Source organism: Delphinapterus leucas, chromosome 8 (genome assembly GCF_059928025.1).
Source record: "Delphinapterus leucas isolate spDelLeu-1000000601 "Yukka" chromosome 8, BTC_Dleu_Yukka2, whole genome shotgun sequence".
Taxonomy (NCBI): domain Eukaryota; kingdom Metazoa; phylum Chordata; class Mammalia; order Artiodactyla; family Monodontidae; genus Delphinapterus; species Delphinapterus leucas.
This window is the reverse complement of record NC_143136.1, coordinates 26308917-26846694: the sequence shown is the minus strand read 5'-3', so window position 1 is coordinate 26846694 and position 537778 is coordinate 26308917. Positions and strand designations below refer to the sequence as shown.

General features: G+C 37.8%; 3 protein-coding genes and 1 pseudogene across 5 annotated transcripts; 2 read left to right on the top strand and 2 right to left on the bottom strand.

The window, feature by feature from the left end:
• Positions 1-82998: 82998 nt before the first annotated feature.
• On the bottom strand, positions 82999-103618 carry MYL1 (myosin light chain 1). The gene is made up of 5 exons (XM_022568299.2): positions 102891-103618; positions 90323-90350; positions 86242-86385; positions 83763-83936; positions 82999-83307 (listed from the first exon to the last, which is right to left on the bottom strand). Exons 1-5 carry the CDS (start codon positions 103026-103028, stop codon positions 83186-83188), a joined length of 606 nt encoding a protein of 201 aa, XP_022424007.2. The 5' UTR covers positions 103029-103618; the 3' UTR covers positions 82999-83185.
• A 53437-nt stretch (positions 103619-157055) lies between these two features.
• LANCL1 (LanC like glutathione S-transferase 1) lies at positions 157056-201200 on the bottom strand. Of its 3 annotated transcripts, none has more exons than XM_022567588.2 (10): positions 201125-201200; positions 200716-200812; positions 197199-197316; positions 176011-176218; positions 167168-167303; positions 166473-166619; positions 164005-164187; positions 161922-162098; positions 160764-160836; positions 157056-160153 (listed from the first exon to the last, which is right to left on the bottom strand). In XM_022567588.2, the coding sequence occupies exons 2-10, from the start codon at positions 200794-200796 to the stop codon at positions 160077-160079; spliced, it is 1200 nt and encodes a 399-aa protein (XP_022423296.2). In that variant the 5' UTR covers positions 200797-200812; positions 201125-201200; the 3' UTR covers positions 157056-160076. The 3 variants fall into 3 exon arrangements, with proteins under 3 accessions (XP_022423296.2, XP_022423297.2, XP_089772550.1); XM_022567589.3 differs by lacking the exon at positions 201125-201200 and adding an exon at positions 201047-201066; XM_089916424.1 differs by lacking the exon at positions 201125-201200 and having other exon boundaries at positions 200716-201106.
• Positions 201201-221087: 19887 nt separating this feature from the next.
• On the top strand, positions 221088-443620 carry CPS1 (carbamoyl-phosphate synthase 1). Its single transcript, XM_022567590.2, has 39 exons — positions 221088-221418; positions 294145-294291; positions 313315-313424; positions 316603-316747; positions 317859-317948; positions 320236-320292; positions 332629-332721; positions 335064-335153; positions 337084-337212; positions 337766-337872; positions 338743-338881; positions 339519-339596; positions 341558-341656; positions 343332-343427; positions 346347-346536; positions 347539-347696; positions 349343-349471; positions 361796-361940; positions 363644-363854; positions 365223-365421; positions 367466-367642; positions 370999-371117; positions 389753-389894; positions 391237-391302; positions 391752-391815; positions 393504-393685; positions 400124-400318; positions 400738-400805; positions 402471-402546; positions 408173-408250; positions 410660-410767; positions 419885-419974; positions 421367-421537; positions 424213-424287; positions 427036-427134; positions 432087-432146; positions 432883-432995; positions 436430-436559; positions 437286-443620. The coding sequence occupies exons 1-39, from the start codon at positions 221236-221238 to the stop codon at positions 437382-437384; spliced, it is 4707 nt and encodes a 1568-aa protein (XP_022423298.2). The 5' UTR covers positions 221088-221235; the 3' UTR covers positions 437385-443620.
• A 3283-nt stretch (positions 443621-446903) lies between these two features.
• On the top strand, positions 446904-472623 carry LOC111172044 (synaptotagmin-like protein 3 pseudogene; annotated as a pseudogene).
• Positions 472624-537778: the final 65155 nt, after the last annotated feature.

Below are 537778 nucleotides of genomic sequence, written 5' to 3'. Positions count from 1 at the left end.
GCTGTATAGCAAAGTGAATCAGTTATATATGTCCATTCTTTTTTTAGATTCATTTCCCATATAGGTAATTACAGAGTATTGAGTAGAGTTCCCTGTGCTATACAGCAGGTTCTCTTTAGTTATCTATTTTATATATAGTAGTGTGTATATGTCAATCCCAATCTCCCAATTTATCCTTCCTCTCCCCTTTCCCCCCAGTAAGTTTGTTTTCTACATCTGTGACTCTATTTCTGTTTCGTAAATAAGTTCATTTGTACCGTGTTTTTAGATTCCACATATATGTGATATCATATGATGTTTGTCTTTGACTTCACTTAGTATGATAATCTCTAGGTCCATCCATATTGCTGCAAATGGCATTATTTCATTCTTTTTTATGGCTGAGTAATATTCTATTGTATATATGTACTGCATCATCTTTATCCATTCTTCTGTCGATGGACGTTTAGGTTGCTTCCATGTCTTGGCTATTGTAAACAGTGCTGCAATGAACGTTGGGGTGCACGAATCTCTTCTAATTATGATTTTCTCCGGGTATATGCCTAGGAGTGGGATTGCTGGATCATATGGCAGTTCTACTTTTAGTTTTTAAAGGAACCTCCATACTGTTCCATGAAGTTTATTTTCTAACACTGGAGATTGATTTACTTCATATATATGACTATGCAAATACTACTTTCAAAGAAGTGTGGCGTTATCATTTTTTTCTTGCAAAAATTAGTAGCCACTTCCTGGAAAAAATTAAAATATATTCAGTATGCAAATAAAAACCTTTAGTTCAGTTCTCCAATAGTATTTTATTTGAATTCATGTCTTGCCATTTCCTTTTACCTCAAGTCATCAAATACTGTTTAATGATCTACATTTCAATTTAATGAAGTCTGAGCTTTTGAAATTTATGGATTTGGTTTTTTGGTAATAGGAAATCTGTGAAAGTTTTTGAACTCTAAAGAGTTTGCAGAGTGGATTTCTAAGGAGGTAAAGCAAAACATTAAGGCCATTCTAAGAGTCGAGGACAGTTATCAAGGGACTGAAATGGTACAAGTGAAAGAGACACTTGTGTTAGAAATCAAGAACTAACTGAACGCAGCATAAAGAAGTTTAAAAAAAAGAAAGTTTTAATTCCATACAGAAGCATGTGAATATTATTAATTGGCCGGGGAAGCACAGGACTCCATGTAGACTTGCTAGAATTCTGGACTTGCCAGCCTTCTTAAGCCACCTCAACCATTAGCAGTCTGTGCCAGGGTATTTACTTGCTTCATGGGACCAAACTTGTTTTTCAACATGATAATTAGCTGATCAAGTAACCTGCTAGTATGGAGCCATGAGACCCTTTTCTGCATGGTCTTGCTGAGCCTCTGAAAAGTGAGGATAATAATACAACACTACTTCAGTGTGCCTCAGTGTGGTCTGAGTATCACTACAGCAGTGCCACTTGTTGAATCAGAATATCTGATGATGAGGTCCAGGGTTCTGTATTCTTAACATGTCTCACCAGTGATTTTTTTTTTAATTAGGCTTAATTCACTTTACTTTTCTCATATAAAAATACTCTGTGGTGGCCACAGCTGGAGCCTGGGTCCTCTGGGTCCTCTGCACTTTGCTAGAACATCAGTGAATTTCTGATAGGGAGACTTGGAGAACAGGATCTCTTTCTAGAGGTGGTGAGGTGAGATAACTGTAGATCTTGGAGATGGCATCAAAGCTGGCCTTGGTGAAGTTGCCTAGGATTTCAGTGCAGCCTCTGACCTATGTGGCAGTAGTATAGCAGTCATCCTTAGCAGCTTCTGGGGCCCAGGGGTTGAGGTGATGGCAGTGCCTCTGCGGGCAGGAATGGTGAAACCGAGCAGGACAATAAACCTTTCTCTGCACACAAACTTACATTCCGTAACAACCATATGAGATGCCTTATAACAACACACCCCATTTTGGTTGGAATGCTCCTGGTTCGAGAACTGTCTTTTTGGTATGTGCAAAATAAACTTTTACTAACTACTGCTTTGGTGATTAACTGGTTTTACTTTGGCTGTTTCTGAACTTTTGACAAATCCAGTCTAGGATTTTTGTTCCCATGTCTCTCTAGTATACTTTAACCTGGCACAGTTCCTTCTGACTTTATCATTCATAGCGTTGACACTGTTTGGAGTAAAAGCCCGGTATTTTGTAGGAATAACTTAGTTTGGGTTTTTTGAGGTTTCCTCACAGGAGAATTGGTACTTCAGTAACGTGATGTCCCTCTCAGTACATCGCATCAGACTGCCCTTCATGCTAGATTATCCTGTTCTTGGTGAGGTAAATTTGAACCACCTTAGTTTTACTGTCTTAATTTCATTAAGATGGTGTCCACCAGATTTGTCTGTTGTAAAGTTACTATGTTTCCTTTTGTGAAATAAGAACAAATATGCTTCTGAATGTAGAATGATCTGGGCTAAAATGAAATGAAAGGTTAAACAAACTACCGAGATAATTCAGGCAAATTACCCAGAATTTCACAAATTCTTTGAGCCATTTATATCTCCCTGGCAGGAATAAGTCACATCTTTTACCTGAGAGTTCTACAAGGCATGCTATTATTAACTGAAAGGTCAATTAGGGCCAGAATAGTCAGGGCCCTATCTAGTTGATGCATATATATCTTGAACTTGGATCTAGAAGAGCATAACACAAAATTAGGAACTATTCAGTTATTATTGGCCAATATTTTTATTATTATTAAATATCACACCAGGGAGGGAATTCCGTGGCGGTCCAGTGGTTAGGACTCCATGCTTTCACTGCCAAGGCCCAGGGTTCAGTCCCTGGTCAGGGAACTAAGATCCCACAAGTCACACAGAGTGGCAAAAAAAAAAATTACACCAGGGAATTTAGATTTGATATGGTAAGAGATAAGAGTACTCTTTTGTTCTTAAAGCCTAGGAGAGTGAAATTCATTCATTCATTCATTCATTCATTCTTTCTTTTATCTCTTAAATACCTATTGAGTTCCTCCTAAAATTGAGGATACAATGTCATACAAGATAAAATCCCTACTTTCAAAGGGATTGAAATATAGTTATGAAAATGAGACTTGTATGAGGTGACTTAAAATACAAGACAGAGTATGATAAACGTAGGAGCAGCTCCAGGGAGGGAAGTGACACTTCGGGTGACCAACTTGATTTACTTCATTTTCCCACTTTATTTTTAGGGAATAGTGGAAAAAACATGGGCTATAGAATTCCACAGACCAAGACCAAGGTTGGAAACCTCTCTCTGAGTTACTAAATCTCTCCATGTCTCTGTTCCCTTATTTGTAAAATGGAGATATTAACAGGATCTACCTCACAGGGTTATTGTGAGGCTGAAACAAGGCAAAATATGTAAAGCATCCAGTCTGGCAGCAACAGGAGCCCGGTATATAGTAACATCATTACTACTATTCAATATTTTTCCTTACCTTAATTCTTAGGAGAGGCCATATGCTTCCCGAATTGCCAGGGAAACAAATGAAACCAATAGAACCTGACCCATGCTGCAGATTTAGTTAGCTGTCATTTATTCAAAAACGGATTTGCAGCAGTTGCTCATTCTAGGTCCCAATATTTATGCCAATATCTTTATTGGACACGTCAGATCATCCTTGTGTTGTGGTTTTCCCCCAGGGTTACTAGTGTTAGCTTTTTTTTTGTTGTTTTTTTTTTGCGGTACGCGGGCCTCTCACTGTTGTGGCCTCTCCCGTTGCGGAGCACAGGCTCCGGACGCGCAGGCTCAGCGGCCATGGCTCACGGGCCCAGCCACTCCGCGGCATGTGGGATCTTCTCGGACCGGGGCACGAACCCGTGTCCCCTGCATCGGCAGGCGGACCCTCAACCACTGCGCCACCAGGGAAGCCCTAGTGTTAGCTTTAACTCTCTTCTCTGTTCATTTCTTTCAATAGCGTGTTCTTCCCATTTTAGAGAAAGCAAAGACACTTGATTTAATATCTTTTAAGAAAATGTTGCCCTTGCTAGTTCTTCATTCCAAGGAGTTTGTAGTCAACACTAGGGATTTTTTAAACTAATACCAATATAAGCTAAGGTGCAAAAGAGTTTATTTGTCCAGATTCTAAAATTAAGTATTAATTCTGGCTAAATGTTCTGGTCTAGTATAAGCAATCTCCGTGGATGTTTGACTTTAAGCTTTCTTTACCTGTGTGAGGGCAGAGCACTCATTCTTCAAAGGAGAACACATGATTGATTCCAGACCGTGAAGGGACAGAGTTGTCCAACTCTGGAAGCTTTAACATTCATCTAGCTATGATGATGAATAGGGCAGTGTCACAGGGTCATATGTCAGACAGCAGGAAAGTTAAGGAAAATAGAGCCAAGAAGTGAGCTAAAGTTAAGAGCTTATCTCATAATTAAAAGACAAAGAAAAGGGAAGGTGAGGCAAGGGCGGGGCTCAGCTGGAATCTGCCAAATGTTGGGAAACTACTCTGGCTCGTCTGAATATTCTGAAGGTCCCTTTGTACACAACAGACTGATTGGAACAGGCCAACTACTAGGAGGTACAGACTTCATAGCTACAACATAAGCTCTCTGAACCTCCATTTATTCACCTGTAAATGAAGAAGTTTCATATCATGGCGTTGTTGTGAGCATTTTTTCAGATAATGGGGGTCAAATGGTTAGAGCAATGACAAGATTATAATAAGCACTCAATAAATAGTAATTATTATTGTTATCATTGAGAAATATCCCCCACACACACACCATTTTTTTTTTTTTTTTTTTGGCCACGCCGTGGCCAAAAGATCCTGCTTGTAGGATCTTAGTTCCCCGACCAGCGATTGAACCGGTGCCCTTGGCAGTGAAAGTACAGAGTCCTAACCACTGGACCACCAGGGAATTCCCAGAAATATCCCTATAATACAAAAAAGGAAGAGCAACTTTTGAAAAACACATTTTAAAAAAACCTTCAAGTTCAAAGAAGAAAATAAATTACTCCTAGTTCCCCAACTGAAATATAAATATCCTTGGAGTAACACATTGGAGTATGTGAAGGAATAAACAGCTTCTAACCATATTTCGCACTCCCTCTCTGACTCTTATAGTACTTATTTTATATTATACAAAGATACACTACCTTGTGTGTTTAACAACTGTTGTCTGTGTATGCCATGCCTCTTAATTAGAGGGTAAATGTTTGAAGATAGGGAATGCTATGCTTCTCCTCTGATACGTGTTAATAAATGTTATTTACTGATGAAAATGACAGCTTCTCTAACTGTAGTCACTAGGTATTTGTTTATAAATGTGCAAAAACTGAGTGATTGGGAATCATTATTTTATTATTTGCTATTTGATTTGAAGAATATCTTGACACATTAAGAAAACTTAATCTGGAATTTGTTTTTCTAAATTTGTCTGATTTTTTTTCCTTACAGAGGACAATAGTTTCAAAACTAGTTGATGTTTTATGTTTCATAACATTTTTCTTAAAAAAAAAAAGCAATTTAAGTATTTTAACGAACATAATTTTTATAGAAAATCTAATTGTCAGGATTAAAAATGGATTTGTTTAAACCTTGCTTTGAACCCTGACCTACTTCTAACTTGCTTTCCTCTAGGCCATACTCATAATAAAAATACTAGTTGTACACATTTTTAAAAATAAATCATCACTTAAATGTAAAGAGGATTATAAAACTTATATTCTAGGATTGCTGTGTCTTTTATATCTATTTTGTATACAGCTTATTAGAAGTGTATGTGTCCTCTTGTAACCAAAAGTGGGGTCTAGCTGTTTACTGCTCAAAAGCCAATAAAGAGGCAAGGTCGGTGGTAAGGAAAATTTGCTTTATTTTGGATGCCGGCAACTGGCAGACACACATCAGAACTGATCTCGGAGAGACAGCCGTGAGTGGTCCTGAAGAGAGATCTTGGTTCCCTACCCAGGAATTGAACTTGGGTAGCCTGATGAAAGCCAGGAATCCTAGCCACTAGACCACCAGGGGCTAGAGACTAGAAGCAAAGTGGCCCTGGCTCTTTCCCCCATTTGAAAGCAAGAATGTTTCAAGGAGACAAACACTGTAAAAAAAAACAGGCACAACACATGGGAGAGCACACAGAGAAACAGTTTATTTAAGACAGAAGCAAGGCAGAAATACACACCCAGAGAGAAAGGGTATGGGCATCCCCCCTAATAAGGAGAAGCGCAGTAAAGAGGTGATTTGAATCCCTTATATAGGATAGTCCCTCCGGCTTTTTGTTTACCTTTGGCCATTATCTTGTTTCTGTTTTCACACCTGACTGGTCCTAGACCCTCCCCAACATGCGTGCGTAATTTTTGCTAAGATGGATCCCACAGCCCAGGCCTGTGGGTGTATGTCCGCACTTATTATGGGGTGACGCCCCCTCCCTCTTTGACCCCCAAGGAGCCTTCCTACGCATGTGCAGACAGGGAAGTTTTCCTTGACCTCAGGAGAGGGTATTTTATCTCTTTACTTCAGTAGAGCTAAGCTTCTGTCACTATCTTTGCCCTTGGAGTGGGAACAAAGCTTCAATTTTACTCCACAAACACCAGCTGTCCGGCCCAGGGGCCCATCTATCTCCTACCTCAGAACCAATTGGCAAAATGCCCAAATAGCACTTCATGCTCAAAAGAGAGGTTTGCCCAGTGCACACTGTTGGACTTACTCGGTCTTGGAGCTCGTCAGCCTGTCCAGATGCTTGTTTCCGTTCATTTTTTTATATATAAATCTTTGATCTCTCTTTGATCTTTTATATATAAATCTTTGATCTCTCTGAAACTTATTTTGGCATAGTGATACATCTTTTTTTCCAGATGACTAACCATTTTCCCCAGCAACATTTTATTGAATAATCCATTTGTTCTACTGATTTAAAATGCCACTTCTATCATTTGCATTCCCCTATGTATTACTGGATTGGCCAAAACGTGCCTTCTGTTTTTAAGTAAAAATAAATGACACATTTTTCATTTTCGCCAGGAACCTTACGGAACAACGTATTCCCCCTTTTGTTCCACTACTTTCTGCCATTTTTCAGGCAACTTCATAATTCCACATTCCCAAAACTTTTTATGTTTTTGAACAAAGAACTGTTCCAGGTGCCTTTTACAGTCTTCCAGGGAACTGAAATTTTTTCCATTAAGAGAATTTTCTAAAGACCTAAATAAATGGCAATACAAAGCTGCAATGTCTGGTGAATACGGCGGATGAATCAGAACTTCCCAGCCAAGCTGTGGCAGTTTTTGCCTGGTCATCAGAGAAACACGTGGTCTTGTGTTATCCTGATGGAAGATTATGCATTTTTTGTTGACTAATTCCAGACGCTTTTCGTCAAACGCTGCTTTCAGTTGGTCTAATTAGGAGCAGTACTTGTTGGAAATAATCGTTTGTTTTTCTGGGAGGAGCTCATTATAGATGACTCCTTTCCAATCCCACCATACACACAACATCACCTTCTTTGGATGAAGACCAGCCTTGGTGTGGTTGGTGGTGGTTCATTTCACTGGCCCCATGATCTCATGTTCTATATTATTGTACAGTATAATACAATATATAAATGGCATAATACATTTTCATTGCCCGTCATAATTTGTTTTAAAAATGGAATGTTTTCGTTATGTTTCAGTGGAGAATCACAAGCAGAAATATGATCAAGAAGATTTTTTTCATTTAACTTATGTGGAACCCAAACATCAGAGCAATTACCATAACCAAGCTGGTGCAAATGATTTTCAACGCTTCATTTGGATGTTTTGAGTATGTCGGCTATCTCCCACGTAGCATAACGTTGATTATTCTCAAGTAATATCTCCATTTGATCGCTATCAACTTCAACTGGTCTACCCAACCATGGAGCATAGTTCAGTGAGAAACCTCCAGCACGAAACTTCGCAAACCACTTTTGACATGTTCGATCAGTCACAGCACCTTCTCCATACACTGCACAAATATTTTGTTTCTGCGTTTCAGTTGTGTTTTTACCTTTCATGAAGTAATAAATTATAATATGCCGAAAATGTTGCTTTTTTTCTTCCGTCTTCAATATTAAAATGGCTGCAAAAAATTCACCGATTTTGATGTCTTTTTTTAAATGCACACTGATATGAAATTTGTCACAGCCTATTGTTTCGAATAAAGTTAAAGACAACTAAATGCTACTAGAGCCATCTTATGGAAAAAACTGAATGAACCTTTGGCCAACCCAATATATCTGGACCTATTTCTAGACTTTCTGTTCCATTCATCTGCTTACCCATTCATTCATTTATTCAGCAGATATTTTTGGGAAGCCTTATACTTGCCTACATGCCAGACACTTTTCCAGGTGGGGAGACAAAAATGAACAAAATGTGTTTTTTGACCCTGTGGAGCTTGTCTGTGGAAGCAGACAATGGATAAATAAACATAAGTCAGGTGCTGATAGTACAGTGAAGATAAGTCATGTGTCTGTTCATGAGCTAATTATCCACTGTTCCAATTATTTTGAATTTTAATCTTGAAAAGAAGATAAGCAGGGGTAGGGAGGGGAAGACAAAGGCAGGAACTTGGGGAGAAAGAGACAGAGAGTATGTTAAATAAAGAGCTGCTATAGAAGAGTGAATGGGCTCTATCTACTCTACCAAATACTATTTGTACAACCCTGGGCAAGTTGCTTATCTCAGATCTCATATTTCTCTACTGGGAAATAGGGGTGCTGCAGAGGATTGATGTGAAGCTAAATGTAATGTTTGTAAACCCCTTGGCTCATGTTATCCTTAAAACATTTTCTTCTAGTATATGATCTCAAGAAAAGTAATTATTGGTAGGAAGTAGAGATGAATAGGTGGAGCACAGAGGATATTTAGGACAGTGAAAATATTCTGTATGATATTGTAACGATGAACATGTCATTATACATTTGTCCAAACCCATGGAATGTTTAACATCAAGCGCAAACCCTAGGGACTTCCCTGGTGGTCCAGAGGTTAAGAGTCCATGCTCCCAATGCAGGGGGCCCAGGTTTGATCCCTGGTCAGGGAACTAGATCCCACTTGCCACAACTATGATTCCACTTGCTTCAACTAAAGATCCCGCATGCCGCAACTAAAAAAATGACCCCGCATGCCACAGCGAAGATCCTGCATGCAGCAATGAAGATCCTGCATGCCACAACTACAACCCAGTGCAGCCAAGTAAACAAATAAATAAATAATTTATTTAATTTATTTATTTATTTTTTGAGTGAACCCTAGCCAAAGCAATCCTGAGAAAGAAAAACAGAGCTGGAGGAATTAGACTCCCTGACTTCAGACTATACTACAAAGCTACAGTAATCAAAACAGTATAGTACTGGCACAAAAACAGAAATATAGATCAATGGAACAGGATAGAAAGCCCAGAAATAAACCCATGCACCTATGGTCAATTAATCTATGACAAAGGAGGCAATAATACACAATGGAGAAAAGACAGTCTCTTTAATAAGTGGTGCTGGGAAAGCTGGACAGCTACATGTAAAAGAGTGAAATTAGAACATTCTCCCACACCATACACAAAAATAAACTCAAAATGGATCAAATATGTAAATGTAAGGCTGGACACTGTAAAACTCAGAAAGAAACATAGGCAGAACACTCTTTGACATAAATTGCAGCAATATCTTTTTTAATCCACCTCCTAGAGTAATGAAAATAAAAACAAAAATAAAGAAATGGGACCTAATTAAACTTAAAATCTTCTGCATAGAAAAGGAAACCATAAACAAAGAGAAAAGACAAGCCACAGAATGGGAGAAAATATTTGCAAACAAAGTGACCGACAAGAGATTAATCTCCAAAATATACAAACAGGTCACGTAGCTCTATGCCAAAAAAAAAACATACAACACAATCAAAATATGGGCAGAAGATCTAAATAGACATTTTTCCAAAGAACACATACAGATGGCCAAAAAGTACATGAAAAGATGCTCAACATCACTAATTATTAGAGAAATGCAAATCAAAACTACAATGAGGTATCACCTCACACCAGTCTGAATGGTCATCATCAAAAAATCTACAAACAGTAAATGCTGGAGAGGGTGTGGAGAAAAGGGAACCCTCCTACACTGTTGGTGAGAGTGTAAAGTGGTATAACCACTATGGGGAAGAGTATGGAGGTTCCTTAAAAACTAAAAATAAACTACCATATGATCCAGCAATCCCACTCCTGGGCATACATATGGAGAAAACCATAATTTGAAAAGAAACATGCACCCCAATGTTCATTGCAGCACTATTTACAATAGCCAAGACATAGAAGCAAGCTAAATGCCTATCAACAGAGGAATGGAGAAAGAAGATGTAGTACATATATATACAATCAATGGAATATTACTCAGCCATAAAAAAGAATGAAATAATGCCATTTGCAGCAACATGGATGGACCTAGAGATTATCATACTAAGTGAAGTAAGTCAGACAGAGAAGGACAAATATTATATGATGTCACTCATATGTGGAATCTAATTTTTAAAAAATGATACAAATGAACTTATTTACAAAACAGAAACAGACTTACAGATATCAAAAACAAATTTATGGTTACCAAAGGGGTAATGTGGGGGGCAATAAATCAGGAGCTTGGGATTAACATACACACACTACTATACATAAGACAGATAACCAACAAGGACAGGGAACTCTACTCAGTATTCTGTGATAACCTATATGAGAAAAGAATCTGAAAAAGAATGAGTATATGTATATGTATAACTGAATCACTTTGCTGTACACCTGAAACTAATGCAACATTGTAAATCAACTATAATCCAATAAAATTTAAAAAAAGGAGTGAACCCTAATGTAAACTATGGACTTTGGGTAATTATGTGTCAATGTACGTTTGTCAAATGTACTGCTTTGGTGCAGGTTGTTGATAATGCAGGAGGGTATGCATGTGTGGGGGCAGTGGGCATATGTACTTTTCTTTGTACCTTTCTCTCAGTTTTGTGTGAGCCTAAAAACTGCTCTAAAGCATTGTTTTTGTTTTCATTTTTCAAAAAGGTGTCTGTACAGTAAGTCTCCTACATACAAACGAGCTCCATTCTGAGAGCACGTCTGTAAGTCCAATTTGTTTGTAAGTCCAACAAAGTTAGCCTAGGTACCCAACTAACACAATTGGCTATATAGTACTGTACTGTAATAGGTTTGTAATACTTTTCACACAAATGATACATAAAAACAAACACAAAGAATATAGAAAACATTTTTAATCTCACAATACAGTACCTTGAAAAGTACAGTACTACAGTACACTAGCTGGCATATAGGGGCTGGCATCGAGTGAACAGGCAAGAAGAGTTACTGACTGGAAGAGGGAGACGAGGTGGGAGATGGTAGAGTTGAAGGTTCATCAGCAATGAGATGGAGGGCAAGCTGCAATTTCACTCACACCTCACGTTGATGACACCGGTTCTGGTTCCTTGCTGGATTCAATTCTATCTACCCTCTTTAAAAAATGATCCGGTGACGTCTGGGTAGTAGCCCTTTTTTTCTCATCATAGATGACACAGTAGCACTGGATTGCATTCTGAACAGCTGCTGCGAACTTCGTGTACTGTTCTACGTTTGGGTCCTGTGCCTCAAAAACTAACAGTGCCTCCTCAAATAAAGAAAATCCCCTTGCCATTTCCTGCATCGTGAATCTCTTTTGTTCTTCAGTTATTTCTTCCTCTTCTTGTCTCTCTTTGTCCTTTCTCTGAGCCTCCAATTCCATCAGGTCTTCATTAGTAAGCCCCTTGTGTTGCACAGCAAAGAGTTCAATGAAGTCGTCCTCTTGTGTATCTAGCTCCAGCTTCTCGCGGTTGCTGAAGACCACTTTGGACTCCTCATCCACCTTCTCAAATCCACGAAAATCATGAACAAACTGTGGGCAAAGGTTCTTCCAAACCCCATTCGTGGTGACGGCCATAACCTCATGGCAAGCAAAGTCAATGTTTTTTATGGTCTTGTAGATGTTATAGTCCTTCCAAAATTGTCACAAGGTTGTTCCTGATTCGTCACTCGCCTTTACTGCCTGATGAAAAGTGTGATGTAAATAATATTTCTTGAAAGTGGCTATAACTCCCTGGTCCATAGGTTGGATGAGCGACGTAGTATTCAGTGGCAGATGCACTACTTTGACGTTCGGATGAAACTCATCCATGAATGGGGGTGGCCCGGAGCATTGTTGACCAAAAAAAGATTGTTGAATGGGATGTCCTTCTCCGAGCAGTATTTCTCTACCTATGGGATAACGTGGTGAAAAACCAGTCCTGGAAAATGGCCTGTGTAACTCAGGGTTACTCTTCCACACAACAAGAAGAGAGCCCTTGGCTATGTTTTTAAGGGCTCTTGGGTTCTCTGAATGATAAACTAAGAGAGGCTTCAGGTTCATATTGCTGGAAGCATTGCCATGAAACAACAGAGTTAGCCTATCCTTTGCTGCTTTATAGCCTGGCATCAACTTTTCCTCCTCACTGATGTAACTTTGGTCTGGCATCCTCTTCCAGTACAGTCTCATCCACATTAAAAACCTGCTTGGGTAAATACGCGCCTTCATCAATAATTTCTCGAAGAATTTCAGGAAATTCCCAGGCAGCTACCATATCTGCTGCCTTGCCACTTACTTTTATGCTATGAAGGTTGGCTCTAGCCTTGAAATGATGAAACCAGCTATGGCTGGCATTAAAAGATATGCCCTCTGATTCTTCACCATGGTTCTTCTTCAAGTCTTCATAAAGGCTTTTAGCTTTCTTTTGCATCAGCATTAAGCTGAGCAGGACTCAGCGCTGATGTTGATCCTGCATCCGCACCCTGAGAAGTTTCTCCATCTCCTCCATCACTTTTCCATGCTTCTTTGATATTATTATCACAATCATCAGCACAGCAGACTTCACATGTTCCATGATCTTGTCCTTGTTCTTTAGAATTGTGCCAATGGTTGAACGATTCATGTTACAAGAATGGGTGATGTCTACTATCTTTTCGCCTCGCTCCACCCTCTCAATTATTTTCACTTTTGTTTCCACTGTTATCGCTTGGCACTTCTTAGCAGTACCAGCTACATCACCACTGCTTTTACACTTGCTTCCGGACATACTGGGCTAGAAATAAAGTTACCGTATTACTGTACACTATACAGTACTGTAAAGTACACAAAAGCACAACCACTTGTAGAGGATGCATGCGTGTGACAATGCAGGCCAGACACGTGAAATAACACGTGATTGGACATGAGAACACATGTTTGCATCTTTGAAAGTTTGCAACTTGTAGGTTCATATGTAGGGGGCTTACTGTATAAGAAAAGAAGATATACAGACGAGAAAGCCATGAGAAGGCGGAAGCGTACATTGGAGTTCTGCAGTCCCAAGCCAAGAAATGCCAGGAACCACCAGAAACTGGAAGAGGCAAAGAATGGATTCTCCCCAGAGCCTTTGAAGAGAGGATTGCCCTGCTGACACCTTGTTTCAGACTTCTGGCCTTTAAAACAGTAAGAGAATAAATTTCTGTTGTTTGAAGCCAACCAGTTTATAGTAATTTGTTACAGTAGCCCTATGAAACTAATATCGCATCTATTTTCAGACACTCTGTTTTCCACTGCAATGTGTCTGTTAGAAGTAGCAATCTGTTGACTTTGCCAACCAGAATCTATTCATCTCTTTTTCCATTAACAGGTTGTATGTTTTCTTTGAAGAAACATCCCTCTCCCACTCTGCCCATGGAGTTTTGATGGGTGTGGTAGATTGTTTGCATCAATGGTCCCATTTCTTCATCCCTCTCTGCATCACACGCTTTAGTATGTACCTTTGGGGTTTCTCTTTTAAAGTTGGAATTTATTTCCCTGACTGATGTAATTTCTTCGGCCAATAGAATTGTGTGAAAGTGAATCAAGGCCTCAAGAAGCTTTCCTCTTTTGCATTCCTGCCATCCATGGAAAGCCATGAGAGGGACTAGAGACTTCCTAGCCAACTCCCTACAGACCCCAGGCCTGTGAGCAATAAATGCTTATCATTATAGGCCCTTGAAGCTCTGTGGTTGTTTGTTACAGCAATGGGTAATGAATACAATAGGTTTACTATTCTCTTGCATCCAAGAGCATGTGACCTGGACCTGAGCAGAGTGATTATTTCAGAGCTGCACATGTTAATCATGTCCTATGAAAATCAACTCAATTCTGAGAGTTGGGAAAGAATCTCTTTCTGCTGGGCTTGATGCTAATGGAAAGCAAGATCAGAGTTGCTTGGGATCACCATGGCTTGATAATAAAACCATTACAGGGGAAAGCTGAGTAACTGAGAGAGCGACTGAGTCCTGAGTTGAACCTCTGGATTCAACGACGCCTGACTTTTTAGTTCTGTGAGTCAGTGATAAAAAAATCTTTTTTTAATAACCTAACTTACGTTGGGATTTCATCCCATTAAAAGAACTTAAATTTTTGTCCAGATCACATTTCTGCCAAGCTATACTTCCTAATATACTAAAATTAAATTCCTAAAATATTCAAAAATATTTTGATTGTGTCACTTTTAGAAAATTATTGCTCTTCATTTTCCTTCAGATTAGTTCATCAATCAAGGCTTTCCTGGCATCTGGCTCTCAATTTTACATCAGGGTTGATTTCTGATTCTTGTCTCCCTTATGTTTTCCATCCATTCTATGTGTTTTCCTAACTTTCTGCTTTTGTTCATGTGGCCCTCTTTGCCTGGAAAGCCATCCTCTTCCATATTAGCCAGGGCATAAGTGCTGTAATAAACCACCCCAACATTTTAGGGACTTCATACAATAAAAGTTCATTGTTTGCTTTTATCACACTTCTTGCAATTGGTAGTGGGAGAGGGGGTTGACTACGTGCAGATTTTTAGGTAGCCAGACTTTTTTATTTTATAACACTAATATCCTTGACTTGCGGCCTCTAGGGTTGTCAAAAAAGAAGAAAAGATAGGAAAGTCTAAAGACTTTAGGGGAAAGTCTAAAGGGAGACTGACTTTAGCGGCCAGGGCTGGAAGTAGCCAACATTCTTTTGACCCACGTTCCATGGGTCATAACTAGTCACATGATCCCAGGTGGCCTTTCTTGGCTAGATTGAGGAGGCTGGAAAATATGTTTTTCCTTTGTGCTCAGGAGGAAAAAGAAATAATCGGTGATCATATAGCACTGACTCTGCCATATCTGCCATCTCCATCTGGTAAAACACTCCCAAAAGAATGCGATTTTCCATATTCTCATTTTAAAAATTTGATTTGTAGAGTGAATTTTCTGTGTGTTTGTTTTATTCTCCTTTAAGTGTAAATACACATTTATTGAATTCCACAGACACAAAGGTGAACATGACCTGCTCACTGCTTACAAGAACTCACTGTCGTGGGAGAGACATAGACACAAACAACCATAATCTTATGTAAAAGGCACAGCTATAAAGGTACTTACAAATTGCTAATAAAGTAGAGGAAATAGTTTCTTGATGGTGGGGACTATAACTTGTCTGTGTGTCTCCACAAGTACAAGGAATGTATAGGGGAGTCTTGCACATGCTAAACACTTAATTCTAGGGCTTCCCTGGTGGCGCAGTGGTTGAGAGTCCGCCTGCCGATGCAGGGGACATGGGTTCGTGCCCTGGTCCGGGAAGATCCCACATGCCGTGGAGCGGCTGGGCCCCTGGACCATGGCCGCTGAGCCTGCGCATCCGGAGCCTGTGCTCCGCAACGGGAGAGGCCACAACAGTGAGAGGCCCGCGTATCACAAAAAAACAAAAACAACAAAAACAAAAAAAACACTTAATTCTATTTGATGAGTGAATACCAATAAGTAAGTGAGCTAAAAAGGAAAGGATGAATACATCTGAGATATATAGAGGTAGAGTGTAGAGGGACCTGTGCAGAAAGGGGTTTTGTTTTTTCATAATTAAATATCAAACAAAAAATATACAAAAAGTTTAAATGACAGTTTTAGGCATGTACGAAGGTAAATTGTTGAAAAGTCCTAAAGAACATTGGCAAAGTGCTTCCATCTGTAATTTATGAAGAGGGTAAATATTTGAAGAGGTAAAATGCTCTTCACAAAATTGTACTTTTATGAGTACAATTTCTGTGAGTACAAGATTATACTTTTTATGATTTTGACCTCATACACAACATATTTAGTTATAATACTCAACTTCAAACGGCAGAGGGATTTAACAACTTAAAAAAATTATAACTAATCACCATGATGCAATGAAATGTAGTTTTTGCCTGGAAGTTCTGCCTCCTGTGTGAAATTTTAGGAGAGAGAGTTCTGGTCTCTCATTTGTCTACCAAAAGCTTTCATCCAACTGTGAGTTGACTATTACTACTAGATACTCTTGAGGAACATTAAAAAAAAGTAGCCTGCTCCCATATCAGATTTCATAAATCAATCACTGGAAGGTAGAGCCCTAATTGAGAGCCAGTGGTTTACAGCACCCACCTTCTGAAAATGCTGTCTTTCTATATTAGCTTCTTACTGCTGGTATAAGAAATTGCCACAAATTTAGTGGCTTAGAACAACAGAAATTTATTACCTTACAGTTCTGGAAATTAGGAGTCTGAAATAAGTTTCATTGGGCTAAAGTCAAAGGTGTTGGAAGGCCTGTGTTCCTTCTAGAGCCTCTAGGGAAGGATCTGTTTCCTTGCCTTTTTATTTTTTTTTTTTACTTTTTTGTTGGAGTGTAGTTGCTTTACAATGTTGTGTTAGTTTCCACTGTACAGCAAAGTGAATCTGCTATACGTATTGATATAGCCCCTCTTTTTTGGATTTCCTTCCCATTTAGGTCACCACAGAGCACTGAGTAGAGTTCCCTGTGCTATACAGTAGGTTCTCATTAGTTATTTATTTTATACATAGTATCAATAGTGTATATATGTCAATCCAAATCTCCCAATTCATCCCACCCCCACCTTTCCCCCTTGGTATCCACATGTTTGTCCTTTATGTCTGTGTCTCTATTTCTGCTTTGGAAATAAGATCATCTATACCAATTTGTTCAGATTCCTCAGATATGCGTTAATATATGATATTTGTTTTTCTATTTCTGACTTACTTCACTCTGTATGACAGCCTCTAGGTCCATCCATGTCTCTATAAATGACCTAATTTCATTCCTTTTTATGGCTGATTAATATTCCACTGTATATATGTACCACATCTTCTTTATCCATTCCTCTGCTGGTGGACATTTAGGTTGTTTCCATATCCTGGCTATTGTAAATAGTGCTGCAATGAACATTGGGGTGCATGTATATTTTTGAATTATGGTTTTCTCTGGGTATATGCCCAGTAGTGGGATTGCTGGGTCACATGGTAGTTCTATTTTTACTTTTTTAAGGAACCTCCATACTCTTCTCCACAGTGGCTGTATCAATTTACATTCCCACCAACAGTGCAAGAGGGTTCCCTTTTCTCCACACCCTCTCCAGCATTAATTGTTTGTAGATTTTGTGATGGCCATTCTGACCAGTGTTAGGTGGTATCTCATTGTAGTTTTGATTTGCATTTCTCTAATAATTAGTGATGTTGAGCATTTTTTTCATGTGTTTGTTGGCCATCTGTATGTCTTCTTTGGAGAAATGTCTATTTAGGTCTTCTGCACATTTTTTTTTTTTTTTTTGCAGTATGCGGGTCTCTCACTGTTGTGGCCTCTTCTGCTGTGGAGCACAGGCTCTGACACGCAGGTTCAGCAGCCGTGGCCCACGGGCCCAGCCGCTCCGCAGCATGTGGGATCCTCCCAGACCGGGGCACGAATCCGTGTCCCCTGCATTGGCAGGCGGAGTCTCAACCACTGTGCCACCAGGGAAGCCCTCTGCACATTTTTTGATTGGGTTGTTTGTTTTTTTGATCTTGAGCTGCACAAGCTGTTTGTATATTTAAGAGATTAATCCTTTGTTAGTTGCTTCATTTATAAATATTTTCTCCCATTCTGAGAGTTGTCTTTTCATCTTGTTATGATTTACTTTGCTGTGCAAAAGCTTTTAAGTTTCATTAGGTCCCATTTGTTTATTTTTGTTTTTATTATCATTACTCTAGGAGATGGGTCAAAAAAGGTCTTGCTGCGATTTATCGCAGAGTGTTCTGCCTGTGTTTTCCTCTAAGAGTTTTATAGTGTCTGGCCTTATATTTAGGCCTTTAATCCATTTTGAGTTTATTTTTCCGTATGGTGTTAGGGAGTGTTCTAATTTCATTCTTTTATATGTAGCTGTCCAGTCTTCCCAGCACCACTTATTGAAGAGGCTGTCTTTTCTCATTGCATATTCTTGCCTCCTTTGTCATAGATTAGTTGGCCATAGGTGCATGGGTTTATCTCTGGGCTTTCTATTCTGTTCCATTGGTCTATATTTCTCTGTTTGCGCAAGTACCATACTGTCTTGATTACTGTAGACCTGTAGTAAAGTCTGAAGTCAGGGAGTCTGATTCCTCCAGCTCCATTTTTTTTTTTCTCTCAACATTGCTTTTGCTATTTGAGGTCTTTTGTGCTTCCATACAAATTGTAACATTTTTTGTTCTAGTTCTGTGAAAAACGCCAATGGTAAATTGATAGGGATTCCATTGAATCTGTAGATTGCTTTGAGTATTAGAGTCATTTTCACAATATTGATTCTTCCAATCTAAGAAAATGATATATCTCTTCATCTGTTTATGTCATCTTTGATTTCTTTCATCAGTATCTTATAGTTTTTGAAGTACAGGTCTTTTCCCTCCTTAGGTAGGTTTATTCCTAGATATTTTATTCTTTTTGTTGCAGTGGTAAATGGGGTTGTTTCCTTAATTTCTCATTCTGATCTTTTGTTGTTAATGTGTATAGGAATGCAAGAGATTTCTGCGCATTAATTTTTTATCCTGTGACTTTACTAATTAATTGATTAGCTCTAGTAGTTTTCTGGTGGCATCTTTAGGATTCTCTATGTATAGTATCATGTCATCTGCAAACAGTGACAATTTTACTTCTTCTTTTCTGATTTGGATTCCTTTTATTTCTTTTTCTTCTCTGATTGCCATAGCTAGGACCTCCTATACTATGTTGAATAATAGCGGCAAGAGTGGGCACCCTTGTCTTATTCCTGATTTTAGAGGAAATGTTTTCAGTTTTTTACCATTGAGAATAATGTTTGCTGTGGGCTTGTCATTATTATGTTGAGGTAGGTTCCCTCTGTGCGCACTTTCTGGAGAGTTTTTATCATAAATGGGCGTTGAATTTTGTCAAAAGCTTTTTCTGCATCAGTTGAGATGATCATATGGTTTTTATTCTTCAGTTTGTTAATACGGTGTATCACATTGATTTATGGATATTGAAGAATCCTTGCATCCCTGGGATAAATCCCACTTGATCATGGTATATGATCCTTTGAATATGCTGTTGGATTCTGTTTGCTAGTATTTTGTTTAGGATTTTTACATCTATGTTTATCAGTAATATTGGCCTATAATTTTCTTTTTTTCTGATATCTTTTTCTGGTTTTGGTATCAGGGTGATGGTGGCCTCGTAGAATGAGTTTGGGAGTGTTCCTCCCTCTGCAATTTTTTGGAAGAGTTTGAGAAAGATAGGTGTTAGCTCTTCTCTAAATATTTGATAGAATTCGCCTGTGAAGCCATCTGGTCTTGGACTTTTGTTTGCTGGAAGATTTTTAACCACATTTGCAATTTCATTGCTTGTGATTCATCTGTTCATATTTTCTATTCCTTCCTGGGTCAGTTCTGGAAGGTTGTACGTTTCTAAGAATTGGTCCATTTCTTCCAGGTTGTCCATTTCATTGGCATATAGTTGCTTGTAGTAGTCTATTAGGATCCTTTGTATTTTTGAGGTGTCAATTGTAACTTCTCCTTTTTCATTTCTAATTTTATTGATTTGAGTTCTCTCCCTTTTTTTCTTGATGAGTCTGGCTAAAGGTTTATCAGTTTTGTTTATCTTCTCAAAGAACCAGCTTTTAGCCTTATTGATCTTTTCTATTGTTTTTTTTTTTCTATTTCATTTATTTCTGCTCTGATCTTTATGAGTTCTTTCCTTCTACCAACTTTGGGTTTTGTTTGTTCTTCTTTCTCTAGTTGCTTTAGGTGTAAGGTTAGGTTGTTTATTTTAGATTTTTCTTGTTTCTTGAGGTAGGATTGTATTGCTATAAACTTCCCTCTTAGAACTGCTTTTGCTGCATTCCATAGGTTTTTGTTGTCATTTGTTTCTAGGTATTTTTTAATTTCTCCTTTGATTTCTTTAGTGATCTCTTGGTTATTTAGTAGCATACTGTTTAGCCTCCATGTGGTTGTGTTTTTTACAGTTTTTTTTCCTGTAATTGATTTCTAATCTCATTCCGTTGTGGTCAGAAAAGATGCTTGATATGATTTCAACTTTCTTAAATTTTCCAAGGCTTGATTTGTGACCCAAGATGTGATCTATCCTGGAGAATGTTCCATGAGCACTTGAGAAGAATGTGTATCCTGTTGTTTTTGGATGGAATGTCCTATAAGTATCAATTAAGTCTATGTGGTCTAATGTGTCATTTGAGGTTTGTGTTTCCTAATTAATTTTCTGTCTGGATGACCTATCCTTTGGTGTAAGTGGAGTGTTAAAGTCCCCCAACATTATTGTGTTACTGTTGATTTCCCCTTTTATGGCTGTTAGCATTTGCCTTATGTGTTGTGGTGCTCCTATGTTGGGTGCATAAATATTTACAATTGTTATATCTTCTTCTTGCATTGATCTCTTGATCTTATGCAGTGTCCCTCCTTGTCTCTTGTGACAGTCTTTATTCTAAAGTCTGCTACTTTTAGAATTGCTACTCCAGCTTTCTTTTGATCTACATTTGTATGGAATATCTTTTTCCATCCCCTCACTTTCAGTCTGTATGTGTCCCTAGGTCTGAAGTGGTTTTCTTGTAGACAACATATATACCGGTCTTGTTTTTGTATTCATTCGGCCAGTCTGTGTCTTTTGGTTGGAGCATTTAATCCATTTACATTTAAGGTAATTATCAATATGTATGTTCCTACTGCCATTTTATTAATTGTTTTGGGTTTGTTTATGTAGGTCTTTTTCTTCTCTGTGTTTCCTGCCTAGAGACGTTCTTTTAGCATTTGTTGCAAAGCTAGTCTGGTGGTGCTGAATTGTCTTAGCTTTTGCTTGTCTGTAAAAGATTTTGATTTCTCCTTCAAATCTGAATGAGATCCTTGCTGGGTAGAGTAATCTTGGTTGTAGGTTTTTCCTTTTCATCACTTTCAATATATCCTGCCACTCCTTCCTGGCCTGTAAAGTTTCTGCTGAAAGATCAGCTGCTAACCTTATGGGGATTCCCTTGTACATTATTTGTTGTTTTTCCCTTGCTGCTTTTAATATTTTTTCTTTGTATTTAATTTTTCATAGTTTGATTAATATGTGTCTTGGCATGTTTCTCCCTGGATTTATCCTGTATGGGACTCTCTGCACTTGCTGGAGTTGATTATTTCCTTTCCCATATTAGGGAAGTTTTTAACTATAATCTCTTCAAATATTTTCTCAGTCCCTTTCTTTGTCTCCTCTTCTTCTGGGACCCCTATAATTTGAATGTTGGTGCATTTAATGTTGTCCCAGAAGTCCCTGAGATTGTCCTCAATTCTTTTCATTCTTTTTTTCTTTATTCTGCTCTGCAGTAGTTATTTCCACTATTTTATCTTCCAGGTCACTTATCTGTTCTTCTGCCGCAGTTATTCTACTATTGATTCCTTCTAGAGAAGTTTTAATTTCATTTATTGGGTTGTTCATCATTGTTTGCTCGTTAGTTCTTCTAGGTCCTTGTTAAACGTTTCTTGTATTTTCTCCATTCTATTTCCGAGATTTTGGATCATCTTTAGTATCATTATTCTGAATTCTTTTTCAGGTAGACTGCCTATTTCCTCTTCATTTGTTTGGTCTGGTGGGTTTTTACCTTGCTCCTTCATCTGCTGTGTGTTTCTCTGTCTTCTCATTTTGCTTAACTTACTGTGTTTGGGGTCTCTTTTCTGCAGGCTGCAGGTTCATAGTTCCTGTTGTTTTTGGTGTGTGCCCCCCATGGGTAAGGTTGGTTCAGTGGGTTGTGTAGGCTTCCTGGTGGAAGGGACTGGTGCCTGCATTCTTGTGGGTGGAGCTGGATCTTTTCCCTCTGATGGGCAGGGCTGCATCCGGTGGAGTGTTTTGGGGTGTCTGTGGGCTTAGTATGATTTTAGGCAGCCTGTCTGCTGATAGGTGGATTTGTGTTCCTGTTTTGCTTGTTGTTTGGCATGGGACGTTTAGCACTGGAGCCTGCAGGTAGTTGGGTGGAGCCCGGTCTTGGAGTTGAGATGGAGACCTCCAGGAGAGCTGTCACCCAATTATTATTCCCTGGGGCCAAGAATTCTCTGGTGTTCCAGGTTTTGGACTCAGCTCTCGCACCCCAGAGCCTCAGGCCTGATCCCCAGACTAGGAACCAAGACACTGCAAGCCACACAGTTCAGCAGAAAAGGGGTGGAGGGGGGGAAGAAAAGAAAAAAGAAAAGAAAAGGGCAGGAAGAAAACAAATGAAAACAGACAGACATACAAAATCCAAGAGAAATGGCAAAGACAAAAGCAAGCAGACAGCAACAATTAAAAACAAGCAAACCAAACAAATGAACATACAAAAGCCCAGACAAATGCTAAAAGCAAAACCAAACAAATGAAACCAAAAAAACCCACAACACACACACACACATACAAAATAAGAAACAAAAACAAAAACAGAGAAAACAAAAAACAAGAGAACAACCAAAGAAAAGAATCCTAAAATGAAATCAAACAATTAAAAACAACACTAACAAAAACAAAAAATAAAATTAAAGCAGAATGCAAACTGAAGGAAAAAGCAAAAAAATCCAAAGTCACCAAAATGATTTAAAAAGATAAAAAAGAACAAATAGAACAAAGGAAAAAAGATAAAAACTAAATAGAACAAAGAAAAAAAAACAAGGAAAAACACAGAACAACAAAAAAGAAACATAGAAATAGAAATATAAAAAATAAAAAATATTAAAAATGAAAAAACTAAATAAAAATAGAAACAAATAATGATAATAAAAAAATAACAGAATAAAACAAAACATTAAAAAATAGTAATGTTTACATTTTCCTGGAGTCTCAGCTGTCAGTGTCCTTGCCCCCACCACGAGTCACAGCCAACCTCTGCCTCCCCAGGAGGCCCTCCAAAACCTCTAGGTAGGTCTCTGGTCCCTCTGTGGGGGCAGCTCAGACTCTGACCTGGCCCAATTCCTGCGTGTACTAGTCCCCAAAGTCCAAAGCTGCTAGAGCTAGACCGGTTTCAGTTTTGGGAACACTTGCTGTCCATTCAGATATTCCATAAATGCAGGATTTACCAAGCCGATCATGGGAATTTAATCTGTCATTCGTGCAGCTGCACAGAAAGATTTTTGTTCATCTTCCTTAGTCACCTTCCACTGCAGCTCAGCTGTGGTTTTAGCCCCACCTCTGAGTGTGGGCCACCCACAGGAGTCTGCTCCTGAAGCTGCCCTGGAGCACTCAGGTGTGCCCCTGTGAGGACAGGGCACAGAGGTGGCATGGCTGCTTGTGTCATGGGGGCCCTGGTGGCGACAGGTGCACAGGAAAGCTGGTGGCCACAGATGCAGAGATCCAGCCCTAGTGGGAGCTTTTCCTAGCACCTGGAGGCAGGTGCGAGAAGATCAGCCTTGGTGGGGGCTTTTTTTAGTGCCTGGTGGCAGGCGTGTGAAAGCCAGCGTTGTTGTGGGCTTTTCCTAGTGCCTGGCGAGACAAGGGCCGGTGCGTGGGGGGAGAGAGGCTGCAATGGTGGCCCCACCCCCTGCACATCACTCAACAGTGGCTTCTGTGGCAGTATGGGTTTCCTTCACAAGCATTCCTGGTTGCAGATTTCCTCCCTCCCAACCCTTCAGGCTGTCTCCTTGCAGCCAACAGCAGTCCTCCCCCCGGGTTTGCTCTCCAATCCCCACATTCCAGCTCTCAGCCCCTGTGTGCACCAGCACACACGTCCCAGTCTGGGGCATGCAGGGCTGTGGCATGGACCATCTGTGTAGGTCTCACTCTGTCCTGTCTGCTACAGACTGGCTGTTTCACCCTCCTCTGATAGCCTCAGATGTTCCCCTTCTGTCTCAAGTGATTTCCCCATCATCTGTCCCTGCCTACAACCAATTATTCAGAGGAAACTGGAATAAGCTATCTGATCAGAATTCACCCAGACTGGGAAGATGCTCAGATTTCCCTTAAATTGGGTTGATTAACCTGACTGAGGCTCATGAAACAGACTGTTCTCCATCAGAAAATGCCTGTGGTACTGCACACAATTCCTTTTCTCCAAGTTCCAATAGCTCATTGTCAGAAGATTTCTGGCACAGCATCAAAACCAAATTGCCCTGCTCAACTTTGAGCGCTCGGGAGATGAAGCATTCCTCAGAGTCCCTGGCAGAGCAGCAACCTCCAAAGTGCTGGCGTGATGAGTTATTGGCTCCTGTGACTCCAACTCCAAAAGCCTGTCGAGGGGCAGAAAAGCCCCCCAGAAGGGCACTTCTCCACACCAGCCTGCAGAACCCCTGAGACCCTTCCTTGCCTTTTTCATCTTCTAAAGGTGGCCTGCATTTCTTGGCTGATGGCCCCTTCTTCAATCACTCCAACCTCTGCTTCTGTCTTCACATCTGTTAATGACTCTGATCTGCCTACCTCTCTCTTATAAGGACCTTTATGATTACGTTCACCCACCTGGAATCCAGAACCCACAATCCTTAATTTAATCATGTCATCAAGGTCCCTCGTAAATCATGTAAATCAACATATTCACAGGTTCTCTGAATTAGGACATAGACATATTAGGAAAGCTATTATTTAGCCTACCACATTTTCCTCATGTATAACTTTTAAAATATGAAGTTTAATTTAGATTTTGGGGAATAAATGAGAAATGCATGTGAATAAAATATTTAGCATAGGCTCTGACACAATCAGTAGCAAAGGAATGCTAGCTATTGCACTTTTAATATATGCTTTTTAATAGAATTTTGATGAGTGCAGCATCCTCTTGTCTTATTCACTGCCACGTTTGTCTTGCGTATGGTAAGTGTTCAATGAATAAAGTTATTACATGAGTGAATGAATATGGATTATCTACAGTGGGTGCATATTAACTTTTCCTTATAGGCCATTTTTTCCTTATATTCTATAATCATATGAGCCATATATATATATATCATATATATTTATATATATATACATACATACATATATGTATTTTTCTGTTTCTCTGGAGAATCCTGACTAATACATATTGAAAATTTAGAATTCTGTTGGAATCCTGGTGGTACTTTCTTCATTTATGGTCACTTGGAACTTAACTAATGAGCTGGCCAGGCTAAGAGTGTGCCCTCTTATTTCATACGCCCCACTTGTATGGTCTTTCTTTTGACTTCAATCAAGAGTAAAGCAGCTATCTACGAAACAGACTCACAGACATAGAGAACAGACTTGTGGTTGTCAAGGGGGAGAGGGGTGGGGGAGGGATGGATTGGGAGTTAGGAATTAGCAGATGCACACTATTATATGTAGAATGGATAAACAAGGTCCTACTGTATAGCATAGGGACCTATATTCAATATCCTATAATAAACCATAATGGAAAAGAATATGAAAAATAATGTATATATATGTATAACAGAATCACTTTGCTGTACAGCAGAAATTAACACAACACTGTAAATCCACTATACTTGACAAAAATAAATTAAACAAAAGGGAGTAAAGCAGCAGTTAGAACTGTAGAAAGCAAGTAACATAAGTTTTGTTTCTGAATACGAACCTAGAGAATTCCTGTTTTGAAAGCTGTCAGGCTTATAAAGATTAAGGTTAAGTAGTTCAATTCCCTGAAACATATATTTAGGGAGGGTGGATGATTTTGAAACCCATTCATGTGTAATTCAGTTTTCCTGTTCCATCTAGAATCACTGCAATTATACCATTGGTCTATTTTTTTTTGTTTTTGTGTGGCCATGCTGTGCAGCATGTGGGATCTTAGTTCCCTAACCAGGGATCGAACCCGTGCCCCCTGCAGTGGAAGCTTGGAGTCTTAACCACTAGACCTCCAGAGAAGTCCCATCAATGGTCTAATTACTGATATTAACAGGAAAGTGGCATTAAATATGACAGCTCTAAATGTCTAAATTTGTAAATGAGGAAGCACAGTCACGTATTGGTTAGTACTTTAGTTCGGAGAGAACTTCCTTGTTGTTTATGGCTCTTAATTCACTCACAAGTGGGGAAATTAGGAGGCTAGAGGAGTGGAGGCTTATTCACTTTTTCCTCATACCCCCCAGCCAATGCTAAATACATGCTCATTAGGATTCTGTGATATAGTACTGTCTCTATTACTTCCCCCCATTTTTCCTTCTTACCTACCCCATTAGTTTTGAGGAGTGAATTCTTAATGTATATACTATTTCTTGGCTAAAGTAAAAAGATGTATGAGACCTCAAAATGAAGTAGCAGATTTTTTTTTGTTTTGTGGATCATCTCTATCTTTCAGGTAGAAAGAAGGGCAGGTGCAAAGCCTGGAAGGAAGTCCTGGAAGGAGAACAGGTTGAAAGTTTGGCATGTTTGCAGTGTACTGTAGCAAGTGAGTGTGAGAGTGGCCTGAGACGTGGGGATGGGAGGGAGGCATGCATGTGGGGCCAGGCCATGCAGGGTGCGGGAGCCCAGGATAAAGATTTGCGATTTCCTTTTAGCATTGAAAAGAAGCCACGAAGGGGTTGTAAGCAGCGAAGTGGGATGATTATTTACGTTTGTGGAGAAGAGATTGGTGAGTGGTTCTATGGAGCCCAGTTAGGAGGTTACTGTGCTTTCTAGGTGAGAGATGTGGTCCCTGGAAACAGATGTGGTAGTGGAGATGGAAGGAAGTGAATATATTCTCAATACATATATATTTTGAGATAGAATAGATAGGGCTTCCCAACTGTCTTAGTCCATTCATGTTGCTGTAACAAAATACCATAGACTGAGTAGCTTATACACAGCAGAAATTTATTTCTCACAGTTCTGGAGGTTGGAAATCCAAGATCAGGTTGCCAGCATGGCCAGGTGAGGTCTTTCTTCCAGGTTGTAGACTTCTCATTGCATCCTCACATGGTGGAAGGGATGAGTGATCTTTCTGGAGCCTCTATTATGAAGGCACTAAGCCCATTCATGAGGGTTCCACCCTCATGACCGAAGTACCTCCCAAATGCCCCACCTCCTAATACCATCACATTGGGCATTAGGATTTCAACATATGAATTGTGGATGGGGGACATGAACATTTAGACCATAGCATCAACAGATTGGATGTGGGAGTAACAATTTCACCTGAATATTGATAGAAGATATGGCTCATTAGCGGGTTGGAAATACGGTCACTTCACAGTAATGAAGTAGTATATGGAAAAGTCTGTCATTTTTGAGACTGGTTCAATGAATCATTCTACTCTTTTAAATAACATGTGACATTATTTAAACAACAGCTACAGGGATTAGCATTCGCTTCACACGGGAAGGAGACCATTCTCTTGTGTTATAAACTCCCCAGGGATTTAATGCAGGGATGGTAGATATAAACGACAGAGTAAGGAGGGAGGGAATCTGGGGCGAGACTGCATGAGCCAGTAGGTCAGTCCAGAAGTCCAGCTTTTTCATGAAGTCATACAGGCACCCAGTAGAGTAAAGTGATTGCTGCCTATGAACCTAGGGCTAATGGGTGGGGTGACGGTCTCATTACAGAAAAACATATATCTTTTTAAAATATTGCCTAAGTGTAAGCAATTTAGAGAACAATTTCAGATGGAGGTATTTAGGATCTTCTAGAGATTAGATCACCTGAAGACTTTAATTTTGGGACAGAGAATTGTGTGAAGGAAGTTTATGGGGGAATGCCCTTGGGATTCACACTCCAGGAGTATTCAGTGCAATTCCCCACTGGGGCTTGCCATGAACTCCACATGGCGTCTTTTCTCAAAACTGAAACTTCTAATAACATTCGATCTGCTAAGTCATATAGCCTAAGTGGCAGAGCTGCTTGCACCACAGCCTGGACCTACTGCAGAGCCTTTTTCTCTAGCCTCTCAGAGTTGGCAGCTATTTTGGTCACTGGTATATGGGTCAGAACAGTATTGCTGGGTATGGAATGCACTGTCTCTTTGGAGAGTTTTATCTCTCACCCTCTGGGACATATGTGTTTTACTTGCCATTTCTTGCTCATCTGACTGATTAACATTCTGTCATTTTTATAGAGTAAAGCGCAGTGTGGAATATCCATTGTCTAAGTCCCTTCAGACTCTCTTATGATAGAGAAGAGAGACTTAACATAGCCTTGAGGTAAGACCAAAAATGTGTACTATTCTGTTCCAAGAGAAAGAAAACCGTTGATTATCGTCCTGGATAGGAATGAAAAACAGTACATTGGCCAGATCATTGGCTGTGTACAATACATCTGAGGCTACTGCAATGTGCCAAGTTTGTGGTAGTTCACTGTCATTCTCTAGCATTCTTCTGAATTTTGTAGGGGCCAAACTGGCAAATTAAATGGAGATATGCCTGGGACTGTCAGTGGCAAAGACCATTAACAATTAAATAAAAGCTGGGTAATAAAATAAAGTCTAACCTTTTTTCTTTTCTTTGGTGCTTAGTCTAGTTTCACTCGCTCATAGGGGGATACATGCAGAGGCCTTGCAGCCAGCACTTCAGCCCAGAGATCCTTGTGTGAAATGGCTACACCAATGACACCTAAGCTGGGCAGGCCACTGGGCTTGACAATGCAATTTCAAATGAAGACAGGGCTTCCATGGTGGTGCAGTGGTTAAGGATCCACCTGCCAATGCAGGGGACATGGGTTCAGGCCCTGGTCCAGGAGGATCCCACATGCCGCAGAGCAACTGAGCCCATGTGCCACAACTACTGAGCCTGCGCTCTACAGCCCACGAGCCACAACTACTGAGCTCACGGCCCACAACTACTGATCCCGCGCGCCTAGAGCCTGTGCTCTGCAACAAGAGAAGCCACCGCAATGAGAAGCCCATGCACTGCAACGAAGAGTAGGCCCTGCTCGCTGCAACTAGAGAAAGCCTGCGCGTAGCAACAAAGACCCAACGCAGCCAAAAATAAATAAAATAAATAAATTTGTGAAAACAAAATAGAAAAAATAAAATGAAGACAGCGGGCGTGTGCAGAGACACTGTCCCCGGCACTTCGATCTGGAACGTGAGCAGTGCAGCCCCGCCCACCCCGCAAGAACCCCGTCCCCTCCCTGCTGACAAGATCCCTGTGAAGCAGCCCTGTCAAGGGCCTTCTGGGGGAGAGTGAGTCCTCTTGAGCAGCGGTCTCCAACCTTTTTGGCACCAGGGACCAGATTCATGGAAGACAATTCTTCCACAGACGGGGGGGTGGGGGGGTGAGGGGGGATGGTTCAGGCAGTAATGTGGCGATGGGGAGTGATGGGCAGCGGCAGATGAAGCTTCGCTCGCTCGCCCGCCACTCACCTCCTGCTGTGTGGCCCGGTTCCTAACAGGCTGAGGGCCGGTACCGGTCCATGGCCCAGGGGTTGGGGACCCCTGCTCTAGAGCATGAGCGCACACCTGTCCATTCTCTGATCAAAGAACGAAGGTTTCCTTTGCTTTTGAACCAAACTCCATCTCATTCTATTGGCTCGAATGACACTGGGAGGACGCTTGCTTGGGCCAGACTCGAAAGGGTCAGTAACAGGACCACTACTCTCACTCCCTTTAGGTCTTTAAAGGTGGCATGTCATTGCTCTGGACTGTATATTGTGTTTGATTTACTATCTTTGCTGGACCATGATGGGGCAATTTCAGAGGCTTCTACTTGGTATCCGCCACTATTGTAGGGTGAATTGTGTCTCTCTTCCCTCCAAAATCCATATTTCGAAGTCTTAATCTCTAGTACTTCAGAATGTTACCTTATTTGTAAATAGGGTCAATAGGGTCCTTGCTGATGTAATTAGTTAAGAATAGGTGGGTCCCTAATTCACTAAGACTGGTGTCCTTTTAAGAAGGGGAAATTTGGATGCAAAAACACTTCACACCATGTGAAGATGAAGGTAGAGTTCAAGGTGCTGCTTCTACAAGCCAGGGGACACCAAAGATTGCTAGCAAACCACCAGAAGTTAGACAGAGGTATGGGACAAGTCTTCTCTCTCAGCCCTCAGAAGGAACAAATCCTGGTGATACCTTGATCTTGGACTTCTAGCCTCCCGAACTGAGATGGTAAATTTCTCTTGCATGTGGTACTTTGTTAAAGTAGCCCTAGCAAATGAATACATCCCCCTAAACCATCTAAGTCTACAGGCTTAATATTTACTACTTCCCATGAATTCCACAAATGCCTCAGATTTTGTCCTTTGCAGTATACTCCCTTTAATCAATATTCCATCCTCGTTCACCACTCATGACATTTTAAACAATTGCACTGGTACAGCATGCCAGGGAATATTCATTCTTCTCCTACCTCCAGTGATGGGATCCTCATTGCCACTTGGATGGCATGGGATCCAGCTTCAAAATCTCATTTTACATTGTTTTTATAGTCTACACCTGGAACCAAAGGTCTTAGGTTGAATATCTTAGAAAAGATTTTGAGATGGAGATTAGCATGTAGGAGGTTTTTTGGGGTGCTTTTAGGATTAATACCTGTGAGGACTGAAGAAAATAAGATTGGGCAGAGGTAATCTGTAATACAGTTGCAACAAAGGCCTTAGCCAATCCCATGGGGAAATCTGCAGTGGAGACAACCTTTCAGAGTTGTTCTGAATTGAGACCAGGATGCCAGGTCTTTATAGAGCAGCATCGACCTGGTGTTGGATGTGGGCTGCCACTGAAAGTGGGGCAGAAAGGTGTCAGAAGCTGGAGAATGAGAGCCTCCATCTTAAAAGGAGGGATCTTGCCAGTACACAGCATGCATTACTCTTTCCATTATAAAGCACGTAGAAATACTAGATAAAGTATTGCAAATATCCTTAGCATTCATAGTAAGATACTTGGTATGTACCTGGCTACATAAGTCAGCTTCTCTCTCTTTCCCCTCATGAAAATCATGCAATAACACAAAGGGAACAACTACCCACAAACTCATTTCATAAATTAGGAGATGGGGATATTTTACAGACTTTAACGTAATTTTTTTTTTTTTTTTTTGGCTGTGCCACGTGGCATGTGGGATCTTAGTTCCTCTACCAGAGATGAAACCTGTGTCTCCTGCAGTGGAAGCACGGAGTCTTAACCACTGGACCACCAGGGAAGTCCCCAAAACTTCTATAAAGCAGCTGTGATCTGATAGAAACCTCAAAAGAAGAAGTGAAAAAAGTACATAGCGTGGTGAGAGGCCTCAGTAGTGATGGCTCTAAGTAGCTACTCGCAGAAAGATATTTCTAAGTGGGTACCAACCAAGTGCAGAGTGCAACTGGGCAAAAGCCATACAGGTATGCTTCCTCCAAGTAAGGAACTCACTCTTGAGTGTAAAAGCTTTCTCCTCTGTTTGCAAAAATAGAGTGGGAAATGGTGTGAGTAAGGTTGAAATCAAGTGGAAGCTTATGGGAAATAGTGGAAAAAAAGCATAGAAGATAGAGTACCCAGTGGCAGATTTCAGAAAGTCCCAGGAAAAATACACTTCCTAAGTGAATTCAGATTCACTCTGAATTGCAAAGGCAATATCCCTTGCTTGCAAAAATGGATTGGCAGCTGGGCTGTTGGCAGAAGGCCTGAATGAAATATTTAATCAATCAATCAATTTATTTATTTGCATTAAAGATAGACTTTATTTTTTAGAGCAGTTTTAGGTTTATAGAAAAATTGAGCAAGCAGTACACAGAGTCCCCACTTATGTCCTACTCCCACACACAGCCTCCCCTACTATCAGCATCCTGCAACAGAATGGCGTATTTTTTACAACTGATCAATCTACTTTAATACATCATTATCACCCAAAGTTCAGAGTGTACCTTAGGATTCACTCTTGATGTACATTCTGTGGATTTTGACAAATGTATAATGACACATACCCATCATTACAGTGTCATACAGAGTATTTTCACCACTCTAAAAATCTCTATGCTCTGCCTGTTCATTCCTCTCTACATCCTGACCCCTGGCAACCATTCCTTTTCCAGAAAGTCATATTGTTGGAATCTTATCGTATAGGGCCTTTGCAGATTAGCTCCTTTTACTTAGTAATATATGTATAGGGTTCCTCTATGTCTTTCATGTTCATTGCAATTGACTTTTTGTACATTAATCTTGTATCTTGCTGTAATTGCTTATTGTTCAAGGACTTTCTTTGTTGATTCTTTCGGATATTATATATAGATGATCAAGGTGTCTGTGAACAAGACAGTTTTATTTCTTCCTTCCCAATCTCTACACCTTTTATTTCCTTTTCTTATAGCTAGGACTTCCAGTATAATGTTGAAAAGGACTGAGAAGAGGGGACACCCTTGTCCTGCTCTTGATCTTAGTGGGAATGCTTTGAGTTTCTCACTGTGAAGCATTGATGTTAGTTGTAGATTTTTGGTAGATGTTCTTTATCTGGTTGAGAAAATTCACCTACATTCTTAGTTTATGGAGAGTTTTTGTAATGAATAGTTGTTGTACTGTACAAAATCTTGATTGGAGAATCATATTTAATAGTACAAAGGAAAACAATTAGAAATATAAAATTATTGACCAAAATTGAGTGGTGAAAGAAGGAGGTTAGGGGACAAGTGGAGAAAACAGGCTAATTTTTTCATTGTAAGAGACTTACTAGAGGATTAATGGTTTTATTTTATTCATTTTATGCCACACCGTGTGGCTTATGGGATTTTAGCTCCCCGACTAGGGATCGAACCTGGGCCCTCAGCAGTGAGAGCACAGAGTCCTAACCACCGGACTGCCAGGGAATCTCCTACATAGTAGTGTAATTATAATGATAGTCACTATAATGATAGTTATATAATGATAGAAAAAATAAAACTTCCTAGGTAACAAAGTAACTGTATAGAAAAATCACTTCCACACAGTAAAGAACTTAGAAAAAAAATAAATTGATCCATATATTTAAATCAGCTTACCTCATCTACTAATTAGAAAAAACATTTTCAGAATACTTTACAAAGCAAAATTAAATCTTGTACTATAGTGCATATATTCTTTGAGTGTCCATGAAACACTGATGAAATTTATTAATATATAAGGTTGTAAGAATGCTTAATATCATATATTAAAATTTCTTCTTCTTATTTTCTCTGTATGTACTAATAATTTTTTCACAAAATGCAACAAACGTTGATAAATAAAAAAATTCTCAGTAACATGGGAATTGATGACTACTTCCTCAAAATCATAAAATATTCTATTTCAGCTCCCAAATCCATATCATGATTATTAGGAAACACTAGAGGCATTTCATGTTAAAAATAAGACAAGAAAGTTTTCAAGTAAGATGTGTAAGGGCAATACCCTTCCTACATCTCTTATGAGAAAACCTGGACAAACAAACAAACAAAGTAAACAATACCATTTATCTTTAGGGCTTTTGAAGAGCTGTAGACACAAAGAAGAACAAGTAAACTGAACTTCAGAGAGGGATGAACCTGATAGGGGATCTGGGTGGCACATCAGTGAGAACTGCAGCCATTTCCACCCTCAGGGGAAGTTGAGCAACAGGTGGGGCAGGTAGCTGAGGAGCAGCCATAGGCAGAGGAAATCTACAGAACCAGCAGTAGGAGAATCCAGCAAACCAGCTGAACTTTTTTTTTTTTTTTTCCGCGGTACGCGGGCCTCTCACTGTTGTGGCCTCTCCCGTTGCGGAGCACAGGCTCCGGACGCGCAGGCTCAGCGGCCATGGCTCACGGGCCCAGCCGCTCCGCGGCATGTGGGATCTTCCCGGACTGGGGCACAAACCCGTGTCCCCTGCATCGGCAGGCGGACCCCCAACCACTGTGCCACCAGGGAACCCCCAGCTGAACTTTTAATGGTTGTACATAAACTGGTAAGGAGCACTGAAATCTGTAGGAGCCCAAACTCAGAGCTAATTATTCCTGCTAATTTTCTACCATGGACTTTTGCTATAGGGAATTGATTAGCTAAGCTATGTACAGTCGTACAATTTAATATGACATGGCTGTAAAAAAATGAGGATACACTCTATGTACGTATGGAAAGATCTCTAAGATATACTGTTATGTGAAAAAGAAAAGCAAGGTACAGGATAATGTGTGTGGTATGCTACCTTTTGAGTAAAAGGGGGAGATAATTAGAATATATTTTATACTTGATTGAAGGTACGAAGAAAATCTGGTAAGATATACAAGAAGCAATAGTTGTTACCTGTGGGTTTTTCTGGGGAGAGGGTAGTGTTGGAAACTGTGTGGATGATGGACTGGGGTAAGAGAGAATTTTCATTTTTTACTTAGATTTTGTTGCACTATAGCAATGTATTACATTTTCGAAGTTAAGTTAAAATTCATAATTGAGTTTACAAAAGAGTCAGTGAAAGGCCAGCTGTCAAAAATGAAGGGGAAACAAACAATAAGTAGGACTTGGAAATTTCATTGCCTTTGGAAGCAGGAAGGGAGCATCCCTGATTTTGGCAATTTAGGGCTTGAGTTTAAGTGATTATCCAAAAGGTGGGGAGCAGAAACTAAGATCCTGCATTAAATTGGAACACTTAAGGGGCTACATGCTGAGTGAAAAGGCAAAGAAAAAGCCTGCTGTTGTTAAGAGAGTAGATCTTAGAACTTATAACAAGAAAAAAGAACTTGTAACTGTGTGATGATGGATGTTAACTAGGCTTATTGTGGTGATTATTTTGCAATATATACATAAAACAAATCATTATGTTGTAAACCTGAAACTAATACAGTGTTATATGGTAATTACATCTCAATTAAAAATAGGATAAAAGTTTGCCCACAAGCACAAGCAGGTAGGTGATCAGGAAGCTTATATATCTCAACCTTGGCTCTGGGTACACGAAAAATTCGCTCCTAAGAATTCATAACTATTGGCCTGAACTCACTTGGGTTAGGTTTCAAATACGCACCCAGAAGGATGGCAATAATGTAAAAGAATAAGGCCAGGTTGTCCATTATCACCACATTATTTAACATTTTACTGGAGTCAAGAGAAAAATAAATATAAACTGTACATAAAAATTGAAAAGAAAGAGAAAAATAATTGCAGATAATATTATTCTATATCTAAAAACCTGTAGAAAGCCAATGTATCTATATCAAGATTAGACAAAGTAGATTAATGGAAAAAATGATAAAGAATAAAAAGCTCATTTGATAGAATCCAATTCCAATCATGATAAAAAGCTTTCAGTAACCCAGAAGTAGAAGAGGAAATCTTAAACCCAATGAAGGGTGTATACAATATAATCTGCACCAAATACTACAATAAATGTCAAAACCTCACAAGTATTTCCTTTACTTTCCTTTCTAATATCACTTCTATCTAAAATTAAATTCCAGTTATTAGAATGATAAAATTGGGAAAAGAAATAAAAGTTATAAAGACTGAATAGGAAGTACAAAAGTTGTTTTAATAGCAGATAAAGATTGCCTATATGGAAAAATTCAAAAGAATACTGGGACAAATTATTAGACATAAGAGCTCAAAAAGTTTACTGTATATGAGATCAATATTAAAAACTCAATTGCTTTCTTATACATCAACAACAGTCAGAAAATGTGATTGTGGAAGAGGTGACTGTGTACCAGACCAAGCCCTGGTCTTCACTGTCAAGACATTGTTATGTAACCTGCAACTGGTGAGTAATCAGTGTAGATGAGATACAGCTTCACGGAAGAATAGGTGCTAGTCACATAACCCTGAGGCTTCCAGAGCAAGTGAAACCTGAAGGACTCCAGCGCTGATGGCTTGGCTGAGCTGAACTGTTCTTGCATACTCTGTTTTGTCTTTCATGACCACTTGGCTCCCATGTGGTGATTTTTGGAAAGTAGGAAGCCAGACTTGGCAGTCACCAAACTTCTCTATGCTGTTGTCATGTATGCTGTATTGTTAGTTGTTGTATATTCTTTCTTCAGTTAAGTAAACTTGTTGCTAGATTAAGGCAATTATTTCTTCTGAATTTAATTGCCAGTCCATACCTAAGACTACTACTGCTGGTTGAGAAGAGAAAATGTTTCTTTTTCCAAAATTATTTTGTAAATTTAATAAAATTCCCATCAAAGCAAAAATTCTGTAATACATACGATGTAGCAAAGGATCAAGAAAAACCAGGACAGTTCTGAAGAAGGACAAGACAGAGAGGGGGGCTTAAAAAAATCATATTAAGAAAGTGGGAGGAGCTTCAAGATGGCGGAAGAGTAAGACACGGAGATCACCTTCCTCCCCACAAATACATCAGAAATACATCTACATGTGGAACAACTCCTACAGAACACCTACTGAAAGCTGGCAGAAGACCTTAGACCTCCCAAAAGGCAAGAAACTCCCCACGTACCTGGGTAGGGCAAAACAAAAAAGAAAAAAACAGAAACAAAAGAATAGGGACGGGACATCTACCAGTGGGAGGGAGCTGTGAAGGAGGAAAGGTTTCCACACACTAGGAAGGCCCTTCGCGGGCGGAGACTGCGGGTGGTGGAGGGGGAGGCTTCGGAGCGTGGAGGAGAGCACAGCAACAGGGGTGCGGAAAGCAAAGCGGAGAGATTCCCGCACAGAAGACCAGTGCCGACTGGCACTCACCAGGCCGAGAGGCTTGTCTGCTCACCCGCCGGGGCGGGCGGGGGCTGGGAGCTGAGGCTCGGGCTTTAGTCGGATCGCAGGGAGAGGACTGGGGTTGGCGGCGTGAAAACAGCCTGAAGGGGGCTAGTGCCCCACAGCTAGCCGGGAGGGAGTCCGGGAAAATGTCTGGACCTGCCTAAGAGACAAGAGGCTTCTTCTTGCCTCTTTGTTGCCTGGTGCGCGAAGAGAGGGGATTAAGAGCGCTGCTTAAAGGAGCTCCAGAGACGGGCGCAAGCTGCGGCTAACAGCACAGACCACAGAGACGGGCGAGAGACGCTAAGGCTGCTGCCGCCACCAAGAAGCCTGTGTGTGAGCACAGGTCACTATCCACACCGCCCCTCCCAGGAGCCTGTGCAGCCCACCACTGCCACGGTCCCGTGATCCAGGGACAACTTCCCCGGGAGAACACACAGCACGCCTCTGGCTGGTACAACGTCACGCCGGCCTCTGCCGCCGCAGCCTCACCCTGCATCCGTACCCCTGCCTTCCCGCGGCCTGAGTGAGCCAGAACCACCGAATCAGCGGCTCCTTTAACCCCGTCCTGTCTGAGCGAAGAACAGACGCCCTCAGGCGACCTACATGCAAAGGCGGGTCCAAATCCAAAGCTGAATCCCAGGCGCTGTGCGAACAAAGAAGAGAAGGGAAAATCTCTCCCAGCAGCCTCAGGAGCAGTGGATTAAATCTCCACAGTCAGTTTGATGTACCCTGCATCTGTGGAATACTTGAATAGACAAAGAATCACCCCAAATTGAGGAGGTGGACATTGAGAAAACGATATATATATTTCCCTTTTTCTTTTTTTGTGAGTGTGTAGGTGTATGCTTCTGTGTTTGATTTTGTCTGTATAGCTTTGCTTTTACCATTTGTCCTAGGGTCCTGTCTGTCCGTTTTTTATTTATTATTTATTTTTAGTATAGTTTTTAGTGCTTGTTATCTTTGGTGGATTTGTTTTTTGGTTTGGATGCTCTCTTCTTTCTTTTTTTATTACTTAAAAAATGTTTTTTTAATAATTATTTTTTATTTTTAATAACTTTATTTTATCTTCTTCTTTCTTTCTTTCCCCCCTCTTATTCTGAGCCATGTGGATGGCAGGCTCTTGGTGCTCCAGCCAGGCGTCAGGGCTGTGCCTCTGAGCTGGGAGAGCAAGTTCAGGACATTGGTCCACAAGAGACCTCCCAGCTCCACATAATATCAAATGGTGAAAATCTCCCAGAGTTCTCCATCTCAATGCCAAGACCCAGCTCCACTCAATGACCAGCAAGCTCCAGTGCTGGACACCCTATGCCGAACAACTAGCAAGACAGGAACACAACCCTACTCATTAGCAGAGAGGCTGCCTAAAATCATAATAAGGCCATAAACACCCCAAAACACACTACTAGATGGGGACCTCCCCACCAGAAAGAAAAGATTCAGCCTCATCCACCAGAACACAGGCACTAGTCCCCTCCCCCAGGAAGCCTACTCAACCCACTGAAACAACCTTAGCCACTGGGGACAGACACCAAAAACAGCGGGAACTACAAACCTGCAGCCTGCGAAAAGGAAACACCAAACACAGTAAGTTAAGCAAAATGAGAAGACAGAGAAACACACAGCAGATGAAGGAACAAGGTAAAAACCTACCAGACCTAACAAATGAAGAGGAAATAGGCAGTCTACCTGAAAAAGAATTCAGAATAATGATGCTAAAGTTGATCCAGAATCTTGGAACTATAATGGAGAAAATACAAGAAACTTTTAACAAGGTCACAGAAGAACTAAAGAGCAAACAAACAGTGATGAACAACAAAATAAATGAAATTAAAAATTCTCTAGAAGGGATCAATAGCAGAATAACTGAGGCAGAAGAACGGATAAGTGACCTGGAAAATAAAATAGTGGAAATAACTACTGCAGAGCAGAATAAAGAAAAAAAAAACAAAAGAATTGAGGACAGTCTCAGAGACCTCTGGGACAACATTAAACACACCAATATTTGAATTATAGGGGTCCCAGAAGAAGAAGAGAAAAAGAAAGGGACTGAGAAAATATTTGAAGAGATTAGAGTTGAAAAATTTCCTATAATGGGAAAGGAAATAGTTAATCAAGGCCAGGACGCACAGAGAGTCCCATACAGGATAAATCCAAGGAGAAACATGCCAAGACATATTAATCAAATTATCAAAAATTACATACAGAGAAAAAAATTTAAAAGCAACAAGGGAAAAACAACAAATAATATACAAGGGAATCCCCATAAGGTTAGCAACTGAACTTTCAGCAGAAACTCTCCAAGCCAGAAGGGAGTGGCAGGACATATTTAAAGTGATGAAGGGGAAAAACCTACAAACAAGATTACTCTACCCAGCAAGGATCTCATTCAGATTTGACAGAGAAATTAAAACCTTTACAGAGTAGCAAAAGCTAAGAGAATTCAGCACCAGCAAACCAGCTTTACAACAAATGCTAAAGGAACTACTCTAGGCAGGAAACACAAGAGAAGGAAAAGACCTAAAAAAACAAACCCAAAACAATTAAGAAAATGGTAATAGGAACATACATATCGATAATTACCTTAAATGTAAATGGATTGAATGCTCCAACCAAAACACATAGACTGACTGAATGGATACAGAAATAAGACCTGTATATATGCTGTCTACAAGAGAACCACTTCAGACCTAGGGACACATACAGACTGAAAGTGAGGGGATGAAGAAAGATATTCCATGCAAATGGAAATCAAAAGAAAGCTGGAGTAGCAATTCTCAAATCAGAAAAAATAGACTTTAAAACAAAGACTATTACAAGAGACAAAGAAGGACGCTACATAATGATCAAGGGATCGATCCAAGAAGATATAGCAATTGTAAATATTTATGCACCCAACATAGGAGCATCTAAATACATAAGGCAAATACTGACAGCCATAAAAGGGGAAATCGACAGTAACACAATCATAGTAGGGGACTTTAATACCCCATTTTGGCCAATGGACAGATCACCCAAAATGAAAATAAATAGGCAAACACAAGCTTTAAATGAGACATTAAACAAGATGGACCTAATTGATATTTAAGGGACATTCCATGCAAAAACCACAGAATACATTTCCTTCTCAAGTCCTCATGTAACATTCTTCAGAATATATCATATCTTGGGTCACAAATCAAGCCTTAGTAAATTTAAGAAAATTGAAATTGTATCAAGTATCTTTTCTGACCACAACGCTATGAGACTAGAGATCAATTACAGGAAAAAAACTGTAAAAAATACAAACACATGGAGGCTAAACAATACACTACTTAATAACCAAGAGATCACTGAAGAAATCAAAGAGGAAATTAAAAAATACCTGGAAAAAAATGACAATGAAATCACTACGACCCAAAACTTATGGAATGCAGCAAAAGGAGTTCTAAGAGGGAAGTTTATAGCAATACAATCCTACCTTAAGAAACAAGAAACATCTCAAATAAACAACCTTACCTTTCACTTAAAGCAATTAGACAAAGAACAAAAAAACGCCGAAGTTAGCAGAAGGAAAGAAATCATAAAGATCAGATCAAAAATAAATGAAAAATAAATGAAATGATAGCAAACATCAATAAAACTAAAAGCTGGTTCTTTGAGAAGATAAAGAAAATTGATAAACCATTAGCCAGACTCATCAAGAAAAAAAGGAAGAAGACTCAAATCAATAGAATTAGAAATGAAAAAGGAGATGTACCAACTGACACTGAAGAAATACAAAGGATCATGAGAGATTACTACAAGCAACTATATGCCAATAAAATGGACAACCTGGAAGAAATGGACAAATTCTTAGAAATGCACAACCTTCCAAGGCTGACCCAGGAAGAAATAGAAAATATGAACAACCAATCACAAATAATGAAATTGAAACTATGATTTAAAATCTTCCAACAAACAAAAGCCCACAACGAGATGGCTTCACAGGTGAATTCTATCAAACATTTAGAGAAGAGCTAACAGCTATACTTCTCAAACTCTTCCAAAATATAACAGGGGGAGGAAGACTCCCAAACTCATTCTACGAGGCCACCATCACCCTGATATCAAAACCAGACAAAGATGTCACAAAGAAAGAAAACTACAGGCCAATATCACTGATGAACATAGATGCAAAAATCCTCAACAAAATACTGGCAAACAGAATCCAACAGCACATTAAAAGGATCATACACCATGATCAAGTGGGGTTTATTCCAGGAATGCAAGGATTCTTCAATATACGCAAATCAATCAACATGATACACCATATTAACAAATTGAAGGAGAAAAACCATATGATCATCTCAATAGATGCAGAAAAAGCTTTTGACAAAATTCAACACCCATTTATGATAAAAAACTTACAGAAAGTAGGCATAGAGTGAACTTTCCTCAGTACAATAATGGCCATATATGACAAACCCACAGCCAACATCATCCTCAATGCTGAAAAACTGAAATCATTTCCACTAAGATCAGGAAAAAGACAAGGTTGCCCACTCTCACCACTCTTATTCAACATAGTTTTGGAAGTTTTAGCCACAGCAATCAGAGAAGAAAAGAAATAAAAGGAATCCAAATCAGGAAAGAAGAAGTAAAGCTGTCACTGTTTGTAGATGACATGATACTATACATAGAGAATCCTAAAGATGCTACCAGAAAGCTACTAGAGCTAATCAATGAATTTGGTAAGTAGCAGGATACAAAATTAATGCACAGAAATCTCTGGCATTCCTATACACTAATGATGAAAAATCGGAAAGAGAAATTAAGGAAACACTCCCATTTAACATTGCAACAAAAAGAATAAAATACCTAGGAATAAACCTACCTAAGGAGACAAAAGACCTGTTATGCAGAAAATTATAAGACACTGATGAAAGAAATTAAAGATGATACAAATAGTTTGAGAGCTATACCGTGTTCTTGGATTGGAAGAATACACATTGTGAAAATGACTCTACTACCCAAAGCAATCTACAGATTCAATGCAATCCCTATCAAACTACCACTGGCATTTTTCACAGAACTAGAACAAAAAACATCACAATTTGTATGGAAACAGAAAAGACCCCAAATAGCCAAAGCAATCTTGAGAAAGAAAAACGGAGCTGGAGGAATCAGGCTCCCTGATTCAGTCTATAATACAAAGCTACAGTAATCAAGACAGTATGGTACTGGCACAAAAACAGAAATATAGATCAATGGAACAAGACAGAAAGCCCAGAGATAAACGCATGCACATATGGTCACCTTATTTTTGATAAAGGAGGGAAGAATATACAGTGGAGAAAAGACAGTCTCTTCAATAAATGGTGCTGGGAAACTGGACAGCTACATGTAAAAGAATGAAACTAGAACACTCCCTAACACCATACACAAAAATCAACTCACAATGGATTAAAGACCTAAATGTAAGACCAGACACTATAAAACTCTTAGAGGAAAACATAGGCAGAATACTCTATGACATAAATCACAGCAAGATCCTTTTTTACCCACCTCCTAGAGAAATGGAAATAAAAACAAAAATAAACAAATGGAACCTAATGAAACTTAAAAGCTTTTGTACAGTAAAGGAAACCATAAACAAGATGAAAAGACAACCCTCAGAATGGGAGAAAATATTTGCAAATGAAGCCACTGACACAGGATTAATCTCCAAAATTTACAAGCAGCTCATGCAGCTCAATATCAAAGAAACAAACAACCCAATCCAAAAATGGGCAGAAGACCTAAATAGACATTTCCCCAAAGAAGATATACAGATTGCCAACAAACACATGAAAGAATGCTCAACATCATTAATCATTAGAGAAATGCACATCAAAACTACAATGAGATATCATCTCTCACCAGTCAAAATGGCCATCATTAAAAAATCTACAAACAATAAATGCTGGAGAGGGTGTGGAGAAAAGGAAACCCTCTTGCACTGTTGGTGGTAATGTAAATTGACACAGCCACTATGGAGAACAGTATGGAGGTTTCTTAAAGAACTAAAATTAGGACTACCATATGACCCAGCAATCCCACTACTGGCCATATACCCTGAGAAAACCATAATTCAAAAAGAGTCATGTACCACGATGTTCACTGCAGCTCTATTTACAATAGCCAGGACATGGAAGCAACCTAAGTGTCCATCATCGGATGAATGGATAAAGAAGATGTGGCACATATATACAATGGAATATTACTCAGCCATAGAAAGAAAAGAAATTGAGTTATTTGTAGTAAGGTGGATGGACCTAGAGCCTGTCATACAGAGTAAAGTAAGTTAGAAAGAGAAAAACAAATACCATGTGCTAACACATATATATGGAATCTAAGAGAAAAAAAATGGTCATAGAGAACCTGAGGGCAACCAGGAATAAAGATGCAGCCCTACTAGAGAATGGACTTGAGGATATGGGGAGGTGGTAGGGTAAGCTGGGACAAACTGAGAGAGTGGCATGGACATATGTACACTATGAAATGTAAAATAGCTAGTGGGAAGCAGCTGCATAGCACAGGGAGAGCAGCTCTGTGTTTTGTGACCACCTAGAGGGGTGGGATAGGGAGGCTGGGAGGAAGGGAGATGCAAGAGGGAAGAGATATGGGGATATATGTATATGTATAACTGATTCATTTTGTTATAAAGCAGAGACTTACACAGCACTGTAAAGCAATTATACTACAATAAAGATGTTAAAAATAAAGAAATAATAAAATAAGTAAAAATTTGTATTTTTGAAAAAAATATTTAAAAAATTAAGAAAGTGAATTATTAATGAGGAGATCAATCAATTGGCCAATAGAACAACTTATATAGATTCAAAACATATCCCTATTTATGGAAACTTAATATATGACAGACATGGCATTAAAACTTGTGTGAAAATGGCTGAATTGTTCCATAAGTGGTGCTGAGACAACTCCTTATCTATATGGAAAAGTAAAATAAATTCTTAGCTCATACCATTCCCAAATCAATTTCAGGTGTACATAAAAGCTATAAAATATTTAGAAGAGATGAGAAGAATATCTTTATGGTCTCAAAGTAGATTCTCTTAAAACATTTTAAAAAACACTTAAAGGAAAGGATTGATAAATTTTATTAAGTTAAAAATGAAATACTCTATGTATTAAAAGACATATTGGATTATTATCCAAAATATTAAAAATACTCCCCCAAATCACTAAGAAAATGTCAAACAACCCTCCCCAAAATAGACAATGGTATGAATAGGAAATTTATAGGAGAGAGAAGACCAAATGACCAATAAATACATTAAAAAATGATCAAACTCTTCGGTAATGAGAAAATTACTAATGAAAACTGTAATGTGATAATATTTAAAACCCTACAAATTGGTAAGTATTATAAATAGGACAATTCCAAATGCCAAACAAAGATACTTTACAAAAATTGATAGTGAGATTTCAATTGTTACACTGTCTTTGGAAGTGCAAAGTGGCAATACTGAAGTTTAAAATACATTTATCTTGGGTACAATCCTGCCGCTTGTGGAACAGAAACCACATTCACAGAAAGATATACAAGATGAAAAGGCAGAGGGCTTTGTACCTGATGAAGGAACAAGATAAAACCCCAGAAAAACAACTAAATGAAGTGGAGATAGGCAACCTTCCAGAAAAACAATGCAGAATAATGATAGTGAAAATCATCCAGGACCTCGGAAAAAGAATGGAGGCTAAGATCGAGAAGATGCAAGAAATGTTTAACAAAAACCCAGAAGAATTAAAGAACAAACATCTAGAAGAATTAAAGAACAAACAAACAGAGATGAACAATACAATAACTGAAATGAAAAATACACAAGAAGGAATCAATAGCAGAATAACTGAGGCAGAAGAATGGATAAGTGACCTGGAAGACAGAATGGTGGAATTCACTGCTGTGGAACAGAATAAAGAAAGAAGAATGAAAAGAAATGAAGACAGCCTAAGAGACCTCTGGGGCAACATTAAATGCAACAACATTCGCATTATAGGGGTCCCAGAAGGAGAAGAGAGAGAGAAAGGACCCGAGAAAATATTTGAAGAGATTATACTCAAAAATTTCCATAACATGGGAAAGGAAATAGCCACCCAAGTCCAGGAAGTGCAGAGAGTTCCAGGAAGGATAAACCCAAAGAGAAACACGCCGAGACACATAGTAATCAAATTGGCAAAAAATAAGATAAAGAAAAATTATTGAAAGCAGCAAGGGAAAAATGACAAATAACATACAAGGGAACTCCCATAAGGTTAACAGCTGATTTCTCAGCAGAAACTCTAAAAGCCAGAAGGGAGTGGCATGATATACTTAAAGTGATGAAAGGGAAGAAACTACAACCCAGATTACTCTACCCAGCAAGGATCTCATTCAGATTTGATGGAGAAATCAACAGCTTTACAGACAAGCAAAAGCTAAGAAAATTCAGCACCAACAAAGCAGCTCTACAACAAATGCTAAAGGAACTTCTCTAAGTGCGAAACACAAGAGAAGAAAAGGACCTACAAAAACAAACCCCAAACAACTAAGAAAATGGTAATAGGAACATACATATCAATAATTAACTTAAACATGAATGGATTAAATGCTCCAACCAAAAGACAGAGGCTCGCTGAATGGATACAAAAAGAAGATCCATATACATGCTGTCTACAGGATACCCACTTCAGACCTAGGGACACATACAGACTGAAAGTGAGGGGATGGAAAAACTTACTCCATGCAAATGGAAATCAAAAGAAAGCTGGAGTAGCAATACTCATATCAGATACAATAGACTTTAAAATAAAGGATGTTACAAGAGACAGGGAAGGACACTACATAATGATCAAGGGATCAATCTAAGAAAAAGATATAACAATTATAAATATATATGCACCCAACATAGGAGCACCTCAATACATAAGGCAACTGCTAACAGCTGTAAAAGAGGAAATTGACAGTAACAATAATAGTGGGGGACATTAACACCTCACTTACACCAATGCACAGATCATCCAAACAGAAAATTAATAAGGAAACACAAGCTTTAAAAGACACAAAAGACCAGACAGATTTAATTGATATTTGTAGGACATTCCATCCAAAAACAACAGAATACACTTTCTTCTCAAGTGCTCATGAAACATTCTCCAGGATAGAGCATACCTTGGGTCACAAATCAAGCCTCAGAAAATTTAAGAAAATTGAAATCATATCAAGCATCTTTTCTGACCACAACGGTATGAGATTAGAAATCAATTACAGGAAAATAAAAACCCTGTAAAAAACATAAACACACGTAGGCTAAACAATAAGTTACTAAATATCCAAGAGTTCACTGAAGAAATCAAAGAGGAAATCAAAAAATACCAAGAGACAAATGACAATGAAAACACGACGATCCAAAACCTTTGGGATGCAGCAAAAGCATTTCTAAGAGGGAAGTTTATAGCAATAAAATCCTACCTTGAGAAACAACAAACATCTCAAATAAAAAATCTAACCTTACACCTAAAAAAACTAGAGAAAGAAGAACAAATTAAACCCAAAGTTAGTTGAAGAAAAAAATCACAAAGACCAGAGCAAAAATAAATGAAATAGAAATAAAGGAAACCATAGCAAAGATCAATAAAACTAAAAGCTGGTTCTTTGAGAATATAAACAAAATTGATAAACCATTAGCCAGACTCGTCAAGAAAAAGAGGGAGAGGACTCAAATCAATAAAATTAGAAATGAAAAAGGAGAAGTTACAACAGACACCGCAGAAGTACAAAGCATCCTAAGAGATTACTACAAGTAACTGTATGCCAATAAAATGGACAACCTGGAAGAAATGGACAAATTCTTAGAAAGGTATAACTTTCCACGCCTGAACCAGGAAGAAATAGAAAATATGAATAGAGCAATCACAAGTAATGAATTTGAAACTGTGATTAAAATTCTTCCAACAAACAAAAGTCCAGGACCAGATGGCTTCACAGGTGAATTCTATCAAACATTTAGAGAAGAGCTAACACCCATCCTTCTCAAACTCTTCCAAGAGATTGTGGAGGAAGATACACTCCCAAACTCATTCTATGTGGCCACCATCACCCTGATACCAATACCAGACAAAGATACTACACAAAAAGAAAATTACAGACCAATATCACTGATGAATATAGATGCAAAAATCCTCAACAAAATACTAGCAAACAGAATCCAACAATACATTAAAAGGATCATACACCGTGATCAAGTGGGATTTATCCCAGGGATGCAAGGATTCTTCAATATACGCAAATCAATAAATGTGATACACCATATTAATAAACTGAAGAATAAAAACCATATGATCATCTCGATAGATTCAGAAAAACCTTATGACAAAATTCAACAGAATTTATGATAAAAACTCTCCAGAAAGTGGGCCTAGAGGGAACCTACCTCAACGTAATAAACGCCATATATGACAAACACACAGCAAACGTCATTCTCAATGGTGAAAAACTGAAAGCATTTCCTGTAAGATCAGGAACAAGACAAGGATGTCCACTCTCACCACTTTTATCCAACATAGTTTTGGAAGTCCTAGCCATGGGAATCAGAGAAGAGAAAGAAATAAAACGAATACAAATTATAAAAGAAGAAGTAAAACTGTCACTGTTTGCAGATGACATGATACTATACATAGAGAATCCTAAATAAGTCACCAAAAACTACTAGTGCTAATCAATGAATTTGGTAAAGTAGCAGGATAGAAAATTAATGCACAGAAATCTCTTGCATTCCTATACACTAATGATGAAAAATCTGAAAGAGAAGTTAAGGAAACACTCCCATATACCATTGCAACAAAAAGAATAAAATACCTAGGAATAAACCTACCTAGGGAGACAAAAGACCTGTATGCAGAAAACTATAAGACACTGATGAAAGAAATTAAACTTGATACAAACAGATGGAGAGATATACCATGTTCTGGGTTGGAAGAATCAATATTGTGAAAATGACTATACAACCCAAAGCAATCTGCAGATTCAATGCAATCCCTATCAAATTACCAATGGCATTTTTTACAGAACTAGAACAAAATATCTTAAAATTTGTATGGAGACAGAAAAGACCCCGAATAGCCGAAGTGGTCTTGAAGGAAAAAAACGTAGCTGGAGCAATCAGGCTCCCTGACTTCAGACTATACTACAAAGTTACAGTAATCAAGACAATATGGTACTGGCACAGAAACAGAAATATAGATCAGTAGTACAGGATAGAAAGCCCAGAGATAAACCCCCGCACCTATGGTCAACTAATCTGTGATGAAGGAGGCAATGATATACAATGGAGAAAAGACAGTCTCTTCAATAAGTGGTGCTGGGAAAACTGGACAGCTACATGGAAAGGAATGAAATTAGAACACTCCCTAACACCATAAACAAAAATAAACTCAAAATCGATTAGAGACCTAAATGTAAGACCAGACACTATAAAACTCTTAGAAGAAAACATAGGAAAAACACTCTTTGACATAAATCACAGCAACATATTTTTTTCGTTCATCTCCTAGAGTAATGGAAATAAAAACAAAAATAAACAAATGGGACCTAATGAAACTTAAAAGCTTTTGCACAGCAAAGGAAACTACAAATGACGAAAAGACAACCCTCAGAATGGGAGAAAATATTTGCAAACGAATCAACGGACAAAGGATTAATTTCCAAAATATATAAACAGCTCATGCAGCTCAGTATTAAAAAACAATCAACCCAATCCAAAGATGGGCAGAACACCTAAACAGACATTTCTCCAAAGAAGACATACAGATGGCCAAGAAGCACATGAAAAGCTGCTCAACATCACTAATTATTAGAGAAATGCAAATCAAAACTACAATAAGGTATCACCTCACACCAGTTAGAATGGGCATCATCAGAAAATCTACAAACAACAAATGCTGGAGAGGGTGTAGAGAAAAGGGAACCGTCTTGCACTGTTGGTGGGAATGTAAATCGATACAGCCACTATGGAGAACAGTATGGAGGTTCCTTAAAAAACTAAAAATAGAATTACCATATGACCCAGCAATGCCACTACTGGGCATATACCCAGAGAAAACTATAATTCAAAAAGACACATGCACCCCAATGTTCATTGCAGCACTATTTACAATAGCCAGGACATGGAAGCAACCTAAATGCCCATTGACAGACGAATGGATAAAGAAGATGTGGTCCATATATACAATGGAATATTACTCAGCCATAAAAAAGAACGAAATTGGGGCATTTGTAGAGACGTGGATGGATCTAGAGACTATCATACAGAGTAAAGTAAGTCGGAAAGAGAAGAACAATTATCGTGCATTAACACATGTATGTGGAACCTAGAAAAATGGTACAGATGAACCGGTTTGCAGGGCAGAAATTGAGACACAGATGTAGAGAACAAACCTATGGACTCCAAGGGGGAAAGTGGTGGTGGTGGGGTGGTGGTGGGATGAATTGGGCGATTGGGATTGACATATATACACTAATATGTATAAAATGGATAACTAGTAAGAAAAATAAATAAATAAGATACATTTATCTTGAAGCAATTCCACTCCTTAGTATAGATTGTAAAGGAGAGGTGCTCAAAGTGACCAGCAGCTTCAGTGTAACTGTAGGAACTGTTAGAAATGGAAATTATCAGTCCCCATCTCTTAGCAGAAACCCTGGGGGCGGGCCCCATCAACATTTTTTTAACCAGCCCTCCACGTAATTCTGATGCACACTAACGTTGGAGATCACTACCCTAGAGAAAAATCACTTATGCCTATAAAGAGACTTCTACAAGAATGTTTATTGCAGAATTCTGTATAATAGTAGAAAAATTAGAAGTATCCTAAATGTTCATTATTATAAAATAATGAATAAATAATGTAACATTTTAAAGGATAAATAATGTAAGAGTATATAAATATTCTGTCATAGTCCTACAGTAGAATACAATGCTAGTTAAAAGGGTGAACTATTATTACATATATTTGTATGTCTTAATATTATATTGAAGAGAGAATAATTTTATATATAAAATGGATTATATGGGGAGATATGGTAGCGACTGAGGCAAACTGGGAATCCATTCCCATCCAAATGGGACAGCCTCTACTCAAGCCTAGCTCCTTTTTACCATGCAGTAACATACACCCCATTGCAGACCTTCCAGTTTTTCAAACATTGTTAAAAATTAGAATTTTTATATGAAATGCCCTAATATTTGTAAGTAATTGAAAAGAAACCCGCTCTACATATCTAACAAAGTAGGACTGTAGTTAGTGGGTTATTAATTTACTTCCTCTTCTATAGTATACATATGCTAACTCTAAGGCATTAGAAGTTTTGATTTCAGATTTGTCTTGTTACCCTATATATACATTCAAGTATATTAGATGGCATTATAGCCATAGTTTTCAGTATGTTTTAAGTGTGATAATGGACAGTGTTCTCCAGCTTGTGTGCAGCTGACTATGTTGTTTCAGTAGTGCTGGGCATTAAGTTCAAAGTGAAGAATGGTGGCTATAAGAGTGGAAGGGTGTAGACAAGGGCAAGATGTTGTTTTCATGTATTGCTTTTATATGACTATTCAAAGAGTACTGAAGTGCTTCACATAACATGTATACATTTATCTGTGTGATGTTAAACTCTGGCTACCATATGTCTGTGGAACATCTGGGTGACTGTGAATAAGTCTTTTACTTTCATTAAGGCTCTAGTTTTTCCTGATGGAATGAACCATATCTTGGCCATCCCTATCACAGAGTCCCAGATTCGTTAATATTGCTTTAATTCATAAAAGCTTTAACAAATAAGTAAACTAGGAAATAAAAATGAAGAGCTTAGTCTAAAGTTATGCTGTCTGTTGCAACCTTCAGAATTCATATTCTGTGATACATAATGCTATAAAAATATTTCTCACCTATCTACACAACCAGATTAACATTTATGAAATGCATTTTAGAACAAAGCCAGAAGATGGCAATAGAGTAACATAAATCTAAACACTAGAGGCACTTTATGTAGTTTCATGTAACCTTTGTCCTTCAATATACTTGTATTGACTACTTCTTTAACGTTTTGTCTCATAATTACTACAAATAGCTTGTTATGCAAGTGGGCTGGAATGCATACTTTAAAAAAAATTTTTAAAAAGCCAACAACAACAAAACCCCACATAGTATCAGCATTCTCTTGCTCTGTACAAAAGAATATCCAGAACTCTTTCTCAGCAAGACTGTCCAGAGAAAGAACCACACCCTAGAATAATCAAGAGACTTGCATGTAGTAATTTGCTTTCAGCCTTAATTTCTGAAAGCATCATGGGTAAGTACTTGGGCTTGCTGAAAGATTTGGGTTCAACCCTGATTTTATCATTCACAGGCTCTGTGATCATGGGCAAGTTTTTCTTTCCTGCAACTTAATTTCCTCTTCTGTAAAATAGGAGTAATAATAGCTGTTATCTTGTGATATTATAAGGATTAGATGAAATTATACATTTAGCTCAGTGTCTGACATGTAATAGGAAGCTAAAAATTATTCTTCCCACTAAATGTGGATGAAAGAAATTTGCTTTGTATCAATAATTAGTTTTCAAAGAATACTAACAATTGGATTGTATCAAAATTTTTTTTATTGCTTAAGTATGCAATTGAAACAAAATAAAAGAGAAATAAAAATTTCCTTAAACATGTTGGAAGTTTTTATTTATAGTGGACTGACTTCTGCCATTATGTCAGAGCTAAGTAGAGATTGGTGTTTTATTTAGAGTGTTTCCCTTTTTTTTTTGGCCACAGATACATTATCCTTAACACTACATTCAATCTCTTCTAATCAGTAAATACAGGCTCATTTCCATTCACTGATGATGTGAATTAGAGCTTTATCCAGCAGGACTATGTGAAGTGATCTTATTTGTGTCAGTGATGATAGTAAAAATACAATAATAAACCAAGCTCTTTCCATTGTTCTCTCTGAGCTATCTGGTACTCAACAGGAACATATGATGTTTTGCATTTTAAGTTGCATAAAATAACAAACTGCATTCAGGCTAGCAGAGGGGCTCCAACCTCTCTCAAGGAGAGAGACACAGAGATGCCGTTAAGATACCACTTTACGGGCTTCCCTTGTGGCATAGTGGTTGAGAGTCTGCCTGCCGATGCAGGGGATACAGATTAGTGCCCCGGTCCGGGAAGATCCCACATGCCGCGGAGTGGCTGGGCCCGTGAGCCATGGCCGCTGAGCCTGCGCGTCCGGAGTCCAGAGCCTGCACATCCGGAGCCTGTGCTCCGCAACGGGAGAGGCCACAACAGTGAGAGGCCTGTGTACCGCAAAACAAACAAACAAAAAAAACATACCACTTTACAAAGTGAAGTGAGCCTGTAGAGAAAAACCAGCACCATAATAGATAATTTCTTTCAAAGTACTTAGAGCAGAGATGAGAGTCAGTGAACTGTAATATATAGAATTATCCTTCACTGTCTTTATAGACATGATGTTACCTGTCTACTGTCATTTTTTCCCTCTTTGAAATCCAGACAGCACGAATAATTGACGCTAAGCACTTTCTGTTTAAGTACCAAAGTCAGAAATTCTTATTTCACATTAGCAATACATGGGTGTCTTAAAAATGACAAATCCAGGGTCTCATTCCAGATCTCTTAAATCAAAATTTCTGTAAGCAAGAACATAAATTATTTTTAAATTTTTATTTATTTATTTTTCGGCTGCACCGTGTGGTGTACGGGATCTTAGTTCCCCGACCAGGGATCGAACTCGTGCCCTCTGCATTGGCAGCACAGAGTCTTTATTTTTTTCATTTATTTATTTTTGTTTTAACATCTTTATTGGGGTATAATTGCTTTACAATGGTGTGTTAGTTTCTGCTTTATAATAAAGTGAATCAGTTATACATATACATATGTTCACATATCTCTTCCCTTTTGCATCTCCCTCCCTCCCACCCTCCCTATCCCACCCCTCCAGGTGGTCACAGAGCACCGAGCTGATCTCCCTGTGCTATGCGGCTGCTTCCCACTAGCTATCTACCTTACGTTTGGTACTGTATATATGTCCATGCCTCTCTCTCGCTTTGTCACAGCTCACCCTTCCCCCTCCCCATATCCTCAAGTCCGTTCTCTAGTAGGTCTGCAGAACAGAGTCTTAACCACTGGACCACCAGGGAAGTCCCCCATAAATTATTATTTTTTAAAATGTTTCCCAGTTGATTCTAATATGCATCCAGGGTTGGGAACAACTGAGCTAAGTATTACGAAGTTAGCACTTCTAGCTTGGCTCTGAACAATTCCCTATCCCATCTTCTCTAACCCTCTGGCAAATGTATTCCTTCCTGCACTGACCTCCTTCTTAACCAGATCTAGTACATCTGACAGGATTTCCTCGGCTTTCCATCTCTCTACACCCCAATGTGCCTCTACTTCACAGGTCCAGTTTTCATCCCTTGCCTCAAAGGCAAAAGTGTCTTTGTGCTTTGTTTTCAAAGCTTTTTCTCCTCCACCTTAAACTCGCCTACTTCCTTCAGGACCATATGCTCCTTCAATTATCTTCTACTGTCTTGAATTTTCACTTCAAGCTCTACAAACCCTTGAATGTCTCCTATGTGTCAGGTGCTAGGTCTTCAAAGGAGAAAGAGACACTCAAGGAGTTCAGTCAAGAAGGGGAGACAGAAACATAGACCTAATTATACTGTGGTGTGATTTGGACGATGGGGAAATATGTAAAGAACATGGAAGTAGCAAAAAAGAAGGTGATTGTCAATTTTTCTGTACCCAGTTCCTCCTATGCCAAAAAAAAAAAAAAGTCAGTTTTATATATCCTAAATGGCAATGGATTTTCCTTTGTTCTTAAGTTAACTGCCCTTTTTTCCTGTCTTTTCTTACAGTGCCAAGTTTCTTCAAAGGGTAACTGACATTCATGCCACTAGTTCCCGATGCATTTCTTAACCTTTTTCCATTGTAGCATCTGTTTTTACTGCTAACATTTTCTGACTCACCAATAACCTGCTTTTCAATAACCTGATTTCTCAACACTATCACATGCACTGATACCTTCACTTCTGCTGGCTTTTGCGACACTACATGCCCTCCATTCTCCCCTGACCTCTCTGAGGAATCTTTGCCTATCTCTTATTTAGCTATTCTTCCTGTCACCCATTAATTAGGTGCTCTTAAATAATCTGATATCAAACTTCTGTCTTTTTTCTGTGCACTCCCTCCCTTGAAGATCTAATCAAGGGGCTTCCCTGGTGGCGCAGTGGTTGAGAGTCCGCCTGACAATGCAGGTGACACGGGTTCGTGCCCCGGTCCGGGAAGATCCCACATGCCGCGGAGCGGCTGGGCCTGTGAGCCATGGCTGCTGAGCCTGCGCGTCCGGAGCCTATGCTCCGCAACGGGAGAGGCCACAGCAGTGAGAGGCCCACAGCAGTGAGAGGTACTTCAAAAATAAACAAATAAATAAAGATCTAATCAAATGATCACTTCCATCTAGAAAAACAATCTAAAAATGAATTTCCAGTCTAATAAACCATTAGCACCTTGAGGGTAGGAACAGTATCTTACTATTCTTTTTTAAAAATCTTGAGTGCTAGTATATTTAAAAAGATCCAATAAGTGTTAGATCAGTTGAAAACAATCTCACAGATTGATTCTCACAATCAATTTGACAATCCCCCAAGGTTCAGTTCTTTCTTATTGTCTGCTGGTTATCACATTCTCAAAAATTTAATTTGTCCTAAACTGATCTTTTTTTTTGCGGTACGCGGGCCTCTCACTGTTGTGGCCTCTCCCGTTGTGGAGCTCCGGACGCGCAGGCTCAGCAGCCATGGCTCATGGGCCTAGCCGCTCCGCGGCATGTGGGATCTTCCCGGACCGGGGCACGAACCCGTGTCCGCTGCATCAGCAGGCGGACTCTCAACCACCGCGCCACCAGGGAAGCCCGAGCCCAGCTTTTCTTAAGGCAATGTATTGCTAATATGTTCACAAGACTACGTGCTAGTGTTTGGGTGAATGTATTTATTTAAATTCTCACAATCATAGGATTCAGAAGGAAAGATCTGAAGAGACAGACTCTGCTCAAATTCATGCAGCTGGTCAGGAATGGATCCAGGCAGCCAAATCCCTCCTTTAGTGCTTTTTTCAAACATTTCATGAGGTTGGGAGACGAACTGCTCATGTACATACACACTGTCAACACTAGCAAGTTGTGTAATATTTTTTTAATGAAAGGAATAATTATACTTTGAAATTTAATTGTAGTAAAAGTACGTCTTGAAAATATGCTGCAATAATGGGGAGAGTATATGTAAATCTAAATCTGTGTTGTTATCAGTATCTATTTTTTTCTATTTGTATACTTTAAAATATCCCATTTAATTAAGCATCACTATATGAAGAATCTTTCACTATAAAATATTTTCTATGTCCTTGTGGATAGCAGATGATAACAATAATTTACATTATCCAGTGCTTTTATAGTTTCTCAAATATTTTCATTCAATGTTCACAAAAGCCAACTGAAATAAGAAGAATTGGTTTGGCCATCATTTTGTGACTTAGAAAACTGGCCATGGCCAGAACCAGTGGCAATTAGAACCCAAGTTTTCTGATACTGAATTTAGTGCTCCTCTGACTAAATCAAAGTGCTTTTTAAGTCAGCAAATGTTGCTTAACTACCTGTAAAGGAACAGGTTGTATCTCCATGCTTTTTGCCACCCCTGCATCAGGACTGGCACATCTTAGGGGTAGGAGAATACAACCCAAGATGAATGTGGACCCTGGAAGTATAGTTCATATCTGGCAATATTTATTATTTACTCTTACTTCAATTCTGGAGAAGGGTGTTATTCAAAATATAAATTATTATTTCAGAAAGGATTTTATGAAAAATTACCTCAAACATTCAGATACTGCACAGGACTATTAAATGACAGTAGGATTTTAGCTTCTGTCATATCTTTAAGTTAGGTGAGAGGGCTCACCAGAAGCTTCTTTGCATGAAGACCTAGAAGTTTCTGGGGTAACTCATTGAGAAAAAATGGAGTTGTGCACCATACATTTGGCTAAGTAAGAAAGCCTTGGTTTTTGGTTCAGGGGATGGAGAGAAGGATGGTTCTGTATCCTGCATGGTGCCTGTCATTTGATTTGGTTCCTCACTCTAGCCCCATTAAGTGAATGAATGTGCCCTAGGATGCTGTCCATCCTGTGGCACTGTTATGTAACCTAGTACAACTAGGAAAATCACCTCCTTTGGGCAGATGCAGTCCCAGGAGCACAGGGCTTGGTGGCTCAGCAAGATGATGTAGCCTTTGTGGGAAGAAAAAGGCTTTTCCTCCTCCAAGGAGATAAAGTCCCTCACCAATGGGCCGGCCCACAGTGCATGGGCTAACAACTACTCACCTCTTCACTTGGGCACAAATTTTACAGTCGGGCAGTGCCTCATGTGTGCCCTGTTTTGGGGCTGGTATAAAATCATACCTTAACAAAACTTAGTTTCATTTAAACTGTAAAGTATTGACCATATCAGTAGCAGTGTGTAGGAACTCTTCAATAGCATTTAATATAAGGGAAGAATGACACTGACTACTTTTAAAAAGAAAAATGTGTTGCTTTGACAACTTAAGAGACTTCAATGACTCAATAGGGGCAGGAGGTGATGGTGCCCAGCTGACATGTCCAAATGCAGCAGATGCACGGTGACAAACTGTGAGTGTCCACCAGACATGCCGGTGCCCGATGGGTACTTGTGGAAAATGGCAAGTGCACAGCAGATTTGGTAGCATCCAGCAGATGCCACCAAGCTGAAGTGTAGCGCGGTTTGTACTGGGTGCTCAGTAAGGCCGTTGTGAAGCTTGGCAGGAAGTACATGCATGTGCATCTGAAAAACAACCCTGAGGACCCCCAGAACACTTGCTGAGGGCAGAGTGAGGGGAGAACCCTATGTAGGAGCCTGGAGGTTTTATCTTACGGTGGTGGTAGGGAAACATTTGTGAGATCTGGCTTTTTGCTGTTATTGTCTGTCCATCTGTTCCCACAATCTGGTAGGAAGCCTGGAGTAACTCAGATTACACACATAAAACATTAGAGATACACTACATAATGAAGCCCATTCTTAATATCTGGCTAGAGATAAACATTAAAAAAATTTTAGAAAAAATGTGACCTGGTGTTATTCCTATAGGAATGTTTTAACTTTTTTTCTGAGAAAGAAAATTTGATAGGCTTTTGTACTTTCGTACAAGCCACATCCAAATAATCCTACAATAAATTCTTAATATAAGAAATGATCCTCCACACTCCATAAATAACTTTAATAAAAGTGTCCTAGCTGAACAGGTGAAAGTGACAAGGAAGTGATGCGGGGAGGGGTCATTGAGTAAGTGATGCACAAATAGATTTTAGAAATTAACTGGCTGGTCAGTTTCAATGAAGAAGAAAATGACTTTTGGGGAGGTGAGAAAACCCCTTAGAAAAGTTTTTTTGGTATTTGATTTACTGATTAATTTTGCATAAAGATAGTATGCCAAAATATAGAGGCAGTGGTATAGCTGCATAGGCATCGTTATCTTTTTATATGATGGAGGCAGGATAACAAGGAACTATAGTCCAAAAATAACTGTGTTTTAAGTGTGCTGGCATTGATGGGATGCAAGCAGGAAACAGCTTGATTCAGTCTCACCACTCTCCTTTGGAGAGTCTCTCTGTTGAATATCTTCCTTCCTGGATCAAATCTTCCATCATTTACAATGAATTTTCCAGTCACTCTTATGTGGTAAAAACATTCTTGTTACTTTTAGTCAGCCTATTAAAGCATTTCTTAAAAGCACATACAACATTCTTCCCCAGAAAAGTTCTACTCAATATAGTTTTCTCCATCTCATTACATAAAACACAAGTGGTAGAGTTAAATGGACAAAGAGACTGGAAGTTGTGAAAAATAAGCCTTTAGTTTGTTGACTTTGCCCCCTGTCTGATGGAATATGCATTGGATTAGAGAAGTCTTCCTGACAGAACATCTACAGTAATTAAGTGATTTAATGGCTGTCACTTTGCAAAATAGCACTTATTAAAGGGAAACACCAATGCCTTTGCTTTAGATAATTAGAGCTTGCAAGGTGAGATAATAAGTGTCAGTAATTACGTAAATTGGGGCTTTTTTCTTGGAGGAGCGCTTTTATCCTACTTTTGGAAACACATTAATCCCACTTCCACTCTCCTCCACTTCAAAGGCTTGGGTCATTGCAATGACATTCTCCTCCAGCCGCCTGCTGCTTCCTGCACATCAGCTCTGCTCTCTTTCCACAGGGAGTCACTAGAGACCAACTTGAATTTCTCCTTTGAGGCAGGCCATTTTCATGACTTTCTAGGTATTTGTTAAGAGGCCAATTCTTATATTTTCTTTTCCAGAATCATTTTAGCCCTGTCAATATAGTGACACGCATCTTTAGGATGACAGACAACCAAATAAAAGCCAGGGTCAAAGCTATGATAGTTCACTCCCTAATATCTTTTATATTAGATTCCGAAAGCAAGTTTTAGAAAGAACTCACCACAAATATTTAAAGAAAAGTTAACTGAAGAAATCAGAGATATTTGCTGTCATATATATATATATATATATACACATACATCATAGAAGCTTATATTAATTACTGACAATTATTTGATATATAATTACTGACAATTATTATATATTTCATATACCTATATCTATATATACATCTATCTATCTATCTCTATATACACAGAGAATAACTACTAAATATGGCAAATTCAGGCAAGGCCACCTAGAGTGCAGGCTGTCTAATCCCCACCATACCCGGGAAGGTGTTTTTATTCCCGTTTTTATAGAAAAGGAAAAAGAAATTCAGCAAGATTAAGTGGCTTGCCTATAATCTCATATCTAAATCTTCCTGGCTTTTTAGCCCATAACCTTCTTTCAAAACATTCTGCTCAAAGAGCAAAACAAATGCAAATTACTTTCCTCAGTACTTTATAAAATGGTGAGCCATCATTTATTCAATAAATATTTAATTTATAATTGTATATTCCATCTCATTCCAAAAAGGACGAGGAAGCTTATCAAAGCAAATAGAGTAAACCCAATAGGCTATAAAAGAGAAAAGAAAACTTGGTACAGGAAAAATGAAAGCAAAATAGGTGAATCAAGAGAGGTAATACTTTATCGTAATAAAGTATGTAGAAAAGCTGTATTGCAAGTGCGGACCTAAAGACTTAACACAATAAGGGGAATCCGTCTCACTTTTTAGTCACAGTATTTAATTATACATTCCCAGTATTTCATAAATGTTCTTTAATTTTGTTCTTTTACTTCATAATTAAATAGCCAGTCAACCAACACGTGAGTAAAGAATTGAGGCTGATTTGCTGCTTTGGTGTACTTAATAGTTTTCATCCTTGTTGATTTGTTTTGGATTTATGGAAACTATGCTTCTTATCAATATCATAAACACTTTCAGTTCTGAATTCATTTTTATAGAATATGTACAAAATGCAATAAATATTCAAATAATTTTAGAAAGACAGGTGCAATCCATTGCACAAACCCAGATAGTATTGCTGGACAAAGGGGAACTGTTAGTTGGTATGTGTAATGGCACAAAAAGTGTTGGAAGCAGCAATTTGACTGGAGGCCAAAAAAACCCAAAAAGTTTGTATATGAGAATTGGTTAAAGAACGTCACTAAATAGTGTCCAAAAGAATAAGATGTACAAAAGTCAAACCTCAAAGACTCATACATAGACACGCATGTCGTAGAATCCTTCCTACACAGATGCTAGAGGTGGGTTGCAAATGTGTCCAAAAGATCACAGCAAAGAGAAAAAAACATTAGTTACAGGTTTTACAATAAGTTGGAAAAGAATATCCATAGTCCAAGACAACTTCTCCTGGTTTGGAGACAGCCTTATTTCAAAGAGAAAACCTATGTGATATGAATACTTAATTTCTCTTCCTTTAAGAATCAAGAGTTTGCCATTTGGAAAAATGTCTTCAATGTGTGTAACTGATCTTTGTTCTCCACAACCTCTCTAATAAAGTACAGAAATTCATCAAATGACAAGATTGACCTCTAAGCCTATCCAAGACTCTGGAAACAAGTTTATGTTAGGTACAAGTTACGTTAGGTTATATTCAAGCTTAGAGAAGTTCAAGAGAAAAATAACATACGTGAGGAAGTGATGGTGCCACAATCAAGGAAAGAAGTGTCATAGGATTTTAATTTCAATTCCGGTTACTTACAGGTTATTATGAAGGAACTTTCAAATGTCAGTTTTTTCTCTGAAGGAAGGAAACTCACAATAAGAGGTCAATTTTATCGTCATTACTCCCTTGAGAGTCTTCATATTTTCTATTATATTATTATGACACTTCTCACTTTTGATCTTTTTTTTTTCATTTGGAACAGGAAAAAAATGAGAATTTTGACTGTTTAGAAAAGTTTAGCTAATTCTCTATTTATCTGGGTTTAGCAAACTCAGCAAATAATGAGTTAAACTGTTAGTCTGAAACCATGTGAATTTCAAGGGAAATTAAATCTTTCTGATTTAGTTATATATTACTCATTCAAATATTATTTGGTAGAAAATGCTTGATGTCCAGGACTTCCGGGAAGATGGCGGAAGAGTAAGACGCGGAGATCACCTTCCTCCCCACAGATACACCAGAAATACATCTACGCGTGGAACAACTCCTACGGAGCACCTACTGAATGCTGAAAGAAGACCTCAGACCTCCCAAAAGGCAAGAAACCCCCCACGTACCTGGGTAGGGCAAAAGAAAAAAATAAACAGAGACAAAAGGATAGGGACGGGTCCTGCACCAGCGGGAGGGAGCTGTGAAGGGGGAAAAGTGTCCACACACTAGGAAGCCCCTTCGCGGGCGGAGACTGCGGGTGGTGGAGAGGGAAAGCTTCGGAGCCGCGGAGGAGAGCCCAGCAACAGGGGTGCGGAGGGCAAAGCGGAGAGATTCCAGCGCAGAGGATCGGTGCCGACCGACCGGCACTCACCAGCCGAGAGGCTTGTCTGCTCGCCCGCCGGGGCGGGTGGGGCTGGGAGCTGAGGCTCCGGCTTCGGTCAGAGCCCAGGGAGAGGACTGGGGTTGACGGCGTGAACACAGCCTGCAGGGCGTTAGTGCACCGCGGCTAGCCGGAAGGGAGGGAGTCCGGGGGAAAGTCTGGACCTGCCGGAGAGGCAAGAGACTTTTTCTTCCCTCTTTGTTTCCTGGTGCGTGAGGAGAGGGGATTAAGAACGCTGCTTAAGGGAGCTCCAGAGACGGGCGCGAGCCGTGGCTAAAAGTGCGGACCCCAGAGACAGACATGAGACGCTAAGGCCGCTGCTGCCGCCACCAAGAAGCCTGTGTGCGAACACAGGTCACTATCCACACCCCCCTTACGGGGAGCCTGTGCAGCCCGCCACTGCCAGGGTCCCGGGATCCAGGGACAACTCCCCCGGGAGAACGCACGGCGCGCCTCACGCTGGTGCAATGTCACGCCAGCCTCTGCCGCCGCAGGCCTGCCCCGCACTCCGTGACCCTCCCTACCCCCCCGGCCTGAGTGAGCCAGAGCCTCCAAATCAGCGGCTCCTTTAACCCCGTCCTGTCTGAGCAAAGAACAGACGCCCTCCGGCGACCTACACGCACAGGCGGGGCCAAATCCAAAGCTGAGCCCCTGGGAGCTGTGAGAACAAAGAGAAAGGGAAATCTCTCCCAGCAGCCTTAGAAGCAGCGGATTAAAGCTCCACAATCAACTTGATGTACCCTGCATCTGTGGAATACATGAATAGACAACGAATCATCCCAAATTAAGGAGCCCTGTGGATGAAAGGCTCTTGGTGCTGCAGCCAGGAGTTAGTGCTGTGCCTCTGAGGTGGGAGAGCCAACTTCAGGACACTGGTCCACAAGAGACCTCCCAGCTGCACATAATATCAAACGGCGAAAATCTCCCAGAGATCTCCATCTCAACGCCAGCACCCAGCTTCACTCAACGACCAGCAAACTACAGTGCTGGACATCCTATGCCAAACAACTAGCAAGACAGGAACACAGCCCCACCCATTAGCAGAGAGGCTGCCCAAAATCATAATAAGTTTACAGACACCCCAAAACACACCACCAGACATGCACCTGCCCACCAGAAAGACAAGATCCAGCCTCATCCACCAGAACACAGGCACTAGTACCCTCCACCAGGAAGCCTACACAGCCCACTGAACCAACCTTAGCCACTGGGGACAGACACAAAAAACAACAGGAACTACAGACCTTCAGCCTGCAAAAAGGAGTCCCCAAACACAGTAAGATAAGCAAAATGAAAAGACAGAAAAACACACAGCAGATGAAGGAGCAAGATAAAAACCCACCAGACCTAACAAATGAAGAGGAAATAGGCAGTCTACCTGAAAAAGAATTCAGGATAATGATAGTAAAGATGATCCAAAATCTTGGAAATAGAACAGACAAAATGCAAGAAACAGTTAACAAGGACCTAGAAGAACTAAAGATGAAACAATGATGAACAACACAATAAATGAAATGAAAAATACTCTAGATGGGATCAATAGCAGAATAACTGAGGCAGAAGAACGGATAAGTGACCTGGAAGATAAAATAGTGGAAATAACTACTGCAGAGCACAATAAAGAAAAAAGAATGAAAAGAACTGAGGACAGTCTCAGAGACCTCTGGGACAACATTAAACGCACCAACATTCGAATTATAGGGGTTCCAGAAGAAGAAGAGAAAAAGAAAGGGACTGAGAAAATATTTGAAGAGATTAGAGTTGAAAACTTCCCTAATATGGGAAAGGAAATAGTTAATCAAGTCCAGGAAGCACAGAGAGTCCCATACAGGATAAATCCAAGGAGAAATACGCCAAGACACATATTAATCAAACTGTCAAAAATTAAATACAAAGAAAGCATATTAAAAGCAGCAAGGGAAAAACAACAAAAAACACACAAGGGAATCCCCATAAGGTTAACAGCTGATCTTTCAGCAGAAACTCTGCAAGCCAGAAGGGAGTGGCAGGACATACTGAAAGTGTTGAAGGAGAAAAACCTGCAACCAAGATTACTCTACCCAGCAAGGATCTCATTCAGATTTGATGGAGAAATTAAAACCTTTACAGACAAGCAAAAGCTGAGAGAGTTCAGCACCACCAAACCAGCTCTACAACAATTGCTAAAGGAACTTCTCTAGGCAAGAAACACAAAAGAAGGAAAAGACCTACAATAACGAACCCAAAACAATTAAGAAAATGGGAATGGGAACACACATATCGATAATTACCTTAAATGTAAATGGACTAAATGCTCCCACCAAAAGACACAGATTGGCTGAATGGATACAAAAACAAGACGCATATATTTGCTGTCTACAAGAGACCGACTTCAGACCTAGAGACACATACAGACTGAAAGTAAGGGGATGGAAAAAGGTATTTCATGCAAATGGAAACCAAAAGAAAGCTGGAGTAGCAATTCTCATATCAGACAAAATAGACTTTAAAATAAAGACTATTAGAAGAGACAAAGAAGGATACTACATAATGATCAAGGGATCGATCCAAGAAGAAGATATAACCATTGTAAATATTTATGCACCCAACATAGGAGCACCTCAATACATAAGGGAAATACTAACAGCCATAATAGGGGAATTCGACAGTAACACATTCATAGTAGGGGACTTTAACACCCCACTTTCACCAATGGACAGATCATCCAAAATGAAAATAAATAAGGAAACACAAGCTTTAAATGATACATTAAACAAGATGGACTTAATTGATATTTATAGGATATTCCATCCAAAAACAACAGAATACACATTTTTCTCAAGTGCTCCTGGAACATTCTCCAGGATAGATCATATCTTGGGTCACAAATCAAGCCTTGGTAAATTTAAGAAAATTGGAATTGTATCAAGTATCTTTTCCGACCACAATGCTGTGAGACTAGATATCAATTACAGGAAAAGATCCGTAAAAAATACAAACACGTGGAGGCTAAACAATACACTACTTAATAACGAAGTGATCACTGAAGAAATCAAAGAGGAAATCAAAAGATACCTAGAAACAAATGACAATGGAGACATGACGACTCAAAATCTATGGGATTCAGCAAAAGCAGTTCTAAGAGGGAAGTTTATAGCAATACAATCCTACCTTAAGAAACAGGAAACATCTCGAATAAACAACCTAACCTTGCACCTAAAGCAATTAGAGAAAGAAGAACAAAAAAACCCCAAAGTTAGCAGAAGGAAAGAAACCATAAAAATCAGATCAGAAATAAATGAAAAAGACATGAAGGAAATGATAGCAAAGATCAATAAAACTAAAAGCTGGTGCTTTGAAAGGATAAACAAAATTGATAAACCATTAGCCAGACTCATCAAGAGAAAAAGGAAGAAGACTCAAATCAATAGAATTAGAAATGAAAAAGGAGAAGTAACAACTGACTCTGCAGAAATACAAAAGATCATGCGAGATTACTACAAACAACTCTATGCCAATAAAATGGACAATCTGGAAGAAATGGACAAATTCTTAGAAATGCACAACCTTCCAAGGCTGACCCAGGAAGAAATAGAAAATATGAACAGACCAATCACAAATAATGAAATTGAAACTATGATTTAAAATCTTCCAACAAACAAAAGCCCACAACGAGATGGCTTCACAGGTGAATTCTATCAAACATTTAGAGAAGAGCTAACACCCATCCTTCTCAAACTCTTCCAAAATATAGCAGAGGGAAGAACACTCCCCAACTCATTCTACGAGGCCACCATCACCCTGATACCAAAACCAGACAAGGATGTCACAAAGAAAGAAAACTACAGGCCAATATCACTGATGAACACAGATGCAAAAATCCTCAACAAAATACTGGCAAACAGAATCCAACAGCACAGTAAACGGATCATACACCATGATCAATTGGGGTTTATTCCAGGAATGCAAGGATTCTTCAATATACGCAAATCAATCAACGTGATACACCATATTAACAAATTGAAGGAGAAAAACCATATGATCATCTCAATAGATGCAGAGAAAGCTTTTGACAAAATTCAACACCCATTTATGATAAAAACCCTGCAGAAAGTAGGCATAGAGGGAACTTTGCTCAACATAATAAAGGCCATATATGACAAACCCACAGCCAACATCGTCCTCAATGGTGAAAAACTGAAAGCATTTCCACTAAGATCAGGAACAAGACAAGGTTGCCCACTCTCACCACTCTTATTCAACATAGTTTTGGAAGTTTTAGCCACAGCAATCAGAGAAGAAAAAGAAATAAAAGGAATCCAAATCGGAAAAGAAGAAGTAAAGCTGTCACTCTTTGCAGATGACATGATACTATACACAGGGAATCCTAAAGATGCTACCAGAAAACTACTAGAGCTAATCAATGAATTTGGTAAAGTAGCAGGATACAAAATTAATGCACAGAAATCTCTGGCATTCCTATACACTAAGGATGAAAAATCTGAAAGTGAAATCAAGAAAACACTGCCATTTACCATTGCAACAAAAAGAATAAAATACCTAGGAATAAACCTACCTAAGGAGACAAAAGACCTGTTATGCAGAAAATTATAAGACACTGATGAAAGAAATTAAAGATGATACAAATAGATGGAGAGATATACCATGTTCTTGGACTGCAAGAATCAACATTGTGAAAATGACTCTACTACCCAAAGCAATCTACAGATTCAATGCAATCCCTATCAAACTACCACTGGCATTTTTCACAGAACTAGAACAAAAAATTTCACAATTTGTATGGAAACACAAAAGACCCCGAATAGCCAAAGCAATCTTGAGAACGAAAAACAGAGCTGGAGGAATCAGGCTTCCTGACTTCAGACTATACTACAAAGCTACAGTAATCAAGACAGTGTGGTACTGGCACAATAACAGAAATATAGATCAGTGGAACAGGATAGAAAGCCCAGAGATAAACCCACGCACATATGGTCACCTTATCTTTGATAAAGGAGGCAGGAATGTACAGTGGAGAAAGGACAGCCTCTTCAATAAGTGGTGCTGGGAAAACTGGACAGCTACATATAAAAGTATGAGATTAGATCACTCCCTAATACCATACACAAAAATAAGCTCAAAATGGATTAAAGACCTAAATGTAAGGCCAGAAACTATCAAACTCTTAGAGGAAAACATAGGCAGGACACTCCATGACTAAATCACAGCAAGGTCCTTTTTGACTCACCTCCTAGAGAAATGGAAATAAAACCAAAAATAAACAAATGGGACCTAATGAAACTTAAAAGCTTTTGCGCTGCAAAGGAAACCATAAAGAAGACCAAAAGACAACGCTCAGAATGGGAGAAAATATTTGCAAATGAAGCAACTGACAAAGGATTAATCTCCAAAATTTATAAGCAGCTCATGCAGCTTAATAACAAAAAAACAAACAACCCAATCCAAAAATGGGCAGAAGACCTAATTAGACATTTCTCCAAAGAAGATATACAGACTGCCAACAAACACATGAAAGAATGCTCAACATCACTAATCATTAGAGAAATGCAAATCAAAACTACAATGAGATATCATCTCACACCAGTCAGAATGGCCATCTTCAAAAAATCTAGAAACGATAAATGCTGGAAAGGGTGTGGAGAAAAGGGAACTCTCTTACACTGTTGGTGGTAATGTAAATTGATACAGCCACTGTGGAGAACAGTATGGAGGTTCCTTAAAAAACTACAAATAGAACTACCATATGACACAGCAATCCCACTACTGGGCATATACCCTGAGAAAACCATAATTCAAAAAGAGTCATGTACCAAAATGTTCATTGCAGCTCTATTTACAATAGCCCAGAGATGGAAACAAGCTAAGTGTCCATCATCGGATGAATGGATAAAGAAGATGTGGCACATATATACAATGGAATATTACTCAGCCATAAAAGGAAACGAAATTGAGCTATTTGTAATGAGGTGGATAGACCTAGAGTCTGTCATACAGAGTGAAGTAAGTCAGAAAGAGAGAGAAACACCGTATGCTAACACATATATATGGAATTTAAGAAAAAGAAAATGTCATGAAAAACCTAGGGGTGAAACAGGAATAAAGACACAGACTTACTAGAGAATGGACTTGAGGCTATGGGGAGGGGGAAGGGTAAACTGTGACAAAGTGAGAGAGAGGCATGGACATATATACACTACCAAACGTAAGGTAGATAGCTAGTGGGAAGCAGCCACATAGCACAGGGAGATCAGCTTGGTGCTTTGTGACCGCCTGGAGGGGTGGGATAGGGAGGGTGGGAGGGAGGGAGATGCAAGCGGGAAGAGATATGGGAACATATGTATATATATAACTGATTCATTTTGTTGTGAAGCTGAAACTAACATACCATTGTAAAGCAATTATACTCCAATAAAGATGTTAAAATAAAAAAAAAAAAAGAAAATGCTTGATGTCCAGAAACCTTATGAACCATTTTATCATCTTTTTAAAATTTGATTCAGGAAGTTGATTTTCATGGGTAGTAAATAAAGTTTATATCTGGAAAGATGAAACCACAAAGTCTATCAATATGGTTATTGTAGTTTATATCACCAATTTTTCCAAACAGGTTTGATATGGCTCACAATAAAAGCATTTTCAATAGGGCAGTTAAAAATAAAGGTAAAAATTGAGGTAAAAAGATGTAAAGAAAAAAATAAGTATATGGGGAGAATTGTAAAATATATTAAATTTGTTCTGAGCTTTCCGACCACCAAAGCAAAAGGCAAATCAAATCATTTTACTTGGAAGCAATCTGACAGTTGGCTCTATCTTCATCTTGGATAGCACAAACATCATGAGAGCAAAAGCTAAGCAAAGAAACCAACAAACCAGGACCACCTTGTTTAGCAATAGTTTCCAAAATAAATGAAAACTGGAGCCTTCTTATGAAGTACTTCTTAACAGAAATAGTTTAAATTCTGTTGTTGGAAATAATAGGAGAATTTTTTTTTTTACCATAAACAAACTGAATGAAAACTGGGTTATTTGGTAATGGTATGAAAGTTTTCATTAAGTATCTATTTAATTTTTATTTGGATACACATTTGTTTTAAAAGCTAGACTTCTTTGCAAACTTCTTTTTTTTGAAAGCAAAACACTGGTCTTTAAAAAATGTTTGTTTGTTTGTTTTTTTTGTTTACTGCGTCTTCCTTTAGTTGTACTACTATTATGTAATTTAAAAATCAAAAGAAACTTTAATTTTGTTTCTAGTTGCTAATTACAAAAGCAATGCATCCCTAATTATGCAAAGTCAAGAATGCCTACATAAAGAAAACATGCAAACAGAGGAAAATCTCATAATTATACCTGTCTATACATAACCATTAATGACATCTTTCTCAACACTTTGAGTATATGTGCACATTTTATAGCATAAAGTTTTATTGTGTTTTATTTGTTAAAACTAATGGAACTTGAATTTGGAATATTGATACAAAAATCAACTGCAGAAATGCACTAATTTTACTGGATTAATACTGGTAGATTTTATTTGCCATGTGTTGTTCAGGGACTACAGCTTAAGGAATTTGACAGATAAACTTTGAACTCATATATTAGTAAGGGGAAATAAAGGAATAATTTAGATTACTTAGCTATAGAGAAGAAACTGTTTTTGGAATTAAAAGACATGCAATCATATTCTGAGTTTTTTTCTCAACTTTCTCTGGCTTTCCCTGGTTTTCCTGCCCCTAGCCCTCCTCCTCCCTTTGGGCTCCCTATTCCATCTTCCTTAATTTATATTTCTTTCTAGCATTATCACTTTCTAACTTCCTATGCTACTTACTTATAAATTTGGTTACTTATTTTTTCCCTATCAACAGAATGTAAATCCATGAGGACTGCTGGTTTTTTAAAATATTTTGTTCACTGATGTGTCTAGATAGAGCAGAGCCCAAATGAATAATTTAAAAAATTGATCAGTTCAATATTGTCTTTATAATCTTTAACATTATTGAAATAGACTCATTTGATGAAGAAAACCCCCTAGACCCTCAGGAGCAGCAAGTCCATGGCACGCACGCCACTGCTCCCCCATCCTACCTTATGGCAGACTTCATAACGTTTACAAAATTCTTTCAGTTCTAATCAAGCACAACATTCTTTCCTATTAAACTTAGGCATAGCTACATAATGCTGGCTAAAAAAGTGTTTTAGACAAACACTACCAATTGAAAAGAGTTTGTACCCATTTGCCATCTAGTTCTAGAAGGAAGATTCATACTTCAGGGTTATCTTACCTATAATTGTGGGAGTTTTCATTTATTAATACATTTGCAAAACTTTTATTGGGTACCTACTGGTTTTATTACTCACTTAAACATTCAGGATACAAGTGTTAATATTTATTTAGTGCCAACCATGTGTCAGGCACTGTTCTAGGTTCTGGGGATATGGCTATGTTGTGATGTAAACAAATAATTATGCTATATTATAAATATAATAATAGGTACAAGGTGCTATAGGCACACATTGGTGGGTGTTTGTGGGTAGATGAAGTGAGGAAATGTCAGTGGAAGAAATGATACTTGAGCAAAGTCTTGGAAGATGTAAAATAATTTTTCCGAATAGGCATTTTCATAACAATTTCAATAGGTGATAAAATAAAAGCCATGATTTCATTTATTTAGTCCTTACAATAAACAACCCTTACATAGGCACTTTATCTGTGTTGTCTCATTTAATTCTTACATCAGGGCTCCCTAAGTATTCTATTTTATATATAGTATAATCAGTTACCCATCTAGGATGTGACAGAACAGACTGAAACCCAAGTCTGCTCTTACCCACTGCACCATTCAGCAGAAGAGTAATTAAGAAGAAATAGCAGGATAAAAAACTGAAAATTTTCCTAAAAGGCCTTATGTGTCTTGATAATCTTTGAACTTTATCCCCTAGGCAGTGGGGAGTTATTAAAGATTTAATCCGATACTTAATTGAAAACCCAGAGGAGAGTAGTAAAGAAACCGAGAAGAAAAATATTTGAGTGCTTGCTACATGCCAAATAATTCACATTCTTAGTTTATTTTAATTCACAAAACAGCCCTTGTAAATGCCATTTTATAGAAGATAAACTTGAGACTTGCAAAGATCAAATAATTGCCCTATGGTCACACAGCTCAGAAGTGGTAGCAGTAGGATTCAAACCTAAGCCTGACTTTAAAGCACCTGCTGTTTAAGGTATGCTCTGATTCTTCCTAAGAAAGTCTAACTGATGAAGGTGGAAGAGTGAGCAAGAGTGAGTAAATGTTTGCCATTTGGCCATTTCTGCTGAATTATAGTTCCAATTAAACTTTCCCAGTTGGTATTAAATGATTGCCACTAAGTATGCTTTTATAGATGAGGTGTCATTAATATACTTTTTAAAAGTATAAAAATCTATTTTTACTTATTGCTTTTAAATTGATTTTTTAAATTGTACCACCAAACATTATTGATTATCTACTACTATTCTTATAGCAGTACATTTTTCTCACCCTATACAATGACTATTACAAGATGAGTTGATTTTCTCCACAGGTTGGAGAAATAAAATAGGAAAAGACAAACCTTTTCTGTCTTTTCAAGGATAGAAAGAAAAGCCTAACCTATTTGTTACTTGAATTCTTCTTTGTCACCTATGTGATTATTGACAAAGGAATTTATTATAATTTTAAAATTTCTTTACTGAAATATAGTTGACATAACAATATTATGTAGCTTCAGATGTACTACATAGTGACTTGACATTTACAACCATTATGAAATAATCACCACCATAAATCTAGTAATCATCTGTCCCCATACAAAGTTATTACAATATTATTGACCATATTCCTTATGCTTTATATTACATCCCTGTAATTTATTTATTTTGTAATTGGAGGTTTGTACCTCTTCAGCCCTTTTACCTATTAAGCACCACCACCCTTCCCCCGCCCCCGACACACACACCCCTCTGGCAACCAATTGTTTGTTCTCTGTATCTGAGTCTGTTTGTTACCGAACTTTCAGTCAGGTCCCAACAAGGGTCCTCCTACCTGGCGTCGTTCGTGCCAATAGATGGAGACCAAGTTCAGTTCAGAATCAAAGGAAAGCCTTGTTCTTTGATCAGAAAATCGAGAGGTGTGAGGTCACGCTCTAGAGCACTTGCTCTCCTCAACAGGCCATGGGCAGGGCTACTTTATACGGATCTCGTGGCCGGGGGTGGGGAGGTGGGAGGGGGCGGGGTTCTTGCAGGGCGAGCACAGCTGCGCTGCTCACCTTCTAGATGGCAGCGCAGAGCACCACGCCCCCGCACGCAGCCCGCGGCCGCCATCTTGAATTGCAGTATCCGTGCAGGCTAGCCAAGCGGAGGCGTCAGGCGCAGCGGCTCCGTGCTGGGAACTCTAATCCAACGTGTGAAGTGCAAGGCCTCTGCACAGGCGAGTGAAACCAGACCATGCACAAAAGAAGAGGTTAGACCTTATCTTACCTAGATTCCGTCTTATGTTTCCTGGGAATTGTTAATGGGCTTTGCTGGTGACAAATCTCTCCTCTGCCTTTTGTCCTGCGCCTCATTCTTTTTTTTTTTTTTTTTGTGGTACGTGGGCCTCTCACCGCTGCGGCCTCTCCGGTCGCGGAGCACAGGTTCCGGACGCGCAGGCTCAGCGGCCATGGCTCACGGGCCCAGCCGCTTCGCGGCACGTGGGATCCTCTCGAACCGGGGCACAAACCCGCGTCCCCTGCATCGGCAGGCGGACTCTCAACCACTGCGCCACCAGGGAGGCCCGCGCCTCATTCTTGAGGGGCACTGAGGGTGCAGTTTCAACTTCTGTAACTGCTTCCTGCTGAGTGTGGGCACCGTCATACCCCCAGGGAGAGGAGCAGCACTTCTCCCCAACTGGCTTTAGACATGTTTGATTGTACCCGGGCCTGAGCCCTGATGGTCCGTATCCCTGAGCACGCACCATTGGTAGTTTTATAGATTCTAACCTTTTGGAGAAAAGGACACCACGCAATTTAAGGTACATGGGCCCACATATCAGCAAGAGAACAATGGTTATTAAGCATCCCAGGAAAGGTAGAAACTAAGTGACACAGGAGAGGGCCTGTTTTACCCTGCTCCACAGTTTTCGGCCAGGTTGGGCTGGCTGCTTCTGTTAGCCAAGTTGCTTTTTCCAGGAGCCTGTCTGCACTTTCTCCAATCAGGCCACTTGCATTGATGTAAAAGCAACATGATGTAATTTTGGCCAGTGCACAGATCCCTCCCTGGTCAGCTAATAGATCATCTAGGGCAATTCGTTTATCCCAAAATCTCTACTGCTTGGCAAGGCAAAGAGGGTTACTTATCTTTTGTTGCTTTTCGGAAAAGGAGTTTTAGGTCCAAAAGAGATTCACAAGAGTAACCTGGGTGGGGGTGGGTGGGATGTCCATTGCCCCGGGTTGTCTCTCCAAAGGTTGGGGCCTGGATGCCCTCCTCACTCAAGTATGATATACGCATGGAGTGGTCCCCTGCAACTTTAGGGCAGCATGGGTGGTTAGGTTCACCAAGTGGGGTCCGTCCTCCTTAGGAGTGAGCTGATCTTGCGGGCTGCTGGTTTTCCAGGTTTTTAGGTTCCCTCAGTCTCCTGGCCAGAAGGGGTGTGCGGCCAGGTCAGTGAGTGTAGGCGGCACCTGGTTACCGTATTCCGTGAGAGATTTCATGGTTTCTGCTATGTGAAGGGGCATATTTGAGTTGTTCCATTTCAAGGAGGTTAAGGTGTCCCTCCTCTCAGGCTTGGGGAACGGATCTATCATACATGAATTCAAATGCACTTACCTTTAACTTTACCTTTAATGCGCTTACCCTTGGGGCCAAGCGCATGCAGAGCAGGGCAATCAGAAGCAATGTAATCCAGCTTTCTTGAGTTTCCTGACATAGCTTGGTTAAGGCCCATTTCAAGTTCTGATTGGATCTCTCCAGTTTCCCTGAGGATTGGGGTCTCCAGGCTGAGTGCAAGGTCCGTTTTATGCTCAGGGCACTCGTTATCCCCTTCCTCACTTGAGACACAAATGCTGGACCATTATCACTTTCTAGGGATCCAGGGAACCCAAACCTGGGGATTATTTCTTTCAGTAATGCCTTAACCACTTCAGCTGCCGTTTCAGTTCTAGCAGGGAATATTTCTGTTCACCCAGAAATGTGTCTACTAGCAGCAAGAGATACCTGAAATTGTCCAGTACTCTCAGCATGACAGTGAAATCAGTCCGCCAGTCTTCTCCAGGATATGTCCCTCTGGTCTGCATGGACCTTATTTGGGGGCCTCTGGGGGGTGTGGTTTTGGAGTTGTTCCTTGTGCAGATAGGGCATGTCTCCATTATCTGACTGATTATACTTTTCATGCCAGGAGTTACCATAACCTCTACTGACTAATTTTATAGGGCTTTCCTTCCATAGTGAATTCCTTGATGGGTCTCCCTGATGGCTTGGCAAGCTACAGTTTGGGGAAAGAAGTGTTGTCCATGTTCGTTAACTAGCCACCCATAGCTCCTTAAATTTCTAGTGAAGTCCCATTTTGGGTCTTTGTCTAATTCTTCCTTTGTGTAGATTGGGGAATAATTGAATGGATCTAGCCTTTGAGCTATGAGGGGTAGATGCCAAAATCTATGTATAGGTTTTTGTTTTTTGATTACCATGAAATTTACATATAACAACACATTTATTATATATATATATATTTAGGTTGAATACCTTTTAAGTTCAAACACATTCCAACAACCCTACAATTTACCTTCCCCTTTATGTTTAATGTTTTTGATGCCATGTTTTACATTTTTTTTGTTTTGTGTATCCCTTAACTAGTTATTGTGGATATAGATGATTTTACTACTTTTTCTTTTAACTGTTCTTTTTACTTGCTTTATAAGTGGTTGATCTATTATCTATTATCTCTATGTTTGCCTTTACCAGTGAGATTTTCCCTTTCATAATTTTTATATTTCAAATTGTGGTCTTTTCTTTTATGCTTAGAGAGCTCCCTTTAACATTTCTTATAAAGCCGGTTTAGTAATGCTGAACATTTTTAACTTTTGCTTGTCTGTGTAACTGTCTGTCCTTCAAATCTGAATAATAATCTTGCCAGATAGAGTATTCTCAGTTGTAGTTTTTTTCTTTCACCATTTTGAATATATTGTTCCATTTCCTTATGACCTGCAAAGTTTATGCTGAAAAATCAGTTAATAACCATATGGGAGTTTCCTTATATGTAAATGCTTTTCCCTTGCTGATTTTAAGCTCCTCCATCTTTAATTTTCACCATTTTAATTATAATATATCTTGGTGTGGACCTGTTTGTTTTCATCCTGTTTGGGACTCTTTGTGATTCCTGGACTTGGGTGTCTGTTTTCTTCCCCAGGTTAGAGATGTTTTCAGTTATTATTTCTTCAAATAAGTTCTCCGCCACTTTTTCTCTCTCTTCTCCTTCTGGGACGCCTGTGATGTGAATGTTAGTACACTTGATGTTGTCCCAGAGGTCTCTTAAACTATCCTCATTTAAAAAAATTCTTTTTACTCTTTTCTGTTCAGCTTGGGTGATTTCCACTACTCTGTCTTCTAGATCACTGATCAATTCCTTTGTATCATCTAATTTACTGTTTATTCTTTCCATTGTATTCAGTTATTGTATTTTTCAGCTCTGGTTCTTCTTTATATCAATATTTTCTAACTTTTTGTTAAACTTTTCACTGTGTTCCTCTCTTCTTATCCTGAGTTCAGTGAGCATCTTTTTGATTATTACCTTGAACTCTTTATTGGATAGATTGCTTATGTCCCCTTTGTTTGGTTCTTTTTCTGAGGTCATATCTTATTTCTTCATTTGGAACATATTCCTCTGTCTCCTTATTTTGCCCAATTCTTTGTATCTATTTCTAAGTGTTAGGTCAGTGGGTTACATTTCCTGATCATGGAGAAGTGGCCTTATGTAGGAGAGGTCCTATGGGACCCAGCAGCATGCTCCCCTCTTGTCACCAGAGTTATATGCTCTAGGAGTGCTCTTATGTGGGCTGCATGTGCCCTTCTCTTGTGGTGGGGCCAACTACTGTAGGCACACTGGTTGGCAGGCCTGGCTCCCAGCCCAGCTGACTACAAGAACGTGACTTTATAGTGGCTGCAGGTCCATTAGAAGGTGAGGTAGGCTTTCCATGTGATTGGCTGAATGGATGGGCACGGGGGTAGGAGGCGCATGTTGGTGTCAGCCTGCTAGAAGTTTGGGCCAGGTCCCCGTGTGACCTGGGAGGGGTATATGGAGCTGGTGCTAGCTAACTGGTGGGTGGGGTTGGGCCCCTGCATAACTGTCTATGTGGCCCAGAGTGCTCTGGGCTGGTGCCCACTTGCTGGTGGGGTAGGTAAGCTCCTGGTGGTAATTAGGCTAGAGGGAGGATTCCAAAATGACTCTTGCCAGTACCAGTGTTATTGCTGTAGAACGAGCTTCCCAAATTGACTGCTGCCTGCATCTCCGTCCTCAGGGGGCGTCCCAGGTGTCTCCTGTCTTTGGGAGGGTCTCCAAGATGAACAAATGGGTCTGACTGAGGCTCCTTTCAGACTACTTCCCCTGCACCAGGATTCAGAACATGTGAAATTTTGTGCACACCCTTCAAAAGCAGTCTTTGTTTCCTGTAGCTTTCTAGCTCTCCTGAACATAAGCCTCACTGGTTTTCAAAGCCAGATGTCTTGGGGGCTTGTCTTCATGGTGAAGGACCCTTATGCTGGGGATTCTAATGTGGGGCTTGGAGCTCTTGCCCCTTGGAGAGGACTTTACAATTGTGATATTCCTCCCATCTGTGGGTTGCTGACTGGGGTCCTGACTATACCACGTGTCTGCCCCTCCTATTCATCTCATTGTGACTATGTCTTTTGTTGTGGAAAATCTTTTCTGTTAGCTTTCAGGTTGTTTTCATAGATAGTTGCTTTGTAAGTAGTTGTAATTTTGGTGTGTCTGTGGGAGAAGGTGTGCTCGGGGTCTTCCTACTCTGCCATCTTGACCTCTGTAACTGTTATTATTTTTTAAAAGTTCAAGGGATTTCTGGTGTTTGTTGGAGTATTTATGGGCCACTTAAAGATCTGTCCCTGAGAAGTCTGAGTTCTATCCTTGCTCAGCAGGTCTACCCCTATGTTTGCAGGCCTGGGGCAAGAGTTCAAATTGAGGTCCACTAATCATAAGTTTAAATACTTAAAAGTTATCAAACTAATACACTGTTACATAATATATACTCTGTAACTCCCTTGACAAATATAGCTTCATAATAGTTTGGAAGGCCAGGTTATAATTCTTGGACTCCTTGGTGATATTGTGGCCTGCCCTCCTTCAGTTCCCACCTCCAGTTCCATCCTACACTGCAGGGACCTTGTGGTTAATTCTATCCTTAGTTTAAACAAAACAAAACAAAAATAGCTGGCTTTGGCCATCTGTTGGTCTTTGGTTTGTAGTCTTCCTTTAGGAGGATAGACCTAGGAAGAATCCCACCCACGTTCTGCAAGAGAGCTTGGGGTCATTTGGGCAAGGAAATCTGGGGTTCTGGGTATCCAGAGTGTGTAGGAGTGGGGACATGGGTTCCGGAAGGGGCATACTCTATTTTTGGGTAGATTCCTTGGCTCTGGAGGAGAACCGGAGTGTGAGGTCTACAGTGTGAGGTCCAGGTCATGGGCCACATCTGCCCTGGCCAAAGAATGGTTCTGCCTTTCAGTTTTGCATGGCAGTTTTGCATGGCCATGGTAGAAGCAGACTCTGGCCAATCACAGGTGCTGGCAGGTGGAGGACAAAGTAGGGTATAGCTAGTACTTTTTCCTACCATATATTACTGAATAACTAAAAAAAAAATTATGTCGATATGAAGTTTCTGGAAAAATTCTCAGCAGGTGTTTGGAACCTCATCACCCTTCCTTCATACTGACTCTCTTAGCCTGGAGCTCACTCATCAAACTGTGAAATTGAGATCATTGCCTGAATTATTCCATTGTTTTGCTCTTCCTTAGCTTCAGTTATCTTGATAATTCAAGAGGATGTAACTCTTTAATCTAGATTTCAGATACTTGCTGTTCAATCTCCTCTATTTTGTTTTTTGACTTGGTTTGTTGAATAAGTCTTTGGATTCATGATTTTCTCTAGACTTAGAATTTAAAGGAAGATATTCTTTCTCCACTTTTTTAAGTTTCAAGGTATATTTGCCACCATGGAAAAAGACATGTAAATACAGTTACAGAAAAATACATCAAGAGTTATTTTGGATATTATGTTGATTGAGAAAAATAAAATTTTATTTCTCTAATAATCATTGTTTATTTCATTCATAGAGGAGAAAAAATTAAGTTCTTGTGTGCTAAGTTTAAATATACTTTAAGGCAAAAAATTAATGTATATTACATTATATTAATATATATCCGTCTTTAACTTGAAGATAGTTAAAAAACAAACTTGAAAATATTTGCTTTGCTGTGTAGACTTTTCAGCAGTTATTTTTAAAGACTGAGGAATTAAGCACCTGTCATTTTTGCCAGCTGGTGTAGATGTTAAAAATTACTGTCACTCTTCCGCCTGCTACTCTATTTTGCACCTGCTACAACTTGAGTTATGGGCATCTTACACATGGTAATTTAATAAGGGTAGGTCCCATGACAGGGCACTAGATTGTTATCTCATGGGGAGTTAAAGCAGTTTTATGAGGTCTTGAGAGAAAAATATTAAATATGAAGCTTGAGAACAAAAAATTTAGTGCCTTGTAGACATCACGTTTTTCTAATTGAAAAGTGTTAAGGAGTGTAGAAGATGGGAAATTTAGCCACATATTCCAAAGCAGAAATGACCCTTTTATGATTGGACTGTTTGTACCAGTCAATTTCTCTACATGCTGACATTTATAGTTTTTAAAAACACATTTTATTTCCTGATGTAACAACCAAATACAAATATGTATTGAGAGCTACTCTGTTCAGTATGGTATGCATGAGCCACATGTGGCTATTTATATTAATTAAAATGAGATACAATTAAAAATTCAATTCTGCAGTCACACTAGCCACATTTCAGTCAACAAATGTGGTTAGTGATTACCATACAATGTAGATAGAAATTTCCATTTTTACTGAAGGTTCCATTGCATAGTGCTGTGTGAAATATCCAATTTCTGGTCTTAGGCAAACTTAGCCTTAAAGATCTTGAGGCCATAGTAAATTCTCCTTAAAAGAATGATTGTGATGTCCCAACATCACCTTGGCTACAGAAACTTAGGTCAAAGTTAAAGCTGTTGGCTACTGAAATCTGAGTGACCCTTGCTAAAGATAGGAGCATGATGACCTGAAGTACCTAACATCAGGACAGAATTGTTTCAGGTTCCAAAAATGTATAGGCAGGCAGGTAATTTTCAGAGATTTTGAAATCCCATATATTTTAGGGATATCTTTTTAGAGAGTGGGAGAACTAGTTATCATTTCATCTCTTCTAAATATCCAACTACTAACTTGCAAATTCTGCTTCTATTCTAAAGGAAAAGTGATACATGATAGCAATATGATATGATGAAGTGAGTTTACGCTATAAACTTGTCTATCAATTAATCTTATCATTTAGAGCACGTATTAAAAGATCGGTGCTTTGTGACCACCTAGAGGGGTAGGATAGGGAGGGTGGGAAGGAGACTCAAGAGGGAGGAGATATGGGGATATATGTATACGTATAGCTAATTCACTTTGTTATACAGCAGAAACTAACACAACAATGTAAAGCAATTATATAAAGATGTTAAAAAATAAAAAAGATAGAACCAAGGTTTTGGGGACATGGACATGCAAAGTAGAGGAAATCATAGCAGGAGAGAGAATTTTAATAGACAGGATCTTGAGTTCTTGAGTAAGAGTCTCATCCCCAGAGACGTTTTTTTAAGTAACAGCTGAAAGGTCACTTTAAATTTTATCCTTGAAGACATTCGGTGAGACATATCAAGGGCTTATTAGAATTTTCTAATAGGCCAGACTGTCACTAGAAGTGAAATAGGTCAAGCTATGTATACAATGATTTACACAAAACTGAAGAAACCTGCTTTCATCTTAAATTGCCAGATAGCTTATATTAAACCATCTCTGATTCTATCTGAATTTCCTCAGTTTTCTATTTTGCATTTTCAATGATATATGATTATCATTATTATTCAGTTATTGTTGTGTAGACTATAATTATTTATTCTCTTAAAATTTTATAATTCATCAATATTCTGTACATTAACAAAAGAATTGGGGTTTTAAAAATAAGTTTCTCTAAGCAAGAAGATAAAAACAGTGCGACTTGAACATTCCAGACTGACCAAAATTATTTATTGATTTATTATTTTAAGGATGTTTTTTGACCCATGGTAGAAAATAAAGAGCAGTGCTTGGATTTGAGATTGTCAGTATTTTATCCTTCTTTTCTAGAGCAGCAGACACTTGGTTTGTGTGATATGAATATAATTCAGAGAGAAATGTAAGGTGTATAAAAATTCAGGGAGTCCTTCAGTCTAAAATGATCCAAATTGTTTTGTTTTTCTGAACAATGGTAAACATATTTGGACAGTTAGTCATGGGTGTTCTTAGAATAAGGTCCCAGCCAGTCTTCATAAACAATGCTTGATCTGTAAAGGAAAAAGGAAAAAGAGTTAGATATTGATTGCATCTTTTCAGAAAGGAAATGGGGAAGGAAATAGTGTAAAGTGAAATAGAAGAAAAAGCACAAAATGAACCATCACTTCCAAAGTAAGGCATTTCCTTGCTGCAAGAACCTGGTTTCAAGTGCTGCACTTTGGACTGTGATAATATGGTTTTCTAGAGCAGTAATTGTTAAAAACTACTTCAATTTTTCAAAGAATATAGGCTAATGCTTTTATTATTGTTATGTTCCAACTAAATTAATCAGCTATTCTCTGGTTTGTTGAATCTCCACTGCTTAATTATAGTACAGACAAAGATAGGATCTATACATGAAAGCAAAAACCTCAGAAGTTTTTGCTTGTACGCTTTTACAAAAATGCTGTATTTCTAAATAACCCATATCAAGGAGATGGGTTAATATAAATAACTTGTTAATATTAATATAATATTAATTATATTAATGTGTTCTGGTTAATATAAATAACTTCATTAAGAAGCAATACTAATTATATCCACAGCATATAAGTGAGGCTGTTACATTAAAACAATACAATATTGAGAAACCGTTATATATTAAAGAGGAAACAGATAGATACCTTGAGAGCTCCATTTAGACAGACATGATGTGCTTGACAAAAGCTGTAGGGATAATACAGTTTAGAGTTAGAACACAGTCAAATTTAATAAGAGAGCAGTATAGTAAGTTAACGCAATTCTAATTATTCCTAGTTATAACTCTAGAGTTTATTTAAACTCTGTATAGCTTACTGTTCTTAATACTGGATTTATGGCTTTTCCCCGATTTTGTAAGTTTAGCTTTCTGATTACGTGTTATGTTCACATGGTTAAAATTTTTTCTTGAAAGCATGAAAGAGTTTATAAAAAAAAATGTTCTTCACCACTGTCTCACAGCTATCTAGTTCCTCTCTTTATAGCTAAGTTGGTAGAGCTATTATGCATGTATAAGAAAATACAAATATATGTTTGTAAAAATCTTTTTTACACAAATGGTGGCATTTTCTACAAACCCTTTTGCACTTGCTTTTCTCACTTCATAATGTATCTTAGAAATATTACCATAATCATAAACAAGGGTGTCCTTGTTCTTTTTTTAGGTCTGTAGGGAATTTCACTGTGAAGATGTACCAAAATCTATGCGATACATCGTACATTGATGGACATTAAGTTGTTCAAATATTTGGCTGTCGTGAGCAACACAGTAATGAATAATGAATATGAATAACCATATATCACTCATTTCACTTGAGTGCAAGTATGTGTAAAGACTACATCCCTTGAAGTAGATTTGCTGGAATTAATAATTAATACCACATCACCACATAGGGATTTTAATGATTTATATTCCCAACAAGAATGCATGAGATCACCTGTTTCCATACACTGTCCTCAACCTAAAGTGTGGTTAAACTTTTAATTTTGGCAATCAGTATATCTAAGTGTAGTGTTAATCTGCATTTCTTTTATTATTAGTGAAGTTCAGCATATTATATTCATATATATTTTTATTTCCTTTCCTATGAATTGTCTGTTCATGTACTTGTTAATTTTTCTATTGGGTTGTGGTCTTTTTATTAATTTGTAACTTTTTTTAAAATTAGGCAAATGAACTTTCTGATGTTGATTGCAGATTTTTTTTTCTGGTTTGCTATTTGTCTTTTGACTTTGTTTCTGGTGGCTTGCCACTTAGATAAAAAAAATAATGTGGTTGAATTTATTGAAATTTGTAATACCTTCTGGGTTTTGTATCAGTGTTGGAAATGCCTTCCCATTCCAAAAGTTATAAATAATTTTCCATGGGTTTTATACTTTTAGCTTTTACATTCAAATGTTTGACTCATGTGAAATTTATCCTAGTAGGAGATCGAGATCTGCCTTTATTTCCTAAATGACTACACCCTTGTCCAAACAATATTTATTGAATGATTCTTCTTTTATCTAATGTACTTATGGCAGTACCTGAATGTAAAACATAGTTTATAGGAAAAAAGTAAAGTTTAACCAAGATTGTCAGTGAAGATATGCTTGGCTTAGTTTTTTCTTTTCTCCTGTTCTCTTTTTTTCTCTCCTTTCCACTTCTCTTCCCGCCCCTCTGCTTTTCTTGTCTTACTTTTTTCCAAGTTGTTAGACTTTATAAGTCCATATTTATATCAAAGCTGTCAACATAGCTTTATTGAGATGTGGTTAGATTAGTTTTTTGGGGGGATGGATACGTTTTTCAATTTTGTTGCAAAATTTTAAATTTACAAGATATATCATGCAACTTTTTTTTCTTTTTTTTTTTTTTTTTGCGGTACGCGGGCCTCTCACTGCTGTGGCCTCTCCCATCGCGGAGCACAGGCTCCGGATGCGCAGGCCCAGCGGCCATGGCTCACAGGTCCAGCCGCTCCGCGGCATGTGGGATCCTCCCAGACTGGGGCACGAACCCGTGTCCCCTGCATCGGCAGGCGGACTCTCAACTGCCTCGCCACCAGGGAAGCCCTATATCATGCAACTTTATCTTGCATCTTTATTTTGTGTGGTGTGTTGCTTTTCAGACCCTCTGGGTGAAGCTGCTATAAATTGATGGCAGAAAGACATGTACCACAATGTTCATTGCAGCTCTATTTACAATAACCAGGACATGGAAGCAACCTAAGTGTACATCAACAGATGAACGCATAAAGAAGATGTGGCACATATATACAATGGAATATTACTCAGCCATAAAAAGAAGCGAAATTGAGGTATTTGTAGTGAGATGGATGGACTTAGAGTCTGTCATACAGAGTGAAGTAAATCAGATAGAGAAAAACAAATACCATATGCTAACACATATATATGGAATCTAAAAAAAAAAAGGTTCTGAAGAACCTAGGGGCAGGACAGGATTAAAGACGCAGACATAGAGAATGAACTTGAGGACACGGGGAGTGGGAACGGTAAGCTGGGACAAAGTGAGAGAATGGCATGGACATATATACACTACCAAATGTAAAATAGATAGCTAGTGGGAAGCAGCTGCATAGCACAGGGAGATCAGCTCAGTGCTTAGTGACCACCTAGAGGGGTGGGATAGGGAGGGAGAGAGGGAGACACAAGAGGGAGGAGATATGAGGATATATGTATATGTATAGCTGATTCACTTTGTTATAAAGCAGAAAATAACACATCATTGTAAAGCAATTATACTCCAATAAAGATGTTAAAAAAAATTGGTGGCAGGAAGTAGAGAATTGGCCACTATGAGAAATTTCATTTAAGCAAGAACACTAGAAAAGGAGATATAAATTTTAGCACCAGCTTTGCCATTAATGATGTGACCTTCACTAAATAGCTAAATATCTTTGGCCTTCGGATTCCTCATTTTCATAACTGCTTGCTGTAAAGGATTTTGAGATCTCTCCAACTGTAATATTAAAGGATATTAGTATTTAATATTAAAATTTATTCTGACACAAACCCCATCTTACAGAGGTGTTGTGAAGATCTAACAAGAAAAGATAAAAGTGAAAACACATTTTAACCTGTATAATAATGCACAGGAATGTTAAAACCCACTGGAGTAAATCTTATGTATATAGTCAGGTCCTTACAAGATATCTTTTTAGAGTTATTATATAACTGATTGATAATAAGTAACATTTGTATGTTCTCTTATTGAATAAGAAAGGTAGAGAAGATAAGTTGTTTTAAGCTCAAAAGTTGTCCATCGTCAACCCAATCAGTTCAGAGTTGCTGTAACCACCAGAGCATGTGAGATTGTACCTTCATAGTTGATGCAGCCGTTGGAGTCTTCTTGACCTGCCATCAGGGCTTCCACTTCTTCCTCTTTCATCTTTTCACCTGATGAAACAAAACTCTTTCTTCAAAAAGAAAACCAGAGAATATTTTCAACATTCCACTGTAAGTGATCAGTTTTGGACTCCTGGAGACTATAACCTCTCGGAGCATAGAAACTAAGCCCTTCCTGTTCTCTAGACAGAAGGTTATCAATAAATTGTTTTTGAATAAATGACTTAAATGCACACTATATACCTGATCATCCAAACTCTATCCTGTAAGAACTACAATGCTGCACATTACTTATTCATTACCAATAATTTAAGTTATCATTTCCCCCAAATAAACTCATTGACATTGAGGTTAATTGATATGGTCATTAACTTTTGACTATTCTTTTTCATTTTCTGTTTGTAGTCTTTCCCCCTACTTATTTTGGTTATAACATGATTGCCCTAATTCATGCTCTTTCCTATATATTCTGTCCTATTAAGTCCACTGAAATGAATATTTCTTACCTAGTGTAGCTAGTACATGACGAAGTTCAGCACCCATAACGGTGCCATTGCCTTCCTTGTCAAAGACACGCAGACCCTCAACAAAGTCTTCATAGGTGCCCTGGTCCTTGTTGTTGGAAATAGATTGCATCATGGGCAGAAATTGTTCAAACTCAATTTTCTTGGCATTCATCTCTGGAAGAAATTGCAATTTGGAGAGTTATTATCTATCATTAAATGCCATCTCTGAGTCACAGATTAAGCTTGAGAGTTCATTCTAGATCATCTGAAAAATCTTCATACAGCTTAAATTTCAGTTGGTAAATGACTGATGACAAAATGTTTGTAATAGATAATAGCATGAGCTCTGGAGTCGTAGTGCTTAAGCTTTAATCCTCAGCCCACCATTTACAACTGTGTGATCATGGGCAAGTTTCTTTTTTTTTAGTGAGCTATTTATTAATTTATTTATTTAATTTATTTATTTTTGGCTGCCTTGGGTCTTCGGTTGCTGTGTATGGGCTTTCTCTAGTTGCGGTGAGCGGGGGCTACTCTTCGTGCGGTATGTGGGCTTCTCATCCTGGTGGCTTCTCTTTTTGCAGAGCACGGGCTTTAGGCATGGGGGCTTCAGTAGTTGCATCACGGGGGCTCAGTATTTATGGCTCACGGGCTCTAGAGCGCAGGCTTAAGTTGTGGCGCACTGGCTTAGTTGCTCCACAGCATGTGGGATCTTCCTGGACCAGGACTTGAACCCATGTCCCCTGCATTGGCAGGAGGATTCTTAACCACTGCGCCACCAGGGAAGCCCCATGGGCAAGTTCCTTAACCTCTTTGTGCCTCAACTTTTTCATCTCTCAAAAGAGATACCTTGTAGTGGTAGTGTGAGCATTAAATGAGATAATACATGCAAAGTCTATTACAATATCTGGGACAAACTGAGTGCTTAATCAGTGTTAGCTACTGATTTTATTAGTATTGTCAATTTAATATTTTCTATAAACACTAGGGAAGCAATATAGAAATATACTGATAACAAATCCATTAACATATAAATGTAGCAAAACCTAACTGAACTTTAATATATATTCCACTTTTGTCTGAGCTTTCAATTTCTTTAAATTTTAAGTAATTCAGAAAAGAAGCCTGTGAGGAGAGTGTGTGTGTTAAATACTTTGCGATCTTCTGATTTCTCTGCGGTTTTAGAGGCCTGGAGATAAGAATTTTTTTAGTATCTTCTGACAAGATAAACAGTATTCACAGCAAAAGTATAAAACAGACTATCCAGATGTGTACAAATGGATAAAGTTATGGACCCCTAAAGTCAAAATTCCCATTCAGCAGTCTTTCCTTATAGTGTAGAAATCTAGTACATTGAGTAATATTAAGAAGATTAAATTTGAATGCTGAATAAATGAACATTTACCTAATAATTCCATTAAAGATTAATGTTTGATAAGTTAGAAAATGGCATTTAAAGATGAATTTGGCTTATTACGCTCTTCCTTTATCTCATGCTCCCAGCTACTTTTTGCATGATTTACTTGGACATTTTCCTTTGAAGAAAATGAAGTTTGAGGAAAATTCCTGCAGACTGATTTAGAGGTAGGTTTTTTGAAATCAAATTTTTTTTCTTTTGTAATAAAGGAAAATGGTCTTTTCTGAAAAAAAAAAGATTATTTGCCTTCCCCTCCTTATTTTCCTTAAGGCAAGGATAAATAGCCCAAATATCTACTTGAAAAAACTTCAGTTTTGTCTTCTTTTTTTTTTGTTCAGAGTGGTAGTTTTCAATAGACTATTATACTTGCCATGAATCATGGGATTGGAAAAAATTTCCTTGTTCCAGACTAATGACTGGATTACTGTATCCAGCAATGGCTTCTTCAATTTTGCCTCTTACGTATCAGATCACTGACTTTTGCCTTAGGATTTACCTTGGGGGACTGAATGCAGATTTTGGCTTAGGTTTTTAAGTCTTTTTACAGTTCTTGGAAACAGAAAATAGTTTTATTAAGGTGTCATCTGTGTGTTCTTAAATTAGAAAGCTGAGTTTCCTTTAAGATGGTTTTTTTTTTTTTGGCCACATCCCGCGGCAGGCATATGGGGTCTTAGTTCCCCGACCAGGGACCGAACCCATGTCCCCTGCATTGGAAACGTGCAGTCTTAACCACTGGACCACCAGGGAAGTACTGTAGGGTATGTTTAGATAACATGGTGATGATGATGATGTCAGCATTAGATATCATTTCCTTTCATTAACATGAAATTATATCATGCTTACAAATTCTAAAGGAAGGTTAACTTATTTTATGAGGATAAAAACTAAGACTCTAGATGGCCAAGGGGCACACTTACCATAAAAAGTAAATTAAACCCTATTCTGTGGAACTTATTTCTCTATAAATCTCTCTCTCTCTCTCTCTCTCTCTCTCTCACACACACACACACACACACACACACACACACACACACATCCCAACTTCTTGGAAAAACATGTGTTTACCTTCATTGCTGGGGTTTCCCAGAACCGCCTTGACCTCTGCATTGGTGGGATTTGTGCCCAGAGCCCGAAGGACATCACCAACCTGGCTTAAGGTGATCTTGTTATCGCCTGTTCTGTCATATAGGAGAAATGCCTCCTTGAATTCTGAAAGAAGCAAGAAACATTAGGATGCTTTTTTAATACTTCAGACCGATAAATTAATCCAAACTTCATCAGGGATCCAGTTCAAACTCTCCTCTACAGCTTTTGCCAGTCACTTAAGTTTTTATCTTTGGGCTCTCCCTTTTCTAAGCTCAACTGACAACTCCCTTTGGACATTTCTTTTGGGGTCTATTTTAAAGCAGGATTTCCAGTTTCAAGTCATATGTTCTTATTCATCAGATATGGAAATTGAAACTGCTAGTCATATTTATTCATATCTCCTTCATCTGCCTTGGACACAGGGCTGGGTTAAGAAATTCTGAGGCCTTGAGAAATCTTAAGAATTCCTCATAAAATCCCTTATATAATTAACAATGTTAATAAAATTTCAAGGAAACAAATTTTTCAATCGGGGTTGTGTCATGTGAGGTTAAACCAAACTTCTTAACTTATACAGAAAAACCTGCTCTTGAGGTACAAATTTCCTAGGCTCTTCTCTTAACTAGTTTTCTTCAGGAGTAACTTCATTTTTCAGGAAAAAAGGTAGATGAGGCCAATTTCTAAGTTCTATAGTGTCATTTAACCACTTCAATGTATGACTCTAATAGGCTCCTAGTGTAACTGATTCTGAAGACTTATTTGTTTGAATCTATTGCTATGGTGATCACTTTAAACTTTACTCTTTTTTCATATAATAACGTATGATAACATGTTGCTGTATTAGCTTTAGAATGTAAGTACACGTTTTAAATTAAAATTTTATGGAGATAAGTATAGATTCACATGCAATTTTAAGAAAAAATGCAGAGATCTCTTAAATACTCTGTCTAGTTTCCCCCAATAGTACCATTTTACAGAATTATAGTACACTATCACAACCAGAATAGTCACATTGATAGACTCCACCTATTTTACTCAGATTTCCCTAGTTTTACTTGTATTCATGTGTGTATGTAAGCACATATTTTAAAAGTGTTGTCTATTTTTATCACAATCACTCTATTGTTTACTTTCCCTAAATTTTGTCATTCTCCTTCGATAGAATTGGTTTTGCCTTTCAGGATTACATTAACAAGGAATTAAGAAGTATACACCAAAAAGACAGAAAGAGGTGCTACTATGGATTTAGGGGCAAGTAAAGATATTTTAATTGAACTTTTAAAACTTAACTAAATTAAATTTTCTGGAGAACCTAAAAGTACCGATGGCAACTTGTTGGAGTTAATACCAACAACATTCAAAAACCCATTTGTGAAGGAACTGGTAGAGGTGAAAACATTCTTTTTAGTCCATTAGTGGTCTCAGATCAAGAGATGCTATCTAGATAGATTACTCAGCAAAACATCCTATTTAACTATCCCTTCATCCCCTAATCTAAGATTGCACCAGACATTATGTTAACAATCAACTATAGATCATGTTATCATTCTTTGCTGAAATTTCCGCCTCAAGTTCTATGCAAATTGACATCACAGATCATTTCCCCAACTTAAAAGACATGCGGCAGGCACTGTGGGGTCATTAGTCAAATATTATATTTTATCTTCCTATGGGACATGTGAAACTGAACTATTCTTATTACTGGCTCCAGGCTTTCATGCAGATTGCTTAGAGGGCTCACTATTACCCTGGTCAGATCTTGATGTAGAAATAGGGTTTTATGAGCTGTAATAGAATCTCTCTGACATGAACCCTTTTGTTGATTTAAAGGCCAAGGCCAGAAAAATATTGCTCTTCCTACACCAGATTTTTAAGGCTTAGTTATTCTCTTGAAGAGTCTAAAACATGGGTTAGCAAATGACTGCCTACGGGCTGGCTGCCTGTTTTTGTAAATAAAGTTTTATTGGAATACAGACATGCCCATTCATTTATGTATTGTCTATGGCTGTTTTCATACCTCAGTGACAGAACTGAGTTGTTTTTACAGAGACTGTTCTGCCAACAAAGCCTAACATATTTACTATTTAGCTCTCTAAGAAAAAATTTGCCAGCCCTTAGTCTAGAACAACGCTGTTCTAGGGCTTTTTGTGATGATTGAAATGTTCTGTATCTGGGCTGCCCAAAAGGGTGGTAGTTACCTTCCACCTGTGGCTTTTGAGCACTAAAATATGACTAGTGCAAAGGAGAAAGTAGACTTTTAAATGCATTTATTTTTACTTAATTACAGGTTAAATTTAAATAGCCACATGTGGCTAGTGGCAACTCTACTGGACAGCACAGGACTTACACCTTTAGAATGCTATAATTTTCTAGTGTTTTTTTCTTTTCCCCAAACTTGTGATACATTCAAGTAGAGCAGCCATGAGAAAAACTCTAATCATTGAAGAAGGAAGCAAACAAAGTATGTCTTTATTTATTTCTTAAAATGTAATATTTCCTTTTAATTTAAAATGCTTACATTTGTTTTCCTGGCACAGGAGAAAACCAGTCCACCACACTGATGTTTACTGAACCTCTATATCTAAAACCTATTTTACATATGGAGTAATATGGTTAATGTTCAGCACCAAGTCCTCTGTCTCTGAAAGGGTTTTTAAGTCTTCTATTGCTTGGTTCTACCATAGTTTGGCAGTCATAATGACACATAAATTAGATATTTAAGAGGACTGGGGTACAGTAGCAGATAATGTAGCAGCATCATTAGTTAAAATACATTAAAAATCAAACAAATTAGAGTAGAATTACCAACTGTTTTCAATAAGAAAAATTAGTCCTTTGTAGTATAATTTCAAATGATCATGGGTTCTGAGTCATCAGGTCATCTAATTTGTCTGCATGAAGGCATTAACCATGATGTAGATATATATGAGTCTGTACAATAGCAAATATCCTTTTTTTTCTTAACTGATTTCCAAACATGAGATATTCCAGACACTGAAACAGGCTGAAAAATGTTGAATCCTTTAGATAGAGAACTGAGTATAATTATATACCTATGAGTATTATCACAATTATTTATATATTATAAATCATAACATATATACATACTTATCATTATGACCAATATCCAATTTATACAATATTGTATAACTGAAATTTTCTTCCATCCCTTCTATAGATGTATTTTTGTCTCAGTTTATTTAAATATGTGACTCACTTCATAAGACATTCTGCCCTACACTTTCCAGTGAAACAATAAGAGTCTTAGGGCACAGGATCTCTTGGATCCAAAGACCTGAAGAAGAAAAAGTGGAAGTCTTAGGGAAACTATTCATATTCTTTTGAATCCCCAGAATTTGAAGTGTTCTAGTTAGAAACTCTTTCTATGAAATAAATTTCTAATTAATTTAAAGTAATATTAGATTTTGACCCTATCACTAATTCTTTGGATCTTTGAGTCAGTCTCAACACCTCTCTGGGAGCCTGTCCTGCATCTCTAAAGATGGACCAGGAGATGGCTAAGGCTCCTCCCACAGTTTTTTGATAAATAATTTTCCCCTCATTTTCTCTGAATGCACATTTTTTCTATATCCACTTCACCTGCTATTTCTCTCAACTCACTATGGTGCCCACTGAAATTATGTGTATTTGGTAATTGGGCAGTTTTAGAATCAATTTTGTTTTCTAAATTGAATAATTTAGACCTGCCAAATCATTCTTTAGGGATTTGATTAACAAATTAGCCATCCAGAATCCACATATTTTTGGGGGGTATATGTATGGTATTACCTACTGTATCAAATTGGTTCTATTTAGAAACCAGTGAATACAAGAAATTATTTTGTGGTATTTAGCTTTTGTTTGCCTAAACTTTTGATTGCTGATTATACGTGAAGGGTTCATGTTGAGAGAATTTATATTTAGAGTGATTGAGAGCATTTATATTTAGAGTGACAACATCAGTGGGGATAATTAGAAAGAGCTAATCTCATCTCAAGAGAGTTGGTTTTCTCACATGCCATCTTTATGAGTGTGCACATATTATATCGTTTAGACTTACCATCCTGCTGTTGCTTAGAGAACTCGATCTGTTAGAAAGAAATTAACCACAAAGAATATTTTAACCAAACAAAAATGTCCTGATTTTCAAATGTATCCAAGCTCATTCCCTGAGTAATCTTCAAAGTAAGCTGAAAATGTATGCCTACTTTTCAGAGTTCAGGCATGGCTTGGATACTAAGAGGTTGAGCCATGCAGTAACATGTCTTGCAGATGAGTGGTATTTCAGAGGCTAAGAAGCGCTCTGCCTACCTCTGGAATAGAGAAGCTCAATTCACTTACCAGCAATCTGGTCAGCACTGAAGGACTGCAATGGCGAGAGAGAGGAAGAAAGAAAGAAACAACTAGTACTCTTTCAAATGCGTTGACAGAAGAGAGTGCTCTCTGCTCTGAGATTTTTAGGAAGCTATGTAGGTGTCATAGAATAAAAAGGTTGCCTTAGGATACTTTTGAATCTAGGAAAAATAAAAAGCTGTTGCAAAAGATAGTTAGGGAACATCTTTCTATATCTTAATCCATGAATCAATGATTTAACAAATGCTAAATCAGATTCTTTCTGGAATAATATAATAACCTATGGTGTATTTAACATACGTCTAATACAGACACACTGCATTAAAAAGGTCATTTGAAGTCTTTCTTCTATTTAACCAGTATATTTTTACCCAATGCATGGAAAGTAGTTTATTTAACTTTAGTTATCAGCATCATTGGATTTTTTTTTAAGGTATAGTATTTTGCTATAGTTGCAGGTTTTTCCCTAAATTTAGATATAATAAAACTTATGTGATATAGAAAGTTGGTGAAGCATAAAGTACTGTTTTTGGGAGTAAGACATATTTTTCCAGTTGGCATAATACCTTGAATTAATCTCTCCTGTCCTCAACCCACTTTAATAAAAACCAAAAGTAGATTCTACACACATACTGAATACGTTCTCTCCTCAATTTTATTCCTATCTACTGTCTATATCTGTCTATAAATTACAAGTAGTTTTCTCACAGGACCCACCATGATGGAGCTTCTGGGCTGCAGACAGCGGCGAAGCTGAAGAGTGAGTTGAGGGCTGCTCCAATCCCTGAGTGGGGGCCTCCCTTGCCGAGGCTGCCTTTTATTTCTGGAGAAGCTGTGACCTCACAGCTAGCATCAGGTTTCAGAGAGAAGTAGCCACTCCCCTTGGAGAGTTTTTTAGCTTTCTTAGGGCAAAGGGAAAGAGGGATCTGTACCCTGAGGTCTATTTTTAGGAAATCAGAACCTAAGAGTGGACAGCCATGGTGAGACCAATGCCTATCAGTACTTTTATGGTCTTTATCCCTGAGATGTTTTCTTGAGCATCTTCCTTTAAGAAGCTTCCTATTTGTTCAGTGGCAGAGGAGCTTAGAATTTCTCTAAAGGCTACAGCTGATCCCTTCTCTTGGTGAATTATGGACTTTGCAAGCTTCAAGTCAGCAGTTTTGGTATAAATGGAACTTTCTGGATGGGACTGGTTTGGGGTTTCAAATGGCAACTGCTATAGAAGAAACACTCTCTGCAGCTCTGTCCCTTGTGGTAAAGTTCAGAGGACTTGAAAGGGGTGCATACATTTTGTGTGTTTCTTGGGTCTACCCAAGTGAAAATCTGGTCAGTTTGTGAAATCTCCAATTAAAGACCACTCTTTGTACATTGTATTTTCAGGAGTATAGTGTTTATCTAAGCCAGGAATGGTTTTAATCTCCATTTTCAGCACTCTCCCTCAGTTTTCTTACATTAGGGCTGGGTATTTGCTTTCCTACCTGTTATCTTTATGGTGGCTGACTAGTCATATTTTTTGAATTTATGAAGTTCTTCTAGGAGGGAAAGCTGATGGACCATTTTGTGTTCTTTTTCTCTCATTCTGTACATGTTCTTTTAAAATTTAAAAATGTTGCTTATGTTCTTACCAGAATGTGCTGATTCCCTTTCTGCCATGTCAAACATTTTATGACTCAGTCACCAGACTGAGAACCAAAAGAATAAAAAGCAGGTGTTGTGAAATGCAAAGTTGTACTTTAGAATTTTAAAGGTATCCATGGCATTGGCTGGTAGTAAGTTTTTATGACAGCTTACCTGAAAATAGGGGACAACTCCCTTCCTAGAATGGTACTGAGAAGAGACCAGTCTAGTCAGAACTAAAGTTCAGACATGTTTATCAGTTTTCTACATATTTAAAGCAGCTCAAAGGCATAAAGAATGTTAGAGATAAATTCTAATTTAAGTACTGTTTCAGCAACTATTTTTAACGGAATGGTCACAAAAAGTATAATCTCCCTCTGCTAGGCAGATGTATACTTTGCAGCTTTTCCCCATGCCATTTGGAAAGAAATCAGCATTTAAACGCATATCATTTTTTGTCCGAAGTTTGTAAGTAGTGAAAAAGATCTCATGGAGTCTGAGTCCCAAAATTAGAATTGAAAATATAACTTAAAAAATATTAGTAGTTGGGGCTTCCCTGGTGGCGCAGTGGTTGAGAGTCCGCCTGCCGATGCAGGGGACACGGGTTCGTGCCCCGGTCCAGGAAGATCCCACATGCCGCGGAGCGGCTGGGCCCGTGAGCCATGGCCGCTGAGCCTGCGCGTCCGGAGCCTGTGCTCCGCAACGGGAGAGGCCACAACAGTGAGAGGCCCGCATACCGCAAAAAAAAAAAAAAAAAAAAAAAAAAATATTAGTAGCCAGGTAGACATATCTTCATGAATAGATTGACATTTTGAGAGGTTGTTGGGAAATGGAAGTTAATAGAAAAAATTTAAATCCTTTGACTCATTAGGGGAAAATGAGAGGGAGGGACAAAGGTAGAAATTTGTTACCTTTGATAGTTGTGTAATTTGGAGTCTCATGATTTCTGATGCAAAAATTAAAGCCATTAGAGCAGACCATGTTTCTTTGTGTTTTACTCTTGTATTTAGGTATTGTGTCATTAAATTTGAATTGCCCTATGATCAGTATTGAGCACTAGCATATATCTTTGGTAGAATTAATAACTATAGATAATACAAAACAAACTCATCAAAGTTGTCTTACATAATGCCCATCCCATCATATAACCTACATAATGCTCATTTTCATTTTTTTCAGATAGAAAAATGTGTCCTTGAATACATATAAAATACAATCAATTTGTGTCAAATCTGTCAAGTAAACTGGAAAGTCGTTTTAATAGCTGTATTTACGTTATAAATAAGCTATTCATAAGCACTTGCCTATTATGTAAAGGTTTATTATTTATTAAAATATAATGGAGGCAGTTAAACTATTTCACTCTAGGTTTTACCTGTATCTTTATCACATAGAGAATGAGAGTGTAGATTTTTTTGTGCTTACTGAGGATCAAAGTAAACATTTAAGCAAGCTATTGACAATGGTAGAGAAGGCTACAGTTTAGTCTAGTCTAGACAATAAACTATAGTTTAAAAGTAAGAAGACCTAGATATTGTGCCCATAGAATAAGTGGGAGATGCTATTTATTCTCTGGTACACTTTTACAAATGGCCAAAACATTCTCTTGTATCTCTTCCTGGGTGTTATAATGATGAAGTAATCAACCCTTTGAAGAAAGGCGTGATATGAATACAAAATGTCAGCTGATTTTGGACTCAGTTTGCTATATCATCATTTGGTTTGTTTTGAAAATTAAATTTTAAGTCTCTTCTATCTGGAATGTTCTCCTGTCATTTCTGCTTCTTAGAAATTAACTATCCTTCAAAGCCCTTGAAAGAACCTTTACTATTTGCCTAGCTCCTAGGATACTAGGAGCTATCCTTTCTGCCACTGAAATATGTTTTAACCTTCCTGACTGTAAACTTTTGGGAAGCACAGGCTGTTACTGGAGACCATTTCCCTTGGTCCATGATGTGAACCCAAGTGTGAGCCTCTCCCTCCTGGAATGCTACCCTTGCCTTATACTTAGATTGTATCCCCCATAACTCTATAAAATACCTTGCCTATATTATATGTTCAGCAGAATTTTAATTAAATTAAAATCTTTAGAACAGATGTATAGTAAGTTCCTCCTTCAAACAAGTCTTCTCCTCTAGGATATTATCTTTTAAAAAATTTTTTATTTTTATTTAATTTTTTTCTGAAGATTTATTATTTATTTTTTTAAAATTTATTTATTTATTTAACATCTTTATTGGAGTATAATTGCTTTACAATGGTGTGTTAGTTTCTGCTGTATAACAAAGTGAATCAGCTATACATATACATATATCCCCATATCTCCTCCCTCTTTCGTCTCCCTCCCACCCTGCCTATCCCACCCCTCTAGGTGGTCACAAAGCACCAAGCTGATCTCCCTGTGCCATGAGGCTGCTTCCCACTAGCTATCTATTTTACATTTGGTAGTGTATATATGTCCATGCCACTCTCTCACTTCGTCCCAGCTTACCCTTCCCCCTCCCTGTGTCCTCAAGTCCATTCTCCACTTCTGCGTCTTTATTCCAGTCCTGCCCCTAGGTTCTTCAGAAACCAGTTTCTTCTTTTTTTTTTTTTTTAGATTCCATATATATGTGTTAGCATACGGTATTTGTTTTTCTCTTTCTGACTTACTTCACTCTGTATGACAGACTCTAGGTCCATAGGATATTATCTTCCTTGAGAGAACGGACCTTGTCAGTTCCTTCAAAGAGCTTACATTCTAGAGTAGGGGCACACATTCTCCTTTGGTGCTGTATCTCTAGCACCTAGAACTGCCATGCATATAGTAGGCATGCTCATTTTAAGTTATTGATGTATATACCTTTATATTTCCAGAATCTTTCCTTAGATTTTATATAAATGTTATGATCAGGACTTCTAATTTGCCAACCCCCAATTTGTTTTTTTAAAGGGTGTTTCCATTTTAGCCTAAATACTTATCTTAGAGTGTTGGTAAAATAACTACCTTCCACATTTTTAAGATTTATGTACTATTTAGTATTGAATGTAGGTAAGTAGTAGTCAGCAAGGTACTGGTACTAAAAAAGATTTTTATTGCAATGTTTTCAGATTATTTTTCACTTTGTGAAGTACTTTTCTAATAGTAATCATGAGGTTTCGTTAACTGATTAAAGACAAGATAAAATTTCTGGTATATAGAAGGAATTGATTTATAGAAAAATATTAAAATGCATTTAATCAAACAGGCTCTGGAATTGATGTATCTTAAGCTTTAGTATAACAAGAAGAGCTATAATTAAAGACGATCTGGAAGATATGTGATGTTGAATACTGAGGGCTAATGCCCTAGGAAGGAACATAGACTACAGTCTTTAAAGAACTTCATCATCACTGCTAGATATTACAATAGGGCTAATGACTGGTGAGGCTAAGTGAAGACCTTAATCTAACCAGGGCCAGTTTTCAGTCAAGAAAACATTGCTGCATGTTCTTTGATTTAATGCCTGGCAGGGAGAACAAAGACCTGGATGTATGCAAACCCTAACAAAAACTTAATAATTTTCACTCCAGTCTTAGAGTTATGAGGAATCATTGTAAAAGGCTAGCAGAAGTACTATTTTGGAACTCTGAGAGTTTTGTGCTTCAGAACAATTCACTTAATTTAAAGGAAATAGATACTTTTATTGCAGTTTTTTATTTCAACAAGGATATATTTAGGCTGGTGACTCTAATATGGTATAAAAAGGAGAAATTAAGATCAATGAGAATACAGTAGCAGCCCAGGTTGTCTAATATAAGAGAGAATAGATGGTTATATTGGATAAACTGATCTGAATAGAAGAGGAAATGAGTAATTCTGTGGTTAGGATGCCTGCCTAGACTAGTCAACTGAATTCAGTCACATTAGAGCAAAGGCTGAATTATTAAAATAATACAATTTAGACCCACAGGAATTAACAAAGAGGTTTAAGTGAATTTTAATAAAAATGTAAAAATGTGACCTAAGTCTATACTACTTTGGATTTCTCATCAGCTTTTCCGTGAGAGTTGCACCTGCTCTACTTTGTGCATTTGTTTGTATGCAATTTAATTTAAAAATCCAAGTTGTGTTTATGTTCTTTCCTTCCTCTTTTTATTTTTAAAATAAAAGCATTTGTGAAAAATGCTTTGAAAAATGCCTTGTGTATGTGCTTTAAGAAATTATAAGTATCTGCTTTTTCCTCCATATCTGGAGTAGAAGTTCTGTTAGTGACAACAGGGATATATGAATATTGATATTACTATTTTGGATATTTCAGGTCTTTGATATGGTGGAAAGAGACTTAGATGGGGATTGAGGTATTCTGAATTTTGTTCTGGCTCTCCTGTAACAAATCATGTGTCTTTTGATTAAATAACTTCTTTTATCTGGGTTATAGCTTTCTCAAATATGAAATATTAAACTGCATGATTTCTATGGTTGCTTATGGTTCTATAATGTTGTGAGTTTTCCATCCTTTTGTCAGTAGTATCTACAGCAACTCACTTTTTTTTTTAATGGAAAAGGGCAATTTGCCTAAAAATTTGGTAAATGATATTATTTTGAAGTAGTTTAGATAAAGAGGAGTTAAGCAAAATAAAATTTCATAACACTGTGTTCAGATGAGTATTTTCTAGCTCACTTATATCAGGAGATGGTATATCATTGGGTACTTACTAGGTACAAAGAACCTCACTTGCCACAGTGGAAGGAAGAAGATAAAGTTGAATAAGATGTGGTTTTATCTTTAGGAAAAATTTTCTGCTCTGGCTTCAACTCACTATTATTAATTTATGATCAGAATAACAAAGATTTATCATCCATATAATTTACATTTTAGCCAGTATAACTGAAGCCATTACTACTAGTATATTGCAATTTTTGCCCTCCAGGTTCTGATTTGCGGGGAGAAACAAACCGTAGAAGTTGATGCAGAAACAAACTACGGAAAATCTTATTTTCTTAAAAAAACTATTCCAGTATGAAGAGAAGCAGAAGAAAGTGTAGTATCAGCAGACTAAATATAATCCTTTCCACAGTTTCCATGAGTCAGATGGTGCTTAATGCCGGGTAATTATGGAAAGGCTTCTAAAGACAACTTGCCAGGGGGTTCATTTCAGCACCAAAATGTCGAGAGGCTAAATTTGGCACTGTCACTTTGTGGTCTCCTTGTCTTGCACAAATTTCATTATCTTTAAAATTAAAAGTGCTATTCACTATTAATTGGTGAACATACCTATTCCTTTCCAAACTGCCTTTTACATTGCAAAGACATTATCCAGTTACATATTATTTAAAATATAATTTTAGACAGAGTTACAGAATGCCCTTTAATATCTTCCCACTCCACTCCACCTGTTCTTTTACAGAGTAGATGTTTCAAAGTGGAAACTTGTTACTGATACCTAGTGATAATCTCACATAAATTTTGGTTTGCTTCTGAGGTTATAATCATGCGACAAATGGATGAATATCGCAATTGGTTGACATTTTAGTTGTATTAAAAATTAGCCTGTATTAAAAGGCCAGAGTAAAAGAAGATAAACTCTTAAAATTATATAAAGAAAACTTAGAAACAACTTATGTCTTCACTTATTTAGACATATCTCTTCACTTCTAATTAGAAGTGAAGACTTATGTCTTCACTTCTAATTAGAAATTGACTATGTCTTCTATTCCTATTTCTTTTCCTCAGATTAGTTAAGATTTAATCATTATACACGTGGCATTATATTTCTATATATGACTCCAAAGAATATTTGTTGAGATTTCCAGTTTAAATCATGCTACTTATTTGTAAACAAAATAGAAACCCATCCCATTCTTAGAATATTAACCTGATGGAAAAATTTGGAGGTCATGTTTGAAATATGTGTATGTTTAATTAAACAAAAGCAAAATTATTTTAAAATACAATAAGTTTAACTACATTTAACAATATTAAAAAATACTTTGGTATAGTTTTTTTCAAGCTTTATTGAGATATAATTTACATATAATATTGTATAAGTTTAAGGTGTACAACATGATGATTTAACACATGATATTTTGATATGTGAAATGATTACCACAATAAGGTTAGTTGGTTAACATAGCCATCATACTACACAGTTATATATATATTTTTTTTTGTGGTGAAAACTTTTAAAATTTATTCTCTTAGCAACTTTCAAGTATACAATATGGTACTGTTAACTATAGTCACTATGTTGTATTTTAGATCCCAGAACTTATTAATCTTATAACTGCAAGTTTGTGCCCTCCGTTCACCTTCACTCTTTTTTCCCATCCCCACCCGACCCTAGCAACTACCAATCTACTCTCATAATAGCATTTTTAACATCCATATTCCATTTACAACTTTTTACAGGAAGCTGGAGCAAAGTGACTGGGGGTCTTTTTAGTTTCTTAATATCTCACCTTCTGTCTGTAAATGAGAACACCCAACCTGTCAGCAACAGGTGCTAAGATGGGGGAAGCTGAGGAAAACAAAACAGTAATGAACTGCCAAGGTCAAAAGTCTTGATGAACTAGCTCTGATGTGTGCCTCTCACCTCCTCTTCTGGCTACCGAAGGGCTGTGAAGGGCAATGTGAGAATCACCCTTATATTGACCACTCTTAACCTCATATCCTTAAGAGCAAAACAGGTTCCTTTTCACATTCTTGGAAACAGCAACTTCCCTTTTATAAACAGGAGGTAGTTTAGGATATGGTTAACACAACTGACTCTGGATTTGGCCTGCTAGGTTATATCCTAGCTCTGTCACATACTTGTTATTTGATCATGGGCCTGACATTGAACCTCATTTAGGCTCAGCTTCTTTTCTTGCAAAATGAGGCTAAAAACAACCTTAGTGTAATGTTTTGTGGATTAAATAAGATAATAAGGCACAGAGTAAATTCATAATAAATATTGATTATTATATTACAAAAAACTTTATAATTTTCAAAGCCTTTCATGAGCCATGACCTCATTTGATTTTTCCAACAATCCTTCTAAGTAGGACTGGGTTTGTATCAGCTTTGTTAGAGATGAGAAAAAATAATTTATAGATTAACACAAAAGGTCCTATACCTGGACAAGGACAAGTCAGGTGTTTCAGTGAATACATAATATTTGCCTCCACTGAATACTCATCAGTAAGTAGATGTATTTATTGGGAATACTATACTTCCACCTTATTAACTGAAAGTTTAAATCTTCCCAAGCATATGGTCAATTGTTGCTGTGAGATTTGTTATTTGATGAGTTTCTGTCAATGCATTCTGTACCGTTACCACTTTTTGTAATGTCGCCTGCAGTATCTGGTCAGGGATGACCTGATTGAGTGGTGAATACAACGAGAATTAAAATTTAAGCAGCACAATGACAGACATGATTCAAAGTCCCATCACCTCAGAGCAATCCTGACATATCAGCTAAGGCATGCATCATGCAAAAAATTTGCTTAAACATTGAAGATCTTTTAAAATCTAGGCACATGCTTATCTCATACTTATTTACTTTTGTTATTTCATTTGGTTGCAGTTTTGGGCAACAGGTGTTAATTCTTGTGTTTGTACTTGAAACTAAACTTATGCTGGGTTTTACTTCCCACACTTGGCGATTCTGTCAGGCTTTAGTCTGGGCCTTGTTGCTGGAAGTTTCAGCTCTCTGAAAGCAAAGAGTGCTTAGAACCACCCAGGACGGTAGATTTAATGTTCAGATATCAGCAGTATTTGTGTTTTTGAAAAGGATATTCATAGAAAATCCATGGGGCTAGGACATCAGGTAAGCATTCCCTCAGAAAATATAAAAGGTTTTATGTCAGAAGAACCAAAGAAATGTTCTAAAGAAATAACCAATAAAGCAGGAAATCAGGTTGGAAAACACATTTAAAAAATTGATAAAACTCATTCATATTGTTCAGAGTTTATGCAGAGTCAAATATATGGCTAGTAACATAGTATATTATAATATGGAACATAGATATTAACTGGGATAGTATTGAGGGATTAAATACTATGATTGTAATGACTATAATATTACACTAAAATAGTTCCACTTAAACGTCAGCCCTACTCAAAGTGTAAAGAACAGCTAGATTTCCAATCTTGTATGATTTATGAAAGAAAGTGTAAAATTCAGTTAAGTTTTGTTCTTTATCGAGTTTTCAGAAAGTTAATGAACACATATAACAGCTCGATTAATTTCTTTAAAGTTCATTTTCTCTGCTTGAAAAACGTTTATAACTTATATGAGGTAATATATCTAGAAATACCATTACATGATTAAAAGCATCATAATATGAAATGTTTTAATGCACATTTTAATTAGTCTTCTTACCTATTGGGATGAAATTAGATTTTATAAAGTTCTCAAGTTGCATCACATTCTTTGGCTATGTTGTAATATCTATAAATATGCACTGATTTCATATTGTTGAATGCATATCATTAAAGCCATTTAAATTCTTGTGCAAAAATATGCTTCTTTTCTTTGTTCTCTTTCCATTAGGAACGGGCTCTCTGAATGAAAGATAATCTGTTTCTTCTAGATTCATTTAACTTCTCCTTTTTTGGTTTGTGTCCCTTATCAACATCCATCACATCTTTAATTCTACAATGAAATAGTGAAGATGGAGCATATCCCATCTTTACAGAGACTCTCTAGGAGTATTTCCTTCTTTTGCTTAGCTGTACTAGTTCACACTAGCATTAATTCAAGATATAGATGAAAGGATAAACCAGTTTTCAAGATACAGAAAAGCATCACTTCTCTGCTATGAAGAAGGAATCAGTTTATTTTTTGGATTTAAAAAGTGATTTTTTGTCTTTTCTTGGAGACTTCTTACCTGCCAAACTAAATTTTTATTTATTTACTTATTCTTACTCTGTTCCTTGGGGAAGAAAATTAATGCCTCTTTTCATTAGTGGGATACTTCTTTTTCTCCTTAAGAAGACACATTTTTTTCCTTTCCAAATGCTTGTAGTCCCAGATACAAAGGGATGATATTGTCTTATAAATCACAGTAAATATAAAGAGGAATAGCTTTGACACTGATTCATATCCCTAGTGTTAATGTAAAATGGGGAGTCAGTGAATAGAGGCAATTGGAATTATTGCAGTGGCTATAATCATGCTTATTGTATAATGTAGTCAGTGTGCATCTATAAGATATATTAACTAGTATTGCTGGAGATGAAAAATTTGATTTCCTCATAATGAACTGTATGCATGTAGTCCTCAAGACAGAAAAACATTTACTGGAAGATATGACATTCATTTTTGTCTCCTAAGTGGATATAAATTAAGAATAGTTCCTGATCAATATTAGATTCTACGACTAACTATTTTCCAAATATGACTTCAGTTACCTACTAACTCAAGAGAAAATGTCTGTCAAGATCTACTTCTACTCTGAAACATAAAATTTCATGTTTAATTGGAATGCTATAAAAATTTGGAATATATTTACTTAATATCATCATATACATCTAAGGGTGATCTGATTCAATATTTATGTCAGGAATATTTTTAAGAATCTACAGTTATACTCAAATAGTCAATGAATTATTTATTTATAGGTTAGCTTGGCTGTTGCAAGTAAACAGCATATTAAATGTCAGCAAGTATTAAGTTAGCAAAATTCACATTTATTAAGCACAGAACTATTGGCTTAAGTGAAATGATCACCTCCTAGGCACTTTCACCCACTAGTTTTCCATACAAGGCAGGGTTCCCTAGATGAAGATTTTCAAACTGTCATTCAGACCAATCAGAGCCCAATGAATGAGGAGATGGTGCACATTTGATGGGTCACATTGCCGAGAGGAAACAGGCACATCCATGGCGTCATTCTTCCAAAAGCGGATAATCTTTTGGCAGTGGAGAACTTTGATCACAGCAAAGTGTTGACATGAAAATCAATCACATTCTCTTTAGTTCAAGATCAGTATGCAAGAGGTCAAAGACATAAGCTCAAAGCTGTATAACTAGCAAGTTTTACCATATTTGGGGGGGGTTAGTTTCATTTAGAAGCAACTCACATTTTGAATTAAATAATGTATATATAAATAAACAAGATGACAGTTATAGTCACTGAAACACTTGAGTGCGTAGTTGTCTGCACTGGGATGTCATTTAGTGTGGTATCAAATTTTATTAAGCAAAGCTGGAGGGGGAATTGAATTGCAAAAATCTCTTTTTCAGATGAAATAAAGCAGATGTCAAATAAATACATCTCGGACAACTGGGTCATCAGCTGTTTTTAAACTTTTGGAAACAAGTAGGGACTAAAACTTTCCTTTTGATGTAGCTTTAAGGAAGAGATCCAGTTTCCATAGAGATTTTATTAAAAAAAAAAGAAACCACTGGTTTAAATGTTTGTAAAATTATACATTTTGCACTTTGACAATTTAGGGAAAAAAGGAAACAGAAACAAAAAGTAGAGCAAATACAGGTTCCAAATATAATGCCATACTCATAATAATTTTAGTGAAATTATATGCTACAGTTTATTTACTTTTTAAATCAAGATTCTCTTCTACCCAAATCCACCAGTTTGCTTAGTAACTCCATTCCTCTCAATGAAAAATATGCCCCTCTGAAAGTTCCTAGTGTTCCCTACTGTTGAAAGATGTTTCAGTGACCAAACAGTTCACCCTTTTCATTACCTTAATGGCAGAGAGGTCAATCTTTGCTTCTTTGGGTGGGGCAGGTGCAGGTGCAGGTGCAGGTGCAGGTGCCGGGGCAGGGGCAGGGGCTGGGGCAGCAGTGGCAGCAGGTTTCTTCACGTCCTTCTTTGGTGCCATTGTGTTTAAAAGGATGGGTTAAAAAAAAAATAGAAGGAGAACCTCCTAAAGAACCTGTCAAACTGATTCTTGGAAGAGGAGTGGTGGTTCGCCTGATCCACAGACTGGTGTCTTGAAGGTGGACCCAGAGCATTAAATGGTATAAGGGCATGCATATATAGTTCACTTAGTGCCTAACAGCATCTTGACACTTGAGGCTGGATTGGACAGTTTGCTAGTCCAGGGGGATGGCATTCCGGCCCAGACTATAAATGGAAACTAAAGGGTCAGGGCTTCATCAATTTTTTTAACTCCTCGTGCGCTTTTCTTCCCCCCCCCCTCTACCTCCATGTATAAAGGAGAAAGAAGTATGACAAAGCCAGCCAGATTCAGATCCTTTGGTGAAAGTAAAGTAGATTGACTGATCCTTTCTCTTGGTAGAATGACAGTTCTGCTGAAGTTGTAAATCTTTTTTTTCCCCCTATGCCTAAGAAACTTTACTGAAGGATTTGATTTCAACTTGGAATTTTGGCAGAGGGAGTATCACCAGCGTTCACGCAGCTTATTTTCTCATGCCCCTCCTCCCTTGCCATAATTTGCAAGAAAATGTTTGTCAGCAAAGAGGTGGTGGTGTTTAAAAATAAAAAGCAGACGTATAAGGAAAGCCCGTTAAGTCTTAAAGTGGCTTCCCTTCTAGGGAGTACAAACTCTGACTCTTTCTCTCTCTTAAATGGTGGTGAATTGTATGCTAAGAAAAATAATTAAAAACCCCTTCCTGTCACTTAACTTTTTTCTGTAATGAAAAATATCAAATGGGATGGAAATAACAGGAAGATTTACCCTCTTGCCAAACACTTTTTCTAAGAGTTAAGTAACTTTCAATCACAGTAGATATTTATCTGTTTTACTTCCTAAATGGAACTAAGTCTAATTATTTATCACCTAAATTTTTTATCCATACTAGGGAGATAAGATAAAATTTTAAATTTACCTAAGTGGCCAGAGAGATAAAGAGAGAAAAGGACGTTATCAGTAGGTGGAAATTTTGGTGAGTAACTTGAAAGTTTTTCCTTTTCTGTCCTTGGCTTTCTCAGTTTGCAAGACTAGACTTTCATATGAAGAAACACGTGATTAGCCAATGTGCTAATCCTGTGATTAGCCAATGCACAACCCTCACTTCTGTTAACTTGTGAGATATATAATTACTGAGTAGTCATTAATCAGTAAAAAACCAAGAAACAAAAACAAAACCAAAAAAACCCAGTAGCAAGTTTGGGATTTCTTTTTTTTTTTTTTTTTTTTTTTGCGGTACGGGCCTCTCACTGTTGTGGCCTCTCCTGTTGCGGAGCACAGGCTCCGGACACGGACACACTGGCTCACCGGCCATGGCTCACAGGCCCAGCCGCTCCGCGGCATGTGGGTCCCAGACCGGGGCACGAACCCGCGTCCCCCGCATCGGCAGGCGGACTCCCAACCACTGCGCCACCAGGGAAGCCCCAAGTTTCGGATTTTAAAGGAGCAAATTTACACATTACATATATGAGAATATATAAACATTATATGTATGTTTACTTATACATATAAAGTATACATATATAAGTGTATATGTGTAAACACACACATTATATATTGTAATTGTTAAATATAATTGTGTTTAAAGATAGATTTATTAGCCATTTTCTTTTGGTCTGATATAAAAGCATTCCACAACTTGGGGAAGGTCACTATTCCTCTCCATATATTATAGCTAAGAGGGATTAAGACTCATATGAGCAATCATTCATTAAGTCACCACTGACCCGCAGTTAGTCTGATCTCGCATAGTGGCCTGATCTACTGGATTATGTTATCCATATAGGTTCAGGAGAAGCTTTTTTATTAGCTCCCTCCCCCATGCTACCCCACATCAAGGGCTCAATCATTACCTAAATTAGCTGCTCATACTCATTTCTGACATGTAAGACAGTCATGAGAATCAGAACATATTTCACCTAAGCATATTCCTTGTCTCAAATTTAAATAATTAGAATTTAAAAAATAATGCAGTGTTTTATAATAGAAACTATTTTTGTAAATAGCAGAAATTTGTCCACCAGTTTGTTTTCCTTTGGATTGTCAAATGAATTACTGAGTGATGGCTATGCTCTAACTTTAACTCACAGCCTATATTAATACTTTGCTCCATGTGCAGACATCCCTTAATATCTGTGACAGGCTTACAAGTAAAAGAGCTTTATGTCTTCTGAGCAAAACGATTTGAAATTGGAACACTTTATTTCATATTAAGGGGGGGAATGGCTTGATCTCACTATATGTCTAAATCCTCTGTGTTAGGAAATATGTATCATAGGTTTATAAATTCACGGAGGAAAAATATGTTGGTGTAAAGTTTTCTTCTTGAAAAGTGGAAATCACAAAGGTACAGTGCCATTCATATCTTATCGAGGGTACATGCTATCAACATGACATTACTCTTGGTATTAACCTTGACCATGAGGCTGAGGTGGTGTTTGACAGGCTCCTCCTCAAAACCCACAACATAGTCTAATCATGTGAAAAACACCAAACTGAAATTGAGGGACATTTTACAAAATTCCTGAGGAGCACTTTAAAAAATAGTCAAGATTATCAAAAGCAAGGAAAGTCTAAGAAACTTTCACAGCCTAGAGGAGCCTAAGGAAACATGACGAGTAAATGTGGTATCCCAGTTGGAATCCTAGAATAAAAAAGGGACATTAGGTAGAAACTAAGGAAATTTGAATAAAGCATGGACTTCAGCTAATATTAGTGTATCAATATTGGTTCATTAATTGTGACAAATGTACCATATTAAAGTAAGATGATAAGAATAGAGGAAACTGGGTGTGGAGTACATGGGATCTCCCCTCAACTTTTCTATAAATCTACAACTATCCTGAAAGAAATAATTTATTTAAAAAACCCATGAACTAAAAGAAGTAAAACTAATTCACCCTGAAACTTCAAAGAAAGGAGGTGTAAGATCTCATTCCTACTTAGTCAACAATCTTTATGTTTTGGCCAGGCATATTATAGAAGGAAGGTCTAAAGGTGTACACAATTCATAGCACTGAGGCCTTTTTTGAAATGGTTAGTCCTATTGGTCACGATATATCACTAAATGTTACTTTGTTAGGTGTTACTAGTTACACACAGAAATTATATGCAGAGAAAGAAGAATTTAGAGCCTATCTGCAACTATGATCCTAAGTAATTTAATATAATAATCAGAAAGTGAAATTTCTCTCTTGACCCTTCCTTTTTGTAGGCCCATGTGACAAGTCTTACTTGTGAGGAGAAAGAAGGGTAACAGCTGAGGAATCATGTTCTTAGTGGCAGCTGATTTGCCCTGTGCTCAGATCTCCAAGTGTTCCTCATGCTTAACTGTACCATTTACTGTATACATTTTTTAGAGTCTTATCAAAGTGCAGGGGAATGGCAGAGAAAGGACAGATTCACTACTGAAGGTGGTTCATCACATTCTACCTTCTAATCCCTTTGTATTTTTTTTTTTTACTACATGGTCAAGATTCAACACACATCAGTCTTTTTCTTAAAGGATTGTGTAGGTTTTTAGGTTCTTTTTGGCTAAGATAAAATATTTGTTTTCTATTTGGAAAGTTTGGGCCTGGAAAATGAGAGCAGACAGTATTTCCCCTTCACTTCCTTATCACAACCTAACATGATTATCCACTGACCAGGCAACCACAGGGATTTATTTATCACACATATTGACCACCTATAATACGCTAGGCCCTGTTATAATAGCATTAGGCTTACTGGGTGAACAATATGGATTTGGTTCCTGTTCTCTTGGAGTTCTGCTGAAGATTGGGGGCTGTGAAAGACAGTAATCAACAAAGTGAAATGATGGCAAATTGTCACAACTGATAAAGAAAGCAAACCAAGTGCTGTGAAAATATTTATTTGAGATGGGGTGGACACCCACTTTAGATCTCTGGGGAGCTACCATTTTAGCTGAAAAGGAGACCCTTTCCTAGTACTTGGTTTATACTTTTAGATTTTCTGAGACTTACAGCAGAAGAAGTAATGATAGTACAAAACTTGCAATTATATGGAATTTAACCGTTTGCAAAATGAGTTCAAGATGTAAAATGTATATATCCTTCAAGTCAGCAATTCGAATTCTTGACAATTAGTAATGACTCTCTACCCTGGTTGGATATTAAAATTACTTAGGGAGATTTTACTAAATCCCTATGCTTGGATTCCACTTTCAGAAATTCTGATCTAACTGGTCAGGTTGGGGAGGGGCTGGGGAGCATGGGCAGCAGTATTTTTTTTTTTGCGGCACGTGGGCCTCTCACTGCTGTGGCCCCTCCCGTTGCGGAGCACAGGCTCCGGACGCGCAGGCTCAGCGGCCATGGCTCACGGGCCCAGCCGCTCCGCGGCATGTGGGATCTTCCTGGACCGGGACACGAACCCGTGTCCCCTGCATCGGCAGGCGGACACTCAACCACTGCGCCACCAGGGAAGCCCGAGCAGCAGTATTTTTAAAAGCTCCACAGATGATTCTTATGTAAAGCCAGTTTTGAGAAACATTAGCCATAATGAAACAGTCATGCCTATGAGACAGGATCCTGTACAAGGGTGTTACCACAGCATTTTTTCTAATAGGCATTTTTGTTGTGATCTTTTTCCTATCAATGAATGCTGGTTAAAATGACATGGTACATGTGTTTTTTCTATGCAATTCCATGGAATAATGAGGTAGGTAAAAATATACTGATATGGAAAAATCTCTAAGACATGAAAACAGCAAGTTGCAGAATATGATACATAGTATGACACCATGTATATAAATATACCCACAAAAATCTACATAATTCCATATGCATGTATGAATACAAGTCTAAGTTGGCTACTGTTCAGACAGGCGAGAAAGGAGTTATGGGAACTTCAGAAAGATCCAAGCTGAGTGTCGATCGAGAGATCATAGGGAAAGATTAGGAAAACTACCTCCCATGCTGCCTCAGAACACTGAAGCATTATATCATGATTTAGGATATGAATTTGAAAGATGATGTTACTGTGCTTCTCAAAATGCCCATGGCTGTGTATGTTGCAACAGAAAGGTGATAGTATAAAGGGGCTTGGGATTTGGAAAAAGAAGCTATCAGGACTCACTTTCACATTCTCATTTGTGGTGCTCTGTCTTTGATGGCACTCTCTCTTCCTCTCCACTCTTTCTTATTTGTGCCCGAGCTGTGGATCTCTGGGACACATACCCAACACACACACACACACACACACACACACACACACACACCCACACCCCTATAATGACACACAGACTCACTGACACACACACCCACACACACACACCTTTTTTCAGTAACCAAGTTACTGAAGAATTAGATCATGCTAAGAGCTTCTTACTATTTATCAAAGGAGATGAGTTTTGAGTGCTTATAAACTATAATATTCTCTAGGAGTGAAAGAGAGAGAGGGAGAGACTTGGGAATTTTGAAGTACTAGAGAATGAGATGATAAAAAAATTGTAATAAAGGTTGTAGTGAACTAAGTTCTTGGACTCTTGATGTTTTAGAGAAAGAGAAGTGAATGAAATGTAGAAACTGTTGTCTAGGCTGGATTTCTTTAATTGTGTCAACACTCAGCGTTGTGGCTGATTTACATTAGATGCTCAAAGTTTATGATGAATAGATAATTTTGGATAATAACGTGTAATTGTATTAATTAAATGAGTTTTATTTGAAACCACAAGGAAAAGCAAGATGATTTTTATAAAGTCAATTTAAATTAAAAATGTGTCAACTAGCAAGTGAATAAATGGCAACTTTTTTTTTTTTTTTTGCTGTACACGGGCCTTTCACTGTTGTGGCCTCTCCCGTTGCGGAGCACAGGCTCCGGATGCGCAGGCTCAGCGGCCATGGCTTACGGGCCCAGCCGCTCCGCTGCATGTGGGATCTTCCCGGACTGGGGCACGAACCCGTGTCCCCTGCATCGACAGGCGGATTCTCAACCACTGCGCCACCAGGGAAGCCCTGGCAACAACTTTTAATAGAATTTTTAGATTCCTCTTTTATATCAGGGCCGTGAGCTAATTTGGCACTCCTATTTCTTAGGTATAAGATAAATCATTGCTAAATTCAGAGTCAGATCTTTCCATAAGCCATGGACAGAGAGTAAAGATTTACTCTATTCCTGTTTTGGTGATAATACAGGATACAGAGCCTATTGTATGTACTGCTATGACTGAACCAGGTTTAGAGCAAACTGTTCTTGTTAAAAAGGGATTACTCACTTTAGATGTAGAATGGGTAAAAAGATATTACTTATGAATTTTGAAAAATTATAGTAATGCAAATGTGTAGTAGTTCCTTAGTGTCGACTTATTGAAAGCCACGCATTTAGCATATGCTACATCTACCTTATAGACAGCACTGAATAAAGATTGGGGATGCAATCAAATTAGGTAAAAAAAAAGTATCTGTTGTCTCAGGAAATTTTATCAAACAGACATTTGTTAAATATTTCCATGTCCTGTGCACTGCGCTGGGCACTGCGAATACAGTTGTGACCAAAAACTTGAGCATATCGTCTGGTGAGGGAGAAAAGCACTAGTGAATCATCACCCAAATAAATCTAAAATTACACTGAGATGAGAATTTGAGAGAGTATATAAATGGGGCTATGAGACCATGAAGTTGGAAAATCTTGAGGGCATAAACAAAGTTCTCCCTGAGGAAAGGATAATTGGGTTCAGAACAGGAAGACAGGAGGTAATAGGTGAAGGAGAGGGGATGAGGATTCTAGCCAATGGGTGCAGCAGTGCATAGGACATCTTAACAAGGGTTGCCATACGTAATAAAACAAATAAATATTAAAGCAAATTAGAAAAAATTAAAGGGAGGTTAAAATTAAAAAGGGATTGAAAGTGGCTGCATCAATTGCCCTTCATGACAAATCAAAAAGACATTTAAAAGGTAAATATTTGCCTTCTTGGTTGAGTCTGTATCTGCAAAATAACTTAGAAATCCCATCTGTCCAGCAAACTGGAATAAAAAGTAGGTGATAGAAAACTCAGAAAAATCTTGAGAATGCAAAGTGTGTAATGGATTTTACACACTGTCTTTCCTCTTGTGAGGAAAGGAGGAGAAGGTAGTAGTATTCCAACTTCATAGCTAAGACTTTGAAAAAGATGGACATTGACCTCGTCAGCTCCAGAAACTCAATGTGTTTTTCTTGCCCCTTACCAATTATTCTGCCCAAATAATTGAGGTTTGTGTGTGTGTGTGTGTGTGTGTGTGTGTGTGTTCCCTGCAGATATATTTCCTCAAAAGCATGGACACTTATTTTGTATTTCCCCACACTAAAAAGTTTTTAGTAAAGTCTTACTGAATTAGAATGGAATTTGTTGTCATAACCCCTTTATACATTCCTGAAGAAAAGGAGTTGTTAATCAATTGAGTACAGTTGGCTCTCCATATCCATGGGTTCTGAATCCTCAGATTCAACCGTGGATCAAAAATGTTTGAAAAAAAATTCCAGAAAGTTCCAAAAAGCAAAAGTTGAACTTGCTGCATGCCAGCAACAATTTACATAGCATTTACATTGAATTAGGTATTATAAGTAATCTAGAGATGATTTAAAGTATACAAGAGCATGCGCATAGATTACAGGCAAATAACTACATCATTTTATAAGAGGGGATTGAGCACCTGCAGATTTTGGTATCTTTGGAGAAGGAGGGGTTCCTGAACCAGTCTCCCTTGGAGACTGAGGGATGACTGTAGTAAACAATAACTGTGAAAATTTGAAGTTCTCCATATGAAATGTGTTTTTCATTTGTGATAATTATTTTTTTTGGTGTAACAAAGTATTAGGTGTAGAAATTTGTCTCAATTTCCTTTGATATATCTCTTTAGGTAAAATAAGAATTAACTTGAATGTGTGAAGAATTAATGTGTATATGTGTGTGGGTAAAGAGCATGATGTTAATAATCGTTCTTTCTGAGTGGGAAAATTATGAATATACTATACTTTCTGTTTTTCTTCTGTGGTTGCCGTTTGCTTATGTAATAAATAAATAATAAAATAATTTTAAAAGCCAGCAATAAGGATTAGATATGGGTACAATACTCAGAGTTCATGTAAAAGCCCACTTGTTAAACTTTCACTAAAGGTTCAGGATTTTTTCCCTTAACGCTTATATAGGTAAATTCATGTCTGTGTGATAACTATGTGAAAGCTTGCCAGTGACAGGCACTTGGAATAAGTGGGCTTCACACAATTCCATGCCCCAACAGCTACTTCTCTAGATGTTAGCCCTTAGTTGACATATCCACAAAGCCCCCAATATTTGCTTACTACAGCTCTTCTATCGCCTACAATTTATTTCCTTGTCTGAGTTTTGTCTATAAATTACAGTCCACATTTGGTGGGTAAGATCTGTATGGAAATAACATCTTCTTCTTGTCTTTTCCCACTTAACAAATTGAATAAAAAATAGAGTTCATGTTTCTGAGTCTCTCAAGCTTTAATGAGTAGCATTTATTAAATCATACACTGCTCCAATCACAGTTTGCCCCATCAGGAATAAGACTGTATCTGTGATTTATTTAAGTAATGACTGTGTAGTTCCTATAGCCAAACCTCAAAGCTAAAGCCAGCAGTGAATAGTTGAATTATTTCTCCATGAGAATATTGGCTAGGGAAATCTGGTTTACTTCTAAGGAAGGAAGGAAGGAAAGAAGGAAGGAAGTTACCACTGACAGTTATTTTAGTTTCAGAAAGGCTTAAATACAAAATGAGAGAAATTGATAAGGTAAGATCCATCATCTCTTTTTACTGCAAAGTTCTATGGTTTTTGCTTGTTGAACAGCATTATTATTAGTGGCCATCTGCTGAGGATTACTGTGTATTATCTCCGTCAAAACTTACAATTCTGAGGTAGGGATATAGCCTACTATCCATTTTTCAGACCAAAAAAATTCAGACAGATAAAGTAATGCACTAGGTACACACAGTAAAAGTGTCAAAAACAGAAATAGAACATGGTTTTGATAATCTAAAGCCTAAGCTCTTAACTATTGCTTCCTGTTGGCCGAGAGAAGAATAATTACATGTGAAAAACTATGTGGATTGCACCTCAGCTGTTCAGTTATGTTAGAATTAAATCTTGCCTTGTAAAAAATGATTGATCTGAACATTATGTTTCAGAAGAGGAGCTCAAAGATGGAAGAGAACTACCAGGGGGCTAGAGATGCCAATGGCAGAGAGACCTTGGGAATACTGGAAACCACAAAGTGAAAGAGAGTACACAATAGTGATAGGATCAGATAGGATCATACTCTTGGCATTTACTATCCAGGGAAAAACATATATACGATCTTTCATTAATGGAATCATTACCCTATGGAACTTGCAAGATGAACTCCTAACAATGTTCAACAAGGTGGATTTGATCTGGTTCCCATCTGCCTCCCCTCACTGCTCTCTTATCTTTGCAGATCAAGCTGTAGTCACACTGACCTTCCCATCTCAGGGCTGTATCCTATTGTACGTAGGCTGTATCCTTTGCTTGGAATACTTTTCCACACACCTTTTCATGTCTGCCTCCTGAGATCATTTAGAGTTCAGTCTAAGTGTTACCTCTTCAGAAAGACTTTCCCCAGTCATGTTATCTTAAGCAGTCCCTATCCCAGTCCATTATTTAGGCCAGCATTTGGTTTTATTTTCCTCATAGCCTTTATAAGTTTCACATTTAAATTTGTCTTCTAATATATTTTAGGAAGTGTGCTCCATGAGATGAGGGACTCATCTGTCTGGTTCTACTCTGAATCTCAAGCTCTCAACTCGTAGTAAGTTCAGAACATTTATTTATTTGTTTGTTTGTTTATTTATGCCTGCATTGGGTCTTCATTGCTGTGCATAGGCTTTGTCTAGTTGCAGTGAGTGGGGGCTACTCTTTGTTGCGGTGCGCGGACTTCTCACTGCAGTGGCTTCTCTTACTGCAGAGCACGAGCTCTAGGTGTGCGGGTTTCAGTAGTTGTGGCACGTGGGCTCTAGAGCGCAGGCTCAGTAGTTGTGATGCACGGGCTTAGTTGCTCCGCGGCATGTGGGATTTCCTGGACCAGGGCTTGAACCCGTGCCCCCTGCATTGGCAGGCAGATTCTCAACCACTGTGCCACCAGGGAAGTCCCAAAATATTTCATTTATTTATTGAATGAATGAATAAATAAATGAGTGGTATGGGTTTTGGTGTTGGTTAATTATAATTAAATGACTCGACAATTTGGAGCTCTAATTTTGAGAGCTAGGAAGAACTTGGATAGCTAGATTAGAAGAATGGCAATGAGTAGATAATTGACTACTAGAACCCATTCTGAGATGATAAAGACTTTGGCATTATTTAGTGGAAGGAAGGGAAAACAGTGGCTTAAAAGCAATTTTAATTATGTAAAATGTTACTGTTATGAGACTATTCATCAGTGGTTCTTAATATGAGACTAAGTGGGATGAGTGAAGAGATTTTCTGTTAAAAATGAATAATTTACCAACTGGGGATTATGAGATACTCTAAAAGTGTTCTGAGATGTTGTAAACTGTTTCTTCTTAAGAGTAAATAGGTATTTAAGTGCAAGTATGCTAAAGGATTAGGGGTGGATAATAAAGATAAATTTTTTTTTGATACTTACACTAAGTTTTTAACCAGTGTTATTTATTTAACAGTCAGTAAATCCCACCCTTGTGTAAGTAGAAGCTGGTGGTTTTTTCTCCTTCTGCTCTTAGAGTTACCTTCTTAGAGGTCATGCCACATCCAGGGCAAACTGGGGTCAGTGCTTAGGAATCCTGTCTTCAGAGGAAGATGGTGAGCCATGTGGAAACGGAGTCATCGTGATTCTTTACATGGTTAGCATGCTGCTTCCCTTGGAGGTGGGGTGTAATGTTTCTTAAGGAAGGACATTTGTAGTGATTAAAATTGCTCAGAGCTTGCTTCATTGTGTAATTCTGATACTGTAGTATGTGATTTCGGTAAGAGGGGAGTATGAAAGGGACAGGAAATCCCAGAGGGTAAGGTCATGGAAGGGCACATGGTATGGATGCTACCTCAAGCAAAGGGGCTGTGGCAGCAGGAGAACACTCGCTGATTGGTCAGACTCCCGGTCAGAAATGCTTCGTGGTTATCTCCTGAGAAGGACAGCTGAGAGCACAAGTGCCCAAGGACAATAACTGTCTGTTAGCTCACTATCATTCTATAGTATTGAGCATAGCTCCAAGAACAAACTGGCCAAAGAGGAGGCATTGGAGAGTTGATGTTTTTCTGGGAGATAAAGTGCAAAGTATCTTCCAGGGCAAAAATATTAAGAAGAAATTCTAATTATGTGCATACCTTAAAAGCCAGTAATTCTACTCCTATGCACATGCCTTACAACAATGTCTACATATGTGCGTAAACATTCTTAGCAACATTATCAAAATAGCACAAAGCCGAAAACAATTCAGATGTCTAATAACAGTAGGAAGGATAAGTAAGGTGTGGTATATTCATATAATGATACATTACACAGCAATAAGAAGGAACAAACTACAGGTACGTATAATAACGCAGATCAGTCTCACATAGTGTTGAGTTAAAGAACCCAGATTAAAAAACAGTATGTATAATATGATTCCATTTGTATAAAGTTCAAAACCAAGTGAAAGTAACTGATGGCATTAGAAGATAGGGTGGTGGTTAACTCTGAGGAGAGAGTGCGGTAGTGATGATGAGTAAAGAGGCCAGTGGTTACATGACTATGTTCACTTTGTGGTTATTCATCAACCTGTACACTGAAGATTTTTGCACTGCCCCAAATGTATGTTATAACTTAACAAAAGGCTCGATAAGGAAAAGAAGTAATACTGCCCTCCAAAGTAAAGTGACAGTAGATGGAATCAAAGGGACTGAGGGACCCTGTTTTCGAGTGTGTTTTAGGGGCTTCAGGTGGCATGTGTGTGGCTGTCTCCATTTTGAGGATGGCCAGCAACTTCAGGGACAGGAATAGCCCGTGGCTGACAGTGCATTTGCTACTTCTCATCCTGGTCAAGGTTTTCTAATTCGTGTCCAGGAGAGTATCCGTATCTCTAGGAGGCCACACTGTGGCACGTTAAGCATTCTCTAGGGACTGGCAGCCTCAGCCCGTGCATTTGGATGAGTTCTAGAAGAGAGGACAGCACAAAGGGCATGCTGGTCCCACTGTAAACCGGCACCAGGGTCTAAAAAATGCCAGACACCTGTTCCCCTGTGATTAGAAATTTCAACGTGAGATTTCTGGCTTTTTAATTACCTCATACATTCTTGTATGTCAAATAATTGTGGGCTTTTCTGACATGGGGGAAGTTAGGACCATGAAAGCTGGGAAGAAGGCAAAATGGAGCTGCCGGCTTCTTTCTCAGTTTGTAATGAACTATTTGTAGTCAAGACCAAGCACTCGCGTATTGATTCTCATCAAGTGAGATTCTTTAGAGTGAAAGCATCGCCTGCCCTGGAGGTGAGCCCCATGGGACCGTTCCTGCTGCACTCTTTCAAATGAACAGATTAAACTCCTCATAAGATGCTTCTTCTGACACATCCACACTGTATATATTAAAATCCCCTCAGTGGCCTTTTGGCAGTTAAGATGCTTGTAAGCTTCAGTGCACTGCAGCTTGTGTACCAGCTGGCAAGGTGATTTTTTTTTTTTTATCCTTCCCTGGAATGTGTAAAGGAAGAATTAGATTGCTGTTTGTTGAAATAGACTGTATATCTCACAAGTCCCATTTCAATAATCTTCTAGAGATGAGAATGAATTTGGGATTGGAAAGGGCATTACTATGTGGCTAGATAAATAGCATGAGGCCCCTCAGCACCTGGCCAGCAAGCAGTGCTACAATGTGACTTCCAGCCTTTGCATTTCACAGCCTCTTTCTTCAGCAAACAGAGTCTGAAAGGTCTTACAGAGAGACAGAATTTTAAGTCTGAACACTCAGGAAAATTGATCTTCAAACTCCAAAGCTGTCACACAATCCCCTGAGAAGTGCCAGGAACTTTCCAACTAAACTTTTTATGTCTCCAATAATTGTTAAATCCAACGTGCCTTAGGTTTCCCCTCAAATTTAGTCTTTTGAGCTGTATACATATTCCTGTACATTTCTCCAGCATTAAGACTGGACTCCACCTTCATAGGGGTATGGAGACCTTCTATAGGGACGTGCATTGATATTGCAAGTCTAGAAATCCAAGATATCCTGGCAGAGGGACAAAGACCTTTGGTTGGGGCTTGGAAGAGTGGGAAATCTGAGTGCTCAAGTTCGATGTGTGGTTTGGTCCCATGTCTTACCTCAGTTTATATTTCTTTAGGTGTGAAGGAGAGGGACCATCTAAAGCAGGCCTTGTGTGTGAGTGGAATTATTTTCATAGTTGAAGAAAAATGGACGAGCTCCTACCTTATCTCATGTTACTGTCCTCCTCACACATTGGACTCTGGTCATTCTGGCTTTTCAGTTCATTCATTATGTCTCTGTACCTCATGACCTTTGGGTATGCTATTCTGTCTTCCTGGATTGACCTTTCCAGCTTTCTTTCAGTGACTATTTTTTCCTGTCCTTTAAGTGTTAGATGTCATCTCCTCAGAGAGGCCTTACCTATCGCACTATGTAGAGTATTTTATTTCCCCCATTCCACATTGCAACACTCCATTTGATGGACTCCTGGCACTTATAAGAATTTGAGTTATTTATTTACTTGCTTACTGTGCATTTTACCTATTATAATGTAAATTCCATGAGGCAGCATTCATGGCTCTCTTGTTTAGTGTTGTACTTCTCTAACTTAGCATAGTGTCTGACATATGTAGTATTATGCACAGTATTTGTTTTTCTTTTTTTACACACACACATTGTATTATATTTTTACAAGAGATAAATGAACTGACACCAGGCATTGTAAATGGATGACCACAACAAAAGCAACAATGATTGCAATTACCAAACACGAAACACACTCATACTATGTCATAATATTGACATTCAGTCCAGTAATCCACCACTGTAACAGCTCCTTTACTTTGCAGTGAAAATTGATTTGTATATTTTTTGCCTCTGAGTCCTTGTGGGACTTTTTTTTTTTTATTCAAACAGAAAGTCACAAAAATTATAATCATCCTCATCAGTTCACTCAGTCCCATGTAATTATTTTTTTTATCTTGATCTTTTGTTAGCACTTATAGGAATTCATCAGTTTTCCATTAGAGTTCTGAAAATGCTTATTCATTCAGTTCAGCAGTATAGTCAGTTACCAGAAACCTGTACTTGTCAGAGTCTTTTTTTTTTAACATCTTTATTGGAGTATAATTGCTTTACAATGGTGTGTTAGTTTCTGCTTTATAACAAAGTGAATCAGTTATACATACACATATGTTCCCATATCTCTTCCCTCTTGCATCTCCCTCCCTCCCACTCATCTAGGTGGTCACAAAGCACCGAGCTGATCTCCCTGTGCTATGCGGCTGCTTCCCACTAGCTATCTATTTTACGTTTGGTAGTGTGTATATGTCCATGCCACTCTCTCACTTTGTCACAGCTTACCCTTCCCCCTCCGCATATCCTCAAGTCCATTCTCTAGTAGGTCTGTGTCTTTACTCCTGTCTTACCCCTAGGTTCTTCATGACATTTTTTTTTTCTTAGATTCTATATGTATGTGTTAGCATATGGTATTTGTCTTTCTCTTTCTGACTTACTTCACTCTGTATGACAGACTCTAGGTCCATCCACCTCACTACAAATAACTCAGTTTCGTTTCATTTTATGGCGGAGTAATATTCCATTGTACATATGTGTCACATCTTCGTTATCCATTCATCTGATGATGGATATTTAGGTTGCTTCCATGTCCTGGCTGTTGTAAATAGAGCTGCAGTGAACATTTTGGTATGTGACTCTTTTTGAATTATGGCTTTCTCAGGGTATATGCCCAGTATTGGGATTGCTGGGTCATATGGTAGTTCTATTTGTAGTTTTTTAAGGAACCTCCATACTGTTCTCCATAGTGGCTGTACCAATTCACATTCCCACCACCAGTGCAAGAGTGTTCCCTTTTCTCCACACCCTCTCCATCATTTATTGTTTCTAGATTTTTTGATGATGGCCATTCTGAATGGTGTGAGATGATATCTCATTGGAGTTTTGATTTGCATTTTTCTAATGATTAATGATGTTGAGCATTCTTTCATGTGTTTGTTGGTAATCTGTATATATTCTTTGGAGAAATGTCTATTTAGGTCATCGCCCATTTTTGGATTGGGTTGTTTGTTTTTTTTGTTATTGAGCTGCATGAGCTGCTTGTAAATTTTGGAGATTAATCCTTTGTCATTTGGTTCATTTGCAAATATTTTCTCCCAATCTGAGGGTTGTCTTTTGGTCTTGTTTATGGTTTCCTTTGCTGTGCAAAAGCTTTTCAGTTTTATTATGTCCCATTTGTTTATTTTTTTTTTATTTCCATTTCTTTAGGAGGTGGGTCAAAAAGGATCTTGCTGTGATTTATGTCATAGAGTGTTCTGCCTATGTTTTCCTCTAAGAGTTCGATAGTTTCTGGCCTTACATTTAGGTCTTTAATCCATTTTGAGCTTATTTTTATGTATGGTGTTAGCGAGTGTTCTAATCTCATACTTTTACATGTACCTGTCCAGTTTTCCCAGCACCACTTATTGAAGAGGCTGTCCTTTCTCCACTGTACATTCCTGCCTGCTTTATCAAAGATAAGGTGACCATATGTGCATGGGATTATCTCTGGGCTTTCTGTCCTGTTCCATTGATCTATATTTCTGTTTTTGTGCCAGTACTATACTGTTTTGATTACTGTAGCTTTGTAGTATAGTCTGAAGTCAGGGAGCCCAATTCCTCCAGCTCTGTTTTTCTTTCGCAAGATTGCTTTGGCTATTCGGGGTCTTTTGTGTTTCCATACAAATTATGAAATTTTTTGTTCTAGTTCTGTGAAAAATGCCAGTGGTAGTTTGATAGGGATTGCATTGAATCTGTAGATTGCTTTGGGTAGTAGAGTCATTTTCACAATGTTGATTCTTCCAATCCAAGAACATGGTATATCACTCCATCTATTTGTATCATCTTTAATTTCTTTCATCAGTGTCTTATAATTTTCTGCATACAGGTCTTTTGTCTCCTTAGGTAGGTTTATTCCTAGCTATTTTATTCTTTTTGTTGCAATGGTAAATGGGAGTGTTTTCTTGATTTCACTTTCAGATTTTTCATCCTTAGTGTATAGGAATGCCAGAGATTTCTGTGCATTAATTTTGTATCCTGCTGCTTTTCCAAATTCATTGATTAGCTCTAGTAGTTTTCTGGTAGCATCTTTAGGATTCTCTGTGTATAGTATCATGTCATCTGCAAACAGTGACAGCTTTACTTCTTCTTTTCCGATTTGGATTCCTTTCATTTCCTTTTCTTCTCTGATTGCTGTGGCTAAAACTTCCAAAACTATGTTGAATAAGAGTGGTGAGAGTGGGCAACCTTGTCTTGTTCCTGATCTTAGTGGAAATGCTTTCAGCTTTTAACCATTGAGGATGATGTTGGCTGTGGGTTTGTCATATATGGCCTTTATTATGTTGAGCAAAGTTCCCTCTATGCCTACTTTCTGCAGGGTTTCTATCATAAATGGATGTTGAATTTTGTCGAAAGCTTTCTCTGCATCTATTGAGATGATCATATGGTTTTTCTCCTTCAATTGGTTAATATGATGTATCACGTTGATTGATTTGCATATATTGAAAAATCCTTGCATTCCTGGAATAAACCCCACTTGATCATGGTGTATGATCCTTTTAATGTGCTCGTGGATTCTGTTTGCCAGTATTTTGTTGAGGATTTTTGCATCTGTGTTCATCAGTGATATTGGCCTGTAGTTTTCTTTCTTTGTGACATCTTTGTCTGGTTTTGGTATCAAGGTGATGGTGGCCTCGTAGAATGAGTTTGGAAGTGTTCCTCCCTCTCCTATACTTTGGAAGAGTTTGAGAAGGATAGGTGTTAGCTCTTCTCTAAATGTTTGATAGAATTTGCCTGTGAAGCCATCTGGTCCTGGGCTTTTGTTTGTTGGAAGATTTTTAATCACAGTTTCAATTTCACTGCTTGTGATTGGTCTGTTCGTATTTTCTGTTTCTTCCTGATTCAGTCTTGGCAGGTTGTGCATTTCTAAGAATGTGTCCATTTCTTCCAGGTTGTCCATTTTATTGGCATAGAGTTGCTTGTAGTAATCTCTCATGATCTTTTGTATTTCTGCAGTGTGAGTTGTTACTTCTCCTTTTTCATGTCTAATTGTATTGATTTGAGTCCTCTCCCTTTTTTTCTTCTTTTTTTGGGGGAGTGGTATGTGGGCCTCTCATTGTTGTGGCCTCTCCCATTGCGAAGCACAGGCTCTGGACACGCAGGCTCAGCAGCCATGGTTCACGGGCCCAGCCGCTCCGTGGCATGTGGGATCTTCCTGGACCGGGGCATGAACACATGTCCCCTGCATCAGCAGGCGGACTCTCAACCAGCGCGTCACCAGGGAAGCCCTCCCTTTTTTTCTTGATGAGTATGGCTAATGGTTTCTCAATTTTGTTTATCTTCTCAAAGAACTGGCTTTTAGTTTTATTGATCTTTGCTATCGTTTCCTTCATTTCTTTTACATTTATTTCTGATCTGATCTTTGTGATTTCTTCTGCTAACTTTGGGGATTTTTTGTTCTTCTTTCTCTAATTGCTTGAGGTGCAAGGTTAGGTTGTTTATTCGAGATGTTTCCTGTTTATTAAGGTAGGATTGTATTGCTATAAACTTCCCTCTTAGAACTGCTTTTGCTGCATCCCATAGGTTTTGGGTTGTCGTGTCTCCATTGTCATTTGTTTCTAGGCATTTTTTGATTTCCTCTTTGATTTCTTCAGTGATCACTTCGTTATTAAGTAGTGTATTGTTTAGCCTCCATGTGTTTGTATTTTTTACAGCTCTTTTCCTGTAATTGACATCTAGTCTCATAGTGTTGTGGTTGGAAAAGATACTTGATACAATTTCAGTTTCCTTAAATTTACCAAGGCTTGATTTGTGACCCAGGATATGACCTATCCTGGAGAATGTTTCATGAGGACTTGAGAAAAATGTATATTCTGTTGTTTTTGGATGGAATGTCCTATAAATATCAATTAAGTCCATCTTGTTTAATGTATCATTTATACTTGTGTTTCCTTATTTATCTTCATTTTGGATGATCTGTCCATTGGTGACAGTGGGTTGTTAAAGTCCCCTACTATGAATGTGTTACTGTCGATTTCCCCTTTTATGGCTGTTAGGATTTGCCTTATGTATTGAGGTGCTCCTATGTTGGGTGCATAAGTATTTACAATTGTTATATCTTCTTCTGGGATTGATCCCTTGATCATTATGTAGTGTCCTTCTTTGTCTGTTGTAATAGTCTTTATTTTAAAGTCTATTTTGTCTGATATGAGAATTGCTACTCCAGCTTTCTTTTGATTTCCATTTGCATGGAATATCTTTTTCCATCCCCTCAATTTCAGCCTGTATGTGTCCCTAGGTCTGAAGTGGGTCTCTTGTAGACAGCATATATATGGGTCTTGTTTTTGTATCCATTCAGCCAGTCTGTGTCTTTTGGTAGGAGCATTTAAATTTACATTTAAGGTAATTATTGATATGTATGTTTCTATTCCCATTTTCTTAATTGTTTTGGGTTTGTTATTTTAGGTGTTTTCCTTCTCTTGTGTTTCTTGCCTAGAGAAGTTCCTGTAACATTTGTTGTAAAGCTGGTTTGGTGGTGCTGAACTTGAGAGGCTTTTGCTTGTCTGTAAAGGTTTTAGTTTCTCCGTCAATTTTGCATGAGATCCTTGATGGGTAGAGTAATCTTCGTTGTAGGTTTTTCTCCTTCATCACTTTAAATATGTCCTGCCACTCCCTTCTGGCTTGCAGAGTTTCTGCTGAAAGATCAGCTGTTAACCTTATGGGGATTCCCTTGTATATTATTTGTTGTTTTTCCCTTGCTGCTTTTAATATCTTTTCTTTGTATTTAATTTTTGACAGTTTGATTAATATGTGTCTTGGCGTGTTTCTCCTTGGATTTATCCTGTATGGGACTCTGTGCTTCCTGGACTTGATTAACTATTTCCTTTCCCATATTAGGGAAGTTTTCAACTATAATCTCTTCAAATATTTTGGCAGTCCCTTTCTTTTTCTCTTCTTCTTCTGGGACCCCTGTAATTCGAATGTTGGTGCGTTTAATGTTGTCCCAGAGGTCTCTAAGACTGTCCTCAGTTCTTTTCATTCTTTTTTCTTTATTGTGCTCTGCAGTAGTTATTTCCACTATTTTATCTTCCAGGTCACGTATCCATTCTTCTGTCTCAGTTATTCTGCTATTGATCCCTTCTAGAGTATTTTAAATTTGATTTATTGTGTTGTTCATTGTTGCTTGTTTCCTTTTTAGGTCCTTGTTAAATGTTTCTTGCATTTTGTTTATTCTATTTCCAAGATTTTGGATCATCTTTACTATCATTATTCTGAATTCTTTTTCAGGTAGACTGCCTATTTCCTCTTTGTTTGTTAGGTCTGGTGGGTTTTTATCTTGCTGCTTCATCTGTGGTGTGTTTTTCTTTCTTCTCATGTTGCTTATCTTACTGTGTTTGGGGTCTCCTTTTTGCAGGCTGCAGGTTCTTAGTTCCCGTTGTTTTTGGTGTCTTCCCCCAGTGGCTAAATTTGGTTCAGTGGGTTGTGTAGGTTTCCTGGTGGAAGGGACTAGTGCCTGTGTTCTGGTGGATGAGGCTGGATCTTGTCTTTCTGGTGGGCAGGTCCACGTCTGGTGGTGTGTTTTGGGGTGTCTGTGGCCTTATTATGACTTTAGGCAGCCTCTCTGCTAATGGGTGAGTACTTTTCCCGTCTTGCTAGTTGTTTGGCGTAGGGTGTCCAGCACTGTAGTTTGCTGGTCGTTGAGTGAAGCTGGGTGTTGGTGTTGAGATGGAGATCTCTGGAAGATTTTCGCCATTTGATATTACGTGGAGCTGGGAGGTCTCTTGTGGACCAGTGTCCTGAAGTTGGCTGTTCCACATCAGAGGCACAGCACTGACTCCTGGCTGCAGCACCAAGAGCCTTTCATCCACACGGCTCAGAATAAAAGGGAGAAAAAGTAGAAAGAAAGAGAGAGAAAGAGAGAAGGAGAGAAAAAGAGAAAGAGAGAGAGGAAGGGAGGAAGGGAGGAAAGGAAAGAAAGAAAGAAAGGAGAAAGAAAGAAAGGAAGGAAGAAAGAAAGGAAAAGAAAGTAAGATAAAATAAAGTTATTAAAAAATAATTATTAAGAAGAAAAAAATTTTTTAAATAAAAAAAAAAAACCAAAAAAAAACGGACGGACAGAACCCTAGGACAAATAGTGAAAGCAAAGCTATACATACAAAATCTCACACAGAAGCATACGCATACACACTCACAAAAGGAGGAAAAGGGGAAAAAATAATATATCTTGCTCTCAAAGTCCACCTCCTCAATTTGGGATGATTCTTTGTCTATTCAGGTATTCCACCGATGCAGGGTACGTCAAATTGTGGAGATTTAATCCGCTGCTCCTGAGGCTGCTGGGAGAGATTTCCCTTTCTCTTCTTTGTTTACACAGCTCCCAGGGTTCAGCTTTGGATTTGGCCCCACCTCTGCGTGTAGGTCGCAGGAGGGCGTGTGTTCTTCACTCAGACAGGACGGGGTTAAAGTAGCCGCTGATTCGGGGGTTTGGCTCACTCAGGCCAGGGGAGGGAGGGGTACGGATGCGGGGCAGGCCTGCGGCGGCAGAAGCTGGCCTGACGTTGCACCAGCCTGAGGCTCGCCGTGTGTTCTCCCGGGGAAGTTGTCCCTGGCAGTGGCGGGCTGCACAGGCTCCCGGGAGGGGAGGTGTGGATAGTGACCTGTGCTCGCACACAGGCTTCTTGGTGGCCGCAGCAGCAGCCTTAGCGTCTCATGCCCGTCTCTGGGGTCCACGCTGTTAGCTGCGGCTCGCGGCCGTCTCTGGAGCCCCTTTAAGCGGCGCTCTGAATCCCCTCTCCTTGCGCACCAGGAAACAAAGGGGCAAGAAAAAGTCTCTTGCCTCTTCAGCAGTTCCAGACCTTTTCCTGGACTCCCTCCAGGCTCGTCGTGGTGCACTTACCCCTTCAGGCTGTGTTCATGCCGCCAGTCCTCTCCCTGGGCTCCGACCGAAGCCCGAGCCTCAGCTCCCAGCCCCCACCCATCCCAGCGGGTGAGCAGACAAGCCTCTTGTGCTGGTGAGTGCCGGTTGGAACCGATCCTCTGTGCGGGAATCTCTCTGCTTTGCCCCCCCGCACCCCTGTTGCTGGGCTCTCCTCCGCGGCTCCGAAGCTTTCCCCCTCCACCACCCGCAGTCTCCGCCCGCGAAGGGGCTTCCTAGTGTGTGCAAACCTTTCCTCCTTCACAGCTCCCTCCCACTGGTGCAGGTCCCGTCCCTATTCTTTGTCTCTGTTTATTTTTTTTTCCTTTGCCCTACCCAGGTACGTGGGGGGTTCCTTGCCTTTTGGGAGGTCTGAGGTCTTCTGCCAGCATTCTGTAGGTGTTCTGTAGGAGTTGTTCCATGTGTAGGTGTATTTCTGATGTATCTGTGGTGAGGAAGGTGATCTCTACGTCTTACTCTTCTGCCATCTTCCCCCCTCTCCACTTGTCAGAGTCTTTTCCATGAATTCCTTGAAGATGAAACCCTTTTACAGGAACATTTTTGCGAAAGCATCAGAGTACACCCAGCACTGTCTGTAAATGACCAAAGACGTAAAAATGACCACGGTTAAAGATTTGATGAAAGTTCATAATAATGCAATTGACAAGGAAATTTAGTTATTTCTGAGATATACATTTTAAAGTAATAACTAGAATTATGACTTATAACATACCAAAACATATAAAATTTTTAGAAATTTCATGTAATGTCTGAAACATTTATATTAACATATTTCCATGCAAATAACTCAAAGTTTAGTATTAGTTGTTTTGTTTGTTTTTTTATACTGCAGGTTCTTGTTAGTCATCAGTTTTATACACATCAGTGTGTACATGTCAATCCCAATCGCTGAATTCACCACACCACCATCCCCACCCCACCACGTTTTTCCTCCCTTGGTGTCCATATGTTTGTTTTCTACATCTGTGTCTCAACTTCTGCCCTGCAAAGGGGCTCATCTTTACCACTTTTCTAGGTTCCACATACATGCGTTAATATACGATATTTGTTTTTCTCTTTCTGACTTACTTCATTCTATATGACAGTCTCTAGATCCGTCCACGTCTCAACAAATGACTCAATTTCGTTCCTTTTTATGGCTGAGTAATATTCCACTGTATATATGGACCACATCTTCTTTATCCATTCGTCTGTCGATGGGCATTAAGCTTGCTTCCATAACCTGGCTATTGTGACTAGTGCTACAATGAACATTAGGGTGCATGTGTCTTTTTGAATTATGGTTTTCTCTGGGTATATGCCCAGTAGTGGGATTGCTGGGTCATATGGTAATTCTATTTTTAGTTTTTTTTTTTTTTTTTTTTTTTTTTTTTTGTGGTATGCAGGCCTCTCACTGTTGTGGTCTCTCCCGTTGTGGAGCACAGGCTCCGGACGCGCAGGCTCAGCGGCCATGGCTCACAGGCCCAGCCACTCCGCGGCATGTGGGATCTTCCCGGACCGGGGCACGAACCCGTGTCCCCTGCATCGGCAGGTGGACTCTCAACCACTGCGCCACCAGGGAAGCCCTATTTTTAGTTTTTTAAGGAACCTCCATACTGTTCTCCATACTGTTCTCCATAGTGGCTGTATCAGTTTACATTCCCACCAACAGTACAAGAGGGTTCCCTTTTCTCCGCACCCTCTCCAGCATTTGTTGTTTGTAGATTTTCTGATGATGCCCATTCTAACTGGTGTGAGGTGATAACTCATTGTAGTTTTGATTTGCATTTCTCTAATAATTAGTGATGTTGAGCAGCTTTTCATGTGCTTCTTGTCCATCTGTATGTCTTCTTTGGAGAAATTTCTATGTAGTTCTTCTGCCCATTTTTGGATTGGGTTGACTGTTTCTTTAATATTGAGCTGCAGGAGATGTTTACATATTTTGGAGATTAATCCTTTGTCAATTGCTTCATTTGCAAATATTTTCTCCCATTCAGAGGGTTGTCTTTTCGTCTTGTTTATGGTTTCCTTTGCTATGCAAAAGCTTTGAAGTTTCATTAGGTCCCATTTGTTTATTGTTTTTATTTCCATTACTCTAGGAGGTGGAGCAAAAAAGGTCTTGCTGTGATTTATGTCAAAGAGTGCTCTTCCTATGTTTTCCTCTAAGAGTTTTATAGTGTCCCGTCTTACATTTAGCTCTCGAATCCATTTTGAGTTTATTTTTGTGTATGGTGTTAGGGAGTATTCTAATTTCATTCTTTTACATGTAGCTGTCCAGTTTTCCCAACACCACTTATTGAAGAGACTCTTTTCTCCATTGTATATCTTTGCTTCCTTTGTCATAGATTAGTGGACCATAGGTGCGTGGGTTTATATCTGGGCTTTCCATCTTGTTCCATTGATCTATGGTTCTGTTTTTGTGCCAGTACCATATTGTCTTGATTACTGTAGCTTTGTAGTATTGTCTGAAGTCAGGGAGTCTGATTCCTACAGCTCCGTTTTTTTCCCTCAAGACTGCTTTGGCTATTCGCGGTCTTTTGTGTCTCCATGCAGATTTTAAGATGATTTGTTCTAGTTCCATAAAAAATGCCATTGGTAATTTGATAAGGATTGCATTGAATCTGTAGATTGCTTTGGGTAGTAGAGTCATTTTCACAATATTGATTCTTCCAATCCAAGAACATGGTATATCTCTCCATCTGTTTGTATCAAGTTTAATTTCTTTCATCAGTGTCTTATAGTTTTCTGCATACAGGTCTTTTGTCTCCCTAGGTAGGTTTATTCCTAGGTATTTTATTCTTTTTGTTGCAATGGTAAATGGGAGTGTTTCCATAATTTCTCTTTCAGATTTTCCATCATTAATATATAGGAATGCCAGAGATTTCTGTGCAATAATTTTGTATCCTGCAACTTTACCAAATTCATTGATTAGCTCTAGTAGTTTTCTGGTGGCATCTTTAGGATTCTCTATGTATAGTATCATGTCATCTGCAAACAGTGACAGTTTTACTTCTTCTTTTCTGATTTGCATAACTTTTATTTCTTTTTCTTCTCTGATTGCCATGGCTAGGACTTGCAAAAGTATGTTGAATAATAGTGGTGAGACTGGACATTCTTGTCTCGTTCCTGATCTTAGAGGAAATGCATTCAGTTTTTCACCATTGAGAATGATGTTTGCTGTGGGTTTGTCGTATATGGCCTTTATTATGTTGAGGTAGTTTCCCTCGATGCCCACTTTCTGGAGAGTTTTTATCATAAATGGGTGTTGAAATTTGTCAAAAGCTTTTTCTGCATCTATTGAGATGATCATATGGTCGTTTTTTGTTGTTGTTGTTTTTGCGGTACGCAGGCCCCTTATTGTTGTGTCCTCTCCCATTGCGGAGCATAGGCTCCAGATGCGTAGGCTCAGTGGCCGTGGCTCACAGGCCTAGCCTCTCCACGGCATGTGGGATCTTCCCAGACCGGGGCACGAACCCATGTCCCCCGCATCGGCAGGCCGACTCTCAACCACTGTGCTAGCAAGGAAGCCCTATCATATGGTTTTTATTCTTTAATTTGTTTATATGGTGTATCACGTTGATTGATTTGCGTATACTGAAGAATCCTTGCATCCCTGGGACAAATCCCACTTGATCTTGGTGTATGATCCTTTTAATATGTTGTTGGATTCTGTTTGCTAGTATTTTGTTGAGGATTTTTGCATCTAATTTCATCAGTGATATTGGTCTGTAATTTTCTTTTTTTGTAGTATCTTTGTCTGGTTTTTGTATCAGGGTGATGTTGGCCTCATAGAATGAGTTTGGAGTGTTCCTTCCTCTGCAGTTTTTTGGAAGAGTTTGAGAAGGATGGGTGTTAGCTCTTCTCTAAATGTTTGATAGAATTCACCTGTGAAGCCATCTGGTCCTGGACTTTTGTTTGTTGGAAGATTTTTAATCACAGTTTCAATTTCATTACTTGTGATTGGTCTGTTCATATTTTTTGTTTCTTCCTGGTTTAGTCTTGGAAGCTTGTGCATTTCTAAGAATTTGTCCATTTCTTCCAGGTTGTCCATTTTATTGGCATAGAGTTGCTTGTAGTAGTTTCTTAGGATGCTTTGTACTTCTGCGGTGTCTGTTGTAACTTCTCCTTTTTCATTTCTAATTTTATTGATTTGAGTCCTCTCCCTCTTTTTCTTGATGAGTCTGGCTAATGGTTTATCAATTTTGTTTATCTTCTCAAAGAACCAGCTTTTAGTTTTATTGATCTTTACTATTGTTTTCTTTGTTTCTGTCTCATTTATTTCTGCTCTGATCTTTATGATTTCTTTCCTTCTGCTAACTTTGGGTTTGTTTGTTCTTCTTTCTCTAGTTCCTTTAGGTGTAAGTTTAGATTGTTTACTTGAGATTTCTCTTGTTTCTTGAGGTAGGCTTTTATAGCTATAAACTTCCCTCTTAGAACTGCTTTTGCTGCATCCCATAGGTTTTGGATCCTCGTGTTTTCATTGTCATTTGTCTCTAGGTATTTTTTGATTTCCTCCTTGATTTCTTCAATGATCTCTTGGTTATTTAGTAATGTATTTTTTAGCCTCTATGTGTTTGTGTTTTTTACTCTGTAATTCATTTCTAATCTCATAGCGTTGTGGTCAGAAAAGATGCTTGATATGATTTCAGTTTTCTTAAATTTACTAAGAGTTGATTTGTGACCCAAGATGTGATCTATCCTGGAGAATGTTCTGTGCGCACTTGAGAAGAAAGCGTAATCTGCTGTTTTTGGATGGAATGTCGTATAAATATCAATTAAATCTATCTGCTGAGTTGTTTCATTTAAAGCTTTTGTTTCCTTATTTATTTTCATTTTGGATGATCTGTCCATTGGTGTAAGTGAGGTGTTAATGTCCCCCACTATTATTATGTTACTGTCGATTTCCTCTTTTATAGCTGTTAGCAGTTGCCTTATGTATTGAGGTGTTCTTGTGTTGGGTGCATATATATTTATAATTGTTATAGCTCCTTCTTGGATTGATCCCTTGATCATTATGTAGTGTCCTTCCTTGTCTCTTGTAACATTCTTTATTTTAAAGTCTATTTTATCTGATATGAGTATAGCTACTCCAGCTTTCTTTTGATTTCCATTTGCATGGAATATCTTTTTCCATCCCCTCACTTTCAGTCTGTATGTGTCCCTAGGTCTGAAGTGTGTCTCATGTAGACAGCATATGTATGGGTCTTGTTTTTGTATCCATTCAGCAAGCCTGTGTCTTTTGGTTGGAGCATTTAATCCATTCACATTTAAGGTAATTATCAATATGTATGTTCCTATGACCATTTTCTTAATTGTTTTGGGTTTGTTTTTGTAGGTCCTTTTCTCCTCTTGTGTTTCCCACTTAGCGAAGTTCCTTTAGCATTTGTTGTAGAGCTGGTTTGTTGGTGCTGAATTTTCTTAGCTTTTGCTTGTCTCTAAAGCTTTTGATTTCTCCATCGAATTCTGAACGAGATCCTTGCTGGATAGAGTAATCTTGGTTGTAGGTTCTTCCCTTTCATCACTTTAAGTGTATCATGCCACTCCCTTCTGGCTTGTAGAGTTTCTGCTGGGAAATCAGCTGTTAAGCTTATGGGAGTTCCCTTGTATGGTATTTGTCAATTTTCCCTTGCTGCTTTCATTAATTTTTCTTTGTCTTTAATTTTTGCCAATATGATTACCCTGTGTCTCTGCGTGTTTCTCCTTGGGATTATCATGTATGGGACTTGCTGCACTTCCGGGACTTGAGTGGCTATTTCCTTTCCCATGTTAGGGAAGTTTTCAACTATAACTCTTCACATATTTTCTCTGGTCCTTTCTCTCTCTCTTCTCCTTCTGGGACCCCTATAATGCAAATGTTTTTGCAGTTAATGTTGTCCCAGAGGTCTTTTAGGCTGTTCTTCATTTCTTTTCATTCTTTTTTCTTTAGTCTGTTCTGCAGCAGTGAATTCCACCATTCTGTCTTTCAGGTCACTTATCTGTTCTTCTGCCTCAGTTATTCTGCTATTGATTCCTTCTAGTGTAGTTTTCATTTCAGTTACTGTATTGTTCACCTCTGTTTGTTTGTTCTTTAATTCTTCTAGGTCTTTGTTAAACATTTCTTGCATCTTCTTGATCTTTGCCTCCATTCTTTTCCCGAGGTCCTGGATCATCTTCACTATCATTATTCTGAATTCTTTTTCTGGAAGGTTGCCTATCTCCACTTCATTTAGTTGTTTTTCTGGGATTTTATCTTGTTCCTTCTTTTGGTATATAGTCCTCTGCCTTTTCATCTTGTCTATCTTTCTGTGAATGTGGTTTTTGTTCCACAGGCTGCAGGATTGTAGTTCTTCTTGCTTCTGCTGTCTGCCATCTGGTGAATGAGGCTATCTAAGAGGCTTGACAGGATGTACTGGTGGTGGGTAGAGCTGACTGCTGCTCTAGTGGGCAGAGCTCAGTAAAACTTTAATCCACTTGACTCTTGATGTGTGGGGCTGGGTTCCCTCCCTGTTGGTGGTTTGGCCTGAGGCAACCCAACACTGGAGCCTACCTGGGCTCTTTGGTGGGGCTAATGACATACTCTGGGAGGGCTCACTCCAAGGAGTACTTCCCAGAACTTCTGCTGCCAGTGTCCTTGTCCCCACGGTGAAACAGAGCCACCACCCCCTGCCTCTGCAGGAGACCCTCCAACACTAGCAGGTAGGTCTGGTTCAGTCTCCCCTGGAGTCACTGCTCCTTCCCCTGGGTCCCGGTGCGCACACTACTTTGTGTGTGCCCTCCAAGTGTGGAGTCTCTGTTTCCCCCAGTCCTGTCAAAGTCCTGCAATCAATTCCCACTAGGCTTTAAAGTCTGATTCTCTAGGAATTCCTCCTCCCGTTGCCACACCCCCAGGTTGGGAAGCCTGACTTGGGGCTCAGAACCTTCACTCCAGTGGGTGGACTTTTGTGGTATAAGTGTTCTCCAATCTGTGAGTCACCCACCCATCAGTTATGGGATTTGATTTTACTGTGATTGCACCCCTCCACCATCTCATTGTGGCTTCTCCTTTGCCTTTGGATGTGGGGTATCTTTTTTGGTGAGTTCCAGTGTCTTCCTGTCGATGATTGTCCAGCAGCTCGTTGTGATTCTGGTGTTCTCGCAAGAGGGAGTGAGAGCACGTCCTTCTACTCCACCATCTTGGTTCCTCCCTCAGTATTTGTTGAATAAATAAACGAATAAACTCATTTTGGGTGATACAGTTTTCTTTTTACTGTACAGGGTTTTCCTGAGGCAAGTGTCTTAGATGTTTTTCTCTCATAGAGACTATTAAAGTCCTTTAAATAGAAAAAGTAAAGAGAGACATTTATTACAGTTTTGGAGAAAGGAAGAAAGAGAGTTGGTCTTATTTTCTCTTTCCAACCCTGTATTAGTCATCTATTGCTGCATCACAAACTACCCCAAAATGTAACAGCCTAAAACAACAATAAACATTTATCTAGCATAGTTTCCATGGATCAGGAACTCAGGGCCAGGTGAAATGAGTGATTCTGGCTCAGAGACTCTCATGAGGTTGTAATTAAGATGTCATTCAGGGCTGCAGTCATCTGCAAAGGGGCTGGTGGTCCCTGCAGGTGGCTAGCTGGTAGGGGCTGGATGTTGACAGGAGGGCTCAGTTCCGTGGTATGTAGGTTTTTCTGTATGGCTGAATGAGTGTTTTCACAAAATGACTGCTGGCTTCCAGCAGAGCAAGTGATCCAAGACAGCAAGCTGAAGTTGCAGTGTCTTTCATGGTTTAGCCTCAGGTGTCACACACTTTCATTCTCAATATATTATTTATTACTCACGTCAGTCTATTACTATTTGATATGGGAGGGGACTACATAAAGTGTGAATACCAGAAGGCAAGAATCACTGGAGGCCATTTTAGATGCTGGCTTCCTCAAATCGCTATGTGGTTGTGTTCTTGGGTTTCTGGGGTTTTTCATCCTGTTTCTCTCCCTCAGTCAGCTAATAGCAACATCGACCCTCTAATAAGGAGATACCTCAGGACACAGAGATAACATAATAGACATCTGTATGCAAGAAAATAACATTGTTTGTGCTTACTAATTTCAATTTCTGTATGCACAGAGATCTCACTGTGCCTGCACAAAGAAAAAATACATAGAAGGTTCTCCACTAATATAATTTTTTTGAATGAGAGACTGGAAAAACAAAGGGATCTGTTTTTTTCTTCATGAACCTGAGGTCTGGTTTTGTGCTGTGACTTACATACACAGTTTCCAGCCTTCAGAAATACCATAAATTTTAATCAAAAAGAATTAAACCTGCTACTAAACTTTTAATTTTCAGAGTCTGGGCAGATGCCCATCTGACTTGAAACCCATTCAACACAAACCAGACAATTTCACTTTCACTCATGAGCAGTTTTATCCCGTTCTTCTTCTTTGGTTTTTAAAAAAAGTATTTGCATTTTGTGGAGTTTATTCTGTGTATTAGTCATTAAATTTAATGACTAATACACAGAATGTGTATTTTTAATCCTTTACCTACTTGCCTTAGTTATAATCAATCAACAAAACTAATCTATAAATGTTACCCCTATGGACCTGACTACTGTCATTAAATTTGCATCCTACTTATTTATAAAATGTTTTGGTGATTAAAAAAATATCTACATTCCAATAATACCTACCCAAGTTATTTTTCCTTAAAAAGCTCAGAGACTATAAGATCCTTCTTTAGCAATGGAGCATCAAGTGACATTTTTATATCATAAGAATACCATTTATTATGATTCTCATTTAAGTGATTTGGTGGCTAGGCTTTGCTAAAGATAATTTTAGAGCACTGCCAGAAAATTAAAATTAGGAACTCTCATCCAGTGGTTGTGCGAGTATACATTTATGGCATAACTACTTGTAGATCAATTTAACAATATCTAGTGGAGTTGAAATTATATATTTTCTATGGACCAGTAATTCCAGTCCTGAATATATACATTAGTAACACTCAACCACATAAGCGTGAAAATGTGCACGGCAACATTGTTAGAGTGAAAATTTTGAAAGTGTAAAAGGTAAAAGCACAAATGGATGACAACAGAAACCATTACAAACATGAAATATTGATATAATTTATACAACAAAATATACTACAGAAGCAAAAATCAGTAAAATAGTACACACATCAACTTAAGTGAATCTCAGAAACATTACATTGAAAGATAAAAAGCAGGTTGTACAAGCATACATAGTATATGATTCCATTTATACAGCCTAAAACATGTAAACCAATATTATATTATTTATGGTCTAAACAGACAATAAAAATACAACAGTATTAATGAAAATTACAAACCTAAATTTAATATAGAAATTTTCCTTCTAAGAAGGAGGGGAGGGTAAATAGGATCTGGGGTGGGTAGATAGAGGGATTTAATTGTAGTTGTAATGTTTTATTTCTTGAGCTAGATGGTAGGTGAATGAATTTTTGTTTTATTATTTGTATTTTGCAAAATAATTCATAATTTAAAATATTCAAGAAGTGCTGAAATCTTCTGAGAACCATAAGCTTGGTTGCTTAATGGTGAAAATTGAGATAGAGTTATAACAATGGTCAACATGTGTGCAAACAATATTTTATGTGATTTTTTAAATTGGATTTTCCATATTTTTATATATACCTCTGTTGCTGCCAATGTTGATTTCTCCTTTTGTCCAACTGATTACTTTTTGTAAAATCAAATGTACCTCTTTCTCACTTTCATCTGTAAAAGTGCGTTGGTTGCATTAAGTCATTTTTGGCCTAATGTATAGTTTGGCTGTAATACTTGGTTTAAGTATAAAAATTTGAATATTAAAATTAAGACCTTAAGAAATAAATCTAGGTTCGTAAAAGGGAGAATTAGCCTCTTAAAAAATTTTAAACTGCTTCCCCCACATATTATAAATAATCTTAAATATAAACATTTAACAATTATTTGTGCTTTTGCTCTTTCTGTTTGCCTTTCTAGGGTTGCAAGAGGGCTCAGGAAAAGAAAGGGAGGAAACAATGAAGGAAGGGACACTCCGAGGGTTGCTAGCTTTTTTTTTCTGTATATAGTAGAGTTGCACTTCTGTCACCTGGCAAGTGCTCAGAGACTTGCAGATTAAATTTCTGCAAGTGCTTTGGAAATTCCCTCATAGTCTCTGAGCATTCTACCCTTAGTTGGAGAAATATGGGTTTTGACACATGGCATTGGCTATCCTGGAATGGCTGTACTATTCTAAGTTCTAATAATCATATTTAAATCTCTATGATCTTAAAAAAAACAGCACCTCAGTATCACGAACTGAAATTTCCAGCATCCTAGCTGTCAGCAATATGGCAAACAAGCAATCAAAACAAAACCCAAAACCCCACAAATGAAAAACCTAGGGAATAAGGAAAAATAAATCCCAGAATGCAAAGACATAGTTGTCCCAAGTTTTATTAAACGATTGGTTCTCAACCTTGACTGCACATTGGAATTACTTGGGGAGTTGTAAAAAAAAAAAAAAACCACTGATGCTTGTTCTCTTTCCCAGAGATTATGATTTATGTAGTATGGATGCAGCCTGGGCAACAGGATTTTAAAGAACCTTCCAAGTGGTTCTAATGTAAAGTTTATGAACTACTGCATTAAATTAAATTTTTTTTTCTCCATGAAAGGGCCTGAAAGTGCAATTCAAAACTTATTGACTCTCAATTCACATGTATTACTAACCACCACTTAATCAGTTTATGCAGATTAAAGGTAACTTATTAAATGAATGCTATTAAGAGGCAGGCCCAATGCACACAGAAATGAGAGCTGGCAGCCAGGATGCACGTAAGGAGAAGTAATGTCCATTTTTCCCTTTTATGTGAGTAGAAGCAGAAACTTATTATTAGAGTCCCTGGGTGTTAAGCACCTGTGAAATGGTATCATGAGTACCTAGCAATGCTTTAGACATAGTGAGCATTGAATACATATTCATTGAATTAACGGGTGAATACATGAATAAAAGAAGGGAACTTTAAATACAAGGAATACTCAGTGAAGGCATCTCGCTGGTGAGAACTAAAATTACCTAGCGATTCTATAACATTTCTAAAACAAAGTTGAAAGTCCCGCATCTCTATTCTGTTTATTCCCTTGGCATTTGTTGAAAGGAACTGTATCTTTGTAATGTTGATTCTCCCTAATCCTAAACAGGATGGAGATTGCTGCTCATCTCAGTTCTGGTTTGAGTTCACCTACCATTCAGTTCCCTCCCAGGACGCTAGAAAAGGGAAGCTCTTCACAGCTGTCCCAAGATCAAGAGGCTCCCCAAATAAAATTAAACACTGAACATTCAAGGACATTTCCCGATGAGATATGCTTCTTTTTTTACTTTCTCAGCAGTACCTTAAGTATTGAAAAGAACATTTGATGAATGATAGTTCTGGGGCTTTTTAATTTCCTTACCAGCTCAAGAAGCCTGCTAGGCTTCCCACTCCCCCAGGCTTGTGCCTCTGCCCTCTGCACCAAACTGCTGTAAACTGGTTCATAGAAGATGGACTTTCGCTTTGAGACAGCGGCTAGCTCCCTTCCATCAATTCTGTTAAAGGGGCTTCATCTCAGGATATTTACACCACTTCAGGTTGAATTAAGTTCTCCTTAACCTTCCCAAAGGAGGCAGGAAAATACTGAAGTGCTTCCCTTAACCCTCTGCTAAATCAGTGCTGCACTTGACTGGTTTCCACTTGACTCATTATGTTAGTATGGGAGAAAAATTTTTTTTCAACTAACATCGAAGAGGATTAGACCAAAAAGAAGTACCTAAGTTTGTCAGAATAATAAGGACAGAAAAAAAAAAACAAACCAGGAAATAATTTTGGTTGACTATTTTTGCCTTTTATATGAGTCCTAATGTCCTGATTCCAGGTTGCTGTTTTCTTGGGGACTCCAATACAAAAGAGAAGAAAGGCATGGGAAGGGTTTGGGTTTATTTACTTTAACAATAGATTTACTGCCAGTCATTTACTTTCGGGAAAGTCTTATTTTTTATGCTAGGCAAAAGTAAAAATTTTAACATGAAAACAATAGTGGGCAAAAGACTCCATGACTCAAGACTCATTGGGTTAATGTAGGTTAATAATTTTATTGCTTTTCTGTTTGTAAAACTAACACCTGCTCATTGTAAAACATTTAAATACTGCAGAAGTCCATAATTTAGAAAAGATAAATTTTCCATAATTCCACTCTAAGCAATAATAGTTTAGCATATATTTTTCTCATTTTTTCTATACATAGCCTAACATTAATAATAATAACATGGTATTTTTTATAAAAACAAGATTATATTTTACATATTGTTGTGCAACTTTTTTTGTTTTGTTTCACAATATATCCTAGTTATCTTTTCATCTGGGCTATGCTGTATTGCCAATTTGGGGTCACTTAATTCAAAAAATATGTGTTAAGTTTTCATGTCTCAACTGGATTCAAGACCTTATCCTCAGGCACATGCCTGAGAAGGGATTTTGTCATCATAATTGTTTATTTGCATTATAGAAATAATAGCCTAGCTCCATTTGGAAAGGCAGCACAAGCATTTACTGAACATGTACCATATGTTATGTGTAGGGATGATGCAAAAATGAATAAACTGTTCCCGTCTACTGCAGGTGACAGACGAGTCTGTCTGTTTTCTTAAAAAAATATTTATTTATTTGTTTGGCTGCACTGGGTCTTAGTTGTAGCACCCGGGCTCTTAGTTGTGTCATGTGGGATCTGGTTCCCATGCTCAGAGTGAATTTCTGAGTTATGAGAGTGCCTTTATGTTAGAATATACTTATACTAGAAAATTATTTGTTGTTTATCTGAAATTGTATCTTAACTAAGCACCCAGTAGTTTTATTTGCTGAATCTCGCAGCCCTACTCACATATAGTTATAGCCTTCTCCAGTTAGTCCGGCTGATTATCTTCTTTTCCTTTCTTTTGCTTTTTCTTTAACACTTCTAGATGCAGCCTCTAACAGTTTAGATGTGCCAGGAGATACTGAGATTCACTGTGCAAATTTAAAGGGATGTTACTGAGGCTTCTGCATTACGTGCTTGCCTTTAATGTTGTCAGACTCCAACCTTTTTTTTTTTTTTTTAATGGATAACCACGTGTAAATATAAATGCCCTCTCAAGAAATTTTGGTTAACATAAGACCCATTGTGGACTTTGAGTTAACCCTATGCCTAATATAGCTGCCATGGGGCACACTGAAAAGGGATACCAATTGTCTGTTTACCGGTACTCATAATGAAAGTCTTTATTCTGTTTTCTTGCCTATAAAATTATAAAGTATTTAATCCATATAAAAATATAGGGACTTAAATTATGCATATACTTCTGTATCTCACTTCATACATTCAAAACTGTTTTTTGAGATTTATCCATACTGATACATGTTGCTCTAATCAGTCGTTTTTCATGACTGTATAATATTTCACTGTACAAATACAACATAATTTATTTATCCATTCTCCTGTTGATGCCGTTTGAGCATTCTTGTATGTATGTCTTTGTATACCTGCAAGAGTTTCTTTAAGGTATATAGAATGGACTTGCTAGTCCATAGGATACAGGTATTAACTTTGCTACATATTATTGGATTGATCTCCAAAGACAGAACTTAATTGTACATTCCTATCATATCTGAGAGTTCCTGATGCTACATGTTCTCACTAAAACTTGAAAAAAAAGATTAGGCTTTAAAAATATATGTTAATCTGAATGGAATAAATTAATATCCTTACTTTAATTAGCATTTTAATTATTAATGAGGTTGAATATTGCTACTGATATGTTTACTGGCCATTTAGAGTTACCTGTTGTGAACTGCCTGTATATAACCTTTGTCCATTTTATGACTAGGTTTTTTGTCTTTTTCTTATTCATTTGAATGAGCTCTTTATTCTGAATACAGATAATTTTTATATGGTTTGTAAATATGCTCTCTCTGTAATATATCTTTTTATTTATATATTGTTATATACAGGTTTTAAATTTTAAAGTTGTCAATTTTATTAATCTTTTCTTTTAGGGCTTGTGCTTTTTGTTTAAGAAATCATTCTAAAGAAATTTTTTCCTAATCCAAGTTCTTTAAGGTATTTTCCCATATTGTCTTCCATATTTCTGTGTTTTTGAGTATGACGTAAAGTAGTGACTTTTTTTTAACATAGGAATAATAAAATGTCTCAAGGCTATGTATTGAACAGTTCTTCTTTTCCCCTACTGGTTTGTAACACTGCCTATAAACAGCGTGTCCATATACCTGATAATCTGTTTCTGGCGTTTCTACTGTGCACTTTTGGTCTATTTCTCTATGCCTGTGCTAAAATCTCAAGGGACAGTCACTATAGTTGCACAATAACCATGCAATACAGAAGGATGATTTTCCCACTGAGTCCATTTTGGAGAAATATCACATTCAAGTATGTTGATGGTTATGTTTAAATTAAAATACATTTAGTGCTAATTGTATGATCAATAGAAGAAACCAAGCACCTCCTTATTCCCTCCAGTTCTCTCATTTTTATAATGTGAAGAAGAAATTAGACTCTCGGCTATAAGATCTCTTTCTCTACATTCAAGCTTTTCAAAGAGCTCTTAGCATGCTTGAAGTTCACTGCTGATGAACAGCTTGGAATCAGGCTATTAATATTCACAGAACAGGCCTATGCTAAGTGACATGATTGTAAAATATTCTGGAAGCCAACCTTGTAGCGCTTTCTGGTGGCATTAAGTGTTTCCAATAAAATCCCATTAAAGAAGGGAAATTAGTGTCACTAGTATCAACTTTGTATATTTCATCTTCTCACTATGATTTTATTTAAAAATGAATCTAGTGTACATAAACCTGTCTGTCTTTAAAAGTTGATCACGTTTTCTTTATTTAATTTTTTGCCTTTTTTTTTTTTTTTTTTTACTACTTAGGAGTTTTACACCCACTGTTGGATAACTTTACATTAAAGATACTTACAAATATACTTCACTATGAATTTTAACAGTTAAGCAGTTTCTACTAGCTTCCCCCTAAGAAAGATGAACATTTAAGTACACATTTACCTTCTCCTCATTTCCTAGAATTTGTTGATGTAATCTGGAATTGTAGACCCAGAGCATTATTTTTTTGATTATGAATCTTCTTCAAAAAACATTTTGATATTAACAATAATTATTTGCCTAATTCTAAAACTCATTTAAAATATTGTCTTCCTCTTACTCAAATTATTTTTCATTATTGATCTATTTTAGTTTACTTTTTAAAACAGCTTTAACAGGCTTAACTGGTATACAAGAGACTGAATGTGTTTAAAGTGTACAATTTGTTTATATGGATATATCTACCTGTATCTGTATCTGTGACACCATCACCTCAATCAATTTAATAAACATATCCATCACACCTAAGTTTCTTCATGCCCCTTCAAATCTTTATTAGGATTTGAATGGCTCATGTCCTTGAATGAGAATTTCAAAGCAAGATTTCTAGCAATTTTACATAACCATACAGCCTTAACATGTGGGTTATAGAAAGTTCATGGATCCCCATTCAAGGTAGACTCCAGTAACAACCTGGAGATTCAGGCAAGATCAGGATTCTTCCCACAGTTACTGCTCGCTCTGCTTCTTCTCATTCCATTTCATCTTCGGGAATTTTAATTGATTGAGGGAATTTTAATGAAAACGTCAGGGACAGGAGAAAATTCAATTTTTTCTTCTGGTTGGCTTCCTTCATGACTGTGATAAATAGTGACCAGTGTTGCTTCCCCACAGTTGCTATATTTCCCATGGAATTTACTCAGAATGTCATGTTTTTGGTGGGACTTCCCTCAAGAGGTCATAAGTGTCATTCATATAGTAAAGAAATGCCTCAAATGTTTCCAGGTTTGGGTAAAGCTGTTGTCAAACTGGATTATGGGTGTCAGAACTTGGATAGACCTGGCAGAAATGTTTAATGAATACTTTTTGAATAAATAATACATGAGTTCCAATTAGAGGAGGGGAAGAGGGCTAAACCACATCTTAGGGTTTAATTCACCTTTGCTGCTTTCCTTGTTGATGGGTTTCTGATTTTAGTGTTTTCTTAATTAATTTCATAATGGTTTTATAGTCAACAGTTGCAGGGTCTTTCTTTAATTAAAATATAAATATCAGTTTATTTAGTAAATGTTGCAAATCAAATAAGTAACTCATAATAGGAATTAATATGTACCCAGAATGGTTTAAATGTTTTTAAAATTTAGTGCTCTTAGTAACTAAATTTAATGACAAACGTTTCTAAAAGTCTGAGGGTCTCTTTGAAATCGTTAATACTTAACATTTTGCATGGAATTCTCTGGACGCGCATGTTTTCTTTTCATTTGGAGCTTTTGAGGCAGTGCAAAGTTCTCTTTGAAATTCAGTATGGTTGCATTTAATTGAAGGCTATTGTAGAATATAATGGGGCTTAAGCTGGTATTTGTGTAATTAGTCCTGAAACACATCTTGTTGATTGTGTGAAGGATTCAAAGGGAAAGGGACAAAGCTTCAGCTCTGGTATTAAAATGAACACCAGCAGAATATTTCTGAACTCTCTTCTCTGAGTCTTTTTATTCTCCATTCCCAGAGATTATGTGAACAATATTCTTTTCTCCTGAGCAGCTCAGAATAAAATGAATGAGGGAAAAAGTCCAAGAAAATGATGCTGGGAAATGTTCATAGCAATAAGACATCTGGAACCAGGAAGACTTTCCAACTAGAAATCTAGATGGCTCAAAAATACAGTGTTTTATCTTAAGCACTCTTCAGTGTGGAGGCTATTAAGTGCCAGATCTCACTGGAATATCTTTTGAAAGCTGTCACCTATTTTTTCGTTGTTTTAACAAATGTAATGGTAATGTAATTGCAGAATTTGTAACATTTTGTACTTGCCCTGGCAAGTTTGAGTATGAGTTTTATCAGCAGATATACCAGTTTATTTTTGTTTTTCTCTCTTCTTTCTTGTAACTCTTGCTCAGACAGATTTTAAACGGCAGAAACTATAAATAATTGACAGGAATGAGTGTCTAGGGTGTGTGTGGCACAGCTGTAGGCTGCAGATGCAAACTTGGGTCTTGATGATACTGCATGGCCACTCTTGCTGGAATACTGAGAAATGCTCCAAGCATACATACAACTTATTAGTCTCTAGGGATTTGATTCTGAATCCCTCTGAATCCCCCTGGTCTTTTACTTTGTCAGATCAATGTGAGTTTTGATGGCTCCTTTTACTCTTTTAAGATTTGATGCAGGTGAAAAGGACCTGCTTCTGTTTTCCTTTTGCCTAGGTCTTTATGAGGCTTTGTAGCTTACCTTTAACTGCTAGAGAAGGAGGTAAGGAAACATACAGAAAAACCAGAGCAATATCCTTAACTCCCCAAACAGAACTGGCCTGAACCTTAAGTTTTCCTTCATCTGGTTCTACCAGGCCTTGTTTGACATCCAAAGTGGGATGGGGGACACTTCCAGGCCCCATTTACCATACCAGCCAGCTGCAAGGGAGAGAAAGGAGAGATAGAAAGAACACTGTATAAAGGAGAATTCCAGGAGGAACACAGGTCTACTACAAAGTGTTTGCTCTAGTGCCTTTCCACTAAATCTTTATGATTTACGGGTTCATGTATATGTGTCTTATGACTCCATTTTGCCCAAGGCTTATATCTAAGCTTCTGCTCCTGGGGAGAAGGGTGGAGGAGGGGAGAATGGGATGTCAGTGTTGATCCTTGGAGGGTCACTTTTATTGGTGTTTCAACAGTCCAGGCTGTGTACTTGAATATGTAATGCAGAACGCATATCAAGCATATTGTCTGTAATTTAATTTTAAATACTTTAAAACAGAGAATATGATATGTATGTATATAGTTTATTTTAATATGTTCCCTAGGAGCAGGAATGCTCCTTACATCAGTGATTCTTTAGCATTCGAAACTCCAAAGAGTGTGGACTCCAAAGACAGTAAGTCCTTCAAATGTTGCTGTCTGAATCCACATTAGAGAGTTCATTAACTTGCATGAGGGGAGTTAGAGATGCGTTTTCATTTTTTTTTTTTTTTTTTTTTTTTGCGGTACGCGGGCCTCTCATTGCTGTGGCCTCTACCGTTGCGGAGCAACAGGCTCCGGACGCGCAGGCTCAGCGGCCATGGCTCACGGGCCCAGCCGCTCCGCGGCATGTGGGATCTTCCCGGACTGGGGCACGAACCCGTGTCCCCTGCATCGGCAGGCGGACTCTCAACCACTGCGCCACCAGGGAAGCCCTAGAGATGCGTTTTCAATGGTGAATTGAGTGGTGTTAAAGATATGTGGTTTGGCTGGAAATATAGAACAGGCATCTCTAGAAAGGGATTTATAAATATGGAAAAATCAGCAATTCCACACCCTTTGGAAGGTGCTCTATTCCAAGGACTGATTTTTTGCTGGTTTCTACAACTTAACCAGGAATTCAGTTGACGGCCCTGATCACAAAGTTGATGATCCTTCCTCTAGAGCATCACTGGATCTGCCTTGGGACACCGTTTTGTGCAAGGGGCTCATTCGTGTGCCTAAAGTCCAGTGAGCTGGACTTCACAAAGCTTCCCAGAACAGGCTGTATGCCTGTGTGGATGCTTTTGTGACTGCTTATCAATTGATGCATGTATGAATGACAGAATTCTGTCTGAGATTTGCTTCTTAGATAATATTCCAACCTAGTAGCCAGGTTACCAGGAGATTTGGCTCTCACCTCTCTCTTTCACTGTTAGACTGATATCTACCGAAAGGAGCAACCAATTGTGAATCTTAAATTGGCTTTTGTTTTCCTAATTTTCTTTTTTTATTGAGGAGTAATTTACTTAAAGTGTACAATGAATTTTTACTACCACCTAGATCAAGTTATAGAATACTCTTGACATCTCAGAAGGCCTCCTTATGCCTCCTTGGAAAGCCATTTTGAATGATTTTCAGGTAAAGCTGATTTTCAAGATTTGTTGTCAAGTTATCTATCTGGTCTCAAATCCTTTGAATTCAAAGGCTCATGAAACTGCTATAGCAGCAGGGATTGGTAATTTCTTGCCATGACTCCAAGGAAGGTAGAAAAGAAGCAGAATGTGAAAGGCACAAACAGAAAAATAGTGGGATAAACATAGAATAAGCACTGCTCAGCTTTTCTTTCTCCTCACTCCTTCCAGAAAGGATAAACAGCTAGCTGTCTGTGCCTTTAACATCATGCTCTAAAAGGAAGGAAGGAAGGAAGGAGGGAGGGAGGGAGGGAGGGAGGGAGGGAGGGAGGGAGGGAAGGAAGGAAGGAAGGAAGGAAGGAAGGAAGGAAGGAAGGAAGGAAAAAAGAAAGAAAATTCACGGAGCGCTCACCAGGAGCCTGGGGGCCAGGCATCGTACATTATCTTGTCGAACCCTTACAACTGCCCTATAAAGTGGAAATCCGTGTCATTGTCCCCATTTTGCATTTGGGGAATCTGAAGTCCCAGAAATGTTAAGCAGTTTGTCCCAAATCACACAACTTGTAAGTATTGGAACCAGGATTGAAATCTTTTCTGCCATTATACCAATCTTCTGCTAGAAATGTAAATGTTATTCCAATGCCAATAGTTCATCTCTAAAATAAAAGGTAGACTTATCATTGGTGAAATGACTTGATTGGCATAAGACTTTCTATAGTCAATAGCATGGGTTCACAGTTTATAGCTAACTAGGCAGATAGGAAGAGGGAGAAAACAAAAGTAATGGCAATTAGTATTGTTTTCTTTTATTCCATATTCACCTGCCTGTATTTTATTTATTTATTTAGGCTGCGTTGGGTCTTCATTGCTGCACGTAGGCTTTCTCTAGTTGTGGCGAGCAGGGGCCACTCTTCGTTGTGGTGCGTGGGCTTCTCATTGCAGTGGCTTCTCTTGTTGCGGAGCATGGGTTCTAGGCACGTGGGCTTCAGTAGTTGTAACACGTGGGCTCAGTAGTTGTGGCACATGGGCTCAATAGTTGTGGCTCCCAGGCTCTAGAGCGCAGGCTCAGTAGTTGTAGCGCAGGGGCCCACTTGCTCCACGGCGTGTGGGATCTTCTTGGACCAGAGCTTGAACCATGTCCCCTACATTGGCGGGCGGATTCTTAACCACTGTGCCAACCAGGGAAGTCCCTGTTTTCTTTATATATATTTGAGGGCAATATATGAACTTACAAAGAGAAGCTGTTTCATGTCAGCACTGAATCAACTATAACTATAGAAGAAGGTTCCTAGTAACCCCAGAACAATGTCATTTGCAGTTTTTTGTGATTTTGGGATTTTTCCTGCTATTAGGAATTCCAAGAGGTATCTACACAGGGAAGTAAAAGGAGAGAGCTGAACCAATTATTTGAAGATACAAATACATATTTATGTGAACTATATAAAATTGTAGTTTTTTGTAGGTCCAAACCAGTAGTTATCGTCAAAGTAATGTGATTCATCTGAATAATACTGCAATGTAGGAAAAACTGTGATTTGTGTAGTAACTCTCTTCAAAGATGAAATTAGGTATTATTCTTAAACTCTAACCTTATACTGTCTCTATAAACAGAGCCAGAGTCAATTTGCCCAAACTTTCCATCCCAATCTGGAGAAACACCCTTTAACTCTAAAAATGCACCCCGTGTTCTCTCTCAAGAAGACTTCATAGTTTATTTTTGAAGGGTGATGATTTTAAGCATGTCAAAACAAAGAGATGGCCTCTGTCATGTTGCAGAACAGCTGCACAATTGGTTTGCTGGACCCTGGATGTCCCTCAGGATGAGTATGGCATGTGGTGCTTCTACTTAAGGAAGCTTCTCTCAGTGATAAGGCAGTATGGGCTTCGCCAGTGAGAAAGTGCCAGGCCTTAAAATGGGAGCAAGGGGACTTAGGGACTAAAATAAAACTAAACCAAATGGTGGAAACACGCTCAACTCCTTAATTTATCTGATTAGAGCCAACAGGCGCCACCGTGTAGAACATTTGCTCCCATCCCAAATGCCATTAAAGCAGCAGTGTAACTATTTCTAGGCTTGGCTCCAGATTGATGGGGGATGAACTAACAGTGGATTTGGTTTCAGCCTGGAGTCATTGTGAAATGGCGACAGACTGCAGTCACTGCAAAAGTCTGTGGGCATCAAGTGTTCCCTGGAGCACATACCTGCCTGGAGGAGATTCCGCAGCCCCTAAGGAACATTTCTCTAACTCTAATCTCAACCCAACTCCAACTCCTACCCTATATTACTCTGCTTTATTCTCTTAATACAGCTGCATTGTGGCTTAGACTTTAGAGTTTTGCAAAGAGTTTGGCTACTAGGCTAGTTTGGTATACTAGGCTAGCTTAATATTTATTTGTCCTTTAAAATTGCACTATGTTGTGTAAAGGGTACAAAAAGGGGCAAAGCTGTCTTTTACTATTCTGGGATAGTAGTTACCAGTAAGAGGAAAAAGTAGAAGACTTTGTTCTAGGGAATGTATAGAAACCCTGACAACCCTCCTCTGACCTTCAAAGTACTAAAATCAGTACTTTGTACACCTCCACCCCCAATCAATCTGCCACTAGCTGTCCTTGAGTTGCTTAACCTCTTTGGGACTGACTGTTCACACATTTGCAAAAGGAAATGTTCAAAAATCTCTAAGGATTTTGAAAGTGCTAACATGATATGAGTGTAAATGTAAAAGTACCTTTAAAGATTAAAGGTTTTGTATAGTGAATTGTTATTGTATAAAAATCTTTCCCAAATTAGTCCTTTCCAAGTCTGCTGTTAGGTGACTAATCAATATCATCAACTCCATTTTACAGACGTGGGGGTTATTTTTCTAATAATTTAATTGAAATGTTTATTGAGCACCTGTGCTAGGTACACAAGCTTATCCAGGTTTGTTGGAACTGGATCTTCTATGATTTGGGGGACCCACTTTACAAAAAGGCATTTATAAATACAAATTTAGGTGCAAAAGTGAATATTTATTTAGAGTGAGAAAAGAAATCATAACAAGTTACTGAAGCTTAGAGATTTAAGCCCCTTTCTTCTGAGCTCTCTATAGGCAATTTACCAGAATTGCTTACATAGAAATGCTTCTGAATGAAACCTGGCTTTCCCCCTGACCTAGATAGGACATTCAACAGCTCCCAGCAACTCTTAGTGCTCAATGGGGCCTGTGCCAGTGAGCAACTCTGAAGTTAAATCTTCATGAAGCTTCAAAGTAGATCTGCCTCTAGTTCTTTAGGGAATCAAGAAACAAAGGGTAGAGTTCCCAGCCTCAAGATAATTGCAGTGGGTTGTAGCCATCAGACCTTCCAAGAAAAGAGCTATCTAGTGTTACTGATGTAACTGGATCAGTTCCACAGGTCAGCGAGAGGATTCAAATGATGGCAGTTATTTATTTAAAAATTTGATTTTGAAATAAATTTAGACTTATAGGAAGATTGTAAAAATAGTATGCAGAGCCCCCCATATAGTCTTCATCCGCCTCACCTTAATATTGAACCTTACAATATACAATTATTGACACCAGGAAATTAACACTCTTACAATACTATTAACTAAAGTACAGACTTTCCTTAAAATTTACCTGTTTTCCACCAGATTTTCACTGCTAGTCTATTTCTGTTTTAGGATGCAGTTCAGGATCCCACACATTTAGTTGTCCTGTTCCTTTAGTCTCTTCCTATTTGTGACAGTCCTTCAGTCTCTCCTTTACTTTCATGACCTTGACACTTTTGAAGAGTACTGCTCAGGTATTTTGTAGAATGTTCTCAATTTGTGTTGTCTGATGTTTTCTCATAATAAGATTGAGGTTATATATATATATTTTTCGCAAGAATACTACAAAAGTGATGTGCTCCTGGGTCATCCTCCAATACAGGCATACCTCATTTTATTGTGCTTTCGCTTTATTGTGATTTGCAGAGAGAGAATTTTTTACAAATTGAAGGTTTGTGGTAACCCTGCATCAAGTAAGTCTATTGGTGCCATTTTTCCAACAGCATTTGCTCACTTCTATTGGTAATCCTCACAATATTTCACATTTTTAAGTTTTACTATTATCATTGTTATGGTGATGTGTGGTCAGTGAACTTGGATGTTACTACTATGACTTGCTGAAGGCTCAGATGGCGGTTAGCATTTTTCAGCAATACAGTGTTTTTTAATTAAGGTACGTACATTGTTTTTTAGACCCAATGCTACTGCACTTAATAGACTTGAGTATGGTGTAAACATAACTTTTATATGCACCGGAAAACCAAAAAAGTCGTGCGATTTGCTTTTTTGTGATATTCACCTTACTGCAGTGGCCTGGAACCAAACCCAAAATATCTCCGAGTTATACCTGTACTATTATTTTCTTGCTAAATTGTTTCAGCATGTGGCCCTTAGGAGCTGCGGCTCCTGTGTCATGTTAACATTCCTCAACCTTTTTTCAAGCATTTCTTTGCTTCGTGGCACCGAAAGACGTTCCAGGCTCCTCTTGTATTTCCCGTCCCCCGACCCTGGAATCAGTCACTTCCACAAGAAGCCCAATATCAGGATTTTTTGATTAGTATGTTCTTCTTTTTGTTCTTAAAGTCCTGGGTCTTGGATAGGCTGTTTCCTAAAGCAGCGCACATATATGCATTATCAATTACTAAGAGTGGGCCTATGTATTCCTTTTCTAAGCTGTGATTGTAAAAGAACCTGGAATGTGACTTCTGACCACACTATCTAAAGCCAGGTGTGCTAGCCTCCACAGGGACTTCCTCACAAGACTTTTAAGGCAGTTACTAAAAATAATAGGTCATCCTTTACATTTTCCTTCCCTCATCTCCCATGTCCAGCTGGCTGCCACCCATCATTCTCACAAGTCCATCCCTTCTGCTCAACCTCACTGCTGCTTCTTGGGTCCTAGTCCTTCCCTGGGGCTTCCCTGGGAGCCTCCTAATGATCTTACTGCCTCCAGCCTTTCCTTTCTACCACTCATCTTCCATGTGGAGCATAAAGCATCTTTCCATTGGCAAATCCAGCCTTTTCTTTCACTATACTGAAGATAAAAGAGGATGGTTTTTCTGAAACTTTCACTGGTGATATGGCCCCCTAATACTGATGGCAGTGGTTTTCAAACTTTAGTATAAATTAGAATCAGCTGGAGGGCTTGTTAAACTACAGATTGACAGGTTCCACCCCCTAGATTTCAGAGTTAGTCGGCCTGTGATGGGGTCCAAGAATGTGCACTTCCAGCAGATTCCCAGGTGATGCCGGTTCAGATAACCGCTGGCCGACAAGGTAATATCCAAGCTGCGTAACAAGAAACCCAAGACCCTTTCACAGGTACATCCTTGGACTTACCTCCCACCTTACCCTTTCCTTAAACATGCCATTCCTTTTCACATCTTTGCATGGCCCCTGAAGATCCGAATCCCCCTGCCTAGTCTGCCCATGCTTCCTTGTCTTCCATAATTCTCCACATTTTGCAACAACTATCCTGGCTTCCCTTTCTGCAGTTGTCCTTATTCCTCCAGCCTCAGAAGGACTGTCTCTCTTCTGCAGTCTGATGGTACTTGATAATATTTACTGTGAGAATTACAACTTAGTGTTGGATTTGGTTGTTTACTCATTTTTTTTTTTTTTTTTGCGGTACGCGGGCCTCTCACTGCTATGGCCTCTCCCGTTGCGGAGCACAGGCTCCAGACGTGCAGGCTCAGCGGCCATGGCTCATGGGCCCAGCCACTCCATGGCATGTGGGATCTTCCTGGACTGGGGCACGAACCCGCGTCCCCTGCATCGGCAGGCGGACTCTCACACTGCGCCACCAGGGAAGCCCTGTTTACTCATTTGATTCTCCCAGTAGTTTATGAGTTCTCTAAAGGCAGGACAGTGCCAAAGTCAGCTCTTACTCTCTAGCACTCAGATCTCACAGCATTAGCATAGACTAGGCACTGAATAAATGTTGTTGAATGAAACACAACCTTTTCAAGGATGGTATTATGCTGTTTACAATAAAGAAGGTGATAAAGAGTTTATAAGAACACTTCAAGATTTATTACTGCTACATTACAGATGAAAAGGGTATTGTAAATAAGAGAGTACCCTAAGATATAGAATTAGCTAAATGACTTAGGCTCTGATCAGTTCTTTAAAACAGGTAATGAGAATCAGTCTAGGCTGGGCTACATGGCACGGAGTGAAACAGAGATTTGGCAATTCTTCTGTGATCAGGACAGGTAATTTAGCCTTCATATCTGACCAGGCTGTTAATTAGCTAAGAAATTGCCAATCCCGCTTTGCGTCCTGTTTTTGCTTAGTCCTCTTAACTGCATCATAACCCATCTACTTAACTATAGAAACAGAGTTCTTAACCAACCCTTGGTGGTCGTTAAATAGATTTGGTGGTCTAAAAACATGGATGGAAAACAATCACGTATTAATTTTCACTAAGTTCTAGCTGAAATTAAGCATTTCCCTCAGTTGTTAATGTAGGCAACATACACAGTTGTGTTTGCACTACCTGAGGCTTTATCATTGATAGAAATCACCCATATTTTTATATTGATAGAATCATTATCATTGATAGAAATCACCCATATTTTTATATTGATAGAATCATTATCATTGATAGAAATCACCCATATTTTTATATTGATAGAATCATTATCATTGATAGAAATCACCCATATTTTTATATTACATGATAGCAGTTATTTCTATTGATCAGTGCTTTAATATTACATTAGTTTTTAGATGAATCACCAGATTTTGCTATTAGATGTCCTAATAAAGAAGCACATGTACTACATCCCATTTAAAATGACTTTGTCATCTGTATTTCAATGTAGTTGATTTCCTTTGTAATCCTACATATCGAAATATTATTTACATATTTAAAACAAAAACCTTATGTATTTTATTTTATATATTTAAAATGTTATTCTGAGAAGGAATCCATAGCTTTCAACAGACCGTGAAAGGTGTCCATGAAACCAGAAAGGTTAATGCCCCTGTTGTAGAAGGTAAGGTTAGGATTGAATTCTGTTGACATTTATTTTGCAGCATCAATTTGGTAGGAGAATTTTTAAAAAGCAGCAAAAAAATATTCAGGTACACTGTGGATGCTCATGTTTCCATTCAAGGACTTCATAGAAGAATAGAACGGTTAATGAGTTGTAGCGGAACGTTTTCTTCTATTAGTGTGTACAAACTGCAAGTGAAACATTCTTTGATTTCTTGGGCCACATGCTCACAGTGCAGTAACAGATTAATTTCTAATATGTCTCATCTCATTATAGACCTGTGTAATCGTCTCTTTCAATTTAAATTGAGCTTCAGGGAAGATTAAATGCTTAGGTATTTATTCCAGTTTGTATAAATTTTCTGGACCCATACAAATTAAACTTCCTGTCTAAATGACCCTAATCATTCTAATTTAACTAGATAGAGCTTATTTCCTTTTGACAGAGCTTGTCATGTTGAATCTTATCCATGGAGATGAACGGCATGTCAAATAGGTAATAAGTATTCCAGATGTTGCCTTGTCACTTTCCAGCAAAGTTATTAACAAGAGTCAGTTGCTTCCTGCCTTTCTTTATCCTCTAATATTGCTGAGAATAGAAACTTCCTTTCTCCCCATTAAGATATGGTAATTTAAAAGTAACTGGGCTGCTGCAGAGGAAGTTGAGTTTTATAAAATTACCTATCTGTTGTGCATGGTACATCAGGGACTCTTAGGGCAATTTGAGGCTTGGTGGGACTGTGGGTGGGAGAGAGTAAAGGGGGTTATGAAGAAAATCGTGACAGAGCTCTCAGTTTGTGTGTGTGTGTGTGTGTTTGTGTGTGTGTGTGTATGTGTGTATGCATATTGGAGGGGACTGAGCATCAAGAAATCCATTTCATTTACTTTTGGCTGAGAATAAGCCAATAAAATAGGAATAGCTACCATAACATCCAGTGGATTAGAATGGACCTGTCCTAGTTAAAGTGAGGCAGGATGCCTGAAGGACACTTACTCCACCTTATACCTAATACCTCTGCCCTGTCCCTGTGGCAGCCCTGACAGACATCTAAGTAATGACCACCAAAGAAGTCCTTCCGTAGGATTTCATGTATCTGCCCTCAAGGCACTGAAAGGAAGGTGTGGTTGGAGTGTGGAGAGAACACTGGAGGCTGGAAGGGGATAGGAGCCTGGAAAGAGAGTCAGAGGCCAAAAGATACAAGGCCTGATTCCCAGCCACAATGCTAGATAGAGATAGGCCTTCTAAGGCTCACTAGAAAGATCTAACTTTCTTAGGTATAAGCAAATTAGACATTCAGAGCTAAGAAAAGCCTAGTAATACAAATGATAATTATAATAACTTTTTAGTGTCATGGCTTCATCAGTCTCTTTTGGGTTTGATGAATTTTAAGTGAATTTTCCTTCAATTAAAAAGAATACAATACTTCTGGCTCCCTTTTACCTTGCCCTCTCTCCTTTTAAGTAAAGTCACGGAAAGACCTTTATATTTCTTAAAGTATAAGAGTATGGCTTAATATTACTCTCAAGAAAGAGGAGTGATCCAGATAACTAGTGAAGTGAAATAAAGTCTGATCTTTAGAGTCTCAACTGGCATCATAACCCACATTTATATAATCTTAAATATACAGCCTTGCACTCTCTTCATGTCTCACGATTTTGGCTCTGGTTAACAATAAGTTAATGTCCAATTTAAACAGCTTTGAACTTTGAAGTGCAAGAAATTTACCATTAAGGCCATGTTTGTTTTAAAGTTAATACTTGCAGCATTTCCAAGATGCCTGAAATACTGTGTGGAATTTTTGATGTTAGACACCATTTCCTCAAATGTCAACAAAAAAATTCTGGCTGCAAGTATTTTCTCCCACCCATCATCTCCATTAATTTTTTAAGTTCATTAACAGTTGAAATTATTAAACTGAGCTCTACTGACATCTGCTGGACAAAATCTTGTTTTTCATTATATTATCAACTCATTAATACTCAGGTTTTACTAACTAGACTGTTACTATTAAATCAATCTAGCAAAGCTGTACTAAACAAAACAGAAAACAGAACTAAGTTAAACATAAGATCATTAATCAGCATGTAATAAATCTAAGAAAAGGCTTCTAAGTCCATTTCTCTCGCTGGTCGAGCCATATTCAGTTTAGTAAACACGCACTTTCTGAGTGCCCTCTATGTGTCACCCTCTTTATATGCACAGTGGGTTCAGTACTTGGACAGGGCCCTTTGCAAGGAGTGGAGGGTCTGGTGGGGGAAGACATATATCTAAACAGGTTATTTCAGAAAGTATTCTATCCAGAGGGCTTCCTCTTTCAGCAGCAGGACAATCATGGGGTTTGTTTGTTCCAAGAACATCTTTGTGGAGGGGATCAACCAGAGCAGTATCATTTTGCCCATTAGGTAATAACACAGTGCCTTTGGGCCTAGGTATTTTTCATGGGCCTACAGATAGGTGTGTGTGTTCTAAAATACAAGAAAACAGAAAACTGAAACCACTAAATTTTAAATTAAATGTCTACAGTATAATGTTAACCTCATTATTTTTAAATTTAATTTTTCTCAAACTTGACTGTGATCAGAATCACCTGGGGTTGTTAAAGCAGATTGCTTTCTATACCAGCATATCTGACTTAGTTGGTCTTTGTTGGGTCCTAGAATTTGCATTTCTAACAAGTTCCAGGTTATGCTAATTAACATTGCTGGCCCAGAGACTGCACTTTGGAAACCAACAGTCTGAGAATGTTAATTCACACTTTTTGACTTGAGCACCCTGGTAGTTAGTAGCATCATTAACTGAATTAGGAAACTCAGCAGAAGTGTCAACTTGAAGAAATGACAGGTAGAAAGATGATAAATTTGGCTTTTTCAAGGAAATGGAAGAAAAGACCATCAAAGCCAGAACTACAGAGGTTCTTTTAACATACTTCAGTAATGTGTGAATGAAACTAATTTTTAACTGGGCAGGTGAGAACTGGTGAAAGATAAAACATGCTGTCCATTCACTGAAATAAGTGGTAGAAAATGCATTGGTTATGTGTGAATGAAACATTTTTAACTGGGCAGGTGAGAACCGGTGAAACATAAAATAAAACATGCTATCCATTCACTGAAATAAGTGGTAGAAAATGCATTGGTTATGTGAGTCATCTAATCTTGGATCAATTCCTGGTATAGAACATGCAGGGAATACGATTATGTGAACAAGAGTATCTGACCAGACTCACTTGTATAAGCCTTTCAGTTTAGGAGTTGAGAACTAATGGGTTTTTCCTGTTTCTAATGACGTTTCTAAGCTTCCTGGTTGAGCCCTGTTCTTATGCACTGAAGTATCCCTGTATAGATGACCTCTGTGGCACTATAGACCCACATCACTTTATGAAATTCTCATTTAGGAAACATGGCAAATGACAGATGATGGCAAGTAAGGGTAAATGACACCTCTGGTGTACACTTAATACTCAGAACATGCTAAGAAAAAAAAATGGAGAAAGGAGTGTGATTGATCTGCTTTTCTATTCAAACACCTTTAACAGTTGACTGACTAATCATGGCTCCTTCTAAATTCTAAACAAGGGCAGAAGGGTCTAATTTTCCTCATACAAGCATTGATTCCAGATGACTCAAATTAATTATTTAGTCTAGATTATCTTCCACATGATTCTCATATTACCAGAAGGTTATGACTCTTTGGATTGAAAGATTCCAAATCCTTGGCAATTTTTCCATTAAAATTATAAACACATATTTGTTCCAAGTCCATTTCTTTCACTTGCTACAGTCACCATCACAGAAAATTGATCACCTCAAGACTGTACTCTTTGCCTTGACATTATTTGGAATCGTGTCACATCAGAAATCAGACTCCAATCATTCCAGCTCTTTCATGCTCTTGCTACTAGTGCATGTGCTCTTTGATCACAAACGTCAGTTCTCTCAACTCATTAGCCAGCTCCTGAATTTACTTCCTTCTTCTGTACTGAGTCGGGATTCCATGGTGCATTATCTAGTCCCGTGGTACTCAAAGGCTCTGTGGCCAGCAGCATGGGCATCGTCTGGGAGCTTGTCAGAAATGCAGACTCCTAGGTCCCATCACACTGGCATTTTAGAATCATTTTAACAAGATTCCTAATGATTGTATGCATAGATGGTGGTGAAGCCCTGACCGCAGTCTTTCTTTAAACAAGTTTATGTGACTCTCACACACTATCTTCCCCCTTTGATTACTCACTAAAAGCCAGTCCTGATGAGGTTCCGAATCTCATTGCAATCACTTGTTTATATTTATCTCCCGATTTCAACAGTCTTTTGAGTCTTTGGTTGAAAGCATGCATCACCTTATCTTCCTAATCCTAGCTAAATGATGTACCTATCATATTCTAGCAGTACAATTAACATTGTTTGGATTAAAGTTCTTCAAGTTAATTGCTATGTAGGCCGTGAACCATTTATGAAGGTGCGATATATCACAGATGGATGAACTATCTATTCAAAAATGTTTGCATTTTTACAGGATTCCTAAAGGAAATGGATTTAACCTAAATCATTAACTAACCTAATGCTGGGAGTTTTTGAGAAGTCGTTCAACTAAGCGCAAGTAATTTTGGGGGCAAGTGACTTTTTGTTCTCAGATTTCCCTCCGCCTTGCTCGTCACCAAGGTGGTCCACATGAAAGAACTCTTGAGTGCTTCTGCACTGCCTGAGTGGCTTTTAAGTGCCTTCTCTCTGAAGGAGTACTGAACTCCAGTATCTACAAATACAGCCAGAAAACATGGGTCACAGGAGAGACTTGGATGTACTTGAAATTTGTGGAACAAGGGAAAGACTAGCTGGGGAGTTAACTGGGGAGTTAACAGGAATATTAGAAAACATTTCCTTGTAATTGCTTGTCTCTTTACCTGTCTTCTTCACCAGACTCTGAGCTGTCAGAGTGGGGATGTATATCTTATGCACACAGAATCCCCTGCCAGGCGTCTCGCATGCAACATACACATTCATTGAATTTGGGGGATAAAATGGTTTTAAAGCATTGCTCATGGCATTATTAAATAAAATGGCATGTCTGCAGCATATAAACAGTGCCAGCACTTCGGATTATAATACCAGCAAGGGGGTGATGTTAATTCCTGAATGCCACATCCTCAGAGAACAATCAATATTAACCATCAACTTTCACCGTGAGCCGTATCAGGGTTTTTCCGGTTGCAAATACCTTTCTCAATATCCCAGCTCCATTAGAGAAGAGAAATTAGGTAACTGTGACACTGCTTTATAAACTGATTTATCAAGAGTCCTGCCTTTCCCTGCATAATGACTTAAGTGCCTCACAGAACGTTAGCTGCAGATGTAACGTCACCATGGTTGTAATTTGCATGTGGATGAAGAGTTAACATAGTGTAGAAATGTGAAATTAAACTGGTTGACTATCAGCAGCAGTCCTGCTACCATCCATTCATCTGTCCTCGTTATTTCACCTCTTGGCTTACTGTGTTTGCTGCTTGCTTTCATTACTCACAGAACTGTCAAGTAAGTCCCAGAGGATGCGCTAGCACACGGCTTCTAGAAAATAGTGTTTGGAAAGCTTACATAATGGGACCAATGAAGCCAACATGCTCTCCACTGTAAAAAAGCCCAGTGTTCTCTTGCCTTGTTAATTGACCCTCAGCTTCAGAAGTAAGAGGGTGAATTTGAATGGGAAACACAATGCGAAAGCAAATTATCAGGGGACTGACTTGTAGATTTTTCTCACTTTAAATGATGCTTATAAGAGTAGAGAATACATGAGGCTTTATAATGCCACTGAATCCACAGTGGGAACTGTCTTGGGAAAGAAGAAATGACACAACAATTATTATTCTATTCAGAGAGTATGAGAAGCAGGGAGGCAAAGGCCTTTTCTAATGCAAAGTTTAGGAAAAAATAAACTACTATTGGTAAGTCGCAGGAGATCAATTACTTCTTCAAGTTTTGTTTGCTCATGAGGTTACAACTGTGGTGCAACTTAAAGTGCTTGTCATTATTTTTCTTCTGGTAGAAGATGAGCCAGGGAATGGTAAACCTGAGAACAGAGCTAGCTGTCCTTACCAATTGAAATGTAATCTTGTGGAGAGTTAGGGGGAACGCTCCAAGCATCACTTTGGAGTTTCTGGGTGGCCTCTACAAAGCACTGTCCTCTCCACACCCCCTTGCCCACATCTAAAGATGTGATGCCATCATATATACCTTTACTCAAAGGAGCAAAATAAAAATAACTGTGCATTTATCCTTAGTACTGTGAGTCATTCAAACCATAGACAAGGGGAATGAAAGGCATTTTAATCATATGTACCAGGGGACAAAATGTAATATGGGGATGGAAACAAGTATTTTATAATTTGGCAAATTTTGGTGTGCTAAGTGACACTAAATAGCTGTGTCATGAAAAGAAGTAGTACAGTCATGCCAGGTGACTCAGCAGAACTCCTTTCCAACATCTGCACATACACTTTATAATTATGCCCCATTTAATCTCCCCCTCTAGTCAAAGTTCCTTTCAGAACTGGTCAGCAGGGAAATCGATTTCTAGAATGAGACCTTTAGTTACTAACCTCAGAGTGGATTCTCATATGTATGAGCTGGTTGATATACTGCTTTGCTTGAAGCCTAGTAGATGCTTCCTAATTCTATAATGATCAGATTTTTAAATATTTTCCTCGAATAAATTTTTACCTTCATGAAGTACTTCAAATCTTGTTTGACCCAACAAAGAAGAAAAAGTCAGGGACAAACCCTAGGGAATGAGCGCATAAAGAAAAAGCCATTGAAGAAATATATTTCTTCAGTTCAAACCAAAGCAAACAAGAAGCACATGACAATATATGGTCCTAATAAAATTTTATTGAGAACCAGTTAAGTCAAATCCTTTACGGAACACAGAAATACATACAATTCCAGCCCTTTCCAATAAATGGCAATATAACATTGGCGTAGGATCCCTGAATATCCTACTTTGTTTTGTACCTGTAGGAGAGAAACAGTTCTTCTACAGCTTAACAATACAGAAGTGGGGTGCTCTGACCTATTTAGGGGGAGCAGCAGTGAAGTCAGAATTGAGTATGGATAACAGAGGATTATAGATGAGTTCAAGTAGCCAAAGGAGTAGATGAATTAATGTTTACTCTTCACGTTTTGTATTTCAAACTCAGTCAAGAGAAGGCAGGGCATTATAAGATTAGACACCAATTAACCTGAGGACTTATGAGCAAAGTATACCTCTCAAGTTATGCGGGGAAGTTGTAATAAGAGAGAAAACGGCCGCTTTTACCTAAAACTCTACCTACCATGAAGGCTTTTGATGCCAAATAATTGGAAGTGACATCAAAGATGAAAGAGGGTCAAACGACTCTAAGGATTAAAGACTGACTTCTTGATGGGACCAATAGGATTGATGTAAATAACTGATCGTGACGTTCATAGAAACACACGACAGGATAAATGAATACTGCTTGACAAGGTTTTACGGTTTCACTACCTAGTCTTTACATGGAGATAAAAGATATTTCTGAGTTTTCTGGGAAGCAGTTTTGCGTAGTTTTTCGTCTTGTTCTGTTTTCTAACAAAAAGAAAAATATCTGAGGGAAAAATGATGTAACAGAAATAGAACTGAAATGATGCCTCTTCCTTTCAAAACTAAGAAACTAGTGTAAAAATTTCAGTTTCTACCATGGTGTTAGGGTATTAGTCTGAGTTTTATAGCCTTTGCCCGAGTTTAAAATCCTATCAAACGTTCTGAGCTCTTAAACATAAATAAAACAAACAATGGCCAAATATAAAATCCTGCCAGTTTAATAACTTACAAAGCTAAAGAAAACAATGAAAACTGAATTGTGTTTGCATTGATAAATTTGTTAAGGGATGGCAGTAGCTAAACAGCAATCCAAATAGGAATAAGAATCTTATTAAAAATGTTCTTCTCCCTGCCTTGATGTCTTCCTGGGGTTAAATTAATTAAGATGTTTGCTGAAGCACTGTGATCAGTCTCCTCTGGTTAAGAGAAAGTGTTTTGTTCTTTTTCCCTTGGTTAGTAACTATAGTAGCTAAAAGTGCAGGTACAGTATAGTAAGACATTTAAACCAAACGGGGTCTATTCTTTCAAGCTGGACACCCATCCCAAGGCAGATTAGCTTTCCTGTGGATGCTGACACTGTTCATGTGAAATGTTCACGAGAAAGGCAGAGCTTGCACACAGCTTGCCAGCAACACTTCAAAATCTGAGAGGCACAAGGTTGTCCCTGACTAGCATGAGTCACAGAGGAATAAGCTAATCCTGGGAACTGAGCAGTGGGCTGTGTTTTAGATCCTACTGTCAGTAGCCTTTAAAGGGTCAGGCAATTGCCAATAATATTAGCTATTTTGGTGCTAAATGGAAAATAATAGGGGATTGCTATCCACAGGAACCAACATATACTCAGTGGGGATTTGGTTCAAAGTTCCAATAAAAATAGCATGTTTTTGTGACCGAGAAAGCTGTGAAATAGGCACATTAAAAATTCTTAGAGCCTGTTTTCTTAAAAGCTGCAAAATGTTTCAAAATCAGTCAAAATACATAGAAAAGACAAAACAAGCCTGGGAAAGTCAGCAATGGAAGGAGGAGGAATGGGAGCTGATGAGTCAAAACACTTGTACAGAATTTGAAGCACCAGGGATTCCTCACCTACCTTATCAGTACCCCATCCTGAGGGCTCAGAAATGCATGAGTGTTAAAGCCTAGGCTATGCAAAGGGACAAAAGCCATTTGTTCTAAGAATAATCACTGGATAATACCTTCTCAGGAACCAGCATTTCTATGGAAAGCTTAGCGATTTTGCAATATAGCAGCCCTCCCCCCCTTTTTAAACAAGTAGAATGCTCTACTATTTAGTGAAAAGATCAACATCTAGATAGATAGGAAGGAAAATATCTTATGGCTTGTACCAAGCAGCCAACGCTTTATAAAGCATAGTCATTGCAAAGTAAGTAAAACACAAATCAAAATTTAGAAGGTCAGTCAGAAAGGGTGGACTCAAATCCTAGGTCATAATATATTTACACACAGAAATCTCATTTCCTGATCTTACACTAATCCCAAAGAAGAAACAAATATACATAAGTAGTTCCAAAACACACTAGCTTATTTGGAGAAAACAAACTTTTTGTTAGCTTATCTTGAAATAACTTTCAAATCAGAATTTTCATATAATGACCATCACATTTCAGAAGTTTTCGATAAAGATGTTGGATTATAGAGCCTGGATGCTCTACTAACAAAAAGAGGCAAATTTGAAAGTATGTTTATCTCTAGTTTAAATAAGCATTGTGAATTTGAAAAAGGGTGTTTAGGTCCCTAGCCCAGTCGGCAACTCTTGCAAGTTTTGCCCTGGAAGCATATAGTTATATTTTTGTCCCCTTTCATAATCAACCACTTAGAGAAAAGCAAAGTCATAAAACTGTCATAAAAAAAAAAATACTAAAGAGAAGAGGTGGAGGTCAGTATCCAGCGATAAGCATGTATTTATCTACATTTAGTTCTTTTTAAACATTTTTAGAACTGTAGCAGATGGTTATATTCATAAGCTTTAGTAAGAATACGACTGCCTCCAAGTTCTGAAATATATGCATATATGCCCTCAAAATACTGTACATATATCACCTGTCCTCCCTTTAGGATAAACTGAAGTTAATTTAGATTTCCCTGGATATTTTAAAATAAAAGTAACTAATAAAAAAGGAACTGAATTAAAGACATATTCTGAAAAAAAAATCAACTAAATCAAGTACAGAGTTTGACTCTATTGTTGCTTTAGCCCAGGTATGATATACAGAAAGGCTCATGCAGTGAGTTGCACTGGGGGGACTTTCCTCTTACAGTTCAAATGCAGGAAACCTGGCTTTCGTGGGCACTAGGAGGTCAGCCAAGAAATAAATTGTTCCAGCCATTCCTGAAGGAAAAGAAAGAGGCACAAGTTATTACACTAAATGATGATGTATTATAGACTGGCTTCATTTTGTAGCATAAACGACATTATGATATTAACTTAAATGATTTAAACGAAGTGGGCACCTGTTTATATATGTTGCAGCTCGTTAGACAAGATCACGAGTGAGAGGCTCAGCCCCTTTACCCAGGTGGAAGACAGGAGGGAAAGCGGAGCCAGACAAGTTCAAGGCATGGCCCTGCCATTTACCATATGTGAGCTCCTTCACCGTGGCCCCATTTACCTGTCTGAGCCTCAGGAACCTCATCTGTGACATGAGGATAATAATGTATATTTTTGCTGCGATGATTTATGATAACATCTGCAAAATGCCCAGCATGTGCCTGGCTCCATAAACAGTAGTCACCATAATAACTACTACTGTTGGGTCCATGGTGGTCTGTGTGCTAACTGATTTTTAATACTGAGTTATTGTATTAGGAAATAAAGAAGCAGTTTAAGAAATAACTATGAAATTAATTTGTTGACAAAACTCAAATTAAGATACATTAATTACTAAGCAGAGAAGCAAATGCTGATATTATCAGGCAAATAAGTAACGTGTGAAAAATACCTTCAAAGAGGGAGAAGGGGGTGTCTGGTGTTCTGCATCCGTGTTCTCCATAATCTAAGCACCATTCAGCGAACTGAAAATGAGACCAAGTTAAATTACTGAAGTGATTTCTTCTAGAGACCCCTAAAAGTTGACAGAGATTGTCTCTAACATTTACTCTGAAAAGTCAAAAACTATCTTCAAGGCAGAGAAAGGGGCTGATGCAGAGAAATGGATGGTCTAAAAGAGAGTACGAATGAAGCATGGGAGGAATTTAATGAGCTGTCTGAGCCATCTCCAAGGTTATCAGAGAAGAAAGAAAGGAACAAAACCACCTTACATCTCCCAGCACTCTTCCAACCCCACCACAAATGCAGCTGAGTAGATTTATGTCGTTAAAAAAAAAAAAAAAAAGCTAATTCAACTGAATAGCTTTTTAAATTTTTATTAAAAATTTTTTTCTTCCACAGCAAAACATTTAATGACACATGGGTAGTCCAAAGTTCTAAATAACCAACTAAGGCAGTCCTGTTTATAGAACTGCCCCACCAATGCCCTCTTCTCTCATTTTCTTTTCTTTTCCTTTTTAAAAAATTTTTATTGGAGTATGGTTGCTTTCAATGTCGTGTTAGCCTCCACTGCACAACAAAATGAATCAGCCATACACATACAGATATCCCCTCCCTTTTGGACTTCCCTCCCATTTAGGTTACCACAGTGCATTAGGAAGATTTCCCTGTGCTATACAGCATGTTCCCATCAGTTGTCTATTTTATACATAGTATCAATAATGTGTATGTGTCAATCCCAGTCTCCCAATTCCTCCCACCCCACCCCTTCCCCCCTTGGTACCCATACATTTGTTCTCTACATCTGTGTCTCTATTTCTGCCTTGCAAATACGATCGTCTGTACCATTTTTCTAGATTCCACATATATGCGTTATTATATGATATTTGCTTTTCTCTTTCTGACTTACTTCACTCTGTATGACACTCTCTAGGTCCATCCACATCTCTACAAATGACCAACTGAATAGCTTTTGAAGGTTTTTCTTAAACTGTGTTTGTTCTATACACTTATGGTTTAAAAAAATAAATGAATTAAATCAGATTAACTAGAGACACTTCTACAGCCTCCTGTGCAAAGGTGCGTTCTGTTTGGCGGTTCTGACTCCTACCTTACAGGCCCTGTACAGGTACTTCGCGTCCTGCGTGAGGTTGTACAGCGACAGGAAGGCGTAGGCATTTCCTGCAGCGCCATGGCACAGCCCGTACCCCTTCTTCAGCAAGCCATACTGCCAGATCACATCAGCACACTGATAGGCATCATTGAGATACCGTTCCTCTTTGAACACCTGCAGAGTCAAGGGACATAGTTTTATTACAAGGGATAGAAAAGAAACCTCCACTGACCTTCCTTCCTGATAGGAGAGAAAGGGAGACAGGGTAAGGGAGGAGACAGGGAGGTGCCTCGGCAAGAAAGGTAGGAATACAGAGACAGAGAGATGTGTTTTATCGGTGGGGACAAATTACAAGAATTCACTAGTTTTTTTTTTGTTTTTAAATACATAACTGGGCATGACCTTGTCTGCATGGTGTAAGTTTTATACGTATGGATGTTTGCGTATGCGGATGTTATTGGTGAAGTAGCCTTACTTACTTTCAACTTACTGTTATCATTAGTCAATTTCCAAAGAATAAACACTGTCTTTTCTGTAACAATGATACCCTTCACTACTAGAAAGTTTCTTTATACACTGGAGAAGAAACTGTTTATCAAATTGATTACAAAAACTGATTTGATTATAAAACACTATACTTTTCAGAAAAATAGATACATCTTAACAATCTATTGTGGCCTCCTATATCTTGATCAAAGGTTTAAAAGTATTATTATTATTATTATTATTATTTTTGGCCACACTGCATGGCTTGTGGCATCTTAGTTCTCTGACCAGGGATGGAACCTGTGCCCCCTAGAGTGGAAGGATGGAGTCCCAACCACTGGACCGCTTGGGAATTCCCGACATTTTTAATATCTCATTTCAGTAGAGAAGTAGAATAAGACAGTTTAAAAATTTGTGCATTATATTTAACTTCCTGAAGGCAAAATCTGATATACTAAACGCTTACTTAGACCATGAGATGCCAGTTCCTATTTAGAGTCTATAGATTTGTAATTTGTAGAACGGGCACCAATGAACATAGATATCTTGGTTTACTTCCATTTTTTCCCCTCAAAGAAAAACCTTTTCTTCTTCGATTATGGCTCTGTCATAGCATGTTTTTTAGAAGTGATATTTGAATTTTTAAAATTATGGTAAAATACAGATATAAAAGTTACCATCTTAATCATTTAAAGTGGACCATTCAGTGGTATTAATTACATTCCCAATGTTGTATAACCATCACCATTATCTATTTCCAAATTTTTTTCAACATTCCAAACAGAAACTTCGTACCCATTAAGCAATAATTCTCACCCTCCCAGCCCCTAGTAACTTTTATTCTACTCTCTATGAATTTGCCTGTTCTAGATACCTCATGTTAACCATCACATCATATAAGTGGAATCCTACAGTATTTGTCCTTTTGGATATGGCTTACTTCGCTTGGCATAATGTTTACAAGGTTCATGCATGTTGTAGTATGGATCAGAAGTTAATTCTTTTTTATGGCTAAATAATATTCCATTGTATGTATACACCATATTTTGTCCATCCATTCATCTGTTGATGGACACTTGGATTGTTTCTACTTTTTGGCTACTGTGAATAATGCTGCTATGGAACACTGCTGTACAAAAGTATCTGTTTGAAACCTTGTTTCTACTTCTTTTGAGTATATATACCTAGGAGTGGAATTGCTGGATCATATGTTAATTTTGTTTCATTTTTTGAGGAACCGCCAAACTGCTTTCTACAGTAGCTTTACCATTTTACATCCCACCAGCAATGCCCAAGGAGATTCCTTCTATTTTTAATTGAGCTCCTGGGATATTTATCTTGGCTCTGCCACTGATGCTAATCTTGGCTCCTCTACCTGTCCGTGAAGCAGTCCCCTGTTCTATGAAATAATGTGTGCTGTGGTACAGATGGATACTGTGAAAATGAATTATAATGCATACAGCAAAGTGATTTTAGGTCCAACAAATGGTTTGTCTATATATTGTTCAAGAATTATACAGAAAACTAATTTAAATTATAGAATTTTATATTATGTTTTCCAATTTATTTCTAAAAACGAGAAAATTCACGGTACCTTATAGGCCTGAATGAGCATGTAGATTACCCCAGGAGAACCGTGGCACCAGTGGACTAGCAGATCCCGAGTATCGTCCACACAAGGAGGGTAATTGCCGGAAGGGAATTTCAGCTGGCAGACATAGTCTACACTGGGCTTGACCAAACTATGTAACTTCCCATGGCTCACTTGAAGGCTGGACTAAAACCAAGAAAGGGAATTATCAGTTCTGCGGAAACAAACAGACCTTCCTAAGGCTCAGGGATGAGTTTTGAATAAGAAGGAAAACATGACCAAAATGAACTGAAAGTCATTAAGAGGTTCTGGATTCCATCCAATTTTTTTACCTATTGGTCCAAACTAAAATTAGGCTATCAGTTAATACTTGGAGCCTTATGTACGTATTTTTTTTCGATATTTATTGTTATCTATATACATATGAATAATTTTCCAAAGCCAATGCTTAAGAATGTGAGTGTATGAGAAGTTTTCTAAGGTTCTGATACCTTAAATACACTTTAAAGACCACAAAGAGATGCATTAGACAAACCAGGCACAACTTGCATTTAGAGAAGTGATAGGTGATATTTCCAATAGGAGAGGATGCTAACAAGTTGGGAGACCTGGGATCTAGATCCCGAATTGGTGTGACTCTAGATTAAGCCTTTCTGCAAAAAATTTGGGACTGATACTTATGAAGGATTATTTTGATACAACAATGTATGGATTTATAGGACTCGTTGCCATATGGCATATGAGCCTTCATTTTTGATACAATTTTTAGTTTCTCCTTTTGGTCCTGGTCTTAATTCAATGCACCTCACACTTCTTTAAACAACAAATTCAGTCTTGTCTTTGCCAGGCAGGGGGCGAGTACCTGGGATGAGAGGGAGGCAGTGCTGTGAAGCACAGGCAGAGGCGGCAGGGAACGAGGAGATACCGACCATAAGGCGCTCACAGATACCGAACACGCAACGAAGTTCTTTAGGGCACATTTAGATTTCACTTTACCCAAAGAATATTGTTCAAGCTCAGTTTAAAATGCTAGAGTTGAATGACTGGATTCTCCTCAAACTTGCAGAAGTTATCCAAAATGGCCTAAAAATGATGTTTTATGTTGATACATAGGCACCTACCAGAATGTACTTTTAGGATTAAAAATTAAATCATTTCAAATAGATAATTATGTGCAAATGGAAAATTCAATACTTGGGTTTCCAGGTTTCTTACTACAACCAACACATGGAGGCAGAGGGTAAGACACCTGATGATCTGCTTCAAAGAAAGGTCATGAGGCCATCCAGTCATTAACATGTATGATTCTAATTCACCTTGAAACTTCAAGGTTTTTCTTCTTTCCCGAAAACTTTCAAGAATCTATATTTACTTCTGGAAATAGAGAGCCAACGAGGGAGTGTGCCAGAAAAGTAAAGGAATTTAAGTCTGAATTGTCAAAACCCCTAATTATAAAACTCTGAATTGAGAAGTGCAGAATAAATACAGGAGCTGGTCTCCTACTGCCACTAACATTCAAAGAGTGACTCTGCATTGAAAAGCAATAATAACCCTGTTTTTCAGCTTTGTTGTCCTTGTTTAGTTATAGGGAGAGGATAGGTCTGATGTTGATTTTGCATTATTATAGCCAGCTACTCAACCAGCTATTGGTATTTATATCCAACCACTCTGGTAGAACATATCAATGAAACACTTTTCTTTATGCCACATTGTACTTTGGGAAGTTGAGGGGGGCACCTTTACCATCATTAAAAATTCAATATTCTTTTACCATGAATTCTTATTCTTACACAAAGTGCCGATTTCTCCTTAAGGAGAGTTAAACAAGCCCCTGGAAATGATGCTCTCATGAGAAGCCCTCTTCTGACCTCCCTTTCCAGGTTATGCTTGATGCAGTAAACTCTATTTGCCCTTAGTCTATTTGGCTTTGGCTGATGTCCCCCAATAGTTTTAGATCCAAAGAACCGTTGAGCATGGCATATTCAGCTATTTTTCAGGTAAATTACACAAAATCCACCGAAAAGGCTCCTTAGTTTTGCTCTCTAACTGAGCTTTAGGCAGCATATTCTCCTTTGTTTTCTACTGATTTTGTTCTTACTCCTGAAATTTGTTTCAATGGGTTGTGCCTTATAGTATGGAATAATACTAATTCAAGGCATCTGCTGGAAGAGCAGAGCAGAAGGCACTTCATCTAAAAGAATAGGTCAAAACACTTTAGTCTGCACAAGCAGCATGAGGTGGGCAAGTGTGCTCACCTACAAATCAGTCATCTCAAAGCACACTGGCTTTTATGTTTACACACTTTAAATGTACTTTCACAAGCACTGTCCCTGTTTACCTAGGCCAGGTGATTACCAGGAGAGTGATGCAGTGGTTGGCAGAATGATAAAATAGAGCTGGAGCACCTGTCTTCTCACCCTAGATAGTACAGTCAGGAATCACATTCTAGCTCCATCATCATCCCCTCTTACCTGCATCAGGTAGTAATAAATTCCTGCCAGGCCATGAGCGGCCCCCACGTAATATTCTTGGTACCATTCATACAACAGTGGAGTCTTTCCTGTGAAGTTTCTCTTTCTAGCTAGGTCTTCTCCAGAGGTTAAGACTGTTTCACAAATCTGCAGGGAGAAATTGACCGAAATAAGGAAAGAATTAGAATGGCGCCAAGGAACTTTTTGCTAAGAGGTACTGGAGAACATGGCAAATTCGACACCACCTGATGGCCATGGACGGGCACAGTTTGCTTCTGTACTCAGAGAAGCACATGGGATTATTCTGCCTAAAAGAGGGAGAGTCTGTTAGATTTTGAACTCTTTCTACTACAGCTCACAAGAATTCACTTGTCAAAGGAAAGCAAAGCTCCTTCAGATACGAGAGGAACACCTGCACCTTGGAGGTGAAATCTGCCCCGTATTTTCCTCTGAATGGCCTCTAAACTCTCAAATGGAGCAGCTGGACTTCTTAGTCCAAGTCACTCTCTATACAGTTTCCAACAGCACTCCAAGTGAAGCTGCTGGTTCTCTGATCATGCCTGACCTTCAGAGGTTAAGATACACCTTACCTTCCAGCTACCTGGGATGTGCCAACCAGGGAAACAAAACCAATAGTTTAGGCAGATAGTAGGTGGGATCCTAAAAAGACTCCAAAAAGCACAAAAACGCGGTACCTGCTGAATATGGCTTTGAGGAATCTTTTCCACTCCAAAGTTCTTATTCACAAAGAGAAGAGCACAGATGTAGCCCATTCGTCCATAGAGCATTTCATTTGGAGCATGGGGATCAATCTTATTTAGGTGAATTAGCCTGGGAATAAAAATACATGCTTAAGATAATGTAAAAGGGACCAGGCAGAGATATATACTTAAAAAATGATATGTTTAAAACAACACACACAAATATATATATAGTTATATATATACACATATATGGAATTATTATATTATTTTAAATATATAATAAAATATATAAAATATAAATATTTAAATATACTTACATATTATAACCTATATATTGTTATACTTTAAATACTAAGAGGGCTGGGCCAGACCACAAAGGGTAATAATCAGGGTTCAAAGATGAACCATCAACTACATTTCTTTTCTTCAGCCCACAATGGAACTGACAAGAAGTCCAAAGAATGAAGGAATACATGAGTGTGGCTGGGACCACCTGCAGCCTCCCTAGCCCCTCATGGTGGCATGCTCTGAGACCAGCAGTTGGGGTCAGAGAAGCCAAGACCTACTGGCTACTATAACAGTCTGAGGAAAGGACTAAGGCAACACTCAAAGGGCCTATTTCCATAAAATGAAATGCCTGCTGCACCCCAGTTATCTCCTTGCTTGAGTTATTTCTTAAATGTGTCATCTGGCCTAGCTGAAGTGTTTGTATAGCAGCCTGAGTTACCACAAACGGTAGCACATACCGACAGCACAAAGGGATCAGTCGGTCTCCCAGCTATTACTCCTTCTCTTTGGAAATAACCATGATTACCAGTATCTTGTATATTCCTAGAACTATTGTATGCACATATACGAATACATATACTTATTTATAAACATATTTCCCCAAGTGTTTTGTGGCTTTGTTATTTAACAATACATCTCGACAACCATTCCTTAGCATTACATACAGAGTGATCTCATTCTTTATCACAGTTGTACAGTATTCCACTGAATGAATGTATTATAATTTATTAGCTCCCTATTGATAGACTCAGGTAAACTTCTCAAAAAAAAAAAGTTGTTTTCGGTTCTGGTTCCAGGTCAGGTGGAGTAACTAAGCATATGCCAACCTGCCTCTCCCAGTCAGTATATGTAGCTCCAAAACCTAGAGAGAATGTGTGAAGCTGCTACTGAGAACCCTGAAAACTAACCAGTAGCTGGCAGAATGGGGATGACCAGAATCTGAAGTACTGCCAAATCAGTGGTGAGTTTACCACATTTTCCCCTCTGGTATTTCCCTGGCCTGAACTCAGTGCCGCCTGAAACCTGGAAGTGGGCATGAAAGTGCTGACAGAGACAGTCCCGGAAAGAGCCCTTTAGGTTTTTTTTTTTTGCGGTACGCAGAGAGGCCTCTCACTGCTGTGGCCTCTCCTGTTGTGGAGCACAGGCTCCGGGCGCGCAGGCTCAGTGGCCATGGCTCACGGGCCCAGCCGCTCCGTGGCATGTGGGATCTTCCCAGACCGGGGCACAAACCCGTGTCCCCTGCATCGGCAGGCGGACTCTCAACCACTGCGCCACCAGGGAAGCCCCAGCCCTTTAGTTTTATCTCAAGAAAGACCAGGAAGGGGAACTCTAAATATCAGAGAGAGTGGGTAAAACACCTCATTTTTTCTTTATTTGCATTTTTCTGTTCTTTCACTCCCTAGGCCACAAGCAATCTCATGGTGGCAGCAGAAGCCAAGGCAACAGGAGCCAAAACTCTGAGGGAGGGACCTGTCCTCATTGACTGGAGGGGCTGTGGTCCCAGGGGTGAGGGGGTGAGGGAAGGCCCATTGCCTCACTTCTCCTTCTAGCCTCCCCATCACTTGACTCCCAAGATGCAGGCACATTCATGGGAAGTATGTGCCTGAGTAGGATAACCAAAGCCTCAGATTTCTATCCAGAGAACCAACAAGGGAAGTACCAGGGAACCAGAAAGTAGGTGGAGCTCACAGAGGGATAAGAGCTCAAGGATGCAACTGTACTTGCAGTCTGAACTCAGAATGAACCTTTTTTTTTTTTTGGTCGGGGGTGGGGCAGGAAATATGATAGGTAGGGAAAATGTCCTTGCTATTCTACATTTTTCATCACATACATTTTTCATGAAATTTTGAAAGCACATCCCAGTTATCCTTCAATTATTCTATAAATTCAATATGAGACCATTTAAATTATTAAAACAATTTAATTTTTTGTGAAACTGGACAAAATGATATTGGTATACTATAAAAGTATGGGGGGGTAGAGTCAGGGAATTTCTGGAAAAGAGTAGTAATGAGAGGACATTAGCCTTACCAAAAAAATGACCTTGTCACCGGGTAGTTTATGACACTAAACATGCTATTTAATCTCTATACTTTAAATTTCTCATCTATAAAATGAATGGTCCCTTCTGATTTAAAAATGTATTTTTAAAGTAGTTACGTATAAACGATGCCTGTGTATGTATATTATTTAAGTTTATATACTAAGAATGGTTAATAAGCATTTGAAGTATCAAAAATCATATCCCTGGAGTGACTGGTTATATCTGAAATATTCTAGTAAGGAATCAACATTCAGAGAGACTTGGCACTTCAAATAACTTTATCAAAATTTACACCAGAGGATTTGATAATAAGTGTAGTAAGGAATGTTAGAAAATGGATTTCATTGGTGGAATGAGTGGTGAAGATGGGTGGGACATCTGGGAGATGGTACGGGCTCTAGCACCATTTGATGAGTAAGATCTAAGAAGGGTCAAAGGATGATGTGGCTTTCTCTGAGCCACAAGAACAGGGCAGAGGACCAATCGTGTGTGTGTGTGTGTGTGTGTGTGTGTGTGTGTTCTTCCTAATAAATGTTTGTACATTTGGTAGAGTTTGGTTAACTGCCTGTGCCTTCATTTACTCAGTGGTAAGGTGATAGCTGAGAGGGTATATAGCCCCTACCTCTAATCTCTGGAGGCAACCAATATCTACAAACAAGAAAACAAAAACCTAACAATTGCTACCACCAGGCTATACATCAGTAGGTAGAGTCCTAACTCTGAAAGGAAGGTACTTGTGAAAGAGAAAACAATCCTCCTCTCCCAACCCCTCCCTCCCCACTTCCACGAGCCTGTGGTGGGAGGGGAACACTTAGGCTTAAAAATGAAGAAGACATGTTTAAATAAGCAGAATGAGATGATTTTAGTGAGTAAAAAGGGCTTACAGTTATGAAACAATGACTGAGAAAAAGTTATGAAAGCATCCTTAAGGGAACTTACTCCCCAACAGGAAAGAGGGGTTTGAAAAAGCTTGGCTGGTTGCAGTTGCTGACAAAGTTAAATTTGTCCATATTATATCTCAACAAATGGAGGCATCTCAATCAAATTGGTTAAATATGCAAATGTTGGCTCATGCATTTTTCTCTATTACAAACACAGGCATTTAACTCACAGTGGAACAGTGTTTATGTTAGGAATAGGGACACAGTGGTCAGAGGTTGCTTTCAATTTGTAATACCTTGATTGACTTTTTTTCCCCCCAGTGCCAACAGAGTTATCTGGGTGGTTATGGACCATTTTTTTCTACTTCAATACTACACACACACACACACAAACAATACCCCTAATATTTTTAAATAACTTAATAACATTTATTAAGAAAAATTCTATTTTTTTCTCACACCAGAACTGGCAGCTCGGTAATGTTGAGAACTTAATAAAATCTGTTACTAGATACAAACTTAACTGTTGTAGTAAACAGAATGAACATCTCAGAGTTTTCATAAGAATTTATTATCGAGTTTTAATATAAATGTATCAAACTGTATAGAATTTAGAGATAGAAAAGCACTCTTGATTTTTGTAAAGGGTATTGAAAGAACTATTCAAAGAGGGAAATGACTATCAATTTTTTAAACAAACACTGCTCTATGGGAGTTACTAAAAACAATTATTGCATATTGCATTAACTCCAATGATGTTCTCACCTAAATAAAATGTGTTTGAACCACTGAATTAGAAAACACCATTCCTTTATTTGCCAATGCTATGACCTGCATTACCACTAGGTGGCGATATATAATTAGCATACCAATTATTTTGCAACCAAACACATTTGCATCCGGGAAGTTGATAGCAGGTACCTTTCAAATACTCGAAAATAAAGTATTGTTCAGTGCATCTCATTATAATAATACTTAAGAAGGAAGTATTCCATTTTTTCTGGATTTAAATTCATTAAAACTCATTAGTTGCATGTATCTAACCCAGTGTTCATAGTGCACTATTTACAATAGCCAAGACATGGAAGCAACCAAGCAACCTAAGAGTCCAGTGACAGATGAATGGATAAAGAAGATGTGGTGTATATACACAATGGAATACTACTCAGCCATAAAAAAGAATGAAATAATGCCATTTGCAGCAACATGGCTGGACCTAGAGATTATTATTATAAATGAAGTAAGTCAGACAGAGAAGGACAAATATCATATATCATTTATATATGGAATTTTAAAAAATGATAAAATGAACTTATTTACAAAACAGAAACAGTCTCACAGACAGAGAAAACAAACTTATGGTTACCAAAGGGGAAAGGGTGGGGGGAGGGATTAATAAGGAGTTTGGGATTAAAATATACACCCTACTACATATAAAATAGATAATCAACAAGGACCTACTAGGTAGCACAGGGAACTGTACTCAATATCTTATAATAACCTGTAACAGAAAAGATTCTAAAAAAGAATATATATATATTATATATATATAACTGAATCACTTTATTGTACACCTGAAACACAATATTGTAAATCAACCGTATTTCAATAAACGTTAAAAACAAAGTCAGAAAGAGAAAGACAAAGGAAAAAAACTGTTGGTACGTTCCCTAAAAAAATAAAACTTATTAGTTGGATCTGACAATTACTAAAAGCAGGACTTGAAATCCATGTTTTACATGCTATATTCTTAAGATAAAATGAAGAAATGACAGCATTTATCAATCAAATGGTTATTTTATGTTTTCAGAAACTCTCAAACCCGTATCATTGCAGCTCCATTTATTTGTTTTGCTATGTTGATATTAATAGCAACTGATCTTTAGAAGAGGCAAGTCACTGAAGGAAGAAAGAAGACATATAAAAACAGGATAATTCTGTTCCACTCCTAGCAATATTTCCCCAGGGTGTTACTGGGAGAGTTTTTGCCTTTTGTCATCAAAAGTTTGTAACTTTTTAAAAAGAAGTCCTTTTCTTACTCATCACACTACAAAAGAGACAGGGTATAACATTTTCTGACCAGAAAGCCAAAGTGCTTCATCACTCTAAGTGCTGGCCCAAAAGCACGCTATATGCTGGAGTCACTTAACTGGGCACAAAACAGGCAATGCTCTTTATTTGTGTAGTGACACCAGCTATCTCTATATAGAATGAAGGGAGAAAACAGACAGTATAAATCAAGCAGTAGGAAGAACTAGTGCTATTTATTATCTTCCCCAACACTTGCTTCAGACAACTGCAGGACAATTTGAACATGATCGCACACACATGCACACACACTCCTTTTGGGGAGTCACAGACCCCTCCAAGAAAAGTGTAATAAATGTTCCCTCCATGTTGAATGCAGTTTGGGGGTTTTCTATATACCTCTGGAAGCCCTAAGATTCTCAAAATTCCAAAGCGAAGAACCCCTACCCTAGGGAAACTGATTTCTTTGGATTTCAGTTTGTCTAAGGATTAGACTTTCATTAATCCCAAAGGTCCTTTTGGTTTCTAAAACTCAAGATTATGATTCTGAAAGACCACTATATTAAGCAAATACAGGAATGGTAAGATGAAATACTATGCTGGCAGTAGAGCACAACACAGACACCACACGGAGAATATGAGTGTCTGTGATATAAAAGGGCTGTGTGATGTGAGGAAAAAGGTGAGGTAGAAAGTAAAACAAGTAAGTAGGTTTATTAAATAATTGATGACATCAAGTAATGTTGGATTTCCTGAAGCTGAACTGAAAAGACTTAGAAATTTTTCCCTTAAAAGGGAGGAGATGTGAAAGTAATTTACAAATAATTCTTTTTTTCTTTCTGGTCTGCCATGAACTCTAGAAATCTAAAAAATTAAATCTGCATCCACAAACAGGCTATTTCCTATCATATATCTACATTTTATATTTTTAACCTTAGCAAGTCTGTAAATAAAATACTGTTGAAATGTAATAAAAAAGATATAAATAAGAAAAACACCTTCAATAGCAAGGTATCAAAAAAAAAAGAAATTTTAGTTTACTCTCTTAAGAGTGTTTTATAATAAACCAGTATTAAGATATGGTATTATTCCCCAAAGAGTGTTAGAACCACAGGCCTGAAGATGTCCTGAGGAAAAAGGGCTGCCTACATGACAAGCGTGGCAAATTCTGTTCCCTAGAGTCCCCTGGGTTTCCCCCAAGTATAAAGGCTACTGAACACTCTGAGCAGTCAGTAAAGGCACATATGTAACTTTGTTTAATTAGTGTTTTCCCACTGTGTCTGAATACACAACTCTTGTTTTCATTTAATACCTATTAACATTCTTCACATACCAAACTATTACTATTTGGCTGTACATATTTTGAGAGAGGCTGGCATTATAATAATAGACTATAAAGGCCACTACAATTTATTTTTATGAAAGTTAAGAGTGATTCATTGAATGAGACTTGCTTGTGAACCTCTAAAGCTGAGGGATCCTCAACAAATAAAATCAGAAATGATAATGCTATTCTAACAGTAATTTATAAGAATGAATAGTGGGAATCAAAAACCATGGTCAACTCAGAGATGATCACTAATTAAAATGTTGCCAGACCCACTTAAAAAATGGGCTAAACTTTAACAGACACTTCACCAAAGAAGATATACAAATGGCAAATAAGTATATGAAAAGATGCCCCGAGACATATGTCATCAGAGAAATGCAAATTAAGCTGACAATGAGATACGAGTACACATCTATTAAAATGGCCAAAATCTGGAACACTGACAACACCAAATGCTGACAAAGATGTGGAGCAACAGGAACTCTCATTCACTGCTGCTGGGAATGCAAAATAGCACAGCCACTTTTGAAGACAGTTTGTAAGTTTCTCCTAAAACTAAACATAGTCTTACCATACAATCCAGCAATCATGCTCCTTGGTATTTACCAGAAAGAGCTGGAAACTTATGTCCACACAAAAACCTGCAAATGGATGTTTTTAACAGCTTTGTTTATAATTGCCGAAACTTGGAAGAAACTAAGGTGTCCTTCAGTAGGTGAATGAATACATAAACTGTGGTACATCCAGACAATGGAATATTGTTCAGCTCTAAAAAAAAAAAAAAGAGCTATCAAGCCATGAAAAGCCATGGAGAAATCTAAATGCATATTACTAAGTGAAAGAAGCCAATCTGAAAAGGCTACATACTATACGATTCCAACTCTGTGACATTCTGGAAAAGGCAAAACTGTGGAGACAGTAAAAAGACCAATAGTTGCTAGGGGTTAGGAAGAAGAGAGAAGGGATTAATAGGCAGAGCGCAGAAGATTTTTAGGGCAGTGAAACTACTCTGTATGATACTATAATGTTGGATACATGTCATTACACATTTATCCAAACCCATGAAATGTACAATGCCAAGAGTGAACTACAGACTTTGGGTGATTATGATGTGTCAATGCAGGTTTATCGATTGCAGCAAGTGTACTCTGGTGGAGGATGTTGATAACAGGGGAGGCTATGCATGTGTGGGTCAGGGGGTGTATGGGAAATCTCTGTACCTTCCTCTCAATTTTGCTGTGAATTGAAAACTGCTCTAAAAAGTCAAGTCTATTAAACAACAAAACAAAGAAATCTCTGCTGTAATTGCAACTGTCTGCATGTTAGCATACTTATGGGGAGCCTAACAGCACGGCATGAAGAGTTGCATGGCAGCCAGATTTCTTAGTAGAATTCTGAAAGAGCGTTCAGTAAATTCTACTAAAGCAAAAACTGTAGTTTATTTGTACAAAAGTTTCATAATTCTTCATGATTCACAAAATTCTAGTGGGTTGCCCTGATTTACATTAAAAATGAAAATCTGGATTTGCATGTCATTTGCCTGTAAGCAAAGCAGTTTTGACTCTGTTCCCTTCGGAGGCCTCTCTCAGCCCACTGCAGCACGTGCACCATGTTTCTTCAAATTATTGATCCTGGATAGCACCTTGGATTAGTAATCACATGATTAGGCTTTTGATCTCATTTATGCTAAGGAACTGATGTTTGATCTGGAACATTTCAGTGTCATTATATCTTTTTTTTTAAAATTTTTTAATTAATTTAATCTATTTATTTTTTTGGCTGCGTTGGGTATTCCTTGCTGCACGTGGGTTTTCTCTAGTTGTGGCGAGTGGGGACTACTCTTGGTTGCAGTGTGCGGGCTTCTTCTGTTGCGGAGCACGGGCTCTAGGGCGTGCGGGCTTCAGTAGTTGTGGCTTGTGGGCTCTAGAGCGCAGGCTCAGTAGTTGTGGCACATGGGCTTAGTTGCTCCTCAGCATGTGGGATCTTCCCGGACCAGGGCTCAAACCCGTGTCCCCGGCCTTGGCAGGCGAATTCTTAACCACTGCGCCACCAGGGAAGCCCAGTGTCATTATACCTTGCAATAAAACAAGGATTATAATGGTTGTTCCTTAACTACAACTCAGGAATAATGTGATTGATCAAATGACAGCAGTAAGGTTTACTGCTGAGAGAAAAGTAAATTCAATAAAGTGTTCTTTTGCTAACACACACAGAATTAAGGCATAATGTTTTGATAACAATTCTCAGAAAGAAACATGATTACCGGGTGATGCAGTCTTCTGCCCGCTTCTCATTGTTCATCTTGTGATGCACCACAGCAGCCACTGCCAGGGGACCCCCATCCCCACAAAGGAAGGTGATGGAATGCTTGGTCAAACAGTTCAGACTTTGCTTTACATAGTCATGTGCCTTCTGTAGGTAGGTAGGGTCCCCAAACACATCATAGAGGTGTAAGTAAAGCACAGCAATACCTGAAAAGCAAAAAGAAAATCATGTACAGATGAGGAGAGAGCAGTTGACTGTATTATTCTGGTGTACTGTCTACTCAGCGGTGTTGATTTTTGATAAGCTATAACAAATACGTAAATTACCTGGAAGTTCAGATGACCTTAGTCTAGACTCAGCTTTTTTACTAAGCAGCTCTAAGAACAGTAGGCAGACACTTCCTTGTTCTCAGTTTCCTCATCATTACAACTCTAAATTAAAATAGGAACTCTAAGAACTCTAAACCCAAGTTTAATATTAATCCTTGTTGCACTCTTGGCTGTTGTGCTGATGTATTCTTTTTGATGGTTAAAATGATAGGTAATCAACCTTTGGTAAATAATCACCTATTTATTTTACAAATAATAATTTATGTAATTAATAATAAACAAGAAATGTTTGTTCTTACGAGCTAAAGAAATTCAAAGACTAGGGAATGAAAAACTAGATTTTTCTTTATATAGAAGATCATTTTTTGCATGAGAAGACAGGTAGAGTAACCAAATCCTCTATCCCAGTATTGTTCCAGGCAGGGGATTATAAGAAAACTATTAAGTTATTTGAGATCTAAGAAAATATATTCAGTTTCCCAGTTTTTTTTTTTCACTGTCAAGGACCCAGCCACTTGAGGAACTATACTAACTAGAAAAGCTGCCAATGCCTTTTGCTTTGGGCTTTACTTGATTTGCTTCTTATCCTACTCTTGAAGCCTGCTATGTGTAATTGAGGCCTTGTCTGCATGTCCTCATTCCAAATGCCTGCCACAGTAGATAGAGCCTTTCTTCTGAAGCTGACTAGTCTCAGGGCAGACTCAAGGATGTGGGGTAGGGAGCCTGCCTTCCTGCAACATTTCCAGAAACTCATTTCTCCCCTTAAAGTACATTTTCCATCTCATTTACCAGTTTTAGAAGACACTGAACCTCTGTCTAAATCTAAATTCACAGAGCCAATCTCTTTATGGATTTCAATGCAGTAAAAATGCAGTTTGCAAAATTACTTTTCACTGTACTGAGGACAATTTTAAATTTAGATAGTTTTCTTATCTTGCATGGGTAATTTCCAAAGCTTTGTGCTATAGACAATTCAATTTCACATGTATATTAAGGCCAAATTTTCATTTTCTGCCAAAGTTAATAACCTTGTCTATTCTTTCAAAGTGACTTGGTGTTAGTAATTCTACAAGCTGCTGATCAGATGTACCAATACTTAAGCTTTGTAGACATAAGTGTACAAAACCTGTACGTGGGTAAGAAAAAAAATTCTGCTTTTCACAAATGATCAATGTCAAGAGATTCTTCTAGAATTAGGTCCTTAATAGGCTTCATCTCCATCCATACCAGGCTTCTGCAGGCAGTCCGTTTAAATTGTTACCCTTTCATTTTGCCCTCCTGCTCCCATCACTGCCTGTACTCCCCTAGTTAAGTTATGTAGGCACCGAGGCCAGATAATGACATGACTGAGATCTGAGAAAATAAAAAGTGATTAAATACAAGCCCAATGATGGTTTTCCTTTTCAGACCTTTGTCTCTTATTATCAACAATTCCTCTTGGCCTAAACATTTAACAAACAAAACCCATTAAGGTGTGCAATTTTAAGGTCTGATGAATTTTCTCATGAAAGCAGGTAATCAGTTCTCAAGTCTCACAATATTTCATTTAGATGAAATTTTTTTTTTTCTTTTTGATCAGCAGAGAATTAGCTTTCCATCACCTCAGGTTCTATTTCTCTCTGTCTTTTCATTCTGGGCCTCTGTGTCTGCATATTTTGATGAAGCAATCTTCTGTAGGTTGTAGTTTACAGTGCCTACCTTCTTCCCTGCTACAAGACACTAAAGGATGAAAAGGGTTTCAAGTGAGGAGTGCTGCTGCCAATCAGAAAAATCCTCCTGGACAACCTATTACAAATCAGTCTAGGTCAGGAAAATAAGACAAAATGCCTAAGTCAAAGACATTTAATGCCTCATCAATATTTTATACCCCAGGTGGCCTAATTTAGTAACAGAAAAAATGGGGGAATTGCCTGTGACCAAATATCTTGAACTTGATTATTATGATCTTCTAAGCTTTGACAATATTCACGCATATAACAACACCTTTGCCTAAATACTGAAGGCTGAGCGATAATTGGCAAGGTGGGAAATAAAAACACAACTTCAAGGGCTCTGCAGGGTAAACTCATGCAGTCCTTATGTGTACCCACAACCGTGGCCTCAGTCCATGCTTTTAAAAACTCTTTTCAAAATGTAATTTTTCTCAAAATAAATTTGTTCTTCATGGAAGAAGTCAAACAGTACTATAAGGCTTAATATGCATTTGCAGTCTCCTGCCCCAGTCTATTCCCGTCTCCCAGAAGCAATCACTTTCAATCATTTTATCTATTTCCTCTAATATCTGCCTCCATATTTCTAATAATATGCTATGTACTTTCTCTTGATTTTTCTTTATCAGTTATTTTTGATTCACATCCCACTCTGGAAGATAAGGATTTAGCTCTTATAATAGACACTGCTAAGTGGTCCCCCCAAATCTCCCTCCCTCTTCTCTAAACAATACTGCCCTGGATTTCAGCTAGGCACATGGCGGCCCAGAACAGTCTCCTTTGCAGATGGGTATGGCCATGTGCATGGATAAGTTCTGACCAATAAGACACAGTGGGAATAATGGGGGTAAATTCAGAAAATGTTCTTGAAGGGAGGGGACCTGCCATTTCTTCCTTCCTGGCTGGAATGCAGATGTGATGGTGTAGCTGGGGCAGCCATTTTAGACCATGATGTGGCAGCTCTGTGATGAGGATGGTAAAGCATCAAGATCAAAGAAGCTTAGAACCCGAAGGACTGTGAAGCTGCCACACACTGATTGCCTTACACAAGACAGAAATTCTGTTGTGTTAAAGCCACTGTTATTTTAGGTGCATTCCCCTTATGCTAGTAAGCCTACTCCTAAAGAATACAGCTCTCTTCAAAGCTGGGGAGGTAGGCTGTGAAGGTAGACCACATAGGGTCTTGTAAACCAGCTCAGGATTATGGGTTTTATTTGAAAAGCACCATTCAAGAGCATAATTAAATTTGTGTTTTTAAAAGTTCACCGTAATTGAACTGTAGGGTTTGAAAAGAGTATATGGCACAGTGGATGCAGGAGGAGCAATTTCAGGAGGATAGTTCAGGAGCACAAGCGAGAGACAAGAGTAGCTGCAGCAGAGATGACGTGAGACTGAACTGGAAAGATACTTGTCTTGGAAGGTAAAAGTCAACAGAACCTGGTGGGGAACGACTGAGAGGGAAATATCAAGATGACTCCCAGATGCCTAACTTCAACAGCTAGATGGGCAATGGTGCCATCCTCTGAGATGGCAAACACCTCTAGGGGAGGGCCAGGTTTGGGAGGGAAGATTACAGTTGTATCCATTCGTAAACTCATCTCCAAATACGATTCCAGTCCCTAAAGGACATTTAATATAATGAGAAAGAATGTTTCTTACTGGCTTCTAGGATAACAACCATCAAAACTGGTCATGAGGCTCAATACAGGATGATGAACGGAGTTTAAACTTTTTAATGTTTTTTTTCTTTAATCACAGAATATGTTACTTAATCAAGAATATTCTTGGGCTTAAATTTGAGCAGCAGATAAAATGTCCTTCTATACTGTTTGCTAAGCAAAAGGTAGACTAATCAAGATTTGCTTCCTTCTTCTACCCCTTTCACCTCTTTTTCTAGACCAGAAAAGATTGAAATGAGATTTAAAATTGATTGAATTTAATTGTAAAAATATACTCCAAATTGTTTTAGACTTCAGAATTATTTTGTTAAAAAAATGGAAGACCACCCTACCTTTTATGAATCTGGATGAAGTTTGACATTTTCATTGATATAAAATTTAAGTTAAATATTCTTCTATTTTTTAGCTGGTCCACTCCATGATAATGACTGTCACCAAGCCATGAAAACCCATGCTTTTGGTCTTAATTTTACTATCTTGTTAGATTTGTTCATATATATGACTTAAACATTCTGATATATTTAAAAAAGGAAATAATCCACCTGAAGAGAGATATGCTGAGAAATCAGTAAAGCAAAATCGAATCCATTATTTTCCCATTAATTCTCAAGTCATTAAAGGTGACTTTACAATAAATATTTGGGATAATATCCTAATTCTGTTAAGTAATGAGTACTTTCCTTCAGGAACAAGAGATTATTCCTACTCTGGATGATGTCTTACTTTATTTCCCAGAGGGTATAGGAAAGTTGTTATAGGGATATCATCTCTATTTTACATGCAAAAGACAAATTTAAGTAATATCAGTAAAGTACCATTTAGAATTAAGCATGTGAAGTCAGTAATTGTTTTAGAAATGGTATGTTAATTCCGTAGTTATTCACGGCCTTGGAAGCTGACTTGGTGGAGAAATGGTATGTTAATTCCGTAGTTATTCACAGCCTTGGAAGCTGACTTGGTGGAGAAGGAACAGACAAGTGGGCAGAGTATCCGCTCTATCCCAGGGGAAAAAAAACACCATCAGGAAGTAGTTATGGGTGGGGTGTGGACCGAAAGGGGAGCTTCATTTGTGGGAAGCCCGAAATGGAGCAACTGCAGAGAGTACTCCCAGCACGTGGAATTATCTGAGCAAATCCACGTGGACAAGAAGACTAGAGGATGACCTGGTTAGGCTGGACTCCTTGGGGGTTCAAATTATTAAAAACTAGACATAGAAATTTAGATCTGATGTTAATTAACTGTCAGTTTATGTAGAGGAGCATTCAAAAACAGCATCTTTCAAAGATAAATTTGGCTACATGTGTTAGTCCAGGTCCTCTAGGATGGGACTGAATATATAGGACTTTATTAGAGACATATATAACATGAAGAGTACTGCAGGGCACCATACCAGCAATTGCATGCTTTGGCTTGGAAGTGACCTCTTTTGGTCCAGGGGTTCCACCCGGAGCCCCTGGACCAGAAGAGGTGCCCTCATCTAACTACAATGAAGTTGAGAGGTCTTGTCCTCCCGGGACCCCAGAAGGAGAGGGACAACCCGATATGGACGAGCACTAGAAGTGTCTAACACGGGGCCTGGCAGGGAGGTGGCAGAAAGAGGGAGCCAAACCTTGGACAGGTCAGGTTTGAGATGTTCATTAGACATCCAAGTGAAGATGTCAAGTAGGCAGCTGGATATATGAGTCCGAGTTCGGGGAAGAGAGGCTGGACAAATGTCCTCCAAAAAATAAGAAAAGAACCTACTTATCTCCTGTGATCTCAGAGGCTGGTAGAAACCCAGATATCTATTACTTTGACCATGTAACTCCTGGAGCCTGTTTGGTTGCTCAGAACTGCAGTGTCCAGTGTGACAGATTCTAACCATAAGTATCTATAGAAACTTAAGTTAGTTAAAGGTAAACAGATTTAAAATTCAGTTTCTCAGTCATACTAGCCACATTTCAAATGCTTGATAGCCACATGTGGCTAGTGGCTGCTGTATGGACAGCAAAGAAACTATCCATCACAGCAGAATGGTCTAAGGACAGCACTGTTTTGAACACCAGGGACAGATGTCATTCTTTACAAGAAGTTCAGGATGTCTGGCACTGCCTCACAGCTCATCCTATGAATCTCTTGGTTTTGAAATGTTGAAAACTAATTTACTTGAAAGACAAAAACAAATAAAACTTTGCTGTAACAGGAATATGTCCTGGCTTTCAGCATGGAAGCTCTGAACCACATTTTTTCTATTCTGTTTCCTTCTGTAGCTACAACTCTGGGAAGGGAGGGTAAATTGTTTAGGGACACTTCTAACTCTGCAGTTTCCTTACTCAGCTACTTATCCCCAGTAGTACTATAAATATAGCCAGCTGTTGAGAAGTAATTAATACTAAGCCTTTGGATTTCTGAGGGATCATTAGTCCTATTCATCTTGACCAATCAAGACCTCGATGCATCTCAAATGTCTATGGAGATGATACAAATCTCCACAGATGTATGAAGCTCTCAAAGCACTTCTCTGTAATTCTGCATTTTAGAGATTATTCCTTAACATTATTCACTTATTTTACCACCAGCCTACACCGATGTAAAAACCTTTGGTACTTCAGATCTACAAGTTATTTCCTTGTAGGTTAGGTGCTTTTGAAGACTCTCTTCATGTACTCTGGTGGGAAAAAATCATGTTCAGATTACGGGTACTGCTGGAGCCACTAGAGATGTTCAGCTAATGCCCAAGAATGGGTCTTAATAGTTTTGAGTGATACGGAGACAAGAACTTCCTAAAGGCGGGGGCATGGGTTGTTCCAACCTAAGTTTCAAATAAACTGTTCCCTAGTTGAAACTTTAAAGGCTCATCAATTAATTTTTTTTTCCTTTCAGATTAATGGAAATATAAAAAATGAAAGTTTTCTCTGATTAACCCCATACAGCATGATCACCTGCTTTTTAAGCAGGTTGGTACTTTCTAATGTGCTGTTCTGTAACTGTCTAAATTTTGTTTGTGTTTTGAGTGTGTGTGTTGAGTGTGTTTCCATTTCTTCAACTAAATGACAGGGTCTTCAGGGCAGGATTCCCATTCCTAGTCACTGTAGTTACTCTCCACAAAGCCTGGATGTAAACACTACGCCGACTAGTGCATCCAGTCAGTCTTCAGATTAAAGCCGGGCACAGTGCTGGCTTTCCAAATACTCCAGTACTTTTAATACAGGTAACACGGGGAGGAAACTAGTTGTGACTCCACACCCTTAATTTAATAATATTGGCCCAAAGAAGTGGAAATGTAAATTAAGAAAGGCAAATGAGCACTCTGAAGATGTGTCTTCTTTTCTCTGTTATCTATTTCCAGAGCTAAATAGGAAAATAGATGAAAATTTAAAAAAAGGAGATATATACTTTCCTCCTTTCTTCCCTCAGTGCCCAGCAGTGTACTGCTTTGTAACTGTCAAATTAGGAAGAGCTCCTCGTCTTTTATTCAGACTACCATAATAGGTGATAACTCCTTCAGCATAGTAGTCATTAAGAAGCACGGGTTCAGGAATCACTGCCTGGGATTGAAGCCTAGCTCTGCCACTTCCCAGCTGTGAGATCGTGCCCCACTTACTAAACCTTTCTGTGCCTGAGCATCTTTACTTATAAAATGAAAATAGCAGTAGCTACTCCACAGTTACTGTAAATCATTCTGATCAGTACAATAGTCCCTAGCACATAGTAACTACTCAATAAATGTCCAAACCCCATTAGACTGTGAATCTCCATGAGTGTTGAATGAGTCACTTTGTCTCATCACTGATGCCTGATCTAAAGGGACAGAAAGTACAGAGGGAACCATATTCTTCCTCTTCCCATTTCCTGCCTCTCTCCTCCCTCACTGGCTCCTCAGACTGGGGAGAATTAGCAAAGTGTTCCCTATATATGTACCATGCTGAGCTTTCTGGGAGTCTTCCCACATCACGTGCTCTCTCTTCTCAATCATGTTTCTCATGTCATAATCCATTCTTTGGCTGTCCAGATGTTCTTTGAGTCTAGGGAGGTAAATTCAAATCGGGCGCAAGAAGGAAGCCCACTTTATGTCCAGGTCTAAACAGTATGCTCTTTATTCAGCTTTACCAGATGTAAAGTGAATATTACGAGCCCTGTCTCATTTCTGAGTTGATGCTCGATTGCATCAGAGGTTGAAGGGAAAGAGATGTGACTGACTCTTTTACATCCTAAAAGACATGAAATGAGTTGGATTCCCACCCTTTCCCCATTCCACCTAGTTATGTTTGTTATTGTTTTTAGTTTGCTTAGATGGTAGCTAGAGTAGTAACAGGAGGCTACTCTCCATTCATTCATTCATTTGTTCATTCAACAAATATTTATTAAGCACCAACTATGGACCTGGCATTGTATTAACTGCTGAAGTTAATGGAATGAAAATGACAAGACGGGCCTCAGCCTCCTGGTGCTGTCCGTAAAAATCAAATGCTTAGATGTCTTCTTTCTTTACCTCTTCCTACTTCTTCTGATCTGTCTACAAACATTCTCATCCTGCTCTGTGCTTCACCCAAGCACACTGGTGATATCGAAATCCTCCAGCTGTTTCAAGCTTGTGTCTCAGCCATTTAAGATTACTGACAGCACAGTGATATCAGCACCATATAAAGTGCAGGCACAAAGAAAGCAGGCGACATTCTTGGTGCATTCATCTGTCTAGCAGTCACTGTGAAGAGCTCTAATAGACCCGGTGTAGATCCATGCCACTGATGGCCTTCTGTTTGTCCTAACAGTTTAGTGCTTCTCATAAAGGTGAAGGACACTTGGTCAGGGCTCAAATTAGACAATGAAATGCTGGCTCTGATGAAGAGCTACTTATAAGAATATCAAATTGCAAAGAAAAGACACCTGGCCAGTGCAGTTCCTTTCAAACAAGTCTGGTATCTGCAGAAACTAAGACCCACATGCTAAAGCTGTAGCTCAGAGGCTATACATTTGGCAGATCAGAGGAACAGCATCTTGAAACACTTTAATAACTTGCATTTAGAGCGTGAGTTAATATTACTCTAGGGATTATGCTGCATATCCTCTTATTTAAAATGTTATCTAATACTTGAAAAGAGGAAATGTATGCCAATCTTAGCCTCATTAACTTTGTGAGTTGGTTATAGAAGATTGGGTCATGTCTTCTAGAACTAAAGCCCCTAGAGTCCTGTGTATATTTTTTAAGTGTGAGCTGATCATCATTTCTCTTGGGAATTATCATAGTTAAGAGTGGGAAAAAATGCAATTAAATGAGGGCTAGCACTTTCCCTCATTCTCTCTTAAAGATACTAGTGAGATCAGCCATCCCTTGGGTTTACTTAACTTTCCTACTTTGTTATCTGTGAGGGAAGCGATCTTTCCTACTAAATGCTTACTTCAAACACGAGAATACTTCATCTGCTCGTTTAATCCTTTATAACAGCAATTCCTCAACAGTGTTTCATGTTTTCCATTTTATAAAGCACTTTAAAATCTTCTCCACCCTAGAACAGATATACTTCAAACAAAACCCAGGTGGCAGGGGGCGTCATGCTCTCTGGTGAGTCCCCAGAGATCCCTGGACACCACCTACCATCACTTAATAGCTGGCCTTTAGATTTGATCTTAAGGGGCTTGCATGCCTGCTATTTTTCTACACTGTCTGCTATATGCACAGGCATAAAGAAGCAAATGGCTTCCCTTAGCCCCCAAACTGGGATCACGCAGCAAAGAATTCTTGAAAATCTACCAAGATAGGATTAAGGCTAAAAAAGAACAACTCAATGCTTACTGCTGGTGTATGTCATACATCAATACCATGATGCACTGCACTTCAGTGTATTAAATTTTATAAAGGAGGACTTCGGTGAAAAGAACTGAGGCTGTTTATTTCAAATATCGCTTATAAACAGTTGCAAGAGCTACTGATTGCTTTCAGACTAGGGGTAATATTTTACTCAAGAGGATCCTCAACATGCCTTTTCAAATACAAGCGATTATGAGGAAAAGCTTCTGTTTTGGCCGAGTTAATTTTCTATCCTGAAACCACACTGAATATATTAAATCAGGATTAGGAAGGGGAAAAACACATTCTATGGAACAATGCTGGAGATTACACTTTTCTAGCTGCCAATGCCCATAAATCTTTCTAGGGTTTCCTCTATGTCCAGTTCCAAACAACTTTTTCCTGTAGACATTTTAATAGTAATTACTGTTGCCTGTCTAACAAGCTATGTTTCCCTCTAGCTTTCCAAATCCCTGTCATGTTTGAGCAGGGCTTATTCTAATATTTTTTCCTAAAACACTTAAAATTGACTAGTCATTAGCCATTTCTAAAAAGTTTGTATATCATGAGCATCATCATGTAGGTATCACTCAAATTATTCCATCTTACAGCTTATGTGTAGATCTTCGTCACTTACAAAATGCATGGAGTAAACCATAATGTAGGAGTGGAAAGTAACACACATACACACACACACACTCACACTCTCATGGGGTAAAGAGCAGGGCTCTAAAGCCAGGCTTGCTGCCTTGAATCTTATCTTTGGCACTTACTAGCTGTGTAACCTTGAGCAAGGTACTCAGCTTCACTTTACTTCAGACGTCTCATCTGTGAAATCAGGATGTGAACAGTATCCACACCACAGAGTTGTTTTGAGATTTAGATGTGTTATTTAATGCAAAGCACTTACATCAGTGCCTGGCATTAACATTAATTACTGGCATACATGCACACACCCCCTGGCTCCCATCATTCAAATGTCAATCCTATTAACGTTTTATTAACAAGAATCATGTTTTAATCTTTACTCCTGTCTTTCCACAGTCAAATGATGACAACACTGCATACTGATGATCCCCATTCCTTTAGGAACCAAAATTCATTCAATCAATGTATTTTATTATTAAAGTATTGAATTCTTGTTTTTTCAACATTAATGTATAGTAATAATTTGTTAACTCTCAGTTACTAACTGAAAAATTGATTATTCATGACACTTCATTCCTGAATAAGTAACAAAGAGGATTTATGGTAATAACTGCTTCATTTGCCAATACGAGACAGCTGTGGGGTTTTAAAAATTCTTCCCTCCTTTCTTTCCTAAGGGTCTCAAGGCATTTTACCTCTCTGCTGTGAATAAAGGTAAAAGCCAAGAATACAGCTTATAAAACTGCACTATGACAACCCACATGTATAAATAGATATGCAGGCTTTGGAGAAGATGATGTCTGCATCCTATTAAAAGCTTATGTGAACCACTCTCATCACTCTGTTATATCCTCTGGTTCATTTAAAAATAAAAGCCAACATTATTTCAGCTGTAAAATAGTTTGTGAAATGAATGTTAATTTTCTAAAGCAATGATTTGCTTCTTTTAAATTTCAACTTAAACTTGTATGTATCACCCTTACCAATAAAGCATTATATTGTTTTCTAAAGCACATACAACACACAAAGGTGCTCTAGCACACATTCCAATAAGGACCCTGTCACTAATTATCTCAATTTTTTATGGAAAACAAACAAACAGAATATGGGAAAAAATGACATGAGTCCAGTTTTTCAGTTTGAAGTACATATGTAACATTAAAAACATCTGGGTGCTTCCTCTCTTCAGTAAAACTCTTTCAAGATCAAGTGAGTAACTGAGAAAAATCTAGGCATAGCATGAATGAGGTATGATGTAGTTGGGCAGCCTAGCTGTGTAGTTTTCTTTAGAGTCATAAACTGGAAACACAGATGCATTATTATGGGGTGTACTATGGATTGATAAATGTTTCAAACGCATTAAGGACTTTGAACTACAATCCTGCAGCCTGTGGAACAAAAAACACATTCACAGAAACATAGACAAGATGACAAGGCAGGGGGCTGTGTACCAGATGAAGGAACAAGATAAAACCCCAGAAAAACAACTAAATGACGTGGAGACAGGCAACGTTCCAGAAAAAGAATTCAGAATAATGATAGTGAAGATGATCTAGGACCTCAGAAAAAGAGTGGAGGCAAAGATTGAGAAGATGCAAGAAATGTGTAACAAAGACCAAGAAGAATTAAAGAACAAACAAACAGAGATGAACAATACAATAACTGAAATGAAAAATACACTAGAAGGGGGCTTCCCTGGTGGCTCAGTGGTTGAGAGTCCACCTGCCGATGCAGGGGACACGGGTTCGTGCCCTGGTCCGGGAAGATCCCACATGCCGCGGAGCAGCTGGGCCCGTGAGCCATGGCTGCTGAGCCTGCGCGTCCGGAGCCTGTGCTCCGCAACGGGAGAGGCCACAACAGTGAGAGGCCCGCGTACTGAAAAAAAAAAAATAGTTATTCAATAGCAGAATAACTGAGGCAGAAGAACGGAAAACTGACCTGGAAGACAAAATAGTGGAATTCACTGCTGCAGAAGAGAATAAAGAAAAAAGAATGAAAAGAAATGAAGAGAGCCTAAGAGACCTCTGGGACAACATTAAACACAACAACATTCACATTATAGGGGTCCCAGAAGGAGAAGAGAGAGAGAAAGGACCAGAGAAAATATGTGAAGAGATTATAGTCGAAAACTTCCCCAACATGGGAAAGGAAATAGCCACCCAAGTCCAGGAAGCATAGCGAGTACCATACAGGATAAACCCAAGGAGAAAAATGCTGAGACACATAGTAATCAAATTGGCAAAAATTAAAGACAAAGAAAGGTTATTGAAAGCAGCAAGGGAAAAATGAAAGATAACATACAAGGGAACTCCCATGAGGTTAACAGCTGCTTTCTCAGCAGAAACTCTACAAGCCAGAAGGGAGTGACATGATATACTTACAGTGATGAAAGGGAAGACCTTACAACCAAGATTACTCTACCTGGCAAGGATCTCATTCAGATTATATGGAGAAATCAAAAGTTTTACAGACAAGCAAAAGCTAAGAGAATTCAGCACCACCAAACCAGCTCTACAACAAATGCTAAAGGAACTTCTCTAAGTGGGAAACACAAGAGAAGAAAAGGATCTACAAAAACAAACCCAAAACAATTAAGAAAATGGTCACAGGAACATACATATCATTACCTTAAACGTGAACGGATTAAATGCTCCAACCAAAAGACACAGGCTTCCTGAATGGATACAAAAACAAGACCCATATAAATGCTGTCTCCAAGAGACCCACTTCAGACCTAGCAACACATACAGACTGAAAGTGAGGGGATGGAAAAACATATTCCATGCAAATGGAAATCAAAAGAAAGCTGGAGTAGCTATACTCATATCAGAAAAAATAGACTTTAAAATAAAGAATGTTACAAGAGACAAGGAAGGACACTACATAATGATCAAGGGCTCAATCCAAGAAGACGATATAACAATTATAAATATATATGCACGGAACACAGGAGCACCTCAACACATAAGGCAACTGCTAACAGCTCTAAAAGAGGAAATCAACAGTAACACAATAATAGTGGGGGACTTTAACACCTCACTTACACCAATGGACAGATCATCCAAAATGACAGTAAATAAGGAAACAGAAGCTTTAAATACACAATAGACCAGATAGATTTAATTGATATTTATAGGATATTCCATCCACAAACAGCAGATTACACTTCCTTCTCAAGTGTGCAAGGGAACGTTCTCCAGGATAGATCACATCTTGGGTCACAAATCAAGCCTCAGTAAATTTAAGCAAATTGAAATCATATTAAGCATCTTTTCTGACCACAATGCTTTGAGACTAGAAGTGAATTACAAGGAAAAAAATGTAAAAAATACAAACACATGGAGGCTAAACAATACGTTACTAAACAACCAAGAGATCACTGAAGAAATCAAAGAGGAAATCAAAAAATACCTAGAGACGAATGACAATGAAAACGCGATGATCCAATACCTATGGGATGCAGCAAAAGCAGTTCTAAGAGGGAAGTTTATAGCTATAAAAGCCTACGTCAAGAAACAAGAAAAATCTCAAGTAAACAATCTAACCTTACACCTAAAGGAACTAGAGAAAGATGAACAAACAAAACACAAAGTTAGCAGAAGGAAAGAAATAATAAAGATCAGAGCAGAAATAAATGAAATAGAAACAAAGAAAACAATAGCAAAGCTCAGTAAAACTAAAAGCTGGTTCTTTGAGAAGATAAACAAAGTCGATAAACCATCAGCCAGACTCATCAAGAAAAAGAGGGAGAGGACTCAAATCAATAAAATTAGAAATGAAAAAGGAGAAGTAACAACTGACCCTGCAGAAATACAAAGGATCGTGAGAGACTACTACAAGCAACTCTCTATGCCAATAAAATGGACAAATTGTAAGAAATGGACAAATTTTTAGAAAGGTATAACCTTCCAAAACTGAACCAGGAAGAAACAGAAAATATGAACAGACCAATCACAAGTAATGAAATTGAAACTTTGATTAAAAATCTTCCAACAAACAAAAGCCCAGGACCAGATGGCTTCACAGGCGAATTCTATCAAACATTTAGAGAAGAGCTAACACCCATCCTTCTCAAACTCTTCCAAAATATTGCACAGGAAGGAACACTCCCAAACTCATTCTATGAGGCCACCATCACCCTGATACCAAAACCAGACAAAGATACTACACAAAAAGAAAATTACAGACCAATATCACTGATGAATATAGATGCAAAAATCCTCAACAAAATACTAGCAAACAGAATCCAACAACACATTAAAAGGATCATACAGGGCTTCCCTGGTGGCGCAGTGGCTGAGAGTCTGCCTGCCAATGCAGGGGATACAGGTTCTTGCCCCGGTCCGGGAAGATCCCACATGCTGCGGAGCGGCTAGGCACGTGAGCCATGGCCACTGAGCCTACGTGTCCGCAGCCTGTGCTCCGCAACAGGAAGGGCCACAACAGTGAGAGACCCGCGTACCCACCCCCCCCAAAAAAAAAAAAAAAAAGGATCATACACCATGATCAAGTGGGATTTGTTCCAGGGATGCAAGGATTCTTCAAAATACACAAATCAATCAACGTGATACACCATATTAAGAAACTGAAGAATAAAAACCATATGATCATCTCAAAAGATGCAGAAAAAGCTTCTGACAAAATTCAACACCCATTTATGATAAAAACTCTCCAGAAAGTGGGCATAGAGGGAACCTACCTCAACATAATAAAGGCCGTATACAACAAACCCACAGCAAACATTCTCAGTGTTGAAAAACTGAAAGCATTTCCTGTAAGATCAGGAACGAGACAAGGATGTCCACTCTCACCACTATTATTCAACAGAGTTTTGGAAGTCCTAGCCACAGCAATCAGAGAAGAAAAAGAAATAAAAGGAATGCAAATTGGAAAAGAAAAACTGTCACTGTTTGCAGATGACATGATACTGTACATACAGAATCGTAAAAGTGCCACCAGAAAACTACTAGAGCTAATCAATGAATTTGGTAAAGTTGCAGGATACAAAAGTAATGCACAGAAATCTCTTGCATTCCTGTACACTAATGATGAAAATTCTGAAAGAGAAATTAAGGAAACACTCCCATTTACCACTGCAACGAAAAGAATAAAATACCTAGGAAAAACCTACCTGGGGAGACAAAAGACCTGTATGCAGAAAACTATAAGACACTGATGAAAGAAATTAAAGATGATACCAACAGATGGAGAGATATACCATGTTCTTGGATTGGAAAGATCAATATTGTGAAAATGACTCTACTACCCAAAGCAATCTACAGATTCAATGCAATCCCTATCAAATTACCAATGGCATTTTTTACGGAACTAGAACAAATCATCGTAAAATTTGTATGGAGATACAAAAGACCCTGAATAGCCAAGGTGGCCTTGAGGGAAAAAAACGGAGCTGTAGGAATCAGACTCCTTGACTTCAGACTATACTACAAAGCTACAGTAATCAAGACAATATGGTACTGGCACAAAAACAGAAACATAGATCAATGGAACAAGATAGAAAGCCCAGAGATAAACCCACGCACCTATGGTCAACTAATCTATGACAAAGGAGGCAAAGATATACAATGGAGGAAAGACAGTCTCTTTCATAAGTGGTGCTGGGAAAACTGGACAGCTACATGTAAAAGAATGAAATTAGAACACTCCCTAACACCATACACAAAAATAAACTCAAAATGGATTCAAGACCTAAATGTGAGACTGGACACTATAAAACTCTTAGAGGAAAACATAGGAAGAACACTCTTTGACATAAATCACCGCAAGATCTTTTTTGATCCACCTCCTAGAGTAATGGAAATAAAAACAATAATAAACAAATGGGACCTAATGAAACTTCAAAGCTTTTGCACAGCAAAGGAAACCATAAACAAGATGAAAAGACAACACTCAGAATGGGAGCAAGTATTTGCAAATGAATCAACAGACAAAGGATTAATTTCCAAAATATATAAACAGCTCATGCAGCTCAATACTAAAGTAACAAATAACCCAATCCAAAAATGGGCAGAAGATCTAAATAGACATTTCTCCAAAGAAGACATACAGATGGCCAAGAAGCACATGAAAAGCTGCTCAACATCACTAATTATTAGAGAAATGCAAATCAAAACTACAGTGAGGTATCACCTCACTCCAGTTAGAATGGGCATCATCAGAAAATCTAAAAACAACAAATGCTGGAGTGGGTGTGGAGAAAAGGGAACCTTCTTGCGCTGTTGGTGGGAATGTAAATTGATACAGCCACTATGGAGAACAGTATGGAGGTTCCTTAAAAAACTAAAAATAGAATTATCATATGATCCAGCAATCCCACTACTGGGCATATACCCAGAGAAAACCATAATTCAAAAAGATACATGCACCCTAATGTTCATTGCAGCACTATTTACAATAGCCATGGAAGCAACCTAAATGCCCATCGACAGACGAATGGATAAAGAAGTTGTCGCACATATACACAATGGAATATTACTCAGCCATAAAAAGGAACAAAACTGAGTCATTTGTTGAGTCGTGGATGGACCTAGAGACTGTCATACAGAGTGACGTAAGTCAGAAAGGGAAAAACAAATGTCGTATATTAACGCATGTATGTAGAACCTAGAAAAGTGGTACAGATGAGCCCCTTTGCAGGGCAGAAGTTGAGACACAGATGTAGAGAACAAACGTATGGACACCAAGGGGGGAAAACCACGGTGGGGTGGGGATGGGTGTGCTGAATTGGGCGATTGGGATTGACATGTATACACTGATGTGTATAAAATTGATGACTAATAAGAACCTGCAGTATAAAAAAGCAAACAAAAAAAAACAACTAATACTAAACTTTCTTTGGGTTATTTGTATGGAAATATGTTAATATAAATGTTTCAGATATTATATGAAATTTCTAAAAGTCTCATATGATTTTATGTCATAATTCTAGTTATTACTTAAAATGTATATCTCAGAAAAAACTAAAAACAAAAAACAAATTAAGGACTTTATACCCTGAAAGAAGCAAACAAGACTTGAGAGGAAGCAGAAAGGGGAGGCAGAGAGCTGTTTAATCAAGCTGAGAAAACAATAATGTTTCCCAGTATCAAATTTAGAACCTGTTGTAGCCCCTTTCTAAATTGAAATTACACTTGGCTCTTCAAAACTTATTTATGATTTGGCATTTCTATAACACTTCCTTTCTATGGCAGGCTTTATGAAAAGACTATTACTTACTGCAATAAGCAAATGAACTTAAAAATGAATAAGAAGTTTTCAGTCAAAATCAAATATCAATTTCCCTAGAAATATAGAGCAGGCATAATATTGCTTAGCAAATTTCAAATATTTATAGACATTGGTAAATTTATCCTTATAAAAATTTCCCCGAAGTGGGCAGAAGCTAGAGATCCTTTGGCAGACGAAAAAATTGTGTGTTGCTGACTAAATACTCTGTGCAAACAGAGGAACAGAAAAGGATCATTTTTTTTGTTATACAGGACTTATAGCAGAGATTGCTAGGTCTTACCCCCAAATCCATGTTCCTCTTTCCTTTAGTAACAGAACCTCAGGTAACAGACTACATTCACCATCCTTTCTTGCTAAAGGGTATGAATATGTGACTATGCTCCAGCCAATGCAAAGAAAGTAGAATTGAAATGCTGAGTGGGACTTCCAGGAAGTCTTTTTAAAGGGAAGAAATGCATTCATCTTTGCCTCTTTTTACTCCCTGCAGCCTTGAAAGGCCGATGTAATGGCTGTTTATAGTTGCTATTTGGCCGAGGGTTAGAAGCTAGTGGCTGAGGGATGATGTAGCAGAAAGAAAGGAGCCTGGGTTCCTTTTGACATCCTGAGGCCATCATAGCAGCCCTGGACCCCCTCCCTCTGGCTTTCTTTTACATTAGAGAAAAAAAAAAAAAAAACTTCTATCTTATTTAAGTCACTGCAATTTTGATTATTTTGGGTATATGCAGCTGAACCCAATCCTATTCCAAAACCAAGCCTATCTGAATCAGCACAAATATCAGACCGTACTTCCACTGGGGAATGAAACTTAACAAAATAAGATGGTAATTTAAGGTTCTAGTTTTAACAATCATGTAGTTTCTCAAATAAACTATGTGTTGTATGCAAAAGCTTTCATTGCATACTGACAACAAATGCTTAATAAACATGAATGCTGAAGAAGAAAATAAAGTTTTAAACGATTTCTACAATTAGTATTTCCCAAAGTAATATTATTTTGGACAAGTTAATAACAAGAGCAAATAATAAGTTAATATTTATAGAAATATGACCCTAAATTTGGTGAACAAAGTTAAAAATATATAATACCCTTTTCCTCAAAACTATTACTTTTTGAAAGATAATGAAGGGACTTCCCTGGTGGCGCAGAGGTTAAGGATCCGCCTACCAATGCAGGGGACACGGGTTCGAGCCCTAGTCCGGGAAGATCCCACATGCCACGGAGAAACTAAGCCCGTGTGCCACAACTACTGAGACTGTGTGCCACAACTGCTGAAGCCTGTGGGCCTGAAGCCCGTGCTCCGCAACAAGAGAAGCCACTGCAACGAGAAGCCTACACACTACAACAAAGAGTAGCACGTGCTTGCCGCAACCAGAGAAAGCCCAGGCACAGCAATGAAGACCCAACGCAGCCAAAAATAAATAATTAATTAAAAAAAAAAAGAAAGATAATGAGGCACAAAAAGTAACATACAAAGTCACACATAATTATGTAAACACTGCTTTGAGACATAACACCAAGTATTTTTATTGTGTTAAGATGTTTGTGAATGTATTTTTGGTAACAGCAGTTATGAATAGATGATTCTTGATAAGATATAATGGGAGCAAAAGGTATTATGATTTTCTGCAGTTGAATCAGCTTTAGTTTCTCATGCAACTCAGAGTTTTATGCTATTCAGATGGAACACTGCACAGGAAAGCATTTTACTTATCAAAACACTGGAGGAGACTCCATTTTACATGGGAACAATGGCTTTTTAACAGTGCTTGATGGAGAGACATTAGGAACCTTGCCTTGAAAGCCATTAGCAAATTTATCTAGAAAATTTTATGCTACATCATGAACTAACCAGCAACTGAAGACATCCTAAACTGCTTAGTGTGCCAATTGCCCCTATGAGCTGCTTTCAGGAGACAGCAATGAATATCATAGATACTGAAGCATAAAAAGTTGAAGGACATGGGCAATTCAAAGAAAATGATGCCAAAAACTCCATAGTGCCAAAAAAATTTAAACAAACTTGCATTTTACTTTGGAGTAACATTTTTTCTTTCTATTTCCAAGTAAATTTTAACTTTGTTTCTCAACTAGCCCTGCCAATAGAGGAGCTTTTCCTTACACTGCCAAACTATCAATTCAAACTTGAAATCGATCACCACTTCTTTTTCTCCTAAAGCAAGGTACCTTATAATATATAATAAATAATATAAGCTCACCTGAAGCAGGTGAGTTAGAGATTTAAGTCATTCTTTTTTTTTTTTTTTTTTTGGTGGTACGCAGGCCTCTCACTGTTGTGGCCTCTCCCGTCGCGGAGCACAGGCTCCGGACGCACAGGCTCAGCGGCCATGGCTCACGGGCCCAGCCACTCTGCGGCATGTGGGATCTTCCCAGACCGGGGCACGAACCCGTGTCCCCTGCATCGGCAGGCGGACTCTCAACCACTGCGCCACCAGGGAAGCTCAAGTCATTCTTTTAACAATCAGTTATGGAATTAAATCTAGCCATCTGTCTCAGTTGTCCTGTTTTGTTCAAATCCTCATAATTTAAAATAAAGAACAGTAATGCTCATTAATGAGATTCATCTACCAATTACTGAGCAATTGGAAACAGCAGCTACTCAATAAGTGACAGCTGTTGCTATAATGTCTCTTGAAGCAAAATACTTTCATTTTATTCTCACCTTAACATTTCTTGTGTTAAGCTTCTAAAATCTACAAAAATCATAAAACTGAACTATAAAAGGGAGGGTCCTTTTATTTTTTATTCCTTTTATTTTATAAAATACTGACCGTAAACGTCCCTGAGAGATTATCATTTTACTGATTTTATCTGCCTTCCCCATCCTCGTAAGAAATCACTTGCCATAACTGAGAGGATTGCTAAGAGACTGCTATTAGTAAATTCCTCTCAGAAAAGCTCTCAAAGTATGCTCTAAAGATGACCATCTACATCAAGACCACTGAGGCTTGCAAACTGCAGATTCCTGGCCTGTTCAAGACTACCGAAGCAGAATCTTGCTGTGAAGCCCAGGAACCTGCATGTTTATGATAAGCATCATTGCCTTAAAATCAAATCCAAACTCCTTAAGCTGAAAACCTATTCCTCCTTGTCTGCTTTTCAGAGTAACTGGGAAACACTAAGTCTCTAAATTGTGCTTTCTTCAAGGCTAGAAAGCTGTCTATCTCTCTGTATTAGTAAGCTAGCTGCAGTTATTCAACTTTCCTTCTTTGGTTTCTCTCGCTCTCACTTTTTTGACATTTATGTACTATTTCCTCCCAAACTTTCTCAACCCCTCAATGACCAGTAAAACAGTGAATGTACACCAGCCAGCAACAACTATACTGGAGGATTAGTTCACGGAATCTATACTCTACCCTGAGTTCCTGTATGGATCCCTGTTATGTGGTAATGTAAAAAAAAAAAAAAAGACAATTCTGGACATGTTTTATTTTCCATGGGCAAATTCCTCTGTTTCATGCACTGCATTTTGGGAATCTTCCCAACTCTTCCCACTGAAATTCCATCTCTGAATTAACTGTGTAATGCTGAACATCAATTTTTCTCCCAAGTATGGCAGCCATCCAAATTTGTGTCAGGCGTGAATTACAGGAATATATGCTTACCCTGCCCTAAATTCTGAGCACTGTTAAAGATCCAGAAGATGCCCAGGTTAGGCTGAGAGCACAGCATTCTCCCCAGAAGCAATTACTCCTATGCAGATGCAGGAAGCATTTAAGGGTGCAGCATTCAGCCAGACAGCTCTCCTCTACCACGCTTATGCCAGTTCACAGTCAGCACTTCATACCTGCCCAGCCAGTGTAAACAGTGCTATCCCGAGGGTCTGCTGACTTTAGGCCTCTCTCCATTTGCTGAAGAAGCTCTCGAATCTTATTGTTCAGGCGTTGTGAGAACTCAGTAGTCAGCTGTAGGTATTAAAGGGAAAACAAATATCAAAAAATATGGGGCACTGGGTGTCCTGGACTAAAATAGGAGGGTACTTCATTTCCACTTAAGCTACATTTTATTTGCCTAAGAGAACTGGACAATTACTTTATTCTTAAACAAGAACAAATTAACAAAACTTAAAAGTACTACTGTGTTTTCTTACTCAAGTTGGGAAATATTTTTGATGTAACTTAAATGTTTTACATAAAATTTTTAGTTAAATACTAAAAAAGGCTGCCAATGATAAACTGGATCATAGTAATTTCCACCTACTAAGAATCATCTATTATTTAAACCAATATTTTTATTATAATAAAAGTCATTTTATTAAACTAAGCACAAATCAGAAAATGTTTGCTGTTTTCAAGCCACTGGAGTTTTAGTATTCAAGCAGCAGCAATGTTAATCCCCTAAAGAAACATTCTAATTGCTTCTGTTATTTGAAAAATGAAGATAAACATTTATAAAAAATCCATTTATTAAAAATGTATAAACATTTTTAAAAAATTGTAGAAGTAGCATAAGAAAAGCAAAAAAACCTCACAGATATCAGGAGCCTTCAGCAGAGTGGAAAGAACATCAGACTAAGTATCAAAAACCCATGCCCAGCACAGTGCCCAGAAGGCTTGGGGCCTCATAAATACTGCTCAATGAATGAGCCCGGCTACATCCTTATCCACTATTAGCTGAGTGACCATGCTCAACCCATAACTCCTTTATGCTTCAGTTGCCTCTGTAAAGTCAGGATAATAATACCTGTCCCACCAATTTCAAAAGGTGCATTGAGGATCAAATGAGATTGTGTCTCTCATGTCGTTTGCATTCAGGGATGTAAATGCTGATAGTTTTACTATTTTAAGCAGTCCAATGGTCTATAAAATGTAATAATTTGGATATAGGTTGAAAGCACACTGAGGCTGGGGTGTGGGGTTAGTGACATCCATATAAAGGCCCACAGATGTGGCACAAACGGTGAGGCATACCGAATAATTATGTTATTTGTTCTAAAAGTAACTGAAAAGTATTTTGAAAGTTCTGTAGACACTGAATCATGAAGTGTCTTAAAAGAGCATTTTAATGTATCTTTCAATATTTTTAGGAATCTGCTGTGATTCCCAGACTTGGATTTCACAAAGCAGTAAAACTGTGAAACGATGTTGGGGAACATTACAAGGATACAAGACATTTCATCACACAAGGACTGTAAAAACAAACCTAACCTATTTACTCCCTGTTAGCATCATAACCTCATTTTTTAAAGAAGGGCATTTAAAAACTGAAAAAAGTAGAAAAAGTGGTATCAGAATTATTAATAATAATAAAAGATATTAAGGTTTACTGATACTCTGAAGAGTATCTCTGATAAGGCAAATCAGACGATTAACCATATCTGGGTTATTTATTCTAAGCACCACTATGATCCATTATTTCACTATCTGAAGAAGAAACCAGTGTTTGATGGACACACTCCCTTTATTTAACAATGTCTGCCAAGGGGTTAAGATTTCAACAAGCCTTAAAAATACATTTTGTACGGTAAAATATACTTCAGTATTGATATAAAAGGTCTATAAATCTCAACTAGATAGAAGAGTGCATCTACATAAGAACATGTCATATTCTGTTCATAGATCATGGATAATTTATCATCTTGCCTGGCCTTACTGTAAGCAACCAAGAATGATGAGAATGCCTCAGCCTCAAGAAGGGAAGTCACTTTCTATTTGGCACAGAATTGCATTTAAGAAAAGTGAGCTGCCTAAGAATACTGATTGCTTGTAGCAGACCACAAAATTATTCAAACCTAGGAATAATTTGAAGAGTGTATAAAAACGCTTTTTTTCTGATAGATGCCAGGAAATAGAGCAGTTCCTTATTGAAATATTTGCATTAACAAATTAAGGAGGACAGATCTTCAGGGTCCAATCCTTGATGTTCAACATTAAACAATTTTAAAACTGGTAGGTTAATTTCTTTCTGGGATGGGTCCAAAAACCATGTGTTAGGCAATAAATTACACTATTATTTTGGGGCCAGAATTCAAATTTGTGAACATTTTTTTTCTCCGTTAGAAACAGAGTTAAATTTATAAAAAGCATTTACTTTATAAACAGCCTAAATAGTGAGATACATTTTATTGAAGGCTGCTGTCATTAGGATCCATCCTCAAGTGTTCTCTTTGCCAAGTAAGCATGAAGCAGCAGGTCTTCCTCCAACAAGACAAGACAAATGCTTCAGCTTCAGGATCTGCAGAGCTGGGCAGAATGCAAGTCCAAATAGCCAAAAGGAAGCCATCTGACTTCAAGGTAATGATTACAGGCTTTGTTTAGGGAGTTCATTTCTGCTCTTAAAAGAATCAGATTGATTCTAGCTCCATATACATTTCGGCAGCCTTCTATCTTACAGCTCTTCTCCATCTCTTTCATTCCTCCTACCTGCATTACTCACCCAAGTTAATTTATAAATGACAAGTGTTTTAAGGAAAGAACCAACAGAATCACTGAAAGTTCACTTGGCAGATATGAAATCTCTAAGGCCCTTACATCACATGCAAAATGCTTTGCATATGGCTGATAAGCTTAGAAGAAATAAACTGGTAAAATTTAAAAAAAATGTGTGCACATTTAAAGATATCACTCTTCCAACCTAACTCACTCTTAGGATTTCTCAACTAGGTATTCTTAAAAAGAACTGTATTCCCTCTTAACAACTATATGCAGAGGCGTGAGAAAACACAGGCTTCTGGTATCTCACATCCAGGTTCTCTTTCTTACACTGACTTGTGAGGTGCTCACCAGTTAAACTGACCAGTTTTATGTATTTATTTATTTTCCAGTTGTGGGGATGTCCTGGGAAGAGTGGAAATGATACAAAGATTTCAGGGACTATGTCCCAAATCTCTCTTAGCACTTTCAGTTTAAAGATGTCTTCACCACATTCTGGTTTACTCTCGTCCTTACCCTGTCCATACGCCTGTTCAATCACAAAACAGTAACACGGCACCCATGAAATGCCATCAGGATTTCTCACCTCTCTTTAAAAAACAAACCAAAAGTGATCAAAAAATTCAAGATTACACAGAAAATTGCAGAGCCGCGAATTTTTATAATTTAGATATCAATGTTGAGGCTGTTTCAATTATTAATTATTGTTGATAATATTAACAGTGACTCCTTACAGAAGTTCAACATTTGAGAGCTCAAATTGTATATTTTCACATATACTTTATATATTTAAAATATATTTTGTATGTTTATAGTGAAACTCTATTATATTTTTTAAAAAAGGATGCTCATCCCTTTCTTTCAGGCAAAACTGAACTTTCCAAACACTCGGGGCTGGAGGTAGGGGTGCAGGCAGATATTTCCCAAACTCACCCTCCCAGCAGAATCAAAGTAGCCTTCGGCCAGGGATTTGTTATAATCGGCATAAGGATTCGGGAAGGCCCTTTGCGCCATGATGCCAGAAACGAGCCTGCAGAACAGGGGAAAAAGAAAATCTACGTTGAGATACGGGCCTCGGCCAAGTTGCAAAGGCGGCGGCCAGCGCCCCGGGAACACCTTCCTTCCAGTTCCCGGACCACTGCTTGGTCCTGGCGGTCCGAGCGGACCCCGGGCCCACCGCGGTCCAGCCGCTAGGGCGTGGCACCTCCGCAAGAAGGCTGCCAGGGCCCCGAACCCACAGCGAAGAATGCGACCCGTTTCGCACCCCACGTTCGCACTCTCGAGATTCAAAGTAACTACCAGCCCAGGGTCCCTAAGCCCTGCACGGTCTCGGGCCACTCACCCCGCAGCCTCCGGACAAAAACAGAAGGGACGATTTCATGGCCCACTTCCTGCCAGCTGGACCAATCAGAGCCTTCGCCACTCCGGAGGCCCGCCCCCTTCTCATTTTCACTTGTTAAAGAGACAGAAGTGTGGTTTCCAAAGGATGATACAGGGTGATGTAATTCTTGGAGAGCTGGAGTGGGGACATATCTTAGAATAATGTGCAGCTGTACCCAATATTTCCTACCTTTCTTCTCTTTAAAATTTTTTTTAAAACAGTTAAGTAAACTAATATTAGTCCAGATGATTCATAAGAATTCAATTCAATTTTTTTTAATCTGGAGGAGAAAAAATGACTGCTTTGAGATCTGAATATATTCATAGTCCTACCGCTAGAACTGAATAAAATTGGGGAGGATTATGTTTCTCCAGAGACTTGTCAAACTTTTTCTTTCATTTCTTAAAAAACAAACAAACGAAACAAAACACCACCACTACCATCAGCAACAACAGTGACAAAAATCTTTGAAGATAATTCATGATAATTTAACCTCAAAGGCTCTCGGTGGATGTGAGTGGCCAAGGGCAAGGTATCAAATAGCAATTGCCAAAACTTTAAGGAAAATAACATGAAAACACAAATCACAGCTCTTAAGAACTTTAAGCTCCTCCTTAGTCTAAATTAGACGGTAATACTGTATACCCAAGCCCTTTAAAAAGATAACAATGTCCAATAGAGCAGGATAACCAAAGCAATCAATTTCAATGTTTAACAGTCTCTAGTATTTGAAAAATTTTGCTTTCATTTAAATTTAAATCCCACCTGGTACACATTAGTCCCATTCTGTTGCTCACAGAATTTTGAAGTTCTGTTAAATGGTCAGAAAGAGTCACGTTCTCTTTTCTTTCCTTCTCTTTTGTTTCAAGGAAGGACCCTAGCCCCAAACCTCTTGTTGAAGCTCAATCCCTACCCCACCCCCACCTTGGCCCAAGCTTGTCCCTCTGTGGCTGCCATTCCAAAGTCTACTTCTGACCCTGCTCTGGCTCAATTTGTTCTTCTTAACTGCTGCCCTCTTAGGATACTTTTTAGCTCCTTCACCAGATTCATGAAGGTTTAGTGGAAGCCCTCAGTGCATCTTAAGTTGGACACCCTTCCTATTTTAATAGATGGGTATATGGAGGAGAAACTCATAAGAGAGAAAAGGATAAGGAGTGAGAGGCATTTTTAATTATTTTTCTTTAATTATTAAAGGCTTACTATCAGTTTATCCTATTCACAATCTTTGAGCAATTAAAATCAGAGTGATACTGGAAGGGATGCTTTTTTGTTGTGGAAGCTGTCCTGTGTGTGTTTAGCAGCATCCCTGGCTCCTGCCCACTAGATGCCAGTAGCACCTTGCCCCCCTAAGTGGTGACAACTAAAAATGTTTCCATACATTGCCAAATACCAAATATCCCTGGGAGGACAGAGGGACAAAATTGACTCTGGTTGTGAACCACTGAGATACGTGGAAGACCATATTCTATCTCAATTTTTCCCTTAATTCCCATTTCCCACCCATTCCTCTCCTCCAGGAGGCAAACACCACAGTATGTATGGTTTACATAATCTTTGGAAAATATGTCATGGGTTGTGTAGGTATGCTTTTTTTTTTTTGCGGTACGTGGGCCTCTCACTGCTGTGGCCTCTGCGGCCGCGGAGCACAGGCTCCGGACGCGCAGGCCCAGCGGCCACGGCTCACGGGCCCAGCCGCTCGGCGGCATGCGGGATCCTCCCGGACCGGGGCACGAACCCGTGTCCCCTGCATCGGCAGGCGGATTCTCAACCACTGTGCCACCAGGGAAGCCCGGGTATGCATTTTTAATAAGTGGAGTAGTGCTATAAATAACTTGTGTTTTATATCTATTTGTGTTGCTCTATGTACACTTGGTTGTTTTAGATAATTGCATACTTAATATTTGCATAGTATGTCTCCACTCATTTTACTTATCCTTTCCCCCAAGGATGGGCATTGTTTCTAACTTCCACATCACAAATAATACAGTCAGGAATATCCAAGTACATGTTCTAAGAAGGATCTGGATGTGACTGTATCTGAGATATATACCAGAAGTAGATTGCTGGATCACAGAACATCCTCATACTTAATTTCCCCAGTACTGTTAGATTGCTTTCCAGAACTACTAGACAAGTGTATATTCTCTCCAATAGTACCTAATAGTTTCTGTCATTCCCATGTCCTCTCCAATACTTGATATTATCTAGTGTTCTGTTTTTTGCAATTCTAATGGACAACATGGAATCTCATTGATTGTTAAACTTTAAGTATTTTTGTAGCTAACAGTGTTGAGTTTTTCTTCATATACTCATTAGACATCTGACCTTTCCCTAAGATTTACCTACTATTATCTTTTACCCATTTTTCTTTTGGGATTATATTATTTTCTTGTTGATTTGTAGCAGTTTTTTGTTTTGTTTTTGTTTTTTTTGAGGGAGAGGATGTTCTAGCTATCAATCTCCTTTGGCTTTAGATGTTGTACATATCTTCTCATCTGTTAACTTTTTCTAAGGTAACCCTCGTTGAACCACAGTTCTTCATTTTGATGAAGGAAAACCCATCCAATTTTAACATTGCAATTTATGGATTTAGCTTCATGTTCAAAAAGTCTTTATCCATTCCTAGGCTGCAAAGATGACTTACATTTTGTTTTATTAGCTTTTTACTTTTTATGTTTAGGTCTTTGTCTGGAGTTCGCTTATGAATATAGTATAAGGCATGGATCCACACTTATTTTGGAAGGGTATAGAGTTGTTTTGAAAGTTCAGATATGGTCAAAGCATGACAAGTCCTCTGTTTGTTAATCAGAAAAACCCAAAGATTTGAAAGACTGGAAATCATATAAAATTCATTTCTTTCGTTCATTTTGTTTTGTTTTGTTTTAGAAGCAACCCAAAGAATTTCTCCTTGGTTCTGACTCAGAAGAAAAGTGATTGACACTGACATACTTGTATTAGCCTTCTAGGGCAGCCATAACAAAGTACCACCAGATTGGGTGGCTTAAACAACAGAAATTATTGTCTTACAATTCTGAGGTTGGAAATCCAAGATAAGGTGCCGGCAGTCTTGATCTCTTCTGAAGCCTCTCTCCTTTGCTTGCACGTGCTTGTCTTCTTCTGTATCCTAACACAGTCTTCTCTTTGTATGTGTCTGCTACCTAATCTCTTCTTATGAGGATACCAGTCATATTGGATTAGGGCCTACCCTACTGACCTCATTTCACTGTAATTAGCTCCTTGAAAAACCTACATCTTCAAATTTAGCCATGTGCTGAGGTACTGGGAGTTGGGTTTCAACAAATGAATTTTTGGGGACACAGTGCAGCCCATAATAGTGCTTGTGTTTTCATGTATGGCTGTGGTGTCTGCACACGTTTGTGGCTAACATAGGTTTGATTGTTGATTATGTTTCAAGGACCATTACACTTTTGATAAATTTAGAATTTTTTTGAAAAGCATTCTAATGTTCTTTCTCTTAATTTGTGAATCTGTTTTGTGTGAACTCTTAGGAAACAGTCATTGTATTATTGCCTTTAAAAAAGAATACCTCTAGAAATCTGGGAAGGTTTATATTAAACTGAGAAAACATGTACCATCTGTGAGCTCCTTAGTTCTCTTCTAAGACCTTAATTTCAAAATGCTATAATGTGTATTAGGATGAAGGCTAAGTTACAGTTATAAAGAGGCTCAAAAACACAATCACTGACATAAATAGAAATTTATTTTTCTCTTACTCAAACATAACTTTGCTCCATGCAGCCATTTATGATCACAGGTTACTTCCATCTTGTTGTTTTTCCCTCCAGAGTGCACTATCCTCATCTGCAAGATCCATGCTGGTCCTAGGCATGTTTCTTCCAGCTTGTGGGAAGGTCAGGAAAATACAGAGAAGTACACATCTGATGCCTTCAACCTCAGAGCAGGAAGTGGAATCCATCACTTCCCACATTATTCCATTGGTAAAAATCCAGCACGTGGCCACCTCCAGCTGCCTGGGAGGCTGTGGAATGAAGTGCCCAGCTATAATGAAAGAAAGGGAAGACTCACTGTGGTGGACAGTTACTGGTCTCTAATGCAGAGTGGAAGCTCTAGTAACTGATACTGTGTCTCGCATCAAAGGGGCAACATGCTTAAATTTCTGTGGTGTTCCCTTTTCCTCTGACCTCCTAGCAACCACATCATCTCTGTTTCCTCCTGCATATTCCCTTGAACTTTCTGGGTCATTGACTTATGGTAGAAGATAGATTGTAAGACTCCATATTCTTTCTTTTTTCTAGAAAATTCTCCTCTCTCAAAACAAAAGAAAATGAAATGCATGCGCAAAATCAGGCATATGGCTATGACTTTTTTCCACTTTTCTCTTAAGTATTACATCTTTGTGGAGAGTACCCTATTTCCGTTTCAGCTCAAAGAAGTATAAAGCAAGCATTATCTAAGTTTGAGTTTAATATCGCCACGCTATTGTTTTAACATCCATCTGGGGCTGTGTAATATTGAAGCAATTTTCTATTTCATTTACAGTACAGAATTCATGGATTGACAGGAGCTATTGCCAGTGGAGGAAACAAGAACCTAAACAGATGTACACCACATGCACTATGGTACGGTTTTAATTTCCCAGAGAGAGTATTTCCTAAGGTACTGGTAACATTTCCTCCCTCCCTTGTCAGGACTGTTATTAGTATGCTGACAGATTCCTTTCTCTAAATGTACCTGCTGGGTGAGAGCCTCTATTATGTAAGACAGGTGCACTGGCGTTTTCTTGGGATATTAAGGACTGTGAGTACAGAAAGTTGGTAAAAAGTGTACAAACATTTAAACTGTCTTTTCCTCTCTACACTTAACATTTGAGAAGGGATCTTGATCAACAGTGTTAGTCTATGTCTTTACCAGCAAAATAAAACAGAGGCTTCGCCCTTTATTGCTGAACATATGTACCTGTACTAGTTGTTAAAATTATGCAGCTCCCCATTTCTCTATATGCTTTAGATGCATAATGAAGGTTGCAATGGAAAGTGTAGCTAAGCAGAGCAACCTTCTCACGACAATGAATCATTAATCAGGCGGATTACATTTGCTTCCTTCACCACTCAACCATACAGAACCCACCCATGGAATGAGATGATTTATTATCAAAGCCTTGCAAAATGTTTTCCCATTTCAAGGTGTTCTTTTGGCATATCTGGCAGTCCTATTTCCTGGTAGGGGGAAGTAACCAACAGAGAGACATTCTGGCCCATGTAGTCCTTCTTTTAAGCTTCACAATTGCCTCACAGCAGGTATTTTTCAATCATTAAAAGAGAAACTTTAAAATTTCCTGACTTGCCTGGTAGCCACGTTATTTGTACTTCGTTTTTCCTTTCTATTTGCCATAAGAGGAGAGAGTTCAAATGGATCGGGGAGTAACTACGTGAGTAGATTAGTTTATAACCTAGAGTCTGTCATACAGAGTGAAGTAAGTCAGAAAGAGAAAGATATCGTATATTAACGCATATATGTAGAATCTAGAAAAATGGTACAGATGCACCTATTTGCAGGGCAGGAATAGAAACACAGACATAGAGAACGGACCGTGTGGACACAGGCGGGGGAAGGGGAGGGCGGGATGAATTGGGAGATTAGGTTTGACATAAATACACTACCATGTGTAAAATGGATAGCTAGTGGGAACCTGCTGGATAGCACAGAGAACTCAGCTCGGTGCTCTGTGATGACCTAGATGGGTGGGCGGGGAGGATGGGAGGAGGAGGGAGGTCCAAGAGGGAGGGGATATTTGTATACATGTAGCTGATTCACTTCATTGTACAGCAGAAACTAACACACCATTGGAAAGCAATTATACTCTAATAAAGATGTTTAAAAAAAAAGAAAAAAAACACAAAATGTGGGAGGAATTGCTATTTCAGGGCAATATGAACTTTGCCATGCAACTTACAGACTTAGAAGGAAACTTCAAGAATTCAGCTGGTTCACTCTGCTACTGCCACATGAGATTATCTGGAACTGACCACATTACTGGTCAGCCAGTGGCTTTGGTACAGAGGAGAGGGCCTGCAGACCCAGGGAGGAGCTGGCTCCTTTGCCATCATCATCCTCTGGGTTGAACCTCAAAGCCTGGATCCAGAGCTGCTCTTGGAGGTGGCTGAGAGAGCCAGGAGCAAATTCTCAGGCTGATTTCCTTAACCCTGAGAGACAGGACTTGGAGCCTAAGGAGTTATACAGAACTTTCCCCCCAGGTAATTGCAAGTTCTAGAGCAATCAATGTATTGTGTCACCTTGGAACTTACTAAAAATACAGATTTTCTAACTTCACTGCCAGAGATCTTGATTCAGGAGTTTGGGGTTGAATCTGCGTTTTTAAAAAAAGTTCTCCGTAGGATTCTCTTGCAGACTAAAATTTGAAAAATGCTGGAGAGAGAGAAAGAGAGAGGGAGAGAATATAAAAACTATGGTGCTAAATGGTAGCAAGTAGACTGAACTTTTGTGAATTATCATACTCTCCAATTTGTATTTGATGCATCATAGCCCTTAAATATTTCCTGGGACTACTGTTAAAAACCAGAAAACAACCCCCACCCCCCAGAAAAAAAGAAGAGAAAGGAAAAAGAAATGTCTGTTCACGCTAAGCTAATACAGCCTCTGCACTTACAGGCAGCTGTTTCACCCTAGATCCTTCCAGAAAAGGAGCATTCATAACTTCTTTTGACAGCCAATTAGGGTTTTTAACATCCTTATATTTCCAGGAGTTCTGTCTTAGATCTAACCTACATGTCTCTCAAACAGAAGTTTAAACATCTTTTGAGCAAGGTGGAGAACAACTGGTCAGGACAAGTCTTTTTGAAACTTGAGCTTGAGTTTCTTCAGGCAGGGTGCATTTTACACCTTTGCATCATGGGGCTATCTAAGAGCTCTTTATTATTTTTTTTAATTGCTTTAAATTTTTAATTTTTTCATCAAACCCATCTATTTAATAGTTGTGTTTTATGTCTTCCATAATCACATCAAAACATTAGATCATAAGTTACATGTGTGGACTTTTACTGAATTGTTATGTATTATTGTTTACCCCTCAGGGCAAAAGCTTCAAGATTAGATATGATGGCTAGTAGGTGTGGGGCAACACTGGCCCCACTCTTGATGACCCTAGTGGTATATCTACCCACCTTGCCCTGGATCACCTATGGAGATTTTCCCATCATTGCCGGTCCTGTTCTCCTTTTGCTACCTGAAACCAGAAATCTGCCTTTGCCTGACACGATCCACGATGTGGAAAATAAGTGAGTAAACCTTCTAACCATCCCCTGCGAGGGACTGTGTGCTTTGGATCTTTGGGTAAGAAAGACAAAACACCTAGTGGGTCCCTCAGATCACTGGGAAGGCTGAGCCTTGCCTGGGATACTTTCATCTTGGGCCGTTGCCTTCATGAGTGGCAAGGTCATTTCTGTCCATTGTGAGTTCCAGTCTAGACTGCAGAAATCCCCTCTGCCCTGTTCTCATTGATAGTTTAGTGATGAAGAGATGATAATTAGCTCTGTTGTGACAGCACATCCTACCTGCCCTCATGGTGGTATTTCATGATCCTCAAATCCATAAGAGCCTGGGATATAAAAGGGAAACAAATGAAATGGCCAGTGAAGGAGTAATGTTAGGAAGATCCCATAGAGTTAAAGATTCTCTTTGAAAATATAATGAAGAAATAAATCTTATGTATGTGCCTGTAAGATTCAGGCAATTTTGCTGCCGTAAGTAATGGAAAGGTTGAGGATAGGGGAAATAAGAAACTGATACTTTAAAATAAGAAAAATGGAATATTCGTGATCTAGGGATCCCATAATAAAGTTCCACAAACTGAATGACTTAAACAACAGAAATGTATTGTCTCACAGTTATATAGGCTGGCAGCCTGAGCTTAAGTTGTTTGCAGGACCATGCTCCCTCTGAAGGCTCTAGGGAAGGGTCTGTTCCAGGTTTCTCCTGGCTTCTGGTAGTTCCTTGGCTTGTGGCAGCATAATTCCAGTCTTCACATGGCATCTCCCTGGCATGCCTCTGTGTCCAAATTTTCCCTTTGCTAAATGACACCAGTCATATTGGATTAGGGGCCCACCCTATTCCAGTATGACCTGATCGTAATTAATTATATCCACAACAACAAATGTTTCCAAATACAGCAATCTCATATTCTGAGGTACTGAGAGTTAAGACTTCTACATATGAGTTTTGTGAAGGACACAAGTCAACGTGTAACAAGTGGAGAGTTCCCTTAAGATTTTCAATCCATCTCTTGACTTTCCAAAGGTGTCATTCGCAAGAGGTCTAAAGAGACCAACTGACAATTGGCAACTTCCAAACTGCTTTCTGGGGTCTGCAGAGTCAGCAGAGCCTTTTCCAGCCTAAGTGTCAATCCCATGGATTTTATTGGATTGTAAGAAGCTGATGGTTAGAGGATCAGTTTGTACCTGTGCATAGAGGGCACCCAAATTTATTTTTATTTTTTCTGTTTTTTAACGTTTGTTTTTATTTTCTAATTGGCTGGTTGAATAGTTGTTTCTGTTTTGTTTTTCCAGCAAAAATTCTCAAGAAAAGTAAGTGAAAAAGATTCCTACATAAAAGTGACAAAATTTTAATGAGATTTTACGAGCTGACTGGTGAGGAAGAGAAAAATATGAAGAAAAAAATGGGAGTTTTCCTTTATATCTACAAACTAGCAAGGAAATATACAAAATATACAAACTAGCAAGAAAATATACTGGAAAATGGAATCTCATTTATAATTAGTGATTATTTATAATCATTTGTAATTAGTGATGTTGAGAATCTTTTCATGCATTGGTTGTCCATCTTGATGACTTCTTTGAAAAAATGTCTGTTTTGCACCTCTGCCCATTTTTTTTACCTTTAGTTTCCTTTTATTTATTTATTTTACTGTTTTTCTTTAATAAAGCCCCAAATCATCAAGCTGGGAACCAGGCAGACAGTGCTGAGGGGACCAGGAGGTTGCTGTCACTCATAAACCTGCCAGAGCATTTGGTGTTGTTGACGGGGCTACAAAAAGGCCAAGAAGGAAAGATTGGTCCACTGCCCCTTCCTAATAACAACATCTACCGTATACAGGGCCTTTAGCATGTGCTGGGAAGTTTACTTGAGATATTTGCTTCGATACTCGGAACAGTCTTGCGAGTAGTCACTACTATTAACATCCTGCTTTTGCAGGTAAGGAAACCAAGACTTCCAAAGTTAAGACACTTTTCCAAGGTGGCCCTAGACCTTCCAGCTGGAGAGCCAGCATGCTCACACATTATCCTTCTCCTTCAACCCAGCCCCAGCCCTCAGTGCTTCCGTCCCTGCCCCCTGCTGACATTAGGGCCCCAGTGCTGCCTGTCAGTTACTCAGACCCTCTCATAACCCCCACCATTCCTTGTAAATTCCTATTTATTCTTCCTGCTCCAAATCTGTGTTTCTCTCACTCTGAATATTTAGAGTTCAAATAACCTGATGCAGATGTATGTGGTGGGAGGTAAAATTTTACACTTGCCTGTAAAAATCACCTATTATCTGTTTCCATATATTTGGTTTATACACAATTTTGGCCCTCCCTGGATATATAAGGGCTGGGCCTCTAACATACCTCCAAATTATACTCTCTGATTCATTTGTTGGTTCTTTTGTTCATTATTCATCCTTTTACTTTTCAAATAGGTATTTCAAGTAGATGTTTGTGGAACGTCTATTGTGTTCTAGGTTTTGGGAATACAAAGCTAAAAGTTGTGGTCTTTGATCTAAAGAATCTCAGTCTAGTAAGCAGATGAACAAGTAAATAGATGAGTACAACCTACATAAAAGTTATGCTATAAGATGTGCAGGAAACTGGGAAATCATAGCAGGAGCAGCTAACCCAACCTGGGGGAGCCTGGAAGATTTCCTCGCAGGTGACACCTGAGACGAGTCTAGAAGGAAGTGTAGCAGTGAGCTAAATAAAAGTGAGCAGAGGTGATCATTCTGTACTAGAATGATTTCATTTCTAGATTATATATATATGAAATTATATGGTATGTATTCTGCCTCCTTTTCACCTGGCATAATTATTTTGAGATTTATCCATATTGAATATATCAATATCCTTTTTATTGTTCAGTTTTATTCTATTCTGTGGATATAGCACAATTTGCTTCTTCATTCACCTCTTCATGACCATTTGGGTTATCTTCAGTTATTGTCTATTTACAAATAAAAGTGCTAGAAGCATGTACAAGCCTTTGTAAGGGTATACGCTTTTGCTTCTCTTGGGTAAAAACCTAAGAATGGAATGGCTGGGTAGTACGTAGAGTGTATGTGTGACGTTAAGAAATGAATGAACTGTTCACCGAAGTGGCTGTACCATTTCTCATTCCCACCATCAGTGTATGAGAGTTCCAGTTCCTCCATATATTCATTGACACACGGTGTGCTCAGTCCTTTAATTTTAGCCGTCCTAGTGGATTTGCAGTAGTATGTCATTATACTTTTAGTTTTCATTCTTCCAGTTACTAACACTGTTAAACATCATTTCATATGCTTACTTGCAAACCATATGTCTATTTTGGTGATGTGTCTGTTCAGTTCCTTTGCCCCTCTTTTTATTAGGGTGTTTATTTTCTTAGTAGTTTTGAGAGTTCTTTATATATTCTGTACACAAGTCCTTTATCAGATGTGTGATTTGCAAATGTTTTATCTCAGGCTGTGTCTTGTCTTCTCATTTTCTTAACACTGTCTTTGAAGAGCATCTAATGACTGGTTATTTGGGGGAGTATAAGTGCCCAGAACCCTTGCTTCATTCTGGGATGACTCTGAAGGGACATCTTAGATCCAGAGCTCCCCATGGGATGGGCGAGGGCTTCTATTCTGACTACATTATGGGTCAGCTTCTCCGTCTGCAATCTGCCTTCTCTCTTCTTCACAGCTCTTATTCCAAAGGATACTCTACAATAACCTCTTACATGCAAGTTTCTCTCTGAGTCAGTTTCCAGGAACCACGCCTAAAGCAGGGCCTGTGGCTGTTTTTGCTTGCTTTAAATCCTTACTCTCTAACTGAATCCTACCCTATACACACACAAAAATGTACACTGAAACACATCTTTGTTTGTCCCTCGTTAAAATTTCTGGAAATCAAGTCTAACTCAAGAATATACATAACCTTCTTCTACCCTCTTTTTTCCTTAAAGAAGCTGTACGTTACTTTCTCAGAAGGACCTACTGAACCACATTGCCACTCCGCTTGTCTTTCATGTGGCTCTAGGTGTAGTGCCTCCACCTCCAAACCTCCTTCCTGCTAGCCTGTTGTCACCTTTCTGACCTTAGCCATTTAGATATTCAGCAGAGGGATATGCATTCTTGTGTCTTAAAACTAGCTGTACAAATCATGCATGGACCCTAATATACAACAGATTCAATCTGAGTCATTGGAATTTTGTGGCAGCTCCATAATTTGTACATGGGAGTGGCTCAGGTAGCTGTCTCATGGGGTGGAACACAGAATGGGGTTGTCTGAACCTGCATTTGCAAAAAACTTTACCTAAGAAAGAAAAAGAGTCTATTGTGTGTATGAAGGAATGAACGATGAGGAAGTTGATGGAAATTATATTAATGTTCCTCCAAGCCACCTCTTGGCACTGGCATTCTTTGAATGACTTGCTGTCTTTATGTTTATCTTAGGTGTTGTTTAGGACATTGAGATGCACCACCCCACCTTCCCAACCCCTTTTTAAAAGCAAAGTCTGATTTCTCTTTTTTTGTTTTCTTTTCCCCACAGTTTGTATTTCCTCATTCAAGTGTTTGGTGAGTAAATTTACCTTTACACATGTCTGTGTTCCCAGCCATACATATCAATTTGTAAAAAGCCAAATAGAGAACAGTTTAGCACCAGTGAAATGTCAGGAAAATGCCCAGAAGGCACCAATGCAATACTGGAGTTTCAAATTTTGAGAATGGAATTAGGCCATTAAATCAGTTTTCGTGCCTGTGTCAGGGACCATAGGGATATGTCCTAGTTCTTTAAAAAAAAAAAAGGAGCAACTGAAACTCACTCAGTATAACTCATGGGTCCATACAGGGGACCTGTGGGAAACCTTTGGACTTGAAACTAAGTTAATCTACATTGAAATGGCCTTTTTCTTTCTTTATTAAATATCTGATTTGCTCGACAACCTTTTACTTTGGCTTGCTTGCATTATTCTTTTTTGGCTGCACAAGTTGGCTATTCTCCAAGGTTGAAAGAGAAGAAAGAAAAAGAAAAGAAAAAATTGGGGCTAAATCATACTGTTTGTTAGATCACAGGTAGAACCTTTCCTTTCGTGTTGGAGGAAAAGACACACCTCCTCTGGTTTAGATGGGAGACGAACTAGTTTTCAATACAAAGAGTTATTATAATGTCTCCAGTGCCATAGTGGAAGCAAAAACATCCTTTCTATTTGAAAAGTGAGGAAGGATGACAACATATATCTGGGCCCATCATCCTCATTCAGAAAAACCCTGCCTCTGATTGCAGGCTGAATTGCTCATGACCACATTTCTTTTCCAGGGCTTGACAAACTGTGCTTTTTCTAAGTCTCATTATTAACATGCTGCCTGTTCCTTCTGTCCACTCCTGCTGCCCTGCTGTGGTAGTGATTGTTTTGTGTGTATAGGTACTATTGCCCTCAGAGATTAAGGGTGCATTGTGAGCAGAAATAAACCAACGGATCTATTAGTGACTGTACAAATTCTACCCACCTTTTGGACAATAACTGAAAGATCTCTTCTTGGGAAAGTAAAGTTTCCTTTGGGAATTGGGAGTTAAAACTTGTGTTTACAACTGTGCCTACATCCCCTTTCCCACTCCCTCATCCCTTTTACTTTTTAATTTATAATTGCAATTAATAGCCAGAAAAATCATGGAACGTTTAATTTTTTTTTATGTTCTATAGAAAAAAAAGGTGAAAACATTTGCCCAAGTACGTTTACTGAGATTTTCCTAGCAAATCTAGAAGAAATCTTAGTGGACTGCAGGTTCACACTTTTCACGTATATCCCTCTAATCCTTAGTTTCATACAAATCTAGGAAATTAAAGATGCAGCAGATTATTAAGAAATATTGCTATTTGTTCATTAGAGAACTTGGTAAGAAACATATTATTTTAACATTTGACAAATTGTGTGGTCTAGACTGCAAATTTATAGAATGATGGGGAAGTTTGGAGGAGGCCTGGATCCGTGCAAGCAGCCCTAGAAGAAAATCTTTAGTTTGATTTACCTTTTAGGACTGAAGAATATTTATTCCAGGATTTAAAGAGAAAGGGGTCCTCCTTTCCCTCTTTGCACCCAGGGTTGGTTTGACTTGAGGGGTGAGGTATTCAACTGCTGTTGACTTTGCTTTGAATTTCTGGCTACAGAACTTTCAGAAGACAGAGTACATCTCTTGCTGGGTGCAGTATAGGTGGGTATGTGTTGGCACTGGTTCACTCCCGGCGTATCTCAGGAATGAACACTTTCCTCCCTGCACATGGACTCCACACCAGTGGAGAGACCCAGAAAGAAGGCTGCTCCACTTCATGTGTGAGCAGGAGAGAAACTTCCCTTCCCTGGCATACTTATCTGCTAGCACTTTGATATTTCCAATGTGGAGGTCATAGGAGCAAGTAAATAAATATTAGATAAGGAACAATCAAAGATATGGAAATCTAGTTTAAGTCAAACATCATAAAATGGCGAGACAGAGCCATAAACCAATCACAGAACCTTGGTCGTACTTTCTTTTCCTTATACTATCCTAAGAGTGAAAGAGAGGAAGGAAGGAAAGAGGGAAGGGAGGAAGGAAGATAGCAAGAAAGGAAGAAGAAAGAGAAAGAGAGAAAGAAAGTTTAACTTTATATATAGCCTTGCTTCAGTTAGTGGTTCCGCGGTTATCAGCATTCTCTGGGTTGTGTTATCAGCACATAACTGTGTGATCAGCATTGTTCTGCTCCTCTGAATAGCATTTAGGAAATCTCTTAGAACTGGAGCCTTGTTGCTAGCAGTAATATTCTCAGAGATATATATAGACTTACTTCTGACCCACAAACTGTCCCCAGTATAGATTATAATTGTGCATAAACCCTTCTTTCCTTTCCTGAGCAGCCATGATGGGTTTCTCTATATGGGTTTATGTGACTTTGGTAGATCAGTCTTAGCATTGGTTGTAAAAAATAATCTTGCAGCTAATATATGCATACGATTTTAATAAGTAAATGAAGAATTATGTCCTAAGTGATTGTACAATAGCATTTTTATTGCAGAATTGAAAAATTTTAAATGATGCATGTTAACATCTGAATTTGCCACTGCAGCTTGAACTCCTCTTCTGCTTGTGGAGTTAGGCGCACTGTGTCTGCAGAGATAGGATTTCAGAGTACTTGTGGAAGGTAGTGGGGATTAGGGCATTTATTGGCCTAATTAATGGTGACAGGGTATATCAAAAGTGAGAAGAAAGGCTCTCTTCTTTCAGTGATGAGCCATGGCTATAATCAACAAAAGCTGGATTTCTTGGAAAATTAAAAGTGGGTTAGTCCAATTCTTGTACCGTCAAACTGTCATCTAAAACGCGGGCCACACAATACATGTGTACACAGTGAACTTCTTGGTCTGTTAATGTAATTCTTAAAAAGCTCAGTTTATATTTTTTCCTGTGTGTCTGAAATAGCAATATAATCCACAGAGCCCAACTTGAGATTCCAGTTATGTTTCTACCTCAAGAGTCTGTGGTCTCAGAGGAGTCCCTTAAAACTCCTTGGTTGCTGGATTGCTCATCTATAAGATGCAGAATATTGCGGGGCAAAGTTGGAAACCCCCCTTGAGGGCTGTGATGCTCTGGACTGGTACATCTCACAGTGCTTCCAGAGAGCTATTTCTAGAGGCGATTAGTTGGTTTATAAGCAAATTCTTTTGATGTGAAGGTTTACACTGTGTATTGGCAGCAACTGTTTGAATAGTTGACTTGAATGAGTTTAATTGGTTATAAGAGAGTGTTTTGTTTCTTCAGATGATGTAATTACTGCCTGTGTTGAGTTCCTGCAGTAATGATTTAAATGTTAGATGTATTTGAATTACATCGGTTGTACAAGTGTGCATTTGATATCTGTGGGTTTATTTAGTTCCCCTTGGTGTTCTGGGTGTCCTGTGACAGTAGGCAGTTACCATCTCGCCACCACCATTAAGGCACCAGGTATCCACCAATTCCCTCATAAAGAGAGATGTGGGATCACCTCTAGCAGATCTAACAGCCCTGGGGAGTTGTGGATGGCTCCCTCCTAAGAGGAATCTTCTGCAGGGGGCGCCTTTTCCTCTTGGAGGACCGGGCCTTCCCTCAAGCCTATTAACCTGAGGAATAGTCATGTCATTCCACTCAGTTCTTCCTCCTTAACTTAGCAGGGGCTTCAGTGGAGATTTAGCGGTGGTAGTAGCAGAGCTGGTGACAGTGCAACGGAGCCATTGGCAGCAACCAACACTGTGGTATCAGGAGTTGCTGGTAATGAAGAACCTTGTGGTAGGACTGAAGCCAAGAAAGTTGACTGCTACACATTTAGGTTGAAGCCAACCCAACATGCCAATTGATGAGAGTTAGGCTTCACTATCCTTCCAGAATTCTTTTTCTGTGCTATAGCATGTTATGATTGTATAACATTCATCATCTGGAATTCTCAAAATATGTTATAAGCCATAGCAGCATTTGATGGCTAGAGAACCTTTAGACATAGTTATATAGTTTAGTGACCTACAGCTTTTTGCTTTTTACACATAGAGAAGTAGAAGTTCCAAAAGGTTAAATTAATTGATGTAGTCCTCTAGCAAGTCACTATAGAACTCAGAAATATGTTAACTACCATGAACGGGTAGTGGACAATTTCTTTTATAAGAAATGCAAGGAGGAGCACTTCATATCGTCGAAGTTTGGTCATCTGCAAAAGATAACTTTAATGTGATATTTGGAATGGAGCATAGAGGTTATCTGCCTTCCTTACCCCACCATGAAGCCAAGAGGGCTAGCCCAGAGGGTAGCAAAGAATCTAGTAAAGTATATTTTGTTTCTTGTCTGCCTTGCTGATATGAATTTTAGGATTACACACTTGGGATACATGGTAAGAGTACACAGAAGTCTAATTACAATGAAAAGAGAGGTTTATTTCAGGGGTTCTTAAATTTTTTTGTGTTGTGACTGCTTTGGCAGTCTGGTGAAGCTTGTCACTCCTCAGAATAATTTTGAAATGCACAATATAAAATACAAAGGCTTCAAGGAAAACACATCACACTGAAATAGTTATCAAAATAATTTTAAAATTGTCATAGAGTAATATGTGTGCTTCTTATGCATTAAGTAACAGAATTTAATGGCTGGCCTAGTAATCATCATAAATCCAAGGTAGTGACATATACAGTATTTCAGTATATCTGTAAAGACTGTAACAAGGAATAGAAATATCAGTATATTCTATCTATAGCAAAGTGACATGTACTGCTGTTACTACGGTGGTTTGGTACCTGCATTTATATTTGAATGAAACAGTAAATTTCAGTTAGATGTTAGTGAAAATAAGTGATGTCATTTAATTTAAGAAATTCAAGTTCACGGATCCTTTGAATTCCATCCCTGGGCCCTTCTCTGGGGGTCAAAATGAAAAACCTCTGGGTTTCTAAGTCATCTTTTTTCACCCGCTTCTCTGGGATGGTGTTCAAATAGGGATTCCCAATAAGTTTTCAAATAGGGGGCATACTGGTGGCTTCATTGGAGGAGAACTGAGTGGAGTTAGCAGAGGATTGCAGTAAGAGCATAGGCTAGATGAATCCTAGATCGAATTATAAAGTAATAAGGTTTTTTTTTTTTCTGCCCATTCACTGTTCTTTCTACATAATCTTCCTCCAAGTCAGGTGCTCCGTGCTTCTGAGTGATATGAACCATTCAGTTAGACGTAATTGTTAGTGGCAATGCTTTAGCTTTTACACGGACATATTAAGTATGTATGTTTACATATGGTCTACAGGGAGAAGGCACTATTTATTCCAAAGGAATCCAGTGCCGGTGATGGATTTTTGGATTCTTTGGCACCTGGGGAGGTGGGTAAAGGTATACTTTTGGCTGTTACTGATACCTTTCAGCTGCTTCCTGCTTGACTATTTCTCTTGCCTACTCATAAGTCAGGCACACTTTGGCAAACAGAAGGAAGTAGTTCTTTTGCAGTTTGCTCTTGGTTTTACTTATCCGGGCAGTAACATTTCCCTAGGGGCAGGCAAATACTTCTAGTTGAACATCTCATTTGCAGTGCTGTCATTTGAGGTGATAGTCATTTGTAGTTTGTAGAGGAATGATTCCATTCCTGTGAGTGAACAGATGGGTTAATAAAGCTGTCTGAGGTTGTAACCTGGTTTACAAGCTATTTTCAGGGCATCATGGTGTCATGATCCTGAATTTTGAACCACCAATAGTCTATTAGAGTATAAGCACCTTGAAAACCAGGGTTAAGCCTCACGTAAACCAGGCCCATATCAACGCGGTAGAGAGGTATGCTTCATCTCTAGGCTTTAAGAGGTAAAGGTGGTATGGTGTATGTTGCTGTCATGTAGCACAGAGAAAATATTTAAGCTCTGACAATACATTAACTTCATAAAAAAGAACTAAAATCAGTTTTGTGCTATTTTATTCTAAATGTGTTTTCTTTATTGCCTAACTTGTCTAACTATAAAATGACTTTGGCATCTTGAAAGAAATGATCACATAAGTGCAAGCACGTTTTTTAAAGAATTGACGCTTTATGAGCCTTAGATGAAGGCATTCTTTTAAATTTGTTGTTTTAATTATGTTCTCAAGCTCTCCTGCGTTTTGTAGTGAGCTTGGTTTTGTTTTATGGTTCACAGCAGTATGCACTGAGACTTGTTTTGAAGCCATGTAGGAGGGAAGAAGGGGAAGACAGTGGGGGCAAGCCGCCGTTCTGCTGGACCTCTGCTAGGCTCAACTGTCAAGAGTGTACACTGCAGGCACCATTGATGCTTAATAGCATAAGGCAGAGGTTTTCAGTCCTGGCCACATGTTAGAATAATGTGACGAGCTTTTAAAACATACCAATTAAGTCAGAACCCCTGGTGGTGGGGCTCTGTCTTTGCTATGTATTAAAACACACCAGGCGATTCTAATGTGCAGCCATAGTTGAGAATTATTGGTATAATGGATGTGAATATCAGTCTACGAACGCAAATGGGCAAGAAACTGAACTCAAACTATTTTTTATTCCTAACCTCAAGTTCGCTATTAACCTCAATCTTTCTTATGGTTTACTTAACCACCCCCCCAATAGTTCAAAGTTGTTACATAATACAAAATTTGGGGGACCAGAGGTGCCTCTTTATTTGTAGGTCACCTGCCCTCTGAGGTTACCATTGTGTGTCCACCCTCCCATTAGGATGGCACTTGGGGTCTAGTGGTGTAGGACACTTGGAGCACTTGTGTCTTTCTGTGTTGTGCTTCACCAAGTCACCAGGACTAGGGCTAAGGGGGTGCCACAAAATTCAGTTACCACACAAGTCATATTTTAATGCAAAATTCACAAATTCTAAATTAACGCAAAAAATTCACGATGAACAGTATCAAAATTTTAAAGAAAGATAGGATCTGTATATCCTTCATCATCAAGCTTTTTTTTTTGTGGGAAATACAGCCTCTCTAGCAACACAGGATTTTCTTCCTGCCTTCTAGTTGAAGAAATCTCATTTAATCCAAGGAAACTCCTTTTGCCATCACGACTGCATATTTGGCTTGCATATTTGATCTCTTCAGGAGTATTTCCTCTTAGCGCTATACCCAAAATGGTCTTAGACTTATGGAAGCAAAATATATGAAGAAAGGTATTTAGTGGACAACTTTGAATTTTCTTCCATTTGCCACACCTCTCTCTGTCACTGAGCAGTGAATTTACTACCTGAGGTATGTGTGAGTGTGTGTGTGTAGTTTGTGTGTGTGTACATGTGTATATGGGGGAATAGGGTACCATAAGTTAATTTTCCTCTTTCTTTCTTCCTCCCTCCCTCCCTCCTTCTTTCCTTCCTTCCTTCCTTCCTTCCTTCCTTTCTTCCTTCCTTCCTTCCTTCCTTCCTCCCTCCCTCCCTCCCTCCCTCCCTCCCTCCCTCTCCCTTCCTTTCTTCCTTCCTTCCTTCCTTCCTTCCTTCCTTCCTTCCTTCCTTTCTTTCTTTCTTTCTTTCTTTCTTTCTTTCTTTCTTTTTCTTTCTTTTCTTTCTTTCTTCTTTCAGGCTATTTGATGGGGAACACCAAACATTTATTTTTCAAAACTTCAGATCCTTGTCACCAAAATGCCCTGTCTCTGATACCGAGTATTTCTTTGAGTATGTCTTATATAGGTTCCTCACCAAAAATTTCAACCCAGCAGGGCACTGCCAATGCACTAGAAGTGTCTATGGCATCTGCTGCCCCCTTAGATGCTGTGATGTACATGAGAGAATACTCAACTTTCCCACTCCACATTTTACTATTTGAAGAATTTAAAAACCTGTGTATGTCTCTGTCTCCAGGGCAGTTTGGGGAAACAAGTCCTCCATCCATCTCTCAGAAGAACTTTGTGGTTCCTGCCTCTGTTCCCTGGGTGTTTGTGAATAAAATATTCCTCCTCCTCTGGCCACATGGGAATTAAGAGCCACACAGGAGTTAACTCATGCAAACTGAGTCCTCTCAAGGAGCCCCTGGGCAGGAATGTCCAAACATCAGAAGCTCATTTATCTTGGCTTTAAGTTTCACTCTTCTCATTCTCATGCACTCCACCTACACCTCCTCCATAAAACTTAACTGTAACTCAGGATGTATCCAGAATCCTTTCAGTTTTCAACAGCTCACCTGTCATGGCCCTGGTCCCAGTCAGCACAATCTTCCCCCTGGGTAACTGCAGTAGCTTCCTAACTGGTTGCGGGCAGGAGCTGCTAATGCTCATGTAGGTGCATATTCTTCCTTCCTTGGTTGGCACAGCACTTGGCAAATTGGCATCCAGGGAGAGCTGTATGACTGGTTCTCATCATGGGTGTGAACCTAGATGTGGAGGCACCAGCCTCCTCAGGTGGAGGAGTGTGTGCCCTCCCCACACTCTTTCTCTTTCCACATTCTCCAGCTAAATGCGAGAAGAACACTGAGGACCTGGGGGAGAGATGGACCACAAGATGGAAAAGACCCTGAATTACCATGTACCCTGAGTTACTATATGGATCACAATCATCATGTGAGTAAAAAATAAACCTATTGTGCTGATAGATGCTTGACTCCATGCCTTATCTTCTCAGCAACACCTTTCCTGGCCACCCCATTTAATTTATGTAATTTATTTATTCTTTATTTTGTTTACTTTGTTATCTTTTTTTAACATCTTTATTGGAGTATAATTGCTTTACAAAGGTGTGTTAGTTTCTGCTTTATAACAAAGTAAGTCAGCTATACATATATATATATATCTATATATATATATATATATATCTCCCCATATCTCCTCCCTCTTGTGTCTCCCTCCCACCCTCCCTATCCCACCCCTCTAGGTGGACACAAAGCACGGAGCTGATCTCCCTGTGCTATGCAGCTGCTTCCCACTAGCTATCTATTTTACATTTGGTAGTGTATATATGTCCATGCCATTCTCTCACTTTGTCCCAGCTTACCTTTCCCCCTCCCCGTATCCTCAAGTCCATTCTCTATGTCTGCACCGTTATTCCTGTCCTGCCCCTAGGTTCTTCACGACCATTTTTTTTTCTTAGATTCCATATATATGTGTCAGCATATGGTATTTGTTTTTCTGTTTCTGACTTACTTCACTCTGTATGACAGACTCTAGGTCCATCCACCTCACTACAAATAACTCAATTACGTTTCTTTTTATGGCTGAGTGATATTCCATTGTATATATGTGCCACATCTTCTTTAACCATTCATCTGTTGATGGAAATGTAGGCTGCTTCCATGACCTGGCTATTGTAAATAGAGCTGCAATGAACATTTTGGTACATGACTCTTTTTGAATTATGGTTTTCTCGGTATATGCCCAGTAGTGGGATTGCTGGGTCGTATGGTAGTTCTATTTTTAGTTTTTTAGGGAACCTCCATACTGTTCTCCATAGTGGCTGTATCAATTTACATTCCCACCAACAGTGCAAGAGGGTTCCCTTTTCTCCACACCCTCTCCAGCATCTATTTGTAGATTTTTTGATGATGGCCACTCTGACTAGTGTGAGATGATATCTCATTGTAGTTTTGTTTTGCATTTCTCTAATGATTAATGATGTTGAGCATTCTTTCATGTGTTTGTTGGCATTCTGTATATCTTCTTTGGAGAAATGTCTATTTAGGTCTTCTGCCCATTTTTGGGTTGGGTTGTTTGTTTTTTTGATACTGAGCTGCATGAGCTACCTGTAAATTTTGGAGATTAATCCTTTGTCAGTGGCTTTATTTGCAAATATTTTCTCCCATTCTGAGGGTTGTCTTTTTGTCTTTTTTATGGTTTCCTTGGCTGTACAAGAGCTTTTAAGTTTCATTAGGTCCCATTTGTTTATTTTTGTTTTTATTTCCATTTCTCTAGGAGGTGGGTCAAAAAGGATCTTGCTGTGATTTATGTCATAGAGTGTTCTGCCTGTGTTTTCCTCTAAGAGTTTATAGTGTCTGGCTTTACATTTAGGTCTTTAATCCATTTTGAGTTTATTTTTGTGTATGGTGTTAGGGAGTGTTCTAGTTTCATTCTTTTACATGTAGCTGCCCAGTTTTCCCAGCACCACTTATTGAAGAGGCTGTCTTTTCTCCATTCTATATGCTTGCCTCCTTTTTCAAAAATAAGGGAACCATATGTGCATGGGTTTATCTTTGGGCTTTCTATCCTGTTCCATTCATCTCTTTCTGTTTTTGTGCCAGTACCATACTGTCTTGATTACTGTAGCTTTGTAGTGTAGTGTGAAGTCAGGGAGCCTGATTCCTCTAGGTCTGTTTTTCTTTCTCAGGATTGCTTTGGCTATTCAGGGTCTTTTGTGTTTCAATACAAACTGTGAAATTTTTTGTTCTAATTCTGTGAAAAATGCCATTGATAATTTGATAGGGATTGCATTGAATCCATAGATTGCTTTGGGTAGTATAGTCATTTTCACAATGTTGATTCTTCCAATCCAAGAACGTGGTATATCTCTCCATCTATTTGTATCATCTTTAATTTCTTTCATCAGCCAAACACTAATATATACTTTTAAAAAGCTCTCTAGGGCTTCCCTGGTGGCGCAGTGGTTGAGAGTCCACCTGCTGATGCAGGGGACACGGGTTTGTGCCCCGGTCCGGGAAGATCCCACATGCCGCGGAGCGGCTGGGCTCGTGAGCCATGGCCGCTGAGCCTGCATGTCCGGAGCCTGTGCTCCGCAACGGGAGAGGCCACAACAGTGAGAGGCCCAAGTATGGCAAAAAAAAAAAAAAAAAAAAAAGCTCTCCATATGATTCTTTTGTGTAGCCACAGTCTAGACCATTGGTCTTGCTAATGTATGTCCCTCCCAGCATTGACATCTTGTGACTGGGTGGATAATTTAGGTCTTTCTAATTCTATGGAAAATAAAGACAGAATCACTAGTGATTTCCCGTGATAACTTCTTGGAGGTTATATTACATGCTGCCACTAGATGGTAGTGGCAACTCCTGGGATGGAGGGGATTCTAGTTATTTGGGATTTTTCCCTTCCCTGTGTAATATACTTGAGACACCTAGCTTAGGAAGCTTTGTGGGGACTTGACAATTCAGTTCCTTTCCCTGAGCCAGAGGCCCAGAAGTGCAGCTGTTTTTCTTGACAAGCTGATAGAGAGAGACTCATTAAATAAACTTCTATCGTCTGAAGGGAGAAAGTGAACCCCTGCATAGATATTAGCTCACATTTCTCTTATTATTTCCAGCAGGTGTATGCTCCTTCCTTGTTCTCTGTATTCTTCTCTCTCTTTTTCTGTCAATGGCCTCTCTTTTCCTTTCTTTCTCTTTTTTCTTGGTTTCTGCCTCTAATCCCTATGTATAATTTGGTTATAATAACTAAAGAGAGAATACATTTTATTTTGCTACCTTTGTGGTTGATAAAAATTTCAGGAATCTAAAAATGATTCAGACCCAGCATTCTTAGAAGGGTGAACGTATTGAGGTTACAATGGGGAAATTCTTATTCAGGGGACTTCTTCTGTAACAGCTGTGGCAGCACCAGCCAAATCTAGGAAGAAAGGAAGAGCTTTATGTGCCCTATCAGAGAAAAACAGTCAAAATCCTCTTCTTTTTACAGCACAGTTCGGGTGAGGGCCAAAGCTCTGGGTGTACATGTAAGTAGGGGTTTTGTACAATAATAGGGTGTGCTTCTCCAATGCTTTTCATCCCAAGATCTCAAAGCGCACTTGCTGCTTTATTCTGTATAGCTGCCTGTTTTCCCTGGGCTGTCAAAATAGGAAGATGTGCTGTGATTTTTTTTTTTTCCCCAAAGAGATTGCATTCCTTCCCTGGCTTTGTTCCAGCCCAGCTGCTTGTTGTTCAGGGAGATGCTGTGCTCTTGGTGCCAGTATACCATTGAGCTTTCTTCTTCCCTGAGTGACATATTCTGATGGGTCACTGCCTGGAACAGTGGAGCAAAGCATGGTGTGTGTCCATCTGTGAAGAACTCTTGTTGTTTACTATTCTCTTATTTCCTTCCGGCAGCATCAGATACCAATCTTCATTAAAAAAAAACAAAACAAAACAATCAACCAACCAACTAAAAAACAAAAAAACCACCAAACAATGCAAAAAACAAAAAATACTTTAAAAATCCTTTCTTTAAATTAATAGTTAATGTTTATTGAGTGCCTACTCTATGCCAGGTACTGTTTTAAACACTTGACATATATCCTATCATTTAATCCTCACATCAATGTCATGATCTAGGGTCTATTATTATCCCCAATTTACAGATGAGGAAACTGAGTAAAAGCAGGGGTAAGGAAGTTGCTCAATGCCACACAGCTGATACATAGATGAGCCAAACTCTGAGCTCAGGCAACCTGACACAAGAGGCTATGGTCACTTAACCCTACATGTAGACTCTGAAGGTATTAGATTCCCACAGAAATAAAGGATAGGTTCTCCAATTGAATAGTCATTAGGAAAGGGTGTATTTACTGTTAACATAACTATATTTTCTTTGGTGTAAGATTGAATAGATGCTCCAAACCCAGTCTTTCCCCATTCTGGAGGAACTAAGTGCATTCTGGTATTCCCACTTCTTATTGGTTAGGCAATCAAAAGGAGGGAAACTTCTTTCTTAATTGTGATTGGCATGATTCAGTGTGTCTACACAATCTTAAATAAGTTTGAGAAACAAGCAACTGGGAACGTGATCCTTGTTTGGATTTTGGTGACTTACTTCTGCATTACCTGAGAGGGGGCAGAGATAGGGACAATATATATAAAACTCTAACAGATGGCATTTGGAAGCTTTCCCTGCTAGCCATACACTAACTGCTTTAGGTCAGAAGAAGTCAAGAGGAGAGACACAGCCACAGCCTAGGATAGTGCATTCTTAGTGTAATTCATGTGATTTTGGGCATGAAGAGAGCAGACCGTAGTACTTCTCTGAATGAGTGACTTTTGGGGGCATATAATAGTATTATGAATGGAGAATCTAGAAGGAAGAAAATCATAATCTTTGGGATTTTGAAATCCCTTCAATCAACATATCATGAAGAAACTAGCTACTAAAAAGAGGAAAAGAGCACAGTCCCTGCTATAGAATAATAATGGTCTCAATAGAAGAATCCGAGAGTCAGCATCACTGTGCAGACATCCAAGGGAGCTGATAGAGACTCAGTATTCAAGGACCTTCATGACTCCATAAGCAAAGATCGAGGCTTAGAAATAAGCTTATGTCACACTGCTAGTTTAGCCACATGGGACAAGGGCAATATGGTGTATGTCTAGAACAACATGGAAAGGCTTTTAGAGTGGCTGTTACCTGAGCCACACTGATTGAGGGTCAATACCAATTCCTTAGTGAGAAAGGACTAGACGAAACTCAAAAGTGACTGACACTTTTACTGTTAGGGGCATATTTTTTTCATTTATACGTTGCAGTTTTGAGGCTTCTCAACAAACTTATTCATGTCAGTATAATTCTCTAGTTAAAAAATTTCTCTCAGTTTTGTTCTGTGTGAGTCTCTGCATCATGAATTATACTGTTTCCGATTCACAATGAATTGTCCCCTGACCACCCTAATCAAAACTAAACTCACCATCTTTCCCCTAGGCCTCTTAATTTTCCTGGAAACCATATTTCAGAGAACGACAAAATCAGCTACCTTGTTGCTCAAACCCAGAATGTGGTTGGTAGCTTCTTAATGCTACCCTCACCCCTTCATCCAATCAATCTACAAGTCCTGTAGTTTCCATCTCTTAATGCCTCTTGAATCTGTCTTCTTTTCCTCTTTAAGTGCCTTTAAGTTCAAGATCTCATCGCTTCTCATTTGTATTATTGATCTTTGTTTCTCCTCTTTGACTACATTCCTATGTATCCTTCTCTTTGGTTTAATGACTTTTTAAAAAAATGCATATCTGATCATGTTACTTCTCTGCTTAAACTCCAGCAGTTCCATAGAGCTTTCAGCATAAAGTAAACTCTGCCTTAGTAAATGGAGCCCTTGAAGATTTGAACACTGGCCTCCTCTCTACCTTTATACCCCCGCCTCACCCTTGTATGCAGTTTGTCAGATAAGTTGCTATGGCACATCTGTCTTCACACATGCTGTCCCTCTATCAACGCCTACTTTTCCCTCAAAAGTCAGCTCATGCCTCCTCCTCCAGAAAGCCTTTAAATGATAGACCTCACCTGTACAGTTAAGACTTCAATTTTTCTTTTTTTCTCCAATATTTTTCATTCCTTTCTTTATCATTTCCTTGGTGTCAGGCTTTTCTTCTTTTTTTCAGTTACTTATTAAAATATTAAGTTTCTTTCTACTATTCTTTTATTGATCTCTCTCTTCTTTACCTTTATACATAGATTAATATATACTAAGTTTTGGTCTACTTATTTCTGTGTCCTTACTTTATTTCTGTACATATTTGCCCTATAATCTTTTGTGAAAAAGGAACTATTTTACAAAGGAATTTTTAGTCCTGCTTTATCAATGACATTAACCTAAGGAAAACCCAGGAAGAAACACATTGAACTTTTCTACCTAATTCCTTTAAATTAGTCCTCTTACTGTAATAATACTGTTCCCAGCAGTTAAAGGTTTGTCTGTATCAAATATTAATACAGTTTATTGTTGTATAATCTTCAAAGAGAGTCTTAAGGTCTACAAACCTTAAGACTAGAGCGAGGATGGGTCAGAAGTCCAGGGTGCACTCATGTGTGTGACTTATGGCAAGGTAAAGGTTTCCATTTGTCAGTGATAAGATGAGTAGGCCCTTTCATAAATTTGGTCTGGGTCAAATCCAATTCATAGATATTCAGCCAACAGAAGTATGAGTTGCAATTTTTCGTGGCCTTGAACTGCCCCACCTCGGATCCTGGGAAATCAATGTGGCTTTGTTCAGCAGTGACTGCCTGAAAGGACCATAAATCAGGAGCTTCCATACAAAACTTTTATTGTCAAAGTAATGGCAAAGAAAAATGATAGCAGTTATTACACTTGCACGGTTTCGCCTTTTTTCTTTCTCATTGATGTTTCTTTCCAATTTTCTTTCCTTTTTTTTTTTTTAATCTGACTGATAAGAGCATGTAGATTTTGAATTTTTTCTAGAGGACTATGTGATACAAAACAGCACACAGTTCAGAGGGATGTCTTAAATAATTTTATTTGTTGAAACTCATTCTGGTTATGCTTCATTTTGAACTTGTCCACCAAGTGATTATCCAAAATGAGAGTTTTTCATTTTTGATAACTGCAAGCCATCTTTTGCAATTTTGTATCATAATTATATATCAGACTCAGAACATTATACATGCTATCCATGGGATTTGTTCATTTGCCACTATACAAAGTGATTAGTAACTTCATATGGTGGTGCTGTGACAGTTTAACCACCATCAATGAGGTTCCATGTACTCGTGACGCCCTGACAAGTTGATATGTTGAAATCTGTTGTGTCTTACAAGTAATTGGTCACTAAAGATTGTTAAGATACCGAAGATTGTGAATGATTTTGTTTTATAATTAGATTGGATTCACAGTGATTCTTATGATGATGCTGTTACTGCCACTTTTTTTAGTGGAAGAAATAATAGTGCTAGAGCCATTTGTCCTAGGTTTTTTTTTTTTTTTTTTTTTTTTTTTTGCGGTACACGGGTCTCTCACTGTTGTGGCCTCTCCCATTGCGGAGCACAGGCTCTGGACACGCAGGCTCAGCGGCCATGGCTCACGGGCCCAGCTGCTCCACGGCATGTGGGATCTTCCCGGACCGGGGCACAAACCCTTGTCCCCTGCATCGGCAGGCGGACTCTCAACCACTGCGCCACCAGGGAAGCCCCCTGTCCTAGGTTTTTATGCTAAGTGCTAATTACTACCCAATATCAGTTCACTTCCTTTCCTTAAAGAAGCCATGATTTTTAGCTGAGTACATGGGTGGTTAGAATAATGACCATATATCCCAGCCATTCTTGTAGATAGGTGTAGCCATTGACTAAATTCTGGCCAATGGAATGAAAGTAGAAGTGGTATGTGCAATTTATAGGAAGTGTCTCTAAAGGAAGGGGGCATGCTCTTTTGTCTTCTTTCACTTTTCTGTTGATTGGACTATGGATATGATGGCTGAAGCTCCAGCAACCTTCTTGGGCCACAAGATAACTTTGGGAAAGGAAGTTACTTAAGAAAAGGAACTGGGTGCCTGATTCTGTGGAGCCTTCTACCAGACCAACTTCTGGACTTATTGGATAGGAAAGAGAACCATGTTTCTAATTTGTTAAACTTCCACTATTTCTTTTTTTCTGAACCTAATTCTCATTATAATAAATTCCAAACAAAATAAAAGTTGAGAATTGAAGTAATGAGTCCATGATTCCTAAATTCCAGACCAAAACTTCTGATTTCTGAACCTTTCCATGTGGATGACCCAAATTTAACTCATTAGTTTCTTCTCCAGATCCGCTCCTATTGTGTTCTTCTTATCTCTGTTCATTCTAAACTAAACCTTGAAAACATCTTTAGTTCCTTTCCTTCTCATGCTATTATGAGAGAATGTACCACAGTCAAGAAGATTTTCTCCCTGAAATGGTCTTGAAAAATCAGAATACATTCTTCACTGAGTTTCCTGATCAGTTTCTATAGAAAAGTAAATTTACTTATTAAGTTGTGCCAAGTTGTTACTTGTGATTTGTATATGTACACCATTTTTTTCCTGCAGCGTAAATTAATTCTGCCTAACCAGGCAGAGTTGCTATTTAATACTTTAATTCAGTGTCTGGAGACCTGATTTCATTTTGCCCAAGGTGTAACCATTGCTTTCTGAAATTACAAATAAGTTACATGAAAATCCCTGAAAGATGTAAAGAACTTATGCATCTAAGTTATTCTATTTCATATTTTTGATGCAATTCTGAAAGTAAAACTGTTTTATCCATCTCTCTAGCATCACTTATAAGCATTAAATTAAGAAAAGTGTTATATCTAAAGTTTGGAGTATTGAAATTTACAAAATTTTCTTTTCTAGAAAGTGATGTTTAACAAAATGTTAGTAGTTTGGCTGGGGTCTAATCTGAATAATAATTGTAGTGGACATCCATCGTTATTTATAGCTGCCCATTATTTTCTAAACAGCTTTTCTGTCTATGGAAAAACTAATGCATCAAAAGCATTTCCTATTCTAGTTGGATTTTGAACTCTAATTCCCAGCCTTACATGTAGCTGGGTACCAAACATGTGACCCAGGCCTCACCATCAGGTGAACCTGAATAAGACTTCAGTTCAAAGGTGGGCACTACGAGGCATCAGTGGAGTTTGCACTTTTCTGATGCAAGTATTGGCAGCAGTATTTAGCTTTAGGAAGGGGCAGTGAGTTTTGGAAAAATTCCTTATGAAAAAGTAGCATTGGTTCTAGTGGTTATAGTGATATTGTCAGAGACAAATTTCAGTGTGCAGTGTTCAGAGGCAGCAGTTACAGCTGTGGTTTCCTCACTAGCCCAAGTCTCTGTTATGTTCCTGGAAGCATAGCCACATGTTTATTTTTATATCCTTCAAAACAGTTCTGAGGACTACAAATTATTATTTATTTAGTTATTTATATTTTATCAGTTTTATAATTTATTATTTTATCCTAGTTCATGCTAAGATGCTAAGATGGTGATATACGCTTTGGTATGGATTTTGGCTAAACTTATGAGTTTAAAATACTGATATATACATATAAAACATATATATATATTTATTTAACACATTTATTGAGATATAATTGACATCTAATAAACTATATTTAAAAAGTATTTAATTTGACATATGTTTACATATGTGTAACTGCAATCAAGATAATGAATATATCCATCACCCCCAGTTTCCTCACACCCTTTTGTAATTCCTCCTTGCCACCTATCTTCCCAGTCAAATCCTGATCTGTTTCAGTCACTATAGATTCATTTGCATTTCTGGAGTTTTACATGAATTTAATATGACTGTCTAGCTTCTTTCACCAAACATAATTATTTTGAGATTCATCCATCTTGTTGTGTGTATCAATAGTTCATTTCTATTCATTGCTGTGTTTGAGTATTGTTGGGCTTATTTGATCTATGGGTTTATAATTTTACCAAATTCAGAAAATTTCAACCATTATTTTTCAAATGTTTTTCTGTCCCTATGGTTCTCTCCTTTGAGGACTCCAACTACTTATATATTAGACCACTAGAAGTTGTCCAACATCTCATTAATGCTTTATCTGTTAAAAAAATGGTTTTTCCTTCCATGTTTCATTTTAGAAAGTTTCTGTTGCTATCTTCCAAGCTCGTTGATCTTTTCTTCTGCAATATCTAGTTTGGTGTTATCATCTAGTGGATTTTTAATATCAGACATTGTGACTTTTTTTTTTTTTTTTTGCGGTACGCGGGCCTCTCACTGTTGTGGCCTCTCCCATTGCAGAGCACAGGCTCCGGACGTGCAGGCTCAGCGGCCATGGCTCACGGGCCCAGCCGCTCTGCGGCATGTGGGATCTTCCCAGACCGGGGCACAAACCCGTGTCCCCTGCATCGGCAGGTGGACTCTCAACCACTGCGCCACCAGGGAAACCCCAGACATTGTGATTTTCATCTCCGTAAGTCAATTTCTGTTTTTTAAAAATATCTCTCATGTCTCTACTCAACTATTTGAACATATGAAATATAGTTATGATAATTGTTTTAATTTCTTTACTGCTAATTCTAATATCTATGTGAGTCCTGGATCAATTTTAGTTGATTCATTTTATTTTCTCCACATTATGGGTCATATTTTCATGCCTCTTAGTATGCCTGGTAATTTTTGATTGGATAGCCGACATTGTAATTTTACCTTATTGGGTTCTGGAGATCTTATAATTCCTATAAATATTCCTGAGCTTTGTTCTAGAACACAGCTAAGGTACTTGGTAACAGTTTGATACTTTTGGCTCTTTCTCTTATGATTTCTTAGGTGGAACCAGACCTGTGTTTAGTCTAGGGCTAATTATCCCCTCCCCTCCCCACCCCATTAAAGCAAGATCCTTATGACACTACCCAATGCACTGTGAATTCTGAATATTTTAGTCTAGCTATTCTCTCTGATCTTTTCAGGTCGTTCTTTTCCTGGCCTTAGGTAATTTCTTTGCATGCCCATGCTGAGTACTAGAGAGAGACCCTTTGTAGAGCTCCAAAGTTCTCTCTTTGTATGTCTCACTCCTCTCTGACACTCCATACTGAGAACTATAGCTGTATTTATCTCCCCAGCCTCAGCTTCATGTCCTTAGAGACAGGGAGTCCACCGGACTCCCTGAACCAAAACCTGAAAAGTCTTCAAGACAGTAAGCTAAGGCAATCACAGGGCTCATTTTTATCCAGTCTGTCTGAGACCCCCTGATCTTGACTGCTTTTTTCCTTAATGGTGAAAGAGAGTTGTTTCATATATACTGTTTGTTTTTGATTGTTTCATGTGGAAGGGTGTATCTAGTTCCTCTTACTCCATCTTAACCAAAAAAGAAAGCCTTCAAAGGGAATTCTGGTTATAATTTTTTTTGAATTTTATTTTATTTTATTTAATTTAATACAGCAGGTTTTTATTAGTTATCCATTTTATACATATTAGTGTAAATATGTCAATCCCAAACTCCCAGTTCATCCACCCACCCCCCAACTTTCCCCCCTTGGTGTTCATATGTTTATTCTCTACATTTGTGTCTCTAATTCTGCCTTGCAAACTGGTTCATCTGTACCATTTTTCTAGATTCCACATAAATGTGTTAATATATGATATTTGTTTTTCTCTTTCTGACTTATTTCACTCTGTAGGACGGTCTCTAGGTCTATCCACGTCTCTACAAATGACTCAAATTCATTGCTTTTTGTGGCTGAGTAATATTCCTTTGTATATATGTACCACATCATATTTATCCATTCATCTGTTGATGGGCATTTAGGTTGCTTCCATGACCTGGCTATTGTAAATAGAGCTGCAATGAACATTGGGGTGCATGTATCTTTTTGAATTATGGTTTTCTCTGGGTATATGCACAGTAGTGAAATTGCTGGGTCATATGGTAATTCTATTTTTAGTTTTTTAAGGAACCTCCCTACTGACTGTATCAATAGTGGCAGTATCAATTTACATTCCCACCAACAGTGCAAGAGGATTCCCTTTCCTCCACGCCCTCTCCAGCATTTATTGTTTGTAGATTTTCTGATGATGGCCATTCTGACCAGTGTGAAGTGATACCTCATTGTAGTTTTGATTTGCATTTCTCTAATAATTTGTGATGTTGAGCATCTTTTCATGTGTTTGTTGGTAAGCTGTATATCTTCTTTGGAGAAATGTCTATTTAGGTCTTCTGCCCATTTTTGGATTGGGTTGTTTGTTTTTTTGATATTGAGCTGCATTAGCTGTTTATATATTTTGGAGATGAATCCTTTGTCAATTGCTTCATTTGAAAATATTTTCTCCCATTCTGAGGGTTGTTTTTTCATCTGGTTTATGGTTTCCTTTGCTGTGCAAAAGCTTTTAAGTTTCATTAGGTCCCAGTTGTTTATTTTTGTTTTTATTTCCACTGCTCTAGGAGGTGGGTCAAAAAAGATCTTGCTGTGATTTATGTCATAGAGTGTTCTGCCTATGTTTTTCTCTAAGAGTTTTACAGTGTCTGGCCTTACATTTAGGTCTTTAAACCATTTTGAGTTTATTTTTGTGTATGCTGTTAGGGAGTGTTCTAATCTCATTCTTTTATATGTAGCTGTACACTTTTCCCAGCACCACTTATTTTCTCCAGTGACTGTCTTTTATCCATTGTATATCCTTGCCTCCTTTGTCATAGATTAGTTGACCATAGGTGCGTGGGTTTATCTCTGGGCTTGCTATCCTGTTCCATTGATCTATATTTCTGTTTTGGTGCCAGTACTATATTGTCTTGATGATGGTAGCTTTGTAGTATAATCTGATGTCAGGGAGTCTGATTCCTCCAGATCTGTTTTTTTCCCTCAAGGTTGCTTTGACTATGCGGGGTCTTTTTTGTCTCCATACAAATTAAAAATTTTTTTGTTTTAGGTCTATAAAAAATGCTGCTGGTAATTTGATAGGGATTGCATTGAATCTGTAGATTGCATTGGGTAGTATAGTCATTTTCACAATATTGATTCTTCCAATCCAAGATCATGGTATATCTCTCCATCTGTTTGTGTCATCTTTGATTTCTTTCATTCTGTGTCTTACAGTTTTCTGAGGACAGGTCTTTTACCTCCTTAGGTAGGTTTATTCCTAGGTACTTTATTCTTTTTGTTGCAATGATGAATGGGATTGTTTCCTTAATTTCTCTTTCTCATCTTTCATTGTCAGTGTATAGGAATGCAAGAGATTTCTGTGCATTAATTTTGTATTTTGCAGTTTTACCAAATTCATTGATTAGCTCTAGTAGTTTTCTGGTGGCATCTTTAGGATTTTCTATGTATAGTATCATGTCATCTGCAAACAGTGACAGTTGTGCTTCTTTTCCAATTTGTATTCCTTTTATTTCTTTTTCACCTCTGATTGCTGTGGCTAGGACTTCCAATACTATGTTGAATGATAGTGATGAGAGTGGACATCCTTGTCTTGTTCCTGATGTTAGAGGAAATGATTTCAGTTTTTCACCATTGAGAATGCTGTTTGCTATGGGTTTGTTGTATACAGCCGTTACTATGTTGAGGAAACTATTCCCTCTATGCCCACTTTCTGGAGGGTTTTTATCATAAATGGGTGTTGAATTTTGTCAAAAACTTTTTCTGCATCTATTGAGATGATCATATGGTTTTATTCTGCAATTTGTTAATATGGTGTATCACAATAATTGATTGGTGTATATTGAAAAATCCTTGCATCCCTGGGATAAATCCTACTTGATCATAATGTATGATCATTTTAATATGTTGTTGGATTCTGTTTGCTAGCATTTGTTGAGGATTTTTTGCATCTATGTTCATCAGTGATATTGGTCTGTAATTTTCTTTTCTTGTAGTGTATTTGTCTGGTTTTGGTATCAGGGTGATGGTGGCCTCGTTGAATGAGTTTGGGAGTTTTCCTTCCTCTGCAATTTTTTGGAAGAGTTTGAGAAGGATGGGTGTTAGCTCTTCTCTAAATGTTTGATAGAATTCACCTGTGAGGCCACCTGGTCCTGGACGTTTGTTTGTTGGAAGATTTTTAATCACAGTCTCAATTTCATTACCTGTGATTGGTCTGTTCATATTTTCTATTTCTTCCTAATTCAGTCTTGGAATGTTATACCTAAGAATTTGTCCATGTATTCCAGATTGTCCAATTTATTGGCACAGAATTGCTTGTAGTAGATTGTTTTTTTTTAAATGTTTATATATTTATTTTCTTATTAGTCATCCATTTTATACGCATCAGTGGAAACACGTCAATCCCAATCTCCCAATTCATGACACCACAACACCCACCCTCCGCCGCATTTCCCCCTTGGTGTCCATACGTTTGTTCTCTACTTATGTGTCTCAATTTCTGCTCTGCAAACCGGTTCATCTGTACCATTTTCGAGGTTCACATATATGCGTTAATATACGATATTTGTTTTCCTCTTTCTGACTTACTTCACTCTGTATGACGGTTTCTAGATGCATACACATATCTACAAATGACCCAGTTTCGTTCCTTTTTATGGATGAGTAATATTCCATTGTATATATATACCACATCTTCTTTATCCATTTGTTTGTTGATGGGCCTTTAGGTTGCTTCCATGATGAATATTGGGGTGCATGTGTCTTTTGTTTTTTCTTCTTTTTTTTTTTTTTTTGCGGTACATGGGCCTCTCACAGTTGTGGCCTCTCCCATTGCGGAGTACACAGGCTCTGGACGCGCAGGCTCAGCGGCCATGGCTCATGGGTCCAGCCGCTCTGCGGCACGTGCGACCTTCCCAGACTGGGGCATGAACCTGTGTCGCCTGCATCTCAACCACTGTGCCACCAGGGAAGTTCCTGCCCATTTTTTGATTGGGTTGTTTGTTTTTTTAATATTGAGCTGTTTATATATTTTGGAGGTAAATCCTTTGTCTGATGATTCATTTGCAAGTATTTTTTCCCATTCTGAGGGTTGTCTTTTTGTCTTGTTTATAGTTTCCTTTGTTGTGCAAAAGCTTTAAAGTTTCATTAGGTCCCATTTGTTTATTTTTGTTTTTATTTCCATTACTTGAAGAGGTGGATCAAAAAATATCGTGCTGTGATTTATGTCAAAGAGTGTTCTTCCTGTGTTTTTCTCCAAGAATTTTATAGTATCCAGTCTTATATTTAGGTCTCTAATCCATTTTGAGTTTATTTTTGTGTATGGTGTTAGGGAGTATTCTAATTTCATTCTTTTACATGTAGCTGCTCAGTTGTCCCAGCACCAGTTACTGAAGAGTCTGTCTTTTCTCCATTTTATATCCTTGCCTCGTTTGTCATAGATTAGTTGGCCATAGGTGCATGGGTTTATCTTTGGGCTTTCTATCCTGTTCCATTGATCCATATTTCGTTTTTTGTGCCAGTACCATACTGTCTTGATTACTGTAGCTTTTTAGTATAGTCTGAAGTCAGGGAGCCTGATTCCTCCAGCTCCGTTTTTTTCCCTCAAGACTGCTTTGGCTATTCGGGGTCTATTTTGTCTCCATACACATTTTAAGATTTTTCATTCTATTTCTGTAAAAAATGCCATTGGTAATTTGATAGGAATTGCATTGAATCTGTAGATTGCTTTGGGTAGTAGAGTCATTTTCACAATATTGATTCTTCCAATCCAAGAACATGGTATATCTCTCCATCTGTTGGTATCATCTTTAATTTCTTTCATCAGTGTCTTTAGTTTTCTGGATACAGGTCTTTTGTCTCCCTAGGTAGGTTTATTCCTAGGTATTTTATTCTTTTTGCTGCAATGGTAAGTAGGAGTGTTTCTTTAATTTCTCTTTCAGAGTTTTCATCATTAGTGTATAGGAATGCCAGAGATTTCTGTGCATTAATTTTGTATCCTGCAACTTTACCAAATTCATTGATTAGTTCCAGTAGTTTTCTGGTGGCATCTTTAGGATTCTCTATGTATAGTGTCATGTGATTTGCAAACAGTGACAGTTTTACTTCTTCCTTTCCAATTTGTATAGCTTTTATTCCTTTTTCTTCTCTGACTGCATGGCTAGGACTTCCAAAACTACGTTGAATAATAGTGGTGAGAGTGGACATCCTTGTCTCATTCCTGATCTTAGAGGAAATGCTTTCAGTTTTGCATCATTGAGAATGATGTTTGCTGGGGTTTGTCATATATGGTCTATATTATGTTGAGGTAGGTTCCCTCTATGCCCACTTTCTGGAGAGTTTTTATCATATATGGGTGTTGAATTTTGTCACAAGATTTTTCTGCATCTATTGAGATGATCATATGGTTTTTATTCCTCAATTTGTTAATTAGGTGTATCACATTGATTGATTTGCATATATTGAAGAATCCTTGCATCCCTGGCTTAAATCCCGCTTGATCAATGCATATGATCCTTTTAATGTATTGTTGGATTCTGTTTGCTAGTGTTTTGTTGAGGGTATTTGTATCTACATTCATCAGTGATATTGGTCTGTAATTTTCTTTTTTGTAGTAGCTTTCTCTGGTTTTGTTATCAGGGTGATGATGGCCTCATGCAATGAGTTCGTGAGTGTTCCTTCCTCTGCAATTTTTTGGAAGAGTTTGAGAAGTATGGGTATTAGCTCTTCTCTAAATGTTTGATAGAATTCACCTGTGAAGCTGTCTGGTCCTGGAATTTGGTTTGTTGGAAGATTTTTAATCACAGTTTCAATTTCATTACTTGTGATTGGTCTGTTCATATTTTCTATTTCTTCCTGGTTCAGTCTTGGAAGGTGATACCTTTCTAAGATTTAGTCCATTTCTTCTAGGTTTTCCATTTTATTGGCATAAAGTTGCTTGTAGTAGCCTCTTAGGATGCTTTGTATTTCTGAGGCGTCTGTTGTAACTTCTTTTTCATTTCTAATTTTATTGATTTGAGTCCTCTTCCTCTTTTTCTTGATGAGTCTGGCTAATGGATTATCAATTTTGTTTATCTTCTCAAAGAACTAGCTTGTAGTTTTATTGATCTTTGCTATTGCTTTCTTTGTTTCTTTTTCATTTCTTTCTTCTCTGATCTTTATGATTTCTTTCCTTCTGCTCACACTGGGGTTTTTTTTTCCTTCGTTTTCTGGTTCCTTTAGATGTAAGGTTAGATGGTTTATTTGAGATTTTTCTTGTTTCTTGAGGTAGACTTGTATAGCTATAAACTTCCCTCTTAGAACTGCTTTTGCTGCATCCCATAGGTTTTGGATGGTGGTGTTTTCATTGTCATTTGTCTCTAGGTATTTTCTGATTTCCTTTGATTTCTTCAGTGATCTCTCGGTTGTTTAGTAAAGTATTATGTAGCCTCCATGTGTTTGTGTTTTTCATGGTTTTTTTCCCTGTAATTGATTTCCAGTGTGATAGCTTTGTGGTCAGAAAAGATGCTTGGTAAGATTTCAAGTTTCTGAAATTTACTGAGGCTTGATTTGTGACCCAAGATGTGATCTATGCTGGAGAATGTTACGTGCGCACTTGAGAAAAAGTGTAATCTGCTGTTTGTGGATGGAATGTCCTATAAATATCAATTAAATCTATCTGGTCTATTGTGTCATTTAAAGCTTGTGTTTCCTTATTAATTTTATGTTTGGATGATCTGTCCATTGGTGTAAGTGAGGTGTTAAAGTTCCCTACTATTATTGTGTTACTTTATACCTCTTTTATAGCTGTTAGCAGTTGCCTTATGTATTGAGGTGCTCCTATGTTCGGTGCATATATATTTATAATTGTTATATCTTCTTCTTGGATTGATCCCTTGATCATTACATAGTGACCTTCCTTGTCTCTTGTAACATTCTTTATTTTAAAATCTATTTTATCTGTTATGAGTATTGCTTCTGCAGGTTTCTTTTCATTTCCATTTTCATGGAATATCATTTTCCATGCCCTCACTTTCAGTCTGTATGTGTCCTTAGGTCTGATGTGGGTCTCTTGTAGATAGTATATATATGGGTCTTGTTTTTGTATCCATTCAGTGTACCTGTGCCTTTTGGTTGGAGCATTTAATCCATTCACATTTAAGGTAACTATCGATATGTATGTTCCTATTACCATTTTCTTAATTTTGGGGGGTTTGTTTTTGTAGGTCCTTTTCTTCTCTTGTGTTTCCCACTTAGAGAAGTTCCATTAGCATTTGTTGTAGAGGTCGTTTGGTTGTGCTGAATTCTCTTAGCTTTTGCTTGTCTGTAACGCTTTTGATTTCTCCATCGAATCTGAATGAGATCCTTACTGGTTAGAGAAATCTTGGTTGTAGGTTCTTTCCTTTCATTACTTTAAGTATATCATTCCACTGCCTTCTGGCTCGTAGAGCTCCTGCTGAGAAATCAACTGTTAACCTTATGGGAGTTCCCTTGTTTGTTATTTGTCGTTTTTCCCTTGCTGCTTTCAATAATTTTTCCTTGTGTTTAATTTTTGCCAATTTGACTACTATGTGTCTCGGCATGTTTCTCCTTGGGTTTTCCTGTATGGGACTCTCTGTGCTTACTTAACTTGGGTGGCTATTTCCTTTCCCATGTTAGGGAAGTTTTCGATTATAATCTCTTCAAATATTTTCTTGGGACTTTTCTCTCTCTCTTCTCCTTCTCAGACCCCTATAATTCGAATGTTGTTGCATTTAATGTTGTCCCAGAGGTCTCTTAGGCTGTCTTCATTTCTTTTCATCCTTTTTTCTTTATTCTGTTCTGCAGCAGTCAATTCCACCATCTGTCTTCCAGGTCCCTTATCCGTTCTTCTGCCTCAGTTATTCTGCTATTGATTCCTTCTAGTGTATTTTACCTTTCAGTTATTGTATTGTTCATCTGTTTGTTTGTTCTTTAATTTTTCTAGATGTTTGTTTTTTAATTTTTCTAGGTCTTTGTTAAACATTTCTTGCATCTGCTCGTTCTTTGCCTCCATTCTTTTTCTGAGGTCCTGGATCATCTTCACTATCATTATTCTGAATTCTTTTTCTGGAAGGTTGCCTATCTCCATTTCATTTAGTTGTTTTTCTGGGGTTTTATCTTGTTCCTTCATCTGGTACATATCCCTCTGCCTTTTCATCTTGTCTATCTTTCTGTGAATGTGGTTTTTGTTCAACAGGCTGCAGGATTGTATTTCTTCTTTCTTCTGTTGTCTGCCCTCTGGTGGATGAGGCTATCTAAGAGGCTTGTGGAAATTTCCTGATGGGAGGGATTGGTGGAGGGTATAGCTGGCTGTTGCTCTCTTTAGTAGACTCCTATGATGCCTTTTATTTCTGCAGTGTCCATTGTAGCTTCTCCTTTTTCATTTCTAATTTTATTGATTTGAGTCCTCTCCCTCTTTTCCTTAATGAGTCTCACTAAAGGTTTATCACTTTTATCTTCTCAAAGAACCAGCTTTTTGTTTTATTGACCTTTGCCATGGTTTTCTTTGTTTCTGTTTCATTAATATATGCTCTGATCTTTAGGATTTCTTTCTTTCTACTAACTTTGGGTTTTGCTTGTTCTTTTTTCTCTAGTTCCTTTAGATGTAAGCTTAGATTGTTTATTTGAGATTTTTCTTGTTTATTGAGGTAGGATTATATTGCTGTAAACTCCCCTCTTAGAGCTGCTTTTGCTTCATCCCGTAGGTTTTGGTTCATCGTGTTTTCATTGTCATTTGTCTCTAGGTATGTTTTGATTTAATCTTTGATTTCTTCAGTGATCTATTGTTTACTTAATAATGTATTGTTTAGCCTCCATGTGTTTGTGTTTTTTATGTTTTTTTCCCTGTAATTGATTTCTAATCTCATAATGTTGTGGTCAGAAAAGATGCTACATATGATTTCAATTTTCTTAAATTCACTGAGGCTTCGTCTGTGACCCAAGATGTGATCTACCCTGGAGAATGTTCCATGTGCACTTGAGAAGAAAGTATAATCTGCTGTTTTCAGATGGAATGTCCTATAAATATCAAGTAAATCTATTTGTTCTATTGTGTCATTTAAAGCTTGTGTTTCCTTATTAGTTTTCTGTCTGGATGATCTGTCCATTGTTGTAAGTGAGGTATTAAAGTCCCCCACTATTAGTGTGTTAATGTCGATTTCCTCTTTTTTAGCTGTTAGCATTTGCCTTATGTATTGAGGTGCTCCTATGTTGGGTGCACATGTATGTGTAATTTTTATATCTTCTTCTTGAATTGATTCCTTCATCATTATGTTGTGTCCTTCCTTGTCTCTTATAACATTCTTTATTTTAAAGTCTATTTTATCTGATATGAGTATTGCTACTCCAGCTTTGTTTTGATGTCCATTTTCATGGAATATCTTCTTCCATCCTCTCACTTTCAGTCTGTGTCCCTAGGTCTGAAGTGGGTCTCTTGTAGATAGTATATATATGGGTCTTGTTTTTGTATCCATTCAGTGTGCCTGTGTCTTTTGGTTGGAGCATTAACGCATTCACATTTAAGGTAATTATTGATATGTATGTTCCTATTACCATTTTCTTAATTCTTTTGCATTTGTTTTTGTAGGTCCTTTTCTTCTCTTTTGTTTCCTGCCTAGAGAAGTTCCTTTAGCATTTGTTGTAAAGCTGGTTTGGTGCTGCTGAATATTCTTAGCTTTTGCTTGTCTGTAAAGCTTTTGATTCATCTGTCAAATGTGAATGAGATCCTTTCTGTGTAGAGTAATCTTGGCTGTAGGTTTTTCCCTTTCATCACTTTAATTATATCATGCCACTCCCTTCTGGCTTGTAGAGTTTCTGCTGAGAAATCAGCTGTTAAATTTACAGGAGTTCCCTTTTACATTATTTGTCATTTTTCCCTTGTTGCTTTTAATAATTTTTCTTTGTCTTTAATTTTTGTCAATTTGATTACTATATGTCTTGGTGTGTTTCTTCTTGGGTTTATCCTGCCTGGGACTCTCTGCGGTTCCTCGCGTTGGGTGCCTATTTCCTTTCCCATGTTAGGGAAGTTTTCGACTATAATCTCTTCAAATATTTTCTCGAGTCCTTTCTCTCTCTCTTCTCCTTCTGGGACCCCTATAATGTGAATATTGGTGCATTCAATGTTGTCCCAGAGGTCTCTTAGGCTGTCTTCATTTCTTTTCATTCTTTTCTCTTTATTCTGTTCTGTGGCAGTGAATTCCACCATTCTGTCTTCCAGGTCCCTTATCCATTCTTCTGCCTCAGTTATTCTGCTATTGATTCCTTCTAGTGTATTTTTCCTTTCAGTTATTGTATTGTTCATCTCTGTTTGTTTGTTCTTTAATTCTTCTAGGTGTTTGTTAAATGTTTCTTGCATCTTCTCGTTCTTTGCCTCCCTTCTTTTTCAAGGTCCTGGATCATCTTCACGATCATTATTCTGCACTCTTTTTCTGGAAGTTTGCCTGTCTCCACTTCATTTAGTTGTTTTTCTGGGGTTTTATCTTGTTCCTTCATCTGAGACATAGCCCTCTGCCTTTTCATTTTGTCTGTCTTTCTGTGAATATGGTTTTTATTCCACAGGCTGCAGGACTGTAGTTCTTCTTGCTTGTTCTGGCCGCCTTCTGGTTGATGAGGCTATCTGAATGCTTGTGCAAGCTTCCTGATGGGAGGGATTGGTGGTGGGTGGAGCTGAGTGTTTCTCCGGTGAGCAGAGCTCAGTAAAATTTTAATCTGGTTTTCTGCTGGTGGGTGAGGCTGAGTTCCTCCCCTGTTGGTTGTTTGGCCTGTGGCGACCCAGAATTGGAATCTATAGACTCTTTGTGGGGCTAATGGCGGACTCCTGAATGGCTCATGCCAAGGAGTACTTCCCAGAACTTCTGCTCTCAGTGTCTATGTCCCTGCAGTGAGCCACAGCCACCCCCTGCCTTTGCAGGAGACCCTCTAACACTAGCAAGTAGGTATGGTTCAGTCTTCCATGGGGTCACTGCTCCGTTCCCCTGGGTCCTGATGTGAACACTACTTTGTGTGTGCCCTCCAAGAGTGGAGTCTCTGTTTCTTCTAGTCCCGTCAAAGTCCTGCAATCCTTTACCGCTAGCCTTCAAAGTCTGATTCTCTGGGAATTCCCCCTCCCATTGCCAAATCACCAGGTTGGGAAGCCTGACGTGAGGCTCAGAACCTTCACTCCAGTGGGTGGACATCTGTGGTATAATTGTTCTCCAATTTGTGAGTCACCCACCCAGTGGTTATGGGATTTGATTTTATTGTGATTGTGCCCCTCATACCATCTCACTGTAGCTTTTCCTTTGTCTTTGGATGTAGCATATCTTGTTTGGTGAGTTCCAGTGTCTTCCTCTCAATGATTGTTCAGCAGTTCTATAAGTTATAATTTAATTTCCATAAAGTTCGCCCATTTTAAATGGTGTACAATGATCATCAATATCTAGTTTTAGAACTTTTCCATCACTTCAAAAAGATATCATATCCATTTGCAATCAATCATCTTTGTTTCCACCACCAGTTCAGAAAACTACTAATCTTTATTCTGTCTCAAAGTATTACCTTTCCTGGATGTTTACATAATGGAATTAGACAACATTTGCATTGGTTTCCTTTAGTTAAAATGAGTGGTTTGAGGCATAGCCATGTAATAGCATTTATCAGTAGTTTGTTCTTTTCTTAAATTAATTAATTAATTAATTAATTTATGGCTGTTTTGGGTCTTTGTTTCTGTGCAAGGGCTTCCTCTAGTTGCGGCAAGCGGGGGCCACTCTTCATCGCAGCGCACGGGCCTCTCTTGTTGCGTATCACAGGCTCCAGACACGCAGGCTCAGTAGTTGTGGCTCATGGGCCCATTTGCTCCATGTGGGATCTTCCCAGACCAGGGCTCGAACCCGTGTCCCCTGCACTGGGAGGCAGATTCTCAACCACTGCACTACCAGGGAAGCCCAGTTTGTTCTTTTTTAATGACTGAATAGTATCTCCTTGGATGCATATAGCACATCTTATTTATCCAATTAATGGACACTTGGATTGTCCCCACTTTTAGGCTATTGTGACTAATGTTTCTATGACTGTCAATATGTATTTGTGTGGGTAAATGTTTTCATTTCATTTTTCCTGAGTATATATTTAGGAGGGTTATTGTTGAGTCTTATACTAAATTTGTGTTTAAGTGTCTAGGAAATCAGTAAAATGATTTCAAAGCCACTGTACTATTTCACATTCCCACAGGCAATATGTGAACTTTCCAGTTTCTCTGCATTTACATTTTTTTAACATCTTTATTGGAGTATAATTGCTTTACAATGGTGTGTTAGTTTCTGCTGTATAACAAAGTGAATCAGCTATACATATACCTATATCCCCATATCTCCTCTCTCTTGCATCTCCCTCCCACCCTCCCTATCCCACCCCTCTAGGTGGTCACAAACCACCGAGCTGATCTCCCTGTGCTATGCAGCTGCTTCACGCTAGCTACTTTTTTTTTTTTTTTGATAGTGTATATATGTCCATGCCACTCTCTCACTTCGTCCCAGCTTACCCTACCCACTCCCGGTGTCCTCAAGTCCATTCTCTACGTCTGCATCTTTATTCCTCTCTTGACCCTAGGTTCTTCAGAACCAATTTTTTTCTTCTTTTTTTTTAGATTCCATATTTATGTGTTAGCATACGGTATTTGTTTTTCTCTTTCTGACTTACTTCACTCTGTATGACAGACTCAATGTCCATCCACCTAACTACAAATAACTCAATTTCGTTTCTATTAATGGCTGAGTAATATTCCATTGTATAAATGTGCCACATCATCTTTACCCATTCATCTGTCGATGGACACTTAGGTTGCTTCCATGTCCTGGCTCTTGTAAATAGAGCTGCAAGGAACATTGCAGTACATGATTCTTTTTGAATTATGGCTTTCTCAGGGTTTATGCCCAGTAGTGGGATTGTTGGGTCGTATGGTAGTTCTATTTTTAGTTTTTTAAGGAACCTCCATACTGTTCTCCATAGTGGCTGTATCAATATACATTCCCACCAACAGTGTAAGAGGGTTACTTTTCTCCACACCCTCTCCAGCATTTATTGTTTGTAGATTTTTTGATGATGGCCATTCTGACTGGTGTGAGGTGATACTTCATTGTAGTTTTGATTTGCATTTCTCTAATGATTAGTGATGTTGAGCATTGTTTCATGTGTTTGTTGGCAACCTGTATATCTTCTTTGGAGAAATGTCTATTTATGTCTTCAGCCCTTTTTTGGATTGGGTTGTGTGTTTTTTTGACATTGAGCTGCTTGTAAATTTTGGAGATTAATCCTTTGTCAGTTGTTTCATTTGCAAATATTTTCTTCTGTTCTGAGGGTTGTCTTTTTGTCTTGTTTAAGGTTTCCTTTGCTGTGCAAAAGATTTAAGTTTCATTATGTCCCATTTGTTTATTTTTGGTTTTATTTCCATTTCTCTAGGAGGTGGGTCAGAAAGGATCTTGCTGTGATTTATGTCAAAGAGTGTTCTGCCTATGTTTTCCTGTAAGGATTTTATAGTGTCTGGCCTTATATTTAGGTCTTTAATCCATTTTGAGTTTATTTTTGTGTATGGTGTTAGGGAGTGTTCTACTTTCATTCTTTTACATGTATCTGTCCAGTTTTCCCCACACCACTTATTGAAGAGGCTCTCCTTTCTCCATTGTATATTCTTGCCTGCATTATCAAAAATAAGGTGACCATATGTACATGGGTTTATCTCTGGGCTTTCTATCCTGTTCCATTGATCTATATTTCTGTTTTTATGCCAGTACCATACTGTCTTGATTACTGTAGCTTTGTAGTATAGTATGAAGTCTGGGAGCCAGATTCCTCCAGCTCTGTTTTTCTTTCTGAAGATGGCTTTGGCTATTCAGAGTCTTTTGATTTTCCATACAAATTGTGGAAATTTTTGTTCTAGTTCTATGAAAAATGCCATTAGTAGTTTGATAGGGATTGCATTGAATCTGTAGATTGCTTTGCATAGTATAGTCATTTTCACAATGTTGATTTTTCCAATCCAAGGACATGGTATATCTCTCCATTTGTTTGTATCATCTTTAATTTCTTTCATCAGTGTCTTATACTTTTCTGCATACAGCTCTTGTCTCCTTAGATAGGTTTACTCCTAGATGTTTTATTTTTCTTGTTGCAATGGTAAATGGGAGTGTTTCCTTAATTTCACTTTCAGATTTTCATCATTAGTGTATAGGAATGCAAGAGATTTCTGTGCATTAATTTTGTCTCTTGTTACTTTACCACATTCTTTGATTAGCTCCAGTAGTTTTCTGGTAGCACCTTTAGGATTCTCTATGTATACTATTATGTCATCTGCAAACAGTGACAACTTTACCTCTTCTTTTCTGGTATGTATTCCTTTTATTTCTTTTTGTTCTATGATTGCTGTGGCTAAAACTTCCAAAGCTATGTTGAATAATATTGGTGAGAGTGGAAAACATGTTGCTGATATTAGAGGAAATGTTTTCAGTTTCTCACCACTTAGTTGGTGAAGTTGGCTGTGGGTTTGTCATATATGGCCTTTATTATGTTGAGGTAAGCTCCCTCTATGCCTACTTTCTGGAGGGTTTTCATCATAAATACGTGGTGAATTTTGTTGAAAGCTTTTTCTGCATCTATTGAGATGATCATATAGTTTTTTCTCCTTCAGATTGTTAATAAGTTTTATCACATTGATTGATTTGCATATATTGAAGAATCCTTGTATTCCTGGGATAAACCCCACTTGATCATAGTGTATGATCCTTTTAATGTGTTATTGGATTCTGTTTGCTAGTATTTTGTTGAGGATTTTTGTATCTATGTTCATCAGTGATATTGGCCTGTAGTTTTCTTTCTTCGTGATATCCTTGTCTGGTTTTGGTGTCAGGATGATGGTGGCCTCCTAGAATGAGTTTGGGAGTGTTCCTCCCTCTGCTATATTTTGGAAGAGTTTGAGAAGGATAGGTGTTAGCTATTCTCTAAATGTTTGATAGATTTCATCTGTGAAGGCATCCAGTCCTGGACTTTTGTTTGTTGGAAGATTTTTAATCACAGTCTCAATTTCAGTGCTTGTGATTGGCCTGTTTATATTTCCTATTTCTTCCCAGTTGAGTCTGTCAAGATTGTGCTTTTCTAAGAATTTTTCCATTTCTTCCAGGTTGTCCATTTTATTGGCATATAGTTGCTTGTAGTAATCTCTCATGATCTTTTGTATTTCTGCAGTGTCAGTTGTTACTTCTTCTTTTTGATTTCTATCTCTATTGATTTGAGCTTTCTCCATTTTTTCTTAATGAGTCTGGCTAATAGATTGTTAATTTTGTTTATCTTTTCAGAGAACCAGCTTCTAGTTTTGTTGATCTTTGCTATTGATTCCTTCTTTTCCTTTTTATTTATTTCTGATCTGATCTTTATGATTTCTTTTCTTCTGCTAACTTTGAGGGTTTTTTGTTCTTATTTCTCTAATTGCTTTAGGTGTAAGGTTAGGTTGTTTATTTGAGATGTTTCTTGAGGTAGGATGGTATTGCTATAATCTTCCCTCTTAGAACTGCTTTTGCTGCATCCCATAGGTTTTGGGTCGTCGTTTTTTCATTGTTATGTGTTTCCAGGTATTTTTTGATTTACTCTTTGATTTCTTCTGTGATCTCTTCATTATTTAGTAGTGTATTGTTTAGCCTACCTGAATTTGTATTTTTTACAGATAATATTCTGTAATTGATATCAGGTCTCATGGCATTATCATCGGAAGAGATAGTTGATATGATATGAGCTATTTTCTTAAATTTACCAAGACATGTTTTTTGACCCAAGATATGATCTATCCTGGAGAATGTTCTATGGGCTCTTGAGAAGAAAGTGTATTCTGTTGTTTTTGAATGGAATGTCCTATAAATATCAAGTCCATCTTGTTTAATGTATCATTTAAAACTTTTGTTTCCTTATTTATTTTCATTTTTGTTGATCTGTCCATTGGTGAAAGTGGGATGTTAAAGTCCCCTACTATGATTGTGTTACTCTCGATTTCCCCTTTTATGGCTGTTAGGATTTGCCTTATGTATTGAAGTGCTCCTATGCTGGGTGCATAAATATTTACAATTGTTATATCTTCTTCTTGGATTGATCCCTTGATCATTATGTAATGTCCTTCTTTGTCTCTTGTAATAGTTTTTATTTTAAAGTCTATTTTGTCTGATATGAGTATTGCTACTCCAGCTTTTGTTTGATTTCCATTTGCATGGAATATGTTTTTCCATCATCTCACTTTCATGTGTATGTGTCCTTAGGTCTGAATTTGGTCTCTTATAGACAGCATATATATGGGTCTTGTTTATGTATCCATTCAGCCAGTGTATATCTTTTGGTTGGAGCATTGAATCCATTTACATTTAAGGTAGTTATCAATATGTATGTTCTTATTACTATTTTCTTAATTGTTTTGGGTTTGTTATTGTAGATCTTTTATTTCTCTTGTGTTTCCTGCCTAGAGAAGTTCCTTTAGCAATTGTTGTAGAGCTGGTTTAGTGGTGCTGAATTCTCTTAGCTTTTACTTGTTTGTAAAGGTTTTAATTTCTCTGTTGAATCTGAATGTGGTCCTTGCTGGTAGAGTAATCTTGGTTGTAGGTTTTTCCCTTTCATCACTTTAAATATGTCCTTCCACTCCCTTCTGGCTTGCAGAGTTTCTGCAGAAAGATCAGCTGTTAAGCTCATTGAAATTCCCTTGTATACTATTTGTTGTTCTTCCCTTTCTTTTAATATTTTTCTTTGTATTTAATTTTTGATGGTTTGAGTAATATGTGTCCTGGCATGTTTCTCCTTGGATTTTTCCTATATGGGACTCTCTGTGCTTCCTGGACTTGATTGACGATTTCCTTTCCCATATTAGGGAAGTTTTCAACCATAATCTCTTCAAGTATTCTCTCAGTACCTTTCTTTTTCTCTTCTTCCTCTGGGACCCCTATAATTCGAATGTTGGTGCATTTAGTGTTGTCCAAGAAGTCTCTGAGACTTTCCTCAATTCTTTGCATTCTTTTACTTTATTGTGCTCTGCAGTAGTTATTTCCACTCTTTTATCTTACAGGTCACTTATCTGTTCTTCTGCCTCAGTTACTCTGCTATTGATTCCTTCTAGAGAAGTTTCATTTATCGTGTTGTTCATCATCGTTTGTTTGCTCTTTATTTCTTCTAGGTCCTTGTTAAACGTTTCTTGTATTATGTGCATACTATTTCCAAGATTTTTGATCTTCTTTACTATCATTACTCTGAATTATTATTATTATTTTTTCTTTTTTTGTGGTACGCGGGCCTCTCACTGTTGTGGCCTCTCCCGTTGCGGAGCACAGGCTCTAGACGTGCAGGCTCAGAGGCCATTGCTTACGGGCGCAGCCACTCCGCAGCATGTGGGATCCTCCCGGACTGGGGCACAAACCCGTGTCCCCTACATCAGCAGGCGGACTCTCAACCACTGCGCCACCAGGGAAGCCCACTCTGAATTATTTTTTAGACTGCCTATTTCCTCTTCATTTGTTTCATCTGGTGGGTTTTTACCTTGCTCCTTCATCTGCTGTGTGTTTCTCTGTCTTCTCATTTTGCTTATGTTACTGTGCTTTGTGTCTCCTTTTCACAGCCTGCATGTTCACAGTTCCCTGCAGTGTCTGCCCCCAGTGGCTAAGGTTGGTTCAGTGGGTTGTGTAGGCTTCTTCTTAGGGGGGACTTGTGCCTGTGTTCTGGTGCATGAGGCTGGATCTTGTCTTCCTGGTGGGCAGGACCGCGTCCGGTGGTGTGTTTTATGGTGTCTGTGACCTCAATATGATTTTAGGCAGCGTCTCTGCTAATGGGTTGGGTTGTGTTCCTGCCTTCCTAGTTGTTTGGTGTACGGTGTCCAGCACTGTAGCTTGTGGTCATTGAGTGGAGCTTTGTCTTAGAATTGAGATGGAGATATCTGGGAGAGCTTTGCCGTCTGATATTACGTGGAGCCACGAGGTCTCTGATGGACCCCTGTCCTGAACTCAGCTCTCCCACCTTAGAGGCACAGGCCTGACACGCGGCCGGAGCACCAAGACCCAGTGAGCCACATGGGTCAGAAGGAAAAGGAGAAAAAGAGAAAGAAACAAAGAGAAAAATAAAATAAGTTATTAAAATAAAAGAATTATTAAAATTAAACAAAATTAAAAAGTAGTATAATAAAGAAGACGGTAACCAAACGAAATAAAGAAATCCACCAATGATAACCAGCGCTAAAAACTATACTAAAAAAATAAATAAAAATGGACAGACAGGGCCCTAGGTCAAATGGTACAAGCAAAGCTATAAAGACAAAATCACACAATGAAGCATACTGATACACACTCACAAAAAGAGAAAAAGGAAAAAAGTGTATATCTATATATAAAGCAAAAAGAAGGAGAAGAGCAACCAAATCGGTAAACAGATCTGCCAATGATAATAATTTCTAAATACTAAACTGAAATAAACATAAAACCAATAACAAATTAGATGCAGAAAGGAAACCCCAACTCTACAGTTGCTCCCAATGTCCACCGCCTCAATTTTGGAATGATTTGTTGTCTGTTCAGGTATTCCTAAGATGCCGGGTACATCAAGTTGATTGTGGATATTTAATCCTCTGCTCCTGAGGCTGCTGGGAGAGATTTTCCTTTCTCTTCTGTTCGCACAGCTCCTGGGGTTCAGCCTTGGATTTGGCCCTGCCTGTGCATGTAGGTCACCTGAGGGCATCTATTCATTGCTCAGACAGGACAGGGTTAAAGTAGCTGCTGATTGGGGGGCTCTGGCTCACTCAGGCCCGAGGGAGGAAGGGGTACAGAATGCAGGGCGAGCCTGCAGCAGCAGAAGCCAGCATGATGTTGCAACAGCCTGATGCATGCCGTGTGTTCTCCCGGGGAAGTTGTCCCTGGATCACAGGACCCTGGCAGTGGTGCGCTGCACAGTCTTCTGGGAGGGGAGGTGTGTATACTGACGTGTGCTTGCCAACAGGCTCCTTGTTGGCTGCAGAAGCAGCCTTAGCATCTCACGCCCATCTGTGGTGTCTGTACTTTCAGCCAGGGCTCATGCCCGTCTCTGGAGGTCATTTAGGTGGCGCTCTGAATCCCCTATCCTCGTGCACCCCGAAACAATGGTCTCTTGCCTCTTAGGCCGTTCCAGACTTTTTCCTGGACTCCCTTCCAGCTAGCTGTGGCACACTAGCCCCCTTCAGGCTGTGTTCACACAGCCAACCCCAGTCCTTTCCCTGGGATTTGACCTCTGAAGCCAGAGCCTCAGCTCCCAGCCCTCACCCACCCTGTTGCGTTAGTAGACAAGCCTCTTGGGCTGGTGAGTGCCGGTCGGCCCTGATCCTCTGTGCAGGAATCTCTATGCTGTGCCTCCTGCACCCCTGTTGCTGTGCTCTCCTTTGTGGCTCTGAATCTTCCCACCCCCCACCACCCCCGTCTCCGCCCGTGAAGGGGCTTCCTAGTGTGTGGAAACTTTTCCTCCTTCACAGCTCCCTCCCCGAGGTGCAGGTCCCTTCCCTATTGTTTTGTCTCCTTTTTTTTCTTTTTTTTCTTTTGCCCTACCCAGGTACGTGGGGGGTTTCTTGCCTTTTGGGAGGCCTGAGGTCTTCTGCCAGCGTTCAGTAGGTGTTCTGTAGGAGCTGTTCCACATGTAGATGTATTTCTGATGTATTTGTAGGGAGGAAGGTGATCTCCACCTCTTACTCCTCTGCCATCTTGAAGGTCTCTGTCTTCTCTGCATTTTCATCAACACTCTTACTGTCTCTCTTTTTGTTTATATCTTATCTAGTGGGCATCAAGTGGTATCTCATTGTGGTTTTAATTTGCATTTTCCTAGTGACCACTGATGTTGAGCATTTTTTCGTGTGCATATTAGTCATTGTATATCCTCTTTGGTGAAACATCTATACAAATATTTTTATCCATTTTAAACCAGATTATTTGTCTTATTATTGAGGTGTAGCTGTTCTTAATATTTTCTGGGTACAAGGCCTTTACCAATAATATGATTTACAGATATTTCCCTCCAGTCTGTGTCTTATCTTTTCACTTTCTTAATGGTAACTTTTTTTTTCATGTTTTATTCTTTATAAGTGTGCTTTTATTTTTTTAATGTTTGGCTCTGACCAATTTTTATTTTTATTTATTTATTTATGTTTAACATCTTTATTGGAGTATAATTGCTTTACAATGGTGTGTTACTTTCTGCTTTGTGTTACTTTCTGCTTTATAACAAAGTGAATCAGCTATATATATACATATATCCCCATATCTCCTCTCTCTTGCGTCTCCCTCCCACTGTCCCTTATCCCACCGCTCTAGGTGGTCACAAAGCATTGAGCTGATCTCCCTGTGCTATGTGGCTGCTTCCCACTGGCTATCTATTTTACTACAAAGCTACTGTAATTAATGGTAACTTTGTAGTGCAAATGTTTTTAATTCTGATGAAGTCCAATTAATCATTTTAAAGTTTTATCATCATGTTTTGGTGTAGCTCAAATTTTAAGAATTTTAAGAAATTAGTTTTCTATTTAAACTAGTCAGAGTAGATTTTATTGTTTACATCTAAGAAAACTGACTGACATGATAATTTAGAAAGGAGACCAAAAGAATTATATTCCTAATCCAGAGATTTTGCTTCCAGGGAGCAAGCTAGTGTGGAATCATGAAACTTTAATTTGGACAGTTATAATTTTTCTTGCTTGCCTTTGCTTCTGTCAACCAGAGAGAGCTATAGGCTCATCTACCAAGGGGTAGTTAATTTTTTTTTTTAATTGAGCTATAGCTGAGTTACAATGTTGTCTTAGTTTCAGATGTATAGTAGTGATTCAGTTATACAAACATATATATCTATTTTTTTCAGATTCTTTTCCTTTATAGGGCATTACAGAATATTGTGTGTAGTTTCCTCTGCTATACAGTAGGTCCTTGTTGGTTATCTATTTTATATATAGTAGTGTGTATATCTTAATCCCAAACTCCTAAGTTATCCCTCCCCCCTTCTTGCCCCTTTGGTAACCATCAGTTTGTTTTTTATATCTGTGGGTCTGTTTCTGTTTTGTATATACATTCATTTGTATCATTTTTTTTTTCTTTTAGATTCCACATATAAGCAATATCATATAATATTGTCTTTCTCTGTGTGGCTTACTTCACTTAGTATGATAATATCTAGGTGCATCCATGTTGCTGCAAATGGCATTATTCATTCTTTTTTATGACTGGGTAATATTCCATTATATAAATATACCACATTTTCTTTATCCATTCATGTGTCAGTAGACGTTTGGGTTTCTTCCATGTCTTGGCTATTGTAAACAGTACTGTAATGAACATCAGGGTGCATGTATCTTTTTGAACCATGGTTTTCTCCAGATATAACCCAGGAGTGGGATTGCAGGATTATATGGTAACTCTAATTTTAGTTTTTAAAGGAACCTCCATACTGTTCTCCATAGTGGCTGTCCAAATTTACATTCCCACTGACAGTGTAGGAGGGTTTCATTTTTTCCATACCCTCTCCAGCATTTATTATTTGTAGACTTTTTATATTGGCCATTCTGACTGGTGTGAGGTGATACCTCATTGTATTTTAGATTTACATTTCTCTAATAATTAGCGATGTTGAGCGTCTTTTCATGTGCCTCTTGGCCATCTGTATGTCTTCTTTGGAGAAATGTCTATTTAGTTCTTCTGCCCATTTTTTGATTGGGTTGTTTTTGGGTTTTTTTTGGATATTGAACTGTGTGAGCTGTTTGTATATTTTGAAGATTAATCCCTTGTCAGTCACATCATTGGCAAATATTTTCTCCCATTCTGTAGGTTGTCTTTTCGTTTTGTTTATGGTTTCTTTGTTGTGCAAAAGCTTTTAAGTTTCATTAGCTCCCATTGGTTTACTTTTGTTTTTATTTCCATTACTCTAGGAGACCGATCCAAAGAGATATTGCTGAGATTTATGTCAAAGAGTGTTCTGCCTATGTTTTTCTCTAGGAGTTTTATAGTATCCTGTCTTACATTTAGGTCTTTAATCCATTTTGAGTTTACTTTTGTGTGTGGTATTAGAGAATGTTCTAATTTCATTCCTTTACATGTGGCTGTCCAGTTTTCCCAGCACCACTTACTGAAAAGACTCTCTTTTCCCCATTTTATATTCTTGCCTCCTTTGTCATAAATTAATTGACCTTAGGTGCATGGGTTTATTTCTGAGCTTTATATCCTGTTCCACTGATCTATATTTCTGTTTTCTGCAGTAGCATACTGTCTTGATTACTGTTGCTTTGTAGTATCGTCTGAAGTCAGAGACTCTGATTCCTCCAGCTCTGCTTTTCTTTTTCAAGATTACTTTGGCTACTCAGGATCTTTTGTGTTTCCATTCAAATTTTTAAATTTTCTGTTCTAGTTCTGTGAAAAATGCCATTAATAATTTGGTAGGAATTGCATTGAATCTATAGATTGCCTTACCAAGGGATATTTTTATCTAAATGGTTGAAGTTGTTTTGATCTAAAACACTCTAGAGATCATAGTGGACATTTTATGTTGCTTCTTGGATCCATGGATCTCATCATATTCGTAGATAATTAGGAAGAAAGAGCATATCATGTTGGTGAGGCCTCAAATGGAAAAATAGCACCTCAAAGTTAAAACCTCTTATGATAAACCCATGATTTTTTGTCCCCATGGTTCTTAGGAGAAGCTAGTGCTCTGTTTTATTGGGTAAAATTTGGATTGAGAAAAACAGTTCTGAGAGACAGAGGTGAATAATTTAAGCAAGTGTAAAAATACTATTTAATAAACAATTAAGGTAGTTAATCTACTACTTTTTATTGTAAACAACTTAAAGCCACCATGGAATCTCAACGTGTGAGCAAACTTCAGTGAAATAAGGTAAGAACTGCATTATAAGATGGGAGACCCACATTCAAGGCCTCAACCCAAGGCTAACTAGCTTTGAGATATTGAACAACTCACTTTTCTTATCTGAGCCTCTGTTTTGTCATCTTCAGCATGGACTAGATATTGCAGAGTTCTTTAGGCTTATAACTGTCTATAGATAATCGTCTGGAAACATTTTCTTTTCTACCTCAAAACAGCAGTCTTTATTTTAAGACAGAGTGACGTGGATTTTTTCCACTTTAGGTCCTAGAGTAGAATGAAGTTCCTAAAATGGTGAGCTGACTAATATCTGCACACATTTAAGGAGAGATGCTTATGCAAACATGGGTATCATATGCTTGGTGTTATTTCCTGCAGTGGGTGTGCTTGAGAGTGGGGCAGAGATGGGCTGGAAAATTGTTGTTGTTCTAACCTGTGATGTTGATCCTTTGCTGTTTATTGGAGACAAGGGCCCCATTGTGCAAAACAAATATGTGCTTAGTGGAGGTCAAAAGCTAGCCATACACACAATTATGAAGTAACTAAATTTGCATTCTGTAGTGGTTATTATTTGTATATTCCCTAAAGTTTTGGTCATCATATTTAGTGAGACACATATGTAAAACTGCCTGCCACAATAGCTGTCAGAAAGTAGGCGTTCAATGAATATTACTTTCCTACCTCATCTTTCCTATGCCTTGTCCCACAACATGTACTATGCTATTTATCTTTCATTAATATTGTTCTCTGTTTATCCATGTTTCTCAATTAAAATCTGCCTCAGGCTTTGATTCTTTTTTAAACTTTTGCTTTTACTCCAAATTTACCACTGTACATATTTTTGCTTCTTGGACACACTAGGTAACTAGCTAATAGAACCAAAGGGCAATTTATTTAGAGACAAGGTATTAATTTAACACATACTTATTGAGTGCTTACCATATGGTAGGTAATATTCTAGTGGTGAAGATACCTTTGAGAACAGTGCAAATAACAGGTTATGTCTCCATGGAGCTTACATTCTAAACAGTGAAAAGTAGGGATATGAATCAGTAATAGATATGTCACTTTTGCTGTCCCCATGTCCATTTATCTATTTTCTTATTTCATGGTAACTGCACCCCAATATTTCTATGGAAAACTTGTCATCTTCCTTTGTTTAAAATCTTAGTGGAACTGACTCTCAAGTTACTCCAATCTCCCTTAGCCAATTTGTGGACACATGGCAATGTTGGACCAATCAGATGCTCCATCAGGTCGAGTAACAAAAGGACTGAAAATTACTGGAGTGATTTCAGCTCACAGATGGCACTCCGACAAAGGCCATTGTTTCCTTTTATCTAGAACTTCAGATCTTGACTAATTCCTGTTGGTTGCAAAGGCCTTATTTTTTGACTATTCCTTCCGTGCAATTCTCCTTCAATATTTCTTGTTTAAGTTATTGAGATTTGTGTTGCTTGGAACCCTGTAAGCCTAACTATACTAAATTGGTTAAGTAAGAAGTATTACATTTCTTTACCTCTCTTTATTAACTTAAGTTCAACTCTGTCTCATCCACTGTGTTGGCAGGAAATTAATTTTTATTAGTGGGTCCTCCTTCCCTTTAGGGATAAGAACTCAGGAGGTTCCTGTTTTCTTCAGTCACTTGTCTGCATGGGTCACTGTTGAAATATCCACTATCCCAGCATCTGTGCCATACCAGGGATAAGAAAATCTTTGATGTGGCTGGACACCTTGAGTTAGGGTTCAGTTTCTATAGGTGCACCATGTAAAACTTAGTATATGTAAATATATATAATTTTTCTGAAACTTTGTACTCTCCAGCTAATTATTCTGGTGCAACAAAACCTCCCTCAGACAGTTAACTTATCTGAGAGTCTATGCAATCTTCTAAGAGCAGAGGGCAAGCTATCATGTTCATTCTGTCTTGTTCACTCACCTGTCTTCTTTTAATGACCTTGAGTTTGTGTACTGGACTCTAGGGAACAATTCAATTATGTATTCATTTAGCATGCATTTATTAAGTTTCTGCTCTGTCCCAGGCCCTGTATGAGGCTCTGGAATTACAAAGAATAATGTATTACAGTTTCTGCTTGACAATGACTCACAGTCAGGGGAAGGGAAGTTGGTTAGAAGTGGCGTGGTGGCTAAATAATTATGGCAGTGATAAGTGCCCCAATAGAGATATAAAAACAGACATGATGGGAACACAAAGGAAGGTCTTGAATCTGACTGGAGATGTCCAAGGATGGTGTGCAGAAAGAGAGAACAATTGGGCTGAGTCTTAGGGAGCAAACAGAAGTTTGATTAATATACAGGTAGAATAGGAGTAGTACATTCCAAACAAAGTAAAAGAGAGAGAGGGAGAGAGAGAGAGAAAGAGAGATGGAGGAGGAAGAAGAGGAGGAGCTTGGGAAGGGGAGATGGGGTGAAAGGAAAAGTAGCCTGTGCTAGAAAATGCAGGTAGTCCAATATAACTGATATGACAGGAGTGAAGAATTCACTGGGGGACTCGTGGAAAATGAGCCTGGAAAGGTAGGCAGACGACAAAGCATAGTGTGTAAAAGATGAGTTTTGTAATTAAGATATCCTATGTGAAAATTCAAGTTCTGCCTCTTTGATGCTGTCAAATCAATAAAGTCACTTAACCTAGAGTCCTTATCTGTAAAACGGAGAAGGTAGCAGTACCTCTTTTTTAACATTGTTGTAAGGATTACATGGATTCATGAATGTAAAGTACTTAGAATGGTGTCTGCCACGTAGCAGAATTCAAGAAATCTTTCTTTCTCACCCACCCCCCACCCACCTTGAAATTTATCATAAAAGCCATAAAAGCTGAAGGTTACTGATAAAAAGTGCTGGGTGGATGCATTTGGGAAGTAGTGAAAAATTGATTGAAGAGAGAGGATGAAGCTGTCTTAAAGAGAGCCTTTGAAGCTGGGTAGAAGCTTTTGTGAGTTAAAGTCACAAGCTTAAACATTACTTAATTGCAAGCTTAGTATTAAAAATGAAAACAGAAACCAATGATACAAATTGCTACAATCTTGTCAGCTAATCAATCAATACTGTCATTTATCCCTGATATTTCTATTTGGTAAAGACCAAAATCTCTACTATTTTCAACTTTTACTCTTTTGTACAAATAATATAGATGGGATATTTACATTTGAAGTTTTACTTAAAATTAAGCCATGATACTTTTCAGTTACTCGATAGCCATTTTTCTTCTTTATTTTTTCCTACTTTCTTCCTTCTCCTTAGGAAATCATTGGTAACAACTTGATGTATTTCCCTCCCATATATTTCTCTATGTTCATAAAACTGTATACAAACAAAAACACCTATACTAAACTGTTGTTGTTTATTTTCCTAAAAATGGAATAACAATATACATTTCTTTGTTACTTACTTTTATTACATAAAAATACATCAGAGACATCCCGTTAACTGCAGGACTCCCATAATATGGAACATTATGCACATATTGAAAAATACTTATAGAATCTTTAGATCTGTAATAGACCTTAAAGATCACCTAGCTTAGTAACTCCCAAAGATATGTCTCCCCAGTTTAATTATTTTCCTGGTGGGCAGAGATTTTGAACATAAGAGAAGCGTTGAAACCTCTATTAGAGATTACTCTGGCAGTGGTGGGGAAAAACAGTTTGAAGGGATGAATCTGAGACCATCTTTCAGGACACAGCCCTAATGGTATTTCCCTTGGGGAAATGTTCCCTGATAACCCTGACTAAGATAAGTCACCCTCTTATATGTCCACATAGAATTTCTATTTGTTATTTGTTGCATAATATTAGTAAATTATTCGTTATTAATAAACTACTTACTTCTATCTTTTATGCCCGTTATATATTCATTACCTAATACAGTGCTTGAAAGATTAAAAAAAGACTCAGAAATGAATGAATGAGCAGGGGAATTTTTGCAGGGGTGGCAATTATGCAGATGTTGAAATTTGATGCAGCAGAGCAGAAGTGAGGGATGAGCGTCAGTGACAAGAAGGTTGCATCAAAGACTCAGACACTGATATTTTCCTTGTGAGCTCATGGCAGTTAAAGTTATGTTCCTTACTGTTTTAGAGATATATGCTAGTCTTTATTGGTCCACTCAGAAATAATTTGACTCTTAGAGACTCACAGTAACCAAATGCATGGAGGCAGCATTCATTTAAAATAGGAGCTGTCCCTTTAAAGTGCTTACATTCTCAACACAGGTTAGGTCACCCTGTTGCCAGTGCTGAGGTATGTGGGGACTTGAAATCATATTCAGCTGATTGTTTAGTGGAGAAAAGAGAGGTGATGATTTTGAGGCCTATTTTATGTGGGTTGTTTTACCTGACTACAGTCTCTCTGATGTACACAGTGCTACTTTAGTCCCCCTTAAATGTTTCAACACTGGCTTCCACTTAACATTCATGATTTTTTTGTGTCAAAAGTATCAATTAGGGCTTCCCTGGTGGCGCAGTGGTTGAGAGTCCGCCTGCCGATGCAGGGGACATGGGTTCGTGCCCCGGTCCGGGAAGATCCCACATGCCGCGGAGCGGCTGGGCCCGTGAGCCATGGCCGCTGAGCCTGCGCGTCTGCAATGGGAGAGGCCACAACAGTGAGAGGCCCACGTAACGCAAAAAAAAAAAAAAAAGTATCAATTAAGTTATAGCAAAATATTATGGATCTGGAAGACATTCTATCTCTTCTTATTGTTTGTTGATTTAATACATTTAACTCTCAATCTTATTTCCCTTTTTATTGGTTACACTTCTTCTGGTTGCAAGCAACATAAATCATTCAATTAAAAAAAGGTAATTTATTGGAAATATACCAAGGTAGCTCAAAGGGGAGGATGAACCAAATAATGGTGCCTCAGGAAAGGCAGGAATGATGTTGACCTCAGTGGTGAAACTTGTGAAGCCATTCCAGCTGCGTCTACTACATTTTTATTCATTTAATTTCAAGTTCATGGGTGTGAGGCAAGTCTCTGTCAAGCCATGACTATAATAGACAAAGATCAAGGGAACTTGAATTAAGACTCAGTTAATAGTAGGATTGACAGAAAAATATTGTTATGAGGTAAATTCCTCAGGAAAATTTGACAGAACACAGTGGCTAACTGAATATGGGATAGGAAAGAAAAGAATGAATTTTAAAAAATGTTAACATTTACAGTCTGGGGTGATTGGGAAAATAGTGGTGCCAAGAGAGAAGTTAAAATGTAGAGGGATTTTTATGGGAGGAGGAGGGAGGGAATTATTATATGTTTGGCTTTATACATATTTGAATTTATCATGATGGTGACATGTCCAAATTAAGATTTTTAAAGGGAGTTATGGTGAAGATAAGGAATGGAATGGATAAAGAAGATATGGTACATATATACAATGGAATATTGCTCAGCCATTAAAAAGCATGAAATAATGCCATTTGCAGCAACATGGATGGACCTGGTGATTATCATCCTACGTGAAGTAAGTCAGACAGAGAAAGGCAAATATCATATGATATTGCTTATATATGGAATGTAAAAAAAATGATACAAATGAACTTATTTACAAAACAGAAACAGATTCACAGACAGAGAATGAACTTATTGTTACAAGGGGGGAGGGGTGGGGAGGAGGGCTAGATTGGGAATTTGGGATTGACATGTACATACTGCTGTATTTAAAATAGGTAACTAACAAGTACCTACTGTAGAAAAAAAAAATACTGGAAACATAAAGTCAGGTGTTGGTGTAGCCATGAGATCAGAACACTCCACTTCCTGGAGTGAACTCTGTGCATCTCTGATTCTTCTAGGTTCCTTGAACATAGGAAACATTCCTTAGCCATCTTTCAGTTTGCTAAGGCTTAGCACTTAGTAGGTGCAAGAGAAGTCATTCTGACAATAAATGTAATTAAAGTTTAGAGGGGAAAGAGTGGAGTGCTAAGGAATTTCCACTTTCTCCTGGAACTGGTTCAAAATTTCACCTTCATTTTTTAAGGCTCTGCCAGCATAAACCTATTTTAAAGGCTACCTTTTTCGATAAACAGAGAGTCCATTTACACCATTTATTTCCTCCTGTCAGATTTATATGACTAGGGAAGGATTTTTTTCATTTGCCTTCTCTTGGTTGCTGGGTTTATTGCGTTACAGATGCTTAAGCCCTAAACATTAGCATCTTGAGAGAAAACAATGAGAAGCATTGAAGTCTGAGTTTTCCTTTGATTCTGACAAAAAAGAAAAAAAATCTGGAAAGATAGTATCCCAGAATATTTTTGCTTACTCTTCACTACTTAATCAATACTTCCACCAGCAGCAGGAGACAGGATGTTTTCCTTCACAGTGAAAGTAGAAACTAAGTTAGACACCATGATAATAAGCAACAGTATTGTGGAGATGAATGGGGAGGGATAAAATACGGATTTTATTTGGTTTCATCTTAGCTACATTTGTTCTATCTACATTTTATTGCCCACTCATTGCTCCATGTCAGTTCAATTCTATTCTATTTTAACTTGAGATATACACGCAATATAATGCTAGGCACTTTCACTCAAAAACATTTTCCGATCTTGTCACCAGCTAAACTCTCTTCTTATGGATTTCAAGTTTCCTGTAATGAGTTAGGGATTTTAAGCTCCTATTTTTTAAACTTGTAGACTTTAAACATTTTATTAAAAGTGTATTACTATAATATCTTGGTAAGGGTTACCACTGTATAATTATTTCCATGATAGTTGATATTAAAGGCAATTTAGGGACTTGCATAAAGGATGAGGTCACTTATCTAAAAGTTGTACAAAATTATCAAATTCCTATACAAAATCAGTTGTTATACTCTTAAATGAAATACAGTTTTTGATGAGTGGAGTTACTAGGCTCTTTAAATGAGTTTGACTCTTCTGGAATCATGTTTGTGGAAAATGACAACAATTTGCTTTCCTAAATGCCATTGATTCTTAATAAGGTAATTTGCATCATCTTTTCTTCTACCCTTACCTATAAAATTATTCACTCTTCTCCATCACATTCCCTTTCATATGTTGCAATAATAGCAAAATGATTGAGCATTGACTAGAACTCTGCTAATCATTTTACATGAGATAGGTACTCATTATGCTGGTTTTACAGAGGAAGAAACTAAGGCCCATAATTGTTCATTAATTTGCTCAAATAAGCAGTAGCATTAACATTCAAATTCAGATGGTTTAACTATAGAATCAGCGTTTTTGACCACTGTTGTCTCCCATTTCTGAGACAGCTGTCTTTGATGTACACATGAACGTGAAAGACATAAGGATGTACATCACAGTTCCTAAAGCAAAGATTTTTTTTTTTTCTGGCCTTCTGTGAAGGGTGTTCAATTTGATTGATAGTAGCTATCTTTTATTGAGTGTTTTCAGTACTGTAAAGCCATCCTTACAATAGTGCTATGAGGTAGGTATTAGTGTTTTTAATTCCTCAGATGAGGAAACCGAGCCTAAGGAGATTGCATAGCTTAACCTAAGGAAGTAGTTGTGACTGGTGATGGTAAAGTCTGTAGAAAGCCAAGTTTCAGAATCTCCATTCAGCATCACAAATACTGACTCTCTATTTGTTTTGACTTCAACCTCCATTCATACTCTAGTTCTGATGATGTATTTGTAGCTGACAACCACTTACTTCAGTATCAACTGGGGTGCTGGTTAAAAAAGCAGCTCCCAGTTCCAACTGTAGCCATTCAGATTCAGTAGATCCTGTGAGTGGCCCAATAATTTGTATTTTAAACTATTATTCCTTGCCCTTTTTATGCACAATAAGCTTGGAGAACACAGCCTTATTTAATATCAGGAAAATGTTCATGAGAGAGATAATGGCTTTTTAATCTTGATTGTTACTTAACTCTTACATATGCATTTTGAAAAATAAGTGGTAATATTGTACTGAAAACTCTTGCCATGTCACCAGTTGAATAAAACTACAAGGCTTGAAAACTCTCTAAGACCTGACTTAAAATTTCTGGTTTCTGATATAGGAAAAATGATGACAGGAGGAACAACTTGTATGCCAGTTGAAAGATCATGGCCTTGGGGCTGAAAGCCCAGGGAATTAATTTTAGCCAGAGTGGGCAAAGACAGGGAAAAAAAGTATGAACTCTGCAGAACAGATAATTCTATGTTCAGTTTGAATTTTGAATAGAACTCTTCTGCCAGCCGTTAGCACCTGTGGTTTTTATTTAGCATTGTGTAATAGTCTCTCAATTGTCCAGTGATTTACCAGTTATTTTAGGATTCCTGTTTCTTTGGTACTTATCATCCCTACCTACTGAAAAAAGTGAACAATAAGAGTAATCAATTGGGAACATTTTAATGAGGCAATCCAACTCGAAGCTTTGCATTCAAGTATTTGTACAAGTTTGAGGAGGTTATGCCTCCAGCTCTGTTTAACTTGGCCTAATGAATGAGAAAAGATAAAAAGATTGGAGAGTTTTTGGTAACTTTGAGCAGCAAAAAAAAGTCATTTATGGGGAGGAGTTTATAGTAGAATGCTCTATGAACAGATGGTTTGTTTAAATTGTTTACAGTGCACTACCAAAAAGGACATGGGAACAGGATTATAATTTGGTCTTGATATGAGGTGAGATTTTAGTCATGTTGTAGAATGTCCTGAATGTTAAGATTTAAGCACAAATGGATGATTATAACCCTATTTTTCTGTTCTTCTATGATTATAACCCTATTTTTCTGTTCTTCTATGTGGTACATGGCTTTCTAGACTGCATTGTTCTCGTGAGGTGGAGACTCTGAATATAATTTTCCCTATTTAATTGCTGGAAAAATGTACACTTGTGCATTAGGTCAGCAGCTCCTGGTCCCTAAGGCAGTTAAAAGAGCAAACTCTCCTGATTGGCCCATGTGATGCTGTCTTCCTAAGGTGCAGGGTTTTGTTAACTCTGAACACAGTTCTCTGATAATCTTATTTAGTTAGGTCTCTGAGTACCATTAAATTTTTATATCATGGTTTTAGTTTAGGGCCCATTGGATGAAACTTTAAGCATTTCGTTAGTCTCAACTATATCACAAAGAACTATGAGGCATTTTAGAGAATGTGTAATTAATTTTGGAAGATTATATGACAACTCTAAACTTTAAAATAAGACAACAAGTTGTGTGTCATTGCCAAATATAAAGAGAAAATGTTCATTCGTCTTTGACCTTAGAGTCTTTAGGAAGGGGACTATGGTACTTGGAAAGTAGAAGATTAAAATTATTCTGAAGAATGGAGAGAAAACCTGATAAAGTGCTAAATGAATGGCTTTCTACTTAGCAGTCCTAAATTGTGAATAACTCTCTTGTTTTGAAATAGTCTTACGTAAAACTGAAGTAGATGTAGCTTTTTCTTCCTTTCCATCCTCCTGTTAAAACTGGGGTGGTGACTAGAAAGGGAGACTTGTGCACAAGAAATAGCTAATAGTTATGCCTTGATTTTTATTTATTTACTGAATTTTATTTGATTTTTTTTATACAACAGGTCCTTATTAGTCATCAATTTTATACACATCAGTGTATACATGTCAATCCCAATCGCCCAATTCATCACACCACCACCCCACCCCACCCCCACCGCTTTCCCCTCTTGGTGTCCAAACATTTGTTCTCTACATCTGTGTCTCTGTTTCTGCCTTGCAAACTGGTTCATCTGTACCATTTTTCTACATTCCACATATACGCGATAAAATACGATATTTGTTTTACTCTTTCTAACTTACTTCACTCTGTATGGAAGGCTCTAGGTCCATCCACATTTCTACAAATGACCCAATTTCATTCCTTTTTATGGCTGAGTAATATTCCATTGTATATATATACATCTTCTTTATCCATTAGTCTGTCGATGGGCATTTAGGGTGCTTCCATGACCTGACTATTGTAAATAGTGCTGCAATGAATATTGGGGTGCATGTGTCTTTTTGAATTATGGTTTCCTCTGCTGGGATTGCTGGGTCATATGGTAATTCTATTTTTAGTTTTTTAAGGAACCTCCATACTGGCTGTATCAATAGTGGCTGTATCAATTCCATTCCCACCAACAGTCCAAGAGGGTTCCCTTTTCTCCACACCGTCTCCAGCATTTGTTGTATGTAGATTTTCTGATGATGACCATTCTGACCTGTCTGAGGTGATACCTCATTGTAGTTTTGATTTGCATTTCTCTAATAATTAGTGATGTTGAGCAGCTTTTCACGTGCCTCTTGGCCATCTGTATGTCTTCTTTGGAGAAATGCCTATTTAGGTCTTCTGCCCATTTTTTCATTGGGTTGTTTTTTTAATATTGAGCTGCATGAGCTGTTTATATATTTTGGAGATTAATCCTTTGTCCGTTGATTCATTTGCAAATATTTTCTCCCATTCTGAGGGTTGTCTTTTCATCTTCTTTATAGTTTCCTTTGCTGTGAAAAAGATTTAAAGTTTCATTAGGTCCCATTTGTTTATTTTTGTTTTTATTTCCATTACTCTAGGAGGTGGGTCAGAAAAGATCTTGCTGTGATTTATGTCAAAGAGTGTTCTTCCTAGGTTTTCCTCTAAGAGTTTTATAGTGTCTGGTCTTACATTTAGGTCTTTAATCCATTTTGAGTTTTATTTTTTTGTATGGTGTTAGGGAGTGTTCTAATTTCATTCTTTTATGTGTAGCTTTCCAATTTTCCCAGCACCACTTTATTGAAGAGACTATATAACTTTGCCATTGTATAACCTTGCCTCCTTTGTCATAGATTAGTTGACCATAGGTGCATGGGTTTATCTCTGGGCTTTCTATCCTGTTCCATTGATCTATATTTCTGTTTTTGTGCCAGTATCATATTGTCTTGATTACGGTAGTTTTGTAATATAGTATGAAGTCAGGGAGTCTGATTCCTCCAGCTCTATTTTTTTGTCCTCAAGATTGCTTTGACTATTCTGGGTCTTTTGTGTCTCCATACAAATTTTAAGATTTTTTGTTCTAGTTCTGTAAAAAATGCCATTGGTAGTTTGATAGGGATTGCATTGAATCTGTAGATTGCTTTAGATAGTATATTCATTTTCACAACATTGTTTCTTCCAATCCAAGAACATGGTATATCTCTGCATCTGTTTGTGTCATCTTTGATTTCTTTCATCAGTGTCTTATAGTTTTCTGAGTACAGGTCTTTTACCTCCTTATGTGGGTTTATTCCTGGGTATTTTATTCTTTTTATTGCAATGGTTAATGGGACTGTTTACTTAATTTCTCTTTCTGATCTTTCATTGTCAGTGTATAGGAGTGCAAGAGATTTCTGTGCATTAATTTTGTATTTTACCAGATTCATTGCTTAGCTCTAGTAGTTTTCTGGTGGCATCTTTAGGATTTTCTATGTACAATATCATGTCATCTGCAGACAGTGACAGTTTTACTTCTTTTCCAATTTGTATTCCTTTTATTTCTTTTTCTTCTCTGATTGCCATGGCTAGGACTTCCAAAACTATGTTGAATGATGGTGGTGAGAGTGAATATCTATGTCTCATTCCTGATCTTAGAGGAAATGCTTTCAGTTTTTCACCATTGAGAATGATGTTTACTGTGAGTTTGTTGTATACATCCTTTATTACGTTGAGGTAGTTTCCCTCTATGCCCACTTTCTGGAAAGTTTTTATCATAAATGGGTTTGAATTTTGTCGAAACCTTTTTCTGCATCTATTGAGATGATCATACGGTTTTTATTCTTCAGTTTGTTAATATGGTGTATCACATTAATTGATTGGCGTATATTGGAGAATCCTTACATCTCTGGGATAAATCCCACTTGATCGTGGTGTGTGATCCTTTTAATGTGTTGTTGGATTCTGTTTGCTAGTATTTTGTTGAGGATTTTTGCATCTATGTTCATCAGTGATATTGGCCTGTAGTTTTCTTTCTTTGTGACATCTTTGTCTGGTTTTGGTATCAGGGTAATGGTGGCCTCGTAGAATGAGTTTGGCAGTGTTCCTCCCTCTGCTATATTTTGGAAGAGTTTGAGAAGGATAGGTGTTAGCTCTTCTCTAAATGTTTGATAGAATTCGCCTGTGAAGCCATCTGGTCCTGGGCTTTTGTTTGTTGGAAGATTTTTAATCACAGTTTCAATTTCAGTGCTTGTGATTGGTCTGTTTCTATTTTCTATTTCTTCCTGGTTCAGTCTTGGAAGGTTGTGCTTTTCTAAGAATTTGTCCATTTCTTCCAGGTTTTCCATTTTATTGGCATGGAGTTGCTTGTAGTAGTCTCTTAGGATGCTTTGTATTTCGGTGGTGTCCATTGTAACTTCTCCTTTTTCATTTTTAATATTATTGATTTGAGCCCTCTCCCTCTTTTTCTTGGTGAGTCTGGCTAATGGTTTATCAATTTTGTTTATCTTTTCAACGAACCAGCTTTTAGTTTCATTGATTTTTGTTATGGTTTTCTTTGTTTCTATCTCATCTATTTATGCTCTGATCTTTAGGATTTCTTTCCTTCTACTAACTTTGGGTGTTTGTTTGTTTGTTTTGCGGTACACGGGCCTCTCACTGTTGTGGCCTCTCCCGTTGCAGAGCACAGGCTCCGGATGCGCAGGCTCAGTGGCCATGGCTCACGGGCCCAGCCGCTCCGCGGCATGTGTCACCTTTCCAGACCGGGGCACGAACACGTGTCACCTGCATCGGCAGGCGGACTTTCAACCACTGCGCCACCAGGGAAGCCCTAACTTTGGATTTTGTTTTTTCTTTTTTCTCTAGTTCCTTTAGGTGTAAGGTTAGATTCTTTATTTGTGATTTTTCTTGTTTCTTGAGGTAGGATTATATTGCTGTAAACTTCCCTCTTAGAACTGCTTTTGCTGCATCCCATAGGTTTTGGATCGTCGTGTTTTCATTGTCATTTGTCTCTAGGTATTTTTTGATTTCCTCTTTGATTTCTTCAGTGGTCTTTTGGTTATTTAGTAATGTATTGTTTAGCCTCCATGTGTTTGGGTTTTTTATGTTTTTTTCCCTGTAATTGATTTCTAATCTCAGCATTGTGGTCGGAAAAGATGCTTGATATGATTTCAATTTTTTTAAATTCACTGAGGCTTGATATGTGATACAGGATGTGAGCTATCCTGGAGAATGTTCCATGGGCACTTGAGAAGAAAGTGTAATCTGCTGTTTTCGGATGGAATGTCCTATAAATATCAGTTAAATCTATCTGGTCTATTGTGTCATTTAAAGCTTGTGCTTCCTTATTAATTTTCTGTCTGGATGACATGTCCATTGGTGTAAGTGAGGTGTTAAAGTCCCCCACTATTACTGTGTTACTGTCCATTTCCTCTTTTATAGCTGTTAGCATTTGCCTTATGTATTGAGGTGCTCCAATGTTGGGTGCATATATATTTGTAATTGTTATATCTTCTTCTTGGATTGATCCCTTGATCATTATGTAGTGTCCTTCCTTGTCTCTTATAACGTTCTTTATTTTAAAGTCTATAATATCTGAAATGGGTATTGCTACTTCAGCTTTCTTTTAATTTCCATTTGCATGGAATATCTTTTTCCACCCCCTCACTTTTAGTCTGTTTGCGTCCCTAGGTCTGAAGTGGGTCTCTTGTAGATAGCATATATATGGATCTTGTTTTTGTATCCATTCAGTGAGCCTGTGTCTTTTGTTTGGAGCATTTAGTCCATTCACATTTAAGGTAATTATTGATATGTATGTTCCTTTTACCATTTTCTTAGTTCTTTTGGTTTTGTTTTTGTAGGTCCTTTTCTTCTCTTTTGTTTCCCACTTAGAGAAGTTCCTTTAGCGTTTGTTGCAGAGAATTTCCTTTAGCATTTGTAGTAAAGCTGGTTTGGTGGTGCTGAATTCTCTTAGTTTTTGCTTGTCTGTAAAGCTGTTGATTTCTCCATTGAATCTGAATGAGATCCTTGCTGGGTAGAGTAATCTTGGTTGTAGCTTCTTCCTTTTCATCACTTTAAATATATCGTGCCACTCCCTTCTGGCTTGTAGAATTTCTGTTGAGAAATCAGCTGTTAACCTTATGGGAATTCCCTTGTATGTTATTTGTCGTTTTTCCCTTGTTGCTTTTAATAATTTTTCTTTGTCTTTAATTTTTGTCAGTTTGATTACTATGTGTCTGAGTGTGTTTCTCCTTGGGTTTATATTGCTTGGGATTCTCTGCAGTTCCTGGACTTGGGTAGCTATTTCCTTTCCCATGTTAGGGAAGTTTTCTACTATAATCTCTTCAAATATTTTCTCGAGTCCTTTCTCTCTTCTCCTTCTGGGACCCCTATAATACGTATGTTGGTTTCTTTAATGTTGTCCAAAAGTCTCTTAGGCTGACTTCTTTTCTTTCATTCTTTTTTCTTTATTCTGTTCTGTGGCAGTGAATTTCACCATTCTGTCTTACAGGTCCCTTATCCATTCTTCTACCTCATTTATTCTGCTATTGATTCCGTCTAGTGTATTTTTCATTTCAGTTATTGTATTATTCATTTCTGTTTGTTTGTTCTTTAATTCTTCTAGGTGTTTATTCTTTAATTTTTCTAGGTCTTTGTTAAACATTTCTTGCATCTTCTTCATCTTTGCCTCCATTCTTTTTCCAAGGGTCTGGATCATCTTCACTATCATTATTCTGGACTCTTTATCTGGAAGGTTGCCTATCTCCACTTTATTTAGTTGTTTTTCTGGAGTTTTATCTTGTTCCTTCATCTGGTACCTAGTCCTCTGTCTTTTCGTTTTCTCTCTCTTTCTGTGAATGTGGTTTTCATTCCACAGGCTGCAGGACTGTAGTTCTTGCTTTCTCATGTCTTGCTTTTTAATTTGGAGTTTGTTAGATTAAGAAAGATAGCCAGATATTTAGATTTTCTTGTAGTAGTATATATTCTGATGCTCATAATTCTGAATTGTTCTATTCAATTAAATAGTTTATATTTAGTTTGAAGTTATGTATTTAAAACTTTGGTTCAGGAGATAGCTATTTCTAAATAAAAATATATGTTTACAAACAAGTTTAGTACTAAAAATTTTTCCTCTATATGTTGCCTTATACCTGGTTAACAGTTCTATGAATCTGATCACAGATCTGGCTCACAGCTGAAATGGGAAGATTTTTGTTTTTTTTAATGACACAATGTTGAACCTTAAAGATCACACTCTCTGAGGGAGATTGGCCAAGTCTTCTAGGTTAAACAGGTCTTCAGGAAGATGATCCTGCAAGAACTAATCTCAGTTATTATCAGACTCAAGTGGCAACCCTCTGAGACTTAGTGACCAATGAAGTTGAGAAAGGTAGGGAAGAGCAGCACCAAGAAGGGAAGTAACTTCAGGTGAAAGATTTTCTTGCCGAGTGGCAGGACCACAAAGAACAAGAAGCTCACATCAGCGGGCCTGTCATCATCATCCCCACACTGCCTCAAATGGATGGAATCTTATGGACTCAAAGGAGACCCTAAGAATGAAAAGGGTTTCTCATTTTCTGAAGGCTTAAATTTAAGTCAGAGGTTTGGAAAACTGAAAACTTTTCATGATTAGGGTGTCTTGAGATTGCAAAAATAACAGTAATGACAATGATAAATAAGCTAACACTTCTATGGCACTTACTATATGCTGGATACTGTTGTAAGTACTCCATCTATAAATCATTCATTTAATTCTCAGTATGATCCTATTGGGTAAGTAATGTCTTTTTTTATTGGAGTATTTACAATGTTGTGTTAGTTTCAGGTGTACAGCAGAGTGAATCAGTTATACATATACATATATTCATTCTTTTTTAGTTTCTTTTCTCATATAGGTTATCACAGAATATTGAGTAGCGCTCCCTGTGGTTTAGAGTAGGTCCTTATTGGTTTTCTGTCTTATATATAGTAGTGGATAAGTAATGTCTTTATTCTGATTATACAGATGAGAAACAGGCACAGAAAAGGCAAGTAGGCAATTTTCCGGAGTTCACGCATTTAGTAGGTGGTGGAGTCAGGAACTGAACCAGGCAGTCGGACTCCCAGGTCTGTGTTCTCAGTAACAACCTGCACAAGGAACCAGATTCCTAAAACATATTGCCACCAGGGGAAGCTGTGCATGTCTATATTCAAAGTGCTGGAAGCAGTGGTATCTGGCCTTCTAAAACAATAAAAATTCATCTGTTTTCTGGGAAGGAATCATTTTGGGCTATTTCCTGTTTAGGGGCTTCTCAATATCTATTTCTGGAAGGCACCTGAGGGGTCATGCACCAGCTGCCAGTGGCGAAGGGGGATTAATCAAATGATCATTAATAAGCACCATAGGAACAAGTTCATTTCAGAGTTATCAAAAATGATCTTTTGTTCTTCTCTCTCTTCAAAGGAAAGCCATTGAGGGACAGGGGAACCAACTGCTAGAACTCTCTGTCTGGTTTAATCAGACAATGAGCCATTGAATCAAGCCAGTGTCCTTAGCTGCCCTTTTTTAGCTGCTCCTTGATTAGGCCAAGTGTAATGTGAGTGACAGAGACATATTGGATGTTTGTGCCACATATTCTGATGAGTTAGCAGTCAGTTGCTGCTGTCACACAGCTTCTTAAAAGGAGCATTAGGGTATCCTGTGGGGAAATAAGCAATGTTTCAAATGCCAAAAGGCTGCTTGAGGAGGGACTGCCCACAGTGGCACACACTTGCTTAGGCACACAGCCAGCCCTTCCGTGACTGACAGATATACTGCTCCCTTCATTTGTGCTGGGAAAGGTATGAAGGGAACCTTTGAAGGAGGAGGGACCATGTATAATCATGTCATCTTTCTTTTGTTTAATGCAAATTCGTTATGGAAAGAAAAATGGCAGTCCACTCTTGTAACCATTACCAAAATCTACTAATACACATTGCTGTGCATCGGATTTGTATGTTTCTAGGATTTTTTCCATGCGGACAAATTCATTGGCATTGATTACATGCTTTTGTTAACTTGAAAGTGTCTTAGGAGAAATAGGCAGTGAATCTCCAAGAGTTCTCAGTGGATCTACTTTATGTGGAAATACGTAATTCCTAAGATATTATATAGTAGGGTTAAAACTTACAGTCATAACTCGGGTGTATAGAAATGATTGTTTATTTTTCTATTATTGACTAATTAATCCCTTACTCGCTCCACTGGTTGAAGACTGTTACTCTTGCCACTTAAGCTTAGTTCAGTTATTTCCAGTTTATTCCATCAAATTCTGAGATTATCTTTCTGGCCCTGTTCTTTGATTGTCTCTGGAGATGATTTGCTGTGTGGTTTATAACTCATCCTGCCATTGGGAGAGAAGTGTCTTGGTCCTTGTTGGCTTCCACTGAGGTGTGCAGCATCTGGTGCTGATGTACTTGGCCTGGCTCTCTTAGGTTCTCTTAGACCACAGGTCCTCTGAGCACTTCCTTGTTTTTCCTTAGAGGATGCTCAAGTACTCACAGCGGCTTTGTATTGCAGAAAGTGACTTCGTGGCACTCTAGGAGGCTGCCTGTGGCTCAGCTGTCTAGAGCCTTCCCCAGCCATTGTGCTGGCCCTTGCGCCATGTTGCTTTGGTGTCATGCTGAATTTTCCTAAGAACTTGTAGGGTTCCCTGGCTATGCTTTGAGAAACAAAACATTTGCATCCCTGCTATGGGTGTTTTAATTGCTCTTTTATTCTGGAGTTTTAATCATAGTGGGGTGGCTGGGTACGTAGATTGTAAGTTATTCATCCACCCATGTCAGCGTGCTACAATATGCCCGATCTCTGTAAGCCTCACATAGGGCTCATCTCCTCTCTCCCACCCACCTCCCATTGAAGGCTTTATCTACCTTTTAGTGTTGGAAAAACCTCATGTTTTATCCCTGCTCTAAGTTTTGTACTATAAATACTATGCTGAGTCACTTGAGCTCTGGCTTATTGGGACCCACAAATCGGTTTTCTCACAATAATACCTGAAAGCCTTGCTTTTCAGACTGTTGTCTCAGCTACTGACTTTTAAAAAGCCAGCTTTGAATACCAAAGCTGAGGAATGGTATTTTGGTTCTCTCCTGGAAGTAAGGAATTCAGTGGGTAGAGTAGCAAACATGAGGGATACCTGGGGAAGAAAATGCATCAGTTACTATTTCAAAAATATTATCCTAGCTATAACACTTTTTTTTTTAACTGCATGCACTTAAAAAAAAGTTCAGTCTCTCCTCTTTTATTTTCCTTCTCTATTCTTTGATGACATTGAAACTTCTTCATTACTGGGTAAAGTTCTGTGCAACTGCAACTTAACCCCTGCTCCCCCAAATCAGAGTGCTGCCCATCTATAGACCATGTAAAATGGGTGCTGACTATGAGGGAGATGCTATTATGATTTTTCAGATGAGAAAACAGATTTAGAGAGATTATGTCCAGATTCACTTAGCTGGTAAGTGATGAAGCTGGGATTCAAACTCGGGTCTGTAACTTCCTATCTAAAATTTCTAAAGTTGACATTATACTGCCATTTCCAATTTGAGTCTATTTCAAGCTTATCAAACAGACATTAAGCTAAGTCCATTTGAATACATTACATGGACATTAATTTCCTACAAAAGGATTTTATATGTATACAATTAGAAAATTACATACAATTTTTATATTTGAAAGAGAATCAGCTCTCTAGTTTCTAATAATCTCAAAGTTTTTTCTGGATAGCTAAAAAAAAAAAATCATGATTATGGGGCTTACCTGGTGGCGCAGTGGTTGAGAGTCCGCCTAACGATGCAGGGGACGCGGGTTCATGGCCCGGTCCGGGAGGATTCCACGTGCCGTGGAGTGGCTGGGCCCGTAAGCCATGGCCGCTGGGCCTGCGCATCCGGAGCCTGTGCTCTGCAGTGGGAGAGGCCACAGCAGTGAGAGGCCTGTGTACCGCAAACAAACAAACAAACAAAAATCATGATTAAATAGTGCTTAAGTGGTTCTTTAGATATAAGCCCAGTTGTCTGGCAATCTAAAATGTGCCAATAGGTCTTCAAAGAATACTGGAATTACAAATACCAATTGTATGTTTTTCCATATGATACCTTTGTAGAGAATTTAATTTGCCTGATAGACCTTATATCCATTAAGAAGGAAATGAAAGTAAAAGAGAAAGAACATAAGAATAAATTATTGGCTGGAAACTTTGAATAGTTTTTAGATTACTTCTAAAACTAAAATTAAATAGTACAAGATAAATAAACATGAGTAGAAAAAAGCTCATGTAATATTGACAGGTGATTTCATTGTTTCAAGTAGTAGACATGTCAGCAGTTGAAATCTGTGATAAATTTACGTCATACTCATAAACACACCAGAAACCCTTTCTTAATAATACCAGATGCATTTTAATAGGAATTTTTAAAACTCTTGTACTTTGAAATGCTGATAAGCTCCAGAGGTGTATCCTACATTATCTAAAAATGAATTATCGATTTTGGATTTCTATTTCCTCAAATCACCACCAAGTTTAGTTACAACACATTGCTAAGGAGTTAATTTTCAAACCAATGAGTGGAGAGAAGGGCTAGTGATAAGAGAAGGAGACAAAAGCAATTATAACTGGTAAAACTCTCTCCATGTGAATATTGTTTTTTCTTTTGTAATTGCTGTGTGTTCCGGCAGGAATGACAATTGCCTAATTCAGTTTGGTTGGAGTAACAGGCATGGGGTTTCAGTAAAGACTTTATGTACAGGACAGCAAGTTTGCTCCAACATGGAACTGCCATCCTCCTCCAGTCGTGAGCCTGCCACACACAAATAACATACTTAGCACCTGCCAGAAGAGCCCCCTGAAGTATTGAGTAGTGACATACCCGAGTGTTCTCTACGTTTTACAGCAGCAATATTCAACTCTGTTCAATTGTAGTGTTAATCAAATATGATACCCTGATTCCAAGGTGGATGTCTTGTACCATCCATTTGTAGTAAGCTACCACATTTCCCTGAATGGTGTTTCATTTTATATGAAAACTGTAAGACAGCAGTGATTCTTTTAGGATCAGTGGTGAAGTGATTCATCGGGTACTGTTGACAGATGATGTGCTTGTGCTTAGTCTGGTCTTGCACTGAGGCTAGAGCAGTCTGTTATCCTACAAAACACATGCCGTTTCCTCTTCCACACTACTCTCCAGTACTACTAATCTTTGCAGGCTGAAAGAACAATACTATAGCAATTGGTTCTCTTCCCGTAGAATGTGGTGCTTTGATCCTCCTGGCCTGGGGGAAGGCAGCATAATTCATAATCCTTTTTTAAGATCCTCTTGCATGATCCATTTTTTTTTATGGCAGGATCTGAAATAACATAAGAAATTGTATAATTATATAGTGGAATTATCTTCCAAATTAATAAGGTGCTATTTTCAGATTTCTTATCTTGTCTCAATATGCTATTCAAGTTCTAAAGGCCATTGTAAATTTTATAGGAGCCTGGATTTCCTATAATAACAATAGCCAGGACATGGAAGCAACCTAAGTGTCCAACAACAGATGAATGGATAAAGAAGATGTGGCACATATATACAATGGAATATTACTCAGCCATAAAAAGAAATGAAATTGAGTTATTTGTAGTGAGGTGGATGGACCTAGAGTCTGTCATACAGAGTGAAGTAAGTCAGAAAGAGAAAAACAAATACCGTATGCTAACGCATATATATGGAATCTAAGGAAAAAAAGAAAAAAAAAGGTCATGAAGAACCTAGGGGTAAGATGGGAATAAAGACACAGACCTACTAGAGAATGGGCTTAAGGATATGGGGAGGGGGAAGGGTAAGCTGTGACAAAGTGAGAGAGTGGCATGGACATATATACACTACCAAACATAAAATAGATAGCTAGTGGGAAGCAGCCGCATAGCACAGGGAGATCAGCTCGGTGGTTTGTGACCGATAGGGAGGGAGACACAAGAGGGAAGAGATATGGGAACATATGTATATGTATAACTGATTTACTTTGTTATAAAGCAGAAATTAACACACCATTGTAAAGCAATTATACTCCAATAAAGATGTTAATAATAATAATAAAGCCTGTATCCTTAATTCTTTCCATATTTATGTATATATGTATATAATGATGCCACACTTGAAATGTTCAACTTTTATATATTAAAGACTTTATAATACAGCCCAATAGTGAAGGTTCATTTGATCTTTGAAAAAAATCAGGAAAATAGAATTTTATAGTGGCTTCATTCATTCATTATATATCAATATATATATCTATATTATATATATATAGTATATCAATATAATTCATTATATTAAAACAAGGTATCCTTATGCATTTAAGTAAAGATATGCATTTTAATTTCAATAATTAACTTCACATTCTTTTATTTTTTAATAGAAATGATCTTGTCTCGAGGAACTATTTTTGGCTGTGTTAGTGTTCTTGGGAGAATGCCATTGATCCCTGGTTAATTACTACTGCATGATTAAAAATCAGTCCAATGACATCTGGTGAGGATGGTAGGATGAATGTTGTGCAATTTATTAACTTTCAACATTACCCAATACATATGCTTGCATTCTCTTATAATTTATTATAATATATGAATATTGCAGATAAAGTAGAAAATAAAAACATTACATATCATCATACCACCATTTTTAGTATCATATATTTTGTCAACTTAGCAACATGAGGAGTGCATTGCTGTAGCCTCAATGTGAAAATTAAAACGTTATGGATAAGGCTAAAATCTTCTTTGACAACACTCCTCTCTATGCAAAAACTCTTCCTGCTGCAGAGAAGAATATTATTACCAGTTTGATTATACCCTTTCAGACCTTTTTCCAGTTGTTTACAGACAAGAATCACATGGTGTTCGTTTTTGCCTCTGTGTGTTTTATTAATGTTATACGGTTGGTATTATTCTGTAAATTGCCTTTCTCACTCCCCAGTATGGCTCAGAAATCTTTCTCTCTAGGCCTTAGCACTAATTAGTAGGGGAATCTTGAGACGACAACTTAATATTTGTGCCTCAGTTTCCTCACACATAAAGTGAGAATAACAACGGAATCAGCATGTCAGGCTTGTTGAAGGATGAAGTGGGTTAACACACATGAAGCACTTAGAACAGAGCCAATACACAAAGTAAACGCTGTGTCAGTGTTTCCTCTTTGTGCGTAAAGATCTACTTTAATCTTTTCACCTGCTGCAAAATATTCCACAAAATTGGCACACTCTGTCATATCTCCGTTAGATATTTTGAAGTAAAGTTTGGAATTACCCACAGAAGGCTCAACTTTATAAAAAAATGTAACTTTTTTTTTTTGTTTTTATGATTGATCTGATCTATTTCACTTGCTAAAAATTAAACTTTAAGTTTAATCTGCTAAATGTTGTATTGAGTCCAATGCTGCAGTTCAAACACTCCTTTTAGGTAACTCTGTCCGTGCTTGGTTGACCTATGAAGATGCTCAATTTTTCCACATCCCATCTGCTCACCCTGTTCCTCTTCAAGGTGGCATCTGGTTGTTTGGCTTACATGATTTGATGGTGGAGAAAGGAAGGGGGCCCGGATTGATGTAGTGTCTCTGGATCCTTGTTGATACCTACAGAGGGACTGAGCTGGTCTGCTGTCTGTGCTGTCTATCATTTTGCTCATGTTTTAGTATTTCTCTAGATTACATACTGAGAAAAGTAATTACCATAGAGTATGCACATTTTACATTATATATTTTATTATATAATTACAAATTATGCCACAAAGTGGCTAGACCGACGTACACTCACATTATGAATGACTTGAGAGGATCCTTTACTCACCAGTACCAGACATTTTACGTAACTTATTCCACTTACATTCTCTCAACAGTCCTCCATAGGAGGGATTCTTATTCCCACTTTATATATGAAAACACTGAGGTTCAAAGAGTTAAAGCAACCTGTTCAAGGTCACACAGTAAGCGGCTTACTTGGGAACCTTTTTAAGCAAAGCATAAGACATCTACTATTTAATCCCTCCATTCCAGAAATCAGTCTCTATTTTGGGTTAAACTTTATGATACTGATTACAATTGTTTTCTCATGTCCTAGTTAATAATCTATGATAAAATGAAAAATGATATGCAAGGACGGACAAATGATGCTATTTCCTTAGTTAGCTCAGTTTAAACACCTATTTACTGGTCAAAGGCAAATAGTTGACCTCACATGTTTTTGACTTGCAGTCATTAGTGATACAGAAGAACACATCTCAGTTGGATGAAGGGCTGATCTGCAAGTAGGTTTAGCACTAGGAATTGTGAGGCCTGAGGCATAGCCCCAAGACTCTAATCATCAGGAGTGCACTGGTGCAGAGGGACACACACCTTCAGAGTCTATATCACCTGCTATTACAAGCATCTTTATTGAGACTGACAGAATTCCTCAGGTCAGAAAACAGAACTCTTTCAGCTGGGTCATGATATTTAAAAATCTCTCTTTTGGTCTCTTGCCTGGCCAAACTCTCCTCGGCAGAACAAACTGTTGGATAATGAAACATATATACTGTAGTTGGAAAGTGATGTCCTATTTACAGTACCCACTTCAGCCCGAGGCACATCTCTGGCTGCTCCATTTCTATCTATAAGTTAAAGCAGTGGCCTCGGCAAGCAGTACACTCTGTACAGCAGCTGCAACTCGTTATCGGCTTTGTCCAGAATAACAAACAGAACAAACACATTTTGCAAGGGCTTTTTCCCCCTCTTATGTAGAGAAGGAGGAATTAAGCAATCAGTGAAATGCTGATTGATCAGTTGTGCTGACTTAGAGAAGTTCAAGGCCGCATTAGTACTATTAACCCCTGAAAAACAACAACAAAAAAGTTTTTAGAACTTTCTTTGAACCAATATTTTTGAGCTAAAAAGTTATAAATTTCCCCAAAGGGAAAAATGGGAAAATACTTGTGCTTCACTTAGCATAATTTACTCATCCAGATTGCTTTGTAATGTAATGATGGTTAATTATATTTGTAAAGAGAATTCATGTTATTTGGCAGATGTTGGTTGACCACAGAGTACTGGAGTTGCATGAACTGAAGGGTATAATGAAACTCAATTTTAGCAAACCATCCCATTCCTATGCCTTAACTTTGACTTCAGCCACCAACTCCTGTGGCCACATTTAGACCTCTCTTTACCAGAAATTGAACCACCTCCAAAATTCAAGCATCCCTCTTTCCACATACCCCTTCCTTATTCTTTGACCTCATGCACTCAAGTATTCCCACTGTTAACATTTTTTTGAGCATCTCTTTTTTTTTTTTTAATGTAGCTTAGATTAGGGTCTACCATTATAATCGTTCCTTTGCAGATATTCTCAACTTCCCCACCCTTGTTTCTCTCTAACTGAACTGGCAAAACTCAGACCTTTGGTGAACAATCCTCCATCTCCATGCCTGTACTCATATATTTGAACATGGCTGGAGAAAACCACATACATGGACATTCTGGTGTCGCTATAAATTCATGATCACCAACCTCAAATGGGAATCTAATACTACTGCATCTCCTGCAGTGGTTCTTTAATGAGAACATGATCTGACTCTTCACAGGAATTATTTTAAACCTTTCCATCCTCAGTTAAAAACCATGCATCTTATTTCATTGTAAAGTAGGAACTATCAAGTGACCATGCTCTCATCTTTATACCACCAAGTCTACCCATCTTCAGCTAGAGAAGGGATATTTCATGCATCTACTCCTACTGCCCTCCTGTTACAATGGTGGAAATGTGCCCCTTCCTATGAGTCCTTTTCCATGTTCTCTAGATTTCATCTTGACTCTCCCAAAGTCATCACCTTTTAGTTATACTCTGATGCAAATTTACCCCTACCTTTCAGATAGAGCAGTCTCATCAAGTGCAGGTATGCCCTGATCACTTTCCATTTACACACACACACACACACACACACACACAGAGCAAATAAACTCTCCCTTGCTTCACGTTCTCATCCAGTTTCTATTATTTTACTTAACTGCTTTTCTTCCGATGTTGTCTCCACTTCTTTATGTCCCATTCACTCTATGCACTTCAATCTGGCTTCTCCCTTCACCACTAAAATTAAATTAAATATGTGGTCTCAGATAAATTCTAGCCTTGGCCAGATCCACGGGGGAGGGCTGTGGAGCACAAATCACATGGCAGAGTTGTCTGCTCTTGAGGGAAAGGAGTTTGGTCTTTCATGACCCTATGATGGAGCAAGGCAACATTGTCAACCAGGGCAGTTCTCTGGAAAAGGTGTCAGATGTGACTGATTAGCAGGCAGCCCACAGTGGCTGGGAGATGGATATGCTGGCCTGGTAGAGGGTCTCTGAGCAGGGCACACAAACAGCTCTGCCACAGTTAGCTTTTTGTGTGGACTTACCTCATATGCAATGCATCCTCTCTAAAGCAATCGAATTGATCTTTTTATAACATAAACAAGATAATTTAACTTTCTTTGTGCTACAGGCTGAATTTTTATGTCCCCCTCACCCCCCCTGCAAACCCACCCAAATTCATGTGTTGAAGCTCTAATCCCCAATGCCATGGTATTTGGAGATGTGGCCCTTGGGAAGTAATTATGTCATGAGGGTGGATCTCTCCAGATGGGATTAGTGCCCTTGTAAGAAGAGACACAAGAGAGCTTGCTTCCTCCTTCTTTCTTCATTGTGATAAAAATAGGAAGAGGGCTCTCAGCAGAACCTGAGCGTGCTGGCACCCTGATATCAGAACTTCTAGCCTCCAGAACTGTGAGAAATCAATGTGTGTTGTTCAAGCCACCCGTCCATAGTATTTAGTTTAGCAGCCTGAGCAGACTGACACCATGTTAAAATCCCTCGGTGGCTTCCTATTGTACTATGAATGATAAATCTACACCTTAACATGTCCTACCAACCCCTACAGGAGCTGGAGTCTGACTATCTCTCAGTTCTCTTCATGTCATACTCCTCCCTTGTTCAGCATCCTTTTATCCCACCAATCAGTCCCTGGAAGGTATCATCAATTCCCAACTCAGAGTCTTCATGAATGGTGTTCCCTCTGGCTAGAATACTTTTTCTCAACATTACCCATTTAATTAATATGAATCATTCCATTTCAGCGTAAATATCATTTCCTCAGACTGTTTCTAACCATCCAATCTAAATTTTGTTCTCCACTATTATTTTCTAGCTAAATACCCTGCTTTTCTCCTGTAGAGTTGTAATTATACATTGTAATATAATTTGTAATTATATGCTATGTGATTAATTACTAAACTGTCTTAATACACTGAAAGCCCTGATTCATTCATATTTGCAACCATCTCCTATGAGGCATCATGAGGTTTGGGGCCATGTCAGTTCACTTCATCATTGCCTAATGGAGTATTGGGTATGTGGTAAAATATACTCAACTTGTTGAATGAATAAATGAATGAATGGATAAATGATGAATAAATTAGACATACAAAATCAGAGGATCAAGAAACACTCACTTGTTCTCTGGTTATCCCTTAACAATTCTATTAAGGCTATTAATATAAGGTCATTTGATGTTTAATCAAATTGATGTTCTTTTGTGCTCTCTTCTGAGATCATAGCCTTGGTAGATATTCTCTCATTAACTCACGTGTCTCTGTCACTTATGTGGCATTGACTTGCCCAGTTTTTAGAGAAACTAGGATATTGAAAGGTTAATTGACTTGGCTAAGAATAGAACAAGTTTACAACAGAGCCAGGGATAGAATTTGCCTCTACTTCTTAACTAGTTTAGCATTTTGCACACTTGTTAGTGGTTAAAGAAAACATATTGGGAATATATCCACATCAGTAGGTTTGTAAAACTGGAAAATTCCTTCTGAAATGTAGTACTATAAATATTCCTTCTCTGCACATAGCATATTTGATGAGATACACCTTTAGGCCAAGAACTCTTTTTTTCATGGCCATTAATCTTTCTCAATTTCCTTATGAGAAAATGATAAGGACAAAGGTTAAATAACTCAGTCACTGTGGTAGAATTAATTCATGTTAAAGCTTCATTCTGGGGCTTTGAGTTGACTTGTATAAACACTCAGTTATGTTTTTCATCCTCATTTGAAGAAAGGTTTATACACTTAATGTTAAAAATCCTAATTCTCCTGATTGCTAAGACTTTAACATATGGAAGGAAGATTAATAGGAACCAGAATGCTTTGAGCCCTTCTAGGGAAACATTTTGTGTAACCTTTTACTTAACTCTTTAGGTACCATTCATACATGAAAATATTACTTAAAATATGTTTAAAGCCATAAATTATTTTCAACTGGCTTTAACAAGAATTTTCCTCACATTAGTTTGAGTGTATAGATAATCCTTGAAGTAGAAAAAAAATGACATCAGGCTTGAAATATAATTGCAAATAAAATTGGAGTGAATTTCTGCTGGTTAAGTCAAAGTGTGGTGTGATATTTTGAAGTATAATATATTAAGTATGTAAAAGAATGGTTGTCATATTTCACCTTGAAATTTATCGAGATATTTAGGAATGTATTTACTGAAGAAATATGTTAATTTGAAGAATTTTTTAAATTGAATTAAAGTGTCTAGTATTTTTTATTTTTTTCGCCCTCCCTACTAATTCTAGGTCAGGTGATCTGGCAAGGCCTCTAATTCTATTGGCATTAGAATATAACCTGTCTCCTGGACTTTGGAGCCATGTATTTTCTTCAGAGGAGATAAGGAGAAGTCTCTTATCTTAGGTCTGGAAGAAGCACAGAGTCCAGTATCAAGGTAGTGGAGTAGTTATTTTCCCAGACATAGCACAAGGTTTTCAAGCCTGAAGAAAGAGATTAACCTCCTTAAAAAAGGACTTTGCTGACTTGGGCCTGGACATGGCAATCCTGTTTCCAGCCATCCTGTGTATAAGCTTTAGCAGCCAAAAGTTTGTTTGTTTTGATTTTGATGTGGCTCATCTTTTCTTAGCTGCTCATATTCAAGATTTGGAAAAGAAGGAACAGTGGTGAGCTGAGTAATTCATTGGATTCTGATGAGGCGCTCTTGAGAAATTTTATTATTCCTGAGTTTTAAACCCTTGTAACTTTAATATAAATTGGGTACGAGCCTTTACTTTTTTCTCTACTATTTAGTAACTAAATATATTTTGGTATTCCTATTGAGTGTTACAGTAGCTATACATTTATAATTTCATGGGTGTTTGAGATTTTATTTATTTTAAAATTTGCTGTTTTTAAATATTAGGCCTTAAGTGTTTGTAATTCAATATTAACCTAAACTTATTTAAAATGCGTTTTATCATAAATTTCTCTTTCATGTGTTTTTCAGAAAGCATTTGGTTTCTTAAAGACATTAATGTGAGAGTTCATGGTTTATTCCTTGTTCTTTGTAGTTACATGTGGAGTGGATATTCAGTTTTCTCTCGTTAATTAGTTCAGTGTTGATCACTACACCCTTTAGCCAAAATTGGCTGGTGAAGAAGCGTTATTCTTTTTGTTCTCTTGAGAAGTTGTTGGATCTGAAGTGGCTTCTAAGGTGTGGGTCAACTCCTTTGGAAAGTGAAAGATGATATGAGGGGTTTTTACTTCATAAAGTGCATTAACAGGTGATCCCGTTTCATCCTGGGAGTGCTGCTGGAGAGGAATATTGATTTGGAATGTTATGCTTGGGTCTCAAAGGTCTTGAGTTTCTTAGGTCTTCAGTTCTTTTTGTTATTCTTTATTGCTCAGTCTTGAGAGTAGAAAATAGATGTCATATCTCTTTTTAAGAATAAACCTGAAAGGCTTTTCAAGAGTGAGCTTTTTGGGGGACAAGTCTGTGTTCGAGTCTTATTTCTATTCTAAGATTTAGCATTGTCCTTGGCATATAAATGGCCTTCAATAAATATTGAAGGAAAGAGTTATGACCTATGAGAGGTCACAGTTGCTACTATTTCCAATTTGTTCATATAAAACGGAGACAATGGAGAAACTACTTTGGATCACACAACATGAATGGTGTATAAAAGAGCCTAAAATAGCGGAAAAGAGTATATATTGCATTTTTAGCTTTATACTGTAGTCAAGAAGCAGTGTGGAGCTGTTTAATGATTTTAATCAGGAAAATATATGAAATAAGAGTATGTAAATAGCAACTTAACTATGGTACAAACAAGATATAGATAAAGTTCGTGAAGTAGGATTTCACATGGCTTTGAAGGATTGACAGGATATAGACAAGTTGAGAAAATTAATCTAACAAATGTACAGCCTCACATTTCTTCATCAAGTAAAATACTGCGTCATCTTACGGTGGCTAAATGATTCACAGTCTATTTTGTTAATTATTCCTCATAGTTTTCTTTATCAACTCAACTTTATAAAGAGAATACTTCAGTTGACAGAAGTTGTGTGGTCTTTGACACCATTGGCAATATGTCAAGTCACTGTGAGATTCATTTACATATTTTAAATGTATAGTCCTATAATCAAACATTCTTCTTTTGACTCCTCTTTTTTCTTGTTCCTTGTACTCGTTCTGTCATGTCCTAAGCATTTTCTCTGGTGAAATTTGTGTGGCAGGATGAGAAAAAGAAGAGAAAAAGGTAATCAGAGATGGGGAATACTAAGATGCCTTGGATTCTAGCTGGTGGCCATAGCTGAAGGTGGTAAATGAACATCAGCAGAACTGGAGCCTCCTATTACTGAATGGCTCTAGTCTCTGCCAGGAGTCAGTCTTAGCCTTCAGTGTTAATTTTTTCTTTTAACACCTTTATTGGAGTATAATTGCTTTACAATGGTGTGTTAGTTTCTGCTTTATAACAAAGTGAATCAGCTATACATATACCTATATCGCCATATCTCCTCCCTCTTGCCTCTCCCTCCCACCCTCCCTATCCCACCCCTCTTTTGCATAGGATTTTACTTTTATTCCTTATAGTACCATTGTGAAATAGCTGTATGTCCTACCTTCAATGTTCAAGAGCCATCTGGGCCCATTACCGTCCCTGTCCTACATCCTTGTGTCTGCCCAGGAACTGAGCCAAAGACTCTGCTTATAAACTGCAAGAACTGAAAATAACAGCTAAAAAAATGATGGTGCTTCATAGACGTATTTGGTCATTTTTTGTCAGTTAACATGATAAAAATTTTTATTTAAAGGTAAACATTACTTTAAAAGAAGTATTTTCTCTTTAAAAGACTGATTTTCATTGAAATTGATTCTGGTCTGTAAACAGAGTTAAAGGCAAAGACAATTTACAAAATATGCACCCAATTCAGGAGTTTAATTTTGAGTCATTGAAAAAGTTTATTCTTGGATTTGAGTTCTGTTTTCTCAGTTCACTGTGATATTTCAATTGCTTTTAAGTATTAGCAAGATATGTATCGGGATATCTTCACAATAAAGAAATTTCCAATTTTTCTTACCCTGTACATTAAAAATGAAAGATGAGAGTTATGTAGTCTAGTGAATAGCAATTCTTTTCATATAATGTTAACAGAATGGTCATTAGATCACAGGTGCTCTGATTTGCATGTGAACGGGGGAATTAAATGACACCCCTAAAAGAACTTTAGTTGAAGGTTTCAGTAATTTTCATTAGCTATTAATTCTTCAAAACTTACATGAATAGAAAAATAAGAAGAAAAAAAAAAAAGAAAAATAAGAAAAAAGATATGTCCTAATAAAAGACCTGTCTTTTATTTAAAGTTTTATCACACAATAAATTTATCTAGAGGATGTATAATTTTACTATTTGCAAATTTGGAGAAGAACGAGATATATTTTTTTTCTTTTTCTTTTTTTTTTCGAGAGAATCCTTGGTTTGTGTTGGGAGTAGCAATAATTTATAACTAATCTATGTCCCTAAAAACTCTCTTTGTCTTGTTATAATAAAGAAGTATTGAGTAATTAATCAAGTACTAATTGATTCAGTTAATTAATGGTAGAAAAACAGACATGTACGGACAAGTGACTTTTTAAGTCAGGGTCTTTAATAATTTGAGGAATGCAGTCACCAATTTTAGTACAAATATTTTCTAACTTGACAGCCCTTTTTTTCCAAGTTACATATTGGTGTCCCATCCGTAGTAAGTAACATGGTGATAATACTTCTTCCTTTATACAACTTTATTTCTTTCATTTGTCTTACTGTTTTTTACAAAATGTCTAATCATTTCTTTTGTCGGATTTTTATTATTACTGATTAACTTCAACTTCTAGTCCCAGTCAATTAGCTTTTAAAAACAAATTTTTGAAACCTTGACACAGTCTGCAACTTTTTAATGCTCAATCCCTTGCTTTTTTGGTCTGCAAAGCTTTCAAGAGTGTTCTCTTGAAATAATCAATCCCTTGAGTCCAATAGCAAAAACATTATATATTTCCCTCTTCCTTTCAGCTGAGGATGATCTTGATTAAGTCAAGTAGAGGTTAAAAATAAATGACATCAAATAAACAATACCAGAATAAAACACTTAATTCTTCAACACCCCAGGGAATGTCAGCAGTTAAAATCCAAATAGGCATTTTTGACTGTTAGCAGTTTGTAGCATTGAAGGATGAGGAGGATTTTTTTCCTCCTTTCTCCCCTTCTGTGTCTCCTTCTTGTTTTTCTTTTTTCCCTCTACAGCATTACTTTCCCCCCAACATTTTTAACCTCGATAAAATAAAAAAAGGCCCCCCACCTTTCAATCACTCAACTTAGGAATCTCCAAATCTGGAAGAAGAAATAGCTGTATGGTCCATTCATGGAAATTTGCAATACTAGTTTAGAAAGATGGAACTTTACTGTTTGTGAGAGTGGTGATCTGATTGTTAGGAGGGCGGAATATATTTTCCTGGACCAAGTTCCCTTGAAAGCGAGAGGTCATGAAAGAAATCAGATTTAATGTAACAAATATACTATAAAGGGGGTAGAGTAGGAATGTGCATCGGTGACCTGTTTTTAGTTTAGAAAAAAAAGTCTTCTACGTCATTTCCATGTAACTGGCCACCCCTTACTTCACGAGGTCAGAAATTTCAAGACACGTTGCACAACTTGCTTCTTTGTGATCCTCAAATATATTTAATTTAAAGAGGATCCAGTACTCTCCCAGCACATGACCTGGAGTACCATGGGTAACCCCTCCTCATGGCTAGGGTTGCTCTTTAGAGCCTTGCAAAATCTTTTGTGTTTACTCTTGGCAAAAGTTAAGAATTAACAAGCCCATCAGAGCTGTTCTGTTCAGCAGAAGATGATTTTGTTGCAATGATAATCATTGTGCAAAAAAGGCTGGTGATGAATTAAATTTTAAAATTTTCCTTAGAAATATTTTACTCTTTAGAGTGACAATTGCCTAATGATTTGGTCATTCTATTTTATGAAATTTATGCTGTAGGCATGTTTAGGCCAAAATTTAAGAAAATGCTTAGGCCAAAATTAAGTGTAGAGTTTGATTTATGTAGTTGTTAATTTCTTTCACTAACTGTTCCATCATTTACAAAATTATTTCTATTGGAAAGGTAGTAATTGTTAGGAACTTACTTTTCTACAGCGATTTCTACTAAAGGCTTTAGATTTGGTATTAACTCAAAAATAATGAGATAACATTGGCTTATTTAGATATCTATTTCTTATATCTATAAAACAGAGCAATTAGAAAAGATGATTTTAAAAATCACTTTCAACTCTATAAAACTATCTATTAGATAATTATTATGTTCTCTGTTTGATGATAGTTTAGGCAATACATTTAAAAAGAGATTAATTTCCTACAAAGTATCTTTTAGTTGAAAACAATCCTTTTTCCTGTTATACAGCATCTGATACATAGAAAGCACTCAATAAATTATTCCTGAATAGGTTATTCTTTTAGCAATTCTAACTTTATGAGCAATTATGAAAATTCAATGGCATTAAATTATTCAGATTCTGAAATAAGTAACTTAAAGCAATAGGATGTAACACAGAAAAATATAAAATTTCCTTTGCTATTTTAGGTAAGTTGGGCTGAATCAGTTAGCCAACTAGAAGTATGACTCCCAGGCCAATTAGTCCCACTAGATAGATTATTGGAAAAAATTTATAGTTTTATTTCTATATTACCTTCTTTATTTTTTATATTATTTTAATTTTAAACATAACAATAAATCAGAGAAGTTATGGATACTTTCTTCTTTCTCATTCTTTGATTTTTACTGAAGTTACATTTTATCCATGTCCAGGTAATTTCATAGTATTTATGAGCATTGCAACTTCTGCAATCATGTATTCTTTCTGCAAAATTCATCTTAACCAGCCTACTCTTTCTAAGTCATTTCATGTTGTTGCCTCTGTTTTTCCCGGGTATACTTGACATGCTGGAAAAAGAATGGATGTTGGCTGAGACCTGAGTTCTGATCTTGGCTTTGCAACTTATTAGCTGTGTGATCATGGGCAAGCTAAACTCTCTGGGACACACTCACCATCTTCATCTATGACATAGGGATATTATTAGCTACATTTAGTACAGAGATTGCTTTTAAGATTAGCAAAAAAGGCATTCCAAGTGCCTAGCTCAAGGGATGGCACTTAGTAGGTGATCAAAAAATGACAAGTACCTCAACTGTCAAGCAGGATCATATTTATCATCATTGGACTCATTAAAATTGATTTATTTAAATACTTATTTGCACTTACTGGCATAATAGTAAGTGGTGTATATATCTCTACATATAGATATAGGTATATGCTAATATATTGTGGTTATAAATTCCAATGTTTTAGCTTCTATTGTAGGATTTTTAAAATTTATACCCAAGAAATTCCTCTTTAAAAATTTTTTAGACTTTTAGGAAGATTGAAAGCTTTTGATTAGGAATCCTACATGACATGATTTTAAATTTATAGTTATCTCAATGTCAAAATTTTATTTTTTGTGTTTCAAGTTATTTAATATTTAACTTTCTAGTGACTGAGTTTTCTTTCTTAAATTTCACTCTAAATTCTTCCTTCTTTGTATAATTTATGATTCATTTACAACTTTAATGATTACAGCTTATTATGACTAACTTTGGGCAGTTGCTATACTCTATGACTGCTACATATGCTTTTTGACCTACTTCTATATAATCAGTCCTCTACAACTTGTATTTGTAGCTTGTTTTTCTTCCTCTTTTTGGACTAACTTACACTTGACCTCCCTTTGCTTGTACTTTAATCTGTTTGTGTTTGACTATGTCTTCAGTTTGCCAAGGTCACTGTGAATTCTGAATCAGCTTTCTAAGGCATTGTCCACTCTGTTCTCCTAATCCCACAAATCATAGAAAGCTTGTTTTACTCACTGGGTAATTCACTACACCCTCCTACATTTATATACATTCTCCAGCAAATGTGTATGCACCTAATAATGGTCTAGAATATATACTCAATGCTCTTGAATTAAAGTAGGTTACGTCTAACATTTCTACATTGTCTGGTAATAATGTCTCTTTTTTAAAGGCAGGAAATTGGTATGATAAGATTTATTCTTTACAAACACATGCTGCTTGTACCAACTAACCTGTTCTCTTTAAGTTTTTTTTACAAATGGGGTCTTATAAATGACTGCTTTTTTTATTATCCTAGAATATAATCACTTGTGCCTTGGATTTTAATGTGTGAAATCATTTTTTCAAGGTCTCTTTTCCAGCTTCATTTTTTCACCTTCCTTTGAATCACTTCAACCTTTATGCTATCAAATGTTAGATTGATAAGCACATTCATGAACTTAGTTCTTCACCTTCTATTCCTCAAAATGCCAATTGGACCTTAATGAATGTGTCTTACTTGATTGGATTTTCAAAGACATCTGGTTATTTAAAAACCTCATCATCTAACAACCTAACATCTATTGTCATTATTGACAAATCTTCTCCCTGGCCAAACTTTATTTGAGGAATCTTTCTACCAGCTTATCCTAGTTTCTATGATGAGAGAAAGTATATACTTTTTTATGTAGGTACAAATCCACACCACTTTTCTTCAAAGAGTAGCCCTTTTTTGTCCATATCCTCACTTGTGACAGTGTTCCTTGTTATATTAGACTAATAAAAATCAGAATTGAACCATAATAATCATTTCTACCTTTTCTATTCTGTCTTCATGCATCCCTACTCAAACACTAAATAGAACTTTTTTTTTGAGGGGAGTGGTTCTTTATTTTCTTCTACTCTGAGTTTATTTGCTCTCCAGGCATACCTTGCTTCTTGCCTTAAATTTATCGTCTTTTGTATAATTCTTAATTGACAGCTCTCTTTTCCTATTCCAAAGCATCTTTACTTCCTCTTATGTTCATCTAACCTAATTTTATTTGTTTCTGCTTAAATAAACGTCATTGATCAGGCAGGAACTTGGCACACAGGAACCAATTCATTCATTCAATCATTTTTCAGAAGCACCTCTTGCATGCTTGCTATATTAGAGACTTTTTGAAAGATGCATCACTTTCTTAGAGTTGTCTCTATTCATTCCTTAGTAAGACACACTTCAAGAAAGCTGTTGGCAGTTTCTGTACTTTTTAAGAAGGAATTACTAATGCCATTATTTTCTCTTTATTCCAAAACCTAAAGCCTTTATTATCCAGGATGAGCTGGTTTCATTTTTCCCAAATGGTAGCAGGTCTCCCTTACTTATATCAATGGATCGTCCAAATGAAGAGGACACTTGAAATTAGTACAAATACAGGCTATATCAATCAGTGTTGCTTTACGTTTCCTTTTAAGAGGCTTTCTTGATCATTAATGGGAATGGATTAATGGGAACAAAAAGATGTAAGAAAAAAAGGAGAAATAGTACTAAGTAAAGGTATATGGAAGTGTTTGACTTCACGAGATATTTAAAATTCAAATGAAAACAAAATACCACTTCCTGTGCTCAAATAAGCAAATGAAAGATAACACCTAGAGTTGGCAAGGGTGTATTGAAAGGGACATTCACATTGTGATTGGTATGTAGATGGGTACATTCTTTTTGAAGAGAAATTTGGCAATGTTTATAAAAAATTACAATATTGATATGCTTTGTAGCAACAATAGAAACAATGAAAATGAAATATTTTGTAGCCATTTCAATTAAGGTTTGAAAAGAACATGTAATAACATTGAACATACCTTAAATATAATATTACCTCACAAAAGCGTAATGCAAGTTGATCACTGTTTTCAAAATTATGACTTGTATATAGAAATAAATGCTAGAGGAAGATATGCTAAAATATTAACAGAGGTTATGTTTTGGGAGTAGGCTATTATCTATTTTTCAGTGTTTTCTAAATTTCTTTAAGTAACAGGAAAATAACTACCACTTAGTGCTGGATATAGCACCATTTTCAATACCAGATATCCTAATGACAAATTCATCAAATTAAGTCTTCTCAGGGATTTGGGAGGCTGAATGCTTCCATTTCTCTTAAGAAATGATAAATAATTGTATTAGTTAAGGATACTTTTCTTGCTGTCTCTCTATATGTACATACATATTTTAATCTCTCTGCATACACATAAATACATATTTATTCATATATATATAATACATTTTCCAATTTATGGAAGAAATAAAATGCTTTATTAGCACTAGATTAAAAAGTACTAGAATGTTACTTCATCAAAACTGAGAAATGTTTAGTTTCAATAATTCTTAATTTTCCATATGGGGGTGTACAGAGGAAAATAGCCTAATGCTGTAAACTGTGATAACTATAATAAGTGTATCAGTAGAAAAGAAGGGCTAAATTCATAAACAGTATTTTGCTGTTTTGAGTGAGTGACTTATAAGATTAGAGAACCCTTAATGACCTGACTCATACAAAATACATTTCAAATACAGATTCCCCCAACCTTCTGTGTACATGTGTTCATGCTTTTACCCTGCTTAGTTGTATGCAGATAGCTTATGTGAGAGGAGGACCATGTAAATGGGATCAGAGAAAAAAATCATTCCAAACTGAAAAATACTTTCTTTTAAAGTGTGCTGAAAAAATATCTTTCACAAAACTGTAATATTTCTACTATCTTTATGTCTTTCATATTCACTACTAATCAACTCTTATCACCTCACCCCTTTGATCTATCCAAATGTAAACTCCCTAACTAACATAATTATCTTTTTCAGTTTGGTTGTAGATTTCAGTCCACCCTGAACACTCAAATCTGAAACTACCCACCATTTAATTTATTGGTCTTTCCAATTCCTGAGATGATTGTAGAATCGTGATGGATGAATTTTCAGAATATTTAACCAAACTCTCCAAATCTTCTGCCCTTTCCTCTTTTATTATGGTGACTAGAAACATGGACCATAGCCTACATCCAGGACCTTTTACTGAAAAAAGTGAAAGCCCATTACAACTCTCAGGCTTATATTTTTCTTTAGGTTCTAGAGTTATGGAATTGTACCCTAAAGTTGTTGACATCTTATTGGGAAACCATGCTCAGTTCACCATGCTTTTTGGTCAACTGTTAAAAGTGGTTATGAAGTCACTTACTAATGTCTTTCCTTCTTTAAGTTCTGGACTCCTTAGTACCCCAAAGCGTAGAGAATAAAGGGAGGAAACATACCACAGTGTTCACTGCATGGGTACCTCTGGGTAATGGGACTATGACTGATTTAAATTTATTGTGCATCTTAAAATTTTTTTGTGATAAGTACATGTTATTTTTCTTATTAGAGAAAGACAAATCCTCACTATATATATATTTTTTATGTATATAGACAAGGATGAATCCACGACCTAACGTACTTACTGGTCTAAACCAGTAAGCTCTGTTTCTAAGCTCTTAGTTCTTTGAGTTGGGAGTTTTTCTTCTGTTAGTTTCATCCTCCTTCAGTTCACTTTCCATAATCTTTCTTTCACAGTAATTTCACCTTTGTTCAAAACACTTTCATGACTACCAGGAACACTATTTATGGATTAAGACCAACCATTTTAAAGCACACATAATCTTCCTTGTTACGGTTCCTCTTCATTTCCCCAACCTGTACTGTTCACCTAGGCTTTAGCAGACTGTTTTAGCTTTTTTTTTTTTTTAATATACCATATGGTTTAATGTATCTGTGCTATTGCTCATGCTGTCCCTTCTGCTTTTTTCCCCTCCATCTACTTGGTATACTCTTTGAATCCTTCAAGATAATATGGTTCAACATAATCACATATTTAAATTTTACTGAACATGCACAAGGGAGTTGATCTTTTCCTTCCTTCCTTCCTTCCTTTCTCTCTCCCTTTCTTTCTTTCTTTCTTTCTTTCTCTTTCTCCATTGTATTTGGACACACTACCATACATTACTTATTTTATTAATTATATACACTAGATTGAGACTGTTTTTTCAGTTTTCTAGCACCAGGAGCTGTGAAGCAGTTTGGCTTCAGAGAATGTTTATACATGAATAGATTAAGTAAGGCAGAAGAAGATGGAGTTTAAACTTTGTTCCTTAAAAACAAAAAAATCCTCAAACCCCCCCCCCAACTTAATTCTAGCACTCATCCTACATCATGAAGTTTACAATCTCTGTGCCATTCTATGTCATCTTTTCCATTGTGAAAAGTGCTAGGAAAAAGCCTTTATTTCTTGGCCTCCTTTGCAAGGATATCAAAGGATAATACTGCAGAGTTTCCTAATCTACATAAACACATGACTTAAGTGAGAGCTTCCTCCAGCCAATGAGACCCTTTGACTGCCTGATTAAACATGGGATTGAGGGGTAAGTGAATCAATTTCAACTCAGGTTGAAACACAAATATTCACGTTTTGAGAATTTTATATGTAGCAATTAAACAACTAAAAAAATCTTGACTTAGGAATGTGTTCTCATTAAAATCAGTGTTTACCATTATTTCATATACTTTTTACAAATTGAAAAATTAAGAGGGATAGAAATAGGCTACTTTGGTCCAGTTGTGTTTTAGTTGATATTACTGATTGCTTTAAAATTTGGAACAAAGAACAATGCAATGGTAAGAATGTAATACACTATTAACTAAAAAAAAAAAAAAAGCACAGTGTAGAAAGGTTTGTTCTCTATTTGTGGAGAAAAGCTTATTCTGATGTCCTTTTTACCCTATGTGATTTCCATTGTCTTTTCCAAGCAGAAAGTCGCAAGTCTTCAGATTCTTTGGGAATTCAAAATGTCTTTTAAGGCAAATTAGGCATTACATCTCACACAAGCAAAAACCTTTGATCCTTAGCATTATTAGAAAGTTGCTACTCTTTAGGGCAAGTGATATTCCTGAGGGTGTCCACTGCTTCTAGATCATTCTATTCAGCTGCATAAGCAATTCCTTTGACAGATGACTGTTTTTCCACAACACTAACATTATTTCAGCAGGAGCAGGTAGTGTTTGATGTGTTGCAATTTGTATTACATGTCCATCTCTGGACATTACCTCAGGAGGAGGGCTTAAGAGAAGGAGGAGCTATGGCCGAAGACATTTAATGATAGAATGAATGGAATTTCAAAGATCACTGTGCAGTCAGCCTTAAACACCAGATTGCACACCCCCAGCTTTCTTCACATTAATTTAAAAATCTTATAGCAAAATTCTCATAAAGTATATGCAATTTCATTTATTTTTAGTCACAAATCAGCATCTTCAAAATGATGAGGATTTTGACAGCTTGCAAAGTGGTGAAGACCCTGAAGACAAGTTTTGGCTTAAACAGTGTGACTGCACACCATCCATGGAAATTTTCAAGACCTGGCATCAGGCTCCTTTCTGTCAAGGTATTATTCCCGTATTCATTGTTTCCAATAAGATTGTATGGGGTGTAGTTTATCATGAAGCAAAGGTGTCACTTACAAAGGAAAAACAATAGTTCTGAACTACTAACTTACTAATTTTCACCCAACATAAAGAAGGATCACAGTTCCTGTGCATATGTAAAAATGTAAGTGTTCTGTTTAGAAAACAAATTTTTCAAAAGGCTATCAGGGCTCTGCTTGTGCCCAGACACTATTGCTCACACTTTGGGTTCAAGCATGGAGTTGTTTATATGTACATGAGCCACATGGCTGTAGGTAGTGTGTTTAACCCCTATTCTGTGTTGGCTCACTGTAAAGTTTTCTGGGAAGAAATGTTGAGAGGAAAATATCTACATAATTTTGATATTTACAGATCATCATGTAGACACTTCCTTTGCTTTTTCCTTTTCCCTCTTAGCTCTTCTTTTAGAAGGACAAATTTATTATATTTATTTTGCAGATTAAGACACTAAGGCAATTATCAGCTGATGAGCCTGTCTCTCTGAATGTATCTGTAACTGAGGAGCAGGTTCAGGAAGAGAACATTAAGTGCTCTTCCCCCGCCCCCACCAGTGAGTTATGAAATTCCTGTAGGAACTTCTGTTCCTTCCTATACCTTTATGAAGACATTTATTCCCAGAGAAATCTGAAATTACTACAAGGGAACTTTGCTACTGAAAATCATCTTTAGTGAATATAAAATTTAAGTAATCACAGTAGCTTTAAATATATTGCTTCTATAGTAGTAAGAGCTGTAAGAAGTGCAGTAGGAAAAAAAAAAAAACCAAACAACCTCTAGCTGTTGATGTAAAAATAGGTTGTAATAGTTTTGAGTGTACTGCTTATACTTTGTGTGCTCAGTGAGTTGGCTAAAAATCCTCCAAATACTTCCCCAGCTTCTATTGCTTAGATTGCTCAAGGAAGGATTCAGTATGATTTTAGCCCAAATGATATCTGCAGGGCTAAACAACACCCGTAGATTCTCGTGACCTCCACTGACTGGAGTGGGAAAGAAATAGGGGTGAATAAAAAGCAGAAAGAAGAGGGAGACAGAAAGAGAAAGGAGGTCTGAAGGAGTAGGAATGGTGGGGAGAGAGAGAGAAAGAAAAAGAGGTCTCAAGATCTCAAGAGAAAGTATAAGATACTACCATTCTAAATTAAGAAACCCAGGAACAGCCATTTTCTTGGGTTCAGTTTAATTGTACCAAGAGAGCCAGAAAGGAGATATGTTCTAAACCATCATCAACGATAGAGTGACTACATGTAAGCTATGAGAGTGAGTATTTGGTTTCAGTTTAGTGTTAGTAATATCTCAAGGGTACTCCTATATCACTTCAGAGAGAATAACTAGTGATGAATTGTATTGCTTAAAGTTAGACATGTCTTTTAAGACTTTGAAGTTGTGTCCCTTGGAATATCTTTTTCTTCTCACAAAGATAGGTAGATAGAGTTAGGTGTATCTCCATCAGACATCAGAAACAAAGAAATTGAGTAACTACTTAAAATGGCATAGATGTGACTGATACTAGAAGCCAATTCTCCACTATCATAATAAGCACTCTATACAACCACAACTACAACAAAATGGTTTAATTACGTGGATGGTCCACTGTGAAAGTAGTTCTAGTTCATGGTGGCAGATCTGTTTTAAGGGTCTGCCAAAGATCACAGCTAAGAATGACAAGTTTCTAGGAGGAATAAGCCATCATTTCACAGTGTAAAAGCCATTACTCACACTCAATCATTTCTGGCCAAAGTTTTGGAGGAATGCCAGGCATGAAAAATAGAAGTTCTTGAACTTCACAGTAGTGAATTAAAATTCTATACAGCAATCTAAGGGAACTTGTGTTACTATTCACTTATTTTGAAACAGTCCTCTACCAACTTTTCTTCATGCCTTCACTTTTAAAACTCAATTCTCTTAGCAAGATATATTTAAACTTACTGTTTTTATATGAGTATCCTATTTAAAAGATAGTTAAAATCATTAGGATATAGTTATATATGGTCAGTGAAGGGCAATGAGACTAGTCACTAAAGGTTAATAACATTATAGCCAGTTATAGATAGTAAATGGATTGTGGAAGATACCCTGGGATCAGATATATAAGCACTGTAGTGTAAATGGGTTGCCTTTTCAATGTCTTTGGAGGTCACTTTCCCCTTGGTGAGGGACAAGGAGAGTGGGTTTGACGACAGCAGTGACGCACTTGTACCTTTATGTGGTCCTTCCTCATGCGTTTGTTTGTAGCTAATATTTATAGAGTGTACCTTGTTAATAGGCACAGTTATATTTCACGTATAAGGAAGAAGAAAGAATTTCAAGGTACTCTACATTTTAAAGGAATTTGATATCAAGGGTATAAATGATCAACCACCATAAAATATGAAATCTCTAGAGACAGTAATCTTTTTCTATTAGTATCTAAAATTTTCAGTGCTCATTATTACATTCAGCCAGTTGTACCTTGCAGTGGAAAACACACTGGATAGGAATAAAAGGACCTGGATTCTAACCTTTCTTATGCATTTTTCAATGCTCTGAACTTAGTCAAGTCACATATTCTCTCTGAACCCAAATTTTGTCATCCATAGTGTGGAAACAGTTCTTGATTTACTCCAAGAATTGTGTGACCATTACACATGATCAGTGCTTAAAAATCTATAAAATACTTTAAAAGTAAAAATTATTCAGCAAGGTAGCAGGATACAAGATTAAGATACAGAAATTGGTTGCATTTCTTTGCAATAACAATGAAATATCAGAAAGGAAATGTAAACAAACAATTCCTTTTAAAATCACATCAAAAAAATAAAATACTTAGGAACAAACCTCACCAAGGAGGTGAAAGACCTATATACTGAGAACTACAAAATATTAATAATGGAAATTGAGTCATCCCTCAAAGAAATGGAAAGATATCCCCATGCTCTTGAATTGGAAGAACTAATATTTTAAAATGGCCATACTACCTAAAGCAATTTACAGATTTAATGCAATATGTATCAAAATACCCATGATATTTTTCACATAACTAGAACAGATAATCCTAAAATTTATATGGCATCATAAAAAACCCAGAATTGCCAAAGCAATCCTGAGGAAAAAGAACAAAGCAGGAGGCATAAACCTCTCAGAGTTCAGACAATACTACAAAGCTACAGTAATCAAAACAATGTGATATTGGCACAAAAACAGACATATGGATCAATGGAACAGAAGAGAGAGCCCAGAAGTAAACCTACACACCTATGGACAATTAATCTTCGAGAAAGGAGGCAAGAATATACAATGGAGAAAAGACAGTCTCTTCAGCAAGTGGTATTGGGAAAGTTGGACAGCCACATGTAAATCAATGAAGCTAGAACACACCCTCACAGCATACATAAAAATAAACTCAAAATGGCTTAAAGACTTAAATACAAGACAAGACACCATAAAACTTCTAGAAGAGAGCATAGGCAAAACATTCTCTGACATAATCGTACCAAAGTTTTCTTAGGTCAGTCTCCCAAGGCAATAGAAATAAAAACAAAAATAAACAAATGGGACCTAATCAATTTTATAAGCTTTCGCACAGTGAAGGAAACCATAAACAAAATGAAAAGACAACCTATGGACTGGGAGAAAATATATGCAAATGATGCAGCTGACAAGGGCTTGATTTCCAAAAAGTAAAAACTTGATACTTAAAATCATTCTATTCTATACATTTTAGTAGAAGGACTTAATAGAAAGTTAGATCAGAGTTTCTTCTTGTTTTTGTAGGCTATAAATTATTACAATGACAAGATATCTGATAAAAATTCTCAAATATCTTTGATGATTTTTTCACCTTTGCCTTAATAGCAAGCCTGTCTCTAGGAAGATATTGCTTATAATGAATTAGACTCAAGGACTATGAAGCAGATATTTTTTTTCCACTATGTTGAATTCAATTCCAAAAGTTAGGATGTGCATCTTAATATCCTATTTATTTATTCATTTAACAAATAAACATGAAACTTGTACCCTGGGAGTATACAGGGAGAATAATAAGTTGAAATAAATGGATAATAAGTGGATAGTCTCTGACTGCAGGAAACTTACAAATTAAAAAATTCTGAGTTCACAAGTCTTAGAAAGTCACTAAGACTAAATAGTTTTATTTTTACTTGCAAATGAATTTGGGAATGAAAGGTATGAAGTTGAAAAGGATAAGTTCCTTATGAATAGAAAAAGATTCAATAAACACTGCTTCTAACGTTAATCCACTCATTTATAAAAATGGTGACCTGTGTTACAATTAAGCCAGGAACCTAACAGTCCAAGTGTCCTTCACTCTGGTACTTCAGATATGAATGAACCCCCAGAATCACTATTCCTTTTGAAACGTTTTCATTTTGTAAGAGATTATATTCTGATTGTAACATAGAAATAGCTATTTAGCTCAACCTTGAGGAGCTGTTGTCATTTGATTAGAAATTGGCAACTACAAAAACTCCTACAATTAGAATCATTTAATTATATTGTAGTAGCTTTAAAGACATTCATAGGAAATAAAATTCATTATTATATAGGAGCCTCTTTATACATATTAAAGGTGGGGGTAGGGGTAAATTTATTATGCATCTTCAAGACTAATTATTGTATTAGACTTTTACCACATATAGATACATTTATTTATTCATTTATTGGCTGCGTTGGGTCTTTGTTGCTGTGCGTGGGCTTTCTCTAGTTGCGGTGAGCAGGGGCTTCTCTTTGTTGCGGTGTGCAGGCTTCTCATTGCAGAGGCTTCTCTTTGTGGCGTCGCACAGGCTCTAGGCACGCAGGCTCAGTAGTTGTGGCTTGCAGGCTCTAGAGCGCAGGTTCAGTAGTTGTGGCGCACGAGCTTAGCTGCTCCGCGGCATGTGGGATCTTCCCGGATTAGGGCTTGAACCCATGTCCCCTGCACTGACAGGCGGATTCTTAACTACTGCGCCACCAGGGAAGTCCCTACATACATTTTAAGGATGGATTTTATCCATGATAATCCAAATTTTTGAAATAATAAATTGTGTTCCAATCCCAAATGCAGTGTTGTAGAATTAGTTCAGATGATTTAGCAACTTTACATATTTTTGCTGGACAATATTTCATTAACTGGGAGGGGGTCTCTCTTTTGAACATTCTTGTTTTATGTACTCTACCATTCATAACCTCCCTTTCTGAGGTATAGACTCATTTGTTTGTCATCAACAGTGTCTTGACATTTTGAGCTTCTTGCCATAAAACCCTTGAAAAAGCTATAGTCGTACAGGACCTAGACTGAGGTAGGCGAGTGGGATGTCTATTGTACAACATTGAAGGAGGCTCTCACTACCAGGCCCACGATGTGCCTCGTCTGATACTGTGCCTTGAGCACCTCACTCGCCTCACCCTGGTCCCAGCATTGGGTCGGAAGCCAAGAATTCTGGCTGGGGAAATGCCAGAAGAACTGGCACTAGTCTTGGCCTCAGGCAACCCTCTCCTGTTGACGGCACCTTGAGTTTCTATTTGACCATGTGTGGCCAGACTTACTGATAGTTTAAATGCAAATTTAGATCCTACTGCTGTGGAAATAAAGAACATTCCTGTGCTTTCAGGTCTTCATGAGACTTCCTTCATATTTCTGACTAGTACCAAAGGTTGGAGGGTGTAGTAGAGCATTTCCAAGATCTCTTGGGCAATGGTCATACCAGAGCTCACTTCAAGGCTTCTGGAATTTGCTATGCAAGACTGAATGTCCTTGATGTGACCAGTATTTCCTAGGGTCTTTTCAATGACTGAAGGTTGAAGAAAGCTACATGGGCCAAGGTCGGGCCTGGCGTTGGACTGCTCAGCCCTAGCAATCCCTATCTTACACTTGATTTCCTTCATCTGGTCCAAATGAGTTCGACTCATGACAATATTTTCAAGCCTCCTCTCTTCTTTTTCTTTTTTTTTTAACTTAATAAATGCCACATATTGATCTTTTAAATTTCACAGGGAGGTTATTGGCTAATGTGAGGTTCTTATAAATGAATCAATAGAGTTGCTGTTATCGCTAAGAATTTTACTGAATAAATTTCTTCTATGATGTAGAACTAAACATAAGATGCATAATAATTTATAACCAAAAAGTAAACATTAGCTAACAATATTGAAGATTCCTCCCAGATTCAGAACGATTTACCACATGGCAGATGCCCATTAAGTGCTTGTTAGTAAACCTATACTTTATACATGTATTTTGTGGTGGAATTTTTCTGAATGTTTTATTTATAATAAGAAACATAACTAGAATAAAAATTACTTATGAATCTGACTCATTTGTTTATAAATATTCAGAACATAGAAGTATTCAAGTAAATTAACCGTGTAATTTTTTCCCCCAACATTGGTTTATGTTTAACCAAAGGCAGATGACTTAATATTAACTTAGGATGTTGTAAGGCTATTAACTTAAGATGTTGTAAGGCTTAATTGATTACTGCTGTTACAGTACTTTGAAATCCTGAAGTGTTAGGTATTGTAACTGCAGAGAAGTCTCATTAAATATTCTAGACATAGCAAATTGTGCTGTAATACTGAATCTTAAGTATCCATATTTTGAAAGCATTAACTCTAAGAATAAAAAATAAGATTTCGTTTACCAATAAAGAACACTTCAAGATTTTAACTTTTTACCATATTATCTGTGCAATAATAAACTAAAATTCTGGCTGTAAGGTTCCTACCTTCCAAAGGTTGGTTCAGATTTATTTTATTTCTTAAGAGGATGAGTACTGATGTCAACTAATAGCTGAGAAACCTCAGGTGCACCAGAAATCAAATATTTTATATAGCTTTAGGCCTGGGTGAAAATGGAGATAAACACATGGGGCTTCTATCTTTTCTGATATGCAAATAATTTACATAGACAGATGATTTAACAGCAATACAATCAGACTCCCAGAGTAAATAATTTTCATTTCCATTACTAGCTTCAGGGGATTATTGTAGCTATAATGTTTTATTCAAATCTTTTATGGAACTTATTGCTAAATTAGCTTAAGCTTTACCTCCAGAACATTTTGCTGGTGAATTCTCACACTCAGGGGAAGAAACAATGTTGTTCTTCCCATTTCATAGATGTGTAAGTGCTGTAGTTAATACAAGGACACATGGATGTCTGTTTCTGCACACAAAGTGAATATACATGTAGCAACTCTGGGTAGAATTTTAATTAGGCCTCAAACATCATATGGATCTTTTTAATTTGGCATTTTGTTAGTGTGCTTATATGTATATCTGAAGCCGTATTTGTTGTTTAACCTGGCTTCAGAATGATCTAACCAACTTCTCCTGCTGGATTTTATTTCTTACTCAAGAGCCCATATGCACTGTACTTTATCTCAATACAAAATAAATCAGATTTTTCTTTTCTTTTCCTTTCCTTTATTCCTTTTTTGATTCCATTTTGAGAACAGGTTGTTTAAATCAAAGAATCAGCGAGGATTCCTGCTTTATATGGACGTTAGTAATTCTATAAATACGATATTTTAGGGCAGTGCTGTTTTGTTGACATATTTCTTCCACTTCAACCAAAATATTGTCATGTGTTTGTAACAAAACAGGCTGTTTTTCAATTTTCAATTTCTTTCTTTCTTATATAGTCCTGTAAACTCCACATATACAAAAGTCTAATATGGTAGGTTACCTGGTGTGGGCTACTCCAGGAAGGGCAAGGCAGCTCTCTGCAACTGAGGTAGATCCTGAAGGAATTGACAGCTGGTGACTATCCACTGACCTCACTCCTTGCAGCAGGATGGCAGGTCCTTCCTGGAAGGGGACTGAGAAGAGCATCTCCATGTTTACAGCATCTTTGGTCCTAATAGTCTTGAGAGCTTGAAAATTCAAGGGCCTGGAATCAGAGTGAAGAGTTCTTAAAACCTGCTAGTTCTCTTCAGATTATAGGATGTAATTAATGACTTGACGTTTTCACTCTGATGATTTACAGATTTACAGGTAAGTCATTCTTGGTTGACCTGGGCATGTTGCAGCTTATCTGTGGCAGTTTTGAATTAAAATTCTTATAAATAAATTTAAGTACAGTCTATGACTGAATTGCTTCTTATCCCCATTTTTAAAAGATTAGAAAACAGAAATAGAAGTAAGCTTAGAAAAAGAAAAAGAGGGGTAATATGTAAGTCAGTTTAGGCTGAAATTTTCTACGTAACGGCTCCATGGGAAGGACTACCGTAGAGTGATGGAGGGTTGTGGATTCCAAGCCACACTGATTGGGTTTAGAAACCGCTACTCCTGCATTCACCAGTGGAATGATCTTGACTACTCTAAGCCTCAGTTAGCTCAACTGTAAAATGGAAAAGCTTAATTTAATCTACCTCGGTGGGGGGCGGGGGAGGGTTGTGACGATTAGAGAAAAATCCATCAATAGCTTGAGAGACAGTGCCTAGTACATTTATGTTAACTATTATTAATGATGTCTTAAGGAAGGGATCAGGGTGGGGTTTTCAGTGAGGGCAAAGTGCTCCCAAAACATATTTTTCCAGCATAACTTCATGGTTTTATTTGAAGTAAGATACCTTTCTCAGAACAGTAGAAATTTCTCATTCAAATATATATACACAATTCATTTGTGCAACTGCATATAGACTTTAATAAGCATTGGTCACTATGTATGCAATCTTGTTAATGTCTTAATAGGGTCTCATTAAAGCAATGCCAAAGCAATGCCAAATGCCGAAGGGTAGAAATAGGACAGTGATAGGTCAATCTACTTCTATAAGGCATGCTTAAGAAATGTTAATGCTTTACTTTTTTCAAATATAAGGATTATTCCAGCATTAAAAAATAAAACAAAACAAAATGGGATGTGCTTTAACACATGAACTCAAACTAGAGAAAAATTGAAGCATACATGTTGTCCTTAGTTACTCTCCTCAAAATTAATTATACAAATATTTATTGAGTGTCAAGTATGCATCAGTACCATATGTAAACCTCAGTAACAATAACAATAGAAATACAGCAGCCTCAGGGTTTTTTTAGTGGGGGATAAAAATGGACTAATTATCAGTTGTAAACTATTTGGGAATTTGGCATAGAGTTGGAATATTATGAGACTGCATCAGTAAAGGAAAACAATCAAATTTGCTACTGACATACAGTAAAATTGGCAAGCACTTTAGATAAAAAGTAAAGAGAGGAAAGAGAATAATTGGGTTATGTATGCTGAATTCAATTTTCTTTCTTTTCCCCAGTGATGGAAGATTAAATTTCTGTTAACATAAGATAATAAAATTTTATTTTATTGTGGTAAGAGCACTTAAGATGAGATCCACCCTCTTAACAAACTTTTAAGTGTACGATATATACAGTCTAACAAAAAGTACAATGCTGTATAGCAAATCACTAGAACTTATTCATGTTGAGAACAATTGAGATTTTATGTCCATTGGTTAGCCACTTCCTATTACCTCCTTCCCCTAGCCCCTGACAACTATAATTCTTCTCTCTGATTCTATGAGTTTGACCATTTTAGATACGTCAGATTAGTGAAATTGTGCAGTATTTGTCCTTCTATGATTGGCTTATTTCACTTAGCATAATACCCTCAAGGGCCATTCATGTTGTCATATATAGCAGGATTTCCTTCCTTTTTTAAGACTGAGTAATATTCCGTTGTGTGTATATGCCACATTTTCTTTATCCGTTCATCCATTGATAGACATTTAGTTTGCTTCACTATCTTGGCTATTGTGAAGAGTGCTGTGATGAACATTGGAGTGCTGATATCTCTTTGAGATCCTGATTTCAATTCTTTGGATAAATATCCAGAAGTAGGCTTCCTGGATCAGATAGTTCCAGTTTTAAAATTTTTGAGGAATTTACATACTGTTTTCCACAGTGGCTGTACCATTTTGTATTTCCATCAACAGTGGAATTATTTTTAATTAGAGTAGTGACTATTTAAGTAACTTTATTACCTAGCCTATAGGCCCAGATATGATTTGAAAGTTTCACTCCCAAGAAATGTTAGGAAAAGATGTCAAAGGGAGAGAGACTGTAACTCTAATATCTTACTATTAGAATTAATATCTGTGGGTTCAAAAGATTTGTAAGACTAACCACTACTAGAAAAATACTGGATTAGAAATCTATGTTTTAGAAAAGAGTTCAACCAAACATAAAACAATTAAGTTTAATTTTAAATGTGGATACAAATAAATATTATATCAAGTATGAAATGAAAAAAATAAATGTTTAATATTTTAAGTATGAAAAGTAATAATGGGGAAGATGCATGTAAGGTAAGAGAGTATATACTTTTACTGTTTTCTGTTGTAATTTTCCCTCTTTCACTGAGCTCATTATTTAATCATTTAGCTGTACTCTGCTAAATAGTTAGTAGATTATCTAACTAAAGTAACTTTACTAAGGTGTGAATAAAGCTTAATTATTATATAATGGCTTTATAAAAAGGAATTGCTGTACCGACTTACATCCCTACTTGGTGGACTATGGAAGAGAAAATACTATTAAAGTGGGTGTCCTTTATTCCCTTAACTAGTGTCCCAGGAAATAAATCACGTAGAATTAAATACAGCTATAAATTGCCCATTTCTTCTCATGTTTGTGAGCAAAGCCTAAGAGGAATAGTTAAAATACGACTGGAGTAAAGCAGGAGTGCAATTTGCAAGCCAGTTATGTCTCAGAGAAAGAAAAGTAGAATTATGCTGCATCTTTGCCACCTGATAGCCATTCATTCATTCATTCATTCAGCCATTCATCCGTTCATTCAACCAATCAGTATTTGCTAGGTATCTACTACAGGTAGGATTCTAGGAGTGATAATTAATCACACCTCCTTCTCAGCCTCTAAATTTAGAATCAACAAGACATAGAATTCAAAGAGATAGAGATCTGAATATCAGCTTGATTACTGTTAAAGCTATTTGGAAAACAGGGTCTAGATCTGCAACCAAATGGACTTCTTAGAAATCCCCATTCCCTGAGTCAAATGTATTTGCTCACAACTGCAAATCTCCCACCTTGATGTGCACCTGAAAACAGCCTTCTTTGAAAAGACTGTTGAGAAGAGTTGAGCCAGTCTTGCTCAGTTCTATTTCCCAAAGTCACCAATCATACCTGTTAGTCTCCCTTGTGGACCCGGGGTTAAATGATCTTTCCAAAATCCCTGAAAGTTAACTTCATGGGCCAAAGTATGAATTCAGAGAGATGCAAAGTGGTTTCCCCAATCACCCACTAAGTGCCAGATGCTGTGTTATGTGCTAGTGATACTGTGTTAGACAGAGAAGTCAGGGTCTCTCTCCTTGATGTTGTCTGGTGTTGACTATAATCCTATTGGAGAAATTAGTCAAATAGTTGGGTATACGGCAGTAAATTCTAAGAGCTAATTTTACTTAACCTTAAATTTAGAAGTGACGAATCCTTCAATCTTGTTTAGTTAGTGTACAAAGATGATCAGCTTGAGTTCCTAGAAAGAGGTAGAATTTGGATATGTGGAAAGAAGAGAGGGCAGGAATGAGGGTCAGGACCTGGGTATATCTGAGTCATTATGCCTAGTGATCTTCAGGGCTTGTTTTTCTGACAAAGTCTCCAAAGACATCTGCAGAACTGACCTTTAATATACAACAATTGATCAAGAGTATAAAACCAAAAACCCAAACTAAGCAAACAAAGAAGCAAACCCAAAACGAGTGAAATCCGTATTTCAACAGGCAGGGTATGGGAGGGAAAGAGAAACCCAGATGGTGAAAGGTGGAAGAGATTATCAAAAGTGCTGTCTCCAGCCCAACCTCATTCATACCCCTTTTCCTTCCCTTACACAGAGCGTGATTTCAAACAGTTCCTAATGGATAGGGCTACATATAGATTGGAATAATGGGGCCAGGGTAGAGGAAGTGATTGCCATAGTGTATGAATATTCTTTTCCCCTAAAGCATCTGCTCTTCTCAGTGCTTTTCTCCAGAAGTCTGCCCTCTTTATACTTAAAATAATTCCTCCCCGGTTGGATAGAAAATTATACTCTACTCTTATGTGGAAATGTCTTTCTAAACTGGTTTGCAATTTAGATTATGAATATATAAGCAAATTTGGGCAATAGTTATTTAGGGAATAGTGAGATATATATACATATATATAATGGATAGTTATTTTATCTTTCAAAATCTATGATCTCAGCATATGCCAAACCCAATGTGCTTGATCTTATTGAAATAAGATTTCCAGATAGAAGCTTAATGTTTCCACTGCCCCTTGTGGTAAGGTTTCCCTTATTATCTTTCTTGGACTATGTATATTTGGGTTGATAAGTTACATTGAGTGAAGGATTTATTTACATTTGATTAATGAAAGCAGTTTAAATATCTCAACTTCTAAGTTGAAGACTACTACAATGGAACTCGAAACTTCTTTGTTATATTTCAGCATTTTGTGTCTATTTGGTTGAGTCAATATGAATAAAAGATAGCAACATCAACATCTAACTAGTCCTTTGACTCTGAGGCACTTAGATCTAAAATTAGGTAATGAGCTAAAAGTTAAATTTTTCTAATTGGCTATGATCTTGAGAGTTGAAGAATATTCTTATAACTTCATATGCACTTAAATAGTGATGAAGAATTAGACTATAATGAAAATGAGTACCCAGTTAAAATTAAGCCACTAAGTGGATCCTGTCACACATGGAATTTAATTTACATGAAGGTTTTACTGAGAAAAGTTATCGGAATATTAGTAAGAGACCCAGAGGGGAAAAAGTGAAATGAAGAGCTGTAAGGACATATTAAAAGAATTGAGACTGCTTATTCCAGATCAGGGAAAAAAGTAAAACAAAGAAAAAAAAACCCAAAGTAGTCATCTGCCAATAAGGCTTGTATACATATTCATATTTCGGAAAGAGAAAAGTTGTTCTCTGTGTCTCGTGAGAGCAAACCGAACAAAATCTTTCTCAATTCCACTAAGAGGGAGTCAGATTAAACTTAGCTTAGAATTTATTGCTTGCTTGTATTGCCCTGTAGTGATTGACCTGGAGAGAGGCGGCAGCTAGCTAGACTCACATTTCAAATTGAACTGGGTGAATAATAGTCCATGCTTATTCAACTAATTCTGACGATTAAAAAGTTAATAACTTTCGCTGTTCAAAATAACTTTTGATCCCTTTGAATTTGACTTAGACCTGTCACTTGAATTTGCTATGGCAAAAATATGTGAGAATAATATGAGAAATGTAAAATGTTTTTTCTGCGAAATTCATTTGTATAAGCTATTCTAAAACTAAGTAGAAGAATACAGGATTTTCTTTCCATACTCCTCTATTTTAGAATACACTGGGTAAGGAGAGCTTTCTCGTTTTTTCTATATTTTCAAAGTGAAAAAGGGACTGAAACAGCTTGTTATGTTAATTCAAGCACTGTCATCCTCTTTCATGTGAAATCCCTAGGAAATTGATATGAATGATCCTTTTGTTTTGAATTACCATGATATTTGTTTTAACTCTGCATAAGATGTATTTGAACACTCACATGCAGCATACTCAATATGCATATCCTGGGCTAACCATCCACTAACCTTTCTCCCTCAATGTCGCGCACATCTCTTTCCCACCATAATATCTCCACATTGACTACACTTAAGGTATTGTAGAAAGGCACTGTTAAATAGTGAAAAGGCAACTCAAAACAGATATTTGCTATTTTAAAATATATATCTAGAATAAACTAAAAACCGAATGGATAATTATGTCTTTCAGTATTTTTAAAATAGTATTTTATTTCTTTATTTTTTAAATTTTATTTATTTTTGGCTGCTTTGGGTCTTCCTTGCTGCACGTGGGCTTTCTCCAGTTGTGGTGAGCAGGGGCTACTCTTCATTGTGGAGCACAAGCTCTAGTCACGTGGGCTTCGGTAGTTGTGCCGGGTGGGCTCAGTTATTGCGGCACGTGGGCTTCAGTAGTTGTGGCACGTGGGCTTCAGTAGTTGGGGCGCACAGGCTCTAGAGCACAGGCTCAGTGATTGTGATGCACGGGCTCAGTTGCTTCACGGCATGTGAGACCTTCCCAGACCAGGGATCTAACCTGTGTCCCCTGCATTGGCAGGCGGCTTCTTAACCACTGCGCCACCAGGGAAGTCCCAGTATTTTTCTTTAGATTGTCACTTAGTGATGCTTTATTCATCCAACAAAAATTAAATGACTACCTACTCTGTACCAGGCACTGATGTTGGCCCTGGAGACAGGCACATCAGTGAACAAAGCAAACCCAAATACTCTGCCCACATAAAGTTCACTTTCTAGTGGGACAAGACAGATGTTTTAAATAAGACACTGGATGATATGTTAGAAGGCAATAAGTGCTGTGAAGAAAGAGTAGACTAAGTAGATAGGGTGCTGAGGGGTATATTGTAATTTTATTTATTTCCACTATTTTTCAGATTCTATTCCTGTATAGTTCATTACAGAGTATTCAGTAGAGTTCCCTGTACTATACAGTAGTTTCTCATTAGTTATCTATTTTATATTTAGTATAATATATCTAGTATAATCTCCCAATGTATCCCTCCCCCCCTTTCTCCCCTTGGTAATCATAAGTTTGTTTTCTACATCTGTGATTCTATTTCTGTTTTGTAGATAGGTTCATTTGTATCTTTTTTTCTATTTTAGATTCCACTTACAAGTGATATATGATATTTGTCTTTGTCTGACTTACTTGATTCAGTATGACAATCTCTATGTCCATCCATGTTGCTGTAAATGGCATTATTTCATTCTTTTTTATGACTGAGTAATATTCCATTGTATATATGTACCACATCTTAATCCATTCCTGTTGATGGACATTTAGGAATATTGCAATTTTAAATAGGTTTTGCCAAGAAGATGGATGACATTTGAGTAAAGACTTGAAGGAATCTTTAAACTTTAGATTCAAAATTTGATGCGTTTCTCTCTTAAAATTTTAACTTTATTACTGAAATCATGAATGGGAAGGAAAGGGTGAATTATTTTTTTAAAGAGAAATCTCTGAAAGGAAGGGATATTTTATTTATCTTTGTGTTTCTAGGTGTTTCAAAGGTAATCTTCTTGAGGTTCCTCTATTTTACCATCCAAGCACATAGCTGGCCCTTTTACTAAATTGAGGGTGGAAGGGGTGGGGGGGACTGGGGATATTTATCCATGTAGCTCCAAAGCCTAGGATGAAACTTGGCACATGATGGGAGCTAAATGATGTTGTGACCTGAAGGTCTAAACTGTCTTATTGGCATATACATTTTTTGTTAAACAGTTAGGGACCATGTCATGATATAGGTCATTTATTTTGTAGAACTTACACTTATATAGCCTTTGGTTACTATTCCTGACATTCTGTGAGTGTACAGACTTCTCATTAAGGTTTCCTTTGCACTTTCAGCATTCAAACTACCAAAGTGCTCTGGCAGTAGGCACTTAAATGAACCCTTAAGGTTATAGTATAATTCCTAGACTATGGTCCTCTTTCTACTAGGACTGAGGCTACTAAAATATCTTACACTGGTAGCAAGGTGATTTCTTTTAGACTCGTTGGAATGAAATAGCATTTGGGAACTTATTAGCTAGAAGAGGGGATTCCAAATAATAGCTCTTTGTTGAGTTTCTCCATCAATTCATAGATAAGTCAATTGGCACCCATCATTTTAGACTCGTTGGAGGCCAATGTAGTTAAGTGAAATATAAAGGGTACTATAGGCAGTAAACAGAAGCCTTGTAACAATATAATGTGCAGTGGAAAAAAGGATTGGGAAATCTATAAAAGCTGCCGAAAAGAACAAAAAATATAATTAAAGGAGCAAAAAAGACGTATTGAACACAATCTCAGGGACTATTTCGGGCAACAGTAAATGTCTCCTCAAATATATCTTTAAAGGACAGAAAGCAAAGTGGAAAACTAGTCCCATGGAGAGAGGAAGAAAAATACCAAATAGAATTGTACGAATAGGCTAACAAGAGTCAGATTGCTTATGCTAATTTTTACCTTTCTTTAAAATAATTAGATGTTGTCAGATAGATCAGAGAATTTGAAATTCTTAGATGAGAATAGGATAGAGAAAAGCAAAAGGAACAAAATAAACAGAGGTGATATTTTAGGCAGGTATGGCTCAGAGTAGGGTAGATAAATTGGTATATAGAAGACAATTGAAATTTGCAGTTCACACGTCAAGTTTTGCCAAATAAGTACAGTTATTTTAGGTTCTATCAAAGTTAAATATTATTTAAGAAAATGTTTCCTACCTTACCTCCATTTGGTGAAAGCGTGTAGGCTACACATGACTTCCTCAAGAACAGAAAATAATACTTTCAGTAGAAAATATTTTTTGACAGTGAATTTCCATTACTTGGACCAAAGGTTTTCACCTAGTGAAACATGTAGAGATACCTAGGAAATTTTCCCAATAAACTTACCCCTACTGAGAACCATCACCATAGACATTTGATTAGTTTATAATGTTCTTTGGAAATACACTGAACATAATCACACTTACTTCCTAAAATCAACAACCTCTGTCTTGAATTATAAGTAAAGAATGATTGACAAATTAAAATAAAATATAAAATAAGAAAATTGTGTTATTAGAAGAAGTGACGTGCAAAGGTGACTTCCTGGATGCAGAGGCAGAATTCAGAACTTGTGTGTTAAGCCAGTCTCTGTCAGGGAACTCTTGTCATCATGTGTATTACATTAATTACTTATTGTGCTTTCCTCTGTGCTGAGTAATTCCAAAAACTTTTTTTTAATTTACTGTCTGAGAAGGTAAACCATGACTATTTAAAGAGAAAGTGTCAAGCTTGAGATCTTGAACACTGGTTCCAAGGCTGTAGATAAAACAGAACTTTACCTCAAAGATTATTTGATAAGCTGGGTGAAGGACAACATTCTTTTGGCTAACTCTGCCCATGGACACTCACATACAAACTCACATACACAAACACATATAAAATATGCCGGACAGTACTTTGTCCAACTTTCTTCAAAATATAAATTGAAATCCATGCATTGTACCTCCAATTAAAAACTAAACTTACTGTTGAGAGGAGTACCATAAACATATCAATTTTAATAGGGAATACTAAAATAGCTTTGGGTGTAAATATAAATTAATGTGTATGCACTACACATAAACAATACATAGGCACATGGTCTATTGATTTAAAGATAAACACTACATTGAAAAGCAGTCATTCCAGTGTCAAGGGACTTGTGTACTTTACAAGTAAAAGAGGCATCGTATTTCTAAAGAGAAGGTTACTATAGAAAAATAATGAGGTTTTACCATTTTAACTCTTGAAAAGCTGAGTGCTTGTAAAGCTAGAGGAACATAGAGACAGAGGTCTAGAAATCATGTATTGCCTTCCTGCTGTATACTGAGATTGGTGTCTGTGTGTGCGTGTGTGTGTGTGTGGTAAGACTGGAGGTGGGTGATAGGATAGAAAAGGATTAGACGCTATGGGATCCAGAGCTAAAAAAGTAAGGGAAGTAGTGAATTAGTATGTTTCTATCTTTAATGGCTGCACTTAACCCTTGCAGAGAGAACAGCACAATGATCTTCCTTACTTCAGCAATTTCAACTCATGGCCAGACTTGTTTCATTCATATCCCTATTCATTCCCCCTAACCTCTGATTATTTTGAAGCCAATGTCAGATATCATATTAGTCTATGCTTAAGTATTTCAGTGTATATCTTTAAAAAATGAAAATTCTTAAAAATATAACCATAATGCCATCATCAATCTTAAAAATTACACTGAATACAATAAAATATCAATTTATTTTCAAATTTTCTAAATTATTGCAGAGATGTTTTCCTTTATAGTTTTTTTTTTTTTTTGCGGTACGTGGGCCTCTCACTGTTGTGGCCTCTCCCGTTGCGGAGCACAGGCTCCGGACACGCAGGCTCAGCGGCCATGGCTCACAGGCCTAGCCGTTCTGTGGCATGTGGGACCTTCCCGGACCAGGGCACGAACCTGTGTCCCCTGCATCGGCAGGCAGACTCTAAACCACTGCACCACCAGGGAAGCCCTATAGTTTATTTTTAATAAAATCAAAATGTTCCCATTATTTTGTCCCATAGAGTTTTTTACAGAGTCTAGATTTTGCACCCCAAAGTGTGGTACTTCTCTCCCCCCTGAATTGTATGGAAATTAAGAATTAGACCCAAATTGTTTCAACAATAGAATTTAGAGTATTTTTGAAGAGTAGATGATGCCTGCTTCTGAGATAAGTTTCTCTAATTGTCCCTCTTTTTAACCAAGAATTTTATAGAAGCTGGTTCAGAGATTAGTATGGTGAAGTAGTCAAATTCAGAATGTCTTGTAGTCTAAAGGGAGAACCAGACATGTATATAACTAACTCTACTAAAAAGCAAAATGCAATATATTTTCAGAAGTTCCACAGTGCTTGCTCTTGTATCAGTATTAATAGAATGATAAAGTTTCAGTTTCTTTATGATCCTAAAGCTCAGGGAGGGGGCAGCCCCTGAGACAACTCCATCAAACACAAGAGCTCTATGGAACACAATTTGATGTATAACTTTGAAGATTCCTTCTAGCTCTAAGCCTCAGAGTAATGAGGAGCTGTATGGTAAAATTCACAAAGTTTTTGCAAACTCATGAATTTCCCTTAAGCTATACTTGACAAAGCTAGGGAATATTAAGAGGGAAAAGACAGACACATAGCATTACAGCTAAACTGAAGTATTTCTGGATTGTCAATAACTCTACAAGTAGACTTAGGATAGACAATGTATCAACATGCTTCAGTTCCTCTTTCAAGCAAAACAAAATAAAACACCTGCCTGTGACAAGAGCCATACGTTTGAAGAAAACAGGAGAGTGACTCAGAATCTAGATAGTATGGTTTCATCAAATATACTGTTCATTTATTTAATACATTTATGTAGTGTACTTTTTCAACTAGTTGTACTTTATATTTTGTATTCTGCTATGATTCATGAATCTGTTTCTTTAGGCACAGACAGCGCACATTGTCCTGGAAGATGGAACTAAAATGAAAGGTTACTCCTTTGGCCATCCATCCTCTGTTGCTGGTGAAGTGGTTTTTAATACTGGCCTAGCAGGGTGAGTAATGCTTCTATTCCAAGGCTTTATTCTTCCTCTATATAGAGGAATAACTGGATGATCTTATTCATGGTGGGAAATTGAAGTCACCACATCATCATCATAATACCACACATTGTCCTGACGTTGCCCTGTGCTTGTACATAGCTTGCTCAAGCCAACCCTGAAAAGGGCCATAGACACAAGCTCCTCCCTGTGGCTGTAAATGGAAGAGAATACAGACACTGGTGTTCCCCTGCTAAAAAAGAACAAAATTAATTCTAGAAACTTAGGATACAAAGACACAAGTTATGTGAGATTACCAAGTGGCTTCTGTAAGGTGGGGGGTCAGTATCAATCTGATTTAAGGTGAAAATCGAACAGGGAAAAGGATGGGTAGCACTCTCTAGTGCCATTCCATTAGTGAAATTAAGAATCAACTTTGCACATCTAATATGAACTATTATAAAGAGCTAAGAAATTCCTTAGGTATTATAGTGCAAAATTATATAAAATACAATATATAATTTGCACTCTAATAAGAAAGGTAAAATAACAGATACATTTATTATCTTAAAGTAATACACAGGAGAGCAGGTTCATAGATCGGATATTTTCAAAATTTATCAACTGAGACTGAATTCAGTATTTAATTTCTGCTAATAGGTGTAGAGCAACAAAGGTAAGAGTTGCTACAGAAATCATGTAGCTGTTCTTATCTAGCCAACAAATGTTCATCTGCGAACCAGGTGGCTGAAGTTCTGGTCTCAGTTCTAATGGTAACTGATTATGTGATATTGAGAAAATCACTTAACCTTTCTGAATCTTAGTTTCCACATGTAAAGTGTGAGGGGATTGGATTAGATAGTAATTTATGGCTAGGAATTTAAAAAATTACATCTTAAAAAATTAGATGGTTTCAAAAGGTTTCCATTAGAGATTCAGTAGACTAAACTGTAAAATATTTGATGAATTCTTTAGGGAAATTCAGTTAGCCTTTTAAAGACAAGGAGGCATTGGGTTAACTGGTATTGAAGATATTGATTGACCAAACTTCCATTATATTATTAATGTGCATTATCCTCTAAACTCTTAGCTCTCTGTTTGAAATAAAGAATATTAGATGGTTTTTAAAATAGTTCCACTGGTGAGAACATTAAATTACAGTGTATGAAAACTGTTTGCAGAGTTTTGCTTCACCAGGCAATTATTTAAGCCTTTTGACAGCACTAATTACTAACTGTGTTAATATACCTGCCAACAAACAGCTATTTAATATAGATCAGAATGATGGAGGGCACTCGAGTTTTCTTCTCTGTGGTAGATTATGGGTAATAAATCTTGTCACATCACAAAAGTCAAACAGGACCTGATGGATTAATTTTCTTCCAACGCTGCAGTTCTCTAGGACAAGCTATATTTATTCATTTTCTGGAGAGAGCATTGTAGGCATATGTTAAAGGGAATGGCCAGTTCTTTCATGGGAAGAAAGAAGAAAAGAAGTAAAATTAAATTAATTAAAGACTTCTTTTGATGTAGAAAAATGCATTCATTAATAAGATTAGTCCACACATCCCATTTTCCATTGAGAAATGCTGCTTTTATTCATGTGTGGCTCACTCAGCAAGGGGTTGATAATTAAGGGAGTTATTTTGTTTTTCATCTTCAAGAAATGCATTTATATTATGTGTAAGCCTTGGTTAAAAAATTATTAGTTCCTGACAAGTGAGAGGGAATCTGAGAAATTAGCTGATGGAGGTGTGGGTAAATATCACAGCATCTTAGTCACTTTAGAGGTTGCTGAGCTGAGAGACTAAGTATTCTGTTGGCAAAGGGAGGTCTGGGAGAAGTTAGTCTGGATAAGGGTTGAAGAATTCGTGTTGACTACTGCTGGAGCTGAATTTTATTGCTTTCGAGGTTGTCAGTCTGTCCCCCCTCAGCACCTAAATTCACTTTCAGTAGTAATCCACAAGAAAGATTAGGTTTAACTGTCTCTGTGGGAAGTGAAAATGTTAAGAGGGTGGGAAAAAAATCTCATTGCAATGCATGGAATAGCTGTAGATAGATCCTGGTATTTATGGGAAGAATGTTTCTTATTATTAAGAATAGAAATTTTATATATAATTTTATTTATATGTAGAATAAAAACAAGAATACATGTATTCTTTTTTTTTTTTTGTGGTACGCGGGCCTCTCACTGTTGTGGCCTCTCCCATTGCGGAGCACAGGCTCCGGACGCGCAGGCTCAGTGGCCATGGCTCACGGGCCCAGCTGCTCCGCGGCATGTGGGATCTTCCCGGACTGGGGCACGAACCCGTGTCCCCTGCATCGGCAGGTGGACTCTCAACCACTGCGCCACCAGGGAGGCCGAAGAATACATGTATTCTTATTTTTTCCTCCCCACACTTTAAAATAAAGCTCTTCTGCATTTCTTCTTAATTCCACATCAGTACTTCAAAATAGTTACTTGGAATCTTTTAATTTAGAAGACAGAAATGCTTTGGGTCAATTTTTTTGGGATTGATTTTTTTCTATAATAAAATAATAACTATCAAACATATACTATCAATGATAACTTGATAATAACTATCAAACATACACCTCTCTATATAACTAAAATATTAAAAAAATCAACTTTATTAAGTATTTCTTTCATAGAAAATAAATCAGAGTTTTAAATGTTCAGTGAATTTTAATAAACATATATACCCAGGCGACCATCACTGACGTAATCAGCATGCTCTTCAGTATCCTCAAAGATATTTTTAAAAAACTTTTCAATTTTTGACAGTTAATATTTTGGTGAAACTGTCAGCCCTCAGTAGTAAATATCATTTTGGACCCACTCATGTCTGGTAGGCTAGGGGATTCTTGAGGATATCTGCAAACTTTAAATAGAGCAATATTTAAAAACTTAAGACCCTGTGAAGAATTTTTCAAGGAATTAAAAAATTTAAGAAATTGAGGGAATGAAAATTAAATGAGAATATGCCATATTACTTAAGAGTCTTTTCATGTCAGTAATATCATGGGATAAATTTCCATATTCTATCATAAAATTTCCTTAGGTTCGGCAAAATCTAGAGACGAGCTTGTAGGATTTTATTCTCATGTTCTCTAATTTTCAAGGGTTCAATAATTAAGATCATGTATGTAGAATACATTTTTTTGTTGATAATTTCTTGGCATCTTTACCTAGGTACCCGGAAGCTCTTACTGACCCTGCTTACAAGGGACAGATTCTCACCATGGCCAACCCTATTGTTGGGAATGGTGGAGCCCCTGACACTACTGCACTGGATGAACTGGGACTTAGCAAATATTTGGAGTCCGATGGAATTAAGGTAGTACCAGTGATGACTATTTAAAAAGCATAGTTGATTTATTAAGAATCTAAGCTGGGCAAAATTTCGGCCTCAATCCTATAGTACAAATCATTAAATTTATATTCTCAATCTTACTCCTAGGTATATGAAAATAATCTTTAACATGACATTATTCTGAGTTTCATTTCTCAGGGCACTCTGGATTTATTTTTAATGCCGTGGATAAAACTGGCTTCATTTGGAAAAATGTTGTTATAAGTTCAGATAGCAACTATGCTGCAAGAATTCGAGTTGAATCACCTTTTAAATGGATTTTACGAATCAACTCTGTATCAATTATTTACCTTTTAAATCTTATCCTCTTTGGGAGATGAGTAAAAGATAACGTGTATGCCAGCCGAAAAGTAAACACAATTAAAATTTCCTATTCAAGGCAAATTTGAATAATATCTTAGGGATGTGAACCATATAAACGATTCAAAAATTTACACTCTAAATTCACCACTCTATTTTTGAATGACTTGGACTGATCATTTAATTTAGTTTTATATCTCACCATTTCCCCTCAATATTTAGTTTCTTTTAAATGTAAATTTAAAAATTGTCTTATTCTCTATGTACATTAAGCAAATAATTATGAATTAGATTATCGATAAATGCCATTGTGGAAAAGTACAGGGTACTGAGAAGGGGGACCTAGTTTACTCTCAGGATTTGGAAAACCAAGTAAGACTGTTCCCCGCATGGTAATTAAGGTAACAATTATTATATTTTACGAGAAAACTTTTTAATCACATTTTTTTTCAAGTTTCAAAATTTTAGGTGTTGTATCAGTGAATATAATAAAGCTTGAAGAATGCAAACTGATTCTTAAGTCATAACAGAGGCGATAGACTGGGAATTTGGGATTCACATGTACACACTGCTATATTTAAAATATATAGATAACCAACAAGGACCTACTGTATAGCACAGGGAACTCTGCTCAATATTCTGTAATAACCTAAATGGGAAAAGAATTTGAAAAAGAATGGAAAAAAATAAATTTATTAATTAAAAAGAAGACAAGTCACAAGAGTTGGGTAGTATTTTGTGATCACAGTTTTAAAATGACTGCCTGTCTTTCTAGGTTGCAGGTTTGCTGGTGCTGAATTATAGTGATGACTACCACCACTGGCTGGCTGCCAAGAGTCTAGGGCAATGGCTACAGGAAGAAAAGGTGAGAAATGTGATAGGTCATCCAGCATCACCTAAGGACGATTGGTGGGGCCCGTGGAAAGTTGGGAAGGTGTATGTAATTGAAAAGGGCCAAACAGATAAAGCAGATCAGGCAGTTTGGGACCCTTTTGTTTCAGAGCGCAATTCCTTCAGGCTGAACTATTACTACTGTCCAGAACTGTCCAGAACTCATTCTTTATATAAACACTGAGGACCTTATATTTTCAGTTTATCCACTAGGTGGCACTCATACATGCTTGGTAGACAGACTTTCTCATTCTGGAAAGGGGTTAGAGAAAATTTTAGAATTTTCTACTCTCCGGAGCAACATAACCTCCCCCTTTTAACGAGGATCTAGAGATGTAACTTGTGTCATGGATTCTAGTACCAGCTCTACCATTAACGAGCTATGTGACCTTGCTCAGGTCATGTAATCATACCATACATTCTTAATTTTAATTCTTAATTAATATAAACCGATTGCCGTCAAGTCTCTTTGGGCTTAAACGTTATGACTATGACGTATAATTAGATATCACTTCATTTGAAGTAATAAATAAGTTACTAACCTTATATCTTCCTTACTCTATTATTTTCTAATCAGATAAGGGGATTCTCCTGGTTTGAAAGTCAGACCTACTTAAAGTTAACAGACCTAATATACTAAGCTTTATTTCCAGTGTTACTGTAGCTGCTTTTTGTTAAGTTGCAACTGGGCCTGTAATTGACTGAATATTCTGAGAAACTCTGTCTCTCTGAGGAGCATCTGCCAACTGAGGCTAAACGTTTCCTCTTTCTAACAAAGCAAAAAATCTTGATCTTTGTTTCCTCATTCTTGCTAAATTTTTACAAGAGAGAAGAAGGCATATGTATTATCTCCTAGGTCTTTGCTAGTTTCTTCTCAATCATTATCTGAATTTACCTCCTTGTAATCATCATTCAGGAGACTCCTCCCTCTTCCCCTTAATGTTTCCTTTGTGTTACTTAGACACCTGATATTATAGCTGCTTTGTGTCAGAACTAATAGTTGAAGTATAAACTTAATCCATGTTTTGTTAGTTTGTTTTTAAAATGTGCTTTGAATCTTCTTCCATGATCATAGACACATAGAGTAGAAGAGTGTCTAAAATAATAACCAGTTTACCTCCTTCTATGTACAGGTAATGGGGAAACATCTTGCTCAAATATCACTCAGATAAATGGTGGAAGAAAAGAAACTAAAACCTGTTTCCTCATTCTTAACTTGCTGCTCTTTCCCCTTTTATCCATGGGGAATACGTTCTAAGACCCCCAGTGGACGCCTGAAACCATGGATAGTACCAAACCCTATATCTACTAAGTCTTTTCCTATGTGTACATACCTATGATAAAGTCTAGTTTATAAATTAGGCACAGTAAGGGAATATCTGAATTGCCAGCGTCACTACTCTTGCACTGTGGAGCCATTATTAAGTAAGGTAAGTGTTACTTGAACATAGAACTGCCATACCGCAACAGTTGACCTGACAATCCAGGTGGCTATTAAATGACTAATGGGTGGGCACCGCTGGACAAAGGGGTGGTTCAGCTTCTGGGTGGGACAGAGCCGGATGGTGGGAGATTTCATCACACTATTCAGAGTGGTGTACAATTTAAAACTTATGAATTGTTTATTTCTGAAATTTTCCATTTAATATTTTCAGACTATGGTTGATCACAGGTAACTGAAACCACTAGAAGCAAAACTGGGGAGAAGGGGGAACGTACTGTACTACATCTATCTCTATCCAACCTAGTCAGAGAAACTAAAACAAATGGTGTGCCTGATTTACTAATAGATTGGGCAAAATTTTAATACAGCATGACTACCTAACAAGCACCTTCAGGAAAACCTTCAGGATTGCCTACCATGTGCCAGGAACATGTGGTTCACAACATGGATTTGCCTATTAATTACATATCTTTGCTTATGAAGTTCACAAATTCCATTTTTTAAAAATATATATGTATCTATAAAATTATATTACTTATTTAACATCCTGGATTAAAAGCAAAAGAGCTGTAGCAGAAGACTGATGTTCAGAATTTCTCACTTTTCACTCTGAGGAAGGGTCTGGATATTAAGAGTCCTGTGCCCAACTGAACAGCAATTTACCTTGTTCTTGTGACACAGACACCCTGGATCAGAGAAAAGGAGTAGGGAAATTATTTACTGCTCAAGAAGATGATGTTAAGTTTGTAACTTGAAAACACTCTGCTGGACCAAATTTCCTCCAATTTTACTGTCACTACAATTATTTTCCTTACAGGTCCCTGCAATTTATGGAGTGGATACAAGAATGCTGACTAAAATAATTCGAGATAAGGTATGATAATCATATTTAGCCAAATCTATGTTTACATATATATATGTTTTTTTTCCCTTTGCCCAAGGAACCCATTGGTGTGTAAAAGAACAGATCTGGTCAATTTCTATCATTTGGGTCTCTGCCATCCTGTTTTACTGTTTTTGATGTAATTTTCAAGACTGAATACTTGATTGGGATGTTTGTTACTGAATGGTTTTGAGATTAATTCACTCAGCAGTAGTTTATTGAGTTGCCCACTCTATGTTCACTATTCCAAGTGACAAGTTAAAGCCGTTGTAATTCAGCTCATGTGATAGGGCTAGTAAACAAGTGGAGAAGGTAACTAGGTGCATAAGAATTTTGCCTAAATTGAATACCTACCTGCTGAAAAAGGAAAACCAGGAAGTGTACAGCACTGGGGCCATTATTTGTTTAGTCCTCTTGGAGGAGTTTTTGAACTTAGTGAGTTATAGCTCGTGGGTATATTAAATGAACCCTGCATGTATTACCTCAGTTATATAGTCTTTCTTGAAATTGTTCCAATGACCAAGATGAAGGTAAGTTTATCTTTTGCTTTCATATCTGCTAGCTGAGATATTTGACCCTTCTTCTGAGAATATCTCAGCCCCATCTACTTCCTTCTTCTTGTTATAAGAGGTGGACACTTGTTTTTTTCTTACATGAAACCTTCATATCCCAGAACAGAAAGAAACTTTATCTCATGAATGTTAACTAAATTCCCTTAATGCCACCAAAGTTTACTCATTAAATTATATATTTTTTCTTAAAAAAGAAAAGATACAATTTCAAAGTGAAAAGGATTCTTCAAGAAAATCTGTTGTAGATTGTTGGCATATGTATAGACACAGGATCTCTGTAAACAGAAAGAACAGCTTTGAAAATAAAAACATGGCCACATACCCATGACCAGAAGAAAGACACTGAGAATTTATGCAATCCTTCTACTCTATCTCTGATTTTATTCCCTCCTCCACGATATTCCTGAGAATAGATGTTAGTGAGATTATATATCCCAGGTAGATTTTTGTGTTTTCGTAGCCCAATGATGTTGTGGGAGCAGTAAACAATGATGAGGATACCAGAATGGGAAGGGAATAAAATTGGGAAATTCAATTCAAGCTGTAGATTTGGCAGGTTGAATAGAATATAATCAGTCCTAGTATTTGGGAAAACACTTTACAAGACCATATCATGTTCTTCATGTGCTAGGTTAGTTTAAGGTGAACCCTGCTTTTATCAGAGGCAGTTAGGTTTTCAAAGTTCGGCTGAATAGATTAGCACAGACAAAATAGTGGTATTGCCTATTATATTTGATTATGAGTGATATGGGCTCATATTAAAAACATACGTTGAGGGGGAGACCTTCAAGATGGCAGAGGAGTAAGACGTGGAGATCACCTTCCTCCCCACAAGTACATCAGAAATACATCTACATGTGGAACAACTCCTACAGAACACCTACTGAACGCTGGCAGAAGACCTCAGACCTCCCAAAAGGCAAGAAAGTCCCCACGTACCTGGGTAGGGCAAAAGAAAAAAGAAAAAAACAGAGACAAAAGAATAGGGACGGGACCGACCCCTCTGGGAGGGAGCTGTGAAGGAGGAAAGGTTTCCACGCACTACGAAGCCCCTTCGTGGGCAGAGACTGCAGGTGGCAGAGTGGGGAAGCTTTGGGGCCATGGAGGAGAGCGCAGCAACAGGGCTGCGGAGGGCAAAGTGGAGAGATTCCCACACAGAGGATCGGTGCCGACAAACACTCACCAGCCCGAGAAGCTTGTCTGCTCATCCACCGGGGCAGGCGGGGGCTGGGAGCTGAGGCTCGGGCTTCGGAGGTCAAATCCCAGGGAGAGGACTGGGGTTGGCTGCGTGAACACAGCTTGAAGGGGGCTAGTACACCACAGCTAAGTGGGAGAGAGGCCGGGAAAAAGTCTGGACCTGCCTAAGAGGCAAGAGACCATTGTTTCGGGGTGCGCAAGGAGAGCGGATTCAGAGCACCACCTAAATGAGTTCCAGAGACGGACACGAGCCGCGGTTATCAGAGCAGACACCAGAAACGGGCATGAAACGCTAAGGCTGCTGCTGCAGCCACCAAGAGCCCTATGTGCGAGCACAGGTCACTCTCCACACCTCACCTCCCGGGAGCCTGTGCAGTCTGCCAGTGCCAGGTTGCCATGATCCAGGGACAACTTCCCCAGGAGAACACACAGCACACCTCAGGCTGTTGCAAGGACATGTTGTCCTCTGCCGCCACAGGCTCGCCTGACATGCCATACCCCTCCCTCCCCCTGGCCTGAGTGAACCAGAGCCCCCTAATCACCTGCTCCTTTAACCCTGTCCTGTCTGAGCGAAGAAAAGATGCCCTCAGGCGACCTACACGCAGAGACGGGGCCAATCTAAAGCTGAACCCCAGGAGCTGTGCGAACAGAGAAAGGAAAATCCCTCCAAGCAGTCTCAGAAGCAGTGGATTAAATCTCCACAATCAACTAGATGTACCCTGCATCTCTGGAATAACTGAATAGACAATGAATCATACCAAAATTGAGGGAGTGGACTTTGAGAGTAACTATATGTATATATATATATATATATATATTTTTTTTTTTTTTTTTTCCTTTTTCTCTTTTTGTGAGTGGCCGTGTGGCTGACAGGGTCTTAGTGCTCTGGCCAGGTGTCAGGGCTGTGCCTCTGAGGTGGGAGAGCCAAGTTCAGGACATTGGTTCACCAGAGAACTCCCAGCTCCACCTAATATCAAATGGCGAAAGCTCACCCAGATATCTCCACCTCAATGCTAAGACCCAACTCCACTCAATGACCAGCAAGCTACAGTGCTGCACACCCTATGCCAAACGAATAACAAGACAGGAACACAACCACACCCATTAGCAGAGAGGCTGCCTAAAATCATCATAAGGTCACAGACACCCCAAAACACATTACCGGACGCGGTCCTGCCCAACAGAAAGACAAGATACAGCCTCATCCACCAGAACACAGGCACTAGTCCCCTCCACCAGGAAGCCTACACAACCCACTGAACCAACCTTAGCCACTGGGGACAGACACCAAAAACAACAGAAACTACAAACCTGAAGCCTGCGAAAAGGAGACACTGAAAACAGTAAGTTAAGCAAAATGAGAAGACAGAGAAACACACAGCATATGAAGGAGCAAGGTAAAAACCCACCAGACCAAACAAATGAAGAGAAAATAGGCAGTCTACCTGAAAAAGAATTCAGTAATGATAGTAAAGATGATCCAAAATCTTGGAAATAGAATGGAGAAAATACAAGAAACTTTTAACAAGGACATGTGAGAACTAAAGAGCCAACAAACATGATGAACAGCACAATAAATGAAATTAAAACTTCTCTAGAAGGAATCAATAGCAGAATAACTGAGGCAGAAGAATGGATAAGTGACCTGGAAGATAAAAGAGTGGAAATAACTACTGCAGAGCACAATAAAGAAAAAAGAAGGAAAAGAATTGAGGCCACTCTCAGAGACCTCTGGGACAATATTAAATGCACCAACATTTGAAGCATAGGGGTCCCAGAAGAAGAAGAGAAAAAGAAATGGACTGAGAAAATATTTGAAGAGATTATAGTTGAAAACTTCCCTAATGTGGGAAAGGAAATAGTTAATCAAGTCCAGGAAATGCAGAGAGTCCCATACAGGATAAATCCAAGGAGAAACAAGCCAAGATACATATTAATCAAACTATCGAAAATTAAATACAAAGAAAAAATATTAAGATCAGCAAGCGAAAAACAACAAATAACATAAAAGGGAATCCCCATAAGGTTAACAGCTGATCTTTCAGCAGAAACTCTGCAAGCCAGAAGGGAGTGGCAGGACATATTTAAAGTGATGAAAGGGAAAAACCTACAACCCAGATTACTCTATCCAGCAAGGATCTCATTCAGATTTGATGCAGAAATAAAAACCTTTATAGACATGCAAAAGCTACGAGAATTCAGCACCACCAAACCAGCTTTACAACAAATGCTAAAGGAAATTCTCTAGACAGGAAACACAAGAGAAGGAAAAGACCTACAATTACAAACCCAAAACAATTAAGAAAATGGTAGTAGGAACATACATATCGATAATTACCTTAAATGTAAATGGATTAAATGTTCCAACCAAAAGACATAGACTGGCTGAATGGATACAAAACAACACCCGCATATATGCTGTCTATAACAGACCCACTTCACACCAGGGACACAAAGAACTGAAAGTGAAGAGATGTAAAAAGATATTCCATGGAAATGGAAATCAAAAGAAAGCTGGAGTAGCAATTCTCATATCAGACAAAATAGAGTTTAAAATAAATACTATTACAAGAGACAAAGAAGGACACTACATAATGATCAAGGGATCAATCCAAAAAGAAGATATAACAATTGTAAGTATTTATGCACCCAACATAGGAGCACGTCAATACATAAGGCAAATACTAACAGCCAAAAGAGGGGAAATCGACAGTAACACAATCGTAGTAGGGGATTTTAAGACCGCACTTTCAGGGCTTCCCTGGTGGCACAGTGGTTGAGTCCACCTGCCGATGCCAGGGACATGGATTCGTGCCCTGCTCCGGGAAGATCCCACATGCCGCAGAGCGGCTGGGCCCGTGAGCCATGGCCGCGGAGCCTGCACGTCCGGAGCCTGTGCTCCGCAACGGGAGAGGCCACAACAGTGAAAGGCTGGCGTACAGCAAAAAAAAAAAAAAAAAAAAAAAAAAAAGACCACACTTTCAACAATGGACAGAAGATCCAAAATTTTAAAAAAGAAGGAAACACAAGCTTTAAATGATACATTAAACAAGATGGACTTAATTGATATTTATAGGACATTCCATCCAAAAACAATAGAATACACTTTTTTCTCAAATGCTCATGGAATATTCTCCAGGATAGATCATATCTTGGGTCACAAATCAAGCCTTAGTAAGTTTTAGGAAATTGAAATCATACCAAGTATCTTTTCTGACCACACCTCTATGAGACTAGATATCAGTTACAGGAAAAAAATCTGTAAAAAATACAAACACATGGAGGCTAAACAATACACTACTTAGTAACCAAGAGATCACTGAAGAAATCAAAGAGGAAATTAAAAAATACCTAAAAACAAATGAGGATGAAAACATGATGACCCAAAACCTATGGGATGCAGCAAAAGCAGTTCTAAGAGGGAAGTTTATAGCAATAAATTCCTACCTCCAGAAGCAAGAAATATCTTAAATAAACAACCAAACCTTGCATCTAAAGCAATTAGAAAAAGAACAAAAAAACTACCAAAGTTAGCAGAATGAAAAAAATAAAGAAGATCAGATCAGAAATAAATGAAAAATAAATGAAGCAAACAACAGCAAAGATCAATAAAACTAAAGCTGGTTCTTTGAGAAGACAAACAAAATTGATAAACCATTAGCCAGACTCATCAAGAAAAAAAGGGAGAAGACTCAAATCAATAGAATTAGAAATGAGAAAGGAGAAGTAACAACTGACACTGCAGAAATACAAAGGGTCATGAAAGATTACTACAAGCAACTATATGCCAATAAAATGGACAACATGGAAGGAATGGACCAATTCTTAGAAATGCACAACCTTCCAAGGCTGAACCAGGAAGAAATAGGAAATATAAATAGGCCTATCACAAGCATTGAAATTGAGACTGTGATTTAAAATCTTCCAACAAACAAAAGCCTAGGACCAGATGGCTTCACAGGCAAATTCTATCAAATATTTAGAGAAGAGCTAACACCTATCCTTCTCAAACTCTTCCAAAATATAGCATAGTGAGGAGCAGTCCCCAAATCATTCTACGAGGCCACCATCACCCTGATACCAAAACCAGACAAAAATGTCACAAAGAAAGAAAACTACAGGCCAATATCACTGATGAACATAGATGCAAAACTCCTCAACAAAATACTAGGAAACAGAATCTAACAGCACATTAAAAGGATCATACACCATGAGGAGGTGGGGTTCAGCCCAGGAATGCGAGGATTCTTCAATATACACAAATCAATCAATGTGATACACCATATTCACAAATTCAAGGAGAAAAACCATATGATCATCTCAATAGATGCAGAAAAAGTTTTTGACAAGATTCAACACCCATTAAATGTAAAAAACCTCCAGACAATAGGCATAGGGGGAACTTACCTCAACCTAATAAAGGCCATATATGACAAACCCAAAGCCAACATTGTTCTCAATGGTGAAAAATTGAAAGCATTTCCACTAAAATCAGGAATAAGACAAGGTTGCCACTGTCACCACTATTATTCAAAATAGCTTTGGAAATTTTAGCCACAGCAATCAGAGAAGAAAAACAAATAAAAGGAATCCAAATCAGAAAAGAAGAAGTAAAGCTGTCACTGTTTGCAGATGACATGACACTATACATAGAGAATCCTAAAGACTCTACCAGAAAACTACTAGAGCTAATTAATGAATTTGGTAAAGTAGAAGGATAAAAAATTAATGCACAGAAACCTCTTGCATTCCTATACACTAATGATGAAAAATCTGAAAGAGAAATTAAGGAAACACTCCCATTTACCATTGCAACAAGAAGAATAAAATACCTAGGAATAAATCTACCTAAGGAGACAAAAGACCTGTATGCAGAAAACTATAAGACACTGATAAAAGAAATTAAAGATGATACAAACAGATGGAGAGATATACCCTGTTCTTGGATTGGAAGAATCAACATTGTGAAAATGACTATACTACACAAAGCAATCTACAGATTCAGTGCAATTCCTATCAAATTATAAATGGCATTTTTCACAGAATTAGAACAAAGAATTTCACAATTTGTACTGAAACACAAAGGCCCCCGAAAAGCCAAAGCAATCTTCAGAAAGAAAAACGGACCTGGAGGAATCAGGCTCTCTGACTTCACACTACACTACAAAGCTACAGTAATCAAGACAGTATGGTACTGGCACAAAAACAGAAAGAGATGAATGGAACAGGATAGGAAGCCCAGAGATAAACCCATGCACATATGGTCCCCTTATTTTTGATAAAGGAGGCAAGATTATAGAATGGAGAAAAGACAGCCTTTTCAATAAGTGGTGCTGGGAAAACTGGACAGCTACATGTAAAAGAATGAAATTAGAACAGTCCCTAACACCATACACAAAAATAAACTCAAAAAGGATTAAAGACCTAAATGTAAGGCCAGACACTATAAACTCTTCGAGGAAAACATAGGCAGAACACTCTATGACATAAATCACAGCAGGATCCTTTTTGACCCACCTTCTAGAGAAATGGAAATAAAAACAAAAATAAACAAATGGGACCTAATGAAACTTAAAAGCTCTTGTACAGCCAAGGAAACCATAAAAAAGACAAAAAGACAACCCTCAGAATGGGAGAAAATATTTGCAAATGAAGCAACTGACAAAGGATTAATCTCCAAAATTTACAAGCAGCTCATGCAGCTCAATATTAAAAAAAACAAACAACCCAATCCCCAAATTGGCACAAGATCTGAATAGACATTCCTCTAAAGAATATATACAGATTGCCAACAAATACAAGAAAGAATGCTCAACGTCAGTAAACATTAGAGAAATGCAAATCAAAACTACAATGAAGTATCACCTCACACCAGTCAGAATGCCCATCGTCAAAAAATCTACAAACAATATATACTGGAGAGGGTGTGGAGAAAAGGGAACCCTCTTGCACTCTTGGTGGGAATGTAAATTGATACAGCCACTATGGAGAACAGTATGGAGGTTCCTTAAAAAACTACAAATAGAACTACCATACGACCCAACAATCCCACTACTGGGCATATACCCTGAGAAAACCATAATTCAAAAAGAATCAGGTACCACAATGTTCATTGCAGCTCTATTTACAATAGCCAGGACATGGAAACAACCTAAGTATCCATCGACAGATGAATGGATAAAGAAGATGTGGCACAGAAGTCTCTTAGATAACCTCATCCACCAGAGGGCAGACAACAGAAAGAAGAAGAACTACAGTCCTGCAGCCTATGGCACCAAAACTACATTCCTAGAAAGACAGACAAGATTAAAAAGCAGAGGGCTATGTACCAGGTGAAGGAACAAGATGAAACCTCAGAAAAGCAACTAAATGAAGTGTAGATAGGAAACCTTCTAGAAAATGAATTCAGAACAATGATAGTGAAGATGATCCAGGACCTTGGAAAAAGAATGGAAGCAAAGATCAAGAAGATGCAAGAAATGTTTAACAAAGACCTAGAAGAATTAAAGAACAAACAAACAGAAATGAACAATACAATACCTGAAATGAAAAATACACTAGAAGGAATCAATAGCAGAATAACCAAAGCAGAAGAACGGATAAGGGACCTTGAAGACAGACTGGTGGAATTCACTGCTGTGGAATAGAAAAAAGAAAAAATAATGAAAAGAAATGAAGATAGCTTAAGAGACCTCTGGGACAACATTAAATGCAAAAACATTCGCATTATAAGGGTCCCAGAAGGAGAAGAGAGAGAGAAAGGACCCGAGAAAATATTTGAAGAGATTATAGTCAGAAACTTCCCTAACATGGGAAAGGAAATAGCCACCCAAGTCCAGGAAGCCAGAGAGTCCCAGGCAGGATAAACCCAAGGAGAAATTCACTGAGACACATAGTAATCAAATTGACAAAAATTAAAGACAAACAAAAATTATTGAAATGAGGGAAAAACGACAAACATACAAGGGAACTCCCATAAGGTTAACAGCTGATTTCTCAGCAGAAACTCTGCAAGTCAGAAAGGAGTGGCATGATATATTTAAAGTGATGAAAGGAAAGAACCTACCACCAAGATTGTTCTACCCAGCAAGAATCTCATTCAGATTCGATGGAGAAATCAAAAGATTTACAGACAAGCAAAAGCTAAGAAATTCAGCACCACTAAACCAGCTCTACAAGAAATGCTAAAGGAGCTTCTCTAAATGGGACACACAAGACAAGTAAGGGACCTACAAAAACAAACCCATGACAACTAAGAAAATGGTAATAGGAACATAAATATCGATAATTACCTTAAACGTGAATGAATTAAATGATCCAACCAGAAGACACAGGTTCACTGAATGGGTACAAAAACAAGACCCATATATATGCTGTCTATAAGAGACACACTTCAGATCTAGGGACACATACAGACTGAAAGTGAGGGGATGGAAAAGAATATTCCATGCAAGTGGAAATCAAAAGAAAGCTGGAGTAGCAATATTCATATCAGATAAAATAGACTTTAAAATAAAGAATGTTACAAGAGACAAGGAAGGACACTACGTAATGATCAAGGTCGTTATTGTCAACTAAGCTATGACAAAGGAGGCAAGGATATACAATGGAGAAAAGACAGTCGCTTCAATAAATGGTGCTGGGCAAACTGGACAGCTATATGTAAAAGAATGAAATTAGAACACTCCCTAACACCATACACAAAAATAAACTCAAAATGGATTAGAGACCTAAATGTAAGACCAGACAGTATAAAACTCTTAGAGGAAAACATAGGCAGAACACTCTTTGACATAAATCACAGCAAGATCTTTTTGGATCCACCTCCTAGAGTAATGGAAAGAAAGACAAAGATAAACAAATGAAACATAAAGCTTTTGCACAGCAAAGGAAACTACAAACAAGACAAAAAGACAACCCTCAGAATGGTAGAAAATATTTGCAAAGGAATCAATGACAAAGGATTAATCTCCAAAATATATAAACAGCTCATGCAGCTCAATATTAGAAAAACAAACAACCCAATCCAAAAATGGGCAGAAGACCTAAATAGATATTTCTCCAAAGAAGACATACAGATGGCCAAGAAGCACATGAAAAGCTGCTCAACATCACTAATTATTAGAGAAATGCAAATCAAAACTACGGTGAGGTGTCACCTCACAACAGTTAGAATGGGCATCATCAGAAAAGCTACAAACAACAAATGCTGGAGAGGGTGTGGAGAAAAGGGAACCCTCTTGCACTGTTGGTGGGAATGTAAATTGATACGGCCACTATGGAGAACAGTATGGAGGTTCCTTGATAAACTAAAAATAGAATTACCATATGACCCAGCAATCCTACTAACGGGTGTATACCCAGAGAAAACTATAATTCAGAAAGACACATGCACCCCAGTGTTCATTGCAGCACTATTTACAGTAGCCAGGACATGGAAGAAACCTAAATGCCCACTGACAGATGAATGGATAAAGAAGATGTGGTACATATATAGAATTGAATATTACTCAGCCATAAAAAGGAACGAAATTGGGTCATTTGTAGAGACGTGGATGGATCTAGAGACTGTCATACGGGGGAAGTAAGTCAGAAAGAGCAAAACAAATATTGTATGTTAACGCATGTGTGTGGAACGTAGAAAAATGGTACAGATGAACCGGTTTGCAGGGCAGAAATTGAGACACAGTTGTAGAGAGCAAACGTATGGACACCAAGGGGGGAATGTGGCGGCAGGGTGGTGGTGGTGTGATGAATTGGGAAATTGGGATTGACATATGTACATTAATATGTATAAAATGGATAACTAATAAGAACCTGCTGTATAAAAAATTAAATAAAATTAAAAATTTTTTAATTAAAAAAAGATGTGGCATGTATATACAATGGAATATTACTTAGCCATAAAAAGAAATGAAATTGAGTTCTTTGTAATGAGGTGGTTGGACCTGGAGTCTGTCATACATAGTGAAGTAAGTCAGAAAGAGAAAAACAAATACCGTATGCTAACACATATATATGGAATCTAAAAGAAAAAATGGTTCTGAAAAACCTAGGGGCAGGACAGGAATAAAGATGCAGACGTAGAGAATGGACCTGAGGGCACGGTGAGGGGGAAGTGTAAGCTGGGACGAAGTGAGAGAGTGGCATGGACATATATACACTCCCAAATGTAAAATAGCTAGTGGGAAGCAGCCGCATAGCTCAGGGATATCAGCTGGGTGTTTTGTGACCACCTAGAGGGATGGGATGGGGAGGGTGGGAGGGAGACGCAAGAGGGAAGGGATGTGGGGATATATGTATATGTATAGCTGATTCACTTTGTTATAAAGCAGAAACTAACACACCATTGTAAAGCAATTATACTCCAATAAAGATGTTAGAAACAACAACAAAACTATGTGTGGCTTTCAGTTCTATTAGTCTTAGGTTGAAAAGTAAGGGTGTTTGTCGTTCAGCATGCTTTGAGAAAAAGGGAATGAGAACTGAAAACGGAATTTCAAAATTAGGGATCCCTAAATATAGTCAAGGACTTCTGTGATTTGGATTATAAAAGTAAGTGGAGATCACTATGAAACTTAATAATCCAGTATGGAAGTGAAAGGTGATTTTTACTATTTTTCCCAGAGTGTGAGGTAGTACTCTGGTTTTAATAATCACACTGAAGTAACCATTTGACCCTCTAACCATGTTGCTGGTACTCACTCACTCCCAAGTTACTTCTTCTCCTAAGGAATGCGTTTCAAAGGGAAAAAGGCTTTCCTCTATTTCCTTCAGTGCAACAATTTCATTGGAGAAAAGCAAATCAATGAATTATTTTGATTTGTTCTCTCCCTCAATAAAGTCTTGATTACAAAATATACCATTTTCTAAATAGGTCAAAGTAGACTTACTAACAGATAAGTAAATCTCAAGACAGCTAAGAATAATATAACATTTGCCATGTTCAAGCTAGCAAGGTTAATTTGTGAAAACTTTACAGAGGGTTAAGGGTACTCTAAAGTTCAAGCCCTTATTAGCATGTCTAAAGCAGCGAACCCTTTCATTGCAACTTCTCAAAGTTTGTGACTTATACAGCATTTTACAGTTTTTTGTTTGTGAATTTTACTCTCTAATAAGTTTGCATTCTTTTCCAATTTTCAGCTATTTTTAGATTTCTTTTTTTCTTCTCAATCGATTATTTTGTCGACGTCACCCACGAAATAGCTTTAGGTCATAAGTACTCTAAATACTCTGATTTGCATCTACTGGAGACCTGAATTCTGTTGCCCTTTGACTTTGCTTACCCCAGGTGACTGTCTCAGCCCTAAAAGAGCTAAGGTAAAGTTTTCACAAATTAACCTTGCTAGCTTGTACCTTCTCACAGTGTTTCCCAAAATGTACCATGCACACTGCTTCACCTTTCCTAGTTGAGAAGATGAAGATCTCTTGCTGATGGTTATGAGTATGTTCTAAAGACATCTAAATAGTGGAGCAGCTGTGTAAGTCCCTGTGAATTTAACCTGTCAGCACCTGCATCATTGCTCCCTGTTAACTGTCTAATTTTTTAATTTGATAGGGTACCATGCTTGGGAAGATTGAATTTGAAGGTCAGTCTGTGGACTTTGTGGATCCAAATAAGCAGAATTTGATTGCTGAGGTTTCAACCAAGGTGAGAAATTTTCCTTCATGTTTTGTAGTATTATTTTATTCCCTTTAGACCTTCCTCTTTTGTAATATCAAAATCTTCTTTTAGGTAGAGGTCATCTTCCAGAAGCATCAGAGAGGGAGGGAGAAAAGGGTCTCATAGCAGTTAAAATTGATATATTACAAAATCAGTACATTTAAAGTTATAACTTTTACTTACAGAGTGATCTTCATGGCCTGATTTAGAGGCTGTTTACTGTTTTAATTTTTCTTCTCTCCTCTTGTGGTTCCTTAGCTCAAGACTTTAACAATGTCAAATAAAAGGGCTGTTCAATTGAATATCAGGAGTCAGAGCGAATGGTCTGCCAGAGAGTCGGGAACACTTTATAGAAATCAGACCCAGTACAGTAATCAGAATCTGGGGTCATTTTGTGCAGGGAAAAGTATTCCTGAGCACACTGAAGACTTAGTGTATTATAGCTCAGTTCAAAGAGTAGTATTCAGGATGATGACTGTATCACCCCAAAGTAATATATGTTTATTGTATATTTACAGGAAGGTATAGAATACATCTTAGAAAGATGTGTTGATTTTGATTGAATATCTGTTAGTGTAGTTGTGAGTCTCTTGGGCTACAGCCTCTGTCCTTGGGGACCATAGAGATTGGTGGGGTAGGCAAGCAAGTAGGCACCATGGAGCGAATACTGTGATAAATGCTGTCCTTGGAATGTGCATGAGGTACCATAAAGGCATGTGTGGGGAAACAGCCAATGAAATAGGTGGATCAGGGGAGGTTCTGCAGAGGAATTAGGCTTGTTCTGAGGCATAAGGAGCAATTCGGTAGATGGAGAACAAGGAGAACTTCGTTTCAGGCAGAGGAAATGGCATGTGTTGAAAGGCACAGAAGTATGAGACGATACGGTGTCTTTGAAGAGTTATGTGTAGTTTGGTGTGGCTGACCTAAGGGTTCACACATATAGGTTCTCGCATTTGGCCAAAGATGAGTGGAGATGGACGGAGCTAGAGCTAGATGGTTTAGTGTCGTTGGCTAAATAAATCAGCTAACTTGGAGACTACTGGGAACGCATTTGGCATCATTTTGGAGCAAAGTAAACTGGATAAAAGAGCAGATAACTAGAAAGTTATTGCAACTAATTAGTACAAAACTCGTGAAAGCCTAGCCTGAGCAGTAACAGCAGGAAAAGAGACAGCAGGGTGGCTTAGACAAATAGGAGAAAGAGGTTTTAACATATTTTCCTATGAAGTGATTTTGTTTGAGACACAGCATGATAGAGGGCTATTTTTATAGAATTTTAGAGTTTAGAACTACCTTGGGGATCTAGTCTAGATTTTCCAAATGTGAGAAGTATTGACCTGGAGAAAGTCACCTTAAAAAAATTCTGTGGTCAAATAAGGTTGAAAAATGCTGCATAATATATTCCTCTCTTGGAGATTCCTAGCAAATTCATATATCCCAGTTTCTGTGAGGTCTTGCTTACTTCTGTCATTCTGTACAGAGAGTATATAGTGTGTTTGTGTAGACACCAGATTGCAAATTTCATCTAAAACCCTTAACAAACTTTGAAATCATTCTAAATTCAGAATGTGCTAGCTGACTCTCGAAGCTGGGACCAGTGTGGGCATCCAGCCCTCTAGGCTTTCTCTCTCTCTCTATTATTTCTTCTTTTATGACTTTGGGGAACTACTTCTTGGGTAAATGCCTGTGAAAACGGATCTGACTCCAAGCAGTGCTTAAAACATAGGTAATGATTATGATATGCTCTGGGATCCTTTTATGAAGTCTACCATTTAAATGCAAATGATTGCACAGTAACCTAAAGGGACCAGAGGTCTACACTAGCTTAGCAAGTCCTCTGACTCAGACTGATTTTATCCATTAGCCCCACTGCATAAGCCTAATGCACAACAGCTCTACCTCATCCAAACTTTATTGCAAGTTGAGGATCAAGTGGTATTTAAAGCATGATATATCTATTACTACATCTGTTTAGTGCTGAATCAGGCAATAATACTTGGAAATTCCATTGCTACTGGTTGTTAATGAGTCAAAACATGGGAAAGATATTTGTTAATTATGGAAGCAACCAGTTTCTTAGGGATAATTGTTATTACTGTATTCAGCATTTTATACAAAACAGCAAAGGTACTTTGTTCTCATGAAGAAGATAGAGTTTGTGGCATTTGCTGTGCCTTTCTTACAAATTGATCGTTAACTGCCAGCCACTCCCTAGTAGTTAGCAGTCCATCTGTTACCAAGTGCAGAGCATCCTGAGATGTGTTTATGATATTGGTGTGTTGCTCATAGCTGGACCTTTCTCTCTTACTCTCTGGTTTTTAAAATGGCAGGATGTCAAGGTGTATGGCAAAGGAAATCCCACGAAAGTGGTAGCTGTAGACTGTGGGATAAAAAACAATGTAATCCGCTTACTAGTAAAGGTAAGTAATTTGTTCCATCTCAAGGTTGGGGGTTTCTAATATTGATCATTAGTGTTAATCTGATTTCCTCTATCTGTTTCAGAGAAAGCTTGTGTATTCTGTCAGAATGTCAGGGGATATACTCTCTTCTTGTTGCCTTTGATCTATTAGATAACACATTTATTCCTGTTAAAATTAGAGATGTAGATTTCTGTTAAAAACAAAAACAAAAACCTCAAAGGCCACAAAAACACAGAAGGAAATGAAGACTGTTCTTTTCACTTACTGACGGACATTCTGAGACATGACACACTCAATTTCTTGGGGTTTAGAGATAACCAAAAAGGTAGTCAGTAGGAGAACTCCCCCTTTGGGTTACATTTATTATGTACCACATGTTTGTAGGGATTATGCCCTGATATAGTACAAACTTACACATTGCTTTATATCAACTCTTAGAGAACCAACTGAAATTAGACCTTAAAAATAGTTGAGGAGAATGTAACCATTATTGCAATGTTTTCTTAAACATTGTTTTGTTGGGATTTCTCCTTCTCTTTCTATCTCTGTCTCCCTCTGTCTCTTTGTCTTTCTGTTTCTCTTATACACATGCACCCCACCCCTAGATATATTTGCATAACACCAAATTAGCATGGGTAAAGGAGAATTCTTCAATTCACTTTTTTTGTTATAGAATATCACCAACATCCAGATCATGATTCTGAATGCTGGTCAATTTTATTAACAAAAATGTGCGTGGACCCTTAAATAGTAGATGCTGTGGTTGGCCTAGCCATATCTCCCTCTCATTTTATCATCTTAAGGCATTTTGTTCATCTTCTAATTGCAAGTGTCTGCATCTTATTGCCTCAGAGCTCTCTTTGGTTGGTTGGAGGCTGCTGGCAGGCAGGAAATGACATAGAATTAATGATCCCTGGAGCAGCCCCAATCAATGACAGAGTATAAATTCCCCAGCTCCTTTGCCACATTGCTAAGCTGTTGTTAGGTGAAATGTGCTACACTGGCTCTCAGAATTCCCCAGTGGGCTGAAGCTCCTTTTCTTCATTGTGGTAACTGCCCGATAATGCACACTTTATTAGGATCTTTCCCCATGCTGCTTTCTATTGGTATTTCCTGGAAACCCCTCCAAAGAAACTTCTTTCTCTCAAATTCTTATATCAGGAAATGCTTCTAGCGAAATAATCAAAGACATCTTCCCATCCACTTTTGTATAGAAAAGTTCTAATTTTTCTATCAGAATAGAGGTATTATAGACAATATGAAAAAACCCTAGGAAAGAAGTCACTAAAATTTGGTCAGACAAAAAATACAGAATTGAGGGCTTCCCTGGTGGCGCAGTGGTCGAGAGTCCGCCTGCCGATGCAGGGGACACGGGTTCATGCCCCAGTCCGGGAAGATCCCACATGCCACGGAGCGGCTAGGCCCGTGAGCCATGGCCGCTGAGCCTGTGCGTCCAGAGCCTGTGCTCCACAACGGGAGAGGCCACAACAGTGAGAGGCCCATGTACCGCAAAAAAAAAAAAAAATGCCGAATTGAAAAAGGTGAGAGGTGGACCAAATTAAATTTTGGAGAAAGGAATTTATCTTCGCTTTTGCAACTCCCTCTCCCAGAGCTAGGGAAGATAAACTGTATTCCTGTGTGCCCAGTCATGAAGCCTTTAGGTCTACAACCTCCTGAAGTGTGGGGAAATGCATTATCTATTTTTTCAGAATCAAAATGTAAATAGTGTTTTTTTCCTCCACTTTCTATCCTAGGGTCCATTTACATCACACAAAATATGAGTCAACAGAGAGTTTTTTGCTCAGCATTATTTATTTGAATCGTGGACTCTGTTTCCCTTCCCTTTCGGGAGTAATTAGCCAAGAGAAGGTTTACCACTTTGGCGAAGAAAAATGTTATTAAATTGACCATTCTTGTGTTTCTTTTCCAGCGAGGAGCGGAAGTGCATGTAGTGCCCTGGAATCATGATTTCACCAAGATGGAGTATGATGGGCTTTTAATTGCTGGTGGACCTGGGAACCCAGCTCTTGCACAACCACTAATTCAGAATGTCAAAAAGGTGCAGTGAACCTGGGATAGCCTGTGTCTGTGTGTGAAGTGGAGAGAGTCTGCTCTGCATGGCCGAAAAAGCTGTAATATATTTTATTTATACAAGTAATTTTTTAGTACTCCTATTTGTGACCTCTGAGGCAATGTCAGCACAGATAGTATATAGGGGGAACCAACGAGGAGAGAGTTCCACAGGAAGAAGAACAAAGAACTTTAGACAAAGTGACTGAGATTGTGTCCTTGAGTGCAGAGAGCTGGTGTCCAATCTCCAAATGTGTTGTCTGTACGACTGGAAAATGACAACTTGGGACCTATAAGACCTTCAAGGTTCCAGAGAAATATTAAATTAGATGTAGTTTAGTCTGGATGTTAAGTACATTCTATTGAACTTTAATGCTGCAAATTGTCAATCCCGTCCTTATTTATCGTCTAACTTTTTATTCAATTACTATTCTCTTTACCTTGTAAATTCAGAAAAAAAAAGAATGCTTCATTTTATTCCTTCAGAGATTGCATGTTTTGGAATCTTTCTTCTGGAGTAATAAAATTTTTCCCTGACTTAGATCTTGGAGAGCGATCGCAAGGAACCATTGTTTGGAATCAGTACAGGAAATTTAATAACAGGATTGGCGGCTGGTGCCCAAGTCTACAAAATGTCTATGGCCAACAGGTAAGGTAGTTATGCTTCTGTTTACATGTCAAACTGGCTCTGAAATACTGTTAGTAACTAAACCGAAAAGACTTAGAGAACTTACGTGCCATTTTCTTCAGAATAAATCGATAAGCACACTATTATATGGTTCACAGTTGTCTGACTACCTGATACCACTTTTATTGCATTTTGGAAACGCAGCCTTCTCTAACGATAACTTTGCTGTAGTTTAAAGTTATTTTCCTTTCCTTGGCATACATTGAAGTTATAATACTCAGTCAAATAACATTCCAAGGGAAATTGTTCTGATTTTAAGCTTGATTTCAGAGCACTGAGTGATAACATTGTAAAACTCTAGTGTGACTTAAGAACCGAGAAATCTTCAGCTCCTCTTGGTTTTACTTCCTTACCCCAAATGATGTTAATTTATTCAACATGGAACTTTCCTTCACAGTCCACCCTCCACATAAAGTATAATTCAGATTGATTCAGGACTGAGTAGTTATCTCTTTATTATCCCCCAAGAACTCTTCTTTGGCTTTAAAATTACTGTAGCTCCCTTAAAATAAGTGGCTTATATGTGTCTCTGTTAAGCTAGTGAGCAAATCTTAGCTTTTTGTTATGAGTGCAATTCCCCTTTTCTCAAACTGATTACAGAAGTTTAATAGAACTGATATTTAACACACAACAAAGCTTCCTGAATTGAATTTTTTCCTAAAATTATTGGGCTTAACCATCTATGACTTTTCTCATGCAGTAATTTTCACTAAGCAATTGAAACGTTTGAATTTTAATAGGCTTTTCTTGTTCACTATTTTACAACTAATGCATTTATATTCTTTTCTTCACTTTTCCTTTTCCATATTCTTTTTCCCCTTTTCCCTCCAGAGGGCAGAATCAGCCTGTTTTGAATATCACAAACAGACAGGCTTTCATTACTGCTCAGAATCATGGCTATGCCCTGGACAGCACTCTTCCTGCTGGTTGGAAACCACTTTTTGTGAATGTCAATGATCAAACAAATGAGGTAAGTGCTCTCAGTAAACCTGTTGAGTGTGTGATGAGAAGTGCAGGACTTTTAATACTCTGTTTTACAATTACCTTTCCCTTGTTTATGTGGGCTTTTCTGGGGTGTGTATGTGGAAGAATTCTTGTTACAGATTATTTCCCACAGCCCTCTGCTTTTTAAAAAGTCATTTCTCTCTGTCTTATTCTCTTATCGGTTGACTCATTAAGATCCACAATTTGAGAGATTAATCAATGGCTGTCTTACACATTCATTGCTAATGGATGATTGGTGGAGGTCTGTTTGAGCCTAGTCTACGTGGGTCTCTGGGACTCACTTAGCACTGAAGTAGCCTTTGAGAAGACCCTTGGAGAAGTAATTTAGGAGTTGGAGAAAAGAAGAGGATTTGAGTTTATTCTGAACCAGAGCCTAGAGGGGCCTCAAAGGCTGTAGACCAAATCAGTTGTTTTTAGTAAGGGAACGACACCAGTTGAATCTTTATTGGCCTATTTGTATTAGTACTGTTTGTTTTTAGAATGTTCTCAAACTTTTAACTTAGTTTTTAAAGTTTGGACTTTATTGTCCACTGAATCATACCCAGTCCTGGTTGACATTCTTTGCTACTGAAGGAATTTCTTCCCGTTTCATTTTCCTTTAGGGGATTATGCATGAGAGCAAACCCTTCTTTGGTGTGCAGTTCCACCCAGAAGTCAGCCCAGGGCCAACAGACACTGAGGTATGTCAGAAAGATGAGGCCTATTATGTATTAAAATTTTTTTTAAATCAGAAATATATTTATGTGAAAAATTGAGAAACGAAAATAATCACCTGGGTGGTCTTCGTACAGAACATTCTTAAAAAGAGTGCTTTGGGGCTTCCCTGGTGGCGCAGTGGTTGAGAGTCCGCCTGCCGATGCAGGGGACGCGGGTTCGTGCCCCGGTCCGGGAAGATGCCACATGCCGCGGAGCGGCTGGGCCCGTGAGCCATGGCCGCTGAGCATGCGCGTCCGGAGCCTGTGCTCTGCAATGGGAGAGGCCACAGCAGTGAGAGGCCTGCGTACTGCAAGAAAAAAAAAAAAAAGAATGCTTTGATAATGCCCATATTGTAAGAAAATTTCCCCATGAATATCATGGAGGAAATTTCTATCGTTTTAAACAGTTAAAGTGGGAAAGTGCTTAAGAAACGGATGCAATGTGATTTTTATTTAAATGAGTATCATTCTAATATATTTAGTTCTGAAATTTACAATTGTGGTACTATGCAAATGAATTCCCTCTTGCTATCTCATTCTCATAACTGAAATGAAATTTTAATCCCCCATCTGTGACTTCACAAAAATCCCTATGGCAACTGTTTGCGTAGCCATGAAGGGAGAATAAACAGCAGCAGGAGCAGGAAGGAGGTCAGGGGTGTCGGGGAGGGTATACGTGCACATACATACGAGTCAGATGGCTTAAGAAGAGAACCATAAGGAATGCTTAGAGGAGTTTTGTTTTTAATTTAAATATTTTTACTTTTTTGTGTAAGCTTCTGGTGCAATGTTTAAGAACATCTTTCCAAACAAGAGCTTGTGGTGATACTCAGAAAAGTCTGGGAAGTCTGAAGTGACTCTTCCTCTCCTATACCCTAGGGCCTCCAGCAGTAATGCTGACAATTCTTCCTTCTCAGCAGATGCTCTCAGAAAAGACACCTGGGTAAAACAAAGAGGAGAATAAAAATTTTCCCATTGTAGACTCTATTTCCTCATCCCTGAGTTGCCTTTTCAGATATTTGTATTTTGTTCTTGTTTTAATATTATTAGGAAAGAATCGTTCTTAATAGCCAAAGTCACCACATTACCTACCCATGATGACACTCAAAAATAAAATTTAGTTTCATATATCTATTGCCTAATGCATGTTAATAGTTTTTTAACTTAAAATTTAAATTATTTGCCTATAGTAGGACTTCAGATTAGGAACACTGAAATTAAGATATGTGATATCCAGTATCACTTAGTTCTTTTTTTCTCCTGTCCTGCCAAATAGTTGCAAAATAAATATCTTTGTTGAAATTTGTCACCTCTAGTGCAACAGTGGAAGTAAATCATTGATAAAGTTTAAGAATAACCTTAGAGATATTTTTATACATAATACAATCTTTAGAGATATTTTTGACCTGATAGAAAATTTAAAAATCCAGTTATTTCTAACTTTAGGGTGCATAAGTAATATAGCTTCATTTTTTTTGCATAGTTAGAATTTTATTTAGAAGAAGAAAATGATTCATAATTAAGGGGCTGAAAATGACATTCTCAGAAGGCATTATTTGAAATGTTCATTCTCTGCTGAAAACTTTTTTTTTTTACATCTTTACTAGATTATAATTGCTTTACAATGTTGTGTTAGTTTCTGCTGTACAACAAAGTGAATCAGTCATATGTATACCTATATTGAAAACTTTCTTTTAATAGGATTTGACATGAGCAGTTAGAAGTGTTTATTTGATCTAATTCTTATAGTAGTAAATATTTAGTTTTGCCAGCTTTGGCAAAACAAAAACAAAAAAACCAAAAAGCAAATACTGCATAGCAATACTCATCCTAAAAAGTTATTTGTTGCTTATCTAAAGTTCAACTTGAACTGGGTATACTGTATTGTATCTGAGAATTTTGTGAGTTTTGAAGCTTCTAACTAGTTGGTTATATTTTTTTTCTAGTACCTGTTTGATTCCTTTTTCTCACTGATAAAGAAGGAGAAAGGTACCACAATTACATCAGTTCTACCGAAGCCGGCCCTAGTAGCATCTCGAGTTGAGGTCAGTATATGTGGGCTTCCTTTTCGTTTATGTATTTTGGATTTTCTCTATCGTGTGATGACTTCTTTTTTAAGTGAATGATGTAAACCTTTTTGATGTCTATGAAAAATGATTGGTAATATTGCAATCACCCATCATTTTAGCATCTAATTATTTGCTCTGTTCTAGATGATTCATTGGATGTTCATTGGAACCTTCATGTTTTGATTTAAAAATCATATCTTTTAAAGTTCACTTCTTCTAGAACATTTGTAATGAAAATAATTTAATAGAGAATAAGGTTTAATTTAGTTTCAAATTTGATATATTTTCCATTACTCAATAAACCATAGCCCTATGTATGCTTGAGATACAGTTCAGGCTACAGAATCATTATAGATGATAGAAACTTTTGTTTCAACGAAAAACCCAAACAAACTTTTGGACAACCCAATACCTCTAAAGAGCAAATAGATAAGGATTAATATAGTGTAAGACTCGACTCCTTATTTGTTTGAATATGTATTTAATATGGAAAGGTTTCTACACATTTCCTTTATAGTTAAGGCACACCCACACCCACACCATTATTACATAAAATTTAGAAGGGTGTATGTATATTTTTAAGTATATACATATATATATATAATCCTCTTTTTATGAACAAATAGAATTGATTTATATGTTTATATGAAATGATAAATTGAGTTAGATGGTTTGTTTTAAAGATTTCTATGACAGCCTTTTTTCCTGAGATGGAGAGATGGGAGGTAATCCAGCCACTCAATGTGGAATCAAACTGTGGATTCTTGGTAGCTAAAGAAGCCACCCCACCATACAGTGTATTTCTCAAAATATCAACTCATGTTTTTCAGATGCTTTTCTTTTTTTAAATAGTGAGGGAAAAGTGTAATTTGGGATTCTACATTGCATTGCACATAGTAGGCACTCCATAAATACAAAACAAGTTTCCCAAGTTCTTGTCTCTTGCAGTGACCTAGAACATTTTTCTCCTCTGAAGGGCTTCGCAGTTGTGGTTAAAAAATAAGCAGAATTATTATTTGCTTGAAATCATATGTACAATTTGTATGAATTTCAGTATGCTGCCAAAACATGATCTTTTCATTACTGTATTTTCTGTAAATATTTCTGGGCTGAACTGCAAAGTAAAGGCAAAATGTAAATATGAAGGTGTCCCTGTGTCCCCTTGCCTCCTGTGTTTTCTCTTCGTTTGTTGGGAAGGGCTTGTTTGTATTTATGCCTATTCTTTGTCCAATAGAAACCCATGGAATAGTAACACATTTAGTCAATTAAATTTTAAGGAGTTTTTATCTAAAAATTATATATATAAATTATATTTATTATATATACACATATAGATATACATTTCCATATATATTTATGTAGTTAATTTTAGATATTTATATATGTGTATATATATATATTATATATGTTTAATTAAAATGTAGACCTCTTCCAAAAAGTTTTTACTTAAGTGAAAAAAACCATGACCTTTGGAAATTCCTTTTTGAAATTAGAGATGTTTAAATTGTTGGTCTTTTTACTCATATATTATGTATATTTCAAAACATCACCACATAAACACAGACAATATAGTTTATCTTTCCCATACTTAACAATGACTAATTTCCCCATCTTAATAACAAAAGCAATGCTATCTTCTTATTGCTTGCAGGTTTCCAAAGTCCTTATCCTAGGATCCGGAGGTCTGTCCATTGGTCAGGCAGGTGAATTTGATTACTCGGGATCGCAAGCTGTAAAAGCCATGAAGGTGAGAGACTCTGATCTTTGCTGGAATTAATATACACTCCCTTTAATGAGTCTAATTAGTATTTTATAATTTAGATTTATGACACTACCTCTTTTCAAAGTCACTATAATTAATTTCCTTCCACATCTTATATGAAAGGAAGTTTGATCACAGACAAGATTTTTAACTTAAATGTGCACACCTGCAAATTAAGAAGGTTGGATTGATCTCCGGAATTGTCTATGTTATCACCTATTTATATTGAAAACATAAATCTACACTTATGGATGTTACTCAATGAGGCAGTGAGCTTTTAAGACATATTTGCCTTTTGTGTGAAAGAGGGAATTTGGATATCCCTGGTGCTCTCAAGTACTTCAAGTGTTCTACAGGATGCTTCAGGCATCTCTTTGGTTGAAAGGGGGAAGATCCAGCTGGAGGAACAAAGGAAACAATGCCTTTTGTTCAAGCTTTAGAAGTTATTGCAGGTCACCTAATTCCCCCATCTGTGACTTGGACTGGATGACTTAACAGGAAGGTATGGCTGGATTTTCAAGTGGAATAGAGGGCTTGATACCTAAGTTGGGAAGAATATCCTCCCTGTTTCTGGAGTCTCTCGAAATCTCCCCAACCTTTATCATAGTAAAATAAACCTTTAGAAAACTGACACTGTAAGTGTAAGATATTTCTATTGAAGAGCTAACTTGGCTTCTCTTTGGTGTCCTTATTTTCCACGGTAGTCCCCATTTTGGTGCTAATCAAGCCATCCAAAGTCAATGTGAGCTCTCTGCGACCTTGCCACAGGCTTTGTGGAGTCAAGCCACTCTTACCAAGAGACCTGGCTAGGAGAGAGCAACATAGGGAAGGAAGCAGGAGACTAGGACAACCAACAAGAGAAACAGTTGGCCAAAATTTTCCTTTTTTTCTTTGCTTTATTCAGTATTCTATATATTCACCTGACAGATGTCTGTTGAAAGCAGACACAACCCCCCAATTACCTTACTCTTCTTCCCATTCTTTTTTATTTTTAATACTCTTCTCCATACACGCATGGATGTTCACCCCATGCACACATGTTTTTTGTGTACCTTTTCAAAGTGTGCTTTATTTCATTGTATTAAGATTCAGTTTATCTTTAGATAGATAATTAGTGGGTATCCAATGGTTCAGATTGGTTAGAACACAGTCTAAGTGTATTAAGGGTTTAGAACACATTTAAGTAGCATGCAATTTTTTATCCTATTTGGTAGTTTTATAAAGAATTAATATTTCCATAGGTTGTATTTTTTATATGCATTACATCCAAAAGGTGAAGTTATTGATTTGAACTGAAGAATAGGAAGTATTAGATATAGTATTGTGATTAAGAGGTTAATAAAGATGAATTTATGAACTGAGTATTTTTAAAAACTTAGATTATGCATAAATTATAGCTGGAATTATATTAGAAAAAAATTATGTAACATTTACTAAAATGGTTTGAATAGACACTCATCACATGAATTTACGGGACCTTTTCCTATGTAATTTGATTTATAAAAATAGCTATATTCATTGTATAGCACATGCAGGAAAATATTTAACAAATATACCTATCCATTGGTACTTTTCTCTAGTAGTGAGACAGTCTATAACTTCTGTTTATGATGTGCTCTCCATTTGGACTCAATTATTTAAATTCTAACCCATATTTTAAATGTATTTGCTTATCTGTATCTATTCAATATTTTGTTAACAGTACTCTTTATAAAAATAGCTCTTTACAATCTTAGAGAGGGCTCATATTGAGGAAAGGGTGTAGAACTTGAGTCATAAGACTTGGATTAGAGCCCTAATTTTGTCATTTATCAGCTGTATGATCTTTGGAAGGTCACTTAACCTTATTGAATCTCAGTTTCTTCATCTGTAAGGTGAAAATTTCTTTTATAGTCTTGCCATAAAAATCAAATAAATTAACAAAAAAGTACACTACAAGTTTTAAGGCACTATTTGAATTTAAAGTAGTATGAAATATATTTAATTTTTCATTTGGATTCACCACACCCCCAAGGATATGTAGGGCTTTCAGTGATGATTTCTATACTTTCATATGAATATTTTGTTGAGTTTTTAGAAGACTTCAAAATTGACATGCTAATAGGTAAAAAAACAAGAACCATCTGGCCGGATTTCATAATAATTATTTTACTAAATGTCGCCCTCATCCTGGTCTATAAAGCTATTATCCTTAGTAGCCTACATGAAGAATTATTTTAGGGGTCTCTCCAGATGTCAGGAATGAGATAGGGCTATGAATATCTTCACACACACACAAATTTTTATTTTTTGCCATACGGTCATTTTCTTTTTATATAATATGTATAAACAGTTGTATAATGGTCTTTGTCAAAGCACTACAGCAGGCATGAAAATCTAAAGAAAATGGAAACCAGCAGAAGGCTCTCAGTGCTCCCAGCTAGAAGGGAACACATTATCTTGCATTTAAAACGTATGCTCAATGCTGTTCTTCAATAAACGTTAGAAAAGGAAGCAGCTTTGATGCTGCTTTTTTTCCATTTTATGTTTTACTCATTCAAAAAAATTTGGAACATTTTATTCTTTTAAGGTCGACTGAGCTGTAAAATTGAGTAGTATTTGTGGACCTCCAGTCAAATTCTATAGAAAACATCTCCAGCTTTCCTTGATACCTGCAGTGACAAGGAATTCAGGGTGATCCTCATGAGGTAGCCAGCTCTTTTTGGATAGTTTTATTTTCAAGCAGTTTTCTTCCTTCCTTTTACCAAATGTTTGTCATCCTTTAACTTCCATTCACACTGGCCCCATTACTGATCTCTAGAGCCCACAGAATAACTTTTTGTTGCCTGTTAATACCCTTCATTTGAATATGATTTTTCTCTTTAGACCATATATTAAGATTCTAGATCTTTTTGTTTCTTTCAGGAAGAAAACGTCAAAACTGTCCTGATGAACCCAAACATTGCATCGGTGCAAACCAATGAAGTGGGCTTAAAGCAAGCAGATACTGTCTACTTCCTCCCCATCACCCCTCAGTTTGTCACAGAGGTTATCAAGGCAGAACGGCCAGATGGATTAATTCTAGGCATGGGTGGCCAGACAGCTCTGAACTGTGGTGAGCTCTTTTAAGTTTAATTGCAGAGTTTTGGTTCACACACTTATATATAATATTTTTTTGTTTGAATTTATTTAGCAGTTGTGCTCTGTGTGTTCATAAAAGTTTTCCGCTGTGTGAGGAAGCTTAGTAAACAGCCACCTGAAAATGTCACATGATGAACATTACCAGTTTATTTCACAGAACAGCTGGGGGACAAAAAGAAACCTTTTGCTTTAATGCTGCATGGTGACTGGGTAGGTGTTTTGAGTCCCCCTCCTCCGTCCCAGGATACTGCTTTTCTGTTACCAGTGAAACTCTGAGAACTATTATGAGTGAAAAAGGGGATTTAACATTGATTAAGTGCTCTGTGCTCTTATGTATCAGCCCTGTGGCATTTGACTTTCAAATATATTTTCATGTTTACATAGATCAGTCTCTCTACCATCCCTTCATGCATCTGCTGAGTCCAATGCTCTGTCCTATTTAAAATATTTCAAACCTTCAGAATTAGATCATGGACGAGAATCTCACTGGCTAGCTTGGGTAAGCAGTTGGTGATATAATTTGTATATCAACTATAAAAAACAGCCAAAGTTAGATGTTAAGTTAGTGGGAACACAAACGATTTTGTTAATTTTTAACCTAGATAGATACCCACATCACTGAGATTATTTACACAAGAGAAGCTCATTATAGGAATAGACCTTCCTTAGAAGGAAATGAAATATACTAAAATCTTAAGGCTCACTGTAATTCTATGATTTTTATTAATGAGAATAATAAAAATCATTTGGAGAAGGTGATAATATACATAATAGTAGCACCAGCAAAATGTTTTGCTAAAATGTCTTCAGAATTTTTCTTTCAAAAATTTTTTTACTCTAAGTGCAATTCTGTTGTGGACTCTGGTGGCTTTTTGGAGTTAAGATTTTTTTTAAAAAAAAGTTGTATTCAGATATCTATTATAGAAAACATAAGAGTTTGATATGTTAAAAATTGATTTATTTTGTTTTTCTGTAGGAGTGGAACTATTTAAGAGAGGTGTGCTCAAGGAATATGGTGTGAAAGTCCTGGGAACCTCAGTTGAATCCATTATGGCCACAGAAGATAGACAGCTGTTCTCAGACAAACTAAATGAGATTAATGAAAAGATTGCTCCAAGCTTTGCAGTGGAATCGGTAAGAAATCTTTGTTCTGGAGAAACAGGACCATTATGTGTCTTGCGTTGTAGAGAGAATGATTTGTCATGCCTAAAAATAATAAAGTATTATATTTGTATATGTTATCTTCCAGAAATGTGTTATTACTTCAGAGACACTGTGTATTAATTGTGGCATTCAATGCTAAAACATTAGGGACAGGTATTAATAGTTTATTTTTATGAAAAGGGAAGCATAATCTCAAAGGTGATGTGGTTTATCAATGGTTGATGTGACCTGAGTATCAAATCTCCTGAATCAAAACAAAGAACCATATCAACTTGCAATGCCAAAGTAATTTTTACCTTCTTCCTGGGATCAGTCACACATTTTGTAAGTGCGAATGTCCTGCAAATGGGAAATGGTTGAATTTAAATTTTTTTTTAGGGACTTCCCTGGTGGTCCAGTGGTTGTCTCTGTGTTTCCGCTGCAGGGGACACAGATTTGATCCCTGGGTGGGGAAATACGATCCTGCATGCCATGCAGCATGGCCAAAAAATAAACGAACAAATTTTTTTTTTCTTAGAATGGAATAAACATTTTACAATAAAATTATCTAGAAAAAAAAGCCACTGGATCTAATCAGTAATATTTATGACTGAGAAACCTGTGGCTTAGATGGTTAAAGAGGACAGATTGTTTTGCATTTCTCTTAATCATTTTCCATCGTATCCTGTGCCTATTGATGGGCTATTACCAGGTGCCAGGAAAAGATCAGCTTCCTGTACATCTCTTTTTGTCCCTGACTTTATTCCTGATTTCAGTCAGTGAAATGGGGGTACTGGAATCAGTTTCTGATGCAACTTCCTCAGGGTAGAAATAGGCAAAACCTCTGGGATAAGGCAAGTACTGCTGGGACAACTAAAAATGGGCTATGTATGTTTTCAGAAAAGCATGCTATCAAGTATATAGCATGTTGCAAAGCTGTCAATCAGGAACAATCCCAGGATAGCTCTGCTGAACATGTGGAAAGCTCCTGCCATATATTTATTCTTTCATTGCCAGATTTAATTATGTCCTTGCTTCCTTAGGATGAGAAATAGGCATATGGGAAAGGTATAATTACATCCCCATTGGTAGTGTAATAAAATTCCATGACAGAAAAATATAGCCAACATATGCTGTATTCTGTAAGTTAAAAAAAAAAAAATCCCAAGCTTCTGAGACTACTCTCTGACTGAACTTGAAAAATGAAAAATCTCTTCCTATATAATATTCCTAATGGCTTACTGCAGTAATATCAAGTTAGATTCTGTAGTAGAAAACCTTGCTTTGTTAAGAGACCAAGACTTTTAAACTGAACTTAAAAATTCAGTATAGCTCCCATTCTCAAATTAATGACAACTATCTCACCTCTGGCCATTGTTTTATTTTTTATACTGCAAAATAAAATTTACCCCAGAGGTGTTAAAAAAAAAAGCCTTCACTGTATATTAAAAAATTCTAAAATTTAACTTAAAATTTGTAAAATAACACTTGTTTTTCAGAAGGAGATGAGGGAATAATAGAACATTTTCATAGTCATTTTTTCCAAATAAACTGATTTACCTGAATTACCAGACTCTCTTGGTTGGTCTTTTCTACTGTCAGCTTTTAAAACTTTGAGTCCTTGTTCTTGTTGACAGATTGAGGATGCACTGAAGGCGGCAGACACCATTGGCTACCCGGTGATGATCCGTTCTGCCTATGCCCTGGGTGGGTTAGGCTCAGGCATCTGTCCTAATAGGGAGACCTTACTGGACCTCAGCACAAAGGTATGTATTTTCGCAGACCAAATTCTGACCAGCCAAGAAAACTCCCTGATATACTCTTTCAATTAGAGAAAGTTATGTAGATAAGAAATAACCTTTTCTCTGTTTATAAATCACTGCCACATCTCTAAATTGTTGTCCAAGAGGTGACACTTTTGAAAGGGAAATACAGTGCAATTACTTACACTGGAACATAGCATTAATCCAAAGTCCGTCTTTACTGTACTGTCTATTGATTTCATTGATAGACAGTCAATCCAGTTCCATCTCCCTCTGCTACAAAATCTGCTCCAAAACACCCATCTTGCTAAAATATATTTTAGTGGTTTAAAAAAAAACAATATAATGTCCCATTTTGCCATTATCTTTTGAAACAATAAGACATGGATGACATCTGGTAAGGGAAATAAAACACATTGAGTAGTTTAGCTTCACCTCAAATTCAGGTGTTTAACATATATACAATATAAACCTCTTAGTACTATGAATGAGTGATTACTCTGCCAACTGCCACACACATATATAAGCAAAAGTGAAATCTGAGTGCTTACCATTTACATAAAAATCACTTTATTTCTGAATACTCCTTTTCTTAAGTATTAAAGGGAAGATCTTGAAAATTAAGATATGCTCCAAAAAATAAATTAGAAATTAACACAGAAATCATGCTTCACGAAATCAGCGACTTTTGCCCACACTCTATTCCCACAGAATAGAGCAGTGACTTGCAATACCGGGGCTCAGTAAGTGCTTGTTGAATGAATGAATATGTGTGTGGGCAAAGAGGCTTATGTAACTTTCCATGTAGCAGTTATGGATGTGAAGCTGACAGAATTATTGTGATGGCTATTTTTAGGGGTGCTGAGTAAATATCAAGCAGAGTTTATACCTTTATCATTATTCACGTTTTAGAGAGAAAAAGAATGAGCCCTTGAATTGTTGACGTAAGATTTTGAGAACAAACAGATAAAATTAAATGTATTTTAATAACTGCAATGACAAACGTACATGTCTACAAATTGGATTGAGTTTTTCTAAAGTTGCCAAAAAAAAAACCCCAAAAGGGAAACATATCTAATACAAATGTTCCCTATTTCCATCTGGACTTCTGAATCATGTATTTAAAGAAAAGACATGTTTGTGGAGGTATACATTTTTTTCCTCTAGCATATTAGATGTTCCCAATCTTTTTATTTAAAAAAAATTTTTTAACATCTTTATTGGAGTATAATTGCTTTACAATGGTGTGTTAGTTTCTGCTTTATAACAAACTGAATCAGCTATACATATACATGTATCCCCATATCTCCTCCCTCTTGCGTCTCCCTCCCACTCTCCCTATCCCACCCCTCTAGGTGGTCACAAAGCACCGAGCTGATCTCCCTGTGCTATGTGGCTGCTTCCCAATAGCTATCTATTTTACATTTGGTAGTGTATATATGTCAGTGCCACTCTCTCACTTCGTCCCAGCTTACCCTTACCCCTCCCTGTATCCTCAAAGCCATTCTCTATGTCTGCATCTTTATTACTGTCCTGCCCCTAGGTTTTTCAGAAACGATTTTTTTTTTCGATTCCATATATATGTGTTACCATATGGTATTTGTTTTCCTCTTTCTGGCTTACTTCACTCTGTATGACAGATTCTATGTCCATCCACCTCACTACAAATAACTCAATTTCATTTCTTTTTATGGCTGAGTAATATTTCATTGTATATATGTGCCACTTCTTCTATATCCATTCATCTGTCGATGGACACTTCCACGTCCTAGCTATTGTAAATAGAGCTGCAATGAACATTGTGGTACATAACTCTTTTTGAATTATGGTTTTCACACGGTATATGCCCCGTAGTGGGATTGCTGGGTCGTATGGTAGTCTATTTTTAGTTTTTTAAGGAACCCCCATACTGTTCTCCATAGTGGCTGCATCAGTTTACATTCCCACCAACAGTGCAAGAGTGTTCCCTTTTCTCCACACCCTCTCCAGCATTTACTGTTTGTAGATTTTTTGATGATGGCGATTCTGACTGGTGTGAGGTGATACCTCTTTGTAGTTTTTTCGTTTGTTTGTTTTTGTTTTTTTTTAAACATCTTTATTGGGGTATAATTGCTTTACAATGGTGTGTTAGTTTCTGCTTTATAACAAAGTGAATCAGTTATACATATACATATGTTACCATATGTCTTCCCTCTTGCGTCTCCCTCCCTCCCACTCTCCCTATCCCACCCCTCCAGGCTGTCACAAAGCACCGAGCTAATATCCCTGTGCCTTGCGGCTGCTTCCCCCTAGCTATCTACCTTACTACGTTTGTTAGTGTGTATATGTCCATGACTCTCTCTCGCCCTGTCAAAGCTCACCCTTCCCCCTCCCCATATCCTCAAGTCCGTTCTCCAGTAGGTCTGCGTCTTTATTCCTGTCTTACCCCTAGGTTCTTCATGACATTTTTTTCCCTTAAATTTCATATATATGTGTTAAGCATACGGTATTTGTCTTTTTCTTTCTGACTTACTTCACTCTGTATGACAGACTCTAGGTCTATCCACCTCATTACAAATAGCTCAATTTCATTTCTTTTTAAGGCTGAGTAATATTCCATTGTATATATGTGCCACATCTTCTTTATCCATTCATCCGATGATGGGCGCTTAGGTTGTTTCCATCTCCGGGCTATTGTAAATAGAGCTGCAATGAACATTTTGGTACATGACTCTTTTTGAATTTTGGCTTTCTCAGGGTATATGCCCAGTGGTGGGATTGCTGGGTCATATGGTAATTCTATTTTTAGTTTTTTAAGGAACCTCCATACTGTTCTCCATAGTGGCTGAACCCATTCACATTCCCACCAGCAGTGCAAGAGTGTTCCCTTTTCTCCACACCCTCTCCAGCATTTATTGTTTCTAGATTTTTTGATGATGGCCATTCTGACTGGTGTGAGATGATATCTCATTGTAGTTTTGATTTGCATTTCTCTAATGATTAATGATGTTGAGCATTCTTTCATGTGTTTGTTGGCATTCTGTATATCTTCTTTGGAGAAATGTCTATTTAGGTCTTCTGCCAATTATTGGATTGAGGTTTTTTTTTGTTGTTGTTATTGAGCTGCATGAGCTGCTTGTAAATTTTGGAGATTAATCCTTTGTCAGTTGCTTCATTTGCAAATATTTTCTCCCATTCTGAGGGTTGTCTTTTCATCTTGTTTATGATTTCCTTTTCTGTGCAAAAGCTTTTAAGTTTCATTAGGTTCCATTTGTTTATTTTTGTTTTGATTTTCATTTATCTAGGAGGTGGGTCAAAAAGGATCTTGCTGTGAGTTATGTCATAGAGTATTCTGCCTATGTTTTCCTCGAAGAGTTTTATAGTGTCTGGCCTTACATTTAGGTCTTTAATCAACTTTGAATTTATTATTGTGCATGGTGTTAGGGAGTGTTCTGTTTTTTTTTACATCTTTATTGGAGTATAATTCCTTTACAATGGTGTGTTAGTTTCTGCTTTATAACAAAGTGAATCAGTTATACATATACATATGTTCCCATATCTCTTCCCTTTTGCGTCTCCCTCCCTATCCCACCCCTCTAGGTGGTCACAAACCACTGAGTTGATCTCCCTGTGCTATGCAGCTGCTTCCCACTAGCTATCTATTTTACGTTTGGTAGTGTATGTATGTCCATGCCACTCTCTCACTTTGTCACAGCTTACCCTTCCCCCTCCCTATATCCTCAAGTCCATTCTCTAGTAGCTCTGTGTCTTTATTCCCATCTTACTCCTAGGTTCTTCATGACATTTTCTTTTTCTTATATTCCATATATATGTGTTAGCATATGGTATTTGTCTTTCTCTTTCTGACTTACTTCACTGTATGACAGACTCTAGGTCCATCCACCTCACTACAAATAACTCAATTTCGTTTCCTTTTATGGCTGAGTAATATTCCATTGTATATATGTGCCACATCTTCTTTATCCATTCATCCGATGATGGACACTTAGGTTGCTTCCATCTCCTGGCTATTGTAAATAGAACTGCAATGAACATTTCGGTACATGACTCTTTTTGAATTATGGTTTTCTCAGGGTATATGCCCAGTGGTGGGATTGCTGGGTCATATGGTAGTTCTATTTGTAGTTTTTTAAGGAACCTCCATACTGTTCTCCATAGTGGCTGTACCAATTCACATTCCCATCAGCAGTGCAAGAGTGTTCCCTTTTTTCCACACCCTCTCCAGCATTTATTCTTTCTAGACTTTTTGATGATGGCCATTCTTATGGTGTGAGATGATATCTCATTGTAGTTTTGATTTGCATTTCTCTAATGATTAATGATGTTGAGCATTCTTTCATGTGTTTGTTGGCAATCTGTATACCTTCTTTGGAGAAATGTCTTTTTAGGTCTTCTGCCCATTTTCGGATTGGGTTGTTTGTTTTTTTGTTACTGATCTGCATGAGCTGCTTGTAAATTTTGGAGCTTAATCCTTTGTCAGTTGCTTCATTTGCAAATATTTTCTCCCATTCTGAGGGTTGTCTTTTTGTCTTGTTTATGGTTTCCATTGCTGTGCAAAAGCTTTTAAGTTTCATTAGGTTCCATTTGTTTATTTTTGTTTTTATTTCCATTTCTCTAGGAGGTGGGTCAAAAAGGATCTTGCTGTGAGTTATGTCATAGAGTGTTCTGCCTATGTTTTCCTCTAAGAGTTTATAGTGTCTGGCCTTACATTTAGGTCTTTAATCTATTTTGAGTTTATTTTTGTGTATGGTGTTAGGGAGTGTTCTAATTTCATTCTTTTACATGTAGCTGTCCAGTTTTCCCAGCACCACTTATTGAAAAGGCTGTCTTTTCTCCATTCTATATTCTTGCCTCCTTTATCAAAAATAAGGGGACCATATGTGCATGGGTTTATCTCTGGGCTTTCTATCCTGTTCCATTCATCTCTTTCTGTTTTTGTGCCAGTACCATACTGTCCTGATTACTGTAGCTTTGTAGTGTAGTGTGAAGTCAGAGAGCCTGATTCCTCCAGGTCCGTTTTTCTTTCTCAAGATTGCTTTGGCTATTCGGGGTCTTTTGTGTTTCAATACAAATTGTGAAATTTTTTGTTCCGATTCTGTGAAAAATGCCATTGATAATTTGTTAGGAATTGCATTGAATCTGTAGATTGCTTTGTGTAGTATAGTCATTTTCACAATGTTGATTCTTCCAGTCCAAGAACAGGGTATATCTCTCCATCTGTTTGTATCATCTTTAATTTCTTTCATCAGTGTCTTATAGTTTTCTGCATACAGGTCTCCTTAGGTAGATTTATTCCTAGGTATTTTATTCTTCTTCTTGCAATGGTAAATGGGAGTGTTTCCTTAATTTCTCTTTCAGATTTTTCATCATTAGTGTATAGGAATGCAAGAGGTTTCTGTGCATTAATTTTTTATCCTTCTACTTTACCAAATTCATTGATTAGCTCTAGTAGTTTTCTGGTAGAGTCTTTAGGATTCTCTATGTATAGTGTCATGTCATCTGCAAACAGTGACAGCTTTACTTCTTCTTTTCTGATTTGGATTCCTTTTATTTCTTTTTCTTCTCTGATTGCTGTGTCTAAAACTTCCAAAACTATGTTGAATAATAGTGGTGAGTGTGGTCGACCTTGTCTTGTTCCTGACCGCAGTGGAAATGGTTTCAGTTTTTCAGCATTGAGAACGATGTTGGCTCTGGGTTTGTCATATATGGCCTTTATTATGTTGAGATAAATTCCCTCTATGCCTGCTTTCTGGAGTGTTTTTATCATATGGATCTTGAATTTTGTCGAAAGCTTTTTCTGCATCTACTGAGATGATCATATGGTTTTTATACTTCAGTTTCTTAATACGATGTATTACATTGATTGATTTGCATATTGAAGAATCCTTGCATTCCTGGATAAACCCAATTTGATCATGGTGTATGATCCTTTTAATGTGTTGTTGGATTCTGTTTGCTAGTATTTTGTTGAGGATTTTTGCATCTATGTTCATCAGTGATGTTGGCCTGTAGTTTTCTTTCTCTGAGACATCCTTGTCTGGTTTTGGTATCAGGGTGATGGTGGCCTCATAGAATGATTTGGGGAGAGTTCCTCCCTCTGCTATATTTTGGAAGAGTTTGGGAAGGATAGTTGTTACTCTTCTCTAAATATTTGATAGAATTTGCTTGTGAAGCCGTCTGGTCCTGAGCTTTCGTTTCTTGGAAGATTTTTAATCACAGTCTCAATTTCAGTGCTTGTGATTGGTCTGTTTATATTTTCTATTTCTTCCTGGTTCAGTCTCAGAAAGTTGTGCAGTTCTAAGAATTTGTCCATTTCTTCCAGGTTGTCCATTTTATTGGCATATAGTTGCTTGTAGTAATCTCTCATGATCTTTTGTATTTCTGCAGGGTCCGTTGTTACTTCTCCTTTTACATTTCTAATTCTATTGATTTGAGTCGTTTCCCTTTTTTTCTTGATGAGTCTGGCTAATGGTTTATCAATTTTGTTTATCTTCTCAAAGAACCAGCTGTTAGTTTTATTGATCTTTGCTGTCGTTTGCTTCATTTATTTTTCATTTATTTCTGATCTGATCTTTATGATTTCTTTCGTTCTAACTTTGGGGTTTTGTTGTTCTTCTTTCTCTAATCGCTTTAGGTGTAAGGTTAGTTTGTTTATTTGAGGTGTTTCTTGTTTCTTGAGGTAAGATTGTATTGCTATATACTTCCCTCTTAGAAATGCTTTTGCTGCATCCCATAGGTTTTGGGTCATTGTGTTTTTATTGTCATTTGTTTCTAGGTTGTTTTTTTTTTTTTTTGCGGTATGTGGGCCTCTCACTGTTGTGGCCTCTCCCATTGAGGAGCACAGGCTCCAGACACGCAGGCTCAACAGCCATGGCTCACGGGTCCAGCCACTCCGCGTCATGTGGGATCTTCCCGGACCGGGGCATGCACCCGTGTCCCCTGCTTCGGCAGGTGGACTCTCAACCACTGCGCCACCAGGGAAGCCCTAGGTATTTTTTGATTTTCTCTTTGATTTCTTCAGTGATCTCTTGGTTACTTAGTAGTGTACATTTTAGCCACCATGTATTTCTATTTTTTACAGACTTTTTCCTGTAATTGATATCTAGTCTCATAGCATTGTGGTCGGAAAAGATACTTGATACAATTTCAATTTTCTTAAATTTACCAATGCTTGATTTGTGACCCAAGATATGATCTATCCTGGAGAATGTTCCATGAGCACTTGAGAAGAAAGTGTATTCTGTTATTTTTGGATGGAATGTCCTATAAATATCAATTAAGTCTTTCTTGTTTAATGTATCATTTAAAGCTTGTGTTGCCTTATTTAATTTAATTTTGGATGACCTGTCCATTGGTGAAAGTGGGGTGTTAAAGTCTCCTACTATGATTGTGTTACTGTCGATTTCCCCTTTTTTGGCTGTTAGCATTTTCCTTATGTATTGAGGTGCTCCTCCATTTGGTGCATAAATATTTAAAATAGTTATATCTTCTTGGATTGATCCCTTGAGCATTATGTAGTGTCCTCGTTGTCTCTTGTAATAGTCTTTATTTTAATGTCTATTTTGCCTGATATGAAAATTGCTACCCCAGCTTTCTTTTGATTTCCACTTGCTTGGAGTATCTTCTTCCATCCCCTCACTTTCAGTCTCTTTGTGTCCCTAGGTCTGAAGTAGGCCTCTTGTAGACAGCATATATATGGGTCTTGTTTTTGCATCCATTCAGCCAGTCTATGTCTTTTGATTGGAGCATTTAATCCATTTACTTTTAAGGTAGTTATTGATATGTATGTTCCTATTACCATTTTCTTAATTTTTGGGGGTTCATTATTGTAGGTCTTTTTCTTCTCTTGTGTTTCCTGCCTAGAGAAGTTCCTTTAGCATTTTTGTAAAGCTGGTTTGCTGGTGCTGAATTCGCTTAGCTTTTGCTTGTCTGTATAGGTTTTTATTTCTCCGTTGAATCTCAATAAGTTCCTTGCTAGGTAGAGTAATCTTGGTTGTTGGTTTTTCCCTTTCATCACTTTAAATATGTCCTGCCACTCATTTCTGTCTTGCAGAGTTTCTGCTGAAAGATCAGCTGTTAACCTTATGGGGATTCCCTTGTATGTTATTCGTTGCTTTTCCCTGCTGCTTTTAATATTTTTTCTTTGTATTTAATTTTTGATAGTTTGATTAATATATGTCTTGGTGTGTTTCTCCTTGGATTTTTCCTGTATGGGACTCTCTGCAGTTCCTGGACTTGATTAACTATTTCCTCTTCCATATTAGGGAAGTTTTTAGCTATGATCTCTTCAAATATTTTCTCAGTCCATTCCTTTTTCTCTTCTTCTTCTGGAACCCCTATAATTCGAATGTTGGTGCGTTTAATGTTGTCCCAGAGGTGTCTGAGACTGTCCTCAGTTCTTTTCATTCTTTTTTCTTTATTCTGCTCTGCAGTAGTTATTTCCACCATTTTATCTTCCAGGTCATTTATCCGTTCTTCTGCCTCAGTTATTCTGCTATTGATTCCTCCTGGAGAATTTTAAATTTCATTTATTGTGTTGTTCATCATTGTTTGTTTGCTCTTTAGTTCTTCTAGGTCCTTGTTAAACGTTTCTTGTATTTTCTCCATTCTATTTCCAAGATTTTGGATCATCTTTACTATCATTACTCTGAATTCTTTTTCAGGTAGACTGCCTCTTTCCTCTTCATTTGTTAGGTCTGGTGGGTTTTTATCTTGCTCCTTCATATGCTGTGTGTTTCTCTGTCTTCTCATTTTTTTTAACTTACTGTTTTTGGGGTCTCCTTTTCGCAGGCTGCCGGTTCATAGTTCCTGTTGTTTTTGGTGCTTGCCCCCAGATGCTAAGGTTGGTTCAGTGGGTTGTGTAGGCTTCCTGGTGTATGGGACTAGTGCCTGTGATCTGGTGAATAAGTTGGGATCTTGTGTTTCTCGTGGGCAGGTCTGCGTCCTTTCGTGTGTTTTGTGGTGTCTTTGATCTTATTATGATTTTAGGCAGCCTCTCTTCTAATGGGTTGGGTTGCGTTCCTGTCTTGCTAGTTGTTTGGCATAGGGTGTGCAGCATTGTAGCTTGCTGGTCGTTGAGTGGAGCTGGTTCTTAGCGTTGAGATGGAGATATTTTGGCGAACTGCCACTGTTTGATATTATGTGGAGCTGGGACATCTCTTGTGGACCAATGTCCTGAACTCGGCTCTCCCACCTCAGAGCACAGTCCTGACACCCAGCTGGAGCACCAAGACCCAGTCCTCCACACAGCTCAGAAGAAAAGGGAGAGAAAATGAAAGAAAGAAAGAAAAAAACCAACAAAATAAAGTTATTAAAATAAAAAATAATTTTTTAAAATAATAATATTTAAAAGTAATAAAAAAGGAAAAAAAGAAAGAGGAGAGCAACCAAACTGAAAAACAAATCCACCAAAAATAACAAGTACTAAATTTATACTAAAAAAAACAAAAGCAGACAGACAGAACCCTAGGACAAATGGTAAAAGCAAAGCTATAGGAACAAAGTCACACAAAGAAGCATACACATACACACTCACAAAAAGGGACAAAGGAAAAAAAAAACATATATATCGTTGCTCCCGAAGTCCACTGCCTCAGTTTCGCAATGATTCGTTGTCTATTCATGTATTCCACAGATTCAGGGTACATCAAGTTGATTGTGGATGTTTAATCCACTGCTTTTGAGGCTGCTGGGAGAGATTTCCCTTCCTCTTTGTTCCCACAGCTCCAGGGGCTCAGCTTTGGATTTGGCCCCGCCTCTGCGTGTAGGTCGCCAGAGGGCCTCTGTTCTTCGCTCAGACAGGACAGGGTTAAAGGAACAGCTGATTCGGGGGCTCTGGCTCACTCAGGCCGGGGGCAGGGAGGGGTACGGAATGCAGGGTGAGCCTGTGCAGGCAGAGGCTGGTGTGACGTTGCATCAGCCTGAGGCACACCGTGTGTTCTCCCGGGGAAGTTGTCCCTGGATCCCGGGACCCTGGCAGTGGCGGGCTGCACAGGCTCCTGGGTGGGGAGGTGTGGAGAGTGACCTGTGCCACACAGGCTTCTTGGTGGCTGCAGAAGCAGCCTTGGTGTCTCATGCCCGTCTCTGGTGTCTGCGCTGATAGCCGCGGCTCGCGCCCGTCTCTGGAGCTCGTTTAGGTGGTGCTCTGAATCCCCTCTCCTCACGCACCCCAAAACAATGGTCTTTTGCCTCTTAGGCAGGTCCAGACTTTTTCCCAGACTCCCTCCCGGCTAGCTGTGGTGCACTAGCCCCCTTCAGGCCACGTGAACACAGCCCTCTCCCTGGGGTCTGACCTCCGAAGCCCCAGCCTCAGCTCCCAGCCCTGCCCGCCCCGGCGGGTGAGCAGACAAGCCTCTCGGGCTGGTGAGTGCTGGTCAGCACCGATCCTCTGTGTGGGAATCTCTCCGCTTTGCCCTCTGCACCCCTGTTGCTGCGTTCTCCTCCGTCGCTCCCAAGCTTCCCCCTCGCCAGCCCCTGTCTCTTCCAGTGAAGGGGCTTCCTAGTGTGTGGAAACATTTCCTCCTTCACAGCTCCCTCCCACTGGTGCAGGTCCCGTCCCTATTCTTTTGTCTCTGTTTTTTCTTTTGCCCTACCCAGATACTTGGGGAGTTTCTTGCCTTTTGGGAGGTCTGAGGTCTTCTGCCATAATTCAGTAGGTGTTCTGTAGGAGCTGTTCCACATGTATATGTATTTCTGATGTATTTGTGGGGAGGAAGGTGATCTCCACGTCTTACTCTTACGCCATCTTGTATGTCTCCCCCCCCGCAATGTTTTTAATATTAACAACCTCATTATTACTGTCAGTCGTGACCAATGTATACTTATTCTCAATTAAAAATGTATTTTTTTACAGCATAAAAAGCATTCTAAACACTCAGTCGTATAAAAATATTTACAATGAAGACAACTTTGGAATGGGATATTTTAAAATTATTTATATTTCTCTAAAATAGTTAGTAAGCCATTGAATGGTTTTCTTTGTTGAAACCCTAGCTTTTCATTTGAGAATAATGACTTGTATTGTTATATCCCAAGCTACCGCTTACTCTCTTGGGATTATATTTAGCATTATTAGAAACTGCATTAACCTGATCTAGGTCCCTAAGTTAATCTTTGTATAAAACCTGAGACTTGAAAGAGAAAGAAGAAGCTGAGGCAACAGGTGAAGATGATCTCAATAGTCCTTGTGTCCAGTCTACTCCATTAGAATGCAAAAGCCTTCCTCAGATTCATCTCCTTTGTTTCCCAGATTTTTTTTTCTATTAGCAGGCTATCCTAATGACAAATAAATCATTATTAAATTGTTCACACTGGCTACAGAGTTTCCTAACCACTTTGAAAACCTCACCATGGGTAGCTGTGGGGACCCATTTGTTACATTTTGAAGTGCACATGCTGGAGCCTGTAGTGTTTGCTGAGGTTAAAAAAACAGTGTTGAGACACATCACGGAATAACTTACATTGAGTTATTATTTCGTTATGCTACCTGCTAATAATTTGAAAAAATTCAAATTACTTTCCCCAGTTGCTTTCTCTTACCTTCATTGCCATAAAAAATCAAATTTATTATGAGACAAAGGGACATTTCTGTCTTGGATTTTCAGCCACTAAATGTCCTAAGGTCGGAGACCATCTTTTTCAGATTTTGGGTTCAGCATTCTACCCACCAGGGGGTACAGAGTAAATAAGGAATGATAATTATACTAATTCATATCTGTTTAATCAGGCAGGCATGATATACGATTCAGTATTTAAGCACTTAGGCAGTGATTACCCATAATAATAGTCGTGTATGGTTCTTTTAATTCCCAAGTTTCATATGCCATCTTGGCTAACTGTTTACAACCATCATCATCTCCTTTCTTCTCCTCATCAACATCAACTGACTTTTATTGTGTGTGTTCTTTACAAAGCACCCTCAGCTATTTTAGAGAAAGACAGAATCTTTAGACTTATTTTTCCATATTTATTTGCACTTATCACATCTCTGCTTTCACAGAAGCCTAGCTGCAAAAATAATTTCATTTCCCTTTGCCTGATTGCTCAATTATTTTCTCTTTTTCCTAAATTAGTTTGATTTAATGTCATATCAGCACTTTGAATGGCAAGCCTCAATAATGTAAATCAAGCATATTCACTGCAGAATGCTATTCCTAGTACCTCACTGATTTTCCGACACATTGTGCCTTCTGCAGCATAGAGGAGGATGGAGACTAGGCTTGAGACTTCAGGGCAGACCAGGATTTAGGCCAGGGCGCTTTGCCAAATAGCCACGTTAATGCTAGTGCCTTTCCTTACTCTTCGATGTCTTTTGTCACCAATTTCCAGGCCTTTGCTATGACCAACCAGATTCTGGTGGAGAGGTCAGTGACAGGTTGGAAAGAAATAGAATATGAAGTGGTCCGAGATGCTGATGACAACTGTGTCACTGTCTGTAACATGGAAAATGTTGATGCCATGGGCGTTCATACAGGTAGGCAAGGAATCTTCAAGCATTATGGTAATGGCTTCAGCTCATATCTCTGGTGGCTCATAGCAGTCTTTATTAAGTCCCTTTCTTTAAATTACTATTCTTAGCATACACATTAGTGATAAAATTTTACACATATATAGTATTTTACAGCATTGAAAATACTCTCATATTTAATTTGATCTTCACAAAAACCCTCTGAAGTAGGGCAGATATTATTATCCTGATTTCATTTGAGGAAAGGGTAAAATATAAGCAATGCTGTGAAGGTAAAATCTGTAAGACTTGGTGTTGAGAAGTAAGGCATGAGGTTAAGAAGGCTTGAAGCAGACTGGGTGTTAGTCACCAAGCGAATGAGAAAATAGCCACAGTCAATAGAAATAGGTGAAATAAATAGGTTTCTCAGGAAGGGAAGCTGGTTAGACTAGAGGGCAAAGCTGATGACTTAGGATTTAGAAATGCTAAAGTTTAAAAGTGGGCGGAAATCTCAAGAAGAGGAGAATGTAGAGCTGGAACTCAGGAAAGAGGATAGAAATAAAGAAGTTGATGCAAGGTCATTGGAAGTCTTTGTATAAAGAAAATAGTGGAAGCTGGAAGCATAGACTGAGTGTTCAAGGGCATAGGTGTAGAAGGAAAGAGAATAGGGTCAAGGACCATACCCTGGGAAACATTTAGATTTATAGGGCAGAAGAAAAAGGACGGATTGGTGTTGAAAAAAAGAAGGGAATGATAGTTACCTTATAAGCCAATGCACAAAAATATTTTATAAAAGAGCTTTGGTTTTGACTGTAGCAAATACTATGAAAGGTCAAGAATGAAGATTTAATGTTGCTTTTGGATGTTCAAGAGGACAGTTTCAATGCAAAGTTGGTTATGTGAGCCATATGGAAAGGAATTATATGACTATGAGTGATAAGAAGACCTGGTAGGGCTTCCCTGGTGGCGCAGTGGTTGAGAGTCCGCCTGCCGATGCAGGGGACGCGGGTTTGCGCCCTGGTCTGGGAGGATCCCACATGCTGCAGAGCGGCTGGACCCGTGAGCCATGGCCGCTGAGCCTGCGTGTCCGGAGCCTGTGCTCCGCAGCGGGAGAGGCCACAGCGGTGAGAGGCCCACGTACCGCAGAAAAAACAAACAAAAAAAAGAACTGGTAAATTTTCAAAAGGTTTAGTCATGTAAGGAATGAGAGAGATGGTTCTTATAACCATCTGGCAGTTCAGAGAGGGGCTCCTTGAGCCTGTAGTGATCTGAGCTTGTTTGTAGGCAGAAGGGATGGTGACTAAGGACTAAGAGATTGAAGATACAGGGGGCTATAATTGTAGAGAAGTGAGAAAATGGGAAGGGATGAGATTTAGAAAATTGATGGGTGAAGAGGAGCTGATATTTTATGGAAGGAAGAACTTGAAAGCTAATTCATGAGACATAGAAGGGAAATTGAAGAAGTTAATGTCAATCCAGTAAGTAGATGACTAAGCCTTGATAGCTTCATGATCTTGGGAAAGCTCAGAGTGATTTCTGTAAATATGTCAGAGTAATACAGGTAAAACAATCAGAGGGAATGTGCCTTGTATGTGTTTCCCTAAGATAATTCTTTTCCCAGCAAACCCTCAGCCTGTTCTGTTTCTTGTGTCATGCAAATAGATTGTTAAGTTACTAAAGTTGGTTATTTAGATATGCTACCAAATAACAAGTGTTGCTTGGATGTACAGGTGATTCAGTTGTTGTGGCCCCTGCCCAGACGCTCTCCAATGCGGAGTTTCAGTTGTTGAGACGTGTTTCAATCAATGTCGTTCGCCACTTGGGCATCGTGGGTGAATGCAACATTCAGTTTGCCCTTCATCCTACCTCAATGGAATACTGCATCATTGAAGTGAATGCCAGACTGTCCCGAAGCTCTGCCCTGGCCTCAAAAGCTACTGGGTAAGGCCAGAACGATTGACCATGGGTTTGCAGATTGAACTGGAAAATTGAAAGCTAGTGGAAGAATGTGCTGCATTTGCAAACTATAGTCCCCATTTCTGTATGCTGACTCCCAGTCATGTCCTATGGACATGGTTATTAATGAGCTTGCCGCCAGATTGAGGCAAATGGTATTGCTAGCTGGCTTTGTTTGCTGGCTAATCATAAACTAATCAAGATCTGGGTGGTCAAAGCAGGCTGTGAAAAATCTGCTTCTTAATTGCACTTTGCAGATGTTGTTAAAAAGTACAAATTAATCCTTAATTTTAGTCCTTCACTGACTTTTTTAGGTATATAACAAATTTTGGACAAATAATAGAGTTCACTTGACTCAAGCATGCAATCACATTATTTTATTTTAGCAAAACTTCACAAGACCAAACAACAGTAGGTTTTTTCTATAGGTAAATCTTGCAACTAAATAAATAAATTTGTATCTTCTTAACAATTGCTAGCAAGCATGACTGGAAGGAACACTAATTAATATCTTTTGTTTCTATTAATATCTTTAACATCTGGTATTTAAATTACACGACATTTTAAAAATATTTACCTCTCAAGCTATTTTTATGTAGCTAGACAGTGCTACATGGAGTGTGGAAGGAGTGATGAACTAAACAAGAGTCAAGAGACCTGAGTTCTCCTTCTGGTCCTTCTACTAATTGTGGGACTTTGGATAAATCACTACTGTCTCTGTCAGTTTCTTCACCTCTTAGGTGGGGAAGTTGTACTAAAGGACTCATATATAATTCTATAGTTCTGTGAATTAATTTTTCAAATACAATTACCCAAATTGACATTCCAGAAGAGTATGGTCAAGTTTCCAGAGTGTTAGTTGTGTTAGGAGCCCAAAGTTCAAAGATAATTTGGAAACAGAGCAAGGACCCGAACTTTCAAGGACTGCATTTTATGACCTTTACATCCCCCATAGTACCAGCTAACTCCACCGGCTTCCTAGGTGCAGACATGTATATATTTTTATAAAAGAATATTTTGCAGATTCTTATCTTAGTGGAAATTATACACAAGTGAGTACTTTATTTCTCAAGGAAGCTATTGATTTTGGGTTGAAGAGGTGAAGGTTGGGAGTTGTAGCACTGCATGTCAGGCATAGACAGTGAACTCTTCTGTGATCTGTGCTTCTGTACTTTATCATGACTCACTTTATTTTATAAGGAGCTATTAAATTTTCATACAGAACTGAGAATCAGGTGTGTTTTATACCTTGATGTGAAATAATACCAGAATTTCTAAGAAAAACCAATTTATATTTTGAGCTGTTTTTAATACTTATTGCTGAAAGAAAAAAAAATGTCTCCTCCTTTATAGCTACCCATTGGCATTCATTGCTGCAAAGATTGCCCTAGGAATTCCACTTCCAGAAATCAAGAACGTTGTATCAGGGAAAACGTCAGCCTGCTTTGAACCGAGCCTGGATTACATGGTTACCAAGATTCCTCGCTGGGATCTTGATCGTTTTCATGGCACTTCTAGCCGAATTGGTAGCTCTATGAAAAGTGTAGGAGAGGTGAGTCCTTGGTTAATTCCTCTCTTTCATCCTTGTTCTCAGTTATTTTGTCCAACCCTAATGTCATTGAAAGTCTTCAGTTTCCTTGGATACTGGGTTACTGATTGGAGGATACATGTGAATTTCATTTCCTCCCTAGTGTCTCCACATAAGGCATAGCTGTTTTAAATCTTAATTTTTTTTATCATGCTTCAAGGTGCACAATAGAATTATAGCTCAAATGCCAGGAAAAGTTTTGTTGGTGGTGTTTCTGCCAAGTAAACAACTGTTATTTAGTTTACATTTCATGGAAAGATTCCCCTTTCACAATGTGCATGGGAAAATTTGTAGGCCAAGGAATATGAGATAATTTTGCAATGTGTTAATTTAGGGTTTATTATCTGAAAGGTTTTTGTCTTCAGTGAATATTTAACACTTTACATTTAGTTCAACTCAAGTTAGCAGACATTTCCTGAGTTCTTACTACATGCAAGACCCTGGGATGATAAAAACAGTGAATAAGATGTAGATAATTGTGACATTATCTCCAGCTGGTGAGTTCAGAATATATTCACAGAACTAAATATAATATGAATTAAACTGTGGTAAAAGTTGGAATGCAGTATTTATATGCAGGTGCTGTGAGAATGTAGTAGAATAGGGTCAGGGAAAGCCACAATAGATATTCCACTGAAAAATGGTGAAATTGTCACTTAATGAATATGAAGTTTAATAATATAAAGTATTAAAAAGGACAGATTTTGAGCAAACACAGTTATGTATTCCTTTATTATTATGTTTACTTCTCTTTTATTGAATGTACTCCATATACTGTTATGTACAGTGTACTTTAATGAAAATTCATGGTGAATTACTTATAGAATTAGTTACTTTAGGGCCAACTCTTAAATATATAATACTTTAAAATTTTCTTAAATATTCCAAAAATATTTTCTTAATTTGATAGTGCCATAAACTATCTTATATCTGGTACCCTCTCCTATGCTTAGGCTAGAAAATCTATGAATATATTGTCTAACTCTTCAAATACCACTATGCCTCATAAATTACGTATCTGAATTGGACTAATATTTTGTTTATCCCTGCTCTTGAGACTCTTCCCTTATTTCTAATTAAATTTGGAGCAGTGTGAAAAGGTTATCTGTTTGGCTTTAGTGATCTTTGTATATGTAGCTTGTCATGCAATTGACATGAAGATTTACTAAACTGACATTAATGAGAATTCAGGTCTGTTTGAGGCATCACAGAAGTTTACTGAAGGCAGTGTTATGACTGTTATTATTTTAAATTGTAGACCAAAAATGCATGGCAATCTATTATTCCATGGAAAGAATCAAAGACAGTATTTATTCACTGAAAATAACTGGGTAGGCTTCAAGGTTAATTTTAGTTCTCACTTGTAACTTGTCCAAACTAAATCACCACATGGTTTTCCTAATTGATTAGCATACAATCAGCTGCAAAGATTGTGGGACGACATGTTGAATTTGTCATGGGGAATTTAGTCTCCTATATTCAAAATCTGAATCTGTCAGTATTTGTTATGATTCTCAAGATTCTATTAATATTAATGCTTAGCTATAAAGAAAGCCAACCTGTCTGGGATACTGACTGATACCCATTTAGAAATATTTCTGTTTTTGTGTTAATATATGTCTGGTTTCTCTTCGTTTGCTTTTTTATTCTAAAGGACATCTGCATGAAAGCAAGATCTTATTAAGGAAGGGTCTATGTTCTCTGGCCACAGATTCTTTCTTTTAATGCTATGGTCCAGAGCAAGTACAGGTGATTTCCTCATCAGTCTCAGCAAATCAAGCTAAATTCCCTATGTGGTAAAAGAGTGACCTAATGATGTTAAAGACTCATTACATCAAAACCACAGTAAAAAGGCAAGAAAGAAAAATAACTTAAATTTGAGTAGCATTCTTTTGATATATGTCTTGCTCCTAAGTCTTTTCTGAAAAACAGTCAACTTCTAGCTTTGTTACAAATTAAAAATATGCAAGCTCTTTTTAAAAATATGAGTCTTAAATGTGTATTACAGGTCATGGCTATTGGTCGCACCTTTGAGGAGAGTTTCCAGAAGGCTTTACGGATGTGCCACCCTTCTATAGCTGGTTTTACTTCCAGTCTCCCAATGAACAAAGAGTGGCCATCCAACATTGATCTCAGAAGAGAGCTGGCTGAACCATCCAGCACCCGCATCTATGCCATCGCCAAGGTAACATGTGACAAGGGGCGGAGAGCTACCCTTTTTTTTTCTTTCCCAGAATACAATCAGCTTGGACTTGAATGTAAAACTGAATCACAAAGTGGTCTTGAATTCAGGAATTTTTGGAAAATCTTTAATTCTCTTTAATAGTATTAAACTGGAGGTTTCTATGGACTTCATCAGATTATTCTATAGCTAATGAAAAATTACCCTTTTTTATTTTCACCTTAAGCCTGGACTTAAAGGGAACACTGCAGTTTTAAAGGATGATCACATAGATAAAATGTTCTTCCCTTTTAGTACATATATTATCAATACTCTTAAATGTTTGATAATATTGACTTATGATTTCCCATCACTCTCATTACTTGCTCATTGAAAATGTGTAAAATTATATTTTAGAAAGGAAGTTGCGTAAAATGGTATCACTTAGTATGTCCTACCTTAGACTCTAGAATAATCTTTATTTGATTCTTCTTCTGTGTTTAAACAACAAACTGTAAAGAACTTCCATGATTATAGGCTTTTCTATGTAATTATTTTATTGGTCTTACTTATAGAACAAAAAAGCCCCACATTTCTCACTTCCACCCACTAGTTCCCTTTAATGCAAATTAAATGCCATATTAATCTCCTTTCATGTTTACTATGCTTAGAGTTTTGAAGTTTTAGTTCATCTGATTTTATAAAAGGTGATTTGGGCAGCTGGGATCTGTCTGGTCAGAAATCCTTGAATTGCTTTTTGACATTTAAGGAAGGTTAGGTATTAATCCTCCAACAGTACCAAACCACACTGGAGCTACAAAGTCCTCTGACCATTTTATGTGTGTGTATGTACGTGTGGAATGAGTTGATGAAAATATGAATTTTGTCTTTAAAAAGGGAATCTGTCTTTGTAACTTGTCTTTGTAGGAACAGAAAAATGCTGGTCTTTGTAGCAACAGAAAAATGCTGTTAGTGATTTCGAACTCTGCAACTTTTATGCTCATATATAGAAGGAGGGGAGGGAATGTTTCCTTCATTGCATTTAATGTATATTCTCCTCACCTTTATGGTTTCTAAATGCAGAATATTTCATTTCCATTGAAATTCTGAAGTAGTCTGAGAGATACTAGTATTTTTTGATGGACATTTCTCAAAGTTGACTTTCAAGGGAATAGAGAATTAACATTTTTCCATGGTGGAGGGAGTGATATTAGTAATGAGAGGTCATTTTAGAAAGCCGTTTCACCTTCTTTATTGTTCTTATTTCAGTCTTTTGTTTAAAAAGCAACCTACAACATTCATACATGTGTATATATGTGTATGTGTGTGTATGTATGTATACATATAATTTTTATTTCCAGACAAAGGACAGTAAATAGATTTTTTCCTTGAGTCTAGTAATCATACTTCTGCCATTTTGAGGTGGATGAACAAGGGAAGTATTTCCAAGTTCCCAGTGAGGCTGTAAAACTCAAGCATATCTCTCATTCTTTTCTAACAGACTTATAAAGGATGAGAATTCAGGGAAAATGTGTGGAGATTCTTTCTTGCACAGAGTATGAGCAAGAAGTGCAGGGTCTGAGGTATAAATTATTGCCTGCCAGCGTGCTGGGAGAAGGAACTGATTTCTGTTTGTTAGAGGTCATCATTACTGTTCATTTCCACAGCAACCAGGAAGTTGGTGATTTTGACAAAGAGTGTAAGGAGTGTGGTGGGCTGAAGGGGAAAAAGAATGAAGGGAGTGAGTAAATCTTTGCTCGCTTTCATAATTCTTAGAAAGGGCAACTTGCTCTGAGGTCTGATTTTTGCAGCGGTCTTATTTCAGGATGACTGGATCATCACCTCTTTTGATTTGGGGAGAATACAGGGCATTATTTTTGATTTGGGGAACGTTAGAGTAACCTCCAACTTGTTTGGGGTCATTACAAACTTCATTACGGCTGTGTGACATGGCAAAGCTGCAGCTCTTGAAAGACCGGCAGGATCTTGCTTTCTGTTCAGAACTGTGGATGTGATTCTAGTTGTCCTTCCTCACAGTAAAATGACTGCAGATTCTAGGTCCTTCATCAGTCGCAGGGTAATTACTGTGTGCGATTGTGTGAAAATGTCCTTTGGTCTATCAGAAGTGTCACTACGACCTTAAGGTTCTATTCCCCTCACAGTGTTGATGGTCAAAGAGCCAGTTGTCCCTTTAATCCCTTGGCAAATAAGGCATAATATTAAGTCCTTGGGAACCTGGCTATAGTTATAGGGAGAATTAAACAAAAAAACATAAATAGACTTACGAAACGAATATGTCTTTCAGTATTCACATTAGATGTCATTTTATTCTAGTCAATAGAATTATGAGCTATATTGTTTCTCAACATGTATGATCATGGTCTCTCTGATACCAGAAATAAGTAAAAGTTTTAGGAAAATTAAGCTCCCTTGGTTGAAATATAACAGCAGTTATTAGTTACATATATTTCCTAATGGGATTTAAAAATATAGTGTGCCATAATAAAATATGTTGTTTTGAAATATTTGATTATCATTTTTCATTGAGTATAAATGTTATCTAAACATAGAAAAGAATAAGAGTAGGCATCTTTTGAATAAGAAGGTTTTGGTTTTGAGACTTTATCTCTTCTTTCAGCTGCCTTTTGTACTCAGCTTAATGACCCATAGCTGTAATTTTACTTTTGAGAAATTGCTAAACTAAGCTTGAGGAAAAAGCTGAGCTGCCTATCAGAACAGAAGTTATTACTACATTGTTTTGGAATATATTAGGATTTTGTAAAATGCCTGTCTTAGCACAAAAGTCACAGTAACTGATTCAAAATAATTTTTTGTTTGAAGTCTTCTGTGAGGTAATATTTGAGACAAATAACACCAAGCGAAATGTGATCCATAAATTCTCAATGACTGGTTTGTGTGAATATGGAATGAAGTGATAAAAATATGCTAAATACGCTAAAGGGTAATTATCCAAAATACAAGTTAAGCGATCATTATATTGATTCTACATGTTCTTACCAATTTGGCATAACTATACTTTCAAGAGATTCTCTTTAATGCCAAAAAGATATACCAGATTTAGAATATAATTGGTAACACAGTCATATAAAAAGCAGGGAAGCAGAGCCTGTTACAGGGATTTTTCTGAGCACACACTACTCTGATTAACTCAGAGTACCTCCTGTGCATGCCATTTGTGGATATAGTTGGCAGCATCTGTAAGTTTATTGGGAGGAACGTCAATGATGTGATATCAGTTTCATTCTCAGTCTATAGCCTCAGGCTCTCTTAACATGGAGAGGAACGGCTGCTATGTTTTCAACCAAATAAGACCTTTATAAGATGTTTGCCAAAGAAAGCATCTCTTCTCCTTTTGGCAGGCCTTGGAAGACAATGTGTCCCTGGATGAGATTATGAAGCTCACATCCATTGACAAGTGGTTTTTGTATAAGATGCGTGACATTTTAAGCATGGAAAAGACACTAAAAGGGCTCAACAGGTAAGGCACTTGTGCTCTGATTCACTCCAGGTATCTTCTGTGCAGTTTTGTCTTCCTCTTACCCTTACACATTTGGCCAAAATTCTGCTTCAATGAAGTAAATAGTGCCAATGCTGCAAAGCAATAGCCATAACCAGAGGAAATGGCAGTTTTTAGACGTTTACCTTTTTAAAGGCATCTATTAATAATTTTAATTGTCTTCTACACCTGCCCTACCCTTGACATGAAACATAGTGATGTTTTTATTAGGTCTTCTGAATTTACAAAAATTGGTGTACATTTATGGATTGATGTGCTATTTAATTACCAGACATTACCTAGATTTAAATTTTATTAATCAATAATGAAATGAATACTATTTCTGTTTTCTATTACATTTTCCAAGTTCTGAAGTCTATTCTTCTCTTTTAATATCAACCTACGTATTGCTGTGTATTGATGAGCAAACATATTCCTCTTGCATTCTACTGATATTTTTAACATTGGGACATCCAGTTCAGCATACAAATAAGCCACATTCAAATTTTTGTTAATAGACCCTTTACCTCTCACTAATTTGCATTTTTATCTCCTTTATGGCCAATTATTTTAAAAATTTTATTTCATGTTCAGAACATTCCTATAATGTCAGTATTTTAAAATCTACTTTTTTTCTATTTTCTGAGAAGATCGTTTTTTGAGGCAGCTCAGGCATATGAAGTCACAGATAGGTTTTAAACTTGGATCTGTGATAACAGGAACATGTATTACCAGTTTAAGAAAGACAGTGTATTTCTCTTTAGCTTCTCCTCTTTAAGAGGGCTTTGAAATACACTACTACTGGAAAGAAATCTCACCTACAAGCCTAGGCACATGTTTAGAGAGGGAAAAATTTTGTTTGCAGAAATTATTCTCAAATGATTTTAGTAAATGTAGAAAAATTAATTGCTTAAAATGTTGAAAACAGTGGAAGCTCTCAATGACTGGATTTCTCGACTGTTTAGAAACTGCAACATATAATTGGGTTACTGGGTTTACTTAATCAAAATGTACACAAACTGGGCACTTGCTTTTCTTTTTGAACAGAAGGAGGTTCTTTTTCATCTGTTCAACAATCACCCACAACAAATGCTTGGTTTTGAAAATGGGGGACTCCAATCTGCCAAAAATGAAACTAGCTGTAGTTGCTTGTAAGTCATCCTTTGTAGTGATCATATAAAATGAACAGTAGATAGAAGCTAAGAATTGAGCCTATACATTCATCTTAGAATTTTGCTGACTTGAGGTTTCCTTTCTTGGTTTATGATGCCAGCAGAACTTCTATGTTGAATTATAGTCTGTTCCACTGTTTTCAGTTTCAGACAACTGATTTCAAATGCCTGTGAAACCATTCCAATTAAACCACATGAGGGTGCTAGAAACTTACAGTATGCCAACCGTAGCAGTGGAAGAGTCCTGGGGTGAAAAACAGCAGATGTTATTGTGATTTAAATTTCCACTTGATATACATTCTGATTTTTGGACAAATTCAATGTTTTAATTGAATAGTTTTTGTTACAAACAGAAGGCAGGTTGAAATTCTAACTAAGCAGAAATAAGTGTATATTGATAGTGAAAAACTGTTTGGAGGATTATTAGAACGACTCACAGTCGTAGATCACTTACAACATCGTTCTGACTTCAACATTTTATTGCATTTTTTGCTGTTAATTTGACATTTTAAAATAAAGTCTCCATTTTCTGGCATAAGTATAATTGTAAATGGAGATTTTTCTATTGTTCATAATCATCTACAATAAAAATTTTTTATATACAACTTAATAATTTAAAAGATTCTAAAACATAATACTTAACAATTGTCTCTTGCTTCAAGACCTCAACAGAGGATTTATGGTGTTAGTAAGCCTAAACTCTGAACTTATTATTATCTGATGGACACTTTACATCCTTTTTTTTTTTTGAGTATCTTAGATGCACACATAGCAATTCAATAATGACTGTTATTTAGAGGTGTTGGATAAATAGAATAAGAACAGATGGCTACTGAAGCTCCCTGTCCCAGTCATTCTGTGGCATATTGGGATCTGAAGTTGAAAGAATATTGCAACTGATGGTGGGTGAGTGCAGGACTTACATTTTTTTGTTTGTTTGTTTGTTTTTGCCCTATTTTGATTATCTTCATGATTAGCCTGGATTATGACATCTTCTGCTTTTTTTCAGCCTCTAAATATCCAGAGAGGCTTGGTCATCAAGGCAGATACTGCTCCAACAGTAATAGCTATCTAATAACAGTTGGCATTATATGGCTGAGTTGAGGAAGGTTAAGGTCAGCTGGTTCTTTTTTATCTGTGATTTGTTTCAAAATTTCAACTGCTCCCATGTTCGAAAGGCTGACTTTAGATGTAGACCCAGGAAGTAGCTATTTATTTGGTCTGATTTGGGCCAACCCCCAAATTCTCTGGCCTTAGCATGTCTCTGGTACCAATGTGCCCAAGTCCCTTTGCAATTTTCTTATAAGTCCCTGGGAAAATGGGCAGTGGGGATCTTAATTAGGAGAAAGGAGAAACTTAAAGAGAGGATAAAGTGTCGAATGCTAGATGTGGGTTAAGTTTCACCTCGTTCCTTCCTGTGCGCTGGAAGGAGCACAGGCTGTGGAGCCAGTCAGATATGTGGGTGCACAGTATTACCAACTGCAGCATCATGGGCACATCACCTCCCTCACTTCTCCAACCTCACGTGCTTCCTGCTAATGTCTCCTTTATAGTTTTGTTGTGGAGCTTAAATGATATAAATGCAAAGGACCCTTGGCACATGATGAGTGTCCAAGAAAGTTTTCTCTTATTCCCCCTGAAAATGAAAATGCTACTTGTTATACTGATATATGCATTTTAAGACTCATTTTCAGAGTCACGATTTGCATTTGCATATATATTTTGCAATGTGTCATTTCTTAATTTTCTTTATGACGCATTGTCACTTATTTTAATACCAGACCTATTTTTTTTAAATAAGGAAGCAATGATAGCTAGTGATACAAATGCCATTCTTATCAAAAGATCAATAGCACTCCGTTATAATAATGAACAAAAATTCCCACTTTACAGTTGTTAATCATGCTAAAATTCTTCTAAAATGCAATAAATACATTCACTAGCAGAAAATGAGAATAGCACTTAGATTGATGGCAGTCTATTACTTGTATCTATATATAGTCACCTGAAATGAAGTCCAGAATTTGACTTCCAAATAGAATATACCCACATATTAGGTATATATGTGAATGTCCAGACTGGAGTAGAGAGAAAAACACAATGATTGTAACAAGGTTAGCATTATGGAAATAACGGATGAGTTTTACCTGTCTATGAGAAAGTAGAAATTACTTTGGGTGGAGATGAACATGTTTCATGTTGAGGATGAAGTATGAAATCCCAGTCTTCTTCAGGGTGATGGGCCAAGTTAGACAGGTGTTAGAATAATCAACTCAGTATCCCTCAGCATCCCAGCTCTGAGTGCTTGCTTCCATCAGAACTCAGTTTGTTATCTTCAATACGTGATCATAGCAATGGCAACCCTCTGGAAACTTCCAGAGCAATAGCCATTCTTACCAACTTAGGTGTTAATCATTATTCAGACAGCTTCAGCAAAGAATTTCTCTTCTATACTTCAGTTCACTGACTTTCTCTTTTTCTTCTTAAACTGTTTATTGCTTCCCGAGGGCATGCTAGGAAAGTTGACTGTCCTAGGCAGTTCCCCAAATTTATAAGCTAGTGTAGTGGAATGAATCGATCTAGAGTGATAACATATTTCACTTTGGATTTCTTTAGGTTTTGAAAAGTTTCTCTTTACTCAATGTGATGTGAGTTGTATCATGGAGGATTCCAATGCCTATTATGCATATGCATTGGGATTCATATGTTTGATCTATTAACCTCACATTACCAGATCACTTTGCAAGTAGTTTAGGAAAATTGAGCTTGTCAGAATTTTCAGTGTAATTGCAACATTTTCAAAAGCTCTCTTCATTGGCCTTCACTACCAAGCTATCCAGACTTTAGTGTATCTCTTTTCCCCATACTCACTCATCTTACCAACATTGACTCTTTTACACAAAATCCTCCTCCCATATAGCATTTTCACTAGAAGAAAAATGCATTTATTTTGATCTATTAAAAATTACAGAAGTCTTACCTGTAATCCTTTCCTCCATTAGTCCATAGACAGATTCAATTCTAGTCACGCAAATAAAACTGGATTGGAGGACAGAAGCACAGGTAGTATATGTCAAACAGATAAATATGTCAAATGTCTTTATCACCTAGGTTCTCTTGATATAGCTGGTTCTCTAAAGTAAAAAAAGAATGGATTTAGAGCTCTATGTGTTAATACAGAAACTTGAATTTTGATTCCGTCAAACGCCTTCCAGGTGTAAGATAATGATCAACGAATTTATTGACTACTATCAGGCACTGTTCTAATTGCATTATTTCATTTAATCCTTACCACAACCTAAGAAAGTCAGTAATTATCCCAATTTTATAGGTAGTAAACTGAGGTTCTGAGATATTTAGCAACGTCCTTGATATCACATGCTAATAAATGACAGAATTGAGATCAAACCTGAGCAGGACTCCAGAGCCTAGGATGTTTTATATTTAAATCCTATACACATGCGCACACACACACACACACACACACACACACACACACATATATATGTTTAGGGATGTGGAAAGGTGGAAAGGTGAATTATATAACATCTGGAGGAAATCAGACTACATGTAGTAGACACTTCCAGCATAGTGACAGTATTTAATAAAGCGATGATAGTCCCATCATCATAGAACTAGCACATTTGATAAAGGTTTCAACAATATTAATAATAAATAGATAAGCACAGGTACAAAAATATCACAGTTGAACCCCTTTCACTATAAGTAAGGAAGTTAGTCAACTGTAGTAAATCTTCTTTGTGGGCAAGAACTATTTAAAGACACTACACCCCAAACCTTTTTATTTATAATATCAACTTGGATTAACAATTTTAGATTGAAAGACAGTCATGATACTTAAAAAAAAAAAACCAACCTGAATATGCAAGAAAAAATGTGAATATGCTAATTACCAGCTTTGAGCACCTGCCTATAACTCTTTTTTACATTTTTTTCTTTATTTTAATCTTTAGTTTCTTTTGCTATTTCTGACTGACATGTGTAGCTGAAGAACTTTATTATACCTGCCTAAGTCGTATAATTTTGCTCTTTTACTGACTGGAACTAAGTTGAATTAAGTTTTGAATCCTTCTTTCAGTGATTAGCTTAAAGAAGGTGCCATCCACTGCTTGTGCTGTACCATGTTAAATCACCAAATGGAAAGTTTCCACCCGTTATGATGACTGCTTGTTCTTTTGCATTTCATTCAGTTTGGGCAATTTTCCCAGTATGGTCCATTTTGCTCTCTGGTGTTTTTTTTTTTTTTTTTTTTTTTTTGCACAATGCTGCTATTTATGTTAGCAACATAATGCTTGACTGTTTAAAAGGACTCTGTTTTCATCCATTTTAGATGTTCAAAAGTAGGGGATATGACCACTGTGATACAGTTTACACCATATATGTGGCTAAGTTTGGGGGCACCATATATGTGGCTAAGTTTTGGATTTATTTCTCTATTAATGATTGATATAAATTTAATTTACTATGGATTAATATGCAAGTTATTCAGAAATTGCTTTTGTCCACTATTCTGTAGGCTCATGTGTTGTTTTTTTAACTTTTAATTCTGATAATATTAATATTAATATTCTCTTCCCCCTTCACTGCCACTTATTGCTACAATGTAGTAAAAAAAGAGGAAAGTGTGCTTTTGAAGGGCCTAATTTTCATCTGAACATCACTATGTTCAATGTGATAAACTACATCCATTGGTGAGTGCTAAAAAGTCATAGGTGTGCCTATAGCTTAGGAAAACAATCTGGGGCAAGCCTGGTGAGTTCCACTTGGGCATTCAAGTGCTAAATTGAGCTCAGTAAAGTTGGCCATTTCCCTGCAGCCACAAACTTCTGGCAGATGTAATAATGCAGGTGTCACCTTAGCTGGAACACTCTCTTTGAATGTCCTCTCCTACACACGTTAGTTTCTATTGACTTTTTATTTAACTTGTTCAGGAGGCATGGCAAAACCAGACAAGAACGTTTTGTGCTTGTATTTGATTGAAGTTTTCTAGGGAAAAGTGTCACCTAAAAGTCATTAAAACTTAGGCATAACTACTATGTATACAACAGATAACTAATGAGAACCTATTGTTTAGCACAGGGAACTGTACTCAATAATCTGTGGTGACCTAACTGGAAGGAAACCAAAAAAGGGTGGCTATATGTATATGTATAGCTGATTCACTTTGCTGTACAGCAGAAACTAACACAACATTGTAAAGCAGCTATACGCCAATAAAAATTTTAAAAAAACCAAAACTTAAGCTTAAGACAGAGAAGGATCAGTACTTTACTTTCTAATGATAATTTATACTTTTTGGTAGAAAAAATTAACAGTAATCATTTAGCCTTAAAGGGTATTTAATATAGAAGCAATTTAGAGAAAAATATACATTTCACTATATATAATGTATAATCACATGTTATAATTTTTATGATCCTTTACTATGATATATCCTTATGATACCATTTGTTGTTTTCTCCACCCCAGTCTGTGGACCTTCATATATATATGAACATATATATATATACACACACACACACATACATACATACACACACACTAATGTATATATATGTGTGTGTATATATATATATACACACTAAGTGCTTGGGTGTTTATTATTTTGAATGTAGAATGAGAATAGAGATGGTTGGACACTTTAGTGGAACCCATTGATCTGATTTGCAGAAAATAGGTTATGTCCTCTGACTTCACTATCAACTCACACTATATTTCTAAGTCTCAGTTTCACCCTAGTTTAAAAATATATATATTCTCTTATTTTACTAGTTAGCCATGCTTCTAAGCTGAATATATATTATGTATAAAGTAATTGACTCTAAAGGAAAACAATTTTATTAGTTACTACATATTAGTATCCTATGGTTTGTCTTCATACCCTAAACCATTTATCTAATAAACCTCTTCACGAATACTAAATATTGGACCTTACATAAAAAGGTTAGTATTTCTTCTGGAAAAGAGGAACATTACTGTGGGAATTTCCATGCCCGTGAACTAATGCCAAAAATATATTTTATTTTTAATTTGTTTTTATGTTCCATGTGATATTTTAGGCGATGTCACAGATTTGACAAGCCTCTATGAATTTTTCTAACTAATAATTTATTATATCAGGTATATTGTGAATAAAATTTTACATCAAATATTTAATGTTCTGAGAACCCTCATTGAATTAATTATTTAAACTTTGCTTTCATAGTTTTGACAAATAATTTTGCATTTTGAAAGAGTGAGAGAGAACTTGAGTCTGGCATGGGCAAGATGCATGTTTCACCTAAAATGTTTTCAGAGTGATGTTCACATCATTCATAAAATAAATATTATATATTTTCTGCTTATTGATTCTTATATGTTCGATAGTTCCAAAAATCTTAAGTTGGTTTAAAATAACATATACTCATAATTTGTATGTATGTATGTATCTGTTAATAGCCAGGATTTAATAGATTATCCGTATGTCAACATCTGTGATCTCAGCATGATAGGTTATTTACTTGATGACATTTCTCTTTATTAGGAGCTGTTATTAGACCAAATCGTATTGTTAGTTGCCTTCAGTGGGTTTGTAATCTATTTTTGAAGATTTGTATATGCTTAGGTATACATAAGACAGGATGCTTTTAATGGACCAAGAAGCTCTAAGATCTTTGTGTACTAAGTTATCTCATATAAATCACAGTTTAAGAGTTCTTAGAAGGTAGGCAACCCTACCCCATATTTTATAAACAAGACAGTGACTCAGAACATTTAAATAAATTTTTCAAGATTTCAGGGGAAGTGCACACGGAAGCCACGATCTGAGTTCAGGACTTTTGGAATCCAAGGATAGCATCTTTCCTTCAATATATCTCTATGCCATGGGAACCAAGGGAAGAGAGAATTATAAATAAATAAATAGGAAGACACTGTCAGCAATATGTCGTGGTTTAGGGAGAGCAGAGAGGGAGAGAATTGAGCAAGTCCACCAAATTTGTTGATGGGGAGGAAAGAGTAGGAGCTAGACTAAAAGGAAAATGTGCAATGAGAAAGAAGTAGATAAATGGATGAATTGTACTCAGGAAGTGACAAATCGTGTTTGCTATTATTTTGTTATATTTATGCTGTATTTCATAAAAATGAGAATCTTCCTATAAGGAAATAAAGGTTGTGAACAGAAATTAAAGTGAATACTCTCTACCTATTTGCTCAATGTACGTCATAGTTGGAGCCACACAATTTCGCTCATTGTTCTGTAATTACTACATACTAGGAGGATGCTCCAATTAATCTGTAAATTCCATTAGGGCAAATTTCAAATACCATGTCTTAATATACTTTTATTATAAGATTTTCTTAAAAGCTTCTGCTGATTTGTGTGAATGAAGAATGGACTTCACCATTCTAAAAAGTAGTGTCAGTTCTGAAACAGATAAGAATGATTTTCAGTTCTTTATCTACTATATATTTTCTTGGAAATTGACCTTGCATAGAGTAAAATCTCAATAATATTTGTATGATAATATTCCCATTAAATTAATAAAAAATATTTTTGGTAGAGAGTAAAAATCAGAATTTTTCAGTCATGCCAAAGAAGGGAGATTGGAGTGGAGGAAAATATATTACAATTCCTGGTTGCTCAAGGGACCCGCAAAATTATTAATTGGAAAATCTGTAGTCCAAAATATAAACTCTGGGGACTTTCTAGTTGTTAAGACTCTGTGTTTCCAATGCAGGGGGCATGGGTTCGATCCCTAGTTGGGGAAATAAGGTCTCACATGCTGCACAGTGTGGCCAAAAAATAAAATAAAATAAACAGAATATAAACTCTGTGTTGGAAGACACTGGAAATCAGCATGTCTAGGTTTTCATTATTTAAGTGACTATATATTTACTAATTAGCTAGGAAGTCTCTGAATGACTATTTTCTAATAAAAGGGGATATATCTAATTGTTTTTTACAGTCAAATAGAAATTATATATACTGGGAGCACTATAATACTTACATGGACATTGTAAACTCTATTGGCTGTTGAGAACAAGCCAAAATTTACACAGTTTGTTTGTTTTTTGTCTGTGCCATGGTTCCCCGACCAGGGATCAAACCCATGCCCCCTGCAGTGGAAGTTCAGTCTTAACCGCTGGACCACCAGGGAAGTCCCTACCTAGTTTTGATTTTAAAAGTTATCTAAGTTTTCAAAATTGCAAATTTCTAGAAAACTTTTTATGAGAAATATTCATAAATATGTACAATGGTAGTGCAGGCTCTGATTTAATTAACCAGCAAAGAAGATTAAGGTGAAAAATATATAATCATAACACTTATGATACAGAGATTTGTATTTCTCTGGTGACCTTAAGGTGAATTTCTGTTATAATACAAGTGGAAAATAATCACTATTCTATCTTTGTAGGTGGTGAAACTGAGTCACACAGAGGTGTGTGTCATATTTTATGTCACACCAGTCAGAGGAAAGCAAGAAATCTAGCCCAGGGCTTCTGCCTTCAGTTCTAGTCGCTAACCCTTTTCAAAAGCTTCTTTGTAGAGATATGACTTTTAAATCAGACAGCTGGAGATCAGCTCCTCCTTAGCTGTCAAGTTGTGAGCTGCGTGTTTCCCTGCCTGAATTGTTGACCCCACTTAGAGCAGAAGCCTTGTAAGAGATGTGCCCTTCTCTAAACCCTTGTGAGGAAAACGCGGGGGCCTGGAAAGCAGAAAGCCTTGGTGAGTCACCTTTAAGAGATGTAAACAGAATTTTCAAGAGAATGGAGAGCTAGCGTAAGAATTTTCTTTTTAAATTTTTCTGTATTTATGAGACAGTATATATACGTGTGTGTATATATGCACACATACATACATGTACATATTTTTTTTCTTTAAATAAAATGTAAATGCCTTACTTCCATGTTAATGCGGGTGTGAGTTAAAAGCTCCTGAAGTGTACAATGGAAATTAAATGTAGACAAAATAGTCTGCCTGAGCTATAATTACAGATGCTAGATAACCACTCACTGGCCCTCAGGATTTTTCACCTTCTCATTCATACCTGAGATGCCTTTATGGGCGCATAACCTCCGCTAGTGCCCTGGGAGCTAAAGTGGGTGATGCGTATCTCGAGGAGTGAGGCAGTGGCCTTGCCTCCCTGACTTTAGATTCAGTCAGTGATATTGGCCTACCTAAGGTTGAAGTAGGCAGTTAGGCACTATTTGCCTATGTAAATATAGTAATGATAACATAATGGCCATCACATGGTTATGTTGATATTGCCCATACTGCCTCATACCCTACCTACCACCTATCTTTAGCAGATGGTCTGGTTTAATTGACCATACTTAGCTCTAGGTAACTTGAAGAGGGATCTACTCACTCGGTTCTTGAGTATATAGTTTTTAGTATGAAACAGATGAGAATTTTTGCTATCTGGGTATTATATGTCTTCTTCTGAAAAACCCTCAGTGATAAAGATTTTTGACTTCCATGTACATAGTAATCCTCAAATTATCATAGATCTAGTGTGACATGTCACCAGGAATTTAATTCTAGAATTCTTCTACATCTACATTTTTCTACATTTAATTCTACAATTTTTCTAGAAATGGCTTCTTATTTTTCCCCTTTCTAGAAAAGGCTTACATTTTCTCATTTAAGAACTAGAAAAATTTGGTGAAAAATTATTTCTACACAAGTTACATTTAGCAAGAAAAAAAAATCTATGCAGTAGTTATCAGTAGATAGGCTTCACTTAAGTAAATAATTTTAATAAGATTCTAAGTAATAGTTTCTAAAAGTCAAAGAAAGTTACACATTTGTTATATATTTGTTGCTTGGACAACATATGTGTTATTTGGAAAACTACTCTGTGGAAACATGACTTGCTTTAAACAAAGATGATGGAGAAGTTTTAAAATATAGGACTTCCAAATAAACTTATTGTGACATCAAAGAATGCTCATTCAATGTCAGTTTTCTACTGGGGCCTTATACAATATTTCTTTTTATCCACTGGATTTAAATTCTGGATGTATAACAAACCTATATTCATGGAAAAATCCAGGATTTTGCTTACTGAATACATCCTCTTAATTTTTGAAAAAGAATACACTGAGTGTATTTTAAATTATAAATACATTTTCTAAGCAGAAATAACAGAAGCAATATTCCATAGTATAGACTTTGCCTTTTAGCTCAATCTGATCAGGTGAAAGCTATTTTCTTAGTAGAAGCCTGCTCTTTTGAATGTAGCAGAACACTTTTTTATATACTAATGGACAAGTCTTATTACTGTGATTAGGTGGTTTCCATTTGTTTTTCATTGTTAGCAATCAAGGGCAGAGAAAGAGAGTCACAGCATTCTCAACTAGAGATCACTGAGATACAAAATGTGTTTTATTAAGGATCAAAAATTATGATTAACCTAACCTATATTAGGTTGTTTTCCCCATTTTCATTACTTGGTATTCATAGAATATAATTATGATGTTATAATCATCATATATTAATGATGTATATAAATGAGCTTACCAGATTAAAAGTTATATAACAATATTTCTGGATTATTGGGATCACTAAAGATTGGTTAAAAATGAACATAGGATTCAGGAATTTAAAAATTGCCTACTTAAAAATATCTACTCTATCAATTTCTCATAAGGTTTTCTTCTAGTTTTGATTTTGTTGTTTGTAATAGCCTTTAAGGTGAAGTATAATTTTAAGTGTGTCATCCCTTGAAAATCAGCGCTTGCAATTTTATAGCATTATTGTGATAGTGCTAAGTGGACCCAGATCCTAATAAATACTTCTCATACTGTCATGGTTTCACATGAACATCGGATCACTGTTTGTCCCAGACATGAGAGATAAAGATCAAGGTTTTCTTTAACTCTTCCAAAGACCTCATTGCTGTACAGAAATAAGGCATGGTGCTCTCAAAAATTAAGAGAAAATAGCAGTACTTACCCAATTTCCTGGGTTTTATCCTTTGCTTTTCTAAATGCTGCTTCTGCTTTTGAAAAATGTCTTTTTCATTTCTCTCAAGGAAAGAGGTAACAACCCGTCTCCTTGACAGAAAAAAATGAGAAGACAACTTCTCCACTTGATTGCATTATTGTGATTGTGGCATGGTCCTGAACCCGTGAAATGCCAAAAATAATCAGTGAAGCCCTGTAAAACTCAGGGGAGAGGCTGGTGAGGGGTCTTGGAACAGAGCACATACATCTTTCTCAGTTCTCTTTCCTTATTAAAACTGGTGTCATTACTGAACATCAGGCCTAGTGTTTTTCTTAGCTTCTGCCTTTTGGGGGATGTTTTAAAAGAAAATAATAATAAAATTGTAAGCCCATCCCATAATTGTAGGCCAAGTGGAGTGCTCATTTTCACATTAGAGTTTGTGCAATCTGGAGGGAAATTTGTTTAGTATTACTTGTGAGTTGGTGGATCAGATAAAAGCCAGTCAAGTGGAAGAGAGGACCGAGTGAAGTACGCGGGCTCCCCTGGTAATTGCGAAGCTGCAGGCGTTCCTCCAGTCAGTTAAGAGATTTCCCCAGCTCCTGTGTGCCAGGTGAAAATTTCCTCATTAAGGGGAATTTATTCCATTTCCTTTTATCATTTATTATTGAAGACTAAGTGTGAGTGGCGGAATCTTCAGAGATGACAGGGTAGGGTAGAATTTTAAACAATAACAAAATCTACATCGGAAGTCGAGGAGAAAGAGAGAGGCTTGTATTGTTTATAAAACGGGGAGAACACATGAGAGACTTCTCGCTGTAGAAGCTGAGCCATCCTGTCTAACCGTTAAAAGGTGACGTCAGAGCATGTAAAAGTCTGATCTTCTATTTTTAAGACGTTTTTCCCCCTCTAAAATTTCAGACTGTCATTTGGTGCTGCTAAGTAGAGAGAAACTGAAGATTATGAAAAGGCCAGGCTCACAGCTATTTGGGTTTCTTTGTTTAATTGTTTAGAATCTGTTATGCAGTGATGAACGTGTAACCTTTGAAGAGTTTGCCCTTGAACTCTGAAAGCAAGGAAAGCTGGTAGGGGAAGGAAAATTTGTATACGTAGTATATTTTAGAGGACACGGTTCTGAAATATGGATTTAATGTGTTCATGTTCAAAGGAGTAAAGATAAACATACTAGTGTACTCAAATACATATCGAATAACAGAAGGGTAATTTATTTATTATACGTATTTTAACACTGTGTTCTTTAGTGCAATATGTTCCATTCAGCTGAGCACATTTCTCTCTTGGTATAATGCTTCCTCGATTTACAATATAATATAAATGGAGCATTTCCTATTGAGGATTCTAAAACAGTTTTGAATTACAAATTCAGTGTTTATCTTTCTTTTAGTAATTATTCTGTTTTGAGTTTGTTCCAAATTAAGGTTTTCATTTTCCCTTGAAAAAAATAGAAATATTATAGCCCTGTCCCTAAAACAAGCTTTTACCTAGCTTGATATAAAAAAAAAACCTCACTCTGGTGGGAATTCCTTTTAGCAGACAAAATGGGCGCACCTCAATATGGGCAGATAAAGATGAGAAGCATATATCTAAATCACATTGTTAAATGAGCTTTATGTTCATTTAAGATGATTCATCTTGTATTTGACTCTGAAGAGGTTTAACCTTATCTAAATCACTGGCGCAAAGCTAATGAATCATGTCTTCAAACTGTCTCTTCCCTTATTTTATTATAATGGAACTCAGAATAAAATTTTGTATCAGAACAAGTAGGGAATGAAGTGAATTTTCTTCTGTGTGTAATGACATGCCAGCCAACCTTGTGTTACGCAGAAACAGTGGAGAGAGTGAATGAGGGAAATAATGGAGAGCGGCCACCTACGTCCTGTCTTGGAGTTAGGGGTAACACGCAGAATTAGGACTATGATCAACGTGGAAAGGAATCTAACTTGTCTGTGTCTTTGTAACTGCCATGGTGGGTCAGAATCAACATCTCTTTTCTCAGGGAGGAGGATTGCAAAGTGCTTTGCACTATTTCATAAACATGTCTAAAGAGTAGAAATTAATAACCAGAGAAGCCATGAATGAAGTACTGTAGAAGATATATTACTTGGAACTTCATAGGAACATATCTACCCAATATTTGCATACAAGTTGAAATAGATGAACATGAATATATTCATATGCCATTCCAATTTAATACACCCTAATTTTAAGATGTTTAAATATCATATCATGCTATTGATCTAGTTATTTGAATATTGAGTGAAAGTTAAATCAGTTTTTGGCTCACCAAGAAAATATTCTGAGAATCAGCTTGTGAGCTTAAAACATGCACTTTGTAGGTCTAGCTTGAAGCATCTGTTTTATAACTCTCACCTGAGCGGGTGCCTATGGAGAAGTAGTTTTCACCCCCATTCTGGAACTCTGTCATTCATTATTTTGTGTTACTGTTGCTTTTCTCAGCATCCCCTTTAAATAATGAAAACTCTCTGAGGTGGGGATGCTATGGGGAGCAATAATGATTGAGTTAGTGTTAGCTATTTCTTTGCTGTAGAGCTGAGCACAAAATTAATTCACTTTACTTTTGTATGCACAAGGCCAATTCTATCAATCAGCCTTCCTTTTTCTATTTTTTTTTGTTTGTTGGTAAGAGTCCAATTTTATTTGGTGGGTGGAGGAGGAAGACTGTGTATATTTGCTGGAGATGTCTTTATATGCTCTCCTGGACTCTTTTGGTGGAAAAGAATAAGAGGAATTATGCATATTTCAGCAATAGAAAAGACTGCATTGCTGAATGTGGACAAAACAAATGCAAATTTACTGCATCCCTAACAGAAATTTGAGGAATCTAAATGGTTTCTTTTTTTGTTTGTTTAATACCATTATTTATAATTTTTATTTAAAGCAATATAGCAGCCTTTGAAGAATTGACTGATCCTCCATATAATAAGAAATAAAAAATAAATCATTCAAAGCAAAAAAATAAAATCTCACCAGAAGAGTTAAAGATAAATACGTTACTTCTGGTTTTCTTTGGACTTGAAGAACTTGCATTTGTGCTAGTCCATAGTCATAATTAAAGGTGTGATTGTTCTTTTCAAGGCATGCTTCTTATGTGTGTCCAGACCATTGCTGTTCAGCATTAGCATTTAGTCATTTTAGTTAGTGTGGTTGTTGATGTAGAAACATAATATAGGTTTTGCCTCAGATAGTTTTTTGCAAGAATAAAGAAATGTCTTATTGAAAACCTATTTATTTTTGCTTGTTTTTCCTTTTACTGCCATCCCACAATGGTGGGAAAATGCTCCGGCAGGTAGCTAAAAAAATCTACAGGTAAGAATTGGCTCAATGTTGTATGCACAGTGTTTCTCCACCTAACTCAAGCCTCATACCTGTGTTTGTAATAAGATTGCAGATCACAGAGAAAATGTGTAGCCTTTCCTCATACAGGTAAACATGATTTGAAACCATCCAGGAAACTCATGATTAAAAAAATACATCATCCAAAGTTTTAATTTAGGAAAATTGTTTACTTGTCAAACACTTCCACTTTGAGGCTGAATGCACACTTGCACATAAGCAAATGAGCAATTGGTTTAGGAATATAGTGTTGGCAAGGAGAATAGAAATATGCCTTTATAAAACAAATAGCAACAACAACAACAAATCCTTCCTCTGCTTTTGTCCCAAACATTTTTTTTTTTTTGCTAAACTAAAGGCAAACACCATAAATTTGGGTGTTTCAAGAAGCTTAGAAGCTCAGCAGTCACCTGCTGGGTAAAGCCTTTCCAGACTTCCCCAGTAGAAGCTGGGAGCACTTCCTCACAGCACCTCTCACTGTGCTATCAGAGAAATGGCTATTTGTTTGCCTTCTTATATACTCTGATCTCCTTAAATGTAGAGATTTGATATTTTATCTCTCCATCAAAATATGTAGGGCAGTGCTCTGATACATAGAGCACTTGTTCACTAAATATTAAAGCACTAATGAAGGAAATGACAGTGAGTGTTGCCCCACCTTCACCATCCACAATGTCCTGCTAACTCTTTCCAACTACAAACCCTCAGTATGTTCCTATGCCTGCCATGCCTGTTGCTTCCTCACATTACTGTGAATGCAGTTGCCCTTGCCTTGTCAACTCCTTTCATCTGTATAAACCTGATCTTATTTGATGGTTCTGTTCTCATCCCTCTACTGCCATAGTATTTCGCAAGTGCAACCACTCATACTGTTGTCTCCTTTCTCTGACCTCACATTGCACTACACAGCTTATCTCTTCACAAAATGTTTGGATCACTCTCTATCACTGCATTGCCTCAAATACTGTTTTGTATCGTCTTGAGCAGCACTGTCTAGTAGAAATTTCTGTGATGATAAAATATTCTATAATCTGCACTGTCCAATATAGTAGCCACTAGTCTGTATGGCTGTTGAGCACTTGAAATGTGACAAGTGAAGGTGTGGCTCTGAATAATCTAAAAACTTTTAAACTAATTAGCATCTAAATTTAAATAGTCATGTTTGGTTAGTGGCTACCATATTTGATAGGTAGCACAGTGCTTGGCACATAGTAAGTGACCAATAATACTTAATAGACTGTGTTCAGGAATCTGACAGGAAAATGTATCGTTCTGAGAGAATGCTTATCAAATACTTGAGAAGACTGAGAAATCAAAATGGGAATAGGAAAAAAGAAATTAAATTCACTAGGAGAAATAATGGATTTGAGAGACAAGACAAAGTAGGTACCGTAGAGAAAGTGAATTGATTAGGAAGACCTGTAGCTTCAGAAATCCAAACTAACACTGATATAAAAAAGCCAGAGAAGTAGCTATTAAATGTACCATCTTGCTTCTTCTGTAAACTCAGAATATGAGTTAATTAAATTAAGAAGATTGAAGGATAGAATGAACAAAATGCAGTAGGTTTAATTCAACTGCATTCTATTAGCAGAATTTCAATGAAAATGTTTTATTTATTATTAGATATCTGGCAACACACTGTTATATTTTAATTTCATTGTATTGACTATCAAACTGTTATAACTGAATTTTATCATATTGACTATTGCTTGAAACAGGTTGGCCACAGCTATTTGGTTAGAGATGCTTTTATAGTAGTATTTAATTCTTCTGTAACTTGACCCTTTGCAAATTATTTTGTGTACATTTTGAATTCTAGTTATAAACTGATTTCAATAACTTCTTTGTCTTTTCTATAAAGTAAAAAAACTCTAGGGTTACAGTTTCCTTCATTCATGTAATAAATATTTATTGAATGCTGTCTGTGAGCCAGACAGTGAGCTAAGCTTTGGGAAAAATCTAGTAAATGAGCCAAACGTATTCTTTGCCCTCATGGAACTTGAATCTAGCAGGAAAAATGTCTGGCTGCTGAATAAAAGCTAACAAACATTAAAAATATCAGGAAATGATACATGCTAAACAGTATGATTCCAACTATGCCCCTAGCTCCTGTAAAAGAGTCAGTTAAGAACCCAGGAAGATGTGTGTGGGTTAGGGCAGACTAAGAAGGCTTTGAGGATGAGCCCTGGCTTTAGCTGACCTATGAAGCTGGGAGCTGGAGAGAAGATGGGTGGGTGACAGGAATGTCAAAGGCATTACAGGTGAGAGAAATAACGTGAGTGGTGTCTACACTGTGGAAATGAGCATGGGGAAAGTGAGGAGACAAATCTGGCTTCAGTGGAAAATAATCATAAAATCACAGAACTATCTTCTCAACACAGACAGATATGTAACATTAGTAAATAGAGACAGTTTATGGAGAGGATACCCAGTCTGATGCCATGTTGGGATGTGCAGATGAAGAAATTCTCAAAGCCCATAAAGACCTGGAACACAGGTCAGACACTGGAGAAGGGGCTACGGATTTGGGAATCATCAACTAGTTATGTAGGATAACTAGTCATTATGAGCCAATGACAGTGACTAAATTTAGGAAGGGAGAGAAAGTAGCCAGATGTAAGCAGGAAACAGAGGATAGAGTCTTGGAGAAAAAAAACAGTAAATTATTGTTGTAATAAAGTAGGGTGAGAAGCACCTTATTGCCAGAGAAAAATATCTTTTTAAAGAATGGAACATCAAAAGGGACATATGCTGAAAAACTGAGAAAATGAAAATTAAGAAAGACTCCTGGATTTAAGAGGTTCTGATTATTTTTGAAAGAGCAAATTCATTAGGACACTTGGTGCAGAAGTCACTTTTCAGGAATTAAGAAGAGAAGAGGGTGCATAGGGTGTGAAAGTGGGAAACCACATGTTTGAGAAAGTCGGTATTGCAAATAGCAGACTTCCTAGAGGCTAGACCATTTAGTTGGTTATTCGTGTATTTTTAAAAGGCAGGAGACCTAAGTATATTGAAGTTGGAAAATAAGGAGCCTTTGGTGATTTTGAAAGTGAATAGTTCACTTCTTCTTATTGTGTTTGGTCTAAACTTGAATCCTCTTTTTCATTAAATTCTAGTGAGTCCATTACAGAAGAAACCCTGAAAAAGGCAAAGGAGATTGGGTTCTCAGACAAGCAGATTTCAAAATGCCTCGGGCTGACTGAGGCGCAGACAAGGGAGCTGAGGTTAAAGAAAAACATTCATCCTTGGGTTAAACAGGTAAAGGAGAAAAGGAGTTTTTCTTTCTTCCCAGGATTTCTTGGGTGAAATGTAGGCACCAATTCATAGAGCCATTTTCAATAAAAAGGGGCGGAATTCGAAAGTGATTTTACTTTTTCAATTGATGCCCATGACGTCACTTATTTTATTCAGCACAGGATTGATTTATGCTTTAAAGGGGAAAGGATGAAGGGACACTGGGATATAAAGGGAAGAGTGAGTACATGATTTTCTTGGCCTAAATGAAAAAAAAAATCAAAATGACCTCTCCTCTACTTTTTGACCCACGTGCAAATATATCTGTAGTAAGAGAAATCCTTAGCATGATAGAAGGACTTGAAATGCCCTAGTGTAGTGACTGACCCTCTTGAAAAGAACAGTCATCTCTTTTGGCACTGACTTTTCACAGGGTAATACTTTATTTTAAGTGCCCCATCATTATGGTTCATTTAGTATTCATTGTGTTAGGGTTGGGCATAATGAGGTCACCTAGTATTCATGACAATCACACAAGAATTTTCATAGGTGTACTGTTGTGGTTTTTTTTGGGTCTTTAGTAGAAGAGATGCTCTGGCTTAAAGTACCACCAGCAGGTTTTTGTCCTTTAAAATCATTGGCTTTTCCCCATGTGCTCAGGGGGCACACACATAACCTTAGGTCTCAGGCTTGATGCCGAATATTTTCTACTCAGCAATTATTATCTTTCTTCCTTCTCACTTGCCTTACATTAGTTTGCCCTGTCGGCCCCAAATTCTTGCTCACTAAGCTGAGCTCCTGGCCCTTGAGAGCTGAATTGATTTACTCTTTCCAAATATGTTCAATGAGATCTTGTCCCCTTCCCTTCTTCCTCATGCTTTGTGGTATTTATGTCATCCCATTGCTCAGTGCCATAGGTAACTTAAATCCTATGCATTAATTTGCAAACCAAAGACATCCTTATATATAGGTCATTTTGCTTTGATTTTAGGTTTTATTTGCAGTTGCTTTAGACAGCTGGTTGGGTAAGTTTTCCTGATAACCAGTTGACTACATGACCACCTTGTTGTGTTCCTGAGAGGTACTATGTAATGATCTGTTGCTCTGGAATGCGTATTGTCTGTCATTCATTGCCCAAGTGATAGCTAAATTGTGTCATTATTTTTTTCTCCCCTCTCACTTTTAGCATTAGAAAGCAATTGGATTGTACATACCTTTTTCTTGTCTTTATATTTGATAGTAATGGACGTTAAAGGAATATGAATGCAGAACAAAAAAAAAAGTCCACAGCATCCTTGAAAAATAATTATAATAAGGGGAGTAAAAATCCCTATGTAAGTATTTATTTATTTATTTAATCTTGCAGATTGATACACTGGCTGCAGAATACCCATCAGTAACAAACTACCTCTATGTTACCTACAATGGTCAGGTAGGAACTGCCAAACTTCTATAATGCAGAAAGCTCTAGATTTAGTAAATGGTCCACGTGGGGGAATATACGTTTTGTGTGTCTTTGGTTATCTAGTAATAAACAGTGACATCATGTGAGTTGAATGTGATGATATGTTTCTGTACCCAATCTTTTAAGAACTGCCCTAAGATGATGAAATCAAACAAGTGAAGAGATAAAGACAGTGGTTACATGATCATACAATTATGCTGTTTTCTCATGACTATCTAATTAAAAATATTGAATAATTTTTAATGAATAAGTAGGGCTTGTATAACATTTTATACTTATGGGTTCCCAAAGACTAATAGAGGATGCTTATCAGCAAGGGGAAGAACGGGAAAGACACACTCAAAGACAGGACACAGTTTAAATAGAGGGAAGAATAATGTAATAATTTCCACATCTTAACTTTTTTTTCCCCTCAGGAGCATGATATCAATTTTGATGAACATGGAATGATGGTACTGGGCTGTGGTCCATATCACATTGGTAAAGTGATAACATATTTACAAAGGCCTTTTCAGTTTCATCCATGTTAATTCCATTCTAAGAACTATGTAAACCAAATGCTGTCATAATAAAAATTTTACAAATTAGGAAACAGAGGTTCAGAGACATGTAGCCCAACTTATACATCTATTAAGTGGTAGAAGTAGGACTCAAATGTGGGTCTCAACCACAGATGCCATCTTCTTTCATTTTATCATGTCATCCCTTTATCATTTTCATCCTCATGAACTAAATTGAGCCTCTTACTGGGGTTGGGGAATGAATTACACTTTGACTTTTTCTCTTCCCGCATAGTTTTTCACAAAGATCTATATTTGCTCAAGAACTTTATACATCAGCCAGTAATTATATTTGTAGACCCTTTGTCTGACCTAACATATGACTTGTGTTGACATTAGATGCAAAGAGCTCTTCTCTTTGGGGCACAGGAAGAGTATTACATAATTTAATTAAAACATTCTCACGAGAAATTGTTATATTTCTCCTAGTCATTTAAAACTGAATATTTAATAATGAATCAAGATCTATTACAGTTACAAAGTATATATTTAAATAGACAATGATGTTTCTTAATAAGTATATCTAACATTTTGTCTCTGCAAGGTCTTCTAATATGGAAATGATGAAATATATGATTTAAGTGTATGTGGTCTTGTTTTGTTACTTTAAGCGTAGTTTATTATAGTTTTTACAATTAACTAAGTGCTTTAGGATATGGTAGTTTGCCAATTTTTGGCCAGATCTTAAAGTAGGTCAAAAGTATTTATACCTTTGCCACTTCAGTTATCTTATGGCTAAATGGTCTGGACGCCTTCACCAGGATCTACCCTTCTCTTCTCGAAACCTTTATGCAACAATTCTACATTACTTTAGGGCCTAGGAAAGATTAGCTGAGCTGATAATCAAGTGCATACTTAATTGATAGTGAGATTTAACATGCTACTATATTTGGACAACTTATTATTCCGTTAAGAATTTTTAGGAGACAAAGTCCTAATGCAAAGGATTAGTACAAATCCCAGAACTTTCAGTTCTATGGCATCCCAGTAGAGGTGATATTTTGAGGCATTTAGGCCATTATTATACTTCAGATTACTTCCTAGAAGGTCGCTCACTCTGCATGGGGTGGCCTTGCCAAGCTTAAAATGATATGCTTGGAAAGGCCAGGGCTTTCCAATCAATCAAGATATGTCAGAGCTGCAAGTCACCTCAGGGATCATTGGGTTTGGCCCTCAGACAACAGGGTAAGTGGAAGGACTGAAATAAGAACTCAAGTATTTTGATCTCTAACTTAACTACTTTTGTGTACTGAGGTCAATATGTTCACTTTGAGTTTCTTTTCAGTAAATGAGGTTTTTAAAATTATTATTACAGTTATCTCCCATTAACTTTCAGATTCTGAATGCTTTGAATATGGAGATTACCTCTTGCAGAATTTAGCATACAAAACAAGCCAACGTGTCGTAGTTTAATTAGTCCCTGTTTTTACTACTAATAATATAGTGTGCATAATAGATCTCACCTTTATATTTTGGAGTTTTAAAAATTGAATTGAAAGGGCATTAGCTCCCTTAGCCTGGACTGATTGGCAATATTTTTCTGCTTCTCTTTGTGCGGTAACTTCAGGCTTCTCTTCCCCGCTTTCCCTAATCTCATGGTCTCTGCAGGCAGCAGCGTGGAATTTGATTGGTGCGCTGTCTCCAGTATCCGCACTCTGCGTCAGCTTGGCAAGAAGACAGTGGTGGTGAACTGTAACCCGGAGACCGTGAGCACAGACTTTGATGAGTGTGACAAACTGTACTTTGAAGAGTTGTCTTTGGAGAGAATCCTAGACATCTACCATCAGGAGGTAAAAAAAAAAAAAGAGAGAGAAAAATATATGCAGTGCATACTTTATATATGTGTATTCATGTATGTAGACTTACATTGTCATTCCCCTTAGGAGAAAGAGCTGCCGGTGTCTTCCATTGTCTAATTTCGTAGTGAAACTCTAAAAAGAATCACTAGCCTTAGATTCTGGAGGCCCTGGCACAGAGTAATTATTTTTCATATAAAATTCACTTTTTCTTTCTAAGCATTCTAGCTCTACTGAAAATTCTTCTTGGTAACATGTGCCCGATACATATTAATTAGCACAAGACAGCCCCAATAAATATTCTGCAAAATGATTTAATTGGTCATGTAGACATATGATAAGCAGCCGAGTCTCTCTAGTTCACGTGCTGTTGCAGTTTAATGATGACCAGTTCTCAGAGGAGACAGTCATTCGTTCACAGAGGACTGGTTAATTCTTTATGCTATCAGATGAAGCCAGTAGTCTTCAATTTAAAATCAGTGAGTTCATTCTGAATGATTTTGGTGCCTTTATAGCTTGCTCTTAAGTAGCTCTTCCATCTCCACTCCAATATTATTGAGTGTATCTTCACTATGGATTTATATGATCCCAGGTTACTGTAAGTCTGTAGAACAAGTTAGCTTACAATTAAAAAAATACCTATTTGGGGCTTCCCTGGTGGCGCAGTGGTTGAGAGTCCGCCTGCTGATGCAGGGGATGCGGGTTCGTGCCCCGGTCCGGGAAGATCCCACATGCCACGGAGCGGCTGGGCCCGTGAGCCGTGGCCGCTGAGCCTGCGCGTCCGGAGCCTGTGCTCCACAATGGGAGAGGCCACAACAGTGAGAGGCCTGCGTACCGCAAAAAAAAAAAACCTACTTGAAAATTTTAGAGTGATGTCCAATAGTTGTGCCTTTTGATGTTATTGTAATTCATTTCCTACTACAGAGAATCATCCCTATGTACAAAATATGGTCACTTAAGGAAAAAAATATTCTAACTTGGAGCTGCAAGACTTAAATTGTTGACTTGAAAATTCATTTTTTTTGGCCAGTTATATAAATTCTCTGGGCTTCATCTTTTTTTTGTTTATGAATCATATGAGTGTTTAAATGTTCTACATGCAGGTATTGTGAAGGCAACATGAGATTTGTAGTTGAGATCACATTGTCAAGTATAAAGTATTGTGCTAGAACAATGTAATGATTTTATTATTATGAAGAAAAATGTAGACAAATTTAAGATTGATGTATCATCATGTTTTTCTATCAATATTTAGGCCTGGCCTACTAATATTGTAATATAATGAAACTGAACCATTAGGTAGAATATACACAATTTTTAGTTCTCTCTCTGACCTGATTTTTCTAATGATTTTTTAATTCATTTTAGACACATAAGTGGGGATCAAAACAAGTACATTCTGCAAATATTTCTTGAATACCTTTTAAAAATCAGGTTCAGCAGGATAGAGACCTATAAAACCAGGTCCCTACCTTTAAGACATTAAAATAAAGCTGGAATCCATGACGTAATATGTGAAAAGTTACATAATTGTTTTAAAAATGTTAACAAGCATTACAAGCAATAGCAGCAGGCATTTTACACATAATTAATTATTTCCCCATGAAATGGTTTAAGGAAAGATGAAAAACTTCTACAACTGCCTTTGGATGCAGTTACATATGGATGATAATGAGGTCCTTTTACTATAACTGAATTCAGTATGATAGAAATAAATAAATTGGCCCTATTTGAAGCTAATTGGTTTTTATAGTGCTACTAGATATAATAAGGTAATTGTAAATGTCATGTTGAAGAACATAAGAACAATATGCCATTGATGTATCCTTTAAACTACCCCACAAGAAATGTTATATATCATATGCACATATCATACACATATGTACATATATTTGTGTATGTGTTCCCTTGTATAAGGTTGTTGTGTGTCTCCTCACAGCAGGCTTTACAAGCATTGTCTCTCATACTGGCTGTGCCTCAACCTTCGGAAGGCTGCCCTTATTTGACCTCGGATGCCCCTAGAGATTCTGAAGGCACTGAGGCATTCAGCTGTAAATTTGCGGAAAATTGGAAGCACGTCTAAACTTATTTAAAAGCACACATTTGAGTCACTTAGAAGGGCAATAGGCTTTCCCAAGGATACATAGCTACATGGGATGATAGAAAGTATGATAGGTCCCTTGGTCCAGGTCTCTTGGTCTAGTTCAGGAGCAAACCTGTTTCCATGGAATCAAAGAAGCACCTCTAAAGAAACCATTAAGGGGAAGTCAGAAAAGTGACATGGCCTGTGAGTAAAGCAGGCTGCTTTGGAGGGAGGTCTTGATCAGAAGTTGAGTGAGAGGAGATACTAGAAATGCCAAAATCTCCTTCCCACTTGTTCTTTTTTTTTTTTTTTTTTTTTTAAGAGAAAATGTTATAGCGATATATCCCTTTGGCTGCAGACATTTTTTTTTTAACTTTATAAAGAGCAACCCTTTAAACTGAAGTCATTAATTCCTTATGACTGTGCTCATGAGTTCTGTTCCCTGAGAAGAGATTTGCATTTTTATCTTTTATGTTTTGGTGTGTGAGTGTGGTACATATACACAATGGAATATTACTCAGCCATAAAAAGGAATGAAATTAGGTCATTTGTAGAGACGTGGATGGATCTAGAGACTGTCATACAGAGTGAAGTAAGTCAGAAAGAGAAAAACAAATATCATATATTAACGCATATATGTGAAACCTAGAAAAATGGTACAGATGAACCAGTTTGCAGGGCAGAAGTTGAGACACAGATGTAGAGAACAAACGTGTGGACACCAAGGGGGGAAAGCTGCGGGGGTTGGGGGTGGGGGTGTGATGAATTGGGCGATTGGGATTGACTTGTATACACTGATGCGTATAAAATGGATGACTAATAAGAACCTGCTGTATAAAAAAATAAATTAAATACAATTCAAGTATTCAAAACAAACAAACAAAAATACCAGGCAACATATTTGACACCTTATGATGTCCCTGTCTGATTTGAGTCCTGATTATACAATTTTTCTTGCTTTTATGATGTATAATTTACTGGATCATACCCCATAGATATGTACTCTACTTAATGATATAATTCTCCTATTTTTAACACCTAATACCATATGTATATGTAGACAATCGTACCTCTACTACAACTTGAGTTAAGTGAATGAAAGAGTGACAGACATTAATTAGTGACAGGCAAAACCCATCAGGTAATGCATCACTCTAAACCAGGATTGCAGTTCATTCCTAGCATTTGGTTTAATTGTAATTAAGTATAAGCTTAAGATTCTGTCTGAAATGTTAAAAATGTTTTACTAAAATGCAAATTACTAAAAAATAGTGCATGATCAACCTCACTGACAGAATATAAATAGTGGAGGCTTGTAAATTAGAGATAATGCATGAAATTACAAAAATCAAGGCTATTTTTTGATGGAGTAAATGCCATTTCTGTTAGTAAGACAAGTTTTCTTACATTGTATTCTGTCAATAATACAGCATTTAATTTGTTTATAAAAATAAGGACTGACCAAAGAGATTAGTGGCTAAGGGAAATTGAGATGTTCTCAAATAAATTTGAAGAATTTTCTTTTCATTCCTCACTGCTAAAAATAAATTTCAGGTTAAAGATTATTTCAGAAATGTTTTTGTGCAGTGATACCTTAGCTTTGTGATATCAGGTTTAAAACACTAAGAAACTAAGCTGGGTAAAAATACTACAAACAAATCTAGGTAACATCGGTAGAACTTTGGGACACTAATGGAATTACTTTAGGCCTAAAGTATTTGGAAATCTGGGAAACAAATCTGAATTTTAGAATATTTTATTTCAGAAAGTTACTTGAAACTATTTGTGTGATTGTATCAATATGTATGATAATAATTTATCTGTGTGGGATACCAGATCCTCTTCCCTAAGTCCCTACAAGTTCTGTGCTTGGAGTTGGGGCCAATTTAAGATAAAATTCTTCCACAAAACTCTCATCTATTAACTTCATCCCATAAATGTTCTCTTCTACTGAATTCTCTTTGCTGTACAGGCAAAACCTGCACAAACCATCACACCATTACTCTAAAACATTCCTATGGATGTGATTTGTCTTTCAAATGATGGTCTTTATTTCTGGAGGTCAATGACGAGAATAGGGTTTTGCAGTGAATGTTTTTCTATCTACCACTTTCCAAAAAGAGTGTTTTAGAAATTGCTCTTCTACTAACTTCTAACATTCACTACCTTTGAAACCAGCCAGAAAAAACAGGGTTAGCTTCAGATTCAAAGATTTGGTATATTAAGTAAGCATAACTGCTTTACAATACGTAGAATTGAGTTCAAGTAAGTCTGTATTTGCTAGATGAGAAAAATGCGCAAGTCATTTCACCTTCACCAAGCCTCAGTTTATTTAACTGCAAAATGGGGATAGTAATAACTGCCTCAAAGTGATACTTTGACCATGAAAGTCAAAACATCGTCTAGGGTATACAGTAATCTGTATGTACAGTACTAAGTAATGTACTTAGTAAATAGTAGCAGTGCATATTATTATTGTTTTTAAATGTGTTGATTTATTGAAAAATAAAAATCAATTCCATAGAGTTATTTTTGAAAATATTGATATATTTATTACTTAGAGCCTTTTTATTCAACTGTAAGTACCTATTTAGTCTAATTGACTCTGATATTTGCTAACTGGCTACTTCTCCCTTAATTTTAGAATTTATTTTGAAGTCTTTCACATAAGAGAGTTTTCTATATATTTAATTGAGGAATTCATTTCTAGGCTTCTAAAATATTAATGCTGCTAATAAACTAAAAATAATAAGCAAATAAAAATACTATAGTTAAGAGAATAATATTTATTAAAGGTTTTGCAAAAAGTGGTTATTGAACATAAAAAATGACGATAAAAGCAGTTTAAGTGTACTTATAAATATGCAGAAATGTGGACTGTTATTTTCCATAATGTTTACAATGAATTTAAGCACTCAATTGCAGGGTGTTTGCTTAAGCAGTACGTAATTTCTCTTATCAGAGAGAAATGAGCTTCATCCCTTTAAAAAATACTTCAGAATAACTTCAAATAATGACAAAATACATTTGGCACATATGTATTACTTCAGCAACATTCATTAGTAGGTCATTAAAGCAAACACAAATTACGCCCAGATCAATGGCCTATCAGATATTGTAATATTTTCTAATATAAATAATAGTGTCTTATTTATAACTTATAATGTAGTAACACCTTTAATGTTTATTATCTTATTTGAACTACATACATAGGAACCTTATGAAGTAGGCAGGTATTATCCTAATTTTACAGACAAGAAGATTGAACCTCAGGGAGAGTTTCACGGAGGGAACCAAGAAGAGGAGGGACTTAAGTCCAAACCCAATTCCCCACCATCCCTCTTTGGCTCACCCTCACCTCTATACCACTAGTCTCAAGAACATTTGAGATTTGGTGGGCTTTTAAGAAAAAAATCTTGGAGTTTTGACTGCTCATAGGAGATTAAGTTTAACGATTCAGGGACTGCTTGTAAGGCAAATAGTAAGGAAATAGGAATTAAAACGAGTTCTGGGTACTGTAGACAGGTACCAAGCAGCAGTAAAGGACGCAGGATGTCACAGTGAGAGGTAGGATTTAGACTGGACTTTAGGGATGGTTAGAAAATTGATAAGGGAAAGGAGAAGGGAGAAAGGAAACAGGCAGGGAAAGATTACGTGGAGGTGAGAAAGCTTGCTGGTGGGAATGCACGAAGGTGGGGACAGTGGGTAGGTAGTTTTCCTGGGGCTGACAGAAGTGACCATAGATAAGACTGGAAAGTCTTGATGGCCCCAGTGGTAATGAGTTAACACTATATCCTTTAGGCAAAGGAAACCTTTGGAGAACTCCGAGTATAGGAGTAACTTGGTGAAGCAGTCCTTTGAATGATTAATCTGAATGTGAAGTGCTGGGGTGGAGAGGAACAGCAGAGGGGAATGTTAAAAGGAGAGATCTGTATCCGTTTAAGAAATTACAACAGTAGTTCAAGAATTAGTTGATTATAATGTAAAGTACAGGATGGAAATGTTCATTGACTTAATTTTCTTTTAATTGCCACACATGCAAATGTCACACGTTTACATGCAGCTGTATGGAAGTCGTGCACGGTAATCACGTGTAGTTTTATGGGAGTCTTACATGGTTATCATGTGTAGTTAGTTGTATGGGAGTCTTACAAAGACTTTAGCAGGTAAGTGCCTGGAAAGTCAGGACTAAATCCGTTTACCTCTTTGTGGCATAACAATATATTCATTGATGGGAATAATGAAAATATCACAGTCATGTTCATTCAGCATTCTCAGGAAGGCAACAGAGGCAGTATTAGCACAGTTGTTCATTATCCAGTGGCTGATGTCGAGGACATATTTTTCAGGCATGTGGTGGCTGTATCATATCAGTCGGGGGCCAGATTCCAAACAACCTGGCAGTCCCCCTGTACAAGAACGGTGTCAAGATCATGGGCACGAGCCCTCTGCAGATCGACAGGGCTGAGGATCGCTCCATCTTCTCAGCTGTCTTGGATGAGCTGAAGGTGTCTCAGGCACCATGGAAAGCTGTTAACACTTTGGTAAGGAGAGAAACACGAGTCTGTTTTTAATGTTCCATTTTGAAGAGTCATAACCTGAACGTTAACTACTGCAGATGCTAACTGCAGGGCACAGAGGATGCACTATGCTCAGTGAATTTACTTTAAAGTTGCTGAGTTTCCATGATTGCAGTTAAATGCTGGTTATAAATTGATAGGAGTATTCTCACTGATTCCAACAATGAAAAGAAGTTCAAACTATTTTTGAACTAGCTTGATATTTAGAATTAGAAACTAGAAGTTTTATGTATTTTGGTGTCCAGTTTACATTTTAGTGGTGTCTTTTGGGAGAAAGAATAAAAGGAGTTGGGTTACCACTTGTTCTAACGATACCATTCTGCATTTTTATTGAATATTTTAAACTATTCATGCATTTTGTTGTTGTTGTTTCTATTAATTAGAATGAGGCATTGGAATTTGCGAAGTCAGTGGGCTACCCCTGCTTGTTGAGACCTTCCTATGTTTTGAGGTAATATATTGTTTTCTAAAACTATTATTTAAAAGTCAGGAGACACAGAACTGCATTCTGTATGCTAACAGCACTAGGCTTTGATGTGTAGTAATTTGTAAATCCATCCACAATCCCCATACCAACACAGCCAGAGTGAAGACCTGTGCACAGTTCTTCAGCCTAATGCTTTTCCTTCAGGGAGTGACAACACAGTGTCTCCAATCCTACATCTTAGGAGCATGGCTTAGGGCATCTCCTTGCCAAATGGAGGAGGATAGCTTTACATTAGAGAAGAGGACAATTTAAAAAAACAAAGAGCAAAAACAAAACAAAACAAACTTGGGATATCTCTCACCAGCATCTGTTCTCTGATACCCAGAAATGACAGCTTATCTTTGACTGTTGTCAGCACCTTCCGATGGTGCCTATGGTTTGAATATTTTTTTTTTGAGATTAGATTTTTTAAATAAATGAATTACAATGTTGGAGTTCATGGACAGTGTCTTTTATAATAAACTTTGAAACTAAGTTCTGTCATCAAAGTAGAAGTCGTCAATTGTCACTCTCTTCAGATGTTACCACGTATAAAGAGCTACTTCACTGAACAGGGGATAATAAGAGAAACGTAATTTGTTGTGCACAATTTGAAAGTGTAAATGGAATGTGAGATGGGATCCTTTAAAATAATGAAAAATTTCAAGTGAGGTGGGAAACTTTCCTTTTTCTTTAAGTGACATTCTGTGTAAACCACAGTCCAATACTACTGCTTCTCTGAGGTATTAATGTACGTTAATTTAAACAACACAGGCACTTAAGGGGGGGTCGCTCTGACTACTGTGCTCCCTCACATCATTGCAATCCGTATCTTTCCTTTAGTTCCCTATACTGTGAATTATCAGCATCATTAGGACCTTAGCCTTCATGTCTTAAATAGATGAAGAAATTGAAAGCTCTTCAAGCATAAAATTTGCAATATAGTTGAAAAGGTAAAGAAAAAGTTACTTTTAAAAGGAAGTGGAAAGTGATATTTTTCTTCCTTATTTCTTCCCTTCTGCTTAGTCTTCCTTCTTTCCTTCCCTCCCATCCCACTCTGAAAATGCCAAAATTCAGAGTAGATTTCAGATAGTATTCTTTCTCAAGAATTTGAAAGGACACAGCTGAATACATTTCAGTCAGATACCGTACATTATATTTGCAAATGTTACTAAAATGTTGATTCTTTGGTAACCCAGCTGAGATAGTAGAATGACCTGCTTTGACAGCATACTTGTGGGTTAAGATCAGCTATGGGTAATGAACTCTGAAGACACAAGTTTAGAAAGCTAGATCCTGGGATGAATCCTGTTACAGTATAAATATTACCTGGAACCAGAAGAGAGTTAAAACAATCAGAAAGGCTGGACCTTGGGGATGTGCCATCGCTAAGAGCTACCATGGTTCTCTTTGGGCATTATCACGTATCCCACCCCCCTTCCTTGTCCCCAACTTTGGGGACCTTTTACTTTGGTTGACTGTCCTGTTGATTACATAAAGTCTCAATGTAGAAAGAGACACCTTCTTACTTAGCCTAGTCTGGAACTAGAGGTTGCCTGGAACTGTTCTGAGAAGTGATCAATTCTAGCATGCTTTACTTCTGAAGTGGTAAAAGAAACTGACCTCTTTTTTTTCCCCCTCCTTACCCAGTGGGTCTGCCATGAATGTGGTATTCTCCGAGGATGAGATGAAAAAATTCCTAGAGGAGGCCACTAGAGTCTCTCAGGTAGTGTCCTATTTCCTTCTGGTGACTTTTACCTTTTCTGTTAATTGCTACCTTGTTTTTATGTTGTTTTTCTTTGCACAGGATGTTATGATGTTTTTCCTTTTTTCTTCTACCCATTATAGTCCTAAATATAGAAATGAGAAAACACACATGCATTTAATTATATTTGGATCCTTAGGGTTAGTGGAAGAAGAGGAAGACCAGTGAATATTTGATCAGAACAGAGATTTATACGATTTTAGTCTCCAAGAGCAAGGCTGCATAAGCACAAACTTGTCTGTTAATGAATTAGATGCTGGTCAAGTTATCCATGGGATTCCCAGCCTCAAGGGCAGCCCAACCATTGTCATCACGAACAAGTGAAGGCTTCCCTGATTTTTAATTCTCACACCTGGAGAGCCTTTCTTTGCCTTAGTCAATCCCGCAACTTCAATAGTAAATCCCCTCACTCACCTATTGATTTTTTTCATTTTGGTACATTCCATTTGTAAGTTAATAAAAATGTTTATAATTCTGTGTTCACTCAACCAGCTTTCTCCACTGCCCCAGCTTTTACTTTCTCCTTCGGCGTTACCTGAGTGCAATCCATTTAAGATTTACCCAGTGGGGTTATTGATCTGCAGACCTTGTACTGTAGAGGATAAAAGTAATGTTTTCTTTTTAAAAGCTTTCAAAAGCTAGATAGGGCTAAAAGAAAAAAAAAGAGGAGAGAGAGAGAGAAAACACAACTCATAGAGAAGAGTTTGATGTTAGGCAAGTGGAGTTTGGAGGGAGCCAAAGAGTGAAATCAGAGGCATTTGAAAGAGGAATAAAGAGCATGAACTGTTCCTGCACACATGAAGCTGGGCTTTGTTTCTGCGTGGCAGTTGCTCCCCAAGGAAATTTGGTCAGTGAAAAGAGTGCATAAGGATAAAGAGTGAGAAGAGACAGAGTATAAAAAAGAAACCAAGTGGATTTTGAATTCACTTTTGTGTGAAAGTCAGATAACTGAGGAGGGACTCTCTCCAAAGGGCCAGTTTTCATTAATGTGCTCTGGAGTGAGATACTGTCCTCTTCTCTATCTCACTCCCTGCACGGGGTCCTGCCACACTCATCTTTTGAGAAACCAGCAGCCTGACCCAGCTGGTCTCATGTGAGTGATGAGGCAGGTGTTCTCTGTCTGGGACAGTGTATCTTATAGGGCCTCTACTTGGTAGAATATTTTTTAAATATTTTTTTTCTGCTAGCAGGTGGATAGAATCCTTACAGGGCCAAAGTTTTATAATAGAGATGTCTTAATGGAGTACTTCTGGTTCAAGTCTCCCCATCAAACTACAGCAGAATCTGGGATTCTCAATTCAGTGAATCTAGAGTAAAACTAGCCCCCATTAATCATTGATCTATTTATGTATCCATTCATATTTAGCACCTGCTATATAATGACATTGTTCTCAGTATCAGGGGTTACATTCATGGAAAGATAGTCTGACAGAGGACTCTCTTTACTAGGGACATCAGACATCAAATAATTATAATTAAATATGGTGAGCATTGCAATAGAGAAAATACATGATGTTGAAGGAGAGTGTAAAAGTATCGGGGTCCAGTCCTTGAAGAAGGGACTTTTAAATTGATTCCAAATGGTTGATTCAGAGTTAAAAGGTTTACATTGTGTGTGAGTAGGAAGAAAGAACAGCATATGTAAAGGCCTGAAGCTGAGAAAGAGCATGAAGTTTCTAGAAACTGATAAAGCATTCATTTATATGGCTAGGATGCCAAACATGGTGGGGAGTGTTGATTATAACGATGGTAGAAAAGCAGAAAGACAAGGAGCAGATAAAGAGAACCTTGTCAGTTATACACTGAGGTGGATTTTAGTCATATTTTCTGAATACTGAATCACTATGCTGTATACCTGAAACTAACACAATAGTGTAAATCAACTATACTTCAACTAAAAAAAAAAAGAGCAATTGAAAGTTAAAAAAAGAAAGGTCACTCTTCTATAGTATAGAGAGTAAAATCTGGGACAAGTCTGAATTCATGGAAGGAGGTTAGGGGGCTGTTGTGTAGCTCAGGGTAGAGATGACAGTGCCTTGGATCAGAGTAATGGTAGTAAAGATGGAGAGAAGTGCATGTGTTCTAGAAATATTGAGAATGTGTATTGAGGTTGTGAATGGATGGAGGTGGAGGGTGAGAGAGGATAAGAGATGATTCTTGAGTTTCTGCCTTAGACAGCTGGATTGACAGTGGTACCATTTATTGAAACAAGGAACACTTAAGGGAGAAATTTTAGAGGGGGAAATCATATATGTAATATTTGACCTTTTGAGTGTGAGATGCCTGTGAGAAGTCCAAGTAGAGATGTTCTGAAAGCAGAAGGTTACGGAATTGAAGATCAAGATCGTGGCTAAAGACAGAGATGTAGATATAGATTTGGAAGTCAATAGCGTATCATTGTAATTGAAGTTTTGAGATCACCTGGGATAGTATAGAGGAAAAGGAACAGTTAAGGACAGAGATGAAAGGAATACTGGCATTTAATAGCTGAGCAGGGAAGAAAGAACCACAAAGGAGCCTGAGAAAGAAGTATGGAAAGGTGATCATGGACACCTAAGGAAAGAAGTGCTTTAAGAGGGCCAACAATGTATAATGTTGCTGAAAGACTGAAATTTATTAAGAAATTTTCTTCCTCAACATATTAAGGGCTATTTCATCAATGTGTTCAGTTGGCCAGGATGGAGGATGCTGTTGTTGCCCCCCTTAGATCTCTTTACCAGTGGGGGCACCCATCCCCCAACTGCTGTGGTAGGTGATGACACCTCCCAGCTATACTTCTCAGGATAACTATTCTCAGTCAAGTGGGAGCCTCTGTCAACCAGGAGGCGAGATCCCTCACCTTACCGCCACGCTCAAAATGCTGGACAGTGACTGCCCTTTGCCTCAAGATGGGACTTACTCTGTACTGCGACTCAGACCTCCCTCTGTGGTAAGGCCAAATCCAGTCCCCACTGAGACCACGAACTTCCTAGTTTTTTCCTGCTGCCCCATCCTGCTTTTCTCACTCCCTCAACAAATCACTTGAACAAGAACCCCTGTGTTAGGCTTGGCTAGAGAGACTAAGACAGCTGTTAAACTTTATCTTTGTTTGCAGTTACATTGTTATTATAATATACAGAAAAATTCCCACGTAAGTCTCAACACAGCTCTACCAGGCCTGCCAACAGTAAACATCCAATATTTTAAAAAAGGGGAAACAGAGATGAAAAAAATTTTCCATGTCCGATAGGCCTTTGAAGAAAAGGAAGTGGGTAAAATTTCTTCATTTAATAATAAATTTAAGAAGAGAGAAGCTTATTTATGGCTTGAGACATTGGTTATGTTGAATTTTTTTACAAAATTCATTTCTATTTAAAATGTTCTGTTAAAGGATATAAGATATATTACATTTTTTTAACTTTTTATTTTATACTGGAGTATAGTCGATTAACAATGTTGTGATAGTTTCAGGTGCACAGCAATGGGACTCAGCCATACATATGGCTGTATCCATTCTCCCCTAAACTCCCCACCCATCCAGGCTGCCACATAACGTTGAGCAGAGTTCCCTGTGCTGTACAGTAGGTCCTTTTTGGTTATCCATTTTAAATACAGCAGTGTGTACATGTTGATCCCAAACTCCCTGACTATCCCTTCCCCCCATCCTTCCCCCCTGGTAACCATAAGTTCGCTCTGTAAGTCTGTGAGTCTGTTTCTGTTTTGTAAATAGGCTCAGTTGTGTCATTTCTTTTTAGATTCCACATGTAAGGCATATCGTACAATATTCCTTTCTCTGTCTGACTTACTTCAGTCAGTATGACAGTCTCAAGGTCCATCCATGTTGCTGCAAATGGCATTATTTCATTCTTTTTAATGGCTGAGTAATATTCCATTGTATAAATATACCACATCTTCTTTATCCATTCATCTGTCAATAGACATTTAGGTAGCTTCCATGTCTTGGCTATTGTAAACAGTGCTTCAGTGAACATTGGGGTGCGTGTATCCTTTTGGGCCATCTTTTTCTCCAGATATATGCCCAGGAGTGGGATTGCAGGGTCATATGGTAGCTCTATTTTTAGTTTTTTAAGGAACCTCCATACTGTTCTCCATAGTGGCTGCACCAATTTACATTCCCACCAACAGTGTAGGAAGGTTCCTTTCTCTCCACACCCTCTGCAGTATTTATTGTTTGTGGATTTTTTGATGATAGCCATTTTGACTGGTGTGAGGTAATATCTCATTGTAGTTTTGATTTTCATTTCTCTAATAATTAGCGATGTTGAACATCTTTCCACGTGCCTCTTGGCCATCTGTATGTCTTCTTTGGAGAAATGTCTAGTTAGGTCTTTTGCCCATTTTTTGATTGGGTTGCTTCTTTTGATGATATTAAGCCTCATGAGCAGTTTGTAAATTTTGGCGACTAATCCCTTGTCAGTCACATCATTTGCAAATATTTTCTCCCAATCTGTAGGTTTTCTTTTCGTTTTGTTTATGGTTTCCTTTGCTGTGCAAAAGCTTTTGAATTTAATTAGGTCCCGTTTGTTTATTTTTGCTTGTATTTTAGATATATTTAACACATATGCATAAGATGATAAACTCCAAGGTAGTGGCCAAAAGGAGTTAGTGTTCAGAGCAAAAAGACATGTTCAGAGAAGCCTTCAGGGAGGAGGTGGCATTGAAGCTAGGCCTTGAAGGATGGGTTGAAATTTGAAAGATGAAGCTGAGGAGAGAAGGTGGAGTGCATTTGTGGAAGAGAGGCATGGAGACAGGTAAAGGCAGGGTCTGGTAAGAAAACAGCAAGTGGTGCCGGTTGCTGGTGCCTGGGGCAGGGGAGAAGAGATGCCTAAACCCTGGAGGCCTTCATTCAACCACTTCTTTTAGTCTGGAGAAGCACCTAGTGATCAAGCTGCGGAGGGCATTGCAGCACTGTCGTGAAGGAACTGAGTGTGGGAAGAACATCAAGAATAATAAGGGGTCTGAAACAGCTGAGAGAGGGAGAACATTTTAAGATTTATATAGAAAAATGTTTGATTTTGCAGTCACAAATGTCACACTTTAGAAGTGATTTAAAGCATGTCGATTCCATGTAAATAATTCCATCTTTGGCCTAATAGAACTGAAACAAAATGCTGCTCTCCTAAGTTCATTCACAATTCTCATACAGAGAACTAACTGAGGGCATTGTAGTGCTTAGAAAAGATAAGTGTAGGAAGAGAGGAAAAACCTGAACCAATATTGATATATAATTATAAATAAAATAGAGAGATATTTATAACTCTGGAGAGACAGAAAAGCAACCTCATTCTGCCCTCTCCTTAGCCTCCTCTTTTCTCTAACTCACCTAGAAGTCGATGTTTGAAATTTCAAAACTCATGTTCAATTCACTGAGAACTGAAAATTGGAGAAAGATTTCCTCTTCCTCACTGTTAGCAGAGAATGACCGTGTTCTTACCAAACAAACTGGCTAATGAGTTTGTGTAGTATGTTGAGCATTGTTTTTTTTTTCAAGTATTGCCGTGGTACTGACTTAAGGTACACGATTTACTTGACCCCATACATGTAACTTCAGCTAAAGTTTCTGCCCTTCTGTTTTCCTCGGTGACAGGAACACCCAGTGGTGCTGACAAAATTTATTGAGGGGGCCCGAGAAGTGGAAATGGATGCTGTTGGCAGAGATGGAAGAGTAAGTGCTTTATCTCCCACCCCTTCTTCCTGCCTTCCCATCAGAATTTTTTTCTTGGCAATTTAGAAACGTAACTCAGATTAGACTTCGTGATTTCTACAAAACAGATCTCTAAAAATAATGGACAAGTCTGCTCAGCCAAAAAAATTGTTCCATTTCACTGACAATTCAGTTGATGTGTCATGGGTATCATATCTTCTGCTTTTCATACTGTTAGATTTTCTCTTTGATGGTATTAAAAATTATCATCCTGTACTCGTCCTTTTTGAATAGATTTTCTCTCTCATTTTCTTTTGTCTTGGTGTTTCCTTTTTTATTTCAATGGATATTAGAAAAACATCCAATACTTTTCTTTCTGAAGTTCCTAATTGAATCCCTAGTTTTTCTTCTCTCTTGATTTTTCCATCCTTCTCCTTTTTATTGGGTTAATAAAAGCAAAACTAAACGGAGTAGGGTGGGTAAAGATAATAACATAAAATTGGCTTACCATATCACATCTTGTATCACTAATACAATGAATGCCTCAAACTTCAGGGAGAAATGAAAGTATAAGAATTCTTTCCTTTAGTTTTCAAGTTGTACTAATAAAGCATGTTAAAGCTTTTTTTGTTTTGGTCTTTTTTTTTTTTTCCAGATTAACAGTTCAAATCAAGGTTGTTTCAAAAAAATACTATATATATAGTAAGGATGACCTCTTATCCTATAATCTAGAGTTTAAGCACCCTTAGATATCATTTATTTCAACCCCTTACTCCCCAAGGATGAGAATTTTCTTCACAGCAACCCTGGAAAGTGGTCATTTGCTTTCTGTTTAACTCTTGGTTATACAGAGCATAAAAAGTTGTAAGATGACGTATATATATTGTTTTGTTTTGGTTTTGCTTTTACTTCTTGGACATCTAATATATTCCTTCTCTTGAACTAAGGTCTGCTTCCCTAGAATTTTCATCCCTGACCTGCTGGCCTCCAGAGTTATGGAGCATATGTATATATATTCTTTCCCACTTGAACATACATGTATTTGAGACTGAGGTATAAAATAAGAGGAATGTGATCATACCAATGTGGAAGTGGAGAATGTAAGACTGGCCTACAGATATTTATGTTTTTTCAAATATTGTGCTGGTAAAGTAATGCTGGTCAGTTGGCCTGATTTGGTTCCATTTTGCTAGGATGTGCTCCTGCCCTAAGATTCTCTTAGACCTTGACCATTGCTTATCATCCTGGACTCCTTTTGGAAGTGTTCCAGGTTATTCACATAACTTTTAAACAGTCACACTCAGAAGTGGACCTAGTACTTCAGACATATAACTTTTTTTCAGAGTTCAGTGAGGTGTTGCCTCCCCATTTCTAGACAGTATAAAAAATTTGAGCACTTACTCTGCACTAAATATCATGCCAGGCACTGTTTATGTGTTCTGTTTTATCCTTACAAATATTCTGTGAGGCAGATACTATTGTTATTCCTATCTTATCAGAAACCAAGGCTAAGGAGATAAAGTATCTCACCCAGGTCACAGAACTCATAAGTGACAGCAGGAGTACCGGGACTCAAATGTCACTCTGCTTTAAATCATCTATAAATCTGATAAACAAATCTTCACTGTAATTTATTTAAGTCTTTTACAGCCACCCAATTATTCTCCCCCACTCTCAGCTTTATCATTTTCCAAAGACACACATACTGTTAACATTCAGGTTATTGTGGTTGAGACCGTAAACTTTGCAATCTGACAGATAAGTGTTCAAAATCCTGACTTGGTCACATAGCAGTCACATGTACTTGGGTTATTTATTCTTATATTGCCTTGGTTTTCTTACCTCTAAAAGAGGACAAGAATATTTTCCTCTTGCTTCCTTCCTGTCTCAAATTTCAGTTTAAAGCTCTCTTGTAGGTGGCCAGTTAGCTCAGTTGGTTAGAGTGTGGGGCTGATAAAGATCTCTTGATCTTTAGATCTTACATTTTCTTTCTGATCCATCTAAGTTATGACATTTACCTAAGCTAGATATTGACCTCTCCCATCTTTTCTTTTCCAGTGTTTAAAACTTAACCTGGAAGGAAAAGATAAAGCTATCTCCAGTGCCCCCCAAATGCTTTATTTTCCTATCCATTTTTAAAAGTCATTATGAGTTGGCTTAGTTGCCTTCTTTTCCTGGTATTAATAACTATTCTAATCAATGGAAGAGGGAGGTAAGCTTTCAGACACTCTCAGCTGCCCTTAGAGGTGATCTGTCACTGCACAGGGAGGCTTGGTGATGCTACATGTGCAGCTCTTTCTACTCCTCTCATCAGAGACTTAGCAAAGAAACTGCTCAATGCTGGAGGCATCTGTTAGAATTAGGGGGATGGGTCAGGCAGTAGATTCATTGAAGAGCTGACACTTCTTTTGCAAATCTTCTTTTGGCCAGGTCATCTCCCATGCCATCTCTGAACACGTGGAAGATGCAGGCGTCCACTCAGGAGATGCTACTCTGATGCTGCCCACACAAACCATCAGCCAAGGAGCCATTGAAAAGGTCATCATTTAGAAATAAAACTGGAAGGGGGAAAAAGATTTAAAACATTTTTTTTTAATTGGGGCTGGATTGTGAAGGGTCTTTTTTTATTATGCATTTCCTTTTTTTGTTTATAAATTTATTTATTTTATTTATTATTTTTGGTTGTGTTGGGTCTTCGTTGCTGTATGCAAGCTTTCTTTAGTTGCAGCAAGCTGGGGCTACTCTTTGTTTCAGTGCTCGGGCTTCTCATTGTGGTGGCTTCTCTTTCTGCAGAGCACAGGCTCTAGGCGCATGGGCTTCAGTAGTTGTGGCACGCAGGCTCTAGAGCGCAGGCTTGGTAGTTGTGGCGCACAGGCTTAGTTGCTCTGTGGCATGTGGGATCTTACTGGACCAGGGCCCAAACCCGTGTCCCCTGCATTGGCAGGCGGATTCTTAACCACTGTGCCACCAGGGAATCCCATTAAAAACATTTTTTTAACTAGGTAGCAGTAGGACATGCCCCAGATAAAATTTAATTTTGAGGGGAACTTCCTCCTCTGAGTCTGCTGGGTATTTTAAAGATGACAATCTCCTTCACTGCCCTTCAGAGCCCATTTGGTTGTATGCTAGTGCAGTGGTTCTCTAACTGTATGCATCATAACCACCTGGGGGACTTGTTAAAATGCAGGTTACAAGACTCCTCCCCAGTTTCTAAATCTGTAGTTCTGAGCAGGCCCCCAGAATCTGTATTATTATCAAGTCCCCATGTGATGCCATTGCTGCTGGTCTGGGGACCACATTTGGATAACTACTGCTGCAGATGATTCTAATGTTTGGGCCGCTTACAGGTGAGCAGCATCTAAAGCAATGTTTCTCAGAAGCAGGTATGCAGCAGTCACGTGAGAACTTTCTAGAACCGATGCTTTCACTGTCTGCCCTTACCCTCACCTCAAACAGCACTTTATGATATATCTCTTTCAAACCCTCTTTTGGAACCACTGCTTTAAAGACCTGTCCAGTAATAATGACTCTGCCTCAGTACTCAATATGCATGCTAGGTGTTGTCTTTGAGGCTGTCATCTTTTTTTTTTTTTTAATCAGTCAACACATGTTTATTTGTGTACATTTTTTTTAACATCTCTATTGGAGTATAATTGCTTTACATTGTTGTGTTAGTCGCTGCTGTATAACAAAGTGAATCAGCTGTACATATACATATATCCCCATATCCCCTCCTTCTGGCATGTCCCTCCCACCCTCCCTATCCCACCCCTCTAGGTGGTCACAAAGCACCGAACTGATCTCCCTGTGCTATGCAGCTACTTCCCACTAGCCATCTATTTTACGTTTGGTAGTGTATATCTCACTTCGTCTCAGCTTACCCTTCCCCCTCCCCATGTCCTCAAGTCCATTTTCTACATCTGCGTCTTTATTCCTGTCCAGCCCCTAGGTTCTTCAAAAAAAATTTTTTTTTTTTTAGATTCCATATATATATGTGTTCACATACGGTATTTGTTTTTCTCTTTCTGACTTAACTTCACTCTGTATGAAAGACTGTAGGTACATCCACCTCACTACAAATAACTCAATTTCATTTCTTTTTATAGCTGAGTAATATTCCATTGTATATATGTGCCACATATTCCTTATACATTCATCTGTTGATGTACACTTAGGTTGCTTCCATGTCCTGGCTATTGTAAATAGAGCTGCGATGAACATTGTGGTACATGACTCTTTTTGAATTATGGTTTTCTCAGGGTATATGCCCAGCAGTGGGATTTCTGGGTAATATGGTAGTTCCATTTTTAGTTTTTTAAGGAACCTCCATACTGTTCTCCTTAGTGGCTGTGTCAATTTACATTCCCACCAACAGTACAAGAGGGTTCCCTTTTCTCCACACCCTGTCGAGCATTTATTATTTGTAGATTTTTGATGATGGGCATTCTGACTGGTGTGAGGTGATACCTCATTGTAGTTTTGATTTGCATTTCTCTAATGATTGGTGACGCTGAGCATCCTTTCATGTGTTTGTTGGCCATCCGTATGTCTTCTTTGGAGAAATGTCTATTTAGGTCTTCTGCCCATGTTTGGATTGGGTTGTTTGTTTTTTAAATATTGAGCTACATGAGCTGCTTGTATATTTTGGAGATTAATCCTTTGTCAGTTGCTTTGTTTGCAAATATTTTATCCCATTCTGAGGGTTGTCTTTTTGTCTTTTTTATAGTTTCCTTGGCTGTACAAGAGCTTTTAAGTTTCATTAGATCCCACTTGTTTATTTTTATTTCCATTTCTCTAGGAGGTGGGTCAAAAAGGATCTTGCTGTGATTTATGTCATAGACTCTTCTGCCTATGTTTTCCCCTAAGAGTTTATAGTGTCTGGCCTTACATTTAGGTCTTTAATCCATTTTGAGTTTATTTTTGTGTATGGTGTTAGGGAGTGTTCTAATTTCATTATTTTACATGTAGCTGTCCAGTTTTCCCAGCACCACTTATTGAAGAGGCTGTCTTTTCTCTGTTGTATATTCTTTGCTCCTTTATCAAAGATACGCTAACCATAGGTGTGTGGGTTTATATCTGGGCTTTCTATCCTGTCCCATTGATCTATATTTCTGTTTTTGTGCCAATACCGTACTATCTTGATTACTGTAGCTTTGTAGTATAGTCTGAAGTCAGGGAGCCTGATTCCTCCAGCACCGTGTTTCTTTCTCAAGATTGCTTTGGCTTTTTGGGGTCTTTTGTGCTTCCATACAAATTGTGAAATTTTTTATCCTAGTTCTGTGAAAAATGCCATTGGTAGTTTGATGGGGATTGCATCGAATCTGTAGATTGCTTTGGGTAGTATAGTCATTTTCAAAATGTTGATTCTTCCGATCCAAGAACATGGTATATCTCCATCTGTTTGTATCATCTTTAATTTCTTTTATCAGTGCCATAATTTTCTGCATACAGGTCTTTTGTCTCCTTAGGTAGGTTTATTCCTAGGTATTTTATTCTTTTTGTTGCAGTGGTAAATGGGAGTGTTTCCTTAATTTCTCCTTCACATTTTTCATCATTCGTTTATAGGAATGCAAGAGATTTCTGTGCACTAATTTTGGATCCTGCTACTTTACCAAATTCGTTGATTAGCTCTAGTAGTTTTCTGGTAGCATCTTTAGGATTCTCTATGTATAGTATAATGTCATTTGCAGACAGTGACAGTTTTACTTCTTCTTTTCCGATTTGGATTCCTTTTATTTCTTCTTCCTTTCTGATTGCTATGGTTAAAACTTCTAAAACTATGTTGAATAAAAGTGGTGAGAGTGGGCAATTTTGTCTTGTTCCTGATCTTAGAGGAAATCGTTTCAGTTTTTCACCATTGAGAATGATGTTGGCTGTGGGTTTGTCATATATGGCCTTTATTTTGTTGAGGGAGGTTCACTCTATGCCTAGGTTCTGGGGAGTGTTTGTCATAAATGGGTGTTGAATTTTGTCAAAAGCTCTTTCTGCATCTGTTGAGATTATCATATGGTTTTTCTCCTTCAGTTTTTTAATATGGTGTATCACATTGATTGATTTGCATATATTGAAGAATCCTTGCATTCCTGGGCTGTACGCCGCTTGATCATGGGGTATGATCCTTGTAATGTGCTGCTGGATTCTGTTTGCTAGTATTTTGTTGAGGATTTTTTCGTCTATTGGCCTGTCATTTTCTTTTTTTTTTTTAACATCTTTGTATGGTTTTTGTAACAGAGGGATGGTGGCCTCCTAAAATGAGATTGGGAGTGTTCCTCCCTCTGCTATAATTTGGAAGAGTTTGTGAAGGGTGGGTGTTAACTCTGCTCTAAATGCTTGATAGAATTCGCCTGTGAATCCATCTGGTCCTGGGCTTTTGTTTGTTGGAAGATTTCTAATCACAGTTTAAATTTCAGTTCTTGTGATTGGTCTGTTCATATTTTCTATTTCTTCCTGGTTCAGTCTTGGAAGGTTGTGCATTTCTAAGAATTTGTCCATTTCTTCCAGGTTGTCCATTTTATTGGCATAGAGTTGATTGTAGTAATCTCTCATGAGCCTTTGTATTTCTGCAATATCAGTTGTTACTTCTCCTTTTTCATTTCTAATTCTGTTGATTTGAGTCTTCTCCCTTTTTTTTCTTGATGAGTCTGGTTTATCAATTTTGTTTATCTTCTCAAAGAACCAGCTTTTAGTTTTATTGATCTTTGCTATCGTTTCCTTCATTTTTCTTTTTCAGTTATTTCTGATCTGATCTTTATGATTTCTTTCCTTCTGCTAACTTTGGGGGTTTTTTTGTTCATCTTCCTCTAATTGCTTTAGGTGTAAGGTTAGTTTGTTTATTTGAGACGTTTCTTGAGGTAGGACTGTATTACTGTAAACTTCACTCTTAGAACTGCTTTTGCTGCATCCCATAGGTTTTGGGCCACCGTGTTTTCATTGTCATTTTTTCTAAGTATATTTTGATTTCCTCCTTGATTTCTTCAGTGATCTCTTGTTTATTTAGTAGCATATTGTTTAGGCTCCATGTGTTTGTATTTTTTACAGATATTTTTCCTGTAATTTATATCTAGTATCATAGCGTTGTGGTCAGAAAAGATACTTGATACGATTTCCATTTTCTTAAATTTACCAAGGCTTCATTTGTGACCCATGATATGATCTATCTTGGAGAATGTTCCATGAGCACTTGAGAAGAAAGTGTATTCTGTAGTTTTTGGATGGAATGTCCTATAAATATCAATTAAGTCCATCTTGTTTAATGTATCATTTAAAGCTTGTATTTCCTTATTTATTTTTATTTTGGTTGATCTGTCCATTGGTGAAAGTGGGGTGTTAAAGTCCCCTACTGTGATTGTGTTACTGTTGATTTCCCCTTTTATGGCTGTTAGTATTTGCCTTATTTATTGAGGTGCTACTATGTTGGGTGCATAAATATTTACAATTGTTATATCTTCTTCTTGGGTTGATCCCTTGATCATTATGTAGTGTCCTTCTTTGTCTCTTGTAATAGTCTTCATTTTAAAATACGTTTTGTCTGATATGAGAATTGCTACTCCAGCTGTCTTTTGATTTCCATTTGCATGGAATATCTTTTTCCATCCCCTCACTATCAGCCTGTATGTTTCCCAGGTCTGAAGTGGGTCTCTTGTGGACAGCATTTTTATGGGTCTTGTTTTTGTATCCATTCAGCCAGTCTATGTCTTTTGGTTGGAACATTTAATCTATTTTCATTTAAGTTAATTATTGATATGTATGTTCCTATTACCATTTTCTTAGTTGTTTTTGAGTTTATTATTGTAGGTCTTTTCCTTCTCTTTTGTTTCTTGCCTAGAGAAGTTCCTTTAGCATTTGTTGTAAGGCTGGTTTGATGGTGCTGTGTTCTGTTAGCTTTTCTTGTTTGTAAAGGTTTTAATTTCTCTGTCGAGTCTGTATGAGATCCTTGATGGGTAGAGTAATCTTGGTTGTAAGTTTTCCCCTTCCATCACTTTAAATATGTCCTGCCACTCCCTTCTGGCTTGCAGAATTTCTGCTGAAAGGTCAGCTGTTAACCTTATGGGGATTCCCTTGTATATTATTTGTTGCTTTTCCCTTGCTGCTTTTAATATTTTTTCTTTGTATTTAATTTTTGATAGTTTGAGTAATATGTGTCTTGGCATGTTTCTCCTTGGATTTATCCTGTATTGGACTCTCTGCGCTTCCTGGATTTCTTTGACTATTTCCTTTCCCATACTAATGAAGTTATCAACTGTAATCTCTTTAAATATTTTCTCAGTCCCTTTTATTCCTCTTCTTCTTCTGGCACCCTATACTTCAAATATTGGTGCATTTAATGTTGTCCCAGTGGTCTGTGAGACTGTCCTCAATTCTTTTCATTCTTTTTTCTTTATTCTGCTCTGCAGTAGTTATTTCCACTATTTTATCTTCCAGGTCACTTATCTGTTCTTCTGCCTCAGTTATTCTGCTATTGATTCCTTTTAGAGAATTTTTAATTTCATTTATTTTGCTGTTCATCATTTTTTGTTTGCTCTTTAGTTCTTCTAGTTACTTGTTAAGCATTTCTTGTATTTTCTCCATTCTCTTTCCATGATATTGGATCATCTTTACTCTCATTATTCTGAATTCTTTTTCAGGTAGATTGCCAGTTCCTCTTCATTTGTTTGGTCTGGTGTGTTTTTACCTTGCTTCTTCATCTGCTGTGTATTTCTTTGTCCTCTCATTTTGCTTAATTTACTGTGTTTGGGGCCTCCTTTTCACAGGCTGCAGGTTCGTAGTTCCCGTTGTTTTTGGTGTCTGCCCGCAGTGGGTAAGTTTGATTCAGTGGGTTGTGTGGGCTTCCTGGTGGAGGCGACTGGTGCCTGTGTTCTGGTGGATGAGACTGTATGTTGTCTTTCTGGTGGGCAGGACCCCTCCCGGTGGTGTGTTTTGTGGTGTCTGTGACCTTATTATGATTTTAGGCAGCCTCTCTACTAATGGTTGGCGTTGTGTTCCTGTCTTGTTAGTTGTTTGGCATAGGGTGTTCAGCACTGGAGCTTGCTGGTCATTGAGTGGAGCTGGGTCTTAGTGTTGAGACGGAGATCTGTGGGAGAGCTCTTGCCATTTGATATTACGTGGGGCTGGGAGCTCTCTGGTGGTCCAATGTCCTGAACTTGGCTCTCCCAGCTCAGAGACTCAGGCCTGACACCCAGCCAGAGCACCACGACCCTGTCAGGTACACAGCTCAGAAGAAAAGGGAGGAGAAAAAGAAAGAAAGAAAAAAAAATTAAAAAAATAAAATAAGTAAAAAGTTATTAAAATAAAATTTTTTAAAAATTATTAAATTTAAAAAAATAATAGAGCAACCAAATCAATAAACAAATCTACCAGTGTCACATGCACTAAAATCTAAACTAAGATAACCATATAAATCAAAAACTAGTCAGTCACATACAGTAAACCCCAACTGTACAGTTGTTCCCAGAGTCCACCGCCTCAATTTTGGGATGATTCGTTGTCTGTTCAGGTATTCCAGAGATGCAGGGTACATGAAGCTGATTGTGGAGATTCAAACCGCTGCTCCTGAGGCTGCTGGGAGAGATTTCCCTTTCTCTTCTTTGTTCGCACAGCTCCAGGGGCTCAGCTTTGGATTTGGCCCCACCTCTGCGTGTAGGTCGCCTGAGGGCGTCTGTTCTTCTCAGACAGGATGGGGTTAAAGGAGCCGCTCACTCGGGGGCTCTGGCTCACTCAGGCTGGGGGTAGGGAGGGGTACGGAATAAGGGGTGAGCCTGCGGCAGCAGAGGCCAGCATGACATTGCAACAGCCTAAGGCGCGTTGTGTGTTCTCCCAGGGAAGTTGTCTCTGCATCACGGGACCCTGGCGGTGGCCGGCTGCACAGCCTTCCGGGAGGGGAAGTGTGGATAGTGACCTGTGCTTGCACACAGGCTCTTGGTGGCGGCAGCAGCAGCCTTAGTGTTTCATGCCCGTCTCTGGTGTCCCGCGCTGATAGCTGGGGCTCATGCCCATCTCTGGAGCTTGTTTAGGCGGTGCTCTGAATCTCCTCTCCTCTCACAGCCCGAAACAATGGTCTCTTGCCTCTTAGGCAATTCCAGAGTTTTTCCCGGACTCCCTCTCGGCTAGCTGTTGCGCACTAGCCCCTTCAGGCTGTGTTCACGCCACCAACCCCAGTCCTCTCCCTGGGATCTGACCTCCAAAGCCTGAGCCTCAGCTCCCAGGCCCCACCCGCCCCGGCAGGTGAGCAGACAATATTCTCAGGCTGGTGAGTGCTGGTCAGCACCGATCCTCTGTGTGGGAATCTCTCTGCTTTGCCCTCTGCACCCCTGTTGCTGCGCTCTCCTCTGTGGCTCTGAAGCTTCCCCCCCACCATCCCCTGTCTCCGCCCACGAAGGGCCTTCCTAGTGTGTGGAAACTTTTCCTCCTTCACAGCTCCCTCCCAGAGATGCAGGTCCCATCCCTGTTCTTTTGTCTCTATTTTTTCTTTTTTCTTTTGCCCTACCCAGGTACGTGGGAAGTTTCTTGCCTTTTGGGAGGTCTGAGGTCTTCTGCCAGCGTCCTGTAGGTGTTCTGTAGGAGTTGTTCCACGTGTAGGTGTATTTCTGATGTATCTGTGGTGAGGAAGGTGATCTCCACGTCTTACTCTTCCACCATCTTGAAGGTCCCTCTCTGTCATCTTAAGTAACTTGGGGATGTTCCTTTAGTCTTCTGGTATATGAGGTTAGGCTTAGCTTTTTTAGTGAGACTTTCCAATAATCCTGCCGTCAGAATCTAGGCAGGCCTGTCTGGCTAGTTGTACATTGGACTGAATTCTGAAGGTCTTACTTTGTTCTAGAATGTGAAGGTAGCAGGATGCTTTGTAACAGCAGCAACATAAAGGAACACTATCCTGGGATTTCAAATGTACTTCAATTTTTTATATCAGGATAAATGACCTCAAGAACTCAGATTTTTCCAAATCTCTCAGAGCTCATTGTGTCATAGACTCTGCTTCCTTTTATAACTGACTAAGTTGCTGAACCACTCTTGTAAGAGTGATGAATGAGGAACTCTTGGTTCCAGCAGTCAGTGCTCTCTCTTTGCATGAGTACCTTCTATCTCTGGTTGGATACAGGAATTCCTATATGTGACATGCAGAGCCTCCCTGCAAGGGAACATGTTTCCTTCTGACCATAATATCTACCCTTGCAGTCTAGGGCAAAAGAAAAGCACATAAAAGAAACCTCTCTGGTCTCTTTGCAGTACCATGTAATTTTAGGACCTGCACTTCTCAGCAGGTAGGTCATTAGATTGATACAGAGTTTGGACTGCAGTTTTGGTGCTAAAGCAACTAGACTGAAAGGATTCCATTTAGCCCTCAAAATAAAACCAGAGTATATAATTGTAGGTAGATAGATGCATTTGGCAGAAAGATAATCCTGTAAGATTATTTGTTCTTTTCCCTGCTATCCTGTTGTGAATATTTAGTACATTTGGTACAAATATTACTTTGTTAATAGAAGCCTAATAATGGCTTCTATGATTACTATTACTGTTATTATTATCAGTGGAGATGTAGTTCTTTGTAAAGAGAAATGAAAGAAATCTAAATTTAAGGTGCTGTATCTTTTTTGTTGGTTTGTTTTTAAACTAAGGAATGTTCTTTAGCACTGTATCATTGTCCTTTTTATCTAGGTGAAGGATGCTACCTGGAAGATAGCAAAGGCTTTTGCCATCTCTGGCCCGTTCAACGTCCAGTTTCTTGTCAAAGGAAATGAGGTCTTGGTAAGAAATGCCAAGGTGTTTGAGAGGACACCACTGCTGTGTTATGTCATGTTGGTTTGTGTCCCTCTGGTACTCTTCTCTGTGAACACCGCCACAGAGCAGCTGAGACCCCTGCAGCTGGTTGTGTCTGAGTATGGGAGTTGCACAGCACATAATGCCTGCCTTGTTTGAAAGCACTGGCTCTTGGTGGCACTGATATGTCAGTCACAGCTTTGAAAAGCACTCTGATCCACTGGAAAGAAGATCACTGACTGCCATCTTCAGTACAATATAGATGGATGCAGTAGCTATCATAAAGTAATCTGTCCAGGTTACTGTAGAATAGTCATAAATTACATGTACTGAAGTCTACTTTACTCCTTTCTCAGAGAAGAAAGCTGTTTTGGATACCATTTACCAAAAAAATAAAAAATGTTAAGTCAACTAGGTTAGTCTTAGTTAAGTTAGTTTATTTAATGTAACTAATCAGTAACCAATATTGATTCCTCACCTACTATGCAAAGTCATAAGGTGGCTACAGAGACGTACAGAGCCCAGTCTCTGCTCTCAAAGATCCACGATTTAGTGAGAACTGGGGAGAAGATGAATTTATAGATGACTATAACATAAGTCAGAATATAATAGCTGCTAGAAGGAATGTACAAGTAAAGTGGTATCGGAGGCACAGAACAGAGAGAGCCTATCTATTAGTGTGTGTGTGTGTGTGTGTGTGTGCCTGCACATATGTGTATGAGCATGTATTTGACTGTCATATGCCTGATTTGGGGTGGATCATAAAAGATTTCAAGGAAGATTTTGTAATTTGAGCTGGGTCTTAAAGAATAGCTGGAATTGTGACAGGTAAAGGAAGATAGAAAGGACAGCACACATACAATATGTGTGGGTAAATTTGGAGCATTTGGGAGATAGTGACTAGTCCAGTTTATCAGTGACCAGCTGATGATGACTAGCTCAGTTCATTATTTTTCCAGGGAAATCATGGAAGGTAAACTTAGAAAGAAAGACTGGGGCCAGGAAAGTGGTACAAGATAACATAGAGGCAAGAGGATAGAAGTCTTTCAAGGGCTAGACATTAATCTCATGGCCAGTAGAAATCCACTGAAGGCTTTCTAGTAGGGCCGTGGCATTATCTGAACTCTGCATTAAAACAAATCTGTCAAGAGTGTGTGGGGATGGAATTGTGGAACGGGGAGGGGAAAAAGTCAGAGTTCAAGGATACTGACTGAAAGGAAACCAGTTAGCAAAAGTCAAGCAGTGGGGAGAAAAGGAAGAGGCTGGCAAAGCAAGACTGGGCCCCAGTAACAGCTGGAACCAAAGTGGCCAGGAGCATATTAATATTGTCATTGTCTCTCATCATCCTTCCTCTTCTTTTGAATTTTGTTATCTCTCCAGGTGATTGAGTGTAACCTGAGAGCTTCTCGATCCTTCCCCTTTGTTTCCAAGACCCTTGGGGTAGACTTCATTGATGTGGCCACCAAGGTGATGATTGGAGAGAACATTGATGAGAAACTCCTTCCGACATTGGAGCATCCTATAATTCCTGCTGACTATGTTGCAATTAAGGTAATATTTTCAAAAATCTTAGTCATTTTTTAAGTTCCAAAGAAATGAAAGGAATAATTTTTCATCAAAAATAATCTTGATACGTTCTGAACCTTGTAACTGAAGTGCTAGACTAGGGGATTACGATGTTTGCTTTGAATGCAGTTGCGATGCAATGTATAGCATTGCAATGCATGTATAGCATATTGCAATGTATAGCAGTGCAGTTGCTATACAGGCAACTTTACGTGTACTCTTATGCATTTCAAAAATTAAAATAATATTTAGAATTACATAACTTCAAAGCCAACTAGCTGAGTGACTTATAAACTACATTTATGAAGCTGATACATAATGCTGCCAGTTCAGTTGGTAGACAGAAATTCTGAGCATATCTTCTTGGGATAAGGCTTCAGTTGTGCCAAGACTTCAGGAATGCATGAATCTTGTAAAAGTGTTACCTTGTGGTGTTGGTTAAATGTTTACTGCCTTGGCTTAGTTCCTGTTTTCTCTAGTGGCAGAATATTTTCACAGTGGTACTGTGAGGGCAATGAAATTGATGGCACCTTTATGAAGAGTGACCAGGAAAATTTAAGGTTTGTTCACTAACTTCAAATACAGGCATGCCTTGGAGATATTGTGGGTTCGGTTCCAGACCACCACACAATTTTTTTGGCTTCCCTGTGCATATAAAAGTTATATTCACACTGTACTGTAGTTTGTTAAGTGTGCAATAGCATTATGTCTCAAGAAACAATGTGCATAGCTTAATTAAAAACCACTTTATTGCTGAAAAATACTAATCGTCATCTGAGCCTTTGGCGAGTCATAATCTTTTTGCAATAGTAACATCAATGGTCACCGATCGCAGATCACCATAACAAATACAATAATAATGAAAAAAATTGAAATACTGTGAGAACTACCAAAATGTGACACAGAGACATGAAGTGAGTAAATGCTGTTGGAAAAAATGGTGCCAATAGACTTGCTCAATGTAGGGTTGCTACAAACCTTCAATTTGTAAAAATTGCAGTATCTGTGAAGTGCAATAAAGCAAAGCATCATAAAATGAGATACACCTGTATATGTGTATATTTTGAATAAGAACTTTATCATAAATCCATTGTGTTCCTCTAGCTGCCTCAGTATACCCATGAACAGAGTATTTATAATAGTGACCTTTAACTACCTCACTGGACATTATGAGGATTAGTGAGATATTATGTAAATATATTTAAATTCTTTAGATAAGCATACAAAAAATTAATTTATATTGTATAATATATTTGTGACATTTACGTACTTTGGATGCCTTCGCAGGTTTCCACTCTTATGTGTACTAGTGACCTCAACCATAATTGTGTTACAGCTGAGACTCTGACTTCTGACTTTTACAGTGGAAGTTTTAAGTTGAAGCTATAAATCAAAAAATATTTATTAATCTTATTTAAGTTAATAATTTAGGATGCCTTGGATTTTATAGTGCACTGGGATGGAATGTCACCTCTTATGTTGGGGGAGGGTAACATTTTATTCCTGGAAGCTGTGACACAACATAAATTGTTAAAAGCTTTCAGTGGGAATATATGTACATAGGATTTTACTGTTTGAGACCAATAAGAAGAAGGCCCCGAAAAGTATTTTTCCACTGGAAATGGTATATATGAATTTCAAATTCATGCTTCTTTATTCTTAACCACAGGAATATACACACACATACACACACATATGTGTATGAAATAATTTCCAACTAATAACAATACTGAGGGGTAGATATGAATTTTTCGAAATGCACTGTATCTTTCAGTTTACTTCTTTCCTAGTTATCCTTGTGCATGAATCTTGACTTTTTTGTCAAATTACTTATTCAAAGTCAATCTTAATATAGTCCTAGTGAGGTGGATGGATATCAACAGATGAGATAGAGAGAGGCTAGAGGGCAGGAATATATGATAACTTGACTTAGGATGACCCAGTGAAATGACCCCAAGCTAGAATTCCCATGAAGACTTAGAGGGGTACCAGAATCAAAGATGTATAGTCTAGGCTAGATAAATGGATATATGCAAGAAACAAGAATTCGATTCTTAGTGAATTGCATTGGTAAAATAAATGAAAAGGAAGCACTGCTATCTATGTTCTAGTTCATATGAAAGTTCTGGGCAAAAGTGTTCCCAAGCAGAATGTTTTTCAAAGCTTTTAAAGAGGTATCAACAGCAGTTTAATGTCTCAGAAGTCAGCTTGCAGACAGACCTTTCTGGCAATGTGGCTTGTTGCAAGTCCAAATAATCAGAACAAGAAGAGGAATGTTTCAGAAGCCTACCAAGGAAAAAGTGTGTTTGAACTCTGTGTCTGGGGAGACCAGTGCCCAATATACTTCGTTTGAAATCACTCCAGTAAGAATATGTGTAAGCCAGATTAGAAACACTGGCCTAGACAGGTCACTGGGGCCCTATTTACAGAAATAATTTGTGATTGTTTAACCCAATTTTTGGCCCAAAGCTCAAGAAATTCCTGGAACAGAGGTTTAAAGCCACTTTTCAAGTCAGACGCTTGGACCAAAGAAATTTTTTACATGTCTACTGTAGCCTAAATGAACCCTATGAGAGATGATTCACTAAATATTTTTATCCTCGTTTATACCTTTTATACCCTTCTCTCAACATATTTTTCCTACCCGTTATTTTTGACAGGCTCCAATGTTTTCTTGGCCCCGGTTGAGAGACGCTGACCCCATTCTGCGTTGTGAGATGGCTTCTACTGGAGAGGTAACTAGTTAATGATCCATGACCACTTTCATTAAATCTACTTTGAAATCTATGCTTTTATGATCTGAATATAGTAAAGCAAGTTAGTAAGTAGTTAGTGGGATACTCCTTTTGCTATCAGAGTAAGTCTGAAAGGACTTAGGCATTTTGAGCTGAGGAAAAATCTTTGACTCTTGTAGCCCAGAGTCTAAATTCTCACTTATATTTCAACATGTGTCATTCACTTCCACATTACACATTGAGAACATCTTTCAAATATTCCTCTAGATGTCTAGGTAAATATCTGCCAGGTATTTTTATTTTAAGCTTCTCAGAGCTCTCTGTAACAGCACCTCTTGCTTCCTCTAACTTTCCTTGCTACTATGAAATTAGATCATCGAGATTTTACTAGCAATATGTGGAATGAATGTACAGCAGCAGAAAGATAATGGGGCCAAAATATTTTGGGATCTGCAGATATTTGCAAAATCCCAGAACCACTTTAAAAGCAACTTTAACTTCTTGGGGATTATCTAAAAACTATAGTGGGACTGGCCACTGGATGTCCCTCTTCACTTGTGTTGAGGACTCTGTCAGCTGAAGGTTTCTTTTTTTTTTTTTTTTTTTTTTTTTTTGTGGTACGAGCCGGGCAGGCTCAGCGGCCATGGCTCACAGGCCTAGCCGCTCCGCGGCATGTGGGATCTTCCCAGACCGGGGCACAAACCCGTGTCCCCTGCATCGGCAGGCGGACTCTCAACCACTGCGCCACCAGGGAAGCCCTGAAGGTTTCTATAAGAATGTGAAATGTGTTTCTTGTAGAAAGCTGTCAGATACCGGAGAGTTCCCTACATGTTAGTGCCAGGACATTTTATGAATCACCTAGCCCTTGACAGACTTACTAGGTACAGCCTTCAGATTCTCATCAGTGCCCATGGGGGTGGCAACATCAGACTGGGAGGTGTCATTGTTTCCTCTTGGTGTTGAGGAAAACCTGAAAGGGGAAAATACCTAATTGCAACATATACGTGATATTTTATATGGTTGCCTGGTTGCAAGCAAGATCTGTGATGAGAAGCCAAGTGAAACAGGAAGGGAGGCAGTGAGGAATAAATGGCTATCTTGTTCGTATTTGGACTGATGATTGCCTTCTCTTAGCTCCTTTGCTGCTTCTGTTAATTTAATAGATGAGAAAACCTAACCTGAAAACAAGGGACTTACATTACATTTCTCTGCTGTTTAAGGAGCTACTCTGATATTCATCGTGATCCCTTGGTCACTCAGTAGCAGGGCTGTTTTCAGCCAGCCCAGGATTCACATCAGGGAGAGATCTGTTTTCCTTCATGCTGTTTTCTGTAGTGTGGCAAATCTATTTTCAGTACTGTATCTATGTCCATTCTGCCTCCAGACATACGTTATTGGAGTTGTTGAAATACGAAAATATGAGAGAATTAGAAATTCAGCTCCCCCTTACTTGTATCTGTTTCAGAAGTACAGAGAGATAATTCTTCTTCCATTAGAGTCATATTTCCAAGTGTCACTAAGTACAGTATTACAAGTTCTGTTTTATAACTGAAATCATAATAATAATTCTAGCTTAGTGAAATCTCAGTTATGCTTCAGAGACATTTTCAGTGTTAAAATGGCTTGTTGTGGGATTAAATAAACCTTTAGCTTTCCTAGTGGTGAGGTGGGAATGTTAGTCCTAATCTTTACTTACATATTTAACTACTTTTTATGTTATTTGTAGAAAACTGCTGAAACCTCTTGTGGGTTGTATATGCACTTATGATGGAATTGCCCAGGTTCTTTCAGTATGGTTTGGGTTCTGTTAGCTTAGGGTGACATTACTAATTTGGTTAGCCAGTTCTTGACCAAAGAAAATGTTCACTGTAGAGTAAAAAGCAGCATGTACTGGTGATCAACTGAAAATCATAGTCATGAGAACTTTCCTTTGACAGTAAGGTAGTCATTTGCTTAAAGAATGAATTTAGCCATCAGTGTTATTTACTCTAATGGTGGTTCTCTACCCGTGCCAAATGATGATGTGCATGGCAGAATCTACTCCTATCATGCTCAGATATACCACTTGTTCTGTAGTTAGTGTGGGCGTTTGACTTGTAGTTATATTGTAGCACAGTTACCCTAGGGGAAGCCTCTGTATATCTCAACATTATATGTTAATTTGGAATTTTTTTTACTTTAGGCTATAATATTCAGGACTAGTAGCAAGGTATTTTGGTTCATTTTATGAAAACAATAATAATAAAAGAACAAGTTCCTTTGAGATTTTCATAGATTTATTGAATTTCTCTGAAGGCTTTCTCATACATATGAAACGACTCCTAACTGATTGACCAGCAGTTATGCATTTGTGCTACTGACCCATGAATTCATGCCCTGTTGCATAGCATACAAGACATATACCATTACGTAAACGTTAAGTTGTTAATACACACTCACCATATTATGGGCCAGAAGCTGTAATTTGTATCCAGATATCTCACAGTAGAATCCAGTTGCGTTGCTCCATGGAGTGTTGTTGGATAGAGAAAGAATTGCTTATTTGTTCATTATGTTTAATTAAAAAAACAAGATACGTCTGCCCTAGCCAGATTTTTAATCCCTGGATTCAGATTACATGGTCCTTGGGTAACTCAATAAAATCTAGCATAGGAGTCTCTGACTTTTCATCTGTGTTTGTTTTTTGGTAAGGTTGGGTGACTATCATTTGCTTTCTTTTACTTTATTTTTTTCATTTATTCTAAACAGGTGGCTTGCTTTGGTGAAGGTATTCATACCGCTTTCCTAAAGGCAATGCTTTCCACAGGATTTAAGATACCCCAGAAGGGCATCCTGATTGGAATTCAGGTAAGTGGTGTGTGGTTGTATGCATGCCTGTGGGCACATGCTGGGAGTTGGTGGGGGAAATGACCTTAATGGTGGTATAGAAGAGGGGAGATTTGTTTAAAGTTCCACTAAAAAAAACCCAGCAACTTCTAGAAAGAACGGACATTTGTACTCTGTCTGTTCCCTGATTTTTGCCTTTTCTCATTGCAGCAGCCAACACAAATAAGTGAATAAACAACTAAAAAAAAAAAGGAAGAAAGAAAAGAAAAAAATCTCTAGTGAAGTGATACTTATCCTGAACAGGATTTAGGGTAACTTCAAAAGGATTCTATTCTACTCTTTGGTTACACCTTTTCTATATTTTTATTCTTAGTTCTACCTCCTTAGCCTCTGAACCTAGGCTTTCCATAAGGTTGGGTCTCAACTCTTTTTCTGAGTCTGTATCTATGTCTGTGTCTAGTTCTTTCTCTTGACTTTCTCCTTTGCCAGCTCATTCATGTCTGTGGTATCCACTCTCCATCTAAAAATATCAACTTTAAATCTTTATCCTCAGCCATCCCGTTTCCAACAATTTGCTGGATACCTCTATCTGGATGTCTCAAACACAGCACATCCCAAACTGAAGTCAGTATTATCCCCTCCTGACCTCTGTTCCTTCCTTCCTTACATTCATTCATTCACATTTCAATTTCTACTAAATGTCAAAGATTCAAAGTTGAAGAAGACATGGGCATTATTTGAGAAATTTTCTTAGCCTGACACTCCAAGACGAATTGAAAGTTCTTAAAGGGCAGTGACTTCATGGGCTTAAGAAAGTCAGCACATCCCACAGTGTACTGTGGAAGTTCTTGAAATATTGTTACTTAGTAAACCTTCTAAGTCAAAGCAGGGTGAAGTAATTATACGTGAATATCTTCATACAGTGAGAAGGACATTATTGGTTTACTGTTGCAAGTCAAATGTAAATCTTAGGGCAAAATGGGAGCCAGGAAACTCTTATTACTCCTTGGAATATTATTACAAGAGTGTACAAACTGTTTGTTTATAAATTTCCTGAAAAATACTAGATGTTTCCCAACTGATCATTCACTTTCATTTGAGGTTAGTAATTCTTGGAGCCTATAATAACAATAGATGGTTTTATATATCACCCCTGCCATACTTTTAATAATTTCAAATCCTGCATGGTTACATACAAATCAATAAAAATAAAATTAGAATAATACCAGGTATTTTCAAATCAGTGGGTAATTATTAGAGATGCTGTCGCATTAGAGTGCCTTAATATCAGCAAATTAGTCTCTGGAGACTGGATGGGTAGCGGCTTTGGAGAAGTTTCTGCAAAGACTAAATTGGGATTTTGCTTCATAAAGGTGCCAGAAGGGCGATGGTGAACAGTTAGAACAGAAGCTAACAAGATGAATTGCAATTGCGAAGCTTAATGGCAGTTCAGAGACACATCACACCATATGAGAGACTCATCACATTATAATGGGTATTAAGTATTATTAAGTCACAAGTATAAGAGTATTTCTCCAACTTCTAGTTATGGCTTAAAGTTTAATGTGAGACCTGGGGGCATCCAGAGGAGACCATGCCCTTAGTCCCCGTCCTCACAACTAATCAGAATAGTGCTAACATTTTAAAATACCACTTTAAGAAGGCAGTGATGTATAAAATAGTGCCTTGTTTGGTTCCAGTGCTGCAGGGAAATGTAAAGCAAAAATTAATTTGATCCCCATGAAGTACTAGTGTGATTTTGGCATCAGTGAACAGAATTTTTGCTTTGTAGGGAAAAAAGGGGGTTTGTAGGGGAAAAAAAAGTTTTCTTAAAGCAATGAGGTTTTGTCCATTTAAGTTTTACCTTTCAGTGTATTCTTTTTTAAAGAAATCAGTGTTCCAGCAGCTACATGAATTTTTGCAAAGAACTTTCTCCCTGTGCATGCATACATAATGTAAGGAATTTAAATATATATGTATTTTAATTACAGAATTTAAAAAGTATATTTAAAGAAATATTTAATAATAAAGTTATATTTAATAAAATATTTGCAGCTGTGGTAAAATTGATCATTAAGACTCTAAGCCTCTAGAGATATGCAAAAATCATTTTCTAACCTACTTTATATGGGAGGCAAAGAAAAGCTGCCATCACCAACAGTCAGTGTATAATCTCTTCATTATTATATGGAGGATTTTCATTTATAGTGATTTCTTTAAAAAGGATAATCACAAATTTAACTGAACAATATGACAGAATATACTAACCCTAGAGTTAATAGCTAAAACTCCCTGGACATCTTCTTAGGCAGAATGGGAACAAATCTACCTAAGCTTCATATTAACTGTGGATAAAGTAATTATAATTCCATATTTCAGGATACATTATGCTTAAAAAAACACATTTTATTTAACATGATTCCACTTGGACAGAAGAATTCATATAAATTCATCCAAATACATAAAGTCAGAACTGAAAAGGGCCTAAAATAGTACTGCTAATATATAAACGGGGTTAAGGCCAGTAAATACAAGAGAAGAAATTTCGTTGAGTTATGTACTAAGAAGGAAAGTCCACCATTGCATTTTGATTTCCTGAGATAAACATTCATTTAGCATGATGTTATGTAGACTTCAATCACAGAAGAGCCCTGGTAGCCAGCACTGTCGCAGTTAATTTGCTTTATTATTCCTTCATGTATATATGGGGAGATTGGTCAACATCTGTAACATTTATTTGGAGTAAAGGTCTTCTTTTCTCGTCATTGCTGCACCCTGACCCAGCTACCTGCTATGAGTAGAAAGATTTAATGGAATAAACCTTACCTCTAACTTTTCACAGCAGGTTGCAAGAGAAAATTGGGGGAAAAGAGAAATATGGAGGAAAGGCAAAAGGGACGCTGAGCCGGGAAACATTTTTTCTTATTGTTGGTAGTTTAACACATATTTCAAATTTTAATTTATCACTAGCAAGTATCAACCACGACTCAACATTTAGTAAATAGATCGTGTGTGTGTGTGTGTGTGTGTGTGTGTGTGCATGTGTACATGCTCGTTAGTTATATTTCAGTGTTCCTAATTTTTCTTTCTTTCTCTTTCCTACCCTACTCCTTCACACACAGAGACCCTCTGTTTCTGCCTTCTCAAAGTTAATCCTATGGTCAAATTACTTGGGAAGTTTGAAATATTCATGACATCAATCTTGCGTAACTAGGACTTAGGGAAAAAAAAATCAAGATTTAGATTTTGTCAAAGGATCCTTGTCAGGCTTCCCTGGTGGTGCAGTGGTTGAGAGTCCGCCTGCTGATGCAGGGGACACAGGTTCGTGCCCTGGTCTGGGAAGATCCCACATGCCGCGGAGCGGCTGGGCCCGTGAGCCATGGCCGCTGAGCCTGCACGTCCGGAGCCTGTGCTCCGCAGCGGGAGAGGCCACAACAGTGAGAGGCCCGCGTACTGCAAAAAAAAAAAAAAAAAAAAAAAAAGGATCCTTGTCAACTATTATATGTACTGTGTTTCTACCAAGACCCTTTCCATAAGCACAGATCCTAATATAAGAAAGGCGTAATGTAGGTTTATGTGGCAACAAAATCGTCTTTGACTTTCCTGCAATATTTCCATCAGGGTTTATTTTTAGTTGCTATGAGTAGGCAATCTGCCTTGTTTTGAAGTTTTCTGGAACACCCTTTAACAATAAATGATTTACTCTAGAGTAGATCAAGAGCCCTCACTGTTTTTTCCCCTCTGATTGGGCTATTCAGCGATGCTTGTGAAGAGTACCATCCTGACATCTGCGCTTCAGCATTGCCCAGGAACACAAAGCAAGCATTTTATTTGAAAAAGACAACTCCAAGTGACATGAATAACCTTTTATCTTCAATACAGAATCATTAGGAACAACCATAGCATTGTCAATCCAGACGTCCCGGTAGAGTCCACAGGCATGACACAGCCTTAACTTGGCTTTTGGTTCTGTAGCCAGAAGTTGGATTAATGTGAAAATGATAATTAGAGGAAATATTTATTTTTATCATTTTTAAAAGACTTTCTTCCTTATAAATGTTTTCCAGGAAATAAATCAGCTTGTACTTTTCACCTTTAGTAACAAATGGTTTCTTACCCAGGTATTTTCAATCAGCTATTAAATCTGGGGCTACTCAGATGCAAGCTGACAGCTGTAATTTCTTTTTGTAGAGAGCCTATTTTATGTGTCACAAGTGTTCAATACATGTTTGATAGAAGTTTATAATGTGACTATGAAAGCCAACACCCCAGACCAGAAGGCAGAGTAGTTCCCTGGCTGGAAACTGCCAATACTGTCATGTCGGATATTTATCTTTTCCACCTGGGGGACAACACTGAAACAGATCCATAATGAGGTTCTGACTGGTATCTGCAGGTCAGACAGTATTTGAAATGCAGCTTAGTGACTCCAGAGCCCATTCTTTTACTCTTTGCCAAACTGAGTTCCAAATGATTGACTTATTGTAGGGAACGGTGCATGAACTACTAGGACAGGGCCTAGTTATTGAAGTGCAGTCCCAAGTTAGAATTCAGCAATTAGAACGGGTTGAACAGCAAAACATCCAACAAGGCTGACTTGGTGCTGAGCGCCTAATCCAGGTGACCTTAAATTCTCCCTGACCAGGAAAAGGGTTCATCCAGAGCTGGGGTGAATCTGATTCTACAGGCAGAGACTAAGTGGATTAAATAGGGGGTGAAGGAATTTGAGGGGTAAGAAGTAAGACAGTAGAAAGCAAGACAATGTGGATGGAATTTCATCTTTATCGGAAAATAAGTAAGAGGTTATACTCATTAAAGGAGAATAAAAGGATAAAACTTGTCATCTTTGAATAGAAAGCACCTGGCAACACATGGCATTGCCTTTTATGACATGAGAGAATGCCATACTGCATGACTAAATGAATAACATGTATATCTGGAAAGTGAATTCAGTTAAATTCCTTTAATTTCAGCAATCATTCCGTCCACAATTCCTTGGTGTGGCTGAACAATTACACAATGAAGGCTTCAAGGTATGTGATATTAATTTTTTAAGTTGTTTTCTGTCAGCATTCTATCTGCAAAAAAGAATACTGAAGAATATTAGCGAATAAAATAGCGCAAAATATAACCTCTCCACTTGAAAGATGTCTAACTTGACAGTTTCAAAACTTCAATGGAATAAACTAATTAGAAAGACTAGCTTTAAGTTTTAACACAATTACCACAAACAATAAAATTTGCTGGCTAAAAACTTAGAGAGTTTTGCATACACAGAATTGGGATAAAGTTTCAATGTATTTCCATATATTTTCCATTTTTCCTTTTTCTGTTTCCATACGAAGTCATAGTTTCCAGGTGTTAACAGTTACAGGCAAAAATTCTTTGCCATGAATATCCCCACACAAAGCCTGGTTCTGTAAAACAGAATGAGTCCCAAGCCTCATTGGACCTGTGGTCATGAGGGTTTGTTGGCCTAATAACAATGAATTTTCAGCCATCAACAACTCTTTATTTTTCTCCTCTACAAAAGCAGTTACAATTGAGGTTATTAAATTTTTTCTTACTGCAAATATTTTAAAAATATTTAAAGTGCCCATGACTCTAGATGCTGAGTCTAAATCTCTATTTCTGACATCATTTTGCATCTCATATTCACCAGTTTTTTCTGCTCTATGCTTTAAATGACACGTGTGTCCCAGTGGGTGTCTTTGTTCTGTGAAAACTTTCCCTGTGATACAGTAACCGACTTTTCCATCTTAAATGCAGCTCTTTGCTACGGAAGCCACATCAGACTGGCTCAATGCCAACAATGTCCCTGCCACCCCAGTGGCGTGGCCGTCTCAAGAAGGACAGAATCCCAGCCTCTCTTCCATCAGAAAGTAAGAACTGGGCAGAATATTCTGAGATAGCAAAACAGATGAAGGATTAACTTTGGGAACTATTGTGATGTAAATATATCACCTTACCCTATAGCAAGTCTTCTAAAAGTCTTCTTAGTCATCCAATTTAAAATGATGAAATTGGTGAATGATAGTAAAGCTTCCTTCTCATGAACTTTGCTATTACTACAAAACACATAATTCCATATATGTACATGGTGATATGTAGCATCTCTCAAAATGTCTCCTAGTAAGTATCCATTCCTTGACTGACACCAGGATCTCAGTGGTGAGAATCATGGGCATGAAGAATGTAATGCAGCACTCTGTATTTTATGGCAAACTTATATTGTGTATATCAAGAATGCTCAGCTGCATTTCACTGAGGTTGTACATCAATGAATCAGTCAGTTTACTGAGGACTTGCAGCATGCAGGACACTAGGGGGAGTGCTATGGTAATGTCATCTATTGTATTACCTAATTTGCCATTCTTTGATCAGGTTGGTTGTTATGCCTTAGGCTATGTCATCATTAGGTTTTTTGGGTTTTTTTTTAACATCTTTATTGGTGTATAATTGCTTTACAGTGGTGTGTTAGTTTCTGCTTTATAACAGTGAATCAGCCATACATATACATATATCCCCATATCTCCTCCCTCTTGCGTCTCCCTCCCACCCTCCCTATCCCACCCCTCTAGGTGGTCACAAAACACCCAGCTGATCTCCCTGTGCTATACAGCTGCTTCCCACTAGATATCTATTTTACATTTGGTTGTATATATAAGTCCACGCCACTCTCTCATTTCGTCCCAGCTTAGCCTTCCCCCTCCCCGTGTCCTCAAGTCCATTCTCTATATCTGCGTCTTTATTCCTGTCCTGCCCCTAGGTTCATCAGAACCTTTTTTTTTTTTTTAGATTCCATATATATGTGTTAGCATACGGTATTTATTTTCCTCTTTCTGACTTACTTCACTCTGTATGACAGACTCTAGGTCTATCCACCTCACTACAAATAACTCAATTTCTTTTCTTTTCGTGGCTCAGTAATATTCCATTGTATATATATATATATACCACATCTTCTTTATCCATTCATCTGTCGATGGACACTTAGGTTGCTTCCATATCCTGGCTATTGTAAATAGAGCTGCAGTGGACATTGTGGTGCATGACTCTTTTTGAATTATGGTTTTCTCAGGTATATGCCCAGTAGTGAGATTGCTGGGTCATATGGTAGTCATATTTTTAGTTTTTTAAGGAACCTCCATACTGTTCTCCATAGTGGCTGAATCAATTTACATTCCCATCAATAGTGCAAGAGGGTTCCCTTTTCTCCACACCTTGTCCAGCATTTATTGTTTGTAGATTTTTTGTTGATGGCCATTCTGACCGGTGTGAGGTGATACCTCATTGTAGTTTTGATTTGCATTTCTCTAATGATTAGTGATGTTGAGCATTCTTTTATGTGCTTGTTGGCAATCTGTATATCTTCTTTGGAGAAATATCTATTTAGGTCTTCTGCCCATGTTTGGATTGGGTTGTTTGTTTTTGATATTGAGCTGCATGAGTTGCTTGAATGTTTTGGAGATTAATCCTTTGTCAGTTGTTTCATTTGCAAATATTTTCTCCAATTCTGAGGGTTGTCTTTTCATCTTGTTTATGGTTTCCTTTGCTGTGCAACAGCTTTTAAGTTTCATTAGGTCCCATTTGTTTATTTTTGTTTTTATTTCCATTTCTCTAGGAGGTGGGTCAAAAAGGATCTTGCTGTGATTTATGTCATAGAGTGTTCTGCCTGTGTTTTCCTCTAAGAGTTTATAGTGTCTGGCTTTACATTTAGGTCTTTAATCCATTTTGAGTTTATTTTTGTGTATGGTGTTAGGGAGTGTTCTAATTTCATTATTTTACATGTAGCTGTCCAGTTTTCCCAGCACCACTTATTGAAGAGGCTGTCTTTTCTCCGTTGTATATTCTTTGCTCCTTTATCAAAGATATGCTGACCATAGGTGTGTGGGTTTATATCTGGGCTTTCTATCCTGTCCCAGTGATCTATATTTCTGTTTTTGTGCCAGTACCATACTATCTTGATTACTGTAGCTTTGTAGTATAGTCTGAAGCCAGGGAGCCTGATTCCTCCAGCACCATGTTTCTTTCTCAAGATTGCTTTGGCTTTTTGGGGTCTTTTGTTTTTCTGTACAAATTGTGAAATTTTTTGTTCTAGTTCTGTGAAAAATGTGGTAGTTTGATAGGGATTGCATCGAATCTGTAGAATGCTTTCAATAGTATAGTCATTTTCACAATGTTGATTCTTCCGATCCAAGAACATGGTATATCTCTCCATCTGTTTATATCATCTTTAATTTCTTTCATCAGTGTCATGGTTTTCTGCATACAGGTCTTTTGTCTCCTTAGGTAGGTTTATTCCTAGGTATTTTATTCTTTTTGTTGCAGTGGTAAATGGGAGTATTTCCTTAATTTTTCTTTCAGATTTTTCATCATTAGTGTATAGGAATGCAAGAGATTTCTGTACATTAATTTTGAATCCTGCTACTTTACCAAATTCATTGATTAGCTCTAGTAGTTTTCTGGTAGCGTCTTTAGGATTCTGTACATCACTAGGTTTTGTAAGACATTTATTTCAGCACACTACGTGAGCCTTCAGGAACACCATTACATCAACACTTATGGAGCTATGTGGCACGGGTACATGGGAGATAATTCTCAGGTGCTACAGGATGTTACAGCCTACTGAATGGCTAAGTCATACCAAATTCTATGTGATATACTATTTGATAGGGCTCTTAAGAAAGTAACCTAAATTATTATCAAATTAATAAAAGAAGGGCACATTGTTCTGACTTTAGTAGACTTCTAATGGTGCTATATGCCCTCCTTAGGCCTTTGTAAAACAATACTTCATGCTTTTGACATTTTGATTAAATGTCTCCTAGTGTGTGTAGTAGCCCAGCAACAGAATGTGAAATGTTTTAATTTAAAATCAGGCGACCTGTATTTCCACACCATCAGCTAAGGCACTGGGAAACAGGCAATGAAGTAAAGTTGATCTGAGGGGGGAGTATAGGGGCCGAATGGCCTTCAGTGCTGGAGGAACCACCTCCTGTAAAATAAATAATTGTCTATCAAATTACTAGTTCTTGCTATGGATAGATAGCATTTTAAAGAGAAACAAATATTTCCATTCGATTAGTTAGGCATTCACCAGAATTCTTTCAAGAACACAACAAAAATTTATAACCCCCAAATGTGTGTAATTTGTACATCTGCTTAGGAATAAGGGAGGGCAGGTGTCAATCAACTCAGTATGGAATGGACTTGAATGGTTAAGAGAAGTAATTTACATTAGTATTTAAAAAAACTAATTATAAAATATACATAGTCTCCTGCAAACTTGTGTTTATTTTGTTTATTCCTCCAGGTTGATTAGAGACGGCAGCATTGACTTGGTGATTAACCTCCCCAATAACAACACTAAATTTGTCCATGATAATTATGTGATTCGGAGGACAGCTGTTGACAGTGGAATTGCTCTCCTCACTAATTTCCAGGTATGTTCTTTTTCTCAAAGATAGCCTGCCTGAGGGTTTTTATTTCTGCGCCTCCCTTAAGAATGCACATCTCTCTTCTCCCTTTCTTGTAACTTTCAGAATGGAGAAGAATTTCTAAATAGAATCTAAAATAATGGTCTATTTTGGTAGGTCATGGCCTATCTGAGACAGTTGGTGATCAAGGAGTTGAGATAATCAGAAGCCATGGATAGCCATGGTTCTCTCATTACCCATACAATTATCCTTTAAATAACATGTGTGGTGTGGCATGGAATAAAGTTACACAGTTTTTATTCCATCGTGTCTAAATGAAAGCCACCGCATAAAAGCAACAGGTTAATGATCATTGAAGATCCAGATACAGTGCAAACACTTGTCCAATTCACAGGAAATGATCGCAGGAGGTATGTTCCCTTCCACTTGGACATGACCCACCAAATTTATCACAGGGAGAAGAAATGTTTGTCAAGACTCGTTAACTTTCTGCCCATTGTATTTTTTCCCCCTCAGTCAGTTTTAATCCCCATCGGGGGTGGGGGGAAATAAGCTTATTCATGTTGAGGTCTGAGATACAGGAGAAAGTCCCCGTTAAATAAAAATGTTTGTGTCTTCCATCTCCTGCCCCTTTGAAAATTGGGAACAGAAACTGACTTTTCACTCCTGCTTCATTAAACTTTCGCTTTCATTTCATATGTGTTGCTAAGATTCCTACCCTTATATTTTCAGGTGACCAAACTTTTTGCGGAAGCTGTGAAGAAATCTCGCCATGTGGACGCCAAGAGTCTCTTCCACTACAGGCAGTACGGTGCTGGGAAAGCGGCATAGAGAAACGGATGCCCCATCTCCATTCTTAAATCAACCTAAGCCACGTTTTTATCTAGAGAAACTGATTCACAACTTTCTTTCCCAGAGACGAATATTGATATCAAGGTTTATTTCAGTTTACTTAGTTATGCCTTAACATTCTCTTCTTTCACAATTAAATTGTTGTCAGTCACTTTTTAAAAACCTTACTTAGAGAGTCCTTCACGAGAATTCCTTCATTTACTAAATGCCTTATTTTTGGTGTGCTAAGCTTACCTACATGCTTCTTTGCAGCTAACATTTTATGGTGCTGATTAACGATGATCAAGGTCGAAAAAGTTGCTGCTCTATCTTCTGAACTCTTTCTATATATACTTTACGGACACTATTGTCATTGTTTTTAAATACCATCTGCCATACTCAGGACACTTTAACAAAGGCAGAATACTATAAAAATGGTTAAAATGAAATATGGATTTAATTTATGAACTCCTCCATCATGAGGTTTGTGTATTGCTTCTTTTAAATCATCATTCTCTCTGGCTTAACCAGGAATATCCTTATCCCCTCCCACAGTGCTGAATTTGAGACATGTGACAGAGGTCTTTAAAGTATGGATTTCTTTAAAGGACACTGGTTTGCAGTTTTGTGTTTTGTAGTATGTCAGCAGATGGTGGATACCGCTGAGGTGGTTTATTCTTGTTTTCCTTTGGATTTGTAACCTGAGCCAAGTGAAATCCTCAGATTTATGCCATCTCTGCAACCCCCCCTCCTTCCTGCCAACTTTGGAATAACTTGGAAGTTATGTTCATTCCCTTCAGATTATAGATTCTGTTGATCTACTGAGCCCCACTCTGCGATGAGCGTTTTACACATTTTAAGCACAAGATCCTTGTTCCTTCTACATATAAGAAAAGTCCTTCCTACAGGCAGCCTTTGTCACTTTTAAACTTTTTGTGTTATTACAAGTGCTCTAATTGTGAACTTTTAAATAAAATACTATCAACAGACAAGACAGTTGTATTCTTGCTATTATGTGTTCATTTATTTTTACATTGATACACAAAATCTGTTCATTTCTCTGATGAAACAGGGTTTTGGGCCAAGATTATATCTTTTTTTTCTTTTTCTATTCAAAGCCCTATAGGATATGAACAAATTAATATTAAAATTAATGAAGCTTAAACTGTTACATTTCTCTTTTTTTTTCTCCTCCCATAGCTTGCTTATAAATCTCATTAAAATTTATTATCTTTTTATGTAGTTATATACTACCCTTGATCTGGACCCTTTCAAACATACAGCTATAATCACACACTGACTAATGATTGCCACACATATATAGTAAACTAAACTTTTAAAAAACGTCTTGCATAACAGAGAAAAGCACTTGAACCCAGTCAGAGGCTGATCCATATCGTCTGAAACATAGTGCCAATGGCCGTGGTGATACCATATCCCAGAAATACCACCTAAAACGTGGCTTTGTGAAATTTCTAAGATAATGAGGACATAATAGCTTTTATCCTTTCCCTTGGTATAGATCTACATGAAGGCTTTTAAAATTTATTTTCCCCTTCTTTCCCTCTTGTTATCGTTATGGTTGAGACCTTCCTTACTTTTTTTTTTTTTTTTTTTTTGGCGGTACGCGGGCCCCTCACTGTTGTGGCCTCTCCCGTTGCGGAGCACAGGCTCCGGACACGCAGGCTCAGCGGCCATGGCTCACGGGCCCAGCCGCTCCGCGGCATGTGGGATCTTCCCGGACTGGGGCACGAACCCGTGTCCCCTGCATCGGAAGGCGAACTCTCAACCACTGCGCCACCAGGGAAGCCCAAGATCTTCCTTACTTCTTCCCCATAATATTATATTAATATACTCCCTGATCATTGATTCATTCACCTAAAAATATTTAATGAGTTTCTTCAAGTTTTAGTGTAGAATATACTATGATCCCTCCTACACCTATTATTCTAGTACTTTTCTTATGCTGTATTACTTTGCACCATCACACCACCAGCACAACCATAATAAGTAACTAACATTATGGAGTATCTGCTATTCCTCAGGTAGTTCTAAGTCCTTTACATGAGTTAACCCATTTAATCCTCAAAATATCCCTATGAGTAGGTGCTGTCATCTCCATATTATAAATAAACTGAAGCACCAGAAGTTAATTAACATGCCCAGGGTCACACAAAATGCAGTTTCATTTTTTTATATCTTGTATTTTAATGAAGACAGACATGTTAAAAAAAAATCACTTCTCACAGTGAAGAAAATACTTGCTTGCAGAGATCAGGAAAAGGCTTTTCTGGGGAGACAGTCTCAGGTGTTGTCTTGTACAGTGTGTTGTAGTTCTCCAGGTAGACTAGAGGATAAGCACACTCATTTGAGGAAATTACAAGCAGCCTGGTATACCTGGAGCTCAAGGCACGTGTGGAGAGAAAGAGCTATGGGGAGAGGTTAAGAATGAATTCTTAGTTATGCGTGTTCAACCCACATAGAAAATTTTAAACTTTTTATTTGGAAAGAATTTTGCACTTAAAAATTTGCAAAAATAAAAATAGTACAGCCTTTACCCAGATTTACCTATTGGTAATATTTTACCCCATTTGATTTAGTATTGCTTTCTCTATCTATCTTCTATCAATCATCTATCTATCATGTATCTATCTATCATGTATCTATCTATCTAAATACACATATAGATATACGCACTCAGAGGAAGAGAAAAATTACACTTTGACCAAAAGTAAGCAGTTAGTGACCAATTTAGAAAAGTAACTCATAATTAGAAACAAAAGAATTGCTTGCTGAAAGTACCAAAAGTTCAAAGTAATAGTTAAGTTTTGTGTCGTGGAAATTTTATAAAGGCTCTCAATTTTTATATTAATTTGAAGAAGCTATTTGTAAAATACAATAAAATGAGAAGAGTAGTAATAATTAATCAAGCAGTACTGTTTCTAAATAATCGCTATATTTTTGTTCCTGAAATAAAGGGTTTTGGGGAAACGGAAGATGATACACACTCTCTCCAAGGTGCTGAAAATGAAATTATATTAATTTTTGGTTTTGTTACCTTTGGGTTTCCTAATGTTCCAAACTTTAAGAAGAACTAAACACAAATAAATAACGCATTCAGTAGTTTGGTTGGAGGAGGGAAATGCAAGAAAATGAAAGCAGATTTGTGTTCAGATTTGAAAAGGCTTTTTCCTTTTGGAACATTTGTACTCTTTTATACAAAAAGTTTAACACATTTTAAAACTTCTGAATCTGTTATATATCACCAGTGCAGACAACATACGGGCTATGTCTGTCTGTAGAGCTGAATAAAAATCAAACTAGCATTTTCCATGCTGAGAATTCAACAGTGGGCAAGGAGGACCAGCTCTACTGAGTGGGGTGTAAAGGAGCGCAGCCAGCTTGTGAAATGAAGAAGAAAGAGGACTAAAGAATGATCCAATTAGAGATGTAGGATTTTACAGCTTTGGAAAGGTAAGTAGAGTATTTTAACTGTACTTTTGTCAAACTTTCCTCTAAAACAGCATTCCTACTGGAAACTTTTTTAAAAACAGCTACTACATTCATGTATCTCAACAGCTGCAGGTACTTGAACCTCAGCTTCTACAGTGTCCACAGCTTCTTGAACAGGGAAAGTGGAAATTATCAGAGAAACAAACCAAGGCTGAATGCAGTTAAGTGCTCTGTAATTACACACCAGTATTACCATTTGGATGCTGGTGCGGCTCCCTTGCAGGCACAGGTGCCATAAATGCTCACATACACCCAATGAAATCCACAAAGACCTTTCATTTTATACCACTGGAGACACCCTTAGCTTGAAAAAGACTAGCTTAAATTTCCTTCTTTCCTGTCTTTCTCTTACCACTTCCTTTTCCTTTGTCTTATGTATAAAAATTCTATTTTTCCTAATGAATATTACTGTGCTATTTTATGAGACGCTGTTGCAATTGGTGAGTGTGAGGGGAATGTGGCAGGAAGAAGAAGGTCCATCCTCCTCCTAAGCAGCTCCCTGGGCTCTGTGAAAAGTTGGTAATAATTGTCCCTACTTCTTCTCTTGTGCACAGCGTAGGGTGCAAGGGGTCCAGAAAGAGAGTTTAAGTACCTACAGCTGTTGAGATCAATGCAGTAATGAATAAAAAACAAAACAAAAAAAAACCTCAGCAAGTCAAAATTAGCACCATTTGTGAGTGATCCTTGTTGCTTTAAGATCATTTTTAAAGGTCTTTACAACTTTCATTTTATAAAGTTTCTTTGTGTTCACAAAGAAAACTATTGATTATTGACCAAAACAAAAAAATAGGCTTTTCTGGTAGCGGTAAAGGTTCACTTTCTCTCTCCTGAAACTACCAGCCTAGCTAATTATTTCTTTAAGGTGTTTCCTAGAAGAAACACACAAACTCCAGAGAAGTGCTTTTGTTCATCAAAGGAAGAAACAAGCAGTCTCACAAAAAAGTCAAAACTGCTGTGTTCCCGAGTGATAATTTCCCACACAAAGCTTAGTGCTGTTGGCAGCTGCAATGAAGACAGGTGAGATATGAGCATGCAGAAAAGAGAGAGAATCCAAAAGCTCAAAACATGTTATTAAAAAAGAGAAATAACTTGAAAATGTACGTATTTTATTAATAAAAATACACTCTAATATCCAGTGTCTAGATAACTATATTTTCCTTTCTGAAATTTAAGCGCATTCAGTAATCTCCTTCATAGTCTCTCTTCTACCTGCCTATGCAAGGTCCTGAAGGATGAAATATGGCATGGCTTTGAGGTCATTAGCATAACAGAAATATTCTGCTAAGTGTTTCCCATAACTCTTTACAAAATTCCACATAGAATGCTGCAAATGAAATTTATATGGAATAATTTAATTAGACTAATATTTATTTTAATCTCTCCATTCAAGAGGAGTTACATATGGATCCTTTTTAAAGAATGTTTTCTAATTAAGCTAAGGACATAATTTCATATTATTTGCCAGGTTTTATAGGCTTTCCTTCCCCTTCATAATTAAAATATATAGGGAGCTGCAGGGGGAAAATGGTATTGTTACAGTTAAGACGTGAGTGAATAGGAATTTTTAGAGATTGTTTTAAAACCATGAGGCACAAGCATTTGAAGTAAATTAGGTTCATACTTTATTTATTATATCAGAATAAGATAAAGCAACACTGAATTGACTTTCCCAATGTTGGGGGGCCTCCAGAGCAAAAAGTTACCTTGTGCTAAATCTATCATTACCTGCCTTGGTGTACTGTGTGAAGTCCTGTTTTCTTCAGAAGTAATTCACTCACTCTAGGGTCTGACTCTGTTGAAATCTGTGGATCTTTGGGGCCCCAGGGACTTATAAATGTAAACACATGGTACTTCGTAGACTGATTCATCAGGGAATGGTCCCTGGCTTACCCTAATTGGGTTTTGCCATGCTAATCTCTCCGGAAGGGTGATTTCAAACATATTTTCAGAAGTACATGAAACACATGGTTCTTTGATTACCATACTTGTACTAATGTCCATATGAAGGGGTTGCTTTTAATCAATGATGGTTTTCTTTGATTCATTGAGGTTATTCCACTATAAATAATTTCAGGTCATCTCAGCACTTATTTTCTTCAACCTGAAACCTAGAGCTGAAATCATGAGTCTCTGGTACTTACACAGATCTGCAGAAAGTAAGGACATATTTCCCTGTTACATTCCTGGAACCTAAATTATAATAGGTGTTCAAAACTATTGAATCCACAAAATTTTGATTCTTAAAAATGATTGTGGTGCAAAGTGTTTGATCAGAATGATTGTGTTTCTGTCCTCCCTTTTAGTTATAAGTTCCTATCTCCTCCTTTGGCTAAGGGATCTTGATCCAGTTTACACCGGACCGCCAGTCTTAATTTCACTCCTCATAAATTTAGGGGGCTGCAGAGTTTGTAAAGGAAACCCTGTAAACACTAATTTTCCAAAATCTTCAATCAACTTTCTCCTCAAGACTAGATCAACAGAATTCTCTTCAACCTTAGTTATTGTTTCAGTAATCTTATCAATACTTGTGTATATCTCAGTGACCATGATTTTAAATAAGCACATATTTATCAACCTCCAAGAGTGATGTTTAATCTATACCTTCATTTGTTCTTTCTCCATTGTAGTTTGCTCATGGCCACTCACCATTCCTTTTTCATCTCTATAATTGCTTATTATAGAGTAGTTCACACAGAATAGCCATGCAAATCTACTTTTTGGTAGAAAATAGACAATTTAAGAGTATGTAGTTTCTTGTATATAGTATCTCTGTATCACTTTTCTTTAGCCGTTTGTGTCTTGTATTTATTCATTAAATTCACAAACACTTATTGAGCATCTATAAATAAAATAGATTTGGACTTATGAAGTTTAGAGGTGGATGCAGAGAGTTTAAAAAAAACTATTATGATAGAACTTGATTAATGCTTTTGTAAGGGAAATTTAGGGGCTATATGCACACATGCCTGGGGCAGATCAGGGAAGACTTCCATAAACTGGAACTCGAGGGATAAGTAAGAATTTGCCAGGTGAAGAAGTGTGGTGTGTTCTACAGTGTGTATGCACAGTGAAAATAATGTGTGTGAAGACCCCGAGGCAAAGAAAACATACTGCGTTTGAAGAATTGAAGAAGGCTGAGTGTGACTGGAGCATCACTCATGCATGGTTGATGGTGAGGCTGGGAAATAGCACAGACTAAACCCTAAGCACCCTATAAGCCATGTTGAGGAATTTGGACACTTTGCTAAGGATAGGAGGAAACTGTTGAAGTTAAGTTAGAAGGTGACATAATTACTTTAGCATTTTGGAAAACTCACTTTGACTGCAGAATGGAGAATGGATTGTATGAGCCAGGATTGGAAGCAGAGACTAGTTAAGAGGCTAATGCAGTGATCTGATCCAGGACAGAGAGAGAGAGAGACAGAGAGAGAGAGAGAGAGAGGGAGAGACAAGAATCACTTGGACTGGAATAGGAAAGAGAAATCAATTTGAAGAATGATGTATTTGGGAGAAAGAACTGTCACGATTTGTTTGGATGAGTGAGAGGGGTTACTCAGATTCAGAGCTCCATGTTTGCCTGAGCAAATAGGTGAGAGATCGTGTGATGTTTCTGGCATTAATAAACACAGGAGTTAGTACTGGGTTTTGGTTAAAAATGATAAGTTCTGTTTTAATCATGAGAGTTTCAGGTGTCCATGAGAGGCAGAATGGAAATAGTGTGTAGTCAGTGGTTAAAAGCCAGACTCTGGAGCCAATCTACTTGGGTTTGAATCCAGGCTCTTGACACTCAGTAGCTGTGTGATCCTGAGCAGCTTATTTACATTTTTCATACTTCAGTTTCCTCCATAAAATGGGAATAATAATCCCTATTCATAGGGTTGTCATGATTGTAAGATTGAGAAAATGAAATTAGGTACTTCAAATACTGCTGGGTACAGAGTAAGTGCTATGGTAAGTGTTAGCCATTATTATCATTGTTGTTGTTGTTATTGTGATGGAACATCTAAATGGAGATGTCTAGCGGGCAGCTCTATATTTAGTTTTAAAGATTGGAAAGATATCGTTTATAAGTAAGTACATAGCTTATTCAATATCTATCATATACTGGGGGAAAAAGAGCTCTAGAAGAGGAAATTCTAATAGTTATTATTAACCTCTTTGCAATATAAAAATGAAATTCATGCAATATTAAAATGTTTTGAAATTTCTGAACAAGAATGTCTTCTAGGAAGACAAAATTGCAAATTGTTATTTTTCTTGGTTGATAAGAAAATGTAGTTCAGTGTCATACTACTTGGACTAAAATAACAAGTTTTAATATTCTGCTAATCAGATTAACCCAATCTGAAATAACTTTGATATGTCCATCAGAAATAATGTAATCATATTGAACAAAACCATGAAATTATAAAGAGTAATTTGGTTGCACAAATTCGGGTTTCTGGAAGGACCTCCATGACAGTTTGACAGATAGTTTCTCTGTATGCTGGGGTTGGACATTATACTTATTCATACCATGACAAGCTCTGATTTTCTGGGAAGTGTAGTTACTTTGATTTGAAGGTTTTGATTATGATTGAAGTGGTCCTGAATGAGCCCAAATGGAATTTAGATTTTTATGGGAAGGAGTGACGACATGTTGTAGTAGTTGGTAGTCAGACAGGTGTTTATTGGCATGAGTTGACTGCCAGAGCCACTATTGCTTTAGGCTGAAGGATAATAGTAATGATCTTAATGAAGGTGAACATATTTTGAGCACTTACTCTGTATCCTGTGATATGCTAACATCTAAATTATATGACAATTTTAATGTTCACTGCATCCTTAATTTACAGATGTGAAGAGAGGTAAAGTGACTGCCCAAGTTCATACAGAGGTGAAAGGAGGAGGTAGAAAGAAGCAGTAGGTCTGGGAAGGAGATGGAGCTGCAAGGGAGAGTCAACGAGAGCAAGGGGAAGATCAAAGAAGTTGAGAGAGGAGGTCAGGAGTGGACAAGCAGATGAAGGAAGAGTTGGGTGTTGTCTGAATACTTATTTGGTCACATGAACTGATTTTGGGGTCCAGGTGAAGATGTTAATGAAAATGTGAATTATGATCAGAAGCTGTGGGAGCTTTCAGTGGACCCAGGGGATAAAGAATTCTGTCAGGTGAGCAGCCAGTGTGCATGGACTCATTTATGAATACAAAGGAGATGCACTCTGAGGGGCCAGTAACAGGGGAGAGTCAGGGATCCATGTTTATTGATCTGGATCCCAACACAGAAGTGAAATCTGCTTATAAACGTGAAATGACTTCTTTAGAGCCTGGGGACTTTGAGGTTATGTGATGACAGAATGTCAGGTTCGATTTTTCGTGGCAGAGCCATCTATCATTTTCTGCTGTGGTTATTTATCCATTGCTGTATAACAAACTACCCCAAAACTCAGTGGCTTAAAACAACTTTTTATTATATCTTACACTTACGTAGGTTAGGTATTTGGGCCAAACTTGGCTGTATGATTCATCTGCTTTTGTGACATTGGTGGGGTCATTTTGTACACTCAGCTGGTAGTTGGGTTTGTTTTGAAGGTCGAAGATGACTTCCCTTACATATAGTGCCTTGGAAAGAATGAATGGAAGCATGGCTCCAGCTGAGACTGTCGACGAGAGTGCCTACATTTGGCATCTCCAACATGGTGATCTCAGGGAAGTTGAACTTCTTACATGGCAGCTGGTTTCCCCCCAGAGTAAGCATTTGAAAGACCTGAGTGGAAGCTGCAAGTCTTATGACCTATCCTTGGAAGTCTCAGAATATCACTTTCTCCGCATTGAAATTGGTTAAATACACCAATAAAACCAGGTCAGATTCAAGGGGACAGAGAAATGAAACTCCACCTATCATGGGAGAAGTAGCAAAGAATTTATAGCTGTATTTAATTAATCACACATCCCTAACTCCAATTAGATAACTTGCAAATAATTTCAATTGATTCAAGAGTCTGAAGACTTCTGTGCATCGTCACCATCATGCCTGTAAACGCCATTCACAGTGCAAACCTCATCAGCAGTGTATGAACAGCATTATCTTATTTGAAGACATACCTGCCTCTCCCACGGCACAAAGTAATATTTTGCTGTTGAAGCCTAGGTGGTACTTTAAAGTCAACCGAGGTCAAGATCTGTAATAATAGTAATTCTGACTGACTCAAAAGGAAAACAGAGAATAATTGCCAGAAAGATCTATTTGGATGAGGCTTAGAAAAGAGATAGGCAGGAAGTTCTGAAGCAGCTGTGTAACTACAGCTAGGAGCAGACTTGTCATCCTGGCAAGATGATGGACATGATCATCCTTTGGACATGATCTACCAAAAAGACACCTACATATAGTATACACACATATGAGATTTTATGGTATTGTGATATCACAGTGCTCACAACAGTAAGCATGTGATAGGTTTTAGAGAAAAGAGTGTACATGTATGTGTGCATACTTTTGTACCCTTTAGCCAAGCAAGAGTACTGGAGTATCACAATTAAAATCTGGATTTCTTGGGCTTAAAGTATGTCTTCACCGCTAACTGGCTGTATAACTTTGGGCAAGCTGCCTAAACTCCTTGTGCTTCAGTTTCTACATTACTAAAGAGGGGGCAGTAATAGTACCTAGTTTATAGAATTGTAGTTCAGGTAAATAAGATAATCCATGTAGACTGCTATAGAAAATTACCTGGTACACTTAATAAAAGTACATTTATTAAGCAAAAGTTTAATAAATGTTAGTTCTTATAATTACTTTTTAAGAATGAACAGCTGATTTCTGGGGTCAGCTTAACCTTTTGTGGATAGAAGGGTCATTAAATCCATAATGTGCTTGTTAGTACACTTTCAAGGGATGACCTCACTCATTTACAACAGTCAACTCACAACAGGATCTGACCAAATCAGAATGAATTTTGAAATGTTTTGTCATGTTCGTGCTCTCAAGCACAGAGGTACCTAAAAATCAATGAAAAGACAGATATACGGCTGTTCAGAGATGAGAGGGAAATACTTCTCTTAATAGATAATGAAGAGAGAAAGTCTCTAAGGTGCAGAAAATGACAATTATATAAAGACACATCCAGGAAGTTAGTTCCTAACTAATGTTTCCCAAAATACAGGAATTAAGCTGGAGTTAATGGGTGTGTTTGATCTACCACTAAAAGCAATGTTATATCAAAGCTACTTAACTAAAAATAAAACGATATTTAAAAAATTAACTGTTGCTTCTGGGTCATCGCAGGGCACCGAGCTGATCTCACTGTGCTACACTGTTGCTTTCTACTATATTTTAGCAGCATTAGGATGCAGGGTGAAATGGAGTGTATGTGGTAATATAGGACAAATATTTCACAGAGTGTAGCTTATTGATAATCACCACAAGATCCTGTGTGATTTACATGCCTCTTAAAAATATATAGGAGAGAGACGAGGGGAAGATGGCGGAAGAGTAAGACGCGGAGATCACCTTCCTCCCCACAGATACACCAGAAATACATCTACACGTGGAACAACTCCTACAGAACACCTACTGAACGCTGGCAGAAGACCTCAGACCTCCCAAAAGGCAAGAAACTCCCCCACGTACCTGGGTAGGGCAAAAGAAAAAAGAATAAACAGAGACAAAAGGATAGTGACGGGCCCTGCACCAGTGGGAGGGAGCTGTGAAGGAAGCAAGGTTTCCACACACTAGGAAGCCCCTTCGTGGGCGGAGACTGCATGTGGCGGAGGGGGGATGCTTCGGGGCCGCGGAGGAGATTGCAGCCACAGGGGTGCGGAGGGCAAAGCGGGGAGATTCCCGCAGAGAGGATCGGTGCCGACCAGCACTCACCAGCCCGAGGCTTGTCTGCTCACCCGCCAGGGCGTGAGGGGCTGGGAGCTGAGGCTCGGGCTTCGGTCAGAGCGCAGGGAGAGGACTGGGGTTGGCGGCGCGAACACAGCCTGCAGGGGGTTAGTGCACCACAGCTAGCTGGGAGGGAGTCTGGGGAAAAGTCTGGAGCTGCCGAAGAGGCAAGAGACTTTTTCTTCCCTCTTTGTTTCCTGGTGCGCGAGGAAAGGGGATTAACAGCACTGCTTAAAGGAGCTCCAGAGACGGGCGCGAGCCGTGGCTAACAGCGCGGACCCCAGAGACGGGCATGAGACGCTAAGGCCGCTGCTGCCGCCACCAAGAAGCCTGTGTGCGAGCACAGGCCACTATCCACACCCCCTTTCCGGGAGCCTGTGCAGCCCGCCACAGCCAGGACCCCGGGATCCAGGGACAACTCCCCAGGGAGAATGCACGGCGCACCTCAGGCTGCTGCAATGTCACGCCGGCATCTGCCGCCACAGGCTCGCCCCTCATCTGCACCCCTCCCTACCCCCGGCCTGAGTGAGCCAGAGTCCCCGAATCAGCTGCTCCTTTAACCCCGTCCTGTCTGAGCGAAGAACAGACGCCCTCCGGCGACCTACACACAGAGGCGGGGCCAAATCCAAAGCTGAGCCCCGGGAGCTGTGAGAACAAAGAAGAGAAAGGGAAATCTCTCCCAGCAGCCTCACAAGCAGCGGATTAAAGCTTCACAATCAACTTGATGTACCCTGCATCTGTGGAATACATGAATAGACAATGAGTCATCCCAAATTGAGGAGGTGGACTTTGAGAGCAAGATTTATGGTTTTTTCCCCTTTTCCTCTTTTTCTGAGTGTGTATGTGTATGCTTCTGTGTGAGATTTTGTCTGTATAACTTTGCTTCCACCATTTGTCCTAGGGTTCTATCCGTCCATTTATTTTTTCTTTAAAAAAATGTTTTTTTCTTAATAATTATTTTTTATTTTAATAACTTTATTTTATTTTATCTTACTTTATTTTACTTTATCTTCTTTCTTTCTTTCCTTCCCTCCTTCCTTCCTCCCTCCCTCCCTCCCTCCTTTCTTTCTTTCTCTCTCTCTCTCTTTCTTTCTTTTTTTCTTTCTCTTTTTCTCCCTTTTATTCTGAACCATATGGATGAAAGGCTCTTGGTGCTGCAGCCAGGAATCAGTGCTATGCCTCTGAGGTGGGAGAGCCAACTTCAGGAAACTGGTCCATAAGAAACCTCCCAGCTCCACATAATATCAAATGGCGAAAATCTCCCAGAGATCTCCATCTCAACACCAGCACCCAGCTTCACTCAAAGACCAGCACTGTCTACAGTGCCGGACACCCTATGCCAAACAACTAGCAAGACAGGAACACAGCCCCACCCATTAGCAAAGAGGCTGCCTAAAATCATAATAAGTCCACAGGCGCCCCAAAACACACCACTAGACATGGACCTGCCCACCAGAAAGACAAGATCCAGCCTCATCCACCAGAAAATAGTGACTAGTCCCCTCCACCAGGAAGCCTACACAACCAACTGAACCAACTTTAGCCACTGGGGACAGACACCAAAAACAACGGGAACTACGAACCTGCAGCCTGCAAAAAGGAGACCCCAAACACAGTAAGATAAGCAAAATGAGAAGACAGAAAAACACACAGCAGATGAAGGAGCAAGATAAAAACCCACCAGACCTAACAAATGAAGAGGAAATAGGCAGTCTACCTGGAAAAGAACTCAGAATAATGATAGTAAAGATGATCCAAAATCTTGGAAATAGAATAGACAAAATGCAAGAAACATTTAACAAGGACCTAGAAGAACTAAAGATGAAACAAGCAACGATGAACAACACAATAAATGAAATTAAAAATACTCTAGATGGGATCAATAGCAGAATAACTGAGGCAGAAGAATGGATAAATGACCTGGAAGACAAAATAGTGGAAATAACTACTGCAGAGCAGAATAAAGAAAAAAGAATGAAAAGAACTGAGGACAGTCTCAGAGACCTCTGGGCCAACATTAAACGCACCAACATTCGAATTATAGGGGTTCCAGAAGAAGAAGAGAAAAAGAAAGGGACTGAGAAAATATTTGAAGAGATCAGAGTTGCAAACTTCCCTAATATGGGAAAGGAAATAGTTAATCAAGTCCAGGAAGCACAAAGAGTCCCCTACAGGATAAATCCAAGAGAAATACGCCAAGACACATATTAATCAAACCGTCAAAAATTAAATACAAAGAAAACATATTAAAAGCAGCAAGAGAAAAACAAAAATAACACACAAGGGAATCCCCATAAGGTTAACAGCTGATCTTTCAGCAGAAACTCTGCAAGCCAGAAGCGAGTGGCAGGACATATTTAAAGTGATGAAGGAGAAAAACCTGCAACCAAGATTACTCTACCCAGCAAGGATCTCATTCAGATTTGATGGAGAAATTAAAAACTTTAAAGAAAAGCAAAGGCTGAGAGAGTTCAGCACCACCAAACCAGCTTTACAACAAATGCTAAATGAACTTCTCTAGGCAAGAAACACAAGAGAAGGAAAAGACCCACAATAATGAACCCAAAACAATTAAGAAAATGAGAATAGGAACATACATATCAATGATTACCTTAAATGTAAATGGACTAAATGCTCCCACCAAAAGACACAGACTGGCTGAATGGATACAAAAACAAGACCCATATATATGCTGTCTACAAGAGACCCACTTCAGACCTAGAGACACATACAGACTGAAAGTGAGGGGATGGAAAAAGATATTCCATGCAAATGGAAACCAAAAGAAAGCTGGAGTAGCAATTCTCATATCAGAAAAATGACTTTAAAATAAAGACTATTAGAAGAGACAAAGAAGGACACTACATAATGATCAAGGGATCGATCCAAGAAGAAGATATAACAATTGTAAATATTTATGCATCCAACATAGGAGCACCTCAATACATAAGGCAAATACTAACAGCCATAAAAGGGGAAATCGACAGTAACACATTCATAGTAGGGGACTTTAACACCCCACTTTCACCAATGGACAGATCATCCAAAATGAAAATAAATAAGGAAACACAAGCTTTAAATGATACATTAAACAAGATGGACTTAATTGATATTTATAGGACATTCCATCCAAAAACAACAGAATACACATTTTTCTCAAGTGCTCCTGGAACATTCTCCAGGATAGATCATATCTTGGGTCACAAATCATGCCTTGGTAAATTTAAGAAAATTGAAATTTTATCAAGTATCTTTTCTGACCACAACACTATGAGACGAGATGTCAATTACAGGAAAAGATCTGTAAAAAATAGAAACACATGGAGGCTAAACAATATTTAATAATGAAGTGATCACTGAAGAAATCAAAGAGGAAATCAAATAATACCTAGAAACAAATGGCAATGGAGACACGACGACCCAAAACCTATGGGATGCAGCAAAAGCACTTCTACGAGGGAAGTTTATAGAAATACAGTCCTACCTTAAGAAACAAGAAACATCTCGAATAAACAACCTAACCTTGCACCTAAAGCAATTAGACAAAGAAGAACACAAAAACCCCAAAGTTAGCAGAAGGAAAGAAATCATAAAGATCAGATCAGAAATAAATGAAAAAGAAATGAAGGAAATGATAGCAAAGATCAATAGAACTAAAAGCTGATTCTTTGAGAAGATAAACAAAATTAATAAACCATTAGCCAGACTCATCAAGAAAAAAAGGGAGAAGACTCAAATCAATAGAATTCGAAATGAAAAAGGGGAAGTAAAAACTGACACTGCAGAAATACAAAAGATCATGAGAGATTACTACAAGCAACACAATGCCAATAAAATAGACAACCTGGAAGAAATGGACAAGTTCTTAGAAATGCGCAACCTGCCAAGACTGAATCAGGAAGAAATAGAAAATACGAACAGACCAATCACAAGCACTGAAATTGAAACTGTGATTAAAAATCTTCCAACAAACAAAAGCCCAGGACCAGATGGCTTCACAGGAGAATTCTATCAAACATTTAGAGAAGAGCTAATATCTATCCTTCTCAAACTCTTCCAAAATATATCAGAGGGAGGAACACTCCCAAACTCATTCTACGAGAGCACCATCATCATGATACCAAAACCAGACAAGGATGTCACAAAGAAAGAAAACTACAGGCCAATATCACTGATGAACATAGATGCAAAAATCCTCAACGAAATACTAGCAAACAGAGTCCAACGGCACATTAATAGGATCATACACCATGATCAAGTGGGATTTATTCCAGGAATGCAAGGATTCTTCAATATATGCAAATCAATCAACGTGATACACCATATTAAAAAACTGAAGGAGAAAAACCATATGATCATCTCAATAGATGCAGAAAAACTTTCGACAAAATTCAACACCCATTTATGATAAAAACCCTCCAGAAAGTAGGCATAGAGGGAACTTCCCTCAACATAATAAAGGCCATATATGACAAACCCACAGCCAACATCGTCCTCAATGGTGAAAAACTGAAAGCATTTCCACTAAGATCAGGAACAAGACAAGGTTGCCCACTCTCACCACTCTTATTCAACATAGTTTTGGAAGTTTTAGCCACAGCAATCAGAGAAGAAAAGGAAATAAAAGGAATCCAAATCAGGAAAGAAGTAAAGCTGTCACTGTTTGCAGATGACATGATACTATACATAGAGAATCCTAAAAATGCTACCAGAAAACTACTAGAGCTGATCAATGAATTTGGTAAAGTAGCAGGATACAAAATTAATGCACAGAAATCTCTTGCATTCCTATACACTAATGATAAAAAATCTGAAAGTGAAATCAAGAAAACACTCCCATTTACCATTGCAACAAGAAGAATAAAATACCTAGGAATAAACCTACCTAAGGAGACAAAAGACCTGTATGCAGAAAATTATAAGACACTGATGAAAGAAATTAAAGATGATACAAATAGATGGAGAGATATACCATGTTCTTGGATTCGAAGGATCAACATTGTGAAAATGACTATACTACACAAAGCAATCTACAGATTCAATGCAATCCCTGTCAAACTACCACTGGCATTTTTCACAGAACTAGAACAAAAAATTTCGCAATTTGTATGGAAACACAAAAGACCCCGAATAGCCAAAGCAATCTTGAGAATGAAAAACGGAGCTGGAGGAATCAGGCTCCCTGACTTCAGATTATACTACAAAGCTACAGTAATCAAGACAGTATGGTACTGGCACAAAAACAGAAAGATAGATCAATGGAACAGGATAGAAAACCCAGAGATAAACCCACGCACATATGGTCACCTTATCTTTGATAAAGGAGGCAGGAATATACAGTGGAGAATGGACAGCCTCTTCATAAGTGGTGCTGGGAAAACTGGACAGGTACATATAAAAGTATGAGATTAGATCACTCCCTAACACCATACACAAAAATAAGCTCAAAATGGATTAAAGACCTAAATATAAGGCCAGAAACTATCAAACTCTTAGAGGAAAGCATAGGCAGAACACTCTATGACATAAATCAGAGCAAGATCCTTTTTGACCCACCTCCTAGAGAAATGGAAATAAAAACAAAAATAAACAAATGGAACCTAATGAAACTTCAAAGCTTTTGCAGAGCAAAGGAAACCATAAACAAGACCAAAAGACAATACTCAGAATGGGAGAAAATATTTGCAAATGAAGCAACTGACAAAGGGTTAATCTCCAAAATTTACAAGCAGCTCAGGCAGCTCAATAACAAAAAAACAAACAACCCAATCCAAAAATGGGCAGAAGACCTAAATAAACATTTCTCCAAAGAAGATATACAGATTGCCAACAAACACATGAAAGAATGCTCAAAATCTTAATCATTAGAGAAATGCAAATCAAAACTACAATGAGATATCATCTCACACCAGTCAGAATGGCCATCATCAAAAAATCTAGAAACAATAAATGCTGGAGAGGGTGTGGAGAAAAGGGAACACTCTTACACTGCTGGTGGGAATGTGAATTGGTTCAGCCACTATGGAGAACAATATGGAGGTTCCTTAAAAAACTACAAATAGAACTACCATATGACCCAGCAATTCCACTACTGGGAATATACCCTGAGAAAACCATAATTCAAAAAGAGTCATATACCAAAATGTTCATTGCAGCTCTATTTACAATAGCCCAGAGATGGAAACAACCTAAGTGTCCATCATTGGATGAATGGATAAAGAAGATGTGGCACATATATACAATGGAATATTACTCAGCCATAAAAAGAAATGAAATTGAACTATTTGTAATGAGGTGGATGGACCTAGAGTCTGTCATACAGAGTGAAGTAAGTCAGAAACAGAAAGACAAATACCGTATGCTAACACATATATATGGAATTAAAAAAAAAATGTCATGAAGAACCTAGGGGTAAGACAGGAATAAAGACAGAGACCAACTAGAGAATGGACTTGAGGATATGGCGAGAGGGAAGGGGAAGCTGTGACAAAGTGAGAGAGTGGCATGGACATATATACACTACCAAACGAAAAATAGATAGCTAGTGGGAAGCGTCCTCATAGCACGGGGAGATCAGCTCGGTGCTTTGTGACCACCTAGAGGGGTGGGATAGGGAGGGTGGCAGGGAGGGAGATGCCAGAGGGAAGAGATATGGGAACATATGTATATGTATAACTGATTCACTTTGTTATAAAACAGGAATAACACACCATTGTAAAGCAATTATACTCCAATAAAGATTTTTAAAAAATTAACTGTTGGAAAAATAGCCTCAAAAATTTAACTCACTAGCTACAATCAAGAAAAAGCTTAACACCAATTGGTGGGTCCTTAGCTTTTAAGAATATATAGTTAAGTTTTATTACCTTATAAGTGATTTGGATTAATTATGTCCATAATAGGCTGATGTTCATTCTCCACTTTAAGGGAGGAGATGGCAGTTTCATAGAACCCAGTCATTTATTGCAATCCTCAGCATTTCGTTTCCTGCCAAGGCAAATCTGCTACAAAGCCCCCGTTCCTCTTAGGAATTACTGAAAAGTGACAGGTGTTGATTTGCTGGTATCTTTCTCAACACATCCAAATGAGCTAAAGAAAATGACTTTTCTACCCATTTAGGCAGAAAAATAAACGGGGGCACCAGCTAATGAGGGGGGGATGTAGAGTTAGCTGGACTCGAAGCATTCCAAGCTGTTGGCAGCTGGAATCAAAAGAGGAATCCTGCAGACAGTTGTTCATGTTTATTGCTGAATGTGAAATTAGAAAGATGCTTCATCTTCCCCACAGGTGCAAGAACATACAGTTATTAATTACAGCAAAACATATTTATTGACAACCCCAAGCATACAAAATCCCACACTCAGCAAATGGCTTCCAAAGTTCATCCAAAAAGCACTTTAGAATCAATACAAAAGCACTGCAGGGTTGACACCTCTGTGTCTAGTAAAATACTGTATCCTGAAAGCATGGCATAGACTGTCTCTTATTATTTATATAGTTGAACATCATCAATGCTTTCTTTGTTCTTGTAGGAAACCTATAGACAAAAAAAAAGTCCCCTAATTTCCCATTGTTTTGATTGGTAGGATTACAGAATATTAGAAAGATTGAACTGATTTTGTTTTTTTTTTAGAGGCTTTAAAAACAATTTTACCCCTTCATTGAGCCATGGGACTGATTTACTCATTTGCTCATTTACTAATTTAATAAATGTCTATTGAATACCTATTATGTGGCAAGTACTATTATAAGTGCTATGGAGAACATACGTAAATAGGTAAGGATTTAAAATCTTATAGAATCTATATTATGAAACAACTAGAACATACTATAAGAGAGTGTTTGATCAAATGCTGAATTGTAACCAATGGACCTGACTGTAACCAATGGACCTGACTGTAACCAACGGACCAGAGCCACCTTAATTCTGAGAAGGGTAAGCACTTGAGAAATTTACAGAGGAGGACATCCTGAGCGAGGCTGCCTACAGACACTGAATGGACACACATATTTTATATAGTTCTCTTTTTTTTTAAACTTGTCTCATTCTAAATAGAATTTGAGACAACTTACAGAAATGCATGCAGGACAACATGATAAAATAAATTAAAAAATAAAACAAAATAAAATAAAATAGAGATGGAAAAAAACGAAACCATGCAGTGATTCTAGGGCTGAGCTCAGGACTCCAAATATGCACCATAAATTTCAGTCTGGCTTTTGGAGATGGGTCTCAGATTTGGTCCTGTGTTTCTTGGCAGCAAGGGATAGAAACAAGATAGGGTACAAGAGATATATGATCCCAGATCAGAGCACACAAGTTGCTAGTTGCTCCTGTATATAAATATGTAAGATAAATAACTCCTATAAATCCTTTAGAGGAATACTGTAGGGTATAGTGGATTAAATCCTCGAACTTGTATATGATATAAACATTAGATTTTATGGCTGATTGTAGGTCATTACTCTCAATGTAGGTCATTAGTCTGATAATCTAGCTTTATTTATTCAGTTAGGAAATACTCAAAATACTGAGCATTTGCTATGTGCCGGACTCTGCACTCTGAGATGGATAAGGTCTCAGAGATGATGTACTGTTTGAAAATAGCCGATAAAACAAACAAATCACTAAACTCGTTTCAAATAGTGGTAAGTGTCATGAAAATTATACAACAGGATTATGTGATGGAGAATAACTAGGAGGATGAGGAAGCCTCTCTGAAGAACAATAATTGAAGCACATTTAAATGATGGGAAGGAAACAGTCATGACAAGATTAGGAAGAAAGTTTTTAGAGAACAACAATTTTTAGGTTTCAGAGAAAGAAACAGTTCTGGTGAGTTGGAGAGATAACAAGGAAACTGGTGTGGCTGGACTATAGTGAATGGGTGGAGATGGGATTAGAAGGCATAGTAACCTGTGGTAAGACATGTGGGTTTTATTCTAAGAGCAGTGGGAAACAGGTTATAGGATTTGGAATGTCTATAAAAATGGGTAATTGACATCCTCTTTGAGCTTTATTTCCTGTCAAACAATTAAAAAATATTGAACATTGGATGATTTGACCATATCTTCTCTGGCAAACCCTGGAAATCAGAAGAAATTCCCTTAAGGTCAGGACTGCGACTCACTTCTACTTGTTATCTGAATTTGGGTAGAATATATGACAAGCCATATGATCTCAAAGCATTTTTTACTGTCAAGTCTATTTCAACAAATGAATAAAGGGGCATTCAAGTTCCTCAAATTCTATGACTGATAACTATATAACATGGTCATAACCATTTTATTCTGAGAAAAAAGAAAAGCCAAAGCAGGTGTTCCCAGTTGTTCACAGTAGCCATAAAAATATCAATAAGGCAACAATAGAATGCTTAATATTAATCAAAGACAATTTCTGGTATATCTCCAAGATAAACTGGTTAGAAATATATACCCCTAGGTAACTAAATGAATTGACCTATGATATAAACTTCTTAACTACAAGCCAGTTAAACTTTGCTAGTCTGCCAATTGATTTTAAAGCTTTCAAGTAGGTGTTATTAAGCCATACTTCCTGTCAGTAATTAGGTGACAGAATCAGTTATCCACTGAGTCCACTCTTAGTTAATGACAATAAAGCACATGATCAGTATATACAGATACTCCCTCTCCCAAACTTTTGGTCTTTTCTTGAGGAGACCGATCTTTCTCACCAGTCAAGTCAGCCAGTGTAGACAGTTTGCTTTCTATAACCTGGGTCCTTGAGTCTTTTTGATAGAGAGGGTTGCCTTGGAAATAAGAGTTTGATAATTATTCTCAAGCTGTTGACAGCCTCATCAAGCCAGTTGAGAGGAAGATCAGGCTGGGCAACAATAGGATTTTAGATTATATCCCAGGAGCAATGGGAAAATGTTGATTTAAACAAAATACCATGATCAATTTACTTTTAGGATAAGTAGTTTGTGCACATGGTACATATGATGAAAAAGTATGTCATCCGGCCACAACCGTCCCCCAGGATAGTCATTTCTCTTCTCCAGAGCAGGGTAGACAAAAGCAATAACAGATCTGCAGAAGAAAGCAGACAATGACTACTTGACCCTTTTATGCTTTTAATTATTGTAACTTTGAAATATGATTTAATAAAAGACTTGTCTCTTCTTGTTATACTTCAACTATTATAATCTCCCAGCTAATTTTTTTTTTTTTTTGTGGTACGCGGGCCTCTCACTGTTATGGCCTCTCCCTTTGCGGGGCACAGGCTCCAGACGCGCAGGCTCAGCGGCCATGGCTCACGGGCCCAGCCGCTGCGCGGCACGTGGGATCCTCCCGGACCGGGGCACGAACCCGTGTCCCCTGCATTGGCAGGCGGACTCTCAACCACTGTGACACCAGGGAAGCCCCCAGCTAATTCTTGATGTTAGTTTTTCTATATAAAGTTTACCATATCTTGTTCTAAAAGTTTGCTTTAGTAACCTTGTTTTTGAAGTATAACATATATACAGAGAAGTGCGCATATCATACATATACAGATTAACAAATTTTCACAAAGTGAACATACGTATGTAATCGTCACCCAAACCAAGAGACAAAATATAACCAGCTCCCCAGATGTCACTTCCGGTCTACCTCCTCACAAGGGTAAACATTACCCTGCTACTAACACCATAGATTCATTATGCCTGTTTTTGACTTTACAGAAGCAGAATTGTATACATATATTCTTTTGTGTCTGGTTTCTTTGGCTAAAAATATGGTAATAATACTCATCCACATTGTTTTGTGTAGCTGTAGGTTGTTCATTCTCATTGTTAAATCATAGTCTGTGGTGTGAATATACTATTTCTTTTTTATCTATTCTACTATTAATGGGTGTTTGGATTGTTATTGAAATAGTCGTTTTATTGGCTATTCTGAATTATACTGCTGTGAACATCCTTGTCCATATCTTTTGGTGGATATGAGTTATGTTGGGCTTTTATCTGAAAGGAGAACTGCTGAGTCAGAGAGTGTGCATACATTGTCAGCTCCTGTAGATACTGTCAAGCAATTTTTCAAAGCTGTTGAAACTGTTACACTCCCGCCAACAGTAAATGTTTTATTCGCTCCACACCCTCATCAACACTTGTATGTTTTTAAATTTATTTATTTATTTTGTATTTTAGCTCTCCTGGTAGATGTGTGGTGATGTTGTAATATGGTTTAAATTTGCGTTTCAGTGATGACAAATGAAGCTGAACAGCTCTTCATGTTTGGTCCTTAGGACACCATTTATTGTAACTGCTTGTTCAAATCTTTTATCTATTCTCTATTGGGTCATCTTCCTTTGTCTTACTGATTTACAGGAGCACTTTATATATTCTACATTTGAGACTTTTGGTGACTATAGTTGAATGTATGTGTTTGTGTTGTATTACAAATTTCTCCCATTCTGTGGTTTGCTTTTTTCAGAATTTAATGAAATATTTTGATAAATCTTAAGTTCAAACTATTAAATTTAACAATGTTTTACTTTTTTTTAACACCTTTATTATTTTTGATCAGACATTTTGTACACCATTTCAGAATTTTTTTTTCTAACTAAATGTCATGATGGGTTTGCCTTAAATTTAGGCACTTTATATTTCTCTCTTTCACATTTACATTTACAATCCATTTAAAATTTATTTTTGCATAGAGTATGAAGTAGGAGGTAGGGTTTATTGCTTTCTCAGTCTTGCTCTTTGTAAAAACTGTCCTTTCTCCAGTGTACTGCTTGTCTTTTTTTATTTAATGAGGTCATCTTAAATTTATAAATTAATTCATTAAGCTTTGACATCCAAGAATAGGGATTGCTTTTCCATTTATCCTAGGCTTCTTTGGGTCTTTTCTAAACCTTGAAGTAACACCTTAAGGTTTTCTACATAAGGATCTTTTACTTTTCTTAAGCTTGTTCCTAGTTATGTTATTTTTTTTTCATGATCACCTCCATAAAGAACATGTTCTCTTCCATTACATCCTCTAATGGACTTTTATTTGTATATATTGAGGCTATTATTTTCACAGATTGATTTTGTATCCAGCCATCTTAACTGAAGTTTTTCATTATTTATAGTTATTTTCAGTTGCTTGAGTTTTCTAAGTTTTCATCTGCAAATAATTATTTTTCCTCTTTCTGTTCACTTTTCACTTTTTTTCACTCCTCTTTCTTCTAGTTATTTCTCCAAAAGAATTATAAATAATAATCGTGATAGCTGATGTATTTGTGTTTCTGATCTTAAGGAGATGCTTCTAGGCTTTTTCCATTAAGCATAATCATGTTAAGAAAAATATCAGTTACCTCTTATTGTATTTAGACTTTTTATTTCCATATTAATAAACAAAATTAGACTGTGGTGTTTGTTTCTGTTTTATCTTAGTCTGGTTTAATGTCTCTGATATACTAAGAACTTAAAAATTAAAGACATGATATCAATCCAATGTGAAGTTGTCCAGCACTGGCACCTTTTTGTGGAGGAGGGGTTGACTTTTGAACATCATTTAATCTAAAATAATTGTTCTGTTTAGGTTTTCTATCTCTTTTTGGGTTATTCTTGGAACTTTATACTTTTCTAGAAAAGTTATTCATTTAATTTAGGCTTAGAGTAAATTTGTTTAGAGTTAAGCAATATACCTCCATGTTTTAAAATTTATATGTGGTTGGATCCCCATTACTATTCTTTTGTGTATTTGTGCTTTCCCCCATCCTTTGTTTCTTCATTAGATTAACTAATAGTTAATGTGTTGTATCATTTTTTCTTCCTGTCATTCACAATTAACCTACCCAGATTTATTCATAGTTTTAAATGTTCCTTTTTTCCTGTCATTGATTTCTGCTATTCCCTTGACTAATTACTTCCTCCAATTTTCTTAGGTTATTTTGTTATATTTTGTTTGTAACATCATTTGCTGATTGATCTATTAATTTATTTTTATTCTTTCTCTATAATTAATATGTCTCCAATGCTAAGAATACTACTCTAAGCCACCATTTTATCTGAATCCCATAGGTTCTTATTGCAATTGTTTTAACTTTAGTTATTTCCTAACAAATCTGCAATTTGAGTCCTGATTTTTAAATCAAATAATTCTGTAATAAAAAAGCCCTACATTTCCAAGTATTTGGATTTTAACTGTTTTTGAGCTTTGTTATTAATTCCTAGACTTATTGCATCTTGAAAAAAAATCACATTGTTTGCTATATTTGTACTTTTTAAATTTAATGGACTGTTTTTTGTGTCTTTACATATGGTGACTATAATTGAATTTCCAAGAGTATATACAAACAAGGTATGTATAGTGCCTGATTTTTTTTATATTTTTCACTTGATATATCATGGCTAGAGATAGGCAAATTTATTTTTGTGTATTTCACTTATTGTCCTTATGGATTTTATGCTTTGAATTTTAATGCTCTATTTATTACAAAAATATTCAGGGTGGGATGATCTTTATTACATATTGTATATCATATTTTGTATATGGCATATTGTATTGATATGGCATATTATCATTAAAAATGCCCTACCTTATTTTATTACTTTTGTCTTTGTATTCAGCTTGGTTAGCTATTATGATTATGGCCAAATTTTGATTTTCTTATTTTTATTTATTTACTGATTTTAAATTTGCATGTGCCAGGTAAGTCTTTGTTCGTAATTTTGTTTTCAGTCTTCAAAGTCACATTTATTTAAATGCATATGCATTTATTTTATGTAGCCAACAGTTAGGTTTGGTTTTTATGTGTCCACTCCTGTTTTTGTTGTTGTTGTTGTTTTGGGTTTTTTTATTTTTTGGTTTTTTTGGTAAGTCAGCCTTTTCTTTCAGAACACTTTTAGAGTTACAGAAAAATAGCAAAGGTTGTACAGGAATTTGACATATAACTTATACTCAGTTTCCCCTATTATTATCGTCTTATATTAGTATGGTATATTTCATTAATGAACCAATAGTGACATATTATTATCAACTAAAGTCCATACTTTATGCAGTTCCTTAGTTTTTACCTAATATTCTTTTCCTGTTCCAGGATCCTGTTGACCTAAAACAAATAAACTGCCAGCTATTCCTCCTGCAACGAAGGGTTTATTTAGAATCAGCAGAGGATTGTAATACAGGGTCTGCAACCACGGCAAGCCACACACAAGTCCAAGCACAACAAAGGAAGAACTCTTTTATGAAGAAGAAAAGGAAATTTACAGGGCTATAGTAAGTAAAGAATCCATGGCTTTTCATTAGCTGAGTGTTGCCGGGAAAGAAGAGGAGTATTTCTTCCTGTTGTTGAACTCTGCTGTCACAGAGCTTGAGCGCTCCCCCTTCTGGTCTCTCAACTCTGTTTAATTGAGGCTTCTGTTTATTTTTTACAGTCCCATCCAGGATACCACATTACATTTACTTTGTCTCCTTAGGTTTTTCTTGGCTGTGAGATTTTCCCAGACTTCCCTTGTTTTTGATGAACTTGACAGTTTTGAGGAGCACTTGTCAAATACTGAAAGTTGTTCAGTTGGGATTTATCTGAAATTTTCCTCATGATTAGAGTGAAGTTATATGTTTTGGGGAAAAGATACTACAGAGGTGAAGTGTCATTTTCATTACATCGTATGATGGGTACGTACTATCAGTATTAGGTATGACTGTTGATGTTAATATTGGTTCCCCGACTGAGGTAATGCTTGTCAGTCTTCTCCATTGTAAAATTACTCTTCATTTCCCCCATTCTATGCTGTACTTTTTGGAAGAAAGTCACTATGTGCAGCCCATATTTAAGGAGTGGGGAGTTATACCCCATTGCTTTGAGAGCAGAATATTTATATAAACTATTTGCTATTCTTCTGCAATGAGTTGTCTCTTCTCCAGAATTTATGAATGTAGTTAATCACTTATTTACATAAATATGGGTTCAGGTCTTTTCATGGTTTCACACTGTTTTGGGTTAAGTTGTGTCTCCTGAAAATCTATATGTTGAAGTCTTAACCTCTAGTACCTCAGAATGTGACTCTAATTGGAGATAGGGCCTTTAAAGAGGTGGTTAACTTAAAATAAGGCATTTGTCGTAGGTTCTAATCCAATCTGACTGATATTCTTATAAGAAGAGGAAATTTGGAGAAACAGAGTGGTACCAGGGATGTGAGGACATAGGAAGAAAGTGGCCATCTGCAAGCCAGGGAGAGAGGCCTTAGGAGAAACCAGATCTGCTGACACCTTGATCTTGGACTTCTAGCCTCCAGAACTGGGAGAAAATAAACTTCTGTTGTTTAAGCGACCTAGTCTGTGGTATTTTTTTATATGATCCAAGCAACCTAATACAGATACTTCATTTCATTTATTGCTGAATATCCATTTTATGGGCATACCACAGCTTGTTTATTCATTGGCCTATTGAAAGACATCTTGGTTGCTTCGAGTCTTTAGTGATTATAAACATTTGGTGCTATAAACATTCACATGCAGATTTTTCTGTAGATATAGAATTTTAAATCAGTTGTGTTTCCTCTGCTTCATCCCTGATAGTTTTCCTTGTTCTTAAATCTGTTTTGTTTGAAATTAATATACTGCTTCAGCTTCTTAAACAGTTAGTATTATCATGAGCTATCTTTATTTTTAACCTAAGTCTTTATATTTAAAGTGGGTTTCTTGCAGACAACATATATTTCAGTTTTGTTTTTATAGCCATTCTGAAAATCTCTGTCATTTCATTGGTATATTTAGATCATTTATATTTAAAATGATTACTTTACTAGCTTTGTCTTTTAACCTTTATACTTGCTTTATAAGTGATTGATCTACTACCTTTACTATATATTTGCCTTTCCAGTGAGGCTTTTTCTTTCTTATGTTTTCTTATTATTAATTAGTGCCTTTTCTTTTTAGCTTAGAGAAATCCTTTAAACTTTTCTTGTAAGGATGGTTTATTGGTGATGAACTCTTTTAGCTTTTGCTTATCTGGAAACCTCATAATCTCTTTCAATTCTGAATGACAACCTTGCTGGGTAGAGAATTCTTTGTTGGAAATTTTTTCCTTTCAGCACCTTGGATATATCATGTTACACTTTCTGATCTGTAAAGTTTCTGCTGAAAAATCTGGTGATTGTCTTATGGGGTTTCCCTCGTACATAATAGTTTTTTTTTTTTTTGCTGCTTTTATAATTCTCTCTTTACCCCTAACTTTTACCATTTTAATTATAATGTGTCTTGTTGTGTTTCTCTTTACGTTCATCTTTTGGAACTCTCTGGGCTTTCTGAGCCTGGATGTCTGTTTCCGTCTCCAGATTAGGGAAGTTTTCAGCCATTATTTCCTCAAATAATTTTTCTGTCCCTTTCTCTCTCTCTTGTCCTTCTGGGAAGCTAATAATATGAATGTTATTCTGCTTGATATCGTCCCAGAGTTCCCGTACAGCATCTTCACTTTTAAAAATTCTTTTTACATTTTGTGGCTCTGTCTGGGTGATTTTCATTGCTCTGTCTTCTAGCTTGCTGATTTGTTCTTTTACTTCATCCAGTCTGCTGTTGAATTCCTAAAGTGTATTTTTCACTTCAGTTATAACTTCTGTTCTATATTTTATTATATTTTCTATCTCTATGTTGAAGCTCACTGTGTTCATCCATTCTTCACCTGAGTTCGGTGAGCAACTTTATGACCATTACTTTGAACTCTTTATCAAGTAGGCTGCTTATCTCCATTTCATTAAGATCTTTTTCTGGGGGGTTGTCTTGTTCTTTAGTTTAGTTTGGGATTTGTCTGTCTCCTCATTTTTCCTAACTCTCTATTTATATGTATTAGGTGAAACAGGCTACCTCTCTCAGTCCTGAAGGAGTGTCCTTATGTAGGATATTATCTGTGGGGCCTGGAAGTGAAGTCTCTCTTGGCCACCAGAGTCAGGCACTAAAGAGGTGTCCCTTGTATGGGCTGTGTGTACCTGCCAGCTATAGCGGGGCTGCAGCTTCTGTGTAGGGTGGGTGAGGCACAGAGTACTTGCCTGGCCTAGTTGTGGTGTGGCTGCTACATGGGGTGAATACGGGTTTGGGGCACTCACCCAGCTGGGTTGTGGCATGGGGTGGGCATATCACATGCACTGGTGCTAGCAGGTTAGAGAGAGGGCACCAAAAATGGCACTTACCAGTTCTGTCATGAGCTAGTTAGGATGAGATTACAAAAATGGCACCCACCAGTGCTTCCATCCCTGGCGAAAGTCCCAGCAGTTTCCTGCTTCTCCAGCAGCAGCTTTAAATCTACAAGTAGACTTCCTTTTCTTATGTTCTAGGCATTTTCAAACTGTTGCTTTTGTGCTGGATATCAGTGCAAATGGAAAAATTCATGAGCCCTTTAAGAGAGGAGTCTCCATTCCCTACAATGCTATGGTTCTCCTGGACTTAATCCACATTGATTTTCAAAACTGGATATTTTGGGTGCTTGTCTTCTGGTGCTGGATTCAAGGGTCAGGGTGCCTGATGTGGGGATCAGTTCCTTCACTCCTTGAGGGAAAGCTTTATATTTTTGGTGTATCTCTTGATTGTAGGTCACTGCTCCTGGGGTATCATCCAGGGTGAGACTGTATCTCTGTTTCTCCTACCTGTCTCCATGTGCCTCTTATCCTTTGTTGTAGACACACTGTTCATCTAGTTTTCAGGTCCTTTTCAGAGGAAAATCATTCCATATGTAGCTGTATATTTGTTGTGTCCATGGGAGCAGCTGAGTTCAAACCCAAAATATTTTATTTTATCTACATTTATCTCTTTTCTGAGTTCATGATCTAATGACCTATATCATTTTACTTCCCAGAATGAACAGTAAGAAGTTAGTATATATTTCTATCTTTTTAGCCCCTTCTGTCTATGAAATGATTTCCATGGATTACATCATTTTTCTTAGGTTATCTATTGTTTACCTCCTTTAAATAAACTTATACTACTTATATAATTTTCTGTTTCAGTAATATATTTTATATTCTGTATATGAAATTTGAGGGAATCAGTCTTACACACTTCTATCTCCTTCTTTTCCCAATTATCATTTCCATCATTTCCAGTTCTAAAATTCTTTTCCCCAAACCTCTTCTCTATAACTCCTACTGTGTTCTAGCTGGCTTGTTTTCTTTTCATTACTTCTCTGATGGATTTGATTTTTTGTGATTCTTTTTACTTCTTTCCTGAGCTCTGAAAGATTATGTTTCATCTCACTCTGTTGTTTCACTATGTTTTTTTCTGAGTTTTTGTAATTCTTCTTTGAGCTCTTTGATTACTTTACTTGGTTATATTGAATTTATGGCAATATGCTTGGCCTACATTTTTATCTGCTTGGTGGCAATATATTTTCTAGTTATTGTTTTTGGTCTGCCTTTTGCTTTTTCTGTTCCTTTCTTCTTAAAAAGTATTTTTAAATGACTTTGTCTGTGCTGTATCTTTTTAAAATTATTATAATTCACTTTTTATCACATTTGAGTCAGCTATTTGCACTAAGCCTATGTGGGAATGTGTGTGGGCAATAGTATAAGTGGCAGAGATTAATTTGTATATGAGTTGTTTAGGCTTTATTTGCCTTCCTGTTCCCATATAATCTATTGTCTTTTCAGTTGCCCAAAATGACTAGAATTAAGACTCTCCTTAGACTCACCTGCAGAATATTTTCTGTAAAGATGGCATGCCTGTGTCATCTCATTCTGTAGTACCAAATCTAATCTTGGGAAAGTCCAGTTCCCAGTCCATTTGTTTTGTTCCTATTGTTCTAAATAATGTACATCAGTCAGTATCTCAGCAGGCTGGGTAGAGGAGAATGAACTATCAAAGGGAACTGAGATGGCCAGTCACAGCAAAGTAGAAGGAAACCCTGGAGGATCTGTCGTCACAGAACTCAAGGAAGAAAGTATTTTAAAAAGGAGAGAGAGGCCAATTATGTGAAATGCTCTTAGGAAGTCCTGTAAAATGAAGAATTAAAACTTTCTTTGAGTCACAAAGATTATTTGCATTATTAAAATGTGTTTTCATTGGTGGTATAATAGAAGCCATACTGAAATGGGTGAAGAGTCAATAGAGAGTAGAGATACTAAAGGCAGAGAGCTCTTTACAAGAGTTAGGGGAGAAAAGAGACAGAAGAATAGGTTAGGAGAATGTAGGGTCCAGGGACACTTTATCTTTCTTAATTTTTAAGAGAATGATTAAAGCATGTTTAAATAGTAAAGGGTAGGGTCTAAGAGAGAGATAGCAGAGAGGCCAGGGAAGATAACCTCAGCCGTGGAGTTATAAGAAGGTGGCAGGTAAGGCCCTTTTTAGGAGGAGGGATATTTCCTCCATTTTCAAAGTAGAAAAAGAGGTGAATCCAGGTGTCTATGTGAGTAGGTCTGTGTATTTGGTGATGAGAGTTGTGAAAACTTCCTTATCATGTTTCTAATTTATTAGCAAAATCAGAGAGAGTGTCATCCATTGAAATTCCAGAGGATAGGGAAGGATCAAAATTTAAGGAGAAAGCAGAAGACTTGAAATGATTATTGTGGAGAGTAGGAAAGCTAGTCAGGCAGCCCTAAGGGCCTTGCTGGGTTGGGAAACCATAAATGTGCCCCACTGTGTTATTTTTCTCCAGCAATTTGGAACCATCTAAAAAAGAAACATTAAAGGTAATGACCCTGGCATCTCAAGCCTGGCCGAAAGAGTTTCTGTGTTGTCTCTCTCCAACATACTTTAATACTAGACCAAAGAGAAGCTAGTTTGACCTCTGTAGAACAAACTCCCTTTGTTGCTTAACTGAGGAAAATCATGTGGTAGATTCGCCATGTAAGGTATTTCTATTCTCTTAAATAAAAGCTCCCCTTGGAACAGTGATTGGTAAGGCCAACAGGTGGATTCTGAAGTAAGAAATCAAAACCTGCCTTTCATTGATTTTTCAGTCATTTGCCTCAATTCTCTACTTCAAGTTCAATTTGGAGTGCTTTTTACATACTAACATTGTGTCTAGCTGCATGATAGTCACGATAGATAAAGAAACATGAAGCATAGACTGTTCTTCAAGGAATTCATGATGTTCTGAGAGTTTACTTTTAAGAGACTATTTTCTTAACATTCACATCAAAACTTTGAAAATGTGTTAACTCTTCAAATATTAAATTTACATGTATAAATCTAAAACTAAATTATTTCTAGAGCAATACGTTTTAAAATATACTGTTTCTGTAACACATTTGACTTAGAAATTTCTGGCTTTGCTAGTATTCTGGTAACATTTCTCCTTTAAAAGAGTAACAAACTACATTTATAGAGTTGAAGACATTATTATATGGATATATTTTTTAAAATTAGAGACAGTTCAAATTTTCCCAAATTCTATTTTTTTAATCTATATCAGAATTTGAACTGCTTAATTTTCCCTTACTTCTCATACAATGCTGAGGAATGTCACAAATGTTAAAAAGAATTTAAAATAATGTTCTCATGAGGTGCTGGATTGTAAGCCACACTTGAGTGTGTTGAAAAGTGAGCAGGAAGTGGTGGAAGAAAAGATAGCAGACAATGATTTTCAGGGGGAAGAAAGTTAACTCCTTTATTGAATCTTAAGTACTGGTGTGCATGAAAACTTTTACTGTGTATATCTAAGCCCAAAATACAGAAAGTGAAATGAAACCTGTCATTTTTAGATGCTTTAGGTCACCTATTCAGAATTACTCAAAAAGAGAGATGCTATAAACCTTTTTCTGCAAGAATTGCTTTTGTAAAAAGCACGTGTGGGTGGCTTTCATTTAAGACTAAAATATTTTGAGATCAAAACTTCAACTAGATTGTAAAGCAATTATACCCCAATAAAGATGTTAAAAAAAAAAAAACTTCAACTAGAACCACTGTGAGTGATTTAAATACATACATTGAGACATAAAATGGCACTAATCACATATTTCAGGTGTCAAAATCCCTGGCAGAGTAGATTAGTGAAAAAAAGAAGTTATAAAAGAGCAAGAGAAAAAAATCTAAAAGGGAAAAAAAGATGGTTATAAATGCAACAGATTTCCTCTGAACATTCAAATGTTTTCACTAAACAAGTCAAGAAAGGATAATTTAAAATCTCTACAAGAGGATTTAGAAAGTCAAAATAGATGTGAAAAAGATCATACACGTGACAGCTAAAAGAGTGGGGAGAAATCCCTAATAATTTTTATCTAAGGTCTTTTAATCTCGTTGAATTTGAATGAGATTCTAACTTGGAGATGTTAAGAAATCTAAGATCAGACTGGTTTCTCCTATTGATATTCAGCTGGAAGTGTAAGTCATACATAATTTAAATAAAGAATAATAAATCCATTTGAAAGGGCTAGATCAAACTCATAGAGATATGTATTATTCTCCCAGAACTATACAGACTCCAAAGGCAAGAGGAAGACCCCAGAAGTCATGCAGTTCATTTTCCTGTTCTAAGAGAGCTCCAGAAAGACAACTTTGTTTCTTCTTACTAAATTTGCAGAGAGGGAGTTGGTATACTGCTCGTCCAAGTTCCCCCATTAAATTTTGGTTCAATGATTTATTCTCCATTGTCTCCAACATCTTATTTATTCAACAATTAGCAAAAACCTAGCATACGCATCAAGGCCTGTAAGAACCTTGCCTATGGGGAGGAAAAGAAGAAAAAGTGCAATCCGTATGTAAAGACCTATCTGCTGCCTGACAGATCCTCCCAGGGAAAACGCAAGACTGGACTCTAAAAGAACACGGTGGAGCCGACCTTTCAGGAGACCTTGAAGTACCAGGTGGAGCTTACCCAGCTGGCGACCCAGCAGCTGCGGGTGTCTGTGTGGCACCTGGGCACGCTCGCCCGGAGGGTGTTTCTTGGAGAAGTGATCATCCCTCTGGCCACGTGGGACTTTGAGGACCGCACGACCCAGTCTGCCCATTGGTATCCGCTCCAGGCCAAGGCAGAGAAAGACGAAGACAGTGTTCCCACGAATAACAGAGAACTTGTAGTCCGGGCCAAACTGGTCCTCCCTGCAGGGCCCAGAAAGCTCCAGGAGGCTCAAGAAGGGACAGGAGATCAGCCATCACATATCGGTCAGCTCTGTTTGGTAGTGCTGGGAGCCAAGAATTTACCTGTGCCCTCAGATGGTACCTTAAACTCATTTGTTAAGGGCTGTCTCACTCTGCCAGAACAGCAGAGGTTGAGACTGAAGTGCCCCGTCCTGAAGAAGCAAGCCTGTCCCCAGTGGAAGCACTCCTTCGTTTTCAAAGGGGTCACCCCTTCTCAGCTGAGGCAATCCACCCTAGAATTAACCGTTTGGGACCAGGCCACCTTCGGTGTGAACGACCGCTTGCTGGGAGGCTCCAGGCTTGGTTCCAAGGAAGAGCCAGCGGGCGGCGCAAACTCGTGCTCACAATCAAAGCTCCAATGGCAGAAAGTGCTTTCCAGCCCCAACCTGTGGACAGACATGACCCTCACCCTGCACTGACCGGAGTCTCCGGGCGCAGTGGGTTTTCAGGTGCCGGGACCTGATGGTCGGCTGCGGGGCTGGGCGTGCGGGCACGGGGGTGGAGGGTGGCGAAGGGCCCTGGGGGGTGTGAGCTCTCCCCGTCTACAGCCGTCCTGCTGCTGAGATGTTCTTCCACATTCCTCTATGAGTATTTAGACGGAACCATTATCGATGCTACGTTAGTTAGGTCTCAGGTTGGTTATCTGTGCTTTGAGAGATGTGGAAAATGACCCGATTTCAATAAATGTTCAACAGTTAAAAAAAAAAAAAGTCAGATACTGTAGTAATCCCTGAAGTAACAAAGGTAAATAAGAGGAGCTCTTTCCTTGGGAAACTGTCTGCTAAGTGGAATGAACTGGGTGCCCTGGAGGTATGGGGAAGGGACTATAAACCAGATGGAGGGACCTAAGCAGTGTATTTGAACTTAGTCTTGAAGGTGCAGTATAAATTAGCTAGAAGAAAGAGTGAAAGCAGAACATTTCTGGAAGAGAAAGGAACACATGCAAAGATAAGAGGGTGTGAAGAGTGTGATGGCTTCCAGAAGCTCCATATACAGTGGGTAAAGGCTACTGCAGGTAGGAGGTGAGGCTAGAGTAACACTTTCCAAAATATCTTTTCAGGAATATTAATGCTGCTAGAAGCACTGAAAAAAATTCTTTCCAGACTTAGTAGATAGAATCTGATGGGAGTTCCCAATAAAAATTGTGGGTTCTGGAGGCTGTAGGAAGGTTTGGTTGGGAGGGCAGGCAAGGTAGGGAGTACTGGAGGCAGAAAGCTTGGAGCAGTATTGGGATAAAAGTCCAGGAAAGGAAGAAAAAACACAGAGGAGCTTACATCTGGAGCAGTGTCTCAGAAACACGAGGCTGAGGGTGACGTCCGGAGCTTTAGTTTCTATCACTACTAGATGGAGGCACCATGGAGATATTATGCAAGAGTATATGATGCTTCAAGTCTGTGCTCCAGTCAGGCTTTGTCCACTGAGACTTTCTTGCAAAATATTCTATGTTTTGTCTCCTCAAGTGATGTGGTTACCTACCCACATGCCTGGCTTCCTTTATACCTTCTTTCTGAATTGGATGTCTATAGGTAGGTCACAAACTATAGAAAGTTTCCTCAAGGACATGTTGGAGTTTCAAGGACTCTTGTTTAGCTCTGTCAGCTCTTTACTCTCCTAATTTCTCTAGCACACCCTGTTCATAATCCAGTTCTTTATTCTCCTGCCAGCCCCTTGAGAATCCTGTAATTCTCAGGCTCACTTCAATTCAGGATGAGCGATGACAACTTTGCTTTCCCTTTTGACAACTCTTTGAAACTACAGTTTCATGCTGTGGTCATATCCTTGATGGCATCTAGATATAGTCTTTTAGGTTGAATGCTCTGGTAGGATGACCAGTTTGTCCTTGTTTGTCTGTGGCTGAGGGGTTTCTGGGATGCAGGACTTTCTTTGCTAAAACCGGGAAAATCCTGGACAAGTGAGGAGAGTTGGTCAGGCTAAGTCACTCTGTCTGTCTTACTCACCACTATCTCCCAGCGTAGTACCTGCCACATGATAGACCTTAAGTATTTCAAATAGATACTAGCTTAATTAATCGAACACTTAGATTTACCAGATATTTGTATGCATTATATCATTTTATCTTTTTTTTAATAGATCTTTATTGGAGTATAATTGCTTCACAATACTGTGTTATAATTGCTACACAATACTGGTATAATACAATACCAATGTGAATCAGCCATATGCATACATATATCCCCATATCCCCTCCCTCTTGCGTCTCCCTCCCACCCTCCCCATCCCACCCCTCTAGGTGGTCCCAAAGCACCGAGCTGATCTCCCTGCGCTATGTGGCTGCTTTCCACTAGCTAACTATTTTACATTCGGTAGTGTATATATGTCGATGCTATCATAAACAAGACAAAAAGACAACCCTCAGAATGGGAGAAAATATTTGCAAATGAAACAACAGACAAAGGATTAATCTCTAAAATATCATTTTATCTTGATGGAGGAGAATTCTCTATTTATTTTACATATGAGAAACTTGAAACTCAGGAGGTTATCATCTGCCCAAGGCAACAGAGTTAGTAGGTGGCAGAGTTATGTTTTGAACCCATATCTGTGTGGTTTTTAAACTTGTGTTATTTCCAGAATGCAGAGGCGCCTGTGTAACAGCCCACCATCCACCTGCTTAAGGCTTTGCGTTAGTGCTGAGCTTTGGGAGCTGTCAGAAACAGGCTCCCAGGGAATGAGAAATGTTAATGGAGTGCAGCACTTTGTAAACTCCCAATAATAGCTACTACCCTTTTCTCTCCAGGTCCCTTTTCCCCAGGGCAGCTTGTTATCTACAAGAAACATGAATTCGTGAGAAAGAGAAAATTCCAAACTATCAGCATGAGTTAGAAGCCAGACATTTGTAGTTACCTTTATCTTTGTGCACATATCATTAAACGAATTGCTTTAATAACCCTAAGCCTTCATGTACTCTTTGAATAATAGCTTTTATAACTGAAGTTAAGATGCTATAAGGATAAAAGGAAATATTTCTCCTCTGTGTTTACTTACAGGTATCTTCGCCATGGAATTTGCGCCTTATGTATTTTCTACTGACCATCTCATGACAATAGTTGGCATATGATACCTTCTATTTTGGAACACAGTAACTCTCCAATCACTCTAATTTCTCTTTGTAGTTTAGATTTATAATGCACTGTTGAACGTTCTTAATAGAATATTACTGTCGGATTAGTTACTCTTATAGCAGCTATTATTTTAATATAAAAAACAAATGTACTCATAATTGTAAATGGTATTGTGATTAATGAATGCGTCATTCTTGCACAGCAGTAACATATCTGCTCTTTGTTAATCAAATTTAAAAGGAAATGGAAGAAGAAATTATGATATGACACCTACTAAAGATGAAACTGATAATGGAGCTCCAGGTAAGTGCTTCTCTTTCCTGTATACAAGCAGTTTCCTTGATATGAATTATTTGTGTAGTCAGGGATCACAGTGGACTGAAATGTACACAGGGTCACACATTCATCATTAATTAAATAATCCAGTGTGAAAATTTCCCTTTTTTAAAAATGAGCAATGAAAATGAAAATAACTGAGCCATGAACACACAGTCAATGGTTTCCCTAATATATATGTTTTAAAACTCTTCCAAATTGTCAGTTTTGCTTCCCCAGGGTGTGAAGCGTAGGCAACTCTGCAATTTGTAGATTAGTTGGTTTAGCAGACTAAATTTAAAAAAAAATGTGTCTATACCATAGCTAGAATATTCACTAATAAAAATGAGACCCTAATGTGGAAAGTAATAATTGATTATCAAAATGCTTTAAGCAATATTTCCATGAGTAATTTGAAGGCCAATAATTTGTAATGTCAAGTCAAAACAAAAATACCTTTGTTGCTAGAAATAGGCTGTTTCACAGTTTTCATTTTTGAAGGAAGTGAAAATATTCTTATTTCTACCATCAAGTACAAGAAGCTTGAACACTATGAGTAATAAACCTGGTGTATGATAATCTGAAGACCAATATGGTGGTCATTGCTTTAAAGAGATTCAAACCACTCATTTGGCATACTTATTATGTCTTATTCTCTCTCTGTCCCACTATCCCTCTTTTACTTAAAAATTTCTTTTATTTATTTAGTTCTGTTGGGGCTCAAGGCAGGCCACCCACAAATATGCCACAGTGGCATATTGATTATTTTGAATTAAAGTTACTTAAGAAACGACCAACGCAAGAGGGACACTCTGACCCTTCTTTCTATCTCCCTGAAAGCAGGAAATAAACCTCTCATGTGAAAGGAGGTAGAAGGACACCTTTAATGCCAGAGATAGGGAATTCAGGCCCAGAAGACTATATAAACAAATCTTATTACTTTAATTTACCACCCAAGCCCAAATTCTGTTTAGATTCTTCACTAATTGAGCATCCAAATCCTAAATTTCTTTGTCCTGTCAATTTCTCATATGTTTATTGTTTTTTTATCTAAAAAGTACAAAAGCTGCCTGCTTTGGACACTTCTTATGTCTCATTTCTTTGAGACCTCCCTGTGAATTAAAATTTGTTTCTTTTTCTCCTGTTAATCTATTTTATATCAGTTTTATTATTAGTCCAGCCACAAGAACTCAAGACAGGTAGAGGCAGAAATTTCCCCCTCCCCATCAGTTCCTAATTTTCCAACTAATATTTAAGTAACTTGAGTGACAAAAGAAATTTTATCTGACGTCATATTTCTCGTAAAGTCCAGCATAATAACTCACATCTTTTTGTCACTTATAAATTTGTATTGATTGCTTGATCTATAATTTTGGAATAACTGTGTTAAGAACACAGAAAGATTGCTATCGAGACAAGCAAAATAAATTGATGTGACATATCTCAAAGTTAAGGGATTAATCAATTATACTTCAAATTTGATAGAAGGAATAATATCCCACTAATTACCAGAATTTAGTGATCCATCCTTGCCATCAATTTATTGCTGCTGTCGTGAGCTAGGAGAGGGCCTGATTGCGGAATTGGATGTGGTTGGCTAAACACAGGCTTCTTACTGACGCCCAGTGAGGTTCAGCATTTTGCCATATTTGACAAGCATTATTTCTATTTAAAAGTCTTGTTTAAGTTGTTTTCACAATATTATGATCATTTCAGGAACCTCAGTGCTTTAGGAGAGTTTCCATAACTTTGTTTTTTGATGGGGCCTACCTTAGGTTATTTTCAAAATGTAAACAGATAAATATCAATTAAGTGACATCTGGCACCAGTTTAGGAGTCAGATGACGAATGACTGCTGGGAGGGAGGAGTTAAAAAGAGTAAGCCAAGAAAGGACCGTACTGCTCCCTGTGAAAGTGGGCTTTCTGAATGACCATAATCACGTGAAAGGTATAAGGAAAGTGTAGAAGTTTCTCTTTTCTTCTATGTGCAGGAAAGAATATAGACGTTCTGCATGCAAGTAGTTTACAAAAGTAAACCATTTTTTTCCCCTAATTAATGTGGACACTGTGTCTGTGGCTGTGACAGAAGTTAAGAGACCCCCGCACATTCAAACGCTGAAGATGGTTGAGCGTAAACTTCTAGAGAGGTTTTTAAGCACAAGTTGTGTAATGTGTGTTAAAAAAAAGAAATGTCTGAGGTCTTTTTAAATTTTTTCCCTTTAAAGTAATCACTAAGAAATACATCCTAGGTCTTTATTTGGGAAAGAAATCTTTCTCTAAAGGAATTATGTTTCATTGCCTAATATCCCTTATATTTACTTGCTTTAATAAAGAGTTATGTTTCAGTACCAAAAGATATATTCCAATCTCTTTTCTTAAATATAAATGGCTAAACTGCCTTTTTAAAAAGCACAGATATGGTATGGTGAGAAAAAATTGTGGGTCCAATGTCTTTGAGTGGTAAATAGCCTAATTTTAAAAGTTGACTCTCCCAAACTAAAAGCACAGCATAGAAGCATGTTGTATGCCTGAATAGAATTACTAATAATGAATTAGGCCAACCATTGATTTGGGAACAGAAGGGACAATATGGATTTTATTTACTAAGCCTCAGAATCTTTAGAGGCAAACCTCACATCACTGAGCAATGCTGAACCTATCAATTCCTGGCCATGTGTTCACCTAGCAACACATACTTTATTACTGAAAAAAATCTGCAAAGAGGTTAATTAAAAATTTTTCTCTCTCTGCACCACACAACTAAAGGAATACTCTAAAAATTCTCTGGCAGAAGCACAAAGTTTTAGGTAAAATTCTAATAGTGTAAATATAATATTAGTTCATTAAGGAAGGTGACTGGTTGCATTGCCAGTTCTTAAAAAACAGCTGAAATATAATTTACCTACCATACAATTCACCCATTTAAAGGGTACAATTCAATTATATTTAGTAAATTATATTTAGTAAGTTCACAGAGTTTTGCAACCATTACCACAATCAATATGAGAAAATTTTAATGACCCCAAAAAGAAACCCCATAACATTTAGCAGTCCCTTTCCATTTCTTTCCAACAGCCTCAGCTGTAGGCAGCCACTCACCTTCTCTGTCTATGGACAAATTGTGGTCTTTCGTGAGTAGCTTTTTTCATTAGCATAATGTTTTCAAGGTTCATTCATGTTATAGCATGTATCAGCATTTCATTCCTTTCTTATTGCCAAATAATATTCCATTATATGAATATATGGATCACATTTTATTTATAAATTTACCAGTGATGGACATTTGGGTTGTGTCTACTTTTTTGGTTATTATGACTAATGCTATGAACATTTGTGTATGTGTTTTTGAGTGGAGGTATGTTCTGTTGGGCTGTACCCCACAGGCCTGCAAGCCTGGTAGTTGCCCAGTCCTGAGACTGAAAAAAGATCCCAGAGGCAGTGACAGAGACATCAACAGTTTATTGGACAGGGCATTTTATATGTATGAACCAAAGGTCCTGGAATGACACCCTGCCGTGGATGGCAGAGGGCAGCAGAACATGACAGCAATCTCCACTACCTGGGGGAGAAGGAGGCTACCATTTACAGGGGGAATTGATGTCAGGGTGGCTCATCAGTTACCAAGGAAACCAGCAGCTGGGGCAGGAGGCAAGCACATGGGCAGTTACTAATTAAGCTCTATATAAGAGGGTTGGATCGTCCTGTGAGTGAAACAGGGCCTGGTCAAGCAGAGGATGTACAGAGCGCCAGAGAACAGCCATCCTGAATGGCCTAACCGTACATGAGGCAACTAAGGAATGTCGCTCACTACACAGTTCTACAAGAATTAAGTCACTAGCCACTGCAGGTGTTGACCTACAACACACTCTGAAAGGAATTCAGTGGGAGATCAGAAATAAGGCATTCTGCTCTGGGAAAACTGTCACAACAGAACCTCAGATAGTTAGATATTTTCAGGAGAAAATTTAATGAACTTGGATTCTTGCATCTTCCCATACTTAGAAAAGCACTAAAACCATTAACTGATATCTGTTCCTTGGCACTTCAACTGAGATGTATGCTTGATTGCACATACCCCCTTGGCCAAAATCACATATATACTGGCCTCTCCCCACCACTCCCCTCTTTAGAGCAGTTTCTCAGAATGATCAGAGAGGCTGTCTCCTGGGCTACAGTCCTCAGGAAGTCACCAAATAAAACTGAAACTCATGGCTCTCACATTGTATGCTTTTATTTCAGTTGACATATGCTTTCTTTTGTGGGGGAGGAGTATATAACTAGGAGTGGAGTTGCTAGATCATATGGTAGCTGCATGTTTAATCTTTTGAGGAACCATCAGACTGTTTTCCAAAGTAACTACACCATATTGCATTTCCATCAGCCTTCTATGTGGGTTCCAACTCTGGATACTGATATGTCCCTCCAGGACTTGCTGTGGGTGTTGATGTTTGTTTATTTATATTTTTAGTTGCTTGGCTGGATATTTCTGTGAAATCTGTTTCCTCACAGCATGCTGCCTCAGAGGATGCAGCCTCCGGCCACACACAGTTACCCTGGGATGACAATGGCTTTAGCCGATCTCTCTCTGTTTTTCTGATCATTGTTAAACTGTCTGCCTCTGGTGGTATCACATCTAGCTGCCAGCCTCCTCTAATTGCTGGTTGATTGTTCTACTGTTTTCAACAATGTCCTGGGGTGTAAACCGCTCCACAGACCAGTCCAATTAAAGTCCATTCTCTGCAGGGGTAGTTTTTGAAGCTTGCCTTTCAGGTTTGTTCTGACCCCAGAAGGGATCCTTCTAGTTGTCTCTTTCCCTGGTGCTCTTTGTTAAACTCTACCTGGTCTATGGTTTAGCTTGTTGCTTTCATGGCGCTCTGGGCCTCCTTTTAATTGCTTACCACAAAAACCTCAGCACCACTGCTCCAGAGCTGGTGGCAAGGACAGTAGCCCACTTCTCAAGAGATGATATTCCTTCTTTACAAGTGGGCCACTGTGTGGGGCCTTAGCTTCTGGTCTTGGCTAGCGTCTTCAGGTGTAGAAACTGTGCCCTATCTACAAGCGAGTAGAAACAAGCCAATCAGGAACCAGTATTCTTGATCTGATGCACCTGGAAGACAGCTTCCACCATTGAGTGAGAGCTGGGTGGAAGAAGGGCGCGCAAGACCACTCAGTGACTCTTGCCTGGAGTATGGCTTCTGCAACACGGAGCTGGAGCATGAGACATACTGGCATCCTGCCCTGCCATGGGAGATGGCATGACCCTGGTGGAAGAGATTCCTGTGTTCTTGGCTGAACCTGCCGTAGTGGAGCTATGGTCATGGTGAGCTGCGGGAAGGGAAGGTAAAGGCTCAAAATGCCGCAGACTCTCTCTTTCCTTACCAAGACTGCATAGATTTTCTTAAGGGTTTCTCCATTTGCTGTGTGTCTTTAGGGCAATATCCAGAGACCTAAAGTTTTTTTCTTTCACTAATTTTCACCAGTTATGGCTGTTTCACCAGAGATAGGGTCAACAGAGCTCCTCATGTGCCGTTCCCGAAACATCTCTATCCATGCTCTCTTGAGAAGAATGTGCAATCCGTATAAATCTCAATTTGGTTAAGACAAAAAGAAAATTCTAACAGCTGCAAAAGAACAAGGGGAATCACCTACAAAGGGCCTCAAATCAGTTTTAAGTCACACTTTTTACAACAGAAAACTGGTTGCAAGGAGATCATGGAATATTATTGCAGTACTGAAGGAAAAGAAAAAAAATAAACCAGCTATTTTTTCTCTCACAGTGTCTGTAGGGCAGGAGTACAGGCTCAGCTTAGCTGGAGTTTCTGCTCAGGGTCTCAGTCTATCTCGGTTCTAACCAAGCTGTAGGCTCATCAGGGCCTTGGCTGAGGGAAGTTCTGCTCCTCAGCTCCCTCTGGTTGTTGACAATGCATCTCCTTGCAGCTGTGGAACTGAGGTCCCCGTTGTATTGCTCACTGTTATCTCGGGGGGGCAGCTGCTCTCAGCTAGTAGAGGCCCCCCAGTTCCTTACTATGTGAGCTTCCTCACGGCCTGTCTCACAACATGGCAGCCTTACTTCAAGGCCAGCAGGAGAAGTTCTCTCTCCAATCTTCTAAGCCAGAGTCTTATATAACATTCATAGGAGTGACATTGCATCACCTTTGCTATATAAAGCAACTTCATCAAAGGCTTGACATCTTATCACTTTTGCCATAATATATCATTTAGAAGCACTAGAAGGTTCCATCTGCACTCAAGAGCAGGCAATTATACGAGGGCATGACTCATTGGGATCACCTCAGAAGGTGACCTCCAAATTTCTATACTAGCAACATTTCAAAAGAATATTTAATACATGCCAGCATACAAGGTTTTATTTAATTTCAGGATAGTCAGTGGTGGGTTACTAGTTGAACAATCAGTTCACGGAGAAGAGCTGGCTGAACATCTTCCTTCCAGACCTCCTTGATGCAGAATTTCTTTCCTCAGGGCAGTGCCCCAAAACTTCATGTATTGCTCTGGAGGCTCTGAAGGGAATCACAACATCAGATTACAATATACATTATTTATTTTCCATTTCTACTTTACATTCTGTGGCTTCAGCCTCCAAGCAGCAGGGTACATACATCCTTGGAAACTGTTAGTTCTAAACTTAATCTTAGGACTTCCCTCGCGATGCAGTGGTTAAGAATCCACCTGGCAATGCAGGGGACACGGGTTCAAGCCCTGCCAGGAAGATCCCACATGCCACAGAGCAACTGAGCCCGTGCGCCACAGCTACTAAGCCTGCGCTCTAGAGCCCGTGTGCTAAAACTACTAAAGCCTGTGCACCTACAGCCCATGCTCTGCAACAAGAGAAGCCACCGTAGTGAGAAGCCCATGCACTGCAACAAAGAGTGACCCCCGCTCGCCGCAACTAGAGAAAGCCCACACACAGCAACGAAGGTCCAATGCAGCAAAAAATAAATAAGTAAATAAATAAATAAATTTATTAATAAATAAACAATCTTCAAAGTGGGAACTTTGGGAGAGGAACGTTGTGAAGAAGCAGGACTAGATTAGCCAAGGGGAAGATTTTAGGAGACAAATGTATACATGAGATAGGAACAGCAAGGGAACAAAAGGGCAGACTTTGTAATCTTTATAGTTCAGTAGCAAATCAAAAGAGGAATAAAATCAGCTCAGTTGTTGACTCACACCTGTTTTTAAATCAGGTAAATCAGTTAATGAAATGTTAAAAAACGTCTAGAAGGTGTGAGGAGAATTCAAGGCTAAGATATTAGTCAAGATTACACGATGAATTTCATTCTATAGCCAGCAGTGAATCCAACGAAAAACTACTAAGGCAGCCAGTGACACAAAAGGGCTGTTTCTCTATACAGATTTTTGGGTTTTTGGTTTTTTTTCATTGTTCTGTCTTTCCACATGGTTCTAGTACTTGGTGGACTGCAGGTATATGTCAGCCCAGAGGCTGTTGTTGGCTTTGATTTCCAGAAGCTGAGTAATAGTCTTCCTAAGTAAGCAGAAGTTACCAATAAAATGGACTCTAATGGGTGCTTGGGGTGTCATTATTACACAGCTGCAGACAATAAGCCAAGAGAGGAACAGATGATGTACATCTTGAGATCAAGATAAGAGGTGGTGCTTGGAGCTATAGTTTAGTAGAAATTGCAGTGTATTTATAGTACTTACTGTATTGAATATTTGTGGTGTATCAGCTGAATTGGTGCATCAGTATAAAGAGAGCCATCGATCTGATGCTCAAAAACACATTGGGCAGAGGCGGACAACTCCTTAGAGTCTTCTAATATGTCTATGCCAGTCACTGATGTGGGAGAACCTTATAAGTCAGAAAATCTGCTCATTACCTTTCATCTGCTTAATCTGTTCACTGAATATTTTTTTTTTTTTTTTTGCGGTACGTGGGCCTCTCACTGTTGTGCCTCTCCCGTTGCGGAGCACAGGCTCCGGACGCGCAGGCTCAGCGGCCGTGGCTCATGGGCCCAGCTGCTCCGCGGCCTGTGGGATCTTCCTGGACCGGGGCACGAACCTGTGGCCCCTGCATCAGCAGGCGGACTCTCAACCACTGCGCCACCAGGGAAGCCCCTGAATTTTTATTTTAAATTATTATTATTATTTGATTTTAGGATGAATTTTCAGAGCCTTATGTGACCTGCAAGACTTCCCATTATTTTTTCTTTAGTCTCTTTTCAGCCCTTGCTTCTAGTGCTCCAGCCTTCCTGGATATTGTTTTCTTTCAAAGTATCTGACTCATTCTGGCTTGGGTTTTTTCATACATGCTGTTCCTTCTGCTATCAGTACTTTCTTTCCCTCTCCTTTATTGACCCTACTTATTGTTCATCTTTCAGGTTAAATGTCCCTTCCTTGAGGGGGCTTTTCCCCATCCTTGCAGTAAAATTAGTCTCCCTGATGTATGCTCTTAGAACTCCTTATACCTCCTGTGGTCCATAACGCTTGTAATGCTGCTCAGAATGTATTCATTCTCTAGCTTCCCTGCTAGACTGAGAGCTCCCTGAGGGCATGTCGCTGCTGAGTCTTCAGCTGCTAGTAGTGTTGGGCACCCAGCAGGCTGCTTTGTATCTACTGCTCTGGTCAAGTGATGGAAAGAAGGATTTGGGGCCAGAAACAGCCAGCCACGAGTTGAATGCAGACTGCCACCATAGACAGGCTACTTAATCTCGCTAACCTTATGTTCCTTCCCTGTGAAAAAGAATATCTTCCTTGCATAGTTTTCTGACAATTAAATTAAATGAACTCATGCATATCAATCTGTAGGAACAGCATAAAAACTATGGTTGATGAAGCACAGATAACTTGGTTGTGTCCTTTCCATGACATGCACCTCGTTATCTTTTTTTGTTTTTATTTCTTGGTGAAAAATGTACATATCCCAGAGTAAGGAGAAACATTTCACAATATACATAACTAATTTAATGCATTTTTGATACTTGTGGCTAGTGTCTGAGGTGCTTTTTTTTCTCTGGGTCATCAGCCTTTGTGTTGGGTAATTGCGGGTCGTAAGACCTACAGCTACTTCCTCCTACAGTCACGTCTGGACAGTCCTGCCCTGTGGTAGGCACTTCATCAACGTGGGTCTCTTGTGTTATCCTTGTGCCATAGAAAGTTTCCTTCTCTGTTGATTTATTCTCTTTCAGGAGATTCACAGTGTTAGGAATACAGTAAAATATAAAAAAGAAAGTTCAAAAACTGTAAAAATTAGCTTTTAATGAAGAGTGTCTAGCATGTTGCAGGAACTGCAGAAACTCAATAGTAAAACAGGATCACCACGTGGATTCACCGAGACACTCTTTTTAATTGGCCTACTATTTTTATGTAGGTAATGTTCCTTTTAACAACAGCAAGAGCCAAGATTTACATAGCCAGGAACCATACTAAACATTTTCCATGTATTAATCTTTGTCACAATATTTTTGGATAAAGGCTCTTAATATCCTTATATTAGGAACAAGGTACAAAGAGGTAAAAACGACTTGCTTAAGGTAAATTATACCATAATATGGTACAGTGGAGCTGGCATTCAATCCTTTACTACTTTGCTACTTAGCATGACATTTCTTGTCTCATACTCAGGAAGTATATTTCTCAGGTTTTAGAGGGACTCATAGCCACCTGGAAGCGTTAATAAAAGAATACATTTCCCTGGATCTAATACCAAAGATTCTGATTTAGTAACCTGGGTTAGGGCTTAGAAATGTGTTTGTTTGTTTTTTTAATGTATATTTATTTATTTATTTTCTTATTAGTCATCCATTTTATACTCATCAGTGTATACATGTCAATCCCAATCTCCCAATTCATCATACCACTACCACCACCCCCCATCGCTTTCCCCCCTTGGTGTCCATACATTTGTTCTCTACATCTGTGTCTCAATTTCTGCTCTGCAAACCAGTTCATCTGTACCATTATCTAGGTTCCACATATATGCATTAATATACGATATTTGTTTTTCTCTTTCTGACTTACTTCACTCTGTATGACAGTCTCTAGGTCCCTCCACGTCTCTACAAATGACCCAATTTCGTTCCTTTTTATGGCTGAGTAACATTCCATTGTATACAAGTACCGCATCTTCTTTATGCATTCATCTGTCGCTGGGCATTTAGGTTGCTTCCAAGTCCTGGCTATTGTAAACAGTGCTGCAATGAACACAGGGGTGCAGGTGTCTTTCTGAATTATGGTTTTCTCTGGGTATATGCCCCGTAGTGGGATTGCTGGGTCATATGCTAGCTCTATTTTTAGTTCTTTAAGGAACCTCCATGATGTTCTCCGTAGTGGCTGTATCAATTTACATTCCCACCAACAGTGCAAGAGGGTTCACTTTTCTCCAAACCCTCTCCAGCATTTGTTGTTTGTATATTTTCTGATGATGCCCATTCTAACCAGTGAGGTGATACTTCATTGTAGTTTTGATTTTCATTTCTCTAATAATTAGTGATGTTGAGCACCTTTTCATGTGCTTCTTGGCCTTCTGTATATCTTCTTTGGAGAAATGTCTATTTAGGTCTTCTGCCCATTTTTGGATTGGGTTGTTTGTTTTTTTAATATTGAGCTGCATGAGCTGTTTCTATATTTTGGAGATTACTCCTTTGTCTTTTGATTCGTTTGCACATATTTTCTCCCATTCTGAGGGTTGTCTTTTCGTCTTGTTTATGGTTTCTTTTGCTGTGAAAGAGCTTTTAAGTTTCATTAGGTCCCATTTGTTTATTTTTGTTTTTATTTCCATTACTCTAGGAGGTGGGTCAAAAAAGATCTTGCTGTGATTTATGTCATAGAGTTTTCTGCCTGTTTTTCTCTTAGAGTTTTATAGTGTTCGGTCTTACATTTGGGTCTTTAATCCATTTTGAGTTTATTTTTGTGTGTGGTATTAGGGAGTGTTCTAATTTCATTCTTTTACATGTAGCTGTCCAGTTTTCCCAGCACCACTTGTTGAAGAGACTGTCTTTCCTCCATTGTATATCCTTGCCTCCTTTGTCATAGATTAGTTGACCATAGGTGCATGGGTTTATCTCTGGGTTTTCTATCCTATTCCATTGATCTATAGTTCTCTTTTTGTGCCAGTACCATATTGTCTTGATTACTATAGCTTTGTAGTATAGTCTGAAGTCAGGGAGTCTGATACCTCCAGCTCCGTTTTTTTCCCTCAAGACTGCTTTGGCTATTCGGGGTCTTTTGTGTCGCCATACAAATTTTAAGACTTTTTGTTCTAGTTCTGTAAAAAATGCCATTGGTAACTTGATTGGGATTGCATTGAATCTGTAAATTGCTTTGGGTAGTATAGTCATTTTCACAATATTGATTCTTCTAATCAAAGAACATGGTATATCTCTACAACTGTTGGTATCATCTTTAATTTCTTTCATCAGTGTCTTATAGTTTTTTGCATACAGGTCTTTTGTCTCACTAGGTAGGTTTATTCCTAGGTATTTTATTCTTTTTGTTGCAGTGGTAAATGGGAGTGTTTCCTTAATTTCTTTTTCAGAATTTTCATCATTAGTGTATAGGAATGCAAGAGATTTCTGTGCATTAATTTTGTATCCTGCAACTTTACCAAATTCACTGATTAGCTCTAGTAGTTTTCTGGTGGCATCTTAGGATTCTCTATGTATAGTATCATGTCACCTGCACACAGTGACAGTTTTACTTCTTCTTTTCCAATTTGGATTCCTTTTATTTCTTTTTCTTCTCTGATTGCTGTGGCTAAAACTTCCAAAACTATGTTGAATAAGAGTGGTGAGAGTGGAAATCCTTGTCTGGTTTCTGATCTTAGAGGAAATGCTTTCAGTTTTTCACCATTGAGAATGATGTTTGCTGTGGGTTCATCGTATATGGCCTTTATTATGTTGAGGTAGGTTCCCTCTATGCCTACTTTCTGGTGTGTTTTTATCATAAATTCGTGTTGAATTTTGTCAAAAGTTTTTCTTCATCTACTGAGATGATCATATGGTTTTTCTTCTTCAATTTGTTAATGTGGTGTATCACATTGATTGATTTGCATATATTGAAGAATCCTTGCATCTCTGGGATAAGTCCCAGTCGATCATGGTGTATGATCCTTTTAATGAGTTGTTGGATTCTGTTTGCTAGTATTTTGTAGAGGATTTTTGCATCTATATTAATGAGTTATATTGCTCTGTAACTTTCTTTCTTTGTAGTATCTTTGTCTGGTTTTGGTATCAGGGTGATGGTGGCCTCATAGAATGAGTATTTTGAGTTTTCCTTCCTCTGCAATGTTTTGGAAGAGTTTGAGAAGGATGGCTCTTAGCTCCTCTCTAAATGTTTGATAGAATTCACCTGTGAAGCCATGTGGTCCTGGGCTTTTGTTAGTTGGAAGATTTTTAATCACAGTTTCAATTTCATTACTTGTGATTGGTCTGTTCATAATTTCTATTTCTTCTGGTTCAGTCTTGGAAGGTTATACTTTTCTAAGAATTTGTCCATTTCTTCCAGGTTGTCCATTTTATTGGCATAGAGTTGCTTGTAGTAGTCTCTTAGGATGCTTTGTATTTCTGCGGTGTCTGTTGTAACTTCTTTTTCATTTCTAATTTTATTGATTTGAGTTCTCCCCCTCTTTTTCTTGATGATTCTTGCCTAGGGTTTATCAATTTTGTTTACCTTCTGAAAGAACCAGCTTTTAGTTTTGTTGATCTTTGCTATTGTTTTCTTTGTTTCTATTTCATTTATTTGTGCTCTGAGTTTTATGATTTCTTTCCTTCTACTAACTGTGGATTTTGTTTGTTCTTCTTTCTCTAGTTCATTTATGTATAAGGATAGATTGTTTATTTGAGATTTTACTTGGTTCTGAGGTCGGCTTGTATTGCTATAAACTTCCCTCTTCGAATGCTTTTGCTGCATCCACAGGTTTTTGATCATTGTGTTTTCATTATCATTTGTCTCTAGGTATTTTCTGATTTCCTCTTTGATTTCTTCAGTGATCTCTTTGTTATTTAGTAACGTATTGTTTAGCATCCATGTGTTCGTGTTTTTTGCGTTTTTTTCCTGTAATTGATTTCTAATCTCATAGTGTTGTGGCCAGAAAAGATGCTTAATATGATATCAGTTTTCTTAAATTTACTGAGGATTGATTTGTGACCCAAGATGTGATCTATCCTGGAGAATGTTCCATGTGCACTTGAGAAGAAAGTGTAATATGCTGTTTTTGGATGGAATATCTTATAAATCTCAATAAAATCTATCTGGTCTGTTGTGTCATTTAAAACTTGTGTTTCCTTATTAATTTTCTGTTGGATGATCTGTCCATTGGTGTAAGTGAGGTGTTAAAGTCTCCCACTGTTATCGTGTTACTGTCAATTTTCTCTTTTAGAGCTGTTAGCAGTTGCCTTATTTATTGAGATGCTCCTATGTTGGGTGCATATATATTTATAATTGTTATATCTTCTTCTTGGATTGATCCCTTGATCATTATGTAGTGCCCTTCCTTGTCTTTTGTAATATTCTTTATTTTAAAGTGTATTTTATCTGATATGAGTATAGCTACTCCAGCTTTCTTTTGATTTCCATTTGCATGGAATACCTTTTTCCATCCCCTCACTTTCAGTCTGTATGTGTCCCTAGGTCTGAAGCAGGTCTCTTGGAGACAGCATATATATGGGGCTTGTTTTTGTATCCATTCAGCAAGCCTGTGTCTTTCGGTTGGAGCATTTAATCCATTCATGTTTAAGGTAATTATCAATATGTATGTTCCTCTTACCATTTTCTTAATTGGTTTTGGTATGTATTTGTAGGTCCTTTTCTTCTCTTGTGTTTCCCACTTAGGGAAGTTCCTTTAGCATTTGTTGTAGAGTGGTTTGGTGGTGCTGAATTCTCTTCGCTTTTGCCTGTCTGTAAAGCTTTTGATTTCTTGATCAAATCTGAAGGAGAACCTTGCTGGCTAGAGGAATCTTGGTTGTAGGTTCTTCCCTTTCATCACTTTAAATATATCATGCCACTCCCTTCTGGCTTGTAGAGTTTCTGCTGAGAAAGCAGCTGTTAACCTTACGGGAGTTCCCTTGTATGTTGTCTTTTTACCCTTGCTGCTTTCAGTAATTTTTCTTTGTCTTTAATTATTGCCAATTTGATTACTATGTGTCTCGGCATGTTCTCCTTGGGTTTTTCCTGTATGGGACTCTCTGAGCTTCCTGGACTTGGGTGGCTATTTCTTTTCCCATGTTAGGGAATTTTTTGACTATAATCTCTTCAAATATTTTCTCGGGTCCTTTCTCTCTGTCTTCTCCCTCTGGGACCCCTATAATGCAAATGTTGTTGTGTTTATTGCTTTCCCAGAGGTCTCTTAGGCTGTCTTCATTTCTTTTCACTCTTTTTTCTTTATTCTTTTCCATAGCAGTGAATTCCATTATTTTGTCTTCCAGGTCATTTTTCCGTTCTTCTGCCTCAGTTAATCTGCTATTGGTTTCTTCTAGTGTAGTTTTCATTTCAGTTATTGTATTGTTCATCTCTGTTTGTTTGATCTTTAATTCTTCTAGGTCTTTGTTAAACATGTCTTGCATCTTCTCGATCTTTGCCTCCATTCTTTTTCCAAGGTTCTGCATCATCTTCACTATCATTATTCTGAATTCTTTTTCTGGAAGGTTGCCTATCTCCATTTCATTTAGTTGTTTTTCTGGGGTTTTATCTTGTTCCTTCATCTGGTGCATAGCCCTCTGCCTTTTCATCTCGTCCATCTTTCTTTAAATATGGTTTTGGTTTCATAGGCTGAAGGATTGTAATTCTTCTTGCTTCTGCTCTCTGTCCTCTGATGGATGAGACTATCTAAGAGGCTTATGGAAGTTTTCCGATGGGAGGGACTGGTGGTGGGTAGAGCTGGCTGTTGCTCTGGTGGGCAGAGCTCAATAAAACTTTAATCCTCTTGTCTGCTGATGGGTGGGGCTGGGTTCCCTCCCTGTCAGTTTTTTGGCCTGAGGCGACCCAATACTGGAGCCTACCCAGGCTGTTTTGTGGAGCTAATGGGGGATTCTGGGAGGGCTCATGCCAAAGGGTACTTCCCAGAACTTCTGCTGTCAGTATCCTTGTCCCTTGGTGAGTCACAGCTGTCCCCCGCCTCTGCAGGGGACCCTCCAACACTAGCAGGTAGGTCTGCTTCAGTCGCTGTGGGGTCACTGTTCCTTCCCCTGGGCCCCAATGTGCATACTACTTTGTGTGTACCCTCCAAGGGTGGAGTCTCTGTTTCCCCCAGTCCTGCCAACATCCTGCAATCAAATCTCGCTAGCCTTCAAAGTCTGAATCTCTAGGAATTCCTCCTCCCATTGCCAGACCCCGAGGTTGGGAAGCCTGACATGTGACTCAGAACCTTCACTCCAGTGGGTGGACTTCTGTGGTATAAATTTTCTCCAATTTGTGAGTCACCCACCCAGCAGTTATGGGATTTGATTTTATTGTGATAGTGCCCCTTTTACCATCTCCTTGCAGCTTCTCCTTTGTCTTTGCATGTGGGGTATGTTTTTTGGTGAGTTCTAGTGTTTTCCTCTAGATGATTGTTCAGCAGTTAGTTGTGATTCTGGTGTTCTCGAAAGAGGGAGTGAGAGCATATCCTTCTACTCCACCATCTTGAACCAGTCTCCCTATAAATTTTTATTTTTAAGCCATAATTCTAATGAGTTAAATGCAGGTGTTCCACAGGTCACTTTGAGAAGCATAGATCTATATAACCTTAAAACTCATTTAATCCTTTGAGTTTTTCTATAAGATAAGATATAAGATTGAAATTCTCAAGTGGTTTTATAAGAGCAAAAATCATTTTTATATGCTATAACATTTTTATCTTGATGCAGTTAAAACCACTCTTAGTTAACCAGATTAACTAGTACTACATTCAGAAGAAGGTGTCCCAGAGTAAATGATTATCGCAAGCATGTATGCTGGTGGGATAAGATTGTCCTTAAATTCTAGGAATCAGTACTCCTATCAGTGATATATTGTGGTTTGGGTCCCTCAGACAAACTTGACCATCATTGATGGCCATTCCACATGGCTCTCTTTAGTTCCTCTTCTTGGTTGCCAGCAAGAAAGAACTTGCACACACAAGAAAACCCCCAAAACAAACAAAAAACCCCACCCAAAAAATACAACCTGATAAAATGTATTTGGTCAATTCAGGTGAAAGAAATCCAGGGCCTATAAAATAATCCTGTTTATTATTATAATAATTCCCTCTGCTCCACTCTGAGAAATTAGGATGGGCCTGAAATGACTTGTTTGTAGTTGATTGTGCTATACCCAATACACTGTTTCCTCTTTAACCTCTTTTGTGTACTTCTCGCTAAAAATTACATCTCCAGTTAGGAATACAGCACCTGTCCTAATTTCAGGCTTTCCTTTGCCAAGTTGCACTTGGTGAATCGATGATCAGATTCTCCTGAGGCCAGAGTAATCAGCCTGCCCAGACTGACCCAATTAAGTTTAATTAGTTGTTTTTTATCTTTGAATTTCCTAGCCAGGTGGATTTTATGATTTTTATTAAATAAGGAAGAAGAGCTGAATCTTTGGAAGTAGTTGGCCTCTCAGGTGCTTTCTGTTGGTAATAAAACTCCAGGAAATCTTAGGTCTCCATGAAGAAGTCAAAGGATACTAAAAAACAATTTGACTGCTTCTCTTTGGTTCTCTTTTAAATAGGAAGTGTTCCTGTCTCCATGTGAACAAACATTAATCTCATCTATAGTTCTTGGCCAAGATTGTTTTACACTGGTGGACTTTACATGGTGGTCTAAGTCTCACCACTCCCCAAATGCCATCTTTTCCAACTTTTTTTTATTAGTTGGAAGTCAGCTGGATGGGTTAGAATATAGGCAGTAAAGGGAGTTTCAAGGAAGTAGTGAAGGATCTAGAATCAAAGCAGAGGTAAAGTAAGCCAAGAGGCCAGTTAGACAGAGAATAGGCCTCCTAAGAGATGTTGGCCTTGGAGAAAGTAAATGAAAAAAATTGTTAATAATGGAGGAAAATAAAGGTTTTGAAGGGGTTGTGTTGAGCTAATATTGAGCTGTTCTGTGGCCAGTAATTTTATACAGATATTACCAGTATTAGGTGCCAGGGCACTTGAAAAAATGTTTTACTTTAATTTTCTCAGATTAATTCTTACAATACTGTGAGGTGATTATTATTCATTTCTAATTAATAGACACCTAATTGATGACCATATATCCATTAAGTGCTCATAGATATCCATCAAAAGACACCTGTGATTCTCCCTTCCTTTCATGCTCCTATTCCTTTCCATCTTCTTTCTTCTCAGACTTCTCCTCACTTTCCTTATCCCTTGTTCTTTCATTGTGCCCTCGCCTCTTCTTTCTCTCCCTTTCACTTCCTTTTCTCCTTTTTCTCTCTCCCTCCTACTCTTTTCTTCCTGGTCCTTCTCTTCCGTATTCCTTGCCTCTCCCTTTCTCATCCTTTAACTCAGTGATTATCAAGCTTTTCTGTGCATGGTAATCACCTGGGGGAGCTTATTAAAGCACCAGTTGCTGACCTCTACTCCCAGAGTGTCTGATTCAGTAAGTTTGCGTTGGGACCTAAGAATTTGCATTTCTAACAATTTCCAGGTGATGCTGCTGCTTCCGGCCCAGGGACAATACATTAAGAGCCACTTCTTTAACTGACATGATGCCCTGGTCTCTGCTTCACAGGTTAAATCAACAAAACTTTAGATCAATTTTAGGATTTGTTTGTGAAATTGCCAGTACTGTCCTAGGTGATGTCTGTTATCATTCTATGTAATGAAAATTGGTGTTACAAATACTTAAAGATGAATACTTGATAGCTGTTCTGATGCAGTATTATAATATTAATACTGTCAATCAGAATCACTTTCCAAATGGAAAGAATTGGAGCTCCTAAATTGGGGTAATCCCTGAGCTGTATGTAATGCTGCCTCAGTGAGTTGTAGAGGCAAGAAAATTAGAAAAGCATAAAGGACTGCAACATTTTTCACCTGATTTAAACAACTTCTAATTTTATGTCCAAGGTAATTGCTTTTTGAGTCTGTTTTTCTTTGCTTCTGCTGTCTTGTGCACTATTAAACTATTGCCCCCTGATACATATTAAATATAATTTAGTTACCCTATCTTTGGGAAGAGATGCTAAAACTTAAAAGGGCTACTTTCCTAGATGCTAGGCGAGAACTAGTTGTCAGGTGGCAGGACTACACTGGAGACGGAATAAGGGTTAAGGTCGGGGGGTGCTGGAGGGGCACAGAATGATGACAGAATTGTATTGCTGGAAACGTTTTCCAACCCTAAATTTGAAAATAAAGTGCTCAGCAGCATTTGATTACTTCTTCCTCCTAGAAACATTCTCACATATTCCTTTCTGATACTCTTTGGATCTTATTGGGAACTCTTCCTTCTGTGTCCTTTGCTGGATCCTCCTGTCAAGCCTGTAAATGTTGAAACACCTTATAGTCTTCAGATCTCCATTCTGTTTTTACTCATTCCCTGAATGATCTTACACAGCCTCATATCTTGAGGTAATGTATACATACTAATGCATTCTAAATGTATGTCTTCAATCCTAACTACTCCTTTTTGTCCATACTTCTATTTGAATGTCTATTTTTCATATCTATCATGCCATGATCATAAATAATGTCCCCGTTTTCTTCTAGAAACTGTTTCTCTTCCAGTCTTTTCCATCCTAATATATTGCATTTCCACTTCCTCAGTTGCTCAGGCCAAAAATGTTGGTATCATTCTAGTTCCCTCTCCTTTACATTTCTAACCCATTGATGAATCCTGTTAGCTCCATCTTTGAAATATTTCTTAACCACATTCACCCTTATCCAAGCCACATTTTTCATCCCTTGGACTCCAGAAATAAGCTCCTAACTGATTTCTCTGCTTCAGCCCTTCCCCCTCTATGATCTTCACAGAGCATCCAGAGTGAGCTTATAAAACATAAATTTTATTATGTCACTTTTTTGCTTAAAATTCTCCAATAATTCCACTCTACAGGCTGGACCCTCCATTATACTTGTTACAGTGACCATAACGGGCTTCATTTCTTGGCTCTCTGGTTCAGTTTTGTCACCGACTTAGGACTTTGGCTTACTGCATACACGGTGCTGCTTCTTGTCTCTGTGTCCTCCACAATGGGTTCCTCTGCCTGGAATATTCTTTCTCCCTATTTGCCTAACACCTACTAACTCTTACATCTAGAGTACCTCATTCCTCTTCTTCCCTTGCATGCTTGGTTAGAGAATGCTTTCTTTGTTCCCCCAAAGCTCTATGCATGTCTTTATCTATTCATTTAACACAATAATGATCGATTGTGCATTTCTATGTCTGTGTCCTCTACTAGGCTGTGAGTTTCTTAAGAGCAAGAGCTGAGTTTTAATCATCTTTATATCTCCAGAGCCAAACCCAATAACTGATGCATAAACATGGTCAGACGCTCAGTGCATGTTTAGTGAAGAAATTAATGAAAGAAGAGGCTGAACATTAGTTTGGAAAAGAAAGCTGGGCAACTTTTCCCATGATTGTACCAAAGTGTAGAAGGATAACAGTAGATAGAATGGATTTGATCACATGATATTATTAGGGTGGTCTAAAAAGTTAAAGGAAGTTTCATATGATGGATTCTCTCTCTCTCTCTCTCTCTTTTTTTTTCCATTATAACTTAGGTAGTAAGAACATCTACAAAAATCAAGAGGATTGGAAGTAGGTACGGCACATGAAACAACTAGTCTTTGGAATGGCCATTTTATAAAATGGCTTGTTAGATTTCTTATAGGATTAAGTGACAGAAACTCAACTCAAAGTATAATACCTTAATTCTACCCACCTCTGCCCCACCACCAAATGAGTACTGTAAAGAATTGGGAAATCTGTGGGTAGAGTTGGTATCAGAAACTCACATAATGTCAGATATTTTTGTCTCTTCTCCTCTTTTCTATCTTTGTTTCCCTCTGTGTTCTTTCCACCTTCTTTTTTACTGTAGGATGTGTCTCCATGTGGTAGGAGAAATTAAGAGGCTGCAACCATTACTACACTTGCATCATTCAGACTAACAGCCCAAAGGAAGGAGGCTTATATAGATAAAGTTTCTGTGAAGGCCGCTGATTGATCCAACTTAGAGTTTGTGCTCATTGCTAGGCCAGCCACCACTGTGGGGATAGGGAGTCCTATAATGGGCCAGTCCAGGTCATGTGGTCACATACAAGGGTGGGTCGTTTGTTGTAGAGTCAGGATCTCTGTTACTCACAAGAAATCCTAACTACAACACTGGTGTAGACAAGATGGAAGTACAGGGACATTTCTGCTTCACGGAATTTTTAGGGGCTCAAGTTTATTCTCTCGTGTTGTTACAATGTGAAAAGGCTCCATTCCCAGGATCACCTCATAGTCTAAGGTTGCTGTTCTAGCTTCGACTTTCAAATTCATATTACATCCAGCAGGAAAGAAGGGTCACAGAAAAAAGAAAAAGACAAAGAGCATTTGCCAAAGTCTTTCAAGGGTGTTCGAGAAGGTGCCTCATGAAGCTTTATCTCATCTGCTAAAACTTAGACACATGAGCTTTACAAAGAAGACTGAGAATTATAGTCTTTGTTCCAGCTGGCTATTATTTTGCTGTATTATTATGGAGGTAAAGAAAAACATTCTCCTGGAAGACAATTAACAGTTCCTGCTACTATATCATATGAGGATTGCTAGTTCTACCACCTCCTGGGAAGATAACAGCTACCTACTAAAAATAAACATTCCAGTAAAGGTCTGAAGAAAGCTAAAAAATTTCCCTCAATGATTTATGTCATATTAATAGCCTTTCATTTTATAGTTCATAGTGAACCTCACAACCTTTTTATTATAAAATCTATGCACTTACCACCTAATCCACATTGGTCTACACAGGAAAAGTTTGAAAATGAGACTTGTGTCCATGAATGTTAAGAAATTTGAAGTTAAAATGGTGGTATATGATTGTGTCATTTCTTGAACTGCTAATGATTTTATTTTTTTAACAGCTTTATTGGAGTATAATTGCTTTACAGTGGTGTGTTAGTTTCTGCTTTATAACAAAGTGAATCAGCTGTACATATATCCCCATATCTCCTCCCTCTTGCGTCTCCCTCCCACCCCTCTAGGTGGTCAGAAAGCACTGAGCTGATCTCCCTGTGCTATGTGGCTGCTTCCCACTAGCTATCTATTTTACATTTGGTAGTATGTATTATGCCACTCTCTCAGTTAGTCCAAGCTTCCCCTTCCCCCTCCCCATGTCCTCAAGTCCATTCTCTGCGTCTGAGTCTTTATTCTTGTCCTACCCCTAGATTCTTCAGAACATTTTTTTTTTAGATTCCATATGTATGTGTTAGCATATGGTATTAATTTTTTTCTTGCTGACTTACTTCACTCTGTATGATAGACTCTAGGTTCATCCACCTCACTACAAATAATTCTGTTTTTTTTGATAACCATCAATTTTATTTTATTTTATTTTTTTAATTTTTTAACATCTTTATTAAAGTATAATTGCTTTACAGTGGTGTGTCAGTTTCTGCTTTATAAAAAAGTGAATCAGTTATACATATACATATGTCCCCATCTCTCTTCCCTCTTGCATCTCCCTCCCTCCCACCCTTCCTATCCCACACCTCTAGGTGGTCACAAAGCACCGAGCTGTGCTATGTGGCTGCTTCTCACTAGCTATCTATTCTATGTTTGGTAGTGTATATATGTCCATGCCACGCTCTCACTTTGTTCCAGCTTACCCTTCCCCCTCCCCGTATCCTCAAGTCCATTCTCTAGTAGGTCTGCATCTTTATTCCTATCTTGCCCCTAGGTTCTTCTGAAGAAACTCTGTGCTGAATTTATAAATCTAGCCTGAGGGGGAAAAAAACCCATATCTTAGTCTCTTCTACTATAACCTTTTCCTACTGCTAACTATAAAATTATCTATATGCTAAAGAGGGGAAGAGTATGTCACTCCAAGTTCATTATGATTATCTGTAAGTGCCATTTGGTCTCTTTTGTTAACCCTATAAATTTTTTTTGGAGTTTCACTATCAGTTCTATTCATATTTTTTTCTTTTTGTTTTAATCATGATATGGAGAGAATAGTATCTGCTAGCATGACAGAAGTGTGATGAGAAATGTTTAATGAGTTACCATTTCCTCAGGCTCAAATAATTCAGTACATGAAGTGAGATGATCAGTCTACTCCACCTAACCTAATTAAATTTAATTAGTGCTTTTGTTTCTAATTTTTCTCATTCATGTAGATGTTACAACTACAAGCACTGACTTTCTATTGGATGCATCTCTACTACACAAATTGCTGAAAAGTAGAAAAAAGAGGTAAAATATGTTATTGGGTGGTCATTATGACATAAGAAATATTCGATCTTGGATTTTCTGAGATAAAATACATATATATAACTGAATCACTTGCTGTACACCTGAAACTAATACAACATTGTAAATCAACTATACTTCAATGAACAAAAAAAAGTAATTTTTGTGTGAGAACTGTAGAAGCTTAGCACTGCAGGAAGTTTGGAAGAGAGTGTATAAAATTGTGATCTTTATCCTCATGGAAACTTAGTCTCATTAAAGAGTAAAGATTAAATGTTGCTGGACATTGACCACGCTCTCACCTTACTTGAAATAAAAGATGGTTTAGTCAAGTTCATCCAGACATTTTGGCTTGGCTTCCCACCTTCCTCCCTTCTGACCTAACCTTCTCTGTTGTTTGTTTTTTTGTTTAGTTTTACACCTGACTGAAGCTGTTGACTTGAAAGTTTATTCATATTACCCTTTCTTCATAACTTAGACAGTAGACATGCTCTCCTTGGAAATCTTAGAAGGATCCATGGAATTCAGGATGCATGGTAGGGAATTCCCTGGCGGTCCAGTGGTTAGGGCTCCGTGCTTTCACTGCTGAGGGCCTGGGTTCGATCCCTGGTTGGGGAACTAAGACCTCACAAGCTACATGGTGCAGCCAAAAAAGAAAACAAAAAATGAAACAGGATGCATGGTGACATCAAGAAAATATGGGATAACATTTTAAAACATAACTCAAAGGAATAAACTTTGACAAGTTTATTTAGACTATATCTCTCTATATATTATGTATGATCATTTATAATTACCTTTTCATGGCTTCTTTCCTTCTGATCATCCTAATAGCACCCATTCCATGATAAGCGATGAGGTCCTTGGCATAAAAGACAAGAGAAGTCAAAAGAGCAAGTCAACAAATGAAAATTTTGTCTTCTTTTCAGAGTTATTTGTCTTGGGGTCTTTCCCAGGCATCTTATCCTTGCTTCATGAGCCTTTAAATACTCAGCCACGCCAGCCAGCCACAACTTCGCAGCCTCATGTCGATTAAGGTATCCCTGCCAAGATGCTGCTCAGAGGCATACTGTCCTTCTCAATGTCCAAAGGCAACTGACATCCACCCATCTTATGGGGATCATTTTGAGCTTGCAACAGTTTCCTCTTGTTTATGGTGCTTCCAAGTTCTCCCAGTTTTAACTCTTTGTGCTTTTGAATCTTTCAACTACTGTAACCGCTCTTATTACTTCCAATGTAGTCAGACATTTTTCTTCTTAAATTTTTACACCTTCACTAAAATTCACTGATAAGAAATATGGAACAGCACAGGGGAAAACACCTTCAAGAGTCTTCTTGAAGATTTAGAACTCAGCCTTCCAGTTGGCACTAGAAGCTGTTATAAGGAAAACTGTTCACTTGGCATAACTTTTCCCAGTGAACACATCATGGCCATTAGTAACTTCACTTTTTCTATGTACTCATCATCCATTTGTTTAATAACTAGCACTAAACTCTGACCAGGGAACAGTGCCAATGTAAACCATTGGAATGTACAGAATTTAATAATATCTTCTTTCTGAAAATCAAGATATTTGACAGTTTGGTGTTATAATACCTCTTTTAAAAGTTTCCATAATTTGACAATTTAAAAAATGATTAAGCTCATCTACAAGTTTTTTCTGTCTATTTTCCTAAAAGGAAGCTTATCCATATTATGTTTAATTTCAGCTATCACTTAATAATGTTTCTACTTTTTCCATTTTGAAAATCATTTTTTTATTTTTAAAAGATAAAAGCACAATAAAATTATATTAATTTTACTTTCTCATATAAATACTATACTATTTTTATAAGCAGTTTTAAAATGCAGGAAGTTTTTCAATGCAAGGGTTATTATCCACTTATACAGAAGAATCTTACATGAATATTTCACAAGGAAACCTTTGATTTTTGAGTAACTTAGTTTACGGTACACCACTGAAATGAAAAAGGAGCAGAATATGTAAAATATGTACTCCTTCCTTACTAAATTATTTATTATGCTATTTTTTAATATAAACTGGTGAAATTTGAGGAGAATTTGCTCAACTCTGTGTCACCACAGTTCTGTCTTTTAATTTCTCTTCTGATGCCGTGTCTGGTATCTGCTTATAGACTTGTAAAATATCTTTCTTTTTCTTCAAATTTCAATTTAAAGACATTTGGTTAGTCAGCAGATGTCCTACCTAACACGTTTCCCCAGTTCTCTTTGGCATTTTTTCCGTCACTTGATAAATTCTTTACTCTGATGTAAAATTGATAAGAATTTTGGATTATTCACACTAACAGTAAGTACCAGGATGTTGGACTCTAACTCAAATTTCCTTTTCTCCAATACACACACACACACACACACACACACACACACACACACACACACACAGGTTCCATGAAATGAGCCCTCTTCTTGGGTTAGCTGACTAAATGTTGGTCACTGCTTTCTCTTCCTTTTAGTACTGTTCTACCTCCTACTGCCCTTATGGGTAGGGTATTAAATTGGTAGTTATCAACCCTTTAAGAACCATTTGAGAACTTGCTGGAAGCTGTCAGATCCTCATAGCAATGCACACAGATTCACTGCTGTACTATGTGTTGGAGGGGGACGGGGGTGGGGAATTCAATTTTTGGACTTCCTGAATAGTGTTTGTGGAAACCAAATGAAGTATGTTTGGATTAAAGGCCAATCCAAGTTGCTTTTGGAGGTATTTTTCACCCTCCTGAGACAAAAGAACACAGAAGTTGTGTGCTGGGTAAGTGTTAACACACTCTTTACTCTGTGCAGAACAAAAGTCTTTACTGTTCGTCATGGTTATCACTACAAATAACAGTGGATAATAATGATGGGTGTGAATATAGTCATCTTTCTTTTTCTCAAAAGAGTTTCACCTATGTGTATAAAACAGAGATTCTTGCCTGCTGGGGCCTAAGGAATTCCTCTTTATGTTCAATAGAGAGTACGTTTCTATGAGTTTTTTTTTTTTCTTTTTACACCTTTATTGAAGATTAATTGCTTTATAATGTTGTGCTAGTTTCTGCTTTATAACAAAGTGAATCAGTTATACATATACATATGTTCCCATATCTCTTCCCTCTTGCGTCTCCCTCCCACCCACCCTCCCTATCCCACCCACCCTCCCTATCCCACCCCTCTAGGTGGTCACAAAGCACCGAGCTGATCTCCCCATGCTATGCAGCCGCTTCCCACTAGCTATCTATTTTAGGTTTGGTAGTGTATATATGTCCATGCCACTCTCTCGCTTTGTCACAGTTTCCCCTTCCCCCTCCCCATATCCTCAAGTCCATTCTCTAGTAGGCCTCTGTCTTTATTCCTGTCTTACCCCTAGGTTCTTCATGACATTTTTTTTCTTAAATTCCATATATACGTGTTAGCATACGGTATTTGTCTTTCTCTTTCTGACTTACTTCACTCTGTATGACAGACTCTAGGTCCATCCACCTCATTACAAATAGCTCAATTTCGTTTCTTTTTATGGCTGAGTAATATTCCATTGTATATATGTGCCACATCTTCTTTATCCATTCATCCAATGATGGACACTTAGGTTGTTTCTATCTCCGGGCTATTGTAAATAGAGCTGCAATGAACATTTTGGTATATGACTCTTTTTGAATTATGGTTTTCTCAGGGTATATGCCCAGTGGTGGGATTGCTGGGTCATATGGTAGTTCTATTTGTAGTTTTTTTAAGGAACCTCCATACTGTTCTCCATAGTGGCTGTACCAATTCACATTCCCACCAGCAGTGCAGGAGGTTTCCCTTTTCTCCATACCCTCTCCAACATTTATTGTTTCTAGATTTTTTGATGATGGCCATTCTGACTGGTGTGAGATGATATCTCATTGTACTTTTGGTTTGCATTTCTCTAATGATTAATGAGTTGAGCATTCTTTCATGTGTTCGTTGGCAGTCTGTATATCTTCTTTGGAGAAATGTCTATTTAGGTCTTCTGCCCATTTTTGGATTGGGTTGTTTGTTTTTTTGTTATTAAGCTGCATGAGCTGCTTATAAATTTTGGAGATTAATCCTTTGTCAGTTGCTTCATTTGCAAATATTTTCTCCCATTCTGAGGGTTGTCTTTTCGTCTTGTTCATGGTTTCCTTTGCTGTGCAAAAGCTTTGAAGTTTCATTAGGTTCCATTTGTTTATTTTTGTTTTTATTTCCATTTCTGTAGGAGGTGGGTCAAAAAGGATCTTGCTCTGATTTATGTCATAGAGTGTTCTATGTTTTCCTCAAAGAGTTTGATAGTTTCTGGCCTTATATTTAGGTCTTTAATCCATTTTGAGCTTATTTTTGTGTATGGTGTTAGGGAGTGATCTAATCTCATACTTTTACATGTAGCTGTCCAGTTTTCCCAGCACCACTTATTGAAGAGGCTTTCCTTTCTCCACTGTACATTCCTGCCTCCTTTATCAAAGATGAGGTGACCATATGTGCGTGGGTTTATCTCTGGGTTTTCTATCCTGTTCCATTGATCTATCTTTCTGTTTTTGTGCCAGTACCATACTGTCTTGATTACTGTAGCTTTGTGGTTTAGTCTGAAGTCAGGGAGCCTGATTCCTCCAGCTCCGTTTTTCATTTCAATATTGCTTTGGCTATTCGGGGTCTTTTGTGTTTCCATACAAATTGTGAAATTTTTTGTTCTAGTTCTGTGAAAAATGCCAGTGGTAGTTTGATAGGGATTGCACTGAATCTGTAGATTGCTTTGTGTAGTATAGTCATTTTCACAATGTTGATTCTTCCAAACCAAGAACATTGTATATCTCTCCATCTACTTGTATCATCTTTGATTTCTTTCATCAGTGTCTTATAATTTTCTGCATACAGGTCTTTCGTCTCCTTAGGTAGGTTTATTCCTAGATATTTTATTCTGTTTGTTGCAATGGTAAATGGGAGTGTTTTCTTGATTTCACTTTCAGATTTTTCATCATTAGTGTATAGGAATGCCACAGATTTCTGTGCACTAATTTTATATCCTGCTACTTAACCAAATTCATTGATTAGCTCTAGTAGTTTTCTGGTAGCATTTTTAGGATTCTCTATGTATAGTATCATGTCATCTGCAAACAGTGACACCTTTACTTCTTCTTTTCCGATTTGGATTCCTTTTATTTCCTTTTCTTCTCTGTTTGCTGTGGCTAAAACTTCCAAAATTATGTTGAAGAAGAGTGGTGAGAGTGGGCAACCTTGTCTTGTTCCTGATCTTAGTGGAAATGGTTTCAGTTTTTCACCACTGAGAATGATGTTGGCTGTGGGTTTGCCATATATGGCCTTTATTATGTTGAGGAAAGTTCCCTCTATGCCTACTTTCTGCAGGGTTTTTATCATAAATGGGTGTTGAATTTTGTCAAAAGCTTTCTCTGCATCTCTTGTGATGATCATATGGTTTTTCTCCTTCACTTTGTTGATATGGTGTATCATGTTGATTGATTTGCGTATATTGAAGAATCCTTGCATTCCTGGAATAAACCCCACTTGATCATGGTGTCTGATCCTTTTAATGTGCTCTTGGATTCTGTTTGCTAGTATTTTGTTGAGGATTTTTGCATCTATGTTCATCAGTGATATTGGCCTGTAGTTTTCTTTCTTTGTGACATCCTTGTCTGGTTTTGGTATCATGGTGATCGTGCCCTCGTAGAATGAGTTTGGGAGTGTGCCTCCCTCTGCTATATTTTGGAAGAGTTTGAGAAGGATAGGTGTTAGCTCTTCTCTAAATGTTTGATAGAATTCTCCTGTGAAGCCATCTTGTCCTGGGGTTTTGCTTGTAGGAAGATTTTTAATCACAGTTTCAATTTCAGTGCTTGTGATTGGTCTGTTCATATTTTCTATTTCTTCCTGATTCAGTCTTGGCAGGTTGTGCTTTTCTAAGAATTTGTCCAGTTTTTCCAGATTGTCCATTTTACTGGCATATGGTTGATTGTAGTAATCTCTCAAGATCCTTTGTATTCTGCAGTTTCAGTTGTTACTTCTCCTTTTTCATTTCTATTGATTTGAGTCTTCTCCCTTTTTTCCTTGATGAATCTGGCTAATGGTTTATCAATTTTGTTTATCTTTTCAAAGGACCAGCTTTTAGTTTTATTGATCTTTGCTATCGTTTCCTTCATTTCTTTTTCATTTATTTCTGATCTGATCTTTATGATTTCTTTCCTTCTGCTAACTTTGGGTTTATTTTGTTCTTCTTTCTCTAACTGCTTTAGGTGCAAGGTTAGGTTGTTTATCCGAGATATTTCCTGTTCTTAAGGTAGGATTGTATTGCTATAAACTTCCCTTGTAGAAGTGCTTTTGCTGCATCCCATAGGTTTTGGGTTGTCGTGTCTCCATTGTCATTTGTTTCTAGGTATTTTTTGATTTCCTCTTTGATTTCTTCAGTGATCACTTCGTTATTAAGTAGTGTATTGTTTAGCCTCCATGTGTTTGTATTTTTTACAGATCTTTTCCTGTAATTGATATCTAGTCTCATAGCGTTGTGGTTGGAAAAGATACGTGATACAATTTCAATTTTCTTAAATTTACCAAGGCTTGATTTGTGACCCAAGATATGATCTATCCTGGAGAATGTTCCATGAGCACTTGAGAAAAATGTGTATTTTGTTGTTTTTGGATGGAATGTCCTATAAAGATCAATTAAGTCCATCTTGTTTAATGTATCATTTAAAGCTTGTGTTTCCTTATTTATTTTCATTTTGGATGATCTGTCCATTGGTGAAAGTGGGGTGTTAAAGTCCCCTAGTATGAATGTGCTACTATCGATTTCCCCTTTTATGGCTGTTAGTATTTGCCTTACGTATTGAGATGCTCCTATGTTTGGTGCATAAATATTTACAATTGTTATATCTTCTTCTTGGATGGATCCCTTGATCATTATGTAGTGTCCTTCTTTGTCTCTTCTAATAGTCTTTATTTTAAAGTCTATTTTGTCTGATATGAGAATTGCTACTCCAGCTTTCTTGTTGATTGTGGAGTTTTAATCCGTTGCTTCTGAGGCTGCTGGGAGAGATTTCCCTTTCTCTTCTTTGTTCTCACAGCTCCCGGGGCTCAGCTTTGGATTTAGCCCCGTCTCTGCGTGTAGGTCGCCGGAGGGCGTCTGTTCTTCGCTCAGACAGGACGGGTTTAAAGGAGCAGCTGCTTGGGGAATTGTGGCTCACTCAGGCCAGGGGGAGGGAGGGGTGCGGATGCGGGGCGAGCCTGTGGCGGCGGAGGACTTTGGGACGTTGCACCAGCCTGAGGCGCGCCGTGCGTTCTCCCGGGGAAGTTGTCCCTGGATCCCGGGACCCTGGCTGTGGCAGGCTGCACAGGCTCCCCGGAAGGCAGGTATGGATAGTAACCTGTGCTCCCACACAGGCTTCTTGCTGGTGGCAGCAGCGGCCTTAGCGTCTCATGCTCGTCTCTGGGGTCCGCACTGTTAGCCGTGGCTCACGCCCATCGCTGGAGCTCCTTTAAGCAGCGCTCTTAATTCGCTCTCCTCAGGCACCAGGAATCAAAGAGGGAAGAAAATGTCTCTTGCCTCTTCGGCAGCTCCAGACTTTTCCCCAGACTCCCTCCCGGCCAGCCGTGGTGCACTAACCCCTTCAGGCTGGGTTCACGCCGCCAATCCCAGTCCTCTCCCTGCGCTCCAACCGAAGCCCGAGCCTCAGCTCCCAGCCCCGCCCGCCCCGCATGGTAAGCAGACAAGCCTCTTGGCCTGGTGAGTGCCAGTCGGCCCTAATCCCCTGTGCGGGAAACTCTCTTCTTTGCCCTCTGCACCCTTGTTGCTGCGCTCTCCTCCGCGGCGCCGAAGCTTTCCTCCTCCGCCACCCGCAGTCTCCGCCTGTGAAGGGGTTTCCTAGTGTGTGCAAACGTTTCCTCCTTCACAGCTCCCTCCCACTGGAGCAGGTCCCGTCCCTATTCTTTGTCTCTGTTTATTCTTTTTTTTTTTTGGCCCTACCCAGGTACATGGGGAGTTTCTTGCCTTTTGGGAAGTCTGAGGTCTTCTGCCAGCGTTCAGTAGGTGTTCTGTAGGAGTTGTTCCAAGTGTAGATGTATTTCTGGTGTATCTGTGGAGGAAGGTGATCTCCGTGTCTTACTCTTCCGCCATCTTCCCGATTCCCTCGTGGGCTTTTCTTTTTCTTTCTCCTTTGTGCTTTGTCTACTTTCCCTTGCTCAGAGGGTGCCGAGTGCAGAGGCCTCACACCCGGCCCTTCAGACCAGAGTTCCTGGTGCAAAATGGTAGCCCCGACACCTCAGCTCCGTGGGCACCTGCAGAAGCCCTTGAGAAACACCACCTCTATGACGTTTTTATTAACAACATTTCTGCAAAACTTTGAATCTTTGCTAAACAGAGATGCAGATTTTCTTATCTTCTCCTCTTTACTTTATGATGGTTTATATTCTGTTCTTTCTGTTTCTGCTTCTGGGATTCCTCCTACTGCTCCCCTCGTCTTTCCCTGAACATTCACTTTGTGCACTAGAGTAGAGAGAAGACTAGATAAGATCTGTTCATCTGCTCCTATACACTAGAGTAGAGAGAAGACATTCTCAAGATACGGCCTCACCTCCTCTAACAAGATCAGCAAGCATGTGAGGAGAAATGCTTTTATGTGTATCCAGTGGGTTATCAGACAATTCCTTCCTGTAGGTCTGTGGAAGAGTTTCCATACCTCATCTTTGCAGTCACAGTACTTTGTGACCTTTGCTGGGAAAATCCTCCATAAACATCACAAGAAATTGCCTATTTGCCCTGCCTTTTGACATCTAGACCACTTGACCCTGTGTTGATTTACTTGCCTTCCTGTTAGTTTCTGTTGATTCATTAATCATTTGCAACTGGCACTCACAAGAACTAGATGTCACTTCCTTTCCTTCAGCAAACCCAAAGAGGCCCTTGACTTCTTTTGTATTAGTGTCAAACTGGACATTGAGTGATTTATTTTGGTTTGGGAAAAGATAAGCTTTGTTTCTCTGTTTTGCACACGATAAAGAAACTCTTCCCAACCTGGTCCGTGAGAGTCGTTGTTCTCTCACTGAGTTTGAAACTTTACTCTGGAAGGACCTATTTAAAGGAATGGAACTCAGTTCCTAGTAATCTTTCTTATCAGATGTAGTGGGTAAAGCAAGAGACTTTGAAAACAACTGCTGCTTTTTTTTTTTTATTTTATTTATTTTTTAAGTAGTTAAATCCCTCTCCTGGATCTTTAAGACATCAGTGAGACAAAGGATAGTCAAATTTAAAATTTACTAGTCTTCCTTGGCCCTGATGTTAAGTGCTAATTTCTGTACCCTGGAAGGTGATAGTAAAATTCCCATAAAGATGAGTACTATGTGGCATTTGAAACTGGAAAATTCTTTAATATTCGGAAAATATCAGTCTTTTTAATATTTATCTCACTTTATTATCTTTCTAAAAGTGACTTTGGCCAAATAGAATGTGGAATTTGAGACAGTGATGAGATTTCAAATTATAAGTAGAAATGCTTCTCACTTTAAAAGTGCCAGTTGGTTTATTTCACTTTATGTCTGGGCTTCTGGGCTTCAAATATCCATAGCTTTTGACATATGTATGCCAAATATGAAAAATAAATTTGCTGAGAAAGAAATTATAATTGATTATAAATAATGTTTTGCAGGCTCAGTATGTGGTTTTCCTTATTGATTTCAGTACATGCAAAATTAATTTATTCTGAATTACTGTTGTAATTATTGATAATAATTTTCAGCATAATTATAAAACCTTTCACTCAGACAATCCAAGCATTCTACTCATTTCTCCTATTAAATACATGGAAAATTAAATACTTAGTGTAAATTCAGAGTTTTACAGAGAAACAAAGCAACAAACAAAAGTATAGTTTATTGTCCTTTTGTTAAAAAAATCATTTTCTGAAGACTCTTCAGATTGATAACATCTAGAAAATTATTTGGACTTGTGTTTTTTGGAAATGATAAAATTTATACAGTCTTTGGATTATATTAGTAGTATTAAAAAGAAGTATAGAAGATAAAACAAAGCTTTTATAAAATGTTCATTATTACAGGAGTGAACTCTGAATTGCAAAAGTTTCAATGAAACTGGGTAGATGACAGCCTTTTTCTTCTTTTTCTCCACCTTTTCTCTTCTTTTTAATGAAATCCTTTTTATTTCTGTTTCTTGTATTTTGAGAATCTGAAAAGAGCTGAAGCAAAACTACTGAATATCCTAACAAGAATCCAATCCAGACTTTGAAACTATTACAGACCTTCTAATGAGGCGATCTGCTGAAAAAGTAGCCCCATTTCTTAGTCTTACCAGATCTTTCTTGTCTTGAAAAGTACATGTGTCCTAGCTGAATTGCTGAATTTAATGTGGGTGATATGCACATTGGACTCTTTGAAAGAGACAAGAATGTTCTGATGAACTTTTTCTCCTATCGGGCAATCACCCAGTTAACACGTCCATAAAAAATTCTCTGTATGCCCAGTTCTGTTAGTTGCTATGCAAATAAAGATCCTGGCTTCCTTATCTACAGTTCTGAAATCCCAAATCTCAGAAAACTAAAAGCTTTCTTTTAAGTCATTTGGCTGCAAAATCTGACCTCAACTGAGCTGAGGTGACTTAACAATCTTTTAAAAACTATGCTCAATTTGAATATTCATACATTTTGCCACAGAATATTAATGTGTTTGATTATGGGATGCTGCCTCAGACCTCACTGGAGGTATCATTCATGCAGGTTTTGCTGTGTATTATCTTTCTAAGGTCTGAGTAATTCTGAATTCTGAGATTTGGCCTTAGAGTTTTAGTTCAGGGACTATGGGTCTGTGCTACCACCATTGTAAATCATTTGGGGAAATGTTTTATAATCAGTTTTTCAGTTCTTTTTTTTTTTTTTTTTTTTTGTGGTACGCGGGCCTCTCACTGTTGTGGCCTCTCCCGTTGCGGAGCACAGGCTCTGGACGCGCAGGCTCAGCGGACATGGCTCACAGGCCTAGCCGCTCCGTGGCATGTGGGATCTTCCCGGACCAGGGCACGAACCCGTGTCCCCTGCATCAGCAGGCGGACTCTCAACCACTGCGCCACCAGGGAAGCCCTCTTTTTTTTAATATCATATATTGATTTCATATTATGCTGGGTTACTTGTTTAGGAGAAAAACTTTCTAAGAGTAAAATATACTTTAAAAAATATCTTTCTTTTGACTATTTACTATATGTGTGGTTCCCACTGAGTTTTTTATATATGTGTATTGCATCATTTTTAACATATATAAAGAAATATGTGTATCCCCCACCCCCAGACATTTTTCAGCCCAAAGGTTAGCATACTATTCATATCTTCTGTACAAACACTGATCTGCTATCTATAGCTATAGATTAGAGTTCGCTTTTATTTTGTGTCTGGCTTCTTTCAAGCAGCCTGACGTTTTTGACATTCATCCATATTGTTGCATATATATCAGTACTTTGCTCTTATTTATTTTTAAATTACATTTTATATGCATAGACACTTGAAAGTTCTAGGGATCAGTACTACTTTTACTCATTAGTTTTTGCTTTTTTATTATTTTCTTCCCTGCGGTTTCCTTTATTGTTTTAACTGGGGAATTCATTTCATCTAGTTCATTTTTCTACTTTAATTGATATGAGTTTTCATTTGTAAATTTTCATCTGATTACTCTCATATCCAGAGGTTATGATGCAAAGAAGTTCTCAAAAGTAATGATAAATTTTATCACTTAGGCTTATATTTTTCTTTCACGTGAGTTGTTCAATATGTTCTTCTAACTTTCTGTATAGAAAGGCTCTTAAAATTTTGTTATTAATTTCTAGTTTTGTAGTATTTCTAGTTTATAGAAATCATTGGTGTTTTCTTTATGACAAAATATGCAATAAAATTTTGTGAATATTTCCTGTATTCTTGAAAATAATTTTTCTCTGCTGTATAACCTTAAGGTATAAAGGTTAAATATGTATACACACACAGTCTACATTATTGATTATGTTTTAAGTTTTCTAAATCCATGTTTATTTTTCTGTGCACTTCATTCTTGTATTGAAAGCAGTATGTTCAAATCTTCTATTATTAGTGTATGTCCCCTTGTGTCTTCTACAGATTCTACTTTTTAACAGTTGTTACTATGTTATTTGGTGTATAGTCACAACTGTTTCAACTTTATTGTGAATTGTGACTCCAGATTATAAATTGTTCTTTTTAATTATATTGACTTTTTGTTTTGAGTTGTACTTTGATATGAAGATTTTAACCTGTCTTTGAAAAGAATGATATTTTTGCATTTAAGAAGGTTATATATTTTTTCCTAGTGGTTACCTTTATAATTATACATCTTTATGCCCTATTTCTCTGCTTTTTACAATAATTTAACCTTTTAATGTCCTTTTGGTCAGTTTTTAAAAATATGTTTTGGCATCTATTTATTGCCTGTATACCAGTCATTGGTGTATTATATTTTCCATTTTATATGTGCTTGCTCTACTGACATTTAGTTGCATTATTTCTACTCTTCCAAGTATAAAACATTTTTATTATCCTCTGTTCTCATCCCCACATTTTAAAAAAATAATAGACTTTATTTTTAGGACAGTTTTAAGTTCACAGCAAAATTGAGTCGTGAGTACAGAGACGTCGCATTTACCTTTGACCCCACATATGCATAGCCTCCCCTCCCATCAGCATAGCACATGAGGGTGGTGCCTTTGTTGCAACCAATGAACCTATGTTGATGCATCATCAGCACTCAAAGTCCATAGTTTACATTAGAGTTCACTCTTGGTGTTGTACATTCTATGGATTTTAACAAATGTATAATGATATATATCCATCATTATGGTATCATACAGAGTAGTTTCACTGCCCTAAAAATCCACTGTGCACCTACTATTCATCCCTCCCTCCCCACTGACCTCTGGCAACTCCTGATCCTTTAATTGTCTCCATAGTTTTGCCTTTTTTAGAATGTCATGTAGTTGAAATCACACAGTATGAAACATTTTCAGGTTGCCTTCTTTCACTTCTTAATATGCATTGAAGTTTCCTCCATGTCTTTTTATGGCTTGATTACTCATTTCTTCTTAGGCTGAATAGTATTCCATTGTCTGGATGTACCCCAGTTTATCCATTCACCTACTGAAGAGCATCTTGTTTGCTTTCAACTTTTGATAATTACAAATAAAGTTGCTATAAACCTCTATATGCAGATTTTGTGTGGACCTAAGTTTTTGATTCATACTGGTAAACACAAATGATTGCTGTATCAAGTGGTAAGTGTATGTTTAGTTTTGTAAGAAACTGCCAAACTGTCTTCCAAAATGGCTGTATCATTTTGCATTCTCACTAGTGATGCATGAGAGGTCCTATTGCTCCACATGCTTGCTAACATTTGGTGTTGTCAGTGTTTTGAATTTTGACCATTCTAATAGGTATATAATGATATTTCATTGTTTTAATTTGCAATTCTCTAATGACATATGATGTAGAGCATTTTTTCATCTGTGTATCTTATTCGTCATCTGTATATCTTCTTTGGTAAAGTGTCTGTTCAGGTCTTCTGATCATATTTTAATAGGGTTATTCATTTTCTCATTCTTGAGTTTTTGGAGTTGTTTGTATAGTTTGATAACAGTTCTTTATCAGATGATGTGTTTTAGAAATATTTTCTCCCAACCTGTACTTCTCATTCTCTTGACATTACCTTTCACAAAGCAGAAGTTTTTAATTTTAATGAAGTCTAACTTATCAATTGTTTCCTTCATGAATTGTGCCTTTGGTGTTATATCTAATAAGTCATTGCCATATCTAAAGTCATCTAGGTTTTCTCCTATGTTTTCTTCTAGGGGTTTTAAGGTTTTGCATTTTATATTTAGACCTCTGATCCAATTTGAGTTAATTTTTGTGAAGCATGTTAAGATCTGTGTCTAAATTCTTTTTTTTTTTTCACGTGTGGATGTTTGTTACAATGCCATTTGTTGAAAAGACTATATTTGTTCCATTGTATTGCCTTGGTCCTTTGTCAAAGATCTGTTTACTCTTTTTGTGTGGGTCCATTTCCGTACTATTATGTTCCATTGATATATTTATTCTTTCACCAATACCACAGTCAGTTACTGTAGCTTTATAAAAAGTCTTAAAGTCCTCTGACATTGTTCTTTTTCTTCAATATTATGTTGGCTCTTCTGGGACTTTGCCATTCCCTATAAACTTTAAAACTCAGCTTGTTAATATCCACAAAACAACTTTTTTATTGGGATTATGTTGAATCTACAGATCAAGTTGGGGAAAACTAACATCTTGAAAATATTGAATCCTTCTTCCCATGAACATGGATGTTGAAGGAGATCATTGAAAGGCAGTGACCCCTGGTTAATGCGTGAGCTGGACCTAGGCAACTGGAGGCTCCTTATCCCCTCCCCTGTCCTTGGAATGGATGTTTTGCCCATCATTCCCATAGACAGAGCCATCTCAAGAATATGACCATGAAAGAATAATGTGTTACCATTTGGACTGTATATGTGGTTGAGCCCCATTAAGGCCTTTATATAAACAAGATTCTGGCAGGTATGTGTGAAGATCTACTTAAACTGCAGCTGCCCAAGGCAAGCCCTGTCTATAAATTCCCTTGCTTATTTAACCTGCCACCTACCAATCTGGAGTGGTCTGCCTCTTTCATTGCTCTCTTCTTGCCCTGTATATGGAGGGCAGTTTCAGATTTCACCTGGGGAACTCCTGAGGTTGCAAACCAACAATGGAATCTCTCTCCATTTATTTGGCTCTTTGATTTCATTCATTAGGGTTTGGTAATTTTCTTCATATAGATCTTGTACATATTTTGTTCTATTTATGCCTAAGCATTTCATTTTTTTTGGTATTAATAGAAATGTTATTGTATTTTTAATTTCAAATTCCACTTATTGCTGGAAAGTGATTGACTTTTGCATACTAACCTTGTATCCTACAACCTTGCAATAATTGCTTATTAACTTCAGGAGTGTTTTTGTCAATTCTTTCGGATTTTCTCCATAGGCTATCATCATATCATCTGCGAACAAAGACAGTTTTATTTCTTCCTTCACAATCTGCTTCCTTAAAGACTGTTTCTTTTAGTTTCTTCTATGAATGGGACGTACTTTCTTGTTTCTTTGCATGTTTCCTAATTTTTTGTTAAAAACTGGATATTTTGGATATAATCATGTGATATCTCTGGAAATCAGATTCTTCTCCCTTTTCACGGGGTTTGTTTACGTTGTTTGCTGTGGACCGTACATGTTTACTTGTTTAGAGATTTTTCTAAACTATTTTTGTAAAGTCTGTATTCTTTGTCATATGTGAGCTCTAAAGTCTGTTTTTCTGTTATTTTAGTATGTGTTCAGCTAATGTTTTGAGAGGGATTTCCTTGAAGGCCCAGAGAAAAAAAAAGAAAAGAAAAAAAAGGAAGGAAAATAAAACTTTTCCAGTTTTTGCAAATTGGCTTCAGTGCTTGGCGAAGGAGACTTAGCCTTAACTTCCTGTTCACCCTGAGGGTCGAGGATAGCTAGAGGTGGAAGCTTAGGGTCTTTTAAAGTCTTTTCTGAGCATGTATCTTCCCCTGTACATGTACATGGCTTTCTAAATTTCTCAGTATACACATGTATGCTTTTGAATGCTCTCATTTCTGAAAGGAACTCTCGCCCTAGAACTGTCTCCCCAGCTTTTCCTCCCAGGCCTTCCACTCGTCTGTCTTTTGCCTCAGTTATTCATTTGCCTTACAGTGTTTCTAGGCATGACTTCTGCACAGCTGCTTTTCTTCCCTGAGTCCTTTCTGAGTTAAGCAAAACAAAAATAAATGCCTTGGGCTAGCTCCTCGGTAGGTTAGAACAGACAAACACAATTCTCTGAGAATAAGATCTGCTCTGTTTTTTCCAGAATCCAGAAACAAGGTCCTCCACTGAGAACATGGGCTGTCTCAAGACCACAACGAGCAGTGAAGGTAAGTCGGGCAAGAGCAAGTAAAAATGCTTCAAAGTTTTCCTATCACTTTTAAGTTGTATTTTTCTTGAGTAAGTGTTCACTTGGTTCCTGAAAATCTTGATTTTTTTTCCCAGAATTCTTACAAAGTTGATTCTCACAGTTATGCTTAATTAAAAAAAAAATTTGTGGATGGATGGGCCTTTGGAGCTACCTACTTTGCCATTTTTACTGTTTTAAGTCATTGCTCTGATGTAGTAGGACTCTGGTTTTGTTTTGATTTTTTTCTTCTTTTGTGGGAGCATATTTTATCTCAATCCCCTCTTCTCTCTTTTGGACTCTCTTTCCAAATGTCACTAACTCTCTAAAAATGTTGTGGCAGGAACCCAAGAAACAGTTCTGATGGAAATTGGTATTTATTTTTCCACTTTTAGGTATTCTGAAGTTTGCTGTGTTCTGTCTTCTAGTTTTCCTGATAACATGGAATTTGTGTAGTTTTATTTGTTATTGATCTGTATAATTTTTGGAGGATGCATGAAGAGTTAAGGGTTTAGGGAGCCACCATTATCTTGGCTACCCAGAAGTCCTTTTACTATATATTTTATTAGGAATGATTATGAAGGTGGTGGCATCATTTTTATTCAGACTGACTTATCATTGCTTGTTATTATATTAACACATAGTCAATATTTATTAAGTATATCTTAAGTGTCAAATTCTGTGTTGTGTTAGTGCTAAAAGTTTGAGGAGACTATGGCATGATCCATATTCTAAACGGTTTGTATTTCAGTGAAGAGATAAACAGTAATTTTCATATAATGTGGTAATTGGTCTTATCACTTTCTACACTCTATTTAAAGGGTGAATGTATGTGTATGTCTCATCCTCATATTCTTAACATATGTCTTCTGTGGCAAATGGGAAACCCAAGAGCTCTTCTGTATAATTCAACAGTAAGATGATACATATCTTATACAATTATTGGGTGGCAGCTGTGGTCAGTTTTGGATACTAATCAAAAAACAAAACGTACCATGGAAATGATTGTTGCATTCATACCTCTAAACCTCCAGGTTTTCATATTTTAATTAATTTGTACACACCTGTTGAGTACCTGCTCAATGTAAGGCTCTATGATGGGTTGTTCTTCTATGGATAAACAGTGAACGATAAAGAAGACCAAATCACCACTTTCCAGGTACCTGGTACAAATCAGTGGAGAAAAACACATACACAAGTTATTTAAAAATAAGGCAAGACTTGTGATAAGGGCTATAATAATGCTGTATTTGAAGTGTGGGCAAAAAAGATATAGGCAAAGAGCTATGTAAGAAGGTTAGGTGTTGGGGTGTCATCTGGAGTTTTACAAGCAGGGAGGCATTTTCAGAAGCCTTGGGAAATGCTAATTCCTTTGCATATTGACACTTTGATTTAAAAACAGTCAACAGTCATGCCAGCCTCCCTATGAGAGTAGACTTTTCATGTCCAGAGTGAAACAATAAATATCAGAGACTGCTACAGGCAGGATACCAGCACTGGACAGTAAAGCTGACTTCACTAGCCAAGCTTCTCAGTGTTTTTGAGCTAGGAAGCTGACAGGACTTCAGACTGGGTTGCATCCTATAATTGTAGCACTTGTGAAATAATTAACTGATGTTATCTTTGCCTTTTTAAAAGGGAGGCAGGTATGTAATAGAAGCCTAGAAGCTATAATGTATGTGTATGTCAACTCAAGATTTATTTCTAGATAAAAAATAGCTGGTTTGGCAGCAAGAATTTTAACTGTTGAATCTGTTATGATTCTGGATTTAATTAGTTGTTTATTGCTTATTTAAAACAGATTGATGATGTTGATTTGAAACAGTTTGCGATCATAACAAAATTGCTTTTACGGGATTTTTCCTGATATTTTCCTTCTTAGAATATGTTCTGCCTGTCAGAGCACTGTGTGTTTACCTAATTGAAAATAAGCTCACCCCAATCCTATTGCATGTGTAAGGTAATCTTGCTCAATGAGTTTGCATAATTTTATAACAGGAATCAGATTTATATTTTGAATTAGTTTTGTGAAACATGGCTCACAATTTTATACCTGAGCATCTGAGATATAGAGGACTCTGTTCCCATTAGTTAAGGGACACTGTATGATATGAAATTTATTTTAAACATTTTAAGTCTCATTTTAATCAGAAATTACAAGCTAGTGGCCAGAGGTCTGACCATGGGGCATTTCCAGGTTCCCATCACTTACCTATTTTGCCACCCCACATGGCAGTTTTGAATGTTAAAAAGTTCCTTACTGACATAATATGAAATTTGGATTTCTGGCTTTCTTGAAAATTCAAGGTGTTGGCAGTGCTGGGGTTAAGTTCTCACATGGCAAATCTCAGCTAGAATTCAGAGACTTCATTCCCCTTCACATGGACCACATTTCCAATTTAACAGTCTCTGCCTTCTGTGTTTCTTCATACTTGCCTACTTCACTGCCTGTTCATTGTAGGCATTTTGGCTTAAATTAAAGCATTTATAAACCCATATATCAAATACTGCCCAAACTGCCAAATTTAAAACTCTCTTTTCTTTATTTTATAGAACATATATACAACAAATTTTCAAATATAGAACATTTTCCAACAAATTTATAAGTAATTGTGATAACATAAAATATGTTCCATCCAGGGCAGGTACAATTTTAAGAAATCATTTGGATGTTTTAGCAAGACACTAGGAGTGGCCATATGTGTTCATATATGGAAAATACTAGAAAGCAATGAAGAAATGAGAATGCAAAAAGCATGCATGTAACTCTATTCACTTTTCTGAAAATTACTGTATGAGAAAGATTCTTCATTTTATTACATAAATATTTAGTAGTATATATATTTAGTAAACATTAAAGAAATGAAATTTCAGAATGGGTGGAAAGCAATCATACTCATTTCTTTTTATCTTGAATTTAAATATACGTCGTCTCCATATTATGGTAACTTGTGGTATACTGCTGTATCTTATATACTGGCAATTATGTGTTTGCCAATGTATAATTGCTTTTGTAGTCAGGCAAATATTGATTACATATCTATTTAATCTTCACTTGGTAGAGATAAAGATCTCACCAGTAACTTAATGTGGCCCAATTACTTTTCATTGTCGTTGTTATAACAGAATTTAATGATATAATATCTTGATGGAATTCCGGTCAAGAAAAGGTACTGCCTACATCTTAGTTTTACAGAGATAAAGACAGAGTCAAGAGTCCATGGTGGGTTTTTCCCAAAAAATTTGTAAGTGGAGTAAGGAAAGAAGATTTATGTTCTTAAACTTTCAAGCAAGAAACTTTTATATTCTTCAAAATATAATGTATGGATCAAAAGTGAGAACAGCAGGTTGGGAGAAAAACTATACTACAAGAAAGTGATCTTTTTTTTAAAAATTGTGATTTGTTTTTTCTATTTTCCTTTATCATGTTTAGCAAATGGTAAGGTAAACCAAGCCTTATCTTTCACATCGCACATCCACATGGAACATTAAACTTAAAATTCTTCTTTGGTTATCATGCAATTTTCCTGTCTCTCTCCTTCTGCCTCCATCTGTTTATCAAATCAGGTTTGTTGGCAACTTTAAAGACTATGATTTTATTAGTTTCTATTTATTAAACCATTATCAGTAATATTTTATAATTATTATAATACTAAAAAAAGTTTAATATATGCTTTAGACAGTATTTTGGATTCTTCCTGGACATTTTTTTCCAACAAATATTTATTGAGCACCTCTTAAATCAGGCATTCTGTTAGATTTGTTTCTAGATCATGGTTAAAATCCCACAAAAACTCCAGAATAACAGAATGAGAGATTTGAAGTAAATCAAGTTCTTCTTTTTTTTTTTTTTTAACATTACAATCATTGTGCTTTCATGGTCTATTTAAAATGTACTGCTTAGATGGAGATATATGTGGTACCATGTGAGTTGAAAACAAGAACTGTGCCCAGTGCGAACTTGTACACTAATGACCCATTACAAATATACCAGGAGTTATTCAAATTGACATTTATGTAAAATATGGTGTTTATTAAAGTTGTTTATTACTATACAACAACTAATTTGAAACTTATTACTGAAATTAATTTTGTTGTATAGAGGGAAGGGTGTGTTGAAAAATGATCTGCCTCAGGTGTCAAATATTCTAGATATAGTACTATTGTATGAATTACCCACTTGGTATTTATCACCTACTATTTTATATTGCACTAGATTTTAAGGTCCCTGAAGACAGAAAGGAGGCTTATGTTTATCCTTATCCTTTTGGTGGTTCAGTACAAAGAGAGACCTTGTAAGTAGTTGTATTTGTTGAGTGTGTGTGAGACTGATGGAGTGTTTGGTGAAAGCACTAGTGTTTAGTGAGTCCAAGTGATGTCCTCGGTGCTTTATAAGTTCAAGATAAAACTTGTCACTGATTGGTTTGGGCAATTAGTCATAAACCACTGAGATAGGTGGGTTTGGCTACCAGTCTGTACTATGTCACCATTTTTGGATGTGCTTACTTGCCCTTACTGAAGGAGGGGCCATGTGGCCAGGCTTCTGTCAGATGATTTTATGCCTTATTGGTCCTGAGATGGATTCAGATCCAAGCTGAGAATATCAGATTCCCTTTCTCTAAAGAATTAATATGTTCTTAAGAGAAACAGACTGAATCAGATTTCATTAAACTTGGATACCTAGAATCTTGGTAAATGGGGAATTCAGCATGAGCATCATGGCTTTACAAAGCCAATCATAACCCAATGTTTGGAGGAGCAAAAATTAGGAGCCTGTTAGAGATAGTTGGCAGACAGAAGAGTGGATCAGATATATTGCAGAGTAGAAGAGAGAGTGAGGGAGAGAAAGAAAGAATGTCTTGATTCCTATGACAGCTGGGCATACTTCTGGCACTTGTGGTCTGGGCAATTTTCCTGAGAGGCCTGCGTATGGCAAAAAAAAAAAAAAAGAAAAAGAAAAAAAAGAAAAATCCTTCTGAAACACAAAGATGTTTTAAAATTTCTCCTCCTATAATTCTGAATTTTAAGGTTTACAACTTATTTAATATCAATATTATAGAATTCGAAGCATGTGTCAGATTTAAATTGCTTATATTTACTTGGCTATGAGGCTACCTTACCATATGTCTAGTCCAGGGAATGCAGCTACATCAATGAGAAAAATTCCACTTATAGAGGAGAGTTTTTAAATTTAATATTAAATAATTAAAATCCTTCTTCACATAGACATCTCAAATTAAGATTGTTTACATGCTCTTTAATTAGGTGCAATTAAGAAGCTCTCTCAAAGCATTTAAGCCCAGAGGGTATTCTTGGTTGTGTTGATAGAATGACTCTTAACATACAAGAAGTTGTCTTGTTAGTTGTTGAGGAGTTCCTCATTGGAAGACATGATGGGTACACTTTTCTTTTTGCCACATGAGGAAACAGATGCCGAGAATTTTCATTAGAGAAGGATGCATGAAAAGTTCTGCTTGACAGTCTAGGATAGTAAGAAGGCTTCTTTGCTCTGTCAATGTCTTTTCTCATTGCAATAGTCATAGTGATACCTAAGCCAGATCATGTCATTCCTTTGTTCAAAACCCTTTAATGTCATCGGCCTCACTGAGAGTAAACCCAGAGCACCTCCCAGGGCTGGTCAGGCCCTAGTGCTGTGCATGATCAGGCTCCTCCATCCCCAACAAACATCGATCTTATGGTTCTTTCCTCATCTCCGTCTCCTAATCCTTTTGCTCTGGCTCATTTGGCTCCAGACATGTCTGTTGTCTCTGCCTGGATTGTTCCCTGGATATTCACATGGCTTGCTCCTTCATTTCTTTTCAACATTTGTTCACATACTCCCTTTCAGTGGGTCCTTCCCTTGTTACCTTCCGTATCCTTTCTAGCCCCTGCCCCTCCTTGATTCTACTTTCCATAGCCCACTTTTCTGATTCATTTTTTTGCCCTGGCACTGATTACAATCTGACGTACTACTATTTGGTCAGTATATTCCATCTTTTGCAGCCAAGATATAAATTTCAAGAAGGCACAGGTTTGACTGTTTAACTCTTTTTGGGTTTTTTTTTTTAAATCTGTCCCCAGAACCTATAAGATGATCCAAAGTAGGTGCTCAGTACGGATTTGTTGAGTGAATAATCAGTGGATGAATAAATGAATGAAAAGGATGTAATGGGATTTTCTGATTAAATTACAAATTTGGGTTTGCTAAATTTTTATTTTTTAAATGATTATTTTATTTCTTGAGGGCTATAACTTGTCTGTGCCCTCACTTTTAGCACTGGCCAATTCACCACTGCTTTGTTTAGTGGTGGCTGAAACTCCTCTGGCTAAAGTAGGAACTTCATGAAATTCGGTAATAATAGTTGCTATAAACTACTGTCTGTCTATAAATAAGAAGATAACTCAATATGACCACACTGTTCACAACAGTGTGAATAAACTTCCTAGAGAAACCAATACATTTGAAGAAGTGATTAAGAATCTTAAGATAAAATGTAGAGTTTGAGAATGACCTTGGCAAAGAAAATAGGCTTATTCTTTTTTTTTGATCTGATTAGTAATCATTAAAAGCACAAACTGTAAGTAAATGAGCTAGAAAGTAAAACTAACTAAAAGATTCATTTCATGTTTAACAAAATTCTCAAAAGACTTGAATAAGGAAGGGCTACAATTGTTCTGATTTCTGGGTGCTAGTTCTTCAATGAAGAGAAGAGAGGCTCTGCTTTGTTGTTAGGAATTGTTTGGTGTTGGAACAGTGTAAGAGGCAGGAGACGATCAAGCTTTCAGAAACAGACCTCTTTGCTATACAAATTCCTCTTGGCTAATCCTTTTCCATAACAACAGCATGCCGTGAGTGATGCAAGATGCCCCAAAGGCATCAGAGCTCTAACTCTGAACCATAGCATGTTGTATATAAAAAATAAAGCACATTCACCTCTTTCTTAGAGTCCAAAATAGCAGGCACCCAGAATTGGATCATATTCATAGGGATTCTTTGGGCTATAACAATTCTGTTTCTGTATCCAAAAACTTAAAACATGGGGTCTGGCAAGAATATTGGAGGTTGGCTGTGTGCTGTTATAAATATGAAGTATAAGCCATTCCTCCAGCAGGTACTGTCAGTGGGCTGTCTTTCCTCCACCAGTGGGTCTGTCATATATCAGATCATTCTGCAATTTTGTTCAGGGACTTTTAACTCAAAGTCAAATGGATGTCTCAAGAGTGGCAACTTCAGCAACTAATTTTGCTAAAAAAAAAAAGGGGGGGCAGGGAATTCAGTAGTCATTACTTGGGTAATCCTGGCAACCTCAGGTAAATCAAATGACCTTGTGGAATTTAATGTAAAATCCAGTAAGAAGAGAGATTTGCTTAGTTTGATTTGGGCTATTGTGATTTATTTAATATCCCTGTTCAGTTTTACACTCCAGGGATTTGTGAAGCTATGTCACAGTCATAATCTGTTGGTGATTATTCATATAAATGAGTTTATAGATCCTGCAAGGACAAGCTTTATATTTGTTTTCTATAAGCAAATATTATCAAAATTACTGGCATATGAAAGAATCTAGATCAGTGGTTAAACTGGCAAGACATTAAATTCTCTTTCCATTTTGTAAAATACAAATGACAGATCATTAGGTCATTTAAATAAAGGTACTGATTTGTCAACACATTTCACCACTCAGAATACTTAACAATAAATACATGATGCTCTAAATTTTAAATGAATGTGAAAGAGAAATAATTCTTTCACTAATAAAAGTTCACACCACCCCTAATGTGGAATATTCAGCCTGTTTGAATCTATTTTCCAAAGTAAAATGCTCCATTTGAATATTTAGCTTTTAAGTTTAGACATTCCTCCAAACTTATACCATACTAGCTGTCCTCTTGGCACTGCAGATTATCATTACCTATTGTAAAATAAATCAATCCCTGTTGATATTCATTTTGGAACCTACAGTTACCCATATGAGAAGCAGCTAGATAGAAAATTGGCACCTGTCCTTGAAACTTTAAAACATCTGTCCTTGAAACTTTAGTTTTGAGGCTTATATTTGGAGTCACTTCTTTCTTGAAATTTTAATATATGTGGCATAATTCTTCTGATTGGAAGTTCGCATGAGTCTCTCATGTTACCTGAATTTCACCTTTTCTTGAAGGCGCTATTTTTATCTTTGAAGAGACTCCTTTCCAGGTCTCACAGAACTTTGAGAATGCTTTATATCCAATATTTTCAGCCACACCATATACTCTAAAACTGTGCAAATATGTTTGGTCATTTTTGCATAATGTGATAATAGCCCAACAGAAATTTAGTTTTTTATAAAACTCAGTGAGTTAAAAAAAAATCACTATGAGCAAAGAATTCTGGAAGAATGTGGACAAATTTGCTTATTAGAGATGCAGAATGACAAAATGCACAAAATCTTAGATGTCATTTTGTTATTGTAAAAATGTGTTTCATATAAGCAAATAACGGAAGACTTAATATTTACTATTCTTATCAAATATTATTACTTTACTCAGAATTTACTATATATCTGACCCTTATATTATTGGACATATACATTCAGAGCACTGAAAGTTATGTAAAATTATTTATTACCCCAAGTTTTTCTTTAAAAGTTTTTATTAGTGAATCTATAAATACTCAGTATTTCTAGGTGGCTCAGATGAAATTTAGAACATGAGGATAACCCACATTCCATTATATGAGGGATATTCTGAAGAGAAAAGGTTTATCATGCTTAGTCCAAGAGATATGGTTCATGTAGTAATTACATGGATCATTTTGCAGGGATGAAGTACAAGTGCCAGCATTCAGGAATGATTCTCTTTCCTGAAGGAACACCAGGTAGTGTTTTTATTTGATGGCTGATGTTATAAGTAAAGAGTTCATAAGTTACCTTAAATTATTCCAGGGCAAGACCTATTTGAATCAAACTATAGTAATCATACTGTGTAACAAATCCAACCCATTTGAAAATGAATTTTTTGGGCAATTTTTCCAGTATATCTTCTTTCTAAAATGAAGAGAAGACTCAGAAAATAAGTTATTAGGGATGTTTTGTCAAATGTTAAATGTAAACTTTGTCCAGGAGTCACAATGGTTTCAGCCCCACCTGACTGACAACAATAGAATTTTCAACCAGAACCAAGAATGGGGAGATTGTTGATTCTTCAAATCATTGTAAGATTTGATTATAAGATTCTTCAAATAATCATTAGGAGTTCCTTTATCAAACACAGTGTGTACTAACACTGCAGTGATTTAGCCCATTGTGCGAATGATAGATCCCTCATATAATAACCCAAATATGACCCCCAGCAATTTCCTAAAATTTCTATTTTCTTCAACACTCTTAAAATAAGCATTTGTTATTCTGTATTAGATTGTGACAGGAACTGAAGGACAGCAGAATATGCCACCCCAAGATATGCTGCATTGGTTTACGCATCATTTTGAGCTGTAGGTACCTGAAAATCAGCAAAAACAGAGGGAGGCTTTCTCTGAACCTCTCTTACCTGCCTAAAAACAGCTCCTCCAAAAGGAGCTCAGTTGTCATCAAGCCCCTCCTCAAGAGCTTCATCAACCAGGAAAGACTGTTGTCACAGGAGGGGAGACTAGATGTCAACACCACATTCAGACAAACTTTGTCACAAACTATCACATCTCCCATCTGCCCTTCGAAGGAGCTACTCACCTTTCCTAAAATTAATTGACTTTCCCCTACAAGGCCTTCATTTTCCTCTTAAGGCTCTTTCTCATTCCCTAGTGAGATGGTATTTAAGCCTGAGTTCTAAAGCCACCTCGTTGGATTACTTTTTTTTTTTTCTGGGTGTCTCTCCTATGTGTACATAAAGTATACATAGTAGTAAACTTCTGTCTTTCTCTTGGTTAATCTGTGTTTTGTTACAAGATCTCAGCCAAGAACTCAGAAGGGTAGAAGCAAAATAATTTTTCCTCTTCTACCAAACTGAGATCAAAGACCCAGTCAGGAAAACATATGAATGTTATACAATATGGTATGATCAGAGCTATAACAAAGGGAAGCTTCTGGGGGGGCATCTGATCCCCACTGGGTTTGTTGGGAAAGGGTAGAAACAGGGAAGACATCTTATGAAAGTGCTTCTGAAATTATTTTGGAAGGACGGGATTCATTTGCCATGTAATTTAAATAAGGGAAGGTTAAGGGCACAAGGTTATGAGAGACATGGATATATCAGGAAAATTGAAAATTCTGATGTGATTTATTGTGAATGGGAAAAATGCAATCAAAATGGAAAAGAAATAACCCCCAAAGAAGACAAATCTGGTTATAAGGAAAGGAAACACAAATAGTTTGAAGATAAATGCAGTGACAGTTTTCACTGCTACCCTATAGTGTAGGAAAATGAAACTCAATGGGACCTTTATATCATTGAGCTGGAAAGAGAAATGAGTTATTGCTGGAGTAAGTATGGTTCATCCCCTGCAAGTAAGGAGAGGGTGAAGTGGTGATTTGAAAAGAACATCCTAAAGTAGTAGATGACAGAACAGAAGGCAGGGGTCATTCATCTCTAATTGGTAGAGTGGTTTGTCTTGACTCAAGTACCCAAAATGAGAAGAAAAAGGCACACTATGTTAAGGGCAATCAACCTGAGACATTGTCAGAAATTAACCTGTTTTTTTTTTAAATGGATACATGGCCTTTGCTTCTTACTAATGAATTGATATTAACAACACCATAGTGTATTAATACTTCCCAGTTTATTTTTCAGAAATACCAAAGTATTTTTTTAAATATGCATCTTAAGCATATTTAAAAGACATTACATCTGCAATTGTTTCTTGCTGCAGTGAAAAGAGCTGGCAGCTGGATCCTTCCAGCAGATATTCAGCTGCCTTTTCTTTTCAGTAAGTGTAGAACCAAAGATAGGGATTACTTTTATAAATATGTAATTATGAATTTTTTTCAGATTCTGATTAATAATTCATCCCAACTCCTATAACATTATGTTCTGAATGTTAAACAACTGGATGAGTCAAAATTTGATATTTAAGGAGATTAAGGGGAATATTGTGCATATATTTTAGTTTCCATAGCTGCCTTGTAGAATATTAGGAGAGTATAATTTGAAATAAATTTGTTTCGCATACTGAAGCCACATACCATGTGTTTCACTCAAGAAAGATCACTGTTATCTATGGCTTTAATACTCATAGGGACTACATAATATGGCCCTGATGCAAAACAATAATGCTTATTTGAACTAGAAAGCAGAACTAGGTGAGTAGTATGTATTCCTCCTTCTCCCCTTTTATTAACAAGGAATCTGAAGTCCACTTAAGAAGTTTCTATAGTATAATATAGCAGTTAAAAGAGACTCCCTTAATTCAAATCCTAGTTCAGTCTCTAAAAAGTTAGACAAAATTTAGGTAAGAAAGTATGTAATCTCTCCCTGTCTCTACTGTAAATAGAAAAAGTAAATATCTTTCCCCCACAGGGTTGTTATAAAAACTAAATGAAACATTGTTTATAAAGTGTTAAGTACAGTATCTAGTGTGTAATATGAATAAAACTATTGAACCTTAGCTTTATTTTTTTTGCGGTACGCGGGCCTCTCACCGTTGTGGCCTCTCCTGTTGCGGAGCACAGGCTCCGGACGCGCAGGCTCAGCGGTCATGGCTCAACGGGCCCAGCCGCTCCGCGGCATATGGGATCTTCCCGGACCGGGGCACGAACCCATGTCTCCTACATCGGCAGGCAGACTCTTAACCACTGCGCCACCAGGGAAGCCCAGAGCCTTAGCTATTTCTGTTTTTATTCAAGGAGGCGTGCAATGAAGTGAAGTGTGTGTGTGTGTGTGTTTTGTTACAGGAAAAATATTCTCACATTGTTAATGATAAGAAAGACTTTATTCAAACTACTGTAATAAGGGCATTGCAATAGGAGAGATTGGGCTTAACTCCAAATATAGCAAAGGTAGCTGGGGACTGATAGCCAATGAGCGATGTGGTGTTCAGTGGATAAAAACTTACTATGTGGAGGGCTTCCCTGGTGGCGCAGTGGTTGAGAGTCTGCCTGCCGATGCAGAGGACACGGGTTCGTGCCCCGGTCCGGGAAGATCCCACATGCCGCGGAGCGGCTAGGCCCGTGAGCCATGGCCGCTGATCCTGTGCGTCTGGAGCCTGTGCTCTGCAACGGGAGAGGCCCGCGTAACGCAAAAAAAAAAAAAAAAAAAAAAAAAAAAAAATTACTACGTGGAGACATTAGGGGTAGGGGGATTCTTGCTAAACTGTCCTAATAGGAGTCTTGCTAAAGACAGGCCAAGGACTCAGACATCAAAGGTGGGAGAGGAAGAACTTGACTATCAGGGATGGAGGATTCTCTGTAAACTGACTTCTCAGGATTCTTTGCTAAGACTGGGCTGTTGCGTTGGCAGAAGACAGGAGGGGTGGGGGAGTGAAGATCTAGTCAAAAAGGGGGCTTAGAGGAGCCTGACTAAAGTTTGGTCAAGAAGAGTCTTTGTCAGTGTGTGTGTGCATGTGTGTGTACAGTGGCGGTGAGTCCCAGGACAAAGGAAAATATGGATCCTTTTGTCCAAAAATTATTATGAACTTGAAGATAGCAACAAAATGGCATTAAACCAAGACTGGGCCCAGCTAAGCCTGTGGCCTGAGTGACTCCACAGGTTGTGATCCATAAAGTTGGCCCAAGGTAGGAGCAATCGACAGTACGAAGACCCACTTTAAATAAAAAGCCAGAGCAATACAATTATTTGGATAAAGTTATAAAAATATAATTTACCTAAAAGTTGCCTTAGTTGTGTTTCTGAATCAATTATTGCCTTAAGTGATTATCAGGGAAAAACTAAAAGAAATCAGTGTAGGGAAACCCAAGTACATAGTGAGAGCTGTGATCATTTTATGTGAATCCAGCCTTTTACGAAGCATTTTTCTGTATTAAGGCCCAGTTTTCATTAAGAATCTGTTTTCTGAGACTTGAAATTTTTAGAGAATATCTAAGAAAAGTTAGAAAAATGCTTGTATCACTTTTTTTTTTAACCTTACTATGGCTTTCCTGTGTTGCATGAAGAAGAGAATTCACACTGCTTACCAGCATTTACAAGGGTATGCTAGGTAGGATAGTATCAGCTGCTATAATAAACAACCCCCCAGGGGTTAACACACTTAAAGTGTTCAGGTGATCATAAGTTTTCAAAAGGAGTACCACTGAAAAAAATTGTCATTTCTCTCTTTCTTACTAAATTTACCAACCCTGATCCAAGGAATACTGAGCCTCTTCCAGAAATTTACTGGTGTGTCTCAGCCAATCAAAGCTATGTTTACTTATTTATTTTAGCGATGCTGGCCTCTCCTTTGCCCAGTCCATTCCTCGGCTTAGTGCATCAGTACAATAGAGAATGGAATTTATTTGCGCATCTAATTTCAGGTATGGTTTGATCCAGAAGTGTACTGTATTGTAGCAGAACTAGTTATAGCTGTTCCAGATGGCAAATCTTTATACCACGTTGTCCAGAAAAAGAGTAAGAACTTCTTCAGGTAGTTCTCTCAGGTGATCAGGAAAGATACTTTCCCCACACACATCTCCTCATCTCTATTGAGGCATGTGGATCATGTTCCCATCTCTGAACCAATCACTGTGGTGAGAGGCATGCCGTTGGGCTCAGTAAATCAAGACTTTCCCCTGCCTTCCCACCCCAAAAGGCATCCTCTGAAGCACATGGGCTACTTGGAGGTGAAGTAGATGCTCAACAAGTTGACAGGATAGTGGGAGTGAAAATAAGAGTCAAAGATGACTTCTAGTTGTATTTGCAGGAGCAACTGGAAGAGGATATCAGTGAAGAGATCAAGGAACAAGTCAAAGAATTAAAAAGCCAGTGTATTGGAAGCTTCTCTATGTAACTATGTGGAAATTGAAACACCAGTTATGACACAAGTAGTATTTGTGGGAGAGTCAGTGAACCAGGGTCTGAAGTTTCGTGAAATAAAAAGGAGTGATGTTCATCTCTCCCACCTTCACGAGTCTGTGGATTACTGTGATAAGGGGGTGGAAGTAGGTGATACAGGAGATGGAGTGGGTTTTTAAGAAAATTGGACGAGCAAGCAGAGCACCTACTCCACCTCCAAAGACAGTAATGTGAAGAGTATGGAAGGAAAAACCACCACCCCTTAGAGGTAGTGTGCTCAGGGCAGAGCAAGTAACTAACGGGAGATTTAGAGAAAAATCTGTGAATATAAGAGATTTGCATATGAAGAGCCATGGGTTTTAGAGGCCTCTACCCATGCCTGATGCCTTGTTTTTATTTCAGGCCAACTCTAGTCTATTGGGCCTCTCAGCACATATGAGCCCAGTGCATGCTTGTCCCCTAGACGTGCACACATGGATCCTTCACTGTTTCTCTGCATACTCATCGGCAGTGGGCATGGCTCAGGAGACTGCGCTCAGGTGCCTGCTCAGCTATAGCTACTTCATGGAGAGAATATCGCACCATGCTGGATTCAGGGCTGTGCCCAAACCAAGGCTTCCCTAAGACAGTTTCCCCTAGTCATTGTGCAAAGCAGTGGGGACCCAGTTTCTGTGATCTTGGATATCCCCACAACTATCTACGCTATATTTACCCATCTAGCTTTTCGTCCTCTACCAGCCCCTCTCTTCACGCTTTGAGCTTAAGGAAGACAGTGAAAACAGCTGTATCTCACCCCTTAATTTGTCCATTCTTTTCCTCTCCAGGCTCAACCATCCCTTCTCCCAAAACACATCCAGCTACTCGCTCCAAAGGAAGCTTTTTTTATTCCTTTGAAGTGGATCACTTTCTATACTACATCTTACTTCTTCCCCCTTTTAGGCAAAAAGTCTCTTAGCCCATCACTAATGGTACAAGGTTTAAGGAGAAGGGAAATCTGTATTTAAAAAAAAAGATAAAATGTATCTGGAGGATTTTCAGAATATCATCCCCATCACATACCTTTCTAGAAAGCACATCCACATATAAAGCAAAGTATGCTTGTTTTCATAAAAGTTGATCTGAAAGTAGCCCCGTAAGACGATGTTTTATTAGTTGTACTTCTGCATTTACTTAAAAGTAAATAAAATACATAAAATTTTTCACCCAAATGGGGCAATTCTCCCTGCCTATCTTCCCTTTATTTTGAATTACTTAGATTTTATGATATCTGTTTATTGCTGCCCTTTCTTTAATTGTTCTTTTATCATCTGTGAATAAATAGTTTTGCTATTACAGTGATTCCCTGATATTTTATCTGCATAAATGGTCTGAATAACATATATAAAAATAGGGGAAGAAAACACACAGGTTTGGGAGTCCAGTGACGTTTGAATTCTTTGTCTGCTACTAACTTTCTGGTTAATTTGGAGACAATCTCTTTGTTTACTGAAGAAGTGGATGCTCAGTGTTTACCCTACAGTGTGGTCACTCTCTCAGCCACTTACTTCCCAAAACTCTTGTTTCCCTTGTCAGTAAATGGAGAAGATTAATCCAGGTAATCTCTAGAGTCCATTTCAGCTCTTTACTCTATGAACTGAATGTTTACGTCTCTTCTCTAAATGTTTATAAGCCATGAGTGTAAAATTAATTTATTGCTGATATAAAAGCCATGGACTTCACTAAATATAAATATGCAAACAAGTATGTATTTGCTTCTGTTTCTTTTCCCTCCGTTTTGTAAGAGGGATTGCTTCATAACTTCCCTTTTCCCCCTCTTCCATGGAAAACTTACCTCCAGCCAGCATTCAGTGAATATTTGTTAATTACACCCCATTGATCTACTTCCTGTGCTTCTCTGAGATGAGGAGAAACAGCAAAACAGCTTTTCTTTCTGTCAGCTGCCTGTTGAAGGGTCTACTGAGGTGAGCTCTAGGCTGTTGCCCTTTCTGGGTCAGGCCAGGAAGGAGCCTTCAGATGCTGCTCTCTGTGCTGCACACTGGGGATCACCTACCACCAGTCCTTACAAGATTCATTTACCTGCAAGACTGGAAAATAACCGATATTTAAAGATTAATAGACTGACATGACTCATGAAAACTGCCCTTGCCCCTCACAGAGTGTGGCAGAAAATGAGTGCTGAGCAGAATGTACTGTATGTACAACGGGAGTCTCCAAACCAGAAAGACTATCAAGGCTGGGATTTGCCACAGGACATTCATGGCTCACATTTCAGGTGACTGGATAGCATCTTGCATGTTTGCCATGGGGTTTTCTTTAACGATACATAAATGACAGTAACATTCCTATTCCCTCCATGTTCCTGTGAGTCGTCCACATTAAGAACTCCCATTCTGGGGGGCAGTTAAATACTGTGGGAAAATGACTAGGCAGGCAGCTGCCTTCCCTTCCGGGAAGTCTCCGAAGACTTTGTTCCAGTAACAACTGATCATTAAGGAAAGTCGGGAGTCAAGATTCCCTGAGAGTAGGTAGGATTCCAGAGAGTGCTAGAGCATCTTTCAGAGCTCCAGGCTGAATTCTGCTGGCTGCTCTTGACAGAAGCTCTGAGCCACCTTGATAGTGATTATCTCATGACAATGTCACAGCCTGTCAGTGACTGTCCTGCCTGACTTGCCCTGCTGAAGGTTAATGGGATTAATTGCTCTTTGGCGGAGAGGTTGTGGCGATGCTTGGGGGTGAAGGGTGGCAGGGTATTTTATGAAGGGGTGTTGGGTGGATGGGCAGGAATCAAACTATATATTCATTTACAGAGTGGGATGGTTCTGTTTAAGATAACCTGCAGTCGGGCTTCCCTGGTGGCGCAGTGGTTGAGCGTCCGCCTGCCGATGCAGGGGACGCGGGTTCGTGTCCCAGTCCGGGAGGATCCCACATGCCACAGAACGGCTGGGCCCGTGACCCGTGGCCACTGAGCCTGCGTGTCCGGAGCCTGTGCTCCGCAACGGGAGAAGCCACAGCAGTCAGAGGCCCGTGTACCGCAAAAAGGAAGGAAAAAGAAAAAAAAAAGATAACCTGCAGCCCCCTAAAACATTTTAAAGTTAAACTTAAAAAGATTGTACTGGGTTTTCTTTCTTTTCTGCTTTGTATTTGGTGGTGTTTGTTGAGGATTCCTTTCTAGTAAGAGCTGGGAAAGATGCCTGCATCAGCCATGCTCCCATGATTTAGCCGAGAAAGAAGGCTGAGTGGTCCAGCATCTACTTCTTCGTGCAACCCTCACCCCACAACCTCTGGCATTTCAATCTGTTGTAGCACACGAGTGGAATGAATGTGACAGTCTCATTTGTGTCCCTAGGGAATTTCTCTCTCTGTCAGGAGAACAAATCATGCCCACCAAAGCACAAAATGAATTTAGTATGTGACGTTGTCAGCAATCTCTATGCGATCCTGTGTTAGAGGAAAATAGAGTGAGGCAAGGGATGCTTTCATAGAAGTCCTTCACTGTCAGATTCCTTGTATGACTGTGTGTTTCCCTCACTACTTAGAACTACAGTATCAGTCTCCATGTTGGGTAAATGGAGGCAAGAGATTTTTCCTAAACTGCATGCGTCAGCATTGCCTAAAATGGGAAAAAGCCACATTAGCTTTTTCTCTTTGTTATCCTTTTCTGCTTCTGACTGGTGATGGAAGCACTGGAAAGTCCAATTTGTTAATTCATTTTTCATTCTTAACTGTGTATTTGAAACCTTAACTGTATTGTGGAAAATGAGCCATACTGTCTGAGCACCAGCCCCTTTAGGACTAAGCTCTAGTCTGGGGTACTAAGGCATGTGAAATCTAGATGGAAACCTTGGGCTGCACTTTTCAATGGCTACAAAAGTCCCTAAGCACATACCATGGAAATTGCCCAAATGCTGTTAAAAACAAGACAACAGGTCCCAAATGGAGTTCCTTATGCTAAGCCCCACATCACTAAACCAAGACTTAATTACAGTTTCAGCTTTTCCAGAAATGGAACCTTAAACCAGTCAATCAGGAATTGCCTGATTAACACTAGTTAGGTAATCTGCTTGATAGACCCCTGTAATCCCGTAAAGGAAGTAACTTTATAGTAACCAATCCACTTTTTTGTCCAGTATTACCTCCTTTTTTTCCACTTTCTTCTGCCTGTGAAAGTCTTTCATGTTGCACAGCAACTCGGAGCTCCTTTTTATGTGCTAGATTGGATGCTGCCCAAGTTGAATCAATTTTTGCTCAAATTCTTAAAATTATAATATGTCTCAGTTTATCCCTTAATATTAATCCAAATCACTACTTGGTTAAAAATTTAGAAATACCAATTTAACAAATATGAAGAATGTGTTTACTTCATGTCTGTGAACAATTGTACATATTCATTAGAAAGCTAACTTTATAAAGTATATCCTGAGCTAAAAAAGAAACTTGATATTTATCTAACAGTCTGTTTACTACACATTCTCTGAATTTTTATTTTAACTGCAACAAATATCATTATAGTTTCTGAACTAGTTTAACATAATAATCTTGTTATTTGTCAAAAGCCTTCATAAATTAAAAAAAAAAGTCTTGGAGGGAAGCAGTGACAATAATTTGAGTAATTAAGCTTCTACTTTAAGACATAAAATGCTACATGTAACAACTCTGAGCATTCCCCTGCGACTCCATGCTGTACACCTGCCAGACGATGTCAAGATTAAGTTGGAATGTGCTGTTCTGAGATATAATATGAATATTGTCTAGCGGCTGCTTCCAGAGTACTATAAACATTTCTTTAAACTTAGAGTTGAATTTTATGAGGAAAGAGAGATCATATCTGAGATATGATTTTAGGACTATCAATATAATGCACATGTTCTACCTTATGAATTGTAATTTTCAAATTCATCTTCATCATTTTTGCTATGAGGGTCATAGGATTTGGAATCAATGAATTTGGGAGTCAACCTACTTGGAATCCATTTTCAAACGAGTTGCTGTAATGTGAGTGATATGAAAGCCATATATATTATATCTCTTGATGCAAGTCCATTTTAAAATGTCCTAGGTGGGAAAGATTCAGATTTTTTAAAGGTAGATCCCAAGGGCCTTTGTCTGATTCAGTTCTAGCCATTTGTTAAGCTCATTTGATTCTTGTAAGAAAGATGTATGTGTATATGTACCTATAAAACCTTATACTTGTAATAAGTTCTATCCTATAATTCTAGAAAAAGCTCATCTTCCAATGATATTTAATTTCTTCTTATTTTGCAACCTTTAAAACTTAAATCTATGTTACATGTATGTCATTTATGAAGTATAATAAACATCTCTGGTCTCCTTATAGGAACTATAATTTCTTCCTACTCTCATCTAACGTCAACCATTCTTCAAGTTCAGGTCAAAATGTCATTTCCCCAGCAAGACATTCCCTCACCTCCCAATGGAAATCAATTCCTTCTCTTATAACAGCACCTTTCCCCATACCACTTCTCACATTTTATAATTATGGATCTTAAATATTTGTTTTCTCTTCTCAAATGTAAGCTCCCTGAGAACAGAGACCATGTCCTCACCGATCATTCACTCTAAACATGGTGAGAAGTGTTCTCACCTAACAACTTGTATGAGGTAAAAGAGAGAGTTCACCTTCATAAGGACAAAGATCATATGTGAAGGGTGTAATTGATAACTATTGAGAATATTTTTGTACAATGGCAATAGTTGGGACAAAGGCCAGATTTAATAAATTACGGAGCAAAACACTGGTAAAAAAAAGTAGAAGCGGGTACTATAAACTGCTTGTTCCAATCAAAGGAAAGGAAAACTGTATCTATCATAATATCGATAGAATAATATATTGGTAGCAGTGGATTAGGAAGGCAACAAGGTCATGGATACTTCCCCATCAATTTCCTCTTCTTTCTAAAGCAGATTCAAGATTTCACAGAAACAGAACCTTTTATTGGCCCATTGGCTTTTGTCAAATCCCACTTCTTCTCTGCTATAGTATATGGTCATCCTATCTGGGAGACAGCTTTTAGAAATAACAATATATTGGCCTTTTATTAGTTTATATTTTTTCTATGGCTGTATCTTCTTTAGGAAAACTGTTAATTAAAAAAATAAACATATAAAAATACACATATCATTTATTTTTACATTAAATCAGGATTTCCTTATTTTAAAACATGTTTAGTGTGAATGATCTGCTTTCCTTTGTGTATACAGTGTACTGCCAATCTCTAAACAGAACAAATTCTGTAAGTTGATCTTTTAGTGATGGAACTGTATGAATTGTCTGTGTTTTTACTTTTAATTCCAGTCTAACCACTTTAGTCTGGTACAGTGGTGCCAGCACCTAATAAATCTACTTGGCACATGGAGGAAGTCATTTAGCACTGTTGGCCTCATTCACAGTCATTTAAGAACTTTAAATCAAGGTTTCAACTAGCTAAGCTGCTGTAGTTGATTTCTGTTAAAATTAAAGAAAAAAAAATCTGATTTGTTTTCATCCTTTATTGGTTAGGCCTGAGCTATAGCCTTTGAAATCTACGTTTCCTGTGTCAAGACTGACCAGTTTCACGTTAAGCGCACAAGTGAACTGAAAAGAAATGCTATGAATGAACATAGGTTTGTAGGCAGAACCACATACAGTCTCTTCCAAAAAGACTGAGAGCCCTTTAAATAAATCAACCCATGGGTTTCCTCCAGCTGGTATGGAAAACACCTATAGGTAGGGCTGCTTCTATTGTTAAATTCTATTCTTGCTAACAAAACCCATGTCTATTAGTTTCTTGAATAAGCCCTGGTATTTTACAAAAAAATGCATTCTTTGGCTTGGGTCATAAAAGACTTTCTTGGTGTGCAGTAAAAGATAAATTTACCAAGGTGTTTTATTACTCCACAGTTGGAATTAATCTCTCCCTGCTTTATGCTTCCTTAGCACGTTGTAAGTGCCTCTATCACAAGCACTTATCACCATCTGCCTCCATTCAGAGTCATTAATGTGTATTTTTAGATTATGCGCTCCTGAAGGGCAAGGATCATGCTTTATGTCTCCCCTAAGGCTGTATGCAGTGACTTGCATTTAGTTGGTGCTAAATAAGTGTTTATTAAATTGACTGAGTAGGTGGCGTATACTTAGAAATAGACTGCTGTTCTTTGAAAGGAATATTTTATTTTAAAATCTTGGTTGCCAGGAAAATTTGGAAAAAATAAGCAGGCTGAAATATTATGCAGACATTTGTAGAAGAGGTGCACTCTCTTGGCCAGTTTTCTTTGATGTCATATTTGAATATGTATTAATCTGCCACCATCCACGAATTTGAGACCCCGGAAACCTGATGGTGTAGTTCTGGTTCAAACTCAAAAGCCTGCGAACCAGTAGAACTAATGGTGGAAGTTTCAGTCCAAGTCTAAAGACCTAAGTACCAGGAGTGCCAGTGTCCAAGGCAGGAGAAGCTGAACATCCCAGATCAAACAAGAGAGCAAATTTGCCAACCTTTATATTTTATTCAGGTCTTTAATGGATTGAATGATACCCAACTATATCTGTGAGGGAGATCTTCTTACTCAATCTGCTGATTCAGATACTAATCTTTTCTGGAGACACCCTTACAGGCACACCCAGAAAGAATGTTTTATCAGCTATCAGGGCATCCCTTTTAGCCCAGTCAAGCTGACCCAGAAAATTAACCATCACACATGTAGATTGGCATAAAGACTTAGACTTTGAAGGCAGGCAACCCTGAAATCAAATCCTTTTCACTCTCTTCCTAGATACCCGATCCCATAGGATTTACTTAACTTCTGTGAGCCACAATTTCCTAACTGTAAAATGAGAACAATTGTATTGGTGTCAGAGCTCTTGTGAGACTCAAATAAGCTGTATATGGAAGCCAGCTAGCACATTCTGGGATCTAAATAAACAGTTTCCTTCTATTTCATTTTCTTCTCTTCTTTCTTTAGTCTAAAATTTTTTGATGAATTAAGATCTTTATATGTGGGAGGGTTTTATTCAATGCTGATTTATGGAACATTGTGTAGGTGCCTATGCTAAGCCCTGGAGGCACAAGGATGATTACGACACATCTTGCAACATTCACTGTTGAATATGGAACAGCCAGTGGAAAAGATAATGTCCGTGCAATGCTGTATTACAGTAGAGATGTATTTGGGGTACCACAAAAGTGGAGAGGATGAAAACTTTCTTGTGGTTTCAGAGAAAAACTTCCTTGGAGGTGGTTATCTCTCAGCTTACTTTTGACACGAGCGTATTTAGGCAAGAAGTAGGAGGGGCATTCCAGGCAGAGGGAATAGTGTGAACCAAGGCAGAATCAGAATAAACCAGGGTGCTGTATGTCGTGAACTATTAGAATACAAACAGAGGGGATGGGAGGAGAAGGATCTGCAGAGTTAGGCAGGGCATAGTTCACGGGGATCTTGACCAGCTCTGCTAAGGAACTTTGACATTATTCCATAAGCTAGTGTTTTTCAACTTTTCTTAAATAAGGGACATCTTTTTTTGTTTTTGTTTTTTCTTCCAAACATATGTCTAAAAGGGAGTCTCGTGTAGTAACAATAGAGAGTAAAATAACAGCTCACATTCTCCCATCTATGGTATACCAACTCGTTCTTCTTTACGTGGACCATTAAAGCAATTCCAAGGAGATCTCAGGATTTCAGGAACCTAATTTGAAAACCACTGCTGCAGAGGATAAGGTGTACCTGGAGAGTTTTAAGCAGGTTGTCAAATGAAATGGAAATAGTAATAGCAGCCCTTTGGGCACTGAACTTGAGTTTTGAACTCTAAAAAGTATCTCTATTTGCTATCAAAGGCCTTAACTCAGTTGTTGTGGGTTCTTTTGAGGTCAGAGTCTTTGAAAATAAAGAAGAGTATTGTTCCATATATCTGGATGCCAGGTGATCATTTCCTAAGTGAAAGGATTTGACTTTTATCCTGAAGACATTTATAGCTTGTTATCAAGAGAGTGACATCAGATTTGCATCTAGACTGTGAAAGATGGATTGTCAAGGCCTGGGGTTGAAGGTGGGGACGTCATGTCTCAAAGCAAGGAGCTGATATGAGGCTTCTTACTTATCCAAATGAGAGAAGATGTCTAAAGCAGTAGTACCAGAAGACAGAGGAAATTGGATGATACTCATGCTTCTGGTTTGGGAGATTGTGTAGATGATGACATTACACTGGGAATTCAGCAGGAGGAACTAGTAAGAGTAGGGTTGAGAAGGTTCATTTTGGACACAGTGAGTTTGAGATAGCTAGAGAACAATCATGTTAGGCTGAGTAAGTAGTTGGCAGTTTGAAATATAGGCCTGGAGCTTGAAAAGAAGATATGGGGTAAAGATATAGATTCATTAGCTGTCACCATAGGGGTGGTGGTTGAAGTAATAAATGGGATTGGCTATGGAGACTGCATAGCATGGGGACACCCAAGGCAACACCAACATTTAAAGAGAACACAGAGGAAGGGGAGCCAGTAGATAGGAAAGGAATAGGTGGGGAGCTGAGGATAGAAGCAAGTATGTTGAAAGCCAACATGGTAGAGTATTTCCAAGTAGGGGGAAAGTTCATTGTGTTCAACTCAACATAGAGATAATGGAAGAGAAGCATTGAGAAATTCCTGTTTTTCAGCAAAAGGATGAAAGTAGAGCATGGTTCAGGGGGAGAGAGTGAGGAAAAAATGGAAGAGTTAATGTAAATTACTCCATCTAGAATTTTGGCCACAAATTAGAAAGAGGTAAATAGTATTAAGGAAATGTGCTTGTGGTGTGTGTGTGTGTGCATGTGTGTGAGTTTTCCTTTCTAAATGGGAAAATTTAGTATGCATGAATGCAAAAGTAAGAAATAAATTTGAAGTTGTTTTTTAGTTGCTTAAATACATCTTGTCACTATTGCATGTGTGCCTTAGTTTTGTGTGCTCTTTATTCCATGTGTATGATCTGTGTATCTGAGCTGGGCTGTGAGGAATATGGCAGTGGTGCTAATAGAATGAAATTTGTCACCAAGGACAATCTCCTTCTACCCATAGAACAGGTAAAATAGGAAAAGTTTGTCCAGAAGTCAAATGTGACCTCTGCAATTTGTCTCTTTCTATGGTTACAGAAGCGTAGAGTGCCAAAGTGCTTTACAAACCTTTATTTGATAGAAGGCTTTAGACTACATTAGCATCAAATTTTTTTCAATCCCTTGAATTTTAACATGCTTTTTGATTTGAGTCTTTAGTATGGATGATGATTAAAGGTAATTTTATCTGAATATTACAAATATGGAAATGAGCAAGAAACCAAATGTTTTCCCACTTAGATATTACAGGACTTGAGTTCTTGACCATTTTCTAGTTACAGATTGAAATCTGCTCTATGTGTTGACAGTGCTCAGCTCATTGGCCGGTCTACATTCTCTAAAGTCTCAAATTTGAATAGAAGTGTATTGTGCGGGTGGCCCAATAAACCCATATATAGAAAAATTCTCTTTAATAAAGTGTGATTTTATTCCCACTAAGCCTGGTGGTATTTAGTTTGATCTCTATATTCAGCTCATCAGCTTACAGATTTATCATCTATATTGTTATGTACAGCTCCCAAGTAAAGAATCACTTATAACTATCACAAAGCCAAATTCTTCCCTCAAACATATTATCCAGTGGAACAGCCACACAAATCCTATCACAGCCAATTCCAAGGGGATGTTTCTTTTGTCATGTTGAAAATAGATTTAAATGTTTTCTTGAAATAGATGAGCTCTTGGCTGGAGTTGAGACACGCAGAGTTTTCAGCTGACTTGGTATTTGATGGGATAGGATTTGACCTGGTATTATGTAAACAGATTTTGGTTCATGCAATTATATTGGAGGTTAATCCAGAAACATAGAGATGGAGAAAATCTCTAGGAATACATTTTAAAAGCCAGTTCTAATAAGGTAGTTCTTTCTCAATGACATAAATAGAATTTCTTAAACTTTTTCAGACTGTTCAGTAAACCAGCTTGCTCTGTAGGAATGTGTTTTCCTTTACCTGAATCCCAAATAGGATGTTTATGTTTGGCCAGATGTTAGTTAATTGAAACTAATTACATTTCCAGAATAATCCTAGCATCTGGTGTCAGTCAGGCTATAAAGTATAGCTGAACTGAAGTGTGGTGTTTTCCCTGTATTTCTCCAGCTGCTGATGGAAAGGAAAGATCAGTGGTGTAAGTAGTTTAAGTCAAATAATCCAATTTAATTCATATATTTTATTTTAATTATTTTGTAAGTAGCAAGCAACATCCTGCCTGGTTATTGTTAAGCAGGGTTACCATGTTTAGACTAAAGAAAAAAAAATCTTGAAAACATGTGAGCAGAAAACAACATTGAGATCAGGTATTGCTTTTTACTGAGTTGAATATTT

What these genes read in the sequence shown, in the direction of transcription:
- MYL1 (XM_022568299.2), bottom strand. Translation starts at nt 103,028, where the DNA reads ATGGCACCAAAGAAGGACGTGAAGAAACCTGCTGCCACTGCTGCCCCA. An exon ending in TTGACCTCTCTGCCATTAAG is followed by an intron (nt 90,351 to 102,890) that starts GTAATGAAAAGG and finishes TCTTTCTAACAG; the next exon opens with ATCGAGTTCTCTAAGCAACA. An exon ending in CTCTAAGCAACAGCAGGATG is followed by an intron (nt 86,386 to 90,322) that starts GTAAGTCTAAAC and finishes TGCTTCTTTCAG; the next exon opens with AATTCAAGGAGGCATTTCTC.
- LANCL1 (XM_022567588.2), bottom strand. Translation starts at nt 200,796, where the DNA reads ATGGCGCAAAGGGCCTTCCCGAATCCTTATGCCGATTATAACAAATCC. An exon ending in TGTTTACACTGGCTGGGCAG is followed by an intron (nt 176,219 to 197,198) that starts GTATGAAGTGCT and finishes TTTGCTTTTCAG; the next exon opens with GTATTGCTGTGCTTTACTTA. An exon ending in GCAGAAGACTGCATCACCCG is followed by an intron (nt 167,304 to 176,010) that starts GTAATCATGTTT and finishes TTTTATTCCCAG; the next exon opens with GCTAATTCACCTAAATAAGA.
- CPS1 (XM_022567590.2), top strand. Translation starts at nt 221,236, where the DNA reads ATGTGGAGGCACCAGCCTCCTCAGGTGGAGGAGTGTGTGCCCTCCCCA. An exon ending in ATATGGATCACAATCATCAT is followed by an intron (nt 221,419 to 294,144) that starts GTGAGTAAAAAA and finishes ATTTATTTTTAG; the next exon opens with TCACAAATCAGCATCTTCAA. An exon ending in AGACCTTCCTATGTTTTGAG is followed by an intron (nt 400,806 to 402,470) that starts GTAATATATTGT and finishes CTCCTTACCCAG; the next exon opens with TGGGTCTGCCATGAATGTGG.